The sequence below is a fragment of the Camelus ferus genome, chromosome 7 (genome assembly GCF_009834535.1).
Source record: "Camelus ferus isolate YT-003-E chromosome 7, BCGSAC_Cfer_1.0, whole genome shotgun sequence".
NCBI lineage: Eukaryota > Metazoa > Chordata > Mammalia > Artiodactyla > Camelidae > Camelus > Camelus ferus.
The window spans coordinates 4836333-5365946 of NC_045702.1; the positions used below are offsets into that span (position 1 = coordinate 4836333).

Sequence of the window (529614 nt, forward strand, 5' to 3'; positions counted from 1 at the left end):
ATGACAAGGGCCTAACAATTAGTTGCAGTGCCCAGACATCCCAGGAGCCTGTGCCCCTACCCAGGGGCTCAGTTGCAAATCCCAGTCACTGATACTCCTGCTTCACATCCCAAATTCCTGACCCTACCTCAGGTTTGCCTCCTCTGGGGTTTGTCCTCATTCTACCTGAGACTAGAGCTCTGAAGAAATAGTTCCTAAGATTTCACAAGTCTTCTAGTTTATCCCAACCATATTATTATTATTATTATTATTATTATTATTATTAAAATTTTACCCTTCCTTCAAGGCTCAACTCCACTCTTCATGAAACATTCCCAGGACCAAAAATTAATAATACTTGTGGAACCAAATGTAGGCCTTCTTCCTCCCTCCCTGATCCCCCATTGCTCTTAGTTTGAATCACATTCATTCATTCAACAAACATTTATTGACCATCTACAGAGTGCCGGGCACTGAACTAGGTTCTGCACACTGAAAAAAACAAACATCTGTTTGCATACAGTAGACACAACCTATAAGTAAATTATGCAGTGTATGAGGAGGTGACATGTGCCAAGGAGAAAAGAGAACAAAGAAGGGAGGTAGGGAGTGCTGGAAAAGGGAGTTTCAGTGTTCAAGGGTGGTCTGGGAAGCACTTGCTGAGTGCACTTGCGTGGTGAGCTGGAGGAAAGGGGAAGTAGATCAGTGGGATATCAGGGAAAAGGACCCTGCAGGCAGGGGGTAGCCAGTGCAAAGGCCCTGAGGTAAGAAGTCAGCTGGCATGTTGGAGCAACAGCTGGGAGCACAGCTGACTGGAGCAGGTCAAGGAGAAGATAAGTGGCGGGAGACGAGACCAGAGAGGAATGGAGGCCTTGAAGGTCACGGCAGGGATGTGGGCTTTCACGTGAGTGAGATCAGAGCCTTTGGGCGTTTTTGGTAGAGGATGACTGGAACTGTGGTTTTGAGAGCAGACCATGGGGCTGGGGGTGGAAGTAGAAACCAGTTACCAGGTGACAGATGATCTGATTTGGAGCAGACTGGCACTGAGGAGGTGGTGAGAATGGGGTTCTGGCTGTGCTCTGACAGGAGGACCACCTGGATATGCTGATGGGTTGGAAGTATGTGGGAGGAAAACAGGCTATGGCAGCTTGGTTTCTGGCTGGAGGAACAGGCAGGCTGGCAAGGCTGTGAGGAGAAGGAAGACTGTGGGGAAGAGCAGCTCTGGAAGGGGGTGGACGAGCAGGACTTCAGCAGGGGGATGTGTTCAGTTGGAGACCTGCGTCTCTGAGCCACCCCAGAGGAGATGTCAAGTAGGCATTCGGATCCATGAGTCTGGAGCACACGGAAACAGGTCCAGCCCAGAGGCCTCATCTTAGGTCTCATTAGGGAACAGGTAATTTCTGAAGCCACAAGACTGGAGGAACACACAAAGGAGTGAGAAGAGATCCCAGGACGGAGCCCTGGGCCATCAGCGTGAGTGGATCAGGAGGAACCAGCAGCGGAGACTGGAAATAACGGCCAGCGAGGTAGAAGGGAAGCCACAGCGTGATGTCAGCAGGTGGAGGAAGCGCTTCGAGGAAGAGGGAGAGATGGAAGATCAGTGCTGCTGGAAGATGCATAAGATGGGGCTGGGAACCCACCCGGGGTCCAGCCATGCAGCAGCACGCGCTTTAAAGCAACGTCACCTCAGAGGCCAAATGGAGGAGAGTTGGAAGAGGGAAATCTGGGGATAAAGGAGAGACACTATGCTAGACAGCTCCTTGAAGGCATCTGGTTGGGAAGGGGAGCAGGGAAGCCAGCAGCTGGAGGGGTTGCAGTGGGGAAGAGCGGCCGTCGCTGCGCAGGTGGGAGCGGCCCTGAAAGTGTGCTCAGGGCACTGCACAGTCAGACTCCCCGTAGCTGCAGGTCTCCGGGTGTCTGGGTAGAATCCAGGCCAGGGAAGCCAGGATCCTGGGGGCCCCTTGTTTGTTTGTTTTTTTAAAGCTTGTCAGGTGATTTCAACCTGGAGCCAAGACTGAGAAGCACTGCAGGGGAGAAACGCTGATGGAGCAGAAAGAGCGGGAACAATTGCTGGGGTGGGGGGTGAAGGGAGATCTGGTGAAAAGGAGGAGTGTCTTTGATGGGGAGCGTGTAGGGTCTCCCTCTGTTGATGGGTGAGACAGCAGTGTGGGTGTCACTGCACAAGGGACCCTGGGGAGGGTGAGCCTGGTGGGAGTTCCCTTCTGATTGTCCCTTTGTCAGAGAAACAGGTGAGAGGTGGTCATGCAGAGGGAGGGAGGGGAGAGTGTTGAAGGTGGAGGGAGGTGAAGAGAGCCTGACACGCTTCCCCAGCTGAGTGGGAGAAGGTCCTGTGGTCCCAGGCTGTACCTTTCAGGGCCTCTTAAGCTTGTGGTCAGGAATTCAAAGTGAGCCCACTCAGCCTGGCGCCCTTCTCCCTGCAGCCCCACTGGGCGCCTGCTTTGGGGTCAGCAGACCCCGTTGAAGTCCTGGCTCTGCCCCTCGTTGCTGTGTTACTGAATCTCCTAGAGTCTCCATTTCTTTGTCTGTGACCATAACCTACCAGCAAGGAGCGTGGTAAAGGTGAGGGCTGAGCTGCAGGCACTGAGCATGGCCATCCTCCCGTCGGCCCCCGACGAGTGTCAGCTCCTGTTGTAATTACTGATTCATGAGGGGCTGGCTGTATTCTAGCCAAAGAGCCCGTTTTATCTCCTCTTTGTGGGGTGGGGCCTGTGCTTTCTTCTTCGTGTCCTTCAGAGAACACGGTACACACTGGCCACAGGGAAATGATTCTGTCAATAATGGCCTCTGGCTGAAAAATTAACTACTTCATGAGCATCTGTCTTGGTAGAAGCTCTGAGATCAGCAAAACCAAGGAGATGGCAAAAGCAAGGTGCAAACATCAGCCTGTTTCCCCAGGACAGGAAGACCTCGGCGGTATGGTGGGCTGGGTTCCAGACAATAAATCCAGGGACGCCTGTGTTTCCTCCTCTACAGTCCTCCCCGTCTTAAACACTGGGGTGCTGGTCTTCACTGCAGAGTTAGAAACAAAATGCATGGCTTGTACCTCTTCTACTTCAAGGAAAAACATCTCCAGGATCACGTACAATAAAAGCACACATACAACAGAGCTCTTAAGAGAAGGAGGAGAAACACGACTGGACAGCCCAGCGGGCGCAGGACCGGAGCCCCCACAGGGAGCCGTGCGTTCTTAACTCTGGACGCCCCGAGGTTGAGGGGGTTTGCCTATCTGAGGACGGCACTCTTGACTCTAGAGGCATACTTCATCCAGCTGAACTGTGACTTTTGTCTCTGTGTTTCAGAAAACGGTATGCTTTATGAGCCCTTTAAGACACAGCTTCCTCTGGGATGGGAGGTGGTCGCTGGTACAGCCCTGGAGATCCTGGGTGTTTCCACTCTCTGCCCTCAAAGCCCACTCACAGTGAAATCAAGAAGGGCGGGGGGAAACGTGGGAAAGGGGCACCACCACCCTTTACCAAAGGGTAGGGACGAGGCAGGGGTCAGCTGTTGGGGCCCTGCCAGCAAATGTCCAGGTCTGTCTGGAGTGGAGGCCAGTCTCTCGTCAGGAGCCCCAGAAACGTACAGGGAGAAGATGGCCTGGCACCACTCGACGGCTGTGATGACATCGACTGCAGATTCTGTGATCAGAGGGTCACAGGGGACCCAGGTGCCCCGGGCTGAGCCCCCTACCTGCTCCCACACCGTCAGCTCGTGGGACTTCACTGCTGCCCGACTTGACCTTCCAGCAGGCACCACAAAGCAAACTGTGACGTCCTCCATGGAGGAATGTGGGTACTTTGGGGCACAGGCTGCTCTGATCCGTGGGACCTTGCGGTGATAATAAAACCCTCATATTTAGAGAGGGCTTCACGGTTTACGAACAGCTGTCACATACACATTCTCCTTCAAGTCTCAGAATAAAGCGGCAGGTGGGGAGGAGGCCCACTGTCCGGATGAGGGAGCCGAGGTGGGTGCAGCCCCTGGCGCGGGGGGGGGTGGGGGGTGACTTCAACCCAGGACCCACCTGTCATGAGGAGAGGGGCCCAGGGTGGCTCAGAGTCTCCGTCATTGAAAGGGGTGATTAAGGCAGAGGGTCTCTGAGCTCCCCTAAGTCCTGACACCCGGGATCCTGGGATGAGGATTATTCCTACTTGCTCAGCTCACATCACAGGTCAGGGTGAGTCCTCGGGAGGTACCGTGCAGCCATCAGGCCCAGGAGAGCACCCCCGGCCCCACCAGACCGCGCTGTGTCGTGAGAACGTGGCTCGTTCTCTGGCCTTGACGGGAGACGAGCCACTCTCTGCCTTGATTCAAACTGACGCTCACGGTATGAATTCGGCTGCTGCAGTGCTGGAGGCCCACTGTCCCCGATTTACCCTTGGAATGGTCCTCCCGTCCTCTGTGCATTCACATTCATGCGGCAGGGCCTAGAATCTTTTTTTTTTCCCTACTGAGAGCTACCAGAGGACTTGGGGAGTTTGAGGCTCAGGTGGGTTTAAATTAGGGGCTCTGCTCAAATCCCCAGCTGTCTTCTCATAGCTTCAGCTTTAGTCCGTGTGACACTGTGGTTGGTCAAATCACGGAGCATCAAGGCCTTTAAGACAGAGAGACTCTGGGACTCACGACCGACTGCAGCAGAGTGCTGTACACCGAGAGCCCGGAGGTGGTCACGGCTGGGCCCCAGGTGGCGGGGTTTGTCCGAGGCCTGCACCCAGACATCTGGCTGCCCTCCATGTAGGCCGGCTGTGTGCTTGACTGACCACACGCTTCCTCAGAACTGTGCTGGTGGACTGAGGTGGAAGGTCGGTGACCACTGGGCCCAGAAAAGTTAAGTCAGTCTTGAAGAAATATGACAAACAGACCTTTGGGCAAACAACAGGAAGCAGCAGTCGCCTAAAATCCTCTTATGCAAGGTTAGATACAAAAATAAGCCAAAGAAGGCAGTTTATAAGAGGTGTGGCCCATAAGTGAGGGCCTGAGCTGCATGACAGGGCTCCAACGTGCCTCTCTGGGGACACAATTCAACCCACACAGCTTGCTTATGGGTCACAAGGCCGGTGAGAAGAGCCCACTGTGGCCCAAGACCAGCTGCGGCAACAGGGGCTACAGGCATCCCAGCCTCCCTCCTCCAAGCCCCCCTCACGGTGAGAAGCCCGAGGAGCCATGGAGGAGCTGCTCCCCAGACACGCACAGAGAGGTGGGCTTGTTGGTACAAGAGGGGACGTGGTGGCCATGGAGGTGACACCCAGCTCTGCTTCCAAAGGACCCACAGCAGAGGCACCCTTGACTGATGGCTCTAGGACCTCCCCCTGGGGGTCTCCCTGCACCGGCACCGAGGCTACCCTTTCCCCGGGCTGTCCCCGCACTGACAGAATACGTGGGGTTCCCAGCGGCCCCTCCTGCCTTCGAGCTTTTCCTGTGATGACTTTGCTGGGTGACTCCCCATGGGTCCGGCGAGACTTTCTCAGAACTGTGCTGGTCTGAGGCTTTTCCAACCCAATCCTTCCTTCTCACCCTCCGTCCATGGGTATCAGTCCTGGACCTGGTCCGAGGCTCCCCCTGGCAACCCCTGCTTGTTCCCCTTCATCCTTCACAGGCATCCCCACCATGGACTCTCTCTCATGTTGAATCCCACCTTGGCATCTACCTCCCAAGGATCCCAATGGACACAGACATGGGAGGAAATGGGAGCCTTTGAAGTCGACCGTTTCTTTGCACCATTAGGGAGGGAGCAACGAACTGAGTGATCTCCAGGATGCTAGTGGTTATGCCTGAAACAGATCCCATTTTTCATTAATAAGGGTCAGTGAGAGCAAAATTCAGAGGCTGGTGAGATGTGGGCGGAGACCGGGATAAAGGAACTTCATTGTGACCTGCACAGAAATGTCCACGGGGTCCTTCATGTGCCTCTTCTGTGCCAAGGATTTTGCTTGGCACTTTCACAAATATGACATCGTAAATTTACTGACACTGAGATTTTTTTGTTTGTTTGCTTTTTTGCATCTCACAAACTGGCTCTAAATTAATTTTAAAAATAGTTCCAAAATATTTTGAGTGATGAGAAAATCATTAGAATAATTGTAGATCTTCCCAATGCACTATTATAATACCATTATCTGCATCTGTTACTTCCTCTCAAGAGAGCAGAACAGTGACAGAAGTATTTTGCTATTTCACGTAGCCCTAGGACCAGCCATTTTGTGACTCTGAATTTAAAAACAGAAAGAGATACTAGGGTCAAAAAAAATGAGGATGTGGTAAGACTAAACCAGAAGAAAGTGGCTCTTTTACATCAGATCTTAGTAATTCTCTGCACCAGCAATCTGCCATTTATATCAACCCAGCAATCTTGTTTTCCCCTCATTACTTAGTTCATCCTCCAGCCTGGAGGTATCTGGTTACAGAGCCACGGGAATTTAACCAAAAATAAAGAGCACTGAATCATGCCTGTCAAAGTAAGTGGCCAGCACACATTTGATGATGCTGGCTCCAGGCTTCTGTAATCACTCCTTTTTCCTTGCTCAGGTAACTTGAAAAATTACTAATGGACACTGATAATCCCAGTCATTAGTAAACCTTAATCAGGCTTTCTCCAGTTACAAAGGGAAACATTCTTTTCTTATAGAAGATTTACACGCTCCAGTTCCATAAACACCCACCAGAGACACTCACCTGCATCCCCAGAAGAACAAGAATGCCCAGCGCCTCTGCTTGACCTGAGCCTCTGAAATGGCCCTGGCAGCCCACAGGCACTGTTTGGAGTGTGACAACCCTGAGCCTCCAATTCCTGCAGATGCACAGGGTAGGCTTGGGGACATACACCCTAGGGCTTCAGGCCCTCAGAGGTCCCTGGTCACGAGGGCCAAGGTGACCTGACCAGAACGAAGAACATGTCAGGGGTGGCTGAGGGGCAGGGAGGTCAGACTCTGACAGTTAAGTAACAGATACTGAGATAATGACAAATGCTGCCTACATACTGTTCCTTTGCTTCTCTCCTCCCTTCCTGCACCCCTTTTTCCCCTCCTGACCTTGTTCTAGAAAGAATACAGGGGGACAAGAAAATACAACAAGATTAAGTTAATTAAAAGTTTATCAGTGAGGACTCCTGCCTTGCAAGAGACAGATATCCAACTGTACCTTAAGATAAGACACGGGAAGAGAAAGGGGTAAACTGGTCTTAGGGACAATGGGGACCAAGTGTCTATGTTCTCCCCACCCCTGCTTCTCTCTGGGTGCTGTGCCCAGTCTCTCAGGCTACTGTCCCCCAAGCTGGGGCAGCTCCAGGAGGAAGCCTTCCAGCCTTGCGTTCAGCACATGAGAATCCCAGGGAAGGGCTCTGATTGGCTGCCCAGGACCACTCCCGGGACAGGGTGGTTATGACTTGGCTGAGCTGGTGGGCAGGGGCCAGAGCACTGACTCAGAGGGTCAGCTTCCACCAGTGTGGGAGGCAATTCCCTAAAAGGAAGACAAAGAATACGTGTGGACACCACATGCATGGGTGGCTTGCAGCTTTGATGCTCTGTGTTCTGGCCGTCTGTGAAGAAGACTCAAGGGTCAGTTCCAGTGCCCACAAGGAACAAACCCAAGAGTTCAGGGGAAAGACAACTGTCCTTGGTTTTAAGACCAAACAGGAATTTCTCTCTGGGGATCTTAACATATGTCTTTTTTACATTTCAAACCATCAAATCCCCAAGTTGGCTAGCCACACACAGCCCTGGCCCTAAAAAAACGGGGTCTTCTCTGACAGAGTTTTAGACACAGCTCTGGTTGGAACAGTTCTGAGTAGAGACAGATTTCTCTACTGGGTCTCATGCCCTCCTTCTTGGAACTCTTCCCCAGACAACTCTCAATAATCCCAGTCATTAGTAAACCTGGAGTCCCCCATGCAAAGCCCACCACGTTATCCAAAAGTCAGTGCGATCTCTCTTCTGCCTTAATAAAAATTCCTCTTTCCATCTGGTCCTGAAGTAGTACCCCAGTCCTGGGCTGCTAACTCCGTCCCCTGTCCTTCAGTAATCTCCACAAAGACTCACAGAGAATCAGTAACCCTAAACCCACATTTGCACCTCCTACAACACAACCTTTCTCCAGCAAAGGTCTGGCGCAGACATCACATACATAAAATGGAAAAGGGGACACATGGGGGCCTCCCCTTCTCCACATCCTCCCATGTTGGAAGCAGGGACTCTAGGTGGCTCGGCTGCCAGCTCCCTGCATGGCTGTCCTGCCTGGAGATCTGAGGGGGATGGTGGGCTGTTCTCCAAGGGCACCCTCCACAGCCACACACCTTCTGGTGGGTGACAGGCAGGCATGGCACCTGCAATTCCCTTGGCAGGAAAGACAAGTGTGAAGCCATTTTGGTCTTAAAATACATCCCTGAGAAAGGAGGCTGGGAAACTCCCAAGTCATTATGAAGCCAGTTCCCAAGGACCACTCCGTGAGGAAGAGGAAGGAGGCTCCACCTCCGAGATGCCAGGCCCTCAGCTGCCCCTGGACCCATGGCAACTTTGGGACAGTGCTTCCCGGAAATGAGCTCTCCTCTGGGGTGAACGTCACCTCTAAGGGCCAGCCGGATGGACTTCAGAGGGTCACAGAGCATGTGCCCAGGAAAATTATTTGCAATTTTCTAGAAGAATTCTGGAATGCAAACAGCACTGACCTTGCTACTGCCGTGGGCCTGCTTTAGGGACTGACATCGAGGAAAAGAAAACCACTTACGAGCATCTCCCACGCACGCATGCTCATGTTCTCCAGGCATCCTTATCCCCACGTTGCCAAAGTGGTTCTGAAGCTGCCTGCAGACGCCCCACCAGGGCCTGTGCTCCTCCCACAGCCCTTCTAAATGTGACGGAAAACCCCAGGAGCCATAAAAACAAATCGATAAAACAAACTGTACCAAAAATGGCAAGAAAAATAAAGCCAAAGGACAAACACACTGGGAAAAAAATGTTTGCAACCCACAGTACTGGCAAGGGGCTAATTTTTTTCAACACCTAGAAAGAGCACCTATAATTAGATAAGAAAAAGACCTACCACCTAATCGGAGAATGGGCAAAGAACACAGACAGAAAATCACAGAAAGGAAACTGTAAAGGAAATACAGGAGCACACAAGGTCTTCGTCCTCATTCATTGCACGAAGAAAGTAAAAAAGTAGAATGAGACACTATTTTCACCTAACAGATTGGAAAATACCGAAACATTAGGAAACATACTGCATCAGAGAGGGCCCGGCGTGTGCATACACTGTGCTGGGAGCAAGGACCGCCAGCCTCTAAGAGGGACCAATTTCCTGTCTGCCGAAATGAACCACATCCACACGCTGTTCCAGTAATTCCCGCCTGAGCACGTGCTTGCACACTGCAAAACGTGTGAAAAGACACACGTGACGTGCGAGCATTCCAGCCCTGGAAGCAGCCTAGGTTTTCACCTGGAGGGGACGGCTTCAATATGCATAATGTAATAAATGATAAATCATGACTGTGACAAGTTATGTGATGTTTACACCACGGAATACTGTGCAGCTGCTCCCAAGGACAGCAGAGCTCTGTAAACCGGGATGCACAATCTTCCAGACAGGTCGCTGAGTTAGAAGAAGCACACGGCGTCCATCCATCTGCAGGGGAACCGCCTGCACGTGCGCACGCCACCCTCCCACCTCCTGCAGGACACTCACACCTTTCCTCTCTCCTCAGACCTCCCACACCTCTCCCTCCATCCGTGGGGGGGCATTGCTCCCTCTTCAAGAGAAAACTAGAAGCGGCTAGGAAAGACCCCTTTCCCCCTGCCCGCGTCTGCTGTCCCCACTTCCTCCCGTCACACAATGGGCGGTGGCTCTGTGGGGACACCTCACCCTCTCTTGCCTGCTCCAGGATTTTGCTCCTGCAGCTCTTCCTTCTTTTTCTGCATCGTCGATTCCCTCCCCTGACAGTGACAGGGTCATGATCTCAGCACATGAACATGAGTAACATCCCCCTCACAAATGAGACAGGCCTCTCCGGACCCATGTTCCTCTCTTCCTGCCATCTATTTCTCTGCCCCCCTGTACGGAAGCTCCTGGACACAGCTGTCCACCCTGTGCCGGGTCCACGGCTCTATCCCACCACTCCCCGCCCCGCCAAGGCTGCCGGTGGCCTCCACGTCACCGAACCCCACAGCCATCCTGAGTCGTCTTGTGGCTGACAGCGCACCTGCCGCTCCTCCCTCCCCAGATGCTCTGTCTTGTGGGCTCTGGATCCAGCTCTCCAGTTCTGCTCCTGCTCTTCTGCTGCTTCCTCCTCATCTTCCCAACCTCTAACCCAGGAGTGCTCAGGTGAGGTCCTGACCTCCTCCTCTCTTTGCTGTTTACACTCGCGCCTGAATCTCTTCCCACTTCATGGCTTGAAATGCTCTCCATTGGCTGGTTGGTGACTTTCAAATGCACAGTTGCCAGCCAGACCCCACATCCAGACTATCCGCAAATTCTGGGGATTCTGTCTTCAAATACATTCAGAAGCAACTGCTTCTCATGATTCTGCTGCTCCCGTCAGGGTCCGAGCCATGGTCATCTCCTGCCTGAATGACACAGAGAAGTCCTATGTGCCAGGCTTCCTCCTGTTACTCTTGACAACTTGTTGACATGACGTCCAGGCTGATCCTCAAAATTCAGACCCAACCCTGTCCTTCTCGCTGACGTTCTCCAACATTGTCCCATCTCACTCGGATGAAAGTCCCCAAACACTAGCTCACCTGTCCTTTGGCCACCTCGGGCCACACTGCCCTTCTAACCCCTCCCGGTATCCTCCTCAGCTGCCCACATCGTTTCCTTCCTCACGTCCTCCAGATTCCTGCTCCAACATCCAGGGTCAGAGCCGGAGTCAGGGACGCCTGCCTGGCGGTAGCATCCTACATTCTAGACTCCAGCTGCCTCCCATTGCCTTCCACTGGCCAAACACCAGAGATCCTGGGACTGTAGTTTCTGGCAACACAAAGCAGCAGATTGGAGAATAGATCTAAGAGCAGAGGCAATGACCCCACAAAACACAGCCTCATGCGAAAGAGCAAGTCTCCAGACAGGCTGAAAAATCAGATCAGGCTTAAGAAGGAAGTAAATAAAGGACATAATTCTCTAGGTGTATCAGTTCTTAAACTTGTAAAGATAAACTTGCAACGTGCGATACTGTCCCATGGAAATGTAGGCTCTCCTTGAAACTCTGATCGAAAAGAGCTGCTCTCCTGGCCTCTTACAACCACAAGAGCCACGGACAGTGTGCCGGCCCGTGTGTGAGCCCTGGTGTATCCGCAGTGTGCCCCGTGCTCGACCCTGTCCTCTACCTGAGTACCCTGGGCGCCCAGAGCAGCCTGCGTACCAACTCCATCAGCTGCTGGAAAGCCCTGGGCCATGGGGGAATAAGCTACAAGGGCAGAAAAACGTTCTCTCAGGCTGGTCAAAGAACAATGAACACTGTAATTATGCTTTATGTTTTGACCCAGAGGGTAAAGAGCCACAATGAGCGGGGACAGGAAAAACAAGTCAGGCCCTTGGCGCAACGGCGCTGTCAGCAGTGCGTGTTGCAATGACCTAAAATGAGCTGATGCACGCCCACGGCACCGAGTTTTACTTGGAAAGTCTCTCTCCATTCTCTCCCAAGACTTCACGCAACTCCGAGGAGTTATATTTAGGAACATCTTACAATATACCTTTCTGCCCCACGTGGTGTCAGGAGGGCTGTCAAAACCACGCTGTCCTTGAGAGCACTTGACTTGAGCCTCTTGTGGGCTCTGTCCCAGCACCAAATGGGTGCTTACTGATTACGGGGTAAAGGGCTAAGGTACAAGGACAGGGGTAGACGCTGGGGAGGTCATGCATGGTTTAACCCCGGGTGTGGCTAGGCCCTCGTGGCAGGGGCACAGCTCTCTCTGAGAGTCAGGATGGTAATTATGCACCTGCAAGGGGGCTTGGAGGTCCGCAGCCCAGGTCTGTAACCATCTGAAAATCCAGACCACGGCCTGGTGCTCTCCAAATGCTGCCAATCCCAAGGGACTGTATTTTTTTCTGGAATCTTGAAAAGCTGAAAACTAGCATATCCTTTTTTCCTTTGCCTTTTTTTTTTTTTTTTCTTGTAACTGGCATTCTGAAGGCCAGGTGTGGAGATCACCTGCAAGTCACATGAAGGGACAGTAACACTGGTGCTGATGATCACCCTCCTGTACAAGTTCATGTTCAGACCTGAACGGCAATGTGTGAACTCTGGGGCCAGTATAATTACCAAGGTAATGTGATTTTCTCTGGAAATTATTACAATTAATTTGCACAATTTAATCATGTTCAAAATAGATGGGTGAGCAAGCAGACAGAAATTGGTCACGAGCCATGTTCAGATTAAGGCATCTACCCCTGTCCTTGTACCTTAGCCGTATTTCCCAGTTTCCCAGGGTTCATTTGTATGCTAATAGTGTGTTCAAGGCTCAGAACTAAGTTGAGGACCGATGCATGCAGACCTTTCGTCAAATTCTGCAGCCCCAGGAGCCCAAACCCACTATCCCCATGGGAGGCAATGCTGGATCACCAGGGCAAATGTCACAGGGGAAACTGTAAAAAGACAGCAGTTGGCTAATGCTGTTTACGTGATGACTGCCCTTAGTCAAGGACGGGAGCGTAATTGCTGGGATTACCTATCCTTTTATTTAGCAGACACCACCCCCTGCACAGCGCTGCGTGGTCACAGCGCACGCCTCGCTTGCTGAATCTGCCATTCTTCAGAATGGCCGGGTGTGTGGTCAGGCACAGAGCTGGTCAAGGCAGCAGGCTATTCTCCAGAGAAAAGATGTGAACAGCAGATCTGTCCTTGGAGGATACCACCACAGAGTTTACCCTTACCTTAATCCAAAGTACTTCTTGGATTCCATGACCTGGGTGGCCTTATGGTTAACTGGCATCATGGGTGAGGAGGAATCTGGAAGACAGGTAAAGGAGTGGCTTGCATGGGTCCCCAGGAAAAATCAAAAGGGACCTGGGAAAGGGCTGTCAGGAGAGGTGCTGTCTCAAGACAGCCCCGTCCGCGGGTCCTGAGCGCCTGCCTCCACTTCTATCTGTGGGTGGAGAGAATGGTCCCGTTTGCACCAGGGAGCAACAGCTATCACAAGGTTACACAATCAGTGGCCACGTTTAAAGGAAAATAAAGACTGGAATGTGCCACTTGGCCTGGTTTTCACAATTAGCTGACACTCCCTTCGCTTGGTGTCCAGTGAGTTATCAGAGCATTGACGGAGTCCTCTGTCCAGACCTTGTGGTTTCATTTTCCCAAGAGCTGCTTTTTGCACAGAATTGAGTCGCTGGTCTCCTGAGTGTATAGACCACTGCTCTCCCTGCAGCTCTATGTCACAGGCACAGAGACCAAGGCAGATGAGATGTTGAATCGTTCGTCCAAGGTCATCCCGAAGGAGCTTCCTCAATAGTATTGTTGGCCTCGTGCAAAGCTTTGAAAAGAAGAGGGGCCTCATTTTTTAATGTCCTTCCAGAGGTCACAGCAAACGAAGATCAACAGACAGGAGTTAAATGAACCTCCAAGCACTCTAACAGCTGGTCTCAGTTTCCCTCGTCTGCAAAATGCCTATGAGAGTTTTCTTAGGGGATTCTAACAGAAATCAGATAAGACAGTTAATATGAACTACCTAACAGAATGCCTGGCATGTAATAGGTAGTGAAAAAGTTAACTCCTTTTGCAAAAATTCTCTCCCATTCCGTAGGTTGTCTTCTTGTTTTACTTATGGTTTCCTTTGCTGTGCAGAAGCTTGTAAGTTTCATTAGGTCCCATTTGTTTATTCTTGCTTTTATTTCTTCTAGGAGAAAATTTTTGAGATGTATGTCTAATAATGTTTTGCCTAAGTTTTCCTCTAGGAGGTTTATTGTATCTTGTCTTATGTTTAAGTCTTTGATCCATTTTGTGTTGATTTTTGTGTATGGTGTAAGGGAGTGTTCTAGCTTCATTGTTTTACACCCAATCCAAAAATGGGCAGAAGACCTAAACAAGCAATTCTCCAAGGAAGACATACAAATGATCAAAAGGCACATGAAAAAATGCTCAATATCACTAATTATCAGAGAAATGCAAATCAAAACTACAATGAGGTATCACCTCACACCAGTCAGAATGGCCGTCATTCAAAAATCCACAAATGACAAATGCTGGAGAGGCTGTGGAGAAAGGGGAACCCTCCTACACTGCTGGTGGGAATGCAGTTTGGTGCAGCCACTGTGGAAAACAGTATGGAGAGTCCTCAAAAGATCAGGAATAGACTTACCGTATGACCCAGGGATCCCACTCCTGGGCTTATATCCAGAAGGAACCCTACTTCAGGATGACACCTGCACCCCAATGTTCATAGCAGCACTATTTACAATAGCCAAAACATGAAGAACAGCCTAAATGTCCATCAACAGGTGACTGGATAAAGAAGAGGTGGTATATTTATACAATGGAATACTACTCAGCCGTAAAAACCGACAACATAACGCCATTTGCAGCAACATGGAATGACATCCTCCATGGATGCTCCTGGAGGATGTCATTCTAAGTGAAGTAAGCCAGAAAGAGAAAGAAAAATACCATATGAGATCGCTCATATGTGGAATCTAAAAAACAAAAACAAAAACAAAACAAAACAAAAAAACAAAGCATAAATACAAAACAGAAATAGACTCATAGACATAGAATACAAACTTGTGGTTGCCAAGGGGGCAGAGGGTGGGAGGGGATAGACGGGATTTCAAAATTGTAGAATAGATAAACAAGATTATACTGTATAGCACGGGGAAATATACACAAGATCTTATGGTAGCTCACAGAGAAAAAAATGTGACAATGAATATATATATGTTCATGTATAACTGAAAAATTGTGCTGAACACTGGAATTTGACACAACATTGTAAAATGATTATAAATTAATAAAAAATGTTAAAAAAGTTAATTCCTTTCTTCTTTCTGACAGTGGAACATGTAGCCACCGAATATAGGAATTCACCAGACACAGATGTCTGTCTATGGGACCCTTGAACTAAATGATCAGTCAAGATTTCTTCTAACTGGAATATTCCAATTTTACAGGAAAAGTCTGGACTTTAAATCCATGAGTACACCATCAATTCTAAGATTTTGTAAGTTGTCAATGCTCTACAAAGATGACTCATGGTTTCCAAAGTCATTTCATTTCTATGGGATATTAATAGACAAAACGGAAAAAAAAAAAGCTGGTGTTGGGGGGTGGATGGGTAGGGACCAGTCAGTCTAGAACACTAGGTTAAGCAAAATTAAACATCCCGTAAGCTCTTAATCAAGGGTGTCTTTTACACTACTTGTTGTATTCTGTGTATTTCACTTCTCACTTAGAGTGCAGGTCCTTGGTGTAGCATTTTAAATGATCTTCTCTGAATGAAATGCTGCCCTGGCTGGAGAAGAGGTGGCACCATGGTGGTGGGCCAGTGTGATGACCTGGAGCCCTGGAGATACATCAAATATTCAGGTGATGTTAGTCTGGGGTGTTAGTGGTGGTACAGTAATTATACCAACGCATATGTGCGATATAAAACAGGGTCAATAACATCCCCTCCCATAGGTGGACTAAACCTGTGAAACACCCCAGCAATGGCACAGAGTAGGTACCATGTATCAGTAACTTGCACCATTAGCCACCTAGGCAAATAATGCCCCCAGTGGACCCGTCATCAACATGCATCCTTCTCCTGAGAAGCTCTGTCTTAAACCACCTGCGGGGAAGGACCAGGGCTCTTTTGCTTCCTTGTTGGTTTTAAATTTTCAATTCATTGTACAATGAGACTTTTGAAAAATTCAATAAAAAAGGGATTACTAGAGCAATAAAATTAACAAGACATACAAAATACAATCAGGACAAATACAAGCCCCCCTTAATGAGGCCTTAGGAATCTTCTAAAGGCCACCCCCTCCCTTCCAGACTCACGGCTGCACCACAGGTCAGTGGCAGTGCTGGGAGAGGCCTCAACTCGCCCTCTTGGAACTTGCAAGCTGGTTCCCATGACTGCCCACGGTCCTTGGCCCACCTCTGCTTCTCGCCCTTCTGTCAATCAGAAGAAGGACAGGGTCACACTAGGGTGAGGCAAATGAGGCCCCTGCCCTGGGTATGAAATGGAAGGGGGTGCCCCAAACTCAGTCATGAAGATAAATAATATTTCAATGAAATATTTTTTAATAGGCAAAACTATGCTGTGATAACAAATAATTATCAAAATCTCAGAGGCCTAACCCAATTCAACCAAGTCCAACGCCAGTTGAGTTGCACTCGTCCATCTTACTGGGCACCATCTGGATCGTGTGGCTTCCAAGATCATGGCAGGGAAGGGGGAACACAGGGGGAGACAAAGCAACTCTTCACTGCTCGACCCTGAAGTGCTACTACTAATTCTACTCACGTGGCAGTGGCCAGAGTTCGTCACACATTCCAGTCCTAACTACCAGGGCACGAGAAAATGCAGACAGTCTCACTGATACCTGGTGACCACTAAGAGGCTCTGCTTGAATTTTGGGGAAAAAATGCATCTATAAACTTCATTTTATACCAAAAAAATCAAAATTTTACATAAAGACAGGATCACTGGAGCCTGAGGTAAGAGGCAACATCATACCACTGCCTTTATTTAAGATTTTTATATTTTGTTCAGCATCTATTTTATGATTAATTTTTCAAAAGAGGTCATAGGTCAGGATGTTCAGAAACAATCAGATGCCAGGGTCATTACTAGACACTGTGGCTTGGGCATGCCACATTGAGCTGCTGACCAAAATAACTGTGTGCAGCAAGTTGCAGGGAGACAAGGTTCCCCAGGGCACCCCAGTGCAAAACAGTCACTGTGTTCCCTCCATTCTAAGACTCCACTGATTGGAAGATATATGATCAATTTATTAATATATTTTCAGAAGAAAAAAAGGGGCTGGTAAGTGTCTTCTGATGCCATCTATAAGAAACACTCAGATTTCAGAAAAATTAACGTGTGGAACAACAACAACAACAAAAAGCTCTTAAGATTCAGGCAATCAGGTAAAATGTTTTCATTTAGGATTCTCAGGGGGTAAAGTCTGTACTCCAACAAAACAAACTCAGGGAACAAACGAATTTTACTAATGAATGCTTTGGCATATATTTACTCAAGTCAACTGACAACAGTACGTATTCTAACAATCGCCAGACATGGCCCAGCAACCATGACAGGCTTCAGGCGAAGCCTTCAGTATGAGAAGTAACCCAGTGGCTTCCTTACTGTGAATCCATCCCAGCAGGGACCTCCTCTCCAGTGGCTCTCCTGACTTCCCTTACCAACTCTCCATCTCTCCTTTCCAAACCACTTCTCAGCAAATGGAGTGATTTGCATGCCTTGGCAAATTATCATTGTGACAGGGGTTAAAATATTAAACCAAAGAGGTGAAATGCAAATGGCAGTGGGGGGTCATTTTGAGTGGGTAAGGGTAGGCTTTATACCACGTCATCGTAGGCTGAAAGCCCACTGTTTCCCACTTCTAACCAGTGTTCCCAGCATTTAGTGGAATAGTGCAGTCTCCCTAAGTCTCTGGAAATCCTCTGCAGGCAGCCAGTCAAAAAATGGTCAAAGCGAGAAATTCCACACCTGTGGGGTGGGGTGGCCACTTGGGTTTTGAACCCAGGTGTGGTCCCCTCCAGAGCACTGCACTTTCTGTCCAGAAAGCACTTCTCCAGGACGGAGGGTCTTCAGTCTGGCTCCATTCTGGACTGGAGAGCAGGAAGGGGAAGGAAGACAAACCCACCAGAAACCCACCCCTCTGAACCACCGCACACCCGGACTGCAGGAGATTTTACACAAGCAGGTGGAACTCGGACTGGAAAGGGAAATGGGAAAGATGGCTGAACCAGGGTTGTTCTGGGTCGGTGGGAGGCACGGCCTATGGGGCGTCCCTCAAGGGGTCTCACCCCTCCTCCCCAGAGGAGAGAACTCTACGAATCTCTGCACCTGGACGGGAGTGAAAGCCATCTCCTCACCGCCCCCATGGCGTTCCCAAAGCGACTTTCTCGGGTGGCCTCCAGCATCATTGACTACGGGGAGCAGCTGAGGTGACGCCAGCTTTCAGGGCCCTCCGGTGACTTTTGGGGACCACCCTGTCCTCAGAACCTAGAGCAGGCGGGGAGGTGACTCCTGACGGAGCACTCACCTTAATTCTAGCCAGTGCCAGGGTCGCGACATCCTGGGGCACACCTAGGGGTGCCATACCGCCACCCCAGAGAACGCCCACTGGCCCTCGCCTACGGGCGATGCTAGAGGAGTAACGCGGTGGCTCGGACCGTGGCAGCACGTTGGGACACTCCCGGGGCTTCCAGCCCTCTCCCCCAGTATTTCTTCCACAGTCTTAGAAACCCGCGGTTTCCGCGGCGCCGGGCGGCTGATATCTCGCCCGACACTTACCGTGGATCCCTCGGTGAACCTGAAAGAAGCCGGGTGGGGTTGGTACGGTGCGGTGGGGGTGAAAACCCGCACTCCGCCCGCGACACCGGCAGCTCAGTGCGCATTCGAGTCCGCATGCCGGCTGGGGGCCCCCTGGGGCCGCGGTTCCCCGAGAGGCACGTGCGGGTCGACGCGCATCCCACGGAAACTCGTGCTTCCGCCGCTGCCGGGTCTGCGGGGCCCAGCGCGCGTGTGCGTGTTTTAGGGGGGCAGGGGTAAACAGACGCTGGGGAACGAGGTGAGTCGGAAATCATCTGTGTGCGAGTCCCGCGCCGCCGCGGCCACGGGGAAGGAGAGGGGAGAGGAGGGGAGAGGAGAGGAGAGGAGCCCCCGCCCGCCCGGCGGGCGGCGGTGCGCGGCGGCCCGGGGGCGGCGTGGGGCGGAGGGGGGAGCGGGAGAGCGGCGCTGCACGCCGTGCACTTCCTGTTCGATGCACGCCGCCTTCCACCGCCCCGCGCTCCCCCAGCCTGAGTCGGTGCCAGGCCCGGCCCTTCACTGACCCGCTCAGGCCCGGGCGCTGGGACGGAGCGACCGCCTGCCCCCTCTCCCCCGCCGGGCTCCCGCGCGCCCTCCCAGCCGCAGGGCCGCCGCCAGAACTGCTCGCAGCGGAGCATTAGCCCAATTGCGAAGAGTATTCGCGTTTGCACCTCCTCTTCCCCTCCTCCCCCCTCCCTCTCGCCCAGAAAGGAGGACGGACCTAGTTCCAGGCTGCGGGCTGGTTTATTCTGCGGCCGAGGATTATATTAATATACAGACCGTCTCACTCTCGCCAGATTTCACAACCAGGCACAGGCACAGGCGGGTTGTTTTCCAAATTACCGCTTTTAATTGCACCTGCCTTTCAGATTACCTCTGGGAATCTGTGGGAGGAGCCGAGAGGGTGGAAAATGTTGCTTCGCTTTGCAAAAGGAAGAAAACTTTGTCACCCAGCAGGAGACCTCTGCCACGCGTAACTCGGCGAAAGACCAGAACCAGGACAGCCTTTGGCTTTGATTTTGCACCCAATGAGCCCGTAGGAGGAAGAGGACACGTTAACTCAGCGCTCCCGCCGACTGCCACCGCTGGCGTGTGGCGGCGGCCTGAGGTACCTGCTCCACCTTCCCTCCCCGCGGAAGCCCCCACGCGGTGTCTTCAGGGTGGAAGGACAGTAACACGGAGCGCGCGGGTCGAGGACGACGGCAGGGGCCAGGCTGGGAAAGAGAGGACCGAATTCCAGGAACAAGTCACCCGGAATTAACTTCTGGTTAAAGTTATGGGAAGCGCGGCCATGGACACCAAGAAGAAGAAAGATGTTTCCAGCCCCGGCGGGAGCAGCGGCAAGAAAAATACCAGCCAGAAGAGGCGTTCGCTGCGAGTGCACATTCCGGTGAGTCCCAGTCCCGCGGTCCCCGGGTCCCCGCCCTCGCTTCGCTGCCGACCCGGCGCGGAAGCGGTTAACGCGGGACGCCCCGCGCGCCGCCGTGCGTGCCCCTCCTGTCACTTCGCGCAGCTCGGGGAAGGGTGGAGGCGCAGGGCCGAGCTGGGCCGCCGTGCCCGGGCTCCATCCCTCTCCCTACCCGCGTGCCGCCAGGTCTCGGTGACTGTCTGCGGCGGGGACCGGGGACGCGGGGCGGGAGTCGCGGCCGGTGGCGGGCTGGGCGTAGCCCGGGATCCTGCCCGGTGCGGGTGCGGGGGGCGGCGCGTAGTGTTGTTTTGTTGAAAAAGGACAGTGTGGACTGCGCTCTGGGGAGGTGGAGCCGCGCGCCGCTGCCCGGGACTGAGGGGAGGGGCAGTGGGTGGGGACAGCGGGTGGTGGGGCGGGATGCGTTGGCTGTGTAGCTGCGCCCTCACATGGACCCCCCCTACTCCTTAAGTTTTCCTCGGCTGTTTATGGGCCCGGCCCGGAGGCTCCTCTGCAGCCGGTACCTTTGCCTGATCCTGGGAACTCATTTCAGGCGTTGGTGGGAGGTGGGTTCGGGGCTCCCGAAGGCGTGCAGGACCTTCGCGAACTTCAGCCCTGGCTGGCCACGCCGGCGGCCGGGCTCGGACTTTAGCAACGTCGATCGGTGTGCGCCTTGACTTTGTCCAGCTAGAGGGAGCGTCAGGAGGGGTCGTATGCCTGCCCAGCGGTTTGCCTGCCCAGGTGGTTCGTGCCCCACCCCCTACCCCCTGTAGCCTTCCCCAGCCTCCCGGTCGGCGGTCAGGTGCTGGGACTTGCGGCGGCGCAGCCCTTACCTGCACCCGAAGGAAACCCCCAACTGGGTCACAGCCCTGGCTCCACTGACCAAGTAAATTTGTGCGCGCGCGCGCGTACACACACACACACACACACACACACACACACAAACACAGTAGAGGGCTCCTTGGAGAACCTAATTTTGTTCTCCTGATGACGGGTCTTGGGCACAGAGTGGGAGTGCGCAGTGAGTCCTACCCTCTAGGGCTGCCTCTGAAGGCACCTCATTAAAGACACCTCGTCAACGCTAATCCTCCCTGACCTGCAGCGGGAGGGAGGGACTGGGGTGGGGCTGCTGGCCGGCACTTTCGCACTTTGTGCTGTGAACCCCCTTAGGCACTTCACTCCTGTGTTTGCTGATCGCAACTCCTCCTTCCCACTCCGTTGCGTGCGTAACACCGGCCAGGAACGGTGAGTACCCGGAGCCCTAGACATCTGCTGGGTACTTCGGGGAGTAGCCCGAAGTTAGGAAGGGTGGCCAGCCCTCCCTGGCAGGGGGAAGTACAGGTTACTGGACCCCTGCCTGCTGTGTGGCCACCAGGGTGATGAACCAAATATGCAGGAATAAGCATTCCTTTGAGTAAACATTCTATTTGAAAATGAGAGGTTCCTGTTTACATTGCTAACGTGAGACATTTTTAGCTACCCTTGTAAAAGAAAAGTTAGACACAAACCTCCCTCCTGCAGCCATCAGTTGGGTGAGCCATTTAACCACTCAGCTTCTCCCATTTCTCAAACAGATAATAATTCTGCGTTGCCTACCTTGCAGGGATGTGGAAATAAAATAATTCACGGGAAAGCTCTTACTAATGGAAAGTGTTATGTGAATGTGTGGCTGGGACATCTACATCAGAGCACCTAATTTTAAAAAGAGAGAGAGAAAAGAAAATGACACTGTCTAGTGCCCAGGCCATATAGTATTCAGGCTGATTGGTGAGGCGGGTCCCAAGTGGGAGTGTGGGAGGGGGTACACTCCAGGGGGTGGTGCTAGTGGTAGCATAGGATAAAATCCAGGACCCAGAAAAGGACTGAGAGGCCAGGCTGTGAAAGTGGAAAAGCCACAGTATAATTGGAATACTCTGACCAGCCTTCCTGCAGGTGGTGATGACTTTGGCTGCTTTGGACAACATCCTTGGCCTGACACAGCCCTTACAGAAACTACTATTCACTTGGTTATTCCACGATGTATATGCAGCACTCTGGTTGACGGTGAGGTCCAGGAGGAACAAGGGGGGCTCTCACAGGGCTTACATTTGCTCAGGGGACCCGGGAGTCTTCTCACTCACCAACTAGTAATTACCTGTCGATCCTTGTGCCAGGCTAGGTGAGAGTCACGCTCTAGCTGGGAAGACACAGCGTTCAGACAGATGTTAGCAGATGACCCAAGGGCACAAGATGACAGTACCTGCTTTCAGAGGGGAGAGGTGGCAGCACATTGACATTTCAGAGAGACATTGGACCCAGAGGTGGCAGGCAGGACAGAGATGTGTCTCGGACATGTCTGGGGCTACCACTGCCAGGGAACCAGCTTGAGTACCCCCACAGAGTCAGGGAGTTGGAAGACTGCTTCCAGGTATAGTGGAGCGCCCCTTTTCTTGGAGAAAAGGGTTTGAAAAATCAGGGAAGTCAGAAATGGACTGAGGCCAGATCAAGGAGAGCCTTGATGACTAGCAAATAAAACTAGTAAATGCCCAGTTAAACTAGAATTTTAGATAAACAATGAACAACTTTTTAGCATGTGAATGTCCCAGGCACCATTTGGGATAAGCTTACCCTCAAAAACTATCCATCGTTATCTGAAATACCAGTTGAACTGGGCGTCCTGTATCTTCTCTGGCAGTCCTCACTGGAAGGTAGGCCCGAGGATGGAGGACTGCCTCCTGAAACCCCTGAGAAGCTGCAGCAGACACTGCTGCTGCCCTGCCCGGCATGCCGGTAGCCCAGCCGGTGCTCGCCACAGCCCTGCTGGACAGTTCCACTCCAGACCCTGAAGGAATCCTCCTGAGCAGTGGCAGTTTGCTTGGCCCCAGCGCAGGCCGGACTGGAAGTGCTGGGATTGGGGTTGTGCCCTCAGGGGGAACCCTCAGCCAAGGAGGGGTGCAGGTGGGACAGTCCCCCAGCCTCCTTGTTCCCGGAAGGATGCTTCTGATGTGTGTTCTGCGGGAACCCCCAGAGGGTCCAGCAGGGTCCAGCCGCAATTTACCCTCTGGTAGTCCAGTCGTTAATGCAGCCTTCCTGGCTGGTCTGGCTTCCCTGCCTCACTTTCCCCACTCCCTGAGATAACCCACTGAACCTGAGTCATTGTCTCGTTGTCTGTTTGGGGGGGAATCTAAACCAAGAGGCAATAAAGGTGATGAAAACAACACTGTGTGAGGACTAGCCTGGTAGAAGCGTCCAAAGTAGAGTCATGGAAAGAGGGGCTGTAGTCAAGGAAACCGATCAAATGCTCTGGTGAAAGTCCAGAGATAAGGGTTTGAGGGCTTGGACTACAGTAAAGATAAAAGAAAGCAAATGAAGGTGAGACGTGGGATGGGTGAGCCTTGGTGTCTGATGAATGGCAAGGGAGATGGAAATTGAGTCGACCTTATGGTTTCAAGATATTTAGTGTAAGGAGTGGTTCTTGGGGAAAGATGGTGAGTCGGTCACAGCCACGGCGGTTTGAGCAGAGAGCAGCAAATCCAGGGGGGGTCACATCCGTTTCCCCACCCCAGCACCAGGTGATCACTGGTGCCGTTTCCCAGAACATTCGGGATTCTAAGAAGTGGCTCCTGGAAGGCACTGCTGCTTCAGCAGCCCTGTGGGTGGGGTCATTCAGTGGTGTCCAGTGGGGCACACAGTGATGAGGCCTCCTGGGAACTCTAGAGTCCAAGCGACTTGTCTTTTTACTGAATTGGGTTGTGTCCTTTCGGACACGAGGGGATTCCGCCTCCACCCCCATATCTGGTGCATGAACAGAACCATGACCAAGGATGTTGGCGAAAATCACAGCAAACCGTCATCCTAGGCTCTGCTTCTCTTCAATCGTCTTTACCTTGCCTTCCTACCAATCGTGCCTGCAGTGCCCTGAGATATGAAAAAGAGGAGTCAGTTTTACAGGATACACTAGGGGCTTAGGTAACAGCAGCTAATGGGGACCTACAGTAACTGACTAAGGTCACTTATAAATTGCGTTCTGTTGAAGGGAGAATGGCCCTTGGATCTAATGGAGGACGTAGCCTTGCTTGATTTTAGCCTCTGCTTGGATCACCTTTATGGGAAACCTTCTTGGATCTTGTCAGGGGAAAGAGAGGGAGAGAGAGGATGAGAAGAAGGAGAAAGCCCGTGTGCAGACGCCTTTGGGGCTGCGCTGGGCCTTTTCAAGTAGCAGGATGGGCATAGCGTTCGGAGTCCTGGTGAGCCGGCCCTCGCCTTGGTTCCCTTCTCTCAGCTGCCATTCCCAGCATAAAGCGGGAACAGCAGTGAAAGCGGTGGGAACGCTTTTAGAAAATCCCTCGTTAGATGCCTCGCTGTGCGTGGCGATCTGCCAGAACCGTGCCCGAGAAGCTGTTGCTGCGAGCAGTGTGGTCTTTCCTTCTTTTTGTCCTGGAAAAAGTGGTTTCCCTATTAAGGTGGAAATTTATATATGTCATACGTATTTTAACTGATGGCCGTTGGCTGGGTCTTTGATCGTATTGTGGGTCTTTGGACCTGTTCTCAGGCCAATGACAGAGCAGGAGGCCAAGGGGTCAGAGAGGGCTTTGGGGAGAAGTACCCACACAGGAGCCTGTGGGGACACTGAAGCAGGCCTGGAGGAGTTCAGACTCCATTTGAGGCCGTGGCCCAATATTTACTGCTGACAGAATGCCCGTATCCCTGGGCCCCTTGGGAGAGTTCCTCCAGAAATCCTCACTCACTGTAGACAGTCTAAAAATAGAGGCAGGAGCAGCTGGCGGGTCGCAGAAGCTTGTGGAGACACGATTCAGCCTAGGCCCGTCGCTAGGGATGCCTTTGCTTGCAGTGTCTCCAGGGTGAGCCTCACCCTACTTGAGGCCAGGTGCCCTTCCCCGTGGCCATGAGCCTGCAACCAGTAGCCCCCATGCAACCAGAGCTGCTCTGCTGGGGCAGTGCGAGAAAGGTGGAGGCATGGCTGGGATGTGGGTGGGAATGGGAGCTGCCCTTCTACCCCGGGGTCTGGAGGGCCCAGTGATTGCAGTGCTCACTGCCCATCATACCATCGAAACACCCCAGACTAAAGCCTCAGGGAAGGGGAAAGGGGCCCCCTGCAGCACAGTGAGGGAGGTGTGTGTCTCAGTTTTGATCTTGGCCTTGACCTTGGTCAGGACCACCCTGAATAAGAGTTAGGGTTTAAACTTTTGTGTGTGTGTGTGTGTGTGTGTGTGTGTTGGGGTGGGTGGTGGATAATGAGGTTTGTTTATTTTTAATACCGGAGGTACTGGGGATTGAACCCAGGTCTTCGTGCATGTTAGGCGTGCAGTCTACTACTGAGCTACCCTGTACATTAGGCTTTGGCAGTGTTTTTCAATATGTGGTCCCTGGACCAGCTTAAGTAGAATCACTCAGTGTTTGTTTAAAATATGAAATCCTAGGTCTCAGCCTAGAACTGCTGAATCAGAATCTCTGGGGGGTGGGACCCATGGGTCTGCATTTCTGATAAATTCTCCAGGTGACTCTTCTGCCTACAGGGGCTTAAAAACAATTGGTTTCCAACTTCCTCAGTGTAATACTGATCCCTTCTGCTCCCATGAATGATCCTATCAATCTGTCCATCCATCCGTCTCTGCATCCATGTATCTACCCATCTGTCCATCTGTCTATCTGTCATCTGTGCTTTTCAACTGTCATTGAGAAGAGAGAGCCTTAGCTGCTGACTGTTGAACAAAGGCAGAGTATTCCTCATTCCCAAATAAAGAGGAATGCCCAGAACAACCCCCAGCCCGAGTAGCCCAATGTGGTCCAGCCTGTTAGTCCACTCAGTATTTCTTGACTGGGCTCTTCTGTGGTTTGGCGCATCTTGGGTGCCTTGAGTGAATGTAGGCTCTTAAAGGGCCCAGAGCATGAGATCAGGACCTTTAGGAGTCAAGCTACTCAGTAATGGGGCCCCTAGAACTGTCCTATGGCTCAAGGGTTTATACACAAGGTCTAGATGCCTCTCCGCAGCTTGCAGGGTATGAGCACAGCTGAGTGATGCCTGGGCTTCCTGCAGCGTGGGCATTGCACGTTGGCTGAATGCCAGTTAAGCACAGTCCAGTGCTGGGCCTGTGGAGGGAATGGGCAGGCAGAGGACAGATATAGGGGTCCCCTTCTCTGAAGACTCTACCCTGCAGACCGTGCACGGACCGCCAGGGACCAGGTCCCCTAGTGATCTAAGCCGAGCACGCACAAAACCCGTGGATTGGCAGAGTCACAGTGACTTAGGGTCTACACTAGGGCTGGGTTCCCTGGCTCATCCTCTTGTCCCCACTTTACAACCAGCCCAGCTGAGAACAAGGACATTCCCCATCCCATGGCTGGAGGACACTTCATTTGCGTCTAGCCTCTGCTGCCCTGTTCTCACTCCTTCTTAGACCCTATGTGGAGGGTTCAGGATCCTTGTGTAAACCGGGTTCTGAATACTGCAGAGTGGCCTAGTGCTAAACGCGACCGTTCACATCCTGGATCATTATTGCACCAGAAGGACAGCCCCAGTACTGAGGTTACAGAAGCAGAAGCGGCAGCCCCCTGTCTTGAATTCAGTTTTGCGTCTTTCCGCATGTCGTCAACGTGTTCCCGTTCTCCATGCTTTCCAAGTGTCTTTCCCTGCCTGTCTTCCCTGAACTGCCCTCCGCAATAAAACCCAGCAAACCTACATTCCACTGCTGGTCTACACTCGGGGGTTTCCCTCTGGACTAGAGTTTGACTAAAGAGAGCTGGGAAGCACGTTTTACTTGCCAAGGGCTTCTCTCGTGCTCAGGCTTTGTCCACGTGACTTCTGGATCAGTTCGTGTCCGCTGAAACCACCCAGACGAATAAATGCGCTCTTAAAGGGTGCTGTTTCTTGCTGCCTCTTTTCTTCTACTTTTCCCATTTCCTGTATGGATTTACTCAGCTCGCTGCCAGTGACGTTCTGCGTCTGGTCACCATTTCACTTCTCTGGGGGCTACTTAAGTTACCAAGCTGGCCGCAGACCCTCGGAAGGCCTGAGTTAGAATCCTGCCCCCTTTCTCCCCATCCTCCTCCATCCACCCTCCCTCTGACCCAGAACAGTGAGTAGGTGCACACGTGAACGCCCATGTCTTCACTTCTTTTCAGACAGTGGACCAGCCCATCTTGAGATTCCAGGACAGCGACCCAAATGTCAGGATGTGGTCAGCATCTCTAACATGTGGGACAAAGGCCAATGAAGTGCTGAGCAGCTGAGTTGAAACATTCCTTAATTTGCTTAGTCAATTGACCACGACCTTGCTATACCACGGGCAGAGGAGCCACATGGGAGAAAGGCTACGTCCCCAAGACTTAACCACTGGGAATTCTCAGACCCCAGTGCGCAGTGTGTGCAGCTAAACCAGATAAACAGTTGAACGTTAATCCGTGGAGGACAGTTTCTCACGTGTGGAACGGGGAACCTTAGCAAACTCAGGACCCTATGCCAGAGCCCACCTACTGAGGGGAACTCGGGCTGGGAGTCAGTCCCTGGGAGGGGACGGAGTCGGGCAGCAGCATGGCCAAAGGCCAACCACAGGACCAAGTCCCAAGTACTAAGAACCTACTCTTTCCCCCTTCTGGGACCCAGAACAGATTAAGAGGGTGGCCCGTGGAAAGAACCTCTCGGACCCTGGCAAGAAGAAAGGCCTCAGTGTCCCTCCCATTTATCACCTGTGTCTCTGGAGGGCAGTAAGTCCTGGAGTCATTGGGTGCTGACAATGACACAGCCCGGGGAGGGGGTGGAGGGACGGAGGCAGGGAAGCCCCAGCAGGTCTGGACCCCATGGCTGGTCTAGCCCTGGGTTGGAGTGGTTAACCCAAATCTCACTCATCTCTTTCTTCCTTTCTTCCTCTCCCTACTTTGAAAATAATTTGATCCCCATCCTTTCCTTCCTGTGGACAGGAAGCTCCTTCTCTGCCAACTCATGGCTTGTCCCAGACCAATCAGATAGCAGCCGGGCTGTGGGGCTGGTGCCAGGCCTCTTGTGTTTTGATATACTCTGGTCTGGCAGTGAAGTTGCTGATGAATGTGCAACAAAGACCAATTTGCTCTTGGTAACCCCAGGAGTCCGGCCTTTTTTCCCCCCGACGCTGAGGCCCGGTCCTGGCTATGGGAGCCATTCAACCCTGCCCGCCTCCTGCAGGGGCCCAGCGGGGGCTCAGAGCAGAGCCAGGTGCAGGTGGCACTGGAGTGGCCTCCACTAGTGCTGGAGGCTGGGCAGGAGGAAGGACGCAACGAAGCTGGAATTTTAGAAAGTGAGGCACCAGCTTCTCAGTTTGTAAAGAAATGGAGAGTTGGGTTGCTGGGACCATGTTCACAGTCACGCATCATTCAAATGGGACTGGGACACCTGTCAGCTCCCTTGTATCTGTTTCCCAGGTACTGGTGCTAGGTACTGAGGACGCAGAGGGTTGGGGTCATAGGTTGAATCGTGTCCCCAAAAAGATAAGCTGAAGTCCTAACCTCTGGTACCTGTGAATGTGACCTTATTTGGAAATAGGGTCTTTGCAGATGGAATAACTAAGTTAAGATGAACTCAGTCTGGACCCCTAATCCAACATGACTGGTGTCCTTATAAAAAGAGGGAATTTTGGATACAGAAACTCAGAGGGAAGATCGTGTGAAGACGGAGGCAGAGATTGGAGTGATGTTGTCATGAGTTAAGGAACCCTGGGGCTGCTGGAAGCTGGAAGGAGCCAGGAAGGACCCTCCCCTGGAGGTTTCAGAGGGAGTGTGGCCCTGCCGACACCTTGGCTTCGGGCTCTAACCTCCAGACTGTGAGAGAACCCATCTGTGTAGTTTTAAGTCCCCGCTGTTTGTTTGGGGTACTGTGATATGGCAGTCCCAGGGGACTCCTGCAACAGGGTCCCTGCCTTCACAGCACAGCTGGGGACAGTGAGCACTCAGCCCCGAGAGGGTGGGCCTGGGCCCAGGAATGGAGCATCCGAGGAGGCCGGTGTGGCAGCGCCAGGGCCCAGGCCTGCTCTGCTGGGCAGAAGCCACCCTGCTCGCCCTTCTGTTAACCGCTCACCCAGACTCAGTCCTGGGCCAGGGTGTGAGAGGTGGGGAGCCGGCAGTCCTGCTCAGTCCCCCGTTCGGTCTCCAGAAGACAGGCAGGCTGCTTCCAGGCAGCCGCCGGTCTGACGGGGAACCTCCACCTCGTTCCACCGGTCTCGCGGCGACGTCCAGCCAGAAAGCCGCTGGCTGTGGGCATGAAGCCGTCGTCCCCCGGCCCCATTCCTGTCCACAGCATGTGGTGTAACGAGCACCCCAGAGGACTTCCTTCCTCTTAGCACGTCAGACGCTGTGTGATGCGTACCTTCATCCACGGTGGCTGTGACTGATCAATATTATCAGAGACTCTCTGGGAAGGCACGGTTGTCATCAGATTTAGCTAATACTGATGGAGCAGTGCTGTGCACCAGGTGAGCACTTTTATGTACGCTGTCTCTCTCTCTCTTTTTTTTAATTGAGGTATAGTCAGTTACAATGTGTCCATTTCTGGTGTACAGCGTGATGTCCCAGTCATTAAGCTGTCTCTCTTTATCTCCCAAATAACCTTGTGAAATATTATAATTGTTGTTATCAGTGTTATTAGCCTTGCCATAGAGAAAGATGTTTCGGCCATCCGCAGCTCACAACTATTCTGATTCAAAGAAAACGCTGTGGGGTTTAATTGGGTTTTGAGGTCCCTGCTCTGCCCCAGCCCCAGAGTTTGGATGCCCTAATGCCTGTGAATGGTCCAGGCAGCCTGGGGTGGGAGGCAGGACTACTGGGTAGCCCAGACACCTGCCCCAGGTGGGGCACATGGAAGACTGCTGGTCTGGGAGACTACCTTCCAGGGCTCCGCCCTTGGGGTTGACCAGATCTCTGGACTCTTTATTTGCTCCCTTTTATATGAAGGTTATTGAAGGCTGTTATTTATGCTTCTCATCTCAAAAATAAATGATCCACCTTCTATAATTTCATAGGTCTTATTCCCTAGTATTTTCTCAGTTTGGGGTTTTTTAAATAACTGAATATTAAACACCAAACTGGGAATCAAGAAATCTTGTGCTGGGTCCTCTGTCAAATAACTGCAGGGCTTCTTCTGGTTGAGTTACCAAACATTTACCAAAAGCCCTTTGTGTGCCAGGCCCGGAGCAAGGCGCGAGTGAAACTGTAACCAGGATGGGCACGGCCCCCACCCTCCCAAGGCTTACAGTCTACGGGGGGACCATGGGCGCATGGGGGTTCACATTTGCTACTACCAAACACCCAAAAACACAGTGACCTAAAACAGCAAACATTTATCTTTCTCACGTGTATATAACATATACAATATGTAATTATATAATGATTATATATACTGATTATAATTATATAATAATTAACATTATATATGGTAATCAATATGCTAATCTCATTGTATAATTATACACTATAATTAAGTTGTATAGTAATATCATGAACCCATGAGTAATAATTGTTAATTAAGTATTACTTTATAATAGATGCTTATTAATATACCAAGATCTTAAACAGGTTGATATATTATATAATTGATGTCATTTAATAATAAATACATTATCGGTAATCATATAATAACCATATAGTAATAATCTATGTTGTGTATGTGAAAAAGAGGATTGCAGTCTAAGGTCTCCATCCGACTCAGGCACCATGCTTGTATGGACACTGCATGGTCCCAGGACAGGTGGGCTTCGAGGGGCCGTGAGGGTGAGAGAGAATCCAGGGGGGCGTGGAGCCCGGGTCCTCCTGAAGCTGGTGTTTGATAGCTCCCCCTCCATCTCATCACTGAGGACGGGTGAGTGTCAGAGGAGCCGTTTGGCCCTTGGGGAGAGGCCAGGACCAGGAGAACAGAGAGGTCACTTTTCATCACTCTTCTATGCTTGTTAGCTGTATTTTGAAATTTCTGAAATGACTCTGGGGCACAGGTAACAGGATATCCTTGGCTCACAGACAAAGAAGTGCTGGGCGGCAGTACTGGCCTGGCAGGAGACCCCTCTGCCAGGGGCAGAAGTGGCCTGGAGCACACATGGTGGCCCCCGAAGCATAGAGAGGGCAGCTCGAGAGGTCACATGATTGGCCAGTGGTGAAGCAAGTGGGAAAACTCAGGTTTTCTCCTGGAGGAATGTTGGGAGGAGAGGAAACCCTGCCTGGCAGGTGGACATTCATGGCATAATGTGAGGAAGGTGAGGAAGGCTTCTGGGGAGCCCTGTCCCATCTGCCTGGCCCGCCGTGGCGCTCTGCAGAGACGTCTGCACCTCAGGTTAGATCAGAAGACAATTTCAAAGCAGCTCTGTTTTTCAATGGCTCAAAATCAAGGCTGTGGGCAGTGGTGCGTGATCCCCGAGTCCTTTCAGCAGGGACCCAGGTTCCAGGCTCGCCCTGCCATCCGCTCTGCATCCACCCTTCCTTCTCAGGTGTGGTGACGTGAGATCAGGCAAGGCTCAGAGCACAGGCTTGGGGTGCGGGCTCTGCATTTATCACCACAATAAAACCCGACTTCAAGTCCTATGGACATATTTGGTTACATCCCTTGTTTAGTGATGATTTACCTCTCAAATGATCTTTCTTACCTTCACCTAAAAATTATTAGCCGTTGATTCTGTGCCTCTAGCTTTGGTCCTTGAATGGCGGGGGAAGGAGAGAAAGCCGGATGGGGCAGGGGAGAAGCTGGACTTTGGAGCAGTTACAACAGAGGCCTCAGCTGACCCCCAGGAACCGGGATGGTTCTTCAGAGGTGTCGCAGATTGGGGGAAGGGAAGGGCCAGACTTTCGTCTCCTTAATTGGACCACGTGCTCCTTTGAGGATGGTGTACAGCCACACCTTCATGTCCCAGCGCCAAGGAAACCACCTCCCACACGGCTACTGATGATGGGGAGAAAATGCAGAAGCCGAACAAGATAGTGGGGAAGGAAAAAAAAGTGAGTTTCTGGAAATCCAAATGCTTAGTTAACTCTGCGAACTAATTCTGAGAAGGATGGGCAATTCAATTATTTACAAATCTTACTGGAGCCGAATACCGTAAAGAGAAAGGTTTCAGATAAACCATGTGTTGTTGGTTCAGTAAAAGGGCAAATTCCAGGAGCATTATGGTGTTAGTTGTTTTTTCCCTCCGTCTCCTACCTGGGAAAGTTATCTGGGCTTTTTGCTCAGGCTAATTGACTAGTTAAGAGCATCGTAAATCTGCCAGGAGGTATCTAGATGGCGTGATAACCCTGTGGTTGGAAACCGGTTTGGCACCTAGACTGACAGAGGATGCCGAGCCCAAGCAGAGGGGAGGGGGTGATGGGCCCACGGCCAGGCGCCCCACCTCGAACCACAGGAGGTGGGAGCATCCACCCACCGCTGTGACAGGCTGCACCCAGCTGTCGTTTGTGCCAGATTCTCGGGGACAGAGTCATTTGTGTGAGCAGGGAGACCGTGAGGGTTTTCATCCGCTCTGTGGAATGAGGTGAGGAGGGGTGTGCATCTGGGCGTCAGAGACCAAGGTTGCGATTCTCGTGCCATCACTGCTCCCGTGTTCTCTTGGGCAGTTTACTGATACTTCCTGAGCCTCAGTTTCCTCACCTGTCAAGTGTGGCTCATAGTCCTCACCTTCCCCACAGAGCTTGGGGGAGAATGAGATGAGATTTGTCTGTAGAAGCAAGAAGGTGGTACCCCAGGAATACTGGTTTCCTCGCCCTATAAAGGGGCCCATGGGGAAGACATCTAAGAATATAGCAGCGGCCCCCATACCACCCCAGGTTTCCTGGGGTGGTCCCACAGTAACGTAATTTTATTCTTTTCAGTGGAAGTGATTCTTTAATTGTCAGTTCAGACATAAATTCATTTTTATCCCTTGTAATGCTTTGGGTAAATACATTTACAAATGTGTTTCACAGACGTCCTCACTTACAGTGGGATAGTCCAAATGGCCAAGGCCTTGACTCCACAGTGAAAGCCAGTGTGTGCCCCGGGGAGTGAGAGGCTGAGCCTTTAACTGACCGTGGTTGGAAATGGCCTTTGCCAGGAACTTGAAGGCCAAGTCTGGGGAGGGGGCTGCGGAGAGTTGGGGTGGCAGGTGTGCACATGGGAGCTGGCGCGCCCCACCCAGGAGCGAACCCTCCTGCGGGGCTCCCGCGGACTCTCCCGCTGCCCCTCCCCGTCGAGGGCCTGCGGGGCCCCAGTGGAGTCTTGTGCACAGAAGGCAGGCCTGCGGGCTCTGGGCGCAGTGTGCCCCCTGTGTTGGAACGTGGCAGAATGGAGGAGGGTGATCAGCAGCTGGTGTTCTGGGGTTAATGTGTCTGTCCTCGTCTCCTTGGGGCACCTGTCATTGAATAGGGCTCTCAGGGGTTTGCTCCTCAGCTCTGGAGAGTGAGCACTGGGGACCTTTGGGGGACACTCGGGCCTCAGGTGGGCCGGCGGGGCTCCCTTTTGTGTCCCCCTCATTCCCGTATGACATGGGACCTACCCCATCTTCCACAGTCAAGGCCTTGGGCGCCGTGTGCCACTCCCAGGTGGAGTCTGTTTGTGCTTCTGTTTCTGACCCCCCACCGGGGCAAGGGTGGACGAGAACATGCTTCAGGAAGGAGAGGCGGTGACAGAGCCTGGCGAGGGCGGGAAGCTGGGGGGATGGGGGGCCCCGTGGAAGTGCAGGCAGGGAGTGGAGCTGGAGGAATAAAGTGTGTTTCAGCAAGTTCTGGTTGTCTCTGTCACAAAGAATGGAGGTGAGACACTTTTCCGCCTGTGTTTTTGCCCTCCTAGCTCCGCAAGACTCTACCGAGAGCTGCTGGCAGTGCCGGCTTTCTGCCCCCTGCCTGCCTCTGGGCTGGGGTGCCTCACAGGCTGCTAATTAATAGTCGTTAATTAAGGGAGGGATGAAAGCATCTGATGGGGAGACGGAGCCTCATTAGGGTCCTCCTGGGTCTAGCATGTCATGATTTTGTGATACCTGCTGACACTGCTGGTACCCACCCGCCTCCTGTCCCTCCCAGCACGTGGTCCTGGCAGGCAGGGCTGGGAGCCCCTGTGGAAAGAGACTTGGACGGTGTGGCAGAAGGGGCGTTCTAATCCCAACCCCACGTCCCCCAGCATCACTGCCTTGGGCAAGTCCTGGAAACTCAGATTCCCATCTGCAATGGTGAGATGACTGCTGTCTAAGTGGGCTGGTCATTCAACACACTGAGCCCTGGACAGAGCTGGCCGCATTCCCGGTGTGTTAGCCCATGGCTCTCACCCAGAACGGAAGAGGTGGGGACAGTGTCGTTTGGAAGGCTCAGAGGATTTCGTACAGATCCCAAGGAAACAGGAGGATTCCTTCACCAGATGGCATCTCTCTCCCATGATCCTGAGAAGGAATCTGCGAGCAGGAGGCTGGGGTTCTCACAGATCCATGCAGCAGAGTGTGATCCCTGAACAAGAGGGGATGTGGTTTCTGAAAGGGGAGGCCACTCAGCTGGTTAGTGGCTGAGCAGTGCAGAAGAGAAGCACAAAGTGTCACAAGCCCTCAGCTTGGACGGAGCAAGGACAGCTCCGGGGTTGGCAGCCCTTCTGGGCATGAAGCTGGAGCATCTGGGGTCACTCACTTTCCTGTCCCCCAGGCCTCTCCCTGCAAGCTCAGCCAGAGGACCCCAGAAGCGTGCCTTTAGTCATGTGGGTGAAGATCCCGGAGAAGGGCTTGCCTCCACTCCACCTTCAAGGTCGAGACCAAGGTCAAGATTGGCCACTGCTGCTCTGTCTTCTTTTCTTTAGAGAACCACAGGTTTCCAAGGGGAGTGGGAAGCGAGGGGATCACACCCCCTCTACCTGTAGCTCCTCCTGCTGAGAGGCCAGGGGGTGGGGCTGGTCCTGTGGGGGGCTGCATTCTGGGTTCCCTGCCCAGTGCAGCTCAGGACCATTTTGTCACCGGGTCCCAAGTGAGCGTTCGTTGGTACCAGAGCTGCCGGCGCTGGGAAGTACATCCCCGGGTGGCGTAGTGATGCTGTCCCCTGACCCGACGTCCTCGCCACACTGGAAGCCTCAGGGGCCTGCTTTTCCTGAATCTGTTCTGTGACCGATGTCAGAGATGCTGGCCAGTGTCCAGCCCCTCCTCAGAGGACACTAGTTCTCCGAGCTTTCTGTGGTCTGAGAGCTTTTGAAAACACCTCTGGACTGATGAGGCCAGAGATGGGCTGGACCTGCTGTTTGTGCCCCAGTCTTGCAGGAAGAGGGGCTCTCGGGGGGAAAGGGAGGCTGGGCCCCTCTTGCTCTCCCCTGGACGCCCTGGGTAGAATTTCTATTCCATTAGCCTTTCCTCAAAGCGCCAGTGTGTCCCACACAGCAGGCACTCCCTAAACACTATTTTAGCTTCCACCGAGGCGCTTTTGGTTTTGAAGGTCAAACCAAACCCTTCTTATCTTTAGAAAACCCTCAAATCACAGGATGGATGCCCAGAAATGGCCAAAATGAGTTACAACATCACCTGGTCTCCCAGTGGCCGTGGTGTCAGGGGGTCGTCCTGGTCCAGGACTACTGAGGAGGCAGGACCTCAGTGCCCCCAAATCTCCCCTCCCCTCCACATTCGCAGGAAGGAGAGTGGAAGAGTCATTTAGAATTTCAAAGTTGGGAGAGATGCAGGTATTTAAATGTCCATCAAGGACCGCCTAGTCCCATCCTGAGAAAGTGTCATTAAAATACTTGGACTGAAAGGACAGGAGGCTCTGGGCACACACACACGAATGTAAGATACTCTCCCTGTTTCTTGAAGGTACGAGAAGCTTTAGCTTCAACCTCCTTCTTGCCAAGTGTCCTGGGCTCTTGCACGGACAGACGCAGGGGTGGAGACGTGCATCTGGGGTGTGTGTCGGCACTCGGGAGCTTGGCTCAGCTCCTGGGGAGGGCAGTTCGCACGGTCAGGTGGAGGGAGAGGCCGAGTGGGGATGCGGTCTCTGCAGAGGCCTCGGGCGACACCTCCAAGCTGTGCTGGGTTGGTCAGTCCCGCATCAGATGAGGGCGGCTAGGTCCTGGATGCGGTGGCTGCCTTGAAAGGGCGGCGGTAGGGGCCGTCTTCCCACAGCAGTGCTTGCAGCCGGGAGCAAGCCCCTCGTTCCCTAGGGTGGTCTGGGAGGCACACCCAGCATGGACCCTCTGTGGAACGGCTGGAGGAGGCCCCTGCTACTCTTGGTCTCCATCCCATCCCTGCCCGGGGACCGGAAACAGGTCAGAGCTGTGCTGCAGGTGGAAGAGGCGGCCGTGTCTGCCCTCTGCTGCTCCCTCCCTCGAGGTGGCATCTGGTGCCTGTGACTCTCAAGGTCAGCCTTGAGGGGAAAGGAAGAGAAATGGCCACTAATGAAAGCAGCCGATACTCACTGAGCCCGCACGGCTGGGCTGTGAATGCAGTGGCTGACCTGAGCCCTGAGTGAGAGGTGATGCTGGTATTGGCCCCATGCTCCAGGTGGGAAATCTGTGGTGCAGAGGCCAGACTCCCAAGCCCAAGCCATCTGGCATCTGATTCCAGACGCTGAACCATGGGGCCCGACAGCCGGATGGTGCTGGGAGGCTAAGGGGGCCCCAAGGACGAGCGTGGAAGGGACGAGGGTGTGTCCCTCCAGCCACGGTTATAGGCTGATTGTAGACACAGAAGTCTGAGGTCTTGGACCTCCAGCTGCCAATGGGTCCACCTTGGGCATAGTGGCCCTTTGGTGGGTAGACCCTCATTGTTGAGCTCTGTGAGCCTCCGTGCTGCAGGGAGCCAGCAGCAAGAGGAGCAGGATCCCGAATGCCACCAGCCAAGAGAAATGACTCTCCCCTCCTTCGAGTACTCACACTGACTTGCACGTGATGCTCTCAGCCAGGCCAGGCCCCGACTTACTCACCCTCGCAGCCTCCGCTCCTCCCCACCCGCCATCCTCAGCCGACACTCTTCCAACAGCCTCAGTCCTTGGCTAACTGAGAATCGGCGGGTCTATGGGTTTTTTTTTTTTCCCCTGATGTTGCTTTCCAAAAATCATGCTGGCTTGTGTCTTTGGATCCCTCAGGAAACCACCTTCCATGTAAAGCTGAGGAAATGGACTGATGCTTAAGACTCTGGGCTGAAAACCAGTGGTTTCCCTTGCCATGCATTTTCCTCCTTCGCGTGTCTTTTTTCATTTTTCGCCTTCTTCTGTCTCCCTGCCGCCTGCCTCTTCTCATCCTTTGTTTTGCTTCTTTAGAGCTAGATTTCACCCAGCTTGAAAAACCTGCCTTCTGACCCAATTCCCTTCCCTGTGGCTGCCACCCCAACCAGGGGTCACCAGCCGAGTCCCTATGGGGACACTGTCCCTGGGGCTTCAAGGTTCATCTGCTTCTGCTTAGATCATTGGTTGACCTTTGGGTGAAATCATGAAATCCACTTACCAAGCGTTAGGTTAGGTGCTCAGCTCCCCGACAGCCTCTTTCACTTCTTTGGTCATTTAACTCTCCATCAGCACTGCCTGGTTCATACTATTACCCCCATTTTTACAGCTGGGGAGACTGAGGCTCAGATAGACAGAGCAATTTGCCCAAAGGACGCAGCTGGTGAGGGGCAAGGCCAAGTTTGAAGCAGGTACGGTTGTCTCCCAAATCCATGCTCTTTCCCCTGCAAGATGTCTTCTCATCCTCCTCCACATCCTAATGGGGGTGTGGGAGGCAGAAATGCCCTCCCAGAAGCTGCCAACTCCGGGAGGCCCCTCTGCTTGCTGGCAGATGGAACGTCCTGTCACCTGTGCGTGCTCTGAGGACCTGGCCTCAGGTTACGGCCTTGTAAAGGCCGTCACCACGAGCTGGGGCTTTGAGACCTGGGTTTCCCACCTGCTCTGTCTCTGCCGGGACCAGCTCCTTGGCATCACTGAACCTAAGTTGCTTCATTTGTAAAATAGCAATGAGAATCCCCACCTGGGGCTGGTAAGAGAATTAAATGACATCACATAAAGCACCTGGCAATTAACAAACGAATGAATTATAAGTATTAAACTATCATCCTCCTCGTTTGTTGGCTACAGTGTTGGGGGAGCCCTGAGAACGTGTAGCCGGGCCTGCGGGCAGGAGGGCTGAGCACTGAGTGCAGCTTGGCCACCCTGCTTGCGTTTCCTGGGGCTGCTGGTTTGCCTTCCTGTATCTTCCATCTCACTGCATCGCAGCATCCTTTCGCTAACGAGGACCGGGTGTAAGTAAGAATCACTGGGACTCCATAAATTCTATTTAAGCAAACAAACAAATCTCTTTGGTCTGTATGTTGGGTGGGGGTGTGGAGCTGCGCCCGTTCCCAGTCCTTTTTAGTTCTGCCCTCACTTCTTCCTCTGCCCCAGCTGCCACCCCCCGCCTCCTGATGGCGCATCCCACACGCACCTGATCCTCCTGCTGTTTCCTGGGCAAGTACATCCTGCTGCCCACTGTGGACCTTGTGGGTGGTGAGGTGTGGGTGGTGAGAGTGGGATGTGTGGGCAGCGGGTGGCTGGGCCCCCAGTGCCCAGCCTCAGTCTGGGAGGAGCAGGGTCCTGCGGCCATGATGATCCGGGTGGAGAGGCCGTGTCCTGCTGGGACTCCATCCTTTCTCGCGGTGTGCCCTGCATGTCCCCCGGCTCTGTGGGCTCCTGTGCTCTTGGCTCTCCCTCAAGGCAGTGGTTTGGGAATCACAGGAGGTGGGACGGGAGGACAGACAGTCCTGGTGCACTGAGGGCAGAGAGAGTGCTCTGGGTCCCAGGGGCCAAGACAGCTGAGTCTAGTCCCAGCTTGACTATACAAGCTGAGGTGGGGCCACCTATCCCCTGTGGGTCTCATTCCAGAAGGCCTTTAAGGCCCCATGAAGCCCTGGGGCTCGAGCATTGGGTGGCCGTCTTTCTTCCCCTGACAGAGGCTGGATTGCCCCTGCCGGGTGGAGGTGGAGGACCATGTCATCCCCAGCCTCACTACCAGCCCCCCGGGGGCATGTGCTTCTTGAGTGCTGGAGGGGTGTGTGTGGGTGGAGAGAGAGGGAGGGCGAGACTGAGAGAGCCGTGTAGACACAGAGATACATGTAGACTAGGAGTGGGGAATGGGCCAGGTTTAGTTTTCTGGAATTTGCAACTTGAATCAACTCCTTGTTGGTTCATATTTAAAAGGCTCTTTAAAGGAATAAATGACAGTGGCCACGGCGGAGGGTATGGGGAGGACCTCCTTTATGATCCAAGTTGGGTGCGGCATCGGGTGAGACGTGAACTGGGGTAAAAATAAGTGGCATCGGCTTCAGGTTTGTGGCCAATCACGCAGGCGTCCTTGGGCGGGTCGCCGGCCTGGGCCGAGATCCTGTCGCGGCTTGGCAGCAGGAAGCATCATGGTTTGGCGGAAGGGCTTGGGCTGGGACGGTCTGGGTTTGTGTCTATTCATCCTTTCTCATTTTTGTGTCCTATTTCCTCCATGGTAAAAGCAGATGATACTTTTAGGTCAAACCATAGGAAATATCCAGTATTTCACCATTAATTTAAACCTAGAAAGTGATAATCTTATGGAATTCAACCTAATATCTGACCCTTCCACCATGTAAAATTATTGAAATTATCACATGAAAAATGTTATCGGAGGCCCATTTTTAAGCAGCTAAGTTTCAAAAATGCAAAGTATTGGGGGTGGAGATAGCTCAGTGGTAGAGCACAGTTTAGCATGCACAAGGTCCTGGGTTCAACCTCCATCAAAAAAATGCCGATTATTTTATTGGCAACCCTGTCATTCTGATTTTTCCCCCTTTGCTGAGGCCGAGTGTTTCTCTTCCTCTTTCTGGGCTCTGCTGCAGCCCTTTGCCTCCCTTTCGTCAAGACGCAGGGCCCAGGGAACAGTGCGTCGCAAGCACCGAGCCCTTGTTGGCCTTGTCACAGCCGTCACCTATTTTTAAAAAGTTGTCACGTCAGCGTCTCTGGGTGCGGGCTCAGTAAGGGGTACTCAGGAGACGGCCTGTTTGCACACAGAGTTTCGGGAAGCCACTCGAGGCAGCCAGCCCTCCCTCAGAGGGTGAGATTGAATCTCGTTCAGAGCTGGAACAAACGGTCCAGAGCCCCTGCGTTCTTGGGGTGCACACGGAGCCGCGGCCAGGCCTCCCCCATCCCATCCCATCCCTCTTCTGGTGACTGATGCTGAGAGGGGCCGTTTGTGGGTCCTGAGACGGAACAGAGGAAGAGCCGGGGCCCTGGCTTTCTGGGAAGAGGGGGTCACGATCTGAGCCACTTCTCTCTGATGACCGTGTGCCACACCTCCCCACTGCTCCCCATGCTCCTGTGGGGCGGGAGCACACCTAAGGGGATGGCATTCCTGGGGAGCCTCAGGCCCCCGGGGTTAGCATCTGCACTCCTGATGGAGCCCTCTATCACACAAGCTGGCTTCTCAGGACCCCGAGGCTCAGCCACCGTGATGCATCCCACAGCCTATGATGGAACGTTTCCCTTCGCCCGGGGAGGACGCTGGCTGGCTCCGGGGAGCAGCCATGGAGGAGGGAGCCTCAGCTTCTCCCCCCTGCCCCCGGGGTCCAGTCCTGACCAATGTCTTCTAGGAGCCTCAGTCAGCCGGACCTGGCCCCTCACAGTCCCGGGCCTGCATCCACTCCTCGTTCAGTATCATTTACCGATGGTTCTCTGCAAGGGAGGCATTCTTTTAGACACAGGTGGGGGGAGATGCAGGAGACTCGCGAAGCCCTGCCTCCCTTTGCCGTCTTGCCCCACGTGGAAGGCTCCTCTGAGCCGCCCTGCACCTGCTTCCCCTGCCCTCCAGCTGGGGAGAGGGGAGGTGAGCCCCCAACCTGGGCAGGTGCAGGCCCGGCCCCACCTCCCCTCCATGTCCACGCCCCCAGGGAAGCTGCGGGGTCTGGGGCATGATTGTGTTTTAGAGGGAACGGGGTTTGAGATGCACTCAGTTCACAGAAGATAATAATACAGAGCATTTGGATGTGAGGTGTGGAAGGGGAGCAATGAAAAGGAAGGCTTCCAATCCTTTTTTCCCAGAAGCAGCCACATCTGGTACTCCTGGCACACGAGACCTCCCGGCAGTCCGCAGCCGTGAGCCCAGGAACGTGCTCCGAGCTGTCTCCTTTAGGGCTGCGCAGGGCGCTGAGGGTTCATGGTTAATGGTTTGACAGAGATGATGAAACCAAAAGCCTGTAATTTTTGCTAAACAGGGGAATACGGAAATTTCCATTTGTAGCGGACTCTGGAGAGAAACGTTAACAACAACATCAGGAAAAACAACTCGCCCACAACTGGAGGGCAGTTGGGATCACATCTCAGAGCCAGGCCGGGCGAGAACCGAGGCAGGGAGCCGCGGCCATGGTCAGGGGCCGCTGACGGCAAGGGGGCGAGCAGTTTCCAGAAAAGGGGAAGCTGCTTGTTGGCAAAAGCAGAAGCGACTTGTTTTCCAGAGGCCTCGAACTCACTGGCCTCAAATGGGGAAAACTTGTTCTTAGCAAAATGCCCTAGTGAGTTATGACAGCAGGAACACTCCCTCTGGCTCCGGAAAGCTGTGGGCTGGCCTTTCACAGGAAGAGGCACGATTTATTGTCATAACCAAGCTGAGCGCCAGCATTTGCTGACTTTCTCTTCCTTTGCTTTGTGGCTGTGTGTTTTTCGGTATTTCCCTGCGGGGCCATCAGAAATCCATCTGACGACCGTTGTCCTAGGAGGCAGGGTCTCAGATAAAGACGTTCGGGCTCAGAGAAGACAAAGCATTTAACAAAACTCCTGGCTGTCATGGCTGGAGGGGCTTGGGGTTGATTTGGTCGCCCCTAACTTCTCGGAGTGCAAGCAGGTAGAGGTCATGCCCCGGGAGGCCGAGAAGCCGAGGTCGGATGGCGGTGGCTCGCTGAGGACTCCTGATGCGCTGATGTCAGGTGTGGCCTCAGTCAGACTGTCAGCAGCTGCGAGGGGAGGGGTGGGACCTCAAGCATCTTCCCTGTTCTCCTCGACACCAAAGTAGACGCTGACTCAAAGTGATCGCCAGCTCTGTGCTTTGCTGGCGGATGACCAGACAAGGTGGATAGATGGGGTGGGGGAGTGGAAGGAGCGCTTGTGGGGACACAGGCTGGTGGAGCAGGATGGGTGGGAGGGGCTCAGGACATCTTAGGGGTCCAGGAATCCGACACCTGGGTCCAAATCCAGGCTCAGGAGGCCCTCACTGAGCGCGGGCTTGCTGCTGTGCCCAGAGAGCCTGGTCACTTCCGGGCCTCAGCTCCCCTCCTCCAGGTGGAGGGGATGCCCACGTTAGGTGACTGCGCGCAGGACAAGTTATCTTCGGCCTCATCTTCCTTCTGCTCTTTCAAAGATGAAGGAATATCGTGTTCATTGATCATTCCCCTGCAATTTAAATAAACAGGCGAACTTGGTCCCTTCTTCCGGGACACACCTCCCACAGGGGCGCCTTTCAGTTACACACTCAGGAAGCTCCCGAGGTAAAGGGACTGTACCTGGTGTCCTGGATGTGCCTGGTTTACACCCACTGTCCGGGGCATGGGCGGTTAATAGCTTGGTTCCCAGGCCCCTGCCTACCTTGTTCTGCAGTCATGCAGCCGCCCGCATCCAGGGCCCCCTGGGTCTGTGGTGATGTAGGTTCTCAGCCTTACTGACACGGCCTATCCAGGACCTGCCCACTGCCCTCCAGATCCCGGGCTCCCCTGATGGGTGCCCTGCAGCCCAGCAGTGCCCTGCAGCTACCTTGGAAAACAACAGGGTGCTGGGAGAGGAGTCTGGAGCGGGTTCCCCGGACCAGAGCACACTCAGCCATAGTAGCGTAGGGAGGGCAGGGTCCTGCCCCCCACCCCAATACGTCCATGACCTCACCCTCTGTGAATGTGGCCTTATTTGGAAATAGGGTTGTTGTAGATGGAATTAGTCACGGTGAAGTCACATTGGAGCCCGTGATCCAAGTGACTGCTGTCCTTCTGAGAAGAGGAGACAGATATCCAGGAAGGAGAGGCCACTTGAGGAAGGAGGCAGAGACTGGAGTGAAGGAGTGATGCGGCCACAGCCCAGAGACCGAAAGAGGCAAGGGAGGAGTCTCCCCCCAGGTTTCAGGGGGGCTCTGCCGACACCTTGAGGATGGCCTTTTAGCCCTCAGAATGGGGAGAGAACATACTTCTGTTGTTTGAAGCTGCCCGTGTGTAGTGCTGGGTGACGGCAGCCCCGGGAGGCGAGTACAAGGCTCTGTGTCCCTTTTTACCCTCCCTCTTCGCCACCCTATCCTTCTAGACAGAGACAGAGACATGGAGAAACTGAGGCACAGAGCGCCATGACCACTGGCTCCCCAACAGGCTCCTCGCATCCTGAGATCACTCAGACTCTTGCGGACGGGAGGGGCCTTGTTCAAGGAAAATGGCACGGAGCGTGGGAGGGAGCTCTGGGCACCAGAGACTTACCCCAAAGAGGCTTCATCAGGAGACCCTCTCCCTAAGCAGCTTGTGTCTCCAGGCCTGAGAGCAGCCGGGTTGGCTCCTCCCTCTGTGCAGTTACAACTCTCACTTCCATCGTGGATCACAGACAACTTCCTAAACAGTAATTCACTTTCACTCGGAACTCCCCAAACAAGCTGCGGGAGGAGGGCCCGTGGGAGCAGGAAAGCTGGGCCCTGGGCCTGCCTGGACCAGCCCAGCACAGCCCTGCCCCTTCCTCACCTGCAACAAGGTGTGGAGATCAAAGGTGTGCAGACAAAATCTGAACTTACCCTTGAAAGTGACTTATTTTCCTTAGTTTTGTTTTCTCGTTTCTAGATCAAAACGTGGAAGGTGGGGTCCAAGCTGCCGTCTGAGCTGTCAGTGCAGCCTCGTCTCTGCAGCTGGGCTCCGCGGCTCAGGGTTGGGGGGCAGGTGAGCCCTGGGCAGCACCGTCTAAGGGCCGCCGGGCTGCCGGCAGTGGGCTGCGGACAGATGGATGGGTCGCTGCTGGCTCTCGGAGGGCAGCCCTGGCTGTAGTGCTCGTGGTGTAAATGCTCCTCCGGACCCGATCTCACCGTGACGTCTCCCGGAGCTGGGAATAGATGCTCCCAGCTGGCTCGGTGAGCCTGTGGGAGCCCCTTGCAGATGCCATTGTCAGAGAGCTGCATCCCTTTTTCTCTGGACCTGGAACCCCCAAGGAAGGAAGCCCTGGGTCCAGAAGGAAGAGCCATTTGAAAAGCCTCCCGGGGCCCAGGCGGGAGGAAGGGGTCTGTGGGGAGCGGCTGGGGGGCCGGGCCAGCTCTCGTGGAGCACTGGGCACTTTGCCACTTGCATTTACCAGATTAGCTCCTTGTCACTTTGGGATAAAAAGGGATCTGAGTCTTTAGAGGATGGGCGAGGCCTCGGAATGGGGGATGGAGATCAGAAGGGTCCAGGGAAGGGCAGAGCCTGAGCAGGGCCGCCACCAAGGCCTCAGGCTTCAAGGGCCTAAAAGGACCAGTTCCTTCTTCCAGAGAGGCTGGGAGAAGCGCTCAGAGCCCACCAAGCTGTAAGGATGTGGCTTGAAAAAAGGAACAGAGCTGATAGCGGAAATCACTGAAGACAGACGCCCCGAGTCACGTCTTCGCCCTGCAGGCCCCCTCGCCCTGATCAGTCACCCACACCCGACCCCTGGCCGGAGGGAGGTCGCCAGCAGCCCAGGGCTCCTTTGGGCTCTCTGTGGAGGAGCGTTCCCACCAGTCCCAGTGGGCCGCCCAGCAAAGCCGGCGTCCAGTGTGCAGGTTGCTGCTGTGGGCCCGAGAAGCCCCGCAGAGCTCCTTGCAAAACAACTGGCTCCCATTCCCCACTGTGGGCTCCAGTGGGCCCTTGTCATCTATGACCACAGACCGTCAGTCATGGGAAGATCCTAGGACCAAACTTTGGAAAAATATAAATGTGTAAAATGTATGAGAATGTGCTGTTTATTGCTACCTGTGGTGATTACAAGAATAGGTAACTGGGGAGCACTCACCTCATCACCCTCACACACACACACACACACACACACGTGCATGCATACATGGGCTGCGGCACCATATCCCTCAGTGTCCTCAGGTACTTGCCCCGCAGGGAAGGAGAGGCAGCGTCTTGGGATAGGGCTGTCCAGAATTGCAGTCACTCACACCCGCACAATTTTTATCCCATCTTAGTGCTATTTAACCTTAATCTATTTTTGAAGAAAGATCCGAAGACTGGGCAGAAGTGGAAAACCAGCGTGGCTCACTATCAACTGTGAAAACAAACGTGTAAGCCCTGGGTGGACAGGTGTCCATCGGGGAGTCACCGGGAGTCATCTCGTGGGCTTCGCTGCTGTGACCTGAGCTGGGGCCTCTCCCGAGAGCTGCTGGCCCTCTGAGCAGAGGGCGTCTGAAAGCCCTGAGCTGATGGGTCGCTTCACCTGGGTGGGAGCTCTTTTTACTCTCATTCTACCTGCCTCTCTGTCTAGTCCCATCCTGCCCCTCCATCAAATCACAGGTCCTCGCTGACTTCCAGCCCACTGGCTTCCCAGCATGACAGGCACTGAGAGCTGGAGGCCAGGTAACCTTGTACACTCTCTCCATTTTACAGAAAAGTAAGCTGAGGCCCAGGGGTCACCAGGAGGCCAGAACAGCTGGTCTCTGAGGTTCTGCCATAACTCCCAGACCCACTCTTTCCCCATGGCCCCACCCTGCCCCTTCGAGTCTCCATCCTACAGAGCATCAGACCCAAACCCTTAGGAAAGACCCGGGGAAGTGGAAGGGTTGAATTCTGGGCTCAGCCTTCCCTGACGTCCTCCACCTGCACCCCCCACCCTACAGACCCCCCCGCCCCCAGCAAGAGTCAGGAGGTGCAGGACAAGACCTTGGAATCCAAGTTGTTAAAAACCTTCCCATGATTGTGTTCATGGCCAGATTCTGGGGCCAAGGCCACAGGTTGGAGGGCTCGTGTGGTTGCTGCCACCCCTGCACAGTCTGCTCCCTGTGGTCACCGTGAGCCTTTCCGGACTGAGTCCCCTGCCTCCTCATCAGGCTCCCTGGCCCGGTTCTGAGGGTGTCTGCACCCTTGATCTCAACTTGGCAGTGGATGGGGATGTGAGGGGTGAATTTCCGTCCGCTCTTAACCCCCTAGGCTTCAGTCCAGGTGTTTGAATTGGATCCAGATCTTCCTGACCTTGAGTCTGCTGACTCCTAGTGAATTTATTTTGCTAGTTTGTTTGGTCATGAGCAGTTTCAAGTTCCAGTGTAAACTTGCTTGGGAGGCTCCGCCCCAGTGTGACTGGAGACGGGCTGTGTGATCCCAGATCCTGGGAGAAGGAAAAATCTGTTCACTCTCTTTGGAAGCACACCAGCCAGATACCACTTCAGCTCTGCTCCAGAAATGATTAAGTTTTTTGATGACAGAATTTATGAAACTTTTGGGAAAGCGACAACAGGGCAACACCTTTGAAAAACATAGCAACAGCTCAGCCACAGGATTGCTCGGCCTCACTTTGATGACTCTTCAGTGCCACGGTCCTTGGGGACAGTAGGCCCACCCATTCCTCTCAGAACTGGACTGAAGTGCCTGGAGCATCTAAGCTTCAGAACTTATATGAAGTGAAACCTGGCCCAGCTGCTGGGTTCTGTTTGCTTTTCTGTGCCAACCTGATGGTCTAGCTTAGGTTCTGGACACGTGGCCCATGCGTTCTGTCTGTGGACTGTGTGTGTACATGGGCTCCCGGCACAACTGTAAGCTCCCCACGGCATTGGATCGCACACTTGCCTTCATGCGCAGAAGTGGGTGCAGACACAGGTAGGTATAGACGCCCGTGCATTTGCATGCACGTGAAAGCGTTTGCACACGTGTACGTGCGTATTTGAAACGCTGCTGTGTTGGCTCATGAGCCTGCACGGATGTGCGGAGACTCGTAAGCTGAGATGAGGCAGCTTGGCAGTTCTCTAAGAGTGGACCTCGAAGGGAACCCCCAAGTCTGCCTGTCCTGTCCTGAAGACGTGCTTCCAGCTGAATTCGGAAGATCAGGGAAGAGGGAAGTTTGCACATGCATGCTCTAGGCGAGGTCTAGGCAGTTTCTCTGTTAATAGTGCGTGTAGGCTGGACTTCATCTTCATCCCTGCTGGGACCCCCATCACTGCCCACTTCATACATCACTCCATGCTCACCCTCTCCGCTGGGAGAGTGTGCAGAGCTCTTACCCGAAATCTCTAACTCACACAGTCGTTTGCATTTATTAGGCACTTTATGTTCTTTAACTAACTTAATACATCTGACAGATGAGGAACTGAAGCTCAGAGAGGGAAGGCTCACCTAGCCTCTGCGTGCCTTATTAGGGGGCAGTCAGTCAAGTCTTCCTCTTGAACGCCCCCCCCATCATCCAAGTACCTCGCCCCCCTCCCCCGCACAGCCTCCCAGAGCTCCGAGGGCACCCCGCACAGCCCCGGCTGCCACGTGGCATCCCCAGGGAGGCCCCTTCCCAGCACAGGCTCCGCGCAGGCTTCTCCCTGGGTAACGGCCGCTTCCCACGCTCAGTGACAGGGCAGGTGTGACAGAGCCCCCAGCCAGGACGGGGTCGTCATCGCCTTCCCTCTCCAGGATGAGACAGCGTTTCTTTTACACCCTGATTCCCAGGCTGAAGGAGTAAGTTGCGTAGGGGAAGCATTTGACAAGCCACAAAGCAGGGTAAAATGTAAGACTTGAAAAGGTATGTCAGAAGCTTTTGGAATTGCAAAGGCTACTATTCTTACACATAATGCACACAGGAGAAGGGTTTCCTGAATGAGAAGGAAGTAAGAGGTTCAGAGGCAGCCATCTTTTTTTTTTTTTTTTTTTTTTTGTGCTGGGGGAGGAAACGGACACCCTGGTTACAAACCTGGGTGAGAATTCCCACCTGATGGCTTCGCAGGCCTCCTACCTCGCTGTCAGGTATCCTCTCATTTCGTCTTCCTTTATACTTTCTTTCCTTCCTCTGGTCACTCTCTGTAATTGGCTCATGACTGAAGAAAGTCATTACATTTTTGATTGTTAAAAAAAAAAGAATGTTTTTCTAGGTAGATTTTGGTCCAGTGAGCACTGGGTGGGGGGACTGAGCACAGCATGTTCCTGTCCTAGAAGATTAGGAAATGACCTGATTAATGCATCTGGCGGCTGCAAGTCTACAGACTTGGCATTGGAAGAACCCACTCTTTCTTGGTGACCTTGCCTCCAATTAAGTTGAAGGGGACGAGTCCAGAAAATGTGCTTGCCCGGGACCAAGTCCAGGGGACACCAGGCCCTGGGTGGTCTAGCAAACAGCACCCGTGGAGCTGTGGGACGCTGCGGCCATGCTGACCCCCGCCGGCACACCTCCTCTGCACCTAGCGCGTCACCTTCGTTGCTCCCAGAAGTAGAGGAACGGGAAGGTGAAGTTCAGATTACAGAATCTCCTGCTCCTCTAATCCCCTGGCCCAGTCCAAGCCTTCACAGAGCCCGTTTCTAATTCCCATTCTAGCCCTGCCCTCGAGAACGTCTCTTCTCCCATCTCGACTTTGCCGGGAGATGCACCGGTAACATCCTTTAAGTGCTGTTGCTGGGGATTGGCTGTGGGGCACGAGAATCCAGGGGCTCCGTCCACAGGAAAGTCTCGTATGGGTCAGCTTTACAGTTTTCGCACACCCCACCCCCCCATCTAGCCCAGAAAAAAACAGAAAAAGTATCCTCTCTGCTCAGGCCCTCGCGATGGGGGCCTTCTGAAGGCAGGAGGATAAAGGGAAGTTCGCTAGAAATAGCAATGAACAGATCAGCAGCATCATAAAGGGAAACCTCAAAGGGGTCAGTGCTTCAGAGCTCAGAGTCGGGGAAAGAGCAGCTTTAGCCCTCAGGACCTTCTCATCTCCCTTCTTCCCTCCTCCCTCCTCCCAGCTTTACAACTATCCCCTTCCCCAAATGGCTCTAATCTTTAAAAGAAGATATTGAATGCTTTCCTTATATGTTAATTTTCTGTGGACTACTTCTGTACTATTATTAATCACTTCTCCACTTCAATTGTGAAGCATGTAAACGCTTGGGGAAACTGGGTGCAGATGACGCGTGCCCGTCAGAAGCCTCGTCTGGGTACCACTGGCCGCTGACTCCCGACGAGCTGCCTTGTTTTCCTTGCCTTTTTCTTCCATCATCATCTCTTCCTGCCCACTTTGTCCCCCCGCATCACCCCGGAATTGGCTCTAACATGGAATTGAAGGCCATTGAAAAAGATGTGTGACGTTACTTGAGGAAATTCAGTGTTCTCCTTAATTAAAAAACAGTTAGTATGTGAGAAATCGACACATTGTAAACTGACTATACTTCAATAATACTAATAAAAAGACTATTAAAAAATCAGCATCTCACCCCCAGTTCTAAGGGGTGTGATCTCTCCTGTAACTCGGGAGGGGTGGAGGGGACCTGTGGTTGGACACAAACGCCTCCCACGTGGCCCTGGCTGGGAGCCACCGATGTCAGTCACCCTGAGGTCACGCAGTCTGCCTTTCTTACCCACATTCCCGAGGCCCTGGAGGGGTGCCCAGGGCAGGGCTGGGCTCAGAGTAAGGACGTTTGAGGCGAATCTACAAGCCTTCGATAAGCACTGGCTGCCGGCTGCGGCGCTGGTTCGAGGTGACCTTGTTTGGGGGCATCTTAGCAACCTGGCTGAGCTGGGCCCTTTCACATCAAAGAATCTATTCCTTTCACTTCCTGTGCAGTTTCCCCTGCGAGGAATCATCCAGCACCTGAACGCTCCGAGTCTCTTGTGGTCCCGAGGGAACTTGTCCCAGGACCTAACAGCAGAAAGCAGCCACCTGCCCGAGAAGTGCCCACTGCTGGGACTCAGCGCCTGCCTGCCTCAGGGCCCAAGGGGCTGGGAGGAGCCCAGGAGACCCACACATGTTCCCTCCAGCCCCCTCCTGGGGTGCAGGGCCGGGCCGGCCCTCTTTTTAGTTTTCCAATCCCGTGAACCCCACTGGCTTCTCTGGATCTGTTCCAGCGACCTCAGCCCCGTGGTGAGAAACATCTCTCTTCCCTGCTGATTTTGTTCAAAGGCACTGCCTTTCTCTCTGGGTGCCTGTCCACAAATGTCCCTTGTCTAGCAGGAAGTCGCAGTTCAGAAATACCCGTGGACGTGAGGTGTGGGGGGCGTCCCCTCCTGGATGTGGGTCTGAGGACATTTTGCATTTATTTTTAAAAGGGCTCCAGCTCCTGGACAAAACGTACTGCATAATTAGGAGTATTGTGGCTGCTGCCGTTGTGGACTGAAGGGTCTGGAATGAAATCTATTTTAGCTTCTACTGCTACAGTCAGGACAGCTTGATCTCAGGATGCACATGAAGTGTGTTTTGAACATTCTACAGACAAAGCTTTGGCACTCTAACTGGGCTTGCAGGCTTAGAACTAAGTGTGATAATATTAAGTGCCTCTGCTGCACGAGGCGGCAGAGCAGCAAAAGTAAAAGCTTTCTGAGGGCTACCTGCTAGGGGTGGGACTGAGCAGTGGGGTATGCTGACGTCCTAACCCCCAGGACCTCAGAACATGGCCTTATTTGGAAATAGGGTCTTTGCCAGATGTAATTAGTTAAGATGAAGTCACGCTGGAGCAGGGGGCCCCTAATCCGATATGACTGTGTCCTGATAAACGGGAGATTCGGCAGACAGGGAGAACGGTGTGTGAAGATAAAGGCAGAGATGGGGACGATGCAGCCGCAAAGCCAAGGAACGCCGAAGGTTGCCGGCAGCCACCAGGAGCTGGGGCGGAGCCTGGACCAGATTCCCCCTCAGAGCCTCAGAGGGAATCGGCCCTGTCGACACCTTGATCCTGGATTTCTGGCCTTCCGAGCTGTGACAAGTTACAGTTCTGTTGTTTGAAGCCACCCTGGGTGTGGTGCTTTGCCATGGCGGCCCGAGGAGGCTGACACTCAGCGATGGGGAAGGGGCTGCATCTGGGTCTGTGCTGCTGGGTTCAGTGCCTCCCCTTGGGCGCCACCTCCAGCCTCTCTGGGTCTCGGAGAGTTTGCTCAGGTCCCTTCTGGCCTCAGTATGTCTAAGTTCCAGGAAGTAGAGGTATGCTTACTGGTACCCTCCGTCCATGCTGCTTAGAGATGGATGTTCAACCTTGAAATCTTCCTGCCTCTGAGCATCGCATGATGCAGACAAGCTTGTGCAACTGCGTTGTGTCCACTCATGGGAAAAAGAGGATGGAAGTTCAGTCTTCTCCAGGTCCCGGAGCAGAAGGAATGAGTTGTAGGCCTGACTCACGCCAGCCTCCTGGGGCTCTGGCAGTGACGTAGGTGGGGTTAGTGGCAGGTGGGGTGGGCAGGGTGCCCCTGGGACCTGCACTTGCCCCCTGGGAGTTGCTCACTTGCTCCCCAAATTCTCCATGATGTCGGGGGTTAGGGACCTGTGCTGGTGACAGGGAGAGGATTTCTACTCAGCTCACCACTGGAGACCAACAGGAGTCCCCAAGGATTGTCTCACCGTCAGCAAGGACGGTGCCCGAAAGGTTATGGGGAATCAAAACTTGTGTAGGGACCGGAAGAGTTCGCCCAGAAAACTCCTACCTTCTGTGCACAGGGTGTTGTGGTTGTTGAACCAGGAGGGAGCTGAGTACTGATGTGGTTTGACGGTGCCTACCTGCTGAGCGGGGCCCTGATGCTCACATCTTGGTGTCCTGTCCCAAGGAAGAGGTACTGGGCCAGCAGGATGTAGCTGCTCCTTACTAGCTCCACTGCCTCCACCTGGACCCAGCTGCCTCCATCTCTTGCATGGACTGTAGCAGTAGCCTCCTTGCCAGTCTCCCAGCTTCCTTCTTTGCTCCCCAACAGTCCACTCGCAACAGGGTGGCCAGAGTGGTCATGTTCAACTATATACGACCATGTCATCCCCTGCTAGGACCTTTCAGGGGCTCCCTGTCATTTTCAGAGTAGAAGTCCTAGGTCTTCCAGTGACCTAAAAGGTCCAGAAAAGTGGGGTTTCACTACCTTCTGACTTAACAGCTGCTTCAACCAGACAGACCCCTGTGCTCTGCCGTGGACAGGCCCAGCCTGCTGCCTCAGGGCCTTTGCGCTGGCAGTTCTCACTGCTGGAAACCTCATTCCTGGAAGAATCCACATGATGAAGGAAGGAGGATTTTTTGCCAATCCGGTGGGTGACAGATGGTCTCAGTGTTGTTGCTGGTGTTGCAGTTGACTGGCTTTAATACACCTTCTCTCTCTTATAGAAAAGAAAAATGAGATACAACTCACATAGCAACAAGGTACCCATTTAAAGTGTGCAAGTCAGTGATTTTTAGTATATTCACAGGGTTGCGTAACCACCTCCACAGTCAATTCTAGAATAGTTTCATCTCCCCGCAGAGAAACCCCTTGCTCCAACCATCTCCTCTCTGTTCTCCTGTCCTGCACCTCCCACCCTCCCACCCCCAACCCCGGCCCTAAGCGACCACAGAGCAACTCTCTGTTTCTGTAGTTTCCTCTCCTGGACTTCCACATAAATGGAATTACATAACAACGCGTGGTCTCTTGGGACTGGCTTCCTTGACTTACTGTCATGTTTTCCAGGTTCACCCGTGTTGTATAGTCATCCCCCAGTTTCCATGGTGGGGACTGGTTCCAGGACCCCCTTCGGGTACCGAAGTCTGCAGATGCTCCAGTCCCTTATATAAAATGGCATAGTGTTTGCGTAACTTATGCACACCCTCCCGGATACTTTAAATCGTCTCTAGATGGTACTCATAACACCTAATACAGTGTAAATACGCTATCAGTAGTTGCGGCAAATTCACGTTGTGCTTTTTGGAACTTGCTTTTTTTTCTTTTTTTTTTCAGTATTTTTGGTTCGCCACTGGTTGAATCTGTGGACATGTAGCTGGTGGGTACAGAAGGCCAACTGTGTGTCTCTATACTTCTTTCCTTTTTATGGAACAGTATTCCAGTGGATGAATGAATAGACCTCATTTCGTTTATGCATTCATCAGTTAAAGGACATTGGAGTTGTGTCCACCTTTGGCTCTAAATATTCATGTTCAAGTTTCTGTGCTAACTTATGTTTTCATTTTTCTTAGCTTTATACCCAGAAATGGAATTGCTGTTCATATAGTAATTCTGGGCTTACCCTCTTACATTCCCACCAGAGGTGGATGAGGGTTCCAACTTCTCCACATCCTCACTGACACTTACTATTGTCTGTCTTTTCATTCTAGCCATCCCAGTGGGTGTGCAGTGGCATCTCACTGTGGTTTTGATTTGCACTTCCCTAATGACTAGTGTTGTCAAGAATCTTTTCCTGTATTTTTTAGACATTTGTAAATCTTCCTTGGAGAAATGTCTGTTCATATCCTTTGCCTGTTTTTAAGTTGTGTTGTTATCTTATTACCAAGTTTAAGAATTCCTTATATATTTGTCAGATATATGATTTGCAAATATTTTCTTCCATTCTGTAGGTTGTCTCTTCATTTTTTTGGTGGTCTTTTGAAGCAGGCAATTTTTTAAAAATTGAGGTATAGTTGATTTACAGTGTTGTGTTAGTTTCTGGTGTACAGCATGGTGATTCAGTTGTACATACATATATTCTTTTTCATACTCTTTTTCATTATAGGTTATTACAACATATTGAATGTAGTTCTCTGTGCTTTACAGTAGGTCCTTGTTGTTTACCTATTTTATATATAATAGTTTGTATCTGCTAATCCCAAACTCCTAATTTATCCCTCTCCCCTACTTTCCCCTTTGTTAACCATAATTTCATTTTCTATGTGTGTGAATCTCTTTCTGTTTTGTAAGTAAGTTCATTTGCATCATTTTTTTAAGATTCCACATATAAGTGATACATATTTGTCTTTCTCTGACTTAACTTCACTTAGTATGATAGTCTCTAGCTCCATGCATGTTGCTGCAAATGGCATGATTTTGCTTTTTAATGACTGAGTAGTATTCCACTGTATGTATGTATATGTATGTATAAATATACACCACATCTTCCTTATCCAGTCATCTGTCGATGAACATTTATGTTGCTCTGTGTCTTGGCTATTGTAATAGAGCTGTGAAGTCAGCAAGTTTTTAATTCTGATGAAGTCCAATTCCATCCTTTCTTTTGTTGCCCACGCTTCTGGTGTCATGTCTACGAATCCTCAGAACACATCAGAACACACCAAGTGAACTCATGTATTGGCAGGTTCATAGTGGTATTTTAATGAAACCAAAGACCCTTAAAAGAGGGAGGAAGAGATGAGACAGGGTCATTGTCAGTTTGTAAGTTTCCTAAATCTGCAGAAATCCCTGTCTTTCTCTCACAGTTGCTTTACCAGTCTTTCTAGCATCGTCAGGCTCAGTCGGATGGGCTTTTTGGGTCATTCTCTTTTTTCACAGATTAACCGAGTCACTCTCTCCTTCAACAAGTCTTGCTGAGCCTCTGCTGTTCATCAAGACCTGTACTAGGTCAGATGCATCAAATGTCAGCCCTGTTTTCAATGAGAGCCCCATCCCAACTGTTGGCTGGGATTTGATGTTCATCCCAATACCCTCTCAAGACCCCTGCACTGCCAGTCAGACCCGAGGGACCATCTCACGGCTCTGTGGGAAGGAAGCACCAGTCTTCCTCACAAAAGCAGGGAGAACCCATGGGCAAGGAGTTACATTCATTCCAGGGCCAGGTGCTCACGACTCCTTGTTGAATGAATCGGTGGTGCCCAGAACCCCAGAGTCCACTGGAGATTCCTCCTCTGATCCAAGGTGAGCTCGACTCTCAGGCCCACGTTGACCCAGCGCGTGACGCTGGCATTTTCTGGACCGGATGCAAAGAGAGAGAAGCTGGGTAAGGCAGGTTAATCTCTTCTGCTGCCGAACTGGAACCCAGCACAGCCCGAGGCACGTCTGAGGAAATGCATTAGGGTTGCCTGAAGGGCATTTGAAACTCCCAGGACCTAGCTGCACCCTAAACCAATTCAGTTAGAAACTCTGAGACCTGGTTGTTGGGGTTTTGTTGCTTTTTAATTCCCCAGGTGATACACATCTGAGGTTGGGAGCCGGTGGGCTCCAGGAAGTTTGGAAGCCAGTGTCCAACTTGACTTTAGTTCTCTCCTGCACACCTGCTCTCTCTGTTGCTCTGGATTCAGTTTTCCACCTTAAATTGTTTCTGATCCTTGTTTCTTTTGGCGGATAGGCAGTTAAGGTAGCCTTTAGCTGAAACATGGCCTTTCATGGCTACGATTTCTGCAATAATGTACTTTTGCAACATTAGGAAAACATCCTGCTGGATGAACGGATGAGTGCATACAGTAATTAAAAAGCAGGAGACAACATGGAGTTGCAGCGATGTTTTATTTATCTCCAAAGTCTCGTTTTATGAAAAGCAGGTTTGATAAGAGGAAGAAAAGAGATAAGTGGAGAATGTTATAGAGATTCTAAAGGGGCCTTCTAGATATCCTCAATGTGTTTGGGGATGTGGTGACTCTGTATTTATGTTTAATTTCACTTTAAACGTTTTGTTTAAAAAAATGTTGTTTCAAGTTATAGTAATTACTTTTTTTTGATAAACACAAATCCCTGGCTTTCTTCTTATTCAGTGATTAGTGTAAATTTTTACCTTCTATATGAAACACAGAGAGAGGAAGGGAAAGGTGGGAGGGAATTTCCTTAGCTACCAAAGAGCTGGCAAATGGAAGGAGGAAATGGGTGAGATTAATGGAACTGGAAGAGGGGAGACAGAGAAGGAGGGCGTGGACGGGTGTGGGAGGCTAGGCGGGGGGTGGTGATCACTGGTGTGCACACGATCTCCTGGGACAGGGGAGGAACGTGGGGGCAGCCGGAGAGACCCGCTGCCTTCTAGGGTGACCAGCTGTCCCGGTTCACCTGGGGCTGAGGGGCTGCTAGGGACGTGGTGCTGTTTTAACACCAGGACATTTCTGGGCGAACCAAGGCTAGTTTGTCACCCTAACTGTTGGCCGAGGACCAACTGGTTGCTTGGTCACTAATTTTCGTTTGGAGGCAGTTGGGGACAGGAAAGGGCAGTGCAGGAATCCCAGGTGGGGCAAGTGTGGCCAGGCCGTCAGTGACATGGATTTGAAGCTCAGTGTCTAGCATTTGGGGGATACCTTTACCTAATTCCATTTGTCCCCAGTGGGGAGGGTGGGACGTGAGAGAACGGTGGGACGTGAGAGAACGGTGAGCCTGAAGAGACTCTTGAAGAGAGAACAGGGCAGAAAGCTTCCTCCTCCAAGGCATGTTGAGTGTGTTCTGCCCCCAGACTAGGGCTTGCTTGAAGGGCGGGCTTCGTCCTTCCTCTCTGAGTGCTTATCACCTGTGCACCTGGTGCGCAGGCGTCCAGCACGTGTTTGCTGAGTTAAATCCAGCCAAGTGGAGGCCCATGTTGGGATGTCCGGCGTAAACGTTAAGGGTCATGCGTATTTACCAAAAGATTGTCATAACCTTACTTACGATATCGTTGAGGATACAAAACACGCCAAGCAGCCATGCTTAGAGAATAATATGAAACGAACTTGTTGGAAAACCAAAGCACTGTGTCGTGTTTGGGTTCGGGGCTGACTCTCAGAGGGACACTTCAACCCAAATTGGTTCAAATAGCAAAGCAGGGCAAGTAAGCCAAGTAAACCACTCTTTAAATCACCATGAGTTGTACTGAGATTTTGTAGGGACGAGGAGAAGACTCAGGAGAAAGAAAGAGAGGACAGAGAGTGTCGGCTCTGTTATGCTGGAGTAAGCGAGGCCCCCAGTCCCAGCGGTGAGCGATGGCACGTGTGCGATTCTCTCATCTCTGTGTCCATCACGGGCAGCCGTGACTTCCTGTTTGTTCTGGGAGCCCAGGCTGAAGGAGCAGTTCCTGAGTCCTTGCAGTCAGAGGGATCCGAGAGCGTGTCAGAACTCAGGACAGCTCCTAAAGCTTCCCCTGGAAGGGACACACATCACTTCTGGGAAAGGCAAGCCACGCAGCTGGCCTAATGGCAGGGGTGGGGGCTCCACAGGGAGGCGGTTGTGATCTCCGCACAGTCTGATCACAATTTCAAGAACACCGGCTATGTTTTATGAGTTACCACTTTGCTTACCGTTAGCCACATCTTTTGACGTCACACGGTCATCTGCGATCTATTTTACACACCTGATGTTGACATAACCCACACAACCCAAGCACATACATATCTTCTCAGAATGTGGATGTCTGGAGACAGGCAGCATGACACGTAGGGGGAAATGAAATAGAACAAAATGCAGCCTGAATCGGGACCTTTGCCCTTAGTCAGTTACGAAGCTTTTAGCTAAGATGCTTTCTAAGTCATAGAATATTACAAATATTCAGGACGGAGGGCAGTTTACTGCCCTGCCTTTGAATAACCAAAGTCCAAGTGGCTGCTGCTAAGTTTGCATTAAATCGAAACCTGATCTTCTCTTAAAGGGAAAATAGATTTCTGACTTCATATTTCCCTTCTCCGGCACCTTATATTTTGACTCCACACATTACACAGTGAGTAAATGAGGGACCTCGAGCGGGCCATCCTCTCCCTGTGCTTGTTCCCCTGTGTCTACAGTGAGGTGCTGGGCTGTACCAGTGGTTAGGGTGCATTTCAGCCACTCCGTCCTGAGCCCCAGACATTCAGACTCAGGGGCATCTGGGCATCTGTGCATTGAAATGGTGCCCCGGGGACCCTGATGTCCCCACCGGGTTAGGAGCTGTTAGACCAGAGTCTTAGGAAGGGGTTGGCTTGACCTCCCTTCCAGCTCCCACCCACTGGGAGTGGCTCTGGCCCCATCTCTGGGCTTAGCCCTGGTGAGACCATAGGATCAGGCTGAGGAAGGCTCGAGACACAGACTGAGGGTGTCATTTCTTCCCACCCCCCTCTTAGCCTCCCACTTTACCGAGGTATGAAGTTTCCGGGGAGATGAGGCACCTGATGGTCTGAAAGTCAAGATTCCGTCTCCTCGGTTCTGCTTTCTTGTCAGCGTGGTGGTGGGGTCTGTGCCGCCACGGCACCTTGCACCAGGGGAGTAATCGTAGACGGAGGCCAAATTCGACTTGGTGGTTCACATCACAGACCTTCTAACTCCCCTCCTGGCTCCCACACCTGTCCCCATGGTACCTTCTTGTCCTTTGGGTGTCCCTGTCTCGATCACTAAACCCGATGAGGATGCTGGGCCCTTGATCAGTGACTGTCCTCTGCCTCATCAGCGGGGCCTGTCAGGTGGTGGGGAGACTGCGATGCGTTTCCCTCTCGCGGCAGCTGGCAGTTAGGTCCCCGCCCCCCCATTACAGCGAGCGGATGATGAGCTGGTTGGTCACAAACTGGAGGGTGCTGGTCGGGCTCCCTGACAGTTCACTGTGCTCCTTCCTAGAGAGGGCGGCAGGTGAGATGTCTCTGGAAACTAGGGCGTGTTTAGAAGCTGCCTGATCGTGAGGATGGGGCCAGAAGAATCCAATCAAAACTAATCATTTGTGCTGTTCGAGTTACAGAACCTAGCACTAGGCTATGTAATGTAACACTTCTTTCAGCAACTGCGAGGAAAGCGCAGCGGTTTGGGGACCTAGCGGCCCCCGTATCCCGCACACCACTTCCACCTTAAATGACGACTTGAGTAGGTGGCGACTCGTCTTCAAGGCATGACGAGAGACTCACAGCTAACATAGCCTGGGCGCCAGGCCCGCACACCTGTTGTCACTGAGTCATCCCACAGCCCTGAGGCTGCAGAGTCCCTTTACAGGTGGAGGGACGCTGGGTCCGCAGGTTAAGTAACTCACTGAAGGAAGCAGAGAGTGGGGAACAGGTGGGTGCCCCGCCCCCCTCCCCGTGTAGTGCTGACTCGTGTTTAAATAACTAGGCTCTATTCCGGTTGAGAAGACCACATGGTGAATGGTTCCGTTTATGAGAAATGTTCAGAATAGACGAGTCCACAGATACAGGGAGTAGATCAGTGGTTGCCGGGGTTGGGGGGGCTGGGGGGGCCCGGGGAGGGGAGGGCGTGGGAAGTGACCACTTACAGACGCGGGTGATGAAATGCTCTAAACTTGACAGTGGGGGACAGTATAGCTCAGCAGTAGAGTCCTTGCTTAACATGCATGAGGCCCTGGGTTCAATCCCCAGCACCCCCATTAAATAAATAAATACATAAATAAATCTAATTACCTTCCTCCCCCAACTCCTCCCCAAACCACTGTTAAAATCGATTGTGTTGATGGTTACACAGGTCTGTGAAATACTTAAATCAATTAAATGCATGTGCTTTAAATAGGTGAATTGTATGGTATGTGAATTCTATTGTCATCAAGCTGTTAAAAAATGAAAGCAAGTAGGTGAGTTTCCTGGGGCCACTGTAACAAAGCACCACAAACTGGGGGGCTTGAAACAACAGACATTTACTGTCTCCCAGCTCTGGAGTCAAAAGGCTGAAATCAAGGTGCGGCAGGGCTGTGCTAGGGAGGGTCCGTTCCCGGCCTCAGTTCCTGGCTTGTGGCTGGCGGCTTTCTCCCCCTCTGTGTCTGTGTCCAAATTCTCCTCTTTGTAAGGACACCACCTTACTGGACTAGGGCCCACACTCGTGCCCTTACTTTAACTTAATTACTTCTGTAAAGACCCTATTTGCAAATAAGGGCCTATTCCACAGGGCTGGGGGTTAGGGCTCCAAAACGTCTTCGGTGGGGAGGCACAATTCAGCCCATAGCAGCGAGGAAGGGTACCTGCATGCCACCTTCCAAGAGGTTTCGTTCCAAATTGTTAAATGTTTTATAAGTTTCAGCCTAAGTTTTAGTGTTTATTCAGTTTTTCAGAAAAATTAAAATTGATGGGGAATCTTTGTGGCCAACAAATCTGGACACTCAAGCCTGCCAGTTCTTGCATCTTTCGTAGGGATGTCTGCAGGCAGGGGTCCGAGGGGGCCCATACAAAAGCGGCATCAGTTTAAAAGGACGAGGGAAGACATCCTTCTCAGCAGGCGCAGGAAGATGAATCTAGCTTGTCAAAGAGAGGACGTGCTTGGGGCCACTGTTAGAGACGGCAGCCTGGAGCCAAAAATTGTTTTGTGCCCCAGTGTGATTTGTGTTGGTTTCAATTAAATCGGGAAGCCTGGTGTCTGGTAGGCAACAGCCTGGCCTCCCACCACCTGGGCAGCCCAGAGCCTTCTGTTCAGCGGTGCCTTTGAGGCAGTTTTAGGTCAGACACTTTCAGAACTGGAGCACCTGCCTGAGCCTAGCCGGGCTCAGCCAGTCAGCACTCGGCTATGGATGAGTCAAGCCTGGCTTCCCACTTCAGTGGAAGACCTAGTTGCCCGGAGCCTTCCAGAGCCTTCTAGAGCCTTCCAGAGCCTTAGCAGCATGTCCAGGGACCAAAAGGGGAGCACGTACTAGGGAGTCTTACAAAATGCAAGGCCCCTCCCGTGCCTCTTTTTTTTTCCACTTGCTCCTTCTTATCTCTCAGACTCTCAGCGTCAACCTTACTCCTTTCATGAAGCTCTTTTTTTTTTTTTTTTTAATGACTTTCTTCCAAGGCGGCCACTTCCTTCTGGAAACTACTATGGGGGTTGCGGTCCACACCACACCAAGTACTGCACCGACGCTCTGCCTGCCTGTTCCTTGCCTCCACGACTCTCCTCTCGGCCAGGACTGAGGTCCCCGAGGTCAGGGGTCTCGTCTTCCACTTCTCTTGCGTCCCAGGACCCCGTGTGAGGCTGGCACATGGCTGGGGGTCCCGGGGATATTTGTTGTTAGGAGAGGGACCCCCGAGAGAGAGCAAGAGCTGCGGTGGGCGGCGGAGACGCCCGACAGACCGAGGGGGCCAGTGTGAAGGGAGGAGCCTATCCTGTTGTGTTTAACTACAACATGGAAGGGGGAAATGGGGGCTTCCCAAGTGCCAAACCGCTCCTACTGAGGGCAAGCATCCCTACCTCCCAGATGACGGGGCTCCCGCTTCCTAGGTCTGAGGCGCTCTCTCCTGGATGAGACTGTGCAGTGTTCACAAGCATTGTGCTCCGCCAGAGCTACAGGCTGCAGCCCAAAAGCTAACAGGATGGAAGCCAGAGGGGTGAGGGGGGGGGGGTCTTTGTGACCAGCGGGGCTGGTGATGGGCTCAGAGGGGACCCTGCGAGGAGGAGAGGCCCATGGAGGCTTTGACAAACCACGAGGGGTGCGTGTGTTATCTTCCCTGGGCATCAGTGTTCCTGTTGTGTGCGTCATCTTTTGGCTGCCAGCAGGAATGGCAAATCCTGCCCCTTCCTCCCCCTGTTCGCGGCCCCTTGCACACCTGGGCTGGTTTGGACTGAAGTTAGGGGAGAAGCCACTGCAGGGCCATGTGAACAAGCCCAGCCAGCTTTCCAGCAGGCAGGACTGAGCTCTTCCTTGTCATGTGCAGGCAGTCAAAGTCAAGAGCACATGGCTCCAGCCCATGTGGCCTTGGGCAAGTCACTGTCTAATGGCCACATGTGAGTTAGAGCTTATATCCGTGTTAGTTCTTTGACAGCTGTAACTCCGTGATTGGGCAGGGGATGGCTCCAAACACAAATGTAGAAACACATGCACGTGCGGTCAGCGTGCTTCCTTGGAAGAGGCTCAAGGACCCGGCTCCACATTCACAGTTCAGGGGAGCTTGTGGCCTGAGAGCAGTCTCCACATGTGGGGCTTCAGACAGTAAGTCTCTTAAGACTTTTGAGAGTCCAGAACGTGGCTGTGAACGGAGGAGAAACTGTTACTCTGTGCAGGGGGTATGCGGGCGGGGAGGTTGGTTCCTCTTCATTAAAATCCGGGCATGAGATCCCACTGATTCCAAGTGGCTTTGCAGTCCAGGAGTTCTAGGACTGCCAGTTCTACCTGGATGGAGGTGTCCAGTGTGGCCTGCTGGCAAAGGAATCTTAGCCAGTTTGGCTGCTTAGCAAACACCTGAGTACTCTGGTAAATACCCATGGCCTCCGGGACTGGAGGGGGATAAGGCCGTGTGTCTCCCTGCCTCCCCCAGTCCCGACAGCCTCAGTACCAGGTGGCATGTTATCAGGAAAGCAAATCCTCGACCAGAGCTTGCTAAGCCCCTACAGATGATTTCGGGCAGCAGGTACCACCTATTCTTGTAGCTCAGAAGAAGTCTTGGCAGTTTCACTCTGAGCAGAACCCAGAGGTATTTTGGGGGCAGGACCGGCCGATCTAACAACAGAGCTCAGCATCAGGTCCTGTGAGCTGGAGGATGCAGGAGCAGAAGGCGCCCAGCCTCCAGGGTGGCAGTGGGGGCACTGCCGGGCCAGCTGGATTCTCTGGTTGCTTTTTTCCAGGGTGCGGCAGCCCGTGCAGTCCTCCTGACCCAGCACTTATCTTGACACCACTCATTTTGCCAATGAAAAGGAGCTTTAACATTTCTGGAGCTGATTAATAAGCCCTCTGCCAAAGATTTCAATAAGGAGGTTCGAGGTGCCAAGTAGCCCTCTTCGGAGGCTGATTCCCACCTGTGATATTTTGGAAGCCACCAGACTGCCCCAACATATTGCGTAGGACGCAGGAGCATTGGCCTCAAGCTGTTTGTAGGAATGGACTCCAAAGTCAATTGCCACACCACCCACGTCCCTGCTTGACCCGGTACCTCTCAGGTGCTATTGCCAGTGGATGGCCATGTTGATGCATGCCCCCTCTCCTGGGCTGCCCAGTTTTCGAGTGAAATACAAGCACAGCCAGTGCAGGCAGGAGCCAGGTCCTGGGCCCAGGGGCCCCTCTCGTTTCAGTGTCTCACCACCTGCACTGGCCAGCCTCTGGCTTTCCTATGCACAGAGCTGGCAGCCCCAGGATGGCTGACTGTGAGTGCAGGGACAGCATCACCACCTACGAAGAGGGAGGAAAAAGGCTTTACTTAGCAGCCGCTGTCAGTCTGCAAGGTCCTTGAGGGCGAGACCCGTGGGCCAGGCGCCGTGGCGGATCTGGACGCGGGGCTAGGGGTCCCTGTGCTTTCAGGGCTGGGGCTGCCTTCCTGCAGCGGCGGCTCATCACAGGGATGAGTTTGGCGCACAGCGTTGGAGTTTGGGGCTCCCGGCTGAGGATGGCATGGAATTGGGCAAAGGAGTTGTGCTAAATTCCTAGAATGTGAGGGATCTAACCCCGGTCTGTCACACGGGGTCGCGGTGGGGGCAGTCTTACTGGTGTGTGATGTGTGTTTCGTTTTCTGTGTCACTTACACAGCGGGGTGATACTGTGCATGGTTTATGGTTTCCCCGCCACGCCTCCCATGTCATTTGAATTCTTCGAAGTCGTCGCTGCCATTTCCTGCCAGCACGTGTGTGGCTCTGTGAGCGTGTTGACAGACTCCCCTCCTTGTACCCTCGCGTGGCACCTGGTCCTCCCATTGCTGCAGAGACTCTCCTAGTGCAGAAAGCTTTGTGTGCCGTTCAGATTGTCTTTGGGCTGGACCCCTGACGGGAATTGCCTACCGAGAGCGTGAGCCTCTTCCTCTTATTTTTAATTACAAAAATAATAAGCCTGTGCCACAGAAAAACCAGAAGATACAAATAAACAAAAATCAATCAGTCAAAGGGGGTGAGGCGCACCCCTGCTAGAACGGCGGGGACACACCAGCCAGGCTCTGGAGGGAAACGTGCCTGGGGTTGAGTCCCAGCATCACAGGTGGTTTGTCTGTCACCTTGGGCCTCAGCCTCTCTGAACTACAATTTCCTTCCTAGCAAAATGGATGGGAATTTACCTGTCTCTCTCCTGTGCAGGTTGAGAGAACATATGTAAATGCCAGCACTCAGAATACACTCAAGAATCCAATTCCAGGAAGAAGGCTGGGGCGTAACCTGCAGAGGCCAGCGAAGCCTGTTGGGGGTGGCGGGGCCCTTGAGGACTCAGGGAACCGCTTAACGAAAGCCGGAGAGATTGGAAGGCTGGGTGGCTGTGGGCCCAGCTCTTGTGCACCTGGTACAACATTTGGCTTTGTTTTGTAGGTGGGAGGGCACTCGTGTTATGGGTTTTGTTTTATTTTGGTTTTACTTGGTCTTTTTTGATATGGTGAGGGTGCTGAGAGTGATGTTCAGAAAGCAGTGTTTAGGAAAATTAATTGAGGGCGAGTGATTGGGGGGGTTGTGTCACAGGCAGGCATCTCCCCAAGACCGGCGGTGGGGCCAGCAATGATCTTTGCCATTATCTTTGACCTACTGGGGCCCCTCCTTCAGGAGCGCTGAGCTCTACCCTCTAAGGAGAGTAGATGGGAAAGCTCAGAGCCTGAAGAGGAAGCATGAGCCTCAGGCTCAGTGGAGGTTTTGGAAGCGAGAATAAATGCAGGTGAAGATGATGACACGTGGTGGTCGCTTGCCAGCCGGAGCAGAATGCTGTGTGCTTCTCTATCTCTCATGAATAATACCAAGTACCTGAGACCTGGGGTGGCCGGTGGTCAGAACTGCAGAATGTCACTCACACCCCGTAAGTCATTCACAGGTGCTTGTCTCCAAGTGTAGCCAACCTTGGAACACTTTGGATGGGAGAGCCCACTGGCGTTTCCAGCTATTCCAAGCAAAACTAAGTAGGCTTTTGGCCTCCAGCCTGTTTGTATGCTTTGGAATAAAGCACACAGAAAATAAAACAGGCCCAGCTAACCCAGCGAGGCTAGTTCCAGAACCAGCTGGAGAAAATATTGTGATTGGCTGGGTCTCCGGTGGCCCCATCGTCCGCGTGCCCGGGGCGGGGTGGGGGGCTGGCTGCAGGCGGCCTTCCACTCATCCCCAGAAGGCACTAGCCCTTTGCACTTCCCTCTGGTTCCAGAATAATCCCTCACATCCCAAGCAGATGCTTGTTTTTATCCAACTGCCTGCTCATCCATTATCCCCACAGCAGTGCTGGGAGATACACAGAGCCAGCGTGTTCATTCAGGCTCTTTCCTCAGAGGGAAGACTGAGGTTCAGAGACATGGGCCTGCGCTGCTGTCCCAGAACGCTCGTGTTGAGGTCTCTACCTGGAGGGGCTTTGGGTAGCACCATGCTGACTGCCACAGAGAAGTTTATTACACTCGTGGTGCTTAGAACCAGGAGGCTCCTACGCCACGCAGGGCCACACAGAGAAGCACAGGGTGGGTCAGGAGGCAGGAGGAGCTGGGGGAGATGTGGGCAGGCGCCTGGACTGGGGTTTCTGTGGAAACAGGTGAGGCAGGGTGAACAGGCACAGGTTGGTGAGTTTGAAGAATTTCAGCAGGCTCTGGGTGCAGGGGTCTCATGCCTGTCCCGAGGGGGAGAGCCCCCGGGAAGAGGGGAGGGCGGTGTGGGCTCTGCATCCATTGGTCTTCATGTGAAGCTGTGCTCCTGGGTGAGCAGTGTCCCGTCCCCAGGGATTGCAAACCCTGGGAGGGCAGTTTCTCTACAGTCAGCAAGGTCTCAGATACCAGAGCATCAGAATTACAGGAAAGAAGGTATGCTTAGTAAAAAGGACCAAAAAATACATTTTACAAAGAGCTAGCCACTTGGCCATGTTGAATGTCATTGTTAACCTGCGCTGTGTCTCCCTCCGGGTGTTTGCAGGCTGTCTGGTCGGGGTTGGGGGTCTGTGGTTTCAAGTGGGAATTTCACTAGCAGAGTCTTCTGGAAGGGCCTTAGGCATCATTCTTGCCAGTGGGAAAATGGCATTCTCTCTATCCCAAGGCCGGGGGCCCCCAGGGAGTCCAGGTTTCTGAAGCCAACGTGCTGTTTTCCTCTGAAGCCAACCGGCCTTTGCCTGAAGGGAGACAGGGACAGTGCAGGGGGCTGTGCTGGCCGAGGACTTGGAGCTCAGATGCCACGGACTGCGGCACCGTTAGCCTCTCCTGCCTCCATTTGTCCTGCTGCCTGTCTTTTTAAAAGCGCTCGCTCGGCCCTCCCTCCCCCTCACTTGCCCGTGTAGTAAGGAGGTGCCTCCCCCGCAGCCCCTGACTTGAGAGGTAATGACAGTTTGCTGCAGTCCCGTCAATGAGGGGGTCTGGCGTGCGTGGCACAGCAGCTCCAGCCGGCAGACTGCCGGCTGCGCTGTCTCCGGCCAGCTCGTGCTGTCTGCCATCGCTTGCTGGGCTGCTCTGGGGACCGGGAACACACCCAGCCCGGTGCCCATCTGTTGCAGGCGTGCCGCGGAGCCGCCCGGAGAGCAGCTGAACCCTAGAAATTACCTTGGCGGGGTGGGGGGGGGGCAGAGAACCCCCGTCTCGGGGATCTTTCCAGCGAGTGAGGCTGCAGGATTTTCTCAGAGCCGGGGGGCGCTGTCTCCCCCATCACTCGTCTCGTCAGCCAGCGCTCTCCAGCCCTGCACTTCTGACGAGCGCCCGGGGCGGGCCGAGGAGACCTCCAGGACCACCTGCGGCTGAGCAAGCAGACCTTCCCTCCGGAGCTGCATTTCTGAATGCGTGGTGAGGTCCGTCCCCGGGCGTGTGGCGCTTCTCTCTGATGGTGCTTCGTCTGCTTTGCATGCAAGACGGATGCTGAATTCTCGCTTTGTTCCGCAGGAGCCTCTTATTAAATTAAACACCTCCAGGCCGAACCAGTGTTCCCTCCCCACCTTGGAGCCGGGTGTTTTCTCCTTACATAACTTTCTCTCCGTGATTTAGAGAATAGCTAGTGAAGGTGGTAGGTATGTGTGTGGGCGAATTCATCTCTGTTCCTTCTCTGAGTTCGGTCCCTCCTCCCGCCGCTGGCCTGAGTGCAGGCCCCCGCCCCAACCCTCCCACCCGCCCTAAAGTTCCCTTGCTGAAAGCTTAGCAGAGTCGACATTCCCTGCCTTTCCTCTCCCTTCCCTGAGTCATCCTTTATTGAATCTGTCCCAAATGGAAAGGACTGGGGATGACATGAGGGTCCCTGGGCACAGCCCCGTTGTCCCTTGGAAGGCTCTTGACCACCTGGTCTCCTGCCAGTGGAGGGTGAGCCGTAGAAAGCAGACTTGTTGCTTTTAACTTACGGGGAATATGCATTGAAGAAACGGAAGGCAGGAGGGCAGTAGGGGCAGAGGGAGCGGTGAGGGAGACAGGAAGGGAAAGAAGGGAGGATGGAGACGTCCTCACCCAGGACTGGGCTCAGGCTGGTCTGTTCTCTGTGGGAAGGAGAAGGGTGCAGGCTGAGAACGAGAAGCCTTAACTGTTGACCGCGTTCGCAGAGCAACAAGTAGAGCTGCGGGCTGGGGAGGGCTTGATCCCGGGACGGCGCGGCCTTGCCTTGGCCTCCGCTGGCACCGATGGGCCAGGTGCTGCTCTAGTTACATGTGGAGAGAACCTGGGCTTGGAGTCCGTGATTGCTGGTACTGAGTCCTGGTGGTGGGGAGAGACGAAGAGGGGGTTATAAAAGAAGAAGGAAGATTGATTCTGTGCTTCTGAATCTGCAGTCTAGCTGCGAGAAGAGTGACTGAGATGATTCAAGACTCGGGGGCCAGTAGATAATCAAGCATTCTAGGTCATGAAAGGCAGGCCCATGGGGTGGTCTGGAGCAGTTGGGAGAGGGCTGCATGGAGGAGCTGGGCTCAGCAGGTCCCCCCTGGGCCTGGGGGGGCGATGGGAGGCAGACAGGAGGATTCCCCCCAGAGGCGTCCATCTGAGTGCAGGGGAGACCCCAAAGCATAAACAGGGGAGACTTTGAGGTACTGTTAGGTGTGGCCAGGGAGGAGACCTGCAGGAGCAGAGGGGAGGGGGTGGGGGCAGCTCGTGAAGCTTCCTAGGAGTGGGATGGACCCCCGCAGTGAGGCTGAACCAGCTCCATTGGGCTCCGTCGACCTCTCAGCCAGGCTGATTCCTCACTCTGAAAACAGCCCAGTTCCCTCCACTGGCCCAGGAGGCATCGTAACACGGCCTCTGAGGACCAGGACTTCTCACGTCTCCAACAGCTTCCCCAGTTGGCGTGGAAACTTCCAAGGGCTACATAAATCTAAGGTGGGGTGTTCTGTCTGATTTTGGTTTTCTTTTAATCCTGATATTAGGCCTATGAGACAGGTGTAACTCCTTTCTATTGAAGAGGAGACTGAAGGTTAAAAGGTTAAATTCATTCAGGGAAGATCACTTGAAAATCTAGGAGATTAAAGGTACTTAATCTTCTCACCACACCTAAGCTCCCAAGGGTTGAACTGGGAAGAGAAGCCAGGTGTCCTGAGGCCCAGCCCGTCTTTATTGAGGAGTTGGGTGGGGCGGTGAGGAGGGGGCTGGTGGACTGAGAAAAGGTGGGGAGACCTCATCCCAGGCTGTGGTCTCCTCTTCAGGTCGGGTCCCCAGGCTGGTGTTAAAGTCAGCTCTTCAGTGCAACCATCTCTTGACTCCTGTGTGCCAAGTGCTGGCTGTTCCAAGATGAGTAACCCCTTTGGTCTTGACCTCAGCAGGGAATGGTGCTGAATAGCTGGGGATCCCTGGAAATGGAGGTGCAAATTGGGAGTTCTCATTTCAGCTCAGGTGTTAATTAATGGAATCCTTCTTGGATTTTCCCAACCCCCTCACTGCCCTCCTTCAAACGACAGACCTTGTTCTTCCTTTAAAAGTATCCCAGGCTCTCCTCCGGCAAGACGCCCATCCCCTCCTGGCAGACCCCGTTAGCATCCCGGCACCCCGCCTGTGGGCTGACACCTATCCTTTTGCTTTACGTGTTATTTTGTATTAAGTTGTGTTCCGTTAGCTCCTGTAGATTGATTCCATTGGTAACTCCCTCAGCTCAGTTGGGGTTTTCATGTCTGAGAAGGGCTGTCTCCCTGTCACCTCTTAAACTGCTCATAGCTTTTTACATCTGGGGAAATATTTATTGACTGTGCACGAGGCACCCGGCACCGTGTTTGGCGTTTTCGTGGATGTTCGTAATTTTAATTCTCATGACAATCTTAAGAGGTTTGCCTCATTTTACACACGAGGAAATGGAGGCTCCGTGGACTTGATCATCTGTGGAGATTGCATAGCCAGTATTTGGCAAACCAGGGTCAAACTCAGGCTCTCTGACTCCAAAGTTGCCCCTGCCCCGTCCCCACTGTCGCACTATATAGACCCTGTGGCCAATGTCTGGCGGGAGCACTGGCATCTCGGCTCGCATCATGGTGTGATAGTGTGATGGTGTGATGACAGCCAGAAACCAGGGTAGGACCTCAGGCGGGTGACTTGCTGCGAAGGTTCTGGCTTCCCCACCTCCTTCAGGTGGGGACCAAACTTCCTTCCCATAAGCGTGACTTGAGACGCTCAAGTCCTAAAGGGGATTAATGACAGATGGCAGAGCTCTTACCTCAGTGACCACATCTTCAGTTGTGAGAAGGATGTAATCAAGTCACAAGGTTTCCTTCTTTAACCCCGAGCCCTTTGGCGCTGGACTTGGGAGTCAGACTTGAGTTGAGGTCTGTGTCCTACTCCTTACCAGCTGGGGACCCAGGCCAATTATTTCATTTTTCTGAGCTTGATTTTTCTTCTAAAAATGGAGATAAAAGTAACACAATAGCCACCGGGTTGGATGAAACCAGTTGACCAAGGCTGAGTTCCGGGCACATAATAGATGCTCGGTAGACAACAGAGCCCCTCCCTTTAGGAGGCGGTCAGTTGTGGAGTTTCCCCCACTGAGTCCAGCAGGGCCTTTCCAAGCAGGGCCTTAAAGTGACGCGTTTTCTGATGGAGTTCTCTGGGTTTTACCACTTGCATTATTCATCCAGCAGTCGAGGCGGGAGGGCTTTGGGTTCTGTTGGGTTCACATAGTTCCCCTGCAGCTCCATTCCGGCCACTTCGCATCTGTCCTTAGTGACGGACATGTCCGCTCCCTCCCTCCTCCCCGAGTGTCCCACGCCGACAGTTTGCACTCTCTGGTGGGTCATCTGCTGTCTCCATGCAGCTCCCCCAGTACAACCAACCCCTGAAGGTCACAGTGGCCTGGGTTCACTATCTTCCTCGAATCATCAATTCCTGTCTTGATTTCCTTTGGCATCTTTCACCCTAAGATACAGCAGAGTAGGAGGTAGCAGGGAAGAAGAAGAAACGCTTTCTGTTTTGCTTTTACTTTGCAGGCAAGGTATGTGGTGGCATTTCACTGTCTAATGTCTGCTTTTAAGGGCGTCTGCCATCTGCCTGTGACAATGGCTCCAGCTCCTTAGTCCGTGTGCGTTAGAGCCTCACTGTGCAGGTCCCAGGAGATAGGAGAACGGAACTCAGCGAGGCAGCCAGAGTCTGCAGGCGGCGCTGCGACCACCCCCAGAGCGTCAGGGGGTCCGGGCAGCCCAGGGCTGTGGAGCCGGGGGTCAGAATTGTCTTCCAGCCGGTTCCTCCTTCTCTTCTGGGTCCAGGGCTCCCCGGACAGGGTCTCACCACTTCTTGGATTGAGAACCAGACGTAGAATCAGGGGCAGAAGGGAGGCAAGATGAAGCACCCCAGCAGACTTGTAACCCAAACAGCTTGTGTTTTCTGCCCTTAAACGCAGACATTCTCCTTAATTGGCAGCTGAGTTGGCTAAGTCACGTTCAGAGTCGCGTTTTCACGGCTGGAAGTAGAATCAGAGCCAACACGTGTGGGCATTTGGGGGTTTCTGAGACGTCCACGGTGTGTGTGGGGGGGACCCGGGAGGGCCTGTGTTTGGGAAAAGGTCATAAGGAAACAGACAGAGTGTCCACACTTAGAGCAGGGACGGTACACAACCCTCCAAATAACCAGGACCAACAAGCAGCATCTCCCATGAACCATAGTTGGTGTAGGACTCGCTCAGGAAGGAGAAAAGACGGCAGAACGTAAGGTATATGCATTAGGGCAAAAAGGCTCCTTCCGGGAGGGAGCGATTCTGGTCCTGGATGTGTGGCTGCAGCCCTGCGGCTGGTTGTCAGGGCTGGGGTGGGGGGAGGTGTCCTGCGCTTGGCACAAACTAGCCATCTGACAGGTAAACCCTGCCCGCCCCGTTCTTCTCAGCACATGTGAAAACATTTCTAGAAATATTTTCACCAGTAAGGATCAGAAAGGTGATTTTTCCTTATCCAAAAATTAAGTTAACTAAAATGCTTTAACTGCCATGACTAACCCTTTCCTACCCAGCTCGGCCAGAAAACAAGCGGGCGAGTTTCTGGATAATGGAAACTCCTCCCCAAAGCGAACACTTGCCCAGCCAGGTGAGCCTTCCTATCTCAGAGTCAAGACTGAGCTGGTAGGGAATCTGGACATGCCCCTGGTGGGGTGTCTGCACTTCATCGGAGAGCAGGACTGACATGCTTGTAAGGCCCGGAAGACAAAGATGGAAGGGAAGCTTCCAGTCCTCAGACACTGGGGACAGACCTCCAGCACAGGGGCAGGGCAGCAAAGGCTCCCAACCGAGGCCAGGCTGACTCCTGCCAGGAGTACTGAGGGCCTACTAGGACCCTCCCTGCGCTGTTCCTGCACTGATTTGGGGGAGGGTGGTGTGGGAAGGGGCTAGACCGGGCTGGGGGCTCATCCATTTTGAACGAATTTTCTGCTCAGATTCCCAGAGCCCTCTGGCCTCTGGTGGGATTTGCCCTTCACGTTAGACCAAGACCCAAGCCAGGCATTTACCCAGAACGGCCAGGCCTGGCTCAGAGCTCGCTGCAGGCATCTGTCACCACCCACTCGCTCTGAGTCATCCCACACTTATCTGCTCAAATCGCAGAGCCTTGAAATGCGCTTTCCAGTTGGCTTTCCAACACAAATCCGGGGGAACACTCGGAAAAAGGGAGGGTCCTGGGGACAGGAGGAGGGATACGCCCCAGTCGGACAGCCTGGGGTGGAGTCCAGGGGCTTGGAGTGCCCTGCTGGGGGCCGAGAGCCCCTCCCTTCCGTCTCCTGGGATAGTGTCAGGACGCCCCTCCTGGCCTTGCCCGGCCCCTTGTGGTCTCACTAGCGGCCACCTGGCAGCTCCTCTTCCAGGCAGGCTGCTGGCAGAGGGGGCACTGGGCTGGGCTGCTGGACTGGCCAGCTCTGTCCCCGGGAGAGACTTCTGAGGGAGGTGCCTTTGAGGCCGTGGGGCCTGGGAGAGGTGGAGGCAGAGCTGCTGCCTCCATTGCTTTCTCCTCCTCACCTCATCCCCTCTTCCCTTCAAAACCCCTGCTGGGTGCGGGAGCACCATCTCCCCCACTGCCACCTAAGTGAGGAGAAAAGCCTTCAGCCAGAGCCCCAGGTGTTTGCCCCCCACCCGCACTGGGAGCTCCTGGGTCCTACCAGCCCGCCAAATGGAGGTTGCCGGGAGCACCTTCTGTGCCCCGAGGACCAGCTTTGCAAGAGAGGAGTCATACTCAGGGTGTGTGAGTTGGGACCAACCTGTTCCCCTCCTGCCCGTTTACCTAAAAAGAAGGTCCCAAGTCTAGCAGTCTGGTACCGTGTCTAGCAGTTCTGCCCCCCAATCAGTTTTCTCTAATTTCACTCATGGAGAAAGATAAGGAGATCACTGTGCAGTTGCCCCCAAAAGAGGAAGATCCAGAGTATTTTTCAATAATCCCAGGTGGTCTATCCAGAGTTCAGACTGAGAGCAGCTGGCTGCGCCTGCCTCATCTGAAATGCTAACTGTCAAAAAACTGGAGTCCGGTAACATGTCCTTAACACCAAAGTCAGCCTGACATCACCCAGTCTCTGACACCGGAGGTACTTTGGGGTCTCAGTAACTGCCACTTGGACAAAATCTGGAATGCCAGTGAGTAATGATGTCCAGTGAGATAAGCTGGCTGTGGTCGATGTTTTTCATCATGTTTAAATATCCACTGTGTTCTTTGTGCTCGGTGATCCCTACACTTCCTACTTGGCAGGATCCTGGGGAAGGTGTGGCTGTGGAGTGGGCAGGGACTCGTGGCCTCAGCCCAGGAATGTCACTGAGCATCCCCTGCCCCCCTGCTAGGGCCCCAACTCCAGCGCTCCCAGAACTGGCCTCACTCAAGCACTTTTTCTTTTTCTTTTTTTAAATTGAAGTATAGTTGGTTTACAATGTTGTGTTGGTTTCAGGTGTACAACAAAGTGATTTCAGTTATACATTTATAGATATTCTTTTTCAGGTTCTTTTCTATTATAGGTTATTACAAGGTATCAACTATCTTGTAATATCTGTGTTATACAGTAGGTCCTTTTTGTTTATCTATTTTATATATAAAATAGTGTGTATCTGTTAATCCTAAGATCCTAATCTATCCCTCCCCACCTTTCCCCTTTGGTAACCATAAATTTGTTTTCTCTGTCTGTGAGTCTCTTTCTGTTTGTAAGTAAGTTCATTTGTATCATTTTTTAGATTCCATGTATTAGTGGTATCATATGATATATGTCTTTCTCTGTCTGACTTACTTCACTTAGTATGATAATCTCTGGGTCTATCCGTGTTGCTGCAAATGGCATGATTTCATTCTTTTTTAATGGCTGCATGGTATTCCATTGTATATAGCTAGTCATCCGCTGATGGACACTGAGGTTGCTTCCATGTCGTGGCTATTGTAAATAGTGCTGCTATGAATCAGCACTTTTTCTGTCCGACCGTCTCCACCCCACCCAAATTTCTCTCCTCTCCCTCCTAGGCCTTCAGGGTCCTCTTCTGAGATTAGCTAATCCAATAACCTACCAAATCAGAGAAGGGGTTAGTTTAATGAGTTATCTCTCCCAGTTATTTAAATACTGCCTTGACCCAAATAAAGGGTCTTGGAATAGGAAGTGGAAGCCCCTTTGTAAGTTTTGTGACATCTCATTCTTGGGGATTTACCTTTGGGAGAAATTGGGCTTCTGGTGTCCAACAAATCTTTCCTCCTGGATCTGTAGCTACTGGGTGTCTAAACTGGCTTCTGGAAGGTGAAATGCTGGCCTTTCAGACCCCAAGTGAGGAAAGAAGGGACACCCATGCCCGATCTGAAATGTGTAACAAGTACTTTGGCACCAGGAGGCCAATAGAAACGAAAAGTTTTGCTAGAAAATAAAGTGTATAACTGGTCTGTAATACACAGTACAGATGCTCCCTGAAAATTCTGTTCCCCCAGCTTGAAAAAGAATATTCAATATCCCGGGATTAATGCCATGGGCATGTTCCCTGGGGTCTATAGGCTGCTTGCTTTTCCTTTTCTCCCCTGTGGTATAGGGATGGGTGGTGGCTGAGCAGTCACTTTGGGGTCAGCTTTATTGGCATATAGTTTACATACAATAAAATTTACCAGCTTTAAGTATGCAGTTAGATGGGTTGTGATCCATGCACACGTCACATGACCACTAACACAGTCATGATACAAACATTTCCATTCCCCCCAAAATGTCCCTTGTGTCCCTTTGCAGTCTGTCCCCTCCCCACCCCCATCTTGAGAACAAGGGTGGGTCTGTGTCTTTCCTGTGAATGTCTTACCTGTGTGTCCAGCACAAGCCCAGATGCACAGGGACTACTTCACAGATGTTTAAATAGATAAATACATTTTTCAGATCCCCTTGAGGCTCCTTCTGGTTCCTCCCATTTGTCCTCAGTTCTGAAAGATTGTCTGACAAGCGTTTGTTCTTAAATAATTTCTGCAGTTAGTCATTCCTGATACCAGCCTTCTCATCAGCATTAGATAATCATCATTACCAGAGGTGATGACATTCCAGCTAAAAGCAGAGACGCGACGTCCTTATCGCTTATGGGGTCACGGGCAAGCGTGCGATCTCCTTTCCACTTTTCAGAAGACTGGAAACACTGCCGAACATCCATTGCCACTTTCTGTTCTCTCTCACCCTAGACCAGAAATCACCCACCTACGTCACCCCACCCTCTTCGGTTTGGGGAATTTTGCTTTCTCTTGGTAATTAATGAGGAAGTCAGCACTTGAGCAGTTTAGGAGCACACCTGGAGAGTGCTCCCAAAGGTGTTCTTAGTTCACAGGGACTTTCTTTCCTCCCTAACTCTTCAGCAAGGGTTCAGAGCCCCTGCGTTGTGCCTCCCTGAACTGGCCTTTCTCCTGTAAGTTTGGGACGGATCTTGGCAGATATGAGGGTGCCACCGAATCTGCCTCTTTCCCCTAATCAAAGCTCTGAGAGAGAAGATTCTATGGTCTTCCTGCTGGGCTCAATAATCATACCATTTTGCCTCTATGTGATGGCATCTTGCCCATAAAATCAGTCCTTTATTTTAAAGTAATAGCCAACATTTTCCAAATGATTGTCATGCATCACTGTAATCTCTTCATATTTTAGTTCAGCTGTATTGTGTGTTTACATATTTATACGTTAACCCATAATCTAATGGGAACTCCTATGACACCCATTTTATAGATTAAAAAACTGAGGCACAGAGAAATTAAGTTTTGCAAGATTCCATGGTTTTCTGGTCATCTATTGCTATGTCACAAACCACCCCAAATCGTAAAGCTGCAGCTGGGGCTCATCACGGGTCTGAGGGCTGCCAGGCTCAGCCCAGAGTTCTCCCTCGGGTTCCGCATACAGTTTCAGTCCGTTGGCGCGTGAGGCCAGAGTTCTCAAGGCTCCTTCACCCTCGCAGCTTCTGCCTGGACTGATTCACATCCCTTTCTCTGTGCTTCCACTCCACGTGGCTGGCTTGAGCTTTTCCGTAGCATGGTGGATTTTTAACACAGCAGCCGGTTTCCCCTGGGGGAGATTCCAGGAGATCCAGGCATAAGCTGCAAGGCTCCTCATCACCTCACTTGGAAGTCTAAGTCACTCAAGTAGTTATTCTGTCCTCTGATGTTGCACCAAAGATTAAATAGACGCAAATGTATGTTGCACAGATGCCGTTTCTCACTGCTCCGGCAAAACTCGGTGGTGTGACAGTGTAGTCTGCTGGTGAGGCTGTGGGGCAGATAGACACTGCCCTGCACCATAGTTAGGAGAGCAGAATGGTCCAATCCTCAGGGGGGCACGTGGCAATATCTGTCGGAAATCATGATGCCTTGCCCTCTGAGCAGCGATCACACTATCCTAGAAACGTGGAGAACATACCGAGTTCTCATTGCAATGGCCCATGACGTCGATAGGGGGCTGGTAAAACTAGAGGATTCCATGCAAAGGAGCACACCTTAGACACCAAAACCCTAAGTGTGATGCTGACAGAGCTCCTGGAGCATAATGTATAACAGGGAGCCGTCTGTACTTAGAGGGAAAATACTTGATGTCTGCCTTTGCGTAAAGAAACCCCGACTGGACATGCGGCTGACAGTGGCCCCTTTGGGGGCGCGGCAGAAGAGCCCAACTTTTCAATTGTGCATCACTTTACACTTTTGAATCCTATGAATTTATTTTTTATCCACACAAACAAAAATCAGTTGGATGAGGTCACCGTTGCCCTCAGAGTGCTCACAGCCTCGACAGAGAGGAAATTTATACTTTAACAGCAAAAGGACAGTGTTTGGGTGGATTGATTTTAAAGGCAGTGGAGTGAGAGATCGTTTCCAGCAGGCTCGACAGCAAAGGCATCGTGCATCTGTGAGACCCGAGCTAGTTCTGGAGGACGAGGAGGATATGGGTGGGGAGGGGAAGGGCAGATCAACCCAACCCCACAGTATGGTGCTGGCCGCTGCCTCTCAAACCGTCAGACGAGGAGGCAGGCCAACCTGCTGGCCCTGCCTACGGATCCTTGAACTCCAGTGAGAACCACTGGCTTACGTCTGTATGCAGTCAAAGTGTTTTTGATTGCAGATTGTCACAACAAAGGAGTTCTGGCTTCCTGACTGCTACCTTTAAGATGATTTGTGCGTAATAACCTTGAACTTGTGGCAGTTGTGAGCCCCGGTCTGGAGTGGGGGAGGGCTAGAGGTTGGGGGGCCAGTGTACAGGCAGCAGAGTAATGCAGGGGAAGCAGGGGTAATGCCCCATGGAAGGTTTCAGCCAACAGGGCCCCTGCTCAGCACTGCTTTTTTCTCCAGGCTAGGCACACAGGCAGGAGAGGACCAGTTCACGTGATCTTCTGTGTCCTTTGAACCATGAAAGTGAGGCTGTGTGCAAACCAAGAGGGGATCACGTGGGCCACTGGGAGTGACCCTGGCAGCTCTGGTTTCCCCTCCGCCTGTGAGATCTCCTTTTCTTCTTCATGGCCCTCCCCAGGGATGCACCAGTCTCCTAGGTCAGCTTAGAATAGACCTTCGGTAGTGTCGGCTCCCCACAGCTGTCCTGGAAGGTCAGGGTCCGCTCACTCTGGGCACAAGGACCTGGTGTGTGGGGACCTGGCATGTGGAGCCCCAGGTTTCGCAAGCAGGAGGAGGTGTCCCAAGACCTTGTAGGGGCAAAGGGCAGAGATACATGGTCCAGAGGCTCCCAGGACCAAGTGACCAAGAGTAAAAGCAGAGTAGCTGGTGATGACAGGGGACAGATAATCCCCCGGGGTCCTCTGACCCTGGGAATGTCCCCACAGGACCTGACCTAGAATCCTCTGTAGTTTTTTCAATGAGAAATAAAGATCCCAAACCAGTGTAGCAGGGAGTAGATGAGAAATGGCGAGGACACGCTCAGGGAAGTGTTTCTAGTCCCACCCCGGCCCAAAGGGAGGCACGGGTGGCATGGGGACACGTTGTGCACGTGAGGACACCCAGTGGCCAGGTCTTCCTAAGAGATGATGGCTTTTAACCCAGTTCCTAGAATATGAGAAGCAGGCTTTTTTTCCTCTTCCTTGAGAAAGCAAAGCTACAAACAACCCCTGTGTTTTGTACCTGACTCCCTGCTGTGGCGGCCGCTGATCTAGAAGTTTCTGCTCTTCTGGTGACTTTGGCCTCACATCCAGCATTTTTCCTCCCTCCTCTCCTTATGTAACAAGCCCCGCTCCCCCAGAATAGAATAGGTTTGTTGGTAGAAAAAACAAAACCAAAAACACTAGCAAATTCCTTGTTTGGATTAGTTAACACCATGGTCTGTGGCCTTGAGCTTCTGACCAGGAACCACTAGTTACTCTGTGCCCCTTGGGTCTCCAGCCAGGCCCTGGAATCTGTCCACCCGCTCCAGACATTCTGGGGCTGCCGGCTGACTCCACCCAGCACGCGAGTCCATCTGGATTGTGAAGGCCGGAGCCCTGGCTCCAGGGTCCACACTGGCAGGCCTGTCCTGAGAGAGGGGACGCGGGCTGGCAGGCCCTCCTGCTGGCCCTCCTGCCACCCAACCCCAGCTAGTTGTTTCATTTCCGAGTTCCACTTGCCTTGTTTGTCGTCTCTGCCCGAGACCCCCTTGACCTCAGTACCCCGAGTCTGGCACGTGCAATGCACCTGCTCCCCTGTATTTGGGAAGGACTCAGAGCTGTGCGTGCGGGAAAATGTGACCACTCCAGCTCCTGTCCCTACATGGACTGATGACCGTGGGCCTCGTGGGGGCGCCCCAGGCAGCCCCTTAGCTGGATTGCAGGCTCCCCTCTGTCTCCTGTAGTAACGACAGGAGGCGGGTGGTTGAGGCCATGTGACGGGTGGTTGGTTGGCTGATGGAGCTGCGGCCTCCTTGCCTGTTTGCTGCTATTACTTTCTTTTTGTTGTTTAATAGACCTTTTTTGGGGGGGAGCGGTTTTAGATTTACAGGACAAGTGAGCAGAAAACACAGAGAGCTCCCATGCACCCCCTCCCCTCCCCACCAGTGCCCCCCAGTATTACTGGGGTACCTTTGTCACAGTGCATGAAACTCTATTTTTTTTGTAAGTCTGATACATTTATTTATTTATTATTTTAAAAATTGAAGTGTAATTGACCTACAAAACTTTGTTAATTCCAGGTGCACAACATAGTGATTCACTATTTCTATGTATTACAGAATGATCACCAGCAAGTTTGATGTTTTACATTAAAATGGTCACATCACTCTTTTAAATGTATCACCTGGAATCCAAAGGCTATACCACTTTGATATCTGTCATAAACCATTAAAAAAAATACAAACATCTTCTTTAACGTAGGAGTTTTACAGTGTCACCTTCTTGAGCTTATTTCTGTGTGCTCCCCCACATAATTATATCCTAATATATTGTATTTTAATGTTCGAAAATCTTTAGTAGGTAATCCTGTTACTGAACGCAAATTCCTGTGCCCAGCACACAGTACGGCAAAATAAACTAAAACGTTGAAGTTTGGAACAGAGAAAGGTTTATTGCAGGGCCGAGCGAGGAAAACGGGAGGCTCATGCTCGAAAACCCCAAACTCCACGAGCCTCTATTAATACATTATTATCACTAGAAGTCATAGTGTACGTTGGGTTCACTCTTGGTTTTGTACATTTTATAGGTTTTGACAAATGTGTAGTAACATGTATCCATCATTACAGCATCAGAGTAGTTTTATTATGGCCCTAAAAGTCCCCAGTGCTTGGCCTGTCCATCCCTTCTACACCCATCCCCAGGTCACTACCACTTAGAAATGTCTATCCTGCCACCTCTGGTCCTCACCCCAAGGTGCACCACCAGGGGGCAGTGTGACCTGTCGCCGCCTTGGGGTTCAGCCTGGGTATGTGGAAGGGAGCCCTGTCATTTCAGTACAGGATGGACGAAATTTGAGAGTCGGAGGGACTTTGGAGGAGCTCCAGGGTTCAGACCCAAACACCTCCCGTCTCAGATGAAGAAACCGAGGACCAAAGATGGAAAGTGAGTTTCCAGTCAGCGCAGCTGTTGGAACAGGAATCGGTGTTCAGGCCTACCTTAGAGAGGGCATAGGCTCAGTTCAGCTTCTTTGTTTTAACAGCAGGAGCTAAATTAGTAAAAAGGACCAAAAAATACATTTTACAAAGAGCTAGCCACTTCGCCATGTTGAATGTCATTGTTAACCTGCGCTGTGGGGGACTGTGGCCCAAAATGGGGTCCCTGCAACCCTCAGTGGCCCCTGGGCTCTGAGGGAGGATGCTGTGTACCCCCATTGCATTCCTGTTCTATCTGAGAACTCTGATTTCCCACGCGGAGCTGCCCAGCATGTGCCCGACATGTGCTCGATGTGCCCTCAGTGCCCTGCCCTGGAAGGACAGGGAAGTGGGCAGATACTGTCTCCTGGACCCGCTGGTCTCCCTGGACCTGCCGCATACGCCTTTGGCCAGGGGCACCTGGAGCCCTTCTGTGCAGAGCACCCACCAGCCTTCAGTCGGCAGCAGGACTCTGAGGTTTTTGTGGTTCCCGAAAGTTCCCAGGGCAGCTGCTCACCCTCATGGCCAGTCCCACAAGTGTGGAGGAATCCCAGTAAGTAACAAATTCACACAAAGCCAAAGGATGACAAAGGGCAAACTGGAACAAGAGCTCTGTCACTGGATGCAAAGATGCCAGCAGAACCTAAATTAGAGGATGGCCGTGTACAGCAATCATAGCCGACACTCACTGTGTGCCCAGGACGGCCAGGCCCATCGCACTGTGACTCTGCAGGACAGTGGTCAGCATCGAATATGATGGAAACATGAGCTGCAAGGTCAAAGTCAGCTAGAGAGAGTATGGTGTGATAGAAAGAGATCTTGGCTAGAAGCTGCAAGGCCAGGATAGGTTATGACTCTACCATGTAGCTTGGAGCAACTCGCTCAGATCTCTCTGGACACCTGTGACCCCACCTGTAATGGATGGTTTCTGACTTTTTCCATCTGCAACATCCTCTGATTGCACTGTTTCCCTGGATTAGGTATCAGGAGACCAGGGGGTCTGCAGCAGACCAGGGGCCAGCGGGGTACAGGTGCTGGCAGATGCCATGCTGGAGGCATCTGGGTGGGCAGTTGCCCCCCAGGCACAACTGCTGTTCTGGGTCTGGGGTGGCCCAGGGCTCCTGGGGTTGGCAGGACCCATGGTGGGTCAGAGCTGCAGTCCCACTGTTCAGAGGGCCAGGGGAGGGACGGATAGGGTTGGATGAAAGGGGAGGAGGTAAGGAATTGCCCACCTCCCATGACAGTGAAGAGATGTGATTCTCTGTCTCTTTTCTTTGTGCAAATTTCTGGGCTCAAAGTACAAAGAGAGGTCAGAGGACTTCAGCCAGGACAGAGGAAAACAGATGGTGCTTGTCCCTGTCCACTCTTGTGATGTCTAGGAGGACAGGGCGTCACCTCCTCTCTGAAGTCTACCTGCCCTGCTTCAGAGTGCATGCACTACACAGTTGTTCAGACATTTTTGCCCACAACGCAGTAAGATGGATATCTTAGTCAGAGTTTGTGTGTGTGTGCGTGTGTGTGTGAATACCTAAAACAAAAATTTTGGGGAACAGTGAGATGCAGCCTTGTTTTATTCTAATTTATATTTCGGTGGTTATATAATCCATTAAATCGACTTCAGGATCCGTTGACAGGTTGGGACCATTAGTTAGAAGATTGTGGCCAAATGCTTTGGGGGGAGCAGGCTTAGTCCAGGATGAAAGTAGGGGTGAGCCAATAGAACCGCCCCCTTCGGAGTGCCTCCTCAGTGCGGGAACCCTCGGTTCTTTCTAGGTCCGTGGTGTTTGCGTCTTTCCCTGAGCTCCTTGTGCTGCAGGCGGGGGCCCAACAGGTAGGGATGGAAGAATCCCCAGGCACCTGCTGAAATGTTTAGGAAGAATCTTTTGAGAAACGGTTTTATAAACATGGACGTTGGCTGCTCTGAAGATGCTGAGCTGGAAGCCGTGTGGACTTTGGCTCCTGGGCCAAGTCCCAGAGCCATACTGGGTAGGTGGCTGAGAGCAGAAATCAGGTCTCCAAGCCCTGACTCTTGCATAAGACCCCCTGTGTGGAGGAGGGCGTTATCTTGGAGCTGCCAGCAGCGCTGTGACCTTATAAACATGTTCCCTGGGGCCCAGTTTTATTCTCGTTCGAGGTGCCCCTCCTGCAGTTTGTCTTGAGGCTCAGACCAAAACCATGTGATTCTTTTCCCTGCGGAACCCACGCTGCCTGTGGGGCGCCAGGCAGGCGGTGGGGAGGCAGCTTTCGGGGGCCGTTTGGGTCTGGGGGCAGACCCAGCAGCATCTCCCCGTTCCCTCGTGGCTGCTTTTTTTCCTTCCTGGAGACGACTTAACATACAGGAGGCCCGACGACCCGCGTCACCTGGCTGGCCGGGCAGCGCGTGGCACCCACGGAGGGTCAGCACCAAAGCTGCCACAGTCTTGGGGTGGGGCGAGGGCTGGCATTTTATCTGTGGGTAAATAGACCCTCTCCAGAAACCCAGCGCTGGTCTTTGCAGACCCTGTCTTAAGGCCTGTCTCAGTAAAATCGTGGAATTTCAGAGTTGAAAACAGCCTAGAAATTAAGGGCCGGCTGTCCCCTCACACACGGCCGCTTCTCCGTCTACCCTTGCCTTGAGAAGGCCCGAGCGCCCGCGAGACCCCATTAGGACGGCGTTCCCTGACCGGAAGGTCTTGGTGCTTCATTTGTGGTTTGTGCTTTGGGGAACGACCTTATTAGCACCGTTTCCAGCGTCAGTGTTGTTCGGGGAAAGACAGACTCCCATCTGAGTCCAGCCGCGTGTCTGGGGGTGGAGGAGCACGGCGCTGCCTGAACCAGCTGCGGTCCTTGCTGCCCTGACCGTGGTGGGCGGGGCGGGCAGGCGCGGGTTCGCCCCGCGTCACCACCCCTGGCGGAAACTCACACCTCTTCCCCAGCGAGCACCCGGGAACAGGCCCTGCCGGCACAGGGGGGACACTGCAGCGGGAGCGCGAGACTTTCCCAGCCTGCGCCTCTCCTCACACGTTGTAAATCTTCTTCCATGACGGTAAAAGTAGGCCAATTTGGGCTGTTTCCTGTTTTTCTCTGAACCTGCAGGAGAGAAGACCTTGCACACCCGTCTTTTCCTCTCATCCAGCCATTTCCTTCGGGGTTTTCGAGGCCCTTGACAAAGTGAGGGCTCCATGTGTGCAGAGACCCTCTCCCCCGCCGACCCAGTGGGCCCCACTCATCCTCCCAGGGACAGCTGAATGTCTGTCAGCTGCTGCCTTCCTGCAGCCAGACTGCCACCCACGGGCAGTGCCCACCAGCCCCGGGGTGAAGGGGTCTGGGTTTCTGCGTCAGTCAGGGCTCCAGAGACAGAACCAAGGGGAGAGTGAGAGACACATGCTCTGTGCTACGTATTTGCTCTTAACACACACACGTGTGTTATATAGATCTTTAGTATCTATTATCGCATATTAGTATATTAAGTATACATACTGTATACTTAATATACATATTAACCAACAGCATAATTGCACATACTGCATACTTAATATAGATATTAACCAATAGCATCAATTATATATTATACTAACTTGTCATTAAATTATACATCACTGTATTATATTAATTGATACGTTATTTATATTATAAATATAATTATAATATTAAAATAATATTATGTGGTAAGGGATTTGTTTTAAGGAATTGGCTTATGCATCTGTGGGAGCTGGTAAGTCCTAAATCCACAGGTCAGGCTGGCAGGCGGAAACTCAGGCCGGAGATGCTGCTGAGATCTTGAGGCAGAGTTTCTTCTTCTTTTGGAAACCTCAGTTTGTGCTCTGAGGCCTTCAGCTGAGTGGACGAGGCCCAGCCGCAGCACGAAGGCATCTCCTGCACTTAAACTCAGCGGATTACAGGTGCCGCCCTCGTCCACAGGTACCTTCACAGCAGCGTGTAGGTTAGTGCTGGTTAAGCCACCCGGTGCTGTGTTCTGGCCAAACTGACACATAAAATTAACCATCACAGGTTCTCTGATGGGACTCAGTCCGTGGAGCCCAAGGCTCTCTCCCCTATAACATCACCCTCCTCCCATCACCAGACCTGGGCCCAAAGTGCCACCTGTGGAGATGGATTGTCCTGGACTGAGGCAGCACCTGCAGCCTAGGCCGTGTGTGACGGGAGCTGAGGACACGCCTGCTGGTGGGCTCTGGGGTGGTGGCTGACACGGACCAGGCCACCTGGCTCCTCACTCGTGTCCCCTGGGCACACACCTCCCTGCTGACCATGTGCTGACCCAGGGCCCCTGCAGCCTCCACCCAGGCTGTTCCCCCCCAACTCCCTCCTTCCAAGACAGACAGGCTGGAAGACTGACAAGAACCTTGGTGCATCCAGGTTTCTGATCCTCAGTGGTCAGCAGAGGCTGGACTCGGCCTGGCCTGGGAACAATTGCCTTTAAGCGGTGCCTTTGGGGCCTAAGCTGGGAGGGCATGGAGAAGGGACCTGGGGATGTGAATTGGGGCCCCCAGGCATCTCTCAGCACAAGGCCCACTTCCCCTCTGCACAGCGTCCTCAGCCGTTGAGCCAGGAGGCCGCGGGGACCTTCCAGGTTTCCATTTATCTCTGGTCAAGCAAAGGCTGCCCGCAAGGCCAGGCCCAGCCGCGGCCTCTCGGCGAGGAGAGCCCCTGGGAGTGGCCTGCGCTGTATGATCCCGCCTCAGCCCGCCGGGCACCGCTCATTAACCAGCCTGCCTTCTGCTTGGGGAAGGGATAAAGACCGCTCTCTAATTATGAGGAGGGGCAGCTGGTGTCTTTGCAGAAGCTCTTCACCTGATCTCAGACCCAGGTGGAGCGGGAGCGACTGCCTGGCTTCCCAAGTTGGCAGCTGCCCCGCGGGACGCCCTGAGCCTTCTCCACGGCCGTGATGGGTGCGTTCTCGGCCGGTGCTCCTCCCAGTCCCTGAGCCTGTGTGAGGGCTCACACTCTGGGAATGGCCTTCTTTTGCATCATCCGATCTGGTCTTCACCACACTGCCTGCGATACAGGAGGCACTGTAGCCTCATTTCACAGATTGAGAAACTGAGGCCTGTGGAGGCTGGAATGATTTGCTACACGCCAGAAGTCAGGGGAGAGCTGTGGGAGGATGGGGGCTTCTTGACCACTCTGGTCTAGGGATTCTGAGGCCACTGGTGTTGAGAAAAGGGTTTTCTGTCTGGAGCTGCTATGGAGCCGGAGAGGCCGCTGTGTGAGGCGCTGGGAACGGCGGTGGGACAGGGCGCTTCCTGGAGGCCGGCGAGGGTCAGGCTGCCAGACTCCTGCCTTCCTCTCGGAGAAAGGCCTGCTCACCACGGGGGCTGAAGCACCTTCCTTCCTGCGGTTGGTCAGTAACATCACATCAGACAGAGTCCTGAGGTCATGGCCGTCGGGCGCAGGGAAGGAGCCCGCAGGCAGCTGCACGAATCGGCTGGGACCGCCAGGTGAAGGAAGGCAGGAGGGGGCCACGGGAGAGAAAAAGAGTGGTTTTCTTTTCTTGTTTTATACCAGGGCGACTCTCAGACTGCCGTCAGAAACCCTGATGTCCTCTGTGGAAAATAAAGAATTCTGGAACTTCTCTGGGAGCTAAGTTGAGGCCTTCCCTCATTTGGCCCCTGTCCCTCCCCTGTCACCGAGTTCCAGTGATTCAGGGTTGGTTCCTTATTTTTCCGAGAGTGGTTACATAATGTGCCTGTTCTCAAAGGCCCAACTGACCGTGGCTCTGGTCACCACCCCCCGCATTGGTAGCAAGAATTGCCCGTGTGGCAGTTTTGAGGGGCTGAGCAAAAGCCATTCCACCTGGAGATGCCTCACTCGTGCCTCCTCCCTGAGGGGCTCACCGAGGCCCTCGAGACGGGGTGAGGGGGTGCGAGCTGCTCCCCTGTGCTGGGGGCCAGAAGCCGGGGAGTGGCAGGGGCTCCATGTGTGAACCTGAGGGCTCAGGCCCAGGGCTCACGGCTTTCTGGAATCACGCTGGACACCTGCAGGATGCACCTGGCGTGGTGCTAATGAGCCAGGTGCTTAGTTAGGATTGAGGGACCTGAGAAATCAATTGAGAAACTAGCGGGTTAGTACTTAAGAAGCAGATCAGGACCTGTGTTAGGGTAGGAAGCCAGCTGTGCGTCTGGGTCACAAGCTCCTCACCTATGAAGCATCACCAAGAAGCAAAGGGCTCAGCCTCGTCCCCCCCGTCGGTGGAGCCTCTGTTTCTGGAGACTCTGCCCAGAGCTGTGAGAGCAATGGAGAGTATTCGGTTGTTTGAGAGAAGGAGAAAGTCGTTTTTATTATGACTAACACAGGAGGCGAGAAGAAGCATTTTCTTCTCCATCCAGTGGTAGTCCTTTAAAACGCTCCTGGCCCTGCCTGCTGCTCAGTTCTACAGAGACTGTGTGAGCTAAAGGCATCTTCTGAAATTATCTAGTTAAACCCTCTCATTTGACAGATGGAAAACTGGATTCAGACGTGCCCATGATTCCCCCTAGATCTCCAGAGAGTAAACCACAGCGCTGGGACTGGAGCCTGGGCTTCTGGCTCCGTCTCTGTGACCAGGTCATGTTCTTACGTGCCGGAGGAATGCGGGCTTGTGGTGCCCAGGCCATGCCTGGGGTCAGCTGTCTGCAGCCCCGGCAGCACTGGGTGCCACGGACACCCTGTCGGCTCAGGTCCGCACAGCGGGAGCGGAGCGTGAAACCATCCTCGACGTGTTCCTTCTTTGGTGGGAGTCAAGCCGCTGGTAATTGCACAGGAATGTTCTGTGGTGACCCTGGCATCTAAAAGCCCTAGCTGGCCCTCCAGTGCAGGCCGTGGGCCCGTGACATTGGCGGCCTCTGTGTTTGCACTTTTGTCAGGACTCTGTCTGGGGTGTTCCAGCTGCAACAACAAAGGAGTTCTGTAAGACAAAGCATCAGAAATGCTGAAAGGGCAGAATGATATCTGATCGACACATCTGCTACCAAGACGGAAACAGGAGAAAACAGCCCCCGTCCTTCAAGAATTCACAAATCAGTTAGTTGTAAACAGTATAAAGTCCATCGTCCTACGGAAAAATGGGATGAGGGGAGTCAGAGAGCTGTGGATAAGACCCCAACCTGTTCAAAGTGTGGAGCGACTGCATTTGGTGGTGGGGTACTTGGTGCTTTTCTGTCCCTTGCAACATCAACATGAATTGCTTGTAATTAAGAAGCAGCCCTTAAAGAGAACATATCGCAAGCCGCCTTGGGAGTCAGTGACTGAGCTGTGCAAGCCCTCCATCCTCCCCCTTCCCCTGAGATGTCACTGTGCCGAGGATTCGCACTTTGCATGAAGAGCCCTGTATCACCACAGCCTCTGATACCGAGTGGTTTTTTGTCCCTGGAGCTGAGTCATCCGAGGAGGTGGGAGTGGGTGGACCTGGGCTATAGGGCCTGCTTGGTGCTGGTTGGCCTTGGGCAAGTGGCTTAACCTCTCTGACCCTCAGTATCTTCATCTGTAGGTCTGGATGATGCCACTCGCCTTTCCTACTTGGAGGGGCTGCTCTGAGGACCAAATGAAGCAACGACTGGGAGTTTTAAGGACATGAGTGGCAAGTTACTGACAGCTCTGCTGCTGCTACCTGACTTTTTTGTGTTAGACTTTTGGCTTTCGCCTGAAGTTCTGAACAGGGGCGGGGATGGGGGCTTGAATGAGCTACTTTTAAGGTCGGCTCATATCTTGGGGATTTTCTCAAACCTGGGGCTTTTCTCTTCAGTCCTGTTGCTTTCCTGACAGGGGACAGGGGACCATCAGCCCAAACCCTGAAATTCACTTTCCCCAGCGACCCTGCTACTCCTCTGCAGAGCACGTGGTCGAGGTCGGAAATACAGCGTGTGCTGCTGAGGACAATTCCAGAGGACAAAGCTGTCTCTTAGCAGAAATCACGTCTTGAACATCTCTTGGCACCTCAACATGGCCCAGTGAAATGCTCACCCAGGGCTCAGGGAGGGCCTGCCTGTCTGCCGACGGGGAGAGGAAGTCCAGGGGCAGCGAGTTGTGGACAGAGCAGTGAGGGAGACCTGGAGCTCCGGTGGGAGTTTAAACTTTAGAAATCCTGTGAGCAGGGCAAGCTCCCAGAGACTGGCCTTCTGGAACGCCAGCCCAGCTAAGAGGCCAGGCCCCAATTATGCTCCCTGCTAATAGTCTCGTGGTCACAGCTGCAGTTGGAGAGTTTCCCACACCCCACCTCCAAGGTGCACAGGTTCCCGGTGAGCTCAGGGAGGTGAGAGCCGAGATTAGCATCGTGGAATGTGGGGTGGGGGAGCCTTCCAGCAACGCCTGCTGCTGGTGCCAAAGGACTTCGCTATGGGGATGCTTGACTGAGCGAAACACACTGCGCGGCGATCCTCCGTGAGCTCGCTCTGGGCGGGATGAGCTGCGGGGGACCAGCCGTGGGCTGGCCCGGGGCCTCGGGCAGCCTGGGATGGGGGTGAGACCTGCGTCCTGGTCTGACCGTCTTGGCCTGAGTCACTTAACCACCAGGGTGAAGTCGCTAGAGCATGATGGTTCCGTGAGGAACAAACGAGTGTGTGTGAAAGGGCTTTCGCGTGCAGAAACTGCTGTGCTGAACAAATGTTCGAGGGTAATGACTATTTGAAACCAGAGAGGAATGTACTCATTAAAAAGGGAGATAAGCGCCCACACCTGGTTCCTCCTCCCCTAGTGAACTTCAGCCATGCGGGGCCTGCCCGTTCGCTGGCCCATCAGCACAGACCCTGTGCCCAAACACGTGCTGCCCAGGCCAGGGGTGCTCCATCCACGTGCGAATTCAAACACTTTTGCACACCTGCTGCATGCACACCAGGCAGAGAAGAGCAAGGTGGATACTTCCCCTGGCCCTTGACCGGTGCACAGTCCACTTAGGGAAAGAGGCTGATAAATGACTGTAACACAGCACGATAAGTCCTGTAATAAAGGTACATCTAAGGTGCTGTAGGAATATGGATAAGATAATTAATTCTTCCTGGGGTGGGGGTGGGGGTTCCCAGTCAGAGATAATATCTGAATGGGGCTTTGCAAGAGGGTGGGAGTTTGCCCCATGAACCAGGATTGAGGGCTGGGGAGTGGGGGTGGATGGGCAGGAGGAGCAGCCCGACCCAGCGGGAGGAGAGGGCTTGGAACTTTGGAGACGGGGGCCAGCAGCCAAGTCATATCCTGCCTGGGCCAGGTTCCGAGCTAGAGGCTGGTGCAGCCCTGCAGGGGCCAAAGGGAAGCAGGGTCTGTTTTCCCCAGGAGGGGGTTGGACGGGTAGCAAAGAGGGGCCTTGAACTGACGTGTTTGAAGAGTTGAGACGGCATTCCAGGCAAAGTGTCCACAGACATGGCTGTGTTTTAAAAACTGTAAAGAGCGGGGAGGGTGTACCTCAGTGGTAGAGTGCGTGCTTAGCACGCACAAGATCCTGGGTTCAATCCCGAGTACCTCCATTAAAAAAAATTTTTTTTTAATAAATAAACCAAATTACACCCCCCCCCAAAAAAAAGCTTAAAAAAAAAAGAAAGAAAACAAAAAGAAGAGGGAAAAGAAGATTAAAAAGAAAAAAATAAAAACAGAACAAAAAATGTTGAAAAATAACAACAAAAAAGTTTTAAAAGTTAAAAACAAGAAAAAGAAACCTGTAAAGAGTCTGCCTGGGCTCTTGCTAAAAGAAGGAGATGGGCGCAGAGCACATCAGAAATAAGGCTGCGGGGGTTGGCAAACCCACAGGGCCTGGATGGGACCCGCAGGGCCCAGCCGAGAGCTCCTGACTGTGACTCCTCCCAAGACTAACCCATCTGGGCTGCCTCCTGAACCGCCATGAGGCCTGCACCGCATGGCAGACCCATCAGCTCACCTCTGCAGTGGGACCCAAGTTCCCCAGGTGATTCCAAAGTGCAGCCAGCCTGAGCGGCTGAGTTTGGGATCTGCATCCGGAAGAGCTCACCAGCATGTCCCGGTCGACAAGGTGTGGGAGCCGTTGCCTAGGCCACGGTGGAATCCCCAGGACTCTGGGGGAGGGGCTGGCATAGTGAGGCCACGGTTTTGGGGATCACTCTCCAAGCAGAGGTTTGCAGATGGCTGGAAACAAGCCAGGTTGAAAGGCTCAGGGAACAACCAGGAAACCCAAAGAGGGCAGGACAAAGGACAGCGCAGACCTGGACCCCAGCAGCAGAGGGGTGGGGGGGATGGAGTGGGTTGAAAAAAAGGTTAGACACACAGAAAACTACAAAATGTTGCTGAAAGAAATTAGAGAAGACACAAACAAATGGAGTGACATCCCGTGTACATGGATTGGTAGGCTTAATATTGTTAAGATATCAGTAATACCCAAAGGCATCTACAAGTTCAGTGCAATTCCTATCAAAATCCCAATGGCATATTTTTGCAGACATAGAAAAAAATCCATGTTAAAATTTGTATGAACCCTCAAGGGACCCCAAGTAGCCAAAACATTCTTGGGGGAAAACAAAAGAACAAAGAGTTCTCACACTTCCTAATCTCAAAGCTTATTACAAAGCTGCAATCATCAAAACAATGTGGTATTGGCATAAAAAGACATATAGACCAATGAAATAGAATCAAGAGCCCAAATAGACACCCTCCCACGTGAATATGGCCAACTGATCTTCAACAAGAGTGCCAAGACCATTCACTGGGGAAAGACAGTCTTTTTGGAATTTGGATAGCCACATGTGAAAGAATAAAGTTGGACCCTTACTTTATTATACCATATACAAAATTTGCAGTAGTTCCCCCTTATGCACAGGGGATACGTTCCAGGACCCCCAGAGGATGCCTAAAACCATGGATAGTACTGAACCCTATATATGCAATGCTTCTTCCTGTCTATAGTACTTACGATAAAGCTGAGTATATAAAGCAGGCAGAGTAAGACAGTGTCCAAATTGCCAGCATCACCACTCTTGCACTTTGGGGCCATTATTAAGCAGAATAAGGGTTACTTGAAAACAGGCACTGTGATACTGCAGCAGTCGAACTGATAATGGAGAAAGCTACTAATAGATGGGGGGGTAGCACATATGCAGCGTGGGATACCCTGGTCACAGGGATGGTTCACGTCCCGGGGGGACAGAGCGGCACGGCACAAGATTTCATCAAGTCACTCAGAATGGTGCAAAATTTAAAATTTGTGAATTGTTTATTTCTGGAATTTTCCATTAAATATTTTCAGACCCGAATTGACCTTAAGTAACTGAAACCTTGGAAAGCAAAACTGCTGATAAGGGGGGAACTACTGTAACTCAAAATGGATCAAAGACTTAAGTATTGAGCTAAAACTCTGAAACTCAGAAAAAACATAGGGGGAAAGCTCTGTCACATTAAATTTGACAAAGATTTCTTGGATATGACACTAAAAGCATAGGCAGTGAAGTAAAAATAGATCAACTGGACAACTTCAAAATTAAAACCTTCTGTGGGCCAAAAGACACTGTCAGAGTCAAAGGCAACATACAGAAGAGGAAAAAAAATATTTACAAATAAAAGGTTAATATCCATATTCTATAAAGAACTACCAATTCAACAACAAACAACCTGGTTAAAAAATGGTCAAAGGATTTCTTGAATAGACATTCTTCCAGAGAAGTTATACAAGTAGTTAACATTAGGAAAAGGCAAATGGAAACCACAGTGCGATACCGTCGCACACCCACTGGGACGGCCACCATAAAAACAAAAACGGAAACCAAACAGAAAATGACAAGTGTCGGTGAGGATGTGGAGAAAATGGAGACCTCATGCACGATTGGTGGGAATGTAAAAAGTGCAGCTGCTGTAGGAAACAGTATGGTGGTACCTCAAAAATATTAAAAATAGAATTACTATAGGATCCAGCAACTCCACATCTGGGTAGATACCCAGGAGAATTGAAAGCAGGGTCTGAGAGAGATTTGTACACCTATTATATTAGTTTTCTGGGGCTGCCATAGCAAAGTATCACAAACTGGGTGGTTTAAACAACAAAAGTGTATTTTCTCACAATTCTGGAGGCTGGAAGTCCAAGGTCAAGGCGTTGGCAGGGTGAGTTTCTTCTGAGACCTCTCTCCTTGGCTTATCAATGGCCACCTTCTCCCTGTTTCCACATGGTCTTCCTCTGTGTCTGCCTCCCAGTCTTCTCTCTTATAAGGACACCAGTCACTGGACTGAAGTCATTTTAAAGTAATCACTTCAACCTGTGAATTTGCTGGGGGGCACACAAGTCAACCTTAGCACCTCCATTCATAGCAGCATTATTCACAGTGGCCAGAAGGTGGAAGCAACACAAGTGTCCCTTGATGGATGAACAGATAAACGAATGTGGTCCATCCATACAATGGAACATTACTCAGCCTTTAAAAGGAAGGGAACCCTGACACGGGCTACAGCCTGGATGAACCTGAGGACATGGTGCTCAGTGAAATAAGCCAGTCACCAGAAGACAAATAGCGTACGATTCCACTTACGTGAGGTCCCTAGGGTCATCACATTCACAGAGCCAGGGAGCAGAACTGCGGGGGGCGGGGGGGGGGGTGTCAGGGGCTTGGGGAAGGGGCTGGGGAGTCACTGTTGACTGAGTGCAGAGTTTCAGCTTGCAGAATGGAAAGGGCTCCGGAGGTTGGCTGCACAACCGTGCGAATGTGCTTAACGCCACTGAGCTGCACCCTTAAAATGGTTAAGATGGTAAATCTTGTGTTACATGTATTTTACTACAATTTAAAAAAAAAGGAAAAAAGAGAAGGAAAAAAGGGATACAGTAGGTTCTCCAGTCCAGGTGCGGTTTGTTCCTGGGATGTGGAGCTGTTCACTGGCCAGGATACTGGAGGACGGAGGGTGACATGATGACTTCATTTCAGACATGACGAGTTTGCAGTGAGCTACTCCCCCAAGGCCACTCCTCTGGACCACAGTGTCATCAGGCTTTACTGACCACTTTGCCCCAGCTGTCAGCACCCCCACTCGACACCCCCACCCCCATCCCACGCCGCCCACGCCGCCGGCCCTGTCATCTGTCCCAGGAGGACGCGCATCCTTGCACCAGGTTCAGGTCATGAGATGAAGTCCTGCCCGTCGGTCATTCCCCGAAGCCCCGAGACGGGCTCTGTTCTCCCCTCCCCTGCTTTCCTCTCCTGCTCTTTCCCTTCCTGCCTCTAGTCCTGGCCTCCTTCATCTCGCTGCTCCTTCCCTGGGGCGACGGGAGGAAGGGAATGTGCAGAGAGGTCAGGATCTGCGAGCAGCTGGCGTCTCTACCCCTTCTGTTACCTTCTTGGCCATCCTCGTTCCTCCCCAGTGGTTGACACTGGAGGGAGACTCAGGAGGGGGTGGTGATGCACACGCAGGGCCGTGTGGGCCCCTGGATGAGGCCCAGCGGGCACTGGAGGGCCCAGGTTATTGACCTCGTGCTCTCTTTCTGTCCTAGGACCTGAGTGCCTTTGCCATGCCGCTCCTGGATGGAGACCTGGAGAGTTCAGAAAAGCATTCTTCTCGCAAGGTAAGGCCACTTCCTCACAGCTTCTCACGGCTCACCAGAGTTGCCACTGAGGCAAGACTCCCTCAGCACGAGTCCTAGTGGGGACCCTCACCTGCCTTTTTGTCCCTGGCTGGAACGAACGTCAGCACCTGCTCAGCAAATCTCCCTCCTCCCCAGGCGGAGCTCACAGTGCGGGATGAAGAGGATGTCTGTTGGGTTAGCCTAGCATCGTGACTCCCTACCTCTGCCCTCAGACTTGACCTTGACTCCTCTTCCCTTTCATCTGTGCAGGCTGCTTCCCCTCCCAGCTGTTTTTGCTGCTGTTAGGAGACGTATGGAATGAGGGTTAAAGCCACGGGCCTGAGGTCCCATCCCCCACTTCCAGCTCCGTGACCCTCAGAGGGTGATGCCGAGAGGCTCCTAGAATGTCTGCCCTAATTAGGTCTCACTGCACCATCCCCTTGCTGAAGAGCCTCCGTGCATCCCCTTAAAGGAGGATAAGGGGTTTGTGTGTGTGCGTGCGCGCGTGCGCATTTTTATAATAAAACTGAAAATACTGTAAAAATGTTCATCTTTAAAATTATACTTATAGTGATAATTTGGAAAAGTGTGTTGTTTCAATATAATTTCTTAGAGCACAGAGATCTACCATTCGCCACGGTGGTCTTATCCTTTCAAAGTTTGACACAGTAGTTGATATTTACCAGTATATATGTTCATTTTCTTTTCTTTAGGACTTGCAAGTCTCTGTTAAGTCTTATAAATATATCTGTTCAAAGTATTTTTATTAGGAGCATTTTAATCACGAAGCCAGCACAGGGAGTCTTTCTGTGAATCGGCCCTGCCTCCCACACGCCCCATGGGTAACGAGGACCTATTGGTACCAAATTCGTGATGATGAGAGCTGACCAGATAGCACGGAGTACTTACTGCGTGCCTGGAGCTGTGCAGGGTGCTTCCCCTGTGGCATGTCCATCATCCGCACCGCGCCGGGGTGGGGCAGGCAGCCTAAGGGTCCCGTTGGATAGATGACACTGCCTCCAGTCACTTGTCACTGCTGGAAGCCCAGCTGGGATTCAAACTCCTGTGTCTTTGTCCAGAGTCTTCCTTGTCGCACCTGCTGTGGGGTCGTCTCCGTCCCTGTGTCTGCTGCTCACTCCCCATGTTCACAGGCAGACCCCGCCCACAACTGCAAAACCTTCCCCGTGTCAGCCATTCTTAGGATTCAGAAAATCTCCAGAAAGCCTGAGTCTCAGAGGTAGATGAATGGTGGCTGAACCAAATGCTCTGGAAATGGAGACTCTAAATGCTTTTCCCATCAAATGGTTAGAGAAAGAGGAATGTGAACTTTGCTGTCTGCTTGAGTTACAAGGCTCTGGTGGAGCTCAGCCTCTCTGCCTCAGAAGGCCCCTGGGCAAGGAGATTATTGTGCATCCTCTATCTCCCACCCCCACGGCCACACTGGTCCCTTAGGGTCCAGCGAGGAGGAGGGGACATGTGGTTGAGGGTCACTGAAGGTGGCGCCCCCGCGAGGGCATCACTTCCTTTAAGGAACTGCGAGCCCAGCGCGGGGCGCCCTCTAGTGGTGGGAGAGCTCACAGGGGTCCCGGGTCTGGCAGGCCCCCCAAAGGGACAGATCCCTTCCCCACACACCGGTGGTCACCAGCCACATGGACCCAGGGTCTCAGCGTGCTGGAAACTCTTGCCAGGCCGCGTCCTTGCCCAGAGCCCAGTGGATGAGTCGTTTTTCTCTCGTGCTGCAGAGCTGGGTGGGCCTGTCTGGCTCCTACGTTGAAGGTTTCCCAATGAGGCGGCAGCTGTTTAACGCTCAGAGCATGATTCCCATGCATCACGTCTGTGCTGATGCGCCTTCAGACGGCCCTGAAGGGCGGGTACGGCCCCTGATTTCACACACGAGGAGACTGAGGCTTAGTGAGTCTAAGAATGCCCAGGATGGCCCAGTGATGGACAAGCCGGCGTCAGACCCAGGCACTCAGATGCTCCTAAGCCCACCAGCAGGATACATTTGAAATTCCTCGAGTCTATGAGTTGTGTGCCTTGGCTTAAATACGGAGTCCAGCCATTTTTCAAACCATATCTACAATTTTAAGTCATCACTGAAGTGAGCCTCAGATATTCTCGGCCTCATTAACTTCCTGCCCGACCTCTGTCACCCCCACCCCCCCCCGCCATTCCACTGCCGGGGCAGCTTGGAGGTGAAAAACTCATCACTTCCCACGCCAGGGCCCCTCTGGATGGAGCCCCAGTCCTACTGCCTTTAGAGCATAGAGATTTGTGTTTCCTCCTTTGAAGGGGGGCAGGAGAGCATTATTCCAGTGTAGTCAGACCTCGAGAAGGACAAATGTCTTGAGAAGTGAAGGCCAGAAAGGGGAGGGTATAGCTCAGGGGTAGAGTACATGCTTAGCAGGCATGAGGTCCTGAGTTCAACCCCTAGTACCTCCATCAAAAATAAATGAATAAACCTAATTACCCCCCTTCAAATAAGTAAAGGTTTAAAATGTTTTTAAGGTTTTTTTTAAAAAAGCTAGTTAAAAAAAAAAACAAACAAGAAGTGAAGGCCAGGAGACAGACCCGCAAACAGGATAAAGGGGGAAGGAGCTGACGTGAGCGCTCTCGCTGCCCTGCCCAGCCTCCCTGGCCTCCCGGAAGCCCCTTCTAGAGAGCGAGACGCAGGCCAGTGGGCCTGCGGGTGGTGCTGACCGGCCTGGGACGGGCCGGCCTCGGGTCTGTGCTCCCGGCAGGCCGCCTCTGTCCACGGAAGACCACAAGGATGCTCTCGGGCTGGGCATGTGGACGGTGGGAGCGCAGGTGCCGAGTGACCTCACCGTCTGTCCGTCTCTCCGCAGGTGGACAGCCCCTTTGGCTCCGGCAGCCCCTCCAAAGGGTTCTTCTCCAGGGGCCCCCAGCACCGGCCCTCCAGCCCCGTGTCTGCACCCGTGAGGCCCAAGACCAGCCCCTGGCTCCCCCAAAACCATGTTCCCATTCTCCTACCAGGAGTCTCCGCCGCGCTCCCCGCGCCGCATGAGCTTCAGCGGGATCTTCCGCTCCTCGTCCAAAGAGTCTTCCCCCAACTCGAACCCGTCTACCTCGCCCGGGGGCATCAGGTTCTTCTCCCGCTCCAGAAAAAGTAAGACATTAATGCTACTGTTGCAGGTGGATGCAGGGCTGCCGGGGACCTTCTCACGGCCACGTGGCCGCTGGGCCGCCTGCGGGGGCTCCAGGGCTGGCCTGGTGGCTGTTGGTGATGGTGCCGAGTGTGTACGTTTGTGCCCATCCCCCAAGAACAGATTTAGCTCCAGAACAATGTCAGTTTCCACTGTCACTTTCTTCCTGCACTGATCCACCCTGTGTAGCATGGCTTGTGGGGTTCATGTGAACACCCCGATACTCACAGTGTGTATTGTCAGGACAGCCACATGAAATGCTGGCCTCCAGCCTTCCCTGAAAACACTGGTGGTGTGAGGATAACACCGGACCCGTGCCCAGGGCCAGAGCCCAGGCCCTGCTTTGCTCTGCCCAGTGCGGCGCCCTGTGCTCGTGGCTTGGTATTTGGGGGATTTGAATGCACCTGTTTCTGGCAGATCCTGAGTTTTTCTGCTTTAGAACCTCTGTAGCGTGGATTGATTTGTTAGCGAAACAAGGGAAGGAAATGTGTGATTAAGAGGGTTCTTGATGCTCCTGGGTTCTTGTGATCTAAGGATAAAATATTCTCAGTTGAGTGCTGTTGATCACAACTGGAAATGGACAATCGAACCAGCAAGTAGGTGGAGCTTATCTTCTCCTGGCCTGTGTCTCAGTGCGTCTCCCTAGTCTTTACGGCTCCTTCCGATGACGTAGGAGGTTCCTGTGCAGGAAGACAGTGATTTGGAAAACATTCTTGCCCTCGGGTGTCAGAGGTCTGGGCTGGTCCTCCCCTCTCTCCGGGTTGGATCTGCATCAAGACCTGCAGGTTGGAGCTTTCCTTGATCTGTGAGGCCGGGACAGAGTGCAGGTTTGGTCTCCGGGACCTAAAAGGAAAGGTCAGGGGGACTGTCTTCTTTCTTTTCTTTTTATTTTCTTTTTTGGTGGCTTGGGGTTTTGTTCCTAGCACCCCTAACGTCATCCCCAATGATAACCGAACTTACATGGACGGAGTGGTCCTCACGCAGACATTACGGGAGACACGCATTTGGGAACTACATGTATGAAGCCGGATCAGGAGTGTGTTCTACACCAATGTCTGGATGCCTGAAGGGGCACCCCCAGCTTCCCGGACAGGGATCCTGAAATTCTCAAATGTTCCATCAGGCTACCACCTCTAAGGGGAAGGAACGTCAGACCAGACCTACACCAGGGTGTCCTGTTTCTCTAAAGGTGGCATCATGTATGGGTTGCTTACATCAGAACAAGGTTGTCTTAATTTCCTGGGACAGCCATAACAAAGAACCCCAAGCTGGGTGGTTTAAACAACAGAAACGTATCCTCTCACAGTTCCAGAGGCCAGAAACCCCAAATCAAGACGTCACAGGTCCTGTGGCCCCTCTGAAGGGCCCAGGGAAGGATCTGTTCCGCGCCTTTCTCTTAGCTTCCGGTGTTGCCGGCAGTACTTGGTGTTCCTTGGCTTATAGAAGCAACACTCCAGTCTCTGCCTCCACCTGCGTCGTCACGCGGTCTTCTCCGTCCATGTGTCTCTGTCTGTGCGCTTTCCCGTTTCTTCTAGGGACACCAGCCACATTGGGTGAAGGGCCCACCCTACTCCAGGGTGACCTCATCTTAATGAATTACATGTGCAATGACCCAATAAGATTGCAGTCTGAGGTTCCTGGAGAGACATGAATCTTGGGGGGCACCCCCCCCCAGTACACAGGTTACGTCAGAAAAGCCAAGATCTACAATCCATGTCACTGGCTGGGGAGGGGGAAGACTTGTGGGTGTTAAGACCAGGGTCATTTCTGAAGGCAGAAAGAAGCAGCCAAGATGCAAGGTCTGGGAGGTCCGGGGGGTCCTGCAGGTGGGATGCTGGGTACCGAAGGTGGGCCAGGCGGTCAGCTCCCCAGCAAGCAGGAGTCCATGCTGTCTTTTCCCGTTCAGTGTTTTTAAAGGCCATTCAGTGTTCTTGACCAGAAAACACCCAGTTGCAAAGGTGTTGTTGTGAGATGCTGCACGGTGAGCGTAGCTTTGTGAGGCTCATCTCTGCCTGGCTAGGCAGCGGCCGGTGGGGCCCAAGAGGTCTGTGGAGTGGCTGGGGCTGCTTGTAGAGACAGACATCAATTAGGGTGGGTTGGGGGCTCGGCTTCTTCAGGGAAGCTTTCTGAGTTGGGTTGGGGGGTGTCCAGACCAGGAAGAACCTGGTTCCAGGAAATCTGCCTGTGCTGCTGCCCTTGAACCCCCTGAGCCCAGATCCCTGGCCCTCCCCAACCGGAAGCCAGTGCCACCTCGCCAGGTCGATGAAGCAGGAAGGTCCGGGTCCACGTGTGGGCAGAGTCCAGGCACCACTTGTTCCCTGGCAGGGTCGTCAGGCTCCTTCCCGCTTGATTTTTCACTTGTGCTGGTGTGAGGCTTGCATGGAGGATATACAGTCTATCTGCTTCTCCGCCTACTTGACTCTCCTCCTGGATCAAGGTGCCTAGGCGATGTGTTGCTCCCACTGCCCCAGAACCAACTGCTCAAAGTTGAGCTTGAGGGTAATGCCATCTGCCCTGAATGGAGGGTCTTGGTAAGAAGCAGCCCCTGAAACCTACCAGATCCACTGGAAGGATGTCACGAAGACATCGTTTGCTACGCGAGGCCCTGTGGGAGAAATTTCCTGACTTGGTACCGAGAGTAGCTGTACTCCTGAGCAACCGGATTGTTTTCTGTCTATAATGGACACTGATCATGTAAGGGCCCAGTTCTCCCTGTCTGCCTTGCCTGCTGGAAATGTGTGAACCAAATTTGTACAAGGGGCATTAAGGGGTACATTTCTAGCCTGATTTTTTTTTTTTTTGAAGTCTAGTCAGTTTACAATGTTGTGTCAATTTCTGGTGCACAGCGTGTTTCAGTCATCCATGCACATACATATATTTGTTTTCATGTTCTTTTTCACTATCGGTTACTACAGGATATTGAATATAGTTCCCTGTGTATATAAGCCTGATTTTTGAATCCATCTTCGGTCCCCATCCTTTTACTCTTACCCCACTCTTTTATTTAACAAGGAAAACAATTTATCAGAAGGATCTGGGTGTGTTTACAGAATTCAAAGAAGAGCTGAGTGCTTGGGGCTTAGGAAGGGAAGGAGCCAGGCTGGTTCTGGGGGGCTTGGCAGCAGGACTTCATGGATCTTTCTGTGCGATCCAGAGAATTCGTAGTCTTTGTATCTCTCTACTTACCATTCTAAATCCCTCATCACAGGTTGTCTGATTAGCCCAGTTGGGATCTCTGAGCCAATCAGTTATTGGGGGGCTGGGGGGTCACACAGCAAGAGCAGAATAACCAGGAACCCACCCAGGAGGTGGGCGGGAAGTTCCTGGAGAAGAGGCCCACTTGGCAGCCCAGGAGGCACCTGTACCCCGGCCTTGTCCTCTGCAGCAGCTCATGTGCACGCACGCAGCCTCCCATTTGTACGAAGGGGCCCTCGTTGAACTCGGCCCGTCACCCTGCGCACAGCGGCACGTGTGCGCGCTGCTTCCTGCGCATCCACCAGCATCGTGTCCAGCCATCACAACTAAGGATGTCGGCGCGAGGGGAGCCCTCGTTCCCAACGTGATGAAAGGCCCGCTTCTCCTCCAGTTCTGTCTGTACCCCCTCCTGTCCTGTGACTTACGGCCTATGTGATGACCTAGACTCTAACGGTGCTGCAGACTCCCCGGGTGACACTCCAGCTTGGTAAACGCTGTTGTCTGTTATCAGGAGACAGAAAGAGGGAAGTTAGGGATTCTGAGCACAGACGTCTTCGAAGGGGGCATAAAGGAGAAGGAGGCAATTCCATCCTCAGGCCCCTCAGGAAGGAAAGAGGCAATGCAGATGGAGGCTTCAGTTCCAGGTGCTGCAGCTGGTCTGGGACCTGTGGGTGTGCAGGCGGGCGGGCGGGTGCGCGTCGCCCAGCGAGGACACCCGGACCTTTGTTGCCAGACGGACCCTACCTCTTGGAGGGGCTGCTTGAATGGCTGTAGTCTTCCTGCGGTCTCCTGGCTCAGAGGTGTTGATCCACCTCCTGGGGACGTGAGTTTTCACCCTGCTCCTCCCAGGCCCGCTGTCAGTAGCAAACCTACTTCCCTTGCATTATTGGGGTCAGTCACCCCAAGCAGCCAAGCAATAACTCACTTTTCTGCATCTTCCTCTAATACAGTGGTGGCATATTATGCCCCAGGACAAGATCCAACCTGTCACCTTTAGTAATTTTTGTAAATGAATCATCCAGACACAGTCATGCCCTTGTTTCTTTCATCGGCTTTCCCGCCGCGACAGCAGACCCGAGCTGTGCGTCGGAGACCACGTGGCCCACAAAGTGGAAAATGTTTACACCTTGTCTAGTTCCTCAAGAATCCTAAGTGGCCAGGTAGCAGTAGAAGCTTCCGGAAAGCAGTGAATCTTATCTTCAGAAGACTTTTTACAACTTAATTGAGGGTGATCTGGCCGTTGGAGATGAGGAAAGGGAGTGCAGGTCGGTATGTTCATGAACTGCAAATAACAAGGTTAAAGTCTTTTTAAAAGCCAAACGATCTTGCACAGCCAGCAAGGCAGGACTTCAGGAAGGACTGAATTTCATGTTCCTAAACTTTGCTCCCTAATCACTGATAACAGCTATAAACATCTGCCACGCACGTTCTAGATGCATCATATGTGACCGTTGTTTTAGTCTCCATAAAAACTCCATGAAGTAGGTGCTTTTACCATTTTCATCATCGTAGACACTGAGGCACTGAGGGGCCAAGTCCCTGAGCAAAGGCCACTGCCGCCGATAACCGGCAGAACCAAGATGTGAACACAGGCGGTCCAACTCCCGAATCCACTTTGAACCCAGGTGCTCAGACTCTGCTCTGCAGGAATGGGTTTCTAGGAATAAATAAGCCAGTGACAGGACGACTGACTAGCCATTTAGGAGGAGGAAGACTAGAGGTCATTCCTTGCACCAAAACCATTTCTATACGGAACAAGTGGTTTTTCAGTATTCCCCAAAGCGAGTGAATATCTTAAACTTGGGGTGTCGGGCCTTTCTAAAGGGTGCAGACATTTATAACTGTGATGTCAGTATTCACAGTCCTCTCGCCGCCCCTGGAGGTTGGCAGGCTTGAGACTCGGAGCTTTGGTGTACTGATCGGGCCGAGAGCCGGATGGGCTCCTGCTGGAAAGGGCAGAGGGGGTCAGGGTGAGTGAAGGGAAGGCTCTGCAAGGTGGACTGAGTTGGGGAGGATTGAGGAGAGTTCTGGAAAGTGAGACCAAGGAGAGAAGCCCACCCAGTTCCTGTGCTGAGTAGGGCAGGGGAGAGGGGGGCGGACAGCTCGACGGCACTTTTAAGGAAACATTACTGGGTTTGGGGATCCAGCTGCACCCTTGCTCCCACCTTGCCCCTAACACCTCCCCAAAGGACTGCCATTGTGGGCGGCTGCAGGGGCCGGGCCGCCTGCTTGCCTCCACCCCAAGTTCCGCCTATTCGCTGTCGGGGGCGGCGGTACCGGCTGATGACTTGATGGCCACAGCGTCCTTTGTTTACTGATACGGCTGCAGTATATTTCATTCACAGGGGTCTCAGGTCAGTTCCCGCCTCCTTTTAACTTAGAGTATCCAGGTGTGTCCTGTATCTCCTTGCACCTCAAGTCCTTTGTGGAACGAGGCCAGCTGTGAATTACAAGAACATACACTGGCTTTCTTGAATAGGCTTTTGGAACTGGGCAGGATACGGCCACCCAGGGTCCGGGGACCGCTCCACTTGACGGGGGTGGTAGAGGAAGATGGTTCTCTCGCCCGAGGAACACTTAGAGGTCAGTTCTTCTGGCTTAGAGAGCCCAGATCTCATCTCCCCTGACATTTGTAGAACTCCCCCTCTTTCTAGGAGTCAAGGTTTTCTCTCCAAGGCTTGTACCCACACCTTCGGGAGGACGGGGAAAAGTACACATCTTGCTCAAAGGGAGTGTTTCTCTCGGGAGCTTTTACACGCCCCTCGGAAGCAAAGACTGTGTTTTGGCTGAATTCCAAAGACTGACTTTTCCGGCTGTGAAACAGCGTCGGCAGCCCTGTGGCTCAGGCTCTGAATGAGCACCCGTCTCCAGGGGGACGGGCGCTGCCTGCTTCCCACCAGAAGGAGCGCCGGGTGCGTGGCCAGGCGAGGGCAGCTCACCTCCCCACCCTGCTGGCACCGTCGTGCAGGGCGGGCGGGGGCATGGCTGGTGCCAAGGAGGACGAGTCCTGATAGCCTCTGCGGGCTCCTGGGCCTGGCGAGCGGGGGAGGGAGCTAGTCTTCATGCTAACTCTGGACCGTTTCTTCTTCCTTCCACAACGAGGAACAGTAATTCCTCACATTTTTGGAAGCCTTCTTTGAGAACTGCCTTCAAGCTGCATCTGTTCTTTTAATATTCTTGGTGATGGGCAGACTTTGTCTTTGGAAGACAGATTCTCTGTTTATAAAAGGATCTCCTTGGGCAAGTCAGGTTTGGGGTCAGAAGGTGAGGCAAAGGGGAAACGCACCCTGCGAGCGCGGGCAGGGCCGTGGCACAGACTCGCCTCTGCGGCCCTGGGACCAACGGCGCTCCGGGTGGACGGTCTGGTGGCGGCTCCGCGCTCAGCCCAGCTCCCCGTTCTGGCTGCCCTGCTCCTGCCTCGCCCCCCTCTGCCCCCCGAACTTAGGAGTGTTCTTCTGACGTGACCCCACCACCCACAGGTTTGGGGACAGTAAATGGGCTTTCTGCTGCCCCACTACTGTACTGTCTTGCAGAGTAAAATACTCCTTTTATAGAGAATATTTTTCAACTTGAATCCTTCCTCCTTTTTCTTTCCCTTTGGGTCCCAGGGAGCAAAGCTGGGCGAGGCCCGGAGGACACGCCGCGTAGCCGATGCAGCGCCATCCGGGTTGACCCTGACTTGCTAAAGGTTTTGCTATGTCACAAGCCAGCACTGCGACATCGGTGCCAACACAGTGTCTGTCCCTCTCCGTCGCCCCGCTCAGTGGCGGTCTAATTGAGGATGATATTCAAAATGAGGCCACACCGGACCCCTGGCAACAGAAGGGAGCCCAGCCTTGGCACTAGAGGCAGCCTGTCCTGCGGTTACCTCTTGGGGTAGCCGTTTTGCCGGGTAGTGGGGTTGGACATCCCAGGAGGGGCAGGAAGTCCCTGGACGTGGCTGTTCACCACCAGAAACACTTCCATCTTTCTAACGGGCCCAGCCATCCTGTGGCACCGACGGCTGAACACGAGCTTTCCTTAGCCTGGTCCACCAGCGCTCTTGTTAGCCTGAGGTTCTCGGGGACATCCTGGGCCCTTTCTTTGCCCTCTGAATGGTGTGGCTCAGAGACTTCGTGTCCAGAGGAGTCTCGGCTCATCCCACCTCCTGGGATGCTGCAGCCGATGCGGAGGAGCACGTGGGCTGCGGCCGCTCTGACTCCCGGTCCTCAGACAACCCGCAGAGACCTGGCTTGGAAGAGAATCAAGAGCAAACCACCCGAGGCGGGGAGATGCTGAGAGACCGTCTCTGACACTGGGGGGAGGAGGCAGTCTCCTGGAAAGTGCATTTCGTTTGGGCCTCACTTCCCAACTCCACACCACCTCCCGGTTCCCACCTGCCATCACTGACTCCAAACGTCTCCTTTTAACAAGAGCCTTCCTGCCAGCCCCTCCCGCCCCCGCCCCCACGAAAGGGAGGTGGATTTTGATGCTTGCGTTGTCTGCGCGACTGACGGTGGGAGAACAAAGCCTTCAGAGGAGCAGCCAGCCGCCGCCCCGCCCTCCCCGAGCCCGGGTGAGGGGGATGACGCATCCCTGTCCTTTCTAGAAGGCGCTGGTGGGGGCCGGCTGCCCTGGTGGAGCTCCGTTGTTCGATTACTCATGTGACATCGCAGAACAAGAAGATGAAGCTGAGTCCGAAGTTGCTGTTTTGTACCGTCCCTGGAGGGGCGTGAACGCCCTGTGGGCTCTGCACACAGTAGACACAACAAGGCCCTGCTGCACAGCACAGCGAATTATACTCAATGCCTTATAATAACCTAGAGCGAAGGAAAGCAAGTACGCGCAGCCGAGTCACTGCTGCGCACCGGGGACGGACACGACGCTGTCAGCCGGCCGCGCTTCAGTTAAAGAAAAAACGTTTTTGTAGGCACAGTCCACCAATTTTAGGAAGGCATCTAATCCAGTCACACAAGGTCATAGTGTCTGGTTGGCGGGTCAGAAAGGCAAGGGTCATATGGGAATTGCAGTCAGGTTATCAGGCCCAGGGCTAGCTGAGGGATTAGGCAAGATAAAGGGCTTATTTCAGACACTGTTAGGTGGATTATAAAGATATACAATGTCATTGAATCCGTATATAAGTGTTACAGGTTTAATTGTGTCCCCTCTACAAAGACATGTTGAAGTCCTAACCGCCAGCATCTCCGAATGTGACCTTATCCAGAAACAAAGTCATTGAAGGTGTAATTAGTTAAGACAAAGTCCTACCAGAGCAGGTGGGCACCTAGTCCCACAGGACTGGTATTTTATAAGAAGGTGGTGATGGAAGACAGAGACACACGGGGAGAAGGCACAGGACAGCCAGGGTAAAGACAGGAGTGATGTGTCTGCAAGCCAAGGGTTGCCGGCAGCCACCAGAAGCCGGAAGAGGCCGGGAAGGAGTGCGGTCCTGCCGACTTACACCTTGATTTCAGGCTCCGGCCTCCAGGCTGAGAGAGAAGACTTTCCCATGTCCCTGGTTTGGGCACTCTGGTCCAGGCAGCTGCAGAAACAGCGACCTGCCCCAGGAAGCTGGTGCCGAGTGACAGACGGACTGAGAGTCGCACTTCGAGTTTCACCCTGCTATCTTTCCATCACAAGTACTTTCAGTGCCAGAAACTGCCACGTGGCTGAGACCCGTCCCTGATGGGGAGAGAAGGCTGGACGTGAGGCTATCTCGGCCGCTGCGAGTTCCTTGTGACTTAACGTCAGAATCATTGGTGATCTTCAAGAGTGCAGTGTCGGTAGTCAGGAGGGAAAGGAAGCCGGGTTTGTGGGTCAAGAGTCGAGTGGGAGGCCGGAAGTGAGAGATGCTGGCCTTCTCTCGGGCATTTGGGTCAGAAGGGAAGGTGAACGAGGGCTCCCTGCACAGCCCAGGTTCCTCAGCTCCTCCCATCCCCTCCCAAGGCTGCATTGGGACCACATGATGGGGTTTCCACCAAAAGGAGTGAGAGGACGTCACTTCCCAACCTAAGACAGTTAAGGGCAGATGTGAGTTCCTTCTTCTGTGTTTACACGGCTGGAGGCAAAGAAGGCGGAGGTGCTGAGGGGGCAGGAGGCAGGTGGCCAGGCCTGGTGCCTTGTCAGGGGAGCTGCCAGGCCAGCTGCCCTCCTGGTGTGGGACTGTGACGCCAGCGAGACGGAAACCCTTTTTAGGTCAAACTACCGAGAAGTCAGGGCGCAGTTCTCACTGTGGCACAGGAGAGCCTCTCCTGACGAAGGCGGGTGGACGGGCAGCAAGTGGGTGGACGGAGTCAGTGGAAGCTGAGGGCTGGCTTGTTTGCTTCAGGACAGGGGAGACTTGAGCGCGCTCAGAGGCGGACAGGAGATGCCGGGACAGGTCGTGACGGGGCAGTGTGTGTCCATCTCTGTGCTGCTTTTGTTCTCCACTACATTGCTGGGTTTTAGTCTGAGCGACACCTCTCATGTGTCCTCATGGCCCCAAGGAGACCGTCTGTCCCCCAGAACTGCCTGCCCCGAGTCAGCCTCCAGCCCCTCTGGCGTGTCCAGGGACATGTACCTGTGTCAGTCTCCTGTTCGTGCAGTAAAGCGAGTTCCCTAAGGCAGCACCTCCTCGCAGCTCCCGCAGCATCCGCCCAGGGCTCCGAGTCGGGTGCAGGTTTGCTCCTCCAGCCCAGAGCGGGCATTGGCCTCCAGGCCACCCTGCAAGGCAGCTGTTTATCCCCAAGGCAGGCACGCCACCTGCTCCGGGCCCCTAGCTCAGCAGCGCAGTCATTGCCCGTGAGCTGCAGCGGGGGCTCAGCAAAGCCTGACTCACCCTCTTGGCGAGGACACCCGGGAGTTTGCTCCTATGAAGAATTAACCTGCAGTCTCGGGTGGCTCCCTCGCGGGGCCGAGAGCCACCAGTACCATCTTTCTGTGTCTGCTTGGCCCCTGCGTATTCGCGCGTCCTTTACAGTGCGCCGCCCCTCTGTGTGCGAGCTGTCAGAGGGCGGAGCCCTCGTCTACTGGGCACATCCTAGGGGTGCCTCCTGCCGCGGAGGGGATGCGGGCAGGTGGCCATTGCTGCCCTCGGCTGCCGTGTGCAGCAACCCCCTCTTTTCTTGCCTGTACCCCGTCCTTGGCCTTCATTCCCCAAAGTTCATTACACGCACCAGGTGAGCTGGCCAACTCCAGTGGCCACCTGGCAGCCGCCATTCCCCACCCCCGTCTTTCTTCATAACAGAACCTGGTTTTACCCAGGGCCCAGCCCCAGGGCATGAGTGCAGATGGTCTAATACCCTTTCCCATTGGGAGTGTGTCTGGCTTCCAGGTCACTGGCCTCAGGGTGAACCAACAAAACGTAAGGAGGACTCTGTAAAAGAGCAAAGAAAAGATGCCGCTGCCCCCCCCCCCCCGACAAAGAGATACCCGAGGACTGAGGCCCTCTCCTCCCTCTGACTGTGGTGTGAGGACACGGTGTCTGGACACACTGGCCATCTTGTGACCAGGCCAGCACAGAGGGTGGCGGGGCAGACGGGCTGGGAAGGAATCTTGACACAGTTTGCATCACAGGGGCTTAGTGTTTTAGATAATAAACGTCCTGGTACTTTAGTCTCTTTTAAGTGATATGGTTCTGTAGATGCCATTAAACTATCCTAACTAACTCATACACCTCCTTGGTGGCAGAGGTGACGCTCGTTCAGATGGTGATGAAGGACAAAGCTGGAAGAGCTAACCTGGGCTCAGTGGGGGAGAACTGGAGTGCAGACAGATTTTAATCCCCCCGCCGCTGTGTTGTGAGGGGAAACAGAGCAGGTAAATGGACAGGTGGGGGCGGTCGGTTTTGTGTAGGGACGTCTTCTCTGCTACGTGACCACAACTGAGCCAGAGAAGGAGGAAATGCTAAGAGCCAATTAGCAAAAGCCTCATTATATGTCAGTCCCCAGTCTTTTTCCTCCAAAACTCTCCCGCAACAAAGTAAATAGCAAGCAAGCTTATCAGGCCAGCTTTGGCGAGGTCTTTAGTTAGGTCTGCTTTCTGCCTTCTGTAAATTCACTTTTTCTACATGTTCTCTGTATCACTCCTTCCACTTGGTTTCTTTTTAAAAGAGAAGTTTACTTTAGGAAAGCTCCCATGTAGCTCTCGATGACCTGGGGCTCTGAAGGGGCAGCCACCCCCACTGTGTGCAAGGGCACCTGGAACCACAGAGCAGAAGGAAGGATGCCCATGCTCAGTCTCTCCCACATTCGAGACAAGACGGGCTAAATGTGTGTCCCCCTTCTATTCTGAATGCTTGCTTGAATCTGATTTCCCACAGGAAATTGTGGGGGTGAGAGAGCCGCCCTGGGTCCCAGGGGCCCTGGGAGCAGCCCGGACAGATTCTGCGGAACTCCAGGGTCCTTTCTGGCTTTGCCACTGAGTGACCACTAGAGGGCGATATAACCTCACAGGGACAGAGGCAGGACCCAGTCTCCACGTGCTTTTCCAAGGTTGGGATGTTCACCTTCAGATGCACCTCCTAAACAGAAGAAAGCTGGCATTACAGAGCAGCAAGCGGGCCCCACCCCTGACCAGCCTGACCAGTCGTTTTAAAGGGGAGCCGTCTCACGTTGCATACCCGTTCAGTCAATATTCAATGAGAACCTGCTGTGATACTGGGCACTGGGGACACAGCCACGAACAAGTGAGCCCCTGGCCCTGTGGGGACTGCGTTCTAGGGAGGGGAGGCGAAAAATGTCGCACGGCTCCAAGAAAAACAAGGGTAAAGTGGTAAAGGATGGAGGGGTCTTTAATGTAGGACCGTCAGGAAAGTGATAACGGAGGCATTCGAGCAGAGACAGGATGGAGCCAGGAAGTGGCTGGGCAGCTGTGTGGGGCAGGGCATGCCTGGCAGAGGGAAGAGCAGTGCAAATGTCCTGGGGCAGAGTGTGGCTAGAACCAAGTGGGGAGGGAGAGGGAGGTGTTCTGGGAGAGGTGGGGTGGGGCTCCCAGGCCAGGGCAGGATTCCAGACTAAGTGATCCAGGGAGCCACCGGCAGGGATTGCTAAGGGAATGACTTGGCCCTTGGAGGGGACTAGTCTGGCTACTGCTCAGAGAGAATGTGGACACGGAAGTGGGGGGACCAGCCGGCAGCCCCTAAAATAGACCTAGAGATCGGATATGATGGCCTCCCGCCTCCTCTGAGACCTCCTCTCTCCCTGCCTTCTCCGTAAACCCTCGCCTGGTTATTCTTGCCTTGAGCAATCTGCCAGAGCTCTCGATATGACTTATTTTAAGTTTCTGCGCAGTCTGTGTTCCCTTGTGATACACTCCTGTTACCTTCTGTCTTTGGGAAAATCATGTGTTTGGCTTTTCCCATGCTTGTCTCTTATTTCCTGTGCTCTTCTGGGGCCCAGCCCCTCCTTCCCCCTCCCCTCCAAGCAACACGAGAACCCAGATTGTCTCCCTACCTGGGAAGGGCACTGGGTCTGGGCTGAGGATGTGTCTGGATGTGCATGTGGGTCTAGATGAAGGATGGACACCATCCTCACTTGTTAAAAAGAGGGCTGCCCACGTCACATGGGAAAGGGGCAGGGTTATTCCGAGGATCCTGGGGCTCTCTTTTCTGTCCTCTTCCTTCGTAGGCTCCTGGTCTGCCACCCTCAGACCAAAACCAGCTCTCAGGGCAGGTTCTGGCAAAGGCATTGCACCACAGAAGTGAAAGGTGACGTGCTGTGGGGGTAGTTGACACTATTTAGCATGTAACTGAGAAGGGGTTTCTAGCATCAAAACCAACATGCTTTTTTTTGCAAGTGGTCGTCTTCCCAGAACCCCCGATCATGCGGTGACAGCTCTTGGGGTGAGAAGGTGACATTTCACTAGCTGGTCCCCCACTAAGCAAGAAATGGCATCCTGTGCTTCATGGGCAGCGGTCCACCCCAAGTGACTGCTGTGGATGGAAGTTGCCCCCTGGGCACTGGGACTTTATTGTTGTCCTACTAGAAAAAAAGCATTGAAAATCGCTGACCTGGACAGCCCCCTACTCTGATGACCTCGAGGGCTACTCTCGTCCATGACTGGTATCTGTAGACGGACGGAGAGGAGAGGGTGGAGCGCACGCCCTGGGACCCGGGGAGTTGGCAGCAGCCTGGTGAAGGAAATGTGCAGCACAGGGCATTCAGGTGAGGCCCCGAAGCATCGTCGCAGCAGTGGTCTGAAACCCCCATGACTGCCGCCCACAGTCACAAACGTGTTTTATGCCGTAATCCAGCATGTGCACGTACACGACTGGAAACCGCTTCTGGTGAAGCAGTGCGTAGCCTGGCCTGTGTGTGCTCTTTTCAGTTCGACTCTCCTTCGGAGTAAAAGCGCTGTATCTGCCGCACGCAGCTGGCTGCACGAGGGAGCAGGGGTGGGGGATGTGATCGCACTTTGGCAAATACCACCCTAGATGGTCATGAACAGCAGGATGGGTTTGGAATGCCTGTGAAGTGAGTCCTGCGGGGAACTTCAGGGCACAAAGAGTCAGTGGGGTGGAAGGAAGCATTGAGGTTTTGCCAGAAATGTGGACAGGCAGACGTTTGAACTGTTTCTGAGACCACCTCATAACTGTGACCAAGGTTATGTGTGTCCAACACCCAAAATAAATTTAATTTTCTGTTTGTAGTTAAAATACTAGCATGCCATCGCAGATGACTGTGATTCTGGGGCAGAGTCTTTAGACCCAGCCCCTGGTCTGTGGATCTGTGTCTGAGGCTGTCGGGAGATGCTAGTGAGCTTCCCAGAGAAGTTGATTTAACTTGTGGAACTTCTGTCTTTCACACGTCTCTGTGTGGGATCCCAGACAGCCCTTCTTTTCTCTCCCAGAAACTCCAGTTTATTTTTCAAATAAAAGTCTGTTTTCCCTTCAAATGCCAAGGGTTTTGTACTCTGTGTGGAGGAATGAACTTGGGCCTTTAAGACTTTAACTTGGAGTCTCCAAGTCTCCGATTCACATGCCAAGGACCTCCCAGTGCTGAGAACCTCCCTGCCTCCGCTCACCCGCGGACACAGACGCAAAACCAGCTGACCCCAGGCTGCTTGACAGCCCATGAGCATCGACCGGGCCTGTTCGCCTGAATCTAGATCCGGGTCAGACTCAGTGACTTAGTCCCCGGGACATGGGTCTGGAGCTGGAGGCCGGTTACCCTGCAGAACCTCCACGCCAACCCCATCCCAGTCTTTTCTTAAGGACGTAAGCCATTACATTACCTGTCAGTCCGCCTCCTACCAGCAGGATGGAACCACGCTGAGTCTTTAAAACAGATGTCTTTTCCTCTTTCTTCTGGTGGATTCAGTTGTTGTTTTTTTTAATGGAAGTCTAGTCAGTTTACAATGTTGTGTCGGTTTCTTGTGCACAGCATCACGTTTCAGTCATCCATAGACATACATACATTTGTTTTCGTATTCTTTTTCATTAAATGTAGTATAAGATAATATAAATGTGTAGGTATGTATATATATATTTATAATAAATGTAAACAGATTAAATTAAAAAAAAAAAGAAGAGATCTCATCCAACATCTTGGTTTTCAGTTTAGGTAACCAGACGCTGGAATTCTTGCAAATTGATCAGTGTTGGGATGGGAGCCGTGTGTTATTTGGCTTAGTTTTGAGAAGTTTTTCAGAACTGATTAATGTAGGTACATAAAATATCCATAATTGATTGTTAATGTCAAATAAATTAGTTAAATAAATAAATAAATAAAATAATAAATAAGTAAATAAATAAGTAAATAAGATGGAACATAAAGATGACATAGTTATAAAGGTGAGGGAGGAGCTGAGAAGCCAGGTAAGAGTAGGGGGCCAACCTGGGTTACTGACGACCCCTCTACGTCCCTGGGGAAGGGGCAGGGAGGAGAGCAATGCAGTGTGGGACAGGGACACATGGAGGTGACCTTCTGGCAGGACCAGGGCCAGAGGTGCTACCCAAGGCGTCCCCCTCCCCGCAGCCACAGGCCGGCCAGGAGGGGAGCCTGGGCATCATGGCGGCAGGGCCAGCCCCCTGTGTGCCAGCAGAGCAGGGGAGTAGCGGGGAGTGGGAATGGGGGCCAATGGCCAGGTGCCAGCACCTGGGTGTACCCCGCTGGGTGACACATGCGCCAGTGCCTGGGATGTGACGGCAGATCCGTCCAGGCACCGCCCCCAGCACCGCGGTGACAGGAAACCTCTTTCAGTGCAGCAGAAGCAGACATTCTTAGTGATTCGGTGCCACCTCCATCCAAAGGAATCACTCTAGAAGGGCGTCCCCGACACCCAGGCTACCCCACTGCGTCCTTCCCTGTGTCTGATGCCCACTGAGCACCGACTTCAGGCTTTCGTTCCGAGAAGCTGCACATAGGTAGCCAGCAGGGAATTTCACCCTAGGACACGCATGGGACCCCCTAACTCCCCTCCAAGTTCCATGCGAGGACGGGCAGCCTCCTGCTTCCCCCCCCCATCAGAAGTCACTCAGCTTTTTCACTCCCCAACTTTCCACCCTTCCTCTGGCCTCCTGGACCTGACTTTGTTTCCTTCGAACATTTCCTTCTCCGATAAATCAGCCTGTCTTTGGGACTCGGTCTGTGGGGCTCTCCTCCTGCCCCCGAGGAACGGTGTTGTGCAGAGATGGAGCAGTACTTGCGGGATCCCCGTGCGGAGTTCTTCCGGCCAACGCTGTGGGGTGGGGGTGGGGGCTGGGATGCTGCTCCTGACATCGGCAGAGACCTGGAGGCCGGCCACTCTGGTCCTCAGGGGCCCCACTTCTTCCTGGGGGCCTGGCAGCCGCCTGGAGCAGCCTCTTGGCAGAGACAGGTGATATAGGTACATTTATCACTGGTGCCAGAGAGTGTGTGCTCAACCATTAAGTGGAATGCTGTAAACATGGGGGTGAGAACTGGGTTTCGGGCTCTTAGACCCCGTGAGAACCACCTTGCTGTCTGGGAGATGATGCAGGGAGGGGGTCTTTTAAAGCAGGGTTGGCAAACTTTCTGTAAAAGGCCAGATGGCAAGTGTTTTAGGTGTTTGGAGCCACCTGGTCTCTGTTGCCACGACTCGGCCACAGATAAAATGTTAACTGTGTCCCAATAAATCTTTATTTATAAAAGCAGGTGGCCGACAGGATTGGCCCCGTTTTAACAAATCTGGTCATTTCATTACCTCTTCCGTCCCCTCTTCTGTCCCCAATGCCTCCCAAACACACTCAAGTTAAAATCTGAAGTCTTGCCACGTCCTCTGCATACTGGCCCTCGGTGGCTCTGTAACATGCTTGCCTGGCCTCCTGCACTCCTGGTCCTTGAAGATGCCGAGCTCACTCCACCCCAGGCCCTCTGCTCCGAAGACCTAGTGATTGATGCTGTGCAGCCTCCCAGATTCTCCTCCAGGAATGAGGGACTCAGTTCCCAAGCTCCTGGCCATGCCGCCAGCAGAGCTGCCACCCACACAGGGCGGTGACCCTTCCTGAGCCGGCCTGCGTGGATGTAAAGGACCCACCCCTCACCCTACTCTGAGGGTTGTTCCAGTTCTGGAGCTTTCCATCGGGGCCTCGCTGGGTCTGCATGGCCCCTCAGCTTAGTCCAGGGCCCAGTCCTTCTCCTTCCCTTGTTGTGGAAGTTGATCCCAAGAGCATCCCTAAAACCCATGCTGCCAGATCCCATCCCGGGTGGGCCTCTGGGGAGCCTGCAACAGCTCCTCTCGCAGGTGGCTCAGGCGTGGCCCCTCCGCTCAGTCCTCGCTCGGATGTCCCAGTGTCAGTGGCCCTTTGAGTGAAGGCAGGAAGGACTGGGTGAACAGATGAAGGTGTGCACGAGCTTGGAGGACAGGTTACGTGCCCTGAGAGAGGCTGCACAGGAGGTGGGAGAGGAGGCAGGCCCAGCTCTCCCTGGGGCCACTCGTGGCCATTTGTACCAATAGCCCTGGGTATGTCCCCAAATGTGACAGAATCCAGAGTCGCGTGAGTTCTACCCTGAGCCTGGCTGAGCGAGGTTCTCCCTGCTTGCCCATGCTCCACGGCAAGGTCCTGAGGCTGAAGGTGCCGTGCCCATCCTCAGACCTCCTGGGAGCTGCCTGGTCCTGCTGGAGCTGAGGCCCTGGGCCCTGCACTTCCTGGCCCAGGCCAGTGCCCTCTGGATCTGGGCAGCTGGTGACATCTGAATCCTGGGGCTGAAAAACTTCAGTGACTCATCTTGCCTGTCCGCAAAGAAAGGAAAAGTATGTATGGCATCCAAGTTTCCTGAAAAGTTCAGCCAACACATTGCAGAGCTATGTGGCCTGGTACCCAATGTGGGTCCCCTGGGAGGGTGCCCTCTGCTGGCCATCGTGCAGATGTCCCCGAAGGAGCCCGTGTGGTCGCCAGCCTGGGCTGGGCTGCAGGGGTTGACAATTATTATTATTTGGGAGAAGCCAAGGAAAACTCTCCTTTCCCTCAGCGAACTGGAGAGCTCTCTAGTCCTCTGAGGGCTGCGTGGGTGATGAGTCTATCATAGGACACAGTAAAAGGAGATGCTAGCGAACACTGCATCCTTGCCCTGACCGTGTTACTTCTTAATTCCTCCTTAAAAATAACATTTTATTTTGACAACTTCAAACTTACATAAAAGTTGCAAAAGTAGTGCAAAGAATTCTCATATACCTTTCATCCAGATTCCCCAATGTTAACTTTTTGTTACCATATTTACTTATATCCCCCACCCCTTTCTCAATACATATATGTATTTGTATGTGTTTATATGAAATCTAAACCATCAAGAATAAGTTGCAGTCGGCTGGGGGTAGACTATAGCTCAGTGGTAGAGCGCATGCTTAGCATGCACGAGGTCCTGGGTGTAATCCCCAGTACCTCCATTAAATAAATTAATTAATAAACCTAATTACCTCCCCCCTAAACAAATTAAATTTTTTAAACAAATTTTAAATTAGATAAATTTTTTAAAAAAACCAAACATTGAAAAAAAAGTAAGTTTCAATCATAATGTCCCCTTACCCCTAAATATTTCAGTGTACCTTTTATAAAAACAGGGACATTCTCCTAACTACAGTTTACTCATCCAAAATGGGAAATTAACATTAATACAACCAATTAATACAACTAACATTAATACAACTAACTAATGTTAGCCAAGCTGCAGGCTCTATTCTCTGCTCACAAATTGTCTTGATAACATTTTTGGAAGAGGAAGCCCCCATCACGCACTGCATTTGGCTGTTTTTCTTCCTCCTCGGCCCCATTGAACTGGAGCTGCCCTCAACCTTGTCTTCATGACCTCAGCATTTTTCAAGATTGTACAGGCCGGTTACTGTGTGGACTGTCCTTTGCTCTGGGTTTGCCTGATGTTTCCTCAGCTTAGATTAGATCCAGGTCTGACGTCCTGTCCTGGCTTCACAGCAGGGAACACCTGAGGTCACACGGGCCCATTCCTGGTGATACTAACTGATGGCTTGGTTAAGGGAGGTGTCTGCCATGGTTAAGTTCTCCACTCTCATCCAGTCATTACTTCTCCCTTTGTAAGCAGTAAGTATGTCATGGGGAGCTACTTTAGCATTTTGTAAACATCTTCTTTCTCATCAAACGTTCACGTGCTAGTTCTAGCCTCAGCTGGTTAATCTTGCCTGAATTATCACTACAGTGGTTGCCAAGGTGATTTTCTGATATCACTAATTCTACATTGATCAGTTGGAATTCTGCTAAGGAAGAAATTTTCCTTTTCTCCTTACATATATATGTAGGTATAGACTCATGGACTCATATTTTATTCAACAGGTTTTGGTTTGTCTTGACCATATTTTGATGCTCAGATGGACCTATTGGCCACAGGAGCCCCTTCAGGCTGGTCCCTGTGTCCCATGACCACCCTCAGATTGTTGTAAGCACTTACTACTTTCTGGTGCAACAAAATGGTCCAGCCTCATCTGCTTTCCCTGCCCCAGTCCTGGAATCAGACTTTCTCCAAAGAGCCCTTGTTACTTTTAGTGATGGATTGTATTTAGAAATAAGATCCAAAGCATGCTTATTGCAACTGAGATGTCACTGTTTCTAAGCCTTATCAGCAGACATAAATGAAATATGCTTACATAGAGGAAAGTAGTTGGATCAAATAAAGAAGGTACATCCACTCAGTGGAGTATTATTATATAGCTGGAAAAATACATAAACGTGGTATCTTTGAGCCAATATGGCAAAGACATGAATAGACAATTCTCAAAAGATGTAAAAATAGCCCTTAGTGCAGTGGACATTTAGAAAGAAATCAGTAGAAAGCCTTTCCCTAAACCCAGATTGTAGAATTCACCTATATTTTCCTCTAGTATCTGTTATGGTTTAATTTCAGTCTTGTGGTTTTGTGGTAAAATACATGTAACATATAATTTCCCAGCTTAACCACTTTAAAGTGTATGGTTCAGTGGCATTAAGTGCATTCGCATTGTTGTGAATCCACCACCATCTAATTCTAGAACTTTCTTCATCACCCCAGACAGAAACCTCAGTCACAGAAGCCGTTACTCCCCATCCCTCTCTGCCGAGCTCTGGGCCAGCACTCATCCTTGTCTGCTTTCTGTCTCTGTGGATTTGCCCATTCTGAGTACTTCATATAAATGGACTCATACACAATGTGACCTCTTGTGCTTGGCTTCTTTCACTCAGGGTATCATTTTGAAGGTTTATCCACGTGTTAGCGTGTATCAGAGCTTCATTCCTTTTTATGGCTGAATAATATTCCACTGCGTAGATCCGCCACATTTTGTTTATCCATCCGTCTATTGATAGACATCTGGGTCATTTCCCTCTTTTGGCTATTGTAAATAGTACTGCTGTGAACATTCCTGTGCACATGTTTTTGTTTAAACACCTGTTTCCAGTTCTTTGGGGTAGATACCTAGGAGTGGAATTTCTGGGTCATTTGGTAACCTTCTCTTTAACTTGATGAGGAATAGCCAATCTGTTTTCCCCAGTGGCTGCACCATTTTACATTCCCACCAGCAATGTACAAGAGTTTTAATTTCTCCACACCTTCTACAACAGTTATCATTTTCCATTTGTTGTTATTATGATGATGATCATTGCCTCCTAGTGGATGCAAAGTGGTTATCTTATTGTGGTTTTGATTTGTTTCCCTAATGAACTGAGTATCTGTTCATGTACGTATTGGCCATCTGTGTATCTTCTCTGGAATAATGTCTATTCACTTTTAACTGGGCTGTCTTTTGTTGTTGTTGAGTTGTAGGAATTCTTTATATACTCTGGACCAGGCCCTTAGGAGATACATGACTGGCAGATATTTTTTCCCTTTCTGAGGGCTGTCTTTTCACTCTCAGCAGTGTCCTTTGATACACAAAAATTTTTTATTTTGATGACCAAAAGTACTTAATGCATTGCTCCTTAGTACCTGGCCCATGGAGAAACACAGACTTGTTAAAATGAAGGATGGGGATTGGGGCACAGGGAGGTGGAGGCCAGGGACCCGCGGATCACAGCTTCTGAGGAATGAGCCCCATCCTGGGAGGATGAGACCCCAGGACAGGCCTGTGGAGGAGGGGACTGCTTCATTGTCACTCACCACATCGTGAAAGGCTATCACGGAGTCTAACTGTCCCTTTACAGCCTCTGGTGAGAAGGGAGAAAAGACAGAAATTCTCTGGAACCACTGTTTACTGAGTTTCATCTCGTGGCCACCAGGAAGTTCTCCTGCTCAGCTGCAGTCAGTCTAGTTTCTTCCAAGCACACCCCGAAAGGCCTCATAGGCCTGTGTGAGAACTTCCCACCTTCTCCCTCAGCCTCAGCCTCTCCTAGGACCCTCAACCAGCCCAAGTCACCTGAAGCCCAGGAGGCTGGGTTCTCACAGCTTGGTGAGTTAGCAGTCTCTGAGTCGTCCCCGAGGGAAGGCTGGGATAAAGGTTCCCAGCTCACCTTCTGGGACAGGAACGGGAGGCGAGAGCCGGATGTCTGGAAGAGGCTGCTGGTTCTGATTCTGTTTCTCAACTTTTTCTTTCTTTTTTTTTTTTTTTTAATGTTTACTAAAGCAACTTACTGAGAATGTACCTTGCTGTTTTTTTCTGCTCTAGGCACCAGTCACCATTTACTAGATTCTTTTGTTGTTTGTGTTTTTGTTTTCTCCTTTTTACATTTTGGTTTCCTGTGAAGTAGTTCAATCACATGGTTTAAATTTTAAAGATCAAGCAATACAAAATGATAAATATCGAAAGGCCCCTGCCTTACTCCCCCCAAACGAGAAAGGGACCTCTTTAAACTATGTGCATCTTCAACTACTTTACGGCTTATCCATGATAAACCTGGCGTATGATCTTATCCAATGTCGTCCTCAATTTCCCCCTGCTCTTTTTTTAAATTAATCAACCTTTTCTTTTTGTCACCCCCTAAAGAGTCTTTTTAGGCAGTTTTTTCTAACCACCCCCTTGCACTTTTAATAAAACAGATATCCCATATATTATTTATGTGCTGTGTGTATCTGCTTTATATATAAAAAGAATATGGTCCCCCCTCCCCAAGAGCCAATCTTCACTTGCTTAGGGGAGCTGTCACCCCCATGGAGAATGATGCCTGACACAGAATGTGAAGGGAGTGAGGTCAGTGAGTATGGTCACATCTGATTAATTGGGGAATAAGGCCAAGCTGAATTAGCAAACGATCTGAATTATAGAATATCTTTTTTATATTTTATCAGCCTTGGGAGATGAACCAGCCACATAAGTTAACTTTCTAGATATCTGAAACTGAAGCCAGTAAGCCTCAATACATGCACTTCTCCAGCATCAGAAGCATTAAATACTTGGCAATTTTCTTATTCGAAAGATACTAAATATAATGTCGTTCATCATAGATGATTCAGAGTCCTTCCCACATTGCCCTGGGAGGTACAGGAACACATCCAGCCGCCACTGAGATGGGATGACTGTTCGTAGACTTAAGGGATGCTTGACCACCCTGCTCCTGCGTCTTCCCTGCTTCCTGCCCCCTCCCATACCGGCTGCACATTCTCCAGCAGTGTCTTGCCTTGAATAGCACCCAGGCTCTCCCCCTCAGAACTTGCTGCTAAGAAACCAGCATTCTTGTGTGTGTGTGGTTGAAAAGAATAAATTATTAGGAGGAAAGTACCCTTGGCTCCTCATTCGAGGAGTGCACCACTTGGGTGTTGGGTGTTTTGACCAAGGAGCAGTGTTCTGTCCGAGTCCCTCTGATTTCTCAGTTGGCATCTGCAGCAGGAATTGCAAATATGTGGTGCTCCCGGTTCAAGTCCAAGTGTCCCTGCGCCCCCCGATGCAGAGCCCAGGCAGCCAGCCCTGCGCCAGCCCCCGCAGGGGAGGAGACCCGGGCCCTCTGGGTGACGCCCGTTCAGGCACATGGAGTCTGACCTGGGGAGCTTTTTCCGGGCTGCTTTGGCTCAAAATGGCTCAAAATCAGCTGCCTATCAGTGAACCTACCTAGCCTCGAGATGCTACATCTGATTCAAGTCTTTTAAACCTTCCTGTCTCATCTTGTTGGATAATTCATTTCACTATTCAGAAGAAACAGATCGCAGGCAACTTCCAGCTTAGGCCTCAGATTCTAAACTAGTGGTTTCCAAAGGAAGGAAGTGCCAGAGCATTTGGGTTCCTCCTGGGAGCCCCGGATTCCAGAAACTGGTGATAGTGCTTGGGTGCCCGGGAGCTGAGGGCCCGGGTGGACCACAGGTGGACTTTCTGCCGAGCCTGTGAGTTAACAGGGTCTTCACCTTTGCCAAGGGCTTTGCACTTTCCTCTGTCACTCTGACCTCTCTAGGACATAACTGAGAGAAGTGAACAGAACAGCCAGCGCTTGGCCGAGCCCCTCTGGGACCCAGTGTCTGGAAGCAGTTGCTCCATGGCCCTCGGATCCAGGGCTGTCTCTGGGACTTCCCTGGAAGCTGGAGTCAGGAGCAAATCTTGTCAACTCTTGCCTCTGGTGCCTTCAGGGTCCTTGGCCTGGGTGGAGACCCCGGGGACACCAGGACTCACGAGAAGGGATTAAAAAGACTCCCACTGGGTCCTTCCTTGGGGTGTATAATGCCCCTGTAGGATGTTAAGGGTATCTGGGGATTCTGTAATTTTGGAGGTTCTGCACTTTGGCATGCTAAAAATAATTATTGCCATCGATTTTTGCTTTTTCTGTACTATTCTGTATCTTTAAAATTAAGATACCCCTGTTGTCCCTGGGTTTGGATGTAACTGGTATGAGTTGAACTGTTGTGGTTTGTCTTTGCCCCCCCAAAATCAACCTCTTGCCACTCAAAGCGTCTCTGCACTTGAGCTCCTGGAGGAGCCCGGGGGCCTGTGTGACCTCACGTGAGTGTGTCGGGCTGACGTGGAGGGGCGGGCACGAGTGCCTGAGTCAGGGCAAGGGAGGGGCGGGGGGTCACCCTCAGAGCCACAGCCTCATAAAAATCTCTGGGGAAGAGGAGCGGAAGGCCCTGATGAGGTGACACACAATCCCACTCAGAGTCAAGTGCCACGGTGACCTTTAGAACTTTCCATGAAACATGACACAGTATTTTGCAACCAGCAGGAGAGCGCCAGCAAATCTGTGCTGGCGGGTGTGCGGCTCCGAGGGGCCCCCCGCGGCCTCTTACATAACGGGGTTTTGTTTGGCTCCAAGCCTTTCAGGGATCTGGTGCCTTTCAGGTACTGTCACGTGACCTGCAGTGGTTACCGAGTGCCTTTTCAGTTGATGTGTCTTCATGCATGTTTTCAACATCCCAGCCGAGGAGAGGCGCCCAGGGTCCTGAGTGTCCCTGGATGGGGGGCCGGCAGACCCAGAGCGTGACCCCAGCCCTGCCGCTGCCTGCCGTGGGGGATCTTGGGCGAATTAGTTCACCGCTCTGAACCTCCATTTCTTTTATTTCTTAAACTGAACAATGAGGGCTGACCTCCCAACCTCCCGGCATGGCTGAGCAGCACAGGTCACTCGGATGCACCCTCCTGACGCCAGGGCGCTGTTGAGGGGTGTGCCTGGCCCGGGGCTGGGAGTCAGGAAGGTCTGCACTGAGTCTCATCCGGGCCTCCAGCAACCATTTCCATGAGATTCTTTGCAGCTGCACATAATCCAGCACTCCAAGAGGCTCCGATGATAAGGGAGGTTTTTTCATTGTTATTTTTGTTACTATATTAAAACTGGGAGTCCCAAGGAAGGGTGGCCTTGAAGGACTTGTTCCTCAGGGCGCTCTGTGGACCACCCGGCCTGGGCCTCTGACAGGAGGGCAGAGGGACGGTCCCCCAGGCTGCTGGGCCCTCGGAGTCAGGGCCTCCTGCTGCACATGCTGGGGACGGGGAGGGTGCGATGACTGACGGAAGCTGGGCACCCACCGTGGTGTCCACGCAGACCGACGACAAGTCCCAGCAGGTTGGAAAAGGGACAAAGATACCGCCTGCCTTAGCACCTCTCCCTGTGCTGTGGGAACAGGGCCTCCGGGCTCACCAGCCAAGAACGTCCAGTGGTTGACCTGGTTTACCCACATCTGGGGTCCCCAGGGTCTCCCGCGAGGCCCGGCACATGAGAACTGTGAGCTCGTGGGGAAACGCAGCGGCCGTGCGGAGGAGAGGGGGCGAGCACCCGATTCTCGCACATCTGAAGCGGAGGTGAGCGAGCGCCCGCCCTGCTTACCTGTCTGCAGCCCCCTCAACGCCCCTCCTGCTCTGCCTTTCCTGTCCCCAGCAGTGCCATCCGTTAGACAGTCACCTCCACATCTGGCTCTTGGCCAGGTTGCTGTACCCAGATGTGCAGGGGCCAACACACCTGGAAAATCTGACAGCTGGGGTACCTGAGCCCCTTCCCCATCGTCACGCTGTGGGCCTGCTCCTGGCAGATCTGCCTTAGGGTCAGTGCAGAACTCTGGCTGACGGAGGTCAGAGCCTGCAGAGGGCAGGAAGCCATCAGCACAGCCTCCCCTGACTCTGGGACAGTCAGCTAATGCCCCCGGGGACAGGATGCACTGCCCCCAAGGTGACCAGAGAGCACAGAGCACAGCCTGCTCCTGCCCCGGCACACCTGCCTGCTGGAGAGCCATCTCTCAGAACTGGTTCCGAAAGCACAGGGTATATTTCTCCCATCAGATCAGAGCCCTGCTGTCAGGACGCCTTCCCTCTGGGTGGGGAGATAAGAAGCACACAAAGCAGAAGATCGAAGCAAGCTCACAAGATGAAGTGTGTCCAGGAAGTGTTCTTCAATGCCATTTTATTTTTCTAGTTCTCAAGGTGGGCTTATAATTGAAAAACTAGAAGGCCAACGCAACAAAACCAACGCAGGACGCAATTTGAATTACCTGCACTTCTGCCCCTCCCTGGATCCTGTGGACTGAGCGTCAGGGTGGTGGTCTGGGAAGCCCGTTGCCTCTTCCCCGGGGCAAAGTGCTAGGACATAAAGGCGCCTGCTACCCATTACTTGGTCCTATTCCAGGCTTCCAGGTGTAGCACTAACCAAGAGTGTGATTTGTAAAGAATGGTCCAGGAATACATTTTAAAACAGTTCCATCTTGGAAGCCACTAGTTCCTCCTTTTTTTAGCCCTTCCCTTAAAAAATAATCCCCAAGCATGGAAAGCATTCCATGAGGATGTATTCCTGCCCGCTGAATCACAGTCACCTGATGGAGTTTCACCTCTTGCTCATCTGGGACCATCAGCTGGTGGAAACCGCGAAGAAGGGACAGGTTAGTGCCCCTGAGAGTGGCCACCGCTCCCCAGCCCATTGGCCAGACGTGCTGAAGGAAGTGTCCTCGGTCACCCCACCTGCAGCATGAGTGTCACCTCGCCCAGTGCCTCCGCATACATCTCAATTGTGCAATCAAAGGTGTTGTCCCAAGTTAAAGAATGTCCGGCATGTGTGACTCAAACGGGGAGACCCCAGGGGTAGCAGAGCCAATTGGAAACTTTTCAGGAACTTTGCAAGCCCATCCATGCCACGTTAGAGCCCTGAAGTGGACCAGGGTTGGAGTATTTGCACCACGCAAAGGCGCAGACCCTACAAATCAGCCCTCCCTGTCCCTGCCTCCCGGGGAGCTGCCTGTTGGACATTTTCCAGCATGTCGCTGCGTCTACACTTCTGCAGTCCAGTGACACCACGGCAGCCTTCTTCTCTGCTCTTGGGTAAACATTTCGAGTGAGGCCAAAAGTACATGTTGATGAAGTTGGGGTCTCTTTAGGGACTTGCACTCACTGTCAAGGTCGTTGTGTTTGTAAGTCTCGTGGCTTGTCTTAAAGCTGCACTTCCTCCCCCTCCACCAACTCCTTCCACCCAAAGCTTCCCAGGATCCATCCAGTGGGACAGGGAACAATTTTGGGCCCAAAACAACTTTTTGCTCAGTTAGGCCAACTCTACCATCTCCTTTCAGAATATTCTGCTACCAGCTCAGTAACAACCGTGACGCTGAATGACCTGGATAATTCTTTTCTTCTCTCTGCCTGAGTGGCCGTGTCCTTACTCCCCTCTACAAAGGCGCCAGGTGTTCCTATTAAGCAAATTCACAGAGCAAGGAGCCCAGAGCTGTGAGCTCTGGCCCGCAGGGTGGAGTTGACAAGAGTGTCTTCCTACTTCTGTTCTCAGAAACCAGGACGTGGCCTTAGGGGAGGCAAGCAGATCTGCTTTGTTTTTCGTTTTTACTGGAGTATAGTTGATTTACAATGTTGTGTTAGTTTCTGGTGTGTGGCACAGTAATTCAGCTCTACATACATACACATATATGCACTTTGTCATACTCCTTTTCTTTACAGGTTGTTACAGGCTGTTGAATGTAGCTCCCTGAGCTATACAGTAGGACCTTGTTGTTTCTCTAGTTTATATATAGTAGTCTGTATCTGCTAATCCCAGACTCCTCATTTATTCCCCCGGTTTCCCCTTTGGTAACCATAGTCTGTGAGTCTGTTTGTGTTTCCAAAGCACGATGCATTCCCTCTTCAAGTCACAACCTCCGGCATGGTGGGTCTGTGTCCCAAAGTGGACCGCGAGGGGAGTCAAGACTCCCGAACATGGTTCTTCCCTCTCTTGCCTTTAAATTCCATAGCCCGAAGATCAAAAATTACAAGTGAGAATGGAGGGAGAAACTTTTCAAATCACTCCAGTCATAATGGCTCTCTAGCATCCTGTCGGAGTCAACATAGGGCGTTGCCCACACCCTTGTCTCACTGTCAGTAAGTTTTTCTGTGCATGGGGTGGGAAAATGTAAATTTTGGAATCGAATGAATGAGGGTTCAAGTCCAAGTCCTCCCAGCTGGTTAGCTGTGTGATTCTGGTCAAGCTACTTACCTGCCTTTCAGTCATTCAACTTTAAATAAAACGGCATTAATACCACCTGTCCCATAGGTTTGAGGGAAGGATGAAATAAAATAATCCTTGTGAGGTGATCAGCACTGCAGCTGGCATATGGTAGGCACTCAACAAATGGGACTTACTATTCTACTAATTAAAATATAGTTCTTATGGACAAGAATGTCTTCAAATTATTCGTAGCACTAATCCTCTCCATCAACAAGTGTCCTGTACATTTGACAGAGGTTTAATAGCTCCTCGATGAGTGATTGACCATATGAACTACGTACAGAACTGGCAGACAAGCCTAAGTTGCTGTTTATTTCTCATAGGAATTTAAACTTACTCACTTTTAGTTGCTAAACTTTGAAATGTTACCTCTTTCCACCTACTTCATCATATAGTACAAGAATATTGCATTGGCTTAGGCAAAAATCCTTCATTCTTCCTTTTAATCAAATCTGGCCCTTTCTTACTGGAATGCTTGCTTAGTGATCTCTCCTAAATAAATTCTGCTTTATTTTAACTTATTTTATTTAATTTATTCTTTTCATTGAAGTATAGTTGACTTACAATGTTGTGTTAGTTTCTGGTGTACAGCATAGTGATTCAGTTACACACACATATATATACTTTTTCATGTTCTTTTCCACTGTAGGTTATTACAAGGTACTGAATACAGTTCCTGTGCTGTACCGGAGGACCTCGTTGTCTCTCTATTTTATATATAGTAGTTTGTATCTGCTAATCCCAAATTCCTACTTTATCTTATTTTTAAATCAGGAGAACATTTCCGTTTCTGTTAAGAGCTGAATTGATTTTTTTAAAAAAGGAAATCGAAATGTGAAACTCCAAAACCTACCTCCTTGGTCTTTTTCAGAGCCTAACCACAGTAAGTGTGGGCTACCATATTTAACACAGATACAATCCACCAGTCTATTGCAGGACCCAACTGGAGGTGGGTTTTGTGACTTGTTTTGGAAAACTAGGTTCTCCTACAGGTGCAGTGTTGGCTAGGCCTCTCTCCTTTTCTCTGAACCCTCCAACCCTCAAGGCCAACTCAAGCTTTCCTTTCCAAGCAGGGCCATGTGGTCACCTCTCCATCCATTTGTGCTGATGACACTTGTCCATTCTGGCCACTTGCCATCACACAAGTGATGCTGATCACACATAGCTGTTTTATGAAGTTAGTATTATAACATGTATGTAAATTTACCTTTCTCTCTCCAAGTTGTTTCCAAATTCCTTGAGGGTAAGACCTATTTTGTTCGTTCCTGTGTCCTTGCTACAAAGATTTGGTCACTGTGTCTCTGTCAGTCCCACCAGGCAGGAAAAGCCATGGCAAACAACCATGAGAGGTTCAGCCTTCTGGAAGTAGACTAACTCCTAACATGAGCAAGTCTTGTCTCAGTTTAGTGGGGGAAACTGGGGCCCAGAGACCAGAAGTCACTTTCTCAAGGTCACAAAGCTTAGTTAATAGCAGATCTTGCAACTTCCCTTTAGTGAAGATATTAGCGAATGAAATGGAAAGAATTTCCCCTATCTTGTATTTTTAAAGTTTGGTTTTTAGTTGCAAAACACATACAGACTAAAAGTTTTTTGTTCTGTTTTATTAGATCAGGTGTTTGGCTGAGGAGCCAAAGAGATTAGAATTCTGGTCCTGGTTCTGCCACTCGTTACAGGACTTTGGGCAAGTCACTCCCCTGCCTGAGCCTCAGTTTCCCCATCTCATGGAAGAGGGTTGGGCTAGACCTTCTCTAAAATCTCTTTGAGTTCTGTCATTCTACATTTCTTAGCAGGTCCAGGACTCAAATTGGACATTTGCTCAACACCCTTGCATTGAATTCCAGGGACCCCCATGTCCCCTCCTTAAAGGTGGACTTGCTTCTTCTTTCATCTCAAAGAGCAAGGAGCTGAAATAGATCCTGAGGTTTCCAGCCCAGGGACTTGTGGCTTCTCCACAAAGAAGCAGCCGGAGCCTCCTGACCCCGCCGAGCCCTGGAACACATGAATCAAAATAGTTGTGTGATGTCATGTCAAGATGGGAATGTGCTCTGGCCAATTGGTGCCAAGAATTGTCTGGACAGGGTGGTTTCCTTTTACAGTCTTTTTAAAGAGACATCTGCAGATCCGCACATGACTGGCAGGCCTACGCTCCGTTTGCCTAGCTAGTCTTCCCTCCCTTTTTAATTGTAAGGAGGAAAGAGCCCTGAGAGTCTGAGTGCGTGGCTGACCTTAGCTGCATAAACAAACCCACAGCAAGGCTCTGCCTGTGCTTCCGGCAGCCTCTTGCCTACTTAAGGGCAGCGGCTGCTCCCACTGCAGCGGCCGGAGGTGCAGACCGGGAGGACGCTCCGTGGGAGGAGGCACCGCTGCGTGTCCCGTGGCTGCTGGTCCCGGGGGTGACCCATCCTGCCGTAGCACGAGGCCACGGGGCGGACGCCTGGACTCCCGGGCTGTGGCCGGAGCTCTTGGTGGCCGAGGCTGCCGGGCGCCCCACACCTGCCGGCCGATGCGGTGCGTCTCCCGGCCCGCGGCCACCTGCGGCTGACACCGGTTCCGTGCATCCTGCTATGTTCACCTGCGCCGCTCCTGTGGCCACGGCTCCTCATGAAGCGGTTCGGCAGCCTCAGGGGAAACAAGAAGCACAAGGACCCAAACCGCAGCACCGCGAGGCGGCAGTCAGAGCCCCATGGCCTGTTCGGTAGGATGCTGCCCTCTGCCCGGTTGTCTGCTGGTCCCCACGTGTGTGTGTGTGTGCGTGTGTGTGTGTGTGTGTGTGTTACAGCCTCCCAGGTGACAGCTGTGTGCTGCCTCTTCCTTCTAGCTGTGGCTGTGATGCTTGGGCAGTAGTTGGAGGAATGATGAGTGTGTCCTTGGTGGTGGTGGTGCTGCTGTCATAATCACCCAGCGTTACTTTTTCTGAGGCCATTTTCTCTCTCTCACCCACCCTGGCCTGATGAGGTTAGTAATCAACTGGATTGTCATTCATTTAGGCAAAACCAGCGGCGTGGGGAAAAGCAAGGATGGATGGGAACTGTTAGGGGCTGTTAAGAATGAGATGTAGAGAAAACTAGTGGTGGGGGGTCAGGGAGGAGGCATTCTCCGCAGCCTTTGCCCCGGGGCTGCATGATCAGGCAGATCAAGGGTCAAGGTGGGGGGAGCAGTGAGCGCCTGCCGGGCGTGTGTCCCTGGAGGGAAACTTGCTTTGTGGTCTCCCTGGCCTCTGGGACCTTCTACAGTTTCTCCCCTGCAGGGGGTTGGGACTATTGTGGCTGTAATGTGGGGTGAGGCGTCTGTGAATCATACTTCCAGTGACCTGTGGATTAGGGGGGTGCCCCTGTCTAGCTGGAGTCAGGCAGGTAGATTCCAAAGCACTGAGCTTCCTGGGGGCCTAGCCAAGGCCTGCCCAGGCCTAGTTGGTGGTAGGCTTCATTGTGTTAACAAAGTTGGCCCGTCCCTGGGCGGTGCTGCTCGTGTGCCATGGGGCATTTCTGAAGGCTCCATTGTATGACAGAACCACAGGGCCCCCTCACACAACCCAGCGGTAGCAAAGATGGGGAAAGCTGATGGGTGTGTGAAATTGTATCCCTTGAGTAGAATGTGACATGGTAAGTGGCAAAAAAAAAAAAACCAAAACACTCACCATATGTAGTAGGGAAATGATTTTAGCAAAACATCTGAGCAGTACCTGATAACTGGAATAGAGGCAGACCTCATTTTATTGTGTTTTTAACAAATTGAGGGTTTGGGGCAACCCTGTGTTCTCAGATGATGATTAGCACTTTTTGGCAGTAAAGCATTTTTTAAATTAAGGTATGTGCATTGTTTTTAAGACACAATGCAGTTGCGCGCTTAGCAGACATTATATGTAAACATGACTTTAGATGCACAGGGAAACTGAAAAATTCAAGCAGCATGCTTTATCGCAATGTTTGCTTTTTTGCGATGGTTGGACCTGAACCCGCAACGCCTCCGAGGTCTGTCTGTAGCAAGACAAGAAAAAGATAAATGTAAAACTTGCCTACGTCTCTTGCTAAATCCAGTTTAACCAATTACTTCAGGACAGCCTCTAGCGGCCCGAGTGAGACACTGACGACCCTCGGGAGGACAAGCAGAGGAGACAGCAGCTCGGAACTCAGGGAGTTTTCAGTCTTGTGAAGGACTAGAGAGGAGTACCCAACCGCGTGGCGTGCACAGATGAGTTTGTGTAGGAGCACGATGCCTCGTCCCGGCCGACCAGGGGGCCGGGGTGGGGGTTGATGACAGACATCCTGGACTTGATTCACAGACATGGTTTAAAAAGAAGACGCTTATTTTAAATAATAAAGTAATCAACATTCATTTACTATAGAATTAAATCTAAACCTATGATTTAACTAAAAGTCTGGTTTTGCTAATGGGGATGGGCAAGCCCATTATTAAAAGCCTATTATTTGCCAGACAGTGGTTTCTCCCCTTGTATTTAAAATTTGGCTGTCATCCTGTCTCCTGTGCTTCTGAGATCAAAAATAATATTTGCATGTCGACTAGGTTTCACAAGTGCTCACATGCAAATATCAGCTCTGACCACAGGGTCAAGAAAACCAGGGCTCCATCCAGAACCTTCCTCTGGGATTTGGGAAGCAGCCCAGGTATCCAGGTTGATGCTGGGTCGTGGTTCTCCTTTTGTGGGAGTCCCAGTGTGAGAGGGGCCAAGAGCAGGGCCCCGTGGCCCCTCAGTCAGTGCCGGGCGTGGATCCGCTGAATGAAGGAAGAACGGTCAGGGATCAGGGTCCATGCATTCTCCCAACTCCCTGCCTTCCATTTAAACCTTACCCACCATCAGACCCATTTTAACCATCCCTCACCAAAGCCATCCCAACTGCCTATTCAGTGTCCTCTGGGCTTCTTGGGGATGGGGACCTTGTTCCAAAAGGAGTGTTCCATCCAACCTTCTAACCCTGACACCTCGAAGCATCACAGGGTCTTACTGTAGAATTGCCAATTATGGGGTAGATCGAAAAGGTGCCCCTCCGAGGTTATTTCTGGTTCTCCAGCAAGCATTGTTCCAGGGTTGTTTTTTGTTTTTTGTTTTTTGTTTTTTGTTTTAATTCCCTTCCAGCCGCTCCCTCTCCTTCCTACAGTTATTCCTGCTGCCAAAAGAATTTCAGAGGAGACCTCTTCCTGCCCCTAAGAAAAGTTTTCATAAGGGCTGTGAAAATGTCTGTCTTTTACTTATCCTTCATCTTCTGCAAATCAAGGGTCCTTAGGTTGTCGGTGTGATTCCATGTGCTCCGGCTGCTTCTCTGTCCGTCTCTTCCAGGAATCTCGCACTGTGTCCTCTGCTCCCATCGAAGGTGGAGCCATTCCTCACGGAACAAGGTGCACTATGTTTCATCAGCTGGTTTCCCTGCAGTCCCTTAGGTCAAGAAGCACATCTTTGTTAGACGCATTTGCGCACACACAGGTGTCCCCATAGCCTCTTTTTTGGAGGGGGAGGTTGTTAGGTTTATCTATTTTTTATTCATTTATTTATTTTTTAAATGAAGGTACTGGGGATTGAAGCCAAGACCTCACACATGCTAAGCAGGCACTCTACCACTGGGCTATCTCCCTCCATAACCTCTTGATCAGCCAGGACAACCGAAAAAGAGAATTAAGGCCGGGCAGTTACCAAGTCTACCTGTGTTTGCCTGTGGCTGGCATTTTCATCTGGAAGTCCGTGGCTCTGGCTGGAATTTTGAGCATTTCAAGCCTTGTGATAAAATGTCCTTGAAAGCTGTAATTCATGAAAAGCTCTTTCCTTTCCGCCCCAGAGTTTGGCGCCTGCCGGGCTCCCCCTGCAAAGCTAGGTAAGTGTGACCTGCCACGGGTTTTCTTGCTCCCTGAGATAAACAAGAGATGCTTTTGACTTAAGTCTTTCCTTTCTCAGCCGCTTTGGTCAACAGAAATGTAGAGATGCAAAGAGCATGTGGTAATAGTAATAAAAATGTAAGAGGAAGATTAGGAAAGGATTTGGCTAATCAGATAAACGAGAATTGACTGTAGCAACCTTTCTACCCTCTGAAATTAGAGGCGACTTTGTAACAAAAGTGATCAGAGTCTTAAGAAATCCCTTCTGAGGACTACACTAGAGCCAAGAAGCCCCCAGGTGCATCAGGAGGCTGGCACTCTGTCCCTGTGCCACTGGGGTTGGGGTGACACTGGGGACCAGAACCTCTGGTGAGTCTCTTTGCATCCAGCCTCCTTGGGATGAATGTACAATTACTTCTGGAACAAAACTCCAGAGTTCCTTGTGCCCAGGTACACTTGTCACCCCAACACTGCCTGTCCCAGCTCTCTTGTCCCCTCTTAACACCAGCAGAGCCCTCGGCTGGCTGTGCGGCTGGGGAAGAATTGACCATTCTTTGCCTCAAGCAGTGGTCAAGGCTGTTGTCCACCCTGCCTCCCCGACTATGTCCCCCCTCCGTGGTCCTCTGCTCCCTACCTGTCCCCTCACGGTCTTCATGCTGCTTCTGAATGTCCACCTGCCCACCTGGCTCCTGGAGCCCAGATTAGGGTTGACTTGAAAGATCTCAATATTCGTTATATTCCTTCAGTCACTCGTGTGAATATATGCATTTAGCCTTTTTTTTTTTTTTTTTTTTTTTTTTTGGTGGGAGGAGGTTATTAGGTTTATTTATTTATCCTTGGAGGAGATGCTGGGGATTGAACCTAGCCAAGTGTGCCAAGCAGGTGCTCTACCACTTGAGCTATACCCTCCCCACAGTTAGCTTTTTATGATGGAAATGTTCAAGCATACGAAGAAGTAGGGAGAATGGGGTAACGGTGCTCATCTCCAGGCTCGGCAGTGATCTGCCGCCCACATGCATCTGAGCTGCTGCTCTGTGCCAGCCCTGAGGACGCAGGCCGGGCGGGCGGGGGCGCTGTGGAGGAAGAGACCAGACGAGGGTCCACCAGACAGGCAGAGGGCTTCTCTGCTTGGACTTGAGTGACAGGAGGGAGTGTGGGCCATGCAGACACCCGTGGTAGGTCTTCCAGAGAGACGGAAGGCCCAGGCCCTGTGGAGAGAGACTCCTGATGTGGTCCAGGAGCACTGAGAGGCGAGGGCTTGACGGCAGGAAGAAGAGCTAAGCACTCAGTCGGGGACACAGTGGGAGGGGGACGCAGAGGCCGGCTTACTCACCGTCTTGTGGGCGTAGGGCGGATGTGGATTGTTCCTGCGTGAGATGAAGCCCCTGGGGCTCCTGGGACGAGCACTGCTGGGCTCTGAAGGCTGGGGCCGTGCCCAAGGCCACAGCATGGTGAGGACAGCACTGTCACTAGAGCCGGGGCCCCCTGGCCTCTCGGCCCACCCAGAACTGCCCAGGCCTGGCGCCTGTTCTCTCTGCTGGTCAGTGCAACACCAAAGACCCCTGGACATGTGGCATCTCATTTGCAAGGTGGGGGCGGATTTCAGACTCTGTGAAGTCGGTGGTGGAGGCGTTTGGGATTAGTGGAGAGCGTTCCCCGTGCTCCTGGGAGAGGCACACAGTTCAGGAACGGTCATTAGGGCTAGAAATCAAATGCAGCCTGGCTCACCACCCCACGTCCATCCCACCCTAAGCCAAGCTGGAAGGGCTCATCCTTCCTCCGCCCGGGTTTCCTCTACGTGGCCGTCACCACATGCTGCGTGGCTGGCCCTGGACCAGCCCCCGCAGACAACAGGTGGAAGGAGGGGCCCAGGCAAGGGCTTCCCGGGGAAGATCTCAGTTAAGCACTTGCGGATTCGTCCTCTCCCAAAGGACGCCCTGGATCGCCAGTGAGTCAGCTAGCCACCACCTGACGGGCAGGCGGCAGAGCGGCTGGGCTGTGCGTGTCTTGGCTGATAACTCACCGCTCTGTGCCTCAGCCCCCAACCTGTGCTCCGACGCCCCAAGGGCGGAGGTGAGGATGGAGGGGACGGTGGTAGCTGGGGCTGTCCCTCTTGGTGCCCATTCCCTTTCCCGCCCCCAGCAGAATAGACTAGGAATGTTCTAGCAACAAGGCCCAGTGGTGATGGAGACAGTCAGTGAAGCTGACTGTGGGCTGCATGGAAGAGGCGTGGTTTTAGAATTTCCTTCCTCTGGGGAGTCCCAGTTGTGGGCGGAGAAGCTTGATACTGGACACGTGATTCCGGGACTGAGCGTGTCTGAAAGTGTCTGAAGACAGTGGGTCACGATCGCAGAGCCTGGTGGAAGGAATAGAGAAGTGAGGGAGAGCGAAGACTGGTGGGGGGGGGGGGTGTCCTCACACAGGGACCCTGATGGTAATGGAGATGCCTCAGGTGCTCGGGGGCTCGGGAACCTCAGAGGAAGTGGGTTTAGGATGAGCTTGTTTGAGTGATTTCAGCAGGCTCTGGGGTCTCCAGGGGCCTGATGTTCCCCGCCGGCCAAGGCACTTCCCGTATACTGCGGCGCTTGGCCCTGGCACTGCTGACCCCACAGGTGTCCTGACGGTGACGGTGGCCCAGGGTGTAACCCCCAGGAGGCAGCGTGTCCCCTCGCAGTGAGGCCCCTGGTCAGGCCTGGGCGTGGCCTGTGGAGTCCGGGGCGAACGGCGCCCCCAGAGCCGCACAACGCTGGGCGGGAGGGCTTGCGGCAAAGCCAGGCTGGCGGGTGGGGACACAGAGGCCACCTGGGGCTCCCGGGCCAAGAACACCACTCAAAAGTTAGAGGTGGACGGCTCAGGGCAGATTCAGAGGGAGTTCTGGCGGCTCAAATAAAGATGCTTTGCTGAAAGAGGTAACACAAATCAGCTAACGCTGGTGATTTCACAGACGCACAGCAAATAGGTGATGAAAGCAGCAGGGCTCAGCTCACCCTGCGTCCCACCTTCCTCTTGCTTCCCTGTCTGTAATCCAAATCCCAGAGCCACGTCCCTTCCTCCCAGGAACATCCAGCTTTGCTGCGGAGGCCGGGCTGAAACGAGCAGAGATCAAGACCCTGGCGGCTGAATTCGAGCCCCCGACCTCAGGCTGGTGATCTTCCTCCGTGCTCGGCTCCCGGGGAACCAGAGGCCTGGGGACATCATTCCAGTACAGGTGCACTTCAGCAAAGGGCTTCTGAGAAATTCTCTCTTAGTCAGAATCAGATGCATAGTTCCCTTGAAGCCTTTCTGTTGACGAATACTTTACTGTGTATGTATTCGGAAACCTTTTCGCGTCTGCCTGTGCAGAGAAGGAGAAAGGAAGAGGCCTGGTAGAGACCATGCTCGGGAGGTGCACTTTTAAATGTTGATTTTCTTGTTATTCAGGGGCGGTGAGGCCAACAGTTCAGGAGAGGACGGCCCCTGAACAGGCAGTGTGTTACACCCAGTTCCCAAGAGGAGGGGGCCCAGCCGGCCCCGCAGGGACGCCCCAGGGCCGTCAGGCGCAGGAGGAGTGAGGGGAGGGCGTGGGCAGGAGCCTTTGCTGTGGTTTGCATGGGAAAGGCAGGACCAGGCGGAGCGCGTGGGGTTAGGGGGGCCCCTGGGACGAGCAGGTGGGAACAGCGCTTCCTGAAGTGTAAGGACCTGCTGGACGAGTTTGCGTCCCTGTCCGGGCTCGGGATCGGTCTGTTTGCAGGTGGAAGGCACAGTCTCTCTAAGAACCAGCCAAGCCTGGAGGGGCGGGCTCTCCCCAGTCAGGAGGCCCCAGGTGCCAGAACTCGGAGAACACAGACAGTAAGACAGTGAAGTCAGTACAAGATGATCCACCCACAGGCCCCACTTGCTCTCTTTACCTTTAACTTCCAAGTGTTTCCAGTTCCACTGGGGGGCAGTCTGCCTGCCTTGAGAGCCCCTCCCCTGGCACGGAGGGGTGGCAGGAGGGGCTGACATCCCCAAGCCCAGCCACCCGGGACTCCAGGCCTTACCCGCCCAGCAGCTCACGCACCTGAGTGTGATGGGTTGTCTGCTCCTGAGGGGTCTCCTTCAGGTCCCGCATCCCATCTCCAGGCCACGGAAAATGCCTTGTGAGTGACCACAGACCAGCCCACGGGGTGCATGGAGTCTGGGACTCGCCTCGTCATGGCCTTATTCCTGGATGGAAGTGGCAGGAGGGGTGGCTAGACCAACACGAGGGCCCATCAGGACGCGGCATCACCTGTGGGCCCTCGGGAGGCGCACAAGTCACTCCCCATCAAGGCTTCCTTGGAGTCAGAGCTCCACTCACCGTCCCGACCCCCGCTAGGCCTGGCCCCCGCAGCCCTGTCTGTCCTCTCTCCCTGGTTCTCCACCCGCCTCAGCCTCAGACCTGAACCTCATGGGCTCGTGGTCCCCGCCTCCTGCTCTGTCTCTGTGGCTCTCTTTAATGAAGCCACTGAACCCATCTGTTAAGCTCCCACCTTGGGGTGTGGGTCTAGCTGCTGGGGCTACAGTGATGAACCATGTAGATGCTGAGAAAACACACATAAGTAGAATTAAAAGGTATGACAAAATATTCAAGAGTAAATAGCAACTTTGTCCGAAGGATCTGCTTTCGACGGGCAGGATGGGGGTCAGTGAGGAAGAAGGCTGCTCTGGACAAGATCAGGCCCTGGAGGGCGAGATCGCCAGTCAGCAGGGAGGGGAGAAGCCGTATGGGAAGGTCTGGGGCAGGCCTGGCCTGGCTCATGGAGGGACCTAAAGGGGATCCCAGGGCCTGGGGGGCTCACAGCTGTTTCCAGTGCCTGGAAGTCATCCTTAGGGGTTCAATACATCATGCCTCGTGGATGTTCAGGGAAGGTTTTGGCCACTCTTATTCCTGTTCCTCCTCTTCCTCAGTAACAGGACTCCAGTTTCCTTTCGTGGCAATGCGTATGGCTCAACAGGGCGTGTGACAGACTTATTCAGTGAGCTATCCTGGGAGTGTTGTTTACCCTTAGGGGAAAGACTCTTAAAAAGGGGAAGAGGTGAATCCCCCTTTGTTCCTTTTACCATTTCCCCTGCCCTGGGTGTAGATGTGATGGTTGATGCTCTGGCAGCCATCTTGGATGCTGGGAGGGAAGGCACAGAATGAGGTTAGTGGAGAGTAAAAATTGAAGCCTGGGTTAACATTATGAAGCTGCCACAGTAGCTCTGGACTGCCTTTCAGGTATCTTTTGTGTGAAAGAAGAAAAAATATTTCTCACTTAAACCACTGTTATTTTGGATTTTTCTGTTAAACGAGGACAAGCTTAGCCCCAACTGACATAGCGTAACATGAAGCTGGACCCGTCCCAGGCACTCAGTAGTTAGTTGAGGACTGAGCGAGGGATCTGTGAGCGTCTCCGTGTATAGGTGTCGCTCCTTCAAACCGAAGATACCAAGACACAGGTGGGTGAGGGCTGCCCAGACTAGGATGAGGGTCCTGTCTCTGAGATCATCCCACCCACCTCTGTCCAGCTCCCTCCTCCCTAGAGCTCTGTGTTCACGATAATGCAAGCAGACTCAGTTTAAGAAAACTCTGATATTCTCAATTTAGACTAAAAACATTAAGCCTGTGGATGCTTTCTACCAATAGATCGTTTTCTTGAAATTGCTGTGTCTCTTCATGTGGATTTGAAAATATGACTTAGTCTGAGAGAGATGGATGTGCTGTTTCAGCCAAGGGTGTGAAGGCAAACTTCACATCCACTTTTTGGAAGTAGACTGTGAAGTCTGGACTCTGTGCTAACTTTTCAAAAACATTATTACAGTTAATCACAGACATTTTTTTCTTTCCAGTTTTGCTGAGCTAAAACTGACATACAGCACTATACACGTTTAAGGCGTACACCATAATGACTCGATGTACGTACGTCTTGAAGTGATGACCACAGTAAGCTTAGTGAGCATTCCTCATCACATAGAAACAGAATAAAAGGAAGACACTTTTCTCTTGTGGTGAAAACTCCTAGATTTACTCCCCTAAGGGCTCTCATGTGTAGCACACAGCAGGTGTTCGTCGTGTTAATCGTGCTGTGCACTGCGTCGCTAGTACTTGTGTGTCTCATAACCGGAGGTTTGTACATTCGACCACCTTCATCCAGTTCCCTCACCCCACCCCCTGCCTCTAGTAACCATAACTCTGATCTCTTTTTCTATGAGTTTATGTGTTTTTGAAGTATAATAGGCCTACAACACTGTGTTAATTCCTGGTGTACAGTGATTCACTATTTCCGTACACTTCAAAGTGATCACCACTGGACCACCTGGGCCTCGATGTTCCTTTCCAGGGTGTGTATCTGGTGCACATCACCGGATAAGCCAGACACCAGCAAGTTAGTCCATCTGATAAGTGTGTTTATTGTACGTGTGTCATGCTGGCGCTGAGAACGACGTGGACACACGGGGTGGCGCAGCAGCTCTCTGTGTGCACGGGGGGAGGAGCACTTGCTGGAGAGAGGCCCCAGGACGGGCGCTGGTGCCAAATGCTCTGGGGTTCGGGTGAGAGTTGGGGTGGCGTCTGCTCTGGACCCAGGGGTGAGGCTGGATTGGTGGAGACGTGGCGGGGGAGGGAAGTCAAGGAAGAGTCTAGAAAGAGAAGATGGGGCCAGGTTTTAGAAAACTTAGAATGCCAGGCTGGAGGGGGAACAGTGAGCTGGGACTCCTGGTGGTGTGGGCAGGGAGCGTGTTGGGGGGAGGGCCTGTGAGGGAGCTGGTGAGCTGGAGGCTTCACCAAGGGGAGCTGGTTCTGCAAGGGCAGAGCCTCCCTCCCAAGGCTTCAGCCGCAGCTTCCCCCAGCATCCCTCGGTTGGGGGGCTGCAGGGGTGTCAAGCCCCGAGGCAGCCCCCTCACCTCCCTGTGATCACCTGTTGTCAGCCCTGTGCCTCTGAGCCTGGTGTTGTCCAGGCCAGGTGTCCCCCAGCGCTGGCCAGGTGTGGGCCCGGATCACCAGACTTGAGAAACAGACCTGAGAGGCCAGAGGCTGTCATAGGACCAGGAGAAAGAGGAAGGCCAAGTTGAGGGGCGGGGGTCTGTGGCCAGGGAGTGGGAGGACCTTGAAAGTTGGCCTGGGTGGTTGGGACATCACCGTTAGGTATCAATGCTGATGTCACATGCATGGCTTCCTGCACATTTGATGTTCGATGATTCTCTTAGGGCAGGTAGAGTAAATGGTGGAGGTGGGGGAACTGAGGCCCAGAGAGGCTGAGAGAGGTGGCAGTCACAGGTAGCAACTTGCTGAAGAAGAGATGAGTGTCCAGCGCCTCCACCGCCTCCAGGCAGTGCAGGGCCCTGGTGTCCACAGGGCTTCCTGCTACTGGGCGCGTGTGGGGTGGCCATGCTCTCCCTCCCTCTCTTGCAGTAGCATCAAGGCATCCCCCTCCAGGCCGCAGCCTTCAGCACACTCGCTGCTGCCCTGGCTGGCTGTGACCCGCAGGGGACACTGCGTGAGACGTCCCCTGTCCTCCCTGCTTCTCACTTCTGATCACAGAATAGTCAAAGCTGATTGAAAGGGACAACAGACGTGGCCGAGCCTAGAGGTGGCCTCTAAGCAGCTGTGGCCATGACCCTGAAGTACCAGAGAGGTGAGTGCTGTGCCTTCAGGCCGGCACCTGTGGGCCAGGCATCCTGGGGTGCGCTGAGCCTGGGTGATTGCCCTCCCCTCCATGACTCTTCTAGGGTCTTCGTTCTCGGGGTCTCCTGCTGCACCAGCCTCTGTCCTCCAGGCTCATCCCCCAGCAGGGCCCTGTGGCAGTGGACGAGCACTTGGAGTCCACCCGCCCTGATGACCACGTCTGGGCGCTTCTGCCTCTGGACTTGCTGCAGACACGTGGGTGGGTGCACCCCTCCTGGCAGGTCCCTGCTACCAGGGACAGATGGATCTACCTCAGACTCCTCCAGCGCCTTTTGTCGCCACCTTGTTGATTCCTGACTAACAGCTCAGCACTAACATTCAACTTGCAAAACCTTGTTAATGTAAATTTTACTAAGGTGGAAGCTTACCAAAATGCATACAAATCGTAGGTGGTGAATTTGCACAATTTGAACATACTCGTATGACCGACATGCAGATTGAGAAACAGATCACAGCACCCCCAGAGCCCTCTCCCAGGTCCCCTAAGCCCCTTCCCCTCCAGATTAGCGTTGTCTGGTTCTGAACTCTGTATGAGTTATATGAGACGCAGCCCTGCCGACGCTGTGGCTGAAGTTCACCCCCTTCATTGCTGGCTCCACATCGACCACACCCACTCCGTCCACCCAGCTGCGGGGGGCACCGCGGGTCTCACGTCTGGGGCTCTGACAGTTCCCGGGGCTGCTGTGAACGTTCTTGCACACCCTAATGCGTTTCTGTCGGACACATCACGGGTCTGCTGATCGGAGGGGACGCCTGCGTGCAGGGAGAGGTTGCGGCGTTAGCTGATGGGTGTGCCCCACCGCCCAGGCTGCTCTGTGAGCAGGTGCCACGGCTCTGTTTCCCGGTGCTCCTAACCTAGTGCCTTGTGCTGCACAGCCTGCTTCCTTCTGCCCATCGCCCGGCTCTGCACAAATGCAGGTGTTCTTCCTCACCTGGTAGCATCTCCCAGGAAGCCCCCCAGGATCCTCTGAAGGGCAGTGCCCAGCGTCCCAGTGTCCTGATTTGCTTCCCCACTAGCCAGGACTCAGGCTCAGCCTGTCAGCTGCAAACGGCGAGGACAGCAGACGGGGACTCAGTGAATCAGGGGAGGAGCTCGGTTCTCTAAGGCTGCATTCTTCCTGGGGCTCGGCCTTTGGGATTTATTTATGAGGGGGAACTGTAGCAGGACCTGGTTTGTAACCACCAGCTGTCGCTATAGCAACTCCTCACTTACAGCACTAAAAATAGAACATCTTCATCCCTGGAATAGAAAAATCAAAGAAAATCAAAGTGGGGGGAGGGCCTATCTGCCCAGCTGTGTGTTCCCGGACTGATTTTGAGGTGCAGCTTCTTGGGCCTCTTTAACTGGCCACCTAAGAGCAGAATGGGCTTGGGTGGGATGGCGCGTCAGCGCGGCAGGCACTCTCCAAGCTGCAGGGACCCCGAGTCTCCCCTGCTCCAACCCCATCTGTCTTCTCCTTCATAGGCTGAACCACAGAATGTAATACTTCACTATAAAGTCATTTCATTTGGGCTTTATTCAGTCTCTTAATCTTAAATCTTAAGTCTTCTGTGGGATTGTAAATATTTTTCAAGGTCAAGGACTTAATTAGTAGGGTGGGACGAGAACTCAAAATCCTATTATATGAGAAAGAGTTGAAAGAACTGGTAGTGTTGGCGTGGGCAGGCGTGAGCTTGGGGCCAGGTGGGAACGGTCTCCAGAAATCTGAAGGCCGGTCCTAAGTGAGGAGGGGTCCTCCTGCCCTGCGGCCCTCAGCAACGTGGGAGAAGAAACATTCTCCCCCATGAAAATATATGTATTGCTTTTTATTGTGTTTTTAAAATCACAACAGTGACATAACACTTCAAAATGTTTGAAAGCTGGAAAAAGTCCCCTATAATGACAAGCATCCACAGCACACTGACTAGCCTGCGGGTCTCTGAAGAGCCCAGCGGCCTGGAGGTGGCCGCTCTGGGAAGGGGGAGCCCCATGTGGACAGGGCGGGGTGGAAGCCAGCTCCTGCTCTGTCAGCCTAGAGGGGGTGGCCGTCCTCCGAAGGTGGCTGTGCCGACTAGGGTGATGCCCTGACACCCTGCACTGCTCGCTCTCAGCATGGTTTGTTGTTCCCACTGTGGGTATTCCAGCCCTGGGTGTGTTTTTAAACATAAGATGGGAGATTTCCTGAGACGCTCTCTGAGGTCCTGGCTCTGAGGTTCTGGCTGGAGTAGAACCCAGAAGTGGGTGTGAATGAGAACTAAGGCTGAAACGTGGAGTGCACCAGCCAACGGCAGGCAGGGGCCCCTGGGGGTCCTTGGACTCAGCCATTCCTAGGGAGGCCCCCTCTGCTCCAGGGCAGCCCTCACTGCCCGTCAGTGACATACCCATCCCTTTTCTTCATCTTTTGATTGTAGTAAATTATACATAACATAGAATTTACCATTGTAACCATTTTTCCCAGTTGTATGCAACAATTTATTTACTTTTATTTATTTATGTAACTTTTTTATTGAAGTGTAGTTGGTTTACAATGTTGTGTTAGTTCCTGGTGTACAACATAGTGCTTTAATTATATATGTATATATCTTTTCATATTCTTTTTCATCATAGGTCATTTTAACCATTTTTAAGTGTCTAGTTCAGTGGCATTAAGTACATTCACATTGTTGTGCAACCATCATCACTATCCATCTCGAGAACTTTGTCACCTTGCAAAACTGAAACTGTGTCCCCCATTAAACGACTCTCCGTCCCCCCCCCCCCCGCCCCTGGCAGCCGCCGGTCTGCTTGCTGCCCCTGAGACTCTGACGACTCTAGGAACCTCACCTAAGTGGGATCATACAGTAGGTGTGCTTTTGTGGCTGGTGCTGTAGCGTGTGTCAGAGTCCCCTTCCTTCTTAAGACTGAACAGTATTCCCTTGTACGTGGCTGCCACGTTTGCTTACCCATCCATCCATCAGTAGACGTGGTCTCCCGGCCTAGGTGTCAGGCCCTTGGAGGCAGTGATGGGCCCCGCTCCTCCCATCCTGGGACCAGACTCATGTTGTTGGGGAGGGGAGCGAGCCCACTGTGGCCTGGCCCTCCCAGGGTGTGCCATGGGCCCGGGGCAGAGAGGGCCTCGTGACTGCCTGCTGTGTGACGAGGAGGTGCCGAGAGCCTAGGGGCCTCTCTGAGTTGCTTCCAGGTACCAGACCCAGACAGTGTCTGTGGAGGCAGCCACCTGCAGTGTGACCAAACAGGTGAGCAGCTCGATCAAGGTTCAAGTTTTGGCTTTGGGTCCGGACGTCATCCTCTGTACAGTGTCCCTCCCAGAGGCCTCTGCGCGTCTTTATCCTGCTCGAATCAGCCCCTGACGCCTGAGCAGGAATTAGCCTATCGCATAGAGCAACGGAGATGTGTGAGGACTGGTGACTCTGGGTTAGGAAACGCGCGGGGGTCTGGAATACTGGGCCAGGGAGGTGGTCTGAGGGCAAGTTCTTAGAAAAGATGGCAGCAAGGGCCCAGGAAGCCAGGAGGGCTTCTGGGAGGAGGCTGTGGGCCTTGGAGACAGGCCTGGCATTCGTCACAAGTGAGTGAGGACCAGCTTTGCCTTCTGAGGGATTTAAAGGGTTTCCCGGGCCAGGAGGCTTCGCGCAGGTACCTGCGGCCTTTACCAGGGTGAGTGCATTGGCAAAAAGTGATAATTAGACTCTTCAGAGATTACTGGACACTGACTCTAAACTGATGCCACTCCCAGGAGACCCAGAGCCCTGCTGCGGTCCACCCATCCCAGCAGGCGCTCCCAGAAGCAGGAGGGGCTGATGACCCCAGCGTAGAATTTCCCCAGCTCCCTCAGTGGAGGGCGGAAGTCTTTCCTGTCTATGGTCCTCAGTTTCCCTGTTTCTGGAGGCAGAAACTTCAGCAGGGAGGAGGAGGAAGCGGGCTGGGGCTGCCAGAGGCTCAGAAGTGGGGAGCTAGTCAGAGGGTTCAAAGGCATTTGGGGAAGTGAGGAATGTCACTTAATCAGAACCTGCAGGGCCGCGTCTATCTAATCAGTTTGGGTGTGTGTTAGCCGCACATCCAGAATAAGAACGTGCCGGGTGACATGACAGCCCATGAGCGGGGACTGGTGTTGAGCTGTTGGCTGATGGGCAGGCAGGGGTGTAGGCTCTGTGCTCCGGCACGGAGCCCCTAGAGCGGCAGAACCCTGCTGGTTTCAGGAGAAAAGACTGAATTCTACCCTCTTCCACCCTGTTAATGACCAGTATTCCTTTATAAGCCCCCAAGAGGGGCCACTGGGAAGGAGAGGGTACGAGTGACTGAGAACAGATGTTGTCCTGGAGCAGGTGTGATGCCCAGGGGAGGAAAGGAGCCCAAGGGCATCGTGTCCTGGAGTCTGGGGAGGGGCCGTCTGGCAGGGGTGGGGCTGAAGGAGAAGGAGGAACTTTCAAACAGTCCCACAACCTTACAGCTCCGCCCAGCAGAGCCCTTTCAGGCCCCACAGGCCACAGGGAGGGCGCAGCGTTTAGCTTTGCTCAGAGAGAACTCACGTAAGGGACCGTCGCGGGACCCCCAGCTAGGATACGCAGCCTCTGTGCCGCACCCACGGGGGGTTACAGCTCTTAGAGCGGAAGGAATCTCACAGGCCCCCATCCCAGCCTCCTGCTTCCACTGAGGTGAACTGTCATTGCACCTGTTTCACAGGTGAGGCACCTGGGGCGCAGATTATTTGCACATCACCAAGTAGCTAAATGTGCTGGGGGTTCCCAGGCCAACCTTAATCCCTAGAATAATGTTGTTATGGTTAAATACATACACAATTGAATAGCTAATACACATGCATGTTAAAACATTCCAAAAGTACAAAAAGGTATGTGGTAAAAACATAAGCATCCTTCCACCCTGGCCCCCAGCCTCCCGGTTCCTCTGCCCAGAGGCAGCGGTTTTTACTTCATATCCCTCAGGGATCGTCTCTGCACTTCTGAGCTTTTTATTTTTTCATACAAGTGGCCTTGTATTGTACATGCTGCTCTACAACTTGGTTTTAACCCCTTGGCAGTTCACACTGGCACATACGTAAGGAGATGCCCTGTTCCCTTTCGTGGCTGTGTAGTGCTCCATCATGCACAGTCCCTGGGTTGCTGAAATAATCCTCTATTGATGGAGCTGTTCTCAAACCTCGGCTGTAAAAAATGTTGCAACAAATATCGTTGTCCCTACTTTTTTGTGCGTGTGTGTAAATATATCTGTGATTTAAACTCTAGGAGTAAAATCACTGGGTCAAAGAGTGCATGTATTTCTATTTTGATGGCTATTGGAAATTGCCCCATGGAGGTTGTACCACGTCTACTCTCTGAATAAGAGCTCCGTTCCCCCACGTCCTCACTACACACTGAGATCAAAGCTTTATGATCTTTGTCATGGAGATGGTTTCAGAACTGAGCTAAGAGAGAAAACCTTGATGCATGTATTTTTAAGAGAGTGGAAATTTGGGGCATCAGGCCCAATGGGGACACATGGAGGAGAGACCAGTGGGGGCTTAGGGGCCTGAACTTGGGGGGACACTGAGATGTGTCGGAATCGGGGATACAAGAGATAACCAGCTAATCAAAATAGTATGAAAAGCTCACTGCGTTCCAGGCGCTAGGCCTGACTGTAGGAGATACACCAGCAGGAATTTGGAACGTAGGTAAAATTAACATGCAGGGAACAGCAGCCAGCTCCCCGCCAAGTGCTCCAGCCAGCGCTTGAGGAATTCTGCAAGGGCGACAGGTGGGAAGGAATAGTCAAGGCAGGATGCGAGGAGGAGGTGGCCCTTGAGCTGGACCTTTGAAGGGGCAGCAGGGCCAGTCAGCAGACGAGGGAAAGAATTCATAGCCATGGTATGTGTGGTGTTTGTACAGGGTTGTCATGGAGACAAGAGGGACATGAGCCACAGAGGTTCGGTCGGGCCAGACAACAGCTATGAAAGCAGTTGAAGGCAAACACAGTCGCTTGTAAGTGTGTGATGAGGCACTGGCCTGTGGTTGTGGATGCTCCACATCTGTCCACTCCGGACAAACTCAGCTTCTCCTTGGATCTTAGAGACGCCCACCCTGCTGCATGCTGGCCACCAGGGCAGGTCATTCTTGATGCCCCTAGATGGTCGCGGGACCAGTGGCCAAGGGGACATGGAGCATGCAGCACGGTGGTAGCACCACTCCTGGGGGGCCGGCCGGTCACTCTGGGCTCCTGGATGGGAGGGAGTACTCCCGGGAACAAGGTCCAAGGTCACCCCCCAGCCACATGGCCACACTCCATCACTCTGCTGGTCTCTGGTGCCTGCCCTTTCTTCGCTTTGAGCACAGTCCTACATGAAAAGCAGATCCTAAAAAAGATGAGATGGTGGAGGAGGCAGGAAGGAGGCATTTCTGCACCATGGAGAGGGGAGAGGGCAACTCCAAGAGATGCCAGCTCCGCAGGACGGCTGGCTGAATTGGTGTGAGGCAGGACAGCGCCGAGTCCAGGGCTCTGCTGCTGTGCCCGGCAGGGGCGGGTGATGCTGAGGGCTGGGAGGGAGGACGCCCAGGCTCGGGAAAGGGCCGGGGAGTGGCAGATGCCAAGGAGCTGGGACCCAGGGGTGGTGAGGGCCCAGTCCTGTGGGCACACAGGGACACACGGCCCCCTGGGCTCCCACCCCTGCCCGGAACAGTTTAACAGCCTGGGAGTCTTCCAGATGTTCTTGAGCTGTTTGTTCTCCGCACAACTTATGTGCCTGGTGTGGTATGTTTCCAGCTGTTTCTTTAATGAGCATACCCCCTGCTGAGAACAATAAAAGCCAGATACCACTTCTCTTGCTCTGGAAAACAAGACCAAGACTTGGGGGCAGGCTTTTCATTCGGAAGGTGATCCCAGCAAGCAGGAGGGGCCGCATGGGTGTGTTACCATGGTTACTGTGTAGGTCCAGGCTGGCTGAAGGTCACCCCGGGGCGTTAATGCCCCTGTGTTTCAGGCCTGGGCTCAGCTGTTGACTCAGCGGGCACTAGTGGCTTCAAGGGGTCCCTGTCCGCATGGGGGACTGTCCATCATAGCTGCCCTGGAATCAGAGGTGGCCCAGGAATGAGCCCTGGGTCCACAAACCATACTCCACATCTGTCTATTCCGGACACACTCAGCTTGTGCTTGGATCTTAGAGACGCCCACCCTGTTGCATGCTGGAGAGGCAGCCTTTGCTGTCCCCCTCTGCCCTCCTCTGCCAGTCTCTGTGCCCCTCTGTCACCTCTGTCCTCCTCTGATCCAGGTTCCTGGACCTTTCTTGCCCAGCACACATCTTCTAGAGCTTGACAGAGATTTATTTTAAAAAACAGACGTTCTGAATGCTTGACTTCAGGGTGGCAAGGTCTGTTCTGAGTTATCTATTTTAAGAAAATTGTTTTCCACAAATAGCAGTAAGAACACAGTTTGTGTCACACACACACAAAGCTTTAGTTGTCTGTAGACCAGACCCCTTGGCTTACTCTGGGAGGCCCAGTGTGTCGTTGCATTAGACAGAATCTCCTGTTTAGGGTGCTGATGGGCTGTGAGTGACAGAAAGTCTAGGCCAGACTCTCTTGAATAATTGTAATGTTTATCTGGGGACAGGAAGTCCGGGATGGGGCTGTGTTCTTTCTGTGTCCATCTGGTCAGCAGCTACCTTTCCTCGTGGTCACAGATGCTGCCAGCAGCTGGAGCAGTTTCTGTGTCCCTGTCCTGGGAGGAGGGCAAGAAGAAAGAGTACCTCCCCCACCTTGGAACAGAGGCCCAGCCCTCAGCAGCACTCACCCTGCGCCAGGATTTGTTGCCAGGCCTTCCCAGCTCCCAGTGGGTCAACGAAGCCGGCCGGCCAGGAGTGACCCCTGAGTGGCCCCGGGCGGAGCAAGTCCAGCTGGCAGGGAGGGTTCTGAGAGTGCAGCACAGACTGACAGTGGGGACCCCTCGGGAAGTGCATCCCAAGGGGTCCCCACTGCGTCACAGGCAAGGGAGCCAGTGGAGTGCAGGATAGGGGGCGGGCCTCCAGTTCCTGGGTGGGGACAAAGTAAAGTCCAAGGAGGTTCTGGTCACCAAGGCAGGAGTGACGGCATGGAGAACGGATCCTGTTGGCAGGACCTGGGTCCGAAGTGGAACCTTAATATGTTGTGAGGATGGAGGGATGGGGAGGATGGGTAATGAGAGCCCAGACGCCTGCTGGGTTCAGAGAAGGTTCTGGCCAGGTGGATGGGCATTGCTGCTTCAAGTCCACATCCAGACCCGCAGGCATAGGCCTGTGCTAGCACACCCACCTAGCGTGGCTGGGGGCAGCCTGCGGGAGGGGGCGTGGCTTCTGTATGAGGCGGAGGTGGGGGGGACAATTGGAGCAGGGGAGGTCCCTGCTCCCCAGCAGGGGAGCTGAGGGATGCATTCTCCTGACCTTCACATTCCTGGAATCGCTCCTGCCCAGGGTTGCAGCTTGTACAAGACATTGGACCCGGACTGGGCCTGCGCCCCCATCTTGGGGACGGGGTGCAAGGGCCTCTCTGTGCTGGGGAACTTGGCCTCCTGGCACTGGCACTGCCTCCACTGCTAGCTCCTCATGAGATACCTGTTGTCTCTGAGCAGCCGTGGCAGGGGCGGCTTTCATGCACCTCTCTCAATACCATCCATTTCCCAGGTTTGGTGCCTTATGCTTAATCGGGCCTGAGTGACTATTTGTTGATGGATCAATATGTCCTTGCATGGAGAGAGCAGGAATCCCTGGGTCACCTGGTGGGCTCAGAGCTTTGGAAAGCAGAATGGAACAGGCAGCCCTTTTGGACTCAAGAGGCCAATGTGGAAAAGAGAGAGGATGGAAGTTCTTAAATATAAAGGAGTGGGGGCAGGGGGCAGGCCTGCGCTCGGATCTGGTGAGCAAAAACTGGAGAATCCCATTTGGAAGTTCAGAGAAGTCAGCTTTGAACTCCGTGGAAAGGGGCCCCCATTTGGCCTGGCATCAGTTGGAGTTTCTAGCCACAGGCCCAGAAATTAGTTCTAGCTTGTTTCAGCGGACCCCCAAATATGTATTAAAGGATATTGAGTAGCTCACAGAATCCTCAGGGTGCAAAGAACCAGGCTCTGTGTTCCCAAATAGTGCCCAAAGTCACTTCCAGAGCAAGGACACTGGACTCCCACACAGCTAGATGTGGATACCATGACCCAGTGCCAGGCCCTGGGCACACCAGGAGGACTTCTGCCCCTGCTGTGGACTGAATTGTGTCCCAAATTCCTATGTGCCCTAACGCTTAATGTAATTGTATTTGGAGAGTAAAGCTTTTAGGAGATAATTAAGGTTAAATGAGGTCATAGCATGGGAACCTAATCCGATAGGATTGGTGGCCTTATAAAGAGGAAGAGAGAGAGAGATTTCTCCCTTTCTCTCTCTCTCTCTCTCTCTCTCTCTCAGAGAGAAGGCCGCCACCTGTGAGCCAGGAAGAGAGATCTCACCAGAACTTGACCATGTTGGTACCTTGATCTTGGACTTTCCAGCCTCAAGAACTGTGGGAAAACAAATTTCTGTTGCTTAATCCTTGCAGTCTGGGGTGTTATGTTACGGCAACCCAAGCGGCTGAGACAGCCGGTCATCTCTGGGAACCAGGCATCCTGCGTTGCACCTGCTTCTGTGCAGCCATGCTGAGTCTGGCCCACAGCGGGGCTGGGAAGTGAGTCCTGAGGGGGTCCCCCCTGGAGTCCCCTTCTCCCAGTCTAGAGACCACCCGTAGGGAAGATGTAATTGGTGCTGGGAAGATGGGCAGAAGAGCTGACAAATGCCCTCCCAACATGGGGACAGTGGAATTAAGGGAGGTCCCCAGCAAGGTTGAAACCAACTGCCAAGAGACATCTCCCACGTGGTAATACTTCCTCAGTGGGTCACCACGTCTCGGGAGGGGCAATGAGCTTTGTTAGCTCAAAAAGCCCACTGTTTTCAGCACACCAAGGACAGATCTATTTCTCAGTTCATAGAAACTTTGCAGAGCTAAGGTCTCCTCATCTCTGTGGCACAGATCCTGGGCGCACACGTGGACCAGTGTATGTACACCAGTGCTGGGCCACGCGGGAGCCACTCCAGCAGCTGCTGAGTGATTGCGAGTATGACCTGGAAAGGGTCCGGAGCCCGGCCACCCTTCCCATCGGCTGTGGGTGGGAGGGCGTTTGGAGCGTCCTGCTCTGGGCCCTTGGATGACCATTTTCCACCCTTCTGTTCTCCTGGAGTTTCTCCAAAAAGTTTCTTCTTACTAAATTACGGTAAAATATTATTTCTGTCTCCCTGCAGGTGACCCAGGTCACTTGAAAGGGAGTTATGGGTCCTCCCAAATTCTTAAGCCATATCATCACAGCCTCCTGGGTAACTCTCATCAATGGCTAATTAGGTCTTTTTATGTGTTTCTCAAAACTACTTTATAAGGGCAACCTCGTTCCTTCTTTTGTTTCCTCAGATTCTTCTGGTCTTTGCTGTTCTTGCTTCCTGCCAACACTCACTTCCCTAAAAGGTTATAGAAGCTAAAGGTGTGACAGCTGTCCCTCCCCCAGGTCAGTGTGTGCCCTCACCTGCCCTGTAGAAGCTCACATCTTGGAATCAGTTGCTTGCCTCAGATCTATGTGTTTTCTGAAGTGCTCTGGGTTTTAGAAGCTGTTTTCCTTGAGGAATTCAGACCCCTAACTGATAGAATTTTATTAATCTGTATGCTTTGCAGAATGAATTTCTGTGAAGCCACATTAAAGGTTCGGTTATATCTAAGCCACAGTTTCCACATCTACCTAATGGGACATGTGCCCCGTCTGCCTTTGTAAGTGATTAGTATGCACCTGTTATGAGCAAGGCTGGGCTGCACTCCAGGCATGATGAGCACTGTGACAAGGTTGTCTCTGGTGGGCTCTAGTGGTTTGAGCCCTGAGATGATGATACCACGCCTGGTGGGTTTAATTTCCACCTGGACAAGGTGGGCTTGCTCTGCCCAGCCCCCTGCTTCTTTTAATAAACACCCTAGGTCACAAAGGGGTATGGAAAGACATGGCATTCTTACCAGATAAATGTCTCTATCCATCCCTTGGCAAACGTACTCAATATCTAACAGCTTCCACACATAACCTCCTTTGATCTCTGAGTTTTCTTACTAAAGGACAAGGGAAGCTTGAGTTTAGTGCCACATCTGACCCCTGGGGCTTAATATCAGCCTGGTTTGTAATACACAATACATTTTCTTCTCTGTTGGCTAATGACCCTAAACAGAAATGCATATGGTGCTACTTTAGTGTCAAGAGATGGCAGGGCTCATGGATTTGGATGCAGGCTCCCCTCTGGAAGCCCTTGCAAAATCTCCATCTTGGTGTCCATTTTCCTTAGCGCTTGGAAGCTAAACGCAAGTGAAGAATGTTAATAAGAGCGCTGGGCGTTTAATGAGCATTTACTGTGTGTCAGGCACTTTTCATACACTATCTTGTTTATTCCTTACGACACCACTAGAATATCTCTCTGGACACGTGAGCTGAGGAAGCGTAAGAAACTTGTTCAAGTGACCCAAGTAGTTAATGGCGACACAGGGACCCGAGGCCAGGCTTCTCTACCCACACCTGTAAACTCTTCTCTGTCGTCGAGACTCCTTTGGCGGTTGTATGGGAAAAGGACAGATTCTTGGACTTTACTTGCTACGCTGTGCTGTATTTGGTCTACGGGTGGGGTCCAGGAGTTTGCATGTTTGACTTCCAGGTGATCCCAATGTAGGCATTAGAGTGACAACACTTATATATCACTTCTCAAGTTGACAATTTTTGATGCTGGGTGATGGGAAAACGGAAGGTCGTGATTCTGTTCTACTTGTACGTGTGTTTATATTTTTCCACACTTAAAAAGTAAGAAAAGGGGGGAGGGTATAGCTCTGTGGTAGAGTGTCTGCCTAGTATGCAGGAGGTCCTGGGTTCAATCTCCAGTACCTCCATTAAATAAACAAACAAACAAACCTAATTACACCCCCCCCAAAAAACAAAACAATACAAAAGTTAAAAAAAAAAAAAGAAAGAAAAGAGAAAAAAAAAGAAAAAAACGATACTGCATTACATACATGCAAGAGATCTGGCACTGTGTCCTTTAAAAAACTGCTGATTCACAGCCCGGCCCCCAAGCCAGGGGTGTGCCTACAAGACCAGAATTAAAGGATTGAGTCTGCCCTGGTGATGGAGGGCTAGAACAAAGGACAACGAAGTCTGCAGTTCCCTCCTCTCCCCGAAGACAGTTTAAGGCATTCAGATTTGTAAACTAGCCTATCTGGTTTCTGAGATGCCAGGCTCAGAATTCTTTCTTCACTGACCACCCCTCCCCAACCCTTCTGGGATTTTTGCCCTTGAGTCTTCCTTCTCTGTGTTCAACATATTCTGATCTCCTGCCTTGATTTAATTATCCAGCCACAGACAGGAGCAATGGGAAACTCTTCATCTCCAAACGAAGGTCCATCCACCGGGGTGAAGGGTTATTTGTAGAGGGAACACCCAAAGCAGTTTGCCCCCCAATCCTCCGTGGCATGAACACAAGAGTGCCCCATAAATGCAATCTGCTTTGGATGCTGGGAGTCTGCTGAAAATACCCTATACCCAAACGAGTGCTGAAAAATGTAAATGCAAGTGGAGTGAATTTGCATAAATAGAGTGTCTTCCTCTTCTGAATCGTCCTCAAGCTGTGTGTAAATCTCCACGGAAGGTAAAGACTGAGGTGGGAGAAGGCGAGCGCATCTCCCTTTGGCAGCTGGGCTCCCAGTGAGAACGTGGCTGACGCTAGTGTTTGTTACCCGCCATCAACTCCCTTTTTTGGTGACAGGAGCCTCATTTCCCCCAAGCTCCCCTCCTGCAGCCGGCAGCCCTAGGAGCCATCTCCTCAGTCAGGCCAGCTGGCACCTCCCACCCCAGCCCTCGGGTTGGTTCATCAGGGGGAACGGGGACTTTCTCCCAGCAGACAGAACAAGCCATTTGCAGGAATGAGGAGAGAGATCCCATCGTGGGCACCTCATTTGCTCCCTGGAGGCAACCACACAGGAGGTCCAGGCTCAGGCACAAGCGTCCCCTCTTGTTCATTCAGGGCAGAGCCAGGGGGCACATGAGTCCCTGCCGGGCTGTCGGGTCCTGTTACACCATGTGACAGGCAGGCTGCAGAGGAGGGCCGGGTCCCAGGTGACCAGTCACACCCTGACACTGGATCTGCCCAGCTGCCTGTCACCTTGAGAGGCAGCCCGGCCCCTGGGTGGGGGTAGGGCATCACTCCAGGAGGCAGCGCTGGAAGTCTCAAGGCTGCGGCCACCCTGGGTCCCCTCAGGGAAAGTGGGGCTTCGGGGTGAGGGTGCCAAACCCAACTGGTGGTACGTACTCCACCAACACTTGGTCTGTGTCCCATGTTCACTGGGTCACCGTGGGGCTGAGGCAAGGAGGAGTCCTCGGATGTGAGGATTTCTAGAATGTAGAATACAGTCCACAGACAGGCCAGCGGCTCTCATGAAAATTGCATCGGATGTTTTAATCTCCTCTCAGTCACCCTAACAAGTAGTCTTGGGTTCCTGTTTAAACATTTGTAGTGATGGGTTACTTGTCCACTTACTCGTTCAGCAAAGATGGATTAAATAAATATCTGCAGCTTACTTAGCCTTCCGGTGCCTCAATTTTATCATCTATAAAATGGAGATAATAATATCTACCTCATCGGTTTGGGGGATTAAATGAATAATCTTAAAGTGTTGAAATATATTAACCCATTGAATATTAATGCAAATATTTCCTGGAGCACGTATACTAAAGTGCTCAGTAATTACTAGCCGGGAAATTGATGTCAAAATGTCATTCTAATTTCTACTCTCTGGCTTGGGTTCATCCTTCGAGTCTCTTGACTGCTCTTCAGGGCTCCAAGGTAAATGCTTTTCCTCCTGAAAGCCCTTCTGAGATGGGGAGCGGCTGTCAAGTCCCCCACGTGCTCGGTGTCACGTGTCTCCAGCCCCCGGGGCCCAGAGCCGAGCATCACTCGCCGGAGGGGCTGGGAGGGAGCCGTGAAGTGCTGTGGCAGCTCTCCCGTGGGGCGCCGGGTTTAGTCAGTGCCGCCCAGGGCTACGCGCTGCCTGGGCGGCCGCGTCTCACATCCGGCTCTCAGGAACGTGAGTTGCCGGCATCACTGAGGACTTTCCATAGGTGTCGTTTCGAGCCATCGCTGCCCTGTCCTTCGCCAGTTACTTTTGCATTCTCAGTTTCCCTGTAGAATTTGCCAGGATATGCAGACATTTCACCTCTCTTCTGCTTGTTGGCAGCACTTCCTGGATGATATTGGTGAAAAAGAGGTAAATGTATTCCTTGTGAGAAGTGTCCTCTCACTACCGGGGCATCAGTCAGAGCTAACTCCGCGCTGAGGTAGACATGGGATGTATGGGGCCCCGGGAGCTTTACCTGGCTGACTCAGCATCTTAAAACCTGTCATTGCAAACGCACTGCTCTGCTAAAAAGGGACGGTTGTAGAATTAAAATGTTCATGCCTCTTAGCAGATACGTGCTTCATTTTCCATTTCCTCAACTCTCCTCGAGGGCAGGCAGGCCTCAGGTTGGCATAGGAGGCCAGAGGGAATGGAACGCCTCGCTGAACAGGTTTTGCTGGGGGTTAGCCTAGATGCCACCAGTTACTAGAATTCTGAATTCATGAGTTAGGCCTCTCTGAACCTAGTTTTTAAAAAATTAAGAGTGAGAATATCCGTCATGCTTTCCCATCACAATCCTGAACGGTAGCCAGCTATGCGGAGAGTGTGAGCAGAAAAACCACTTGAGTTGTGGAGCCAGGTCGCCCAGGGCTCGGGTCCAGCTCAGCCAGTGACCTGGAGTCAGGAACTCCATCGCTTCCTGCTGCGGTTTCCCAACTTTACAACAGAGGCGGCGCCACGCCCTGCGACAGGTGCTGACTAGAGTCACGTCCGAGGGTGCGTCTACGGTGCCTCGAGGTCGAGGCACGGTACATGGTCCCGCCACGCCCTTACCCTACCCTTTTGGGGTATGGTGAGAGTTTTATGGCTTAATAATAACCCTGTTGGTTGCTGGGGCTCCTGTGCCCCTGGACCAGTGCTGCCCTGAGCCTGGACTTTGCCATGGCCCCTGGCCATCCCGTTTGGAGCCCTCTGTGGCCCTGGGCCCAGCTTGCTGGCTGGCTTTGTCTAACCTGCTTTCTGGTCCTTTGTGGGCCCTGTGTTTGCTACTGTGGGGGAGCGGGAACCTGTTTGGGGCCCATTCCAGCCCCACCGGCTCACAGGGCACGGGGCTGGGGAGCGCAGGAGGGCTGTGTTTGTTCACATGGCCTCTCAGCAACCCCACAGAGACGAGAGCATTGGCCTTGGCATCTCCGTTGCTCTCCCCCAGAGGGAGCAACCCCATCCACGCAGGCAGGCTCGGGGGTGTGAGCAAGTTTCTCGGAATGTCACTCAGTGGTTCCGTGAAGAAGCAGAGGCTTCTCGGCCGCTGGTTAGAACAGGAGACCCTGGAAATGTAGCAGCAGCACCCCCACTACGCTGCCCCGCAGCTCCCTACGGATGGCCACCGAGGACGGCCCCATCGGGGTCTCCAGCCAATCTGCCAAACCAGGAGACGTTGCCGTTACTCCCCGGACAAAGCCCCTCCCGTCTGGGGAAGGTCTGAGAGAGGGGACTGGGTGTTAATGACATGACCCAGCTGTCACCCAGGTGCGTGAGCACGGCCTCAGACCAGGCTCTGAACGTTCTGGGTGAGTGAACAGCTCTCGGTCCCTCCCTGAGGTTTTCCTTGTGAGACGGAGCACTTGCAGGGCTGGGTAAGGCTGGAGCTCCGGGGCGGCTGCAGCGGGGAACGCCCTCCTCCAGGTGTCCTCTGTCCAGGTAGACACCCCTGGGGCGTGTCTCCAAGGGCTCTGTTCCTCCCACTCCTGGACCAGGCTCCCCCCACCCCCAGGAGGAGCGGCCTCGGGGTCAGGTCTGAGAAACAGAAGCCTCTGCCAGAGCCCACTCTGGAGGCAGCCTGGCTGAGCGGTGGCCTGAGCTGCTGTCCCTGCCACAGCCAGCGCTCGGCCTGGAGGCGGCCAAACAGGTTTGCATCTTTCTTGTAAACGCATTCTTTGGAACCAAGTCGGGAAGACTTCAGCCAGTGACATTGTGAAACCGTAGTTTGCTCTCCAGGGTGCGTCTCAGCGAAGCAGATCTCTGCCTGTTGCACACACTCTGGCCTCCTCCCTCCCCTCGGTTGGAGAGCTTGGTGTCTTCCAAGGATTCACCTCTCCGTGCATCACTGTCCCTCAGGGGGAGATGCTCCGACCCTTTCAGAACCTGTTTCGTGGCCTGAGGAGCCTAGTGAAGGGGACACTTTGAGAATCTCACTGGTTAAAGGCAGGGCAGGCCAGGAGCCCGACTTCCCAGTCCAGGGCTATGAGCGGCTTTCCCGGCACCCTCACTTCTAACTAGTCATTACCTCCTGCACGGAAGGCGTGATTTCTCCTTCGGTGCTCTGGGGCCAAGAGGCAGGAGAGGCCAGTGGCTCGGAGCCTGGACGCTGGAGCCAGACTGCATGGGGCGACCCCAGCTCTGACTCCCACCAGCTGTGTGGCCTCAGGAATCTCCTCATCACATGATCTCCTGGAGCCTGAGTTTCCCCGCCTGTCAGGGGCCACAAAGCCTCCCCAAGGGGTGCAATGAGATTAAATTAGCTGCTGTTTGTAAATCTCCCCAAACCCTGCCTGGTACAGAATAACCACTTACTGTGAGGGCCCCTTCTGAAACTTACCCTTCGAGTGCACCATTCTAATAGCATCTTTCTAGAATATGCCCAGTGCATCCGCCACCTCCCTGGCCACAAAACCCCCCGCTCACTGCCACGAGCCTTCTTTTCACGCTGGGGCAGCACTGCTGAGTGGTGAGGCTGAGTCCACTGCTGGCCTGGGTTTCTGCAGGCAGCCTCCCGCCAGCGTCCACAGGGTCCCTCTGGCTTTTGCTTCTCATACACCGTGGCTGGGACACCAGCTGGAACAGGCCAGGTGGCCCTCTGTGACAAAAGCGGACATGCTGCACAGGCCCAAGGACTCCGGTCGTGCCGGGCGCACTGCAGCCTCATAATCTGCAGTCTGTCGATGCTGTGGCTGTGGAACGGAAAAGGGGCCCAGGGTGTGACCACTGGGGAGGTTGCTAGGTCACACCATGTCCCTGGTCCCCTACTGGTGGCATAGGTCGTTTTCAGCGATTTGTAGTTTCCTCTGTTGGTTGTATCCCTGGAGGTGGTCAAAGAAAGGTCAGCACTGGGGAGGGCTTTACTTGACTTGGAGAAGTGGGGCCCTTGACCAGGCTTGGTGGCTCAAAGCCACCTGTTTTTAGGGGCTCCCCTGCCCCACCCAAACCCGGCTGGGCTGGTTTTCCCTGTGACGCAGACCTGCTGCACGGGGTCTCACTGATGCTGCGTGAAGAGTCAGTGTCTCACCTTCCGCTCCAGGGAAGGATGCTGTCTGTCTCTGACCTGCCTTACGTCCTACAGATCCACGAACATTGTCGTTTCATTGTTGCCCTGGTCAGCAGGACTCAGGAGACCCACTTGGAGTCCCACCTCAATGACACTGACCTTGGGAGTTTGGGGCGGGGGGAGTCCTAAAGCTGGTGTGTGGGACTGTCCAGCAAAAAGGCAATAGTTGAGGTGGAAGTGGCCAGGAAGCACCGCCTGGAGGCCAGCCCTGTGCCTGAGACCCCTGTGGGCCGGATACTGACTTTACACCTGGGCCGCACAGGCAGACCCGTGGCTCTTGCTTTAGCTCAGGGGGGCCCCAGAGCCTGGGCCCTCAGACAGAGGCTGACATTCACTCCAGTCCTTAGAAGCTCCAGGAGGACCTTAAGGAGCTGATGTGTTGGACCAAGAGGACTGTTCCCTTTGTGGGCCCTTGTGAAAACTGTACGGACTGTCACATCCCTTCCCTCTGAGTAGTCCTGGTTTCCCTCCCTGCCGCCCACAGCTGCTCCGCTGGCCGGGGACGACCGCATCCCATGTCCCCTTACGTAAGAGAGAAGTCAGGAGCTGGCCCGGCAGGGACACGTGCCTCCTAAGTCAGGCTCCCAGATGGGCTGAGTGCGGGAACCTTGGACGGCTTCCCCCAGTCCCTCCCGGGCGGAGAGACCCTGCCTCACCCGCTGACAGCCCAGTGCAGCACAAAAAAGCCGCAAAACAATGCTTTCCTGCATTCAGTTCATAACATCTTGTTATGTACCCACGCGAGCTGACTCAGCCCCTCCACTGCCTGTGTCCCTGAAGAGAGTCTCTCACAAACGGCTTGGCTGTGGCAGCAACCACACCCAGCGGTCCCCAAGGCCAGGGCTGTGTGACGGACAATGGGGACAGTGTTGACAGACAGTGCAGCCTGCTCGACTAATCCTGTTTGGGGTTTAGTGCTCGACAACCAACTTTACCACCAGGATTAACGTCCGATTCTTGGACACGTGTGTGTGTTATGACAAGATTAAAGAAAGGGAACAAACGCAGTCGTCCACGGTTTTCTTGGTGTTGTCCAGAAGGAGGCGGGCCCTTCTCTTATCAGCAGGAATGAAAAGGAAACCTGATGACATCCTCTGTGGACTCCGATACCAGCAGCCTGATAACAGGCCATTTCATCAGGTATTTCGGACTCCAGTGACCTCTGTTCAGGGCAGCTGAAAGCACGGCCCGACTGCATTTACATTTTATCAGAACCTTGAGAAATTCTCATTAAACAGCTCACTGTCAAATATGCATTTGGCATTTGGCTGGTCAATCCAGTGGTAAAGCTTACAGTTCATAGTATATGATACTCAAAAAAAGTTAAATTAAATTTAAAAAACCCTCATTCAGCTCAGGGTGCTTTGTTTCCTGTGGCCAAGGCTGCCAGGGGTAGGACTGTCGAGCTCCAACTTTTTGGGACAAGCTCTGTCCGCTTAATCATAGGTTTTGGGGTTGGTCACGTGGGTTCAAGACCTGGTCCGCCACTTCGCAGCCTTACTCCTGCTGTGCGTTCCTGACCAGTAAGCTCCCCTCCCCCCCGCACCCCCAAGCCTTGGCGTCCCTGGGTACAGAGAGGTAAGCACCTCTGTCACAGGTGGTGCGGGGCCTCCACAGATGAGGTGTGTAGGCTAGCACATGACATGTGCCCCAAATGCTCCTCCCCTCCTCTCCTCTCCTGTGACATTATCGAGCTGAGTGAAGACGTCAAAGAAAGGCAAGCAGCACCCCCAGAGAACGTGTACGCGCCTTTGGCGAACACGTGTAGGAATGTTCAGATGGCATCATTGGTCAGAGCCCCGGCATAGAGCCCCGCCAGGTGCCGGTAGCGGTAGAAATGATAAAGGCGCTGCAGGAAGTTCGCACGATGGAACGTTCGCCTGCAACGTGAATAAACCGTCTGCTGCCACGTGCAGCAGGTATGGCTGAAAGTCAGAAATAGTACGAGCAAGAGAAGCCTGATGTAAGAGAATGTAAAACACAAAACAGGCAAGACTCGTCTATGATGTTAGAATTACGATGGTGATTATCTTCAAGGTGGTTCCTCCGAGGGGCTCCTGGGAGGTGGTAACGTTCTGTCCCTTATCTGAGAGCTGCTTACGAGGATGGGCTCACTTTGTGCAAATTTGTCCAGTCGTACACTCAAGATTTGCACATTTTTCTGGATTGTGCTCTAATAAAGCATTAAAAAAATACAAACAGCAAGAAGATGTGGGAGGAGGAAAGCTTTCAAGTTCATTTCGTCCATAACACAGATTGGGGGCAGGGGTGCCGGGAGCGGTCAAGACCTCGGGACAGAGCTGAGCGTGGAACTGCTGCTGTCCAGGCAGGACGTGCCAGCGGGTGGAAACACTGACTTAGTTGCCCGTTGGTAATATAAGGTGGAAACACTTTGGAAGAGCAGGCAGGGCAGTTCTGCAGTTTCTTTGCCTGCTGAGTGCTTCATTCGCTCAACTTAAAAGATTTGGGTGCCAGAGAGGGGGCTGCTAAAAGTCACCTCATAGTCCCCTTGTGGGGGAAGAAAATATTTTGCGATGACCTCTTTCCTACTAAATATTAAGACAGAAGCCACCCTGCTCCCGACTGCATTGCACGATTTCAGTGGGACTGTTTCATTCATCTGGGACGCCACAGCACATGGGCAGGTGTGGACGTCTCCTACTGGGGCTTCTTGTTTTTGCAGTTTGGGGGCCCGACTTTGTGACAGTCTAGGGCCGCGAGCCACTAGCCCCCTCCACCGCCCTCCCTACCCTCTAGGGAGCCTCATCCAAGAACCACTCCCCGGCCCCACCGCCGACCGCCTGCAGCACTTTGCTCTCCCGGGTACCAGGCTCCTTATCTTACTTGATTTATGAGCACCTTCTCTTTCTCCAAGAAGGGCTTATGCAGACTTGATCGTGCCCTTCCTTGTACTGTGGCTTAATGGACTCAGACATTTCCTCCTGTCCCCTCAGTTCATTCCAGTATCCCAAGCACAGGAGCTACGGCTCTTGCCTTTTTAATCCCCCTCCAAACACCTCACTGTGCAGTAAATCCTCATCGTCTCATCGACTGATTATTTCAAAGCAAAAATATACTGAAAGGCCCCGTTGCCGTGTCTTACCTAGAGATAAACATCTCCAGTGGGAAGAGGGGAGCTCTTTATATCGGCCTCCCTCATGATAAAGGTTGTTGGACAATAGAAGGGAAATGCTCCTCCCGCCTCAACCCCAGTGAATCTGGGGCGCCGCCCGTCTCCCCGGCCTCCCCATGGTAACCCCAAGTCCTCTGTCACAGCAGGAGGCTGAGACTGTAACCCTGACCGTCACCACCCAGGCCAACCTCCCTGAGGTCTGTTGGGACTCAGCCCGCAGCAGCCTCACCCAAGGGAGGAAGGCGACCTTCGTGGGGGATTTTCTCTAGTCACCGGGCGGGACTTCTGCCTGGAGATCTGCAGCCATGCCCTAGGGATAGCCTTTCACTTGGCTTCTCAGGCGTCCCCTACTGAAGCGCGGGTGGGCTTTCAAAGCTGACACCGCAGCGACCCAGTGGGGCCAGCTCAGCCTCCAGGGAGGAGGAGATCAAGGTCAGAGAAGGGGTGGCCTCAGACATCATCAGGGAGTCTGGGGGTCCTGCCCAGAGCTGCTGGGAAAGCTGCTGGCCTACAGGTTGTTTCCATCTGACTGAAACTCTGACTGGTGGCCATTTAAGCTCGGCAGTCATTGCACTGGAGTGTGACTGATTGCAGGACCTCCCACGGAGGTGGGTTTTCACAAGGACACACTGCATCTCCGGGTGCCTGGGGTGCAGGGGGTGATGCCAGTGGTCACTGCACCCATCCTCCTGCTCAGAATGTGGGTTCCCTTAAAAGCGGTCTCAGAGACAGGGGCTCAGGGACAGGACTGTGCGTGGATTCACCTTGACCCTCTGCACCCACCCTCCTCTATCCTAGTGTTCTCGGGCCTCTGTGTCGAGGAAGTGGAAAGGCCAGGAGGAGAGTGGGTCCAGTTTCCTGCCATTTCAGTGGCTCTGATGTTCTGATCCGTCAAGTCGCCGACACCTGCCTTGGCCCCGCCTACCCCCGGGTCCAGTCCTTGCTTTGCTATGCCTGCCTCACCCCTGCCCACAGTGGGGTCAAGGGTCATGCTGTCCTTTGAGGAGCCCGTAGTGTTGGGCATCATTATCTGCCCGTCTGTCTAAGCCAGAAGCCTGGGGTTCCTAGGCTGTCTTCTCCCTTGACCCTCACATCCAGAGGGTCCCCTCCCTCCTGCATCATCTGCTGCCCTCCCCCGCGGACCCTGGCGCTCTTCAGGCTCTTATTACTTCTCCACCAAGTTCCTGATGCAGCCTCCTAGAAAGAGGTCTCCTCGGCCTTTTCCACCCTCTGCCCACACACGAGAGTGACGGCGGGGCCCATCGGCTCACAGCTTGCCCGCCTGCAGGGCTCCCAGTGGCTCAGAGGAAAGTCCACTTCAGTCAAGGCCCTCCGCGAGCCACGGGTGCAGTGCCTACAGTTTCCATCTGTCTGCAGAGGACCAAAGCCCCCACATGCGCCTACTTTGGAGGCCTGCAGGTCAGGGGTGCCCTGCACGCTGGGCTGAGGGCTAGGCCAGCACCCAGCCTTGCAGATTCTGCTCAGACCACCATGAAGAAAGCCAGCTTTTGGCACGCTTTGGGAGCTGAGTTCGTCTGCTCCCCGGTGGAGATATCCCATGCAAGAGTTCACATTTGATTTGCCCATTCCACTGATGGCTAAACTGAGGCTCAGAGTATCAGTGAGCAGCCCTGTGGGCAGCAGAACTTGCGTTTGCACTAAGTCTTTGCAGAATGAGTTGAAAGAGGGCAGGGCCCGTCTTCCTATGGCGCATTCCAAGCTCCCAGCACAGCATCCAGCTCGATGCTGGCCCCCGGGGAGCTCCCAGGGAGCACGGGCGTGAGCGAACTCACAGAATGGCCTGTCACCAGCACCCGCTGGGAAGGGCTCATCCTCTCCAGGGGTCTCTCAGATACTCGCGCCGGGGCACCTGCCTCACCCTCTCCCAGGAAGGAGATGGGCATTTTCTCTAATGGCTTTCTGGGGGAAAGGAAGTCTGAAGATCACCCAAGGGGACAGACTTCATGGTTCCATGGTCACGTCAGAGAGAGCAGGTGACCAGTGCTTTAATTTACACAACACCAAGTCACCGGACTGCCCAGCTGCCGGCTCTGTGCCCGGGGACACACCCCCCACCCTCCCTCTTCCAGTTATGTCACCGCGGCAGCCTCACCAGGTGTCATGTAAATGTCACATTACCCTTGGCAGCGCTGCCCAGATAGCACATCGGAAACTTGGCCGCGGGAGGCAAGGACTGTCTGACGCCTCCCTGGGCCGCTCCTGCCGGCAGCCTGGTGACCCCGTCGGGGTCCTGTGACTGTGGCCCTGCACCCCCACACCCAGGGCCCAGAAGAAGGGACAGGCACCAGCACGGGCTAAGACCGACGGGCTCCGACCAAGACGGGCAGTAGGGGCGTCCATGGGAAATCTTAGGAACAGTGTGTGCATCAGACACCCTGGCTCCCTGTGCTGGGCCTTCGCATCCCGCAGGAGGGGGCGCACGGAAGCTGGGCGGTGGGGCCATCAGAGACCTAGGAGGAGAAGCAGAGCTATCCCAAGCCGCAGCAAAGCTGGGAGGGAATTTAAAAAAAGCGCTCCGTGGTCTGGCCAAACACTGAAATCTGAATCAGCCTTAAAAAGGAGTAAATTCTGATGCCAGCTACGACGTGGAAGGAACTTGGGAGCTTTATGCACAGTGAAAGAAGCCAGTCACAAAAGGGCAAACCCTGGATGATCCCCTTGCATGAGGGACTAGAGGAGTCAGATTCACAGAGACGGAAAGTAGGTGGTGGTGCCAGGGGCTGGGGGAGGGGAACGGGAGACAGCGTTAAACGGAGACAGAGTTTCAGCTTCAGGAGATGAAGAGCTCATGGGCATGGATGGTGGAGAAGGTTGCACAACACGTGAATGTGTTTAATGCCATGGAACTGAACCCTTCAAAATGGTTAAGAGGGCAGATTGTATGCTCTGTATCTTTTACCACATTTACAAGTAAAAATTTTTAAAAGGTGAGGGAGATCAACAAATTAGCTGAGGCAGGAAGTTTTACTAACATGTCTGTCAGCTCTTCATAAGTATCCAGGTACTCAGCATATAGGTCTCTAAACACAATAAAAGAGAACCACGAGTTTTACAATGGAAAGAAGTAACAAGGCCAGCCCTGCAGGTGTGCGGGTGCTCGGGCGCCGTGTGGACCGAGCAGGCCAAGGGGAGAAGGCGTGCGCCTGGGACCAGAGGTGGGCATTTCCATCCTGCAGAAGCTGCTGTGGGACAGCAGACACCTGGCGAGGGCCTCGCCCTTGCACCTTTGCTCTGGAACCCCCGTGCACCCCTAGGAGAGCCCCGGGGCCTCCTGCACAGCCCCTGGCTTCTCTGTGAGCCCAGTCCTAACAGGAGCCTGTGAAGCTGGAGGGCATAGGCTGGCGAGCAGGGGGCTCCCAGCGCCAAGACCTCACTCCTTCCCCTGCTCAGCTGTGGTGGCTCCAGCCTGTCTCCTGAGATGACCTTCAGGCCAAAGGGAGGGGATTCCAGCTGCTATTCTTAATTGAGCAGGTCTTGGGCCCTGGGCCGAGGTGGTGCTTCTGTTGGAATGCTTAGGAGCGGCCCTCAGAACCTACCTGTCATCCTTTGAGACCCCAGGGAAATGGCATCAGGGCCCCCCCACCCCACCCCTGTTAGCCCATGCCACACAGACAGCCCCTCACCTTTTTTTAACCGTCAGGTTTACTGGTGTAGGATCTACATACAGTAAAATCCCCCCTTTTTAGTGCACAGTCCTGTGAGTTTTGACAAACACATGTGATTGTATGATCACCACCATCAAGACAGGGACCAAGTCCGTCACCCCAGATATTCCCTCAGGCCCCTTTGTAATCAGCTTCTCCCCCTCAACTCATCCTCAACCCCTGACATCCCATCATTTCCCCCCTCCCCCATCATCTTGTTTTTTCCCAGAATGTCATGTAAATGGGGAAATCCAGCATAGAGCCTTTGGGGTCTGGCTTCCTTCACTTAGCAAAGAGCATTTGTGAACCATCCATGTTGTTTCATATATCAGTGGTTCTTCCCTTTTCATTACTGAGTAGTGTTCCATCGTGTGGATGCACCGATTTGGTTATTAATTCACCAGTTGAAGGACATTCAGGTGGCTTCCATTTTGGAACTAGGAATAAAGCCACTATAAATATTTGCATCAGGCTGTTGTGTGACTGTAAGTTTTCCTTTCTCCTGTGAGTGGTGTTGCTATGCTATATGGTAAATGTATATTTGATTTAATAAAAAATTGTCAAACTGCTTCCCAAACGGGCCTACCATTTTGCATTCCCACCAGCAGTGTGTGGGAGTGCCTGTTGTTCCACGTCTTCACCAGCACTGAGTACTGGCAGTTTTTAAACCATCTTCAGCTGGTCTAAAAGGTGTGTAGGGGTCTCTCACTGCAGTTCCAGGGTCAGACCCCTGACGATTAATGATGCTGAGCATCTTTTAATGTGCTTGCCGTCTGTGTGTCTTCTTTGTTGAAGTATCTGTTTAATCTTCTGTCCACTATTCTTTTTATTGAACTCTTTGTTCTCTTACTGAGTCTTGAGAGTTCTGGATACAAGTCCTTTAATATAGAAGTATTTCACAGCTGTTTTCTCCCTGTTACTTGTCTTTTTTCATTTTCTTAATGGTGTCCTTTAAAAAGCTTAAGTTTTAAATTTTGATGAAGCCCAATTTAACCATTTGTTCTTTTATGGACTGTGCTTGTTGGGCATTTTGTTGAGCAAAATTGTGCCACGTCAGTCCTGTGAATAATTATCGAAGAGGGGCTGTGTGCTGGGGGCCCGGCGATAAATAAGACTTAATACCGCTCACGCTTAGTGGAGGAGACAGGATCTGTAAAGACGGAACTACAGAATACTATGACTTGATGTTGGCATATGCACGGTACGTAAAAAGGAGAATAAAAATCTCTAGAAACCATTGAAGACTCCAGAAGAGAAAAACTTAGCCAGCAACAGGTGCTGAAGCTGTGGAGTGAATCTGAAATTAAGTGGGGGGAAACCCACTTCCCTAAGCTCGGCATATGGGGATCGTTTCTCACACTGATTCTGGAAACCCAGAGAGAAGCCACCGCGGAGGCAGAGGGTACTCACTGGGTAGGTGGACTGCAGGGGTCCAGCTCTGCACGTGCTCCACGTCCCTGCGCCTTCCCACTGGCCTCCTCCTTGAGTTGTGTGTGGGCCACGAGTAACAGGGATGGCAACTGTCAGGTACAAATGACGTGGAGGAAGGGGAGCCTGGGGCATCAAAGAGACTGATCAAGTAGGTGGGGTACTTGGAAGGGGGCAGGGGACCTTCTAAACCCAGACAACGTGCACACAGGCCTAACTTCTCCCTACCTGTAAAGCAGGCTCTGACAGTGACAGGCACTGTAGGTCAATTCCAGGCTCCCTAGAAAGACAGTCCGTGTCCCAGTTCCCTCTAGTGGAGCTGTTACCTCTCTTCTGAGAGCACAAGGGAAAATTCAGGAGTGATGCTGTGATCTTTTATTATAGCCTGAACTCCCAGAGCTGCTCTTATGCTGTGTCGTTGGTAGAGGTTCTGGCTTGTCTTTAAAGGACGCAGCCAGGGCATGCGTTTCCACCATGAGCTGCTTAGTTCCCTTGATTTCTTCCCTCCTCTCTTCCTCCTCCATGGAGAGTCTCCCCATTCATCCCCGGGGGAGACAGCCACCAGGGCTCTCAGACCCTCTTCATGAGATGAATGAGGAGCACGGGGAGCTCAGACCGGCACCATGGAAACAGCGCCAGTGGCAGAAGCCCGGTCTGGATGCCCGCCCGGCCTGAGGCCGCCTGGCCCCGCGCACACCCCGCTTACCCCGCCGGCCCGCCTTACCGGCACCTCACACCCAGAAGGCCTGGCGGGTGGTGTCAGGTGATGTGTTGAGTCAACAGAGCTGTAGGAGAGCCCTGGTCGGAGTCCCGTGGCAGCCGCCGCCGCCGCCAGCACCCCAGGGAGAGGAGGGGATGCCCCCACTGGCCGGCAGCCACCTGGCCTGCTAGGCGCCCAGCAGGACGATGAGAGCCGGGCTCACACTCACCCACAAACCAGCTCCCCAGTTCCCAGCCTCTGCCTCCTCCTCCTGCTGTGTTGAAGGAGGTTTTCCAAAGTGGTGGTTTGCAAACTGCTCCTGGGCCCACAGCCCTTCGTGCTTAATAGGGCTGTGTGTTGCCGACACGTCCGAGTGCTGCATATCCCGAGATAACCAAGTGTACCTCCCGGAGGGGATGGTGGCTCACAGCCCCTCCTAGGTACCCCCAGCCCCTCCTCCCCCGTACTGAGTCCAGTATCTGGAGAGGGGCATCTGAGAGCCCCCAGGGTAGGGCCAAACAAGCCCCAAAACCACCTAAATAGGGGCCACCAAGTACAGCTGGAGGGGCCATGTGCCACGAGCCGCGGGCACTGCAGTCTGCGCTGGGGGAGCGAGCATCAAGGATTCTGAGTGGTTCCAAGTGACAAACTGCAGGAAGTGTAGGAGTAACTCAAGGTACAATTTCAGATTTTAAATTTTCTGCCCTGGGAGCTTCCGTGCAGCCGGGTCCTAGTGAGGCATGCTCACTGCCTTCTCTTGTTTTGGTTAGCACACTGATTTTCCACCCAGTCTTCAGGCCCCGTCTTCTCCTATGGAGGGTCCCTCAGAGATGTCTGGCTTTGGGGTTCAGACTGCAGAGTGGATACAGCTACTGTTAGGAGCTGAATCAGTGAGCGTCTGGCCACCCTGCAGGATCAGGGACTGTGACAACGTTGTGAGACCTCTTGAAACTCAAATTCTTAAAACATGGTTTTTGGAGACTTAAAACTGCCCGGAGATTATTCCAGAAAAAAAGAGAGAAATTTGTCTACTCATGCTTAATGTAGTGATTTCATCAAATTATCAAAGAGTCCTGGAACCCCAGAACCTTTAAAAAGCACTCCTTCCCAGTTTCTGGAGAAGTTTCCCCATTAGCTGGAATAATAAGCAGGTGCTGGACGATGAACAGCCAGGAATTCCAAGAAGGGCTGGAGACAGAGCAAGGACAGCCACGGAGGGTCCGTGTCCTGGGCACAGGGAGGGGAGGCCCGTCACCGAGTCTCTGGCAGCATGGGGCATTTGCAGAAGCGGGGCTGACGGAGATCTCTCTTGGAGAGGCCTCACTCTGGGGACCTGGCGGTCTCGACCCTCCCTGTACAGTAAGTACAGTCGTCTCATCTCAGCAGGGCGAATTCCAAGCGTATCCTCTGCCGATTTACATCACAGTGAAATCTACCAGTACCAGGCAGGCTGACTTTGCCAGAACAATTTGCCTGGACGATGCTGTGTTGTAAACAGGCATCTCAGTGAGATCAAGATTAGGAAGACTTGTCTGAACTTGTATAGAAATCTAGTCCGGACCGAAGGGCACACCTGAGCAGGGCAGGACACTGGGAGGGCTCCTGCCTGGAAATATTCCGGCCCCACCCGTGGCCAGTGTCAGAAAGCCTTTCCCCTGTCCCTGGGCTTCTCAGCACCAGCCGGTGACTGTGAACCTCCATGGCCTCCTACTTAGTGTCCTTCCCTGTGTCCTCTCGGGAGATGTCAGTCATCACACTGACCCAGGATGGACCCTTCTCCTCCTGTCCCATCCACTACCCCCTCCACCCTGTGCAGCCCATGGGGGTATTTCGGGCAGCTGGTGGACCCGAAGAAAGGAGCCTGGGGCAAGCTAGTGCCCTGAGTGCCATCCTCCCCACTCTGAGTCCAGGGACCTGCCGCCACCCCCAACCCCCGCCACCATGAGAACGTGTGTTCTTTTGTCTCACCTGCGCAGCCTGTCTCCTCCCCTGACACTCATGCTGGTGAATCAGAGTCTGAACCCTCTCATCGCACAGGGAAAGCCCCCACCCGGGGGCCTGAAGACTCGTGTCATTGCCGAGTGTGGCTCAGCTTCCATCCTAACCGTTGCCCGTGGGCCTGACACATCACCTCCCAGGGCCTGCGTTTCCTCCTCTGTAAAATGAGGTCATGAGATGTTTATTGGCTAAGGTCACCCACCGCCGTGGCCACCCACTATGCGTCCCTCAGTGGGGACCATCCTGGTTCTGTCACATTCAGCTGAGTTCATCTGGGCAGCAGCCGTTGGTGTCTGTTGCTGTTGTGATGCCTCCACCTTTGAATTTGCTGGGCTCCCGTGGGTTATTCTAGAAGGCACCACAAGGAGGAGAGACACAGAGATTTCATTTCTTTCCAGAGTTCCACCTCAGGTTATTGCCTGTGCTGGAACCCCGCCCCCTTGGCCATTCTGCCCTGTTGACTCATTCAGCAGCTCGGGGCTAATTTTCATTCCATCGAGCACTAAGCAGGCAGTTTGGCATGCTGGGCGGACACAGTGATGACCTGTGGTCTGAGAGTTCACAAACAAGGCGCAGGTGCCCATCACGGGCCTCGGTACCTCCACCTGTAATATAACTGCATGTGTGGTGTGTTGCAGGCTTGCCTCCCACACAGGGCCTGGCTTGGGCCAGTCACCGCTCTGTTCTTGCCCCATCCTGTCTGTACCTGAGTGATGGTCGTGTGGACCGAGGCTGGTGAGAACGGGATCTGCTGACCAGCTCCAGGGCACTGATTCTGCACCTTTGGTCTCACTGACATCAGCCCTCGGTGGGAACACACTGGGGTCTGATTGGACGTCAGCAGTGCACCTTTATGCAAAGACCGCTGCTCATGGGGGAGACCAGGCCCCAGCATGTGCACACTCCACTTGTCTTTCTTCTATTGCCTGGAGCCTTCTGTCCCTTCTAATATCCCTCTCTGTGGCATGGTTCCTTAGCAGCAAGGGTCCCTGCCTCTTCCTGGCTGTGGCGTTTTGTTTACCACACTCTGTCTGTGTCACCATCCCCCCATGACCCTTGTCACCATCCCTTCAAAGTTAGGAACAGCACCAAGCCCCTTCATCCCTTCTTATAAAAGCTGAATGTAAGCAAAACCCCCTTCCAGTGTAAACTGAAAATTTGCTCATCTCACTCCATGCTGTTGGAACAGTGGTCAGCAAGGACAAGGATGGTTAAGATGAGGAACAAAATGAGTTTTTCCTTCTTTCTTGGTATTTCAGATCATGTACATGAAAAAGCCCTGGTGCCCCCACAAAGGGAAGAGGGGGGAGGGGAGCACGTGCAAGCACACCACACGGCCGTCTGGTCTACCTGGTTTATGTTTATCAAGGCAAGGGGTTGGTCTTCTCAAGGGCCCATGGCTAGTTAGTGGTTAAAACTAGGCCTGGAACGTGAGGCTCCTGAAGTCCAGGCCTCTCCTTTGCATCCTTCCGCTGGCCCCTGTCCACTTTCCTCCAGTGGCACCCTTTTCTCCGGACGTAGCTCCCGCCAGCACGGCCAGCCCTGTGACGTCACCAGCTCATGGCTCCCTGGTGTCTGGAGCCACTGGCCTGTGTGTCTGGTGTGGCTGCCAGGAGCTGGTTCTGTCACTCGCTGAGCCTATTCACTTGCCCTGGCTGCGGCCCCAGGAGGCTCAGAGGCATTGTCCCCTCTCAGGCTGATAGTGGTCCTAAACAAAGTCCTCAAGGAGCGGAGGAAGGAGGGAGTGGCTTCTAAGAAGAACAAAACGGGGGAACCTGCCTGTCCTTCTTGGGGATGTTGCCACAGCCCAGTCCTGTCTGGGCCCATCAGAAAGTCACCTTAACTGGGGGCAGATCTGTTTCATTCTTCAGAATCCAGGCCCAGCCTGCCCACTGTTTCAAGTGGAGCCTTCCCACCCCTGCGGCCCCAAGGCTGTCTCCTGTCCTCTGAGCTCCCCCTGCTTCTGTGTTACAGGCATCTGACTCTCAGTGCTCATCTCGGGGTACATCTGCTGTGGTTTTGGGGTTTGCCCCGTTTCCCGCAGCCAGATTGAACAGTGGAAGTCTTGTCTGCTTCACCTGAACTTGGCCCATAGCAGCCGGCTGATCAGACACAGGGTTCTCCAGAAAGACAGTTTGGCAGTTTGCCTGATGATTAAGAAAGAAATTGGTCTATTTAAAAGTAGTGGGGGGTTGCATCAGCATTGCCCCATTTTTCTCTTTATTTATGAATTGTGACACCACTATTCCGAACATTCAGTCACTAAGAACCAGCCAGGAATTCCAGCAGCTCTGAGCGTCCCTTACACGACGACCACTGGGCTACATCCTAAAAACTGTCCTGAGAGGGACAGCCTCTCGCAGAGAGAAGTCGAAGTGGGGAGAGTTGGGGGGTGGAGGGCATGTGCTGTGGACGACAGTGGCTCCCGAAGAGCCAGCCCTGCCCTCCGGCCAGTGGGAGCTGGCGGGCCGCTGGGATCGGGGCAGGAGGTGTTTACGCGCAGTGTTACCAGCCTTGTGCCTCAGCAGCAGAACAGTAGCTGAGAAAAGTAATTGTCTGAATAATTTCTGATAGTACATCATTCATATGGTATAAAAGCTGAAAAACCGAAAAGGGTTTGTGATGAACGTCTTCCCGGCCAGACGCTCCCGTCAGCGGACACAGCCAGGGCTCGCAGACCCTCCCGGGGGGCCTGCCAGTGCTCCGGGCGTCTGCGCACAGGCAGGGTCTCGGGGTGGAGATTCCACCCCCGTCTTTGGAACTGTAAATGTGTTGTTCCATGCAGATGGCTCTGTGGTTTGCTCTCTTCACTTACCGCTCTATCTGGGAGATGAGAACAGCGGGGCTGGTTGTGTTCTGTAGCGAAGCAGGCTGTGTGGACGTTCGGAATTTATGTAACCTCTTCCTGCTGACGAGCATCTGTCTCCAGGCTCTGCTTTGAAAGCACCAGGGAAATGAATGGCCCCACACACTGACTGTTTAGCACAGACAGTAGCAGGTCTGCAGCACAAATGCCCAGAAGCGGAATTGCCGGGGTGGAACTTGTGTCTGTAGTTGAGAGAAGTACTGTCAAAATGCCACCCCTCCTCCCCAGAGGCACTGATTTCCTCCTGGCTTCTGAGAACTGCCCCGCAGGCATGGACTCAGGCAGAAGCCTGAGCTGGGCCTGCGGTGGGGGGTCACAGCTGAGATGGGGGGCGGGTTTAGACTGAGCCCTACAGGAGGGAGTAGGGTCCACCCTGGGCTTTTCACAGCCTGCTGAGGGTTCGAGAGATCGCTGGGGCCTCCTGCCCCCTTTATGTGAAGAATCGAGGCCCCAGGGAGGCTCTGCCTCGGTTGGGGGGAGTCCCCACAGGTTGTCAGGATGTGGTCAGTGGCACAGGCTTTTGAACCTAAAATGCCCCTACCCCGTCCTGCTCTGTTTCCCCCTCTGTCAGGTCTACAGCACACATCCCAGGATGCAGGGAACACTCCCAAAGTAAGCACAGGAAGGGCCTCTGTGCCCAGTGGCCAGGCCGAGTCGGGACCAGGGACCGTGTAATTTCCCACTGGACTGTGGTGCTGGGAGCCAGCCTATTCTGGGCCGTGCTCCCAGGAGCCAGCCCGCCGGCGCTTGGGCAGGCTCTCACTGGAAGAGCCACCACCCCTGGGGCCAGAGGCCCACGAGGCGCCCAGTCCACAAACAAAGCAGCACAAGGGCTTCCTTCTCCTGGTCCCGGCGCAGCCCTCTGAGAGGCCCGGACCCGCCCCTGAGCCTTGGCTGGCAGCCTCATTCCTCGCCGGTCTGTGGGCATCACTGGGGAGCATTGGTGCCACAACGCTGGAGCCTGGCCTGCCTGCCAGACCATCCCTTTCTCCCCGCAAAGAGCTGCTGGATCATCAGATCTCTTCCTGCTCGTGGTCGCCACTCTCCTTCCTCCCTCCTCTACCCCAGCCCCACCCCCAGGTGGGCCTTGCTCCCCAAAGCCTTTGGGGGAAAACTATTTTTCAAGAGTTTGGAATTTTGCTGTTAGAGGCCTTTCATGTTGTACGTCTGGAGACCTTCAGAACCGTGGTGACCGCCTTCACCTCCTGCTTGCACCTAGCGCTGCCTCCCAGATCAGCCCAGGGCCCTGGCGCAGGGATTCCCACTTGGCGTGGCTCTGTGGGATAAGGGTTCCCTGGAAAATGACATTCCTTTAACTGGTTACTTCCAGCACTCCCGCCTGGGAGAGATGAGAGGGAAGATTCCAACTGAGCTGAGCCTTGGGCCAACCCCGCTTCCTTCTCTCCCCCTTGCTTTAACCAAGCACCTTCCCCTTGCCCAGGATGGCTCAAGGCACATGATGGGTTTTTAGAGAGGGGACAGATTTACATACGTTACTTTTGGCTTCAGTGTGAAGCAGATTGTTGTGAACCGGTAGCTCACGGGGCAGATGAAATCGCTGAATTCGGGGGAGGGAGGCTTACGGGGCAGTTGAGTCACGAGGAAGGAGAGGGAATGAACTGACACCTGAGGAATAGGAGGACGCTCTGGGGAGCGAGGATGGGAGGGGAAGAGGGAACACGCATGTGCAAGGGACGACGAGGAGAGGAGTCTGGAAGAGGCACAGAGCAGCACGGAGAAGGAGAGCCAGGCTCGTGGCCTGGAGGCCGAGCAGTCTCTGTCGAGGTCAGAAGGAGCAAGACGGTGGCCTTTGGGCTGTGTCTACTGACACCTTTGCTTTGACTTGCATGATTTAATATTTGTAAATAACCAATTTAAAATTAAAAAATTATGTAGTTACCCATCAATGAGAGAGACAAGACGCACATCCAGAGACTGCCTCTCTTGGAAAAAACAAATCAGCATCAGGCAACATGACTGTGTTCGTTCCCTGGGGCCGCCATGAGAAACCAGGGGTGGCGTGAAACAACAGTTTATTCTGTCACAGTTACAGAGGCTGGAAGCCTGAAACCAAGGCGTTAGCAGGGCCCTGCTCCCTCTGAGATTCTGGATAGAATCCTTCCTCATCTTCCCCCCGCCTTTTCCCACTTTTATTGAGAAATCATTGATACGCATCACTGTGTGAGTTTAGGGCGGGCAGCGTGATGCTTTGGTTTGCATGCACTGTGAGGTGATGATCTCAGAGGTTCAGCTAACACCTGTCATCTCTGTAGAAACAAGAAAAAGAAGAAAAGGAAAAGAACTCTTCTCCTTACGATGAGAACTCAGGAGTTACTCTCTTAACAACTTCCCTGCATATCGTACGGCAGTGTTAACTATAGCCGTCGTGTTGTTCGTGACATCCCTGGTACTTATGTATCTTCTAACTGGAAATTTGTGCTTTTGATCACCTCCCTTCAGTCTTCTAGCTTCTGATGCTTGCCAGCAGAGCTTGGCATTTCTTGGCTCATAGATACATCGTTCCAGTCTCTGCCTCCGTTATCACGTGGCCTTCTCCTCTGTGTATGTCTGTCTGTGTCTCCTCCTCTTATAAAGACACTAGTCACATGGGGTTAAGCGCCCAGCCCTTCTTAGCTTGATCCCATCTGTAAAGACCTTATTTCCAAATAAGGTTACATTCACAGGTGCTGGGGGTTAGGACTTTAACGTATCTCTTTGGGAGACACAGTTCGACCCTTGACAATTACCTGATGGCGTCATCAGCTAGGTATGAGTGACGACCACCGACCGGTGACAGGGCCCCGGGATTGCGCAGACCCGGTCGGAGTGGTCAGGCTCCCACTGCTGGCAGATTCATGTCCCAAGCCTCCTGGAAACTCTTTGGCCTCCACTCCCCATCTGCCTCCTTCTGGTTCCCATCCACCTAAGTCTTCACTCTGCAAGGCCCCTTCCTCCCCGAAGCTTCCCGCAGCCCTCAGCCCCACGTGACTCCTCACTCCTGCAAACCCACCGTGGTGACATTACATAGCACATTTTGACAATAATGGCCTCTCATCTGGTCCTTGGTGTCTGTTGTCATGTGACTTTTGCAACACTGACCTTGAGCTCTGCTGGACACTCTGTGCACTTTCTTATGTCTCATCTCGAGTAACTCAGGTTCCACTCCGTGTGCTCTCGGCACTGTGCTTTGTAGGGGAGGAGAGGAGATCAAACGGGATCTGACTAAATGGAGGAAAACAGCAGTCTGATGTGTGTGCGTAAGAAGTCTTCCCCCTGCCCCCCTCATAGCAAGGGGCTTCCGCCCACGGCTCAGTTGGCTGATGAGGGCATTTTTGGACACAGCTGATTCTAAGGGATTAGAAGTAGTTTTATAAAAGCTTGTCCCAGAATTGAATCACTTCGAGTCTTGCCAGGTGGGTTTTTTGGCACCTGCAGACAGAAGTGCCTTTCTCTTCCTCCCTCCATCTCAGCCAGACTTCTAACAGCGCTTGTGGTTTCCTCCTCGACTCCAGGCCTGTCTTCCTCTCCATCGACACCCACCCAAGTGGCCAAGCAGCACACGTTTCCCCTCGAGTCCTACAAGCATGAGCCTGAGCGACTGGAAAATCGCATCTATGCCTCCTCTTCCCCTCCGGACACAGGCCAGAGGTTCTGCCCGTCCTCCTTCCAGAGTTCAGCCAGGCCTCCGCCAGCCTCGCCCACACACCTCGCTCCATCCAGATCCGTAAGTCCAGGCCTTCCCCTGGGGGCCGGCCGCCGGGCGTGGGGGGGACGGCAGTCTGCTTGAATTCAGCTGATGCTAAGGCCATGCCCTCCGGACGCTTTTGGTATATTTTATCATAAATCACGAACTGAGCGGAAAGTGGTGAGGGCACCGTGAGCAAAATCAAGCGATAACTGCTAACATCTGGAGCACGGCCCGAAAAGCTTTTGCTTCCTCAGCTTCTTTTTAAAAATGATGAAAAGCTTTATTTGAGTTTATCTTGTTTGGGATACTAATGTAAAAAGCCATAGGCAAAGAAAAGGAGTGGGTTTTTTATGGACATTTTATTCTAGATTTTTAAGATTTGACATCATTTGACTTGGGAAGCATTCTGGAAAGGTGAGCCTTTCAAAGTAGAAACGGATGGTGACACAGGGGTCTCTGGTCCTTCAGAGGACTGGGACTGATGCAGATGGATGGAGGAGGCTGGTTTAGCACCAGCACGTAAGCATCCTCTGTTTGAGTGCAGTGGGCTCTGTGTCACCGCCTGCCTGGTTCAGGTCAGTACTGCACGCACCTCAGTATTACTCCTGTGCTCAGCAAGGATGTAAGAGCCATATCACTGAAGTCTACCCCTGTGCGTGTAACCGTTTTACTCAGGCGTGGTACTAGTTCCGTGGGGCTGCTGTAACAAACTGGGGGGCTTAAAAACAACAGGACGCCCTTATCTCAAGGCTCTGGAGGCTGGAAGTTTGACATTAGGGTTTGGGACAGGACCATGTTCCCTCCGAAGTCTCCTTCTTTGCCTCTCCCAGCTTCTGGTAGCCCCAGGCTTTTCTTGGTCTGTGGCAGCTTCCCTCCAATCTCTGCCTCCATCTTCACCTGGCTGTCTTCCTCTGTACGTGTCCAAATTTTCCACTTCTTAGAAGAACACCAGTCATACAGGATTAGGGCCCAACCAAACCCAGCACAACCTCATCTTAGCTTGATTCCATCTGCAAAGATCTGATTTCCAAATAAGGTCACGTTCACAGGTCTCAGTGGTTCGGACCTCAACATAGCTTTTGCGGGGGACACTATCCAACCAGAGCAATTCCTGTCTTTGGGGAGAAAGAAGATGTTTGTCATGCAGAGAATGTACTGTGACAATCCTCCCTCTTCATCCGATGATGATTTTGTTGGCTGTCGGCTTAGCAGGGTGTTGTTTTAAGTGCTGAAGGGTAAAATGCAAGGTATTGCTCCGCCTTCCAGGGCTTACAGTCTCTCTGGGAATAGAATAATACTCAGATAAAACAGTTAAATGAAAGCGGAAAGTAGGTCGGGTGGGGTTCGGGAGTGAAACAAACAGTCGGCACTACAGGGGGTGGAAAGGGGGAAACACTGCAGTCTGATAAGGGCAAGGAAGCCTTGGGGATTGGTAGGGCTTCAGTAAGGGGAGAGGTGGGGGGCGCCTTCTGGAAGAGAAAATCGGCCAGGACTAGGGTGGGAAGGAGTGTGATGCGTACGCGGGGAAGGAAGAGTACGTGGTGGGCATTTGTCTCTGGGGGTGAGAGGGGGGCACCTGGCAGCAGACTCTGAGATGGACTCCAGGCAGGAGGACCACTAAGAGGCGGTGAGTAGACCAGAAGTGGAGCCGTCCCTGGGCCTGGAAGGAAGGTCATCTGTGTTCTTGGGTGTGAATGAGAAAAGATCTAGAGGTTTCTGTTCTCCTGGGCATTTAACAAACAGACTTGGTCATAGAGATAATGGAGCCCCCCCAAAAAAAAATCAAAAAAGAAATGATGAGGCCACCCAAAGATTATCAAAAGCGGGAAGCCACTCCTTCCCTAGGGCTGAGGGGTGTGCAGGGGGCGGCAGGGGTACGGGAGCCCATCAGAGGGGAGGTGGAACCACGCGTGTCTGCCGGGCAGGAGCTGCTGGCCAGAGATGCCATTGGAGGCAGAGGGATGGAAATCCAGGTCTCCGCCTCTTCCCGCCCTCCAGCCTCGTGCCAGATCTGCCGAGGGGCCAGCGGGCCGGGAGATCTGGGACCCACAGACCCTGTGGGAGCAGGGAGAGGACCGAGGAGGGGAGCAAGGAGAGGGGCTCCCAGCAGAGAGGCTTGGACGGATCAAGTCTTCTCATGGACTAGGGATGACTGGCAGAGTAACCCCATTTCGGAAGAGACACTGATGTGAAGAGAAAACAGTTATTTTGACTTTAGACCATTTGAAGTGAGACACAGATGCAGGGTTTTCCATGATCACAGAAGTTCTGTGCTCAGGACAAGCTTGTAGCCTTTCCCAGTTTAAATGAGAGAGAACCCAGAGGATGTTCTAGGTCCACCTTCAGCTTTTCCCCAGTTGCGACTAGAAAGTGATGTTCTTCCCTGTTTATACCGCACAACTATGAGCTCTTGTCCAGGCCAGCAAGCCTGGGTCCTTCCAGGCTCTCAGAGGTGGTTCTGGGGCCAGAGAGAAAGTGTTCTTGGCTGTACCCCATCCCCAGCGGTGGGCCCGGACCCCGCGCCCTGGTCAGAGCCTGCGATTCCACACACACAACTGAGTGAAATTTTAACAACGATCCAAACGTCATGGGTGAATAGACTACATGGGTAGTCTTTCCATGCAATGGAATATTATTCAGCCTTAAAAAGGAAGGAAATCCTGACAGATGCTACAACGTGAATGAACCTTGAGGACATTCTGCTCAGTGAAATAACCTGGTCACCAAAGGACAAATGCTTTATGAGTCCACTTACATGAGGTCCCTAGAGCTATCAGCTGCATAGAAACAAAAACCAGGGGCTGGATGGGGAGGAACAGGAAGTCAGTGCTTAAATGGGGACAGGGTTTCAGTTTGGGAAGATGAAAAAAGTTCTAGAGATGATGGTGGTGATGGTTGCACAAAAAAATGAATGTACTTAATACCGCTGGATTGTACTCTTAAAAATGATTTCAATGACCAATTTTATGTATATTTTACCACATTTTAAAAAATGATCCAGCTGACACTACAGTGTTTATATAGTTTGAGCTTCAGAAAATCAGAGTGCTCACTGGAGGCTCCCCACTTACGTTTGGAAATATGTTTCAAAATTGGGAGACGGCGTCCCCACAGGCTGCGGACATTAAACCAGGCTTTAATCCCTCGTGTGAGTTTTATCCCCCAAGGCCTCCAGGGGCTGCCTTAGAGGATGTTCCAGCCTCTGCAGCTGTAGTCTGGCCCAGGTTTCTTCTGTTTCCAGCAGCCCTTGGCAGCAGGGCTTGGTGGTAGCTTCAAGTTCATATAAAGTGTTTCTTTATAATTGGATTCCACTGAATGTCTTTATGTGCTAAGGTCCTTAAGAGCTTGGCCAATTTCATTCATTTGGTCACCAGCATAATCTTCACAGAGGAGTGTGGGTTGCTCAAAGGCTTCCGTCAGCCTGAAAGTATTTAGATGTAATTTACCTCTGCCTTTTGGAATAAAACAACATTCTCTGTAAACATTTGCCAGTGGAGATCACTTTTATAAACTTTTATTCTAAAATTGGAAAGGGGATGAGGGTAACTAACTAGTCTTTAGTAGACAGCACTCATTTTATCATCTCTTTACCCAGCAAATAATTTTTAGCAACTGCTGGGTGCTGGACCCTGTGCTTGGAAAGGCTGACGGAATGATAGATGCGTGGAGGCTGTCATGAGGCAGGGTCAGTATTCGTTCTGTTCACCACTTATTAACAGCACATGATGCATAGGAGGGTTCTGAGAAATAGCTCATAACTAATTGAACAAAGGAAGGAGCTTCTGTCTCTTTGAGGATACAGGCAGGTAAATACGTTACAGTGGAATCTGATGAAACCTGTGTAGTTATTATGGGAGAGGACAGCCAGGCCAGTCTTATGAGTGGAAAAGCCAATCCTGGAGGAAGGAAGTGGACATGTTTTGCAACAGCAGAGAGCAATAATCAGTTTTGCATTTTAGGGTGATCCCTCTGGCAGGACATGGAAATTAGATTGGATTTGGGCACAACCAGGGCTCTGATGAGATGCAGTGTGAGGCGATCTGGGCCAGGTGGCAGCTGCAGGTGGAAAGAAGGAGACTGGTATGGAGAAGTAAAGAGCTGTGTAAGAGGTCGGATTGAGAGGAATTAGCGGTGTCGTGACTGATTCGTGGAGGGAGAATAAGAGAAGAATCAAGAATGACTCTGAAGAGTTTGCCCTGGGAAACTGGATGGATGGTACTTGCATCTGCTGGGGTCGGGGCACAGGCTGTGCATGTGCAAGTGGTGGCGGGGGGCGTGCCTAAGTGCACACACGTGTGTATTTAGGTGATACAGTAAGGTGCCCGTTGGGGTAACCAGGTGGAGGTGTCCAAGGGGCAACTGGACATGTGAGTCTGGAGCTAGAAATTAAGGTTTTAAAATCGTCAGAATGTAAGTGGTAATTTATACCATGATAGTAGATGAAATAATCCAGAAAAACATAGGGTAGATGAGAAGAGAGCTAGAAAAACATGGGCATTTGAAGGACAAAAAAAGGAAAAGGATTCTGCATTGCCTGGAAAGTAAGAGGAAAACCAGGCAAACCCAGTATCACAGAAGCAAAAGGACTGTGTTTCATCGTGTTTCACATGTTCGGAGGGAGTGATGGGTGATGTCACACGCAGCAGACTGGCCATGGGACAGAAGGACTGTGGTCATCGGTAACCTTGGCGGGAGCACTTTCAATGGCACGGTCAGAAGCAGAAGCCAGGTAACGTGGGGTGAATGATTCAGAGGTAAAGAAGTGGAATTTCTAGTGTAGAGAATTCTTTCAAGGATCCTGACTCTGAAGGGGAGAAGATGGGGCTCTAGCTGGAAAAATCAAGGTGATGATTTCTTCCCATGAGGGGAATCCATTTAAACCCTAATGAGAACAGAGCTAGTCAGAAGGGAGTAGTTAAAGATAGAAGGGGGAAAGCAGGCAGCACACTTGTTCTTGTAAAGGAAGTGAATGAGCTTCCTTAGGAGGTGGGAGCACAAAGAGGGGGCATTTGTCTTGGACCCGTGGAAGAATCACCTTGTGTGGGGTCGAAAACCTAATCCAAAATACAAGAATGATGGTACTGGTCTGATTTCCTTTCCACACCAGCCACTCGTTTTCTCCCTCGTTTTCTCCCAGGAATTTCACTCTTGACCTGCGTCTTGAATCAGAGCTCCTAGCGGGAGTTTGGGTACAAGTCTGTTCAGTATGGAGTGCTCTCAGAGGAAAGCTGTAAGGGGCAAGGGGAGGGAAGAAGCCAAGCAAGGGTGTGGTTTCAGATGCGATTTAGTTCCAGCCTTTTGACAACGGAGCTCTGGAGCATAAACTGCACCAGAATTTGTTCTGCCTGAAGGCGCGGGAGCGGGACTTTTGTCCCCTCCTACGGAGCAGCCATTCATTATGGGATGCCTCCAGTGAGAGAGACACGCCTGCAGCCGGGGTGGCACCTGTCACCCAGAGACAGCCCTGTAAGGAGGGCGCAGGTTTGGGCCATTAGCAGCAGCCGCTGCAGCAGCTTGGCGTCCCAGAGCCAGTGACAGGGAACCCAGGACACCCGCCGCAGTCTGGAGTCTCCCTTCTCCTCCTCTCTTGCCTGCTTGATTCCTGTAGCCAGCAGGGTTGGGTACTGTGTCAGTTTTTCTATTGCTGTAGAACAAACCTCCCCGAATTACTTAGCTCACAATTCCTGTGGGTCAGCAGTTTGGGCTGGACCTTCTTCTGGCCTTGGCTATGCTTACTCATACATCTGTGGTCACTTAGCAGGTTGCTTGGGGACTGGCTGGGCCAGCATGGCCTGAGCCAAACAGCTTGTCTCTGTTGCATGCGGTCTCTCCTCCTCCAGCCGGCCAGCCTGGGTGTGTCTTATGACAGTGAAGGGGTTCCAAGAGACATGGAGATATACTCAAGGCCTCCTGATGGCCAGGCTCAGGACTGGCGCCCTGTAGCTCCCCCTACCCCAGGTAGAAACTGCTTCCTCTCCCCTTGGATCTGGGTTGGACTTATGACTTGCTGTGGCCGAGAGAAGGAAGTGTAAGTGACAGTCACACTGCAGAGGGTGCGGACGCAGGGAGAGGCGGAGGGCGCGGCTGGTTTTGAAGTCTACCTCCTGTCTTATCACTTGAGTCCAGCAGCTGGGTCTCAGTTGAACACACAACGAACTAGAGTCCAGAGGCTCACTTATCTATACTTAAGGAGTCTAATTTAGATGGTTAACTTCTCCGGAGTGACTTCCTGTTAAGCAGACTGCTGCAGTTTATGTTTCCTGAGAAATTAAGAACCTAAGACAGAGATTAGTGTGCAGGATGTTTATTAGGAAGGGCTGTTAGGATCAATCCCTGTGGGAGAAGGGAAGGAGGCAGGGTGAGCAGAGGGAGGAGCTGCAGTACAGTGCAGTCTCAGCCAAGTCCTCAGCAGACCCACAGGGCACTCCTCACAGTGGTCCCAAGTGGGGCCCAAGGAGCCAGGCCTTCATGCCGTCATCACCAGTCACTAGATGACAGCTGTCCTGGCAAGGGCTTGACCTTGGGCAGGGCAGCTCTCTTCAAGCAAGGGCAGTCCTAGCTGGTAGCTGCGGATCGTCCTTTGGCAGGTTCCCAACAGCTGGGGGGAAATCCTTCATTGTTGAAAGGGGGTCAGAGGAGTACAGTTGACTCTTAAATGACACAGGTTGGAACTGCACAGGTCCATGTAAATGCAGATTTTTTTCACTAGTACATACTGCAGTACTACATGATCCAAGGTTGGCTGCATACCCACAGAGATGGAGGAACCACGTCTGAGGTGCACTGCCTGTAAGTTATACTGGATTTTCCAGTGCGAAGGGTCGGCACCTCTAACCCTCACATTGTTAAGGGTCAACTATACACCACAACCTCTAATACATGGACTTCTTCTCCACTCTATTTTAGCAATTTATGATACCAAAATTCTGACGGGTGAAAATAAGGGCTATATTTCTTCTTATGATATACTTAATATGTAACTAAACTGAAAAAAAGAGTTCAGGATGGTTGGTTGGGACCAAATTAAAAAGGCCTCATTAGGCCAGGGAGAGAGGAACAAAAGCCCCCAACCAACAAAACAACGTCACCAGCGTCCCAGCCACCATGGAACTGGGTCCTTCAGCCCCAGTCAGGCCTTCAGATGAGACTGCAGCCCCCGCCACTACCTGCCTGGGGACCTAGTGAGCGCTCCTGCGCCAGGATCACCCTGCTGAACTGACCCACAGAAACCATGAGATATAACGTATTAGTCGCCTCAGGCGGCCATAACAAAACATCAAAGTCTGGTGACTTAAACAACAGAAACTTATTCCTCGCAGTTCTGGAGGCTGGAAGTCCAGGATCGAGGTGCTGGCAGGTTAGTTTTCTCCTGAGGGCTCCCTGCTGGGCTGCAGATGGCCACTGTCCTGCTTTGTCCTCACAGGGCCTTTCTTTCACGCACACACGTCCCTAGTGTCTCTTCTGCCTCTGACAAAGACACCTGTCTTGTTGGATTAGAGCCCCACCCTTATGACCTCATTTAGCCTTAATTACTTCTTTAAAGGTCCTATCTCCAAATATAGTCCCTTTGGGGGTTAGGACTCCAACATATGAATTTGCTGGGGCGGGACACAACTCAGTCATCACAGATAACGTATCATTGTTGTCTTAAGCTGCTGAGTTTTGGGATGATCTGTTATGTATCAAAAGATAACTAATACTTGTTTCATCATATGTGTGGGGAGAAAACAGCTCAGTGGATTCAGAAATGATAATAAACTCAGAAACTTTGGGTTCTTTTTAAAAACAGATTGTCTTGCCATTGAATCAATCTCTAAGATCCCTAGTTTTCCTGGTATGAATGTTTGGAAAGAAGTCACTAACGAATCTTTCAAAATTGTTATTTGGAACAATTAGCCCTTTTGAAGCGAGAAAAGCACTTTAAAAATCTAAAAATATTTCAAATCATTTGACGTTAAGGAGCAGTTAAAGATTTCATATGCACCCGTTTAGTTTTATATTCCTGTAAACATTTTAAATATCAAGTTACAACCCAGTAAGGTCTCGGTGTTAAGACTATCCACCCAGGAATGGCAAACTAGCAATTTCATCATCTGTTACTCACAACAGATTAGATATTTTTTAAATAGTTTGAAAAAATTCACATTGGGTCACTGAGTAGGGACTGCAGAGTGAGCTGATGTGTAGTGGGCTTGGTTATCATGAGTGTGGAAGCCTGGATGGGTGTTGCCTGCGTGTTGAAGAGACAGGCAGAGAATATCTATTCTCCTAGCTGTCAAAAAAAGATGCTATGATGACATCCTCCCTGTGTTCCTGCCCTGTTGGAATCATAACTTGAAGAGCAGAAAGAGGCAGGGACCAGATAAGAGAGATGCGCTTGGCAGAGAGCTTGGCCCGTTTTTCTGAGCAGTGCCCTGGGTCTGTGGGATTCTCATTTACTTTGTGCCCCAGGGTAGCTGAGCTCCAAGGAGAGGATGTTGGATCTTTTTACCTCAACATTCTTTCTAAGCTTGATAGATGCCCTGCCCGTCACCTCCCCTGGGATCCAGGAGGGAAATCATACCTTCACCTGTTATTTCTTAAGACCGTGTCATTTGCCTGGCACTGAACTAGGTGCTGAGTACTCAAAGATGGCTGAGATCAGTTCCTGCCCTCAAGAGTCTCCCAGCAAGGGCTAAGTCCCGCAGAGCCAGGACCCTGAGCTCAAGCTTTGAGGGGCCCCTCTTCCCTCATGGTCATGACCTAACAGATAGGGGGTTAGCTTCTAAAGATTCACAAGTCCCGTGGCCATGCACTCAGCGGTGATGGGACCCCAGAGATGCAGATGTGGGGTTAAAAATGTGTACGTTTCCAGTGGTGGGTTTATTTTGCTGTCTTGGCTCTTGGAGTCTACCCTTCTTGTGGTTAAATCTGCCATCACAAGGGTGGCCACGTTAGGATTCACCTTGTAGTTTCTACCCTAGAGGAGCAACCCTGCCTTCCCCTGGCAGAGGCCGTATTAAAATATTGGCGTCACACAGAGTCAGGATGCTTGCTGCAGTTTATCACGAGTATCTGCAAATAGTGCCTCTCGCAGGAGGCAGACTCCATCGCAGTCATCTTTTCCCCTCACCTGGGCTGGTGTGAAGGATGTCACCTAAACAGATAACAGGCTGAACGTATCTCTGTTGAAGAAAGCGTCTTGATCACCGATTTCTCTCAGCAAGGGGCAGAAGCTGTCTGACAGAGGGTGGCGGAGGGAGTGTGAGATGACAGAGTATGGCTGGAGGATGGGGACAGCTTTATCAAGAAGTTTGATGTGCAGAGGGAACTTGAGCAAAGGCTGTAGCTGGAGAGTGCAGAAGGGCGTTTCTTTGAAAAGACAGGTGTGATTTGAGCATGTGAATACGCTGGTGAAAGGAACTTCAACTTTCTGAACCTTCAGTGCCTTTCCACCCACGCCTCTTTTCCATAGAAAGGTACCTCACAAGATGATCAAATGAGGATCAAATGAGATAATCTGTGTAAAGTTACCCAAAGGCTCCCGAGCTAGCGAACGCTGAAGTCAAGGATTGAACCGAGGCACCTACACTCCAAAACCCACGTTCTTGGTGTGGTTTTTCACTACCTCTGGAGAAATCCAAGATTCTCCGCCTATCCCCTGCACCCTGACTCAGCACCTTAGCCTGTATCCCGAACTCACGGGTTGGCACGCTGTGGCGCGTGGGCCAAATCTGGCCCACCGTCTGTTTTTGTAATTAAAGTCTTACTAGCATGTGGCCACAGCGAGTCATTTATGCCCTTCCTTTGGCTGCTTTCACGCTGCAGTGGCGCCTGGGGAGCCTGCGAAGCCCTAAAATACTTAGTACCTGGCCTTTTTTCAGAAAAAAAAATTGCCAGCTCCTCACTGATCTGTGCCAGATCTTCCCTTTACTGCCATCCAGTTAATTGCTAAGACATCCTGTGCAAAGCAGCAGAGTGAGACTTGTCCCCAGAAAGGCAAGAGGTGAGCCATAGAGCTTTGTCCACCCAAGATGCGGGGCCTGTCCCACTGCGGAGGGCAAGAGGATGGGTCACCAGTCCCGCCCACAAGAGGTCCAGGAATCAGACTGGCTGAAAAGATGGCAAACTGGTGAGATAGTCCTGTAGAGTTAGGACTGAAGGATTTGCATTCTCCTCACCCTCGGTGCATTCTAAGATTATACAATCTGCTTTTGGACTGGACTGGGGACATTTGGAATAACATGAGTTTAAGGTGGAAGGACCCTTATTCTTCCCCTTAATCTCCTTGAGGAAGGGAGGGATGCAAATTTGATGCAAGCTGCATGAATGAGCATCATAAACTTTTCATTGGCTACCCTGGCAGTGGTTGTCAGAGGAGCGCGTTGGTCAGACTTGTATCATAATAAAAAGATGGCTCCAGTAACGAGCTAGAGGTTGGACTTTATAGGGGAAAGACTAGGCCAGCAGACCACCTAAGAAAGTACTGTAGTAGTCCAGTAAGACGACAAAGAGCTGAATTAAGGCCACAGGAGTGGAGGTTTGGAGGAAGGGGTTAATTGTAAAAGCACGTAAGAGATGAAATAGGCTGGCCCCAGTGATGCCCAAATAGGTGGTAGTGGAAGGAGGAGTCTAGGGTGACTCTCCAGCTTCTGGCAGGAAAGGATGGGTGGCGCATCGTTAACTGAGGAAGGGGAAGTAGATCTGGGGACGAGGGGCAGGTTCCACTGGGGGCACATTCTCTCTGAGTCTTTCAGGACATCAGATAGAGGTATTCGGGGCCTGGAATCTGTAAGTCTGGAGCGGAGAAGCAGAGGTTGGACAGATGATTCTCTTAGTCCATTTTATTTACCATTTATGAAGTCAAAGAAATCAAGTCTCTGAACACATTTGCCTGTACAACCGCCGGTGCTGGGAAGAGAACACAGTTTAAACCCGAGAAGGGACACTTCACCAACATGGTCGCATGAAAATGCATTTTAGGGGCTGAACATTAAATGGTGGAAAAATGACTGTACCTAATCATGCATTCTCGATGGGCTTGTCTTGATTTGCATTTAGATGGGAATTCCTCCAGCTCAGAACCAGGATTGTCCCTGAACTCAACAGCACTTAGAAAAGCATTAACTATGGCTGGCGGAGTATCACGGGTACCAGTGACACAAACTGTAACACCGGTGTTAATGGTGTTCCCTTAACAAGTCAGCAGAAATTAACTGTTGGAATGGTGGAAAAGTTTAGAACAAGCTTCCTTTGGCATCTCTCTAAGAACGGAGTGCCTGCTCTGTTAATGAATGACGCTCAAATTCTCAGCGGTGCTGGAGTAAACCTGTTTTGGGGTTGGGGGGTGCATGTTGGAACATTTTTTCCCACTATTTTTGAGTCCTGAGTAAGAATGACATCCACCTATCTTGAGCCTGATTAGAAAAAAGGTCTATTTTATTCAGAAAAAGGGAAATTGAAGCCGGTAGTTCAGTAATTAACCCTCTAAGGAACTACCCAGAGGAAACCCTAGTATGCTCTCTGCCAGCGTTGCCCTCTCCCCACACTGTCTCAGAAGCAAATTAAAAGCCCATTGCTTAGACTGTGTTCACTCACAAATTGGTCAGGCTATTCAATTATCTTGGTTTATCCCGATTAAGCCATTCCATTTACTTCCTTTGCATTTAATTTTAAAAATTAGACACATCTGGAGGAGTATTTCATCATCTCTTTTAAAAATAGCACTCCTCTAAGATGAAAAGTTCAGGTAATTGGCTGCACAACAGTATAAATGTACTTGATACTACAACTATGCACTTTAAAATGGCTAAGGAGGTAAATTTTATGTATGTGTATTTTACCATGATTATAATTTTAAAAAATCATTCCTCTAATTATGTAAAGAGAAGCAGAAAGAAGAGAATAAAGACTTCCTGTAGTCCCATCGCCTCGAGACAGGGAAACCGAGGTGCAGCGTTCCTGGCTGGGCCTTGGTTGTTCCTTCATACACAGATACAGAAACAGACATATCAGACATGTAGACAATGGGCTGGATGGTCTGGCAACATAGCTTTTCCCTTAATATTATAATCAGGCCCCTGTCTTCAATTTACATCATTTGGTTGTTAGGAGAATGTTATTTTTAAAAGTCTCCTGTTCAGAAAATGTCGCGGTCACACAGTTATTAACTAACTTTATATTATGCGAATGACAGAGCACACTGCTGGGTCTAATACAGTAAACAGCAAATATCACATCTAGCCTGGAGCACATGTTTAACATACCAAAGCCATCAGATAGAGACCATGTTGATATTTGGATTAAAAAAAATAGTGCAGTTTCGATGGATTTACTCACTAATGATCAGATTCTTGTAAGACATGAGCATATATAATACTTCAGTACCCGGAGGTCATAAGGGTCTTAAGCTGTTTGCCTGCCTGAGCCTCGGCTGCCAGTTTAAGGGGTCAGGTGAGCAGGAGAATGAAAGGAATGCGTTTTACCTTAAGATCTGTCCTCGGTCTTGGACTTGAATCTGACCTTTTACTTTTATTATGTCTAGCAATTAAAGCTTGGCTTGGGTGGATCCCCAAATACCAAGTTACATGTTCGTTACCCATCCTTAATGATACTCGGACTGGGTCATGATATCAGTATGACTTGTCCTTTTGCAGGATGTAAGAATGAATTTCAGAAACAACTGTCCTCTAGCTGTGTTTGATGTATTAGAACATCTACTTAATAGATTTAGGATTTTTCCTAGGATGCCCCTGCCCCCCCCCCCAAGAGGCTGCACATAGCCCTACATGCTGAAATAATCAAAGAAATTATCTTCAAAATAGAGGCCTGGTCTTAGTGGTTCAAGGCCTTGTGCTTCTTGCGGCTGTCAGGACACGGTGCCACAAATGGGGCTATGTTTCCACCCTGCCTGCCCCCTCACTCACTCTCACAAATGGACGATTAAAGAAAACAGCTATTTCCCACGAGGCATAAACTGTAGACTGCATTCAATGTGTGCATCAGGTTTGCAAACACCTGGTCAGTGACCGTGCAAGGACCCCGAGTGTTAAGGTATCTGTGTGATGAGAGAGGAAAGCCTTAAAGTCAACATAAATACTCATCCATTGCCTTTTATAACATGGTAAAAGCAAATATAAAGGCTTTTAGAGCCAGTCGCTCCAGGGACTTAGGGTGTAGTCAGCATTTAGCTTGTTGGCCTGACTTAAATGGAAGGGTGTCCACATCACGGACTCCCCTGAACAAAGCAAAGCCACTTTTAATTTATTTTTCTGAGAAATAGGGGGAGGGGGAATATATTGCTTGGATAAAACAAACACAAATAATAAAAGAAGCTCTATTTAAAACAAACTTAGAGGTAAAGAGACTGCTTTTTAAATTTATTTATTTATTTTTTTATTTTTTATTGCAGTATGGTCAGTTACAATGTGTCAGTTTCTGGTGTACAGCACATTTGCAAATGTTAGCCACTATAAATATAAATAGACTTTTTAAAAACAAGTTTCTTCTTATAGCACAGGGTACAATATTCAATATCTTGTAATAACCTTTAATGAAAAAGAATATGAAACTATATGTATGTGTGTACAAAGAGACTGCTTTTTAAGTAAACCACCAAAGCCAACCTGAGAAGATCAAGTTGTATTTACACATATATTTGGTGGAGCGCATAGAATAAGGTCCAATTTTATTTCCGTTCAAACAGCACTGCACCAGGTTAGTTGGGACCGTGGTTGCTTGCTGGGTCACCAGATTCTTTCACTACATAAAGAGTCAAGCAAGAATATGAAAATGAATATAGGTATATATATGCATGACTGGGATATTACGCTGTACACCAGAAACTGACACATTGTAGCTAACTACTTCAATTAAAAAAAAAAAAAGAGTCAAGCAGAACTTTCAGGCAGCCCATTATGGGACTAGAAATTCTGTAACTATCTGTTCTATCTCATTCTCTTCCCCTCCAGTCTTACTGAATTAAGTTCTGAGTTGACTTAGAAGATCAGTAGCAGCTATTAGGAGATTCTGTGCCTTATTTCCAGCTTGGTCCTTTAACACAATAGAGCAGCAGTTGACATAGTATAAACCAGCTCCTTAGTCATCTATATCAGAAAGAACTATGATGATTACAACGCACACTATTCTAGCTGCTTAGTGATATTAGCTGTGGGTTAAAACCATCTTATCACACGTCCCTCACTGACACTGTCCAAAATATTGGCTTCCCTTTACTCAGATCTGTACAAGTGGATCTGATCTGTATGCTTAGCTAAATATATATTGTTGGACTAAAGATACTTGCATATGAAATAAACTGTTTTCCTCGTTGTCACGAAGTGCATTTTGCACTGTCCTCCATTTTAAACTTTTAGATATTTCTAGTTTTTCAGTGATTCATCAGACAACACATTTCTCTCTGTGGTCATGATAAACAGTGATGTACTTAAAATTTTTTAAACTGAACCGCAGAGATGAAGCACAGTACGGTACTCCCTAAAATTTTAGGCTTAGCCTGAGTTTTCAGTCTTTCTAGTTTATTCACTGAAGAACTCCCAGGGTTTAAAAATGCAACATCGTCATTGACTCAGTGCTGTTAACTGGATTTATAACGTTGTGTTTGTTGGTCTGACTGTTACCAAATCACAGAGCACTGGGAGGATGTATGTTCATCACATTTGGGTAGGATGTCTGAGCTGGTCTGACGTGACGTATGGTCTGAGTGGGGATGTGATAATAATTCCCTGGGCTCTCACTAACTGCTGGTACAGGTGCTTTATGTGCCGTTAACTCACGCATTCCTTACAGCCCGATGAGGCAGGCACAGCTCTGATCCCCACTTGACAGATGGGGACATTGAGGCATGGACACTTCATGGTTGTGACCCACACCGTCACACAGGGCCCTTGCTTAGAGGGGCCCGCTCTGGGTTTCATGCTCTGTTGTTGTCGCATCATCTTGAAATTCTTTATTCTGGAGCCCGGGGCCCCTGTTCTTCATTTCGCTCTGGGCCTGGCAAACAGCAGAGCCAGTGCTGGAGTTTAAAACCGAGTTCAGGTGAGAGAGGCAGGCTGAGGCCCAGGTGGCCTGCTCCAGGATGCACCCTCCTCGCCCTTGCTGGCCCGCCTCCCAGGGGAGGCTCTCGTCCAGGAGAGGCTGCCCAGCTGCCCCAGCAGTCAGTGTCTCCCCCTCAGTTCCACGTCCACACACGCAGTTCCCTGAGAGGCACGGGAGGCCGCAGCCGTGGGGACTGAAGACTTAGGGACGGCTAAGGCCTCTTGGGAGGAACCAGCTGGTAGCTGACAGGTTATTTTCAAGAGGAAAATGGAAAGGACAGTGCCTGGCAGCATCCTTGTGGACTCGAGTCCTCCCACTGGCAGGGCACGGCTGCCCAGAGACGGGGCCCTCTGAGTCTCTGTATTTTGAGCCCTTTACGAGTATAAAACTATTGCTGTTCTTTTCTGAAGGATGCCCAAGGAAACAACGCGTAAGGAGAAAAATAAATATAATTACCTGTTCACGTATTTCCTCAGTGATTCCTAGAATTGGGGCAATGCTCCTGAGGTTAATTGTGGGAATAATTTCCTTTACAAGAGTGAACTCGCGAAGGAGGGTGTAGCTCAGTGGCAGTGTGCTTCGCGTGCACGAGGTCCGGAGTTCAATCCCCAGCACCTCCATGTAAAATACATAAATAAATAAAATAAGTAAATAAATGCACCTAATTATCCCCTCCCCAAACAAACAACAAACAGAAAGAGTACTTTAAAAAAAAAAAAAGAATTCAACAACAGCAGTAACCCAGCCCGAGCTCCTCCTCCTCCTTGGCCCTCATTTGTCTCAGTTCTCTGTCCTGGACACTGTCCCAGATGCCAGACCAAGGACAGGAAAAGTTTGGGAGAAGAAACCAAGCTGCCCCTTGAAACCCCAGATGCTGGGAGCGAATTCCTCTTTGTTCAGCTCTCGATCATTCTTCTGCTGGTAAAACCTAAAATGCTGCATGTGTCCTCGGGTCCTCGGGTCCTCAGAGTCCGTCCTGTTTGAGCCGCTCTGTCCTCCCGGCCCCTCCCAAGCCTGATCTGGGACGAGCCTTCACCAGCAGCCGGAGAGCAGGCGCCGTAATCCTTTGACGAGCGGCCGATAATGTTTAGGGCAGGCAGAGAGGGGAGGAAAGGTTCTGAGCTGCTGGGGATGATGAAGCTTTTAAAAAAAAATCTTGTAAATAATGACTGTTTAAAAAACAACTTTAAACACTCTTTAGGACACTAGAGGAGAACAGTGCTAATCAAAACTTAATTTTCAAGCTGCATTCTTTTGAGGAGAGTTATAAACAAAACAAAACACTAAGACTAAGCCGCAGTTTCCAAAACCTAGGCACTAAAAAGGCCTTGGCCAAGGCCTTAGATAAATAAGCTCGTAACCTCGAGAAACTTTTGAACGATATTTACAACCACACTGTGTGGCTTTTGTGATCCTGTCCACTTCCTTTATTGGCTTTGTTTTGCTTCCATAAAGACTTCACTGCTGTATTTAAATGCTTCTTCTGATGACTGCTTCTAGTTTTAATTATAGCTCTTCTTGAAAAACTCACCTTCAGCTGAAACAGGGACATGGGGACTCTGGCTCGAAGACGCAGGAAACTCTGAAGGCAAGGGTGTGAGTTTGTTTGAAAGTTACCATACAGACGACCCAGATTCTCACCCTCACAAGAAGATGAGTCTGCTTTTTGAATATTTGCACGGGAGTACAAGTTCTGAAAACAGAGATCAAGTAAAAGCCTCTATACAGACTGGTGACCCCCACTGCCAGCTCCTGTCCCCCTGCTTGACTCCCAAAATGTTGGCACTGGGCGGCCCCCTTGTTCACCCACCCAAGCAGGAAAATGGATTTGTCTTGAGAGGAAAGACCTGCAGAAATGGAAACTTTGGCTTGCCACTGGTACTTCTCAACAGGGAAGCCCACCAGTCAATGGTTCCCACCCACGCGTGCAGCCCCCACCCAGCCCTTCAGAACATCGCTATTAAATAAGCATCCAAAGAAAATCAGGCATTTGAGGGAAACTTCTATTGTGAAAGACAGAGACCAAAGAAATAGAAAAAAGGAACTTGGAGGAAGCATTTAAAGGGAATAAAAGGTACTACAGCCATGAAATAAGAACAGGATGCTATAAAAAAGGGCAGGGGGCAGAGGGAGGAGTATTCTATGATCAAGAGATCTAGGAATATAAAACTATGCAAACATATGCATAGAGATTCACACACACCTGCACTGGAAGGTGGAAGTTGAGCACATCTTCCAGAATGTAGACAGAAGGCCAACATAAACATTTATTGTAAAAAAGAGAAAATGAGGGTATCAGTTCAGGAGGTTCATCTGCTAAATACCTGGAGTCCAGAGAGGAAGAACCAAGAAGACAGAAGAGAAAAAGATTATCGCCTGTCCGTGAAGGGACCTGGGTTCCAGACTGACACCCAGCACAAAATGAAACAAAACAAACAAAAGGGAAAAAAAAAAGACTTACACCAAGACACAGCATCATGAAGTTTCAAAACATCAGAGAGAAAGACATTATCTTAAAATTAAAAAAAAATAAATAAAAATTAAAAACAAGAATTGTGAGTCAGAATGGCGTCAGACTGCAGAACAGCAGGAGCTAGAAGGCAGTGTGGTGATACGTTCAAAATGGAAGGGAAATGATTTCAAAATTGGTAATTTGGCAGGACATCAAATTGAAAGCCATTATCAGATATGCAAGTTCTCAAGAAATTACCTACCCACGTACCTTTCCTCAGGGAGATACTGGGGCATCTGGTCCTTCTCGATGAGGATGTAAATTAAGACCCAGGCATCAGGAGTGATGCCCAGGCTGCTGGGGAAGGGAAGTGGCTGTGGGACCACCGTGTGGAGTGTCCAGGTTTTGCCTGGAACCTGGAAAGCCTGGGAAGATGTCTCCAAGAAAAGAACAAAACCCACAGATCCCCTCATGCGTCTGATCGTACTGGTCGCCTGAGGTTATGCAGCGCTGTCATGTTGGTGGGTGGGTGTAACTAAATTATCCCTGTCTGCTAATTATCCAGAACTCATTTTATAAGGATCATTTTTATCCTGTTTTCAAACTGAAGGTGATTCAAGCTATGTTAGTCAACACTAAAATAGCTAAAAATGCTTTGTATTTAAAATATATATGTTGAAAGCATTTAGGCAAACCCCTTTTTTTTTTCCAACAAGTGAATTTCATAGTGGTTTTCTTTTTTTCTTTTTTCTTTTTAATTCTTCTTTTTTTTTTAACCCTAACCCCCAAAGATGATAGTATTAGGAGGTGGGTCTTTGGTTTTTGTTTGTTTGTTTTTATATGTTTTTGTGTTTTGGGGTGTTTTTTTCGATGGGGAGGTAATTAGGTTTAACTGAGCTGTATCTTCCCCCAATGGTGGTTTTCTAATAATGAAAAAAAAATCAATGAATGAATGACGTGAATGGGATAAAGAGAACAAGACTTCTTGGTTTATAAAAGGCAATATAAATTTCTGGGGGTTTTGGGTTTTTTTAATGAAGTATAGTTGATTTATAATATTATATTAGTTTCAGGTGTACAATATAGTGTTCCAGTGTTTTTCAGTTTATACTCCAAAGATAACGGCTATAATTCCCTGTGCTGTACAGTATATCCTTGTTGCTTTCTGTTTTATACATAGTAGTTTGTGTCTCTTAATCCCACACCCCTAACTTGCCCCGCTCCTAATCTGTCTCCCCACTGGGAACCACTGGTTCGTTTTCCATATCTGTGAGTCTGTGTCTCTTTTGCTATATACGTTCATTTGTATTATTTTTAGATTCCACATATAAGTGATATCATACAGTATTTGTCTTTCTCTGTCCGACTTACTTCACTATGCATAATACTCTCCAGGTCCATCCTGCAAATGGCAGAATTTCATTCTTTTTATGGCTGAGTAGTATTCTATTACAAACATATACACCACATCTTCTTAATCCATTTATCTGTTGATGGACGCTTACGTTGCTTCCATATCTTGGCCATTGTAAATAGTGCTGCTATGAACATTGGGGTGCATGTATCTTTTCAAATTAGTGTTTTTTGTTTTGTAACTGTACTGGGCTCTACTATGATCATTAAGATTTTCTCTTAATCAAAGTAAGTTTCTCAATAAACATGGAAAGAAATGCCTACCTAAACAATCCAAGGTCATTAAACCCAGAAGAGAGGATGAAGGGGCATCTCTTTTAACTTGTACTAGACAGTGAGTTGTTTTGAGTTTTGAGTTTTGCTCCCATGCAGTTCAGTGGTTCTCAGCTCTGTTGGTCTCAAGACCCCTTTTATACTCATGATTATTGAGGACCCCAAGGGCTTATTTTCTGTGGGTTTCATATATTGATATTTACCATATTAGAATTAAAACAGAAAATTTAAAATATTTATTTTAAAAGATCAATAGTAAACTTACGTATTATCGTAAATATATTTATAATAAATAATAGTGAGAAGAGTGGCATTGCTTTACATTATTGCAAATCTTTTTAATGTCTTAGTTAAAGGACAGTGGAATTCTCATATCTGCTTCTGCATTCATTCTGTTGCCATATGTTGTTTTGGTTGAGGTACATGAAGAAAACCCAGCCTCACACAGAAATGTGGTTGGAAAAGGGAGGAGTATTTTAATAGCCTCTTCAGAAAACTGGTGGTAGTCTTCTTGACAAGTGGTAGTTTTTTTTAAAGGTTAGTTGCAGTGTGCAATCTGAAACCATATTAATGAATTTTCATTGTCTACTTAATAGAGTCTGCTCTATTACATTAAAACCCATCACTCTGTTTTGCACTTTGAGTGCACAATTTTATAACATCACTTATTGGTCACTCAGAAAACATCAAGCCAATGATTTATGCAGATCGTCCAAAGGTAGCCCATTTCATGCCACAATATCCAAAAAGCAAAATCGCGTCTGTTAATAACCCTACCAGTCTCTCCTGGAGACGCCTCTAAGTATTGGGGAGCTGTCAGGCTCATTGTGGCAGATACAGCTTCTCCAAAATTCTAATTTTACTTGAAAACGTGAATGTTATCATTGGCAACAAGTCTGGTCAGTTGTTTTCCTTGAAGTGACAGACTCACTTTGTTCAGTTTGGAAAAATATCTGCCAGGTACCCAGGTCTGAGTAACCACAGTTCTTCAGCTTCTCAATGTTTCACTTAAAAAAGGCATCTCAGTCCCCAAGAGCCTTACCTCAAGAACACTGTCGTCAGTCAGCACCCCACGGAAGTGTTTTATATAGACTTCTTGTTTAATCATGCAGAACATTAAAAAGACATGTATCCAAGGGTTGAGATTTAATAAGATGAATAAATTTTGCTGCGCTATCAAGGACACTTTTAGGTGAAACTGGCTTTTGCCCCTGGAGCAGAAGTCTGGGATGGTTTGCCAGGGCCATGATGTGAGCTTGGGGGCTGGGGCTTCCCAGCGTGCCGACAGTGACAAGTACAGGCAGCAGTGGGTGGAAAGCAGATGATGCCCCAGCGTTGCTATGAAACAGCTTGACCGTAGGCTCCCTGAAAAGGTTGCCGGGACGCTCGGGCGTCCTCTGACCACACTTGGAGACTGCTAGTGTAGCTCCCAGGTACGCTGCTGTTGCAAGGCACTGATCCACAGATCCTTAGGAATGCTAAGTGACAGATGTGGGCTGCTGAGTGTCACAGGATTTATGACCGTCACCTCATCCCCACATCTGGTCCCAATCCTAGCCCACAGATCATTCCCTGGAGGGAAAGTTTTCTTAACCACCCACTTCCCAGCAGGAGAATAATAAACCATTACCACTTTTCTTTTAAATGTTTGTTGTTTGGGAAAAAAAGTAGAAGTACCAAGTAATACCAAGTAGTACCAAGTAGTCGTTATTCTTTGCCCCTCCCGTGTGTGTGTGTGTGTGTGTGTGTGTGTGTGTGTGTGTGAGCATGTCCTCCCAGACATGGAGGTCTACAGACCTGAAAATACCATGAAAAACACCAACCAGCATGTCAAGGCAGTTTAGTGTAGACTAAGTTTTCATTATATTATTTGCAACTTAAACATGAAGGAGTTGAGATCAAGCCATACTTCAATTTTAAAAAATGAAAATTTAAAAAAAAAAATGAGGGGGGAGGGTATAGCTCAGGGGTAGAGCGCATGCTTAGCGTGCACGTGGTCCTGGGTTCCATCCCCAGTACCTCCAATAAATAAATAAAAATAAATAAATAACACCCCCTGCCACCAGTCCCAAATACACACACACACACAAACGAATGAGTTGAAAGCATTCTTCTTGCTTCAGGCCTGCCTTAGTTCCTCCGGACACTGCCTGCTTCTTCGGGTGAAGGGAGACTTGAGTGGTGAGCGACAAGCTTCACGTTTCCCGTAGCCAGTGTCCCACATGTAGGACTAAATCATTCAGCCGAGAGGTGTCAGAAGATGTAGACATCTTTCTTTATTATCTAGTCTATGGCCATAAACTACGATTAAAGAAAAACAACTTGGCCATCTACTCACATACACGGACACATGATTAAAACAGCTTTCTGGAAACAATAATTACCCTCAGCAACCTACCGAGCAAAGTGGTATTTCTAGGACACTTCATTTTGAACGAAGGTAATTCCAACCCATTAAACTGCTTTCATGAGTCATGAATGGGTCACTGCTGACAGCTTTCAAAACACTGGCTTAGACTTGCCTACTCACAGCCCGCCTTCTCCTCTTCCAGTGCCAGGGCTCGTGGGCAGTTTCCGGGGGCTGCTTCTCTTTCATGCCATCGACTCTCCTTACTGCCCCCATGAGAGGCCCCTGTCGCCCCGCTGGAAGTCTCCTCCCTTCGCCCTGCAAACACCAGCCTTTCGCGTCTGGCTCTGGGCACCACCTTCTCTTGCCCTCCTAGACTGGTTTTCCTGAAGTGTAGGGTGAACCACCGTGCTGTGCAAGATGACTTGAGGCCATACGAGGATGAACATTTTAACAGCAATGTATTTGTGTATCGGGAAAAAATATTTAGAATCTTCAAACCTATGATTTCATGGAATTTTGCCTAAAGACTAGGTTTTTTTAAAAGTCAATTTAAATAACTGTATAGATTGTATGTGGGGGTTGTATTGTAGCCCCATTGTATATGGGGCTATGACATAAAAAAATGGACACCTGACTAAAGTTTGGGAAGCACAGCTGATAAATCAAAAACCTCTGTCACCCCACCCTCTCCTCCTTTGCTGTAGAGCCACAAAGGTTACAGCTTCCCTGGTTACAGCCCAAAGGTGCACTCGGACAATCAGCCATCTGAAGTTTAACAGCTTTATCATAGCGTTTCCCATTTCTTCTTACCTCAAACAAGCTCATCCTGCCAATTTTCTGTGATATTCTAGCCTCTTTTCTATTTATTCCCTAATCCACTGAAATACCAAGTCCAAACTATTTTTATCTCCGTGATACTTCTCAGCCTTGCTTCATTTCTACATTCATTGTAAAGACATGTGAGATATTCTCCCTGACTCCAGGCCCTCCCATATCCAACCATTTCCACTCCACACAGACATTAAGGTCTTTTTATATGGCCAAAAACAGTTGGAGACAACTGCCATTCACTCCTTACAGCCTACGCATGAAATCTCATTCCATTCCCTTATCTTCCAGTGGTCTCTACCAATCTTTCTTTAACTTCTCTGCAAGGACACTGCACTCTCAGATAAAGGCCATCTGCCCTCTGTGTCCTGCAAGTGTCTTTACCTTCAGAGACTGTCCTCTGCCCTCGCCATGAGCTCGGATGCCCTCCTTCACAGTCTTGCTTCCTTCAAAATCTGCCTCGATACATCTCTTTAGGAAGCCTTCCTCTCAAAGTACCTTAGCATTTGTATCCACTATGCAGTTGCTATCGTTTTTTTAATTTAAACTACTTTGTAAGTGTTACATATGCAGAAATGTAGTTTCCACAATTATAGACTATAATCCGCACCAAATTAGAATATCATCTCCTAAGGGCAGGGCCTGTATCTGATATAATACCCAAATATCACTTAGGATGTTCTGACAGTGTATATTCAAAGCAACAGAAAACTCCAACTCAAACTGACTTGCAGGGCGAAGGCATCTAATGTGTCCTATTGCTGGTCCAGAGGTAGGACAGGCCGCCGGCAAGGTGAGATACAGGTCTACTCAGTGACGTCACCAAGAGCCCAAGTCCTTTCTCTCAGCACTGGCTTCATCTGAAGACTGGTCCTCAATAGTACTCAGGGTGACTGCTGTCTGTGGCAAGAACAGGGGGCAGGTGGGGACATGCACACGTGAGTGTGGGCGCTGGCTCCCTCCAGCTATGAGTCTTTCCCTTTAGTCCAGGATAACCTAAGAAAGATTGTCACCATCAAGACTTGTGTAAGAAAAGGGTACATGCTGTGACAAAATTAGGAGGTTATTTGAGGAAGGAAGATGGTGGGAGAGGAACAGATGCCAAGTGGACAATCAACAGTATCCACTACAATTTAGTACAGTGTGCCACACACTGAGGGGCACACATTGCTAATGACTGAGTCTAAAGTGGGGAATATATACATTTATATTTATACATATTATTGTATATGATAATACATAATATTACACATACACATTTATATATGCTATGTATATAATATGCAGAGTAACAGAAATATCTTTTCAGAACAAAGAAACAAATAAAATGATATATTTAGGTAAGAATCAGAGCATACATGTAATACACTAAACACATAAATATAGGTAAGATTATGCAGTATCAGGGAACCACAAAGTAAAGAACTAAAGGTAAGAGGTACTAAATGACATGATTACTTATGTAGGAAATCCCAAGTAATCAACACAACAGTCACTAAAACTTACAAGTAGATTCATCAAGGTCACAGGATACAAGGCTAATATATAAAAAATCAGTTTCATCTTTCTATGGTAGCAGCAAACAATTGGGGAATGAAATTTTAAAAATAGCTTGATTTACAAGAGCATCAAAAATAATAATAATAATAAGATGCCTAGGAATAAATTTAACAAAAGACATGCAAGATCTCTACACTGAAAATTACAAAAGATTGCTGAGAGAAATCAGAGATAATTAAACAGAAAGATATAACATGATCATGAATTAGAAGACTCAACTTTGTTAAGATGTGAATTCTTCCCAAATTGACCTACAGATTGAATGCAATCCCAACCAAAATTCCAGCGGCCTTTTTTTTTTTTTTTTAAATTCCTAAGTGTGCGTGGAAATCAAAAGACTTAGAGGAGCCAAAGCAATTTTTTAAATGAAGGACAAAATTAGAGTATGTTCACTACCGGATTTTAGGACTTGCTGTAGAGCTATAAGAATCAGGACAGGATGGTCATGATGAAAGTACAGAGATAAAAATACAGTCTTTTCAACAAAAAACATGGGGACCAACTGGATATCAGCGTGGGAAAAAGGACCCTGAACCTTTAACACACATCATAATAAAAAATTAAACCAAAATGGATCATAAGCCTAATGTAAAAGTCAAAATATAAAGAAGGAAACATTGGAAAAAAATCTTCACAGTCTTAGGGGAGGTAGAGATGTCTTAGATAGGACACAAAAAGCATGATTCATAAAAGGATGGATTGGAGCACATCAAAAATTTTAAATTTTGCTCTTTGTAAAACATGGTTAAGAGTTTGAAAACACAAGCCACAGAATGGGATAAAATGTTTGCAATACATGTATCTGACAAAGAACTTGAATCTTAACTATATATATAAAAGGTTTTTTTGGTGGGAAGGAGGTAATTAGTTTTATCTACTTAATATTTGTTTTTCTTTTTAATGAAGCTACTGGGGGTTGGACCCAGGACCTCATGCATGCTAAGCATGTGCTCTGCCACTTGAGCTATACCCTCTCCCCCTTAACTATATATTTTTAAAACATTGTATTATCGATTACTGTGTAACAGATTACCACACACTTAGCAGCTGAAAGCATGTACTTAAGATCTCACACTTTCTGTGGATCAGAAGTCCAGGCACAGCTTAGTTGGGTCCTCTGCTTAAGGGTCTTTTATGAAGCCACAGTCAAGACATCAGGCAGGGCTGAGTGTCATCTGAAGGCTTGACTGGGGAAGGACCCATTTCTGAGATCATGTGGATTGATGGCAGGAGTCAGTACTTTGCAGACTATTGGACTGAGGGCCTTGGGTCCTTGTCACATGGGCATCTCCAATATGGTAGCTTGCTTCAGCAAAGCCATGAACGGAGAGAGTCTGCTAGTATGACAGAAGCCACAGTCTTATGTAGCCTAATCTTGGAAGGGATAGCCCATCACCTTTGTGTGTTCTGTCAATTAGAAACAAGTCACTAGGTCCAGCTCACACTCAAGGAGAAGAACCAGGAGGTGGGGGCCTCAGGAGCTGTCTTAGCATTTGTTGGCCACATTTATACTACTCAAAAATGGACAAAAAAATCCAATCGATAATGGGCAAGATTTGTATAGTCACTTCACTGAAGAAGATCTAAGAATGGCCAATAAACACATTAAAAGATATAATTAGTCCTCAAGGAAATGCAAATTAAAACCACAATGAGAAACCATTATATACCCACTAGAAAAACTTTAAAAAAAAAAAAGCTAATTAAATGACCCAGTCATTCCACTCTTTGCTGTTTATCCAAGAGACATGAAAAATGTGTCCATACAAAGACTTGGCAATGTATATTTACAGGAGCTTTATTCACAATGGTCAAAAATTAGAAATTTCCCAAATGTCCATCAACAGGTGAATGGTGACAAAATGTGGCATATTCATACAGTGGAATACTACTCAGTAATAAAAACAAACAAACAACTGATATACTGAACCATCATTACGCTGAGTGAAATAATCCAGGTGCAAAGGAGTGGATACTGTATGATTCCATGTATATAAAATTCTAGAAAATATCTGTAGTAACAAAAAGTAGATCACTGGTGGCCTGAGACAGTGAAGAGAAAGTAGGAATGAACTGCAGAGTGGCATAAGGAAACTTTTTGGGGTAAGAAAAATGTGTTATATCTTGATTGGAATAGTGGTTTCCAGTTGATACAGCAAATTGTATGCTTGAAATGGATACAGTTTATCGTAGGGAAATTATATCACAATAAAAAAAAAGATACACTAAACATCTTTCTTGAAAGATTTACATTTTGAGGTAGGCAAGTCCTACACCTGCAGTTAGTTGGCTCTGTGTCCTGAGTTCACCCTCATCCATCCTCCAGAACACCACAGATAGTGAATGATGATCACAGAATTCCCCAAAGCCAAGTGCAGACAGTGAAACGGAAGCATTAACAGGTCCCTTCAATTTCAGCTTGACTACTGTACTTCCTTTTGATCGCTGTCTGTAGAACAAAACAGAACAAAAATGGAAATAGTCTGTCTCCATCATTTCTGGAAATTTTCACCAGTTTCTGGACAAAATTTCCATTAGTGAAGGGGTAAAAAGGGCTGAAAATACTATTACCAGTGGTCTGTTCTGGGAAGGGTTAATGAGTCCGCCAGTTATAGAGAGTAGAGAACAGTGAAGAAAGATTTGTGTCCTTGTGACTTTATATCATGTTTTGTGTTGCTTTGTGGTAGGAAGAAATACAACACATTTCAAAGTTTATGGCTCGATGCAGTAAGAATTGAAAGGTTAATTGAACTGGTTGAGCAATACTTATCTTTTCATTTGCAAAGTATTATGGGTTAATAAGAATTGTCAACATAATAGCATGTATTCAGTTCCGCAGTAAGTCATGTTAAACACAAACCTGATAATAAAATATTTCAAGTAGCAAAAAAATAAAGACTAATTTGGATTTATTTGTGAAAGGCAAGAGAAATACAAATTCCAGATCTTGAGCAATGAGCTCCACAGAATCAGAATTTGAAGAGTAACAAACTAACCTCTAATAGTAGGAACTAACTAATGTTTAGAGTTCCTACTTCATGTCTTTTATGTGAATTTCAAACCATACCAGATATTTAATTGACTCACCTTTCACAGTTCCTGCCACATAGTAAATATTCCATAGCAGATAGTAAATATTTGTGGAATGATTGTTTTCAAAATCTTACCATTGTCTATTTTTTGGAAGTTAGAAGATAATTTAACAGAAGGAAGCCAAACAAAAAGGATTTTTTTTTGGTTTAGTCCATTTTCTTCATCTCTTATTTAATAAAACCGCCTTTGAAACAGATCTCAACTGACATTGAATTGTAGAAATTGGTTGCCATACCCTCTGAAAAGATCCTGTGGAATAAATACTCTTTAAAGGAAATCAAAAATGAATGTTAGGAAGGAACTAACTTTATTTTATACTATCTGAAATTGTTATTTAGAAAAGTATCAAAATGAACTAAAACTTTCCCCCAAATATAATGATTAAAATCAATCAGAAAGAATTCCTAGTTATGGTGTTAAATGTCTTATATTTTCGAGTTTTTATCAAATTTCTACACCAATTTTTTTAAAAAAATCAACTGTCTTTACTTAACAGAAACTACAATTGTAGGGTCACAGCAAGCGCTGGCAAGGCTCCCTGCCGACGTCCAAACAGTCCAAACCGGGGCGGGACGTGCTGTCGACAGCCTCTGTCCTCAGAGAGAGTCTGTTAAAATGGAAATGTTTGTTGTTGTTACTCCTTAGCACAGTCGCTTTCTTTTTTTGCTTCAAGACACCAGTTCCAACGCTCAAAGGAGAGTGGGTATAATTATTTCTACATAGGAATGAGGTCCAGGAGAAGCTTGAGTAGATGAGTTGAAATCATCTCTGAACCCATTTATGCAGTTGAAAGTCAGCCGCTTACCCACCATGTTTTTAACTGATTTGCTAATAACAAACAATTCATTTCACTCAAATATCTTTGGTATCCCTACTATGTGTCAGCACAGGCAATACAATGATAATCAAACAGAGTCGTTCTTCCCCTTCCAAGAGTTTATGGGATTTGCGGGAGACAGAAAAGTAAATCCCAATCCTGTGTTAAGTGCCTTGTAGACTTTTGTGGGGTAAGAGAAGCAGCTAACCAGGTGAGCTGTGAAAAGAGGTCAAGAATCAGGAAAGGCTTCCTGGTGAAGACTGAGCCTTCTTCTTAAGACTCATTCTTTTTATTTTTATTTTATAGTTGATTTACAGTGTTGTGTTAGTTTCAGGTGTACAGCAAGGTGATTCAGTCATATAAATATATTCTTTTTCATATTCCTTATTATTATAGGTTACTACAAGATATTGAATATAGTTCCCTGTGCTATATGTTAGGACCTTGTTGTTTATCTATTTTATATATAATAGTATCTACTAATTCCAAACTCTTAATCTATCCCTCCCCTCTATATATCAAAGGGGAAACTTTGATAACCATAAGTTTGTTTCTATGTCTGTGAGTCTGTTTCTGTTTTGTAAATAAGTTCATTTGTGTCTTTTTTTAAGATTCCACATATAAGTGATATCATATTGTATTTTTCTTTCTCTTTTCTGACTTACTTCACTTAGAATGGCAATCTCTAGGTCCATTCTTGTTGCTGCAAAAGGCATTACTTTATTCTTTTTTATGGCAGAGTAGTATTCCATTGTATAAAGATACCACAGCTTCTTTATCCAGTCATCTGTCGATGGACATTTAGGTTGCTTTCATGTCCTGGCTACTGTAATAGTGCTGCCGTGAACACTGAGTGCATATATCTTTTCACACTAGAGTTCTCTCCAGATATATACCTAGACGTGGGATTGCTGGATCATATGGTAAGTCTATTTTTAATTTTTAGAGGAATCTCAGTACTGTTTTCCGTAATGGCTACACCAAACTACATTGTCACCAACAGGGTTGGAGTGTTCCTCTTTCTCCACAGCCTCTCTAGCATTTACCATTTATAGACTTTTTAATGGTGGTCATTCTGACTGGTCTGAGGTGATACCTCATTGTAGTTTTGATTTGCATTTCTCTGATAATTAGCGATGTTGAGCATCTTTTCATGTGCCTCTTGGCCATTTATATGTTTAAAACTTATTCTTAAAGGAATGGGCAGAAACTAGTCAAGTGGCAGAAGTAGGGAATCTTCAGACCCCAAGTGCAGGGAGCAGAGTGTATTCCGAACAAAGCATCAAGACTCAAGTGTAGGGGAAACAGAGGGGGTTGGCAAGAGAAGGTGAAGAAATGAAACGATCAGGTCCTGCTCGGAGCTGAGGAGTTTGCAGGACATTCCTACAGGTTCCTAAGAGTCATTGGATAGTTCTGAACAGAGTAACAAGAACAAGTGTGTTTTCAAAAGGAGGTCTGGCTCCCGGGTAGGGAAGGGATTGGAGCTGTTCCAGCAACAAGCCTAGCTGCAGAGCATTGTGGAGACAAACGGGCGGCCTCAAAGGATGCTGAGACAAACGCGAGGACCCAGGGGCCATCTGAGATGGATGAGTTTGAGTTGTCTGTAGAAAATTCAAATGGAGATGACCAGGAGGTGGTCTGGAGCTCAGGAAAGCTGTGGGCTTGTGACAAGCTTGGAGGAGGCCGTCAGCACAGGGGTGGGTGTAGAAGCCGCTGGGGTTGGGGGCAGGCACATCTCCAGCCCCCACTGCTGGGAGTTTCCCATCCTACCACGCGGGAGGAGGACACCTTTGCAGAGAGAGCCAGAGCTCACGGAAGACAGCAGGGAAACATTGAAGCTGCGGGTTTCGATATGCTAAATTATTCAGGAGCCCCTTATCTGGTATTTAAGGTTGATTTATTTCTTTCAGTAGCTATTTAAGATTTAAAATCAAAAAGGCAAAGTGAACACAGAGCCGACCTCACGGCATAAAGGAAAGCTTTTTTGGCAGCCATTTTATGATTAAGTTTTCAGGCTGAAGTTTCTTCTTCTGATGGTCATTCAAAGCTGGTTTCCCCCTAATGGTAGCATCTTGCAAAACTAGAGCACAGGAGAAATTGGAGCCCTCATACATTTCTGGTGAAAATGTAAAAAGGTGCAGCCTCTGTGGAAAACAGTTGGGCAGTTTGTCAAAATGTTAAATATGACCCAGACTTTTCATTCCTGAATCCATACCTAACAGAAATGAAAACATACGTCCACACAAACCCTTGTACATGAATGTTTATAGCAGCAATATTTATATTCACAACAGGCAAAAGTGGAAACTACCCAAATATCTATCAACTGATGAATGGATGAAACAAAATGTGGTGTATCCATGCAACAGAATATTATTCAGCAATTTTTAAAAAATGAAGTACTGATAAATGTTACAACATGGATGAACCTTGAATATATGATACTGAGTGAAAGAAGCCAGAGGCAAAAGACCACACATTATATGGTTCCATTGATATGAAATGTCCAGAATAGGCATAAATCCGTAGGATCAGAAAATAGGTTAGTGGTTGCCTGAGGCTGGGCATGAGGGTTAGGGAGTAATAGTGACTGCTAATGGGCATGGGGTTTGTCTCTGGGATAATGAAAATGTTGTGAACACGGGTGGTTGCACAACCATGTGACTATACTAAAAATCATATTTTATAGTATGTGAATTATATCTCAATAAAGTTTTTTTTCTAAATTAACCCACATTGTTATTTCCTCAACACAATTAAGTCAGCTTAGCTTGACTTATGGGGAAAAAATATGGTATGATCCCACAGGCAGGATACTGACTTGATACAGTCAAGATACAGAACAGTCCCACCACAAGGATCCCACTGTTGCCCTTTTATAACCACAGGCACCTCTGTTCCCCCACTTCATCCCTGACCCCTAGCCCCCACTAATCTGTTCTCCATTTCTATAATTTTTGTCATTTCAAGAATGTTCTATAGTGGAATCATACCACATATAACCTTTTGGGATGGGCTTTTTTCACTTGGCATTATTCCCTGGATATCCATGCATGTGGCTGTATGTATCAATAGTTCATTGCTTTTTATTGCTGAGTAGCATTCCATAGTATAGATGTAACATAGTTTGTTGAATGATGTGTTATTTCCAGTTTTTAACTATTAAAAATTAAGCTGCTATACACATTCATATACAGGTTTTCGTGTCAACATGTTTCGTTTTACCTGGGATAAATGCCCCAGAGTGCAACTGATGTGTCATGTAGCCGTTGGGTGTTTAGTTTCGTAAGAAATCTCCATGCTGTTTCACAGAGTGGTGGTAGGATTTTGCATCCCCACAGCAGTGCACGAGTGATTCTGTTTCTCTGCGTCCTCACCAGCATTTGGTGTGGTCACTATCTTTCTGTTGCCCATTCCAATGGGTGTGTAGTGACAGCTTATTGTGGCTTTGATTTGCATTGCTCTAATGGCTAATGATGTCGAGCATATTTTCATGTTCTTATTTGCCATCTGTGTATCTTTTTCAGTGAAATGTCTCTTCATTTCTTTTACTGGATGGTTTCCTTTTTCTATTATCGAGTTTTGAGGGTTCTTTACATATTCCAGAGACTGGTCATTTGTTGGCTTTGTGGTCTGCAAGTATTTTTCTACCACTGTATAGCTTGTCTTTTTATCTTCTCAATAGGGTCTGTCACAGGGAAAACATTTTTAATTTTAATGAGGCCTAATTTATTAATTTTCCTTCTATGGATCATGCTAACTCTTTGCTTATCAACAGATCCCGAAGATTTTCTCCCATTTTTTTCTAAAAGTTTCATAGTTTTGTTTTATTTATAAGTCCATGACACAATTTGAGCTCATTTTTGTATACAGTGTGAGGCTTAATATTGAGTTTTTTTGCCTGTTGACATCCAATTGCTCCAGCATTATTTTTGCGCCTTTATCATATATTGGTTTGACATACTTTTGTGGGTCTATTTCTAGATTCTTTACTTGTTTCTGTTGATCATTGTGTCAACCCCCCTTCCCCCCTTGACTACTGAAGCTCTATATTGAATCAAGTGATTCCTCCCACTTTGTTCTTCTTTTTCAAGATTGTTTTAGCTATTCTAGAGCCTGTGCCTTTCCACATAAATTTTAGAATAAGCTTATCTTGTCCATGAAATACCTTGTTAGGATTTTGATATGAATGGCATTAAACCTAGAGATAAGTCTAGGGGAGAACTGACATCTTTACTACATTGAGTATTCCAATCCATGAACATGGAATGCCTCTCCATTTATTTAAGTCTTCTATCATTTCATCCACATTTTGTAATTTTCAGCATACAGATCTTGTACATGTTCTCTTAAGTGAATACCTAAGTAATTTTCTTCGTGGTAATTGTAAATAATACTGTCTTTAATATCAGTTTCCACATGTTCATTGTTAGTATACACAAATGTAAGTGATTTTTGTGTGTTGTTTTTGTATCCTGTGACCTTGTGGAACTTGCTAGTTCTAGTTTTGGTGTTTTGGGGTTTTTTGTTTTTGTTTTTGTTCTTTTAAGTAGTCCTTGGAACTTCCTATGCAGACACTATGTCATCTGCAAATAGGGATGGTTTTATTTCTTCCTTTGCAATTTGCATGCCTTTTATTTATTTATTTTTCTTGCCTTATTGCAGCGGCTAGAACTTCCAGTACTATGTTGAATAAGTATAGGGTGAAAGCTGACATCCTTGCTTCCTTCCTGAACTTAGAAAGCATTCAGTGTTTTGTTGTTAAGCATGACATAGGTGAGGGGTTTTACCACCGATGTCTTACAAAATCAGTTTTGCCTTCTTTTCCTCCCTCCCACACATTTAATTAAGACTAAGACAACGGGGATTGGTCCAACTGAGATGACAGAGCAAAAAGCACAAAGGAGATTTCTGTACTTCCTCCTTCCAGGCTAGGTTTTGCTAGACTGACAGAACCAAGTTCCTTTCAAGAGGTGGAGGCCCCTTTACAGCTGGAATCAGCGCTAGAGAGCTAATCTCCCTATTAGGGCCCTTGCACGCTGCAGTGAGCTAAGGGCCTCCTTGCACAGGGTGCAGACACTGGCTGTCACACAGGAGAGCCTCACGAAATGGGGTGCCTGTCCCCTCTCCAGCTACCCTACTCTTCCAGGAAGCTTTCGGATGCCAGCCTCACTGCCTGCCAACCTGAGTTGGTGATAGGAGAGTCTCAGATACCCAGATCCAGAGTGACAGCAGTGGCCAGGGCCAGATTTTGATTCGTGTGTGTTTCGGGCAGTGGCTCACTAAAGAAGAGAATCGGTTATGAAGAGGAGAAGCAAATTAAGAGTTATATGGCTGGGTAAAACTGATAGCAAAGTAGTGCATCTACAATACGTGTAACCTACGGAACAAAAATTTTAATAGGGGAAAGGGATGAGCAGTCTAATCTAAAATTTGGAAAGCAAGCAATCACTCCTCCCCACCCCGCCACCCCCGCCCCGTCTGCGGTGTCGTCTCCCTCTGGGGTCTCTGCAGCTCCATCCCCCTCTCCCTGGCACGTCGCCCCGCCCACTCCACCCCCACCTGGTGGCGTTCCCCTCGTGCCCCACCCCCGGACTGGCAGAGACCACACCTGCGCAGGTTAAACCTGCAGGGACGCGCTGCCGTGGGTGGCCGGGGAAGGTGAGTCGATGTGTGCAGTGGGGTGGGAAGATGAGGCGAGAATGAGAAAACGGGCCTCCGCTAATGGCCGGTCCGCAGCCCCGGCGGAAAGGAGGCCGCGGCCGGAGAGGGGCGCCCCGGCGGCCCTCGCGCGAGCCAGCCCCTGGCTTCTCGGGGTCCTCTTCCCACGCTTCCTTCTCGCCGGTCCATACCAAAGCCCGGGGCGGGGGGAGCGGAAAGCGGACCGTTCCACTCGAGGAGGGGCGGCAGGTTAGGCCGCGGCCCGCGCCACCTGCGGCCTGGGGCGGGGGAGGGCCGGGGACTGGCTGAGCCGCCCATTCTGTTCTGTGCCGGCGCGCTGGCCGCGCCGCGCCGCCCCCCGCCCCGCCAGCCGCCCGGGAGGCCCCTCCTCCCGGCGACTCGGCGCGGAGCGAGGCCGGAGCGCTAGGCGGGGCCGCGGAGCCCGCCCCCGCGCCCCGCCCCACCCCCACGCACTCCCGCCAGCCCCCCTGCGTCCTCCTCCGCCCCCTCGCTCCCCCTGGCCCCCGCCCTTCGCCCCGCCCCCCCGCCCCTAACCTCCGCCCCGCGTGCCCGCCCGCCCTCCCCCGGCCCCGCCCCCGCGTCCGCACCGCGGTACCCCGGCCCTCGGCCCTCCGCCCCCCGCGTCCCCGCGCCGCGCCCCTGTACCCCCGGCACCCCCGCCCTTCGCCCCCGCGCCGCCTCCCCGCGTCCCCGCGTCCCCGCGCCCCCGCCCGCGCGGCCGGGGACGAGCGCCGCCGAGCGCATGCTGATCCCTGTCCTCCTCCTCCTCAGGCGGCGCTGGCGGCGGCCCCGGGACCCGCGGAAGCCGGCATGCTGGAGAAATTCGAATTGGAAGAAGGTGAGTGCCCCCCGCTGGAACACGCCTCCGTTTCTACGCCGGGGCCCCGAGGGGCCGGGGCGCGGGGAGCATCGGTGTTCACGCCCCGGAGGCCGCGGGACCCCGCCGCCCACTGCCTGACCAGCTTCGGGCGGCGCGCCCTGCGGGGCCGGATTTGGAGACGCGGAGCCGGCAGAGCGTGTCCGCAGTGGCGCGCTGGTGCCTTTCGGAGGGCGAGAGCTAGCTGGGCTCCGAGGGGAGCCCCGCAACCCGGCCATCAACACGGATAGTCGGTCCTTTTGTCCTTACTAGCCGAACTCGAATGAGAGCAAGGTGACATGCAGTAGTAGTTGTTTGTAATGCCACCATACACGTAGAGGTAACCCCCGAATTATGTCTGTGGTCCATAGCGTTAAATAACACATGCTGCTTCCCTCATCTGTACTTGTGAAAATACCACCGGCAGGGTGTAGGGTGTGTCTTCTGGTCTTAATAGGGAAAGTTCAATGGGAAAACCAGAAGCGGCTTAGTGAATTGGTTTTGAGTTCAGGTGACCCTGTCATTCCATCGTTTCTGTCGCCTCTTCTCTCAGTCGTTTTTTTTTTTTTCCATTTTCGATTTTCCTGCCCCGTTTTATTCTTACTTACCTGGGTCATATTTTGAAGCTGTTAAAAATGGAGTGGGGGATGAGTTTGTTTTTCGGCAAAATTAATATTTAACATGGAAAATGATGAGCTTTTACCAGGATCTTATTTTGAAAGTTAAAATTTGAAGGGGATGAGCTTGTTCTTTGGCAAAATTAGTACTTAAAATGGAATACAAGGAGCTCAAAGTCAGAAAAGAACTTTAAGATGCTTGACAATTTGAGGAATTTAAAAGACCTTCACACTATCTTGTGTACTTCCATTATTCATTTAGTGAGTTCTCTATTTTCCAAGTATTGATGGAATAAAGCTCTGGGAACAAAGAATGCGCCATGTGGATGCTGTGCCTTGTGCCAACTTTACTTTAATACCTCTGTTCATTTACAGTCAGGCAATTACTTAAATAAGCATGTACAACCAATGTGAGAATGCTACCAGACTGCAGCAGGCCAGTCAACGTTCATTTTATGTTTAGAGTCCCTGCATTTCACATACATGTTAGCCAAGAGATAATATATTCATAGTCATTATCGTTAAAAGTTTGCATCCGTATTTATTATTAACAAGCAGTTACAGGATACATTTCAGAATTTTACCGGGACTTAATTTGCATTTTATCCTACTGAAAAATAATCCAGTGTCTTCAGTCAAATCCACTTCATTATTCCTTGGTTGTATTATATTGCAGGTCGAATTTTGGGCACTGTCCATGGACCAATATGGTATGTCCTCCTTTCCATGAAGACTTTGAATGTCTAAATCATAGAGTTTTCTTTATCCCTGATTTTTGTAACATTGAAAGCCCATTACATTTAAACATTTTGCAGATTCACGTAGGAACAAGAGGAAAGCAGAAAGTACATACTATTAGAGAGGTACCATAGTTCTGGTTAAGAGTATAGGCCCAGTGTCAAATCTTATCTCCACTTCTTATTGAGCTGTGTGACCTTGGACAAGTTACTTAAACTGTGCCTTGGTTTTTCCCATTCATAAACTGGAACTCATATTGGGGTGTTTTGAGGATTGGATGAGATAATCCACATAATAGTATTTAGCACATTACTGTAAATCCACAGTAAGCATTCTCTAAATGTTAAATTACTGTTACTTTTTAAGTGCCGTTCACCAGTTGTACTGAACTCATGGACTTTTTAAGGATTTTATTAATGAATCTTCCGTAGAACTTCTTCTCAATACAGGTTTGATGGGTTTTTTCCTTACTTGAGATTAATTTAATTATGTTGCATTTCTCAAAGCAGATATGCAAGCCTTATTTCTTTTGCGTTGTTTCTGCCACTGGGATGAAAGTACAGTATTAAACCTAAGCATCTAAGAAAAGGAATTCCCCATTTTTACCCATCTGTTTTTATCTGTATTGCTGTCATTAAGGCATTCTGAATCCCACAAATAACCCGGTCAAACTTTTCTAGATTCTTAAGGAGGCGAAATGCTAGGCAATTGCTTGGAGGCCGTTAGCCAGGCTGGAAGGAGCAGTGTTGGCGTGCAGTCTAAGGTGCTCCTTTGTTTCTTTTGAACTTCAGGTTGCTTATTCATCCAGACTACGGAAAAACTGAGTATCAAGCAGAATCTTACATGTATTTGACGGGGGGCGAATGTCTTAACAGGAAGACAGTACACCTTAAATATCCTGTGAACTGATGTGTTAGCAGCCTACATGATAGCTATTGAATAGATCCTCATTGAGTCACTAGACTTTTCTTATTCATGTAATAGCATTTGTGCCTTGCAGTCTGGAGGCGTTACTTAGATGGAGATACATTTGGTATACATGGAAACACACGGTCACTGATATTTTTGTTACCAAGTACTTTTCTATTTCTTCATAAATTACAACAGATACTATACTTATTAGAAACAATTTGGGGGCATTAGTGAAGTTAGAGTAATCTTGTATTTACTTCTGGGAAGAAAGAAAAAATTATGCCTGTCTCCCCTGTCGTGTTCAGGTCCCCTTTTGCCCGAGTTCTGCCACCAGCTGCCCACCCACTTCTTACCATCGCACCCTGACAGAGGGGACCCCCCCCCCCCAGAGCGAGAATTGATGGCACGGCTCCCTGACGGGAAAATCTTTACCACTTTCCCGTGTCTATATATAGAACACATGCAGACGCACTTCATCTGCAGCCTCACTGCCTCTTCCTGGCCAGCCACACACGCCAGTGATCGGAGAGCTTTCTATGCATAAGAACCACCGGACATCTTTTTAAAGGGCAGGTTCTCGCTCTTTGGGTCTGGGATGGGGCCTGGGAGTCTGCATTTCTGCCAGCCTCCCTAGTGCTGCTGCTTTGCAGACCCTACCCTGAATAATAAGGCTCTCCAGCGGGCCTCAGCAAACTTTTTCTGTAAAGAGCCAGATGGTCTCGGGCTCTGGCTCTGTCACGACTCCTCAGCTGGCCCGGGCAGCAGCAGAGCAGAAGGCAGCTCAGGACCAGCTCAATCCGACTGGCAGTCAAACTTTATTTACCAAAAGAGGCCAAATCTGGCTCACGAGCAGTTAGCCTGACCCCTGTTCTGTGTGTCCCTCGTGGTCCCTTAGGGCATTACGTCATTTGGAGGGTAAGACTTTCTCCTGCTCCATCTCTCCGCCCTGTCCCTCTTCCTGGCACGGCACAGCTCCACCCGGGTCTCCTCCTCCCAGGGTCCCTCCCGCATTCCTCTCACAGTCCGTCCTTCCCTGCCCGACACTTGGCACATGGTGGGTGCTCAGCGGTGCTTTGGCATCTCAGTGAGTACATTACACACTTCTCATTCCTTTTTGGGAAGGTTGGGAGGATGAAATGATTCAGTGTCTGCAGAGTGACGGGGACAGTGCCTAGCCCAAGGCAGTCACTTGATGTGTTTGCTTTTCAGATTCTTTTGTTACAGCAGTCATCCCTATTTGTTTTTATCAAGATTAAACTGTCTTGAACTTATTTAATGGCAGGGCCAAGTGCAAGGACTTTGTAAGCACTGAGACACCGCCCATGACTGCTTTTTGAAGGAGATAAGCACCCAGAAATTTATTCATGACTAATAACTCTATCATTCTGGCGCTGCTCTGCCCCTGGAAACTATCTGTGTGGTATCTCCTCACGTCCCTCTTATCATCTCAGCTGTCGCAGACTCTTCAGCTGTTTCAGGCTTTCACTAACTCCCGCTTCTTAGCCGTCTTTCCAACCGGCCTGCCCCCCTGTCCCTCACCATCTGCCTGCTTCCTTCATCCCTGGCGGTCCTTTCTGTCCTCACTGTCCCTTCTTCACCTGCAAGGCATCTCCCAAAGGGTAATCTTTTCAGAACTTAACCTCCAAACTCATTTTTCTAGCAAGACTGGCCCACCTAGTCTGCACTGATCAAAAATAGGTAAGAAGTGGGCATAAGAAGTAAAAGTGAAAGGGAAGCATTATTTTTCAGTCAAGAATCTCAGAATTTTAGCCCAGTCCTGTAGTGCAGTAGCTGTGTTCTTGGATAAGCCTTGTCTCTTGGGGCGTTGCTTTCTTGTTTTGTTTGTTGTTGTCATTGTGGGTTTTCTCTGTAAGGCAAAGCCCAGCACTTGGTGACTTGTACTTTTCCTTCCAGCTTGAAAATATGGCTTAAAGGTACCAGCAGCTGCTCTACATAGACTAGCAAAACCAAAAATGTGCTTTCACTCAAACTCATCCATTCTCAACTGGAGGATATGGCTCTGCAGTGAGCAAAGATTGGGTCTTGTCAGGGGACAGAAAATCTTAGGACAGTGGTTTGTGGCTCTCCAAGGGGCCCCTGCTCAGACCCGCCGTGTTGCTCATGGGGGCCGGACAGTTGGAGGGAAGGGCCGGGGGTGCAGGGGGTATAGAAAAACTAGGGAAGGGGGGGATGATGGGGAAAAAAGGTTGAGAAACACTTTAACTTACTTAAGGGAGGATGTCTTCCCATGTATTTGTGGAACTTTTCAAAGTACCCCCTTATCACCTTGAGAGCGGCTTCCCGTGAGACTCTGCTGGGGCCACCTGGCCATGTGTTGACTCTAATGCGAGGGGTGCTGACCCCTGGTGGTGACAGGTTTGTGATCACAGCTGGGTTGCTCATGGTCCTGTCGGAGCATTAGAAGGCGCTGATGATCTGCTGTCCAGGCTCCACCCTCCCTCCTGTATTTGCATCCTTAGCTTAGACTAGAGACTCACTGTTTCTTGATTATAAAAATAGTTTTAGCTTTATGAAATATTTGCAGTTAAAATTCTTCTTTAGCTGGCCGCATATTTGAAAGCTTGCCATATTGAGTAGATTTGAGGTACACATTTTAAAGTCTGTAAAGTCAGGCTGTAGCTTCACGTTTGATGGGATCTTAGACTTGACGAGCTAGAGTAGTTGTTTTACAGACTGTGGAGGTTTGGTCGTCTGAAATGGTAAGACCCTGACTGCTGTATGCGAGAAGAGCGTGCTCAGGAGGGTCTGGGAACATCCACAGGTGGGAGCTGTCCCCATTCACAAGTAACAAAATCGTCAGGAGCCAAGGCAGCGCTGAGTCATCTCCACAATGAAGGGCTTTCCACGACCTTCCCTCTGAGACCGCCTCTCTCTGCTCCTCCTTGGGCGCCCGGCAACCCCGCCAGTTGCTGGCCGGCGTCCAGAACATGCTTCAGGCTGCTCAGTGGCAGGGGATGGTTCCGTCCTACGAGGGTGCACATGACCCTTGCAAAGCCGTTATCCCAGGACCCCGGTGACTTTGTATTTTCCCTTTGGATTTTAAAGTGGGAAAACTTTGATACCGCAAAGCATTTGGAATTTACGTGAAAAAACGGGAAGAATTTTGATGTCCTTTTCCTGTGATGATAACATCCTGGCGTATATGAAGTAGGGTGAGGCACTGTTGTAAGTCCTTTACATCTGTCTCTTCTAATCCTCAAAATAAGTGTAAGAGGTAAATGTTTTATCTTTCTTGATTTAGTGAGGAGGATTTGAAGGAAGTGAGAGGATAAGTAAGTTACCTCCAGAGTACGTGTCTGGGAAGGTGGGGTCACCAGGTTTCAAACATAGTCATTAGGCGCAGAGCCCAGGCTCCGAGCCAGGCCGCATCACTGATCAGAAATAATCCTTTATTCGGAGACCCTCTTTCCATTTTCTCCCCTCCTGTTCATCCTTCAGCCCATTCCCACCACCCACCCAGGCCCACTGAGGGGGCTGCTCATGGCTTCAGTTGTGCCACTCCAGGGGGCACTTAGCAGCCCTCTTCTCATCTGAGCCCTTGTCCCCAGCGATGACCACCGCCCTCCTCCCACGCAGCCGGCACCGCTGGGGTCCTCCTCATACCTGTCGGCCTGCTTGTTTCCTCCATGCTGCTTACCTTTCCCTCTTTTTCCTTTTTTTTTTTTTTTTTTTTTTTTGGTGGGAAAGGGGGAGTGGAGTAGCAGGTTTAATGAGTCTAATTCACGTACCACACACTTGCTTCTGTTTCTTGAACATTAGGCACTGGGCTTCCTCTTGGCTCTGCCAAAGCCCACTGTGTTCTCCTGGACTCTCTGGATAGTCGTGCTGCCGTGGCTTTAGTTACCATATAGCTGTTGCCCAGGGCCTTAATCCCAGGTATTTAATTACCACGATGCTTTAGTAACTGATGACGCCCAAGTAGCTGTCTCCAGCCGGATGGCCCTTTTCAGTATTCGGTTGTCTGTTGGATGTCTCTGCCCCAGTCATTCCACTCTGTCTGTGTTCTGTCCTCCTCTCCTCCCTCCTTCCCTCTCCCCCCTCTTTTCTTTTCGCCAGCCTGATTCAGTAAATCTCACCATGTTCACCTAGTTGTTCGTTTATTTCCGTTTTTTGTTTGTTTGTTTTTTAGCAAGAATGATGTTTAGCGGCGGCTCTCACACTCCCCCACATCCCGGTAGTCAGTCCTCTCACTCTGGCCTCCTGACTTCCTGCCCTGCTCTGTGACTTCTGCCATCACTCTGGGCCAGGCCGGCAGCATCTTTCTGTTGACTGTTAAAGAGCCCAAGCCCTCCGGCATCCACTCTGGCCCCTCCAATCCACTTCACAGGCTGCAATTAGAGATGTTTTCTAAAAACGTGCATCTAATCATGTCACTTCCAGGCTTAAAAGCCTTGGCTGACTTTCCTCTGCCTCTGCTGCAGCCCACACCTCCTCCCTGCCCTCTGCGCGCCCCGCCGGCCCCTCCGTCTGCCCACCTCACCTCACACCTCCCTTCCCCTGGCCTTCTTGAAGGTCCTCAAACTGCCTTGTTCCTCCATGCCTTCTGGACTTCACACAGGCTGTTCCCTCTCCTTGGGTTGTTCTTCCCTGTCCTCTTGGCCACCTGCTAATCTTCTTCAGATCTCAGCCTAAATGTCACTTCCTTGGGGACAGTGACTTTCTGGAAGCCCCAGGCAGGCCTTCACATGTTCTCATCTCTCACAGTTGGTGGGGGCTGTTAAGGAGAGTTGCGTTTATTCATGTTTCAAGGCAATGAGAGAAAATCACTTGCCAGGTTACTGAGTGTTAATCAGAGAGCAGTGACGAGGTGTAAGATGACTCGAGGGTACCTCCCAGATGTGCCAAGGCTTCTGCTCCTAAGCGTGAAGTCAGAATAGACTCTGCGCAGTAACCTGACAGCTCAGGGGCAGCAGCCGCAGCTTGAAAAGTGATGTTAGGGGGAAGGAAACCCGCTGAAGTCGGATACTCAAAGAGGAGAGTCATTTGGGGGGAGGAAACTAACTTGGGAACCTTTTGGTCAAATTTTAGTCACTTTTTAACCTTTTCAGTTTGCTGTTTCCATCCCACTTTGTGCTGTTTTCTACGTCCCTGAATTTATGTAGCATTATTGAGGTTTGTGAACTTTGTAGTACCTGATTCACTTTATCTTACCTTATACTTTGGTCACTTGTTTCTAACAGTAAGTTGCTACCAATAAATTGTTATTGTATAGATCATGTACTGTGGAATGCTGTTATTCCCTTAAGACCTCCTCAAGAATACAGACATCCACATTCTCATGTGTTTTTCACCTTTGGCTCTTACTTTTCACATTGATTCCCTAGCTTGGATGCTTGCACATATGGCATGCCCCCCCCCCTTTAAGTTGCGTAATGTAATTAGTGTCACGTAATTAAGAGCATGAGTCAGACCCAGATTGAGTCCCATTTCTTCTGCTTAATAGCTGTGAGACCTTAGGCAAGTTATTTCAAGCTCCTGTTTCTTCCTGTGTAAGTAGGAAATAATACCACCTAGCTAATAGGGTCATATGTGCGTTAAATAACGCAAACTTCACACTCCCCTCAGTACCTGCTGTGTGTACAGTCTCCACAAATATAACTATGATGAAGACCTGGAAAGGACCAAAAAGGCAACTGAGCAAAAATTTTAAATCAGAGCCACCCTTAGTGCCTCGTCCAGTGACAGCTGTCTGTCCAGTGATGGCTTCGGTGTCTGTACGTCAGACTGTTCCCCGTGTGACTGCTGTTCATCCTGTCCAGCTGGCAGCGTTTGTGATTGCGTGTTTGGGTTTACTTACCCCCATTCCTCAGAGTCACTCTTCAAGAAAGATGGTGTAGTCCCCATTTTACAGATGAAGATGTTCTAGCTAAAGGGATGAAGTCATTTGCTCAAGGTCACACAGAAAGTGATGGCAGGTCTGATACGGGTTTGGTCAAGATCTGCCCTGTTCTTTCTTCTACACTCACTCCCACTGGAACCTGGATTCCCTGGAGTCCCCGTTGGAGAAGACTGGCCTGCTCCCTGACACACTGGAGGAAAGGACCTGAGGCCTGTGAGCTTATGAACGAATCTTCTGTTGTTCCTGCCTTACTCTGCAAATCATTTTTTCATATTTTGATTTGAAATCATAATTCTGAACACACACGTGTAGGAAGGATGATTGCTGTACTGGAGGCAGCCAGAGGGCCCAGCAGCAGAAGGATTCCTTGTGGCACTAAGCCCCAAAGACGTGCATGCAGTTGTGGGCATATGTCTGAGCTCTGGTAAACTGAATGCGTCAAGGTGTGTCAGAAGAGCATTCTGTCTGAAAGTCACACTGCAGCATGCCGGTGGGGACATGGTGACAAGCCAGTCTTAATTCACCTACTGACTCACTGGGCTGGGCTGCCATGCTGGGATTCAAGACAGTTTGCTGAATATATTCATTTCTCTCTCTTCCTCCCCCCTCCCCCAAAATTCTACTGAAATGACAGCAGCCAGTGAAATTGAACCAAGAAGTAGTCTTGCTCAACAAAAGCAAAGGCTTAATTCTTGGAAAAGACCAGTGAAGTGGATAAACCTGTGTGAGGTCTGTTCAAGAAAAAAAAGTGGAAATGCAAAGCATTAGAAATTACACAGACTCCTTAATTATGAACTTGGAGGTTCAGAAAATAATATTAAAAGAAATCTGAACATATCAAATTATATCAATACATTTAAAACTCTTCAGTCACTTTTGAATAAGTTTTGTCATTTCATATTTTCCTGGTTAGTTACCTCTTTCATCAATCACCATAAAATAAATTAAAAAGTAATTAACTGAATTGTACACTTTAAATGGGTGGACTGTATGGATGTGAATTCTATCTCAATAAAGGTTTTTTTGTTTTTGTTTTTAAGTAGTTAAAGTTCCTCGCCCTTCCTCTGCCCTAGGCCTGGTATTCAGCCTGTTGATGGATGAATTCTGTAAAACTTTCAGGGAGCAGGTCATTTGAATTACTTTAGGGCATAGGAAAGGATGGCCGCTTCCTGGCCCATTCTGTGGTGTTAGCTTGATCCTGATATCAGAGCCAGATGACAGCACACAGAGAAGAAAACAAATGATTAACCTGGCATTGGAAATATGGGCAGAGCTCCTACATAAACATCAGCAGTGAGCCGTGCGGTCTGCTGTGACCAAACAAGGTTTTGTCCTGGAAACGCAAGAAGACTGCAGTTTGTTAAGAAATCCACCGAGGAATTAATGTCAACAGATTAAAGGAGAGAAGCTTCTGGTCATCTCAGTAGATACTGAAAAAGCAACTGATAGAATTCAACATATGTCCCTTAACAAAATCCTTAGTGAGCCAGAGAGAGAAGGGAGCGCCTTTCAGCTCCTGGAAGCACATCGGCCGGGCGTCATCGTGTTGTTCCTGCATCACCATTAAGGTGTCCCTTCCTCTGCTGACCTGCGGGCGCCTGGGGCTGGATCCCTGGAAGCTGACCTGGGTCCTCACTGTTGCTTCAGCTCAGTAACTGGGTTCTGCTTCCTGAGAAAGAGGAAGCATTGGCCGTCATATATGTTTCAGCCATGTGGTTCCCAGAATTAAACGTAAAGTCATTTTAACACTGGTGGGAATCACAATCGTTTCAAAGTCACTGCTTTGTCTGTCTGTGACATTCTTTAAACATTTACTGCAACTCACTTTGAACCATCTAATTAGGGAGACTGTGCCTTTGCTTACCTACATTTTCCTTCTTAATAAGCCTTTGCCCCTTATCTAGACAACCACGTGCCTCTCCCTCTTCAGCGGATGCTTTTGCCCCCAACACACACAAAACTATAATGCCGAAAGTGTGGAAAGGGAAAAAAATCTAATGCATTTCATTTATTCTGCTACCTTATAAGTCCTGTAAAATTAGATTCAAGCCTTTACTTTGTTAATATTCATGTTTCTAAGCACTTTAGGACAACTTGTACAAGAGTTTAATCTTTTCATATATTTTTAACTTCCACATTTCCCTTTTTGCTTATTTCTTGCTCAACTATTTTCAATGGTTTTCTAAAAAGAAAAGATACTATATGAATATAGCAAACTTGCGTTTCTAAATGTAGAATAAAGTATAAAAGACACATTTTAAAGTAGCTAACCTATTGATAATCTTTTTCTCTGTGGAATTACAATGAAATGTCTACATTAAGTTAAAATGGGGGTTGGAAATAAGTCAGGTGTTTATGTCTTGGGTCTTTTTTTTTTTAACATTTTTTATTGATTTATAATCATTTTACAATGTTGTGTCAAATTCCAGTGTAGAGCACAACTTTTCAGTTATACATGAACATATATATATTCATTGTCACATTTTTTTCCTCTGTGAGCTACCATAAGATCTTGTATATATTTCCCCATGCTATACAGTATAATCTTGTTTATCTGTTCTACAATTTTGAAATCCCAGTCTATCCCTTCCCGCCCCCCACCCCCTTGGCAACCACAAGTTTGTATTCTATGTCTATGAGTCTTTCTGTTTTGTATTTATGCTTTGTTTGTTTGTTTAGATTCCACATATGAGCAATCTCATGTGGTATTTTTCTTTCTCTTTGTGGCTTATTTCATTTAGAATGACATTCTCCAGGAGCATCCATGTTGCTGCAAATGGCATTATGTTGTCAGTTTTTATGGCTGAACAGTATTCCATTGTATAAATATACCACATCTTCTTTATCCAGTCATCTGTTGATGGACATTTAGGCTGTTTCCATGTCTTGGCTATTGTAAATAGTGCTGCTATGAACACTGGGGTGCAGGTGTTATTTTGAAGTAGGGTTCTTTCTGGATATATGCCCAGGAGCAGGATTCCGGGGTCATATGGTAAGTCTATTCCTAGTCTTTTGAGGAATCTCCGTACTGTTTTCCACAGTGGCTGCACCAAACTGCATTCCCACCAGCAGTGTGGGAGGGTGGGGTTTTCCTTTTAGTGGCATTAGAGCAATGTGTAAATTTTGCTTTAAAATGCCTTTCATCCTTGCACGCTCAAGTCAGGGTTTGAATCATTACGATGACCTGTGATCATGACTTAAAATAAGGCATTCAGTTGTGGTAAATAAAACAGATGGGGGATTAACAGATATGTACTACGGTATATAAAATAGATAAACAACAAGGACCTCCTGTAGAGCACAGGGAACTATATTCCATATCTTGTAATAACCTATAATGGAAAAGAATCTGGAAAAGAATGTATATACATATAACTGAATCACTTTTCTGTACGCCTGAAACTAACACAACATTGTAAATCAACTGCACTTTGATAAAAAGAAAACTTTAAAAAGAATTTTAGGGGGCTTTGGCTCTGGGGTGGGGTGGTGTTTCCTCCCACACTTACTGCCTGTGTTGGCCAAGAGCCTCTTTCAGGTGGTGACTGGACAGTAGTTGCTTTTTCTGGCCCCGACGAGAGGCCACTGTCCCTTCAGGCTTCCCCCCACCCATCGTCCTGTGAGCTGCCTGCCCCGTGGCTGGCCGTGGAGGACACGGAGCTGGTGTGATGTGTCAGCACGCCGGCGGGGGCTGGGCAGCCGGCCGCCCTTCCCTTTCATCCCCGAGGCTGTAGTTGCGCTTCTGACTGAGCGCTCTAGGGTTAGAGTGGTTTACGGGGGCGTCTGGCCCAGAGCAAGCAGAGATAATTCTGCGAGCCGCAGAAGCGGGAGGGGCAGCGTTAGAGAATCCGGGGCGGCTCCCTGAACCAGCCCGTGGCATTCTCTTTCCGTCCTGCTCTGAGCAGCATCCCCGCCTGGGGCTCTGAGACACTGGCGGGGGTCCTTGGGCCCTCACCGCGTCTCGTTGTCTGTGTCGAGCCCCGTCCTTCTTAGACTCACAGATTACCAGTGACAGTCTGTCCCCTTCGCTTTCACGTAATTAAGACAAGATACACTGAAGAATCACACCTTCTTAGAATAATTTTTTTTACGAAATCTAGGTTAAAATTATATGTAAATAGGTTTTAGAAAATAGTATATGACCAGGGATATATGACATTTATCTCTGAAATGTGATTTCATCAAGTTTTTTGCTGTGTTTTCAGGTTTTTAAAATATGTATACAATAAAGTGAACACTTTGACATTGTCTGCAGTTTTATCCAATTGCATTACTTTTTTCAGTCCAGTAGAATTAGAAAATGGCTTCAACATAAAATGCACTTGCAAACACTTTTAAACTTAAGATCAGTGCTCTTTCACTTAAAAAAAATTACGAGGCACCTTCTCAGGTGCATTATCTCTCTGACTAAAGCATCCTTTTCCAGTCCTTCAGTTTTACAAAGACATGTATACAAATTGCTTCTTTACTGATCATTAAATTTAGAGTCACCAGCATTCTTTTAAGTTTGTGTGCTTTGTTATAATTTTTCTCTCCGCGGATAGAAATGTTACATAGTCATCTCAGATTCGTCTTTGGTCCCTCCCTCTGACCTGCGTGTCTTTCAGTGACACACAGTTAAGAGGCACGAGCTTGTCCTGACACCTTTGAGGAACTAGCTGGCGCCCGTCTGCCACCTCGGGAAGCTGCGGTCTAAGGCAGACCTGGAGCTGGTACAGGGCACGTGGCAGCCGGAGGGGGAGTTACTCACGGAGTGCCAGGGGTGTCAACCTGGAGCCGGTGCTTGTGACTCAAGGGCCTTAAGGAAGGTGCACGGGGCCCGGGTACTGAACTCGAAGGTGGCAGAGGCTCCTGAGCCGCTGTGACAAAGTGCCACAAACCTGGTGACTTAGAACAGCAGAACTTTGTTCTCCCACAGTAGGGAGGCCAGACGTCTGAGATCCGGTGTCAGTAGGGCTGGGCCCTTCTGGAGGCTCGAGAAGTCTGCCCCAGGCCTCTGTCCTGGTTCCCGCCGTCTGTGGCGGCATCACTCTCATCTCTGCCTCCATTCTGCACAGCCTTCTCCTCTGTGTCCATGTCTCCTCTCTTCAGTAAGGACATTGGTCATTGGATTTAGGACCCAACCTAATAATCCAAGATGATCTCATCTCAAGATCCTTACCTTAATTACACCCGCAAAGACCCCGTTCCAACTAAGGTCTTCTGACGCTCCAGGTGGACATATCTTTTGGGGACCACTATTCAGCCCACCTCAGAAAGGCAGGTGGGATCTCAGTGGGACACATGGGACGGGTCGAGAGCACCTGTGCGCAGAGCAGAGGCAGACACAAGGACAGGTTCCCAGAGTTCCAGGCTTCCTTTGAGAAGGAAGTATCCTAGGACATGAAATAATTCCTAGGGGGTGTGGTAGCGCGAGGTGGCCGTGAGTGACGTGGTGTGCTGTGCCTAGTGAGGACTTGTCAAGGGTGGTGTGTAATCACACCTGCTTTTTAGAGAGAGAAACACTTACTGCCACCCTTTCCTATTGAATGTGTAGAATTGTCGGCATGTAAACTTAGATGTTGCATTTTCCAGATTGTTTTGTTAACCTTCACTAATCAAACGCCTTAACATATACGTTCTACTTCCCAGCGGTGCTTACTAACAGCTCCCGCAGAGAATGATGCGTGTTATTGGAAGATGTGACATCATTCCACGGACGGGCTGCTTTCATGGACCAGTGACCCAGATGCCAGTGTGAGACTAGGGACGGACACAGTCACCAGAGAGTGGGACAGTGTCTTACTCTCTTAACCCCAGCTGCCTTTGAATAGTGAGAGTTGGAACTTGCCTGCTCAGGAATTTTAAGAATTTATTCCGAATAATCTGTTATCGTTGAATGGTTTGGAGTATCTGGTTTTTTCCCTTTTGGTTCAACTCCAAATTACTCTTACTTTGTACTTCAATGCATTTCGTCCTTCAAGTTCAATTTGAGACTTCGTCATAATATAAATAACACCAAGGTGCCATTTAATCAGGAAGTTTATCCTAGATGTGGAGAAGCAATGGTATTTTATATTTTATTTTCTTTTCCTAACTTAAAACACCAACACTTTTGTCACCAACGTTATTACCTCAGTAATAATCTAGCCTTATTACAAACCACAGTGCGTTTTAATGTCATCTGTTTTACATATTCAGCTTCTTGCTTTTTTTGGTCACGCTTTTTACATTTAAAAAATAATGTTATAGATCCTTCTCATAACCCAAAGCCCCCGGAGAAAAACATCAACGCCAGGCGAGGGGCATCCTCGGAAGTGCCTGCCCAGTGCTCCTCAGAACTGCCGAGGCCGTCAGATCCGGGTGTGAGGAACTGTCACAGCCAGAGGAGCCTAAGGAGCTGGGCTGCGTGTGATGCGCTGTCCTGGAGGGATAAAAACTAAGGAAATTGCATGATTGTAACAAACATACCACACTTGAAAGACTCTAGTGACCGAGGAGACATGTCTTACCACCTGGGGGCTGGTGATGCTCCGGAGAGAACTGAGGGACCCTCTGCTCCCAGGGGACCCCAAGGGCCCCGCTCTCCACACCCCACCCGCATGGGGGCCACAGGTGTGAGCACAGACATCCTGGGAGGGCTGAGGCCACACCACGGTGGACGGGAGAGGACACGTGCCGGCTGGAGCGCAGCCTCCGACCAGTCCTGACGTGGCGTGGCCTGTATGTGACTCAGAGTATGTGAGAGAGACAGCGAGTCTGTGCTGAGACAGACAGACAGCTCTCCTGCACAGAAGAGGTCCAGATGGTTTATGTAGCTGCTTTGCCCTCAGGGAGGTGGGGCGGACCTTCCTGCAAAGACTGCAGCACGGGAGAAGGGAAAGAGGAACTGTGGTAGGGAAACCGACAGAGCCTACCTGGGCCGGGTGATCGTGTTGGTGGCAGGTACCCTCGAACTGTGGGATGAGAAAGCACTTCACTCTCCGGTCTTCCTCTCAGAACACATAACCCCACGACTGAGATCACGAGAAAAACAATACAGATCCACGATACACGAGAAATACAGATCCAAAATGAGGGCCAGTCCGCAGAACGCCTGCCCAGCACCCCTGGAAACTGTCCGGGTCATCGAGAAAAGGAAGGGCTGAGAAGCCGTCCTGTCCCTAGGCAGGCTGAGGTGCGCAGTGACTAAATGCGCCACAGCAGCGTCAGCTGTTGCCTTCAGGGGACCCCGTGTGGGGTGCACAGGAGCCTGCTTTGTCTCCACAGCCTTCCTGGAAAGCAAAAACTATTCCAAATGAAATGTTTAAATATTTTTAAAAATCGACAGGAATTTAAGTTGGTGCCCCCCAAATATGTTTAACCCAAAACTTTGAGTTTTAAAAATTCTAAAAGTTTGAATATTTGTTTTCATAGCATTTTAAGATTTTATTTCAGATAGTTCTGTCGTGATATTAATATCTATGAGACATGCACGTCTCTTACGAAAATTCTTGATTTAATTAATGGACAAAATATCTTGTAAGGGTTCCTTTCTGGGAGATGGGCTGTTACATTTTATTACTTTCCCTCTTGACTCATTCATTTGAATTTTAGGGGTATAGATATGACCGGCAGTTTGTAACTTCAGCGCTAGTTAAGCGTGTGCTTGACGGCACTGCCCTTTGAGCCCTGTGTCTGCATAAATCCCCCGCTGAACACGCTCCTGGGAAACGACTCGTTCAGCAGCATGGTAATCAGCATCCTGGCAGTGTGGGAGCAGTGACGGCAGTGTTCTGGTTCTTATCTGCAAGACGCCTACTTTCCGGTGGATAAATGTTTCGAGAAAAATGGAAGCACACCGACTTAAATTCCATCCATCCATTCATAAGCCCGGAGTTGTCCTGTGGTAGCACTCATGACGGTGTAATGACCGTCAAGTTGATGTCTCTCCTCCACTTGTCGGTGGCGTCTGCAGGGCAGCAGCATGTGTGCTGGGCCCCCAGGGACCCCAGCCTCTAGCACAGCAGAAGCTCTTGGGAGCAGATGCTTTCAGTGCCTCCCCTGCATCCCAGTTCTCTTATTTGAACACCTCTGCCCGAGGGTGTTCTTTGGAGCAGGGCTTGTGGGTGCAGGGCAGGAATGCCAGAGGTAACCCCCAGGGTAGCCTCTAATCAGAGGGCGGGGCGGTCCTGACAAGGAGCCAGTTCAGAGGCCAGGCACAGTCTCTCTGGGTGCCCGGCAGCTGTGGCTCATTGCAGGGGCCGGTGGCCTGCTTACGGGGGCTCCCTTTTGGACTTTTTCCTTCCCTGTCTCAGTTCCCCTGGTCTCAGGGTCGGCTTTGGGAGAACCCACACTAAAACCATGGTCAATAAATAGGAATTGACAATTAATTAACCTAATAAATAAGGAAGATCCTGGTCAAAGAAATTATCATCCAGGAAGAAGAAGACCATCAGAGCTGCACCGGTGGCGCGTTCGTTTTCAGAGGAAGAGGTCACTGCAGACCTGCTTCCTCACCTTCCCAGCTCAGGGTTGGTTCCTGCCTTGTGCCTCTGCCATCCAGGACCTCTCCTGTCATGTGGTACATCCTGGTGCCCTAGTTCTCCAACTCGTGAGCTCGGAGCACAGAGACCGTGTCTGTGTTCACCTCGTGTCTGGTCTGGGGACAGTGTCAAGCAGACAGTAGCCCCACAGGTGTCTGTGGGACACATGTGTCCAAGACTGGGTACACTGGCAGAGGTTTTGTGAGGGGAGGGTTGGAGTTGTGGACATGGATTCAGTCCCACTCTGGTCACTTCCCAAGTCTGACTTCAGGCGAGTCACTTAGTCGGGTCCTATGGAAAGTGAAGAAATGGAGGCCCACCCCGCAAGGTTGCCACAGAAATTAACTGAGGAAATTTACAGTACAACCTGCTGTCACAGTCCAGGAGTGTCTGGTCCGTGGCAAGCACCTCGGTGTTCGCTGCTTTTGTGGAGAAGATGGCACTTGAGGTTGGGTTGAAATTGAGCAAGAAGAAGTAGAGAAGGAAGTTTAAATTAAAGCAGGACAAACCAATGCAGCAAAGTGAGATTCGAGACAGGAGGGAACGCAGCCGGGAGCTGTGTGCCTGGGCACGAGAACCCAAGTGGGAGAAGGAGGTGGCGGAGGAGCCAGACCACGGAGGTTCGTGAAGGCCAGACCTGGTTGTCCGACTTTATCCCACGAGCAGCAGGGGAGGTATGCGAGAAGGGCGCTGTCCAGGAGGTGAGGGGAATGATGGAATTATGAATTACAGTTCCCTGAACAGAGGTCAGAATGAAAGTAGAGATTTGGGAGCGGTTCACATGGTGTGTCATGAAATTGGCAAACCAGTCAGCAGACACGGAGTGTTGACCGCTGTGGGAAGTGGAGTAACGAGGAACGTGGTGGTACCGTGCTGTTTAACACTTATTTTGCTAACAGTTATTTAGCATGTATAATAAAGTAATATTTTTTCTTGGGTATTTCCCGGGTAATGTAAATCTTCCCCAGTGTGCAGGCTGGTGTGGGCGAAGCGGAGCTGTCAGTCTCTTGGACACGTGTTCTTTGCACCCGGAGGGTGGGGGGCAGATCCTTGCAGGCAGTGGGTGCTGGTCCATCCTCCAGCTACACACAGCTCCGGGGTCACAGTACATTGGCATTGCTCCAGCCAACTGTCCACTAACCTCTACAGAAATTTAAATAATAAAGGCGACATCATATATATTTGTTCACATAGTTACTGCTTTGAAGGCTCTTTTCCTCTTTGTGTGAATCCATATTCCACTTCACGTTTATGTAAATGATGCCTTTAAACTTCCACTTGTTCGTTGCTAGTATATAGAAATACAATAGCATGGTTTTTTTTTCTTTTTTATTAACTGTATTCTGTGACCTTGCTAAACTCTTTTTTTAGATCTGGAAACTTTTTTGTAGATTCTTTGGTGTTTTCCATGTAGCAAATCATACAGTCTACAAATAAAGACAGTTTTGCTCTTTCCTTTTCCATCCACATGCCTTCGTTTCTTCCTTGCCTTCCTGCACCAGCGAGGACAGTGCAGTGCTGAATGGAACGGCTTCTCGCTCTTACAGGGAAAGCATTTCCTTATTTTCCATTAAGTCTGTTAGGTTTTCCATGCATTCTCTTCATCTGATAGAGGAAGTTCTCTATGACCACTGATATTTGCCTTTTTCCTTTCCTTTTTAGCAGAAGACTCAGAAAGTGGCGTTTACATGCGATTCATGAGGTCTCACAAGTGTTATGACATCGTTCCAACCAGCTCAAAGCTTGTTGTCTTTGACACCACGTTACAAGTGAGTGTGCCCAGTTTTCCTGAATTTGGGATGTGATTTGGATGGTGCTCCATAAGGTGATTTGAATCCAGCAGCCCCCGCAGTCGGTGTCAGGTCCTCTCTGCACGTCGGGCATCGTGCCAAGGTTTGGTCTGAACTCTCGGCCGTCGTGGCAGCCTGCTAAGGGGTGTGCTGTTGCCGCCCTCTATTACAGATAAAGAAACACAAGTTCTGTAGTTAAAGAACTTAAATTACAAAGCTGAATCCACAAATTCTAGAATTTAAGAACTTAATCTGCAGAGCTGGTGAGCGACGGGGTCTGGAATTTGAACACAGGTCTGTCTCATGCGTGTAGACCCTGAGCCTGTAGCCGTTAAGCTGTGCCACCTCCCACAGCATATCCTGATGGTCTTTCCTAGTTATTTAGTAGAAAAATAAAGTTGAAATAATACCGGTTAAGAAGAAAAAATTACTGAAGTGGATAATCTCTTGATGGAGAGAACTTTATTGAGCTCTCTTCACAGAAAATTTGAACCTGATTATTTTGGTATTGCAGCTCATTTTATACCAGTATGACTTACACAAATCATATATGAGAAGTCCTAAATAATACATTCAATGTAACGGTCAGAGTATATCCAGTGTAATGAAATATGTGTGCATACACATGTATACATGTGTGCATTTAGTGTGTAAATTTACACATAGATCTTTACCAAGCAAAATTGCGTTCACTTGGGTTCCCCAAAAGTAGCTGCTGAGCCAGGAATTCACGGGAAGTCAGTGTTTTATTAGGGTGTACTCCCAGGAGAGCCCCTAAGGGACCAGGGGAGGAGGGGGGCAGAGGCCCTGCAGGGGTGGATCTCAGGCAACAGCCGGGAGGGTGGCCTCCATCCATCCCTCAGCAGAACTCTGGGGGCAGAGTGCCCTTGTGAGTTCACCCCACCCTCTTTCAGCTTCATCCAGGGCTGTCCTGGGGAGATGTGTGCCCAGCTCTGCCCAGCGCTCTGGGACCCCTCCCTGCCCTCCCCCTCCTGGTCTGCTGGCGCCCCCAGCAGCCCGCCCCTGCAGCTCTTCCTCACAGGACACCTGGGCTCTTGGGGCCACTTTGCTGCATTGTGTCTGCTACACAGGATTCTTGGGAATATAAAAATAGCTTTATTCTTAATTTTATTTTCCAACTGTTTTTGATTTTTGTAAACTGACCTTGTATCCTGTGACTTTACTAAATCCACTTTGGACCAGGTAACCTTCAAGGTCCCTTCTGCAACTCTTGACTCTTTGACACAAAGAAGACAGAGAAGCAACCAAATACGATTTCAGAGGGAAAGTGGCCAACAGTGACTTTAAGAAATTTAGTCTCTACCGCTGTAACTACAGATTTCAACAGTAAAATAATTAGAAATTCTGAATTCCCAAAAAAAGAACTAGGTCAGCCCATCTCACCCTCACTCCCATCCCCCTAAAGGCCTGACCATTGGTTTTCCACCAACAGAAAAGCAAGTGACAGCTGGTACAACCTATGTCCGCTTTCACTCTTACTCAGCTTTTCCCTTGCCATGAAATTGACTTTTTTCTGAATTTAGAAATTTGCCAAAGTGAGTAATACATGAAAAATGGGATGCTTTGTGGATCATCGGAGGTCACCACGCCAGTAAATATCACTTCCCTGATTAACAGAAGCTGTGCGCATCGTCTCCTGCATGCCAGGAATCCTGTGAGGCTCTAGGCTTTAAAAGAGCTAAAGTTTGTTACCATGGAAGTAGGGGGGGTTGGCATTGGTTACAGCAAAGTGAACGATGTATTTGAAAGGGGTGCGTGGACCGTTCTGTAGACACGGCTGCAGTAGGAGCCGTGGAAACGTCTCAAGGGTGAGGGAAGCAAGCGGGAGACAGAGCGCAGCCCAGAAACGGCCGGAACACCCTCAGTGAGAGGTTGCCTGATCAGATTCTGTGTGTGTGATAGGATATCACGGGGCCTCTAAGAATGAAAAAAATGTTGAGAATATACTTATTTTTAAGTTAAAAAAAAAAAGCAAGTTGCGGAACAACATTTATATACCGACCAGGTTATTCTGAGGGTACAAAGTAGCAAAGACACAACTGGTCTGGGGAACCGGAGTAACCATTTGCAAGTAAACTGAAAATGGAGGTCCAGACGTCCAGAGGCGACTCGGACAGCGGGGAGGAGCGGTGTGCTGGCCACCCGCCCCAATACACCCAGGCGGGACTGTGACACTGCGCTGTGCCGTGTCTGCCGTGCATGGGGCCTCGGGCCTGACGACCTGGGCGCCTGATGCATGTCCGGATCCTATCCACTGTGGCCGCCCTGTCCCTGCTGTCCCCGCCCCTGGCCACCTGGGTGAGGGGCGTCTGCAGCGCCGGCCCGGGCATTCTCATCGGTCAGGGTCGTGGGAGCCCAGGCTGTGGTGTGACTGAGGGGGACGAGGTGCTGCCTGGCCCGAGCGGGCACCTCCCTTCAGACACCTCCACTGAGGCCGATGCCGTGGAGCCCAGTGCTGGGGCTGGACGGCCCGATGCCACCCAGTCGGAATGGGGCACAGGTGCCTGGTCACTTGGCATCTCAAGCCAAGTTGTTCTCAGGGTTGGTGGTGAGCCAGAAACTGTTTCTCAGAAGGAAAAGAATTAACTGCAGAAGGCATGGTGTTTTGCTATTTGTTTTCTTCCCCAGAATCCAGTGGCTCACCTGTTTGTGCCTGCCAACATTCGTTCAGCGCCCCCAGCACCGCCTTCGTCAGTCGCAGGCCAGTGGGGACAAGGAGCCTGGCCTTGCTGCAGGGCCTTTGCTCTGGGCCCCCCTGAAAACAGCTTTCACAGGTCACTCAGTAAACGTGTCAGAGAAGCACTCAACACGTTGTATGCGTTGCTTCCAAAAGACCTCCCAAGAGTGGCCTGGGGGGCAGGGGCAGGCAAGTCTCACTGGGCAGGGGGATCTCTACTGCACCAGGCCGTGACCTCCCGCCAGCAGAGTGGATGTGGTTGTCTGGGGAACGGATGACCCCTGGCAAGGCATCTGCCCGGGAACACTTGTTACTGGGCTTCCAAGCAAAGGACAGTGCTGACCCCACAGAGACAGCAGTTTCCACTGCCAAGGGAGGCTGGGAGCATCCAGGAATCTCGGCTTGTCTTGAGTCCAGCCACTGTCCCTGTGCTGGGCTCCAGGGTGGCACTCACGTCAGAGACGGCGAGGCTGTGGACTGAATGGCGGTGATGCGGCTGCAGGGTTACAGTTTGTGTTGGAGCGAGGAAGCAGTTCAGTAGCTACAGGACAGGGGCTTTTAGGGCTGCCGTACAGACTGTCGGGTTCTCAGTGACTGAGGGTCCCGGTCTGAGCGTGCCTTCCCCTCTGCCCGAGCCCCGGCACCCTGGCAGGACTGCCCACACCACACCCTGTGTTCCTTTTGCTGCAGTGACAGCTGGTGCAGCAGCCGCCTGGACCCTGTACTGTGGTGGTGACAGGGGTGGGGACAACACACTCACAGGTGATGCTTATTCCATCTTGATGTCACTGCCTGCCCAGGGCCGCGGGGATCTGCTTCTCTGCTGACCAAGAGCTCAGCACTGTGTTCAGGCCCAAAGACATGAGCCCAGTCCCAAACCCTCTGTCCCCAGAACCCTGCCTGGTGCATTTCTATGTCAGTCAGAAGCCGCACCAGCCATTGATCAGAAAATTAATGTGAACAGATGTTAGTTGGATACAAGTTAACAGGGTAACTGACAGGATAAATACTGACCTCTAAGGTGACATTCTCAAAGTGTGTTCCCAGACCTACAGCTTCAACACAAACTAGGAATTTATGGCAAACACAAATTATCAGGCCATCTCAGACCCACTATGTCAGGAAGTCATGGTGAGGCCCCGTGGTCCGTGTCATACTGAGTCCTTGTAGTGATTCCGGTTGTCTGGACCGCGAGTGGGCGCTGGTGCTTCTCTTCTACAGCCCTCTGAGGCTGGACCACCACTGCGCCGAGGCCTCATGGAGGTAAGGGAGGTCCTGTGGCGCCTCCTGTAGAGGGCACCCCATCTGGCTGGCACTGTGTCGGGGCAGGAAGCAGGGGCGCCAGGGGGCTTGTCCTGCACATGACGGGAAGGTGACAGACCGGACACAGCGGCCACTGCGGGAAGGGGCAGGTGCCCAGGTGGAGCGGCAGTGTGGGGTGAGGCCCACAAGGCGTGCTGTGGTTGGCCCACGTCCTCTCCCCCAAGTTCCTGTGTCAGAGCCCTAAGCTCCAGGTGCTGCAGAATGTGGCCTTATTTGGAAATAGGGCCATTGCAGGTGTAATTAGTTCAGCAGGCATGGGTCCTAGTCCAGAATGATTGACGTCTTTATAGAAAGGGAGACATGGACACAGAATCGTGCGCACGGTGGGGGGAGGCGCACTAAAGTGACAGTGACGGTGGAAATCAGTGTGATGCTTCCATAAGCCAAGGGTGGCTGACACACCAGCAGCTGGGCCAGAGCCTAGAACAGTTTCCTGCACAGAAACTGAACCAACCTGCCAGCGCCTCGGCCTCAGTGCCCACCTCCAGGACTGCGAGACGGAAGATCTCTGTTGTTTGTGCCCAGTTGCTGGTGCTCTGACGTGGCGTCCTCGCCGACTGGCACAGGTGGCGAGCAGCGAGGCGACCCCTTCTTCCCGCCCCCGCCCTCACTCCCCCCGGCAGAGGCGGCGGCAGAGCCAGGGCAGAGCTGAGACGGGGCCACGGGGACCCAGTGCCACGAAGTGGAGCTGAAAGGGAGGCTCGGAGCCGAGTGCCAGCTGCGCTTGCATTAGTTTGATGGTGTCCCTGCTGAGCCCACTGGTTTACTGTGGTTATATTTCCTGTTTGTACAGTTCCGTGTTATCCCTGGAGCTTAGAATTCTTCCATTTTTTATTTTATTTGACTGTCTCAGGCTTTTCACAGCGACTAACTGCCTAATAGGATTTTCTGTGCAGTCAGACCCGTCCCACACGTTTTCAGAGACCACTCCCACCGGCCTGCGTCCTCCTGCTCATCCCTGTCACCTGAGGCTTTCTTTGGTTTATCCCGAGAATTACCTCCACCCTCTCCTGATCCTTGAACAGATGCTTTTCTGCTTTCTTGATTTAGTCCCTGTTGGCGGAGCACTTTCTCCAGTCCACTCAGACTCCCAGAACAAAACCCCACCGACTGGGGAGTTTAACAGGAATTTCTCGCTCACAGTTCTAGGTCAGGCGCCGGCGGATTCAGTTCCTGGTGAGGCCTCTCTTCCTGGCTTGCAGGCGGTTGTCTGGACCGCGAGTGGGCGCTGGTCCTTCTCTTCTTCTACGGACACTAATCCCATCGCAGGGGCCCACCCATGCCCTCCCCTAACCCTAACCAGCTCCCAAGGCCCCACCTCCAGATACCTTCATATTGGGGGTTCAGGGGATGCACACATTGTCCATGGTGCATCCTAAGAAAAGATTCTTGAGAGGTAGTTACTTGAACAGTTAAACATTCCTTCTACTCAGTCAATAGATGGCTGTGTATAGCGGTCCGTCATTTTTGTTTAGAATTTTGAAGGCATTGTTCCATTCCTTCTAGCCGCCAGTGGTGCTGAAGAGAAAGCTGTTGATTTTTTTTCATTTTTAATCTTCCATCTTTTATATGTGATTTTCCCCCTCTGAAGCTTTTGGGGTTTCTCTTAATCTCTGGTGCTCCCAAATTCCGTACGATGCATCTGGTTGTGGTCTTTTCCGTCGGACAGCTGGGCACCTGATGGGCCTGCGGCCCTGACGCACACGTCACTGGGGCTGTGTTCCTTGTGCTGACCCCTCCGTGATTCTCCTCCTGTTTCCTTTCTTCTGGAACTTCAGTCAGGAGATCTTGGGCCCCCTGAATGGATCCTTAAATATTCTTATGCTGTCTCCTCTCACTACCTTTTTTCCCTACTTCTCAGAAGTTTCCTTGTTTTCTTAACCCATCTAGTGAGAGCTACACAAAACTACAATTTCTGTGGCTTCAACATTCAAGATTGTGCTGAGTGGCTCATAATCAAACATGAACACCAACAACTGGAGGAGCTTCTGCCCGCGGGTTTCACTGAAGTGTTAGGCCATCTTTTTCATTGGAAGCCACCAAATGTTCATCTCTGTTTTATTTCTGAAGCAGTTTCTACAGAAAAATAATCCTTTGATGGTGATGGGAGGTGGCTGTGGTTATTACCTATTTGAAACAATCTTCCTGTTTGTTTTCAGACCTGCCCCTCCCCACGAGCTTCTGGTCTTGGGTCTCCTGGGTCCAGCGAAAGGCCAGGCTGCTGCTCCCAACACCGGACTCTCCCCAGCTCCTGACAGGCTCCTCTAGGCTACGTGTTAACCTGCTCTGCCTGCTTTTTGTCCTGAGTATGTCCTTCTGGGCTATACTCCCTGCAGTGTGAGGATAACTTTTTAAGCAAAGATGTCAGAGACGTTCTTACTCTGCCACTTTTAAACCTGAGGAGCCATAAGGGAAACCCCAGAAAGGGGATAAAGTAGGTGCTGTGGGGGGAGAGGAGGCAGTCTCAACTTTGATTGGAGTGATCTGGGTACGTTTTGTAATGGAGTAAAAAGTTACAGGTGAGCTGGGTTTTAATAAGTGGAGTTGAAGGTAAGTTAATTAGAAGTAGAAGGAACACTGTGATATAGAGGCAAAAAAACAAAAAAAAATGAAGATAAGTTCCCAGACTAAGGAGTCTGCTGACCTACAGTGGTCAGGCCGGGGCTGGACGGCGGAGGGTCCAGGACCCCATACCTAAGAAGCTGGACCTTCTTTACGCAGTGGAGAGCCATCGAAGACAAGGAGAGAGGCCGTCAGATACTGTTAAATTCATTTGACAAACTCTGATGTAAAAATTTAGTAAGCTGTATCAGTTTTAAAGAGCTTTAGCTATTCATCAGTATTAATTTTAAAAGCCCCACAATCAACTTAATTACTTAGAATCAGGGTGAATCTGTGTGTAGAAAGCAGTGACGCATGCCAGGAACCAGATTCCCATTTTTTGGAAACATCGATATGCTATTTGGCAGTAGTGCCAGAGTCCCTTAGCACAACTAAGGCCTGCTTAGTATTGTAAAAATCATTTCATTTAAAAATTTTATTTTCCATCTTTACTTATCTAATTATCCTATTTTGTTGTTTGAAAATCCTATTAAAATCTAAGTTTTAAATTAGTAACAGTTTGAGCAAATTGCATATCAATTGAGAGGAAATTTACAAAGGTACTCAAGACCCATGGAGTTTTTTCCTGAAATTAGAACTAGATGGTGCCAGTCCTCTTTTTATCCTGTTTATTGGTTAATTGGTAACACCCTGCACCTCCTATAATTGTGAAGAATTTTCTAAGTGTAGTTTTAAATTGCTCCTCAAACAACTCCTTGCATGTGGTGTTAAGAAAGCCAGCTTTCAAGTTTTGTGATTGTGCGGAAGCTGAAGCCAAACCACAGGCGCTGCAGGCAGGGCTACGATGGGGGACTTAGTCACGTCCCCGTTAAGATACCGTGAGTGTGTTCCTGTCCGCTCCAGTGTTCCCGTGGGCCCGGAGGACAGAGTTGTGCCTCCCTCCTGCTGTGTGGACATGTCAGCAGTTCGTGTGGGTGAAATTGAAACCGCACATCATTCACTGTCTGCCTGTGGTTTGGTCAGTACAGAGTGGAAAATTAAAGCTCTTATTCTTTTTGGCACTTAATTTCAAACATCTTCATGCCAAGTCCCGTTTGTAACTAAGACTGTCAAGGCTCAGAGAGGGTGAAGGTACGAGCCGAAGAGAAGTCGAGGTCCGTCTGGTTGGTCTTTGACTTCACCCCGCGGCCCCGCCCTGGCGGTGGATTGGTTCCCCTCTGGCAGACACGACGGCACTTCTCACACTGAATCCCCAGTGTGCCCTTTGGGGTTGCGCTGCTGCCTCACTGTCCACCTGGCCAGTGACCCGTCCAGTATCGCAGCGTATCGGCAGAGTGACCGGAAGTCGGCGCACGTTGCCAGCCCCTCCCTAGTGTCACCGGCCTGTCCCCCGCCGCACACGTGAGCGTCAGTGCCGTGCAGTCGTCCCCGTCTGTTTTCTCCGCAGTGGCCTTGAGCCTCACTTGGTGACGCTGAAGCGTGTGGGGCTGCTGGGGAGCTCTTCGGCAGCGGAGCAGTCGGAGGCAGTCCTGCGTTTCTGAGGGAACAGCCATTATATGGAGTGTTGAAGTCAGACCCCTGCTTCTGTTGGTGTCCCCGTCGGTCCCATTGCCGCTGCTTTGAAAGTCTGTTTTTCCTCTAGTTGATCTTCTCTTTGCCTTTGATTGTTAGCATCTTGTCCATGATGTGCCGGGTGTGATTTTCTTTGTATTTTTCCTGCCTGGGTTTTATTTGATTCTTTTGATAGACTCCAATTTTCTACTGAAATTCACCTATTTGAAGATGATTTGGAAAATACCTTCAGAAAAATTCCAGAGTGACTTTGGCACTGAGTTCATATCTTTCTTTTCTCTCATGAACTGTAGCTCCTGAGTCCTGCCTGTGTGATGCCCCTGCCCCCGGCTCTGCTTTCGAATCACGACTTGTACGTTTATCCAACTTCTGTAGTTTTCAGCTGTTTCATCAGGGCCGAACCAGAACTTTCTGGAATGGCTTTCTAACAGCTGCGGTCACTTAGGGTTCCATGAATGATCCTGATGAATGATTTTAATACTGGTTTTCTCTGCTAAATCTGTTATTTTGGAGAAAACAGTAAGCACTTTGTGGTTTTAAAAGTGCCCCCACTCCCTGCCTACTCCAGCAGGTTTAGAAAAACAAGTTAAGTAGATATTTAACGTGTTTCAAAATCTGTTTATCTGTGCCTTTCCCGCATATCCTTTCATAATGTTTCCTAGGATCACAGGCAAGGGTTCCAAGCACGTCGCCCAGGTAGAAGTAGCACCGCCACTGCACAGCCCTGGGTGCTGTTCAGTGACACAGACAGTAGGAGTATTTTTGTGATTCTTGATAATAAGCTGTGGTTCAAAAACTATTTTACCAGTTGATGGACTCCATTTAGTTACTGTTTCTCTCATGTGGTTGGGTTTTCTCTGCTCACCTCCTCTTCCCCGTTCTCTGCTGGTTCCTCCATCTGATGGACGGGGTCCCTGCTGTACTCAGGGTGCGGCGCCGGACTCGGCTGAGACAAGGGTGGAAGGTAACTAGTGAGAGGCCCCCTTTCCCACCAGTCGTCCTTCTCCTGTGTAGGTGAACCAGGCACCTGCGTGAGTCATTCTAAATTAGGGCAGGATGTGTCACAATAAAGGCAGAAACAGGTGCTGAATTATTCATCCTACTCTGGTTTGAAGCTCTGGGTTCCTGTAATTCTCTCATTTTTTTCACTGTTAAGTAACAAGGGGCTTGGGAATATAGTGAGTAAGAAAATAATCTTTCTTTCTTAGTTAAAAAGATAACTATACCACAGCATAAAAAGAAACTTTTAAGAAATTTACTGCCTTGGCTCCTTAGTATAGAAGTTTAAATTTTTTTGCTTATTTCTCTTTGATCTTTTCCATTTAAACACACGTTTTGTATCATTGTAATGCATAATTTGATAGTGTGCATTTTCACTGCCATAAACCTTTTTTTACTTCAATATAGTCCTTATAATTATACTGTTTGATTTTTTTTTCTCATTGGTATGCCAGTATTTAACAAGTTTTCTTTTGTTGGAGGCAGTTCTTTTTCCAGTTTTTCAGTTTTAGAAATAATGTCACATTGAACATCTTTAATTTAGGGATCCTACTGCTAAAATTTTTTTATGGGTAAATAATTTGACAGAGAAAAAGCTAGTACACAAACAGCGTGAATATCTTTGTGACACAAGCTGTGGCTCAAAAACTGTTCTGACAATTTATGATGCCACCGGTGGTTTTACAGCTGCACTTGGATTAGGTGCTGTAACTAAAAAATAGTGGCTTATTTAGAAGCTATAAATGATACTTTAAATTCAGTTTTAATTTTCACTTCTTTAATTATCAGTACAGTTGAGCCATTTTCCATACGTTTATTAGTTCTCTGTATTTAGAGGTTGTTTTCAGCACCGAGCTTTTGACTTTTATTAAATCACCTCTGGTGCCGTCTTTCACTGTCTTGGTGTCCCAGAGGGTGTGTGTCCTGAGGGCTCAGCGAGGTACCGTGTGTGAGCCCCTCTGAACAGGGCCCAACCCACAGCAGGCGTGCGGTGAATGTTTGTAGAAGGTATAAAATTACGAGTACATTACATTTTCATACCGTCTCTTTCTCAAACTCAAGGACATGAGGAGGCATGCTTGTTTTGTTATTGAACTTATGAAAAACATTTTCATTTCAAGTAATTTGATATAACTTCAGTGTTTTCAGATGAACTAATAACCACATATAGGAGAGATTAAACTCTGAAATTTTAATTCTCTAATATGGTTTTAATTATTTAAAGTCTGTATTCAAGAGTCTTTAGATACAATAAGAAAAAATTTTTGAAGTTAATTGCATTGTTTCGGATTCTAAAAATAATCTTCAATTCCTCTATACCTTTCGATATAATACAAAAGCATATTGCTCATGCTAATAACTTCATTTATTTCTTAGCTTATCAAACCTTAATGTTGAAGGTAAGGTTTGGCAGGCTGTTTTAGTTGAAGGCATTTTCTTCCCTGCACATGCGTGGACTTTAGAAGTGTGTGTGTTGTTTCTCTCGTTTGTCTTAGGTTAAAAAGGCCTTCTTTGCCTTAGTAGCCAATGGTGTGCGAGCAGCGCCTCTATGGGAGAGTAAGAAGCAGAGCTTTGTAGGTAAGCAGCGCGACCCCGGGAAGAATCTGAGAACCTGAGGCATTGTAATAGGTGCTGGTTTGGAAAGCAGCTTAGTCAACATGTTACCAAGTTAAAGAACATTCTTGCTTTTACATCCTGGGTGAGGTGGGGCTGCTAAGTAAACTCAAAACAGTGATATACTTATATTGATTTTTTTAAAAAAATATTTCTTTCCTGAGTTTCTTTTGATTCAGCGCCTTCTTGGCTCCAAAGGCTGCTCCGTGCTTTGCCAGCACCGGAAGCCCAGGGAACGCGGCCCCCAGGCTGTGGTCTGACATCCACCTGTCGGCCACCTTTGCTCACATTCCCACCTGGGGGCATCCCTGCCTCCTCTCTCTCATTTGCCTTTCTCACACGGCAAATGAAGTGATGAAAACGTGATTGATACCTTTCCTAGATCGTTGTTAAGCTGTTGAAAATATTGTGTAACTAACTTACAGTCTCCAAGCCCCATAATTTCTCATCTTATGGATCGTAGTGGACAATGGATAGTGTCCCTCTTAGTAGGCATCACTTTATTTTGAAATTACTGCTTCATGTCTGCCTTTCCTGAATTTCCAGCGTCCTCAGGGGGAAGGTTCGTGTCTTCATCTCTGCAGTTCTGGTGTCTGGCACAGAGTGGGCACTTAATAAACAGTGCCTAGGAAAGCCCGTTTTTAGAATGCTTCTCAGAAAACAATCCAAGTGCCATCACAAGCGTCATGTTTCTCAAACTTATGGGATGTTTTATTTTATTTTAAACGATCTTAAATTAGTTACATGTAGCTGCCAGTCTTTTGTGATGTTTTGTAACACTGGGAAAGTTTTCTCAGCGAATTGCCAAATACTGTGATTAATTCCATTAATTACCATCAGATTTAATTTCAGCTAAATTTGTGTATCTTAGTTTGGTGTAGATAATTAACAGAGTAATAGTTTTAAGTAATATGTTAAGCTGTGCTTACAATCCCTAAAGTGTATTTTAGAAGGTTTTCTAGTAACTATTCCAGGTTTGCTTGTCCTTTGACATTTTTCTTTGATGTTTTGATAGTTTCATATTTAACATATAATTCTTTGTTCCAGGAATGCTAACAATTACAGATTTCATTAATATACTACATAGATACTATAAATCACCCATGGTAAGTGCCAGAAATCCTTGTGTCAGTAAGTGGAGCTGTGTATTTCTACCTGTGTGTATAGGGCTGCGTGTGTGTGTGTGTGTGTGTGTGTGTTCAGATTTTGTGTTTTTTTCCTTTTTTGGTTGAAGACTGGTGGTGCTGTTGGTTGATTTTTGCAGATACATATAATGTTCAGGAAACCTCAGCATAAATCAGTCTGATGTTTGAAGCTTGAAGAAGGTAGTCTCAGGAAAAATGAAAGGCAATAATAGCTTTTTTATTCAGCTTTCAGAAATCCTCAGATTAGTGGAACTCTTAGGGTATGGATTTCATCAAATTTCAGATCTTTGGCGGCATTAAGGGCAGGTTGTAGTGTCGGGGCTCCGCCTGGGGCCCCTCGGGGCGGGAGGCTGAACGACACGGCTTGTCCTCCCGGCTTGCGCATCGGGTGCGGCTTCATGCAGTTACCCCGAAATTTTATAACAAGAACTGTAAGTACTCTGTGGTTTTAAAGAAGTAAAAATTAAAATTGGAGAAACTCAACTTTGACATTTTTCTGCCAGTTAAGAAATGACTGCTGCTGGCTGATTTTAGTGGCAGAACTCCCTGGTCCCTGGTCCCGCTGTTGTGTAAGAGCATAGCGAGAAGAAGGCACATGGCCCCTCTGTCTGACGCTGTGATTTTTGTGATTCTATCAGCTTATTTGGTTTCTGGTTTTGGTTTTGGTTGTTTTGGGTTTTGTTTTTGTTTTTTTGGCAACAGTGGGAAAGACAGAATTATATACTTTGTTTAACTAGTACTGTTTTGAGTATCTAATAGGTAAAAGATCCAATTAATACTGTTTTTACACATAACGGTCAGAATTGCCCAATAATTAAATTCCTAGTAAAACGGGAAAATAAGTTTCTTCATAAGACATACTCTTAAAAGGAAGTTTCACCTAAGACTTAGTAAGTATTCCGTATTTATGTCACATGACGCATCTGATTTCTTAATACTACCAGTGCAGCTGAATATTGGTTTTCCTTATATTGGTCATATCTCTGCTTTTGAACTAGCAAAATCAACACAAATATGATTACTAAGTGGATATATTTTGATAAAATGTAGCTAAATCCCATAGAGTAAGTCTCAGCGGTAGCTAATTAAATCAGAATTTCTGAAGAGCATTTATAACTAAATATGCAGTCCTAAGTTTTTCTTAATTCTTGAGGATACACTTTTTTCTCCACGTTTTTCCTCATTTTAAAATTAGAAACAGAAAAGTGCTATTGTGAAAACTATGGCTTATTTCATTTTTAAGCATTTATCATTAGTATATAAAACAATTGACTTATATATTAACCTTTTATTTTAAAAGATTCACTTATTCTAGTAGTTTTTTTTTAACATTTGTTAGGATTTTCTGTGTACATAATGATGTTACCTGCGAATACAGTCAGTTGTACCTACACCGTTTTTTTTCTTTTCTTTTTTCTTTTTTTTTAATGGAGATACTGGGGATTGAACCCAGGACCTCATGCATGCTAAGCACACACTCTACCACTGAGATGTACTCCAAACCCACACACACCATTTATTGAAAAGACATTCTTTTTGTCATAGAATTGTTTTACTGCCTTAAATGTGGGTCTGTTGCTGGGTTCTGTCCTGTTCCGTTGTTCTGCCTGTCTGTCTCTGTGCCAGTACCATAGTCTCTTGGTAACTACTGAAAAAAGAAAAAAGAAAAAAAAAAGCCTGTTGGTACCACTGGGAGTCTGCAGATCAGTTGGGGAGGAACTGGCATCTTAGCAGCATTGAGTCTTGCAGTCTGTGGACACGGTGCTTCCTTTCCTGCTTTGTTTCGTTGGCTGAGGCCTCCAGTGCAGCACTGAGTCACAAGAGCAGACCTCCCTGCTGTGTCCGTCTCAGAGGGCAAGCACTCGGTTTCCACTGACACGAGTGGCTCAGCTGTGGTTTTCCGCAGATGCCCTTTCTCGTGCTGACAGTGTTCCTCCTTTCCCAGGTTTGCCGGACGTTTGCATCATGAGTGGATGTTGAATTGTGTTTGGTGCTTTCTCTGTGGCTATTGAGATCATATTTTTTTCCTCCATTCTGTTAGATATTATTTCTTCAAATATTTTTCTGTCCCCTCCCCTACTTTCTGGGATTCTAGTTACTCAACTGAGACTCTCTTGTTCTGTGGGGTTTTTCCCAGTATTTTTTTCTCTGTGCTTCATTTCAAATATATTTTATTGCTATGTCTTCAGTTTCACTGTTCTTTTCCTCCATAATATCTAATCTTCTATTATTTTTTTTCCTTTCAGATATAGTATAATGTCTGTTCTAGAAATTCCATTTGGTTCTTTTTTATATTTTCCTTTTCTCTCCTTGTTATGTTCACGTTTTCCTTTAAATCCCTGACATATTGCTTCAGTTGTTGTATGTCTGAGATATCTGCCATGTATTATCAGATGCTTTTTCCATCATCTCTGTTCTGGGTCTGATTCTAGTGACTAGTTTTTCTCCTGTTACAGGTCACATTTTCCTGCTTTTTGCAAATATAATCATTTCTAGTGCATGCTGGACATTGTTAATGTTATGTAGTTGAACATCTGTATTGTCTTCCTAGGCAGACAAACTGCTTGCAGATCCTTTTTTAAAAAGTTTTATTGAGATGTGATTCATATATCTTATATTTCCCCCATTTAGAGTATACAATTCAGTGACTTTCAGTATATTCAGAGTTGTGCAGCCATCCCTTAGAATCAATTCTGGAACATTCTCATTACCCCCAAAAGAAACGTCACACCATTTTAGCTGCGACATGCTACGAGTCTGCCATCACCTCCAGCCCTAGACAACCACTGATCTACTTTGTCGCTATAGATTTGCCTGTACTGGACATCTCATATAAATGGAATTATACAACATGTGGTCCTTTGTGACTGGCTTCTTTCACTTAACATAGTGTTTTCAAGGTGCCTCCATGTTGCAGCATATATCGGTGCTTCATTTTTTTTTATTGCCGAATAATATTCCATTGTATGGCTATCCCACGTTTTACTTATCCATTCATCAGTTGACGGACATTTGAATGGTTTCCACTTTTTTAGCTATTGTGAATAATGCTGCTATGAACATTCATGTACAAGTATTTAATGTGGATATATGTTTTCATTTCTCTTGGGTACAGACCTCGGAGTAGAACTTCTGGATCACGTGGTAACCTTTGTTTAACTATGTGAGGAATTGCCAGACTTTTCCACAGCAGCTGCATCATTTTGCATTGCCCCCAGCCGTGGATGTGGGTTTCAGTTTCTCCACATCCTCACTGACACATGTCACTGTCTCTTTTTGATGATAGCCATTCTAGTGGATGACAATTGGTTATCTCATTGTTACTTTGATTTCCTTTTCCATGGTGGCAAGGGATGTTGAGTATCTTTTTCCATGCTTATTTAGAGGCTTGGTTTTAAGCTTTGTTGGGGCGTTAATCTTTGCTAGCTGGTTTAGTTCTACTAATACTTCTGGGACCTCCGTGGAATTCCCTGGTTGTTCAGCAAGGACTTTCCACTCTGCCTGGTCAGAAGGCAACTGTCTTTCGGTGTCTGCCGGGTCTCACGTCGTGTCATCCATGCGTGCCCCGCTTAGTGATCAGTCAGGCACCTTCTAGGAGCTCTCTTTGTGGTCTTCTCTTTTTCTGGACAGCTCCCTCCCGTCTGCTGGTACTCTGCCCTGCAAGTTCCATTCGGCTCAGTCTGCCCAGGCTTTGATTTCTGCCTCCTCATCTCTGAGACTGTCACCCTCAGCATCACAGTCCAGGAAGCGCCTCTGGAGAGAGACGCAGCGGCCACGGGGCTCAGCGTGCTTGCTTCCCTTCCCTCGGGGATGACAGGGCCTGCCGAGCATGTTGTCTCATGTCTGAGAACAGCTGTTTCACAGATTCCGTCCCGTTTTCTAGTTGTTCTCTGCTTCTGCAGGAGACTAAGTGTGGTCCCATGGGCTCCCTCATGACCGATAGAGAGAGCTCCATTAATATTTTAGCCATGCCTTTTTGCACTGTTCTGTTGTTTTGTGGTTGCTGTATGAGTTTCAGTATCAATTTTAACTCACCAAAACCTATTTAGCGTTAATATTGGAATTATATGAAAAGTATAGTTCTATTTAATCTACCCCTGTCGTTTTTATTTTAAACAAAATGAAGGGTAAAAGGAAAAAAGTTCATTTTTTGTATTTACCCCAGTAGGTGCCATTTGCTCCTCCTCTGTGGATCTGAGTCACCCTCTGATAGCGTTCCCTTCTCCTGAAGGACTCCCACCTGCATCCGTGTAGTCCGCATCTTGCTGGTAATAAATTCTCTCCGTTTTTGTTCATCTGACAATGTCATTATTTCATCTTGATTTTTAAAGGCCAGTTTTGCTGTTTCATAGAGACTGAGAAGTCAGTAGAAACTGCCACCCTCATGTCCTCTGTGTGATGCACCATTCCTTTCTGGCTCAAGACTTTTCTCTTTAACTTTGAATTTCAGCTGTTACCTGTGATGTGTCTTTGTATTTATCTTGCTCCAGGTGTGTTGAGTTTCCATGATCTTCTAAGTTGGTTTTCTGCCTAATTGGGGAAGTTTTGGCTGCTGTCTCCTCAGATACTTTATCCCATTCTTTCTCTCCTCTCCTGGGACGCTGCCTGCTTGTGTGTTAGACCACTTGCCGCTGTCCCCTGGGCCTCTGAGACTGTTCGTTTTCCAGTCTTTATTTTGTCATTGATCTTCAGATTGGGTGATTTCTGTTGCTCTGTCTTAAACTCACCAGTTCTTCCTTGGTGATTGCCTATCTTATTTTCAAACCTTATTCCTATTAAACGTTTCTTTTCAGTGAGATTAGGAGCTTAAACATGAAAGAATTTGTAGCTTCTTTATTTTTCTCTGGCTGATTTTCTACAAGATGGAAGTGGAACGTTTGAACTGGAATGTTCATGTGTGTTTTGGAAAGAACTGCTCTTTATGAGGACAGCCAAGGGTGCTGCTTCTCCCGTCAGCCCCTGCATTTACACACGTGTAGGGACTGGACAGCTTGGGGTTTTTTAACTATTAAATTTTGTGCTCGAGCAGTGGCTGTGCCCTCCCCTCCCTCTGCAGAGCCCGGGGGGGCGTTCATTTCCACTTGGTGGTGGTGGGCTCCTGCTTCTCCTCCCCTAACCTGGGCCATTCAGCTCTTTCTCTTCTCTAGCTCCTCTGCTCTTTCTGAGTGGCTTCTCTTCTTTGGAAATCAGAGTCCAGTTCCTCAACCCTTGGTCCTTGGTGTCCTTGGCCCTTGCCGGTTGACATTGTCGGCCGTCAGAGTCCTGCTCAGCAGTCACCTTAGTGACAGAGCTCCCTGTGTTGGTCTCCCTCGAGCAGAATCAGTCACTGTTTCAGTGTTCCTGTCACCTAACCTTACGGCACCTTTCACGTTGTATTCTGCTTGGTTGTAGGGCCTGTGTTTCCCAACGGGGAGTGATTTTGCCTCAGGAGACATTTGTCAGTGTCTGGAGACATTTTTTCATCACAGCTGGAGAAGGATGGCGTGGTTCTACTGGTGTCCAGCGGGCAGGGGCCGGGGGTGCTGCTGGACACCCTGCAGTGCACAGGAGGCCCCACGGCAGAGAACCGTCCGGCCTAAAACGTCAGCAGCGCCAAGGCTGAGAAATGCTGTTGTGGGGTGTCGGACGTTCTCTGAGGTGGAGCCTGAGTCTTACTCATGTTTGTACCTTTTGCACACACATACACGCACATGCTCACACTCTCTCTCACACACACACAGCTTCCCCTGTGCCAGGCCCAAACAGCCCTGCTACATAATGGTCCCCCGTGTTAGCTGTCTTGTCCGCGCTGACTGGCTGCAGCTGGAGGTCTGAGGGGCTGTGCGGGAGGAGGGCAGGGAGGCCTGCGCGCTGCCGAGCACTGGCATCTCAGAACTGCCTGAGTCAGGTGTAGACCAGGATGTTCCACTTGAAACTGAAAATCACAGCCTCACCTTCCTCAGTTAGGCAGTCTTCTCTGTCCTGGATAATATCAGTCAGTCACCTAGCATCAGAATTGGGGTTCTTACTATTCATTCATCTCTCTCTCCCCTACTTAATTATTCTCTGAACCTTCTGGCTCTTCCTTCCAGCTCCCCCCACATTCCCACAGTCACCATTCAGGACCTAACTCACCTGACACTCAGTTTTGCACCTGGTCCCGGAGCTCATGCCCATCGGTGCCAGCCCTGGCCTCCGCTCCGACATGGAGCCGCTGTCGGGTCGTCCCCAGACCCTCACTCCTGTCCTTCAGTGCGGTCTTCTGTCTGTGATTCAGGATTGTGAGGAAGTCTTTTTTTGCTCTCCAGGCCCCTCCTTGAATTTTTCTTCTTTATGTAAAGTCCACTCCGCACGCGGAGCTTGGCTGAAATCTGCCTCCTCGACGTTTTCCTTGCTGACCTCTGCTCACCCCCGCTTCTCCCGCGTCCCTGTCCTGAACCTGGTAGGGTATGAGCTGATCCATATGCTTTCTTCACTTGCTGTTGGCATTTTTATATTGGACTGTCTCAATGTCGCCAGCTGGATTTTAAGCTCCAAGAAGAGGCCAGGTTTTCCTGTCGCAGGCACCCCCGGAAGTCCCGAGTAGTAATGCTGCAGATGGCGGAGTGACTGTCTTAAGCTGAGCCAGGCGTGGAGGCGCTCTGTGCCAGGCTCCCTCCCGCAGTCCTCACGGAAGCTGGATGTGGGGCCTTTTATCCCCTTGTTTAGGAAGGGAAACAGATTCAGAGACACTGAGTGCTTTAGCCGAGAGCAGCAGCTCAGCCGCGGTGAGACACGTGCCAGCGACTGCGGGTGACTCCGGCTGCAGCCGCTGTCCAGCCTCCAGGCCTTGCACCCCGTCTGCCTTTGTGAAGACCACCCCTGTGGTCCAGGCACAGCCTGATCCAGCAGCTTAACTGTAGGACATGATTTAACCAACTGCCCTCTTTAAATTAAAGATGCCAACATTCTGTGGGAGTGTGTGTGTGTGTGTGTGTTCGTACATATATATGTCGGTGTGTGTTTTAAAGTTCAAGTGTATCAGAAGCTTTAAGTTAATGAAAATAATGTTTATTTATTATGTTTTAAATTTATAAAACATCTTCAAATAAATGTAGAGCATTTTATGTTTCTCATTTATATTTCCAGTATTTTGGAATTACCTTATTTCCATCTGCTAAATTATGGGACTCAGCAGTAGTTATGCAGTAATTTTTTTTTCTTGTGTTGTATATGTAAACATTTTTAAACAGGAATTTTTCTTATTTCCAGGTACAGATTTATGAATTAGAGGAACATAAGATTGAAACATGGAGGGGTAAGCTCGATTGGGTGTTAAAAATCTTTTAGTATCAGGAAAAAAAATGTTGTACTTATGGGTAAAATGTTTTAATTTCACAGGTCCTCTTCTCTCTGCTTAATAATCTACTACATTAATTAAAACATTAACTTTTATCTTAATTTTGATAGTATGGTATACTACTATAAATATTACCCACTCTGTTTAATAGACAAATGTAGAGAACCTGTAGCAAGTGTTTATACTAAGGCTGGGATACGGGTAAGTACCCAGTGCCTGAGTCTCTGCCCCCAGCAGAGCCACCACTCACTACTAAGTATCACCTCCCAAATGTTAGTCTTTGCAGAGAAAATGTACTAAAGGAGTGTCTGAAATTAACAAAATCAAGCATCTCTTCCTATTTAAATTTAATCATTATTTCTTTACAAATTATGGAAAAACAGAGAAAAAGTGAACTTTAAACTAGATGATTTGGATTCAAGCATGTGAAAATCACTCCAAGATTGCTTAATTTTGTTTGTAACATTGAAATTCACCCTTTACAATCAAATACCCTTTCCTAAAATGTAGCCATTTTAAAATTGTAATTTCACGATTATAAAATTGTTCTGTCTTAATGACAGTCGTCCTGCTGGGCTGGTGGAAAGGGGGCAGGGGACCTGTCAGTAGGAGTATCAGAGAGAGGCCTGGGGTGGTGTCGCTGAGGAGGGAGTGAGCCTTCACAGGGTATTCCGGGAGAAACCTGGATAGGAATGGAGGGAGAACTGAAGGATTTTTTTTTTTTAAATAGCTCGACAGTGGGTTTTTTTTTGTTTGTTTGTTTTTAATTAAAGTATGAAGGAAATTTTTTTAATTTATAACTGAAAATTATCTTTGTACTTCCCATTACCTGCTTGGTATGATAAGTAACCTTTGTGACTGGCTGCAAAATCTGAACATCTGTTAGAATTCTCTTAAGGGCTGGGTGTCTTTCAATCTCATATATTTAGAAGTTTCCTTGAGTGATAGCCTTGATTTATGATGCTTTATCAAGTCAAACCGTAGTATGTCAACTTGGGATCCACTGCCTATTATGAAGTGAATGTATATTTTAACACCAAGACAGATAACTTCTTATCAAATTCTACTGTATAAATAATGATAGACCAAGGTGTATTTACATTTTGACTTTACATGGTATTTGGTAGTAGAAGTAATAATAATGTTGAGATACTCTTGAATGCCTTCTGTATAGAAACCTTGGTGGAGCAAATTAATTACAGTTTATCTTTACAAAGATAATTTCTGCATACTAGAAAGGTCCCCAGCTGTAGTATATTCAGCTCCGGTATGGTCAAGTAAAACTTAATAACGTTTAAAGAACAAAGTTGTTATAACTATTTTGTTTTAACTTAAGAAAATTTGTTTTAAAGGATTTCATAAATGCTTCGTTTCTTGAGGGTGATAGTGACCTGGTAGCATTCTAGTGACCTCTGCTGGTATTGCTTTTTTATCAGATTTCTTGACTTTTCTTTTGATTTTTACAACATCTATTATAATACTGTTTTTAAATACTTAACCTTTCCACAAAGGCAACAACCTGAAAACAGTTTGGAAGTTGTTTAAAATAGCTGTAACTATAATTAACACAATAGTTTTCAGTAAATTAATTTGATTTGGTTTTTCAATCCCATTTGGGTTAAATAATGCTAATTATTACCTGTAAATTGAAGGGTACTTTATGTAATAATTGTAAACAGCAAATATGTTACTAATTACATATTTTCTTTCCATAAATACAGAGCTTTATTTACAAGAAACATTTAAGCCTTTAGTGAATATTTCTCCAGATGCAAGGTAAACTTGTGAAGTTTTTCTCCTTTGAAAGCATTCATTCATTCAGATTCATCTGTTTCATTACTATGGTTGATAGATTTTTTTCTAGATAGGGGCCAGCCTCCTTAATTCCAAATATTAAATTTAGGAAACTTAGAGACAATAGAAATCACAGCCATTGCTGGTCCAAAGGACTGATAATGGACTAGGAAGATGGCCATACTAAGTATTTTTAAAATCCAGATCACCTGCAGCAGAAACCAACTAGGGAGGTTGGTAAAATGGCAGATTCCTGCGTTCTTCCAACATATTAAATCAGTCTTTGGAAGGTTTTAGTGCCCAGGAATGTACATTAAAACAATTCCCCCAGGGATTCTGACATGCACTGAAATTGAAAAATCAGTCTTATTAGACATTGGTCCAGAGGTGGTCAGAGGAATGGGCCACCCTCTCGGTAGTCTTCCAACCTGCAGGTCTTCATCCAAGCCTCTGGACGGCTCGGATACACTCCCACACTGGTATAAAAGCATTCTTAAAACACTAGTGCACTAGTGCATGAGAAAAGGTGGAATACTGCCTTTTATTACTGTATTTCCAAGTCCTAACGAACAGCCACACCTGGCATGCCTCCTTGTCAGCAGTCACAGGCGAGGCCAGAGCAGCCAAAGTAGGCTGGCCAAGGGAGGAAGCAGCCAGTCTAGGCCACAGGTCCCCTCGGGTGCCAGGGTCATCCTTCAGCTTCCCTGAGGTCAGCCTCTGTCATTTCTCAAATAAAAGCATTAAACGTGCTATTAAAAAACTGCTCTCCTAGAGATTTGTAGCTCACACTTGGATTTGAGGTTTATTGTCAACACAGATTGGAAAACCAAAACTTCTGCTGAGATCTCCAGTTTAAAACTTGTCCTTTTAGGTCAACCTTTTAATACTGTAATTTAAAGACCCTGAAAATACTTTTAAGGCAGGGGTGGTCCAAAGTTTTCTAATTCTTCTTTAAAGCCTCCTAACAACTTTAATGGCTTTTCCCGCAGCCTCTTCGATGCTGTACACTCGTTGATCAAAAATAAAATCCACAGATTGCCAGTTATTGACCCTATCAGTGGGAATGCACTTTATATACTTACCCACAAAAGAATCCTCAAGTTCCTCCAGCTTTTTGTAAGTAGTTTTTAGTGTTTCTAAAGACATAGTTGCATCTACTTTAACTAACATACTTCAAGTAAATTGGCTCCTGTTACCCTCATAGAAAAATTGTCAGTTTTGAGATCTCCATTTCTACACTTCAGTTTCTCAGCTTACTGCTATTTGAATTGTACATTCTCAAAGTTGATTCCAGTTAACAAGTAATCGCCTTTCAGTGCAAGTATCAAAATAAATTTTCTTAAACTTGGAATTTTCTATTTAAATTAGAATATTTTATCACCTAAAATGAGGGGAAATAAAGCAATTTGTAAGTCAGTCTAATTAAGGAAATGCCATACAAGATAACTTGAGCCAAATTGCCTTATGATGCTTTATAGGTATCATGGTTTTGGAAACATAAATTCAAAAACTCCTGTCCCCAGGATTATTTTATTGTTAACTACATCAGTGATAGAAAAACCCACAGCAAATAAAATTTTGACAAGCGAACATACCATGTTGGTCCAAATTAGGGCTGTATTGTCTGTAGGTTTTCTCAGCTGCATTTGAAATGAGATGGCTCCATAATCATCCAAAACTTAGAACCTCTTTGGTAGGCAGTATTAAACAGAGGCTCAGAAGGACCAGTGTGCTTACAAGAGGGCTTTAATTTTTTTCCTTTTAAATACATGCACTGACTTTGAGGTTACAATTGGTCAACTAGAACCCATAGGAGGCCTCATTCATGGTCCAGAAGGGATCATATGAACAGTCGTTTTTTAAAAAGAATTTCGTAGACATTAAAAATCTACATCGTGAGCTTTCCTGTCTTGTCCACAGCCTCCGATGAGATAAAGTCGCGTTCTAGTGCGACGTGAAGGAGCCCAGGCTCCTCCTGGCACCTGCCTCACTCTTGCCAGACAGCAACACAGAGGTTTAGTGATTCAGAAAAATGTCCTGTCCATCAAACCAGTCCTATGTTTTAATAGTTTATGTGTAAATGTAACACTCTTCATGTTTGAATAAATGCTAAGAAAGAATGTAGGAAGGAGAGGAGTAATTTACAGAAAAGCATGAAGGTCGGTAAAGAGACGGGCTAGGGAAGAAGAACTAGGGACGCGTAGATGTTGCTGGTCGGCCTTCCGTCTGTCGTGCACGGGCCCTTGTCTGCCGTGGGCCGTACGCAGGCCCGTAGGCGCCAGGCTCAGAGCCCGTGTACCCCTCAGAGTCGTTTTAAATAATGAGTCATGAGAGCTAAACACCATTAAGCTAAACACCATTTATGATTATGTCAAGCACTTCACAGGATCAATCTCATCCTCACCACCACCCTCTCAGGTAGGTATTTTTATTAATCTGATTTGTAAATGATAAAATTAAGCGAGGCTGAGTAACTCTGCCACGTTACTGCTGGTGGTGGTGGAGTGGCCTCTGACCCGAGCAGCCCTCCCTCCAGCAGCCCTGTCGGGAGGCGTCTGGCCCAGAAGGTCAACTGTTCCGTGAAGTCCCCAGAATTTAAGCAGTGGGGTGCGGTCTGTCTCCACACCGTGCCACAGAGGAGTGACAGCCAGAGCCAGGCCTTTGGCGAGTCCTCTTCTGTACAGAAAGCAGGAGTGGTTGTCTCTGCCAGTACTGCCTTGTATTTGGGCCAATATGGTAATTAGGCTCATTCTATTAGAATATTCAGCTAGGGGTTTTCAGATAAAAATGATTTGAAATAAATTCCAGAACTTGCTTTTTGCTGAGTTGAGATCATTTTCTGAAAGTAGTGTTGCCCTTGGAGACACGCGGCAGTTAGCTGAGCGTGCAGCGAGGAACGGGTTGTCCTGCATCGAGATGGGCTAGGTGGCCTAATAGGTCTTTCTTTTTTTTCTCTAAATTTCTAGGATTCTCATGATTTGAATATTGATGAACTCTTTGACTTGAACATTTTGTTTCTTCTAATTGTTCATCTTTTCCTGATAATTGTAAGGTACACCAGGAGGATGGAATCGACTGTACCCTTTATAAAAGGTGGATTTTTGAAACCATAGACCTTGTTTTGTTTTAGTCAAACATGATCCTAGACTTCTCTCTTCTGACTTCTCCCTCCTCCTTTAAAACAGCCCGTGAAAAGAAAAGTTAACTTTTAAATGTTCTTTTAATTCTGCTCGGTTGGCTTGTTCTTGTTCCTAGTAGACAAAATTGGAGTCCTCCAAAGGAGAATTCAGGATGTAGAGGTGGGTGGTGTGAGAACTAGCTTAGCAGTTCCGACCACCACCATCACATGCTTTGGTTTGGAAATGTGTGGGTTCTTAATAAATATTACTTAATAATGACAGCAGGCCCACAAATCTAACATGAATAATTACAGAAAAAAGATTCTTCATGGCCGATAGGTCCTAATTTCCAAATAGACCTGTAGTTCCCCTCTTCTGTCCACTTTTCCAGTGGGTGGAGAGGAGAGAATGTTACAATGTTAGTGCTTTGCAGTGTTTCACTGAGTAGTTAAATATAAACATAGACGTGTAAGCTGGTTTGAACAAAAGACAATTATACGTAACGTTTTCATATTAATTCATATATCCGGGTAGATTGTTAGAAAAGACTAACTTTAATTTGTTGCACATAGTCTTTCATTCAAGTGTGGACATGTGAACATTGAAAAGGTCTCCCTTGGCCCTAGAGCATGTGTGTCTGCCTTCCCGTGCAGATGTCCGACATGCCAAAGCCTGCCTTCATGAAGCAGAACCTGGACGCCCTGGGAATCGGGACGTACCACGACATCGCCTTCATCCACCCGGACACGCCCATCATCAAAGCCCTGAATGTCTTCGTGGAAAGACGCGTGTCCGCCCTGCCCGTGGTGGACGAGTCAGGTCTGTGTGCTGGGCCGTGCCAGTTGAGCAGAAGCAGCGGTTTATCTCCAGAGGGTGAAATTATCGATAAATGACCTGGCATATCAGATATGTGGGGAAAATGAAAACTCAGGCCGGGGAGCACTCAGGAGGACAAGAACAAGAATTTTAAACAGGCTTATTTTCACATTTTCCACTAAGATGTGATTTTCACGTCCCTTTAAAAGTAGACAAGCTTATTTTATTTAACAGTATTTAATTCCTAGTAATTGTCTAGTTAAGGTTGATATTAAATGCTGCTTTTGGTTTCTAAGACATTTTTCTAACGTATATTTTTATTTTTAGGAAAAGTTGTAGATATTTATTCCAAATTTGATGTAATTGTAAGTATTTTTAATTTTATTAAACCTGTCATCTAAAATGCATTTAAAGTGTAGTCATCAGTTTCTTTTTATGATTTTCCTAACTTAGTAATTCCTAGCTTTTTTGAGGATGAGGCTCTTATCAGAGAACTCCATAGACTCCCCAGTCATTGTGCTTTTCATATGCACTGGTTTAGCAGTGAATAATGTATCGGTGGCACTCTGTGATTTCTGTCTTTTCAGTACGTGTCACTTACCGATTATCACAGCGTGTGTATATTTTAAATCGTGACATTTCCGTATGGGAGACATCTGTTCATTCTGCCAGCAGGCACGTGCTTAGTCCACACGTGAATTCGTGGATCCCTGGTCCTGTCTATCCCACAGCTTGCTGATTGGGAACAACTGCTCTAAAGAGGACCACAAATAAACAATCATAGAAAGTCCTATTTTTTAATCCCTGGTTTAAATTTATTAGGTTGATTCTGGTACTGCGTCTTACCAGTCAATGCTTTTTATCCCTGTTCAAGTGCACTTCCTTAGAGTTTTACATTATTTCTAAGAAAGGGAACTGAAAATTTGATAGGCCCAAACCTGCACGTCTTTTGTCATAACATTGACCCCAGCGTTAAATATTCTTTTGCAGCTGTCTCAGACTCTCTTGTTTCATCCTATTCTGTTTAATATAAAGACACTAAAAAATAGGCTTGTTGGAGTTTGGTTGGTGGGACCCTGTGAGGTCACTCAGAACCCTGAGAAGCATTCGGATGCACAGGGAGGGCTTCCTGCATGACTTTATCCCCACGGGTCCCCAAGCCTCCCTCGCAGAGCCCTTGTTCCACAGCCCTGGGTTCTTCTCAGCCTTTGCAAATGTCAGTCTACTTCTTGTAAGACTTTATTCACTCAGGGAGCAGAACCCAGCAGGGTAGGGATGGGGGAATCCTCCGTACGACATACAGTCAGAATGTAACATGGTTCTTCATGACTAACATGCACCTTGTAAGCTTTAAATTATTGATAAGACGATGGAACAGTCGTACTCATGGCACGTCATGAGCGCGTGTGGTGGTACTAAATTAAGATAAACATTAACCTTTTTAAAAATCAGGTTGCTCTGAACTTACTAATTTGGGTCATTAATGTGAATTGAAATGAAGGACATAATTCTCTGGTACTTTGTTACAGAACCTCGCTGCTGAAAAGACATATAACAACCTAGACATCACAGTGACGCAGGCCCTGCAGCATCGGTCACAGTATTTCGAAGGTGTTGTGAAGTGCAGTAAGCTGGAGATACTGGAGACCATCGTGGACAGAATAGTGAGAGCTGAGGTGAGCTGGCTGCACCCGTCCCTCCGTCCTCCTGTCCCCCTGAGCCCAGCTGCCACAAGTACGAGCTAGTAAAGAGCACCCCAGGGACTGAGCCATGGGAGCGGCCCGGAAGCCACCTTCCCGTTCAGTCAAATGACGTGGCTTCCCTGCCCCAGAACCCAGCACGTTCCTTGGCACATAGTAGGTCATCTGTTAATGTTCACTGAAGTGAACTTGTAAGTCTTGCTATCGTAGTTGAATCAAATAAACTGGTAAGAAACTTTCATGGTTTTAAAACATACCCGAGAAAACAGAACTTTGTTTCATTAGAGTATGAATGAATTTAAAGCTAAAAATGTGTCATTATTTGGTTTTAACAAAGTGAATGATAAAAAGATCAGAGTACATTTTATTGATTTAAGTTAAAGTAATTGTCTCTCTTCCCACCAGTATTTAGATAAGTAGTAAATAGTCCGTTCCTCTCCTGACCCCTCAGCACTTGTGGCCCCCGTACTTGTGCCTGTAGGATGTTTTTTTGCATGCTTTGCATAAAGATGAGTGAAATCATTTTATAGTGCATCTTAATTCAGTACAGCCATGCCCCAAATAATTTCTCTCCTTTCTTGTTAAAGAGGACAACATTCCTACCCCTTTCTGTCACTCCTTATCACTTTAGGACTGAAGGATGCAATTGCATTCCTTCTGGAACAACCTCTAATTAGGCGAAATTAATTCATAGTGAGTCTGCTTTGATACTTTTTATTATAAATGCAACAGTACAGTCCAAGAAGAAAAGCACCTGGTTATTTTTAGGCTAATCACAGCAACCTTAGCCCGCTTTCTGGAAGTTACCTGTCAAGTGGTTTGTTCGACAGCGCACAGAGCCCCCTTTCAGGCGCCATCGCGGCAGAAGCCCGCCGGCCCTGCTCCCATCACGTGCGTCGAAGAGGTCCGCCCTGCTCCGTCCTCTCCCGGACTGACTCACTTCAGCAGCCGTGATTTTTAACCTGTTTCACTAGATTCTCAACATGAAGTCTTTCCTTTTTCTACTTAAATTTAACATCCATCACTAGTTTTCCAGCGGGTTTTAGCTGACTTAGGAATACATCTAAACTTTTTATTGTCCTTAGAATTATATGCCTTTTGAAGATCACAAGCAGAAATAGGAAAGGCGTCCCTCCCTAATTACAAGGACAGTGGACATCCATCTGATGGAATCCTTGATAACAATTAAAAATCATGTTTAAGAATACTGTTGATATGGAAAAACAATATATTGCTAAGAGAAAAAGCCAATACTATACGTAGTATGATTCTTCGTGTTAACACACGTGCACATGCATGGAAGAGGCTAGACAGACTCGCGCCACAGCGTTAGCACGGCTGGGCCCAGCGGCCTGGGAGGTGGAGGGACCAGCACTGCTCCGCGTTCCCAAGGCCCCCGCGAGCGTGTGTGACTGGCAGGCAAAGGAAGCGACTGGCTCGTGTTAGGCTCATCTGGGAGCAGCACAGAGCCCACTGTAGTGTGAGCGAGGTCGCTGAGGAGAATGAAGGGGTCGTTAAAGTTTTCTCAAGTTATCCATCGTGACCTTTTTCCTCATTAAAATAATTTCTTTCATCAGCTGACTCCTTAATGGGGGACAAAGGCCAGTTTTTAGCTTCAGCATATTTTGTTAGGAGAAAGGTATCAGTGATGATTTGGTTTATTTATATGACCACTAACTTTTAGACAGGGAACTAAACTTCAAGGGCAAGAAAATATTTTGGGTAGTCATTTCTGTCTGGCAGAACTACTTCAGAGTGAAACAGCTCCCCCTGACCTTTAATGCTTCATAGGTGGTTAATTATCAGTATTGCATGTCAGGAGTAAAATGTGTCTGGTATAGAATATAAAGCAGTCTCTGGCCCTGGATGTAAATCATCAACGTATACTTATAGTTAATAGATAACTGTGTGATAGCACAGGGTTACTGAAGAGCCTGTGTTTTTCTAGAGAAGCTTTTAAAAGACGTTTAGGTTGATTGGCATGAGAAAGATGACACTGATTTCTTTATGAACCTAAAAGCAAGCTATGATGTCAGAAGCGGCACCAACACAGTCTCAGAGACAAAAATATAAAAACAGTTTCCCCCTCCTTCCATCTCCTTTCTGTGCCCCTCGTTCTGTACCACTGGGGGGCCTAACTGTTCAGTAAGGAGAGGAGGATCTCCAGGGTAACCGACTGGCATGTGGTTGCCTTGGGCCTAAACTCTAAAGCCTTTCAGTCAGAGGAGCACGATGCTTTCTCCCTTCCTTCCTGTTTTAAGGACGCTTTGTTGTAGTAATACCTCAGAACTTACCCACTCATTTATAAAAGATTTTCAAGTAGAAGGTAAGACATGAATATAATCTGTTTTGTTTTATTATAGTTCATTATCCTCTGAATGTTATTCTTAATATATGAACTTCATAGAGAAAAAATTAAAAACCTACGAGCAGTGACCTGTTACTTTCACTGCTCATTTGGACTTCTCTCCCATGTGACACAGTTAACAGATAATTATTAGAAACTGAAATATAAGTTTAAAAAATCAAAAACCACTTAAGAGAATATTATAGTTACATAAAGTAGCTACTGTTACACTTCATGTTTTGAGTTGTATCTATCATATATTAATAATTTTGAAATTTGAAAACTCAGCAGGACCTAGCTGGCTGATTTTTCTTAAAAGTAGTTAAGCAAACCAGCGTTGCATTTTAACAGAGCCAAGACCACTGCATGGTTCTGTGCGCTGTTCCTTCCTCTCGTTTGTGGGATCTATTCATTGTATAGTACATGAAAGATTTTTTCCTAATGTCCATTTTAAAACCATTCATTTAAGCTTCCACACGTGGCCTCCTTTTCTCTTGCTGCAGGTCCATCGGCTGGTGGTAGTAAATGAAGCAGATAGCATCGTGGGCATTATTTCCCTGTCAGATATTCTGCAAGCCCTGATACTCACACCTGCAGGTACAGATGCCAGTGTCTGACCTTTCCTATACATGGATGGGGGTGGGGGGTGAAAAAGCAGGTGCATCAAGCCCAGCTTCCCCCCGCCCTGCTGCAGCCAACAGCTTTCTGTGCATTACTTTGTAAACCATTTTCATTTTCTCTGTGGTTTTGAAGTTTTACTGTTCTGCTTGAGGGAGAAAAGTTTACACAAAGTATTCTGACTTAGCATCCTCTTGACGCCCAGAAGTGCCTGAATTATCGAGGATTCACTGCCGTGCTCATAACCTTTCCCGTTAAAAAGTTAAGATCTTCTGCGGGGGAGGATATAGGTCAGCGGTAGAGCGCATGCTTAGCATGCTCGAGAGTCATGGGTCCGATCCCCGGTCCCTCCTCTAGAAATAAATAAATAAATACCTAATTACTTTCCTCCCCCATCCCCCTCCAAAAAAAAAAAAGAATTTTGCTGTATTTTTAGAACTACTAACCGGAAAACAGGAGGGAGATTCTTTGGGATCTTTTTATTGAAACCATCTATCCAAAAAAAAAAAAAAACCTTACTAGTGTTCTGAGTGTATAAATCAAATGCCCTAAACAAACTTCTTTCCAACAGAAGTGTATGGAAGCTATATTCACTGCCAAACAACACTGGTGACTGAACTCATTTTCTGCCAGATTCACTCTAAGCAAACCCTCAAGTCACAGTCAAGGATGAGCGTGTGAAGGTGGAGGAGGGGCTTTAGAAAGGAGGAGTTGGTGTTCCTTGTGTCATGTGTTTAATAGTGTAATGGCTGAAGGGGTCCTAAAACCACCAGCCCTCGCCCCCCCCCCCACAGCACTAAGTACAAACAACCCAGATTGGGCCTCAGAGATCAAGGCCAAGATGAGAGACTAACTCATGTGCACTTTGAACTCTTAGAAGGTAAACATTAAAATGTACACTTACGAGGGTATTGATTTTTCTTTAGTTCAGAAATCAGTCAAATTAGCTAAGACTGGTTTTCATAGCTGGTCTGTAACTGAAGATACCCGCCCTGAAGGAATCTCCCCACCAGCGAGAAGCAGGCGGCACTGAGCACTGGGTGTGGTTCCAGCCGAGCAGGGACTCACAGCAAGCCCTGGAAATGGTTAGAAGCCCATGTCTACTGATCAGAAAGTCTAGAGATGACATTTGCTGCAATCATTTTCAAACTTCAGATATTAGACCCTGAAACTCATGATAATCTTTTTTTAATTATTGTAAGTTTCAGGGGTACAGCATTGCAACTCAGCATGTGTATGCACTACAGAGTGACCACCACAGGGCTCGCCACCATCCGTCAACATACAGTTGACCCCTTCACTCACTTCACCCATCCTCAGCCCACTTCGCCTCTGGTAACCACTAACCTGACCTCTGTATCTATGTGTTGTTTTGTTTGTTCACTGGTTTCGGGTGTGGGGTTTTTTTAGATTCCATTTATGAACAAAATCATATGGTACTTAGCTTTTCTCTGTCTAACTTCTTTTATTTATTAGTAATAATATCCTCAAAGTCCATCCGTGTTGTTGAAAATGGCAGGATTTCATTTTTTTGCATGGCTCATGATAATCTCTACAATCATGAAATGATCAAATGACATAAGAATGTGAGCTTGTTCATAGCATTACTTGTAATAACCTAAAACTGGAAGTAACCCAGATATCTTTGAGCAGGAGAATCAGTAGATTGCACTCTGTTCATCTGCTGGACTGCATTGACAGTGAACATGCAGCTGTATTTGACCCTGGACGAGCCTCACAGTCAGGCATGGAGCACGGAAGCAGGACCAGTGCAGGAAGTGTGGTTACATTATAGACACTTAACCCTTGAACAACACGGGTCCACTTATACGCAGACTTTTTTCAGTAGTAAACACTGCAGTACTACACGGTCCATGGTTGAATCCACAGCTGTGGGACCTCGGATACGGAGAGGAATCGGGCCATAGAGGGCCAACTATACACTGTATGCAGTGCCCTAACCCTGTGTTGTCCAAGGATCAATTGTACAACCATATGGCTCCTCTGTGCACCTTAGGACGAGGAACCATCTCCAGGCAGGCTTATCCCCACAGGCACATAACTTGGCACCTTCAGAAGGACACCCCCTTTTCCAGTCGGCTGGCCCTGGGCCAAGGCACACAGCTCGTCCAATGGAGTCAGGCCAAATGTCAGCTCTCTTCTGTCCCTGTGGCCGAGATTCTTTGTGCATTGCAAATTCAGGGTAAAGAATTCTTTATCCTCTCTATGCCTTGGTGTCACAGCCATAAGAATGAGACTGTTCATCTGGATGAGTTTAAATTTCCATCCAGATTTGATATTTCAAAAATTCTAAGTCATTAATGCAAGTCAGCATTAGTGAAAATGCAGGGAGGAAACCTATTCCACAGCTGGATTTGAAATGTATGTTACCATAGAAATAATGTTATAAAGACAGGGACAGTTGCTTAAAGACTTGAATATAAGACAAGACACAATAAACCTCCTAGAAGAAAACATAGAACATTCTCTGACATAAATCTCAGCAGTGTTCTCCTAGGGCAGTCTACCCAGGCACTAGAAATAAAAGCAAAAGTAAACAAATGGGATCTAATTAAACTTACAAGCTTTTGCACAGTAAAGGAAACCATAAGCAGAATAAGACAACAACCTACAGAATGGGAGAAAATATTTGCAAATGATGCAACTGACACAGGTTTAATTTTCAGAATATATAAACAGCTCATACAATTTAATAACAAAAAAACAAACAACCCAATCCAAAAATAGGCAGAAGACCTAAACAAGCAATTCTCCAAGGAGGACATACAGATGGCCAATAGGCACATGAAAAAATGCTCAATATCACTATCAGAGAAATACAAATCAAAACTACAATGAGGTATCACTTCACACCAGTCAGAATGGCCATGATTCAAAACTCTGAACAATAAATGCTGAAGAGGGTGTGGAGAAAAGGGAACCCTCCTACACTATTGGTGGGAATGTAGTTTGGTGCCGCCATTATGGAAAACAGTACGGAGATTCCTAAAAAAACTAAAAATAGACTTACCATATGATCCAGGAATCCCATTTCTGGGTACATATCTGGAGGGAACTCTAATGAGAAAAGATACTTGCATCCCAATGTTCATAGCAGCACTGTTTACAGTAGTCAAGACACAGAAGCAACCTAAATGTCCATCGACAAATGACTGGATAAAGAAGTTGTGGTATATTTCTAAAATGGAATACTACTCTGCCATAAAAAAGAATAAAATAATGCCATTTGTAACAACACAGATAGACCTAGAGATCATCATCCTAAGTGAAGTAACCCAGAAAGAGAAAAAAAATTTATCACTCATATGTGGAATCTTAAAAAAAAAAAAAAAAAAGAGGAAAAAGACTATGAACTCATCTGCAAAACAGAAACAGACTTGCAGACACAGTAAACAATCATGGTTACCAGGGAAAGGGGGTGGGAAGAGATGAATTTAGGAGTTTGAGATTTGCAAAGGTTAGTCACTATATATCAAAATAGGTTTTTTTAAAAAGGTTTTTCTGTATAGCATGGGCAACTATGTTCAATATCTTGTAATAACCTTTAATGAAAAAGAATATATGTGTATATATGCATGACTGGGACATTGTGCTGTACACCAGAAATTGACACATTGTAACTGGCTGTACTTTAAAATAAAAAAGGGGTAGTTGAATTAGAATTCTTTGTGATACAGTGTGTATAATGCTATTTATTTAGGAAAATGCTCAGTGTTCCTAATAACTGGATTTACTAGTGAACATCTAGAGCAGAACCCGCTTGCAGCCATCAGATCAGATGCTCGCATACAAGGACGATGGTGTGGTATTAGCAGCAAACTAGAGGTCCAGCCCTGTTAGCCCAATCCCACTATCCCCTAAGAGCTGAGAGGAGCCAGCCAGCTGCTTAACTTCATTCAGCCTCCATTCCTTCAGCAATAGAATGAACAGCCTGATACAGGCCACTGTCCCTCCAAAGGTACTTTGAGCTGAAACCAAAACCATATGTGAACAATGTTTATGCACCAGGAAGCTGCACACCCAGGACGAGCACTGCTGGGTGGACATTTATAGAATAATCAGTAAGAGACCCTTTTTAAAGCCATTCACTGTTATGTGGATAAAAGATACCAATGGTTCTTCTTTTCACCAGATAATGCACACTGATTCAATATAGTAAGATTTTCTCTTTTTCAAAGTTTTTAGCAGTAGTTCATTGTCAAACTTAACTCAAGACTCCAAACGAACCTAAGTGTCTACACATGCAGCCAATGAATAAGCAGTCTGATGGCAGTAGCTACAATTTTTTTAGCCCCTTAACTTTCAAAGAGATTAACAGTCTTTAAAAGTGTTAGATTTAAAAATCTAGTTTCTGATGAGAAGACAGAGAAACTACTGTAATAAAAAAAATGGTAGCTGCCCTCTCAACCCACGTTGAAGTATCTGGGCCAGATGAGAGTAGGTGCTATGTGCAGTTTTCCTTAAACTTGTTACAGTGCTTTACATGTTTATAAGTATGTTCAACAGAAATACTCTGCACCTTCACTAAAACTTAAGTACATATTTCTTTGAAAAATTTTTAACAGAACCCTCTTTTCCAAATTAAACCGTGTGTGTTTAGAATTACAACATGTAACAGGGGTTAAAAGTGTGTGGCAGTGATGGTAGGTGGGGGTGGGCAGCCTGGCGCCCACCTGCTCACTGACCACATCTCAGGCCCCTGCAGCCTCTGGGACTTTCTCCTAAGGCACTGCAGGGACAGGCAGAAGCCACGGGGTGGGGAGCCACCACTGCACTCCTGTGGGACCTGCACAGCTGCAGCGTGTTTTTGTGTTACTTTCAAACTTCCCATTTTCCGTGTCCTGACAGGTGCCAAACAGAAGGAGACGGAAAGCGAATGACGGCCGTGAGTGGAGGGGCCCTGCAGGAGAACTTGAACACAGATGCTGGTCGCGCTTTGCCTCACGAACACCGACCGCGAGAGAACAGAGTAAAATGGCTGAGAATGTGGATCAGGGTTTAGTGATGGGTACTTTTTCCAGTGATGTTGAAACTAAACATAAAAAAGAAAGATCTTGTGTGTCTGAAGATTCAACCTAGCATTAAAAGACTGTTTTCAGACCACTGTCTGAAAGAGTTCAAATGCTGTAAGTCATTAAAGTGCACTGTCCTGAATTTCTATTATTTTTCATTTTAAAGAAGTCACTGGTACCTAACAGGTAATATGACATAAGGCGAGTGTATGGCATATTCAGATCTAGTGCCTTATGTCGGAACAGCGATATGTCATCACTACTGCCCACCCATTGCAACTGGGGCGCATACTTGTGAAGTGACCCTGCTGGAGCGTGAATGGCTTTGAACCTTTACCAAATCAGTTTGTTTTCATTAGATTTGTTGAACAGCTATAATTTGAATATAAATAATTACTTTATAAAACTTTAATGACGGTTTTATGTTTAAGTGTTCCGTTCTGAACTATAGTGTAAACAAGACTGCTTTACAACAGCTTTATTTATTTTTACTTTCATGCAATTTTTTACACATCTTTTGTGGGTAAACTTCACTACCCATTAACAAATCATTGGTTGTTGTTTTAAAAGGGCAGATTTCTCATTATTTAAGTTTGGATCTGGAAAGGATATGACTTCTCAACAGCCACTGTTAGGTTTTAAAAGCTGAAGTTTCTAACAGCACACGTGGGAACCTGCTCTGCAGGGCTGCAGACAAAGTGCCGGGAAGATGTCTATTTTTTCTTGTGTTTTGACATGAAAATCATGATGTTTGTGTGACTGCTGACGCGATTGTTTTGTAAATTTTACTGTGGCATATACGGTATTGTCATATGGTTGAGGAGAAACACAAAGTTTCCTAATATAAGTGCTCTGAAAATGTTGACACTGTATATATATGAGTATAGTTTGGTTTTTTGTTTGGGTTTGGTTTTTTTTTTTTGCAGATTGAAAAATTAAAATAAATCTGACTATCTACCATCTTGTTCAAGAACTTCTTTAAAATATTATGTATTTCAACATACAGTGATTAAAATTCTTCAGGCTCCTAGAAAAGAACATAGAAAAAACATTCTCTGACATAAATCATAGCAATGTTTTCTTAGCTCAGCCTCCCAAGGCAAAGGAAATAAAAGCAAAAATAAACAAATGAGACCCAAACTTACAGGCTTTTGCACAGCAAAGGAAACCATGAACAAAACAAAAAGACAACCTATGGAATGGGAGAAAACATTTGTGAATGATGAGACTGACAAGGGCTTAATTTACAAAATATACAAACAATTCATACAACTCAATAACAACATCAACAACAAAAAAACCCAATCAAAAACTGGGCAGAAGACCTAAACAGACATTTCTGAATAGATGGCCAAGAGACACATGAAAAGATGCTCAACATCACTAATTATTAGAGAAATGCAAATCAAAACTACGAGGTATCACCTCACACCAGTCAGAATGGCCATCATCAAAAAGTCTACAAGTAATAAAGAGGGTGTGTAGAAAAGGGAACTCACTTACACTTGGTGGGAATATAAATTTGCACAGCCACTATGGATAACAATATGGATGTTTCCCTAAAAAAACCAGAGTTACCATATGATCCAGCAATCCCACTCCTGGGCATTTATCCAGAAGAAACTCTAATTCATAAAGATATACCACCCCAACATTCACAGCAGCACTATTTACAATAGCCAAGGCATGGAAGCAACCTAAGTGTCCAATGACAGATGAATGGATAAAGATGTGGTATATATACACAATGGAATACTACTCAACCATAAAAAAGAATGAAATAATGGCATTTGCAGCAACATGGATGGACCTAGAGATTATCATTCTAAGTAGGGTCAGAGAAAGACAAATCTTTAAAAAAAAATGATAGAAATGAACTTATTTACAAAACAGAAACAGTCACAGACATAGAAAACAAGTTTATGGTTACCAAAGGGGAAGAGGGGATAAATTAGGAGTTTGGTATTAACAGATGCACACTATTCTGTATAAAATAGATAAACAACAAGGACCTACTATCGGGCACAGGAAACTATATTCAATATCTTGTAATAACCTATAATGGAAAATAATCTGAAAAAGAATATGTGTAACTGAATCACTTTGCTGTACACCTGAAACTAGTACTGTAAATCAACCATACTTCAATTTAAAAAAAGGAAAAAAATACTTGGAAAAAGGGAACAAGTCTGCTAAAACAACACAATTTTGAAACTGTATCTGTTCTCAATCCACCCGTTTGTGCAGCTTACCCGAGTGCACAGACGATGGACGATGTATCGGAGTCATGCTGTGTATCTTCTGCTTCAGAAGACAGTTTGGGGCCACTTACAGAGAACCATGTTAACATTTTCTCTTCCCACAAGGCACACATGTCCTGCAGGTCCCTGACCCCGCCTCAGGCGTACTTTTTTTTTTTTTTTTTTTTAAGGGTTTTGAGTTGTGCAGACAGGTCAAGCACATCAGGGCATGGAGCAGACCTGTAAGTGTTGCACACGTTGGCTTAAGTGGAGTGGTCAGGGTACAAGTAACAAAGATCCGTTATCCTTTTGTTTCCATCTAAGAGTTGTTTCTGGCAAACGAAGAGGGCTGGGTTACAGTACATGTGCTTCTCTTGGCCTTCTAGGAATAAGGAAAAGTGGCACTTGAAGGCCAGGTGAAGGAAGGATTCTACGGGGAAACATCTATACGATTTGAGAGATAGAACCCACCTTGGAAACCCTTACTGGACAAGCCTCAAGTGCCTGTACTGCCCTCTCACCTTGACGCTCGCCAGGACCTTGCGGGCCATGGGGTCACCTCGGCACCCACTGTGACTCTGGCCCTCGCACCAAGAAGCTGACAGCACCTCCTAAGATTGTTATGAACAAAAGCGATGAATATGAAAGCAGAAACACCACATCCAGAAATGGAGGGCATCTGTTCTGTTTTGTATTCTAATCTCTAAGAAAAACTTATAAATGTATTGAGCTGATAACATTTCTCGTAACATTTTCTTAGAGAAACATTTGTGCATGAACAGTCCTCTTAAACCACTGGTTCTCAATACCAGGAGATTTTGATCCTAGAGGACAAGTGGCAGAGTGGAGACATCTTGGGTTGTCACCACTGAGGGGTGGAGAGGGAGTGTGTGCTATTGGCATCTGGTTGGTAGAGACCACAGATGCCGCAAAACACCCCACACTTCACAGGATGGCCCCCATGACAGAGTATCCAGACGGGGATGTGTTGAGCTTAGAAACTCTCCCCTTAATTAGAATCTTCTTAGTATTTTGGTTACATCTGTTACTTCCTAAATAAATCCACCTGTTTTTGGAAGAAAAACTCAGCAAGCAGCCTTTCTGGGAAAGGAAACAATTGAAATAATCCACGGGTGAATTCTATGGGTCCATTTGACCCTTGTCCCATTACCTTCCAGAGCATTTCTACCGAAAAGGGAATCCTGCTTTGCATAATAGCACTCTAAGGAGAAAATTCCTACCCATAGGGAAACACTTGGAAAGTCAATTTTATGGAATTATTTTATTATCACAAAGAAATCTAGAACAGGCTCCAAAATTGTTTTTCACATAAAATCACCTGCAAAGCTGGCACAGCTGCAAGTCCACACATGGAACATGCTTAACACACCTTCACAGGAGACCCTGAAAATTCCATCTCACTGTGGATCACCTTATCATTTATTTCTTGGGCTAAATAAACACTTGCATTAAAATTTACCTTTAGACATCAACTTAAGCACAGGCACAGTACAAATACTCAGCTCTCAAAGCAAGCTGAGGTTCCTTCCCGCAAGAAGGCTGAGGGAAAAAATCAGGTACCCTGTTCTCTAGACATCCCTGCGCCTGAACTGCTGACCTCCATCTCACAAATCAGACACAGGAAAACTCGCTGAAACACCAGCTCTGACTTCAACCTTGTGTCTCCCTCCCTGGAAAACCTGCATCCCAATCACCAGATGCCTTTTGCGACCAGAGCCCAAGGACACCTAGTTCTGGTACAATGAAGACGGAGGCTCGGTGTCATGGCCACTCCTAGGTGCCAACGTCAGATCGCATAGCATCTCGCCCTCTCCCGCTGTGCCCAGGCCTCAGCAGCTGGCTTCTTTCTGGTAGTTTATCTAAGCAGATCATCTTTTTTATTAAAACACCCAATCCATTTTGTAAGTTTCCTTTTTGACCCTGACTTCATGCTGACATCCGACTAACAAAGAAGACTTAAGAACCAAGCCTGGCTCTGCCCAGTTCAGGGGAGACCTCTGCACAGCACACTGAGGTCAGACCGCTTTCTTCCTCCAGCCAAGAGCTGCCTCTGTTTCATTGGTTTGTCTCCAGCTGGCTGTTCCTCTCTCCACTTAACTACTGTAGTTGGTTTTCTTTTCTTCAAGGATACCTCCTTCAAGGCTGAGCAGTAAGAGTCCTCCCAACTTTAGAGGTTCTGAGACAGGAACCTTTGAGTTCAGGGAAGCTTCTGATACTCCCTTCATGTTTGTGTTTTGTTGACTCGCTTTAATTTCTAAAGACTTGTGTAGCTAATCTTTCCTCAATCAAAATCAAAGGAAAGGTTGGCCTTTCCTTGGAAATAAAATCTTAAACCACGTTAAAGAACAAGTTGCAAGAAGTGAACTGCTATTATGAAAGAATTCAGGAAAAAGTAAACATCACAGAATAATTTGAAAAGAAGGTTAAAGGGAAACTTTATAGTCAGCGCTATACCATATATACTGTACGTCACAATGAGGACAGAATCAAGCATTTAAACCAATCCCAAAAGAGAAGAGAAGGCAGGCAAAGTAAAGGGACGAGATGGCTAAGCCTCCCCACGCGTTGGCTCACCCAGCCTCGTCCATGGGCCCCGGAGGCACATGGCTTGTTCAGGGCTGTGCAGATTTTAGGAAGCAGTGCAGGAATTCAAACCTGCGGTGCTCATTCAGAACTCAAGTCCTTGCCTTGCTGATAGGCCATTTCTGGAATAAATCTGGCATACCTATCAACATTTCTTTTTTCATAATGATTTAAGATATGAACATCTCTTGCTATGGTATGAGAGTCTGAACCAACTGTATCTTATCCTCAAGCAAATAAACACCACACTTAACAGTGAAATTTGGACTGCTTGCCCCCAAAGATCAAGGACAAGACAGGGATATCTACTCTCACCAGTTCTATTCAGCATCATGGTGCAATAAGGCAAGAAAATTATATTAAGCGTCCAAAAATGAAAGCAACGAGTAAATACATGATTACCTACGTAGAAAAGCCAATGGAGTCTACAAAAAATCTACTAAAACTAGTGAGTTTAGCAATGTTTTAGGATAAGAAATCAATAAACAAAAATCAATTGTATTTCTGTATACAGGCAACAAGCAATCGAAAATTGAAAATTTTAAATCCCATTTATAATAGCATCAAAATATGAAATACTGAGAGTAAACTGAATAAAAGATTATGTATAGCCTGTACACTGAAAAGTATTAAATACTGCTGAGCAAATTAATGAAGACCTAAGGAAGGGGAGTGATACCTAGGGACAGAAGACTCAGTATGCCTAAAATGTAATTCCTCCCAAAATTGATTATAGACTGAAAACAATGCCAATCAGAATCCCAGCAGGCTTTTTGTAGAAACTGATGAAGTGATTCTAAAATGCATTTGAAAATGTAAAGGTCTTAGATTAGCCACAACTACTTTGAAAAAGAACAAGGGATAAAACTACCTGATGTCAAAATTATAAAGCTACAATAATCAAGACAATATAGTGTTGATGTAATGACATACAAACATATCAACAAAACAGAAGAGCGTCCAGAAATAGAACCACACACACGTGGGCAACTGAATTCTGACAAAGATGCAAAAGAAATTCTGTGGAGAAAGAAGAGTCTTTTCAACACATGGTGCTGGAACAACTGGATATTCATGTGCAAAAAATAATAGAAGCTTTGATCCATACCTTTCACCACATACAAATACAACTCAAAACTAAACTGGCTTCAAAAAAAGATACAGAATCCAGAACTTTTAAACATTTCATCCATAATTCCCATTATGAAATATAAACTACTAGATATGAAAAGAAAAAAATGACCTATAACCAAGAGAAAAGTCATTCAATAAAAGCAGACCTATGAATGACCAAGATATTACAACTAGGAGACAAAGATTTTAAAATAATTATAATATGTCTGGTAAAGAATCTATATGGGGATGTTTGGTAGAGATGGGAGGACTTCAGGAGAGAGATGGAAACTACAAAATAGAATCAAATGGGAATCCTAGAACTGAAAAACATGTTATCCAAATTTTTTTAATTATTAAACTAGAAATTGGAAAAATAGAGAAAAGAATAAAGAGACTTAGTGACTGGTAGAAAGCTATCAAACTGTCTAATATGTGTGAAATTGGAGTCTCAGAACCAAAGAAGAGAGAGAATGGGGCAGGAAAAAATACTTGAAGAAATGTTGGCTGGGAGGCTTTCCAAACTGGACAAAAACCAGTAACTCACAAATCGAAGCTCAGGAAACCCTAAACACCATAAAAGCAAAGGAAACTACACACATCATAGTCAAACTCTAAACACCAAAAATAAAGACAAAATCTTACAAGCAGATAGGTGGCAGGGAACATATTATATAAAGGAACTAACAAGATTATAGCTGATTTCTCATCAGAAAAAAACACAGGCAGAAGAAAATGGAACATCTTTACATACACACACACCACTGACTACCTAAAATTCTATATTCAGCAAAAAAAAAAAAAAAAAAACCTTTCAAAAATGAAGAGGAAAAGAAGAATAGCATGAGGAAGATCTTTGTGGTGGTGGGACAGCTCTGTATTTTGATGGTGGTTTGGTTATGTAAATCCACATGTGCAGTAAAACTGAATAGAACTACACACACACGCAAATGAGTGCATGTAAAATGGTGAACTCTTGAGTTCTGTGGATTGTGCCAATTTCAATTTCCTGGCTACATCTGAGACAGGCTATAGGACCTGGGGGACCCTTTGTTGCAGTGCTTACACCTGGTCAAATGTCTCCTCCAGCAACAGAATACAAAGAAACTATAAGGGACTAAAAATAACTGCACACATGCCCAGTTGGGGCAGATTAGGAACAACAGATACAAAAAAGCCAAAACCCAAATGCCACTTCTGAGGAGCAAAAGCAGGGTCCTGCGCGTGATCCCTGCGCACAGCACCACCAAGGGGGTGGGCAGGCCACCTAAGCTGCCCCTCCAGCCCGAACCACGGACCTGCCCCCACCATCACCCCATCTAAGGTACCGAGGAAGGGCACCTGTTTCTTGTTCTCACTCCCTCCTGCTGCAGCACGAACCCCAATAATGCCTTGCCTGAGTTCCTCATCTGGCCTCTTATCAATTTCTATTGATTAGAGTCCTAGAACCCAGGTCAGTAACACATTTATGTAAGATGTTACCATCAGGAGGATGGCAGGACCTCTGCACTATTTTTGATACTACCTGTTACTCAACAGTTATTTCAAAATCAAAAGTTAAATGAATAAAAACAATTTTCAGATAAATAAATGTTGAATTTGTTGCCAGGGGACTAAAAGAATTGCTCAGGGAAATTCTTCGGGCAGAAGGAAACCAGGGTAAAGCCTAGCGTTCTGGTCCGTGAGGGCTGCACACGGTGACCTCCTCCCAGAGCGGGCAGCCTGCAAAGGGAGCAACAAGAGCCACTGAGCAGCGGAGAAGCTAACAGCTGCCACCTCAGACAGGTGACCAAATCAACACCACAGCAGCAGGTGATGTCGACAGGAGGCACCTGATGTGATGTGATGAAAATGGCACTCTACCTCTGTGGTTTCCTCCCAAAAGCTCACATCCCAGCCTCAACCTGAGAAAAACATCAGACAAATCCCAACTGAGGAACAAACTACAAAACACCTGACCGGCACTCCTCAAACTTTCAACGTCATCAAAAACAAAAGAAGTCTGAGAAATGGTCACATCCAAGAAGAGCCTAAGGGGTCATGACGACTAAATGTAATGTGGTGTCCTGGATGGGACCCTGGGTCAGAAAAACGACGTTAGGGAAAACTGAGGAAATTTAAATAATGTATCAGCTTTAGCTAATTATAATGCATCAGTATTGGTTAATTAATTGTAACAAATAACACCACACTAATGTAGGGGATGTTACCAGTGGGGGGAGCTGGGTACCGGGCATGTGGGAACTCTCTATAGTAGCATCTCAATTTTTCTGTACACCTAAAACTATTCTAAAAAATAAAATTTATTTTTTAAAAAAAGACTTAGGAGATACAGCAACCATATGCACTGCATCATATGGACTTTAGACACTGATATGAACAAAAAAAAACCCACAAAAGAAAATTATGAAGCATTAAGAGACATCTAAATAGTCTGGATATTTGGTGGTATTAAAGATTCCTTCATTGGTTATCTGTTTTCAGTAAAAATGGCATGTGCTATTTTTTAAAGAGTCATCCTTCAAAGAAGCTATTGAAATACTTATGAAATGGTATGATATCTAGAATTTACTTCAAAATAATCGCTGAGTAGGTGGGGAAATGGGTAGCAGGAAACAGGACTGCCCATGACTCTAAACACTGAATGAAGCAGGGAATGGGCCTGGGTTCACAGTACTTTGTACTCTGTTTTACATATACTTGAAATTTCCAAGAAAAAAAAAAGTTGCAGGAAAATTGGTAAAGTCTACCTTAGTGTTGTGGACACTTAGGTTTTAAAGTCTCACTCTTTGTTAAGGGATATTCAATACATTATTAGCTAATATCAAAGTGTAACTGCATTTAGTCATCATTAATGACAGTGGATGTGAATTTATATTTTAAATGATCTTGTCAATTTTTACCTTTCTGTAAAAAATGTTTGGTCATTTTCTAGTAAGACATGATTATATTATCACATTGTCCTTTTAATGCAGCTGGCCAAGAGCTCACGACAGAAAAGGTGGCAGCCTGCGCTATTTTTCTTAGTGTCTGCTTACACTGCATTCTTATTCTCACCATTAATTCACGGTTTCTTTGAAGGAAATCTTTTAAGACCCATGACCATTTTGTGAGATTTAGTTTAGCAGAACTTAGTTAATACATTCTTTAATTCCTCAAAACCAGGCATGTGGATGGCAATGTAACATTCTGCACACTAACCAGTGACGGCAACAATGCGGCCTCTCCCTGGTGTGGACACCCAACCGGGACACCTCTTAGGACGCCTCTTGTCCCAGTCATGATGTGCCACCGCCTGTGACAAGGCCATGAGGCTGCCATAGTCAATCCATATAGTACAAATTAGCAAAGCTCAATTATTTTATTTTTAAAAACTGTAAAACACACACCCACACAAGAAGTTCTTTTTTGCCACTACACACCAATGGTTGAAACTCCCCAGATCCCAACATGCTGGATAAAAGCCAACACAGAACTCTTCACACAGCAGGAAGAACCAACAGTGACTATGCCCCTCAAATGGTAATTACAACTTCCAGTGGCTTATGAACACTGTGACTAAATGCCGCATCTAAGGCACATCTGAGGAGCATGTGTAATCAAAGCCTCATTGCCACAAGCCATCGCCCGTTTCATCTGGAGGAACTGGCCTCCTGATTCCCCTTCTGCTGAGCATCCCGCAGGTGCAGGCCCTCAGGAACAGGTATCCTGCGCCGGCCATCACGCCTGACGACCACCAGGGCCCCCAGGAGACTCACTCTGCTGGTGAACGTGCCCACTAGGCCCACACCGGCTTGGGGTGTTGGGAAGAAGGCTAATTTGTTACCCAAAGCCCAGGAGAAACTAGATTCAAACTTTAAATGAAACTGGACTGACCATTTGAGGACAGTTGACGGGTTAGTCTCCTAGGGCTGCTGTTAACAAAGTACCACAGACTGAGTGGCTTTAAAAAGGTAAATTTATGTTCTCATAGTTCTGGGAGCCACAAGTCCAAAGTCCTCCCTGCAGAGGGCAGCAGGGCCAGGGTCCCTCGGAAGCCTCTGGGGAGGATGCTTCCTGGCCTCTTCCAGCTCCCCAGAGCCCAAGGTGCTCCTTGGCGTGTGGCAGCATCACTGTGGCTCTGCCTCCATCTTCACGTGGCGGAAGCCATGTGTGTCTGTGACTCCTCTTTTATGAAGACACCAGTCATACTGGAGTATATCCTCATCTTAACTAATGACATCAGCAACAGCTCTATCTCCAAATAAGATTACACTCTGAGAGGGCTGGGACTTCAACACATCTCTGTAGGGGACACGAATTCAACCCCTAACACTGAGAACAATCTGCAACTACTGCAGATGCCCAGACCTGTCCTCAGAGCTGAGCCAACATCCCCCTCACACACGGCCCACTCCACTTCCCGCTCCTGGGAGCACTCTGAAACTCCACACCTCAGAGTCTGGGCCAGGCTCACCCCTGGTGTCAGAAAGAAGTTCTTTCATCCCAGTGTAAGTCAGAGACATGCCTTCCGCAAGCATGGCCTCCTGCTAAGAATGCTGAGGACAGGCCTACCAAGGCCCTGGCCAGGAAATCGCCCTCTCATTCCTAAGACCACACAATGAAATGGCTTTGGCATGCCTCCCCAAATCTGCTTTTTTAACAATACGCTATGTGAGGCATAACAGATCAGTCTGATTTGGCTTATGCCAAGATTAAGATGTTTCTTTTTTCATCTTCCTCCAATAACTATTTATAAAGCACCACAACAGCAAAACACTTTCATGCCTATTATCATTTTGGGTCATCCTTTCACAAGTAAAAAGGTAAAGTAATTTCACAAATGTGCTTTTAGCAAAAACAAGCATACCTGTGGTTTTCATTCTTCTCTAGTCTAACCCAATGTAGAAAAAAAGAGGTTTCGTGTATTACCTCCAGGAATTAGATCAAACTAGAAATCAGAAATGATATCCCACAATACAATCTCAAAGTAGCCAACAGTTCAAGTAAGTGCCATGAACAGCCATACCCAGCTACACAGGAGGTTTGGGTGAGCAGAGGCTAACCTGGCCAACCTGCAGGTTTGCATGAGCTCCTCAGTCAAGAGATGATGGTAATTAGCTTAACCCATCATGTCTTCTTTCTGGAATTTAAATGGAAGAGACAGAATTCTCTCCCCAGTTCCCAGGGAAACGGAAGGACACACAGAGAGAAAGCAGCATGCAGAGGCCATCAGACCAAGCAGTCATGAATAAACAGAATCCGCACAGGAGAAATTGATTGGTGGCAGAAGTCCCTGCTGCTTAAAAGGTTAACAAGTGTTCTCAATCAGCAGAACTACAATTGATCCCTGAGCAACCCAGGGGTTAGGGGCGTGGATGCTCTGCTTAGTGGAAAATCCAAGTATGACCCCCTGGAGATGTGAATCCTCCGTATGCATGACCTGGCATCCACAGATTCAACCACCCGTGGATTGTGTAGTACTACAGTATTTACTATTGAAAAAAAATCCGGGTAAAAGTCGACCTTGCAGTTCAAACTGGTGTTATTCAAGAGTCAAGTGTACTTTGAATTTAGAAGGAAGGACATTTCCTATAAGATCTGGCTGCAATCAGTTATTTCTATGTCAAGTCATACCATCAATCACAAGTATTTTAGGTAATCTGAGTCATTTCTTAAATCAAAGAAATTCTCCACATTCTTGAATAAAGGAATCTTCAAAACTCCTGGGTCTGGCCTTAAAGGGCTTTAATACAACCAGAACACTTCTCAAATGAATTTGTCAATTACAGCTGCACTTCTCAGCCTGGACTCCTGAAATTCCCAGGCTGGGCAGTACTTTCAAAGTTTTTGAGGCAACCCACAGTAAGAAATGTATTTTATAATGGAACTCAGTACATCATATATATACACACACACATATATATATATATACACACACACACACACATATATAGCATATCTGTAAACATGTACATACAGCAAGAGTGTCATGGAACAATAAATGGTACTATTTTCTATTCTACTCTTCTGTTTAAAAAAAGAAAAAAGGTTAACACTCAAGCTTATTTCACAAAACACCAGGGAGTCTAGAATCATCAGTTCAAAATACTGTGGTGAGGGCACACAAATCCACAGGATTAAAAGGATACGTTTTCCTGGAGAGTCCACTTTAAGATCTGAATTTTTTTTAAATTATTTCACCTAATTACAGAGTAGAATGCAAAAATCCATTAAGATAAAATTCAACTTTGAACACAGTTCTCACTTCCAGTTGGTGGCCTAGGGCTTCAATCTGTAGACCCCCAGGATACTCCCCCTCTCCTGTGAGTACGTCAGCGGGATAGTAGAAGGATTCTGTCTTAACATCAGTGTTCTCACTCAACAAGGCATATTTATGGGACTGTCACCTCTAAATCTTCATACCCAGAATCCAGTCCTGCTTCTTAGCTTCCTGGGGCTGCCTCCTCTGTGTTCACTGGGACAGGCTATGACCGGAGAGCGGTTGTCCCACTCAGTCACCCAGGTCAACACTATCAAATAGCCCGAAGACAACAGGGGACACTGGTAGGAGCAGTGGGTACCTGCTTCGCTAGCAACTACCCCTGGGCAAAAATACCTACCATGATGTAAGCCTCGCGTCTGAAAAGCCCCAACTGCATCCTCATTTCTCAGGCCTGGCTTTCACCTTGTTTTTGCACGACCCAAGCCTCCCGGGCTGGCGTCCCTGCCTGCACTCCAACACTGGTGCCACCTCAACGGCCCTTCACTGATAAAGAGGGTTGTCAGTAAGTCTTTTGTGGGAAATAGAGCAGCATCCCCTCACCGGGGAGGTCAGCTCACACCGGAGCACGAGCGCATCGGTGTTAAATCCCCGCTGGAAGGACGGTTCTGGAACGTTCTCAGCCAGCAGCGGCTGGTGTTTGCCTAATTAACCACGCAAGTGTTGACAGTTATAGATGTGTTAACTTGCGCTATTTCCCATGAGGTGTGCGGGATCCCAAACTCCCAGGGTTGCAGAACGGGGAAGGCACACACTTTTTAATGAAATGCGTAGTATTTTGAAATAACGCATATTCCATTATTCCCACGGTCCTTCACCCATGCATGATACTTAGTCACAACCTACAGTCTCAAACCGAGACTTACTACTGCCAATATAGCAAAGGAGTTCAAAAAACAAAAACCAAACCACACCCGAAGAAGGAACCAGCCAACCAACAGCCCAGCGAGCAACCGCCACGCGCCTCGCGCCTTTTAAGGGCTCAGCGGGCGCGAGTCCACCAACCGCTCAGCGTTCCACCAATCACCACACCGTCTACATCTTGCCCCGCCCCACCACCCCGATCGAACCAATCACGGGGGAACCAAGCTTCTCCCGTCCGCCTCCAAACCCTACCACGTTCGAAGCCTTCAAACCTCACTGGCGCCCAACCGCGCGCTCCCAGTCGGAATTTATTTTTAGCTCCCGGGCAAGCAGCCCCACCTCTGGCTCCGCCTCTTTACCGCCCCCAATGGGAAAAGGAGTTTCCGTCGCGTCATCTCGCGGGCGGGTGGGAACTGTCCAATCAGCGCTTGGAGATAACTGGCGTAATTAAAAAGCGGCGGAAGACGGTGGGAGGGTCATGACGCAGCGAGTTTCAGTCGTGACTTTTCCAGGGGCATCTCAGCATCCCTTCTTTTTCCCTTTAAAGTAAAACGCCGCCCGACGCACCCCCGTGCGTTGCGAGGGCTTGGGCGGCCGCCGCGGCGAGGGGGCGGTGCTGACGCCAGCCGCTGGTGTGGGCGCCCGGCGGCGCGGCGCGGTCACGTGGGCGTGTTTGGGGGCGGGGCCGCGCGGCGGTTCCGGGCGGTTGGGCGCGCGAGCGAGGAGCCGAGGCAGCCGCGCCCGCCCGCCCCGCCCCTGGATGCCGCTTTGCCCCGGCGCGGCCGCCGCCGATCGCAGCACAGGAGCCACCGCCGCCGCCGCCGCCGCCGCGGTTGATGTGGTTGGCCCAGGGCTGAGGAGGCCGCCAAGATGCCGCAGTCCAAGTCCCGGAAGATCGCGATCCTGGGCTACCGGTCTGTGGGTGAGTGGCGGGCGCTTCGCGGCCTCCTCGCGCCCGGGCCGGGCCTCGCCTGGGCGCCGGGACGCCGCGGGCCAGGCCAAGTTTGGGGCCGGCGCGGCCATGTGGCGGCGGCGCGTTTCGTAACCAGCCGCCCTCCGCCGCCACCTCCATTTTGAGCGGAGGCGGTGGCGAGGCCGGGCCCGCGGGGCGGCGGCGGCGGCGGCGGCGGGCGCCCCGGGCGCGGGGAGGACGTGTCGGGGAGGCCGCGGGCGGACGAGGAGCGCCAGGTGGGTCCGGGGCCGGGCAGACGGCGCGGGGTCTGCTGCTCTGCCACACTGCCGCCGGGCACCCGCAAGGCAGAAGTCGCACCTGTCTCTATCTCTCCGCTGCTAGCTGCCCTCATCGTTGCTAGCCTTTCCGCCCCAAATTAAAGTCCATGGGATTTTAACAAAGGAAGTAGCACCTTGAGTTTTTTCTGTGTGTGAAGTTCAGCATTTTAAAGAAAGCCAGGGACCCAAAGGACGCTTGGCTACCTAGAATAAGAAACCCCCCCAAAACCCTCTTCGGAAGCCCCCTAGATGTTGCCAGCGGCCGAAGTAGGAAGGCGGAGAAAAAGAAATTCCCGATCTCTCAGTGTCCTATTTTTCTATGTGAAAAAATAAGGTCAGGGACTTGTAACCAGGCTATTGAAGTCATTCAAAAGTTTCCCTCCCCCCCCCCGCAAAAAAAAAAAAAAAAAAGGCTGACATGTATTTGAAACTCCCCCTGGCAATCGCGTTTTTGCCCAACTGGGGTGGTCTGCGGTGGGGTAGGGGGTGGAGAGGGTGTCAGAAAACGAGTGAGGAAACAGAACCGTTGAACTTAACCATGCTTCAGGGTGAGGCTTTATTGTCTTTGACAACCGGAGCCCCGGAGGAATTACGATTATCTTTTCGTTTTGTTCTTAAGAAGTGACTGTCTAAAGAAAATGTGCGCTTGACCACAGTGGGGTAAAGGGGGTGAAAGCCGGGGTTTGGAGTCTATGGTGATTGCAGGAGGAGGTAGCACTGGCTGCCATAGGAAGGCTTATAACTGCCTGCTGCTCATTGGATGACTCCCCGACTTTGCTTTCTGTTCTGCTTCCTCACCCCCATTTTCCACCGCCGGTGCCAGGGTCTGTGCTCTTTGACCAAGACCTGCTACAGCGTGCTTACTCATCCTTTTATCATCTCTCTCCGTCAGAGCGCTGGGGGGGGGGGGGAGCAAAATCAGAGGCTGAGAGACGCTCGTGTAGAGACCGGGGTGCCGAGAGTCAGGGGTAACTCTTGTATGATGCAGCGCCAAATCCTGTGGGGGAGGAATAGGTGACAGCCTTAGCAGCTGCAGCCGTAAAGGAACCGTGCATCAAATTGAGGGTTTGAAAGTCTCTAACAGTACCAGATGCCCATATGGAACCCGGCATCCAACGTTTATTGGCATTCTGAATCACCCAGCCCCTGCTTCTCTGTTCTCTTTATTTCTTCCTCTGCATTTTGAAGAGTGGGACCATGCTGTATCCTGGCACTTGAGTGAGTTCTACCTGCTCAGATACACGTGCCCACTAATTAAAGGTAGCAGTCTCTGAATAATCAAGTTACAGGTGACAGGTACTGGGCTACCTGATTTCAACTGAAGAGAATGTTCCAAAGATCCTGACTGACTTACCCCTTAAAAGTTCTTGAGATGGTGATTCTAGTCTTCAGTAAGCAGGTCTAGCATTTTATCATTGTTTTGCTAAAGAAGTTCCTTATGTCCCAACGAAACCCATTCTGTTTTATCTTCCTTCTAATCTTCATGCTCCTAAAGACCCAGATGTGGCATGTCACCCCTTTGCCTTCCCTTCGCATTTATTTTAAACTGCTGTTAAAGTGCTGTACTAAATTAGCCTCTAGTGGGCTACAGAGTAAGTTCAGTCCCTATTTTCTGTGCCTTCAGTATGTAATATTACTATACCTACTCCATTTCCTACATGTTTATTTTAATACAAGGTGATGATTAAAGTGAACTGTATTTACTCACAATCTTTGCATTTGATTTTACAGTTGTTTACCTTTGTTACGAACCAGGACATTTTGTAGTTTGGGGGGTCTTTTGTTTTGCTGGCATCAAAAGAAGTAATTCCCTAATTCCATGTACTAGCCACTTTTCAGAGAATTAGTCAGGTGTTCAGACTTCTGAGTTTACTGACATGTTTGCTTGCAGATGGTGCTGTACTAGGGAGACTGGAGTATATGTGTTTCTAGGTTGTGTTATTTTGTGATGCTGGGTGGTTGTGTCATATTGACTTGGGGGGGGTAAAGAGTAGTGGAAAAGACTAAGCTAGAAACCACACCTTTCTTAGAATGTTCTCCTGAATAAGTATCTTATGCCAGGTTTACTAGTAGAATACTTGTAATTGTGACTTTATCATGGCATAAACTTTATTTTAAAAGTTTGCCTTGCCTTCAGTTAAAACTAAGTATAATGATCATTTTACTACTTGGCTTTCACATTTTGTGTTTTTAAAAAACACTGGTAAAAATACCAGTGAAGAAAATATAATTCTCAGGTAATTTATACAACTCTTTTTTTTTTTTTTTTTTTTCCTGACGTGCTTTTCCTGTTATTTACAATGTTAAGCTTTTAAGGACACGTCACCTATAACTGCAGGCTGGCTTTCAGGGAGTGCTTTGTATTGTTTCATTGGTGGCCAAATGTGCCAGCTCCCTTACATCCATTGTTCCTAATACAAACGAGTAGTCCCATGATAGGGGGCAACTAAACCTAATCAAGTTAAAGTTACCGTGTCAGGTAACTATTTTCAAATAAAATCTGGTACATTTTTCACTGGAACGTTCTACAGAAAACTTTGATAATCTGATTTACCATTAGGCCGTAATCAAAAGATTGTCATATATAAGCCTCAGAGGTTAACAGAGAGTCGGGATCACAGGAATGTAAAAGATCTGAAGAGAGAAAATGAAAAAATTTGTGGTTTGGTAAAAGGCAGTTCAGCAAAAGTGACTCAAATTGTATTACCTACCTTGTCAAAATGTTTTAGGTTGTAAAGAATATGCATCCCTTGATTTGGATACTTCATAGGGGAAGATGTCATTACATTTGTTCCCAATAGAATATAATCCAGTCGTATTCTGATTGACTGTTTTTAAATTATCCTATCTTTTTCTGACACATTTCATTGAAAGATGTTAAGGTAAAACCTGCTTTGCCATGTAGAAAATATATTAGTATGTGAAATTGTATGTTCAGGTGCTTAATAGCATTTTGAAGTTGTGTGCTTTGGGGTGGGGATAGTCCTGTAGTGGCTACCTTGTGTTGAAGCTTGAAATTAACTTTTTTCTGTGTCATTCACTGTTCTATGCAAGAGAATGATTAGAGCTTACATTTGTGACTGTGCCTTTCCAATGCTGAATGTTATTTTTTTGGACTTTTTTTTTTTGAAGTGTAGTTGATGAATAGTATTATATAGGTTACAGGTGTGCAATACAGTGATTCACAATTTTTAAAGGTTACACTCCATTTGTAGTTATTATAAAATACTGGCTATATTCCTGGTGTTGTAGGATATATCCTTGTAGCTTATTTATACATAATAGTTTGTACCTCTTCCTTCCTTACTCCTATATTGCCTCTCCCCACTGGTAACCACTAGATTGTTCTCTGTATCTGTGAGTCTGCTGCTTTTTTGTTATACCAAATGTTATTTTGATGTCCATGTGGGTTACAGTGATTCATCCTTACCTTCATCCCCCCAAAAAGAAACTATACTCATGAGCAGTCACTTACTTCCTGTCCTCACCTCAGCCCCCAACATCCAGTAATCTACTTTCTATTTCTATGAATTTACCTCTTCTGAACACTAAATATAAATGGAATCACATATACAGGTGCTTTTGTCACTAGCATTTTCATTTAACATATTTTTTAGGTTCATCCATGCTGTACCATGTATCAGTAATTTGTTCCTTTTGGTTGCCAAATAATTTGGATATACCACATTTTATTTATGCATTTGTCAACTGATAGACATGCAGGCTGTTATGAATAATACTGTTATGAAGCATTCCTATTTCATATTTTTTGTGTAGACATGTTTTTACTTTTGGATAGACTCCTAGGAGAGTCACTGCTGGGTTATGTGGTAACCTTATGTTTAACATGTTTTCCGACCATTTTACATTCCAACCAACAATTGAAACTGGTTTCAGTTTCTCCACATCCTCACCAACACTTGTTATCATCTGTTTGTTTTATACTAGCCATCCTTAAGGGTGTGAGATGGTATCATATATGAACTGCAAATAATTTCCATTCTGTGGATTGTCTTTTCACTTTCTTGATAGTGGCCTTTGAAGTAAAAAGTTTCAAATTTTGACAAAGTCCAATTTGTTTTTTTCTTTTGTCACTTGTACTTTGGTGTCATATCTAAGAAATCACAGCCTAATCCAGGACCATGTAGATCTACATTATATTTTCTTCTAAATGTTTTATACTTTTATTTCTTACGTCTAGGTGTATGATCTATTCAGAGTTAAATTTTGTACATGGTGGGAGCTACGGGTACAACTTCATTCTTTTGCATGTGGATATCAAATTGTCCTAGCACCTTTTCTTGAAAGACTATTCTTTCCTCATTGGATTGTCTTGACATCCTTCTCAAAAATCAAGTGACCATAAATGTAAGGGTTTATTTCTGGACTCTCTTCCTTTGATCTGTATGTCAGTCCCTATGCCAGTATCACACTATCTTGATTACTGTAGTTTTATGGAAAGTTTCAAAATAGGGAAATGTGAGCCCTCTAGCTTTCTTCTTTTGCAAGATTGTTTGGCTGTTCTGAGTCCCTCGCATTTCCATATGAATTTTAGGACTGGGTTTTTAATTTCTGCAAAGAAAGCAACTGGGATTTTGATACAGTGTTTTACAGTTTTTCAGGTATCTTCCATGCCTGGTTTAAAAAATAGCTGAATCCTCCAACGTGCTTCTCAATTCATCCCATTGCAATACGTTACTTTAATAAAGTATGTGAGGGAAATCCAGCCTGCATAGCTATGTAGTTGGGAAAGGGAGGAGTATTTTAATACTGTTTCAGGTAATTGTGGGGGGTTTTTTGTTTTGTTTTGTTTTTGCTATTGACCAAGGCTCTGTAAGTGGTAGTGTCTTAGAGTTTAGTTGCAGCATCTAAAATCATATCGATGAATTTTTCTACTCTGTTACATTGAACTCTGTTGATTTGCTTTGCATTTTAAATGGATCTTCTACCCATGCCTGATTTGGGAACATCGTACATTAGTCATTTGGAAAATATTGGTTCACTGTTAGGCAGATTCTTCCCCATTTTGACACATTTCAATATACAGATATTTCTTTAAATGACATTTTTTAATATTGCCACCAATTCCAGAAGAAGCTAAATACTTGGAAGCTGTTAAGTTCACCATGAGTGATGCAAGTTTTGCAAAATTCTAATTCTTCTCGAAAGTTCGAATTTGTTCATTGACAAAACGCTACCAGTTTTACTTGTCGTGATAGTCTCATTGCTTTCATTTCCAAGAGAATGTCCGCCAAATACCCGCATTTGAAACAGTGATAGTTTGTTGGTCATTCTTACAAGTAAAAATGGTGTTCCGTGATAAAAGTGGCTGTTTCAGACCACTTCCCAGACCCCTTGCACCCGGCTCTCCTCCCAGACGACGCCACTACTTCAGCACGGAGCAGCCACACTTTGTGCACACGTCCCATTTGTCCTGCAGAATATTAAAAAGACATGTACTTAAAGGTCAAGATTTAATAAAATGAGCTATTTTGAGTGTCCTCAAGGACACTGTTAAGTGAAAATGGGTTTTCTTTTTTTTTTCTTTTCTACCCTGAGTGCATGGTAGTGAGGAATATGGTGACTGTCCACAACAGTTTGTGGCCACTGTCATTCGTGCTAAGGGACACCAAGCCAGCAGCTTTCCCCGCCATTGCTTTTGCACCATTGGTGCACATATGATCATAGTACAAAAGGCAAATAATGTTTCATGTAATGGAAATAGTTTTAACTTACAAGCCCCTTGAAAAAGTCCCAGTGGACCTCCAGAGTTGCGCGGACTGCACTTGGAGGACTGTTGAGCTGCCAGGTACAGGATCTTGCTAGAATGCTACTCACCCCTGTTCGTGGGGCTGTGCTGACCGCAGTCTTAGAGAAGCCTCCCGGGAGAGGCCCTGCAGCCTGGAACGAGACAAGGATGGTGAGGCGGGAAAGAACTCCGGGTGCTTGAGTATGGAAGGAACTGGGGGTAGCTTGGCATCACGAGGTGCGAGTCGGGAGTGAAGCTGGGAAGGCAGTCAGGAGCTGGACTGTGGGCCTCGCAGAAACTTGAGGTGCAGAGTAGTTAAGCAGTGAGGTACTGAAACCTGGGGAGAGCTGGGATGTCTAAATGCTAGTTGACTTGGCCTCTGACTGTTGCAGTTTGGAGTGAGTTGTTATCTTTTGACCTGGTAATAGTGAAGCTCCCAGAGTGATAAAAATTGCCAAGGGTGGCAGCAGCACATCAGGACCTATACACTAATAACGTGGTTTTCAAATACAGTATCAGCAACTTTGTCACAAAACAAGAAACAGCTCTCTCTGCCTGTGTTTGTGAAGTCAGAAAGGTACAACGCTTTCCTTAGCTTAGCGTCTGGAAGAGGAAGTTAACAACTTTAATATTGTCCATGAGTGGATTGTACTTATTTACTTGAATAAATCAGAACTGAACTTGGACATGGTTGTGCAAGTTAAAGCCTCATGAAATCTTAAGTGCTCACACTTGAGAGTACCTTTATTCTTAGTTCTCATTGATTTCAAAGTACCAAATTAAGTCTTAACAGTAGAATACTCACAGCCTTTCTTAAACTGATAACTTTCAGTGCAAATTGCTGGGTACCTTTAACATGAATTGCTTGATTAATTTAGAAATATAATTTAATACCTCAAACACAAAGGTCCTAGGATACTGTTTTAGTGTTTTGATACTCTTAAATATTTATTGGGCATCTCATAAAAGAGAGTTCCATGTAGGGTATCAGAATTTTAAGTCTAAATTGGTATTAGTTTAAAAACCTTGTATTGCACTCTCAGGCAAGTGAAAGCAGGGTGCTTTAAGGGTCCTAATAAAATTAACTCCTTCATGTCCTTGGTTCGTTGGTTGGCGTCCTGGCGGTAATATAATTGAGTTCCCCCTTACCTCCCTGCTGCTCCTCCCCCATTTCTCTTTTTGTTGTGCTTACTGCAGAAAAGGTCCTCCGGGGCTTTTGAAACAGAAATTGGTATTTTAACAAGCTATGTTACGATCCTGCTTTTGGCAAGATTAAAAGTTGAATGTTAGCTCCATGACGGCTTGGTGAATAATTTGTGAAAATGGAGATGAAAATACTGGCTTCTACAGTTAATACAGTTTTAGGAAATGAAAATGCTTTTCTGACATTTCTATGTCTTACGTATAAATGCACCTGGTCAGTTTTCACAACTGAATCACATTTGGAATTTATTTTAAAGAGAATATTTAGAAATATAGGTTCTCTTCAGTCTTGTTCATGATCTGTAATGAGTGACTGAATGAAAAACATAATTGGTAAAATTCAGCTATGGTGTCAGGATGGAGGAGGGTTCAGAGTGACCTTAGCAAGCTGGACACACCATGCTAAAAAATGACACTTTATGGCAGGAGTGGAAGGGAGGAAACGGGATGGGGTTCCCAGTCCGCCTGCTAGGAAGAAAGTAGATGTGGAGATGGTGAATTTCTGGCCTGACGTGTATGGCCTTGAGTACAGCAGGGGGTGGGAGTGCCTGACACACAGGGAGAACTCCGCAGGAGTTTAGAGCAGAACATCGCTGAGGTGGCTCCCGGAGGGAGGGAGGACCACAGAACCGCCAGCCACAAAATGTAAAGCCTCCTGCTTACATTTCAGGAGCAATCGCCCGTGGGCATACAGGCTAGAGACCTGGCTTAACTTTCTGAGCATTTTAGTTGACTGGGTTCTCATTGGAAACCAGCTCAGCTGGACTCTGAACCCCAGCTAGAGCATTCTCTCCAGTTCTGGTGTCACGTGTGTTCAGACGCCCACTCCCAGGAGTGGTGCTTAACTTGGAGTTCCTCAGCTTTGCCTGAGACTGTGCCTGATTTCTGGGGAAAGAATCCAGGGCTTTTATCAGCTCTCCAGAGGATTTCAGTCCCCCAAAGGATTGAATTGCTAAAAATGACTGGTTGAAGGGGACCGTGTGTGGGTTAAGTGTATCACATGCTATTCAAATAGGTGTTCATTAAATGTTTGAATAAACTGAGTCCCTACTGTGTACCAGGCACTGTGTACTTAGTCACCAAGGCTAGGGCGGCCCGATCTCTGCCCCCAGGGAGCTTCAGTCTATCGAGGGAGCCACAGTAAACAGTTATTACTACTACTGCTAATAATTGGTTGGTGTTTTTAATGCATTTACTCATGTGGGGTGCCCTTAAACTCCATGAGGTAGCACAGGTAGAGTTGGGGAATGGATTGGTGTTAGTACATGGGGTCACTGCAGATTTTTAGAGAACTTTTGACAAAATAGTTTTATTAATAATCATTCTTGCTATTGATGACTATGCTTTATTTTATGTCTCATTTTATTTTCCTAATTTTTTTTGTTGTTACTAATTTTGATCAATCTTAAAGTTAATTGCTCTTAAGTATGTTGAAGATTGTGGTATAATTTAGGAATTTATCTCTTGTTGCTTTTCTCTAGCTCTTTCCCACTCTGACCCCCCAGCCTTCTCCCCAGTTTTGGATACAAATCCAACAAAATTCATTCTTTATTGTTGCCGGACTGTTTGATTGACTGCAGTTTATCGGGTCTCTCCACGTGCCTTCCAACTTGGCTTTATCTGTAAGTCATCCGACAGAGATGAATATCCTGTTTTTTACATCTTTAGGGAAGCAGTGCCATGACCTTTCTTGGCAGCACTTTTTTTTTTCCTTTGATTTTAATAGCCCTGACAGTTAATAAAATTCTTTATGTAACTTATATCTCCATGTTATAGTACAAACTTATTTCTGTTATTTTCCTCCGTGGAGTGTGTCCGGTAGCACAGTGGTTGGCAGTGGTAAGAACCCAATAACTATTTGGATGAGCAATAATTTTATGAACTAGTTTTACTTGGTTATTCTGTCTTGTCTTTGTCATATAATCATTGTACCTTAATTTTTTTTTCTCTCCTAGTGTCTATTTTTTGAAAATTGGTATAAGAGAATAAGATGATGTCAACCCTACTTAATTCGTAGGAACAAGTGAGATAATTCATGTGAAAATGTTTTGTAAACTCTTAAAACAGTGTCTCACTTGTAGGTGCTGGTGAACAATTAAAATTTGGATTATCTGCATCACGTGCCCTCATCTGACTGTGATGGGAGAGTGGGGGTGGGTATGCATATTAGAATCACAGGGAGCACTTCTGCAGAACACACAGGAACTCCTCATGCACCCTTTTTAAAATTAGAATGGTGAGGTAAGTATTTTTTCAAAAAGCTTCCTTGGTGACTGATATATATATATATCTCACCTTGGCCCTTCAGAAAAGCAGCAGTAACCAATGCTACTATTGACAGAACTACACATTTTTTACTAAAATGGGTGCAGTCCTTTAGCCAGCATGTAATTGAAATTGTGTGCTGTGTAAGGAACACATTGTTAAAGAAACTTGCATATAGCTCCTTGTTACTCTAGCCCTTTCAACAATGATGATAGGTTCAGGTTGTGGTCCATTTACAACCCCAGGTGATTCTACAGTCTTTCTCTGCTGTTTGCAAACCTGGGCCATTTTATCCATGGCCTTCTGTCCGTGACTCCTAGAGAAACACCTTTGTGGTACTTAGTCGTGTCCCGGCCCTGCGGCACTCTTTTGACCAGCAGGATACTGCAGAGATGATGATGGGCCGGTGCCAGGCTTCAAGCCTTCAGAAGTCGGCAGCTTCTGCTTTTGTATTCTCTGGAGCTTTGAGTCACATGGGGGAGAGACCTTAGGAGAAGACGCATGGGAAGGGAGAGGGTCCAGCCCTCCTGGCTGAGTTGCCACTCTCCGCCCTCACCCCCACCAGCTAATAAGGTAGCGAAAGGTGACTTTAAGACCAGCAGCGGAGCCAGCCAAGCCCAGCTGTGATTGTAGAAACAAGAACAAATGAAATGGTTGTTGATTTCAGCCCCTAAATTTTGAGCTAGTTTGTATGCAGCAGTTTATAACTGAAACAGTTGGTAATTTTCTGTAATTAGGGAAATGTGGATGTGTTTTTTTATTAGTATTTTTTCATGTGAGTTGGAGAATTTAGTTTAAGTAGTTGTTACTATATAAAATTTTCTTAGATTTCAGATTAATATATTAGATACAATTACTAGAATGTAGAATAGGATTCAGTGAAATTATATCTAGAATCTGTGGTTGTGTAATAAATCCTCAGTAAGTGTCATTATTATGGCATACCAGATATTCTGCATGTATTTTCATTTAATCCTCCCAAACACCTATAAAGTAGGTACTATTATAATCTCTATTTTACATATGAGGCAACAGACCCAGGAGAACTGCCTAGAGTCTCAAAGCTAATAATCACCACCCTATTCTTCTTAGTGAAAAAGAGTAAATGTCTTGTCTTCCCTTTTTTATATTTTTTTAAAATCAAGTTTTGTTTGTCTTTCTCTGTCTGACTTATTTTACTTGGCATAATACCCTCCAAGACAAATACTGTGTGATATTACTTATATGTGGAATCTAAAAAATACAACAAACTAATGAATATAACATAAAAGAAGCAGACTCACAGAGACCAAACCAATGGTTACTGGTAGGAAGAGGGAAGGGCAACATAGGGAATTAAGAGGTACAAACTATTACGGATAAAATAAGCTACAAGGATATGTTGTACAACACAGGGATATAGCCAATATTTTATACTAATTGTAAATGGAGTATAATCTTTAAAAATTGTGAATCACTATTGTACACCTGTAACTTACATTACATCAACTATACTTCAATAAAAAAAAGGAGTCAAGTTTTACTGAGGTATAATTTATACATAATAAAGTATCCATTTTAAATGTAAAGTTAGATGTGTTTTGATAGATTTATTCACCACGTAACCATTACTCCAATCAAAATATAAAACAATTTTATCATCCCCAGAAGTTCCCTCATACCCCACCCCACTCCCAGGCAAACACTGGTCTGCTTTTCCATTACTACCAATTAGTTTTTCTTGTTCTAAAAATTCATATAAATAGACCCATACGATAAATATCCTTTTTGTTTGACTTCCTTCAATAAGTGTAATGTTTTTGAGATCCATCGTGTTGTCACATGTATCAATAGCTTCTTTAAATTGCTAAGTACTGTTTTGTTGTATGGATGTACTGTAATTTGTTTCTCCCATCATGTGTCGTTTCCAGTATTTCACTGCTAAGAATAAAGTTGAGTTGAGCATTTGTTGTGTCTTTGTCGGCATATAGTTATTTCTCTTTGGTAAGCACCTTGGAATGAGGCCACTGGGTCACATGGATGTTAAGTGCATCATTTTCTGAGAAACTACCGCTGTTTCCCAAGCATGTGTACCATCTGACACCTCCACCAGCAACAGATTAGGCCCATCCTCACTGATACTTGGTGTTGCCATCCTTTTTAACTTGAGCTGTGCTAATGTGGTAGGCTGTGGAAATTTGAATTTTCCCAGTGACTAATGACACTGAGCCTCTTTTCATACACCTCTTGGTGGTTCGTGTTTCTTTTATGAAGTGTGTTCAAGTCTCTTGCCTTTGTTTTGGGGTTCTTTTTATTCAGTTAATATATTCTGAATAATAGTTCCATTTCATACATATAAAGTACTTTGTCCTAATTCATGGATTCCTTTTCATCTTCTTGTGTTTCAAACAGAAATTTGTAACTTTGTTTTGTTTGTCTTAGGAGGGGGTGGTAAATTGGGTTTATTCATTTATTTCTATTTGGAGGAGGTGCTGGGACGTCATGCGTGTCAAGCATGCATGCTACCACTTGGGCTATACCTTCCCCCCAGAAATTTGTGAGTTTGATAAAGCCAAGTTTATCAGTTTTTTTGTTTAGGGTTTATTCATTTCTCATCATGTAAGAAACCTTTGCCTACCGGATATCATAAAGATTTTTCTCGTGTTTACTTCTAGAAGTTTGATAGTTTTAGCTCTTAAGTTTAGGTCTGTGATCTATTTCTAGCTAATTTGTGTGTGTGAGGTAAAGGTTGAGATTATTTTTCAAACCTGAGGCACAATTTACATACAGTAAAATTTATCCCTTTTGGCATATGGCTCAGTTTTAGCAAACAGGACATAGAACAGTTCTGTCAGTCCCCAAAAATGTCCTGGTGCCCCCTCTGCAGTCAGCCCTTACCCTCCTTCTGTTTTCTGTCCCTATAGTTTTGTCTTTTCCGTAAGTGGAATCACATTTGAGATTTATCCATGTTGTTATGTGTATCAGTAGTCATTCCTTTTTATTGCTGAGTAGTGTTTTTTTTTGGTGTAGATTTAAAAATTTGTTTATCTAGTCACCTGTTGAAGGACGTGAAGGATAGTGTTTCCATTTTAGGGCAGCTGGAATAAAGCTGTTACAGATATATGCATGCAAGTTCTGTGACCTTGGTTTTCATTTCTCTTTGAAAAATACCTAGGAATGGGATTGCTGGGTCATCTGATAACATGTGTGTTTAATTTTTAAAAAACTGTGTTTCCAAAGTGGCTGTGCCATTTTGCATTCCCATCAAAGAGATCGGTTGCTCCACATCCTCTCCGGTACTGGTACCGTCAGTATTTTTTGTGTTTTATTAGGTGTGTTTCATTAGGTGTGTCGTATGCCACTGATTTTATTTGCATTTTCCTAATGAATGTAAGCATCATTTCCTGTGCGTACTTGCCATTTGAATATTTTCTTTGCCAAAGTGTTCCAATCTTTTGCTCAGTTGCTTAATTGGGTTATTTGTTTTCTTATTGTTGAATTTTGAGAATTTGTTGTATATTCTGATACATGCCCTTTTCAAATACGTTTTTTCACACATTTTTCTCCAGATGTATGGTTTGTCTTTTCATTCCCTTAACAAGAATCTTTCACTGACCAGTATTAATTTTGATAAAGTCCAATGTATCCTTTTTTTCTTTATGGATTGCACTTTTGAAATCTTTCTTAAGTCAAGATCGCAAAGATTTTCTCCTGTGTTTTCTTCTAGAAGTTTCAGAGTTTAGGTTTACATTTTTGTCTGTGATCCATTTTTTATCCTATACTTTTATATGGGATATCGCAGGATATAGTCAGGTTCTTTTCTCTCTTTTTTAATGTTGACATCCATTTGTGTCCGCACCATTTGTTGAAAAAGACTGTTCTTTCTCCCTTGAATTGCCTTTCTACCTTTATCCAGAATCAGTCGGTCATTTATACATGTGGATCTATTTCTGGAGCCTGTATTTTGTTCCGTTAATCTATATGTCTGTCTTTGTGCCAATACCACGCTGTCTTGATAACTGTAGTCTTCTAGTTAAGTCTTGAAATCAAGTACTTGTTTCTTAAAATTTTCTGAGATTCCTTTTTCCTTTACAGATTATTTTTTCCATTTTCTTCCTTTTTTGGTTTTGTAACAGCCACCTATTTTGAAATAGATGCCCATTTTTCATCCATTTTTCCGGATTTCATCTTGATGGTCCTAGTGTTTCATCCTCTCACGTAACTTTCCTGAGTGGAAATTCTCCAGTGAATTTTATTGTAGGATAAAATGGAAAAGTCTTTGGTGGTTCTTTTTAACAAAAACAAAAACACTTTCCAGTCGTGTGGGAGTAGTGTGTGTGGACTTGACTTTTCACATAGATGTCTTTCTCTCTCATACGATTACAGGGTAGGTGACAGGTATGTTGTACTGACATTTTCTGCAGAATTCAGATTATCATAGAATCTTTTTGTGGAATAGGATTAGTCGATGTGTGTGGACTCGGGGTGTACTGTGTTGATCATAATCTGGGAAAAGTGTTATTGACTTTGGAATGCTGTACTAGAATTGAATAACCATTTCTAGGAGCCAGGTGCTGTGCTGTATGTTTACGGTTTCATTTAGTCATCACACACATGAGGAGTCCAAGGAATTAACTTTTCCAGAGACACAGGTGGGGTTCACAGCATAATCTGAATTCAAATCCTGAACTTTAACCCACAATCCTGTTTCTACTAATTATATTTCCTCAGTGCCAGGCGGTATTGTGAGTTTCATTTACTAGTGTACTCCCATCAACCCCTGCCCCCCAGAGCTGCCATTAATAGGTGATGTTTCTTCGAATAAATGGAGTCCTGGAAATGGGAAACGATGATTACTATGTGGTGAATACTTGTTGCCCCCGGAGATTACAGTAGTTATTCCATTATTTATTTGAACTGTATTTTACGTGGAATAGTAAGAACTTATTTCAAAAGATGTTACGTGGGGTTTTTTCCCCCCAGTATTAGAGAGTTTGTGAAAAGGCGATTTCATGTTCACTTGATCCTGTTTAATCTGTTTTTTCATCAAGTTTTAAAAGTAGAAGTGATGCCTTGGGTAATCTATGGAAATTCTTGACGTTTTGTTAGTTTTTGGCAGACCTTTATGAGATTAATTTCACCTGTTCCGATTATTCTCTTGGCTGTTTTTTCTTAGTAATAAGTTTTGTGTGTGGTTGGGAATTTGGGGTGGCAGGTTGGTGTTTGAATTGTTTTCCTCTTACTTCCTCTGCCCTCTTCCCATCTTGACCCCCTCCTTTCTTTTGGTTTTTTTCATTGACTTTCATCTGGCTCCTCTTGTGAGGAGCTTGCTTGGTTTCTGGTAGGGAATCTGACAGCATCCTGTCCCATTTGCCACCTCCATCCCAACCAAACGCACAAAAAATACAGCCCCAGTGTTTGGTCAGCAGCTTTCTTTAAGTTTCTGGCTCTGGCATCTTAACGAGGACCACTCAAGTCAGCCACTAGAAGTCATCACTGATGTTTGTTTCTTTTACAAGAACCTGAATTTCTTGAGAAATTTTACTTCTAGATTCTGTCAGTTAAGAATTGGTGTTGAGTCAAGTGATAAGTAACGTTCCTTAAAGCAGAAAAGATTCCTATCACTCAAATACAAATGTATCAAATAGAAGAGGAGTGATTTGAGTGATCCCCATAAGAAGTTACTAAAATTTTCAGTTCTATTTTAATAATACAATATAATCACTTAGGTTGCTTTTGACTGCGAAATAATTTATCTCATACTGGCTTAAAGAAGAAGGAAAGGGAATTCACTGACATAAATGAAAGACTAGTGGGGGACTGAGTGGTCAGTCGGCTCAGGAACAGAGGTTCTTCCATCTCTTTTTTCTTTTTTCTGCCATCCTTGACCTTGGCTTTAAGGCAATGGTTCTCAGACTTGTGGCATATTAGAATCACTTGGGGGGCTTTTAAAAATTCCCGGTGCCCTAACTGTGCTTTGTATTAATTAAATCAGAGCTACTTGAGAGTGAGGCCCAGGCAGGAGTTTTTGGAATTCCCTAGGTAATTCCGGAGTGCAGCTATGCTGGAGAACCAGTGTTCTGAACTTTAAAACTTGGTTTGGAGATCAGTATCACCAGGGAACTTAGTGGAAATGGAAAATCCCACCTCCCAGCCCAGATCAAATGGGTTAACAATCTGCGCTTCAGCAAGATCCCTTGGTGAAACTGCTTATTCTTCAACATGAGGGAAGCACTGCTTTATAACGCAGGTTTTCAAGCTTCCAAACACACTGGAATCACTGGAGGAATTAAAAAAAACACTGAAGCATGGGCCCCATCCCTAGAAGTTCTGATTTCCATGTCGGTCCTGAAGTGTCGCTCAGAATCCAAGTTGTGCTCTTGCATCCCATAATATTTAAGATGTTCATTTGTCCCCTGTTGTTTCCTGTAAATTAGTAGTTAAATCTAGCAGTTTGGTCAGATGTAGGTGGTTTCCTTCTCCTTTTCCTTCCCCAGCCTCCTTAAAATAAAACTACCTTCCAGCGTCTGTGTTTGCATCGGGGGCCCCACAGTATCTGATTGTTTCTCTGCCTGTTGTATTAATGCCCGTCATTGTAGCTTAAATCCATTCGTTCATTAGTTTAAAAAAATCAAAGTAATTGCTTGTTATATCCTTTTGTTTATAAGGAATAGATTCACAGTATTTCCTCCAATTTACTGCATTTAGTGTGTGTTTTTCTCCTCCACGTATTTCTCTCTGTTGGAACTTAAGTACCAAGGAAGAGGTTTCTATCTATGTTTGCTGATACATCCTAGTGCCTCAAAGCGTGCCTGGAACATAATAGCTGCTTAATACGTATATGAGTAAGTTAATGGATTAATCCATAGTCAGGATTTTGGAAACTGGGGATTCAGAATGGAATGAAACGTTACCAAGCTTGACACTGTAAAAATATAGCTGCTAGGAGGCAGAACTGGGAGGAAGAGAGGTGTCTGGACAGGTTGAGGGGCGCATGTCCTTTTACAAGGTGAGTGGTCCGGCGGTTGTGTGTGGAGCTGACGGGACGGGGGCAGAGGCTGCAGCGCCCGTAGGAGCAGCCCTTGGCCCTGGGGAGTTGGCGGCAGAACGGCCCCGTGGCTCGGCGGCGGTGTCAGCATCTAGTCCCTGTGGAGGGGGACGTCCGGAAGTCACAGCGCGTTTCTGGCCAGTAGTTTCCAGAATTGCTGTTCTACCTCGCAGGCTTCACTGTTCTTTGATTTCTTTTGTAAAGTGGAAGAGCTGTTTCTCTTCTTTCTTAATTGTCTCCATAGCTTTAGCCTCCATAGACCTGACTTTCTACTTCAACCAGAGTAAAACCAAAGGACCTCAAACCAAAGGCTACACGCTTTTTTGTCAGATCTTATAGTCAGATTACAGCAGAACACGTGCAGATCGCATGCATCCGCATGGTTGCATTTAGCTTGGGTTAGCAGAGTAGAGCTTTAAGTGACTGAGGTTAACTTTCTGTATCGTGCACCTGACTTCATGGTCAAGCCGGTGGCACCCAGCAGCTGCAGCACTCAGCGGAAGTCTTTCTGTAGCCCTGGGAGCGAAGGAGACCATGAGTTGGTATATAGCGCCTTGGTTTTTAAATGTATTATTTCAGAGGCACTTTGAACAAACCAGGTGGATTGGAGTAAACCAGTAAGGAAACTAAAAATGTGTCTGTAATATTTCAGGAGGAGGAGAGTTTAGAGGAGACCAGGAAGGGGATCTGGAACACAGAGTCTAGAACAGCTTTTGTGGGAGGGGTGTGCTGACCTCTTCCTCTGACCTGTAGTGATAATGTGAAGAGGGCCAGGAAGAGGCCAGGCAGACCCGGCTGCCTTGCACACCCCAGGGGCTCCCTTCACCCTGTCTGATACGCACAGGAGGGTGAGTGGAAGATGGTGTCACAGCAGGTGACCTCTAAGGCTGGGCCCCACCTCATAATGGTGACTGTATCCCAGTCCCTGGCCTTATTGTGTGTTCTTTAAATGCTTACAGTCTGAGCTTCTGGGAGGAACTGAAGAGTTTGGGAACACCCTGCAGGCTGGAGGAGACAGGTGACTTAGAATGGTTGGTTAAATTTGAACTTGTCGCCTGAGGTGCAACTTTCAGGTGTGGCAAATGAATGGGAGGCTTGTTAATCCCCCTATCCAGGAGGTTTGGTGGGGCTCAAGAATTTGCATTTGTCTTAAGTTACCCTGTGATGCTGCTGGGACCACACTTCACTGCTTTGGGGAGAAAGGGATACCCATGCAAAGGATTCCTAAAGAGAGAGGACAGAACAGGGAAAGGCCACAGCTTGAGCATGGTTGTCAACCCACATGGTTACGGAGTTTTTCTGCATCTGAGCTCAGCAGACTCACAAAGAGGCAAAAGATTAGATTAAGATCTTAGGATCTATCAGAGCCCAGAGAAAGGAAATTGGCGGGTTCTGATAAAAGAGTGGTGCACAGTGATTTATCTCAGGGCTTAAACTGATAGGGAAAGAAGTGAAACGTGGTAGAGATTGGAGATTGAGGAGAATCGTTTAGAGAGTGAGTAGTGTGTTTCTAACTTTTTTGACTTTAGCCTGTAGTGAGAAATACGTTTTACATTGTGACCCAGTTATAAGCGTTTATATGACTGAAAAGTTTCATGACAGCTTTATTATTTGCAGTCCATTCTGGTGTTCCAATTTCTTTAAAAACAGTTATGGTCATAGCTCAGTATATTGATCTCATGATCTGGTGGGTTACAACTCCTGGTTTGAAAACACTGCTTCCAGAAACAATCTGGATTAGGCGATGGGAGTCAGAAAGCGAGGGCGCTGGGAGAACACACGTCCTGCTTATTGCTCAGTCCGTGGGAGGTGCAGATGTTGGAGATGGGGTCGTCTGGGTGTTTGATGTTGTCCTCAGGAGAGGTGGGTCACTGAACTGTGTGGAGATGGTTACCAGTGGCAAGACCAGTGAGCTTTGAAGCTAAACTGTTAGATAGTTAGATGGACATCGAAGTCCCATGAGGTGATCTTAAGAACTGAGGTGAGAATGAAAGGAGTCCTTGGAATCGATTGTGTTCCAGATAGTGAATTGAAACCTTCTCCCCATTTTACCCTAGTAAGCAAGTAACTTGTCTGTTCCAGAGAATGCTGGCTTGGGGCTGGGGGTGGGGTAGGGGATGATGTATAAGTAATTATTTTTCTTTTTGGAGAAGCATGAAAAGTTGTTCAAAATTAACCTGAAAACTATTAAAATACTTGTATAAATAGTGCCTGTTTTGCAACAGTCGTGAAGTGTGAGAGATTCAGTTTTAACAACCTTGAAGGTATTCTCTGTAGTGAAAATACTGGGGGGGAAGCTTACCGTGCTGAATTGCCGTTGCTAAAAATACGTATAACAGTGCTATTTTTACCTGGTAAAAGTTTAGAAGAAACTTCTTAAAAAATAATTTTTAGGATTTTTTAAATTAAGGTGGTTTTTCTTTTGGAGGAAGAATGTTTGGAAGTTAATTGTGGGATATTGAGATATATTATTTTCGACCCTTTTATATTAGTTACATCAAAATGAGTGGTGCATGTCTCTCTGTATGTTGATAAACACGCATCTGGGCATGTGCTGGTTTTCTGTTTCAGATCATTCCTGTATTGTTTTCATATAACAAAATTGATGTACCTTCTGAGAGCATGATCATTGTTGACACATCTTTAGGAAATAGTGTTTCAGAACCTGAATTTGATAAGGACAAAAGCCAAAGTAAATATATGAAGTTATTATGACAGGAAAATTTAAAAGGTGATCAAGTAAAGAACATAATTTGCTGTAGATCAGCAAAGCCTTTTGTAGCTGCAAGCAAACTGCATGCAAACCTTGAGCAAAGAGCTGAATTGCTGCTTTAGAGGATGAAGATGAGGACATCCCTAAAGGCAGAATGACTAGAACCAGGACTGAGAACACTATGAGCAGTGGGATTTATTTACTAAGAATGTCATTTAGTGCTGACTTGTAAAGATTTCAACACTGGTTGTCTTATAATTCTGCCTTTTAATGGAAACAGCAGAAAACCGCTGTGTCAAGCCTGCAAATGCAGCCTTCCTGTCCCTTGTTAATTTAAACAATTAATGATCTCCCCTTAGGGGAGAGTCCAAGGATGAGCGCCCCCAGGGAGACCTAGCTTTTCTTCAGTCCCACTTCTGCTAATGAATGATCCCTTTTTCTGAGGACCAGTCTGATTGAGAAATCCAGCTTGCTCCCTGAGGAACTGGAGTTTTAAATCTGGTGTCCCAGTTACTGATGAAGATGATAGTTTCTGTCAACCTGCGTTGTGGTTCGGGTTGAGCTACATTGTCTGTATTTGCCAGAATAGTTACTTGTGTTTTCAAGTGAAATGTTAATGTAGGCTATGAAATAATTTATGTCCTTTATAAAGATACAGATGAGGGACTCTTCTTTGGATATAACCACTAATTGTATTTTTTAATGTGGTCCACTATTCTCTCAGACACCATTTTTGCACTTTATTTCATGCTATCTTGTTTAATAACTTTCTTCTCAGTTTGGTTGTGGCTTATGCAGTTGCATGAGATGATTCCTGAGGCTGTTCTCCCCACCTTCTCCCCTGCCAGTAAGGCTGTGAGACGTAGCTGGTGTCGCACAGACAACTGTCTAATCCCAGGTTTCCTACTGGTTTCCCTCCACTTCGGGGGAAATAAGCATGTATATCATACCTGCTTTGTTTCACTCTTTTTAATCCAGTTCTACTTTTAAGTTTATTTTTTTAAGTCATTTTTAATTCCTTTCTTTTGTATTCTTCAAAAGCTCCAAAGAAGTTTCTGATTTTCCTTCTAAAATTTTTCGGTTTTGCTAACTTATGAAAGGGGTTTTTTCTTGCTGTTTTCATTACAAAAAATAGTTCTGCTGTACTTTGAGCTAAATGCTCCTTTATGGGCTGGCATATATAACATGGTTTCTTTTGAATGCAATCCATTTGAAGTGTGTGGAGTCCCTGGACCACCACTGTATCCCTGGATCACAGGCAGCAGGCCCATGCTTGGGCACCAACAAATACTAGATACGTGTTTCTTAATTTCCATTGAACTGTGTTTCCTAGTTACGTGTATAAAATTGAGATCTGTTGTAGAATCTGAATGTATGGAGGTGCCCTGTGGAGGTCTGAGCCCAGGCGTCTACAGCGTGTCAGGCACTGCACTGGTCTTGGCAGACTAATTAGTGAAAGAAGATAATTTCGGTTAACTTCAAGCACTTTAAAAAGAATAAAACAAGATGGCTATGGAGAGTGGCTATTAAGGAGTGGTGCCACCAAGGCGGGCAGGCACTTGGCAGGGACAGAAGGATGTGACTGGAAGGGGGTGGAGGCCCTCGGAGGAGGGGATGGCAGCAGATGAGGTCAGGGAAGTGGGGAGGAGGGGGAGCCTGGTGTCGTGGACCACGGTGAGGGTGAGGAGTTGGGGATTTATTCCGGTTGCAATGAGGATTTTAAGCAGGGAAGTATCATCTGATTTTCAAAAGCTCTTGTAGGCTGCTTTGTAGAGAATGATTTGACTTTTTAGTAATTCTGGAGCCACTTTGAGCTGTGCTTAGCTTCTTATGACAAGTAAACAGGCCTGCCAGCTCAGAGGTTTTCTGTTTGTCTCCGAGAAGCCCCCACTTTTAAGCTCATTTATTAATTAATTTCTGAGTGTTTGGGGGCTGCCTCTGGTGAGAAAACATTTTGCCACCTGTGAACTGCACGTCTCCGTGGTCTGGAGGAGAACAGGCGCAACCCCGACCTCAGGAGTATGAAGCTCATTTTATCAAACTTCTGTCCGTGCCTCTCCCTGGACATCCTTTGAGATGAGGGTTTGGTGAGAAACGGCAGGAGTGGAGTGTGTTTAATTGTGCTCTGAGGATGTCTTAGAGGAGGAGGGTTTGGGGTGAAATTAGGGAGGGACCACTTCCTATTTCCTGGTGATAAAATCAGTCTCCCCTCTATATTCACAGGTTCCACATCCAGGGGTTCAACCAACCTTGGGTGGAAAATACTGGCGGGGGAGGGAGCGGGCAGATTCCAGAAAATACTGAAAAGCAGAACTTGAATTTGCCGCACGCTGGGAACTATTTACATAGAATTTGCATAGTATTAGGTATTGTAAGTAATCTAGAGATGATTTTAAAGTATATGGGAGGATATGCTAGGTTATATGCAAATACTATACCATTTTATATAAGGGACTTGAGTATCCTTGGGTTGTGGTGTCTGAGGAACCAGTCTTCCAGGATACAGAGGGATGGCTCTATGCGTACTCTGTTCTTGCACTGTTTCTTCACAGGGTACCCTGTTCCAAAGTCCTCCCTTAGAAATTTAGCTGACAATAGAGGGAGTGAGAATTTAGGGCTCTGGTTCTTGATCTGTTAATATAGGTTCAGTTATTACTGGTGGTTTTGTGCTGTCAGAGCATTTCTGTCTTGTCTTCTGCGTGCCAGACATTGCAAGGCCTTCGGTACTGAATGACTCGGAGAGGATTTCTACCTTCAAGAAGTTTTAAAATAGACTTTTATCACATATTTTCAGATTATCCTCTTTAAAAACTACTTGGTAAAGAACACTTTACAGCAGCCATAAAAGGAGCCCAAACTAATTATTATTTATTAATTATTTATTTATTTAATTCCAAGTTCAAAATTAACAGTCAGATTTCAGGGACACAAGAGGAAATTAGCTTAGATCTTATTTGAGAGTTTGTTTACTTTTAACAGAATTCATAATGTGGTTATTGGTCACTACTGTTTCTTAATGTCACAGCAGTGTTTCATTCATAACAGTTCAATTGCTTAAATTCCTATAGTATAGAGCAAATTAATGGAATTTATTTCCTTTTAGGGTATTTTTTGGTAAAATAGTAGGATTTTTTTTTTCTTACTTTAATGTGCCAGTACATACTGAGCTGTTGTTCTCTTTTATAGGGAAATCCTCATTGACGATTCAGTTTGTTGAAGGCCAATTTGTTGACTCCTACGATCCAACCATAGAAAACAGTAAGTATTGTTTTCAAGGTTTTATAAACTAAGAAGCCTGGTTTTTGCATACAAACAGCCACTGTGTGTTTCTGGAGGCTTTGACTGCAGGGGGTATTCAGTGAAACCTGTAGATCTCCAACTGGGGTCCAAAGAAAGCTTCTAAAAAGCTTTACCCACTCTACGTTCAATGAATATATATGTTCAGTGTCCAGACCCCAACATCTAGAAATTGATGTTCATTTCCATAGGAATCCAGTCCTATGTTGGAACCTCATATTAGAGATGCTGCTTTAAGAAAACAAATAGTGCGGGTTTCTTCTCTTTCTTTCTTTTTTTTTTTTTTTCCTTCTCAACAGTAGGAAGATTTTTGGGGATTCCAAGCTTGAAAAGAAAGGGTGAAAACACTCCAGATCCTTTGTGCCTTACTCTTGTAGAAGCACTCATCCCCGCCACCCCTTCCAGTCCTAAAGACTTGAGAAGAAGGCTGTGGGGAAATGAGCTGTCCTGAGCTTGGAGAGAGCCCTGGCAGCAGGTTTTGAAAAGTTGGCTCGACGGCCTGTTGGCATTTCAGGCCATGTGCAGGAAAAGCACCAGAGACCAAAACCAGCCACAACCTGTACCTTGTCCAGTTGCAGTCTATGGTTTTAGGATCTTCCTGAAGCCTTCTAGGACCATGGCACAAGTTTTGGTTCCGGGGATCATGGAAGACCCTGAACCACTTCTACCCAGGGAAGCTGGTCTCGTTCCAGGCTCTCAGAGACCCTAGATAGGCCCTGGAACCAGTCTCCATAGATTCTTGACGCTAAGACTCACCCAGGGCTGAGCACCAGGAACAGGCAGATGGGGAGGCTTACAGCAGGGGGTGGGCAAACTGCAGCCTGTGAGTCAAAAAGGCCCCGCTGCCTTTTGTACATCCCACAAGCAAAGAATGGTTTTTACATGTTTTAATATTTGAAAAAGTCAGAAGAAGAATGATGTTTGTGCCATGTGCGTGTTCTATACAATTCTGACTTCAGCGTCCATAAAGTTGTATTGGAACATAGGCACGCTCATCTGCTGTGTCGTATGTGGCTGTTTCTGCTCTGTGACAGCGGGGGCCGCCGAGTGGCTGCCGCAGGGACCATGTGGTCTGCAAAGCCTGAAATCAGCACTGTCTGGCCCTCTACAGGAGGAGTTTGCCAACCTCTGGCTTAAAGTATTCAGCTGCCCTTCGTGTCCCAGTATGCTTGTGGCAGGGCAGAAAACCTTTTTGGTTGCTAAACTAACTCTGGGAAGACCCGTGTTTGAGAGTAACCCCTGCCAGAACCCGGAGGAGGAGTCCTGACTGCATCCTGCGATTTGTTTAGCTTTCACAGAATACTGTGCCAGTGTGAAGAGCAGGTTAATTTGAAAGCTACGTGAGCAAGTTTGGTTATCTCGCCATTGGAATGAGAACATAAAAAAGCCATGATCGTGCCCTTAATATTTGCTGTAATAGCAATTTCAGAGTTTGTGTCTTTAAAGAGATAAGGCTCATTGAGAATTTCATTCATAGAACAGTAGAAGATAGTTTTCATGGTAAGCTCTGCCCATAAAAGTGGTTTTTATAATTGTGTATCTTTGTGCCATTTAAAATTGAGTTGGAAGGAAAGTCATGGTGTTGTATATAAATACATTTTCATTATATATAAGGAATGGACCTGATGGAAGTCCAACTTTCTTAACCTTGATTTATCTCAGAAACAGAATATGACCCTACTTTGAAGGCCATCAGCATCATCTTTAATCATGTTTTTAATATTTTCCTAATACTTAGTATTCAGTAATAAGGAATAAATCCACAGTATTTATTAATAAATCTTTAGGCAAAAGCAGAAATGAATATCAGAGGTTGTGAATCCCTTAAAAGTTCTTGAGGTGTGTACAGACATATTCCATATACCATGCTTCTGACCATCTAACGGGGCAGAAGCCCTCCACCCCTTCCCCCACAATTTAGTAGAAAAACATTGTTCAGTGCTAACAAGGAATAAGAAAGGGAATGGTTATCATAAACTTGTTGCTAGCAACATAAATGAACGAGTGGTTTTATGATTTTAAAAAACACAGTACTCTGTAAATCTGGGAATCGCATGATGATTTTACACTTAACTTTATAATGGAGGACAGGTTGTTTCCAGCAAATACTCAGTGGTAACACATCTCTATAAAGTATCACTACAAAGGCAGATGTTCTGGGACTATGTCATCTTCCTTTAAAATAAGGGTATAGGAGAATAGCATCCATAAAACCATAGTAGTATTTTCTTGTTTGAGGGAATTCCTAGACCAAAGCCTGCTCATGTAAATGTGCTTTCTTATATAAGTGTTAATCTGGCAACTCAGTAGAAACTAAATTGATATGATGAAATTTAACTAGTGGTGGTTTATCATTTAGAGGAAGAATAACAGCAATTTACAATTTCTGCTGGCCGCAGGGTAGCACTGTTGATGAATTAATAAAGCTCCTCTCAGAAAGTTGGGAAATTCTGATTGGAAGTTTTCAAGCATTGCATGGTGGTAGACTTCTCAGCAGGGTATGAATTAGGAGTTCTCAGTACACTTTAGTAACAGATCTTACTTTGTGAATACCTAGTTTTATAAATCTCTTATTATCTTATTAGTTGGTTTTACTAGTAAGTGGCTATTAGTCTGCTTAGGGCAATTTCAGGGTTTTAGGTTGGAAATTGGATTAATTTCTCCAGTGATTGTAAAGGGAGGGAGAGAGGAAGAGTTCAGAGGAAATGATCTCAGGAGCGAGCCAGCTTTCCCTTCTTCTACGAGGTTGAAGGTGGAGGGTGTGCAAGAATTTGTTCCTAGTCTCTGGAGCTGAGCAGACACACTTCTCATTACAGTTCCCAGTTCTCTGTAGTAACAAGAGGCAGTTTTCCCAAGACAGATGGAAGGTCTTCAGTTTCATTTCTCTGCTGTGTGTAGGAGGATTTACATCCTTTTTATATGCAAGGAAATACTAAAACGTTTATTAATATCTTATTTCTTTTATATCTCTTTCCCTGTTTACTGTCACCTCCCTGGCCGATACTTCCCCAGGCTCCCTGGCCGAATCTTCCTCATTTTTCTGACCTGGCATCATAGGTCCCCCTGGGCTGCAGCCTCAGGCTCTCTCTGCACTTGCTCCCTCGTGGGCTCCTCTCTTCAAGAATTTGCTTGGGGGGAGGGTATAGCACATGCTTAGCATGCGTGAAGTCCTGGGTTCAATCCCTAGTACCTCCTCTAAAAAATAAATAAATAAACCTTATTACCTCTCCCCACACCCCCACCCCCTCCAACAACAACAAAAAACCTGCTTGTCTTACGACACCCCCAGCCTCACCTGAACTCTGAACTCTGGGTTTTTTTCTTTAGCTGCTCTCGTTCCCCCTTGGGTATTTAATAGGCTCTCAAACTGAATATACCTAAACCCAGCTCGCTCCCCTCCCCTCCCCTCCCCGGTGCTCCTTCGCCAGGCTTTCCTTCAGTTATAGATGGTAACTCACGCGTTGTGTTGCTCAGGCCAAAAACTTGGGGGTCATCCTGACTGTTCTTTCACACCTGCTTCCAGTCAGCCAGAAAATCCTTCTGGTTTTACCTTTGAAATACTCCCAGAATCCACCATTTCTCACACCTCCATCTCTGCCTCTCCTCCAGGCCACCGTCACCTTTGGATCATGATAGTCTGTGTGACTGCCATGTTGTGGGCTCCCACCAATGGTGCTCATCCATTTTTGTCCATTTGTGTTATTCACAGTGCAGCCACAGTCATGTTTTCAAAATGTAAATTAGGTCAGGGTACTCCCCTGCTAAAAATCCTTGGTTTTCCCATCACATTCTGAATGAAAATCTGCAGTCCTTCCCATGTTCGATAGGGCCTTCTGCCTCGTCCTCGGCCTAACGACCCACCCCCGTTCTGTCTGTCTCAGCTGCCTTGACTGTCTTCACGTTTCCTCACTGAGCTTTGTCACTTGCTCTTTAGCTTCTGCCTGGCTGCTTCTCACAGAGAAGATAATCTGCCTGTCTCGCTGTGTCTTCCTTCCTTTACTGGAATGTCAGCTCACAGAGGTCAGGGACTGCAGTATCTATCTCGAGCACCTAGAACAGTGCTAGTGGTGATGACAGACGCTCAAGAAATAGTTCTTGAGTGAAGGACTGTTTTGTTTCAGTAATTTTTCCATAATAATTACATTATACTTCATAACCGCAATCACTTAGTTCTAATCGAAGGTTATGGCTTATTGCTCACCAGTGTTTCTTACATAATTTTTATAAAGTCTAAGATGCACTTTGTGATCTTACCTGACTGAGGTGTCAGTGGGCAGGTCTTTGCACAGCACCACGACTGCCCCTTGGCTGACAGTGATCAGAAGCACAGTCGGTACAAGATGCTTCCCAAATTCAGAGAGGTTATGATGTGGGCAAAAAATACAGTAGAACATTTTCTTAGAAATACTGAAGCAGGTTATATTGGGTACTCCCTATCTTGGTACATTGTGATTCAGTTTTCATCTAGTTTGACTACTTCATTGAAGTGATAATTTCCAGAAAGGGCACAACAATAATACAAAGTCTGGCAGTTGGCTTGAATGGTCTGGTCTGTAATTTTCACTCACCTGATTCTAGCATTCCTACTTGCATCAGAAAAACGGTGCTGCTGCAACTCTCCTAGATGCTTGCTTCTCTCTCCCTGTGGAATTAATCATTCAGATGAGATCTCCTGTCTCTCCTCCTTGTCATGGTTTTCTCTCATAATTTTCATGTCTCTTGCTTTCTCTTTTGGCTGTGGGACAAAATGGGCAAAAAGTGAGTCTCTTCTCAGCAGTGCAAGGGATAGGTTCTGTTGCCCGGTTCCAGTGATGCTGAATGGCCAGCCGGGAGACTGCAGGACTCATTATGAGTCAGGATGGCTGAAACAGGGTATGCAGAAGAAATCTCTTCTGTTTAGTTATGGAGGTTCCAGATGGTTACTTTTTAATATCCTGTTACTATTAATAGTTCTTTCTTCTTTTGTCTGCATCTGTTTGAAGTCTGTCTCCTTAGAATTCTGAATTGCCTTTTCCGGAAGTTATTTCAGTCTTGATTTTTTTTCCCCCTTGATAGGGAAAAGGAGTTGTGACAAATTGCTCGTATCCTTAAGCTAAGTGGGAACGCTGGCTTCACACAGAAATTTTATCTGTCAATAAAATTAAGTTTTTATGTACTGAAAGTTCTTAGCACTTCAATTAATATTAGCTCTGTGCTCTGACACCAGACTTGCTATAAATTAATGAAAAGTTCTGTGCTTTTGGTTCATTTTAGACTCAAACTTTATATATTTCACTTTTTCACACGAGGAAAGACTGTCCACAGACAGCATTCATGTTACTTTTATAAGATACAAATTGTTGCCTACTTTCTTTGCCTAGTTTCTTTGAACAAGGCACAAGGTTTATCCAGCATTGGTTTTAGTCAACATTTCTTAGTTAAATAGAAGTGACACAAATCTGTAAACTCAGATATTCTTTTTTGTTTTGAGGAACCTTTTTATGAGATCGTTAAGGATTCCACTTAATTGGTTGTCATTGTTTGAGTTTTAAGTGATCTAAAGTTCACTTTGTCTTTTTTTTTCAGCCAACTAATACTTAATTCTTTTTTCATTGTAGCTTTCACAAAATTGATCACAGTAAATGGACAAGAATATCATCTTCAACTTGTAGACACAGCTGGGCAGGTCAGTATGTCAGAATCCCATACAGTATGTCCAGCAGTCCTGGCCCTGCCACTGATGCTTAAACAGAGCAGTAATGCCAGGAAACCCCTCGTGATTTATGTGTGTTTGGATATTAATAGGCTGTCTACTTTGTCTTTTCTGAGATATTTATGAAAATTTTTCCAATAATTAAGTTGTTTTTCCACTTTAGAATTATTTTAAGTTTATTCATCACAAGTATTGTGAAGGTTTGTATTTACTACAAGATAGTGGTTTTCTATTTTCTAAATGTAAATTTCATATCAGAATCACATTAGTGCTTTTCTTCCCTTTGTAACATGTATTCTCCTACATTAAGAACATAAATAGATCTTTTCTAGGGGAAAGGCATGGGAAATGTATAGGGCAGAATGGATGTATTATATGATTATGTATTAATTATTATGGGATGTATTATATGATTACTAGATTAAGGAGTGTTGGTTTGATTTGCTAAACAATAGGTAATTGCCAAGGTAAGTAACCCAAAAAAGATATTCACAGGTCAGTGTGGCGGTGATGTGGAGAATGGATGGCCAGAGGAATTGACTGGAAGCAAAGGGTGAAAGAAATTAAGAGAACCTGAAGGGAGCAAAGGAAAGTTTTGACAGTCATCTTCCCCGTTACCATGTCACCCAGTCCTGCTTTTACTAGAAACCATCTTGTTAGGCTGAATTGATGACTGTTCACTGGAGGGTGGGGTGTGTAGAGAAGCTGGGATGTCAGTTTCTAACCCCTCACCTTGTATCTTATAATCCACAAAGGATCAGGCTAGCAGGCGGGTGGGTGCTGTGCCATGTCTGCCGCGGTGAATGGAGGCTTCTTTCTGGAACCCGGGGAAACTGGGATAGACCTAGCAAGATGGGGCCTGTCCTGCGAGTTTGGAATGAATACCTTCTGCTTTATATTTTGAAGCGAGCATAGCAGGAAAGTGTAACCCCTCCCACCCCAGTAAAGCAAGACAGTAGCTATATTAGGGGGGAAGGTCTAGCTGTGTGGTAGGACCTCGTAGCATGCACAAGGTCCTGGGTTCAATCCCCAGTATCTCCATTAAAAAAAATTTTTTAATACATAAATAAACACATAAACCTAAATTGCCCGCCCCCCAAAAAGACAGTGACTGTGTTGAGTTGTCTTAGCCCTGGAGGAGCCCTGGAATTTCAGTTCTGGAAGCTTCAAATAAAATCAGTGAACTGTGTATGTCACAGAGCTATGCCATGTAACTCACTCACTCCACACACTCCATCTGTGGTGGGCGTGCTCGGCTTCCGTCACCAGACCCCATGGCTCTTAGAGCAGAGCCATCCTAGGCTTTTACTCTACAGGGACCTGTCCGCTGACAGAAGGAGAAACAACAGAAGTCTCCGTCAGCGCCTGATGATGTGGAGGAGGCAGCTTATCTTAGAAATCAGTGTAGAAGAGCCCCTGGGTAGGCCCTTGTTCTGGATTCTTGGTGTTAGTTTTCTTCATAATTCTAATGGATATGCAATTTATTACCTAAAATGAGACACTTCTAAGAGTTAAGGGGACACGGGTAAGAATTACGCTGGGACAGCAGGTATAAACTGAGAGTGTCCTGGCTGAAGAAATACGGGGCTCTGATGATCCAGATTTTGGTGTGCTTTTATATCTTTGTTTTGAATTTTTATTAAGCTCATGGAAAATGAGGGTAAGGGTAAATTGATAAGTCACTTTTGTGCAGTGATACTTTAGAAATAAATTTCATAGCGGGCCAGAAGGAGAACCAGTATTTCCTAGTTGTTTGGAGCATGGGCTTTGCAGTCACACTGCCTGGGTTTGAATCCTGGCTTTTCTTACTAACTCAGTGACCTTGAGAAACGTAATGAACTTTCCTGTGCCTCAGACTCATCTGTCCGATGGTGGTAACGGTGGTGCCTGCCTTCGCAGGATTGTTGCCTGCTTCAGAGCAGGCTTATGAGCCTGAAGAGAACTTGTTCCCCATTATCCCCGTCTGCAGCTCTTTGATGCTGCGGAGGCTGGAGCAGGGCCTAGCATGGGAATGCAGTGGGTGTTCACAGCTTGAACGGGAGGAGTGCAGAGGTCTCTGCTCAGAGGAGACCTGTCCTTGAAGGCATTTCTCTGGAGAGACAATGTGTTTATATTGACTCCTTATCAACATAGAAGGTGTGTTCCTCTGAGGTTGTTTTACTCTAGAGCGTGAAGGTACAGGTGAACATCACGCGCGTCTAACTGGGAGGTGTGGCGAGGGCACAGGTTAATTCCTAGCCGGGCTGTCTTGCTCCTTTGGGTTTTGTTACCACCCGATAAGAATATTTAGAGGATTTTTTCACAAAATATATTCAAATTTAGCTACTTTGAATAATTTTGTTCTCATTGCAGCTGATAGTTCCTAAAGGCTGTCCTCACAGTGGGGAACTATAAAAGGTTATGCTTAAAAAAAAAAAAACCCACAGTAAATTAAGAAAGAAAAAAAAGGTTATGCTAGTGTTTACCGTTCATGATGGTGCCACAGGAGCATTTCCTTATGTCACGGTCCTGCCCTCACTCTGTAGAAACTAGATAAGATGACATATTTATTGCTCCAGGAACTGTTTTTAAATTGGATTATATGGCTGGGTCTGGGATTGAGACTGCTGATAGCAAGGGAAGATGATCAAGGGGCAGTTTCTTTAAAAGTGGTCTATGGTCAATTTGTTCACTAGCTCAGACATCTGAGGAGCAAAATCACATGTAATAAATTGCTGTATAGCAATATATGATATTAAGTCCTATTTATTTATATTTTCTAACTAGTTTAATTGCCCGGCTAGGGATGATGATGAACGTAGTTAAATACAAGTTGATTATTTTTAGTTTGCATGAAATACTTTGTTTTGGCTTAATTTAAGTAAACTCAATGTCAGGTGAGTCAGAGACAGTCATTTATAGTGTCAAATTCCTTTTTTTTTAAGTGGTTTTTAAGTTCATTTTTTTAAATGATAATAAATGTACCTGTTATAGAAATAAAATAGCACAAATAGGTAAATAGTAGAACTTAAATCTTTCCCACTCTGACTGTCTTAGCTCCACTCCCACGACAGTAACCCCTTATCAGTTTCTAGTAAATGCTTCCAAGATGTTTTATACGTGAACATGCAGGTACAGCTTTAAAGTTTTTTTTATTTCTTTTTTACACAAAAAGTAACATATCTCTGTATCTCCGTCTTGGAGATTATTCCATATCAGTGCGTGCAGCCTCTTTTTCTCCCCATGGCTGCATATCATTCTGGTGTTTGGATGTATCATAATTAACTATTAAATGGACAACTAGGTTGTTTCCAGTCATGCTGCTACCGGCAGTGCTGTGATTAATATCTTGCGTTGTTTTAGGCAGATGATCTGCAGGTAAGAACGTTTCCTGGGTGTGGGTCACAGTGGACATTCTTGCCAGCAGTGATCAGGAATGCCTGTTTCCTCACCAGCACACTGTGTTACCAAATTTTTTGATATTTGCCAATCTGCGGTGTCATCTTAATAAACATTTTTCTTATGAAGGAACTTGACCGTATTTTCCTGTGTTTGAGGACATCTGTATTTCCTTTTCTTTGCATTTTCATGTGTATTTGTGTTCTTCACCCTTGTCTTTTGTCTGGTCTTTGCTTGATGATTTGAAAGACTCCTTAGTACGTGAAGAAAATTAGCATTTTGTATATGATCTGAGCTGGAAGGTTTTATTTTCAATTTGTCTTCTGTTTGTGGTTTTTATTTTTTATTTGGAAGATTTTCAGCCATGAAGAACTTTCTCATTTTCATATGTTGAATTTATTAATTTTTTTTAACTGATACTGGAATGCATCTTTGCTAAGGTGTGAGTTAGAGATCCAGCTTAGCCATTTACCCCCAGATGGCTCTGCATTTGTTCCCGCTGCATTTCGTTGAGGGTTACTTTAGCCTTACTGATTTGAAATGCCAGTATTATCATGTACCTAATTCCCATATCTATTTGAGTCTTTGTAGATTTCCTCGTTGGCTTCATTCATGAGCCAGTACTGCACTGTTTCAATTACCATAGCTTTCTGGTTTCCAACCACCTGCCTCTACAATTACTATTCTTTCCCAGAAAGTATACTTTTTATCAGGATCATGTTACATTTATATATTCGGATTAACTAGTGGATATCCTCAGGGTTCTGCATATTCTTTCTTGCTGAGGACTGTGGCGTACTCTCTGCTGATTTAAATCTTTTATCTCTTGGGGGTATTTTAAGATTTTCTTCAAATGGAAGAAATACTTTTATTTTCTTAACTTTTATTCCTAGGAATTTTGTCCTTTTTGGTTACTGTTATAGTAGAGAGTCTTTTTCCCTCCATTATACTTTCTAACTAGTTGTTTTTCACACTTGCATCATGAATATGATCATTCTTTTTGTCCCACATCTTCCCTTCAGGGAAAAGGTATTTGGTCTACTGTAGCTGAGCTGGTGACTCAGTCATTTGGAATTTTGTTTTTAATCTGGGTCAAAGGATCTGTCATTCCATTAATAACAATTTGTTTTTCAGCATTAACACTGAAATGAATTCAAAGTTGAACTAATAACTCAAAGTTTTTGTTTTGCATGTGTATTAATCTCTGTGATGTTGAAATGCTATTGTCTGATTGATGACTATTTATAATATCAAAGAATTGATAGTAAAACTTTTCTTTGATTTTTTTTTTTAAAGACATTTTAACGTAGGGCAGTGATTCAGGGTCATAATCGCAACCACACTATGGAATTGCAAAGTTAACAGAGACAGTTACTTGATATAACGGTGGCTTGCTGTAATTTTTCTGTAATAGTGCTTGAGATATGTGGTATATTAACAATAATGTTTCAACTGAGAATGAAATGTTTGTGCCAGACAGTGGCACTCTTGCATACTGCATTGACATTAGACACTCTTTTATGCTTTAATAATAATAATGTATCTAAAGCAGGAGAGTTTTTCATAAAGCTTTATAAAACTGGTACTAACATACTATTGCATAATGTGTACCTTTCTTTTTAATTCCTGAAGTTGCTCAATAAATAGTTCATTTGATCCTAAAAAGTCTGAGTATTCTGACCGGGTCTAGTGTTTTGTTTCTCTTCCCTCCTCTTCCTCTTTTTCAAGTGCTGGTAACAACCCACTGGTGACCCGTAGATGGGCCTCAGGCCATACTGACTCACGTGCAGAGAACAGATGAAAATACAGATTTATGGTGTAAACCAAAAGCACTTACGAATTTCCTGTGAGGCTTGAGACTCTGGACTTCTTATCCATAGAATAGAGATGGTGGTGCTTTTCCCTTGATACAGGCTCACGGAACCAGCCATCTTTTCATTCCTTCCACCTTCTCCCAGAAACTACAGCAGACATTCGACTTCCCTCAAAAGTCTTAGGGAATGAGTCATTTTTCAATATTGGGTTAAAGCATATTATTTCCCCCACACCAAACTAGTCTTCACTAAATCTTGAGTGTGTAGGCTATGTTCCTAGAATAATATATTAATCCACTTTTTGTTTACTTTGATTCCTTTGACCACGTGATATGAGAAACATTGAGTAAATGGTTGCTCATTATGCTATATGAAGGCTTTACTCAAATGGAATTATTTTTTTCTCCCACAGGATGAATATTCCATCTTTCCTCAGACATACTCCATAGATATTAATGGTTATATTCTTGTGTATTCTGTTACATCAATCAAAAGGTAAGAAAGACTCACTGCTATTGCTACTTGATTGTGTTTCCTGTGCTTACATTAATCCTTCTGAAGCATTATGCTGGCATTGGCAGGAGTAGCAATGAAACTTCAGTGGTTTTTAGTGGTTGTCTTGTTGGGCAAGCAGGTTATTAAGGGGGGAAAATTATCCCAGTAGACATTCTTATACACCAATGGAATAAAAACTCTCTCTTACCTCAAGCTGCCTGGGTAGATAGTGATTGAACATGAGGTGAGCTTTTCTAATTGAAATGGGAAGTACATTAACTCATTTACTTTTTGTGTGTTTTCACCATGTTGGTGTGGAACACAGGCTGATTGCTAGGACCCTCTCGCTAAGGAAAATTCTGCAGATGTTCATTCGGAGATTAAATCCTCCCAGTTGTAGACTTTCCCATTTCCCATCTCTCACCTATTCCACTTTGAATATTCTCAGTAAGGGCGACTGGGTGTTGAGCACATGCACGTGTGAAATAGATTAGTAGGAAAAAATTAAGGAATCCTTGTGTTCTGTTTATTTTATATTAATATGGTGAGTCTGACATTTTCTATTTTTCCCACCGTGAACGTTCCATAACAGACATTTTAAAATATCACCATTAAAATGGATATCTGATCTCATGCTTTTTGTTTTGTTTTACAGTTTTGAAGTGATCAAAGTTATCCATGGCAAGTTGTTGGATATGGTGGGGAAAGTGCAGTAAGTAGTAATCATTTATCTCTTTTGTTAGGTAGACTCGTAATAGTATCTTCTGAACAATAAAGTCGGGCACTGACTAGTGTACTTTGGCTTTTTTTTCTTACGTTAATAGAATACCTATTATGTTGGTTGGAAATAAGAAAGACCTACATATGGAAAGGTATGTAGCTTCTAAGTAATTTCTGATTTATAAAATCAAGTCTAAATTGATTTAGTCACTGAAGTTCCATTTTTAATTATCATTCTTATAGCAAGAGTATTTTTAGCTGTAGCGTATCTGTTTCTGTGTTCAGAAATGTGGCAGTGATTGTGCATAGCAGAAGCAAAGCTGCGGTAAAAATCTCACCTACCTGGGAACATGTTTCCTGTAAAAAAGGGAGCAAACATTATAGAAACTTATCTTCAGGTTCTTCTGCTATTTTGCATAAAGCAGACTGAAAAGGTGATCAGAGCACTCATTTGTTCAACAAAAAGTTTTTTGAGTACCGGGCTCAAGATTTAGAGTGCAAACAAGGGAGCGAGGCCCCCGTTCCCACGGAGCCCAGCATCCGGAGAGGAAGAGACTCACGGGCTGGAGGCCTGCAGCCTGTGCACAGCAGGACTGCACTGCAGGCCCTTGCAGAACGGCCCTGTCTCTGAGCGCTCACAGCCTGGCCAGCTCTAAAATAGTCGATTGTTACAGATGTTGCAGCACTGGAGTCCTGTTCTCCAAGCTGTAAGAGCTTGCCAGAGCACGAGTAACCCCATAAGGCAGTGTCTGCTCTGTTCCTCAGATCAGGGGAAGCTAAAATGCTCCCCTGTGTTATATACGGGATGGTAAGGTTGAGTGGAGGAAGCTTCTGCTTCATGAGAGAAAAGTTGACTAAGGTGGAGCCTGTTTCATAATTCAATTACAGATGTTTTATAAGAGCCAAGTCCTTGAATTAGAATTTTTTTTTCCTTTAGGGTGATCAGTTATGAAGAAGGGAAAGCGTTAGCAGAATCTTGGAACGCAGCTTTTTTGGAATCTTCTGCTAAAGAAAATCAGGTACTTGTTTTTTGTTTGTTTGCTTTTTTAATGCATTTCGCCCCACGTCCCGTCAGTCCTGGGCATGTGTTCCTTAGCGCTTCACCGCCACCTCATCACTCCTGCTTGACAACCCCATCCTACCACCATTTCTATTACCAGTCTTTGGGTTGCTTTGGGAAGATACTATTGATGTTTAATTCAGTCAATATTCTACTTATAATGGGACCTAGAATACTTGTAGCATAAAAAGAAACTAATTAATAGTAAAGGAAATACTTCCTTTGAGAACATACAGTCTTATTTTTGTTTTATACTAAAGGTGACTACAGACGTGAGTCCAGACACAGAAAAGAAGAATGATCCTTAAATCACTTCGGAAATAATTTTATGCCCACAGCTCCCCCCTTTTTCTGTGGGATGAAACTGAGTTAGACGCATGTGTTATTGTTAACACAGAGACTAATAAGACCTATTTTACAAGCATTTGTTACCAGTTTCAGCCCTGCAGCTGTTCCTTTAAAGGCATAGGTGAGGAGGGATGTCAGTTCTATTTCAGAAGGCTTCACGGATCTTCTTTTTCCTGTTCCTTCCTTGGCTTTAATCTAGACCTCTAGCGTCCAGCCTTGTCTCCTGCCTCCACGTTCTCACCGTGTATTCCTGTTTGTTGCTGTTAACCTTCTAAAGCCACAGATCAGATCAGATCAGATGGGGGCACCCGCCACTGGAAAACCGCCAGTGCGCTGTCGCCGTCTGTAGAACAGGGCTCAGCTCCCTCGGCGGGGCACTAAGTGCAGGGCGTGATTTGTGCTTTTCCGGCTTCTCCTTTCACTGCATCCCTGTGCTTTTCAGTCACTCCGGCTACTCCCACTTCCTTAAACACAATGGGTGCTTTCAGACGCCTCCCCTTTACTCTCATTCTTCTCTAATTTGAAATAGTCCTTCTCTAACTAACTACATACTTAACATTCATATGGTGTTCTGTAGTTTTGAAAAGTATTTTCAACATGTTTTCTTGTTTGATCCTCAAATAAGATTAATCGGTTTTCATTTCTCTGACAAAACTCCTTCAGTGGGGGGTGTGGCTCGTTGTGGGTGGGGATTGTCAGCTGTTGTTTCCCAGCTCTGCTGCTTTTCCACAGTAAGACCCCTGAGCCCTCAAGGTTCTGCTTGAATTCCATCTTCTCAGTGACCCACCTGCATGATTCATCCAGCTCAAATAGTAGTGGGTTTTTTCTCTTATCCCCTTTAACTCATTCGGAGACCCAAGACAGTATCAGTAACCTTCACGTGCTCCATAGTGTCCGGCACGGGGATTCTGTATCTAGTGTAGGTGCTTGGTCTACCCATGTATCCCATATCTGTTTGTCCCTGTGTTAAGATGAAGGAGGTTAAATCTGTGTAATTGGTCCTGAGTTCCAGATGGGAAGAGCTTTATCTGCATCCGTTTAGTTCCCAAGTGCACATAGTGAGAATTCAGATAGCAAGAGGTGAGATAGTAAGAGGTTGTGCAATTGAATTAAATCAGACAGTTATTGGGTGTCTAATCTGCGCTTAAGATCATCTAGTTGAACTGTCTCATTTTAGAAGTGAGGAATTTAAGATCCAAAGAGGTAAATAACTTCTCTAAAGTCACTCTGTACTTCATATGGTATAGGAACTTGGACCAAATTTTAAGCTTAACCCAAATTTTAATCCTCTCTCCTCTTCACAATACTTTCTGATGGATGGGAAGAATGGGCCTTGTGCAGGACCAACGTGTAATAGAGATTAAAGTGTTCTTGACGGAGAAATAGGGACAGTTCTGTAATAAAAAGTCTATGTGAACCTTAACTGGAATTTGGTTCTAAAAACCCTAGTGTAAAAGACATTTTTGATCAGTGGGGGAGATTTGATTACGTTCTGGCTATATTAGGGAAGTAGTATTAATGGTTTTAGGTGTACGATGGTGTTGGGATTATGAAGTGAATGTTCTTATTCTTAGGAAATGCAAACCAAAATATTTAGGGGCCAAGTTTCATAATGTCTGCAACTTAGTTTCAGATGTGATAGATGGGTGGGTCAACAGAGGGGAGCACGCAGATACAGCAGAGATATTAACACGTGTTAAATTTGCATATGGGGCTCAGTGTTTATTGTACAGTTGTTCCCTTTTTTCTGTATGGTTGAAAATGTGCATAATAAAAATTTGAAGATGGCCAAAGGGTACAAATTCCAGTTATAAAATAAGTGAGTACTGGGGATCTGATGTAGAGCGTGGTGATGATAGTTAACAATATTGTACCTTTGAAAGTTTCTAAGAATAGATCTTAAAAGTTGTCATCACAAGAAAAAAAGTTTGTAACTGTAACAAATGGTGATCATTTTACAATATACTTAAGTATCAAATCATTCTGTTGTACACCTGAAACTAATACATGTTCTGTGTCAATTATATCTCAATTTAAAAAAAACTTTTGAGGTGGAGAAGTGCAGTTGAGTGGCCCCAAGCTGTCTTTGGTTCTGCTTGCTAACTTCACTGTTTTGTTTCTCTTTGGTGAAAATCTGAGGATCCTAAAATAGTTGTTCTGTTTGACTTTTAATCACGTAGGCATCTTCAGCATATTGTTTCACTACTCACATAGGTTCATGTAACCCGTGTGAGTGTGTGTGTGTTACTCTTGTAAGTGTGTGTTACTGTTTATTATTCCTTCCAGCGACCTCAACGGTGTAGATTCTTTATGGACCCTTCCTCCAGTGTAATTAAGAGGGATTGCTTAGTAAGGCGTATTGCCTCAGGTGAATTTATCTTTTGAAAGTGACCTCTAATGATTTGTTTAAGGTATGTAATTAACACACACACTATCTGGTCTCAGGACGCAGGCTTTTTCTTCATCTAGTTTATGTTACACTTTTCTACACCTTAAAATTTTTAATATATTTCTAGACAGATTCACTCTATAACCTTTTAGTTTCCTTTAAAAGGTCACATACTGCTTTTTGAATGCCTAGGTAAAACATAAATTGTGCTCAAGGCTTGAAGTTAAAATGAAAAAATTCCGATTGCTGTAATTCTCTTTAAGTTTTGATAAATAAAACTCTAAAAGAAGGCAAGGGTGGCCTCAAACATCTTCAGCCAGAAAGGCTTGAAGATCAGATGATCCAACTGTCTCAGTTGCTTTAGCATCTTCATCAGGTCAACAGATAACTTAGTAGACACGAAATAATCCTTTAAGGCGAAAAGATTCTTGTACCCAAATTAGGTTAATACATTGATGATACGCAGATCCTTGGAAAGCAGCGATCGTGACCAGTTACCTTAAATTGTCCAGATACTTCCCAGCTCTCAGTCGTGTCTCTTGCGACTCCTGATCATCCTTGCCTTTGAATGGGCTGAAGATAATTGGATCCTAAGTCTAGTGAGTTTCTCTAGTAATTAGCAGTTCTAATCCCTTATATAGGAGGTGTAAGTGATTCTTATCCACATGCACACGAGTATGCTTACTACTAATACCTCTTTAGTAGGAAGAGAGAGAATTTGTAAGTGAAAAGACACCCACGTCAGTAGTCACGTGATCAGAGACCAATCTGTGTGAACTGTTCAAATTTTTTTATTGATAAATTTTCAAGTGTAGCTTTGTATTGCTTACCAAAATCCAAAAATTTTTAAAGTGTCCTCAGTGGAGCTCAGTCAGATTTGTTGATAACAGAGTGCACGGTAGTGAAGATTACCCAGTCATTGAGACTCCTGCACTCGGACTGTCGCTGAACTCAGGGGTGTGTTTGCAGCTGTCTTTACTGTGGCAGCCTCACAGGTTGTATTTCAGTAATTTGATGAGAGAGAACGTTACCTTGACAGAGTCAGATCACACACATCATCACGGAGAGTGCTGAGATTTATGTAGAAAGCCAGATTCCAGGCACGCTGTATTTTCTTTGCAAGAGTTTGGCATCCGTCTTTCCACACGGTTTTCTGTGCATTTTTTTAGGATGAAGTAAATAATGACTTGTTTGTATAATCATGGGGAAGGAGGGTAATTGATAATGCAGACAGCGGGGAGCTTGCTGAAGCCAGCGACCTTGATTGGACAGGAGAGGTGGGCTGGGGCTGCTTTAGCTTAATGTGGCGAGCCTCGTTCATACCTGTAGGAAAGAGGGAGCCAGAGTAGAATAGCCCAGATTTCAGCGGATAGTCATTTGTGGACTGAGTGTGTGGAGTTCTCTTATGAAAGCTGCTTCTGTTTTCCCAGCTAGCGTAAAACACAGCTATCAGCTCTGAGTGTGGGAACGGGGGAGGGGTTTAGACATTTCAGCGAACGGGGGAGGCATGAAACCTTCATCTAGGGGAGTGACTGGACTCGGGAAATGTGGTTGGGCTGCTGGGGGACTGAGGATCCCCTTTGGATTCAGGGTCCTGGGGTAAAGTGGGACCAGTCAGCACATGTGTCCCTGGATCGTGTCTCCTTGTGGATGCAGACAGCGAGCAGGCGGACAGTTGGCCGAGGAGGAAGTTGAAGGACGGTGACTGATGGTGGGTTGTTGGCTCTCTGCTGGCCCAGGAGGATTAAGGGACAGGGAAGACATGTTTGGATCAAGGCAGCAGGTTGTGGGGTTGAGAATGGCTGCGTTTAGGGTTCCGGGAGAAAGTGAGGAGGCAGGGGTCTTGGCGGGGTACTTGACATTGGGGTACATGAGGGTTGGTAATGACAAGATCCAGGCACTGCCCTGCGAGGCTTTTGAAACGGGAGCATTTTTCAGTTATCACAGTGACCACATTCAAAGGACAGGCTCTGACATTCGGCCTGAGTGAGGATGTCCTGCCCTAAATGACAGTGACTTCTTATAAAGGGCTGGTCCATGGGGCTGAGAGGCTGCAGGCAGGAAAGAGAGAGGAGGTCGCGGGTGTGAGGGGCCGGGGCCTGAGCGGTGGTGGAGGCAGAGATGCTGCTGCGGAAGGCGGGCCAACTCGGGGTTTGTGTGTGGCTGGGAGCAGCAGGCTCGAGGGTCATGTGTATCAACTCACCGCCTGAGAGTCAAAGCTGGGAGTTTTAAAGAAGTGGGAGGGAAAGGGGCCTGAAGGACCCGGCCCTGCATTAGGTCCCAGAACACCAGGGGCCTGAGAACCATTGGGGGTTGAGGGGTGCTGATGGACCCTGGAGATCCAGAGACACCATGGGGGGCTGAGTGGGTGGGAGGAGGACCACAGCAGATGGTGGACAGAGCCCAGGGATGACGGCTCCTTGGGCTCCTGCAGTGACAAGTGAGAACACGGATCAGAAGCTTGTTTTGAGGTTAGTTCTGCTGGTCTTGAGTCCGGGAGTGATGTGGGGGGTGAGGTGGGGGAGGGCAGAACCCTAGGCTCCTGCAGCTCTGGGGCCACCTCTTTGGTCTCCACGCCTGAACCTCCACGTGCAGGAGGGGCAGTGGGCCTTATCCAGTCCTGCCAATAACATGTTTATCAGGCTCCCCTTCAGAATTAATACTGTAATTGCTTTTTCTCTTTGTTTCTCAGACTGCTGTTGATGTTTTTAGAAGGATAATTTTGGAGGCAGAAAAAATTGATGGGGCCGCTTCACAAGGGAAGTCTTCCTGCTCAGTGATGTGATTCTACTGCAGAACCTGAGGACACTGGGGATCCATCCTACCTGAGGAAGCAAACTGCCCATTACCCTTTAAGATAAACTCTGCTTCATTTTTCTTCTGTTAACCTGAAAGATTTCATTTGGGTCAGAGCTTCTCCCCCACCCGCCCCTTTCAGATTATGTTAAACTCTGACTGTCCAAATGAGTTCACTTCCATTTTCAAATTTTAAGCAATCATATTTTCAATTTATATATTGTATTTCTTAATAATATTATGACCAAGAATTTTATCGCATTAATTTTTCAGTGTAGTTTGTTGTTTAAAATAATGTAACCATCAAAATGATGCAGATTGTTACACTACTGCTAACTAGGCTTCATGTATCAGTGTTTATTTCATTGTGTTAAATGTACACTTGTAAATAAAATAGCTGCAAACCTTAATCCTGGTGCTACTCAGTGTGGCTTTTAAAGAAGAAAACCTGTCCTCCTGAAGGCTTCTTGCCCCGCCTGCGAGATTGGATTCCAGGAGCTGGTGGAGGATGTAGCCGCAGGCAGGCGAGCCGGGCCCAGCAGACAGCGGCGGACATTGTGGGTGGTGTGCCTGGATTGGGGTGGGCGGGTCTCTATCAACTAAAGCTGATTGGTCTTGGGGGTCTGTGAGCGGAATTGCTCCCCTCCACCCTCAGAGGCCCCCACCATGGTTGGAATGTTTTGTGCAGGTAGGGCTGTGGGCTTCCTTAGATCCTTCTGGTCACCCTCTTGATTGTTGCTAGTTGCCAGGCAGGTGGTTACCGAATACTGCTGCCACCTCTAAGGCAGTTTCCTCATCTGTAAATAGGGCGGCACCCGCTACATGGGGGGACATGAAACACCAGAACCGGTACTGCCGCTGCCACCCACCACCACGCCGAGGTAACGTGCTCCCCGTCACTGCGAGTCCGGCTGCAACACCACACTCGGAACACATATAATCAAATCAACCATTTTGTGGATGGGATCACCACACTGGGAAGCAGAACTGACCCTGTGGTATTCAAGGGTCAAGGTCAGACAGTAACTCTCCAGAGTACAGAGTTCTGTTGTGTTCGTGGCACTGAGAACAGTGTCCAGCACACAGTAGGTGCTCAGAAAATATCTGAATGGACGGATGCACTGCACTATATAACAGCACCACCCCTTCCAAACAGGAGAGCCAGGCCTAGAGGACGCTCCGTGAAGAGCTGAGCTTCAGTTGCCAGGATGAATATGCTGCTCAAAGCTTCCATTTATACAAAAATAACTTTTCAGATGAAGGAGTTGCCTGGATGAACTGGATCCAGATTTACTGTGGTCTCATTCAGTGAGTACTAACCCATAATATTAGGCCTAAGGATAAACCCTGGTAACAAGTGATGATGCTATATTGTCCAAATTTATTTTCATTTAAAAAGTGAGTATTTCATAGAGGTCTTCTAAGGCTCAAATTTCATCCTGGAATGATAACACAAAAGTACTTAAAAGATCCAAACTACTGGGATATTCTAAAAACAATTTTTCATTAAAAAATCAGTTACAAAGCAAAATTATATTTTATCGTTAGCTCTGCTAATGATGTGTTATCCTGAGCTTCTGAAGAAGTTCTTACAACTGCCAGGTTGGACTTGGATTTTGTTACACTGTATTTCATCACTCCTAAGACTCTTCCCTACATTTGAGCATTGTTCTTAGTGGGACGTAAATGCAGTCTTAGATTCATTGAAGGACAGTAAGTGCTCATACAAAACTAGGTATATATCCAGAGCTGTTTTGCGATTCATGATAAATACAAACTATAAAGTCACATTAAAAATTAAAATTAATGTGATGGAATTTTGCTAAAACGTCATTGTTCACTCAACCCTCTCTGGTCTGCAGTGTCTCCCCCCTGCCCGCTCCCGTGTCACTGACGGTGTTCTGGCCTAAACTGCCCATCACCTCCTTGTCACCAAATCCAGTAGGTGTTTCCTGGTCTCTTTCTTGACCCTCCAGCAGCACTGCATACAGTTGGTGACTTCTCTTTGGAAGTCTTCTGTTTCCGCCTCTGGTTTCCCTCCCAGTTCACCGTTGCTGCCCTAGTCTCCTTTGCTGTTTCCTCCTCCATTAGCCTCTCAGTGGACCCTTTTTCCTTCTCCCCTTCCTTGATTTCATCCAGGCACATAGCCTTCACTGCCACGTTTCCCAAAAACCAAAATTCCTTTCTGCCACCCTGACCCCTGTGGGTGCCAGGCTTACCTTGTCTTAGATATCTCGTAGGCATCTCAAATGTGTTATGCCCAAGACTGAATTCTTGATTTTCACTAAAAATGTGGTCTCCCCTAGACCCTGTTTCGAAATGGCACCATCATCCACTGGATACTGAAGCTAGGATTTGGAGAACCATCCTTACCTCTTCCCCCATATCCCCTCCCATCCTATCCTTCAGCAAATCCTAAGGCCCTGCCTTCAAAAACCTTACATTGTGCCCACTCTTCTCCACCTCCACTGCATACTGGTCTCTTCTAACAACACACTGTCCAAACCCTTTATGCTAGAGCCCAAGTCAACTTGTTCCAAACATAAATTGTTTTATGTTACTCCCTTGTTTAAAGTCCTTTCATGATGATTGTGCCTCCTTAGGGCCTCTTGGGCATCTCATTTTCCAGCTTTTCTTGTTACAAAAGAAAGGCTTTTTTGTTAGTTTGTTGTTGCCCAATGTCTAATAAGTTGCCACTGATGGTTTTTGACAAACACCCCCCAGAGAAAAGGCAGGTCAAATAAGGACAAGCCTCATGGGTGGGATTTTCCGGGGCCCTGCCAGGCAGGGCAGACTGATGGTCCTCTGCGGGGCTGAGGAAGTGCCAGCCCCTTCCTGACCCTGCAGCTCTAAAGAGGGGTCTGGCAGTAGGGCAGGCGACAGTGCCACAAAGCTCATTGTGCTACGATGCAGCGGTTTTCCTTAAACACCCCTGCTTGGTGCAAGCTTTTACTCTTCCAGGCCTATGAAAAAGTTGGTATTTTTGGACGATTTTTGTCATTGTTCTCACTAGCAGGCATCTCCCAGGGCCTGCGCAGTAGCTGCTTGTCTGTAGAATGGAGTAGAAGAGCCCTTCACGGACTGCCTTCTAGACACGGCCCTTGGAGTTGGGCCTGTGCTGCCGTGTGGGTGAAATTCCTCGCCGTTCGTACCATGCACTGGGATGGACGTTACCTGCATCTTCGGTCGAGTCCTTGCACGCTCATAACCAGGGAAGGATGCTACCTGGTGGCACCGCCATCGCTAGCGCAGGATGTCTAGCTGAGATGTCAGACTGAGATGGCAGCAGTGCTCATGACCCAGAATATGCCGCTGCCCTTCAGATGATCGTCTGAACAGACACGAGGTTTAACAGTTCTTGGAGAACTCTGGACTTCCGAGAAAACATTTCGTGCATGTGGGCTGCGATCACATCTGAGAGGCACGCATGTTCCCGCCCAGAGCCTCATCCCTGCTGCCTGCGACATGTCGGGCGTGTCTGGGAGGGGTGGCCCTTGCAGGAGGCCCCCGACTGCCGTGTTTACTCCACTTGACCAAGACTGTCGTGCAGATTAACAAAGGCTGCCACGATGGCCGTGCCAGCAGGAAACCAGGAGCCCTTCAGAAGCATTCCTCAGAAAATTCCAGAACCACTCTTCTCCTGCACCTCCTCAAGAGGGGAGAGCTTTACATTAAGTAGAAAAACTTTACATTGAGTAAAATTGTGTTACCCATCCTTAACTACCTTTCTGTACCTTTGAAAGCTTCCTGAATGACCTGGAAAAGTCTGCTCTGGAGTTAAGAATGCAAAGACATTGAGAGCTAACTGAGCATCTTCACTTGCAGAGGAGGGACCTGATCCCAGAGAGACCTGTGTCTTTGGGCAACTCATGCATAGCCTCTGGCCTCAATTCCTGTATCTTGGAAACATCCCTTCACCAGAGATTGTTGTATTGGCTACAAGTATGAAAACCTTGGCTGTTCCCAAAGCCGTATACAAGTACAAACCACTGTCCTGTGGATGACAAGCTGGCCCAGACCCCGGCTTGAGCTCTTCCACCTGACGGCCTGGCCTCCTCTGCTTCCTGAAGCTCCCTGATGTTCCCAACAGTGCGTCTCCCACAGTTGGTGACTCCAGGTTCCTGCAGAGCTGCTGTGTTATCCCGGGGCTGCACATCCAAAAAGACAAGATAGAAAATCACAAATTACCTCTACAAGCAACTTTACCAAACTAAAAACAACATAACCAAACCAGTTTCATTCCAGTCTGGCCCGAGGTATCAAGAACACGTGATAATAAAAGAAATACGGGGCCACCACAGTTCACATGTCGGATGCACTGAAGGTCACTCTGGACCCACAGAGCTCAGTCCTGTACCCACCCCATCAAACCCTGTGGCAGTGCAGTGGTTGAACCCTGGTCCAGGGACAGACAGTTTGTCAGATTCTGAGTGGGGACCTCGGTCCTTCCTCTGAGGGTGTCATCACACTAAAAGGTCCCTCCAGCTCCCATGTTCTGTAACAACCTAAGAAATGGCCTTGGCTTATCTTTTGAGGGTATGAATGTTCTCGAGAAATAGAAAAGGAGTCTGGAAATATTATGCCCTCAGCAATCAAGACCTTTCACCCACTTCTTCCTGCTGCCCAAGAAAGGCCCGGGCGGAGCTTTGATTAATGACTTCCAAAAACAAAACAGCCCTGCACAGCTGCCACTCCCCTAGGAAGAGCTGCCTTCTGCATGAGTTGCTTGCTTCCTAGTGTTTTGTTTATCATTTTAGTCCCTCCTGCTCCAATCATTATCAGATCAAACAAAAAATCCAAGCAAATCAACACAGTGATCTCTGACTTTTATATGTGGCATCACTGTGAGGTTGATATGGCCTGAACTTTACCCTAAAAGGCTTAAGCAGAGGACCAGCCTGGTGTTGACAGCTGGCGCAGCTGGAAAGGTTACATTCCTCAGCTCTGACGTGTGGACTTTTATCCCATAGCAGAAATCATTTGGAGGCACAGCCTTTTCTGTGCCTGTAACTGGAGCGTTGAGTGAAGTCGTAAAGCGATGGGAACAGCTCCAAGTCAGCCACCGACTCCCCTGCGATGCCTGCAGAGGCAGCTCATCAGCTGGCTGCTGGTTCCTGCCCCGGAGTCACCTGGAGGGCTCAGGAAACACACGGCGGGGCCTCGCCCCCAGAGTTTCTGATTCCACAAAGACATCTGGATTTCTGGCAAGTTCCAGGGCTGCTGCTACTGGTGGTTCAGGGACCACATTTTGAGAACCGCTGACTTAGGCAATGATACCTAAAAATAAGGGGGGCCATAGGTGGGAGTTACATGACTGCAGGACTTCAGAGTGTGCGGGGTGACCAACGGCCTGGCCTGGGTTTGCCTGGGACTTGAGGGGCCATTATAGCTTGAATTCTGTCCTCCAAAAAGCTATGTTGTCCCGATCCCCAGCACCTGGAAATGTGACCTTATTTGGAAATACGGTCTTTGCAGATGTACTCAGGTAAGATGAGGTCACCCTGGAGTAAGGTGGGTCCTAATCCAATGACTAGTGTCCTTATAAAAAGGAAATGTGGACTCAGACAGACACACAAGGAAGAACAGCATATGAAGACAGAGGCAGAGATAGGAGTAATGCAGCTCTGTGCCAAGGGATGCCAGCAAGCCTCGCCCAGAAGCTGGGAGAACATGGAACAGATGCCCCTCGGAGCCTCCAGAGAGGAGCCAAGCCTGCCAACATCTGGTTTTTGGACTTCCAGCCTCCAGAACTGTGAGAGAATACTGCTATTGTTGTAAGCTGCCGCATTCGTGGTACTTGTGGTCGCCCTGAGGGGTCCTGCAATGTCGGGCTTTCACTTTGGAAACTAGTAGGACAGTCCCTGAAAAACCAGAACGAGTTAGTCATCGCGAGCTTAAGGAACTTAAATTGCACGTGGCCGAAACTCTCAAGTTTACAGAGGAGAAAACTGATGCTCAGAGAAGTTGTGACCTGCTATCCTGGTCCACTCGGGCTGCACTCACAGAACACCACAGACTGGGCAGCGCATAACCACAGAGGTTTATTTCTAACTGTTAGAGGCTGGGAAATCCATGATCAAGTTGCCGGCAGATTGGGTGCCAGTGAGGCCTGCTTCCTGGCTCACAGATAATGGTCGGAAGGGGCGAGGGAGCTCTCTGGGGTCCCTTTATAAAGTACCAGTCCCATTCGTGAGGCTCCACCTTCATAGCTTCGCACCTCCCAAGACCCTACCTCCTAACACCATCAGCTTGAGGGTTAGGATTTCAACACATGAATGTGGGGGACAAAAACATTCAGACTGTGATGCCTGCCAAGGGCCACGTAGCGTTTGTGTGAGAAACAAGATTAGAATACAAGCCTTCTAAGAGTAGGCCATTGTCCCCAGACGGTTCACATACACGTGAGTGCGCACACACATGTACACGTATATGATGGCTGAGCAGCGCTGCCATCTCAGGGTGGGGGTGGGGCTGCTTAATACAGATTCAGACTCAGTCGGTCACGGGTAGAGACCTAGATGTTGCATTTCTGAGGAGGGCAGGTTGATGCCGGCGCTGCCCAATCGGGGCCACACTGCCTTGATCATATAACCCGCTGGGGAAGATGCAGCCCTGATAAAGAAAAAACGAAGTTAGGCTCACTGCTGTGGAGGATGGGGGACCTCTTTCCTGCCCTGGCTCTCCCACTATGTTGATAATCCACATCTCTGGATTCACCCTTTTTTCCACCTGCAAAATGAAGAAACTTTTGAACTCAATTGGTTGTTTCCACTTATGCATGTTTTTTGAGCTGGATTCAAGCGTTTCACTAAAAATTAAAATTTCCCAATTTTTAGACAAAAATTTTTTAAATTTTGAGGTGGTTTTTCCCAACCATTTTTCTTAACTAGATAGCATCTTCGGCCAGTTTTCCATGTGATTTACCCCCAAATTACACATCTATTTAAAGTGCTGCCGGTATGTCCGGGTGCCACGACCTGGCTGTTAACTCGTGAGAGCAGCCCAGGCTGGAGCCTGGGGTCTGCCGTCGGGTTTGCTCTGTCGCCCCCTAGAGTCCGAGGAAGGCGCGGACATCTTTTTCTACGTTCTTGACCCGCTGCAGCCTGTACGGGATGTTGGTTCCCGAGGCCCCGCTCCTGTCTACGGGGACAAGTGACACGGCAGTGCAGGTCGGCTCCCCACGGCGCCCAGCGCGGCGCTCGCGGTCCTCACACTAGTGACCTAGTAGCCTCTGCATGGTTTCTTCTCTCACCTTCCGAGATTCCTTCCCGGGTTTTCGGGGTGAAAGGAGATCTGAAAGGAAAGGGAGGGGTGCTGTGGGGGCCGCTCCGTCCGGTGCTCCGCGAGTTAACGTCTCAAAGCTCCGCAAGGAAGGTGGGGTGACAGGTGTCCCGGGCTCCAAGTCCACGCGCATGCGCCACGGCTCCGGGAAAAGGCGCTCGGTGGATCCGAGGCGCCGGGATGGGAGGCCCTTCCTCCCTCCCCACAGGTCCGGGCTCTCAGTGCAGCCGCGGGGCTGCGTCTTCCTCTCAGCCTCCCGCCCGCCCTGCCACCAGCATCCGACGGTGACTAGCCACCAATAGCTCACGTGTCACCCCTCCTGAGGCGCCATTGGTGCCTGGCCGGTGGGCTCCCCACCCTCTCGAGGTGCCGAAAGTGTCAGTCCCCAGGCGCCCGGAGCTGTGTCTGGCCTCTCAGGGGAGTGCAGTTCCATCCTTGCTGTGCGCTGTGATGAGCCGCCTGGGCGGAAGGTTCCCGAGCACGGGAGAAGCCGGGAGAAAGCTCTGTTTGGGACAGATTGCACAGATGGGCGCCTCAGCTTCCTTTTCTCAGATAAGGTGAAGGAGGCCAAGGAAACAGAAGGAACCATGGAGGAAGGAGAGTATGTGATCACCGCTTAAACTTCTTCACCCCCGCACCATGCCTGGCAGATGCTATGGACCAAGGGAAACTGGGTGGCACCAACTCTTCACATAAGAGAGACACACTCCAATCTTGGGAAGCCAGGAAAGGGCCCCCTGCCCACCAGTGCCAGAGACTGGCCCCCTCTCAGATAAGGGCACTCCTGGGGATGCAGGTTAGAGAGAGGAGCCGACAGGAGGAGGGGGACTCAGATTCAACACACACAGAAGGGACAGAGCCACATGCGAGTGTTCCATAAGCGCATATTGGAACATTAGCAGTGGCAAGAGGATATAACGGCAGATAAAACAGATTTTAAACTTCTGAACAGACACTATGAACATCTGTATGCCAGTAAATCTGAAAATTTTAGATGGATAGTCAATAGAACGGAAGAGTATAAATTACCAATAGTGACTCAAGACAAATAGAATGCCCAAACAGAACTATAACTGTTAAAGAAATTGAATCCGTGGTCAAAAATCTAATAAAAAGCACTTAGGCCTACACGTTTTTAAAAGCCAGTTTTACCAAAACCTCCCAGGGAACAATAGAAATAGACAGAATAGAAATAGACAGTTCCCCTTTATCTTTTATGAAACCAGCATAACTTGATGCCCAAATCAGAGAAGGCCAACATGACAAAGAAAAATTACAGGTCAACCTCATGCAGAGGGGAAAGCACAAAGGAGAAAAGAATCTGGCACGGAAGGCAGGTGACAAAGACCGGAAGACACCCAGCAGCGGCCCAGCTGCCTCGTCCTCATCCCCAGGGGACGTGGCAGGAAAAGCCAGTAGGAGGTGCACTTGCCCCTTGGTGTCCCAGGGCCTGGGAGCGACAAAGCTGGTCCTCCTGCCCGAGGAGCAAGCTCAGACCTTACCAACCCCAATAGCCAGAGGGTGCTGGCAAGGGCTCCACCGGGCCCCTGGGAAGTGACCCCTGCCCAGGGCCTCTGGGGGGATCTCTGCCGCTGCAGCCAGTCCCTGCGTCTGCCAAGGCTGCACCCTGGGCTCTCCAGTGAGCCCTCTGCTACCTACTTTCCTGTGACCAGTCACTCCGCTCTGCTGGGACCCAGCTTGCTCACCTGTAAAATGAAATAATTGTACAGAACTCTAGCGAGATGGAGGTTTGTCATGAGTGGTCACCAATTAATAAGAATTTATTAAACACCAAAAAAAAAAAAAAACAGGAAAAAAGAGGAGAGAAGAGACGGCGGCCCAGCCTCGCTGCCCGCTCTGGCTCGCTGTTGAAACCTCACAGCAGGTCTGTGAGGAGGCCTTTCTTTGTCCCTTGCCCAGATGAGGTGACTAGGACTTGGGGCCAGGGGCCAGATCACCCCCAGTGTGCCTCGATGGGGTGCTCTCCCTGCCATCACAGCAAGCTTGGGGCTTGTGGATCCCAGGACACCTGAGCCCTCCTCTCGGGGGACAGTGGAGGGTGACACCGGGAGAGTTGAGCACAAGCTGCCCCTGCCTGGGGAGAAGACACCAGCCCTTTCCCGTCCCAAGTGACCAGGACATCCCCTTGGTGACATCCGTATGCGCCAGCTAACCAGAGGCAGCCAGCACTTCTCCCCTTGGACAGCACGCAGTAGCCAAATAACCAGTTCCTACCAGGTCAGGACCCCTTGTGTGGCAGCCAGCCTATTGACTCCTGTTGCATCTTCTCCACATCACCCCCACCCTTGTTGGGGCTCCCTGGCTGGTACTAAGAGGCCAGGAGGGACAGAGACAGGAGGGACAGTGAAGAAGGAGATTGGGGGAGTGAGGAGCCAGGTCTGCAGGGCCCTGAGTGTCTTGCGGTGAGGATGGTACCCAGGCTCCTGACTTGGGACCCTGGGCAGGGTATGGAGTGCGTTTCAGAGGAAGAAGATGGATCAGGTTTCAAATATCTTGATCTTAAAGGACTGTGGCATCTGAGTGGACAGAGCTGTCCAGGAGGCAGCTGGGTCCTCAGCTGTGGAGCTCAGGAGAGCAGTCTGGGTTAGAGACCCCGACTTGGGGGTCATGGGGGGCTGATACTCCCTAGGGAGAGGCTGTAGAAGGAGGAGGTGTGTGAGGGTGGGACCGAAATGGGAGGAGGGCAGCTGTCTGTGGAATGATAATAAAAATCTACTTTGCCGAGGGCAACTTGGACTATTCCCCACTGGCCCCTCCCTGTCCTCTCTGAAGCCCCTGGGGTCACCCCTGCTTGAATAAGCTCTCTCCTTGGATCTCAGGGTTGGCCCCTTGCCCTAGCTAACCGCCTGGCATTGTTCTCTGCATACATGTCTCATCTTCCCAGCAATTTGGGGGCTGCTCATCTTGCGGCCATCATTGTTGACTCTGTTCACTCCACAAACAATCTTTGAGCCTTTGTTATGTGCCAAGAACTTCTTATGTCCTGAGAAAGTCCCACGCTGGGGTGGAGCTGTGTGTTTCTGTAAACCCGTCCTTGCCATGTCCAGGGTGGTCTGAGCTCAGAGCACTGTGCCCACTGGCTAGGGGGTTCATGTTGGGGCAGGTGGAACCTCAAGGAATCAAGGGGGAGCATTGACCCTGGGAGGAGGGGTAGAAGGACAGTGTTCTGGGAGGCAAGACAGCAGGAGTAGAGTCTGCAGGACCGCAACCTCGCAGGGAGATATGGAGGGTAGACTAGGGCTTGGGTGCTGCTGGAGCAGAACGTTTAAGGTGGGGGTAGGAGCCCAGAGTGTAACCAGACAGGACCCTATGGGGTTTTCCTGGGGCAGGCCCCTCCCCCCATGACTTCTGTGTACCTCTTGATCATAGAAAAACTGTAATTTTCCAGGTTTCCCCTGAGTCACAAAAGCCTGGCCCTAGAATTAATGATTGAAAGGATGTGAACATGCAGTGATAAATACAGCAGTTGCGCCAGGAGAACTGGTAAGAATTTAAACAGTAAATCAACCATAAGGCAGTCACAGAATCCTTAGTTCCTCCCTGAAGTACCTAGGTAATGTATCCGATGCACACTTCCTGAGTAGTTTTACAGATGCTATATCCCCCACCAAAAGGAAGAAGCTAACTACTTGATGACCATGAGCCCATAGCCCCCAGACCTACTGGAGCCTGAGAATGGATAACATTAACCCCTGCGACACCCATCACCCTGTTACCTCACCATCAACCAATCAGAGACTTGTCCACCATCTAATCATATACCTTGCAACTCCCCTTCCTCACCTGGCCTGTAAAAACTCTTTCCTGAAACCCATCAGGAAGTTGGGGCCCTTTGAGCATGAACTGCCTGGTTCTCCTTGCATGGCCCTTGCAATAAACCTTTTTCTGATCCAAAGTTCAACATTTCAGTGTGTTTGGCCTCACTGTGGGGGCACATGAACTTGGGTTCCACGAGAAGAACAGCAGGCAGGGGTCTGTAGGTGGCTATCTCTCTGTCCTCCCGAGCAGGACTCCATCCTTCACGCAGAGAGAGAACTCAGGAGCAATGTGAGCCTGGATTAGGAGGTGAGAAAAGGAGTGGCGGGAGGTCGGGGAAGGCTCTGTGCTGAGGAGGGAGGGCCAGGGGAGCCCGGAGACCCCGCGGGCGGTCCTGACTCAGCAGGGACAGCAGTCGGGCTGGGGTCAGAGAGAGAGGACCCCTAGGGGGCTGCCTGAGCTCGCGGGGCACAGTGACCCCCGTGAGTCCCGGAGAGACCCCTGGCGGGGGTGGGTTGGGTCTCACCGGCAGGACGGCCCCTCCGGGCTTAGCGCGCCCGACAGCACGAACGCGCCGGCCAAGCAAATCTTTTGTCGGGGCGGCGCTGAGCCAGCAGGGCGCCGCCCGCTATAACTGGGGCCCCGCGGGCGGCAGGGCGGTGCACCATGGCGCAGCGATCGGGGAAGGTGAGTGCCGCCCTCCGCCCTCTCCTGTCCCGTCCATCTGCCGCCCAAGGTAACCGTGGGGCCCTGGGGGGAGGCGGAGACAACCCCTCCCATTGCTCTTTGGGCTCAGGGGCGGGGGCGGGGGTGGGGGTGGGGGTAGTGGCAGACTGTTGCTTGTTGCCCTTTGCATCCAAACCCAGGAAAGTTGGCTTAATTTCTTAAAAGGGAAGGCTGAGGGCCTCCCTGCTGTGGGAGGTGGGAAGAAGTGGGAAGGTCTCTGCCCCAGTCCCTCCAGCCCTGGCTCTGGGGCCCCACCCCTACCCCCACCCCCTAGAGTCAGGAGCAGGGAGGGTGGTCAGACCTGAGGGGCACCTTGGTTGGGGTGGGGGACCTTGGACTTCTCCTGCAGCTGTGGGTCCCACTTCTTTGCCTGAGGCTGTTCTAACGTGGCTGCTCCTTCCTCAGGATCTCCTCAGGGGCACTTGGGGCTGGTTCTCAGCAAAATGTTTAGATTTGAGGGACCTTTGAATTTTGTGGGTGATTAGGTGTCCTGAATATCTGGGGGACAGGGAGCCCTCACTCAGACCTGCCTTGTGCAGGGAGAGTGGCCAGTTTGGACCCCTCCCCCTTCTCTAGCTCCTTGTCTTAGCTAATCTGAGGCAGACTTTGGTCTCAAGAAGCTATGTTCAAGGTTAGTGGGTGAGAGCATTACTGTATCTGTCTGCGTGGGCTGGGTTATGCCTCAGTAACAAACAACCCCAAGAGCTCACCCGCACTGTGCTCATACACCCTCTTCTGTACTGCAGAGGGACACCTTGATATCAGCAGAGGGGAAAGGAGAGCTGAGAAACAGTGCCTGATCTGCAAGGCTTCCATGTCCGCACACATCCCTTTGGCCAAAGCATCTGGTCTCACCTAACTCCAGGGGGCCAGAAGGGCAGTTCTACCACCAGGAACAGTACACACAATGACCACAGTTCCTGGGCCCCAGGGTACATTACTTTGCCAGGGCTCTTCTAGGAGCACAATGCTTGAAACCCAGAGAGTTATTGAATGGTTAGAATCCTAGGTTCCTCTGCAGAAATTGAGTTTGGGGGTTCATATGGTTTATATTTTTTTGTTTTTGTTTTGTTTGTTTTTATCGAAGTACAATTGACTAACAAGACGGTATTAGTCTCAGGTGTATAACATAGTGATTCGATATTTTTCTACATTACCAGATGATCACCATGATAAATCTAGTTACCATCTGGTTCATATTGTTTAGTTTGGGGACAGGGAGTACCCGTCCCCAAAACATGGTGTCTGAACTGACCGCTGGGTTAGAAAAGCTCCGGGTCTGACACATGCCTGTCACCCAAAGGAGTGGCCTAGTAAACAAAGGGACGGGGTGACATTGAAAAAGCCCTCTTTTGAGCCATTAATCCTGCACCAGGCCCTGACTTGGCTTGGTTGGATCCAGTCCCTCCGGTTAAGGGGCCCCATCCCAGGAAACTGACTTTCTGAAAACTGAATATTGGGTCATAACGGTGGGTTGTGGGTGAAGCATTTTCTTTTGAAAACATTTCCTTGGATGTTATGTTTCACTGATAAACAAAAATTAAGTTTGAAAAGTGCAGTGCGAGTTTGAAAAGAGCCTGTTTTCAAATGGGCTCCTGGACAAAGGGGAAATCCCTGTCCCCATGCATCTTCTGCAATTTGTCTGTTCAACCGTGGGCTCCTGGAGGGGGTGGGCCAGGGCGCTGGGCCTGACCTTGACCCTCCACCTGTGCGTTCTTTCACCCAGGCAACAGACAGCGTTGAGCACCCGGTGTATGCAGCGAGTCTAGGCTTCAGGGCCTGGGGGTCAGGGTTCAGTCCAGGGTGTTGGGCCCCATTCATCCATTTCCAAGACTGAAAGGAGAGAAGCCTCACCCCATGCCCTCTAACCTGGTCTTTCTAGATCACTCTCTACGAGGGCAAGCACTTCACAGGGCGGAAGCTGGAGGTCTTTGGGGACTGTGACAACTTCCAGGACCGAGGCTTTATGAACCGGGTGAACTCTGTCCGCGTGGAGAGTGGAGCCTGGGTCTGCTTCGACCACCCCGACTTCCGGGGCCAGCAGTTTGTCCTGGAGCATGGCGACTACCCTGACTTTTACCGCTGGAACAGTCACAACGACCACATGGGCTCCTGTCGGCCTGTGGGCATGGTGAGTGGGCCTGAGCCGCTCCAGCTGGCTGGGGTGGGGGCTTCCTGCCGGAGTGACCCTGGCCTGGTTAGGCCCGATCAGACGTGGGTTGAGTAATCAGGGGGCATGGCCCTCCCAGCTTTAAGAACGGATGAGACTGTGGGATCTCTAAGATGGAGAGCTGTCCCCACCCAGACCCAGCTACTCCTGTGTCTGAGGGATGGCCTGGGGACCCAACTGGAGAGCCCCTGGGAGTTTTCACGCCTGCATTTTCAGGCCTGTATCAGGAAACCACTTTCAATTTCTGATGCCAAAATCTTGCTGAATTTTCCACTTCAAATGCTGTTGGTAACATTAGAGTTTTGAATTTGCAACCAGATGGGGGAGCATTCAGCTAAAGTAAGGCTGATGTGGGCCTGGTGTGTCCACCAGGCAGGTCATCTTGTAGCACTTTTCAGGGGCCTTTGATGCTGGATCGTGGAGTGGCTGATGGAGGAGGCTTAGGTATCACTGGCTGGCCAGCGGGGATTTGGGGGCAGGAGCCAGCAGGTGGTACCAATTCACAGCTGCAGCCCAGCGCATGTAGGAAAGCAAGTGAGGTGTGTCACCCCTGCCATGGCAAAGGACTGTGCGAGTCTAGTTGCTCCTAGGGTGGGATGTGAGGACTGGGCATTCACCTTCCTTAAGTTCTCTCAAGTTACACGTCCTAACTGACCCGCTGCGAGCCCCAGAGGGTAGGGTGGGAAGTGGCCAATTCCCGAAACCGTCCTAGAGTCTCTTATCAGAGAGTCTGCAGGAGGACCCTCCCCTGGACGAACATCTGAGGACTCCCAGGGGAGGAGGCCCCTCTCTTCTCTACAGGGGTTGCAAAACCAGCTGGGCTTTGGCCTCTCTGTGGCCTTTAAGAAGCCTTTCTGAGTATTTCCACCAGGTCACAGACATTTGGGAAAAGAAAGGAACGTGGCTGGCCCAGTGCTTGCATAATGCTATTTGTAAGGAAACTATCCTAGGTATCTTTTGAATGCTATTCTCGTAAGAGCTATCCTTGGGGCCAGCTGTGGCGCAGCCCCAGCCCCTGCCGGCGCCAGAGCCAGTTGGGAGCTGGCCCACCTCTGTCTTCTGGAAATACAGGAAATCTTCTAGGGAGATATATGTCCTCGTCCCAGTGAGCCAGCAGGGATTTCAGCACATGAGATCTCTGTTATTTGTTTTAAATTTTTGGCTTTGTGTTTTAATAAAAGGTTCTATTACAGTTTGTAAAATATTATCATTTAAAGGCTGCCTATGGCCTGCAGCCCAGGGGTGGGTGACCGGCAGAGGAATGTGTTGGCGTGTCTGGGCAGGAGCCCCCCCCCCAACCGCCTGCACATCAGGAGGGAGCCCAGGGCCCCAGACCAGTTGGAGGGCACCGCTGTCCCAGTTGGTCTGGCCTTCTCTGGACCTTGGATTCTTTAGTTGAAGGAGGAGGAGATAGACTGGTTCGGGGGCTCTGAATCTTTAAAGTAATAGACTCTCTTATCCAACCAAATCTCACGTACAAGAAGGAGCAGAAGTTCTGGGCTGAGGTGCGTGTGTTGGGGGGGCACTCACCACCCCCTCCCCTGACCCAGGAACTCTTGGTGCTCCCAGCTCCTGCCCACATGGGCTTCTGTTCATGGGAGGAAACAGCCCAGTTCCCTTTCTTCCCTTCCCTTCTTCCACTCCCGGGGGGCCCGCAGCACGGGGAGCATTTCCGTCTAGAAGTCTTCGAGGGCTGCAACTTCACCGGCCAGTGCCTGGAGTTCGAGGACGACTGTCCCTTCCTGCAGAGTCGGGGCTGGACCCAGAACTGTGTCAACGCCGTCAAGGTGTACGGGGATGGAGCGTAAGTAGAGCCCGAGTGTCTTCACAGGTCCCTGCCTGCCAGGGTGGGTCAGACCCCAGCGGGTGGGCAGCCTGACCCCTGCCCGGAGGCCCTTTCCCTCCCTCAGCCGCCTCCCTGGCCCAGGAAGCCCCTCCTTGGCAGGGGCCGAGGCTGGAGGGCACTCTGCAAACCTGCCGTTCTCTCTGACTGGGCTGATCTCAGGGACTGCACTTTGGTTTTCTTGAGCAGGGGGAAGCCTGCTCTGGGAAGGGTGGCCCTGCCCACCTGCTCACCCCTTATTTACCCTGAACTGGACCTGTCCTACCAAGCGACAAGTCCTCCCCATGCCGATCTCCCTGGGGAGATGGGCGTCACAGTGGCTCACTTCTGGTGGACAGGGAGTGGCTGAGCGGGCTTCCCCCAGGCCCAGAGGGGCTTGTCTGCCCTGGTCCAAGAGAGCCCTCAGAACGCTGTGCTTCTGTTGATTGCTGCACGTGGTTCCTTCCATTGTATGCCCATTGTGTATGTATGGGCATTGTGTATGCCCATTGTGCACGCCTGTCATGCAAAGTTTCACAGCCCCTAAACACACCCAAGTTGGCCATCTCCTCCTCCTCCCATCCACCCAGCCGGCTGAACAGTGTTGTCCCATTTTACAGAGAAGCAAGCTGAGGCCCAGAGAGTTACCCCACCCCACTGTGAGTGGCACTGCTGGGATTGCAGCCAGGCCTTTGGTTTCAAGAGCTAGGTGTCCCCCCAGACCCCAGACCCATACCCCAGGAGAAGATCCCCAATGTGGCCTAAGGGATCCCTTTGCTGTCTTTGTGACTGAGGCAGGAACCAGGGAATGTCACGAGGGTGAAAGCAAGTGGTCATGAGAGGGACTGAAGGGGGACACGGCTGAGCTGGAGGAGGAACTGCTCCCCCAGCTTCCCCCCAGCAGCCTGATGTTGGCTGTTAGACCCCGGGCCCCCGACCCAGAGGCCTTTGGGAAATCCCAGGTTTGCCCTAAGTTGATGGCACCTGGGAATCCAGGGGTGGAATTCCAAAACAACCATTTGTCCTGGAAAATTGCTGGCTAAATTGTGTCTGGTGAGGCCAAAGTTATACCTTTGCATAGAAAGTGTCCTTCCCAGAGGCCCAGTCCCCTCTACCCACCCGGGGGCTCCAGAGGCTTGTTTAGAAAAAAAAGGTGGGAAGGTAAGAGCTAGGATTTGACTGTAGGGACTTCAGCCCTCACTTTACCTAAAAGAAGACAAGGCTCCGAGGGTGAGGAGTGCGCGGGAGGATGCCTGTGGTGGACCCCACTTTGGGGCCTAGGGATCTGCTCCCCTCACCATGGAGCCCTCATCCTTTGCCTCCTGTGACTTTAACTTATTAAAAAAATGTAAGCCCTTGGCAAGGAAAAGCTGCCCAGTGGTGCCTCCCTGGGTCCCCTGGTCTGGACCTGACCTCCTTCAAGGCCTTTCCTAGTGTCTGGGGGTGGGGTGCAAGGCAGGTCTCCCCACCACCTCCCACATGCCAGGAGTCATTTTCCTCTGGGTCCCCAAGTCAGCTCAGGAATGGCCTGTCCCCAGACACCTGAAGGGCACCTGGAGGAAACGAGCCGGCACCTCGCTAACCCCCTTCCCAAGGGCACAGTCCTTGCTCTGCTGTGGGCGTGCCCCTCCTCCCTCCCTCTGCCCGCCTTCTCCCAGCAGTCACAGCGGAAGCCGGCAGGTGGGGGTGGTAGTTCCTGCAGAGGCCTGGCTAGCCCTTTCCTCTTCTTCCTTTTGGGGACGCCCACACATGCTCCAGGGACAGCCCACGACACTGCCTGGGGTATTTCCCAGCTCTGCGAGGTAGGGGGGGATTGGCTGACTCCCTCGGAGGTGCCTCAGGCCACAGCCTCAGCATGCGGGTGGGTATGTGGGGAGGTCATGGGTAGGGCTGGGGGAAGGGGGGTAGATTCGGAGGCCCTAGTGAGGGGGTGTGGGGAGACCAGACTGCACCAGGCCTACCAGATGTGGGGTTGAGATGGGGGAGGAGAGGGCCCTTGGTGGCAGGTGAGTGGCCCCTGGGGAAGCTGTCCTGAGTGTCTGGGCTGATGAAGGGCTGCCATGTTCCCTCCGCCCTCACACAGGCCCAGCCCTCCCAGCCAGGCGTTCAGAGACTAGTCCTTGTCCGTGTCCTTGTCTGCTGGAGGTGGGAGCTGTGGGACCTGTAGCCCAATGCAGCTGTGATGGGAGGGAGGAGGGGCCCCACTGGGACCTGAAGTCTGGAGGCCGGCTCCTCTGTGCAGCTGCCTCCCCATCTCCCATCGCCTGGCTGGGGAAGGAACCCATGGCTCTGCCTGACTTGGGAATCTCTGGGGCCCAAAGCAGGGCTCAGTACACACGTGGACACAGGAGCACATTTGTGGACTGAACGAACCAATAGGAATTGGTCCCCATTCTGTGCCAGGCCCCCTGCCAGGTACTGGGTGCTGTCTATGCAAACAGTCCTTTCTGGGAGCAGGAAGGAGTGGTGAGTGTGAGTGTGTGTGTGTTTGTGTGTTGGGGTGGAGTGGGGGGTGGGGAAATGAGAGTGGATGCGCATCCTGGAGTCACTCCTGGCCCTTGTGATGAACATTCTGGGCTGGTCAGTTTGAAATGTCGGCTTTTCCTGAGCACCCCTGGGCGCGCCACGTCTCACTCTGCACTGGTCCGGACACGGGACAACGAAGCGAAGTGGCGGGGCAGGCAGCGGGGGAGGAAAAGCCAAGAACAAGACCAGAGCCACAGCGTGAAGGGCTGGGCCGGGGCAGGGGTGGCCCGGTGTGGCGGCTGCAGGCCTGCTGGGCACCCGGCCGCTGACCCCCGCCGCCCTCCTGGCCTAGGTGGGTCCTGTACGAGGAGCCCAACTACCGCGGCCGCATGTACCTAGTGGAGCGGGGTGACTTTCGCAGCTTCTCCGACTGGGAGGCCCACAGCGCGCGCGTCCAGTCCCTCCGCAGGGTGGCCAACTTCTAGCCACCCGGCCGCCGGGGTCCTGCCAGGACCAGGAGGGGCCCCGGGAGAGGGTCGGTCCCCTCCGACCCCGCCCAGGACTCAGACCATCGGGAATAAAAGTCCTAAAAGCCAAGAGCTGAGCCGGCCTGTGTGATTTCTCTGCCCTTCGTGCGTGGTCAAAGGACAGCTGGGTGGGGGTGCCCCCGGCCCTGGGCAGGAGACTGGCTGGAGCACCCCCAGGACGGGAGGGAAGGGTGGAGCGAGTGGAGCGGTAACACTAGGGCTGGAAAGGACCTATAGGTCAAGGAGTCCAATCTTCACTGCACACGTGAAAAGCCAGTCCCAGAGCAGCTCCTGGTGGAACCAGGAAGGGACCAGGATGCTTCCTCCACCTGGAACCAGGCCAGATAGGGGACAATGGGAGGGAGACACGATGAGGGGAGGGGCAAGGCCTTGGGTTGTAATGGGGGTGGGTGGGGTGGGGCAGGGACCCAGGGGATCTGCAGCTGGGGCAGCCGCTCCCTTTGGGTGATGTCTCTCCCAGATCAGCGACAGGTGCTGCCAGCCCGTGTGGTCTGGTCCGCTGCACCACCAGAAGACTGACCCAGGGTTCCTGAGTCTGCATCTCTGAGTGATGTTGGCCTCGGAGGTTTACAGTGGAGGCACCTCTGAAAGGATAGGCTGGACCCCAGGAACACATCACCCCTTACATCCTGTAAGGAGAGAGAAATTGGGGTGTCTTGGAAGATGAAGGGGAGTTGTTGCATGAACAGGTGGGCTCTGCAGGGATGGAGCAGAAGGAGAAGTGGGATAGGCTTTCAAGGATGAAGTGGGCAGAGCCTGGAGCATCTCTCCAACCCCCCACTGCTCACAGAGCTGGGCAGACCCAGGGCCCAGGCTCTCTTCACCCCAAGGGTGAATCCACGGAACTTTGTGGCCTGGGCCTCCCCCAGGACACTGGGCCCACTTTGTTGGGGTGGGCTTGGTGGAGCAGGGCACAGCCTCTGGGGAGAGGGAAGGAAGAACCTGGCCTGGGAGGTGGTGGGATTTCTGGGAAGAGGCCCCCCACACCTCCCCGCCCACAATTCAGTGTCCAGCCTCTCATTCCCAGTAAGATAGGACATAACCTGCTGGACCCTGGGAGTGGCCCAGGTAGCTCCCATTCCCTGCCCACAGCACCCCAGCAGAATCCTGAACCACAGAGCCGCCTGGACTGACACTGGCTGTGCAGATGTAAATGACGTGCTCCTTTGAGTGGAAACGTTGGCTTATGTCCTCTCCTGTGCGCCAGGCTTCTGGGCAGAACACAAGGGCCCTGGACATCTGGACAGGGGGTCATGGAGATGGGAAACCCAAAGATGCCAACTCCCAACCTCACCGGACCAAGGCCTCTGGCTAGAAGAGGGATCTGGGCTGGAACAGCAGGCAGGGATCAGGTCCCCCCAAGACTTCTGACCATTGGGTCAAGCTCATGATCTAGCTTTCTAAAGCCCTGCATTCTGCCATCCCCGGCCGCTCCTCACTGGCCACGTCTCCCTCCCCCTCCTTCACAGCTTGCTTGTGCTCTTCTGAGTAGGTGAAGGGGAGTCCCGCTGGGAAGGACCCCCTTCCAGGCTGGCCACTAGCCTCAGGACCCTGTAAGAAAGTACTTGAACATGGAATTTAAAAAAAAAAAAAAATATATATATATATATATATATATTTATTTTTCGATTGAAGTATAGTCAGTTACAATGTGTCAATTTCTGGTGTACAGCACAATGTCCCAGTCATGCATACACATGCATATATTCGTTTTCATATTCTTTTTCATTAAAGGTTATTACAAGATGTTGAATATAGTTTCCTGTGCTGGAATTACTATTTACACTGGGATTGAAAGGTGCAGATAGGCTGGGTGGAAATAGGAATGATATCTGAAGTTTAGGGAGGAAAATTGGGTTCTTAAAAGAAAAACAAAAATCTCAAGAGTTGGATTCTGCTGCAGGCCTGAGTGTGGAAGAGGCTGGGGTGGCTGTTTCAGTGGAATGTGAGATGCCAGTTGTCCCAGGTCTCAGGGACCTCCCACCCCCACCCCACCCCCCCCCACTGAGAGAGAAACAAGAGCAAGTGAATCACTCAGGGCAACACTCACCGAGAGTGGTTGCAAAGGTGGGGGTAGGGGCCCCCGGGAGTCTGCAGTGGGACCTCTCTAGGCAGAGAAGTTACAGCACAGGGTGACCGTCCATCCAGCCTGGGGAAAGGGGAGGGGCTGCCCTTCCTCCATCTGTAGATGGGTCCACAGAGGGTGTGCCCCCAGAGGATGGAGTCCTGGCAGCCCCTGGCCCCAGGTAACTGAGGGCTGCCAGGGCACTGGCTTTCTCCATCCAGACAAGGAACTTGAAGAAACCACCACAAAACTAACAGCAAACCAGTTCAAGTCTCTGAGCCCTGAATGAATCTGCATTCAAATGGACCCCCGCATTGTGTGAGTCGGGAAGAGGATTTGCTGGAAAATGTGCTCTTGTTTTCCCTTTCTCTGCCAGTTTGTTTAGGGAGGTGGCCCTTTCTGTGTGAGCCCAGCCACTCCTGTCTCCACATGTGGGAAGCCCCGTCCACACCCACGACCCTGTCCCTATCTGACCCTCAAGGCTCCACACCAGGTCTGGGAGAGGAGGGTCGCAGGTCCGGCTGGCCCCAGGCCCCCAGGACCTCACACCTCTTTCCCATTGTTGATGAGGATGATGATACCACTGAGCTTTAATTTTATGCACTGACTTGATGCCAAGGTCTGTACTAGTGGAATCTGTATAATTTTACTTATTTTGCACAATAACACCAAGACTGTGATATCCTTATTATCATCACTACAAAGGCGAGCTACACACAGACAGGTTAAGCAACTTACCCAAGGTCACACAGCAGTCAGGATTCAAACTCAGGTCTGGCTGATACCTTTGCTCCCAACCACTCTACTGTACTGCACACACATTTGCATACATAGGTGTGTTGTACACTAGATAGAGTAATGGTAACCCACCCAATAGCAATCACACCCTCAATAGAATTGTTTGCTGCATAGCAGCACTATTTACAACAGCCAAGACATGGAAGCAACCTAAATGTCCATCAACAGAGGGAGGGATAAAGAAGATGTGGTATATTTATACAATGGAATATTACCCGTAAAAAAGAATGAAATAATGCCATTTTCAGCAGTGTGGCAGATTATCATACTGAGTGAAATAAGTCAGAGAAAAACAAACATCATATGATATCATTTACATGTGGACTCTAAAAAAATAATGCAAATGAACTCATTTACAAAACAGAAACTGGCTCACAGACATAGAAAACAAACATAAGGGGGAGAAGGAGGTGGGAAGGGATAATTTGGGAGTCCTGGATTTGCAGGTACACACTACTATATATGAAATAGATAAACAACAAGGTCCTACTGTACAGCACAGGGAACTATATTCAATATCTTGTAATAACCTATAATGGAAAAAAATATAAAAAGTATATATATATGTATAACTGAATTACTATATACACCAGAAACTAACACAACATTGTAAATCAACTATACTTCAATTTAAAAACATTTAATTTTAATTTAAAAAAAAAAAGCATTGTCCCCTGTATCACCTCATTCAAACTCCCCATGACCCGTGGGAAGGGGAGCCAGGCGTCCTTACCCTGGTCTGCAAGCACCATGGGAAGAGGCAGGGCCTGCCTTCTCCACTGGCCTATGGTGTGAACTGGGAGCAAAGTGCGTTAAGTCAGCATGGGGCTTAGATACAACACTTTTCCTCTCATAGTTCTGGAGGCCAGCAGTCCAAGATCAAGGTGTTGGCAGGTCTGGTTTCTCCTGTGGCCTCTCTCCCTGGCCTGCAAGTGGCCGTCTTCTCCCTGTGTCCTCACACGGCCTTTCCTGTGTGTGTGTCTGTGTCCTGATCTGTTTGTATAAGGACACCCATCATATCAGATTAAGAGTCCAATGTAACAATCTCATTTTAACATAATCATCTCTTTAAAGACCCTATATCTTCAGTCACTCTGAGGTTCTGAGGGTTAGGATTTCAACATATGAATTTGAGAGGGACACATTTCAGCCTATAATATGAATCAGACAGCCTCTCCAGGCCTCCATCTCCCCCGCTCTGTGAAATGAGTGCAGTCGTATCTGCTGTTGCAACAGTATACGGCTGCAAAAGCCAAACTAACCCTGAGAAGGTACTGTATGAATATCGGTCGTTCATAGCAAGTGGTGCACTCAGTGGCACCTAGAAAGGGGGCGGCGGGGCGGGGGCGGGGTTAAGGGCCAGCTCTGGGTTTCCACCCTCATCCTCTCTGTTACTCACTAGGATGTGTCCTTGGACCAGTCACTGCCCCGAGGCCCAGTTTCCCCAGCTGTACGGTGAGGAAAACCCTTTCCTGGGGAAGTAAGGGAGAATCACCGAGGAAGGAAGTCCTCCCACGGCTGAGGAGCTCGGGCCAGTCCCCGGGGAGGAGCCAGGCCTCGCAGCCCTTCCCCGCATTCCAGAGGTTTCCCCTGAACTTGTCCTGCTCCCCAGCTGAGGAAGAGCGGCACCTCATTAACTGGTGATTTAGGGCTTCACCGATGGGCTGGTGCTCCTGGGTGACCTCCCCCTCACCCCAGCCCCCTGCTCCCTAATCTGTCAGCAAATCTGCTTTTTGTCTGAAAGAAGAAAAACAAGATTGCCACCAAAGTGCTTGTGGGCAGGCTTGTAATTTGTCTGAAGTCGGTCCAGGGGGTCGGTGCACCGAGGGCAGCTCCGGCTGAAGCGAGTCACACATGCTTCACATACTTGTGTCTGCACTCTGCGGTCTGGAAAGCTGCGCTTCTCCCAGAGCCATCCTCCTGTCCTCAGCCCCCTACCCCGCCCGCACCCCCTGCCGACCAGGAGCCAGCAAGCGCTGTTTATCAGGCCCATCTGACACAGGAAAACGTTCCCTCTGAAACCCCCACAGATGTTCCCCCGCCAGCCTGGCCCCCGAGGGCTGTGTTAGTGGATCGTCCTTGCTGCCGCCCCTCCCCGTGAGCCTGGGGGTCCCCCGGTACCCCTGGGGACCCTCCGCCTTCCCTGGGAAGGTCTCCTGTCTCCACTGTCCTACGTAGCTGTGTTCCCCTCAAGAAATCACATGGGTTTTCAGTTCAAACCAGTTGAATGAGAGACTTTCAAAAGGCAGCTGCAGAGTGTCAGTTTGGGAAGATGAGAAAGTTCTGGAGATGATGGTGGTGACGGCTGCACAACAGTGTGAAGGTGTCTAATGAGCTGTCCACTGGAAGACGGTTCGGAAGGTAAATCACCTTTTCCGTCTATTTTACCACAATGAAAATAAAAGTCTAGTTGCTGGGGTGCTGAGGGCTGTTGGGAGGTAATCTGGGTATGGAAGCGCCTCCCCTGATTCTGGAAGATACCGTGGGTTCTACCTCCCTGTGCCTCCCCCTTGGAGAACCTGACACCCTCTTAACAGACCTCACTTGGTGCCCCCACACCACCAGTGCTGGGCGATGCCTGCCGAGGAAATGGAAGCAGCACCGGGGGCGTTTCTCCCGCAGGGTGGCTCAAGGAGCTGGCGTGAGGACCTGGGCTGAACCCTGACCTCCAGTCCCAGCCCAGCCACGCATATGTCTGGTCAGCCCAGTGACACCAGAGGGAGTGACTTGCACTGAGCCCTGTGAAGCTGGACCTGTAAAATGAGCTTTTTTTTGTAAACAGGCCCTTGGCCTCTCTGCCGCCTGAGGCTAAGCCCCTCTTTGGAATCAGTGATTGAAAACATCCCGAAGAGTCCAGCTGACGCTGTTCCCTGGCACGGCTCTGCCCGAGAGGGGGCTGGGCGGAGGCTGCCCTGGGGGTGCTGTGGGTTTGGAGAGGGCCTCCCTGGACGCTGAGAGCAGCCCTTGGTCAGGGCGCGTGGGGAGAGGAGGCTGAGAGGTCGGAGGTGAGAACCCTGCTCCTGGCCCACGCAGCCCCCAGGACCGCACACTCCGGGTAGGGGGCGGGGGCCAGGTGAGTTCATGCTCCGCCGGCGGGGGTTTGGTGACTGTGCCGGCTGCTAGGTTTGGGATGGAAGTTCGGGGGTGGGCAGGAAGACCAAGCCACACCCTCCCTCCACCGGCCCTGCCTGTCCCCCAATACCCAGGGCAGGGAGCCCACCACTGGGGATTGAGAAGGTCCTTTTTCCTGGTCCCTTTTCCATAGAGGATTGGGGAGGCTGCTCCTGAGTGCCTGGCGCGAGGAACTGAGCAGTGTGTCCCCTTCACAACTGGGCCCAGGCCACTCCTGGACCGCACAGGCCCCACGATTCCCGGACCGCAGGGACAGAGAAGGCAGCGGGCACGGGGCCGCCCACCCAGCGGGGCTGCTGGCGGAAATCCTTTCCCGAGGCTGGCGTGAGAGGAGCCTCCAGAGACGGCAACAAGCCCTCCACACAGAGAGGGGGCGCTCAACTGCCAGGCACACCTCGGGGCGCGCTGCGTCTCACTCAAAAAGACGGAAAAGGTCCCTGAAGACATCTTTGGGCTTTGAAAAAGGTAGAAGAGAAAAGGTGAGGCCTGGGTACGGTGAGCGTCCACAATGTTATACACAGCACAGAGTCCTGCTTCTTTGCTGGAGAGGGACTCTTGATTGGGCCAAAGCACAGAGAAACGCGATCCTGCCCATGAGGCAGAGTCCAAAAGATAGAAAGAAACCAGTTTCCCAAGAGGAGCCCAGCTATTCCTGGGACTCCGGCCAGAGAGGAATTTCCTCCCGGGTCCTTGGGACCCATGCTGATAATCACACGCTGAGTCTTCAACAGATCCCTCCCGTTCAAAAAGAAGAACTAGTTTCTTGGGATTTTTTTTTTTTTTTTTTTTTTTTTTTTGCTAATCACATCCCATAGGGCTAGGCCGGTGGCATTACGCCAAAGTAAACTTGCTGTGGGGGAGATTTTAACATCACTTGTTTACATAGGAACATTTAGCAAATTCTAATCGAATTTAATTGGGCTGTTAAAGCAGGGCCTGGCCATACTTGGTTATGAGTAAATATTAACATCAACAACACAGCTGACATTTGTTGAGCAATTACTACGCCCAAAACACTGTGCTAAACCTTTTTTTTTTTTTTTTTTTTTAACATATAATGAGGTGAGTTTGTTACAGTTAGAGAAATAGACTTACAAGGTAATGGTAACTTGCTCAGACTTGCCCCAGAGGTAGCAAGAGGCAAAGTGCTCTGGCCATGCAACTCCTGAGCCAGCACTTAACTCCTACCCATCACCCACAGCAGAGGCTGGCCCAGCTTTCAGACTGAAACATATACAGTCTTCTCTTTTTAAGTGGTGTAGGGTTTTGGTGTCCGATTTATTATTTAATCCATAGGTTATAGACTCCTTTGCATATGTGTGTGTGTGTGTATACATATGTTTTATTGAAATACAGTCAGTTTACTATCTTGTGTCAGTTTCTGGTGTACAGCATAATGCTTGTCATACGTGTACATACATATATATTCCTCTTCATATTCTTTTTCACCATAAGTTACTATAAGATATTGAATATAGTTCCCTGTGCTATACAGTATGAACCTGTTTATTTTATATATATTATTATCTGCAAATCTCAAACTCCTCCTAATTTATCCTTCCCCACTGCCTTCCCCCCTAGTAATCATAAGTTTGTTTTCTATGTCTGTGAGTCTGGTTTGGTTTTGTAAATAAGTTTGTCTTTTTTTTTTAATTTGACATATGAGTGATATATGATATTTTGCTCTCTTTCTGGCTTACTTCACTTAGGATGACATTCTCCAGGTTCATCCATGTTGCTGCAAATGGCATTATTTTATTCTTTTTTATGCCTGAGTAGTATTCCATTGTATAAATATAACATAGCTTTATCCAATCATCTGTTGGTGGACATTTAGTTTGTTTCCATATCTTGGCTATTGTAAATAGTGCTGCTATGAACATTGGGGTGCAGGTGTCTTTTTGAATTAAGGTTCCCTCTGGATATATGCCAAGAGTGGGATTGCTGGATCATATGCTAAGTCTGTTTTTAGTCTTTTGAGGAATCTCCATACTGTTTTCCATAATGGCTGCACCAAACTACATTCCCACTAACAGTGTAGAGGGGTTCCCTTGTCTCCACACTATCTCCAGCATTTATCATTTGTGGGCTTTTTAATTATGGACATTCTGACTGGTGTCAGTCTCTTAAGATAGTATCTAGATGAGAAGTGAACATTACTCAGGCTTTTGGACTCAGAGACTGGCCAGCCCATCACACCACTTCTGGGCATGGTCAGTTGGGTGGGTCTTTGGATTGTTACTCACTGGGAGTGGGGCATTGCTTGTGTGGTTCACACTGGACAGTCCCTGGGAAGCGGGGCATTTTTCATCCGTGACAGTGGAGAGAAGGGTGTTTCTGTGTGGGCATTGTCGACGGCAGTGAGTGACTAGTTGGATCCACTACAACTGCTGTGATTCTGATGAGTCAGCAGTCATGGGGTCCTGCTCCCAACCAAATTAAACTCAAGGTAGGGCAGTGACATTCTCTCTCCTTGGAAGTGAGATCTGGTGCCAGATCACCCTGGGAGAGAAACAGGCTGGAGCCAAGTAAACTCATAGCCGCTTCCGAGACACACATTCCTCAAGTTCTGGCTGCTGAGAAGCTGGCCTTTCCCTGAGTTCTTAACCTTCTTTAATCTGGGTGTTCATCGCTCCTTCACTTGATCTCCTTCCAATAAGTCCCTGTTTCTTGCTTAAACTCACCCAACTCATTTTCTTTTGCAGCAACCAAAAAATGCTGACTGACAGCCCAGTCGACCCCCCTTTCTGCTCCCAGCAGAATAAAGGCAGGTGTGGAGTTAGTGGTCAGCTGGCCCTGACCTCTAGTCCACAGGACCCGAAACTCATGTAAATACCCTTTGTAGGATTAACGCCCCGGTATGAATTATACTTGGCTTCAGAATCCATCCAGAGAACAAGCAAACGCAGGATTCTGCGGGCAGCTAGAAATCTTCCGGAATGAATGAAAACAGATGTTGCTACACCAGTCTCCCTCATTGTCCCTCCGAGTCACACACGCACACACACATGCACACACACTCTAACCAGAGTGACTTATTGCGTCCGGGGTGGTGGTGGGGGGCTTGAGAGCCGCTCACAAGAGGAGAGATGCGCGCAGTGAGTGAACGGCACTCCATTTGTGTGTGTCAGCAGAGGGTCCGCCTGTCCCTTTCAAGCTGCTGTCTGTCATTTGGTGGACATGTCATTAGACTTAGTGATAGCAGACCTGAAATCTCCACTCAACCAGCTGAGCGACTTTGTCTGCTTAACCTCTCGAGAACCTCAATTTCCTCATCAGTAAAATCAAGAAGATAATACTTATCTTGAGAAGTTGTGGAAGTTGAAAGTTATTACCCAGTGTGTAATTGTGCCTGCCTTATGATTGTCACTTGACTACAGTGAAATAATATAGAATTTCCAAAAGCATAGGGGTTTCTGTTTGTTTACTGGTGTTTTTAGGGGGAAGAGGGTAAAATATGGAGGAAAGCTTAAATCGTCAGTTTCCAGAAGCCAATACAGCGACCTGGTTTTACCTCTTCATAAGCTGACGCAGGCAGGATGCTGGTGAAATGAGTAAATCGTGCCTTAGTTTCAGGGAATTACTGAAAGAGGAGTTGGCAGTGTTGGCTTGAAACCATTAACCAGAGATGGCTGCTACCTGCACAGGGAAAACTCTGGAAGCTTGGGAAGGTGTCTCTGTCCCAAATATTTCTCCTTCTGAAGCTGAAATCTGGAATGTAGGGGGAAGCTTTCTTCCACCTTTAACAGCAAATAGAAGCCTCTTTCAAGAAGAATTGTACAATATTTCCTTGTCGAGTTATGGGAAGGACCCTGTGCTGGGGTCCAAGAGGTAGAGATCAGACCAGGACCTGAAGGAAGAAGAGGCAGGTCCCCTGGAACAGCAGGAAGTTCCCTGCAGACTCCTTGGCCAGTGAAAGGATGCTGAGACAGCAATACCGTGAAGTAGCTCAGCTAGACTCTTGATGGGACATTTAGATGTTTCCAGTTTGTGACTATTGGAAATAAAGCCGTTATGAAAATGAACTTGTAAGTCTTCATGAGGACAGAAGCTTTCGTTTCCTTTGGGTAAAGAGAAATGGGTGAGTCACATGGTAGGTGTATGTTTAACTCTCTAAGAACCTGCCAAACTGTTTTCCAAAGTGGGTGCATTTTGTATTCTCATCAAGTGTGTTGCACACTTCAGAGATATTGTGGGCTCAATTCGAAACCAGTGCAATAAAGCAACTATCACAATAAAGTGAGTCATACAAATTTTTTGGTTTCCCAGTGCACATAAAAGTTATATTCACACTAAACTGTAGTAGTTAAGTGTGCAATAGCATTATGTCAAAAAAAATGTATATACCTTATTTAAAAAATACTTTATTGCTCAAAAATGCTAACCATAATCTGAGCCTTCAGCAAGTCACAGTAGTAAAATCAAAGATCATTGATGACGGATCAGCATAATAGATAAAATGACAGTGAAAAGGTTTGTGGTAAGAATTACCAAAATGTGATACAGAGACACGAAGTGAGCAAATGCGGGATGAAAATGACGCTGATCGACTTGCTGGATGCAGGGCTGCCACGAAACTTCAGTTTGAAACAGTATGTGTGAATCACAGTTAAGTGCAATGAAATGAGATGTGCCTTTATATGAAAGTTCTAGTTGCTCATATTCTTGCCAACAAGAATTCTTGGAATGATCAGACTTGTTCATTTTAACTATTCTAATAGGTGTGCAGTTTAAATTTGCTTTTTAATTGTGGTTTTAATTTCAATTTCTCTAATGATATCATGTTGATCATCTTTTCATGTGTTTATTGGTTACTTGTATTCCTCTTTGGAGAAATGTCTATTCAGATCCTTTCCTCATTTTTGAACTGGGTTATTTGTATTTTTATTGTTGAGTTGTAAGATTTTTTAAAAATATACTCTGAACACTAAACCCTTATCAGAGATGTGATTTGCAAATATTTTCTCCCATTCTATAGCCTGATTTTTCACTGTCTTGATAGTGTACTTTCAAGCACAAAAGTTTTAAATTTTGATGAAGTTCAATTTTTAAAAAAAAAAAATTATTTGCTTATGCTTTAGGTGTCATATCTAAGAAATTATTTCCTAATCCAAGGTCATAAAAATTTACAGTAATATTTTCTTTCTTTTTTTTTAGTGGAGGTGCTGGGGATTCAACTCAGGACCTTGTGCATGCTGAGCATGTGCTCTGCCACTGACCTATACACCCCCCCCACCAATGTTTTCTTTTAAGAGTTTTATAGTTTTAGCTCTGACATTTAAGTCTTTAATTTTTGTATATGGTATGAGGTAGGGGTTCCAAATTCATTCTTTTGCATGTGGCTATCTAGTTGTCCTAGCATCATTTTGTTTTGAAAAGCTTGCTTTCATTGAATTGTCTTGGCACACTTTTGAAAATGAATTGACCATGCTTGTATGGATTTATTTCTAATCTCAGTTCTATTCCGCTGATCTATATGTATCCTTATGCCATGTATTGATTGATTTTTTTGAATGTTAAACCAATCTTGAATTCCTGGGGTTAATCTCACTTGGTCTTGATGTTTTATGGTTTTTATAAATTGTTAAACTCAATCACTAAAGTTTTGTTTAGAACTTTTACAACTACGCTCATGATGAATGTATGTGATTTTATTTTCTTAAAATGTTTTTGATTTTGATATCAGAATAACACTAGCCTCATGGAAGGCTGAGAAATATTCCCTCCTCTTCAGTTTTCTAGGAGCATGTGTAGAGAATTGATATTATTTCTTCCTTAAATATTTGGTACAATTCCCCAGTGAAGCCAGCTGGGTCTTGAGTTTTCTTTGTGGAAAGATTTCAACTACAAATTCAGTTTTAAAAGAAAACACAGGGCTATTCAGATTATATATTCTTCTTGATAGAGTTTATGTCTCCTGTGTTTCTTATGTGTGGGGTTTGGTGAGTTCCTTGACTTATGAATGTATAATTTTCCATCAAATTTGAACTTCAGCCATTATTTCTTCAAATATTCCTTCTGTCCCTCCTTTCTCCCCTCTACTTCGAAGACTCCAGTTACTCAGATCAGGCCGCTTGCAGCCGTCCCACAGCCTACTGATGCTTCTTCCATTTTTAAAATTCTTTTTTCTCTGCCTTTCATTTCGGATAGTTTCTACTGCTATGTCTTCAAGTTTCCTAATATTTTATTCTGAAATGCCTAATCTGCTACTAATTCCATCCAGTGTTGCTGTTGTTTAATTTCAGATGTTTTCATCTCTAGAAGTTCAGTTGGGACCCCATGCTTCTACATCGCCTTTTGAACGTATGGAATACAGTTATGGTAATTGTCTTCATGTCCTCACCTTCGCTGTTCTCAGCCCTGGTGGGGACTTCATTACCTTTTCCCTCCTTGGGTTGTTTCCTCCCATGCACTGTTGATCCATCCCCAGCTGCATACTGGAGAGGACCTTCCATAGATCTCCAGGGGTTTCTGCTCTCTGACACTCTAGCCAACCACCCCACCTCTAGGCACTTCGTTCATCCTGGTCACTTAGCTGTTTCTGAAACTCCCAGAGTCCACTGGGCTCCATTCAAGCTCCCCATTCCTGCTCCGAGCTCTCAGGGCAGTGAGCTGGGCCATTTGTTCCTGTCTCTCGGGCATTACTGTCCTTCATTGCCAGATGCCCAGTGTCTCAAAAACTGTTGTTTGACATATTTTGTGTGTTTGTTTTTTGGTTGGAGGGTGCAGGAGGGTAAATCCAATCCCTACTACCCCATGTGGGCCAGACTTGAAGTCAAAGCTAGTGGATTCTGAAAGCTGTTTAGAAACTGCCTTCCCCCTGTCTAGTTAACCTCTGATACGTCTCTGAGCCTGCCAGGAAGAGTCTGCGAGGGAGATAAAATGAAAATTTGGAGGGATGGGATGTTTACCAGCTGGCTTTTGTGCTACAGAATAGCCATGTCTTTAAACACAGCCCTGTTCAGACACCCAGGAAAAGCCCATACATTCCAGTGCCAGATTGGGGAACATGTGTCCAGACTCTGAGCCCTCTGGGCCAGTCTCTGTGTGACAACTCTCTTGCTCAGAGGACCTGGCTCCTGACTTTGGGGACCAGCAGCTAGAGGCAGTGGCCTGGAGCAGCCAGTACAAAGGAGAGTTTCTTGGCATGAGGGAGATTTGGTTTTCTAAGCCTGTGTCTTTTAAAATCTCGACCCTGACTGGAACAGACAGTGACCCCTTGGAGCAGATTGAGAGCATGTCATCCTGGGAATGATGGGGGTGCAGAGTGGGGTAGAACGGAGCTCTGTGGTCCAGAGCAGCCTGGCTCAGGACCCTTGTTCGGAGACTAGGGGTCTCTGATGTATGATGCTGGTCACATCCTCCTCTGGACCCTGGCAGCACTGACAGTCTGGGACATGTGTGTATACAGGGTTCGAAGGGCATATGGCCACATACTGTTCTCCAAACAGTAATTTTAATTCTCTGATAACTGTCCTCCAAACATTTATTATAGAGTAATAATATTGAGGCTTCACAAAGCCCTCTGTTTTTCAATGATACAATATGTTTTGTGTTTGTGTGTGGTTAAATACACATAACATAAAATTTACCATTGCAACCATTTTAAAGTGTACAATTCAGTGACATTAAGTACATTCGCAGTGTTATACAACCATCTCCACTATCAAGTTACAGGCTTTCTTCATCACCCCAAATGGAAACCTGGTACCCATCTGCCTTTCTTGATACCCTGCAGAGAGGCCCCCACAGTCATTCTTTCTAGCAGGTGGAATTTTATGACTATTTGTGTGGCATCTGTCTGAGCCCTGGCACAAAATCATCTCCATTGGTGCTGGTGCCAGGAGGCACCCCCCCCCCCACCTTCACTTGTTAAACATTGCCCTTTTCCTGTTTCTTCTGAAAACTTAACCATTTCCTCCCCCTTCCCACCTGGACCTCTTGCCATGGTGATTTCGTTTCCACACTGACAGGACAGCCCTGTGCACAGTGAGGGCTCTGGGCCCTTGGAGGGGGCTCTGGAAGAGTGTTAAGGGCAGGACGTGTGGAAGGGAGACCTTGCTGGCAGCCCGAGCTTGGCCCCTGGATCACTGCAGCTCCGTGTTCTCCAGGGGGATGTAGGAGAGTCCAGTTTCAGGGGACTTGGGCCTTGTTTTCCAATCTTCCCGTTGTCTGCACTCCTGTTAGATTTGGGCGAAGTTCATCAGAGCAGGGCCTGTCATGCTCGGCTTGTAAGAGAAAAGGGAAGAGAAGCAGGCTCAGGATGGCATCTTTACTGCACACGCACGCATCCAGACACCCCACACCATCACATCCACACACACAAGGAAACAGGCCGGCTGGCTCACTCCCCACCGGGGAACCACTCTGTGCCAAACCAATGAGGGAGAAAAGGAATAAAGGAGAAGGGCAAGAAGAGCAAAAAGTACATCAGCTTGGAAAGAGGAAGGTGGTGGAGGTGAGCGGTCCTGGACCTTGGATGGTTGATGTTGCCTTGACAGAGCGCTTCTGAATCTGCTGTGTGTGCTGGGAGCCAAGAGAAGGGGGTAGGGTTTGTGTTGGTGGTGACTGAGGAACAGAAAGGTGTGTCCCAACTTGCAAATATTGTGTGACCCCCTTGAAGGTTTAACTTTTCTCCTAATGTGGGTGTCTTGTCTCAAACACTAGTAGGCAGGCTCCTTGAGGGTGTGGCCGTGGTCATCTCATCGTGCCTTGGCCCTCCCCACTTCTTAAACACCCTCTCCTCTTAGAGTCCAAGATAATAGATGCCTGCTCAGAACATCTGGGTCTCCTCTAGCTCATCTTTATGTAAACTCTTCCCTGTCTTCTCACTCCTCACCTCACCTTCCCCAAGGGCTGCAGCCCCTCCATGCTCATGACTCCCACCCCCTCTGGCCTCACCTGTAGGCCACACCTGTAGGGCCAGATGCCCACCAGTCTTCATATCTGGATGTTGCAATGGCCCCTTTAAGTGCACAGGTCCTAAAATGAACTCATGATCAGCCTGTAGAAGCATCTCTGATCCTGTATCATGAGCCAGAGTCTGTCGGCACAACGGGGAACTCCCAGAGTCCTAGTTTCTGCAGAGTCCACCTCAGGAACACCCCTGCACTTTCTGCCTTCCTCTCTCCTGCTGGACCCCAGCAGCCTCCTCCTGCCTCCTTTCACCCCACCTCCACAAGTCTTTTTCCAGCGACTCCAAATCCCCACTTTAACGTGCCCTCCCAACCCTTCACTGGCCCCTGTTGCCTACGAAGTAATGCCCCCTTTCTCAATCCTTACGCAGAGCTGCAAGCTGATTCACAGGTTTGAGGAAAGAAAGAATGGGTTTCTCTGGTTTAGACCACTTGGAGAATAAATGGCGCAGTGCCCCATAGGACCTCATCATGGGGTATCCATTCAGAGTCTGGGCATGGTCAACCATTGGGAGAAGGTCAGGTCGTCGTGCTGAGGGCTGACTTTCCAAAGCTATCCTGTTCCCGGCCCCGCTTTCCCCAAAACACACAAACACAAATCTGGTGTGAGATTTGCCCGGCTAGCTTTCCTCAGGAGCCCTCGAGGGTTCGGGAAATCCTGCTACCTTTAGGACCTGGAGGATCCGAATTGGGGGGGGGGTCACCCCTCCCCGCCCCCCGCGAAGCCGGCACCGGAACTGCTCTAATGGGAACCAGCAGCCCCGCGCTCCAGGAGGGCTCGCGGCCCCGTGTGTGGGATTCCTGCGGAGACCTGGGCAGACGGTCCGAAGCGCGCGCCGAGGCTAGGGGCGCGGGGACGCTCCCCCTTCCCTCGAGGGACGTCTTTAGGATTCGGGGTGTGCACGTGATTTCCCAGCGAGGGCGGACTGAAGGCTCTCTCAGACCAGGGGAACCGACCCCGAGTTCCCCGAGAGGCCCTCCGAGAGGGTTCGTAGAACTGGGAGCCTGGAAGGAGCAGACTTGCCTGGTAGCGGCGCGCAGCCGCGGGACCCTAAGTTCCCGGCGTGCGCCTCTCCCCAGCCCTGAACTTGCCATCCACCTCCTCCTCCTCATCGTCCCGGCCTTTGGTCCTGGCGGGGGTGGCAGAGGGCGGAAGCCCAGAGGCGCAGGTCGGGTAACCGGGAGTGTCGCACGTGGAACCCTCCCCAGCGTCCCTGGGGCTGAGGTCCATCCCGAGGGACCCGAGGCCGGGGTGGGGCTGCGGGAGCGCAGGCCCGAAAAGTGGGAGGGGACAGGTTGAGGGGTGGTCTCTGAGGAGGAGCCAGGCTGGACTGTATTGTTCGCCACTCGGCCTCCCGGAGCGCGCGGCGCCGCCCGAGGAGGGCACCGAGGCGCTCCACTTCCCGGGTCCCTCCGCTCCCCGCGCCCCGCGAAGAGATTCGGACCTTTCAGCGCGCCCCGAGAAGGCTCTGCTCGGCTGGCAGCGGGCCCAGAGGGAGGGGTCTGCTCAGGTGGGGTGCGGATCTTCCTTGGGGGCGCAGGGAAGGGAGGGTTCCAAGCGGTGGGGCTGGGACAGCTACACCCGGGGACCCAGAGTCTCGAGTGGGCCGCCCCCCGCAACGCAGCCCCCGGGCCGGGAGGCCAGGTGCGCTCACGGGAGCGAGGGTCCTCCGCCTCACCCCCGCCCTGCCCCGTGCCTCCGCAGGAGCCTGGCGCCGGGGCCCCCGCGATGGCCGCGGGACGCAGTCGCAGGGAGCCGCCGCGAGGATGCCGGGGCGCCCCTCCCTAGCGGGGCGCAGCCTCCTCCCGGTACTCCGCCCGACCAGCGGGATGGGGGGCGGAGGGTCTGCCCTGAAGGTCTGCGCGGACCACCGCGGGGGCATCAACTGGCTCAGCCTGAGCCCCGACGGGCAGCGCCTGCTGACGGGCAGCGAGGACGGCACAGCCCGGCTCTGGAGCACCGCGGACGGCCAGTGCTGCGCCCTCCTGCAAGGTAGACCCGCCTGGCCGCGCGCGTCCTCCGACCTCTCGCTCTGTCCCCTTCGCCTGCTCGCCTGCCTCAGCCCTCAGCTCTTCCGGCCGCAGACCCCTTCCCCAAAGTCCAGCCCGCGCCCATCGCGCACGCTCGTGGCAGAGCGCGCGGGGTTGGGTGGCGCGCAGAGAGGGCAGCGATCGGGGTCAGTGAGCCGTGGGATGCCGCTGCAAGGGCGAAAATCACTTGCCAACCGCAGCATAAAATCGTTTCCATCATAGCAGTTTTAAGAAACAAAGAAATCTCACCTCTGTCCCTGACTCACTCAGCAGCGCCTTCCCTTGTCTCTCACTGGCCTTGTGACTTGTGGCTGGACATTTCCTCTCTCGGGGCCACTGGGGTAACAACCGAGGCTCGTTAACTGCCCTGGGCGCTACAGAGTGCATTCCTCACTCACACTGTAGTGCTCTTGTCCCACTCGTGCAGACAGGGCAACTGAGGCAGGGAATAAGTGGCTTGTTACGCAGCTGATGGGGCTTGTTGAAATTTGAACCCCCCTCCCCCACCCTGCCCTGTTCTCTCTCTGCTTCGTTCCATCTGCAATTTGGCGTGTTTGGAAACTCCATGAACTAGCAGGAGGTGTACGTATGGTTTTATAAGAGTTCTGCAGATGCACCCATGCCGATTTCTATTTGTGTGCTTCCTCGTGGAGAGGTGGCTGCTTTTCTTACCCCGGGTCCCTGTCACGTGCCTGCAGCACAGGACTGAGGTCCCGCCATTGGTGTCTGAGTGGCCTGCATAGCCCCTTGAGGAGGACCAGGCTTCCCGCACTGTGTGCTTGGTTGTTTCTCATGGTTGGTTTTTCCACCATAATCAGCAAATCCTGGGTGGCCTCCCCCAGGCCTCCCAGCTCCTGTAGGCACAGGGAGTAAATTATCTTCAGTATTGCCTGATCCTGACCCTGCTGGTTTTAAATAAAAGCAATTATGGGAGATACTTCAAAGCCCAATAGGAATGAGTTTTGGATTGCCTGCTCCTTGGGAGCTGGTGCGGATAATGGGGAGTTGGCCACCACACACAGATAGTCACACACACTGACGGCATAGATCTGTCAGAAAACTTAGATCCAACTTGTATTGCTTCCCAGACATGAGACTTTAATCTAGAGGGCTTTCAGAAATGCAGGTTCTCAGGTCCCAGTTTCCTACCACCCATGGCGTAGGTCTCTAGAATTGCATTTCTAACAAGCGGGAAGATGGCTCTGATGATCTGCTGGCCCAGGGAGCTCTGGGCTGGGACGCATTGTGGGAGCCCAGTTTGTAGGCCAGTTTCCACCCTAGGAAGCTCCAGTCCTTTCTAGAGTGGTTCTGGCCTGGTGGGCCCCTGGCTCTGCCCCCAGGACCACCCTCCTGCCCAGCACTGTGCCTGGCAAGCCCCCTTCACACTCATTTAGTGGCCCTCATGGTGGCTTGTCCCCCTCGAACACCAGCATCTGCTTCCTAGTGAGGCCACACTTGACCCTCTGGTGCCCTAGTTGTGGGCCACCCCACTCAACAGGATGACTCTGTCAAACTGAGAAACTGCTACCCGTTTCTGCCAGGATCGTTTCTTCTGTTCTAGGGTTCGCATTTCAAGAAGTTTCAAGGACAGAGGGGACAAAAATTACCTTTCCTTATTCTGAAATTGTACTAATAGACTTGACTTGTGAGTCATTTTGGGCATGTGATTATCCTTGTCTGGCCCCCAAAGAAAGCAAGGGCTTGCCAGCTCCCCCCCATAGGATTTCTTTTGTATCAGTGAAATATTAATAAAAGTCTTGACATTTTATAAATACTCTTTAATTAGTGCCTTATGTCTTATAAATACTCTTCTAAGTACGTATTTCTTTTTGTTTGTTTGGGTTTTTTGGGGGTGGGGGAAGTAATTAGATTTATTTATTTTTCGTGGAGGCACTGGGGATTGAACCCAGGACCTTGTGCATGCTAGGCACACACTCTATCGCTGAGCAATACCGTCCTCCTGTGTACATAGTTCTTATGTTATTAACCCTTGTCACTGTGAGGTGGATAGGGTTGATGCCAGTTTATAGATGAGAACAGAGAAGAGCAGATTATTTATCAACACACAGAGCATTCTAAGCGTTTTCTAGACATTGAGCTTGTGAGGCAGGTGCTGTGGTCAACATCCCTGACACACAGTGTGGTTGTGCGGCTTGTCCAGGGTCACATGGCTGGTCGGCGGCAGAAAGGGCTTCTTGACCACTGTGTGCCTCCTGCTCTTGCTGGGACAGAACAGGAGGGAGATGTGCTCTCCCGAGGCTACATGGCTGATCAGCGACAGCCCGAACCCTGGATGTCTCCTGACTCCAGATCCAGGCTCTTTCCATTCCCATTCGGGTGGAAACTGCCGCACGCAGGTGGGTGCTCCCTCCTTGTGCCGCTCTGGGCCCACAGACGGCTGCAAAGAAGAGCTGGTTGGTGGGTCAGGCCTGGATGTCTTGGGCAGAGTGGCTGTGGTTGGCAGCTCCCGCCTGCGTTTTCCTCCTGAGCTTCTTGCTCAGCTTGCAGCGGATGCTATAGTCAGGTTGCAATGTTGTGTCAGTTTCTGGTGTGCAGCATAAGGTTTCAGTCATACGTATACATATATTCCTTTTCATGTTGTTTTTTCATTATAAGTTACTACAAGATATTGAACGTAGTTCCCTATGCTATACAGTAGAAACTTGTTATTTTATATGTAGTAGTTTGTATCTGCAAATCTTGAACTCCCAATTTATCCCTTCCCACCCTCTTTACTCCTTGGTAATCATAAGTTTGTTTTCCATGTCTGTGAGTCTGTTTAGGTTTTGTAAATAAGTTCATTTATGTCTTTTTTTAAGATTCCAGGTATGAGTGATATCGTATGGTATTTTTCTTTCTCTTTCTGGCTTACTTCACTTAGAATGACAATCTCCAGGTCATTTTATTCTTTTTTTATGGCTGAGTAGTATTCCATTGTGTAAATATACCACAGCTTCTTTATCCAGTCATCTGTTGATGGTCATTTAGGTTGTTTCCATGTCTCGGCTATTGTAAATAGTGCTGCTATAAACATTGGAGTGCATGTATCTTTTTGAATTAAGGTTCCCTCTAGATATATGCCCAGGAGTGGGATTGCTAGATCATAGGGTAAGTCTAGTTTTAGTTTAGTTTTTTTTTTTTTTTTTGAGGAATCTCCGTACTGTTTTCCATAACAGCTGCACCAAACTACATTCCCACAAACAGTGTAGGAGGGCTCCCTTTTCTCCACACCCTCTCCAGCATTCGTTGGAACTGGCTTTCAAATGCAGTTGGTGAGCTGAGCTCACCATGAAAAAGCAGGTTTAATTGCCAGTTAGTCTGTAAAGGGAAGAATTGCTTTTAATGTGATTCTTCCCCTCCTCCTCTTTTTCTCTTCTAACCTTTGGGTATCCTTTGGTTTATTTGAGGCACTTCCCTACGTCAGTGGGATAAGCAGCCTTTCCCCAAATGGCAGTTCCTGTCCTGGTCTGTTCTCAAGGAGTGAGGGACCCAGCATGAGGTTCCCGCCCACTGTGGCTGTCCCCCAAAAGCCTCCTCATCTTCTCAAAGCATCTTCTAACATGGTGGGGCTGGTGCTTGTTTTCAGTTCCGTGTGGACAGGCTACACACTCGTATCCACTGCACACCTGGTGAGTGCCTGCTCGTCCGGATGACTCCTACTTACTACCGGGAAGCAGGAAGGGCCATTACTCGTCAAGAGCCTGGGCTCTGGGGCCAGGCTGCTTGGGCTCAAATCCCATTACATAACTTCTCATGCCTCAGTTACTTTATCTGTGAATTGGGGATGATAACAATAGTAACCCAGCCTCATAAGGTCTTGGTGGGCATTAAACCAGTTAATAAGCAGTTCCTAGCTCGTTGTATTAGTTGTCTTATCCTTTGAGCTTAAATGGAGTAACAGCATCCTGCTGGCCCCACGCCACCTCCAAAGCTTTTCCTCATTTGCTTCTCATGACCCATTATTGTCCCCATTTTGTAGATGAGGAAACTGAGTCTCTCTTGCCTGCTCTGCTCTTCCCTCCTGGTCCAGAGCCCTTTCTGCCTCGCCTGCCTGTTAGCTCAACTGTGCTGGGCGCCTGTGTCAGATTCAGAGGGGCAAGAGTCTCAGATCCCGCCCCAGGGAACTTGCAGGTAGGACTGAGAGAATGGTTGCTAAGCTGAGGGGCTGTGTGCACTTGAACTTCAGATGAGCAGGAACTCGGTGAGCTGGAGTAGTCAGGGTTCACCTCTTGGCCAGGTGAGTGGGACTGAACTGGGACAGTTTTTAATTATAATAAAAAAGAAAACCTCACATGACATACAATTGACCATCTTAGCCATTTTTAAGTGTTCTTCAGAGGTATTAAACATTCCTAATGTTGTGCAGCCGTCACCACCATCCGTCTCCGGGACTTCTTCATCTGGCGAAACTGAAACTGTCCCCAGTGAACAATAACCCCGTGCCTGTCTCCCCAGCCCGGGTACCCGCTGTTCTCCTTTCTGCCTCGATGAGTCTGACTCCTCTAGGTAGCTTGTGGACTCATGTATTCTTTGCCTTTTTGTGACTGGCTCATTTCACTTAGCACAACATCCCCAAGGTTGTAGCATGGGTCAGAATGCCCTTCTTTTTAAAGGCTGGATACTGTTCTGTCGCATGGATCTAATGTCTCTTCTTTATACATCATCCGTGGACACGTGGGCTGCTCCAACTTGTTGACCATTGTGAATGATGTGCTGTGAACATTCCAGGCCCTGCTTTCCATTCTTTGGGGTATGTACCCAGAAGTGAGACTGCTGAATCACCTCTTACATATTTTTAAAAGGGCGTGTGGGAGCACAGGGGAGGCTCTCAGCCATAAACAGATTGTTATTAGCTTTGTCCCGGTCAAGGGAGAATTCCATCAGTTTGTTTTAAATACGGATGTGAAGGAAGCCCACGCTGGCAATTCATTCTTCAGCTCTGCAGAGACCACTGTCTAGGGGAGGTGAGCACCCTTGTGAGTGCCGATTAGGGAGGATGAAGATGGAGGCAGGAAGGCAGTTTGGTCAAGGTCGTGGGGCCAGAGAAGCTGGGCTGAGGACAGGCCCTGTGGCAGCAGCAGTGACAAGAGCATCAGCCTCGGCTGGGAGCTGGGGGGCAGGTGGCCCAGGGCTGAGTCCTCAGTGGCTTTGTTGCACTCTGTCCACTCCAGCCAGAGCTTGCACACTCAGACTACAGCTCTAGCAGGTAGGCCCCAGTAGGAAACAGAACAGCACCTGGAAATGGTAACTGAGGAGAGTCTAACAAAGGGATGCTTGGAAAATGTGGGCAGAGTGCGGGGAACTGCAGTAGCTGTGGCCAGGACCAGCAGGGCTGTCGCCGTCCCCAGGCCTGAAGGAGGGAGGGTGGGGGCGGTCACTGCAGCCCAGAAACTGCTGTGCTGTGGGGAGGGCTCCCTCCTGGGAGGCGTGACTGTGGTTTGGGGGCCTCGGCCAACATTTCCTGACCCAGAGACTCCTTCTGGGGCTCTGACTGTCTGAACTCCGTGGGCAGTGGGGGTCAGGGAGCCTGCAGTGGGTTGGGGAGCTGCAGGGAGCAGGCTGGAGAAGAGGAGGGGGACCCCTGGGGCAGAGGGAGAGGAGGCCCCGCTTTTCATGCTGAGTGGAAGGGCGTGTGCAGCTGGCCAGGCGCACTCCAGGCCCCCGACCCCCGCAGACCAGGCTCTCCAGTGCTCTGAGCTGCTCCCTCAAGCGGAGGGGACACTTTGACTCTAAACCTCCAGCCAGTCCGAGGGTGCAGGAGCGGACAGGCGGGGAGGGCCGACTACCCTGGCAGGAAACCCTGAGCCTCAGCGTGTTCTTTTGAACATAATAACCACATTTTATCTGCATTTTTCATCCCTTCAAAAATATTTATTTTTAGTTTGGCTTTTTTGCTTATTCCGCATAATTCCAACAGCTCATGGCCGAGGCACTGTGGTCCCTGGAGACGTCCCGGGCCCTGCCTCCCCCAGCCCTCCCTCCTCCATCCCCATCTCTCGCTTGGGTTTTCAGGTGTGAGGTGGGCGTCTGGCGCTCAGGGGAAGGGGCTTGTAGAGGGCAGAGCCTTGCCCTATGCAGGGAGCCCCAGCCAGCTCAGGGCCAGACCCCTGGGAGCGCAGAGGGGCGGCTGGCCCTGCCTCAGGGAGGAGTTTTTTACATTGAAAAACAGCTTTTCGTTATCACCTCTTTCGTCCAGTTTTTGTTTCTATGTGTTTATATTTCTGTCGCTTCTCAATCAGTGTACCTACCCTTTTTTTTCCTGCTGCATGTCAGAAAAGCTGTCCCACTCTCATGTCTTTCGAGTCCCTGGTTAATGGCTACAGTGTCATCGAGTAGAGATGCCCGCTTTAGTTTTCAGTGCTTTCCGTGGCCTGATTGACACGTCCACTTGGTTCTCTGCCTTCCATTGTCAGATGCTGTTGAGGTGGGACAGAAGCAGCCGGGGGGTTTCCCAGGAAGGAGCCCCTCCTGGCCTGGGTGGGTGCCAGGGACTGCAGGACGTGTGCCTGGTTGCCCTCGGGACACCCTGGCTACCTGTGGCCACCTGAGGAGGCCAGGTGCCCCTCACCCAGGGCTGAGCCCTCCTGGCAACAGATCTAGTCTCAGGGAAAGCTCGCTGACAATTTTCAAATATTTTACAAACATTTTGGGGTTGGCGAGGAGCTAGGCTGCATTTTGCCAAACACATTTTGCCCTCAACTTTTAAACTGACATGCACTTTCAGGGAAACACCCTGCTGTCTCTTCCAGTGTTCACTTAATTCACATAAACGTTGTTTTCCTACGGGCCTGGTATATGCTATCCAAGAAGATAGAAAAACGTTTCTTTCTTACTTTTTAAAAAAAATTCTGTTTCTTAGAACCCAGGAAGTTGGGTTCTTCCAAGAGTAATTAAGCTTATACCCAGGGCCAAAAAAAAAATTTGTGAATCAGCTTGAAACTGCCCAGGAGATTCTAAATCCCCATGTACTTGATACCAGACATCTAGATGAAATTTTTAAATCCAATCAAAATCCTTAACATAATAAATACATCCCTCACATGTGTTATTACTTGAATTCGTCAGTCTCCTCGTCTGTGAAATGGCTCTTAGGTTTAACATTCTTTTGATTCTTTTGATTTTCTGGTCCCTGAATTCTCCTTAGAGTCAGCTTGAGTTTTTCATCTAAAGTGGTTATCCGAGATGCAAACATCTTTACTTGAAAAATAGGCCCTGCTGTGTCGGGGACCCTTGGCCTCTATACTTTCTGCCTCTGTAACATGAGGTTTGTTGAATGACTGAGTGAATACAAACAGCTGAAAAGACTGAAGAAGATGATGAAGAAGGAGGAGCAAGGAGGAAGGAGTGCGTGGGAAGACGAAGGAACAGAAGGATTCCAGGGCAGGCTGAGTGCCCCTGGAATTGCTTCTGACTCCCCCACAATTCCTGAGACTCCCAGATTTAAATCATCATTTCCAAGTGCTGGTCGCTTCTGGACTTGCCTCCAACACTCCTGCTTTCTTCCCTTCCTCCCCATCTCAGACATTCTCTAAGAGAACTGGGAGCTGGCAGTTCCTGGGATGCTCACATCTCCCCTCGTCTGCAGGACACGAAAGCTATGTGACCTTCTGCCAGCTGGAGGACGAAGCCGCCTTCACGTGCAGCGCTGACTGCACCATCAGGAAGTGGGACGTGCTGACCGGGCAGTGTCTGCAGGTGTTTCGGGGACACACGTCCATTGTGAACAGGTCAGCGTGGCCTGGGGGCTCCGGGCTGCCGGGCAGTGAGGACTCGGCCTCTCCTCACAGTACCTGGCCGAGTGGGACCCCTGCTCTGGAGGAATTTAGCTTCTCTGGGGAACATTTGTGGACACTTAGGGAGGTGGTGCAGGTGGGGGAAGGGAGGCACCACCAACACCTTGACTAGCCCCAGGAAGCCCTCCCTTGGCCCTGGCAGCACACCTGCCCCCTACTGGGCACAGGGAAAGTCATTGGAGGCTGATGGGAACAAATTCCAGAGGAAATGGCTTAATTGGTACCCGATGGTGGACCAGGGGCTTGGAGGAGGAGCCAAATGGGGATTGTTCTGCAGAGGGAGTCAGGGTATTTTTAAACTTCCCCTTCCATGTGGCTGCTGAAAATCTCCCAGCCCCTCCTTCCCATGGAGTTTTGAGTTTTTCCTTTCCTTATTGAGTTTGGGTCTGAGCTGAGCCATGGAAGTTCCTTGCTGATCAGATCAACTTGACATTTCTGTAACTTGGGGCCGTCTCAGACTCCTGAGGGAGTGCCGGGTGTGGGCAGGAGTCTGGGCACCCCCCTCAACTCCAACCCCGTGGGGGCCTCGCGGCCTCCCTGGCTAGGAGGGGCACCTGCTGGGAAGTTAACTAAGCCAGGAAAGGGCCCACGGAGGTGAGGTGGGCGTTTGAGTGAGGGGTGGGGGAAGCAGAGAGGAAAGGATGTTCTCCGCCAGAGGGGATGCTGCCAACAGAGCTTTGTGATACCTGGGCCCAGGTGCGACCTATCTGGCCTAACGGTCCAGCGCACGGTGGGTGGAAGCGGTGGGCCAGACTGATGATCAACCCACTGTAGTACCAGCTGCCCCCCAGGTCAGAACGGGGCACCCACAGGGCAGGAACGAGGTCACATCCCTGTGCGGAAGTGCAGAAGTGTCCTGTTGGATGGTTCTAACTGGAGAAGCACCGCAGTGGGGATTCCTGTAGAGCTTGGCCGGCCCCATCTTCCTGGAGTTGAGCTTTTATCCACCCCCCAGCCCCACCCCCTTATCTAGAGCAGGTGAGGCCCGGGGACCTGGGAGACCAGGGCCAAGCAGGCAGGTGGTGGAGGAGGGCTGCGGTGAGGACTCGGGACTCAGCTCCTGCTGGCCTCTTCTCAGCACTCTTTCTTGAGAAAGTTTGTAACTATGGAAAGGTGTGGGCATGGGGGCGTCTCCTTTTGTGAGGCTGTGAGCGGCTGGAAGGGCTGACAGAGGATAGGGAGGTGGGAGAAAGCCCCATCTCAGGTGACCAGCTGGCCCTCAGGTTGCGGCTGGAAACTGATCAGCTGCTCCTCAAAACTAAATCTGGACAATTAGGGCTAGAAATTATGCTCTGCCAGGCTTAGACTCCCCTGAGCACACACACAGCATACACACGTGTTCACACTCAAGTGCACACTCACGTGTGCACACGCACACACACTACTTTTGAGCAGTTGACTGTTCTCAACAATAGCTCGGGGTAGATATTTGCATTATTAAGTAACTGTGCTCACAAATGTATGATGTCCCTGAGGTGAAGACGTGGCCTTCACTTCTCTTATCAGAGCAGGGCCAGGTGTGCGAGCTTCTGGGGGCCCTGGCCAGGCCTGGGGGGCCTTCTCATGCGAGGCCACACCCTGCAGGACTTAGGCCCCAAGAATGTCACCTGAGGTGCCAAGTTGTCACCTTCCTTTAGAAACACACATTTTGTGAAAACCACCCCTCCTGGGTATTGAGGCAGGAGCCGTCAGAAATAGAGAGTGTGCTACATTTAATGCACTGTGTCCTCAATTACTTGCGGGAAGTGAGAACGGCCCAGAGGTGTGAGGTGGGCAGAAGGTCTGCTTTGTTCCAGGTCCTTTCTCTCCTGCCCATGTTAGGCTCACAGGCAAGACCTTTTAAAAGAAGGTGCACGAGGTGCCTCTGACACTGAGATGGGGGTCCTGACCCCTCTGTCCCCACACTGATGACACACCCCATTCCAGATTTAGGCCTCTGCCCTTTGTGAGTGGATGTGTAAACAGGCCCTTTGAAGTTACACGCAGGGTTCTGTACTGAAGACAGATGAGGGGGTCGGGGGTGTAGCTCAGTGGTAGAGCGTGTGCTCGGCGTGCACAAGGGCCTGGGTTAAATCCCCAGTGCCTCCATTAAGGGGGTAAAAAGACAGATGAATATTTTCTGGGGAGAAATTCCTTGCATACGTCAAAATGAGAATAAGAATCATGAATATTTACTGCTTGGGAGGCTCTGCCCCCCCATGGATGAACATTTCTGCTCCTCCCTCCCGGAGATCCCTGGGGCCCTTGGCCCAGGCTGTGACCTGGAGCTGGAGGGTCGCCCCCAGACATCAGCCTGAATGATGGGAGGTGACAGTGCCTCCCCTCTGACTGTGCCTCCCCTGGGCCCTAACCTTATAGAAGTCACCCAAGGGCGTGGCCGCCGGCCAGTGTTGTGAGTGACAGTGAGGGCTGGCTGGTGGGCCTGGAACCCCACATAACTCACCGGCTTCTCAGTGGGAAATGTCGCCCCACCTCTGGAGCCTGACCTGTCCTAGGGTGACTAGCATGTCCCACTCTGCCCAGGACTTCCCCAATTTTTAAACTGCAAGTCCTGCATCCCCAGAAACCTTTCAGGTCTGGGCACACCAGGTGGATCGGTCTCCTCCCCTGTCCCCCTCGCCCTCCTGCCCACCTGCTTCCCTGGCTGTGGAGCCGCTGCTGTGGGTGATGGCTCAGGACGGTGGAAGTACCCCATCCCCCGAGGGGAGGGCCAGGCAGACCCTGGGCTCAGACAGAAGAGTGACTGGGGGCTTCTGGGTGGCGTCCTAGAGAAGGGGCTGGACTTGGGTGGTGAGTGTGGCCAGGTGGGTGGGGAGGGGAGCGCTCCTCCAGTTGCTGCACTGAGGTGGTTAGGTGTCCACGCAGGGGCGGGTGCAGGTGTGGATGGCAGGGACAAAGACGCCGTCAGTCTGGGCTTTGTCCTGTGGGTGGTGGAAGCCCAGAGACTGAGCCCCGGCCTGAGGTCCTTGACATTTTCTTGGGGAGGCTTTCCTGGCCCCGCTCTGTCCCCCTGAAGCAGGGGCCCAAGCATCCCCAACCTTGAGATTTTCTCAGACTCCCATCTCCCATTCCTTGGGAGCATTTTGTGCTTTTGCTCCATCCCCTGGGCTTGTTGAACATGTAAGACACCAGCCGAAGGGATCCTGGGATGGCCTGCCAGGCGGCCCTGTGAGGTCTGACCCCTGACCTTTCCCCTCTTCCCATCAGGATCCTGGTCGCCAACAATCAGCTCTTCAGCAGTTCCTACGACCGGACAGCTCGCGCCTGGAATGTGGACAAGGGGCAGGTGTCCTGGGAGTTTCGGGGCCACCGCAACTGTGTGCTGACTTTAGCCTACTTGGCCTCCTGGGACCTCCCTGGGGCTCCCTGCATGGAGGAGGCCATGGCCGGGGGGCTCCTGGTGACAGGCAGCACGGATGGCACGGCCAAGGTGTGGCAGGTGGCCAGTGGCTGCTGCCACCAGACGCTGCGGGGCCACACAGGTGCCGTGCTCTGCCTGGTGCTGGACACACCCAGCCACACGGCCTTCACTGGCAGCACTGATGCCACCATTCGAGCCTGGGACATCCTGAGTGGGGAACAGCTGCGTGTGTTCCGGGAGCACCAGGGCTCCGTCATCTGTCTGGAGGTGAGACCTGCCTGGCCCCCGCCTGTCTGCCAGGGAGGCCCCGGGGTCATCCTCTGAGCTGCTGCCCCACCCCAGTGTACTAGTCAGCTCAGGCTGTGTAACAAAACACCACAGCCTGGGCAGCTTAAACAGCAGAGACTGATTGTCTCACAATTCTGGAGGCTGAAGCCCAAGATCAAGGTGTCCTGAGGCCTCCCCTTGGTTGGTAGATGCCGTCTTCTCCCTGGGCAGCCAGATTTCCTCTTCTTATAAGGACACCAGTCATACTGCGTGAGGTTCCAGCCTAATGACCTCATTTTAACTTAATTACCTCTTTAAAGATCCTCCTTCCAAATATAGTCACATTTGCAGATACCAGGATGAGGGCTGTTGTCAACACATGAATTTCGGTTTCCTTCCAGGTGAAGTGAGGATTATGTCTACCCACAACCCCATGGTCCATAATTCCTAAATCTAAAAGTTCCCCAAAATGAAGTTTTCTTAGGCTCAGCATCAAAACCCATTTGGTGGCAAAGCCTGGCCTGAACAGACTTGAGATGGTTGTAGTTCAGTTTCTCCCACTTCCTGGGGATATGAGTACCTTTGCTGTGGAATTGTGAGTGTCTTCCTAAAATCCCAAAATCCTGGAACCCATCTCGCCCCGAGGTTTGGATTAGGGATTACTGACGTGAAGCTGCACCCACCCCTGGGCGGTCGTGAGGGTTTAGTGAGTTAACAGCAGACACAGCGCCTGCTACAGAGCACGTTCTTGATGCCCGTCATCCAGGATGTTGCTGCTATTGAGCACCTAATGGATGTGCAGCCTGCATCTGCCCGGGCATGTCTGCTGGACACGGGCCCTCCCTCTATTTGGATGTTAGGATCTGGGTGTTCCTGGCCCCGGGCTTGGCCTGCTCTTCCCTTCTCCAGGTCAGTTCCCACACCTGAGATGAGCAGGTTGGGGTGCAGTGCTTGGTGGCACTGAGGTCTGGGAGCCACCAGTGAAGCAATGGAGATGGGATCCAGGCGGCAGGAAGCGGGGTGCAACGATCCCTGGGGAGTCAGGCCAGGAGGCCTGTTTTGGGTTCTGGGGGTGAAGGGCAGCCCTAGGGCCCCAGGACCAGTGGAAGAGAGAGAAGCTTCATTTCACTTGGACAGAGTGACCTCTGACCCCTGGTGCATTTTCTAACTCAAACCCTGCTTGAGGACATGGTGATGGAGAGGGTGGGGGGTGGGACTGAGCTGAGAGTTGGCCATCTGGTTTCTGATCTCGGGATTGGGGGAGCAGGGAGGGCCAAAGATGGAGGACCACGGAGGCACCTGGGAGGCATCGTGCGTGATGGGAAGAGGTGTGCAGGGAGCAGTGGGGACTGCATCCTGGGCAGGGCATGGAGGGACGGGCTCTGGGTTCCTGAAGAGGGGCCAGGGGTTGGGGGTAGGTGTCTGGGCTCAGTCTTCTGGTACCAGCCAGGAACAAGTCTGTCTCCCGTGTTGGATTTAGCCTTGAGGACAAGTGCCCAGTGCCCTGGGCAGCAGCAGGGAGCAAATGAGCTTGGGAGCAGAGCTGGTGGGAGCTCAGGCCCTCTGCAGGGTGCTCAGGAGATGGTGGGAAGCACCAGGGCAAGGCCAGCTCCTGGGGTGGGGTGTTCCCAGGGTGGGGTGCTCTTGGGGTGGGGGTTCCTAGTGTGGGATGCCACAGGGCTGGGTTCTCAGGAGGGATGGGGGCCTCCCAGGGTGGAGTCAGTCAGGCACACCCCAGGGTCTGTAGCAGGGTAGGTCCCAGTTGGAGTGAGGGGTAGGGTGGGAGAGGCATGTGGGGGGGTGGCCTTGCTGGACAGGGGAGTGGGACAGGATGAGGGTGGGCACAGTGGAGTGTGTGGGGGCCCCTGGGAGCAGAGGTGGAGGCAGGAGGGCCCACGCCACTGGCTCGGGCAGGGAGAGCACACCCAGTCGGAAGGGCCACGGGCACCATCATAAAGGCTGGTCCTAAAACAGAGTCTGAAGGGCCGGGCACAAGGCAGCCGCGCTCGATTCAGGAAACGCACGGTTATTTGGTTCGTTGGTTAGTTACTTAGTTAGCTATTAAGTCACAGCCGCTTCACCCCACGGTGGAGTTGAAGCAGAAAAGCCCCCAATTTCCAGAGTAGGGGATAAGGTTTTGCCTGACAGAGTCCAGGGCTACCATCTCTGTACCTGGCACCTCCAAGAAACAGAGGAGCTGCTGGTGCTCATCCAGGCTTCCTTTGCCTTATTTACTTATTTTTATTGAAATATAGTCGGTTTACAATGCTGAGTTAGTTTCTGATGCACAGCATAGTGATTCAGTTGTACATATATATCATTTTAGGCTATTACAAAACATTGACTATAGTTCCCTGTGCTTTAATATGATGTCCCCTCACTGGGGAGGGGATGGGCCCACAGGGGCCATCTCCCCTCAGGAGCAGACCACGGTACGGAGGGTGCGGACAGGAGAGCTGCTTCCCTGTGGTCTGGATGCTCCCTAAGTGGGTCTCCCTGTCACGTTTCCCCCGGTGCAAAATCAAATCTAGTTGTACCACGACTTGGGAGATGCGGGTGTGGGCAACCTTCGGCTGTGCTGGCTTTGCCCATTTTCCAGAGCCCCTCCTCCCCATCACAGGGCCGGGGAAGGCTCCTTTCCCTCCTCTCTTGATCTGCCTCCTCGAACAGAAGGGCTCCCCCATGTCACCCCTGTGACCAGAACATTTCAGGGCCACTGGCCAGTCTCTCAGCCCCAGCCTGTGAGGCCCTGGCCATGCTGGGCTGTCGCCGGGACCCTGCTGTCATCCCCAGGCTGAGCATGAAGCACAGCGCAGAGTCAGGGACACCCCTCGCTCACCTACCCTTCTCCAAGCAGGCAGTGACCCTCAGTTCACAACTGTTGCCTTCCTCTGTCCCCTCCCTGCATGTCCACATGCAGGTTGAGCCACCTGAGACATGAAAATGATCTCTTCTTGGGGACCTTACAGAATCCTGACCCTCCCAGTGCGGCGAGGGGCAGGCTTCCTTCCCAGACACCCTGCAGAGACAGACAGGGTTCCCGGGTGTCTGGAAAGCCTGGGAGCATCCTGGGCCCCCGAGATGGTTTTGTGAGCCCTGCGGCCTGGCCTCCAGCAGTGTTCTGGGGAGGAAGCACTCCTGCTTGCAGATGGAGAGCTGAGGCAGTCGTCTGCGGTTTCCTGTTGGGATGCGTGGGAGGCATCTCCTGGGATCCCCAGGGAGCCTGTTCCGTGAAGCTGTAGTGTTGGCACTCTCCGTGGGAACCAGGCAGGCCCCTCTATGTGTTAAGATCAACTTGTGGGCTTCCTTTTCAGAGGTTGGAGAGAACAGAGGAAACTTACAGAGCAATACAACCTCCTATGTCCTGCCTCCGAACCACAGCCCCGGGGGATGAGGTACCCACTGCAGCATCCTCCTGCCTCCTTGCGGTCCTGCACCCACACTGAACCTTCTGAGAGCAGAGGCAAGGCCCAAGAGACCGGCCAAGCCCTGGGGGGCCTCTGCCTTCTCCCTTCATTGTGGGATGTGTATCCAGGGTCGAGCTCGCCAACTCCAGAGGGTTCCAGAAGCCTGGTTGGGGTAGAACCAGGAGGGCACAGGCCTCCTGTGGAGAAGATGGACCAGATCAGAGGCAAGGGCTCACTTCTAAGTAACAAACTCAAGGTCAAGCTGACCACCGAGGGGGGCTGCTCCCTCCCCTGCTTCTCTTCAGAGGAGCTCCCAGGATCTGGGCTCAACAGGTGGTCCTGGTGAAAAAAGAGAAGGTGGAGGCTCTTTCCTGTCCCTTCGTTTCTTTACGTTTGTGTTTTTAAAAAAATTTTAGTTATGAAACATTTCAAACATAAAGTGTAGCAAACAGTAAAGCAGACTCCACTGCACTCACTTTCGAAATGAAATACAAACATTGTGTCATGCTTACTTCATATCTCTTTGAAGAAATAAACCTTTCAAATACAGCCAGAGCGGGGCAGGAAAGGCCCGGCCAGGCATGGGCAGCCCGAGGTGCGGGGCCCACACCCGCCCGTAGGTGGCATTGTTTGGATGTTCTGGACTTTTCCAGCAAAAGCACTGTCCTGCTGAACCAGGGGGGCTGGGGCAGATTGCTGTTGCCTTTTAGGGCTGATTACTAGCTCCCGGGTAAGAGTAGGCTGTGTGCCTTATCAAATTTATTCTCCTTGCCACCTCCAAGGGAGATTGTTTTTCTCATTTTGCACAAAAGAAGACGGAGGCTCGGAGCGGGTAAGCACCGTGCCCAGGGTCTCACAACTGGTGAGGGGCACAGACAGAGTTTGAACCCAGGACTGAACATGTCACCTGTGCTTTTAACCTGCCGCTTTAAAGGTGTGACGGGGCCCACTCCATGCTGAAGTTGGGAGCCTCTTCCAACAGGAGGCGGGACGTTGGGCGCCTGGCCGTGCTCATAGGCTGGCGCCCCCCCCCCCCCCGCTTCTCGCCCGCTGCCCTGGCACATGGCCTGCTGTGAGCTGAGGGGAGGGCGAGGCCGGCACCCCTGGGGCCTCGGCCTGCCTGCCTCATCCACCCTCTGCTTGGGTGGCTCCCGTGGCAGGGAGATGGTCCATGAGCCTGGTCCCCTCGGAGCTGCCTTGGCTGCTGGGAGCCCCGCAGGGGCCCGGCCTTTGTGACTCGCTGTGTCCATCTGCCCTGAGCCTCTCTGGCCTCCTTGTGTCCTGTTAGGAGACCAGCCAGAGGGAGCAGTGAGGCCTCAGCCAGCCAAGGACAACACGCCTGGGCGTTTTCTCCGCCCCTAGGCTCAGGATTTGTACTTGGAAAGTGCGCTGCTTGGTGATTTCTCAGCACGGTGTGCCGGGCCTGCATTGCCAGGACACCCGCTGTGAGAGGGGCCCTCCTCCCTTTGCCTTGGTCGCTGTGGATGCTCAGTGCCTCCTTCATGGGGCCGAGCAGGCGTTCCACCGGGTTCTCAATCTCCTACGCTGTACTTACTGGCTTCCTTATTATAGGCCCGGGAGTCTCAGGGGGTAGTTTGGAAAGTGAGGCCACTGGAGGCCTGGGGCTGCCTCTGGGAGTGACAGTTGGTGCTGGTGGGGGGGACAGCCAGGAAACACTGGAGCCAGCAATGATGGGCCTGAGGGGAGGATGCAGACACAGTGCTAGGGCAGCACAAGGATAAGGGGGCATCAGCAAGGAGGCACTTTCTGGGCTGAGAGGACTTGTAAGAAATGTGGGGAGGCCAGAGTCCACCCAGGCTTCTTAGGAGACAGTGAGGGCACAGGTGAGCCTGGGGAAGTGGGGACACATCGAGGCTCCAGGCAGAGGGCTGAAAGGGCCCCAAAGCTGAGGGTGAGCGAGAGTGTGAAGCAGGTGCCCCCACCTTCATCAGTGGCCCAGAACCAAGCTCCTGAGGTTGGTGCAGATGGCGAGAGGACTAGGTGATGTTCTGGACCCTGCTGGAGCCCTTGGGTGTGCGGACATCACACGCATCCCTGTCCTGGGGAGAGGACCGCCAGGCTCCATTGGCTGGGCCCATCGTAAACCCATTAGGGCTGTAGGGTGGGGCCTAAGAGACGCAGGCCATGCCTGCCTCCCACTCGGTCCACAGGGGATCATCTGCAGCCTCTGCCTCCAGGAGGCCAGACATGTTCTCCAAGATTACACCCCTCTGCCATAGCATTGGCCCAAGGCCACGTTTGACCTGTGCTGTGGCCGAGCTAGAAAGATATGCTGGGCCAGTCTGAGTCCTGTTCTCCGGGATTGTAACTGGGAATAATCTGGGGAAACAGAGTCAGCTGTGGGAACTAGAGTGGAAAGTGGCTGAGATGGGCCATGTGTGCTTGAGCTAGAACACAAGATGTGTCAGTGCCAGGGATGACTGTCTCCTAGGCTCGTAGCCAGCCCTCATCTTCCTGGGCCCTGCAACATGGGAGGACGCCTGGTGCCTTCAGCTAGACACCTGCAGCCGAGGACCCCACCTTGCCAGCCTTTGGTTCTCATCCGTGTTCTCAGTAACCAAAGGTGCTGTGCTGGCTGGGAACTCTCAGGGCTGCATGGTGTTCTGTCTAGGGAAAGTTGCAGGATTATTTCAATAGTCTTTGGGCTTCCCTAGGGTTAGTACCCTCTTCTTGGCAAAGGGTGCTCCTGGGAGTGAGCCTCCCCAGGCCCTTCCCTTGCCTCCTGGGCCCTTTCCTTACCTCCTGTGACACCATTCACCTCCTGTGAATGCTGCTCCAGCTGGCTGGGGCTAGTGGGAAGTCGGGGAACCTGTCTCCAGGGGCAGGGGGGCAGGACCCCAGAGATGGCCCCTGGGTATCCAGCTCCTGTCTTAGCACAGGTCGACCTCACATACACTGGCTGGTCAGGTTACTTCTAGACCTTTCTCCCTCCTGTCTGCCTTTCCCCAAGCAGAAGTCCAGTGTGAAAGCAGGAGCCCTTTTCTCGGCTGGGACACCACCAGGGAACAGCCGTGGCCACAGGTGGATTCACATTGACCTTCCCAGCGGCCAAGCTGTTCTTCAGTAGGAAACTGCTAAAGAGAGACACGTGGCAGATGTAACAGCAATGCCAGCCAACATTTTCTGGTCCTTGCTTCTAGGGTGATGAGTGCTGTATGGTTGGGTCTGAGCCCCCCAAGGAAGGGAGGGGCTGGCAGGATCCGTATCTGCAGGTGAAGCAGCTGAGAGCGGAGTCAGTTATTTGGCCAAGGTCCAAGAGCCAGCCAGGCTCTAAAGCCAGATCTGCCTGACGGCCTGTGTGCCCACCTGACCCCACACTGCCCTGCAGAGAAGGCAGGAGCAGCGTGATCTTGGGTGCTGGAGTGGGCAGTCAGGTGGGACTCACAGGCAGGGTCATTTCTGGCTCCTCCACAGTTTCTCTGCTGAGACCTACATGTTCCCTCCCCCCCCCTTACACAGAGGTTTGGAGGGGCTGCTGAAACGCCCCCCTGCAGCCCACGGCACAAGTGTGCGGTGCTGACCCTCCATCCTCCTCCCCCAGCTGGTGAACCGGCACGTGTACTCAGGCAGCGCCGACAGGACGGTCAAGTGCTGGCTAGCAGACACCGGGGAGCGCGTGCGCACCTTCGCGGCCCACGGACACAGCGTGAGCGCCCTCAAGTACCACGCGGGTACCTGTAAGTGACCCCGCCCCCTGCCTCATAACCCCGCCCTCCGACCCCCTCTCAGTCCTCACTCCTCAGCATGGCCGCTTTTGTTCAGAGCCTGTCTGCTTCTTCTTACTCTATTCATCCCTCGGTGACCTCAACTGCCATTCAAGTTGGTCAGCGCCCATTCCTCCTTCGTGCACAAACATTTGTTCCTCCAGCGTTATTTACAAAAAAGATCCAAATGAGGGTGTAGGGACTCCTCCCCACCTTTACCCCACTAGGATGTGCAGAGACCTGCATGTCCAGAGGCCTGAGTGGCAAGAGCACATCTCAAGGACACATTCAAGTTCTCAAGTTAAACAGTGACACTAAACCCAGACTTGAGGGCCATGTGGGTTTGGCATCACTTGGCAGTAGGTTTGCATACAGATAAGAGAAAACCCAGATAACAGGGGTTTAAATGAGATGTTGTTTATTTTTCTCTCAGGTAGAAGAAATTCAGAGGCTGGCAGTCTAGGCTGGAATGGATTGCTCCACAGAGTTGTCAGGCACCCAGATTTCTTTATTTACTTTGCTTCATCATCCTTAGTACAAATCTCCTATCTTTAAGGGGGCCTCATGGTTTAAGATAGCTGCTGGAGCTCCAACCATCATGTCATGTTTCAGGCAGGCAGGAAGAAGAGGAAGGGAGGGCAAAAGGTTCTGTCTCCTAGTTGGTAGGCCCCTTTAAAGATTGGGATGCCCAGCAGCTACACTGCGTTGCTGGAGGGGAATGCAGGAGAGGAGCTGAAGAGCTCCGGAAAGGAAACTTCCTCTCCAGGGCCACATTCACTAGTAGCTTTAGCAGAAAGCCTGGGAATAGGCAGGTGACACAGGAATTGGGTAAAGAATAGACCCCCAAAGACCAGGAGGCCCCAAGGGAGTGCTTACTGTGGCTCACTCTGGCTGCTGCATGGCTGTAGTGGATGCTGTGGGTACCATGCTCAAGGGCACTTCTTCCTGCAGGTCCTCTGCCCAAGGGTGTTTTCCTGTGAGGCAGGTCAGAGGAGGGCTAGGAGATGATGGATAAGTAGCCCAGCATCCTTGTTTCCCGCCACCCGGCAGGGACAACTCAGACATGGGCTGTACCTTCTCCCAAGGGCCCTCAGCAGTCAGTCACCTGCTGGCTAACACACCTGTATGGGAGTCCTTCCTTCCTGTTTCCCTCCCTACTTCTGAGAAAGCCCTGCCAGATGAATTGTTTGCACTCAAATTCTAGTGTCAGGGTTGGCTTCCGGGAGAACCCAGGCTAAGACAATAAGTCAACGAGGGAGCTCCTCTGGCCAGTGTTCTCAGTGTGGTCCTGACCATGAGCATCAGCATCACTTGGAACTGGCTGGACATGTAGGTTTTCTGGTTCCACCCCAGACCTCCTTAAATCAGAAACTCAGGCAGGCCCAGCCATCTGTGTCTTTAAAAGCGCCCCACCCCGTGATTCTGATGCCTACTGCAGTTTGAGAACTCTTGGATTGTTATAATGTAGGAAAAAGCCTAAGGGAGGCAGAATTTGGGGGCTTCCCCCGGGATAGGTTGGGTGGGGGCACGCTAGTCAACCCCAGGGGGTCAGGAGCAGGGTCAAGCTCATTACTGAAGACGGGGAGGAGTGAGTTTTCTGGTTGGTCTTTGCCCCAAAAGGCCACTCAGATGGCAGAAGGGTGGGGTGGTGACCCCTGGAGGCAGGGGCTTCAGAGCTGCTGGAAACATCCAACAGAGAAGCCAGGCTTCACCAAAGGCTTCCACCAAATGGCCTGAGAGTGGGAACCTGGGCCCAGGTGGTACTCAGGAAGAACACCTGGAAGGGCAGGGCGGGCTGACCTGAAGCCCAAGGTGGGTGGGGCAGCCGCAGTCCGGCAAAGTGGGATGCAGACCTCAGAAGGCCTGGCCGCCGGCCCCCAGTCATCACCCTGAACACCCAGGAACGTACAAGATAATGAAAGTGCCGCCTCCTTCCTTCCAAGGGGTTTCTGCTCTTCTCCATTTGCCTTACGACATCCCTGTGAGACGGGCCGACAGGTCCCGGAGAGGGCTCCCAGAACTCACCCTGCCCTGCCCGCCTATGCCCCAACGCCCTGCAGCTTCCCGGGCAAGGCCGAGGGCTCTCGGGGCGGGAGGCCCAGTGGCGCCATGTGTTCACAGTGTTCACGGGCAGCGGGGACGCCCGCGCGCGCGCCTTCGACGCCCAGTCCGGAGCGCTGCGGAGGGTGTTCCGCGGCCACGCCTTCATCATCAACTGCATCCAGGTAGGCGCTCCCGCCCTCTCCCGGGCCCCGTGTCTGTTTACCGGAGCGAGGGCCAGCCCGGTTGCGTCCGCCTCGGAGGGGAAGTGGGAGGTACGCAGCAGAGCCTACCCCGGGGCCGAGAACCCCTTGGCTGAGACTTCCCCATCCGTCGGCCTCGGTAATCGCAGTTCACGCCGATGCTCCGGCCGGCGCCGGCCGGAGGCAGAGCGGGGCCCGTGCTGGGGTGGGGGGACGGCGGGGCGCGCCCTCCAGCGCCCGCCCCACGCCCCGCGCCCGCAGGTGCACGGCCAGGTGCTCTACACCGCCTCGCACGATGGCACCCTGCGCCTCTGGGGCGTGCGCGGCCTCCCGCGCTCCCCGCCGCCTCGCCCCGGCACCCCCAAGCGCAGCCTCTCGCGCCTCTTCAACAACAAGGTGGGCTGCGCCGCCGCCGCGCCCCTGCAGCCGACCTGAGACCGACCGGCCCGCCACCCCACCGCCCGCGGAGGGAGCGCGGCCCGCTGGCACCGAGGGGACGAGGGGGACTTCCGAAGCCCGGGGGGAAGGCTGTTCTCGTCCCCGGCCGCCTCCCTCCCTGCCCGCCCAGGCCACAGCCAGAGCCCATGGGGAGCCCAGCCCTCAGCCTGCCTCCTCGCCCACCCGGGACCTTCCCGGGGTCTCCAGCCCCTCGGCCCGGGGCGCCTGACGCCCCCAGAAGCCCGGCCTTTCCTGCTGAGCGAAATAGACGCTTCGAAAAGCCGCTGAGCCACAGATTGTTGTTTTGGCAAATTGTACGCTTGTGAAGAACCGAAATACAGGTCCTTAAAAGTGCTCGGCAACATGTCATCTTTTGTTCTGCGAACTGAGTCTCAGGCTCCTCTCAGAGGGAGGAGGGGTGCCGGGAACCGGGGGCCTCACTCTCCGCCGGGGCCTGCCCTCCTGGGGGTGAAATGAGAGGCTGCAGCCTCATGGCTGCTCCAGTGTCACTCGAGTGTGGGGAGTGGCATGAAAGAGGCCAGGGAGCAAGGAACCGGCTCCTCAGCCTGCCTGGGTGACAGCGGGGATCCATCACCTGTGCTAGGGCGCGATCTTGCACAGATCGCGGAGAGCCTCCTCTCTCAGGGCTGGAGTAGAAAGGCCCCCGGCACCCAAGCCAGCTCTGCACCGACGCGATGGCCTGAGAGGTGTACACAGAAGGGCAGCTGGAGCACCTGTCGGCAGGGGGGTGAACGGGGGAAGTGGGGCTCGGGCTCTGGATAGGCCTTGAGCAGAGGGGCCCCCAGCAGCCTCTCTCACCAGCGGAAGGGGTGCTCTGCCAGCCCCTTGGTTGGTGCCCTCTTTCTGCATCCACCGTGCCCTCCCTGCCAGGCCCCAGCTGGCCCCTGGTGCAGAAAGAAGAAAAGTGCAGAAGACGGTGTCCACCCTGAGAGCCCAGCATCTGGCCGAGGACAGGTCTTGTTGGACAGAGGCAGCCCCTGATGGAGGGAAGTGGGTGCTCCACAGTCTTCACGCTAAAGGTGTTTCATCAGCAAGACGTGCTGCAGGACAGGCTTCACCTGCTCCCCGAGTGCCCAGGTCCATGCCTGATGGGTGGATTCCTGTCCCTCGGGCCAGATAAACAGGTAAGTATTGACACCTGGGGCGTAGAAAGAGTTGCAGACCTTTGTGATGTGCTCTAGGCCACCCCTCAAACCCTGAGAACCCAGGGGCCTCCCCAGGAAAACAGGCTGGTGGGAAGAACCTGCAGGAGCAGCATCACCCAGTACAGGTGCGGGGTTCCACATGTGCTGCCTGCCCTGGGCCCGCCCCCAGGGGGCTTTCCAGAAAGCTGAAGTTCACTTCAGGGAGGGCAGGCAGAGAGAACCACCCGGAGTCCCGGCCCTGATATTTAGTCACCTTCTTAGACTGCTTTGCTGACAGAGGCAGCTTGGGGAGCCAGATACCCGATGGTTGATGCTGACAGCTGATGCTGCGATCCTGCCTCCACAGCTCTTGCTCATTCATCACCTTACCAATCACATCCATCTTCTCTCAAGTGGAGAATAAAAACCCAAAGCTACCACTGGATGCAGATCCTAGAACTGGCTGCTGCATTGGTTTTCTCCAGCCTGCCTCTCCCAGAGTAAGTAAGAAATGGAAAACCACTATTTTGCATTTATATAGCACAATATATTTGGGTAATTTTTATTTCAGCCACATAGAGGGCTTTGCTTGATGTTGAGGATGATATAAAGGCCAGATAACCACAAGGTGTTTCTTTGCCTTTGATAATATTGTATTCTTGCCCCTGATAAATACTTTCAGTTAGCTAGGGGAAGGACAGGAAGTACTTACAGGACATATGGGCAGGGAAACAGGGACAGGACCTGACAGTTACCAGGAGCAAGAGCAGGCAGAATTTCACAAGAAAGTGATGGACATCCGATCTGATCAAGTGCAGCCCATTCTGGCCACAGCCTCCCACAGTCTCTGGTTGACCCCACCTGCCTCACAGGCACTGCCTCTGCTCCCGCTTGGAGCTCTCCGATGGCCTGGAATTCTGCCCCTCGTGTCTAGACCCCCTGCCTGACCTTCAGGGTGCTCTGTAATTGGACTCGGCAGTCCTTCCAATCTCTTCCACCCACACACACCCTTTGGTGGGTCTAGAACATCCCCTGTGACCCCATCAACATGGCACACTCAGCCTGTCCTACCCCCATTGGTTATCTCATTTGTCCCAGGTCTGGAATGTTCTTTCTCCTCTGACTCTCCAAGGAGAACCCCTTGGACAGGGGCCCATCTCATCTGTGACTTCCAGGCTCAATACACTCTCTCCTGTTTATTTTCTGGGGGAAGGTAATTAGGTATTTATTTATTTAATGGAGGTACTGGGGATTGAACCCAGGACCCCATGCACGCTAAGCATGAGCTCTGCCACTGAGCTATACCCTCCCCTCCCCCTGTCTACTATAAACAGCATTTTCATCACAAATGTCCTTTGCTCCTTCTCTTCCATTTCAGAGCAGGGAGTAACACTTCCCGTCAAGCCAGGACCAAAGCCCATCTCCCAACTCATGGAGACGGGCAGCCCTGCTTGTGAGGAGTGTACACCCAGCACTGTCCCTAACTGAACTGGCGTCTTTGTATCTTCTTCACGAGAAAATGGAGCAAAGACTTGCTAGTGTGGCTTTGCTTCCCTGGCCTTTTCCATGATATTTAAGAAGCAATTTGAGAAGCTAGAAGCTGCACCTGGCCCAAGCCCAGGACGCTGGCTTGTTAGCCAAAAACTGCAACCGAGGCCTCAAATCTGAGTCTGACATGGTCTCAAATGAGGCTGAGAGACCCCTCATCACCTCAGGCATCAGCCACTTCCAACGCTGGGAGAGCAAGCCCTGCGTCTCCCCATCACTTAGTCTTACTGCCCCCGCTCCAGCCCCTTGCTAGCTGAGAGCCTTTGTACATTTCCTTTTGTTTTTTTAAATTTGTGGTGTCTCATATCTGATGTGATTCCTCTCAGTGTTTTTTTTAATTGAAGTATAGTCATTTACAATGGTGTGTTAATTTCTGGGTACAGCATAGTGATTCAGTTATACATATATATATATATATTCCTTTTCATATTCTTTTTCATTATAGGTTACTACAAGATGTTGAATATAGTTCCCTGTGCTATACAGTAGGACCTTGTTTATTTTATATATAGTACTTAGCATCTACAAATCCCAAACTTAAATCCCAATAAATCCCAATTTATTCCTCTCCACTCCCTTTTTACCCTGATAACCATGATTGTTTTCAATGTCTCTGAGTCTGTCTCTGTTCTGTGAATAAGTTCATGGTTTTTTTTTTTTTTAGGTTCCACATATAAGTGATATCATACAGTATTTTTCTTTCTTTATGGTTTACTTCACCAGAATGATGATGAGCATAGTATGATGATCTTCAGGTCCATCCCTGTTGCTGCAAATGGCATTACTTTATTCTTTTTTATGGCTGAGTATTATTCCATTGTGTATTCCAACTTCACAACTTCTTTATATCCAGTCATCTGTCAATGGACATTTAGGTTTTTTCCATGTCTCAGCTATTGTAAATAGTGCTGCTATGAACATTAGGGTGCATGTATCTTTTCAAATTAGAGTTTCCTCCAGATATTTGCCCAGAAGGGGGATTGCTGGGTTATATGGTAAGTCTATTTTTAGTTGGTTTTGTTTGTTTTTTTTTTTTTTTTGAGGAGTCTCCATACTGTTTTCCATAATGCCTGCACCAAACTACACTCCCACCAGCAGTGTAGGAGGGATCCCTTGTCTCCACACCCTCTGCAGCATTTATAATTTGTGGACTTTTTAATGATGGCTATTCTGACCCGTGTGAGGTGATTCCTCATTGTAGTATTGATCTTGCATTTCTTGGATTAATTAGTGATATGGGGCATTTTTTCATGTGCCTATCGGCCATTTGTATGTCTTCATTGGAGAAATGTTTTTTTAGGTCTTCTGCCCATTTTTTGATTGGATTGTTTTTTGTTATTGACTTGTATGAGCTGTTTGTATATTCTGGAAATTAAGCCCTTGTCAGTCACATCGTTTGCAGATACGTTTTCCCAGTCCGTAGGTTGTATTTTCATTTTACTTATGCTTTCCTTTGCTGTGCAAAAACTTCCAAGTTTAATTAGATCCCATTTGTCTACTTTTGCTTTTATTTCTATTGCCTGGTAGACTGCCCTAGGGGAACATTGCTGAGATTTGTGTTGGGAATGTTTTGCCTATGTTCTGTTCTAGGAGGTTTATGTGTAAGTCTTTAAGCCATTTTGAGTTTATTTTTGTGTCTGGTGTGAGGGAGTGTTCTAACTTCATTGATTTACATGCAGATATCCAGCTTTCCCTACACCATTTGTTGAAGAGACTGTCTTTTCTCCATATTCTTGCCTCCTTTGTCAAAGATCAATTGATTGTCTGGGTTTATTTCTGGGCTCTCTATTCTGATCCGTATGTCTGTTTTTGTGCCCACATCACACTGTTTTGATTACTGTAGCTTTGATTACTGAAGTCTGGGAGGGTTATTTCTCTACCTTCATTCTTTTTCTTCAGTATTGCTTTGGCAATTCTGGATCTTTTGTGATTCCATATAAATTTTAAGATTATTTGTTCTAGTTCTGTGAAAACTGTCTTGGGTAATTTGATAGAGATCGCATTAAATCTGTAGATTGCCTTGGGCAATATGACCATTTTAATACTGATTCTTCCAATCCAAGAGCATGGGCTATCTTTTCATTTCTTTGAAGTCATCTTTAATTTCCTTAATCAAGGTTTTGTAGGTTTCCATGTATAAGTCTTTCACTTCCTTGGTCAGAGTTATTCCTAAGTACCTTATTGTTTTGGATATGATTTTAAAAGGGTTTCTTTCTTTCCCTGCTATTTCATTGTTAAAGAAATGCAACTTATTTCTGTATGTTAATCTTGTATCCTACAACCTTGCCAAATTCTTTTATCAGCTCTAGTTTTGTGTGGAGTCTTTAGGGTTTTCTACATATAGCATCATGTCATCGCATTTAGTGACAATTCTGCCTCTTCTCTTCCAGTTTGGGTCCTTTTTATTTCTTGTCTAATTGCTGTGGCTAGGACTTCCAATACTATATTGACTAGAAGTGGTGAGAATGGGCATCCTTGTCTCATTCCGGATTTTAGCGGGAAGGCTTTCAACGTTTCACCATTGAGTACTATGCTGGCTGTACGTTTGTCATAAACAGCCTTTATTATGTTGAGAAATGTCTCCTCTATACCCACTTTGCTAGGAGTTTTTATCATAAATGGGTGTTGAATTTTATCAGATGCTTTTTCTGCCTCTATTGAGACGACCAGGTGATTTTTGCACTTCCTCTCATTGATGTGGTGAATCATGGGAATGCAACTGGCTTAATAACAGACCTCGATATTGCTTTTGAGGGCACGCATTTGACTTCCTCGCAGAAGTCAACGGAAGCAAACGTCTCAAAGCTCTACCACCCAGATTTTCAACACTCACAACAGTTTAGGGGTCTGAGTAACATTGCAAAGTTAGGTTGACAGTTTTTGAATATATTTTCCACCTTTTATTTCTGTCTGTATCATCCACTATAAAAGAATGACAAAAGACCTCCACCCATCCAAACTGGACTGCTGTCCAAGCTTTATGAAACGATCAGTGAAAAAGTTGAAGCATTTCAGCCAGCCCCTTGACGGCAGCAACGTGACCCATCTTCCCTCAGTCACAGGTCCTTCCAGAACTGGAAGGGCAGGAAGAGTCTTGGGAACACATCTGGCACTTGATTCATCCAGCCCAGGCTGCCGCCAGCTGCATCCTGGTGCTGGAGAGGCTGTTCATTTAGTACACATTCACAGAGGAACGCATGGTGCAGTGAGAACAGTTATTTGAGCCATTAAGAGGCCGACTACATACATACCTTTAGAAACAGTCATCTGTCATATACCCCAAAAGCCCCACAGAAACCTGGAGAAAATATATCTTAATCTCTGATAGGTATTTTAGCCAGCAGTCAGTTTAATATGACAGCATTGTGTCTAAAAATGCTAATTAAAAATAAGTTGCTTTGGTTAGCATTTAAGACTTTCCCATTTAATAAAAGACTTTATTTTTGTAAAGAATTTTGAATACATATAAATTGTGAATTTCAACCGCCTATTTTACTAAACTAAGAACAAAACATTGGCGTTACGGGTGGAGGGCATCAGCCACAATTTGGTATCGCTACTGAAGCTGAGGCCTCATCTTTAGGCCCCCAAAGCACTTGCAGTGGTTGAAGATCTAAAGGACATTTTTGGGGCAGGGCAGAGGCGGTGAAGCAGGAAGGCAGAGCTGCATCACGGGAAGCAGCAGCATCAGGCAGTGGGCTCAGGAGGGCAGGAGAGCCTGGCAAGACGAAGAGGAGGAGACAGGTCCCGCTTTCCCTCCCCATTAGCGCTTCCGGAGACCCTGCCCAGGAGCCACCCTATTCTCCAGACCTTCCCATTTCCAGGAGGAAAAAGACAAACAAGAGGGCGGCATGAGGACTACAGCACCTGAAGGCAGCGGGACACAGCAAGGTCAGGCCAGCGGCAGCTCCTCGCAGCACCCCACTCCCACCTGACCACGTCTCCTCCTGGGCTCCACATCCCTGCTCACTGCCTGCCCCACCACCCCTCCACGCAGGGAGCACTCTGGAGCAAAATGAGATAAAAAATAAGGAAAAAAAAGACCTGCGTTGCATTTTTCATAATGATAGAATTTATAAGCCGAAACTTAGTACTGATTTCTACTCATCACTTAGTTTTTCTTTGTTGCTGACTTTATATTTTCTACATAGGATAAGTACTCTGCAATAATAATTTCTTCATCTTCTAGAGTTGAGTCAAGATAATCTTCTTCATGTTCTGGAATATCTTCCAGTATCTCATTGACAGCCTCTGTCTCCATATCTTCATCAGTTGAGGCACTAGATGTACCTGCGATGGAGAAGTGTGGTAACAAGTGAGTTAAGGAAAAAGAAAGAAAATTCCACGGAAAGACTGAACTGACCCACAGGAGCCTCGGCTACACCTTGCCTGGCTACACCTTGCCTGGCCACGCCATCCGAGAAGCCGTGCCGTGGACATCTGGGAAGCCCGTCTGAATCCCCACATCAGCCTAGGAGAAGTCGTACCCTCCACCTGGCAGCTGCCACTTGAGCTGAACACTCTGCCCCACCTGGTATTCAGAGCCCTCAGACCTACCTGCAGAATCGGACGGGGACGTGGATGGTGATGGTGAAGAATCTTCCACCGAGAGCTGCAGGTCGGGAGGGAGACTTCCTCCATTGAGAGCGAGGGTCTGGGCTGCCAGCTGGACATTCCCCCTGAACACTTTCAGGGCCGCTCTGGCTGCCGCCGCGTCGAAGCCCATGTACACCAGCTGGGAGGGCACAGGGGGTGGGCACTGCCGACGGGTCTCAGCTACATGGAGCTGACACGCGTCCAACACTCCTGTCCCCTCCACGCAGAGCTGGGAGAGCCTTCTCTTAGAGGGAGTGTGTCTTAAAAACCCGCTGCACGCGTGCACCGCTGGCCTTCCTGCACTGTGTGCACGTGAGGCAACTTGGCAAGGAACGAGGCAGACTTGAGCCAGCTATGTCAGTGCCCAGGCAGCCCAGAAAGGCTGCCAGCTCATGGGCTGAGAGAAAGCGCTGTCTGTACAAACCCAGTGGCCAGTACCTTCAGTTCAGTGCCCCCGTGTAGCAGGTAGACTGCTGTGAAGGGGGGCAAACGTGGACAGAGTCACCATAGTGATGTCCTCTTGGGTCACGGGCAGGGAAAGGGACCGACAGGAACGGTAGCTGATGCGTGAAGTGGTGTGTGTGAAAGAGAGCCTGAAGAAAACCTTCCAGCCGCTTCCTTGTGTTTCCCACCCTGAAGGGAACACCTCGTGTTCTGCGTCCACCCGCTGTGGCCGCTGCACGCTAGGCCGCCCCCTGCGGTGGGCCGACGTCTCACCTGGAGTCCAGGGAACCAAGGCTCCGGCCCTGTCCTGCCGCCAGCCTCGTCACCCCAGCCAACCCCACACGAGGTTGCCCAGGCAGAGAGGACGCAAATGCACTTTCACTCACCTGGTCAATGTTCTCCTGAGAAGGACTTTCTTGATGCTTGTTGGTTTCAGGATCTGAGTCATTTAACAACCACATCCGAGGGTTACTGAGAAGAATCTGAAAACGTACAGGACACGCCTTTACTCATCAGCAGCACCTGCTCGCTCACTCTGGCAGAGACCGAGCACCTGTATGTGCTGGGCAGACACAGCTGGAGGACACACAAACAGGTGGATATTGTGGGGAATCAGGCTGAGGGCACTAGGGGAGCAGAAAAAAGGGGACCCCTAACCAGGCCGGTGCCTGGGAGGCTGCTGTTCAAAGAAGGTTCCTGCCAAAGGTCATGTCCAAGTTGAGGTGTGAAGGATGTTGTTCATCCTTCAGGCAAAAAGATTGCTTCTGAGGAAGCAGGAAAGGATTCGGTAGAGTGGATAGGAGGAGGATTCCAAGAAAACAGGTTTGTTAGAGCTGAGCCTCTGGGGCGACAAGGTCATAAGAAGCTATAAACAGAAAGCTATAAGCTGTAAACAGCAATCCAGGGCTGTGCAGTGCAGTTTCTCTTTGGAAGGGTCATGTTGCAGACTTAAAACCTCAAGGAGAGCAGAGTTCTCTGGACCCTTGATTTTGCTGTCACATGATACTTAACCTTAAAAGCCCTGTTGGGGAATTTCCCTTTTAACATTAAATATTTCTGTATTGATCAAATGTATTTACGTATTATTTGTATAATTAAAAACTATTTTTGAGCTCCATCAGCCCCTTCACATATTCAGAATTTTCTGGTTCTTTATTTCTCCAAAAAACCAAATTAGATATTCAAATAACATTTTTGAACTAAAAATATATATATATACACACATATATGTGAAAATTCAGCTGACCCTTGAACAACACAGGCTGGGGGCGCTGACCCCCGTCGCAGTGAAAATCCACGTATAACTTACCACAGGCCCTCCCTCCGTATCCACGGTTGTTCCACATCCGTGGAATGAGCAATACTGTACAGCATTTACTGCTGAAAAAATCCATGTATAAATGGACCCACGTAGTTTGAACCCATGTTGTTCAAGGGTCAACTGCAGTGACAAATGGGGACTTTTGCAGAATGGGACGGGAGGTCCTGAGAATAAAAGGCAAAGGCAGGTCAGGCCCCGCTGCCAGCAGGATCCAGTGTGAACTCCCGAGCAGGGCCAACAGGATGACACTGCCCAGCTCGTTCCCGCCTACCCGTCCAGCCCCGTCTCTGGCCACTCCCCACCCCCCACGGCCCCACCTCCAGCAAGCACAGAACCAAGACCTCAGCAGGCCCGGGGCTCAACTCCCCCAGGGGCTCGTCTTCACCCTTCACGCTGCCCCTGCATCTGCCCAGAGCGCTTCTCCTCAGCCTGCAGTTCCCTCACGACTCAGCTTGCAGTCCCTGCTCCCCCATCTGCTGTGCTCCCATACGGCAGCCCTCACCCCATTGTGCTCTGTGTCTGTCTCCCCGCTAGCCCGTGGGCTCCCAGGGCAGACGTCACCTCCCGCTTCACCTGCTGAGATTCAGCACAGCACCTGCCTGGTTAGTATCCAATCTGCTCCCTGAACAAACACTGGAAAGCATGCAGACCCAGGCAGAGCTACTACTAATCTGGACTCCAACCTGTTTAGTCACCTCTGAGGATTTATTTAAAATACCCCTTTGCCAACAATATCCTGTTGACTAAGTAAAAGAATAAAAGTAGATAGTCAAATAAAATACTGTAATTCAAAAATATTGTACTAAAACTTTAATCACCTTTCTTTCCTTCCGTGTTACTGTTAAACTCCTCCTTTGCAAACAGAAACCTCACACAAAGTTCCTGCCCTGGGAGCCCTGCCGAACTGCGGGTGGGCACTGAGGTGGGGCTCATCCTTCTGGCTCTGCTACTGGGTTGGAGCAAGAGAGCTCTGACCCTCGGATCCACACCAGAAACGGGGAGGAAAGCCTGCAGCAGTGAGGCCCCGGGCTTCACCGAAGGACAAGGGAACATCGGAGCGGAGGGGGCCGGGGCCGGGGCGGGCTCACCTTCAGGGCCTCCTCCAGGTTCCCGACCGCCTGGTGGAGAGCCTGCTTGGCTGCATGCGTGGAGTAGCCCATTTCTTTCAAATAGTTTATGTTCTCCAGGCGGCGTCTCTTCTTCTCTCTCTCCTCCTTCCTTATTTGGTCCAATTCCTTAAGGAAAGTAGCAGAGTCACTGAGTTTGGAATTGAGAGTTTGTCAAAAGCCTTCTCAGTCTCTGGTCTGTAGGATTCTGGGGGGTCACCAGGCAAAGTGAAAACCAAGAGGTGAGGTGACCTCCACCTGCCCCGCCCAGCCAACAGCATGTGGGCCACCAGGGCAGAGACTGTGCACTGTGCCGCTCCTGGGGTGGCCCAGCGGGAGCCAGAGACCTGAGTCCAGCGAGGGAAGACAGCGTCACAGTTACCACCATGTGGTGCCAGAACAGGCCACTGGGAACTAGCGAGCGCACCACTGCCATCCCACAGACAGGTGGACGGACCTTCTCCTAGGGAGGGGGTGACAGAGCTTCCTGCGTGGGTGGGAGAGATTCTCAGCCTCTGAGGAATCACCTGGGATCTTGGTGAAATGTGACTGAATGTGGGGACCATGGAGGGGGTGAGGGGGATGAGTGGTTCCTGGGTGGCGCCAAAGCTGCTGATCCCACCTTTCTGGGTAGCAAGGACCTTAGGTGCCTCCTAGGGCCTATTAGTCCATTTAAAACCTCCAGAATGCTCGAGGTCAGGTGTCAAAGGTCACCTAATCCTGTGGTTCTTGACCCTGAATCTCTGAGGTGCCTGGTGTTGCTGCCAGAGCCTGAGAAAGGCCGCAGAAGGGTCGGTCTCCTCCCCTCCCTGCCCCAACCTAATGAGAGTTCTGAATTCATTCTGAAAACAAGTATCATTTTAAAAGGATTTTTGCTGCTTAAAAAAAACAAAAACAAAAAACACTAAAGTTCAAAAGCCACTAATTCAGTCCAACCTCATCATTTTGCCAATGACAAGACAGAACTCTCTCAAGACTGTTAAGTGACATGGTTAAGGTTGTCACCGACAGTGTAGCTGGGATGAAGGTTTCTGCACATTCTAGAGACGGTCAGCCCTCGCCCCAACACAGGGAGGACAGCACGAAAAACAGCCTTTTCTCCTCTGATGTGTCTACTCCTACCTCCGTGACTCCGCCCAGGGTCCCCTCTACACTCATCAGCAAGAACATGGCCTCGTCTCTCAGGAGAAGAAAGGAACCCTCACCATGGAACCAAACATTCCCAGTTGGTAGGACTAGGCAGATGGAATGACTGTCCAGAACATTTCCAAGCATGAAGACAACCTCAGGCTGTAATGTCTGTGGTTATTTACAACACTTACCTGTAAGCAACCTGGGCAGCTCTGCTGGCCAGCTCCCGGGCCCCTCGACTTCATCTGGCCCGCTGTCTGCACCCCCTGCATCTCTAACTGCCCCCTAGCGGCCAGTCTCCCCAACTCCAACCCCTTCTGCACATGTTGTGGGCTTTATCATCTCACCCACCTACTCACAAGCCACAGCGGCCGGCCGCTTCCCCCACCCAGTCAAGCTCCACCTCCCAGGCCCCAGCTCCATCAAGCTGACCTTACCTGCTTCACCACAAAAATCAGAGGTCAGCAAAACTATTCCGTATCACTCACATTTCGACTTTTATTCACATACACATCCCGTGTAAAATGCCTTTACCCTGTCCCATCCTCTGCTTTCAATTCCAGAAATTTCCAGTTTCTTCCACTTCTATTTCAAAAGGCTAAGACGCAGAAGTAACACTCAAGCAGAGAAAGATGCTGCCGGCCGGTAGACACAGGACTCAGGCACTATCTAACTCTGAGCTGACACAAAGCTGGGGCCTCAAAGAACACTTTTTCTTTGATTATAAATGTCTAAGTCAGTTTTCTTTTAATCATGTGTATATACATAAGGAAATTATTTTCTGACACTTCCCTTTATTCTAGAAAGAATTAGGAAAATAAATCAAAGAAACGACAGTGAGTATTGCACTGAAATATTTTATGGCCACAGTAGGGTCAAACCTCATGAGAGAGAACTGGGTTCCAAAGTCAGGGCTGATGGCTACATATGGTCAGAACAGGCAGTGAGCACCTCTCAGGAAGCTGCCACGCTGACTCTCACGACCCCTAAATACTTCAGCACTGTAAGTGACCCTGGTTTCTTTAGTCTGTTTCTTTCTGCCAGATGAGAGACTGGCCTGTGCTCAGGGCCATGATGTACAAAAAAGACAAACTTTCAGGATCACATATTACCCTTAGTCAGTGAGACGCTCAAACCCAGAGCGCTGGGAACTGAGAGGCAGCAGACTCCCCAGAGCCCATGTTCTGTGGGTCGTGGAGCTGGCCTTCCCACCGGCCACCAGCCCTCCCTAGGGTGTTGGAGGCCACCCAGCTCCCCGAGTAGGCCCTGGCCAGCCTAAGCTAAGGAGACAGACCCAGGCCTGTCGGGTCTTGCGTTCCTCTGGCCACAGAGACTGGCTCAAAGGCAGCCAATCAGTGAGCAGCTCAGACGTCTGAGGCTTCTGGGCCCCTGACTGTGCCCTCATTGCGATGGGATGACACCGATAACACAGAGGAGGCAGGAGACAGAAACCAGGAACTCAGGGACAGGGCGAAGCCCTACTGATCAACTAACCCAAGACCCAGCCCACCTCTGGGCTCTTTACAATTTAGGCCAGTAAATTCCTTCCCCACCCTTTTATTGGGTGTTTAAGCCAGTTTGATTGGACTTCTTGTTGCCTTCAACCAAAGGCATCCTAACTACACATCAACTGGGTCAAGAGTGAACAGGGTCAACTGCACTCCACACTGTTGTTTTTATTTTCTCTGAGGGCTTTTGGCTTAATTCATGAAATGCACATCTAATAGGACTCCACTGTTTTTTTTAAAATTTACTTTTGCTGCTTATAAAGTAAGGAAGTGAAGTGGTAACTTTTACCACTTGTAACATCTCTTGACTTTACAGAAACTTCTGTAAAAACTCAGAATGCTATTCTCTGATGGAACACAGAAAATGGGACACAGAGAAAATCACATTTCAGGTTTTACCACTGATTGAACTATGACCCCAGAGAAGCAACCTCTGAGCCTGTTTTCCTCATTTTAAAAACTAGCATATCAGATGTGGTACCTTTCCTTCCAACTCCAAAGCTCTGAAGTTTTTTTTAACTGTACTTATTTCTAATTGTTTTAAATGATTACAGTTTTGCACCTTTGCTTTCATAACATAATGTTAATTGTTCCTATGACCTGACTCCTGTTTCTAGGCTAGATGACATCCTGAGTGGTAACAATGGCCCCACGGAAAACACAGCCCCTTTAAAATGGTTTCCAGAAATATGCTATGGTAAGAGAGGAAATATCATTTGGATAATGGTACCTATGAGCTACCTGACACCAGAGCAAGAATAAAACTAAGGAAACTGCACTGTCTGAACACTGATGCAATTTAAAAAAGACACGTTTTTCTCCTGACTTCCCAGTCCGAAGTGATAAAGCGCTCCTTGCTAATAATACGTACTGCGGAACTGTCTTTTTCTATTCTTTCAGATCCGAGAGCTAAGGCGCTTCTGAAAAACCTTACTATTGCCTCAAGTTTCACACCTACTCAAAAGTACAGGCCAAGCCCACATGAAGGTACCTCTCTGCGGTTGGTGATGTGGGCAGCTGCATGGTCCACGTTCCCGTCACATGCCCTCAGGCCCAGCCGAGCTTCCTGGGCAGTAAATCCCAGCTGCAACAAATTGTGAACTTTTGATGGATCAATATACAGCTCCTTAAAGAGCTGACGTGCCTACAGACAGGGAAAAAAAATACAAGAATCATGCAATGATAACAACATGAAAGCTTAACACAAAGCTAGTCTGAAGGAAACTGAACTGCATCCAATATGAATTAGGGTGTGTCAGATTTTAGATAAAAACTCTAAATGTGGCCTATCATCAACTAGGACAAGTGCGAACAGACAACACTCTGCTCACGTGACTTATATGAAACATAATATGAGAAAAACAGGGGCTGGTATCCATTACCACCTCCTTTTTTGTAATAAAATCCCCTGAATTTGAGCTGTGCACCTGGCATTTCTCACTCTCCCTCACAGCTGGATGTAGCCAGATGGTGAAGTCTAGGCCACTGGCATTTCCTGGAAATGATGGGCAACTCCTGGGTCATCTCTCTAAAGAGAGATGGATGCTCTCTCTTGCCCCCTCTGCCGGCTGGAAGAGGCAATGACAGGAGCTGCCTTGGCTGCCACACCAGCTGCTCCACTGCCCTGGCTGCTCACTTCTACAGCTCGATGAGAGAATCAGAAACTTCTAGCCAATGAAAGGCACTGCCTTTTTGAGGTTTCTTTATGACAGCATCTTGCCTGTACTCTAATAAATGCGAATATGTGTCTGGGATTTGTGAAGGAGAGGGAGATGTATGTATGTTCCTCACAAGTCACACATTATTGAGTTTTATAAGATACTTAACTTCCAGGGATAAAAAAAAGGAAGTGAGAATGCTTACAACTTTGGAGCATTCATTTTTCCTACCTTGTTGAGATATTCACAAGCCTCTTCACCATTTCCACTGTGATAATTTCGGATACCCTGAAGCAAGTAAAGTCTTAAAAACAAGACCTTCTCTTTTCCACAATTTCCCTAAAATTAGTGGAGGGGGGAAAAGGATAAAACTGTCTTATTTTCCATTACATGTCTATAATACTCACATCTGTAATTCCCTTTATCCCCAAGGGGTAAAATGGCATTACTAAAATGCTTTTAACTCCACTACTGCCAATGGTAAAAGCTAAGACCCCAGGGAACACTGACATCCCCTGCCCCAAACAGAACACCTGTCTCCAGACACCCAGGACAGTGGCTCTTCTGGTCAATGGGGAAGCCTGCAAAAACCCAAAGCAAGAACATCTTATGTTGTCCTGCAATCCCCAAGCAGAATTCTGATGACCTGTGGAAATCACCTGAGAAATCACCTCACTCATGTGAACTGTCAGTGTTCAAAATATCTGTGTTCTGCATTTAAATTGTTCATCAGAGTCTACTGAACACAGTCACCAGCTCTCTTGGTCAAGGTGATCAGTTGGATTCTGTGACTAGAAAACTGTGTTCCTCTGGGCCAAACACTGCACAGACCAGAGTAACAGCGTGACTTATAAAATGTTTAACAATCCCTTAGAACACAGCTTTTAAAAAGCACACTGCATGCTACTATCAAAACAAATTACCTTTTGGCAACAGCCTAAATACTTTAACAAGAATAAACCCAAATTCCAGGAATGGGCTCAATAATACATAAAACAAATTACAGCAACATACTTTTATGTGGACCAGTCTCTGATGATTTTCTCCATAGCAATTTTTAAAGCATTTCTGGGCCATGTTTAATTTTTTCTCTGCATCTTCAAGGCATTCCAGCTGTCCCAAGCGGAAGTAGCACCACACTATATCCAGCTGGAGCACTGCGTAGTTATCCACCGTATCCAGCAGTTCTCTGCAGCACTCGCTGCCGGAGACAGAGGAAATGACATCACTGACAAGCAGCATTAAAAACCTTTTTGTGAATGGCTGGAATTTTTTCCAGCTTTTGGTACATTTTGAAAGACTACTCTAAAACAGAGATCCCAATGTTTATGAAGGGAACTATACTTATAATCTGAATCCTTCTCATGGGAAAAAAAAAAAAGCAGTTAGGACTCAGGAATAGCAGCTCAACACCACCTGCCCTGTGAGGGGGAGAGACAGACACACTTGTGTGCGCACACACACTCACACACACCCTTGCTATGTTGGGATAGAGGCTTGGCAGGAAGTAAAATTGAGGTCACTGTGTCAGAATCCCTCAGGAAACATGGGGAGACCACGCTTTAATGTAGTGGTTTCCAACACCAACTGCAAATTAGAATCACCTGGATGTGAATAATTTTTTTTTCCCCCTTTTCCTTTTTTTTTTCTTTTTAAAGAAACAGTGATGCTGGGACTCCACTAGATCAATTACAACTGAAACCTTTGGGGGCAGGGCCTGGATGTTGTATTTCTAAAATCTCCCTAGGTGATTCTAATGGACAGTCAAAGTTGAGAACCAAGGCTTTTAAGGCACACCAAAAACAAAAAAGACCCCACTACTTACTATGAATGCCTCAATGATGCAGACTCTGACAAGGCATTCAAATCCAATCACAGTCAAGCAGGGAGGAAAAGCAACCCAGGAAAGTGCCAGGCTCTGGGGCCTCGCTGATCTGGGGGCCCAGGTGCAGGCTGCACCCAGGTACAGAGAAAGGCAGAGGAAAGAAAAGGCAATGGAATGTCCACAGAGATGGACATCAAGATTATTTATCTTGATTTTAAACTGTAATTATGTTAGATATTCATAATGCAAATCCAGATCTGAAGTTCCAACTCTTCAATAAGAAAGTAAACGCCTGTAACTGTGCACTCCACATGAACTTTAAAGATCTCATCTGTGCGCTTTCACTTGGTAGTCTACTGAAAATAAGACCCTCTTGTATAAAACTATGAAACCTACATGCCTTCAAGCTTCCCATCTTTCCCATCAAAATCCATTTGGGGGAAGAAAAAAAGAAGAAAGAAAAACCAAAAGAGATCTGATTCTATCAGTCCCACTTTAGAGCAGAAGTCTCCCAAGTGGAGGAGTGCCTGACCCAGGGGATGCCACTGGGCACAAGAACAACCTATCAGAGCAGGACTTCCATTCTGTTTGTTGTAGATTTCCTTGAGCATTTCCAGTCTTTGTGAAGGTTTTATAACGTACACACCATATGTTACACACACAGGTGTCTGACCAGGCAAGGGGCACTTTCTCTGAATCTTCCGCTTAGCCTGAGAACTTGACACTGAGGGGAGAAGGAGAAGTTCGTGGACTGTAGTCCAGGTGAGATTTTCTGATCCACCTTTAGACACCTTCTGTTTCTGGGAGAGAAGACTACCCTGCCATTCCTGGGAAAGCGGTGGACGTCTCTGCCACGGTTCTCAGTCCTATACATGTGAATAGCCTCAAGGAACAAGAGCAAGGACAGAAACTGCCTCCTTTCACTCAAAAATAAAATCATACAATTCTAATCCTTAATTGACTGCCTGTGCAGCCAAAAACAAAAACATAGGCACAGGTTATTAAGAGGTCCATTTCATTCTTTCAGTGTCAAAAATTATATTTTTCATTCATATATATACCTATAAAAAAGATCATGAAACTACCTGTATATAATAATTTTGGAACTGTGGGACTATATTTGAATCTGATCGCGTCACTCAGGAAAAAAATGTAAAGCCTTGAATAAAACTGTGTCTAAGAGTGTATTTTTATTGATATTGCTTTAGTAGCTTTAATATTCAATAGCCAATAAATTTTCATGTTAAAAACAAATGTTAATGAAAATCAATGTACAGTTATTTAAACAAAATATGCTGAGCCTAGCTTTAGAAAAATTAAATCCCATTTGGGTTTAAGTCATTTATTTAACAGAAATTTACTATATTTGCCTGAGGAATTATAAATTTTTATATAAAATAAAGATATTAATTTCAAGAAAGGTAAGAGAAGCTTAGGTATCTGCTTTTTTTTTTTTTAAGAATGGTTGGCTAAAAAGCCATTTTTGGTTTTATTACTGGCCTTAAGACACTGGATTGTGTGTAGTTTTTTTCACATTTCTCGTACTTGGGCTTAAGAAATATTACTGAGCGCTGTTAAAAACACGTTACTTGAAAACAATGTAACCCTTTCAAGGCTTAATTTTAAGCTTTGTTAGGTAGGACCAGGGCAGCCTTTAAGACAAAATTAGCCCTACTACCTAGGCAATACCCCGCTGAACTCTGTCCGGCGCCCGGTGATCACACAGGTCTCCACTCTGGCTGTGGGAACACTCTGCTTCTCTCAGGTGGTGCCTTCCCAGCCTCGGGGGGCTTCCTCCCATAGCAGAGTGCAGGGCACCCTCTGAGGCTCCCTGAGGTAGCCTCTCCTTTCACCTCTTTGGCCTCCCTGGATTCCCCGGATTCCGAGTTCCATCTCCAACGCAGGGGGCTCTGCCTCGGTTTCTCTTCCCTGCACTGAGCCTGGAAACTGCATGCCATGAGCTAATGTAATTCACAGGGTTCCCCTCATTTGTTTCTCCACCTCTGGGATCACTGTCCTACATCGCCAGAAAAACCACTGTTTTCATACATTTTTGCCCAGTTTTTCAGCTGCTGCAGGTGAGAGGGTAAATCCAGTCCCTGTTACTCCATCTTGGCCAAAAGCAACACCCCCACTTCGAGTTTTAAATAGGTAGACAAACTACTCCCAGTCATACTGCACACCACACCCCAAGATGCACAGCAGAAAGCTGTGATACAGCCTTTAGCCTACGTGGAGAAGGCAGGAAAAACACCAAGTAGGAGAGGAGACAGAGCAACGGAAGTTTCCTCACCTCCACTGCTGACCTGCAGTAGAGATGACCTCCTTTATGAAGAGAGGGGACTCACACAAAAATTATGCTAGTAAACTGTCCTGAATAAACAGATCCCCAGGGGGGAGAAATCACTTTCTACTTAAAAAAGCACTGACAATTATTATTGGATTATTATGTCTACTACCCACTGAACAAGTGAACACACTGTGAACTGAAAATGTAGTTACTTTTATTCAGGGGTTCCAAGGCCTGAAAATGATTTCAAGCATTTGTCCAGGGTAATAAGATTGAGAAAGTTTTGAAAAAAATAAAATAAAATAAAATAAAAAGACTGAGAAAGGCTCATTCAGACAAATCAAGATCAACTGTGTCTTGATAACTGCTAAAGCTGGATTATAAGTATATGCATTAGTCTCTATTTTTATATAATTTTGAAATTTTCCATATTAAGAAATTAGAAGCAATTATGGAAAGGAATAAAAAATGTACCTGAATTTTAAGGACCTAACTTACAGCCTGCACTACGTGCAGCAGAAGAGAATAAAACTGACCCGCAGAAAGCAGAGACAAAGGGTCCGAAAACTGGAGCAGCATGAAGCCCTTGTTCTGGTTACTTCTGGCTTCACCCCCTCCTCTCAAATATTTTAGACAGTAAACCCCCCTTTCTGCTTTAATTTAATTTTGTTCACCTACAGGTGCTGCCAAACTATAAATACTTGCATTTACTTTCTTGAAGCATACAGTACATACTATTCCTCAAAATGGAAAAGAAAGTTAACACTAAAGGTTTGACCATTTTCAAATATCAAGTCTATTTTTCAAATATTTCATCTGCCTGAATCCGGAACCATTTCCTATTAAGAGGAACCTGGAGTCCTTGGGAAACTGCTGGCTGCTGCTCTGGGGCAGGAAATGTCCAGGATGAGTCTGGAACCTGGGCACCAGAGAGCAGAGACTACCACAACTACCCAGATCAGGTCACAGGGAGGCAGGACCACCTGCCAGCCGAAGATGCCGATTTAGGCACTGAGGTTTGAAACACATCAAATGTGTTAAAACCCATGAGCTCATACTGATACTTTAAAAAAAAAAAAGGAAGGGAAACCCCACCAGTGACATCATCTTTGGACGATGCTAGGGAAGCAACTCATTTATTCTGAAAACAAGAAAATAAGGAGAAAGACACAAGCATTTTATCTGTCTCTCTGTACAAATTGTACCTCAGGAGAACCAAACAGCTGATGGGGAAAAATATGCTTCAAAAGAATTTGATGGGGACTGTATAACGGCTAGTTCAGGCTGACAACACACCACAGGAAACACATATGACATTCTACACGACAATAAAACAAGTGCATATGTTTATAAAATTTCTTACAGGGAAGAGAGATCAATTACAAATATGATGGGAAGAAGAAGTTCACAAATTGTTCTACACTGTAACTACTCTTCGACATTAACCGCCTTAGGTGAAAACCTAAAGTCTGAAGCATACGGGGGTGGGGAGGGTGCTGTGTATAACTGCCTTCTTTCTTAAAACTGGCAGTCACCAAGTACAAAAGTGCCTACCAGAAATATTTGTCAGCATCCAACAGGCACGGCAGGGCTATTCCATATTCTTTTCTTTTCAGGAAAGCTCTGCCCTTCTCATGATATCCCATTGCTAACATAAGGGCCTAGGAAAAATAAAGATTAAAAAAAAATCACTTTAAACTATAAGACAAATTATATTAAAGTATATTACATCTACCTGCACCCCAATGTTCACAGCAGCACTATTTACAATAGCCAAGACATGGAAACAACCTAAATGTCTATTGACAGATGACTGGATAAAGAAACTGTGATATAGTTATACAATGGAATACTATTTAGCCATAAAATGACAACATAATGCCATTTGCAGCAACATGGATGTCCCTAGAGAATGTCATTCTAAGTGAAGTAAGCCAGAAAGAGAAAGAAAAATACCATATGAGATCGCTCATATGTGGAATCTAAAAAAAAAAAGACAACAAATGAGCTTAAATATAAAAGAGAAACAGACTCACAGACATAGAATACAAACTTATGGTTGCCAGGGGGGAGAGGGTGGGAAGGGACAGACTGGGAGTTCGAGATTTGTAGATACTGACCGGTATATACAGAATAGGTAAGTAAGTTTATACTGCATAGCACAGGGAAATACATTCAAGATCCTGTAGTGGCTCACAGTGAAAAAGAATATGAAAATGAATATATGTATATTTGTGTATGACTGAAAAATGGTGCTGTACACCAGAAACTGACACAACATTGTAAACTGACTATAACTTAATTTTAAAAAAAAAGTATATTAAGTCTAAAGAAATCAAATAATGTAAAAACAGACAAATGAACAAACAAGAACCCAAGATCACAGCTAAATCTAAAAGCCAAAATTAAGAAAAACAGAATTAAAGCTTCATTTCATTTAAACACTGAAACCAGTAACTCAATTTAACGTGGCTGATACGGTCATAACCAGCACCAGTCGCTTTGTTTTCATCAGTTTATTTCAGTATCTGCTGGTCTAGATCTATTGCTAGTATTCTGTAAGACTAACCACATAAAAACACAGCCAGTAATGACTGTATCTTTTTAAAAGAGCATTCATTTTACTTTCTAGTCTTAATTAGGTTTTCTCTCAAGTATTTGTCAACTGTAGTATTTCTAAAACAATTTTTTAAAGGTGATCCAAATTTTTTTGAAGTTCATTAGTATTTTTAGATTTGAATTTTTATGTAATTCAATTTGTAAAGGTTTTTCAAAAATATCTAAATGTCATCATTTAATCTAAGAATATGACATTTGCAGCAGGCAAATAACTGCCACTGAAAAAAAATCAACTGAATGACAATTACAAAGTTCGCTTATTACAAATTAACTTTAAATTCTTCATTTTAAACAATATAATTCATAAAGTAAAACCTACTCAGAAATGTCCTTTAAAGACCTAAAAATTAAAATTAACTTGGCCCACAGTCATTAGAGCTTCTGATGTAAGAAGCTATGGGGCTCTAGCTCAGAGACTGATTTCATGAGCCAAACTGTAGATGCTGCTAAAGACCCCCTCAGATACGTTCAAAGGTAAAACCACTTCCCCACTTATTCCAAATTAAAGAATGAGGCTGTGGGGAGACACGGAAGAGACGGCAGAATCACCTGTCATATTTTTCCCAAACTGCACAGACCCCTACCGTGCCCCCTGTTCTGAACCATCCCTTAGGGAACGCAGGCCTCGAGTAAAATGAGCTACACCAAAACAAGCACCGCCACAGGAAGCCTCTGCCGCAGACAGCGAGGCCCTGCCGTCCTGAACTACTGCACTGAAAGCCGCAGGGTGAGCCGGCCTGGACACAGCGTCCATCATATGGTGACACTCTCTGTTTATGAGCTAGAGACAGAAAACTCTTTCTAATCTAATATTTATATAACATTCGAAGACAAAGTAACTAGAAAACCACTTCTGTTCTGACAGCAAATAGAAGAACAAGCCATACATTTCTTACAGTACTTACTTTTCTTTCTGATGGAGGGATTCTGATTGATCTGCCTGTCTGGTTAGCTATGTCCAAGTACGGTGTGGTTTCTGGATCCACCACCATCTCAGCTGCAACAAAACCAAAAGGAACTCCATTAACTCAATGTTAAAAAGCCATGATGGTGACATTAAAAATATTAGACTGTTGGTGAAGAAGAGCCAACAAGAAATGTGATCCCTCCTCGCCCCGCCCCGTGTGAGTGATGCGCGGCCACCTCCAAGAACCTGCGCAAGGGAAGGAGTCTGAAGCCCTGTGTACCTCTCTCTGCCAGTATCTCCAGCCCTCTCTTAGTCCTCTGAATTCTTTTTTCTTTTAGTTTGGCTTCACATTGCTCTTCTTCTTCAACCTGGGTGTTTTTTCTCGCATCCTCTTCAGACTGCTTCAATTCGAGCACCATAGCTTTTACATTGTGAGTCACTCCTTGATCCTCGAGTGTTTCTCCTGTAAACATCAGAAACACATTATAAAAAGTTATTAAATTTACTGGGGAAGAGATCAACCTCTATGTTAAATGGCTTCCTTAAACCTGCATTAGCACTTGCAAACCACCATGCCACATAATTGGTAAGAATATGTTTGCTTTGTTGTTTTGGGGGGGGGGGAATTAGGTTTTTATTTATTTATCCTTAATGGAGGTACTGGGGATTGAACTCAAGACCTTGCACATGCTAGGCATGCACTCTACAACTGAGCTATACCCTCCCCTCAAGAATATATTTAAACCTAGTTGTTTAACTATGATATTATTAAGTACTGGTTAAAATCAGACAGTGAAAATGGACTAAATTAATCCTTTCCAATATTCTTATTATAAGTTCAAATCAAAGCAATCATTGTTTCAGCATCTACTACAAAGGCACGGTGCTGGGTAATACAGAAGGAAAATGAGAAAGTCCCATACACAAACCCTCCCACCCTCTAGCTGGAGATGTGATAACCCAATTCCCAGCAATGGACTAGAAGTCAGAGAGCAGCAGTGCAGTGTGAGAGGTAATTTATTGGAGGAGGTGAAAACAAACACCTCGGGTTCCACCCCTTTTTAACTCTGTGGCCCTGAGTAAACCATTTATCTTCCAGGACCCTGTGTCCTCATACATAAAATGGAAATAAAGACAGAGGCAGAAGTCAATGAAAGAGAATGAAAGAGAGTATTAACAAAATCAAAAGCTGGCTCTATGAAAAAATTAATCAAATATACAAACCGAACAAAAATTAGGTCAAAGATGAAAATAAACAACAAATAAAATGAAAAAGGGTAAACACAGATCACAAACATTATAAAATAACAAAATGATATTATGAGCTATAAACATAGTCTGAACACATTTCTGGAAATCTCTAGTTGGATATACGTACATATATATATATTTGAGAAACCTGACAACCATTCTAACATTTATACTGAAAAGTAAAGATCTTCCAATAGCCAGGCCACCTTGATAAAGAAAAGCCAACAAGGGGACTCATCTTACTAGATTTTAAAACTACAACAAAGACAGTAATTTTTAAAAATTTAAAAAAAAAAACTTCTATGGTTCTGGCTCAGGAATAAACCTACAAGTAAATGGAAAGAACAGAAAGTACAGAAACAGAGCCCTAATAAAAGGGACACCAAAAATCAAGGTGGAAAGTGCAAGTTTAGTAAGGGATATTGGAAGAAAAATAAAGCTGGATCCTATCTTCTATATTTAGAGGGGGTCTCTGAGTAGATTGAAGACCTCATACAAGAAAACTCAGAAGACTATGAGGTTGGGGAAAGAACTTAAAATACAAACAATAAAGTGAAGAACTGATGGATTTGATAACAAGAAAACCAATCGCTCATATGTGGAATCTAAAAAACAAACAAACAAAGCATAAATACAGAACAGAAATAGACTCATAGACATAGAATACAGACTTGTGGTTGCCAAGGGGGTGGGGGGTGGGAAGAGATAGACTGGGATTTCAAAATTGTAGAATAGATAAACAAGATTATACTGTATAGCACAGGGAAATATATATAAGATCTTATGGTAGCTCACAGAGAAAGGAATGTGACAATGAATATATGTATGTTCATGTATAATTGAAAAATTGTGCTCTACACTGGAATTTGACACAACATTGTAAAATGATTATAAATCAATAAAAAATGTTAAAAAAAAAAATAAAGTTGGAACAATAACAACAAAAAAAAGCCAAGAAAATCAAGGACTTCTGCCCAATGAAGGACATCAGAAACAGAATTAACAGAGAGGAGATGGCAAACAGTGAAAAGGTATCTATGGTTTCTAAACAATAACAGGAAATGGCCAGAAGTGATGCTGGAACGGAAGACTGGGCTAGACTGTGAAGGCTGCATCACATCGGGCTGGGATGTGAACGTGATTCTCTGTAGGCCACTGGAACCTACTGGAAACCAGACTACAGAGCAGGCCTGAACTAGCTACCTAGCAGCTACCTAGCTACCTGGTCTCCCAAGTCCATTCATGTCTCTTTCAAATCCATTCCCCTACTGCAGCCAAAGTGATCTCTGAAACACAAATATAATTCTGTGCTGCTTCCCGGCATCAATGGCTTCCCACCTCTCTCAAGAACCACTGTAATACTGAGTAAGGCTCATCAATCCGGGGTTTCTCAGCAGCACTACTGACATCGTGGGCTGGGTATGTCTACTGCGGGGACTGTTCTGTGCCCTGCGTGATGGTCAGCAGTGCCCCTGGCCTCTTCCCATCAACTGTCAGGAGCTACCTCCCCGGCCTCCGGCAGCCAATTCCGCGTACTTCGCCATAACATACCTAGTTGAAGTTGTTTCTTATTTATGACAATTTTGATATAATTTTCTTGAAATCCAAAAGTTTCAGCTATTCTGTAAAAATAAACCAGAAAACTGTAGGTAAACAAATTTGTTACTTACTATCCACTAAATGGATTTTAATCATGATAGCTATTTTACACTTTTCTCTCAGAAACACCCAGTATTCCAGTTTAGTGTCTCACAAACATTACTTCGGATAACGCCAGCTTACTAGACTGGTTGTTTTGAAACTGTGTCAGAGACAATGTCCTTTTGAAAACTATCTGTTTTACTACTTGATTCCTCACGAAGTGGAGACCACTGGTGCTGTGTATCCATTCCAACAGGGCCTAGCTGCACGGCAGAAGAAAATCCATTCTCTATACCTTCTGCGGTCCCCCTGGAGGAGCCCATAATAGGGGTGGGTGTGGCATACAGTCTTCTGCTCATTGTGTGTTGAATGAATGATGCTTCCTGAATCCATCCCTAACAGCCCTGATGTAGACCAAAGAAGAAAATGAGAAAAATCAGCTTAAGAAATACCAACTAGCTCGCCATGGAGGTACTCAAAACACTTACCATTTAAAAATATACAAGTAGATGAAATAACTGACCAAGGTCTCAAAAGTCAGATTGTCACTAGTATGTGACAGGCAGGTATTTTTTCTTTTTACAGATAGGTCAACAGCCGGAAATTGGCTGAAATACTTCACTGAACATCACAGTAAGCTATCAGCGCACTAAGGAATAAAATTCAAAATGAATGACTTGGCCTGTATCAGGCTGTCTCCCATTTATGGCACTCACTCATCAATTCAAACATGTATCAAGTACATGCATCCAGAGTTCCCACCTGATCTCCTGCTACACCAGGAAGTGAAGAAGACTGGTACAGGCTTGAGTTCTCACTCTGCCTTGAATGGCCAGCATGAGCCTGAAGAAGCCCTTTAGCCTCAAAGCTGCAATTTTCCCTTCGATACAGTGACGATGACCATACCTGCCCCTCCTCTCATAGGACAGCCAGGGAGGATCAAATAAGCAGGTGTAAAAGAGAACACTGGGGCACAGGGCACACAGATACTTACTTAGATCTCAGTTCTCTGCCAGTGATGTGCAGTCGGGTTTCCAACAAGTTTTTCCTATCCTAAAATAAGACAGACAAAATCCAGTTGAATGTGACACTTTTGGGAGCTGTTATTCTGCCCATAAAACCAGAACGGCTGATATCAGACGATGGAAATGGATAAGGACTGAAATGATGCCCACCTAGTGGAGAAGGTACTGAACCTACCCTGACACGTGCTGACCCTGTGACCCGGGAGTCCACAGCTGGCAGCAGTGCTGCGGCACCACAGGCAGGGCGTCAGCCTCTGGGGGGCAGTCAGCTGCTCCAGCGGGTTAGTCACCTGTCTACTCAAGGGAGCTGGCCTCTGCTCCACGAGGCCCTAGCCCACTACCTCCCGCACTAAGGCCCTCAGTGAGCAAGAGACAGTCCCTTCACCACCCCCACCGCACCCACTGAGGAAGGAGCGGCAAGACATGATTTTGGTACCTTTCTTTCTCCGTGGCTGCGCTTAAGAAAAATGTGTGGGATCACTAGGGACCATGAGACCACGCAAATCATCTGCTCGGATTCCATACTCACCAATCAGCTTTCTGACTGGTGGTCTGGTTTCCCAGGTACTTGATACTAGCAAAGAGGAGTCCTGTATATGTAAGGTCCTTTAAATTCATGAACTGGCATTCTGAGATAGATACATACATGCTTTTCTTTTATTCATAAAGCTCTTTATTTTTCCTAGGAATTTTTAACAGCTTTATAAAGATGGAATTTATACACCTTAAAGTTACCTGTTTAAAATGTAAGAGTCAATGGTTTCTAATGTATTTACAGTGTCATACAACCATTAGCATAATCAAATCTCAGAACGTTTTCACGACCTCCCCCGCAACCAAACATATCCACACCTTCTATTCCCCCTCCCTCCTCCCCAACCCCTGCCCATGAATCAACCATGAATCTATTTGCTCTCTATGGATTCGCCTAGTCTAGATATTTCATATTAAGTGGAACCATACTATGCGGCCTTCTGTGTCTCATTTCTTTCACGTTTTTGAGGTTCATTCACAGTGCGGAGTATCAGTACTTCATTCCTTTTTACAGCTGAATAATATTCACTGTCTGGGTGCCGCCCACTTACCCGCTGACAGACATATGGGTTGTTTTCACCTCAGGGCTGCTATAAACATTCAAGTTTTTGTGTAGACCTAGTTTTCATTTCTCCCGGAGTAAAGCTGCTGGGTCACATGGTAACTCTGATACACATATTTTAATTTCTTCTGAGAATAATTAACATTGATCAGTCCTAAGAGGCCAGCCCCCTCTGTGTGGCCTGCCTCAGTAACATTTCTGGACTTCAGCTACCGAGGACGTGGCCCTGACACAAGGTGGCCCAGGTCACTGTGGCCCTGCTTGGGCACTCAGCTGACCACCCTCTGACCTCCACCAGCATAGGGAAAAAGACGAATTCCTTTGTGACACGTCCTACTGCACACAGTTTTGGGAAACCTGAAATCACCTTTTATTCCCTATTTCTGCTGAATGTTCATTCAAATTCGAGAAAAGGTAAGACTGCAATGCACAGCTCTATGAAGTCTGGAGGTCAGACCACCTTGTAAATGTTCCAGTTTAAGAATCCATAAAATTAACTTATAAGTTCATAAATATTCAACATGTAAAATAACTTAAAAGAATTTTACCTTTGGATTGTAACTTCAAAAAGAACCCACAATTTATCTGATCACATCACTAAATTAACTAAGCACTAGTAACTGTAAATTTGGTGAAGTTACTCACTCTTTTTAATCGCGAGGGTAAAAAGACTTCAATTGTAGCAATTCCTGTGGTTTTATAGTGTTCATTTCCTGTGCCACGCTCGATTGCTTTGCAACGTATTTCTTCTATTATCTTTTCTACTTCATTTTCACAACATTCTAGCTTGTCAGAGTACTTCTTAGCAAGGTCCTATGAAGAAAAATTTAAAAACATCAATATAGAAGCAAAATACAGACCAGTGCTTGCAAGACTCTAAGGCAAAAAACCCTGATGGGGTGGTGATCACCCACATTATCGTGAAATCTAGACTGTGGCTTGACACCTTGAGAGGTGTAGAGTTTAAAGAGGATCCAGGAGAAAATAAAAACTATAAAGGACAGGAAAACAGGCCCAACAGAGAAAGTGAAACAACTGGGATTACTCTGGGGGAAAAGAAAGGTGGGCTATGACTTATGTGTTTGCAGTATATACAAAATTATTTTAAAGAATAGTGAACTGTTCAACACCCCTACAGGGTGGTGGCAAAAAACAAAAACCAAAAAACAAAAAAACACCAGAGAAAACATTCTAATTTTTCTAACTCGTGAGAACAAGTCAGGCTAGATGATGGTGGAAGTAAATATTTATAATAGAGGAGATGTTCATGATATATATAAAGTTACAAAGCAGATCAGAGTACTTTATTTTTAAAATGATATGATATTTTTAAAAAATAATCAATCACACATGAAAAGACTGAAAGAATACACCAAAAATACAAAATATGCATTTTTAAAAAGCCTTGTATCTTTTCATTAAGTATATAGTATTTTTTTAAACCCAAAAGTACATATTATTTTTATTTCCAGAAAACAAAAAAGTTTTTCAATAAAATACTTAAAAAAAACTTTCTATAATTCTCTAGGAAACACAGTTACCTAGTGAAGATTTTTTTATCCCCTCTCCTGACACCAACCAATTCTGATACCAACTGGATGTGCTACAACTCAGTTCAATTCTGCTACTAACGATCTGGAGTTAGCACATTTCAGGGACCAGATACCAGGTCCCTGAGTTACTCACACTTCCGTCTGACTTGGTTATAAAGTTGAGGATTCCTATAACCCCCGCCCCTCAGGTACAGGAATTTGCTAGAACAACTCAACAGAACTCAGAAAAATGCTCTTCTAATTGTTCATTATAAAGGACACAAGTGAACACCTAGATAAAGAGGTATGTATGGCCAAGTCTGGAAGGGTCCAGAGGGCAGGAGCTTCTGCCCCTGTGGAGCTGGGGTATGCCACTCTGGTGCATGGCTGTGTCTGCCAATCTGGAAGCTCCCGATAGCCATCATTTAAGGGTGTTTATGGAGGTTCCATTACGTAGGCATGACTGATTAAGTCACTGACCACTGGTAAGTAACTCAATCTCCAGCCCTCTGCCCTTCCCAGAGATTGGAGGATAGGGCTGAAAGTTCCAAGCTTCTAACCAAAGTTTGGTCTTTTAGGCAACCAGCCCCATCCTGAAGCGATCTCTGAGAGCTGCCTCATTAGGACAAAAGATGATTCTATCAACTTGCCACTCAGGAAGTTCCAAGGGTTTTAGGAGCCAGGAACTGGGGACAAAAAATAGCTTTATTATCCCACACCTAGCTTCTGAGCCAAGAGATTATAACCAGCAAATTAAGAAGAAAGGTCACAAGGTGGGTTGCAAAAACAAAAAGTGAGTCTTGTCAGGAACGGGAGAGACAGGAAAACTCTGCAGCTGATACAGCTGTCACCTCCCAAGTGTATCACTATGTCAAAACACGAGACAATTTGATGCCCTCGTGACAATCCTTAGTCCCTGATAAATGTTATACCATTTTATCTCAGTATACTCAGACTGAGAAAGCAGAGAAGTAGATTCTAGGATATTCCAATATAATAGATTTCTATCAAAAATGATTAATGTAATGTCCCTCTGCTTAGAAAGGCAGGCAAACTTCAATTTCTAGAAAATTCACTCATGTAAAATAATGCCATTTCTGACGATACCATAAAAAACTGAGATGTAATTACTAGGAAAATATTTTTGGAAAAATGAAGAGATAGCTGTAGTGTACACAAAGCTGGGGGAGGGCAGCAACTGTTTCATAGCAGACCACCCTAGCAAGGAGGGCTGAGAGCTGACCAGGATGCTAACCTTGAACATGTAACATACTAACCATCTGGCATTGGTACTGCTCCACCAGCAGGAACACCCTGATTAATAATTTTATGTAACACTGTGAAGGTATCAGAAATGGTATATGCCAAAATGATCAGATAACATTCTCATGTGAATAAAATCTTATTAAACAAAAATAAGCTTGCCAACTCCTAGTAAAATGTGAGAACCTACTTATCACTAATGTTTCAGGTTATGCCAAAAGTTTACATGATTGTGCCTGGCAATTTCTGGTGACTTCTCCTTATTTTCCAAGGAGACTTATAACACTGCTAGTTATTAATGTCTTAAAGGAAAAATACCTTCAGTGCCAAACCAACTTCTTTATTTTCATTTGTATATGGAGGTTTCCAAAGTTGAATTCTGTCTTCCCTTAAAAACTGAGTCAATTTTGCTTGGAGATACTTCTTTTGTGCCATCCTTGAAAGCAAAACAGTACATCAATGATAGCCCATGCCACATTTCAAAGAGTTTTACAACTCGCCTAACACACTGATGTATTTTGTAGAGTAAGCAGAGCTCTCCTCCACTCCTCCTTCTCTAGTTTAATCTAAATTACTTTTAGATTGGGTTTTATCCAGCTCCAGACTTCTCTAAAAGATACATATTTCATATAGACTGAAACATATTATACATCCAATTATATATATCACATAAAATATGTATTTCAAAGTTGCTAATAAGTACCAAAGTTTATTACTCTTTTCTATTTCTTAACGTGCTATTATTCTCTGACCTAGGAGAAAAGATAAAATAAGAGAAAGAGAAATCCCTAAAGTAGTGAACTTTTATATGCAACTCAACACAGAGCTTATCAATTCTCTTGCATGCTGGCTATTTTAACACAAAAGACCAATCACCCTGGTCAGTAAACATAAAGAAAAGCTAGCTTGAACCATGAACTATCAATAATAAGTATTCTCTATATCTGAACTTTAAAATTAAAAATTTAGCATTTATAATACTAGAAAAGTTTTGCATGACATTTTGTGATAAAAGCAGATCTACATACACTATTCAAATCAATGATGGTTGGATTATCATTTTATAGCTGGGAAAACAGAGGCCCAAGTTTGTAAAATGACTCAGCCACATTCACACTACTAGGCAGCACTGTAACTAGCACTGGGACTGCTGCCTGCAGCATGGGACCACTGGATCCCGCATCCCATCACAAAACCCCTTGCTGCCCCTCTGTCCTGGGTACTAACTATTCTCTCCCAAAGAAGCACACACAGCGATGGAGCCATCTATTCATCCTTCACTAGCACAGCAACTCAAAGGGCTGAGTGAGGCTGCTAGGGACATAAAACAGCTGACAGGGGAGTGCAGCCAAATCAGACAAGCAGTAAGACAAGGAAAAGGGTATTAGCTTCTGAAGGATGAAGACAAGTACCAGAGAGTGAAAAAATATGTAACAGTTAATATAACAAAGATAAGTAACTAACTTTCTTTTTTCTATTCAGGGCCCGTATTCCACATTCCCCAAAACTCAATTCACCTGATTTTCAAATCAAGTTTGATAACAAGTGTATTCCATAAGCAAGTGTTTTAAAAGTTCAAATCTATTTTATATCAATTTGGGGACAAGAAAGAGGGTAATCAGGATGGGGGGGAGGGTAAGGGATAAAGTAATAAATACATCAAAGAGGGAGCTGTGTGCCTCCAGGTAACCTATGAAAGAAACCCAGATTTTCAAGCACTGCTTCTCACACAGGAAACAGTACTTATGGGCATTAGCTTTTCAAACACAAATAACTTACATGACCACTACACAAAGTTAGCTCCCTACTCATAAATGTTCAGAAACTCTGACTAAAGTACTACTTGAGGAGGGGGAGGAGGAGGGGTAACTATTTCATGGGCCATTTACTGAAGCCACGCTATCTGGAAGGCTGAATGCACAGCCCTCGGCCATTCCATCCAAGTAACTACCTGACCAAAGTCTCAGACGGTTTCCTAAACTTAGTGTGTGGCCCACACTCCACCCACCAGCAAATAAATAGCTAGGAGGGTCTATGTCCCACCACTTAATGTTTGAAAAAAAGATTAAACCACAGTCTTGAAACTTAACAAAACTTCAGTTACAGACAAAAAAAAATTGGCGAGGATACACACTTTAAATCAAATCAGAAGGGGAAAAGGTTTAATAAATCAATTTTCGATTTTAATTGGATAACTGAAAGGTTCATGCGTGCCATACAATGTTTAGCATCACAGCTCCCCCTTCTCCCCAAAGCAGAAATTCATTAATCCTACTGCTCTAAACTGAAAGTGAAAGGGTATAAACGACTCCTTTAAAATTTCGCTTTCACTTTTGTAAAGACTCGATCAACGCTACTTTTATCCAGGGCCTTTCAAATATATACATATATATTCAAAATACGTGAAATTCTCTTAGGCAGACTAATACAAGAATCTTGTACTAAAACATAAGTGTCTGGGAAGGAGCTGAGAAATACAGAATCAGACTGTCAAGGCTGGAGAAAATAAACAGTGATTTCTCATTAAACAGCAAAGAAAATCTGTCTTTGATTGCAAATAAATCCCAAATGGCATATTTGGAATAACAATGTTATGATTCAAGTTTTCTGTATGGCTAATTAGATTAATTTTAATATATACACAAATTTTTCTGTCTCTCCTCAAAAACAATATTCAATGTTTTTAAAAAATACCCACCACCCCCGCCCAGCCCAGAGCAAACCTAGGGCCCGGCGAACGGCCGGCTTGTGCCGAAGTCCCGGCCCGCCGCCCCGGTCCCGGCCGAGCCTCCCCTCAGGGCGCCCATCGCCCGCCGCTGCGGTCGCGCCCGACCCGCGCGGGGTGGCGTCCGGGTCGCGCCGGAAGATCCAGGGGGCCGAGCCGCGCCGCTAAGACCCGGGTTAGGAACTGAACGCTCCGCCACTGCCTCCTCACCTGCGCCACCGCCGCGCCAGCCCCGACCCGCCGAGTGCCCGGATGCGGCGGCAGCCGCCGTTTATTTTCTTTCCGGGTGAGACCGGCCCCGCCCCCGCCGCCGCGGCCCCGCCCCGCCCTGCCCCCGCGCGGCCCTGAAGGAGGGTTGTGGGCGGGACCAAGAAGAGAGCTGGCGGGGTGTGGATATATGGTCGGGGGAAAGCGGGGCGGGTGAGGGGCGGGGCCTTACGGACGAGGGCGGGGCTGGTGATGAGGGGCGTGGCCAGGAGGGAGGATAAGCTGAGCGAAGACCACCCCGTAGCCTGGGACTTATGAGGGATGTGGGTGGGCCTGGCGGGAGGACCCTGGCACGGGGCTGCAGAAGGATTCGGCCGGGAACTGTGAAGACCGCCGGCACTGCCCAGTTTGCCAAAATTCAGAGGAAACTGAGCCCGGCTTCGTTTCTCCAAAAGCCTCGAAAGAGGCCAGAGCACCTTGCAGGAAGCCACAAGTGCCTCGGAAGGGAGGGTCTGGACCTTCCACAGCCCGATCGGCCTCAGCCCCCGCCCCGCCCTCGGCTCTAGGCCCGACCAAATGTGTTGTCCTCACTGCGCGTCCGGCTGTTCCTCAGCCCTCCATCACCCCACTAGGCCTCCCCTCGGTGAAATTAGGTTGCTTCTTCCGAACTTCCCGGCCCCGTGCCCTCGCGCTTCTCTCCTCGACGCTGGCCCTACTAACCGGGTCTCCACACACTATTAACGGCGAGGTCTGTGAAGGTCCGCCTGCCTCTGAAGCACTCTGCCCTCTTATGTGGTAAATACAAAAAAGCCTATGGCCTGGGCTATGTCGTATGTCTAGGTGGGTAAATAAGACAAGTGTGCCTAAAAACTAAGGGCAATTTGTGAAATGCTCTACCACCGGGCACAGAGCTCGGGTGGTTGAGCACAGGTCCTGGCAGAGCTTTGAGACATGGTTAGATTGGTCTTTCATAGGACTCGGGAATTGACCCCATCTCAGACCCCAGAAAGTTTGCTCGGATAAGGCTGTTGGCCCGTCCATTCCAAATCCCAAAGCCCATTCGCGGACCTGCTCAAGCACTGTCGTGGGGCAGAGCTTAAGAGCAGGGGTCCTGCACGCAGGCAGCCGCTCCAGGCTGGGATATCTGGGCAACTACCTAGCCCTGCCTCAACCAGGATAATAATACCACTGCCCACCAGGGCACGGTGGACAGAATCTTACACTAGGATCTGTCCCTCTCACTACACTGGGACAACCCCAGGGACACGATTAGCCCCAGCAGTACATTTCCCAAAATGGATGTATTAGGTCTAGAATAACACCAGGAGCCTCAGATGAAAGGGGCTTTGCACTCGCTCTGATACCCTCCAGCAGGAGAATGTGGCAGGACCCCTCCTCCTGGTGCCCTTCCACTCTCTAGGGGGAAGCCTTGGTGGGATGAGCACCAAAATCTGTTTTAGAGAAGAGAAGCATGTCCCCAAAGGTGTCCTGTGTGCCTGTGTTCCTGGCCCCCACCAGGAGAACTCTGCACATACCAGGCAAGCAACTTCTGTTCCCCTTTTTACCTCTGCTGACTTGCAGGTGTTGCCCAGGAGCCTAGTTGCGCATAGGAAGCTGGCAGATTTCTGTGTCTTTCCAAATAAGAGTCTTCCAGCTCCGTAGCCTCCTTTGAGTACAGAAAACACTTAGAAAATCTTTGAAGTTAAAGTTCTTTACCTTGGGCCAAATCTACTTCTAAGCCAAGGCAAAAGACAAGTGGCAAAATAGGGGAAAATATTGCCAATTCCCCCCAAAGACAAATCTCTTTAGTATATAAGGAACTCTTACAATTCGATATGGAGAAGACCAAAATAGAAAACTGGGCAAAGGCTACAAAAATATGATTCACTGAAAAAAAAAACTATAAATGTAAGCAGCTCTTTGCAGGAAACCGCCCTCGGCAGGAAATCCCTTTTTGACTTGTCACTAACCTTAAACCAGGCGCCCCCACGCCCTACTCCTCTGTGGCCCAAGCACAACTTTCACATCTTTTTTATCACACAATACATAGCTTAACCTGTTGGTTCTTTCCATAGATCAAAAAAGTAGGAGTGAAGAAACTGACAGATGACCAGATCTCTTCCCGAGTGTAATCCTTCAGTAATCTCAAGAACAAAATGAGTGAACAAGACAGCATCCAAAGTGATCATGACACAGTGGAGGGTGGCAATGACTCTGAACCCCCATTTCAACCATTACTCACCATGTTTTTTAATCTTCTTATTTAATTTATTTTTTAATTTTTTTAATGGAGGTACTGGGGATTGGACCCCGGACCTCCTATATGCTAAGTATGTGCTCTGCCACTGAGCTATACCCTCCCTTCTCAATGATGAACTGAAATCATTTTACTTTTTCCCTTTAAAACTTTCATGGCTGAGCAGAATCTTTGGAGATGGTTTTTGGGAGACACTGAGTCCACCATCTCCCAAGATTGCCGGCATTCTGATTGAAAGCAAGTTTCTTTTCTACCAACATTTGTCTCTCTTGAGTATTGATTTTTGAATGGCGAGCAGCTGGACCCAAGTTCAGTGACAAAAATGGTTCATAAACATACAAAAAATTACTAACCTTATGCATGATGAGATACTAAATATAGATTAAAACTACACCAAAACACCACTTTTTACCTCTCAGCCTGAAAAAAGTTGATCCATTGCTATGAAGGCAAGGTTATGTAGACTGAGCACCCTTGTACCTTACATGTGGGAGGTTAAGTTGGTGCCACTCCTAGAGAGCAGTATAGCAGTATCTATCAAAATGAAAATACATATGCTCTTTGACCCAGTAATTCAACTTTTATTATTCTCACCGTATTTTATAACCTGCCTCCTTTCTGTTACTCCTAATACTGACATTTAGTGGCTTGGAGTGCAATGTTTTGAGATGAAGATTTCTTCTTAATTTGTGTTTGTGTTTTGGTTGCTACGGGTTTTGTGGTGATAAAGAATCATAGAATTTCTGCCTAACTGATTTTATTTCTGATGGAGTAAAACCAGAAAATTCTTAAACATCCATTGCATGATGGTGAAATTTAACACTGAATGTTATCAATTCTTACTAGAGAAATGAAAGGAAGTGGGAAGTGTGGGCAATTCAGCTTTATTTATTGCTGCTTGGATCAGAACAATATACATGCATTGGGTTAAGTTGTGTGGTAAACTAATTTTTTTATAGTTGGGGAAATGGATTTAAAAAGAAATCAATTTCTTTCTTGCTTTCCCTATTTATAATTGGGAATTTCTGGGGAGTGGTTATAAACTGGAAAGTTCGGGGAATTTGAATGATGACTCACATTCTCAGGCTGGTAGGTTTTCATCTTTACTGATATTTGGAGACATGGTCATTTTATTCAGCATCTTGGCTGAGTGAGAACATGGAAGAAACAGGAAACAAGCAGATGGAGAGGGAGCTTTGTTCCCATCTGACTGAGAATACAAAATTTCAGTCACACTTGAAGATGGTGGAAGCTGAAAGAAGTTATGAAAAGATCAGATAAGAGAGTTACTCTGATTCTCAGGAAACATGGGCTGGGAGGGTGGATCTCAGGTACTTGGCTGGCTCACCTGTGCCTCGGGTAGAATCATTCTAGGAGCATGTGGTCCTCATGTTTTGTATCCTGGTCTCAAATATTTAACATAAATATTCTATCTGTTGCCCAAAAGACGCACAGGCAATGTGCTAACTTTGAAAAGAAAAGAAAAAAAAATAAGGTTGGGATAATGAAGTAAATAAAACTGTGGTATTAATTCTGTTGGACTAAGGTCCAGATAATCTATCTGTGTTCTATTGTTTAACCCATTTTTAGTGCTGAAAAGAGTTCTATATATAATATTAGTATTGTGATTTTGAATTTAAGGGTGGGTGAAAACTAAGTTGAACATGGAGGTAAGAAAGTAGCTAACCATCACTGCAGGCTTATGGTTTGAGAAACTTCTATGGAACGCTAGAATGATTTACTGTTTTTCTAACTTAATTCTAGATAACTTATAAGTTGTGTATTATACAGGACAATAAAATGATAAAGTCAGAAATTTTCACAATCCCTGTTTTCTAAGTAAAACCTATTGCCTCAAACTTTGGGGAATGTTTAATTCAACAGGTTTATTTTCTTTCATCACATTAAAGATGCCATTCCACTGTTTTCTGGCTTTATGGCTTCTGAAGTCAGCTGACAATCTTCGAAGGTAATGTGTTTATATATATTCTTCTAGACCCTCAAGGTTTTATCTTTATCTCTCGTTTTCAGCAATCCTGTTGTGATGTGCTGGGTGTAGCTGGCTTTGTTTATCTTGCTTAAGAGTCATAGCACGTCTTGAATCTATGATTTGATGACTCTCATCAGTTTTGGGAAACTCTTGGCTGTTATCTGCTCCAGTATTGCCCCATTCTCTCCCTTTTTCTGGGAAACCGATTACACATATGTTTCATCTTTTCACAGCCTCTCACAAGTCTCTGATGCTTGTTTGCGTATTTTTCCGTTCTTTCCTTCTGTGCTTCAGTTTGGATGTTGATTTGTCCCCAGTTCACTAATCCTGTCTTCTGTGTCTAATATACTGAGTTCGTAATTTTATTTATTATACTTTTTAGCTCTGTGGTTTCCATTTGATTTATTTTTCCAGATTTCAATACTCAAGTAAAATTCTCCCCCTTTTCCTCTATTTTCTTGAACATGTTAATCATAGTCATTTTGAAGTCAGGTAACTTTAATATCTGGCTTAAGGGTGGCTCTGTTTCTATTGTCTTTTTTTTCTTATTTTTCATATATCTAGTCATTTTTTATTAGATGCCAAATTTTGCTTATAAAAAGTCTTCAAATGTTATCCTTCAGGGATGGTTTACCCTTTCCTCCACTAGGCCAAGGAGCAGAGAAGCCACTCTCCTGGATCTGACCAGGGACTGTACTGCATCAGGGCTGGGCCGAGGTTCTGGTAGGGCTCAGTCTACCCCATCTCTCCAACTTCCACCTGGGAGCCTGGGGTATTCTCTGCAGGACCCACCCCATCACCACCCCAACGGGTCACAAACACAAATCTTCATCTTGCATGTTTATCAAAAGCTTCCTCTGCTTTTCAGAGGCTTCCCACTTAAGTTTCAGTTTCTTGAAATACAGAGTTGCTCAGAATTTGACACATGTCCTTGGAGTTCCCCACTTAGTCTCTGCCAAAAGATCTGCCGTGTCTGTCCCCAGCAGTGGCCTTCTGTGGGTTCAAAATCTGGATTCTCAGCTTCGTGCCTACGTCTGCCTGTAGGACTGGCAGAGTCCCTCCAGGTCAAAGTGGCCGCAGGCATTAGCTCACCCTCTGGACTTCTCCACTGTCCGAAGTTCCTGTTGCCTCCGCAGCTCTTCACTGCTTTCAGAGAGGATTTCTGACATTTCTTCCTGGCTATTCTGGTTGTTGTTAGTGGGAACCTTGGTCTGCTGCAGGCTAGCTCTCCATCACCCCTGGGAGTGGACGTTCAGTTTCTTGACAGACCACATGGTAAATTAAAAAAGTAAAAGTGAAACTAATTATCTTTGTTAATCATTTCAGAGAAAGACCTCGGAAAAGCTGTCCAAACGGACAGTCTGCCATCCCTCTGCTTTGCTGCAATTATTTAATATCCCCCGCAGCTCCCTAAGGCTTACAGTTCTTGACCTTTTACCAATAACTGATTGCTGAACACATACGGTTGAGTTTATACAAGTTAATTTTTTACACATGTGTCTCTAATAAGGAAAAACTGGAACTAAACTAAATGTCCATCAATAAAGACAAAGTCACATGAATGATAGTCTGTGCTGACTGTGGAACACTACGCAGGCACGGGGTGGATCTAAGCAGTTACATGGGCAGCTGTGCAGCTGTAAGAAGCGAGTTATAGAACCATGTGTCTGTGTACACAGTGAGCTTACCTACAAAACAGAGACAGACCCACAGACGTAGAGAACAAACATAGGGTTACCAACGGGTAAACGGGGTGGGAAGGGATAAACTGGCAGTTCAAGATTTGCAGATACAAACGACTACATATAAAATAGATAAACAACAAGTTTCTACTGTATAACACAGGGAACTATGTTCAATACCTTTTAGTAACCTATAATGAAAAAGAATATAAAAACGAATATATGTATGTACATGCATGACTGAAACATTATGCTGCACACCAGAAATTGACACAAGATTGCAAACTGACTAGACTTCAATTTAAAAAATTGAAAAAAAAAGTTTAGCACAGTCCCATGAACAACCTGGTGGATGTGGGTATTTGCATTTATAGATGCACGTATATTTATCTCTAAGAACACGGAGAACAGGGACTTTCACTTTTCCTCTTTATACTTCAAAATGGTTTTATTTTGACAACAAGCAAGTATCACTTCTTTGAGGGGAGAGAGATTATCTTACATTTCTGTTTCTCCCACCAGTGCCAAGTACATTGATGGACACAGAGGATGCTTAGTAAATATTGATTAATTTACAATAATTTTCCAGGAACACTTATTAGCAGTTTCTGTCCTCTGATTCCTCCATAAGTTTCAAGATGAATCTATTTCTGACACACTACTGGATCACAGAAATACCCAGTGTCTTTCCTGGAAACCACACAGGCCCTTCCCATAATATGCAGACAATGGCAGACAGGAAGGGCCCACGTCTCCTGGAGAGGGCCTGACCGAGAGGGACAGCCCCTTAGTCCAGAGAGGCTGCAACGTGGCAGATGAGCAGGTGAGCTAGGCGGGAGAGGCCACCAGCCCAGAAAGATTGGTGGAAGAGGGCAAGTCCTGGGGTTTTCAGAGGACAGAGAGGGTCACCCTGGACGACAGCCATAGAAGTTAGACTTCATATTCTAGGGGATCTGAAAGTTTATTTTGTTTTGTTTGCCAAAGAATGGCAAGATAGGAGAAGCGTAAGTAAGACCATTTTGATGACCACGTGCAGAAAGGACTAGAGAGAGGGGTCTGGGGTCACTGCAATGATTCAGGTAGAGAGAGATGCAGACCTGGTACCTGGTTTAGAGTAGTGAATGGAGAGAAAGAAATGGATGCAAATGCTTTGAATGGGGAAATAACGTGGTATTTGACAGCTACCTGGATGAAGGATAAAGGAGCAAGTCAAGTTTCACCTACTTAAAACTTTTGCCCTAGTGTAATTTCACGTGTAGGCCGTGTAACTGAAGTCGTGACGCGGACTGCAGGCTCTTACCCAGTCCCATGGCTTCAGTTAGCTCGACATTGATGACTCCTGTGCAGGGTCGTTAGTTGCAGAGCATAAAATCGATTCTCAGAATATTCTAGGAGGAGGTTTGTTACAGTGTATTTAGTAGCTCTTCGAACCTTCAAGAGGGTCAAAGAACAAGGCTTGGATGCAGAACAGCATCAGGAAAAAGCAGTCTGGGACAACACAAACAGGGACAGTGCCCAGCCACACCATGGAATTGTCCCACTAGGAACGCCCCTACCAGTGCCACCTGCCACTTAACCTCTGCAGCACTGGACAGCACAAATGCCACCACAGTCACCCAGAAGACCCCCATGTGTGTGCTGCCCTGCCCAAAGATTTAGTCGCCCCGTGCACACTGCCACCTTGTGCGGGTTACTGCCCATCTCCCAGGGATGCGTCTGCGTATGGGCCCCAGGTCACGCGCAGACACCCTAGCTGCAAGAGAGTCAAGAAGATGCCATCTTTCATTTCCAGCCTCCGTATCCTGAGCAGACCAGCTAAGAGGGTGGTTGGGGAAGGAGGAAGCGATGCTTGAGCAGAGGTCTGAAGAATGAGCAGAGATTAACCAGGCCGAGAAGGCGGTGCATTCCAGACAGTATTACCAAGGAAGGGTACAGAAAGCCAAACTCTCATAGTGGGTTTTGGGGAAGTAAGCATTTATTTGCAGGGCACCATGCTCAAAAGACCCAAACTCCCTGATGGCTTTCAAGCAAGTGTGTTTTTTTTAATGTTTCTTTTTTGTGTGTTGGGGGGAGGTAATTAAGTTTGTTTATTTATTTAATAGAGGTACAGGGAATTGAACCCAGGACCTCCTGCATGCCTAGCATGTACTCTACCACTGAGCTATACACTCCCCTCCACTAGGCAAGTGTTTTTAAAGCCAGTGTTAGGGACGACGGGTTGTAGCATGTGTGATCAGCTCGTGGACCTTCTTCTGATTGGTTGGTGGTAAGGTAATAAGGTGACGTTTCAGGAATCTCAATCATCAACCAGTTCCAACCAGTTTGGGGTCTACTTACCTGCAGCCAGCATGTAGTCACCATCCTGCACTGGGTGCGGGGTCTTAGTTTCTGCAGAACAACTCAAAGATACGCATCAGATTGTTATCTGTGTCCCTTCAGAAGGACCTAGGAGTCCTGTGACTCTAGTGTCCTGGTCATTAGCTGCTTGAGAATGCTCTTTGGAACTTGGGGAAGGCCAGGGAGACTGAAAACTTTTTTTCTATAAATAAAAAATGGGGGACATAGAAGGGCTTTTGTACCTGGGAAGACACTGCAGGGTCCGGCTTGGTTTCAATCCCCCCTTTTCTTTGATACTCCTCTCTCCTGCAAAGGGGAAGATGGGTGGGACAAGGAAGGGAATAAAGTTTGGGATAGAGAGATTCGTCATAAACTCAGTAAGGGAACTCAGTTTTAGGAGGACTCCGTTTCAACAAGGGGGTTATCCTGTGTCAGGAGGGAGCTCCGTGACTAAGACAGTGAGGTCAGAGGAGGACAGAACAAAGGGAACGTGGAGATGCCGGACAAGGTTGGAGGGACATACCAAGCTTTGTGGGGCGCGGCAAGGACTGCTTTCTGGGAGCAAGAATCCGCTAAGATGATGAGAACCACTGGGTGTGGTAGGAAAGTGGAAAATCAGTCCAAACCAAGAAATAGCCAGAGATCAGAACTTCCAGGGCTCACGCTGGATGGGCTACAGGAAGTGGGCAGGAAGGAGGGACCAAGATTGCGCCCACGTTTCTGGCTGGGTGGACAGCAGTGCCATTCACTGAGAGGGAGGCCCTAGAGGAGAACTGGCCTGTTTCATTTTTGGGTTTTGGAGGGAGAGGCTTGAAAGGACTCAAAAGTTCAGTTTCGGAAATACTCAATTTAAGTTTAGAGTTGTATTTGAGACAGGTGAGAGGGATGTCTGGGACGAATAGGAATAAAAGACAAAAGATGTTGGTTAGAGATGTGACTCTCTGAGACACCTTTGCTAGTGCCCAGAAGTGGAGGATGCCTAGCACGGTGTGGATGTGTGGGGAAGCATAGGGCTCAGAGAAGAGAGTGCGGAGAGATGCAACACGGTGTGCAGGACTCGCCAGAGGTTCAGAGCTCTGACAACCACGGGGCCACTTTTTGTAGAAATAAGGAGAATGAGTTTGGGAAACTGCTCCAGCAAGTGTACCAGCCTGAATGGTCATCAACTGAGAACGAGAAAACATTCATAAGCGCTGAGCAGAAGCTAACTGACAGAACGAGGGTGTGTGGAGGAAGCACAGGGTGTCAAAATGGAAATGAGATTTGGCTGAAAGCCAGATGCCTGCACAGACATCCCCAGGAACCCACAGGCACAAGGTGCTTTGGTGACCGCTGAGCTTAGCCTTACCTGGAAGGGTGGGCTTGAGCACTTTGTCAGTTTTTTTTCTATGCATGATGTGAAGTTAATCAGTCTGCAGCACACACTGACTGTATGGTAGGAAGTATTTCCACCTCACGGTGGAGGAGAGCCACAAGCTGCCAGCATCAGTGCCCAGGGAAGACGATATTGATGCCTCGGGACCACACAGAATTGAGGGAGGACGCAAGAACTGATTGTATCGCCAGCTGATAGATCATTAAAAATCATTGCTCATGATGCCTCACTGCATGATTTCTGGCATATAACTCCTTCTGAAAACTTTCATGGCATTGCTGCAAAAAGCCCCTTCCTTTTCTTTCTATTTATCTATGTGGGAGTTTCTCAGTACCAGCATCTATAACAATAGAAAAAGGAACTGATTTGATGTGAATGTATCTTATTCCAGTAGAGAGATAACAAACTGATTGGAAGATTAAAAGCAATCGGGGTAACTTTGAAGACAGCATGCTGCCAAACTTTGGACCCATCCCGAGTTTAAGGCTCCCTCTTGTGGTGAGATTCAGAATTTGTCCCTGTCAGAGCTCAGGAGAAGCGTGGAGGAGCTAAGTGTCACATTCTGCAAGCCACACCCTCCGTGGTGTGTTTCCTTCAGTGGGGAGGGTATAGCTCAGTGGTAGAGCGCGTGCATGCACGAGTTCCTGGGTTCAATCCCTAGTATCTCCGTGAAAGATAAATAAATAAACAAATCTAATTTCCTATCCCCACTAAAAGAAAAAAAAAGATCCTAAGAGAACTCACTCAAGCTAGGGGAGGCACCTACTCACTAATGCACAGGGCTGTTCTTTAAAAAAAAGTTTCCTTCAGCTTCGGTACTGTGGATTTATCGCATCTCAGCTCCCAACCTCCCTTCATTGTCTTTTCTAAAATTAATTCAGCTGGACCCTGGAAATGTTTGTTCGCCAGCTGCTGTGTGTTAAGCTTCGCCAGGAGGGGGCGCTGCAGGGACACTGGAGGAGAAAGGGGTTTCTCTTCCTGGTTCAGGTGCCTTCCTGTTGGCGACTCCTGCCGCACAAGAAGCTCCTCCAGGACCGGGCTCCTGCAAGACCCGCGGCTTCTGCAGGGTCCGACGTCTCCAGCAGCCAAGGCAGCACTTAACTCCGATGATTCCCAGCACCCAGGAGCTCCCTCGGCACCCCCAGGGACAGCTTCACGGGGAGGGCACTGTCCTGTGAACAGCTCCCCCTGGCATTTTCTCCTGTGCCTTTGGGGCAAGTTCTAAGGCATGACACTTCCCCCTAGATGGTTCCTCTGGGCCCCCAGGGACAGATTTACAGCGAGGTCCGCCGACCTGGCACCTCGGTGACTCCTCTGCCGTGCAGCTAGCCGAGCTCTCTCCAATAACGTCGGATCTCAGCCCCGCAGAGGGACCTCTCCCGTGGGGGCTCTGTCTCACCGGGTGTGATGGCCACTCCCTGTATCTGCTGTACCTGCATTCTTCAAGTAAGAATCTTCTTTCTAGCCAATCCCTTATTACTCTGATTCTCTGTTAAAGTTAATTCTTTAAAAAAAATTTTTTAAATTGAAGTATAGTTGATATACAATATTATAAGTTACAGGGGTACAGTATAGTGAGTCACAATTTTTAAAGATTACACTCCACTTATAGTTATTATAAAATAGTGGCTATATTCCCTGTGTTGTACAATATACTCCTGTGGCTTATTTTATACATAATAGTTTGTACCTCTTAATCCCCTACCGCTAATCTTCCTCCTCCTCCTCCTCCCCTCTCCCTGCTGGTAACCACTGGTGTGTTCTCTATATCTGTGGATTTGTTTCTGTTTTGTTATAGACACTAGTTTGTTGTATTTTTTAGGTTCCGCATATAAGTGACATCATATGGTGTTTGTCTTTCTCTGACTTGTTTCACTTAGCATAATATCCTCCAAGTCCATCCATGTTGTTGCAAGTGGCAAATTTTCATTCTTCTTTATGGCTGAGTAGTATTCCATTGTGTGATATCTCATTGTGGTTTTAATTTGCATTTCCCTGATGATTAGTGATGAGCATCTTTTCATATGTCTGTGGTCATCTGCATGTTCTCTTTGGAGAAATGTCTATTCAGGTCTTCTGCTCATTTTTTGATTGGGTTGTTTGTCTTTCTGATGTTGAGTTGTATGATCTGTTGGTATATTTTGGATATTAACCTCTTATCAGTCACATCATTTGCAAATATTTTCTCCCAGTCCGTAGGTTGTCTTTTCATCTTGTCAATGGTTTCCTTTGCTATGCAAAAGCTTTTAAGTTAAATTAGGTCCCATTTGTTTATTTTTGTTTTTATTTCCTTTGCTTTAGGAGACAGATAAACAAAAATATTGTTATGATTTCTGTCAAAGAGTGTTCTGTCTATGTTTTTTGCTAGGAGTTTTATGGTTTCTGGTCTTAGACCTATTTTGACTTTGTTTTTTGTATACAGTGTAAGTAAAGTTAATTCTTTATGTTAAACTTTCTTGTTTAAATTGCTATGTGGTTTCTGTCTCCTGATTGGACCTTGACTAATACATCTTTACAACCCATTGTTGGTAATAACTAGTGTAACTTTTAAGGATTATTTTTGCATTTAAGGAACTCAAGTTTCACAAAAGAGTTGTAAGGTTTCAGGACATTTTGAGATTTTTTGCTCAGTGACTAATCTTAAAAACCCTTTGAAAAATGACATTTATTAACCAAGGTGTCATGGGTGGCCTCCCTGAAGTGGCAATCTGTGAGTTTGATTTTGTCTTTGTCATTGTTAGCATTTCATGTCAAATTAGCAAAGAAGTTACATTCTTTTTCCAATGTGTTCATGCAGTTCATTAACTAGATTATGAAACAACCCCAAAATCTATTCATTACTTCTATTCAAAATTTATATTTTCCCCTGAATCAATTACTGCTTTTTATGTGATTGGAAAGTTTATTGTTATGATTTGCTTCTCAATGTCAAAATAATTTATATTGAGTTTATTTTCATCTTTATTGCTTTTGTTTCAGACTCCACTAATTTTAAGTTGAATTTAAAGATGCCACAATCTAGAGTCTATCAGCGCTCACTCGTTTTATTAAAATGTTCCAAAACCATTTTTGAAATTGTGGTTAAAAGGCAGTATTCCAGCTTTATCGCACACACCATTCCCAATGAGAAACGGGGAAAGGTACACGACACTGAACTTATACTCAGCTGAAGGGCTGTGCAGAGGGCGCACCCCGGCATCACCTGCTGCAGATGAGGCAGAACTTAGAATTTTCTCTGGGCTGCAGGATGGACCCTTCCTCCCCTGGACTCAGCAGCCCCCCCAGCACCTGAAGTTCTTCATCTATTTTAATATACTATCTAGGGAGATCCTTTTATCAGGCAGCAGTCACCTCCCCCCATCCCCTGCAGAAGCAGACAATGCCCGACACTCACCCTCTCAGCCCCTCTGGCAGCTGCAGGTAAAGCTTCCACCAGTCGCCAGGTCCTCGCAGACCTCGTTGGGAAGCCGGTGACTGACGGAGGCCGGGGCTGTGCAGACTCATTCTGCCGCTGGTACAGCCACGTCCCGTCCCCAGAGGCAGCGGCAGGAGCACTTCTGGCTGCCAGGAACAGCAGGGTATGGGGGGTAACAGTGTGTGACTCTGAGTGAGACCATCAGGATGCTAGGACTCACTGGGCTCTCCGGGGTGCTCCCTCCCGGAACCCGGCCACCAGGCTGTGAGGACACCTCCCCGTGTTTCCAGCCCTGGGTTGTCGAGTCGCCCCAGCCTTCGGTCTTCCCAGCGGAGACCCAGACAAGGTGGAGCAGAGACTCCTTCCCTCTCTTTGCCCTGTCTGAGTTCCTAACCCACAAAACCCAGGTGTGTAAAAAAACGATCATGTCTATCAGTCGGGTTTGACATAAGGGTGATTTTGCAGCAGCCAGACAGAGGGGAACTTGCAGCGCTGCGGGCAGGGAAGGCAAGGAGCTGCCTGAGAGCAGACATAACAGACGGCTACCCCCAGGCCCGACGCAGGGAGGTTGTATCAGTGGGGCCCTGTGGGAGCTGCAGGCAGACCAGGGATCTGAGGGACAGTCATCCTAAGGCACCGGCATGCCTGGCCTCCTCTGTCCACCCCTGAGACCCAGCAGGACAGAAAGGATGGAGATTGAGTCTGGGGGTGCAGGGGGAAGCCAGCCTGCAGGGCTGGGTGCTGAGAAGTGTGGATGTGGGAAATCTCCCGTGAGTGACCGAGATGAGGGAGGGTAAGCTCTTCCACAAGGGGAGTTTTTACCAGCAGGTGAGGAGTTGCACGTTATGAGCAATCCTTGGACGAGACCCTCAGTACAGGTGATCCTGGTAGATCCCATGGAGCCGAGGCCGCCGGGCAGGAGGTGCAGTGCCCCTGGCCTCATGGTGCCTTCTGGCTGCCCTGATGACGGCTGCGCCCACACATGTCAGAGGAGGTGCATGGAATACTAAAAAATTTAAATGCTGCAATCAGGACTCTGAAAGTAATGTCGCTGGAATTATTGAGGGAAATTTACAAGTTAAATAACCTAAAAAGCTGCAAATGCAAATGACATTTAATTAGCAGGGACTCGGGGAGCCCAAGAACAACTCGTCCTTCCTGGAAAAAGAAAGCGGTCAGAGATCAGATCACAAGTCAGGAAGGAGGGGGACCTCTCCACAAACCCCACATTCCTGACACGGCGTCCTTGGACTCCAGTGGGACAGGTTCAGTGTCTGTCGTTTCTGGATGCTGAGCACCCCACCCTGCAAATGGTAGGCTCTCCCCAGTTCTTGTGACAACCAAAAATGCCCTCCACGCTTGGCCATACCCCTAGGGCCTATGGCCAAGACCCACAGGCCCTCGTGTCATAGGTGGGAGCCTGAGTGGTGGCAGCTTCTGCGGGTCTCGCCTCTGCTTTGCGACAAAACTGGACAGAGGCCCAAACTCTCCAGGCCCTGGGCCAGGCGCCCTCCTCCACCAGCTGTGCACCCCCCGTCCCCCTGCAAGGGGTTTGCTCGGGTCTCGGCTGAGCCAGTCCCCGGGGCCTCTCCTGATGCCCTTGTGCTGGTGGCCCACGGGGTGAAAGGCTGCCCAAGGGCCGCCGTCCCTTGTGCAGTCCATGGGTCGGCCACAGCCTGCTGATGCTGCCCCCTGGTGGCTGGTCTGGGAAACAGCCGTGGCAGGCAGGCAGGCAGGATAGCCAGGCAGGCAGGATGACAGCCTGGCAGGCAGGAGGCAGTACCCAGGTGATGCTCTTGGGTGATGAGTCCTGGGGCTGCCCTGACACAGGACCACCAACCCGAGTGGCTTAAACAACAGAGACTTATTGTCTCACAGTCTTGAGGCCAGAAGGCTGAGATCAAGGTGTCAGCAGGGCCACGCGCCCACTGAAGGCACTGGGGCAATCTGTTCCAGGCCTGCCGCTTAGCTCCTGGTGGTCCCTGGCTGTGGCAGCAGAACTCCAATCTTCAGACGCTGTCCTCTTCGTGTGCTTGTCTGTCTCCATGTCCAAGATCCCCCTTTTTATAAAGACACCTGTCGTACTGGACAGGGCCCACCCTCATGACTAACTCAATCGTCTGCAAAGAACCTATGTGCAAACAAGGTCACATTCCACACTCACCAGTCCTGGGGGTGAGGACTTCCGGGTCTTTGAGGAGCACACAATTCAACTCGTAACAGGTGGCATCTCTCTATGAATGTGTGTGGCCATTTCTGTGTCTGAAGCACCGGGCTGGCCACTGAGGGGTCCAGCCCTGCCTTTAAGGAGCTGACTCAACCTCAGAGGGTAGGTACCACAACACCTTGCTTACCAGCAACCTTTATGCAAAACCGAGCACCTGGGTCATTTCTGAACTGAACCCTGTTTTATTCAGTTCCTCTGGGAGCTGGCTGCTCGGGGCCCTCTGGGGCAGGGGGCCTCCTGAGGACCCTGACCTGGGGACTACAGCAGTGAACACGCAGAGCAGTGGTACATCATGTTGGGGCACATGTGAATGGACCTAACTTCCCTCAGCACTGACATCCTCAGCGTGAGCTGAAAACGTAGAGCCTTGAGTCACATTTTGCCACCAGCCACTTCTCTGCTCTGGTCCACTGGCCCCTCCTCCCGCAGCAGGGCACCCCATGATGCCCCCAGGGCTGGGCAGCTGAGTGCATGTGAGCTTTGGCTGAAGGGCCACCTCTCCTGATGTGGGCACCTGGGCACCGGCAGGGAGGAAAGAGCCCTGAGCGGGGGTTCCAGAGATGGGATTCTAACCCCAGCTCTGTCTCTAATGAACACATGACCTTGGGCAGATCTGGTCCCCTGTCTGGCCTCTGCTCAGTGTCTGGGTGGCTCTAAGTTCCCTCCTGATGCCAAGACTCTGACTCCATGGGGAGGGCAGGGAGGGTTGTGGAAATCCTCCCAAGGTGACTTTATATGCCCTTCTGTTCCGAGAGGAACCTTCACCTGCTTATCGGCCTCAGATGCCCGGGGCCTCTTTGGTGTGACTGGGCTCCGGCTGAACACAGCCAGGCCATTGTTCTCTCCGTGGAAAGTCTCAGATAAGGAGCAGGGCTCCACTACAGCCGGAGCAGGACTGGCCTCTGTGATAGGGTCCCACCTCCCCTTACCTTGATATCCCAGCCAACCTGGCCTCCTGACCCCAGGGCAAGGTCACAGGTGCACGCACATGTACACCCAGCGGGCTCAGTGCAAGCTCAGTGTTTCCCTGCTGTGGAACATCTAGCCTTCCTCTCTGCCCACCCATCCCTTACAAACCAGCCCAACTGTCACCTCCTCTGTGAAGCCTTCCTGGATACATCTTCATGCAGCCAAACAGCATCAGTTCTCCCCGCTTCAGCCATAGCACTTAGTGCCCGGACTGTGTGTTGAGGTCCGGATCATTTCTACACAATATTAAAATGCAGCTTCAAACATACAAGCCAAGAATTGCTACCAGCACATGGCTTGCTGGGGTCTTTTTCATTCGTCACATTGAGGACTTTCTAGGACTTTTCATCTGCCAACTTATGATACTCAGTTCTGGGAAACTTCCATGTATTTTTACAAACTAACTTCCATCCTATTATATTCTTTGTTCCTCTATTTCCAAAACTGCAATTTGGACATTCTGGATTTATCTTCTAATTTTATGTTCTCTCCTAAATTCCCAGAATTGAAGGTCATGAAATACACACTGCAAAAGTGCCCCCAATGTCCCTACAGTGTAAAAACAGAACCCCTCCAAAGCTCATGATGAATTTTCAGGGTACTAAGGATGAAGAGAAGGCTGCAAAAACTTCCAAAAAGAAAAATAACAGATTTAAAAGCAGAGTCAAGGGTCAGAATGGCCTTAGACTTCTATCAACACTAGGCAGTAGCCATGCCTTCAAACCACTGACAGAAAGCGATTCCCAAACATTTATATACCCAGTTCGGCTACCAAGTGTTGGGATGAACGAGACATATTCAGATCTCAATAGTTCACCTCTCACACACCCTTTTCTCAGAAAGCTACTGAAGGATGTACTCAATCAAAATGGGAGAAGAAAGCAAGAAATGAAAAGAAAGGGGATCAAGGAAATGGGCCACCGCCCAAGGGAGAGGAAGAGGGCACGTCCAGGATGCCGGCTGGGCCTCAGAAGCAGATACTGGCCCGTTTACACTGGAGCAGGGCAGGAGGCCCCAGCAAAGAGCTCTCCAACACACTGAAGTTAACAGAATATCTAACATGTATGAATTTATACAGCTTGTATATCAGTAAGAATCTGGTGATAAACTACTAATAAACCTGTGGAGCACTGTGCAGAAGACCATGCAAGGCAATTATTAAATCCAGAACAAAGAAAACATGGTGGCTGAAGGGAAAACATAATCATGGTTCACCTGTGAGTAGTCATCTAATCCATTACCGGGGAAAGTTGACCGAACCCAAAACAAGATGTACCTGGAAAAAATAGAATAAAATTAAAAATAAATTATAATTTCAAGAACTTAAAAAAAAAAAGATGTACCTGGAAATGAAATAAAAAATAAATTATAGCTTCAAGAACAACAACAATAACAACAAGAGGTACCCGGAAGGTGAGGAGACAGGCAGTGGAAGGCGGTGAAGCTCTAAGCCCTATCCTCCATCGTCCGTAGGAAACAAACACCTCAAATGTTAAAGCTGAGAATGTAAATCTGTGGGTTAGCCACGTGGCGGTAAATCATAAAAGAATCCGCTGAAAGCATGGGGGAGACGCCCCGCAAGGAGAACAGGAAGTGGCGGGTGGGGGTAGGAACTGCCCTTGCCATGCCAGTCTCCTATAACTGTTTGACTTTAATCTGCGTCACGTAAAATTACAAAGGGTGAGCCCCTGAAGAGCTGACTAAACGTGCGCGTAGGCCGGGCAATTCGCCACCCCCGGGAGGTCCCCCGGTGTGTTTTGTTCACACCTCGGAGCTGCCTCCTCCAGCACCTCCGACGGGGAGTGGGGAGTGGTGTCAGAGGTGGGCCTTGGCAGGGCTTGGTTGGGTTGGGTTGGGTTGGGGTGCTGCAGGGGCTTCCGGAGGGGCCCTAGCCTGGCGTGGCGTGGGGGGCCAGCTCGGGTTGGAGCGCCCCGTTTGCCGGGCGGATGCTCCTGAGAGCCCGGGGAGCATCGCAGCGTGTCGGTCCCGCGAGGGCCGCCAGGTGGCGCCAGAGCCCACGCGTCTCCACAGCCTCTTCCCCAGGCGCCCAGGTCAAACCCAGCGCGGGGAATGCAGCCAGGTCTCTGCATTGGCATCCTCCGGGGAAAATTGTTTTCAATGGAAAATTTCAAGTATATACAAAAGCCAACGGAATAGTATAACGAAAAGGCTAATCCAGTTTCTTCTATCTGTCCCACCCATGCCCCACCACCCAGTTTATTTTTAAATCCCAGACATCCAATCATTTCATTCTGTTAATGTCTCAGTAACTCTATAAAATAAGGACAGTTTATAAAGAATCATAGTCACAATATCATTACCCTACACGTTGAACAAATGCAGGTCCAGCATCAGGAATCGGAGGCCCGGGGATGGGGGCTGGAACATCCAGGATCAGGCTGAGAGAGCTGGGAGCTCCACACAGGACATGGGATGGTGGACAGATTGCCAGGAGAGGGAACCCCTCACAGTCCCCGGTGTGGATTCCTGCAAAGCTGGGTCAGATGGACAGCGGGGGACAGGCTGGGGAGCCCCGGTCCTGCCCACACCCTCCCTACCCTGGACCACTCTCTCCTGCTCCCAGAGCCAGGTCAGCTAACAGTAAGGGAGCAGGATGGATGACTAGTCCCTTCTGGGGTCTGTCTGGCCCCATAAATTCAGTGCAGTTTGTAAGGCTTAAATCTTGGGTCCCTTTCTCTGTCCCGCTGGTCCCGTGTGCCCAATGGACTGACCAGCCCAGCTCTCCTCCAAACAGCCCCTCCTGACTCCCTCCTGGGGCTACTCCTCCCCTGGACTGACCGCAGTGAAGAACCGAGGCCTGCTCTGCTCCTTCTTTCTGTCCCACCCTTCCACATCTTCCCCATTTTAGGGCCAGTCACTCCAAGGAAACAGGAAGGGTGACAATAAGCACATGCAGGCAGGTGTCAAAGGTTGTATTTGTCCCCAGTCTCCAGTGGCACACTGCACAAAGCTCCAAGGCCAGGCTGGGGGTCACAGACCCAGGCTGATGGCCAGCTCTGCCCAGCAAGCTGGCTTGCCTTGGGCAGGCTACCTCACCTTTCCTGGGCACAAATCGTCGATGGGGTGGAGACAGTGGCATCAAGAATAGTTCTGAAGCTTGGAGGGGACAATCCTAAATGCTAGATTCAGTGTATCCCGTGGTGATGTTCTTGTTAAATCGGTCTCTCCCAGACCTCATCCTAGGCTGGCTGCTCTCGTTCCTCCTCTCGACAAGTGCCTACTGTGTGCTCGGTGCTGCAGTGAGGAAGACAGAGGCCAGGTCTGCCCTGGAGGAGCTGGGGTTCTTGAGAGGATGCAATCCAACAAGGCCCGGGTGGGTTGTGGGCGGGCAGCGCAGGGTGTTCTGGGAACTAGAGGGTCAGTTTCAGGAGAAGCAGGGCTTCCCCAGTGAGACGATCTGGCAGGTGGCCCCAAGGTGGGCTCACCTGACCCATTCAATGCCATCCCTTCCGACAAGGAGGCCCAGCTCCACTCCCTTCTCACTTCCCTTCCTCCGCTCCTCTCTCCCCTGGCCTCAGCTGCTCTCTCCTTGCAGGCGTCCTCTGAGCCTCTGTCCCACATTATGGAAAACAGGTCCGGGAGCCTGAGGATGCTTGTTGCAGCCCAGCCACCCGGAAAGGCCCTGCGTCAATCAGAAGAACCCGGATGCCCCGCCAGGACTAGCTCTGTGGGTTGGCTCACATGGTCCTGGAGGCCACAGGGCCCCCCACCCCCCACCCCGCAGCAGTGAAGATGCAGGGAGGTGGGCGGGCTGGACCCCAGGTAACCCCCACCTCCCAGCCTCCAGGAGAGTTTCTCTTCTCCCCTCCAGAGGGGCTCCCTATGCATTTTGTAGATGAGGAAACCAAGGCTCAGGAAGGTAGTTTTGTTTCCCTGGTGGCTTGCACAACAGAGACTTTTTCTCTCCCAGCTCTGGAGACCAGAGTGTGACATCCAGGTGGCAGGGCCATGCTTGCTCCCTCCAGGGCCCTAGGGGAGAAGCTGTTCCTTACTTCTTCCAGCTTCTGGTGGCTGTTCCTTGTGTCTTGGCCGTGTCACTGCCACCTTCCAGGCCAGCATCCTGACATCTCTCCGCCCTGTCCTCACAGCACCTTCTCCATGTCTCTTCAGACCTCCCCCCCACCTCTCTCTTACACAGATACTGTGATTACATTTAGGGCCTCCCAGATAATCCGGGATGGTCTCTCCACATCCACACCCTTAATCACATCTGCAAAGATCCTTTTCCTAACAAGGTAATAATTACAGCTTCTAGCAATTAGGACCTGATATTTTGGGAGCCATGATCAGGCCACCACTGGGAGATAAATAACTTACCCAATGTCACACAGCTGATTAAGTGGTGAATACTGTCGTTTAATAGTTTGTGTTTTTATAATTTTAATATAGTTATAAAATATATTCTTTATCTCTTTCTTTAAAACATTTTTATTTATTTTTTACTTTTAGTTTTTCCCCTTAACGGAGGCATTGGGGATTGAACCCAGGACCTAGTTAAAACATTTTAACATTGTATATTAAAATATTTTAATAAAAAGAAGTCTTTGTATCTTAGAGATACACACTGAAATATTTACAAATGAAATAACATGATGTCTGGGGTTTTCTTTAAGATAATACAGGAAAGAGGGAGAGGAGAATAAATGAAACAAGACTGTGAGGTGTTGAAGGGGGTGATGGGGGCACAGGGTTCATTAGACTAGTCAGCCAGCTTGTGTGTATGTTTCAATTTTTCATTAGAAATAGTTAAATTTTTTTTAAAAAGACGAATGACGTAGGGCCCATTTGAGGCTATTAGCTGCCTAAGTGAGATGTTTCTGTTCCTTCCTTTTCCTGGAAGATTTCTACTTCTGCCAGCTCCTCACATCAGAGCGCAAGGGCATCTTCCCACAGGGCCACTAGGTGGCATTTGGCGCCCTGAGCAGGGCTTGCTAAGGCCGGGCTTCAGGTAAAACCTGAGTCCTGGGGCCCAGCTGTGGGTGTTCTGCTCACTGAGAGGCTTGCTCTAGACTGAAGGGCAGGGAGGGGGATAAAGTCTCAGCCACTGGCCTTCCACCAGCACATCCCCCTTCCCTTCCCAGCCTCCTCTGGCATCTTCCTGGTAGGATTCTTACTGTTGGAAGAGCAAGGAACCCTGGGCACGGGCAAGATTTCCACTTCACGCTTCTCCCTGCCTGCTTGGACCAGAGAGGCTCCAGTGAGACCCAGCTCACCTCCACAGGTGCTTCTGAGGTGAGAGGCGGAGCTCCCACAGAGTCACCAGATTCACTAGAAAAACTTCCTAAAATTCCAGAGTCCAGGCCCAGGAGGAAAGATCATCATATCCTTGGGATGCTGGAGCTGAGAGGGGACCCCAGCCTGTGCCCACACCCAGGATGGCACCCCCAGTCTCCTTGCCTTCTGGAACAAGCTGGCAGAAATTAAACAGAAAGCATCTGTTTAGATGCTTAAAGGCAGTCCCTTCGGCAGGCTCAGCGCATAGGGGAGTCAGAACATCAGGCTCAGTGCCCACCAGGCGGAAAGAACATGGAAAGTGCCCCAGGTTTCCATCTGGGGATGCTGACGGCCCTGCTGCAGGAGATGGGATATACCAGAAACAGGCCAGCCTGCACAAAGCCAGAAGCCCATCCTTAACTGGTCCAAGGCAGTTTGACCACATCCATCGGTCTACAGGTAGAGAACTGGAACATAACATCATCTGTAGCCTCGTCTTCAAATACTATGCTCAGAATTCAATAAAAATTACGACACATGCAAAAAACAAATACAAAAGGTTTAGACAACACTTGACCAAAGAAGATATACAAATGGCAGATAAGCACATGAAAAGATGTTCACCATCAGGAGTCACTGAGAAAAATACAAATTAAAATGAGATATCACTGCACACCCACTGAAATGGCTAAAATTAAGAAGACTGACTATACCAAGTGTTGGCAAAGATGTCAAGCCGCTGGAACCCTCGTTCACTGCTGGTGGTGTAGCCTCCTTGGAATCCTGTTTGGTAGTTTATCTTCAAATGAAACAGATGTTTACCCAGGAGAAATGAAAACATACGTCCATTAAAAAGACTTGTGCATACGTACATAAAAAAGAATGTTCATAGCAGTTTTTAAAATAACCCCAAGCTGGAAACCACTCAAATATTCATCAGCAGGTGTCTGTCCACGCCGTGCGATATGACTCAGCAGTAACAGGAACAAGCTGCTGGGACTCTCAGCTTCACAGGTGAACCTCAGAACGTGTCGGCCGAGAGGCCGGACCGAAAACGAGTACGTACTGTATGATTTGATTTATATAAAATTCTAGAAAATGCAAATTAATCTGAAGTGATAGATTGGTGGATGCCTGGGGATGGAGGGGAGAGACTGAGGGGGATGGATTACCAACGGACACAAGGAAACTTCGGGGGTGTGTTAGTCAGGGTTCTTCAGAGAAACAGAACCAACTGTGTGTTTGTGTGTGTGTGTGTGTGTGTGTATTTACTTATTCTACGGTTGGCAAGCTGGAGACCCAGGAGAGCCAGTGGTTCAGATCCAGTCTGAGTCCAAAGGCCTGAGCTTCAAGAAAGTCAGTGTGTAAGCTCCAGTTCAGGAACAGGAGAAGGCCAGCATCCCAGCTCGCAGTCAGGCAGGGAGCACATCCCCGTTATCTTGCCTTTTGCTCTATTCCGGCTCCAACGACTGGATGAGGCCCGTCCATCCTGGGGAGGGCAATCTGCTTTACTCTGTCTCCTGGTTCAAATGTTAATCTCATCCCCAACACCCCGACACAAACACCCAGAGTAATGTTTACTCAGCTATCTGGCTGCCCCACAGCCTAGCCTGGCAGGGTTCTTAGCCTCTCAGTCATCACATTTCAGCCAGTCGTTCTGGTTGTCTGCTTGGCTTTGCAGGAGAGGTGGCTTGGGGGTGTGGGTCTGCGCTGACTAATGAGTGATTGGCAATAGATTGGCTGGCTGGTTGGGAACCTTGAATGGTCAAGACCAGGAAGTCTGGGAAAGAGGCATTGGAGGGAAGTTCCAGGATGAGCGTGTGAGATACCAAGGTGTCATGAAAGTCCCACTGCAGGGGAGGCCCTCGATAATCAGCTTGATGAAACGGTCAGTCTGCCCTACGAATGTCCGTCAGCCTCTTTCCCCTCTCACCCCAGAGCTTCTTCACTAGGGCTAATGTGGATTCATCTCCACTGGGACCCCAAACGGATGAATCCTAGCAAAGACCAACACTGAATCCCCAGCACGATGCCTCCCCCTGGGGGACCAGGCTAATAATTTGTATTGCTCCTTCATGGAGGGGGCTGGTAATTTGTTCCCTTAGGAATGAAGTCCTGTTCCAGATACAGACTTGCTTTCCCTCCTTGCTGAACTTCTGCCAGCACCAGATTTTCAGAATGCCCCATTCATTGTCATGGTAACCCACAGAACATCCTCTCCAACCAAGGAACTCATTATACAGTGAAAGGCGTGTGGCACTGAGTTCACGTCCGTGGAATTCGCCGGTCTGCGCACAGTTACCGAGATACTCAGTTGCGTCTGTTGGGATGAACTGGGGAATCGACGCTCAGAGGCTCAGTGTTGGCACCCACTGGAGGACAGCACCCTGCAAGGCGAGCTGCCCTCCTCGAGGGCGTGGTGTGTCCCCTAGGAGATAACCCCTTATACATGGCGCTATTTCCCCCGTAGCCAGAATGCAGAGGGCCTGTCCTATGACAAGGTGTCCCCAGAGACGCGAGTTGATCTCGAGTATAGCCTGGAAGATTCAAGGACAGAGAAGGCAGGAAGTGATCACCAGGAGTGCGAATGTGCAAAAGGACTAGGGTGAGGTGGACGTGCCTCTCTCACTGTTTCATGGAATAACCTTCTTACAGAACGCTCGCTTCTCCTCCGTAGCCTTGGGCTCAGTAGGCTTGGAGGTCCTAGCGCACAAGAAGGGACACTTTCCCCAGAGAACAGAATCTTGATCCTGTTAGACTGGAAGCTCAGGTTTGCTACTGGCCACATTGGGGCTTCTCGTGCTGCTGAACCAACAGACACCAAAGGAGCTCACTGTCCTGGCTGGGCTGATTAATGGGGAAGGGGGACAGAATATGAACCAGAGGATTTGTGGGAGCCACGCCCAGTCTCCCCTGTCCAAAAATATGGCCAGTGGGAAACTGCAGGGACTCGAGAAAGCCAAGACCATGGAGAACTTGGATCTTGTGGGAATGAATAATTGGGCCACCCCAACAGGTAAAACCAAACAATGAAAGTGCAGACAAAAGGCAAGGGAAATAGGGACTGGGCTGTGGAAGAAGGAAGCTAAGAGCATGAGCTCAGGCCTTGTGATCAGCAACAAGTGCGCTTTTTATTTTCTTCCTTTTTCCCTTTCACTTTCTAGGAAGAGCAACGTTGGTCACTAATGCTGTTCTTTTGGCTCCTATTGGAAGGATGACCAAAGGACAGAACCTCACTGTGACGGATGGCTGATGGGACCTGGTGTTTCCCCTGGATGGGACCACGGGATTTACTCCCATAAGCAAAGGACAGGGACCCTCTCCCTCTCCTGACCCACTCTCCATCTTCTCCTGCCTGCTTTGTGCCCCAGCAAGCTGACCTCAACAGACTGCATCACCCGGGCTCCCCCACCTTCTGGCTTCTAGTTGGTTGTGAACAGTGGAAGCACTGGCAGAAATCAGAGGTTTCTAGGAGAGGTAGGTCATGGTTGTGACAGTGGCTGCACGTCCCTAGAGTCCCTGCTAGGCAGGCTGTCTTCCACAACCTTGACTCCATGTGGTCCTGCTCCCTGTGCCCTCGGTCTCCCTTGGGTGCTGGTATCCGGCGGCTTCATCATCATTGGTTCCCTTAGCCCCACCCACATCTCACAAAGAGGCCCTTCATTAACTTTCTTCAATTAAACCTTTTTTCTGTGCCATATACTTCCTGCTGGGAGCCTGACTGATCCTCGGACCTTTAAGTAATTCAGCTTCAGTGAAGCATTAAGTTGAAGGTGGGAGGAAATGGTAAGAACCAAAGTTGTGCAGGGAGGCCGATCTGTTACGAGAAACTTTCACAGCGTGATAATGTCGGCTTTACACGCTTGGGGCAAGCCATCGAACCCCTCTGTGCCTCAGTTTCATCCCCTGTAAAATACAGATAATGACAGGACACCCCTTCAGAGTGACTGTGAGGGTTAGAGTGAAGAATGCCCACGAGACACTAAAAGCCAGTGCCTGGCGCAGCAAGAGAGCAGCATTGTTAGGGACAGTGAGTCACTGCAGGGTTTTCAGCAAGGAAGTAACAGATGTGGTGGTTCAAAAAGTTCTGGAGGAAATGTGGAGAAGAGGTGGGGTTTGTCAGTGAACAGGTGGAGTGGAGCGAGACTGGAAGTAGGAACACTGGTAAGGAGGCTCCTGCAATAGTCTTGGCAATAGTAGTAATAGTAATAAATTATGAAGACCTGTCACCCAGACAAGGAATTGAACTGCCACACAAATACGGCATTAAAGAAAGAGGATGCTATGGGACACAAGAAACAGGAATTCCAGCTCAGTATCTGGGGCGGTTAGGTAGTTCAGTTTGCTGAAGCATAAACAGCAGGATGAGGGGGCGGTAGAGCTGCCCCTCCCCCAGCCACACCCCTCCGGTGACTGGGGTCCAGAGGGAACCCTCCCAGCTCGCTGTCACACTCTCCACCGCTGCTCCCGTCTTAATTCCTGATAATTTGAATATCCGCGTAGAGGAGACTTCCAGAATCCTGCAGTTTCTTGAAGTCCTTTCCCCTGACAATCCTGTCCTCCGCCTCCCTTGGCCACTTGCTTCCACAGCCTCACCCTAGACCTCTTCTCACCAGTGACCGCAGCCTGCGCACCCCTAAGTCATCACCCATACCTCCTCCTCTCCTCGGTCCTCCCAAGTCTCCTCCCCATCCTCACACTCACTTGTAAGCTTGCTCCCGATTCACTAAGGAAACAGCCACCGTCAGAAGAGAGCTTCTCCCACAGTCACTCGGCCCATCCCGCTGCCTCTGTGCCCCAGAACCCTTCCTTCCCGCCTGTTCTCTGCCAAGTCATCCCAGCACCCCCGATTTAATGCGTTAGGGGCGTGGCCTGGGCATGGGGCTCTTTAAATGCCCCCAGATGATTTCAACGCGCATCTGAGGTCGAAAACTGCTGCTGTAGGTGAAGGATCCATGCCCCCCCTCCACCTCCTCAAGGACATTGTTCCAGAAATTGTTCCCACCCTCCAGCTTCATTAATTTTTCCCTCCACTGGCTCTCTCATCACCTGCAAACATACTGTTAATTCTCTCAATTTAAAGAAACCTTTTCAGCCCCGTTTCTCCCTCTGGCTGCCGCCCCATTTTTTGCTCCCTTTCACTGCAAAACTTCCCTAAAGGGTCAGCTGTGCTTGCATCTGTAACTCCTCTTCTTCCCTTTGCCCCATGGACCCGCCAAGGCTGCTGCGATCAAGCACACCAACGGCCTCCTCACGGCTGTAGCCTGTGGCTTCTTCTTAGTCCTCTAGTTCAGTGGCCATTGGCAACATTTGACACAGTGGTCACTCCCTTCTCCCTCAGATGTTTTCTCAAACTGGCTTCCAGTATGCTACATTCTTCTGGTTTCCCTCCTTGTTCGTGATAGGTCCTTCTCCTCATCCTTTCCTGGCTTCTCTGTTTATCTGACCCCTTAATGCTGGGCTGCCCTGAGGCTCGGGGTTTGGATCTCTTCCCTACCCACGTTCATCCCCCTCAGGGCACTTATCTGGTCTCCTGGCATGAACACCACCTAAATGTTGACTCCTAAATATACACTTCCAGCCCAAAAGCCAGACTCCCGCATCCAAGTGCCAGCTGGACATCTCTTCTTGAATGTCTAACAAGCATCTCAGATGGATCGTGTTCAAAATGGAGCTTCTGACGTCTTCCCCAGACATGCTCCTCCCAGTCTTCACATGAGTGAATGGCAGCTCCATCCCCCGGGGCTCGGCTGCAGCCCTGTAACTGTCATGAACCTGCTTCCTGTCACCCCCATGGTCAACCTGAGAGCAAATCCCACCAGCTCTGCTTTCAAGATATACTCAGAATGCAACTATTTCTCACCATCTCTGTGGCTACCTTTTATTCAAACCTGCCCCGGTCTCTGTATCACCCGAGTGATTGGCTGGCCTCCTAGCTGGCCTCCCTGCTCTTGCCTCCGTTGGTGATTGCGCAGCATGGCCACCGTATTGGTCCTGGTTGCATGGAAGTCAGATCGTGTCTGTTCTGCTCAAGTCCTCCAGCAGCTCCCATCTCACTCACCGGAAAGACAAAGTCCTCAAAATAGCCTGCAAGGCCCTGCATGGTCCCTCTTCCCCAGCTTTGGGTGACACACAGAGGCCATGGTCTCTGTGAGCTCAGAGCCCTCCCGCTACACTGCGGGTCCTTTGACACACCAGGCTGGTAACCCCTGTTTTATCTGGGGATAATTGTTGATTCACACACAGCTGTAAGAAATAATTAAGAGAGGCCCTGTTCATCCTTCAGTTTTTCCCAATGGTGACCTCTTGCAAAACTATTGTACAAAATACAGTTACTGTGTTGGTTTTCTGTGGTTTACTGTCAAAAATTACCACCAACTAGGCAATTTAAAACAACAGAAATCTATGCTCTCACAGTTCTGGAGCGAGAAGTGCTGCACCAGGGTGCAGGCAGGGCAGTGCCCCGCCCCAGGGCTCTGTGGGAGACTCTGTCCTCATTTCTTCCAGCTTCCGAGGCTGGCCCCCTGCATCTTTCTCTCCTCTGTCTTCACATCACCTTCTCCTGTGTGCGTGTGTGCACACCCACTTGTGTGTAATCTCTTTCCACCTCTCTCTTATAAGGACACTTATAATGACATTTGAAACTCACATGGGTAATCCAGGATAATCTCCTCATCTCAAAATCCTTAATTTAATTACATCTGCAAAGATCTTTTTTCCAAAGAAGGCAGCATGTACAAGTTCCGGGCAGAAGGATGTGGACCTACCTTTGGGAGCCATTGGCAACTTAGCACAGCAGTGAAGATGAGGAGCATTTCCATCACCACAGAATTCCTCAAGGTGCCCTTTATAGTCACACCCACTTCCCTCCCATCTCCACCCCCTCCTTAAAGCCTGGAGACACTAATCTGTTCCCTATCTCTGTAATTTTGTCACTTCAAGAATGTTATTTAAATGGAATCATACACTATATAACATTTGAAACTGGCTTCTTTCACTCAGCATAATTATTTTGAGTGTCACCTGTGTAGCCGTGTGTATCAGTTGCTTATTCCTTGTCATTGCTCTGTGGCATCCCATAGTGTGGCTGTGCACATTTGTTTAACTCGCCACTCACCCACCCAAGGACGCTTGGGTGGCTTCCAGTTTGGATCTATTACGAATAAAGCTGCTATGAACATTCAGAGGCAGATTTGGGGGTGAACATAAGTTTTCGTTTCTCTGGGATAGATGCCCAAGAGTGCAATTACTGTGTTAAGTGCATGTTTAGTTTGATAAGACACTGCCAAGCTGTTTTCCAGAGGACCAGTTTGCGTTCCCAACAGTGATGTATGGGTGAGTCATTCAGTTTCTCTACATCTTCGCCAGCATTAGGTGTTGTGACTAGTTTCTAGTTTAGCCGTTCTGATAGGCATGTTGTCTGACGTCTAGAGATGCTGAACAGCCTTCCGTAGGCTTATCTGCTATCAGTATGTTCTCTTTGGTGAAGTGTCTGTTCATGTCTTTTGCTCATTTTCTAATTGGATTGCATCAGCTTTTTTTACCTCTGAGTTTTAACTTATGCATTCTTCATATGGTCTAAATACTGGTCATTTGTCTGACATGTGGGTCACACCTATTTTCTGCTGCCCTTTAGCTTTTATTGTCATCCCCTTAGCAGAATCTTTCAAGAGCAAAGTTTTAAAAATATTTATCCATTTTTCCTTTTATAGATTGTGTGTTTGGTGCCAAGTCAAAGAATTCTTCACCTAGCCCCAGAGCCCAAAGATTTTCTCTGGTATTTTTTCTAAGCATTGTATAATTTTATCTTTTACATTTAAATCTGTGGTCCATTTTGAGTTAGTGTTGTATAAGTTATGAGAAGTAAGAGGAGTTCATTTTTTTGTCTTTGAACGTCCAGTTGTTCCAGCAGCATTTGGTGAAAGGTTATCTTTTCTCCACTGAGTTGCTTTTGCATTGCTGTCAAAAATCAGTTGAGCATGGGGGGAGGGTATAGTTCAAGTGGTAGAGAGTGTGCTTAGCATGCACGAGGCCCTGGGTTCAACTCCCAGTACCTCCACTAAAATAAATAAAATAAACTACCCCCCTAAAAAACCCAAAATTCAAAAAAAATCAGTTGAGCATATATGTGCGGCTGTGTGTTCTCTGTTCTGTTCCCTTAATGCACGTCTCATCCCTCTGCTGATACCACACTGTCTTGATTACCATAGCAACAGAATAAGCCTCAATATGGGGGAGAGTGACTCTCCCACTTTATTCTTTTTCAAAAACATGTTACGTATTCTAGTTCCTTCTCCTTTCCATGTAAATTTTTTTTGCAATGCTGTTTGGTAGCATTTTATTTTTTTTTTAATTTTATTTTTATTGATGTGTAGTTGATTTACAATGTTAGTTTCAGGTGTACAGCAAAGTAATTCAGTTATAGAGATCCATATGTATATATTTTTTCAGATTCTTTTCCATTATAGCTTATTAAAAGAAATTGAATATAGTTCCCTGTGCTGTACAGTAGGTCCTTGTTGTTTATCTGTTTTATATATAGTAATGTGTAACTGTTAATCCCAAATTTCTTATTTATCCCTCCCCCAACTAAATTTTAAAATAATCTTCTCTTTATCTACAAAACTCTTGCTGGGATTTTGATAGGAATTGAGTTAACCTGTATATCAGTTTTGAAAGAATTGATATCTTTACTGTGTTGGATCTTCCAGACCATCAACAAGCCATGTCTCTCCATTTATTTAGGTTTTCATTGATTTCTTTCAGCAGCATTGTGTAGTTTTCAGCATACAAATCCTGCACATGTTTTGTTATATTTACAGTAAATATTTCCATTTTTCAGTAATTATAAATGGTACTGTAGAAGGTTTGTTTGTGTTTTTTAGATTTATTGGGATTCTCAGTATACACAATTATGGCATGTTCAAATACGGGTTCTTTTCTTCTTTCTTCTTTATGATATCTGTGTTTGTTTGTTTGTTTGTTTGTTTCTTTCTTTCTTTCTTTCTTTCTTCCTCCCTCCCTCTTTCTCTCTCTCTCTTTCTTTCTTTCTTCTCGTTGCTCTGGCTAGAACTTCCAGCAATATGTTGAATAAGGGTAATAAGGGTGGACATTTTTGCCTTATTCTGGATCTCAGGGAAAGAGCATTCAGTCCTTCCCTGTTAAGTGTGGTGTTAGCTCAAGGTGTCCATAAATAACCTTGGTCAAGTTGAGGAAGTTCCTTCTGTTTCTATTTTTCTGAGTTTTTTTTTAGTCATAAATGGGTGTCAAATTTTGTCAAATGCTTTCTCTGCATTGATTGATGTGATCATGTGATTTTTCTTCTTTAGCTTGTTAATATAGGAGGTTACATTCATAGATTTTTTTTTTTTTAATATTGAAGCAGACTTGCATGCCTGGAATGAACACCCCACGTAGTTTTCTTACCTTCTGTCTCTCTCTCTCCCATTCGAAGGCAAGTTCCAAATGGAAAGAAACTTTCTGGTTCATTTTATTCTTGCTGTATCCTGGTTCCCCAAACAATGCCAGGCACACATAGATAAGCTCTCAGTACCTATCTGTTGAATGACGAAGGGACAGAAGAGAAATGAAAATTTCCAGGATCAGGGTGAAGGGAGATTGCAGGACGACAACTGTGGGCAACTTGTCCAGAGGGAACAGGTCAGAAGGCTCCAGAAGAGGTCTGGATAGTCTGCAAAGCTAAAGGGTAATTATTATTGTGGTACCTCCATACAATGGGGTGTTATTCTAAAAAGAAATGAGCTATCAAACCACAAGAAGACCTAAAAGGAGGACCTCAAATTCATGTTGCAAAGTGAAACAAGCCACTCTGAAAAAGCTCCATCCTGTAGGAATCGAACTATCTGACCTTCTGAAAAAGGCAAAGCTGTGGAAACTAGTAAAAAGATCAGTGATTGCCAGGGGTTAGGAGAGGCAAAGAGGAGTGGACAGAGCACAGAGGATTTTAGGGCAGTGAAACCATTCTGGATGATGCTTTGAAGCTGGGTGCAGTCGTTATACATGTATCCAAACCCAGAGAACGTGCAACACCAAGAGTGAACAACAGACTTCGGGTGATGCTGTGTCAGGGGATGTCCGTCGTTGTAACAGAGGTACCACTCTGGTGGGGGTGTTGACCGTGGGGGAGGCTATGTGTCAGGTTAGCAGAGGGGGAGGGGGTATATGAGAGCTCTCTGTCTTTTCTACTTCAATTTGCTATGAATCTAAAATTGCTCTAGTGGTAGAGCGTATGCTTACCATGCACAAGGTCCTGGGTTCAACCCCAAAACCTCCCCTAAAAATAAATAAATAAATAAATAAATAAACGTAACTACCTCCCTCCCCCCACAAAAAATAGTAAAATAAATTTAAAAAAATAAAAAAAAATTTATCTAAAAAATAAAGTCTATTTTAAGCTAATCATGAACTCTAGACAGAAGTCGTCCAGGAAAGAAAAACGCTCACAGTTCACTATACGGCTCAGCCAGGGCCACGTCCAGGTTTTGGGGGCCTGAAGTTTATACAACCGAGGGGAGACACTTTAGAAAAAAGAGGAGTAGCGGGGGAGGGGCAGAGCGCATGCTTAGTTAGCATGCATGAGGTCCTGGGTTCAGTCCCCAGTATCGCCACTAAAAAAAAATAAAGATTAAAATAAGTAAACCTAATTACTTCCCCACCCAACAACAACAAATTGAAAAGAAAAAGGAAAGAAAAGACTAAGTCAAAAAAAAAAAAATCTGATTGATCTCAGAGCAATTTCTGGAATCACTGTCCTTTCCCTGTCCTGACCTGTGGGTATGTCTGGGTGACAATGAAGCAGGGAGGCAGCTGACGAGTCCTGAAAACTTTGAGGAGAGCCCAGAACTCCAGGAGGTACAGCAGCCCCTTGCTGGCACCCACCAGCAGGGGACAAAGCCCAAACTCCTGGGCCAGCATTCTGGCCCCCCTGCACCAGACACACGCCTCCATGTGCTCCTTCAGCCCCCCAGGCCGATGCTCAGCTATTCAAGACTCAGTACCAAGGCTGCCTTTTTCATGAAATGTACCTTCCCCACCCTCTTGCCCAGAGTTGCCTGCAGGGGTGTGGGAAGAAGCCTGACAGACCTGGATTTGACTCCTAGCTCCGCCACATGCAAGTTCCGTGGCCTCAGATGTGTGACTTGACCTCCCCAAGCTTCGTGTTTTATCTTCTGTAAATGCAAATCATAATGTCCATCCTGCAGGGCTGTTGGGAAGAACAAACACCTGATACAGTGCTGGACATGAGGTGAGGGTGAAACAACATGTTTTTCTTCCTACTAGCATTAATTTTTTTAATTGTGGGAAAAAACAAATAAAATTTACTGTTCTAACGATTTTTAAGTGTAGGGTTCTGCGGCATTAAGTACGTTCACACTGTTATGCAACCATCACCACCATCCATCTAGCAGAGCTCTTTTCATCTAGCAAATTCTTTCTCCATTAAACACTAACTCCCCATCCTTCCTCCCTGTCTCCCAGCCCCTAGCACCCTCCATTCTGCTTTCTGTCCCCTCCAGCATTGGGACTGGCCTCTGTGACAGCACTCATCCCTTCTACCTGGTGTAGTGAGCTATTTACATGTATTAATCCCCCATCTGGTCCAGAGGCATGTCACATCCCCGCCCCACAGAGCCTGGTGCAGTCCCGGACACACAGTAACCCACGCTCGAGGAAGAAATGCAGAACACGGGAGGGAGGTTGACAGACGGAGTCCCATATGGGTTCATGGTCAAGGCCCATGGCTTTGTGGTCTACTTTTATGTAGGGGATACTCAGAAAATATTGGGAGCCTAAATGATGATATAGATGGTTTTTGTAAACTTTCACTTATGTTTTGAGTGAATAAAATAGCAGTGACTATTTATTTATTTTAATTTTTTATGGGGGAGGTATTTATTTAGCAGAGGTACAGGGAATTGAACCCAGGACCTCATGCATGCTGGGCATGAGCTCTACCACTGAGCTATGCCCTCCCCCCATCAGTGACTTTAAAACAAGGTGTTAAGCACTGGGATAGATGCTGCTGCCTGCCCACCTGGGAAGTCACTGAGAAGGACCACAGGGCTTAATCTTTGATGACTTAATCCCTGATTGACTGACTGTGAGTGGAAGAGAAGGGGGGCCTCAGGGGAGGGCACAGGGTCAGAGGAAGGAGGCGGGACTACCCATCTGGCTCCTCTGCCCTCTGGGCTGATCCTGAGCCACCCCTCAGCCTGCCTGCCTGATGCTGCCCCGACTTGTGCTGTCTGCCTGCTCTCCCTCTGGGGTTCTCCTCTGAGGACCCCCCTCCCCCCTCCCCTGGCAATGCACACACCCTCACGGCAGGACCAGTTCACACTAACCACCTGTCCCATCAGAAGGGCTCATTCTGTGAAGTTTGTTCTGCCAAGTAGCTAGCTGGCAGTGCAGGAGGGGAAGGGTGGCGGACATGAGGGTAGGCACCACCTCTAAATGGACTCCTCCCAGCCCAGAGGGGTGATGCTCCAGCACTGACCTCTGGGTTCCAGGGTCTTGGTCATGGGAAGCCTTTCAAGTCCCCTCAAACCCCATTATCCAGACAGCCCTCCATCTCTCCCCCAGGTCATTGAGCAAAGCTTTCCCCTCCCTAAATATCCACTCGGCCTCTCCCTTCCCTGCATCTCCAGGAGTCCCCTTTCAAAGGTGAATGCTCCCAGGAAGGGCTGCATGGATTTCTTAGCATAGGCTCGGATCCCTTCACAAGAAGGGGCACAGGAATACATTTGATTCAGGGCATTAAGTCAGCAAATTTGGGTAAAAAGGCCACAGTGGGTCCTCTGAGTAGGGAGGGGTATGAGGGTCTCTGGGGAAATAGAAACACAGGTGCTGAGAGCGGCGGGGGCTGGGGGGAGGACTGAGCGCTGAGCAGAGGTCGTGGGGCTGAGTCCGAGGGAGTTTCTGTCTGGTTGGATGTCAGTGGGCTTCAAGAGGGGCATAAAAGCAGCCTTATTCCCAGTGGCCCAGAAATGGAAGCAACCCAGCTGTCCATGGAGAGGTGAACGGATAAACAAAATGAGGCATGGCATATGCACATATATACATTGTACGTATGCAGGCAACAGGATCTTATTCAGCCTTAAAAGGAAGGACATTCTGACACATGCTACAACATGGATGAAACTTGAGGACATCTGGCTCGTGAAATAAGCCAGATACAGTATGATTTCCTCTATATGATGTACTCATAGTAGTCAGTAGTAGAGAGACAGAGCGTGACCAGAGCGACCCATCTGGCTGGACGTCCAGAAAGGGTCTCTCCTGGCTGCCAGAGTCCCCGCAGAGACAGGTGTAAAGCCGGAGGGACCGAGATTAGATCATGAGTGTGTAAGTGCATAAAGAATGGGGGGGGGGTGCATCAGTCAGAGCCTGTCCCTGAACCTGGAGTGGAACCCAAGCCCCCTCCCCACGGCAGGTGTGTGTGTGTGGTCACAGCCACATCGTATGCTCTGACGGTCTGTGTGAATCCGCGGGCGCTCAGGAGCATCCACAGACATAAGGCACATCTGTGCACCGACTGAAGAGCACAATGGGCCCGGCCAGGGCGCGCCGCGGTGCTGCTAGCGTGGCGATCGCACGTTCCGATGGATGGGGCGACGCTGCCTGCTCTGATCCCTAACTCATTATTAAGCTCCTCGCTCTTTGCAGACGCTCCCTGCGCCTCCCCCGCTCCGGGCTGCAGCGGCGCAGGCGCCGGGCCGTGCCGAGCGCCGAGCGGGGAGCGAGCGGCCGCGCTCCGGGCCGGGGTCCCGGGGGAGCAGGTGAGCGACCCGCGCCGCGCGGCCCCCAGGCCCTTGGAGGAGACGCCGCCCGGCCGCGCTGCGCCGGCGCCCCGGCCTTCCCTGCTTGGCAGTACCCGTCTTGCCTCTGTTGGCATCACCCCTCCTTCCCTTGCCTGGCATCCCTCCTCCCCCCTGCCTGGTATCTCCTCTCCTCCCGCCGGCCTGGCATCCCTCCGCCCCCCTCCCCGGTCTGGCATCTCCCCCCCTCCCCTTGCCTGGCACCTCCCTGGTCTCCCCCCTGCCTGGCACCTCCCTTCTAGTCCTTTCCTGGCACCTTCCTCTTACCTGGCACCTTCCCCTTACCTGGCACCCCCTTCTCCCAGCCTGGCTTCTTCCTCCCCTCCTCCTTTCCTGATCTCTCCCTCTACTCCTGACTCTCTTCCTCCCCCTGCCTGGCACCTCCCCCCACTGCCTTTCTTGCACCTCTTCTATGACTGGCAAACTCCCATCCAGCCTCTTCTCTGATTCTTCCCCCTCCTCATCCTTGCCTGGCATCCTCCCTCCTCCCCCTACCTGGTACCTTCCCACCCACCCTCCCCTGCATTTCCCCTCTTTCCCTTTTCCTGGCACCCTCCTGCCTGGTACCTTCCTCTCCTCCCTTGTGTCTGACACCTTCCCTCCTCCCCAACTGCCTTGTACCTACTCTTCCCCATTGCCTGTCACCTTCTCCCTGCCTGGCACTTTCTAATCCTGCTCCTGCTTGGCACCTCCCCTCTTCTTCCCTCCCTGGCATCTTCCCTCCTCCCCCCTGCCTGGCACCTCCCCTCTTCCTCCCTCCCTGGCACCTCCCCTCTTCCCTCCTCCCTGGCACCTCCCCTTTTCCCCCTTCCCTGGCACCTCCCCCCTCCCCCCTGCCTGGCACTTCCCCTCTTCCCCCGTGCCTGGCATCTCCCTTCCTCTCCCCTGCATGGCACCTACCTTCCTTCCCCTGCCTGACATCTCCCTTCCTCCCCATTGTCTGGCACTTTCCCTATCTCCACTTGGCATCCTCTTGCCTGGACACCTCTCTCCCATTCAGATTGTCCCTCTATCTCCCGCTGTCCTGCAGGGCACCTCCTTCCAACCCTGGGCTGGTAACACCTCCTCTATTGAATCTTCCTCCTCTCATTGCCTCCCCTTCCTCCTCACCCTTCTCAGAGTCACCCTCTGGCCAACACCACCAACATGTGACCCCAGACTGCTTTCAAGCCACCCCCATACCTAACAGCATTGCCCCTTCCTCATCCCCCACACCCCACCATCTGCCCAGGAATTTCAGCTCACAGGCTGTGTTCTGACCCAAGCCCACAGGGTCCACCAGGAAGCCTATGCACACAGGGACGGCCCAGTGTGAGCTGGGTAAATCACAGAGAAAGTCACCTCTACCTGCCGCCACCCCTGGGATTCCTTTGGGACATCCCTGAGCTCCAGAAGTCATCCTGGCCCCATCCTGGCTGATGGTCGTGACCTTCACCTCCAATGCCCAGCTCTCTCCTGTATTGCCAAGTCCCACAAATTTGCATTCCCCTGCCAGGGCCTGGGCTCTGCCAGGATCCTTTGTTCCTATCCCCTAGCTCTGTCCTGCCGCACCTGCTCTGTGCCTGCTTCCCGTGCGCACACTGCTCCCACCCCACACCTTCCCATGTGCCGCCCAGCCCAGGCTGGCCCTTGCCCGCGCCTCCATCCTGGGCCCTTCCCGCACACCTCCTGCCTTCCTCAGGCCTGTCAGGGAGTTTGTCCACACAGCAGGCCCCTTCAGCCTTCTTCCCCAGCCTCCTCAGGCCCCTTGTGAATCTGCCTCTAGGGCTCAGGTCTGGCCCGCCCCTCCCACTGCCCTCTTCTTTCAGATCCCCCTCAGAATGGGCCTCGGTGCTGCAGGCACGGTAGGCTCTGGGCCCGGGCACCGAGGGGGCACTGGATGACTCCCCCGCTGCAGGACCCTGCCACCTATGACTCCAGGCCTTCAGCACCCACCCGCCGTGGTACAGGTAGGCGCTGCCTCCCCCCCGCCAGCCCAGGAGCCCTGGGTTCCATTGAGAGTCGCTGGCTCTGGGCCCCTGGTCACACCCACGGCCTCCTCTTGGCCCTCCTCCCTGCAGCGGGACCTGTGGCAGTGCCCCTTCTTATCCCCTCTCCCACAGCTGGAGCCTCTGCCCAGACCCTGCTGACAGCTCCCTCCACCCTTGCCCTCCCTCTTGCTCAGCGTCCCCTCACCTCCTGTTGTCCTGCCTCTCAAAGCCAGTCGGAGCCAGGGACAAGTGAACCTGAAGCTGGGTTGTGGGTTCAGGTGAAAATGGTCTGGAGCTCTGGCTTGTGCCACTTTTTCGGCCCCCAAAGGCGCCGAGACACACACCTCCTCTCCCCTCACCTGTGTGTGAGTGCACGCATGCGCACCCCCCTCCGCGTGCACACATGCTCTCTGCCAGCTGAGAGGAAGCTGCCGATCCCTGGCACAACTTGGGCTATAGAAACTAACCCCCCAAACATGCCATGGCAAACATCTAAAAGCCTCTGGGGTGGTGGCGGCATCCTGGTTGTATGGCCTCGGGTGGGAGCCAGCCCTGCCCTGCCACTAGGCAGGCCTGGGGCTCTGAGGGCTCTCAGGCCCATTGCATGTGCGTTGGACCCTGCCGAGCCTCCCCTGGGCTTTATGAGAGGAGGACGGCCTGGGTAATCCTACGTCAGTCCCCCTAGTCCAGAAGGAAGCGCTGAGGCACCCCATGGGAAGACCGCATGCCTGCGAGCGACTTTCACCTCTGGGGAGGGGTTGCAGCTGGGTCTGAAGCCCACAATCTGGTCTGAGCTCACCTGTCCAGCCCCACCTGTCACTCTGGCTGCCTCACTGGTGGGAATCACCTGGCAACAGACTGGGTGCTGTCAGGGCCCTAAGAGTGTGGGGGACCCAGTCCCTGCCCTCTGGGCTGGCAGTACAGCTTGGGGAGCAGACTTAGCCATCCCATAGGACATACCAGAGTGGATGATTCAGGCCTCAGGGCTCTGAGGAGGGAGACATCAGGAAAGCCCTCAATGGGGGCAATTTGAAGTGGGCTTTCAGAGAACAGGAGGGTGGGGTAGGCTGGTGCCTGGGGTTGGCGGGGCGGGAGGCACCAAATTGTCTCCACTTCTCCTCCCTCAGAAGGAGCTGAGGAACTTCGCTCCCTGCCTGGGCTGCTCTGAAGGCCAGGGCATCCCTGCCTCCTCTCTGCCCTGTACCCCACTGGCAGGTTGTTCCCAGGGCAAAATGGTGTGGGACACTGGCTGCTGGGAGAGCCTGGCTGGCCCAGAGGTGGAGCAGCACTGGATGGCAGAGAGTACCATCATCCGGTCCTGGTTGCCATGGAAACGCAGGTGGTTCTAGGAGTTCATCAAGGCTCCCAGACAGAGGTCCTGCCGCTGCCCCGCAGTCTCACCACTGCCTGAGGTTAAGTGTGGACGAGCTCTTAGCTTGTGAGGCTGGTTTTAAATGCAAACTCCTAGAGAAAAGGTGTGAGCCAGTGCGCTAAATACCTTCTTTGGAGGCAGCTCTAAAGTTCTGGGGTGTCAGAAGATGGTGGCCAGGTCACATGGGGGTGCTGATGGGGCCACAGCTGAGGTCTCTGGGAGGTGCACCAAACCCAGGCCCCCACGTGGTGAGTCCTCATAAATTGTGACTGATTTGGGGTGCACTGAGACAAGCCCTGGGGGGCTCCCCATCAGCAATAGGTGGGTGCCCTGGGCTGCTCCAGGCCCTCCCTGAAGGAGGGGATCTTCCTGAAGGGATGGGCAGTGGGGGAAGGGAGGCTTGAGAAGATTGAGTCCCCAAGTGGCCCTGGTCACGAGAGGAATCGAGAGTTCATTCGAGGATTCCTGGGGGATCAGGAGCCCCGACCTCTCCGTGTGATGGAAGTGGTGAGGGATGAGGTGCTGGGGGAAGTTTCTGGTGTTTTATTTTGGAGTCCCATTAGCATAAAATTGGCCTGCATTCAGCGCGTGCAGTTGCAGACAGGGAGCCGGCTTTGATGCTCGGTGGCTTGGGCACGTGCTGTCATTTGGATGCTGACAGCCCGTGCTAGCGTCTAGACAGCAGCGCGGGCCCCAGCGAGCAGCAGCTGGAGGCTGTCTTCGCCCCAAGTGCCCGCGGTGTGATTGCAAGTGAGAGCTGGTTGTTAGTGAGCGTTAAGTGGCAGAGGTAATGAGCCGGAGGTGTCACGCGGGGGAGGTGTCACCGGGGGAGGCAGAGCTGCAGACGTGCAGGATGAGCCAATGGCCCTCCGTTCTGTCTGGATTCTGAGCCCTCTTGAATCGCTGCACCAGAGGGGTCAGCCTGCTTCTGGTGGGCACTCAGCTGAGGGAGGCTTTATTGTAAGGGCACAGCTGTGCCCCTGGTGCCCCATGCTCGTGTGGATGTGCAGACCCTCGGTAACTCAGAAGGGACCGTGGGAGAGGAGCTGCTGCCTTCAGCCTGGCCCACTTCTTCATTTGCTTCCCAAGCTGTGAAACCCATTTCTTTGTGACCCACACTTAAACTTCTAGGAAATTTGAGAAAAAGTCTCATGAGCATGTGGCCATTCAGGCCTTTACTGGAATTTACAAGGTTGGATCATCTCCCATATCAACCTTCTTTCCAGACTGAAGAACGTTCTGGGGGCTGGAGTGAGGAATGGCATGTTGTGAGGGAAGGGAGGGAAGGAGAGAAGAACAATGCAGGAAGATGGACTCCCCTCGTTCCCAAAGAGCTTGAGGTGGTTTGCGAAGACACCTGTAGTGAGGAAATCGGGACACAGGAGTGCAGGGTGGGGAAGGGATGTTGTAGCCAAGGACGGGGCTGGTGGACAACACGCAAATCAGGAGGCCCGGGCCCCTCCCACAGCGGGTACATGAGCCGTTACACTGCCTGTAAGACAAAAATCAAACCATTTGTCCCCAAAGACTGTGATTTTTGGCCATGAGACCCTGAGAAGTCTCTCCTGTGTGAGGAGATGGAGGGGCACTGTGTGACAATTTAAGCAATGTCCTCAACAAAGCCACAGCAGTTTCCTCCAACTAAGCTGGGGGCTGACATAATACTGCGCAGCCGTATAAATCCTGCTGACCCTGCTAAATCCAAAGGTAAAATTTGGAACAACTAGAAGAATGTATCGCCTGTTAATATTTACAACAAAGTTTCTAATAATTATCAGGCAGCAGGAAAGCGTATTTAAAATGGGGCAGCAAGTGCAGAGTCACCTGCTTGGGGTAAGGGCATGATCCTCACAGGGAAACAAAGATCCTGATCAGCATGTGTGGCCAACAGGTGAGCGTGGGTGCAGATGGGAACCAGTCACACACCCTACCCCCAGATCCTGAGCCTACTGAGAAATAGACTCGGATGGCAGGGACTTACCAGCTGTAGGTCAGGGAAAGCTGGACCCCGATGAAAGAGGCTTGAACCGGAGACCCAGATATGGAAGGCAGATCTTACGCCTTCACTTGGGTTTGCTGACCTGGCACATGGGAGCACGGGGAGATGGGCAGCCTTTTGTCAGGAGACCCCCCTCAGGGGAGGTCAGGCCACGGGGAACAGCCCTGACTTCACCTTCCCACGACCCAGGAGAGGAACTTGTCCAGAAAGTGTCAGACCCTTCCAAGGGGGAGGAGAGGTGGGAAGAGGCAGCGGAGGATTCCAAGGTCTTCACTCCTGAAATAGAGTAGAAGCTTCTTTGTGAACACATAGAGACAAGAGAGGGTGCCCTTCACTGTGGGGGGTCAGACCATCCTGGTTGCTGGACAGTGGCATCAAAGCTCAAGTTCAGTCCTGGGAGTGACCTTTGCCCCTTACCCCTTCCTTCTCTCTCCATCAGGACAACTGTTGTATTTGATTTTTAAAAAATACTTTATTTTATTTTTTATCTTTCTTGTGGGGGTGGGGGTAGGCAATTAGATTCATTTTAATTTGTTTATTTTTAATAAGGATACTGGGGATTGAACCCAGGACCTTGTGCATGCTAAGCACGCACTCTACCACTGAGCTGTACCCTTTCCCACCCCATTTTATTTGATTTTATTTCTTAGACACATCTCTAGTCCATCCACATGCCAGTCCACGCCACTGTTGTCTTCCCCCTGGACAACAAGGGGTGTCCCACACAGGGGCTGGCCCACCTCCAGGGGCGCCACATGGGCTTGTAACACAGGCCTGATCCATTTCATCTTCCATTTCGTCCAGGGCTTTGAGTTCCTTCCCTCACTCTGGGCCTTCACATGGGCTGTTTCCTTTGCCTACCACACCCTTCCAGCTCCCTTCACCTGCCTAGGTGCACTCATCATTCAGGTCTCAACTTAAATCCCACCTCTTCCAGGGACACTTTCTCCCACCTGAGAGGCAAGCTTCCACCTTCTTTTGTCTTGTAGCATGTACCCAAAATTTAAAGATTTAATTGTCATGCTCCTTAAGGGCACAGACTACATCTGTCTTGTTCAGCACAGTACTGAAAATATTTCTTGAATGAATGAAGCGGTAGTGGAGAGAAGGTGGCTCTGACGGCTGATCCTGAAAGGATCCTGAGATTCCTTTGTACTGTTGGCCCTGCCCTCTCTACACTCCCACAACCCAAGGGTTTCTTGGAGGGCTTCTTGCCTGCCCACCTTGACCTGCTGACACCTGAGCTGCTCTGTGCAGGTGCTCTTGGTCACGCCTGGACAGTCTCTCTCCGATAGGACCTGTTCGCCGTGATCGTGGTAGTTCATGCCCTTTTCAGTTGTTCTTGTGGTGAGGGAGGCTCTTCCTTCCCGTGACCTTGATCTTGCCCTTGAAATTACAGAGAATGAACCCCTTCTGCTTCCATGATATCTGATTGCCTCCAGACATTTGAAGGCCCTCCTCCCACATGCCCTGTGTCTGCTCTCGGGACATCCAGCCCTGGCCTCTTCAAATGTTCCTTACCTAGGAGAGCCAGTGGGGGTTGGAGCCCCCTCAGTGGTACCAGACAGGCTTCGGAGCCACCCAGGCCTCCTCAGAGGATGAGCTCTGCCCGTTACCTGCTAGGCAGCCTTGGGCCAACACTTTGTTCTCTGAGCCTCAGCGTCTCCTCTATAAGGCAGGACTTAATACCCCATCTATAAAGATTCCTTGGGATGCTGAGTACCCAGCACTCTGCATAAGGCCAGCACATAGTGGATGCTGGGAGTCCCCCTCATCACTGTGTGGGTTAAAATGTGATGCTCGGTGCAGTACCCACTCCAGGTGTCACTCATCTTTGGACCCCAAAACACCAGCTATGGTGACCTGTGTCTCCCTTAACTCCAGCCCAGCCCCTGTCCTCAGTGATGCCGTTGTCTCATTAGGGCTGATATCAGTGAGAAGTCCCAGGGCTCTCCACCCACCAGCAGGAAGGTCATCTCTGGTCCTGGTTCTGAGCACTCAGATGCAGAGTTACCTTGTGAGCATTAGCCATCTTTCTAGACAGCAGCTCTCCTCCAGCCTGATGCAGTCTGCATATTCGAGAGGCCTGCCTTCTTGGCCTTTAAGGAAGTTTTTAGTTGGGGGGAAAATGTGAGCCAGCCAGTGTAGCTCAGGGGGGAGCCCTGTGGTCTGCTGGCTCTCCTGGGCTGTGAACAGATTCCATCCGGTCTCAGCAGCTGAATCAACAGCAGGGGCCCAGGTAGGGTGGGCTGGGAGGAGGTGCTGCAGGAGAGGGGGGTGCCCGCCGGGTTGGGGGGCTGAGTAGAGGGAGGGGAAACTGAGCTCCAGCTCTGTCTGCAAATCCCACTCCACGCCTCCCCCACCAGCAGGAAGCATCGTGGTGCTTTTTTGCTGTTTCTTGCCTCAGTTTCCCCTTTGAGCCATTTTAACCAGGCCTCTTCCTTTAGGAGAAAACCCCGTCTTAGGAACTCTTTCAAAAATATGCCTGCTGGTGGTCGACACCCTGTCTGTCAAGACTGACCCCCCCCCCCCCCGCCCGCCCGGCTCGCCACCGCTGCTGCAACAGCCTTCACATCCTCTGCGGCATGTGAGACCAGAGCAGTTGCTCCTGGATGGGAAAGTCGGAAGCAGGCTGGGGTCAGAATAACAGCAACCAGTGTTGATTGATGGCTTATTACGAATTTTAAGAATTTTACATGGGTTTAACTGATTTGTCCTCCCCACAACACTGTGAGGTAAGAGCTGGCACTGTCAGCACTTTTAAGATGAGAAACTGAGGTTACGGAGTTTCCCAAAGGTCAGAGAAGAGTCCCAGCTGGTGTCCCCAGCGTGCTGTGACCCAAACTGTGGCCCTCAAAGGGCAGAGCAGCCATGCTTTTGTACAGGCCCCAGCATCCCTGGTTCACCCTGCATCGGAGTTGTCCTCAGGCACAGGGCCCACCCCATTGCTTCCCATCAATTGTTGGGTCCCTAGGGGCGTGGGAGGGTCAGCCCCTAAAATAGGAAATGGGGGTGTGGTCGATTGCCAGCTCATGCCCCTTCAAAAAGGGACAGCCCCCCAATTCCATCTATGTTGCCAGATTTCCAGGGTTTTAAGAGATTCTAGAAGTCTAGCTTTCTATAGGAAAGCTTCCAGTTTTTAGGTTTTTTAAGAGTTTAAGATGCACTGTGGGCTAAGCGAAACCTGCCTGGCCTTCCCAGTTTGCAGCATCCGCCTTGAGCTGTCCTTACCCCATCACCCGTCACTGCCATCCTTCAAGCCCAGAGCCCTAAACTGGTGCTACTCGGTGGGCCCCACTCTGAGACACACTGCATGAAGAGCTATTGTCACTTCAGGTGGTCTCCTGTCATCAATGACTCATAAACAAAAGGCAGAGTCTTGTCAACAACTTGAGGACCATCTCCCAGGTCCCTCCTGAGTAGAAGTCAGGGGTCCCAGGTTGAAAGCATCACTCTTCAGTCCTCAGTGATGTGCTGCTCATGGGAAGGGCCAAGACTCTTGGAGATGCACCCTCTCCCCTTGTCCATGTTCTCAACCCACAGCAGGGGCTGCTGAGGGAATTCAGGGCACTTTGACCACCAATGGGGGAGCAGTCAGATGGTGAGCAGAAAAGACCATTGACCTTGAGATCAGTACCTGGGAGTTTGAGCCCCTTCAACACTAGCTGGCTGTCTGGCTCTGAGTCAGTCACTAATCTTGTGTTCCTCATCTTTAAAGTGGGTAAACTCATAACATGCAGCCCTTTAACTTCCTGGGATGTTGAAAGAACCAAATTCAGTTATGAGGATTGAGCTTTTCTGTAAGCTATTAAGCTCCATAAAGATACACGTGGTAATTTGGAGGCGTCTGACAAGTCTCTCCCAACGTCTTGAGTAGGACGTACACACGTGGCCTGAATGCAGTGGCGTGCTGGGGAGTATTTAACAACTGACAGGGTGCGAAGGGGGAGCTGAGATCTGATTTGTATCCTTTGCTAATTTCCATGGTATAAATACTCCTACCGTAGCTGATTTTAAACTACCAACATGACACTCCAGCACATCACTGGATAGTCCTATGATTGAATAAATTTGCTGTCAATTGAAGACTAATCCCAAAGGGTGCAGACTGTTCAGAGAGAGGAGAGAAGGCTTTGTCCTGGTGCCTTTTTCACTACATTCAGTAAAGACTTGGCTGAAGAGAGAAGGTCATGCTCCCTGGATTTATGAATGATGCACAGCTGGAAAGGATGGTAAATATATTGGATGCAGAATCGAGATTCAAAAGCTCTTAGAATAATGGGCTAATTCTTACAAGATGTAGATTCTTGAGTCCAAAAAGGCAACTTTACAAGTATGCGATGGGAAGACATGTTTTGGCACAATCAAAGTAGAAAGAGAATCGAATTTTTAACTGACAGGAAGTTCAGTACAAGTCCAAAGCAGGATGGGTGGTTGCCTTCGAGTGATACATTAGTGACTGTGGAGGCTCCGTTCAGTCCTCTATGACTTAAAGAAAATGTTCATATTTTGTCCTCTCGCTTCTATTTTTCTCTTTACAATAACACAGTGAGAGAGGTGAGCTGATAGTAAAGCCATCTTAAAGATGAAGAGACTGAGGCTCAGAGAGGTTGGCACTTTTGTCCTTCCATCAATAGGCTGTGGAATAGACTCAAACTCAGGTCTTTCCGTCCCAGGGTCTGCCCACTTCTGAGCACTTCAGGCAAACCAGAGGTTGTGAGGGGAGAGGCTGGTGGTGCATGGACTGGCAGGATTAGTTTGGGGGAGCTGCCATAACAAGCTGCCAGACTGGGCAACCTTGACAGTGGAAATGTACTTTCTCACAGTTCCGGAGGCTAGAAGTCTGAGATCGAGATGTGGTTCCTTCTGAGGGCTGTGAGGCGAGGATTGTTCCAGGCTTCTCTCCTGCGGTCTTGGGCCGGTGTCTCCTCACACTGTCTTCCCTCTGTGTGTGTCTGTCTCAGTGTCCTGATTGCCCCAATTCTATGACACCAGTCATGCTGGATTAAGGTCACCTGTGTGACCTGCCTCATTGTAACTTGATTACCTCCTTAAAGACCCTATCTTCAAATAAGATCACACTCTGAAGTACCGGGGGTTAGGACACCAGCAAATGAGTTGGGAATGGGGGAGACCCACCATTCAACCCACAACAGAGGGACTTTGAGAGCTGCCTTCAGAATCTGGAGCCATGTCTTAAGGAGGAGGGAGAAGGTTCTAGGTGGCAGAACCTCCAGGAGGTGACCGTGGGTCACACCCACCACGGGAAGAACCAAGGCCCGAGGAACAGTTTGACTTGCTGTCACTGTGGGGTCCCGTGGGCCCCTTGGCTGCTGGAACACCAGCTCCGCACCTGGCTCTGGCTTTCCTCCCATGGGAACTTGCGGAGCCGGAGGGAGGCCTCCCGCGCTCCTGTCCCCACAGATACCCAGGCTGCTTCTCGGTCCTGGCCACCCCTGCTGCCTCCGCCAGGGTTTGGGCGCAGCTCCCAGAAACTCAGGGATTCCTCCATCACCCTCAGGCCTGGCTGCAGCTGCTGGCTTCTCCACCTGTCCCCCAGGCCAGCTGCCCCACCAAGCCACAGCCTCTCCGAGGATAGTCAGTTAGCCGGTGATTGCCTCTCTTTTCCAAAAGGAAGCCCGGAGCTCTGGGATGGGATGTACTGGTCCTCCACCCTTCCTGCCTCGTGCCGGAGCTGTGGCCAAACTGGGGCAGGAGCTGACATGAGCTGCTCACATCTCCCACCCTGTTGATGCCTTCAGCCCCGTCAGTCCCTATTCGGTCCTCACGCTCCCTGAGGGCTGAGGCTGTGTCTAGTGTGTGAGTCAGCAGCACTTCGTCCAAGAGCGTCATATAGTAGGTGCTCACTGAACATGTGGACTGGCCGGCAGCGGAGGGGTGGGGCAGGGTGGGGGGTGGGGGAGGAGGCCCCGCTTTTCCTTCAGATGCCTCCATCAGCAGCTCCCAAACCTCAGCTTCTCTGTGCCGGACGAGCAGCCTTCTGAATTCTTAGGTTTCCCTCCAGTTGGTTCACCGCTTGTGGTGGCTTCTCCGTGTCTCCCCTTCCCTCCTTTCCTGCAGCTCCTAGCCAGGTTTCTACACAGGCTTCTCACGTAAGGCCCGCCTTACATACTGATGCTGCTGGTGGCCATTCTCTGCTCAAGGAAGCTTCTCGTGGTTTGGTAGAACCCTGACTCCCCATTGGCTCCAAGAGCCACTGTGATGGGCCAGTCTGAATAATCACCTGGCCGACCCCTCACAGGTACCCTCCATGGCACCTATGATGGCCCACAGGCTTAGCACTGGAAGCAAGTAATGACAGGCTATTCGGTAAGTGTTAACTCCATGCCGGATGCCGTACTGAGGTCTGCACGTACACGCCTTCATTCTGATTCTTGCACCCACCTGTGAGTCAGGAGCAGGGGTCCCTGTCTTGCAGACGGGGAAAATGAGGCTCAGACGGGTTAAGTCACTTGTATAAGTTTATGGTCAGTCAGAGGCTGAGCCAGTGTGGGCCCAAGACTGCCTGACTCTAGAGTAGTGGTTCTCAACCCTGGGCAGTTTCACCCTCCAGCGACAAAGGACAATGTCTGAAGATGGGGAGAGGAGCCTCTGGTAGAATTTACATGAGGCTGCCCCCACAATAAAGAATTATCCAACCTGAAATGTCAACAGTGCCGGGGTTGAGAAGCCCTGTTCTAGAGTCCAAGCTCAGAGCCATCACACTGTGGAACCTGCAGACCCCACCCAGCGCAGGGGGTTCAGGACCCGGGGGAGGACAGGATCCCAGAGGACTGGAGCAATGGACAGCGCAGTAAGGCCCCTGGCCCAGAACAGGCTGGCTCACAGTGGCCGAGGCGAGTGCCTGGATCTGGGAGCAAGGGCACTGGGTCAGGACAGGCCAAGGGGCTACCTGGAGGGCATTCATTACACAGGTGGATGCGGGGCACCAGTTGGCCTGGTTGCAAAGTTGCGGAAACCAGGAGTGATGCACCAAGCAGGTCCAGGCCCTGAGACCACCCCACTCCGTCCCCTCTCCCCACTCACTCCATGGTGTATTTCAAGGCCTCTTGGTTGTCACCACAGCAGTTTGAGCCCCAGAGACTCACTTTGTGGGGACATGGGAGAGGCTGAGCCAGCTTTGACCATGAAATCCTTGATCACAGGCAGACCTCTCAATGCCACATACTTTTGCCTGGTGGCCCAAGAAACCTACGGCCCTCTGCACATAGATGAAGGCTTTTGCTGTTTGCTTGGATCATTTCTTCTACCCTTCTTAGGCCAGTTCTCCAGACCTGTGGCCATCCAGTGGTACCAGGAAGGCAGGATGAGGTGGCACTGGGGCAGCTGTGGCCAGGTAACCACATGCTCCCAAAGGAAGTGCCTAAGGTGGCTTGGTGGGCTAGACAGGGTGGCACGCAGACGTGGCAGTCCGTGTGCACGTGTCCCATCCTGGAGTTCCACGGATGCAGACATGTATGTCCATCTGTGAGGCTGGGAGAAGCCCCTGAAAGGATTCAAAGTTTAACAAGGATTCACTTTTTGGCTCAAAGGTAATTCTTACACAGGAACTAACACAACTTCCTCTGACACACTGACATTGATTTTAGACACCTTAATGGCAAATTTTCTAGAATTTATATTCCCAATGTTTAAAATGATCTGCTTGAGATTTTTTGAGTATATTTTAAAGGATAATTGAGGGCAATTCAGCTTAAATGTGCAGGCCTCTGGGGATCTTGATTTCCTTCTTTAAAAAGCAGGTGTTTGGGGAAGGCAGAGGTGTGTGTCTGTGTCCTATCCCCAGCAGGCAGGCACTCCACAAAGGGTTCGTCAGAGAGGCAGCTTGAGGTGAAGGGGAGAACCTAGGGACCTGGAGGTTGGGAGACCCGATCTGCAGTCCCAGACCCAGCCCGTAACAGCACAGTGACTTTTGGGCAGGTCCCCTGGCTTCTCAGCTCCTCCTTTTCCTTATCTTTAGAATGGGAATCCCGGCCCCCACCCAATGGGGTCTCTGTCAGAATCAGACAGGTTAATGTGTGTGACAGTGCTTGTTCGAAGCCCCAGACACGCCTGAGATGATGTCACTGTTATTAACCCCACAAACCAGGAGCACAGACAGTAGGTAACATCCCCCAGCACTCAGAAGCACGCTGGAAATCCCGAGTAGACTCGGAGTGGGCTCTCTCTACCCACACCTTTGAGATCTTGGGGTTCCTACCATGTGCCAGATACTTGGGATTTATCCACTAAAAAGACAGAAAGATCCCTGCCTTTGGGAGTTTACATTCTAATGGGAGAAAGAGTGAATCACTCACATAACAAGCAAGTAGATATTATAGACTGGAGGAGGGTGTGCGGTACTGTGGGAGGAAATCCAGCAGAATGAAAGAGATAAGGAGCGTGCAGGGGAGGGGGAGGTGGTGGCTTCTAATAGGGCGGACAGATAGTGCCCCATTGAGAAGGGGACATTTGATCAAAGACTTCAGGGAGGTGACAGCATTAGCTGGAGGAAAAGCGTGCCTGGCTGAGGGAACAGCAGGCTCAGAACCCCAAGGCTGCCAAGTGCCTGGAGTTTCTGAAGGACCACGAGAAGGCCAGAGACTGGGGCAGAGAAAGGAGTGATGGAGATGCAGGAGGTAGGACCAGAGGGAGCAGGATGTGGCAATGGGACTGGGTCCTGGGACTGGCAGGACCTGACCCTTACTCAGAATGAGATGGGGGGGTCTTGGGAGAGTTTTGAGCAGAAGTGACACGATCTGACTCCCTTTCTTAAAGGAACACTCTGGTTGCGTGTTGAGAATAAACTGTTGGGCGCCAGGTAGGAAGCAAGCTCTTCATTATTCATGGATTGGACCAGGGTGGTGGCAGGGGAGAGGTGAGAAGGGGTTGGATTCTGGATCCAGAGCCAGCAGGACTTGCTTTCTGATTGGATGTGGGATGTGAAAAAAAGACAGGATTCCAGGATGGTGCCAAGGTCATGGGCCTGAGCAGCTGGAAGGAGGGTGAGGACTATGGGCAGAGAGCTGAGTTTGACGTAGAAGAGTGAGAGGTTCATCATGGGCGTATCTAGTAAAGGTCCAGGGGGAATGGACAGCTGGACACATGAGTCTAAGGACTGGGAGAGAAGCCTGGGCTGGAGGAAAACTTTGGGAATTGTCAACATATAGATGGTATTTAAAACTCTGAGTTTGGGGCAGGGGGAGGGTATAGCAGTGGTAGAGCACATACTTAGCATGCACGAGGTCCTGGTTTCAATCCTCAGTACCCCCATTAAAAATAATAATAAATTAAAAAGTTTTAAAAAGAATAGAACTCTGAGTTTGGATGATGGGTGAGATCTCCAAGGAATGATTACAGAGCAGTGTAGAGGACCAAAGACTGGCACTGAGGCACCCCACCCTGAGAGGGAGGGAGGACTGGACAGCCCAGGAGACTGCGAAGGGGCAGCCAGGAATGCAAGGGGAAAACCAGGAGAGGGAAGTGTCCTATGATCCAAGGGAAGAGAGTATTTAAGAGAGGAGCGAGTGATCAACCGTGCTGGATGCTGCAGCTGGGGAAGCAGGCTGATGCCTGAGTAGCGCCTGGAGGGCTGGGAATTCAGGGAGAACTGAGACAGCAAACCTAGACAACTCTTTAGAGAAATTTTGTTGCAACTGGGTAGTAACCAATGGGATAAGCAGGTTATGTGAGTGTTTTGCAGAGAGAGAATGTGTCATGCTGATGGGGGTAATCCCGTGGAGAGAGGAAAGCTGCTAATTTGATGGTGCGGGACAGAACTGCTGGAGCGATGCCCTCAAGTGTGTGAGAGGGGACGGAGCTCATACACAAGGGGATGGCCAGCTTTAGATTGGAGCACAGAGAACACAGCTGTAGGAACCGGGGGAGAGAGTTGCTGGGAAGCGGGAGGATGTGGTGGGAATATCTGGAAGTTCTTCAGCAGCACCTGCTTTCTCAGGGAGGTGACAAGCAAGGGCATCAGTGGGAATGAGGAGAGGGGAGGAGGAGCTGGAGGTTGGAGGAGGGAGAAGATGTAGAAAACTCATGTGGGGGAGTGGGGACGGGAAAGGATGTGAGTGGTCTAGGGGAAGAGTGGGACAGGGGGCAGGATGAGGCCAGTTGAAGTCCGAGCTCCAGAAATGACAGTGAGACCAGGTTGGGGCTGTTGTGTGTCTCCCCAGCCACATTCAAGTCCTGGGGTGCAGGGGAGGAGTTGGTGAAGCTGGATCCAACTCTTAAGTAAGAAAGTCAAGAGTCTATTCGAGGAAGGTTAAAATGGTAAATTTTGTTATGTTTATTTTACCATGACTAAACATTTTAAAGAGTGTGTGTAAGGGGGTGTGGTTATGATGAGGGGTGCGAGTCAGAGAAATGGACCAGTGGTTCCAGTGGCGTCCAAGCTTTGGGGGGGGGTCAGGGAGCTGGACAGAAAGCAGATGGGGGTCTGAGAGTGTGGTGCTTAAGACTAAAGGGTGGGGCTGCTATTGCTAGAACAACAGAGTCCAAGAGGTGGCCCTGGCGTGAGTGACTGAGGGAGGGTGGAGGATGGCTGGAGGAGAGGTGGCCAAGGAACCAAGAGACCTGAGGTGTGGGAAGGACTGTCCATGAGCATCTAGAAAAGCAGCAGGAAGAGGATAGGGGTCACGCAAGAGGGAGTGACTGTGAGCCAGGAGCTAGAATGCTCCAGAAAAGAAGACGCCCTATGTGGGGCTAAGATGCAAAGCCAGGGGTCTGGAAGCAGCAGCCAGGGGCGAGGAGGGTCCCTACCCCGCCTCGAGGCCAGTAGCAGGAGGGCTCTGGGGAAAGTACTGCCACCGCATGGAGGGTTTCAGGGGAGCGGTCCCTCAGGGGGGAGCCCAGCTTCTGTCACAGGAAGACAAAAGGGATATTCACAGAAATGACTGTCCGGGGAATTTTACTTATGCCAGACCACACAGAGAAGGGCCAGGGTGGTGGGAGACGGCAGCAGAAGAGGGAAGTAACAGGGCTTTGCGGAGCCGACAGTGCACGCACGAGTTGAGGGGAGTCCTAGTGTTCCTTGGCGTCTGACTCAGTTGAGTTGGGGTGAACAGCATGATGGCAGCAAGGCAGGGGCCCCCAGGGCAGAGAGGCAGCAAGCTAGGAGGGGAGGGGCAGAGCTCCTGTGGGTCCTGTCAATGCAGTAGAAAGTGCCCTTTCAGATCCTATGAGCAGGACTCAGCCCTGCCTCCTAATAGAGCTGCGGACATCTGGGAGACCAGGCCGACGTGTTGTTTCCATGGCTGTTTTATCTATACATCTGACTTCCCTCTGCCATGTGGCTTAATTTCCCCCCAAAATTATTTAAGGAAATGTAGATGGATTTTTAAAATTCAGTTTTCCTCACGCAGTTGACATCCCTGACCTCAAAATGTAGTGGTTCGCAGAAATCCCTCTGACCACCTGGTCAGAGCAGTAGCTGATGCCTCAGAAGCTTCCTGGGGTGGCGGGTGGGATGTTGGCCACAGGAGGTTATCCTGGCACTGGTCAGGAGGGAGCACTGAACTGTGGGGAAAAGAGGAGAGAATCAGAACTGCTGGGATGGGGCTCCTGTCTGCCAAGAAAGAGGGTGGCTAGGGTCTGGGAGCTTCGGGGCATAAGCAGGGCAAGAGGGATGGCTGCAGCCAGACAGGGGGTGCTGGGGGACACGGGCGAGTTTCCCCAGCCTGGTGGAGTGAGGTAGGCACTTACGCCCCCGGAGGAAAAAAGGGAGAGGCTCGCTTCTACTTGGAGTCTTGACAGTCCTGAGGCCACGGATCTCTCTTGCTTTTGCCCCTGAGTCTAGCCAGACAGGCCGGTGTTGGTCCAGGGGAAGATGGATGGGGAGCAAAGATGATTCTGTGGGACCCCTACCTGCCGCCCCGCCCCCAGGCAGAGCCATACCCTGTGTTGAACCCCACCTAGGCTGTGGGAGCGCACTGGGGCAGGATCCCCTATAAACACCACCCCACAGATGGAGCCCATCCTCATCAATGTGGCTCGTTTTGTGCACAGCACCACAAGCTGTTGGCACGGACTGCTACTAGAGAGCACCTGATTAATGGTGGCCATGAGAGGAGTGAGAGAACACCGGCTATGAATCCAAAATGGGCCTTCCCTCTGGGCCCCAGAGACCCGGATCTTCACTGCCTGAGGGGCAGGGAGGTACAGTGACTTGCCCAAGGTCACACAATGATTTTGGCATCCAATTTTTTCTTTCTTTCTTTTTCTTGCTTCTTTCTATCCATTTTGTGTCTCTTGGGTGTGTTTGCAAAACTGACACAGAAAGATGAAGTCACACATAGACAGACAGCTCCCTTGATAGCAGCAGAGGATGTCCTGGGTGCAGAAACATTCTTGCACAAAGAGGGAGATATCCAGTACTGCTCTGGCCTGGAAAGAGCAGTGGGGGTTCCCAGGAGGAGGGGGAGGGCTGTGCCACCATGCCGCTGGTCTGGTCTGCCAACGTCCTATCTGCTGGCTGGAGGACACCCCATGCTAGAGGTGGGGCTTAAGGTGCAGACTCCCTTTCACCCATCTCTGGGGACTGGGCCTGGCCCCAAGATCTAACCAGGGTTCTCTGGGGGATTAGGACTTGAGCCAGGCAGGTAGGCTGGGTCACAGCTGCCTCTGGGCCCCCTGGCATGCCCTGGGGTTTCGTGACCAGAGGGGAAAGTGGGGACTGGGTGTAGGGATGGGCTAGAATCCGGAGTCCTCAGCCTGAAAGCTCCGGGCGGTCTCACTTCATTCTCTCCCTCTCTCTCTGTCTCTCTGTCACTCTCTCACTCTCTCACTCTCTGTCTCTCTCACACACACACATTCACACACTTACACGCATGTGCCCCAATCCTTAATGGTAATTTCATTCCACTAAGGAAAGCATTATTGTTGGGGATATAGGGGGAAGGGGGCAGCAGAAAGAGGTCTCTCTCTTCAGTCTGGTTTCCTTTGTTCCTCCCTCCCTTCCTCCCTTTCCCCTTCTCGGCTTCCCTCCTCTCCTAGCCTCCTTCTTCCATTCTCCCTCCCTCTTCCCCCTCCTCCCCCCGCACCCCATCTGGGTCTCCGCCACGGGACCTCCACCGAAGGCGAAGGCGGGAGGGTGGGACTCCGGGTTCCGGGCCCAGCCTCGATGGCCATCTTCCCGCAGGGAAGGAGTTAAGTCTCCTCTGCATCCCTCCTCCCTCCTCCTCCTCCCCCCGCCGCCTTTGAGTCCTGCAGCTAGGCCCTGGGCTGACCTTCACAGGGAGGGAGGCCGTAGTGCGCATGCCCTGGCCGGCTCCGACCCGGCTCCCGCCGCTGCCGGGTTCCCGGGCGGGCGAGGGCGAGGGAGGGCGGCCGCGGGCCGGGACGTGCCCCCAGCGCCGGGCCGCCGCCCGCTCGGGCGCGGCTGAGGGGGGCCGCCGAGCCCGTCCCGCCGGTCGCGGCGCATCTCTCCCTGCGCGGGGAGAGGCGCTTTGCCATTTGGTGCTGGTGGTGCTTCGGCGAGGGAAGGAGAGATGGGGGGACGGCAGGGGGGACTCCGGCTCCGGGCGGCCGCCCTCTGCCCGGACACGCGCACGGCCTGCCCGGAGCGCGGCCTGGGCCGGTCCGCCGGGGTTCAGGGCCCAGTCAGGCCAGGAGGAAGGCCCCCTGCCCGCTGGACTCGGGGCTTTCCCCTGGCTTCCTTCCCACCCGGCAGGAGCCGGCGGCGTGGCACTGCTGAGCGCCGTTCTGGGGCTGAGCCGTTAGGGATCCTGGCCTTTGTGAGATGTGAGTCTTGCCCAGGACTCACACTGGCGCCTCTGCTTTCTGGTCTGAAGGCTCCCCGGTGTCTGCACACCTAGGGTCGCCCGTGTAAAACCTGCATGCAAATGTGTCTGCTGGCAGGGGCCTTGTGAGAGGGATGAGGAGGTGGTCAGGTTGTGCCTGTGTGTGCAAATCCACGTAGCTCCTTGTCCCTCTGGCGTTTGCATTGGTGTATGTGCCTGGGAGACATGTATGCACTATGTATCTGTCTGTGCCTGTGTAAGGTGCCTCTGGGAGAGGGGACTGCAGGGGGTGGCCCTGGGCCTGGGGTGGCCCAGGAGGGTATTATCTATGAACCTGAGTGATACTCAACTGGGGACCACCAGAACCCTTGGCCTAACCACCTCCTGCAATCTCCTCCACCACCAAGACCAGTCCCCTCACAAATGCTGGGTGTTCCCACTGGGCCCTTCCACCTCCTCTACTGTTGTCTTTTCCCAAAAGGCCTCTCCAAGAGTTGAGATCTCTGAGCTTTACATAAAACCTAGAGGTACCTGCCCTTGCTCCAGGCCCCCAGAACCTCCACAGCCTGTGGTTTAGCATGTCCATGCTAGAAGCATCCATAGGAGGGGTGCCCATGGTGACTCACACCTTCAGGTAAGTGGCAGAGTATGAGCTCTGTCCACTGGCATACTGAGCTTTGGGCAGTTGCAAGGCATTGGTCATGGCCAGTGCCTATGTGCAGGCATAGGGGGAGAGTGGGACTTAAGACCCACCCCAGACTTCAGGGGGCTTGCAGCAAACCTAACACAGATGAAATGCAGGACACATGAGACATTAGTAAAGTGTCAGTTCATGGCCCAAGGTAGATGGCAATGGACATTGAAGAGAACACAAAGATCTGTGCACAGGTGTGGGACCAGGGAAGTCTTGCTGGAGGAGGAGGGACCTGAGCTCTTTAAAGAGTAATTGTGATAGGGACAGGCAGGGGAGCAGCAGAGGGATTCCAGGCAAAAGAAGAGTGGGAACAGAGGCTTAGAAATGGGAAAGAGTGAGGGGTTTGGAGGTTAGCAGACGAATTGGAGAGATCACCTCCCCAGATTACCAGCAGCCACCTTCATGGCCTGTGGCAAACACCCACCCATTCCCACCCGACCAGGGCCCAGTCTCTGCGTGCGTGGGTCGAGGGGTAAGCCCAGGTAGAGATTTGGTAGGAAGGGGATCTCTAGTTCCCCTACTAAGCTGGTGGTAGGTGAGGGGCATCCTGGACCACATGCCCTCTCTGGCCTTTCAGGGGCTTGACAGTGGGCACTTAAGTGGACAGTGACAGCCAGAAGCACAAGAAGGCCCAAGGAAATCAGACTGCAGGCAAAAGACTCCCATGCCAGAACACTCCCATTCTGAAGGGTTGAGGGTCAGGACCCGCCAGTGTAATGCTGGGTCTTCAGTATCTAACTTCAAATAAAATTTCCAACAAATTCCCCCAGGCATTGCCCCACCCGCACCTGGAAACTGACAGTGCAGCCCCAGGAGGACTATAAACTTGACCCTGGGTAGTGCCGAAGCCCCGGGGCTCTTCCTCCTGAAGGAGGAGAGAGGGGTGTGGCCTCCGGTGCATGGGAGGGGCCAGGGCTCTCAGCCTGGGGAATCTCAGGATTTGCCCCTCCTGTTTCCTGTCCCTCCTTCACCCAGCCAGCTCCCTCATCACCACCTCTTCTGGGGCTCCCTCATAGCCCCACCCCTATCCCTTCTTTCTCTGAGTCTTGAGGTATGGCCCTACCATACTCAGCGCCCCAGCTCCTCTGGGTCCCCTACCCCCACCCCACACCCCATTCCAAAGCGGTCAGGTCCTGCTTGCCTCACTCTCTCCACTCATCCGTCCACCCAGCTCCTTGCCTTCTCCCACACGTTCTCTTCCTGTTCTCATGAGCCCGATCCACCTCCCTCTTTCGGAAATACTTCCCCTATTGCCCTCACTTTCTCACATAGAGACAAAGACTCACATACCCCGAAATAGACTCGCACAGAGCTGGACGACACAGACGGTGTCCTGCCACACACGCACCCGCACGCGCGCGCACGCATTAGAGGCTCTCGTGGAGGGAGGCACACAGAGAAGGCATTTGTCTGTGCACGCACATAAACATCCACACCCACAGCCACCGAGCCGTGCCCACACAAGGGTGCAGACACACACGGCGGGTGAGACAAGGGAGCACACATCTGTGGACGCAGGGGGACACCGCCTCCCGGGGCACACCCACCACTGCTGCCCCAGTGCAGGAGAAAGGCCTCCTCCGGGCTCCGGCTCCCCCCCGGATTCCTTCCAGCGAATGTTTCCCTACTTGGCCTGCCAGGTCTCTGGGGAAAGGGCCTCAGAAATGCAGCAGGAGCCACTTGGGGGCAAAGTTGGAACTGACTGTTCCTTGCCTGGCCCTGCCGGCGAATTCCCTAACCGAGAAACTATTTGTGGCGAGAGGCCGGGTGGCCGGCGAGCCCCCAGCCGCCTCCCCTCGCGTCCCCTCCCGCGCCGCCTCCCCGCGGCCCTCGGGCGGCCTCCGGCTGCAGTGCCGCTGCCCAGTGCCCGGGAGCCGGGCTCGCCGGCGTGCCTCGCCGCTTATCTGCGCTGTTTGGCCAGCGAGGCTTGGAAAGGCAGGCTTTTCTGTCCCCGCCGAGTCAACAGGCAGACCCCGGGCCGCCGGACTATTTCTGTCTTATCAGTGCAGGAATGCGGCAGCCGCGGCGGCGGCGGCGGCGGCGGCGGCGGCGGGCGGGCGGCGGCGGCGTGGGCCGTGGGCCGTCAGGGCAGCCCTGAAGGGGCCCCCTCCCCACTCCGCTCGAGTAGAAGTGTGAGAGAGCCCAGCAGGACTCAGAGGGGAGAGTTGGAGGAAAAAAAAAGGCAGAAAAGGGAAAGAAAGAGGAAGAGAGAGAGAGAGTGAGAGGAGCCGCTGAGCCCACCCCGATGGCCGCGGACGAAGTTGCCGGAGGGGCGCGCAAAGCCACGAAAAGCAAACTTTTTGAGTTTCTGGTCCATGGGGTGGTGAGTGGGGGAAAGTTAGCGGGGGAGGGTGAGCGAGCTGGCTCGGGCTGAATGGAGGGATGATCGGGAGGGGCCGAGAGGGGGCTCCCGCTCTCCCACTCCTCTAGCAGGGGCGCCACGGCCCGCGGCCCAGCCCTGGGACTGTGCCGGCGCCCTGGCACCCGAACACGTCGTCAGGCGGCTGGCCGGGGATGGGTGCCCGGGCGGGGAAGGGAGGCGTTTGCATGGGTTCTTGTCAGGGGCTGGGGGTGGGACTTGGGGATTGTACCCCGCCAAGTGGGGGTTCCCCCCGTACCAGACGTGTTGTCTTCTGTTCTTTTCCTTGTGGGCCCAGGTGTTACCCCTGCCCTGGGGGTGGGGGTGGGGGACATGGCATCGCTGGGCTGGGCTGACTGTTCATCCGCTGGGATAGTGACTCTCTGTGTCTCAGGAGCAAGGAGCAGGTGACCCTGGAGTCCCTGTGAGCGGGAAGCTCTCTGTCTGAACAACCTCTGCATCCCAGCAGGAGGGCTCTGGGGCTTCGCTGATGGCCTCTGCCTTCAGGGCCAGAGAGGGGCCCTCTCTAGGGGCAGACCCCAAGTTAAGGGGTCTGAGGATCCCTTGGCTGACTCAGCCACCAGAAGCTGATGTCCTTAATGCTGCAAAGGTGTGAAGGAAGGGCTGGAGTCAAAGATGTGAGGCCTAGAGACCAAGGGACAGGGCAGCACCATCCGGCCACAAGAAGGCCCACATGGAGCCTCAGGGAGCCCAGGGGACCTGAGGGAATGGAATCAGGTTGGAAAGGCTGTGGAGGACAGTGGAATGGGAGAGGCAGGGGCTCCAGGACTTGGGCTGGGTGCTGGTGGTATAAAGCAAACAGTCAGGTTTACTATGGCCAAATTTGGTTGCGACCCCTGAGGAAGGCACGTTCTCAGTCAGGGAGGCCAGAGTCCCTAGAATCTTGGCCCTTCTTGGGGGTCACTGAACCCTGGTAGCTGGCATAGTTCTCTGAGGCTTTGGAAGCTTCCCTCTCAGGGCCTATTCAACAGATCAGTGAGTACCACTGGCCTTGTGAAATGGTAGAACAGCTGATGGGGAAAGGGGCTTCCCTGAGGCAGCCTGTCCTCCAGCCCCCAAGGATCTCTGGGCTAACTTCCAAGTGGTCCCCATGTCGGTCAGCCTAGTGACCAGTCCTAACCTTGCTGCTTGGGGAGTCCCTTTGAAAAGGCCCATCTAGGAAGAAGAGGGGCTATACATGTGGATTTTTTATTTGGCCAACTTAGAGCTTCAGTTCTTGGGTGGCTGTGAGCCCCACTGCCCCACTCCCAGTACCCCATTTGTGCTGGTGGGGAATGGCCAGCTGGGGCTCTATTCTGGGCCACCACCCTGGAGGTGTGAGTGACAGGGTCAGGTGGGGCGGGGGAGGCAGACACAGGACAGGCAGGTTTCACTGTGGAGGCGATGGGCGGAGACAGCTGGCTGGCTGGGGGTTAGGGTTAGACACAGTGCAGGGCATGAGGGAGAGTTGGCAGTTAGAAGGAATTCACCAAGCTCGGGGTTAGGGCTCCTCCTTGTTCCTGGGAGCAGCTGCACTCCTGGGGTTGAAGTGAGTCATACTTAAATGGTAACAGGGGCACAGGGTCTGCAACCCTCACTCCCTAATCTCCTTCCTGCTCTCCTTGTCCCAGGGAGACATCCACCCAGCCTCCACTTTACAGCCCCTCTGGCCCTCCCCAGCCCCTCTTCTGGAATCTGGACAGGTGGGGTTTTAAAGTCTGTGGGATACTTCACTGGATGAATTTGACGTCATCTACCTCCCATCTGAGCACCCCAGTAGTGGTGAGGGAATCACCTACCTCATCTCCCTCTCCTGGGCCCTCTTTGAGCCCTGACTTCTGACCTCACTGGGTGGGGTGGGAAGTGAGGCGGTCTGGAGGATGCGACCATCTCTGGTAATCCAGGAGGACAAAAAGGGAGAGATGAAGTGCTCCCCTTAATAAGAGGAAATGCTGCTGCTTTTGAGCTACCCAAGCCCTCTGAACAGCCCACCTCCAGTGGAGCTCCCCTGACACCATCACAGAATCCTGGTGAAGTCTGACCTCAGCCTCTCAGGTGGCCTCCAGCCCCACATCCAGCCTTCACCTTGGGAGCAAATTGTGGGGGTTGGCCAAGTCAGCAAAGCCCCTGCCTGTGGAGTATTGGAATCAGAGGAAGGGGGTGAGGATTGGAGCTGAGAGATCAAAAGCAGGGGCCCAGGGAGAAGAGTGGGTTGAGATGGAAAGGGTGAGTGCAAGGGCAGGACAGCCCAGGAAATGGACTGGGAAGCAGGGAATGGAAAGAGGGGCGGCAGAAGTCCCAGCAGGGAGCTCAGCCCCTAAATGAAATGAAGCAGCAGAGAGCAAAGACCCTGTCCCCTCAGGAAACAGCCGCTCAGTGCTGCCTTCACCAGGAGTTGCTGCATGACCTTGGCTAGGTTGCTTTTCTCCTTGAGCCGCGGTTGCCTCATCTGTCAAGTGGGGATGGAAGGACCCGCTCAGTCTGTCTTGCTGAAGAGCGTGTGGATGTGAACATCCTTTGAAAAGGTTGAAAGGCGCCATTAATATTCATTTTCGCGGCACCTTCCGCAAATCCGAGGCTGGCAATGCCCTGTGCAGTTGCCTGGCTTCAGTTAGCTTCCTGCAGCGAGACGCAAAGCCCCCTCCGCCAAAGCCGCGCGGTTCCGGCGCCCCTGCCCCTCCCACCCCTCGCTCACGCCGTCGGCATCAGGGTCACGGGTCCGGGGGCTTGGGGTGCGGGAGACGCAGCTCACCGCGCCTGGAGCCGGGGCCCTGGTGCGACCGGCGGGCGCCTCTTTCTGCTTCACCCCCGCCTCCCCAGCGCCCCGGGATGCCGTCTGGAGCCCGGATGCCCCACCAGGGGGCGCCCATGGGCCCCCCGGGCTCCCCGTACATGGGCAGCCCCGCCGTGCGACCCGGCCTGGCCCCCGCGGGCATGGAGCCCGCCCGCAAGCGAGCAGCGCCCCCGCCCGGCCAGAGCCAGGCCCAGAGCCAGGGCCAGCCGGTGCCCACCGCCCCCGCGCGGAGCCGCAGGTAAGTGGGGCCCAGCGCGGAGGGGGCGGACCGCAGGACCCGCAGGGACGGGGTGGGCGACGAGCGGGATTGGAAGAAGGGAGAATGATCATCAGGGAACGAGTCGTCTTGGGTGGGATACCCTCTGGGGAGGGGGGCTGAGGGGGCACTGGTCTGGTTCCTTTGTGTGCCCACCGTAGAGACAGGCTGCGGCCGTCGCGCCCTTCTCCTCGCCACCTGCTCTGTCCCTCTCTCCACCCCTTGTCCCCAGGTTTGGGTGATGCTTCAGTCTTTGGGGTGGAGGCAGGGCTGACATTAGGACAGAGAGCAGAGCTTTAGAGGCTGTGTTTCTTAAAGCGTGGTTGTCCAGTGTGCCTTCCTCGGAATCCCCTGGCTTGACTGTTTAAAAGCCCCACTCCAGCTAAATCTGAATCTCTGGCCAGGTGGGTGGAGCCTGGGAATTTGCCCTGTGGGTGGGCAATTTCTGCCCCGTTGTGCTCTCAGGTGATTCTTAGGCACTCAAAGCTTGAAGAGCTGCCACAGTCTGTCCTCTGGACCAGGTCTGCCCCCAAACCACCAGGGGCCAGCCGATTTCCTTGTCTGAGCCAGCTGGTGGCACCCCAAAAGCCCATGCTGGTGCCTGGCAAGAGAGATATCTCTTTGGGTTTCACTATTTAGCCAAACACACATGCTTCCCTTTGCACACCAGATGGAGTCCTATAAAAGGTGCAATATGGATTTTAGCTCATTATTAAATATTTTTTACATATCAAGGGAAATTTACCATTTATAGGAATCCCACAATGAATTGTTTCGCAGTGAGTCATTATTTTAATACAGTAAAAAAAAAAGTCTCTGATTTACATTGTATAAATGGAAAATTTCACATAGATAATTGGTTCAAAACAAATCAGACCTTTCAGAAAACTGCTTGCCTAGCCTTAGAATAGATTTTTGGGCAGGTAGGGGGCAGTGGTTGAGAACACCACACGGGGGCAGTATGCAGCCATCCTCTAGGATGGGTCCTTATTTCTACCCGCCAAGGATTTTCTGGGGTGCTTTTGGGAGTCAGAAGCGGCTAGTGGATCAAGAAGAGTCCAAGTCTCAGTTGCCACCCCAGGTCCAGCCCACTGCCACACCCACAGGAGAACATCCATACCCACTCTCTGAATACCTATGGGTGTGTCCCTGGGCCCTGTTGGCAAGTGGTCCAAGGGCATGAGCATTCCTTGCCCACCAGTGTCGCCTTCCAAGCCCAGGCAGGGCAGGGGTGCGAGTCCTCAGCAGCTTCACACCATCACTTCCTGCTCCAGGGATGAGGCACCGGGGCTGCTCCCCTTCCTCTGAGCTCAGGCCTCCTTGAACATGCACCCCTGCTTAGCAGAAAAGGAAAATCCTCAGAATCCTTCTTCCCTTTCCTCTGTCCTCTCCCCTTCCCAGCTTTCCTCAAACGCTTGCTTCTGCAGCTCCCCTACCCCTAGCCCCTTCAGAGTCTAATTTCTCTGGCCCTGAGGATGTGGTGGAGCAGAAAGGGGCTCCCAGGCTACAGAAAGGACGGGGTCACCTCTGCTCCTCGTGAGAGGACAGAGTGCCAGTGCAACACACCACATCATAGCCCCTTGGTTGGGCAGACGAGTGGGCTGTGGGAACCCCAGCCAGGCGGGCTGAGATGTCAGGATAATTTAGCAGGTGGCCTCGTTACTCCCAGATCTGTCGCCATGGTAACCTGGTTTTTTCTTTAAAAAATGTACAGTGCCAAGAGGAGGAAGATGGCTGACAAAATCCTCCCTCAAAGGGTGAGTGCCTTTCACAGCAGCCCCCAGCCCACCCCCCACCCTTTGCTGCTCCGCCCTCCTTCCCCCCTCCCCACCACCCTGGCCACCTCCCCCCCCCCTCAGGAGCAGAGCTCCAGCGTCCCAGTCACTTTCACTTTTTGTTTAAAAAGCTAATTAAGAAGTGAGGCTCCCCAGGCCAGAGGGAGGGGGTGGGGGGAGGGAAGAAGTGGAGCCATACAGGGTAGGATACTGGGCCTGGGGGCAGTAGACTGAGTTCCAGAGGTCTGAAGACGTAAAGGCGTGGGACAAAGAGGGGACAAGAGCTAGGGGATCACCAGCTGGCAGGGGGACTGAGGGAACAGAAGCTGGCCAAAGGCCCGGGCATCATAAGCGGACCCAGGCTGAGCTGGGTACGGAGATAGCATGATTGAGACATCAGTTGGAGCAAGTGGCAACTTTCCATGTCTCAGGGACCTCAGGGTCCTAGCCACTTTGCAGACACCCAAGGGAAGTCCAGAGGCCATGTGACAAGGGAAAGGACAAGATGAGGAGGTGAAGCCCTAGTGCCTGCTGGGCTGCATGGTTGCTCCGGCCTCCCCTAGTGATGGAATGCGTGAATCTCCCTAGCAGGAGCAGTTTTATCCCTACAAACAAGGCCCTTAATGCTGGATGTGGAGTCCTGGGGAGAGTCTCTTTCGAGCTCTCAAAGTTCTGCACCCTGAACTAGCCAGCTCCTGCCACACTGTTTGTGCCCTGGGACCCCATGGCACACACACATTCCACCTGCAAGACTGGCTGAGTCCTTGGTTCCCTGCCTTCCTCCTCCTCTTCCAGATCCGAGAGCTGGTCCCAGAGTCCCAGGCTTACATGGACCTCCTGGCGTTTGAGAGAAAACTGGATCAAACCATCATGCGGAAGCGGGTGGACATCCAGGAGGCTCTGAAGAGGCCGATGAAGGTGCCTTTGTTTAGGGGCAGGAGAAGGACACTAAGTCTTACTCCCAGAATGGAGAAGCGGGGTTGTCCTGGGGGCGGGAGCACACAGTCTTGGCTCTGTACTACACTCTTTATTTCTACAGCAAAAGCGGAAGCTGCGTCTTTATATCTCCAATACTTTTAACCCTGCGAAGCCCGATGCTGAGGATTCTGATGGCAGCATTGCCTCCTGGGAGCTGCGGGTGGAGGGGAAGCTCCTGGATGACGTACGTCCTGGCCCAGGTCTCTCCAGGTGTCCTGGGGTGGGTATGGGCTGAGCTGAGGACAGAACATTTCACTAGGGTTAGGGAGTCAGCCCTGGCCAGGGGTGGGTGGTCTAGAGAGACATTTTGCTGTGGAGGCCTGCTTCTAACTGTGCTGCCCTACCCAACCAGCCCCACCCACTCCCAACTCATCCTGCCCCCACAGTCCCTGTTCTGCCCCCACGGTCCATTCCTCTCCCACAGCCCAGCAAGCAGAAGCGGAAGTTCTCTTCTTTCTTCAAGAGTTTGGTCATTGAGCTGGACAAAGACCTTTATGGACCTGACAACCACCTCGTGGAGGTAAGACCCCAACCCCTCCTGCCCTTGAATTGCCACCCTTTCACAGACCACAATCCTGGAAGAACCTAGACCTCAGTCCTATCAGCTGCATAGATCTGGCTCAGGGACCACCCTAGAGCCCCAGGCCCCACCAGCCCAGATGGGCCTGTGAGGTGACCCAGCTCTTGTCCCCTGGACAGTGGCACCGGACGCCCACAACACAGGAGACAGATGGGTTCCAGGTGAAGAGGCCAGGGGACCTGAGTGTGCGCTGCACGCTGCTCCTCATGCTGGACTACCAGGTCCGTGCCTCCCCACCCCGCCCCAGACACCACAGGAGGCCCTCCGCACCCCCATTCCCTTCCCCCTAGACAGGGTGGGCCTCGGCCTCAAAGGTGCACATCGTGAGTCACCCCATTCTCCTCCCTATCCCATCTTCTCCGGAAGCATGTTTCCCAGGAACCCAACCACCACATTCCCCTAGTCCCGAGCCTTCTGGCCCTGAGCTCTTTCCTCTCTCTATTTAATTTTCCCAGCCTCCTCAATTCAAACTGGACCCCCGCCTGGCCCGGCTGCTGGGGTTGCACACACAGAGCCGCTCAGCCATCGTCCAGGCCCTGTGGCAGTACGTGAAGACCAACAGGCTGCAGGACTCGCACGACAAGGAATACATCAATGGGGACAAGTATTTCCAGCAGGTACCCTCCCTCCCGAACCCCATGGGGAGCTGGCAGAATTACTGGTTACTAAGGTAACCCCATCCCTCCCTCCGTGATTCCTGGTATCAGAAATGGTAGAGACTCATGGTCTTGGAGCCAGAGACCAGGGTTCTAGTCCAGGCTGTACCATGGCATAGCTCTGTGCACAGCCCATCCATTTCAGCCTCCCCAGACTAGACCTGGAACCCTACTGAGCCAACAGCTTTTGGGAACATATTCTTGGCACTAGGAGTTAAGATCCTTGGGTTCTAGTCCTGGGTCCAGACTTTAGGTAAATTACTTAGCTATCTTGAGCCTTATTCCTTAGCTATACAATACAGTGATAACAAACCTGTCCCATCTAATCCACTGGGCAGTTAGGAAAATCAAATTGCTGTGGAAGTGACTTGACAAAACTCTACCAGAGACCATGATTAATAATAACTTTTAAAGAAATACAGCAGATACACCTGAGTAGTGAAAATCAGAGTCAATGTTTATTGAGCGCTTACCACGTGCCAAGCACTTTGTATGTGCCGACTCATTCAATTTTCACAGCAACCCCGTGAGATAGGTCCTATTATCATCCCCTTTCTAGAGGAAGAAACTGAGACCTGAGATGTTAAGCAAGTTGCTCAGGGTCTCACAGAGAGTGGTGGAAGGAGGGTTTATACTCAGGCCAGCCGACCCAGGGCCTGTGCTCTCAACCTCTGCGTGGCGCCCACCCACCTCCTTGTCAGCGCTCCACTACTCACAGCCACCCTCGCCCAGCCCCACAGGCACTGAGGAATTAGACTTGTTCCTGGCTTCTTGTGGCCTTTTCAGAATGGAAAGTATGCTCTTTTCAAGCACAGAACAGTGATCTCTCTCTCCTACTTCAGATTTTTGATTGTCCGAGGCTGAAGTTTTCTGAGATCCCCCAGCGCCTCACAGCTCTGCTCTTGCCCCCTGACCCAATTGTCATCAACCACGTTATCAGGTGAGGCCCCAGCCTGCTCCTCAGAACAGGGAATCATTGTGGTCCCGCCCTCCTTGTCCCATCTTCCCACCCCCAGGCCCCTCCCTCCCTGTGGCTTCTGGCCCTTGGCCTCTTGTGGCGGGGCAGCTAGACACCAAGGGCTGGACTTCCCTGGCAGCGTGGACCCGTCGGACCAGAAGAAGACAGCGTGCTATGACATTGACGTGGAGGTGGAGGAGCCGCTGAAGGGACAGATGAGCAGCTTCCTCCTGTCCACAGCCAACCAGCAGGAGATCAGTGCTCTGGACAGTAAGGTGGGGCCACAGCCCAGAGCTGGAGTGGGACATCAACCCCCAAATGACAAAAGTACAGACAAAACAGACAAGAACATGGGCCTCTGAAGGGGAGGTGAGCTACTTGGAGCTCGGCCCCCCCACCCCCTTCCCTGGGACTGCAGAGGCCTCGGGGGCTTGAGGGGCTGCTCTTCAAAGGAACAGCAGCAAACCCCTCCCACCTCTTGCCCACTCCCCTCCTCTCCCACATCAGCACTGCCAGGTGAAAGGATCTGTCTTTCTACCTGTAGATCCATGAGACGATTGAGTCCATAAACCAGCTCAAGATCCAGAGGGACTTCATGCTAAGCTTCTCCAGAGACCCCAAAGGCTACATCCAAGACCTCCTCCGCTCCCAGAGCCGGGACCTCAAGGTGAAGGGGACTCAGGGAGCACTGGATGGAAGACAAGCATATTGGGAAGACCGTGAACGTGGTACACAGGGGCTGGAGGGGCTCTGGGCTCAGGGCTGACCCCACTGCTCCCTCCCAGGTAATGACAGATGTGGCAGGCAACCCTGAGGAGGAGCGCCGGGCCGAGTTCTACCACCAGCCCTGGTCCCAGGAAGCCGTCAGCCGCTACTTCTACTGCAAGGTGTGGAGGGCCCCCGATACCTCCAGCCTCCCCCACTTACTCCAGTAGAAACCTCCCTTCTCAGCCTCACCAGCCACTCCACCCTCCCCTTCACCACAAGGGAGCCTTCCCTGCTCCCAGATGCTCCTCCAGGGCAGGTGGGGGCCTGTCCTGTCACTCACCAGCAACACGTAACCCTGCTCCTGCTCCTGTTTCTCTACAGATCCAGCAGCGCAGGCAGGAGCTGGAGCAGTCGCTGGTCGTGCGTAACACCTAGGAGCCCTGTGAATGAGTGCCACCGCCACCATGGGCCTCTGGGCCCCTGCCCTGTCACCTGGGGCTCTGCCACCACTCCTGATGCCTGGTGGGTGAGGTGGGGACTGGATTAAAGGTCATTCGTCCGATAGCAGCTGTGTGGTCACTGATGACTGGGGAGGGAAGGGCACTGGGTCCCTCTGGGAAACGCCCACCCCCTTCTTCAGAGTCTTCTCACTACATTTTCCCTAGACCTAAAAACAGTCTGGCAGAAGACACTTTTAATAACATTTTCTTATTAAAAAAAATACAGCAATAAGCTCTCCATCTGTCCATCCATCTTGCCTTGCCTTCACAGGGCCAAGGTGGAAATGTGTGGAGGTGCAGGGCCCCGGGCTGTGCTAGGTGCTGTTGGCCTGCTCCTGCTCAAACAGAGCCATGGCGAGCTGGGCGCGGCCCCCCAGCCCCTCCAGGTTGCTAAGGCGGCAGCGGTGGTACAGTTCCTCGCTGAGCCGAGGGCTGCAGTCGCGCAGGGAGAACTTCTGCACCAGCCCTGGCTCCACGGCCCGGAAAAGGTGGAGCCCTGAGAACCGGAGGAAAACATCCATCACCTCCAGCCCCTCCAGGGCTTCCTCCTCTTCCTGGCCTGCCAGTTCACCAGCCAGCCGGGCTCGGGCCGCCAGGTAGTCAGCATTGTAGAAGCAGCCCTCTGCAGAAGCCTGTCGGTCAAACCTGCCCCCTACAGGGAGCCGCCCGGGAAGGGTCACCTCCAGGAGGGGACGGGGGGTCAGGGCCAGCCCCCGGGGGCCCTGGGGGAGATCTCTGTGGTGCCAGGGCAGGGTTGAACTCCTGGAAATGGACTGGGAAGAAGGCCTGCCAGCCAGAGATGGCATTCATGCGGCAGCGGTTGAGGACTTCGGGCCCGGGCCTGGTCCACACGGTAGTGAGGAAGAAGAGCGTGTCCACCGGGTGCTTCTTAGAGACCACGTCCATGAGCCGCACCTGGGAAGGGGCCTCCGCTCGCACGGCGAGCCAGGCCAGCCTCGTCCCAGGGTACCGTCGTTCCAACTCAGCCGCTGCTGCCTTCACCCCAAGAAATGGGTCTGGGGCCCCTCGGCCACCTTCCCGAGGCCCATAGACCAGCAACAAGGTGAGCAACGCATGTTCTCGTGGCTCCAGGACACTGGCTGCAAAGGCCTCGAGGAAGGCAGGGGCCGCAGCAGCTTCGGCCACCAGCAGCGGCAGCACCAGCTGCACTCGGGTGGCCTCAGTGACGTAGGGCATAGGGAGGATTTCCACCCGGCTCAGCGGCCGCAGCAGGCTGACCCTGCGGGCCAGGGCCCGCCGGTGCCCTCGCTGTGTCACGGCCTCCAGCAGCAGGTCCAGGGTATACTCCATGCCCCGCGCTGGATCGAAGCGCCGGTAGCCATTGAGCAGCCGCTGCTTCTGGAAGCGCAGGCGGGGCTGATAACGCCGATTCAGCTGCTCCAAAGCAGTCTCCACGGCGTCACCCACATCTGCCCTGCTGGCCCCCTGCAGCGGGCACTTGGGGGCCCCGTCTGCGCAGGAGAAGGTGTGCTGCTCTGTGAAGTAGTCCCAGCCCAGCACCTCAAAACGAGAGTGCGCTGTAAAAGGGGCAGGGAGCCCAATGGGCCAGCTCAGCCCTGCCTCCCCCTCTGGGGTCAGTGCAGTCAGGTTCCGGATCTGAGCCTAGGGTGGGAGGGACGCACGGTTAATGCCATCTAGGTAGTCAGCACCCTACCCAGCTCCGGTGTCCTGGGTTCTGAGGTCTGTCCTGATTCCATCAACACTTAGTGAGATGCCCGTCGGCTTATCATTTAATTCCCTGTACTTTACATTCTTTACCTGTAAGATGCAGAAGGCATAAGAATCATACCCACCTTACACAATTGCTGTGAGAAGGAGGAGGTGGGAAATGTGCTTTCGTGGAGGTTAGAGCATCCTGAAACACAGCTCGGCAGCCTTTCTCTTCCATGCCCAAAGTACTCATATCCTCTTCATAAAGGGACCTTTATTTTCAACTGTATTCCACCCCTGACAGTCCCCACAATCAACTAGACAATTCTTCTACCTTTGGACTTTTTAAAGAGAATGCTAGAAGTTCAAGGACTTCTGGGCTTTTGCCTCTTCGGTGGAAAGACTCTACTGGAAAGAAGTTAAAACTATTCTAAACGCTCTATCAAGCCCGGATCCTCAGAATTCACCTGCAAGCCCTTTTAAGTGCATGCAAGTCATGCCAGGAGCTTTGATTGTTGTATGATTGAACTAGACCCCCAAGAGCCCCTTCTCCCTGGAGTTGTTTCAAATTTAGGTATGGTCAGCCTCTTTCTACCTTGCTCAGCCTCCCTCTCCACTCACTGTGCACCTGGACCCTGAAGCTCCCTCTCATCTCCAACCCTGGTCCCCTGGCTCACCTGCAGTTGTTCTATTTCACTGTACGCCCGCTCCAGCTCCAAGGCACTGAAGCGTTTGTGGAGCCGGTACATGAGGGTTCCCTCGGAGACAGGGTGCACCGCAAAAGCATTCAGGAAAGCCGAGCTCCCCTCCTTCTCAGGGTCCCTATTTTTGGCCAGTTCAAATGAGCGATACTGCTGCCCCTAGAGGGACCAAGGATACCAATCAATGCCCCACAGGGAAGGGTGCCCATCTCAACCGCCTTTAACCCCCCCTCGCATTCACACCTATTACTGCCAGTGCTGTGGAACTGGGGTGGGGGGGGGGACAGGAGCTCATTCCAGTGTCCCCTCAATCGTGGCCTCACTCTCACCACTGGATTTTGGAAAAGAGTAAGTTAAATAGGCAACTAAGGATGCCCTATTCCCTCTGCAAAGAACCCCACTGTTTCTCAAGGGAATAAAAGCAGTGAGCCAGCAAATGCTCCCAATACTCTGGTCTGGGAGGATGGGCCCCCTCTGGGATCGTCCCCTCTTCTCCAACAAACAGGGTGGCTCTCTAGGACATTCCCAGATCATTCACAACTGTGCCTGTATCAGGGAAGAGGCAGAGGGCAGGGGGCCAGAGGAGAGGGGGACTGGTCAGTAGGGGACATTTCTCACTTCTCAGAGGGTCCCTGGCAAGATGCCACCTTTGATGGCCCCAGAGTTCTAAGACTGCCAGAGGGGAGCAAGGGAGAGCCAGAGGGGCGATCAGGGGCGGGGAACAGGAAAACACAGCCCCAAGGTGCTGCTGGGAAAGAGCCAGCAGCACCCAGCCCGGAGGACAATCACTCAGTCACCCCTAACTTGTTGGGGACCAGGATTAACTTGAAAGGGCTGTCACCTGGTGCTGTGAGACGCAGCCAATGCCCAGAGAATCAATGAGGCAGCGGCCAAGCCACTCATCAGGACGGGCACTGAGAATGTCTCCTCGGCAGCCATCAAGATGTGGCCGCAGTCGAAGCAGGAGACTCCGGGACAACAAGTAGCCAAAGCCGCCGTGGCAGTACCGGGCCTGCTCTCCTGCACCAATGAACTCCTCTGTCCGGCCCAAGTACAGGTCCTGGTTGATGCTGAGGTGGCCAGCAAGGGCTGCCAGGCGGGGGGCCTGCACATATGTGTCATCCTGCATGATGAAGAACCAGTCGTAGTCGGCCCCAAAGTGTGTGTGAAGATGGCGCAGGGTCTCTGACATGAGCCAGGCTGGTCGCTCGTCCCCATGAGATATCACCTGCATCCCTGCAGGAGTCCGGGCCCCTCGCTGCCCAGTGAAGTAGAGTAACCGAGGGAAGTGGTGGGCCACCGTGCGGTTCACAGCCACAGCCAGAGTGGACAGTGTGGCCCGGGAGGTCAGGACAGCCACCAGCAACCGCTCACGAGAGCCCAGCTCTGTCTGGATGTACCGGGTCCTGCGGAGAGACCAGCGTGCCAAAGGTCAACTCCCTAATCTTTAGGAACCCAGCTTGTCCAGCATATACATCCCCCTAGGAATTAGTGAGTTGGAGTTGAGAAAAGAGAAGGGAGAAACCTCCTCATCAACATTAATGAGCTACCGGAGGGAGCATCTGCTGAGTAGCTGACACTGGAACTGATTTGGAGAGAGGTCTACCAAGGATGGATTAGATGGGTTAGATCCAATTCCTGCCCTGTGCAAGCGCATCCAAACATTAATTTAACACCAGTGGATGAGACTTTCTCAGACCTGAGGAAGAGGAAAACATTTGAACAAACCATGACAGATAATAATGCAAAGAATGCTCCAAGTAGCCAACAATGAATACCAGTGAAGGCAGAAGCAAGCATTTAGTGCAACGCTAAACAGGGGTCTGGGAACTATGCACACACATAGCTCTCACCTGAGCACCTTCTTATAGGGCTTGTTGGGATCCCTGTAGTAGGGGACAATCCGGGGTTTGAAGTCTTCATCACTTTGGTCGAGCCGAGTTCTCGAGTCTGGATTCTGTGGCCCTCCTGGTTCCCCCACAGCCTCTACACAGGGATCTTCTCCCTCACCCTGGGTCCAGGAAACCCTCAAGAGGCTCAGGCTGCACCCCAGAGACAGTCCTAGGATGAGGGGCAGTGCTGGTCGCAGCAGAGCCAAAAGGGAGCTCAGTCGCATGATGGTGGGCCCTGTCAAGTGCATGCCCCGGAGGGCACAGCCTCAAGGATTGATCAGTGGGCTACTGGGTACCAGGCCAGTTTTAACCAGGGAACCTGGGGTCAATGAGGTCAACAAAAGAACAAGGCGTGTTTGCTTCCAGGCCCAACATCCCCAGGAAACATCTGCCTGGTCTTCAGTTTTCAAGGGGCAAGATCTGACTCTCAGTCCAAATGGTAATAAATATTAGAATCAATTAAACCCACTAATGAGATTATGGTCTGTCTTCCAATAAAAACGGGAGGAAACAAAACTCAATCCTGCCAAGCCTAACCCAAAAAGGACTCCATACATCTGTAGACTGGATCTATGCCAAGAGACAGCAGCCGCTAATAAAGACAGGGTTGGGGGAAAGCACAGACTCCATCAAAACAACAGCCCTCAGCTAGACGAACACAACTCCAAAGAGCGCCTGTCTAGGGGCACGTTTCTCAGTTTACTGAAAGGGCTGCTGACTGGCTGCTGAAGGCCGGCACAGGGACGGAGTCAGGGCCTTCCTACTCTATTCTAGAGTTAAGGAAACATTCGGCTAGAGTAACCCCTCCTCCTAGTCAAGAGTGGTCAGGAGCCACTGGCCTGGGGCACAGCTCTGCCCACCTAAATGAGGTGGATGGATGTGGTGACTCAGCACTGAGAGCCTCTCAGAGGAGCACAATGGCTGATAGAGCCATTTCGCAGGGCAGTCTTCTCTGAATCCCAGTTGCTGAGAGGCTGGTGCTGCCTACCATCCTCTAAGAGACGAGAGGCAAATGACAGTAACTCTGGCCGTGTAAGAGCGATTCGGTGTCTGCTTTTACCAGGGCCCCAGGTACCGAAACCAAACCCCAAGAGGCAGCTAACGACGACGCACAGATCCTGTGAAGGCACACAGAGGCTCGGCTGGCTTCGGGTGCGGCCGTTGTCAAACCCAGCACCCCTGTCTACCTCTCAGCAATCAAAGACCAATTCTAGTCCTAGAAAGAAAGCCCAAAGCGAGTTTTAGCCATTAGTCTCACAACAGAAATAAAACTGGCTGCGTCATGGAGCTGTCAAGAGGGGCAGGGAGACTCGGGCGGCGGGAATGGAGGTCCCGGCGAGGAGAGGAGGGCGAAGACCCCGTTCTCAGACCCGTCAGTGGGGGAAAAAGCCCTGCCTGCGTCAGTGGGAGCAGGACAACGGGGGACACCCCGAGGCCCACAGAGGGAGGCCCCTGCAGACCGGCCGGGAGCCGCGGCGGGCAGATAACGGGCGGCCGGGGCGTGGCGCCGCGGCCAGCCCGGACCCGGGGAGCGGGGGCGGGGGCGTGGGGCTGGGACCTGCTCCGGTCCTCCGAAGCGGCGCCCCAGACGCCCCTGGCGTGGGGAAGGGCGGGAAAGGGGGAACAGACCCCAGTGCCCGGTCGTGGCGCCGGCTCCGCCGCTGCAGCCGCTGCCACCTCACAGCCCAGCCGGCTCCTTCCTCTTCCGCTCGCTGTCAGGCCCCGTCTCTATGGTGACCGCATCCGGCCGCTCGCTCAGCCGCCGCCTTCTCTATGGCCGCCCCGCCCCCTGTCTGCGCCGCGTGCCTGCCGCGGGGTGACGTGGTGGTCCCGCCAGCCACCAGCACCCCCAGAACAGCGTTCCGCACGTGCTAATTCGAGTGAACACAGCCTGGCCCCGAAGGTGACCGAAATCTTCAACCTCAGCTCCCTTGTACCCTAGACAAAAATGCTCGCACCCCCAAAGAGCGCGCTTCTGCCTCCTTGACGACTTCTCTCAATGGGCTTCCGAACCCCATCACGCACTCAGTTATTTCAGAAATGTTTGTTGCTTGCCTACTAAGTTCTAGACCATGGAAAACAAGTGGTAGACATGACGGGTATGGTCCCTGCCCAGGGAACTGAGAGTGGAGGGAGAGGCATTAAACACACATTGACAAAAATATATAAATTTAGGTAGAAATCACAAATTGTCATAGGTACCATAGCAGAATAGTAGAGTACGGTGGAAAAACGTGACAGTAAGAATTAAATTAGATTGAGAATTTGGGAATGCTGAGATCCAAAGGTTCAGTAAATTACTCAGACAAAAAGTGAAAAGGAGTTTTCCAGACAATGAGAACTGAAGGCCCTGAAAGAGGAAGAGATTGATTGGCCTAGAGAACCGGGAAAGCCAAAGGGGCTGAGTCCTGCTGAGTGAGGGGAAAACAGCTCAAGGGGAGGCTGGAAGGCAGGCAGGGCCTTCAAACAACTATGGTGGGTTCCCACTCAGGATGGCACACCTGTAGGGGGCAATTTGGAAGAATACAGGGGCAATTTTATTGTCAAATGGTTGAGGGGAGGAGCGAAGGATGCTTGTACATTGCAAGTTAGTATCACCTTAGAAAGAATTCTGTCCCACACAACTTTCAAATGCCCTATTGAACATTCATGTTGGGGGGGGGGGGGCTTATACTCATCTGATCCTTGAGCCTGTGTTTTTATACATAGAAATTAAGTAATTTTTCAGGGTTGTAATATGTGCTGAATTTTGAAGGAATATAACTATCACGTAAATGGAAGGAAGACTGTATTTTGGTTTTGGCCAGGAATTTACTTGTTACCATTCTGGAGAACTGTATTGTGGACAGCCATGTCATTAATGGTGTTCTGCCTGCATCTGTACTGTCACATTCAAGGTGGCCCTATGTTAGCATACTGAAATAACATTATTCTTTTATTATAAAGGATTTCCTTTTCTTTCTTCTTTCAATTATCGTTACACTAATTTTTTTTAAAGTTTGTGTGTGTAATTAGGTTATGTCGTCTATGAACTTTACTTCAAAAAAGGAAACTGGGTGTTATTTTAAAAGTTTGTTATTAAATGGGAACATTGGGGCTGATAGAGTCAAGAACCCATTCTAGGAGGCACATGAGATGAAATACACCACGCTGTTACCCTTTACTGTGTTTGGTCTTAAACTCAGAGTGCAATTTGATTTCCCCTCAGCAACTGGCACATAAATAGGTGGTAAATAAATGACTTGTTAGAAGACGCTGGGAAGCAGAGTAGAAACACTCAGCTACAGACTGAAAGAAGCAAGTTCCAGACCAGCATTGTCCAACAGAAATATGTGAGCCACATATGTAAGTTTTAAATATTCTGGTAGCCCCATTTTTTAAAAATTAAAAAGAAACAGGGGAAATTAATTTTAATAATATATTTTCTATTATTAAATATATCCCAAGTATTAACATTTCAACATATAATCAATATAAAAGGTTGAGATATTTTACGTCCTTTTTCTTCTCCACATGTACTCTTTGAAATCCAATGAATATTTCACACTCACAGCACATCTCAATTCAGACTAGCCACATTTCAAGTGCTCCACAGCCACATGTGGCTAGAGGCTACCACATCGAACAGCAAAGCTCCAGATCTTTCTCAGTTACTAAGTTTCTAGTCAATTCTGGATGAGATCTTTCCTCCCTTGGGTCTCAGCTTCTTCATATTTTAAATGAAGAATCTGGACTCTTCATTTCCTGTCTCTAGCGCTGACCTCCTGTGATTTTCGTATTTAGCTAGTCCTTTTCTCCTCCCATCCCTCTCCCTTTTATTTCCCTATTTCTTCTCTCTTCATGCCCAGGTCTGTTCCCTGCAAGAGATCTAAACCCTGGATGGGAATGGCAGAACTGCTACATTTTCTATGCTACTCTTGCTGTGCTGAAAAAGACCTTGTTCAGCAACTGTTAATTCATGGGAAATCATGGGTGAGATTGGTGGCTATGTAGGTGGATTCAGAGAAGTAACCGGTTAGTCTTTCTTTTGCCAACCTGAGTCATTTTAGAGAGCTGGAGTTCTGGAACTAGAAGATTCCAGCTTCAAGTCCTGGCACTGTCTTTACCAGCAATGCTGTTTTACTACCAACTCTGTGCCTTCATTTCCAATCTGTAAAATGGTAATAATCCCCACCTCAGAATCTGCTGGGGGGATTAAATGTGATGGCAGAAATGAAAGAGTGTAAGTAAGTTTAGTTCTCCATAAGCTGCCTGTAACCACATTTTAATGAGACTTGGAGAGACAGGCATATTGTAGACCTCCCAGAAGGCGAGGTGCTTGGGTGAGCAATTTTACGTGATTCACAACCATAAATAATTACCTTGCTTCATAAAGAAGAGCTTTGCAGTCAGTTAACTATCGTCTATATATTTCTATACCTACAACAGTGCTTTTGCCCATATGGCACTTATCACCTGAATGTCATGATCTGTTTCCTTTTAAATGTTTCCTTTTATTGACCGAAAAAAACGCACAACGTGAGAGTTGTGAGTTGTTTTATTTGGGGCCTAGTGGGGACTATAGCCCAGGAGACAGCCTCTCATATGGCTCTGAGGAACTGCTCAGAAGAAGTAGAGAAGTCAGTATATGTATGGTTTTAGTGAAGGGGGGAATATCTGCTATCAAGCACGCACTTCAGCAGAAGGTTACTGTTAGTCAGGAGGAGCAGATGTATCTATTAATGATTTTACTTCTTTTCTAGATATGAGAAGATGCAAGAAATTGGGCTCATAGAAATCTTTTCCTGAAAATCTCTATCTGAAGCCTGTTCTACAGTTATTCCCAGAGCATAGGGTGCCTCATTCCTGATCTCTGCCCTGAACTCCTTTCAGGGGGCGTTGAAGCTCAGTGACTGCAGTGGCTAGTGACTTCATTCTCCTAGAACCAGATGGCAAGCGACAATTTTTAGCTGGTGCTCTTAACTGTGAGCTTCCTGAGGTCAGGGAAAGACTTGTCACCACTGCACCTCTAACATCTCGCTTTGAGCGACATATAGTAGGCACCTGATTGGTGGAGGGTAGTCTAGGGAAAGGCATGCTCAAAGGCATGAAGTGAGAAATAGCTTGGCTTACTTCTGAAATACAACTAATTAGATTCTACTGGAGTATCAAATTGGAGGAGGAAAACTAGTTTTATGCGGAGCGTACTGAGCTCACTTCTGAAAAGAATCAGGCGGCGCCACTTCTGGAAAATGTGCTCAGAGGGAGTAAGGGCTTCCTTTGCTTCCTTCCATCTGTGTCAGTGCTTGTGAGGAGCCTGGAGAAGTCTCAGAGGCTACAATTTTGGGATTTGCCTTGTAAGCTTTGAGAACTCTGTGAGAGATTTTAAAAAGGGAGACTCAAAGGAAAAGCAACCAGCAAGGTCTCATGGCTAACTGCTAAAGCTAAACTCAGAAAAGGGATTTTTTTTTTCAAACCTCAGGGTTCTTCCCATCAGACTTACATGGAGACCTAATTCTGGAGTGGGCAGGCGGAGCGGCCAAGGTTCAGGAACAACGTTCGGCACCTTCGAAAAGTTTGGTAATAATGAACCAGCCTCTAAAATCTCGCTTTCATGAAACGAGGACGCCTTTCTTTCATGGAAGAATTCTGTTCTTCGCATCTTCTTCCTAGTGATGAGTTTCGTGTCCCACTCTCACCAGTCGCCTCAGTCTTTCTCCTCCGCTCTCCACCTACCGCCTCTTCGCTCCATTGTTTGGACTCATTCCTACCTGATGCCTGCTGGGAAGTGTAGTCGCTCGCGTGCTGTCTGAGCCGGCTGGGCGACCCTGTAAACTCGGTATCTCCGCACAATTCAAAAGATTTTCTAGAGGTGCTGTAGTCTGGAAGGCCCAGCCGCTTATCCGAGGAGCAAGCTGGGATTTGCAGTTTCCAGTGCCTGAAGCGGACCCCTGGCAGAGGGCTCTTGGACTCCAATCCCCCCGGACTCGCGCATCATGATGACGCCACGCAGGCCCGCGAGGCCCCTGGGATACGAGGTAGTTCTTGAGGAGTGGTCTCAGCCTCGGCTGCCGCGGCTAGAGGACGACACTTCCCAGGAGTCCGCGCGGCGGCGCAGCGAGAGCCGCGCGAGGCCCTGATTGGCTGGTGAGCCGGCCGCACGCGGAGGAGCTCAAGGAGCAGCTCTGTTGCGACAGAGGCCGAGCGGCGAGGCCCAGTGAGTTGGGGGAAGGGGCGCTGGGGGAGGGTGCCGGCCGGTGGTGGGGAGGGGGGACGGGAAGAGGGAGGAGGGATCGGGTCGGGATGGAGGCGGCGACGAGAGAGAAGAAAGGGCCAAGAGAGAGAAGCTGACGGGCGGGGGCTGGGGGAGGCTAGGGAGGTAGCGAGTGAGGGGACTCTGAGGGGACTCACCGGGGGGAGGACTAGTGCGCCCCGGTAAGAAGCTGGACCCGACGGCCAGGTGGTGTGGAGCGGAAGGACCGGGAGAAGGCCGGAGGCAGAGGGGAGGAGGAAACCCAGCAAAGTGAGGCGGCTGGCTGGAGCGTAGCGCGCCAAGTTGTGGGGAAACTGTAGACCGGGACCTGTGCCGAGGGGCAGAACCTGGTCCCTAACTGGAGGCCCCGAAAGGAGGAGCGTTTCCAGAGTGAGGCAGTCCGTGGAGATTGGTGGACAAAGCCCGAGGGAAGAGATGTTGAGATTAGAAGAGCGGCCGAGGATCAGAATTGGCTTGGGAGAGCCTGACAAAGTTGGGAGCGACTAGGCTGGGGCGGAGCTGGGTATCGGAGGCTTGATAGGAAAATTCCTGGGAGGGATGGAGCAAGGGCCAGGCGCTCTGCGAAAGTTTAGAATTTGGGGGTGTTTGCCTTCCTTCAGGCTTCCTGAAAGAACAGTAACGTTCCCCTGTGGTTCATCACCATGCCCTCCGACCTGGCCAAGAAGAAGGCAGCCAAAAAAAAGGAAGCTGCCAAAGCACGACAGCGTCCCAGAAAAGGACATGAAGAAAACGGAGACGCTGTCACAGAACCACAGGTGGCAGAGGAGAAAAATGAGGAGGCCAATGGCCGAGAGACCACAGGTGAATTGAGGGAGAGGTGGGTTCCTGGGATGGTTGCTACCATTTAATGGATGTTCCAGCTGGAGTCAGAGTCTGGATGCTCGGGGCACTGGAAAATCTACCTGGTACCACGAAACTTTTTATGATGAACCAAACCAGTAGAGTTGGAGCTTGACCAAGGAAACTGAACACAAAGTTCTCACATACTCAGTGGCAAGCAAATATGGGAGTTGTGCTGCCTTGCTGCTCTGTCTACTAGACTGAGGAGGAGGTCAGTTCCCTGCCCCTTTCTCAATTTCCATTTCTACCCATGGTGGTCAGTGTGCCGGGCTCTTTGCCTCATTATATCCTTGTCCTCCCAGGGGTAGTGACTGTACCAACGAGAGAAATCTGTGAATTATTTCATGAGTTTTTTTTTCTGGGAGAGATACCTTTCTCTTATGAGTGCTTCTCAAGTGTTAGACACCATGCCAAGCACTGTAAGTGTGGTTTGTCCTCTGATAACTTGCAGTCTAGTCTATTACACACAGGGCAGTATGTAATAAAGAATATCCCAGGCTTTCGGCAGTCTATCCTAGCTTTCTGTCTTGCCGCCTGAAGACTCTTAACAGGCCTTCTCCGTCCTTCTCCATCAACTACTGTTGTCCCTTGAATAGTCACCACATTTCTGTCCATTTGCACACTGAGGTTCTAACACAATTTTTGTACTATTTATATTTGACATTTCTCTCAGGGCTCAGCTCAAGATGGTAAAGTCTTTCCCAGTCAAACCTGACATCAGTAATATTGCCATTCACTATCCCCTTATGCTATCTATAGTGTTAACTTTTTTATGTTGTATCTTCTGTTTCTTCAACTAAATTATTTGATCTTTGACGATGACGAGAATTACTAATGGAAATTACAACAGATAACAATTCGCAAAGCCGGGGTGGTTAAAAATGATAGGAGAGAGTGGTAAAAATTGTCTCCAAAGTAAGAATTATGAGGGAAAGCTAGTGCAATAAAGTCAGGCTATGGGGAAGTTTTATTCCTGGCCAGAGTAGTAAAGGGATGGGAAGTTAAGAATGATAAGAGTGAAGGAGCAGGCTGAATTGTGATCTGTAGAGACAGGGCTCCCTCTAGGGCCTCACTCACCATGGTTAAGCAGTGTCTCTTACCAGCTCTGTTGGTACTTTCTGGATAAATTGGAAAGGTAGAAAACTGAATCCCGCTTTGAAACTATGGTTTACTGTTCCCATTACAAATTTCTTCACCTTTTCTGCTTAGGAAACCCGAGTTTCCCGGGGAACCCAGCTGCAGTATCCCTATCTCAGTAATAAGGGAGTTTTGATTTTCACCTTCCTTCCTCAGGGGGCTGCTGTTCCGAAATATGAAATCTTGTGTTCTTTCCAGCTCCCTCAGAACATTTCTTATTGCCAGGTACCCAGGGTTGTTTCTGCTTCCATAGTTAATGGGCCAACTGTTCCCTCTCCCAAGACTGGGTCCTCTCTCTTCTCTGAGTTTGGAATTACTTAATGCTGCAGGTCACCGTTCTCCAACCTTAGCAGTTGGCCATTGCTACTTGGCCTTCTTTAGGTGGGAAGGTATGGAAAGACCAAGATACGTATCAAAGAAAGTGACTTGTAACAGACAGCTCAGTCTTCTTGAGAATGTGAGACTCTTCAAGACAGGCCCTGGAGTTCAGCTGGTCCCCTTGTTTGGGGAATGTGTACAGAGGGGCTGCTTGTGAAGTCTGCAATATTCTCTCTTGATGAAAAATCCCTTTTCCTTTTATTCAGTGCTATTTACTTATTTTTTGAGTCTGTTTTCTAGCATGCTGTAGGTTAGGACAATGAGGTCCAAGTCTTACTTTTGAAGCTCAGGAGATGACTTAGATCATAGATGCTGTAAACTGGAAGAGATCAAGAGAAAATGTATACAGTCCTGCGCCTCGGTATCTACTAGGAATTGATTCCAGGATCCCTGCGGATACCAAAATCCATAGATACTTAAGTCTCTTATATAAAGTGGTGTGTGTAATATTTGCATATAACTAGCCCATCTCTAGATTACTTATAACACCTAAACGTAAATGCTATGAAATAGTTGCCATTGTGTGGCAAACTTTCTGGATTTTTTTTTCTGTCCATGGTTTGTTGAATCTGGATGCAGAACTGTGCATACAGAGGGTTGACTGTGTAACTTTCCCTTAATTTTGATCTTTCTCTTGCCTGAGCAGATGGAGATATAGACTAGGGATCGGCAATCTTTTCCTGTAAAGATCCAGATAGTAAATATTTGTAGCTTTGTGGGCCTTGTGGTCTCTGATGCGGCTGTCCTGCTTTGCCATTATAATGGAAACAGCCATAGGCGATACATAAAATGATGGGTCTGGCTGTGTTCCGGTAAAACTCTGTTTACAAAAACAGGCCATTGGCCAAATCTGGCCAGCCTTTTTTTAAGCCAGTCCACTCCCAGGCTAAGAATGGTTTTTACATTTTTAAAGTTTCAGATGGTGATATATATACCTACATAATAGTTTTTATTTTGCCACTTGGGCTGTAAACCCTAAAATATTTAGCATCTGACCCTTTAAGAAAGTTTACCAACTTCTGATCTAGATCATAAACTTCTGCAACATCTTCTTCTCAACATCTAGAACAAGGATTGGCACAGAGGGGCTGTGGGAAGCCTGCAAACTCAACTGTGTAGAAAAAATACTGTTAAAAGTCCTCTTATCAGCCAAGACAATGTGTCCTCCATTTGAAAAGTACGGGCACACCTTGGAGGTATCGCAGATTCAGTTCCAGACCACTGTAGTAAAGCTGGTATCGCAATAAAGCAAGTCACACAAATTTTTAGGTTTCCTTATGTGTATAAAAGTTATCTTTACACTGTACTGTAGTCTACTAAGTGCATAATAGCATTATGTTTTTTTAAAAAAATGGGCATACCTTAATTTTAGAATACTTTGTTGCTAAAAAGTGCTAGTAATCATTTGAGCCTTCAGTGAGTTGTAGTAGTAACATCAAAGATCACAGATCACCGTAACAAATATAATAATAATGAAAATGTTTAAAGTACTGCAATAAATATCAAAATGTGACACAGAGACACAAGTGAGCAAATGCTGTTGGGAAAATGACACTGATATAATTGCTCGACACAGGGTTTCCACAAACCTTCAATTTGTAAGAATTGCATATGTGCAAAGCACAGTAACCTGAAGTGGAATAAAATGGGATAAGCCTGTACTCATCAAGCATTTACGTGTAACACGCTGCACTGGAATGTGAGATACATACAGAGTGACTGCCGTCCGTGCTGGCCCCTTGCAGGCTGAGCAGTTCAGCGACAGGGTGGGTGATGGTGCCAGCCCTGGTGACCTCCTGACAGGATGGGGTATTTGGAGAGTGACCTAAGCCTGACCACGACACACCCTCTCCCTTGGAGTTGTTCTCCCCAAGCCTGCCTGTCCGAGGAGGGACTGAGCTCTTTCCCCTTCTACTCCATCTTTCCTTGTCCTAAGGACAAGTGCACAGGCTTTCTCATCTCGGGGGTTCTACTGTAAGATCACTAAGGGAACATAGGTAAGGGTGTCAAAGACTGAAAAATTAGAACATTCTCACAGTAGTGGAACTTTATGTATAGTTTTGACTCCTTCCTGAGAATGTAGATAGATTACCTTATTCTCTTTTGGAAGAAGCTTACCATGACTCCCTACACCCCCATTTCTATCCTCCTTTCAACAGTACTTTGTGAGCACTTTCCTCTATGGAAGGGCAGGATAGTGAAGTAGTTGAGGTCACGGCCTTGGGGTCAGACAAACCCTGGTTCAGATTCTGGCTCTGTCACTTACTAGCCTTTTTGACCTTGGCTGTATTATTTAATCTCTTTATAGAATGAGGGTGATGTGTGTATCTCTCATAAGGCTTATGAGGGTTAAATTAGATGGGGGATGATGATGCAGCATCCCAGGCACAGGGTGAACTCCACCACTCCTGGCCGTGAATATGAGTGGTTCTTCCCAGCCTGCGAATGTAGTCGTCCCTGAAACCCACAAAGGCAGAATAGTCGGTCTCTTGTCTCATAGTCAGTTTGCATCTCTGAAACCCTCCAGACTTGGAACTTCTGGTTTTCCCAGCCTTATCTCTGCCTGCCGTTGATCCCGCTGTGAATTTTCTTACGCCGGTCCCTTCTGGACAAAATAGCTTCTTGGAAGCACCATCTGGAAGCTCCCTAGGTCGTGGAGAAAGAGTTGCACCTCTGTAGTGTCTGCTTTCTTTTGGGCATTGGTACTAATTCTTTAACATATACTCGTGGAGGACAATTTGGAGTTCCAGCCATTCCGACCATGCATTATATCCTCTAAGATCAAGAAAAGTTAGAATTAAAAGGACAAGTTGTGAAGTAAAAAATGTCCATGAAGGTGTGATACCAGGGCAGATCTGTATGTGATGTGCACTGTTTAAAGCTTGTGAAACAGCTGAGTCAGCTCAACCTGATCTTCAACCCAGGTCTTCCAGGGCATGCCTCTTTCAGCTTTTTGGATCTTTGTATGATAATATTTGATAATCTACAGAAGGGCAAAAGCCACAAGTGTCCGAACAAGGTCCTGAACCCAGGACCCTCAGATGAAAAAAGTCTGATGCATGACTGATCTATCCAGGTGCTCAAAGGCGTGCCTTTTTGTGTGAGAGCTTAGTCTGTCTTACAGCCCTCTTCCCAAACTGCTTTTCTTTTCTGTCCCTAGAAGTAGACTTGCTGACCAAGGAGCTAGAGGACTTTGAGATGAAGAAAGCTGCTGCTCGCGCTGTCACTGGTGTCCTCGCCTCTCACCCCAACAGTACTGACGCCCACATCATCAACCTCTCCCTTACCTTTCATGGTCAAGAGCTGCTCAGTGACACCAAACTGGAATTAAACTCAGGCCGTCGCTACGGCCTCATTGGCTTAAATGGAATTGGTGAGGCCCTTGGAAGGCTTGGTGGGAAGTCTCTCTCCTTGTCACTCAGGAGGTATTTACTTAGCATCAGCTGTGTACAAAGCAAGGACTTGACAACATGGGTGGGAGACCAGATCTGCCCAGGGAGAGAACTAGCAGCACCGAGCAGTGTGTGACAGGTACCACATGAGTAGTTGGAGACAGCAGGTGCGGGAGAAGTGGCGGGCCAGGCTTTGTGTCAGGCCTCTGTAGGTGAACAGACTTCACAGAGGACAAGAATTGGAGGAAAATTGGAAAGGTGTCCCAAGGGTGGGAGAGGGGGGTAGCAGGACTTGAATGAGTGAAAGGACGGAAAATACTCAAAAAATGATGAGGTCATGGTCTGGCCGGGGGGGAGGGACTGGTGTGGGGGAATGGCAGGCAGAGCTGTGCTGAGTGTCCACTTCTCCTCCCGTCCTTTGCCTGCTCCCCTCAGGAAAGTCCATGCTGCTGTCTGCTATTGGGAAGCGCGAAGTGCCCATCCCTGAGCACATCGACATCTACCACCTGACTCGGGAGATGCCCCCTAGTGACAAGACGCCCTTGCAGTGTGTGATGGAAGTTGACACGGAGCGGGCCATGCTGGAGAGGGAGGCAGAGCGGCTGGCTCACGAGGATGGTAGGGCCCCAGACCCCGGGGTGTGGGGGAGGACTTTCCCTGGGAAGGCCTGGGAGCTCACATGCTATGCACTGCCCACAGCGGAGTGTGAGAAGCTCTTAGAGCTCTACGAGCGGCTGGAGGAGCTGGATGCTGACAAGGCGGAGATGAGGGCCTCCCGGATCTTGCATGGACTGGGTTTCACACCTGCCATGCAACGCAAGAAGCTAAAAGACTTCAGTGGGGGCTGGAGGATGAGGGTTGCCCTCGCCAGGTGAGTCTCTCCCTCCTCCACCCTCTGCGGAGCCCCATTGCTTTCCAGGGTTGAATGCTTCCTCCAGTGGAGCTGTTTAGAACAGAGGCTGATGGTCAGTCAATGTCCAGTAGGATGCAGATATTGACAGCGGTGGGGGGGATTCAGGGCAGTGGTATACATGAGCTAAGGCGTGAGCTTCCCAACTGAGTGGTCGTTGCTGGACTTCGGCACAGTGTTTGGGAACTCTAGGACCAGCCCTAGGTAACATGGGAGAGTAGGTCTGGGTCTTTCTTTCCTCTTGACTCCTCTCCCGCCCTTTTTCGTGCTTCAGTCCTTCTGACTCTTGACGTATAAAGATAAAATGTTAGACAGCTATTATGATATCTGTCCTCCTTACTCTCTTGTGACCTGGACCCAACGTGACTTTCTGTAGACCATCATTCCCTCACCTGTCTCCCAGGAAATCCCCAGTTAAATGGGTGGTTCCTTACCCACCGTTCTCTGCCATGTGCATTGGCGACGCTTGAGCCACTGCTTTAGCAGGGCTGCTTGTGTGTGCCTTGGTGCATGAGAACTGTGGCTTTATGTGCTAGCATGGGTTAGCTGCCTCAGGTTCACCTGGGGAGCTTTTAAAAATACAGTTTTCTAGCTTCTGCTTCAGATACGTGCAGTCAGAATGCTGGAGTCTGAGGTCCATAATCTTATTTCTAAAAAGTTCTGCATGTGTGGTGACTACGAGTGTGGGGCCCAGCACTCTCCCCTCATTCTCCTGTGATTGTATCTAAGAAAACAGCACTCTTTGGCCTCCTTGCTAGTCTGGCAACCCTACCAGTTAGGTTTAACCTGAATACTTTTTGCTTTAACAACTTATTTTCTCTGTATCCTTTTGTGTTCCTGTTAGTCACCAACCTCAGTGTAAAAGACTTGCAGATTCATAAGGATTTTTACAGCTTTATCTCCAAACTGCATCTTCCCTCTACTTCTGAGCTCTGTTTTCTGCCCTTTAACCTCAACTTTTCATCTCTGGTTTCTCTCCTAGTTCTCACCTTTCCTCTGAGGTGGAGAGTCTAGAATTGATTTCAGGACTTGATGCAGGCCTGACCAGAATTGCAGGTAGCAGGCAGGCTGTCCTCTCCTGTGTAGCACCTGTTAGACTGAAGTGGCTCTGTCTCCTTTCCTGTTCTTCAGAGCCCTCTTCATTCGGCCCTTCATGCTGCTCCTGGACGAGCCCACCAACCACCTGGACCTCGACGCTTGTGTGTGGTTGGAAGAAGAGCTAAAGACGTAAGTGGGGAGGCTGGGGTGGGAAGTGGGCAGGTCCTGAAGGGGTCATTGAGCAGAGTCCAAGGGAGATGGATGCCCAGAAACTACAGTGATACTAGAGCAGTGAGAAATGGACAGAAGTCAGGCCAGAGCAAAGGCCACATTGAAAAAGTGGTAAGCACCTTTAGGGCAGGCTTTTTGTTTGCTTTTGTTGCCTGAAATGTAGTTTTGTTTTTTGTTTTTTTTTTCATTATTTTGATTTACTTTTTTTTGTTTTTCCTGTTACTGAAAATACAGTATCTTTATTAAAGACAATATTTTTCCTTAATTGTATTTACATATGTCATATAAACAGGAATTCACATCTAAGATCATAATGCAGTGACAGAGGCAAAAATAGCCCACATGGCAGTGGTCCTGGGCTAGAGAGCCGAATAACCTGGAGCATTGCACCAGTTCTAGAAGAAGGCTTCCCATGGTCTCTGCAGTGACTCGGTATTTTCTTTAAAAAGAAGAGCATGATGCTTTTTACTGTGCCTGTTTCAGCTCTTCCTACCCATGGTTTTAGAGATACTTACGGGTGGTTGTGTGCATACTTTTTTGATTTTACCGTCACTGTTACTGCCTTCCCCATTCCATTCTGTTGGAAGTTAGAACAGAAGATTGAGGACTCTCAGACTCTGTCACCACACTTTGCAAGGCATCAAAGTGTCCTTACAAGGAGCTTGTGCACTGCTGGCTTAGGTGCTTGCTGAGAACTGGGAATTGACCAGTAAGTCTAAAGGATGCTGAGGTGTAAGGAAGGGAAAGGCTGAAGGCTTTCTGGGCCTGACATTCAGCTCACCTGTTGTGAACTGGCTGCCGTTTTGAGCGCCTCCCTAACTGGTTCTCTGGCTTTGCAGTTTTAAGCGCATCCTGGTCCTCGTCTCCCATTCCCAGGACTTTCTGAATGGCGTCTGTACCAACATCATTCACATGCACAACAAGAAACTGAAGTATTATACGGTGAGTGGACCCAACTTCTCCATAATAACCTTTGTGCTTACCAATTGCCTGAAGTTCTCCTTTAAGGAAAAAATAGACTTAGCAGCTCTTTTCTGCCTATTGCTATAAAAAGATGTGGACAGGGAGTCCTGTAGCCTGTTTTATTTTAGTCCCAAAGTAATTGCTTTCAGGCCATAGGCCATGGATTGGCAGCCTGTACACATGGTGTATGTTTGCCTTATGCAAAGAGGTTGACTTTTCATGGTGCCCGGGCAGGCCTTGGTGCTCTCTGCCGTCTCGAGCGGCTGCTTAACTCTGCTTTGTGGCGTTCAGCACATTACCCCTCCTTCAATGAAGAGTAGGAGCCAGGATCTCAACAGCCCATTTTTCTGCCTTGCCTTTTCATTTTTTGTATTTTGAAAAAAGTACCAAAAATGAAAAAGTAGAAGTTTCCTTTATTCATGGTTGTGCTCACCATAGGAGTATTAAGTCTTTGATACAGCCTTTCAGAACTTTCATGTGTACTTGTAAGCATTTACAGACAATTTCATGTACACCTGTCACAGTTGTGTCTTAGTCCTTCTCTTCTGTAGGTTGTGTTTGTCTTGGACTGCTTTCCATATGAGATTTCCATAAGTCAGCCTCATTCTTTTCAGTGACTGTGTGGTATTTCATTGTATAGCTATCCTGTAACTTATTTGTCAAACCTTTTTTTTCCCTTTTGTCAGACCCTTTTTGATAGATATTTAGGTTGAGTCCACTTTTTTGCAGATAGAAACCACGGCAGTCCATAGTGCAGGGTTTGCCAGGTCCCAAATCTAACTGGTCTCACACCATCCCACCTAGAGGCAGTTCTTGTAGTCTGCATGGGCCTCAGCCTCTAGGCGTGCAGAGTAGTCGGAGGTGCTCTTGGAAAGCTGTGAACTTCGTGATGTCTGTATGAAGGAGGTTTTCAGGGCTACTGCCAGTGCTCTGGGTGTCTTTACAGCTAACCCAAGGATCTGATCTGGAGCCCTGCTCTGGCTAAGCTAAGAACGAGGTGCACGTAATTTGAAAGACCACAGATTCTAGATTAGGATATGCTTCTTTAATGCACTTCCTCTTTCCCTGCTGCACAATCTTATAGCCAGGGCCAAGTCAGATGCCAGATCGCATCCCCCTGAACCCTGAGTGAGAACCCAGGACCGCGGCTAAAGCTGCCCGTCTCGCCTGGTGCATTTTCCTGCAGGGTAATTATGATCAGTATGTGAAGACACGGCTGGAGCTGGAAGAGAATCAGATGAAGAGGTTCCACTGGGAGCAGGATCAGATTGCGCACATGAAGGTAGGACAGTCGTGGAGCTGAGTTCACGTCGTCCGGGGAGCCGGGTGAGGGTGTTTGGGAGGTGAGGGGTGCTGGAGAAGGTCTGGAAGAAGTTATCAGTTTTTACTGAGCATTTAGGATGAGTTGTTCGGTGCCTACCCTTACTCCAGGCCCCCTCTGGTCTCTTTCAGAACTACATTGCTAGGTTCGGTCATGGCAGTGCCAAGCTGGCCCGGCAGGCCCAGAGCAAGGAGAAGACGCTACAGAAGATGATGGCATCTGGACTGACAGAGAGGGTTGTGAGTGACAAGGTAGGGTCTGATTGGATGGAGTTAGGTGGCCGGAGGTGAGGGGATAAGAAAGAACCTGACTTGATAAATGTCCTCTCCTCTTCCTAGACACTGTCATTTTATTTCCCACCATGTGGCAAGATCCCTCCACCCGTTATCATGGTGCAGAATGTCAGCTTCAAGTATACAAAAGATGGGGTGAGTACCTGTGTGTGGTTGGAAGGCTAGGGTACACTTTACGAGATGAGTATCAACTGGTGAGAAGAGTCTCCTACTGTTTGCTGACCACAGTTACTAACCCCTCTGATGCTGGGGATTTTTCATGTGTGGCCGCTGGGGTGCCTCGTCCAGGGACTTAGAGTAGAAGGAAAACTCTTCAGCTGGGTTGGTGGATGGAGGCATGGGTTGGGGTCTGCCATGAGAGCTGCCTCCCTCCTCCTCACTCCTGCCTCCTCCAGTGGTGACTAGGGACTCCGTGGGGCTGGTCTGCCAGTCAGCTTGATCGGCACACTAGCCTTGTGTCCGTCTCTCTCTCTCACCCACTTCAGCCTTGCATCTACAACAATCTAGAATTTGGTATTGATCTCGACACACGAGTGGCTCTGGTGGGGCCCAATGGAGCAGGGAAGTCAACTCTTCTGAAGCTGCTAACTGGAGAGGTATGGTGCTCAGTGTGTCTGAGGAAGAGGGAGGGTACTCAGGGACCACTACTCTTGCAGGGCCTGAGCACCCTAGTAGTGAGTGAGACATCCTCTGGGGTGGAAGATCATCGTGGGGCAGAGCTGAAGTTTGGGGCAGTTTTCTCAGAAGGAGAGAGGGAGAGAGGAAGGGGGAGTCTGTGTGAGTGTGAGAGAGAGAATACATGCGTGCTCTCAACATTTTTCTGTGTATTCATTCAGAGCATTTAGCATATAGGAACATCTGTGCATTTGGAAATGTTTTATTGTAGAAAATGCATGTTGTGCCCAGATCTGAGTCCTTTGTTACACATTGCAGTGCTTTCTCTAGTAGTCATTTAATTACTACTGAGTAGGTGGTATGGTGTGTGTCTTTGCCTCTCGTGAGAACATCTGTTTCAGTATATCTTCCTAAATATTTTTAGAGTGGCCAGAATAGCTTGTTAGTGAGGTGGTGATGTAGATTCTGTTTAGGAAGTTGTATGAGTCTTGCTCAGTGTTAACATATGTTTGTTTCCCCTCTCTGCCTATGTCTGCTTCTGACCTGGTTTCCTTTTTTGTGTGCTTATCTTTCCACTTACTGCTTTTTTATTCTAGCTACTACCCACAGATGGAATGATCCGAAAACACTCTCATGTCAAAATAGGGCGTTACCATCAGGTATAGTCCTTAGGGTGGGGGGCATTGCCCAGGATTCAGGAACGGGGCTGCCTTTGACCAAGTCAGCTCCTAGCTGCTTCTAGAATCTTGAATAGGCCCCTGGGGAGAGGTGGAGAGTTAACTGGGGAGGTAAGCCCAGCAGGGTTCCTTTTGAAGTGGGACACCAGTCACACCTGGGTGGGTTCCTTTTTCCCTGTAGCATTTACAAGAGCAGTTGGACTTAGACCTCTCGCCTTTGGAGTACATGATGAAGTGCTACCCAGAGATCAAGGAGAAGGAAGAGATGAGGAAGATCATCGGGCGATATGGTCTCACTGGGAAACAGCAGGTCAGTGGAGCAGGGTGTGGGGAGAGCCCCAGATACCTGGAGACTGGCTGGATGGTCTGCCTTTCCTTTGCTCTAGGTTGTTACGGATTGGAGCATTCAGATCTCAAGGGAGGGTCAGGGATAGTGTGGCAGTCTCTGATATGCCCTTGCCCCCAAACTAGCAGGATGAGCCCTATCACTTAAAGGCAAGGGAAATTGAAACCTGGCACACAAATTCCTGGATTCAGATCCGGGCTGAGGGGATTGCTCCAGTTCATGAGATTCTGTGCCGAGACAGGGCTTCAGGCTTCCAGAAGTGTCCCTTTCAGGCCTTGAAAGACCAGCAGCTGTGCCACCATCTTGCTGGGTGATCTTGGGTCTTCCTGAGCCCCACTTTCTATAAAATGGTGATAACAGAGGAGCCATGGGGTAATAGAGGTGAGTCATGATGTGTGGCGAAGGTAACACCAGGTTTTGTAAATGTCATGGTTCCACTCAGGTGAGCCCAATCCGGAACCTGTCTGATGGGCAGAAGTGCCGAGTGTGTCTGGCCTGGCTGGCCTGGCAGAACCCACACATGCTCTTCTTGGATGAGCCCACCAATCACCTGGATATTGAGACCATCGACGCCCTGGCAGATGCCATCAATGAGTTTGAGGGTGGTATGATGCTGGTCAGCCACGATTTCAGACTCATTCAGCAGGTGAGGCCTCTGGCTGGAGTGGGAGGCATAACAGGGCACCTAGGAGGTAGGTAGGACACAGTCGTGGCACATGGGGGCACTTAATACGTGTTTATTGTCTTTGGAAAGAGAGCTCAGGACATAGACAGGTACAGAGGACCGGATTTTATAGTTCTTTGGGAAACTTAGAAAGCCTTAGTGGAAATCCCTCAATTCTTTATAGCTATTTGAGGCTGTTAGCCTACTTGGCATTGTTGGCCAAAACTGGCAAGGCAGTTGGATAGAGAACAGGGTGCTTTTTACTATTGTTGCCAAGAGTCGTCCACCTAGAAATAAAATTACCCGAAGGAGGCTTGGGATTAGACTGAGGGCTACCGCTAGTCATTGGTGAAAAAGCTGCTGATCTTTTCTCTGAAGCTTTGGGGGAGTTGGAGTGGAGAAAAGGAAGCTGAGAGTGAAGCCTCTAAACAGATCGAGGTCCTGCTAGGGAACTGGAAATTGGGATGGCACCGCAGGTTCTGGCTTGGAAGCCTCCAAAACCTGCCGGTTACGGCACTCTTGGGTTAGGCCATCCCTAAGAACCCTGGGGCTGTGAAGTTGGGAGCTGGATATGGGGCTGGGTGGGAAGTTATGGAGTTTTCTTCCCAGAGTCCCCTGAGAACAGTTTCCTGGACAGGGATGGGGAGAATGCCGGCCAGGATTATTAAGTCTAGGATTTGCTTTCTAGGTTGCACAAGAAATCTGGGTCTGTGAGAAGCAGACAATCACCAAGTGGCCTGGAGACATCCTGGCCTACAAGGAGCACCTCAAGTCCAAGCTGGTGGGCGAGGAGCCCCAGCTTACCAGGAGGACCCACAATGTGTGAGCCCTCGCCGGCCGGGCCAGGCCCCTGGGGCCACACTCCTGCATTGCTGCAATACTGCTCCCCAGCCCCTGCCCCACCTGCCTTAGCTGCACTCTGTGATCTTCTCTACAGCTGGACAGTACCTGTCCGTCTCCTGTCCTTCCAGTTACTTTTGTCCATGTCTGGACTCGGCTGGCTGTTCCTGCCAGCTCCTTGCTGGTTCTGACCCTAATAGTGATGCAGCCAAAGGCATCTGAGGGTTAACCCGAGGGCCCACGTCCTGGGTTGGCCTGTGAAAGAGCTTAGGATCCTCGTTCTCTGGGTTTTGGTGATGTTGGAGGAATACCCCCAGCCCACCGCCCCCATTCCTTTCTGCTTCTGGTTTGGAGCTCTGGACCAGGGCCTTAATCCTGGGTGGTTTTTAAAGAATTATTTAACAGTGTAACTTTTAGACCTGCGTGACATCTACAAAGCATCCAATAAAGAAAGAAGAAGCCATGGTCCCTGCCTTCCTTCTTGGGGTCTCCAGGCCTTTTACTCCCCTCCTCCCTGCAGTGCCAGCTTACACTTTCCCTTGGGAAGAGTTGGGGTGGGAGGCAGTGGGATGGATGTAGACTGGAGACTGGTCCACAGGTGAACTCTCTTCACCTTCTGATGTGAAATTGTGACTTTTCTTAGGCCAGTGGTTCGCAAACATTGATGTGTATCAGAATCACCTGGAAGACTCGCTAGATCGCAGACGGCTGGGTGTGGGTCTTGCCTCAGACTTTCTGGCTCAGTAGGTGTGGGGTGAGAATTAACAGCGCTCAGAAGTTCTCAGGTGATGCCGATGCTTCTCTGGGGGCCGCACTGTGAGAACTGCTCTCCTGGAGCATGTTTTTGTTTTTGTTTTCACTTGGTTTATTTCTTTATGTATAACACCTTTATTGTATGATTCCTGTACACGGAGCATGTTTTACAGAATGGTCTGAGGCTTTCCTGCTGCTGCCTGAAACTCAGCACTTGGGATGCTTGTTAAAAATGCAGATTCCTGGACTTCGGGCCTGTTGATTCCATTTGGTGGGATGGATGGGAGAGGTGCAAGCATGGTCAGGAGTCTGAATTTCCACACTGAAGTTTGTGAATCTGCTCCTAGTGGGATACAGGCAGTTGTGTTACTTCACCTGTCCACGGCCTTAATTTTCATTAGCGCCGTGTGCTTCACTTCTGAGCCAGGGTTCTGTACAGCCCGTCTGAACTGCAATGGCACTTTCAGCCTTTGTGCCACCAGGGTTCCAGCTTTACTGATATTGCTTCCTTGCTGTGCCTCTGGAAGCTCAGGAGCCATCCCGTGGGGAAACATACACAGCCATGATTTTTCAGGCTCATTATAGTACATCTACAACTGTAAACCAAAACAGAAGTCCCAGATGGTGTCTAAACCCCCAAGGAGCTCGTGATCTAATGGGAAAGCCAGTAAGACAGAAAGGGCATAAATCAGATGCTAAATTGTGACTTAGATAGTAGGGTACACAAAGGACTTAAAAGGGGAGGGAAGTTTCTCATGAGTAGCTGCCCAGAAAGGTGGGATTGGTACTCTAACTTGAAAGGATCTTCTTAGGAGGCCATGGAGTCTGAGGGCTGCCCTGGGCAGAGGGAACAGTATCAGATGACAAGCTGCAGCTGAGCCTGAGATTTGACGCTGGAAAGAGGGACTAGGACTTCTCTGCCCTCTGACCCCGATAGGCCTGGCTTTACTGTTTTCTGCCTTAAGTGGAGCCCAGAGAAAAATGACTTCAGAAAGTCCTAGTATCCAGACTTGGTCAGGAAGGTAATGGGAACACAGAGCTGCTGCTTCAGTCAAGGGAGGCCTAGGCGTGCTGAGGACTCCTGTTAAAGTCTGTTGGGGTCTCCGGTGTGTGCGTGATGGATGGGGAGGCTTCAGAACAGGAGTGGACGTAGTGGGCTGGTCGGCTTGTCCAGAAAAAAAGCCAGTCTCAACACTTTTAAGAATGCTTTAAAAACCCACAAAATACATACTTCTACAAAAGCCTAAAATTAGCAGTGCCTTATTTTGCACTAAGAATTGCCCACCCTGGTGGTCTTGAACTTGAGCACGTAGGACGAGCCTGGATATCGGAAACCGGGGAAAAGCGGAGCCCGGTGAGGCGGGGGTTACTCAGGCCTGCCCTTACCTGCTGACAGGCGATGCTTGTCTTCCCCACCTTCCCGCCAGCCTGTACCTTGCGTGTGCTCCGGTTTCTATAATCAGAGCGTTCAAGAACCTGAAATACTCACTCACACGTAGGTGCGCCGAGAGACGGCTAACTTTCCCCATGTAACAGCCTTTTTCTTTCCTTCCCTTCGCAGCAAACTTCCACAGGGACCCCACTCATCTGCAGCGTTTCTTGCTCCGGCTTCCCGAAGCCGCGCGACCCGCCTCCCCGTCAGGCCACCCTGCTGCACTTCCTGCCGCCGCCAGCTAGGCTCGGGCTCACGGCTGCTCCGTCTCTGCCTTCGGTCCAAGGCTCACTATACCAGCACACCATGACTGCACTGCGGTTCACGCCATTTCTCTTTCTCCCGTTCCTCCCAACTAAAACCTCCTCCCTTCTCCCCAGTTAAACTGTGCCCATCCCACAAGAGCAGATTCAAATCGCCATTTATTCTCTAAAGCCTCCTCTGGCCACTGTAGCCCTAAGTTCCGTGTGAACTGTCCCCTTTTACTCTTCCCTAATTGTTTCATGTGAACCAGTCTTGTCTCTTCCACTAATTTGCAGGGCCCTCTGGGGGAGTGTGCTTTGTGTTCCTCCCGACGCCCCAGCACCCAGCCATGCCAAGCACATGGGTGCTGAGTGGGCGCGTGGACTTTAGCAGGTGTTGGGAGGTGATAGGGTGGGGAAGGGTGCTGCTGGGGGGTTTCTTGTTCAGAGACAGGAAATCACTGGGGGAGAGGAGGGAGCAATTAGCCTCTTATAAGATTAACCCAGAGCACGTTCTGGATAGCATCAGGCCAAGCTCCTCCCCTGCTCCCAGGTGCCGGCCCCCAGCCCTCCCTGGTGGGCAGCTGACTTCATAAAAGTTGGCCTGGGGAGCGGGAGGAGGCTGTTAGGAAGAGCAGGAGGATGAGCGCTGAGCGTGTGCAGCAGCAGCCGCAGCCTGGGAGCCGGAGGGGCCGCAGTTCTGGGGACAAGAAGCCCAGAAAGCGCAGCCGGCGCAAAGAAACCTACTCAATGTACATCTACAAGGTGCTGAAGCAGGTGAGAATGGGGAGCCAGCGTGTGTGTGGCGTGTGCTGGCCAGAGAGCCTTGAAAGGGGACCCGATTTACTCCTGGCACTGAGGCGAGTGGCCTTAGGCACACCGTGGGGGTAACACTTAATCTCACAGGTGCCACCACCCAGTGTCTGTCCTACATCTGTGATGTGCAGGAGACAATTAAAGCATGCTCTCCCCAAAGTCCAGGAGCTTATAGGGCTTTGGGACAGACAAGGTGATTATGTGGAATGTTAAGTGGGACATAATTAAAGGAAGACCACAGGACAGTGCTGGGCTCAGGGTGATCAGGTGCCGAACACACCGGTACAAACCAGAAGTGCTAGTTAGTGGTGGCTAGAGGGAGGAGCAATTCACATGAACTACAGTCTTGGGGAAGGCCTTCCACGTGGGGGGCACTCAGTCTTTGAGGGGCTGAGGGGTTGGAACCTGAGGTGCATAAATACTCAGTGGGGTGACTTGAGCCACATGGCCTGACAGAAGCAGAGGTCAGCCCCTCACACGCTTCCTGCCTGTCCCGCCCCTTAGCCCTCACACGCTCTCTGTTTCTGCAGCCTCCCAGCACACCCGTGAGAGGTACCTATTCCTGGGACTCAAGCACTGACAGGCATTTTGGGACACCATTGGGTACCCAACAACCAACGTATCTAGAGGATTCCAGGCGACCTGGCCTCAGTCTCTGCCCTGCTCAGCAGAGCCAGGGCTGGGAGGAGGCCCGGGAACGGGGCTGCCTGCCCTGGGTCTCCCCATCCTGCCTGAGAGTCTCACCCCTTGTTCAATTAGATCTCAGACGTGAGCCTGTCTCGGGTCTGAATCCCATTAGCAGTCTGAATGTCCTGATAGCCTGGGTCTCTGGGTGAGCCTGGCGCTGACTTGGACTGGCCAAAGGGCAGCAGCAGAGAGCAGGCTCCAGGGTCCTGAAGGAAGTGGAGTGAGAGTGGGTGTTAGTGACCCTGCCGCTTAGCCTAACTTTTTGGCTCAGAAATAGTGAGGGAGGTGTTGGATCAGGACTAAGCTCGCAGATGAGAGCTGCAGGGCAAGGCCCCTGCACCCTTCACCCTTCGAAGCTTGCAGTCGGAGAGGGAGCCGCTCCCTCACCCTGCAGAGAATAGGATGTGATGACAACACAGGGGTTTAGGCTAAACCCACCTGGTACAGGCTCTGTCTTCCAGCTGTCAGTTCAGAGGCGACCGGAGGCAGTGGGGAGAGGGAGTGGCCGGGCCGATAAGCCTGAGTTTTAGTTCCATCTCCATCACTGGTGTGATGTGTGTCCTCTGGAACTCAACTCCCACTTTATGGAAAAACCATGTCTGCCTACTCAAATTTTAGGATTGTTACAAGATTGCTACCATTTGTTTTACTAGAGGTCACCTAGTTTGAAAGCTTGCATGACAGAAGAGGAAACTGAAGCCCAGAGGAGCTGTCTTATTTAGGGGCAGGCAGTGACTCGGGGTACAACCTCAGAACCCAGGTCTCCACCCTCCTAGCCTGGTGCTGAGATTGTGTCCTCTCTGGAAAATAATTGGTAATTATCTACCAAGTTATGTGCACAAACCCTCTAGGAATAACCTTCATTGTGCTCATACAAGTGTTCAAAGACATATTTATTTTAACACAATATAATAGCAAAAAGCAAAACAAAACCCCTAAATAGAAACCCCGTAAATTAACAGAGGAACAGTGCTATAACCTATGGAACACTATGCAGATGCATTAAATGAAGAAAGTAAAAAAGAGAGAGAGAGAGCATTCCTTACCACTTGCAGTTGGAAGAAACAAACAAAAAAACTTGGGTACAGTAGTAAAAATACAAACCCCTATTTCCATGTCTCTTGGCCTCTGGGAAGAGGCTGGTGAGGCGGCCTTGCAGTCCCCAACTCAGGCCTGGGGCTCGTGGTACCAAGCAGAGCCTCCTGGTTAATACAGTGGTCCTGCTGCTTCTCCAGGTGCATCCCGACCTCGGCATCTCCTCCAAGGCCATGAGCATCATGAACTCGTTTGTGAATGATGTGTTTGAGCAGCTGGCTGGTGAGGCCGCCCGACTGGCCCAGTACTCGAGCCGAACCACACTCACGTCCCGGGAAGTGCAGACAGCTGTGCGTCTGCTGCTGCCTGGGGAGCTGGCCAAGCATGCTGTGTCTGAGGGCACCAAGGCTGTCACCAAGTACACCAGCTCCAAGTGACCCAGGGCCTAATATTAATAAAGGGCAAACTGCTCCCGCGCACTGTGGTGATTTGAAAAGGGCTGCATGAAGGCGAGGTGTGATGTGAAACGAGGGTGTCGGCACTTTTTATGGCTACTGAGGTGAAACAACTCTTATTCACAGTTTTTAAAAACTGCTTTCTGGATCCGCCCCACGAGCAACATGTGATAGTGCTTTATAAATGTACAAGGTTCTAGTTCTTAGTGAGATGAAGGAAGACTTGACTTGGATTAGAATCCTGGCTCTGCTGTTGGCTGTTTCCATCCTTCCCTCTCTGGGCCGGAAATTCCTCATGTGTGTTGCTCTTTTAGGCCATGGTTCTGCGATGCCGTTTCTGGCAAACTATCATTTTTTTCCCTTGCTGGGCACAGGGGCTACACAGATCTATTCTTCAAGATACAAAAACGGAAGGCCCAGACCAGCTGCTAAACAACCAACTGGGATCTGCAATATGTTTTTATTTTCCTCTGATATTTTCTTCCCTTTAATTTCAGAACAAATAGGTGAGCAGGTTTTTGAGACTCTTAATTTTTCTTCCCCAATTTTGTTTTGAAAAATCTCAAACCACAGAAAAATTTACAAAGAAATACAGCGACCACTTATGGCCTTCACCTAGATTCACCACTTAACCAGTGACCACATTTGCCTTTTCTCCCTCTCTCATTCAGCCTCTAAGGCGGTGGGGTGAAGGGGTGGGATTTAGGATCCCATCCAAAATCTTTAATGCTCCTTTGTAACTTCAACTTCATGTACTGAAAAAGCTCACTGGAATCATGGCTGAAGTCTGGCTGCAAACCTACCTACTTCCCTTGTGCTTCCTCCTACGTCAGACTTACTGGGGAGACACCATGAGATGAGAATTATCCACACTTTGGTCCCGCAGCCAGAAAGGGGCAGGCCCTGGAGACCTGCCCCCAGACCTCGGATCTTCCCCACTCCCCCCGTGTTTCATACCTTGCTACTCAAGGTATGAATCAGAGGCCAGCAGCATCTGAAACGTCTGGGAGCTTGTTAGAAATGCAGAATCTTGGAACCCAGCTCAGATTGTGGAATCGGAATCTGCATTTTGTTTGTTTTGGTTTGGTTTTGGGAGGAGGAGGTAATTAGGTTTACTTATTTATTCTTAGAGGAAGTACTGAGGATTGAACCACGCATGCTAAGCAAACACTCTACCCCTGAGCTATACCCTCCCCCTGGAATCTGCACTTTGATAAGACCCTCAGGTAATATGCAGGCACGTTAAAGCCCGAGAATTCCTCTCTGGCTCCTCTAGGCTGCTGCCTCTCTTCTCCCCGCCCCCTTTTATGTATATCTATCTCTATATGTTTATTCATAAGTCCCTACTTGACACTGAGCCCAAAAGCTCATCCCAGCTGACCAGAGCCAGGCTCCTGCTGCTGCTACTGTGTTTCATATTTTCTGAAGAATGTTCTCTTGAGCCTGTAGCAGTGATGGGGAAACCCACAGAGGGTTCAGAGCCCCAAACACCACTGAGTCCCACCCACTACTCTTTCTGATGTCATTCCCTACACAGGTATAGTGCACTCAGACCAGGCGAACTGCCTTCAGACCCCGGGGAAACAGGCATGCTTGTGCTCACTTTAAGAGGGGAGTGTGACTTCAGAGCGTGAACCAAGGCCTGCCAGTCCCAGTCCCTTTGCCCCTTGGTACACCTGCCTCTGGTATAGTCACATACAAGAGTGAGAAGGCTGGGTCTGCGTTAAGCAATATAGGGTTCTCCAGCTGAGAGGTACAGTTGGAGTAACACCTTTAGGACTGACATTTGCCCAGAGCCTCATGGTTTACAGGGTGACTTCAGATAAAGACCATTCTTTCCTTTGATCCTCACAAGAAAAGTAGCCATGGCTGATCCCACCCTCCACCCTGGCCAAGGCTTTGCTACTCTGAAGCCCACCCCTCTAATATGCTGCCTCCAGGACGTCCTCTGAGATAAGCAGTCCCGGCTCCTGTACCTGCAGCCCCTCTCCTCACAGCCTTAGAACACTGGGACAATGGGACTTGAAACCGGGTGGAGTCCGGGTGGAACCACAGAGCTTCTGTGGATTCCAGGACCAGCTCACAAAGGACAGTGTGCCAAGTGGGCACCATGTCTGAGGGGTGAGTGAGGGGATGGGAGAGCAAAGTGCCTCCCTGGTCCCATCAGGTTGGGGCAGCTGCGGGGAGAAGGCTTGGTGGGGGCAGTTCTGTGTGGGCCAGCCCTGCCTGGGCCCAGACATCCACACAGCAATCCTGGCCACTCCTGCCTGTGGTCCAATTCCCTCATCAGGCTTCCCTTGGACTATCAATTCCAGAACCAGGGCTCTGCTCTGGGAAAGGGACCCTTCTCTACACTCATCCCTCACCCCCACTTTCCACCCACCATCCCCAGACCATTGCAGCATCTGTGGGCTACACCTTCACCTTGGAGGGACCAACTGCAGGCTCCAACTGGCCTCTCCCTGCTTCCTTAAGGGCCACGTCCACTCTCCATTCTCCTTACTCATCCATCAGTGGACTCCCTCCCCACAGTGACCCCAATCTCTCACCTTCTCTAAGCCTCAGTGGTACTCACTGTAAATACCATCTCATTCCCCTGACTGGCCCCTTGCTTCACTGAACTCCACCCCGGGGCCATGAGCAACCTTAAGGTCACACCTGGAACCCGAAGTTTATACTCCTGAAAAGCCTCAATAAAGCCCATCTCCCCCAACCCACTGTCCCCACTCCTCTGAGGCTCAGCGCAGCCCTTGCCCGCTGCCTCCTCTCCAGAGCTTATCAGCGCCTCTGGGACTCCTCCCACTTAATCCTTCAAGAGCTGCTGGACCAAGAGCAGCCCCTGCTCCAGCCCGTGCCTGAGCAGGAGCGGCAGTTCTTCCAGTACAGGCTCTCCTCGCTCTACCTGTACTACCTGGGGCTGCTGCGCCGGTTCGACACCCTCTATGACCAGATGGTGCAGCCGCAGAAGCGACGGCTGCTGCGGCGCCTGCTGGACAGCGTGGCGGGCCGTGTGCTGGAGCTCAAAGATGATCTGGTGCGCGCCGATCTGTGCGAGACCCACTGCCTGGACCAAGTGCTGCAGGACCTCAAGCTCACCCCGGTGTGTCGTCGGCTGTGTCCCGGAACAAGGCCCAAGCCAGCTGGGGGAGGGGAGGTGGGGGCAGGGCAAGCCTTGACCTCCCCTTCTCTGCGGAGGCAAGCCACGTCCCTGCCAGCTTAGGGTAGGGGCAGCCTTGACCTCCCTCAGACACCCCCTGGCGTTGAGGCATCTGCAAGGGAGAGAGAGCAGAGCACAGCAGAGGATGAGGTTTCAGGAGTGCATGAAACTAACTGGGGGGTGGGTGGAGAGTCAGGCTGGATGCACCGCCTGACTGGGAGGACCCATAAGCCCAACTGCAGGGCCTTGGTGAAGAGAGTTCCCCAGAGGCTTGTTCCTCAAAGTGTGGTCCGCAGACCAGCAACCAAGAGTTTGTTAGAAATGTAGAATCTCTGGCTGCATCCCAAACCCACTCTTCTGCATCTCTGTTTTCACGTGAGCCGCAGGTGCTCTGTGTGCACCAGCAAGTTCCAGAGCACAGAGATTCTGCACTGGCCTCCTGGCTGCCCCAAGGTCATGGTCCACTGTTTCACATCCAAGGCAGTCTCCAAGCTTCCCCAGCTAGCTGAATCAGACTCAGCTGTGGGCTTGAACAAACAGACCCTGCCATTCTGAGGTGGTAGTCTGAGGAGGGCTAGGAGCCTGCATATGAAGACCTTCCCAGTTGATTCAGATGCACAGCCAGGCTTGGGACCACTGCTCGTTTCCTACCATGACCCTCCAGAATTCAACTCTGGCCATATGGTGGGGGCAAGGGAAGAGAGGGATGACTCTTGGGGGATCCATCCCCCTGTAGCCTGTAAATTTCCTACCCCAGGGCTCGAGGATGGAGGAAAACATCCCCAGGGTCTGCGCATGCAGCTGAAAATGGAAATGGATTGGCCGGATGGTCTGAATTTTTATTCCCTCCCCCTCCCTCCCCCATATTGCCCCAAAGGCAGACCTGGAGGTTCCAATTCCCAAATACTTCATGCTGGAGCAGTCCAGTGCTCTGAGAGATCAAGAGCACATGCTGGCAGAGATCCTGTCCAGACTGGAGCCAGTGTACTCCAGGAGGGTAAGTCAGTCAGAAAGATACCCTCCCAGACTCCCCCCGTAGCCCCCCTCCTGGAACTGAGATGCCACGCTTCAGGACACAGAGGCCCTGCCCTTTATCTACTTCAGAGAGCTCTCTGGGTAATCCCCGGCCTCCTCATGGCTGCTCTTTGTAACTTCCAACACCAAGGTAGAGGTGTGTCAGGACTGACACACGTAGATGCCCTGGGAGGACCGTACCCCTAGTGTGTCTTTGGGGGCTGGTCTCCCAGCTTCCCACCTGCATACAAGTCCTCCCTCATTTCTTCTTACTTTGCCCCTGCTCTGGCCAGAGGTTTCCAGTATTACACTGGACTGAGGCCATAATTCTACTGCAAAGTGCTGAGCGGGCCAGGCAAGGCAGGCTTCGAGCCACCTTCATGCGAGAGATTCGGAAAGAGGAGGAGCGAGATCGGAAGATCCAGGAGGAAGGGCAGAACCAGTTCAATCAGGACGAAGCAGCTGTCACCGTACAAAAGGTAAAGTCCCCCCACCCCGCACGTCTCCCCCCTGTGCCCAGGAGGAAGGCCAGGGTAGAGTCACCTCCTCCAGGAAGACTGCCTGGCTCAACAATTGATAACAGAAATGCAGGTGCTTGGATTCTGTTGTCCCCCAACTAGAGATTAAACTAGGAAACTTCATCAGTCAATAAGCTTGTATCTTATTTGTTTATTACTTATTCTATATCTCTATCCCCAAAAGGACTTGAAGTGGGATTCCATAAAAGCCCAAGAAACAGAAGGATCATTAAAATTAGGGGAGAAAGAGCCATAATACAGCAGCAGAACAGAGTGGACGATCATTCCCCCAAACTCTTAAGACTGTTAAAGATGAGTCACTGAGATGTCTCCTGAGCCTCCTGATTGCGGAGGCAAAAGGAAACAAGGTGAACAAAATCGAATTTGAGAACTGATGTGATCCAGGTGCCTTCAGGGACTGTGCCATGTGGGGTCACCCTTCAACAAGGAAATAACATAATCACACCCCACTCCACCTGACTGCAGAAAACCCAGCCCAGTCTCTAGATTTTCCTGTGGGTTCTGGCGGGGCGTGCCTCTCCTCTGCCCGAGGAGGCATTCTGTCTGCCCCAGCATGTGGGCCTGGCCCCTCTATCATTCCCCAAGATGCTGCTAACCCTAGGCCCACTCTGGGTGGTAGTGGTTACCAGCTTGACAAGATTGGAGGCACCCTAGGAAAACTCCTGGGCAGAAAGGGCCCCAAACTGCTGACCTGGGGTTCAGTCTTTCTCTCTTAAATCAGTCTTCTCTCCCATCTTCTCTCTCAAGTCCCAGTGCCTCAAAATCTCCTGTCTCCTAGCCCAATACAGGAAACTTAGAACTCCCTCCCACCAAAAACCGAAAGCAAACCAACCAACAAACAACAGCCCTGAGAATAGACACATTCTCCAAATGGGATAGATTTTTAGATTATTAATCAGTATGCAGAGCATCTCAGTCTTAGTCCCCTGAATTTGGGTGACTGTACTCATGGCCAGCTGCCCCACGGATGAGCAGGGGGTCCTCGCCCTCAAGGCTCCCTGAAGCAAGGCTTTGGCGAAGGAAGTTCAGCCCCAGAGATAGAGCTTCCCTTCCCCCTGAGAGCCAAGGCAAGTCCTTTGATACCTGTTGCCAGACATCAAGGATATGGACATACTGCTTTCCAGGCTCTGGAGTCCCCGGTTCACTCATCAAAGGAAAGACTGTATCGGGCACTTGGCTGCCGCGGGCCTTTCCTGTGCTAGCCGCAGGAGCAGGAGGACAAAGCCCAGGTGGGAGCCCTGGATGCAGAGCCTGCTCATCCAGGCGCTGCCTCAGCGAAACCACCTGGCGAGGCACTGGCCCTGCCTCCCTCTGCGCAGCGCCTGCTCTGCACCCCGTAGCACTGGGTCATCCATGGGTCTGGGAGTGACCAGCAGCCTGGGAGAAGAGCACTGAATGAGGAGTCAGGAAACCTGGCTCTGGTCTAAGCTCTGCACTGAAGGGCTCTTGGACCAGGAAAAGGCCATGTCCCATTTTCTGGCCTCAGTTTCCTTGCATCAAAAGTTGGTGGGTGGGGATGTAAATTTGTGCAGCCACTATGGAGAACAGTATGGAGGTTCCGCAAAAAACTAAAAATCGATTTACCATCTGATTGAGAAACCCCACTCCTGCACATATATCTGGAGAAAACTCCAATTCGAAAAGATTCATGGACCCCAATGTTCATAAGAGCACTATTTACAATAGCAAGATATGGAAACAACCTAAATGTCCATCAACAGATGAATGGATAAAGAAGATGTGGTGTATACATACGAGGGAATACCATTCAGCCATAAAAAGAATGAAATAATGCCATTTGCAGCAACATGGATGGACCTAGAGAGTATCATACCAAGTGAAGTAAGGCAGACAGAGAAAGCCAAATAACATATAATACGACTTACATGTGGAATCTAAAAAAACCAAAAAGATACAAATGAACTTATTTACAAACCAGAAATGGACTCAGAGACATAGAAAACAAACTATGGTTACCAAAGGGGAAAGGGAGGGGAGGAATAAATTAGAAGCTTGGGTTTAACAGATACTCACTACTATATATAAATAAACAGCAAGGACCAACTGTATAGCACAGGGAACTATATTCAGTATCTTATAATAATCTATAATGGAAAAGAATCTGAAAAAGTATATATATATATATTTACATGTGTATGTATGACTGAATCACTTTGTTGTACACCTGAAACTAAAGCAACATTGTAAATCAACTATACTTCAATAAATAAAATTAAATTAAATTGTAGGGATTAACTGGGGGAGTTGCATGGCTCTACAGCACCCATGTCTGCATGCCTGGGTGGAATCAAGTATTTATTCTAAATGCTGTGGGGATTCTAAGAAAAAGTGTGGAGTATTTCTTGGAGAAGGTGGTACTTGAACTCTGACTTGTGCCTCAAAAGATACAGCAGGCTAGAAGGTGGAGATGAGAAGGAGGGATGTCCTGGGGCCTCTGAGGGGACAAAGCCTTGGAGCTAGACACCTGGGGTGCAGACCCGCCCCACCCTGTTCTGGGCTGTGCCTGCTCAGGGGGTCAGGAGGCGCCTGCCCTGGCGCTCCTCCCCCAACATCCCTGCAAAAATGCAATGTGGGGATGTCCAGGCCCACGTGTCCCCCCAGGTGTGGAAAGGTTACCTGCAGAGGAAACGCACTCGGCAGGACCGGCGAACAGAGATGGAGTTCATCGGCATGGTGAGTGCCTCCCTGGCTGCAGCCTGTGGCCCAGACCGCCTGTGCTAGGGCCCCCACCTTCTTCATCCCTCTGTGCACCTACCCCAGAGGGCAGCCCTGTACAGCCCCTTACAGCCCACATTTCCCTCCACTCAAGACTGTGGTGGGCATGAGCGGAGGGGGACCCTGGTTGAGGGATCCTTCAGGGTTTGGTTGAGAGAGAGAAAAGCACAAAGCTACTGCCAAGCCACACCCCTTGCCACCTCTCCTCTCTGGAGCCCTTCGGAAGGAACTCAAACCCGGGGCGGGGGGAGGGATAGTAGCGCAGAGCATGTGGACCCCACGTCCCCCATGTCCATGCCCATGAGAGGCTGCAAGTGTGGGTCCAGTAGAGTGAGGAGGCCGAGAGGTCAGGCCCTGGCAGCCTCTGGGAGAATCACGGAGAGCCGTGTTGGGATGAAACACAACTTCTTCACATCAGAGCATTTTTGAGGGACCACAGGCTCCCCACTTGCTCTGAGGGCCCCACACTCGCTTCTCCTCTGCTCTGCAGGCAGATGGCCAAGTGTGAACTAGGAGACAGGAGCATGAACGTGCCCTGAAGGAGCACGGGCGGCCAGAGGGCAGATCTCAGCGTGCGTGCGTGCGTGCGTGCGTGTGTGTGTGTGTGTGTGTGTGCGCGCGCGCTCCTGGAGTCTCATCGTCCTCTGCTCCGTGATGGTCTTCCACCCAGCTAGTGTCTGCTGACTTGGGGAAAAACGCCACTAACGGGGTGAGGGTCATGATCCCTGGGAGGGGCTTTACCATGGACAGAGCCTACAGAAGCCAGGCCGATAAAGGGAGATGGGGAGGGGGGTGACCTGGGGGCGCCAGAGGGATTGGAGACAGGCCTGGGATGACTACTCCCAGGAGGCTTGGGGGCTTCCGGAGGACAGAGGGGCCAGGTGGCCGCTGCATGGGAGTGGCGGTCACAGACTCATTGTGGGGCTGGAGAGCTGGATCCCCAGGAGGCAAGAGCAGGCAGAGGGGGGCCGGGTCGGGCCTTGGTGGGGAGGGGGCAGGGGGCCATGGCACGGCGGTGGGTGAGGAATGAGCCCGGCCGCCCGGGCCCATCAACAGTGTGAGCTCAGCGTTTTCAGTAATTGTCTCTGCGCAGAGTGATATTTAAAATACATTTGGGAGCCAATGAGGCGGGAAAGTGGCTGTGAGAGCGGCTGCCAACACGGGCCGCGGGGCGGCAGTGCGGGTGGGGGCGGGGGCCGGAGGCTCACGGGGAGGGTGCGCTGGGGGGAGCAGGCAGGGGGGCCAGCCCGGATGCATCTAGCAAACTCATTATCAGAGTAATTTACACAGACGAGTTTCGGCTCCAAACACAATTTCTCCTGATGCAGGCATGCCCGTTGTTCCGTGCGGGTGTGTGCGCAAGGCCTCACGTGTGTGGGGGTATGTGCAGGGGCCGGTCCTCCCCACTCCCACGCCTGAGCCCCTCTGTCTCCTCATCCACGTCCCCAGCTGCCCTCGCCCAACCAGGTGGAGCACCTGGGCATCATGTACCAGGCCGGCCTTGGGGAGGAGGTCCGGAGGCTCCGCCAGCTGGAGAAGGAGGAGGAGTTCCAGCTGGCGATGGTGAAGACCTACGATTCCCTCAGAGAGACGGAGGGGCCCTACATAAAGGAGAAAATGAAGGAGCAAATTCGACAGTGGTTTATTGAGTGCCAGTCAGTGTCCCCGGCCTCAGCTGACCCAACCCTTAACCCCTCTTTCCCTCACCTGTTTTGTCCTCTGGTCCAGACTGGGCCTTTTCTCCATCTCCCACCCCTAGCCCCCTGACACACTGCTAACACACTCGGCTGAAATCTGGGGCCCCCAACCTACAGGAACATCTCCACACATGACTTTCCATTTCCCCAGATGGAAGAGAAAATGCCAGAATAAGATGGGAAAAGCATCCAGGAATGTCCCCAGATGGGCCACTCCTTCCCTCTTTCCCTCTATCCCTGGACTTCATCTTTCTCCATCTTTCTCCCTATCCATCTATCCAACCATCCACCCACCCTTCTATCTGTCATCCATCCATCAATTTATCCTTCTGTCCCCCCACCTATCCTTCCATCCATCCACCCATATATCCATCCATCCATCCATCTCTCTGACCATCTTATGTTCATTTAGTGCCCTTACTGGCCGATTCCCTGATTATCCAGATGAATCTTCAGGTGGATCCTACCTGATCTTTGCAGACAAGACTCCAGAACAGGTACCCTGGAGGTGGGGTAAAAGACCTTCTGTGGTAGGTGGAATCTGAGGTTACGGAGAACACTGAATGTAGGCTGAGGGTGGCAGTGGGTGTGGGGAGAGGTCGGCCTCGATGGAGGTAAACGTGGAGGAGGTAGTATATGCAGTCAGCGCGATCACATGGCGAGGGGGGTGCCTAGTGGGAGCTGGAGAAGTCACCTTGGCCAGGGAGAGGAAACATGTCTGGTGGGACCACTGTGGCTCCAGACCCTGTGGGCGGGGGAGAACAGCAGCTCTGAGCAGAACCCTCCCTCACCCGGCACCCTAGTCAAGTCTCGGGACTCTCTGTGCCTGGATCCCGCCTTTGGAGTCCTGGGTCCACCCCCAGCTCAGCTCAGGCCCTGGGTTCTCTTGCTCTTAGAAAATCCCCTGGGTCCTCTCTGAAACCTCTTCCATTGTCTGTCACAGGTGAAAATGGAACTGGAGGTGCAGGTCCAGGAGAGCAAAAAGAAGGACCAAGAGAAAAGTAAGGGAAAAGAAAAGGGGAAAAAAGAGAAAAAGAAGAAGAAAGGGAAGGAGGCAAAAGCCAGGAAGGGGGTGAGGCATTGCCTGGACTTGTGGGCCAAGTGGGCAGTGATGGGGCCTCAGGGAATTCCGCGGGGGGAGCTGGTCTGGGGAGAATTAGGGTCGGAGCTTGTGATGCGTGGAGGTGAGAGGTCAAGGTCAAATGATGTTTCTATTCTAGGAAGCAGATACCACACTGAAAGTGTCGCCATCCAAGTCCGTCCCTGTGATTAACGCTGGGCACGAGGAATACACAAGTGAGAGAGGGGCTGGGGAGAGCGACCGGGCTTGTGGGATCTTGGGGTGACCTTGGTCCTGGGGAATGGGGACACGCGCTATGTGGACCATGACCTGGCAGCATGTGTATGTGGGTGTGGAGGCTGTGAGGGATGGGCTGTGAGGTGTGATTCCTAGTGGGGGTCATTATGGGTTTGGGTCTGAACCTTGCTGTCACCGGCCTGGGGATCGGGCCTCTGTCTGTGGCCAGGGTGGAACAGGGCCAGGCGACTTGGTGGGGGTCGGGGAGACCCCATGTGTGCGCATGTAGGAGCTTATGCATGCACATGTGTATGAGTGTGTGTGAGTCCACCTGGACCTCTGACACTCCACTGCTTCACTCCTACCTCTCCACGGTCAGATCTGTGGAAGAACAGGTATGAGAGCCTCCATCCCAACCAGAGTTTTGACTCTGAGACCCTCCAGGTGGAGAAGAGGAAGGAAGTGGAGCAGGAGATCCGGATACAGGTGAGTGCACTGGCTCAGGGCATCCGTGCCGGTCTCCGGCTGCTTCAGGCTCTGTCCCCTCTGCCCTCAAACACCCCTCTCTCCAGCAGCCCCCGGCCCACCTATCCTCTGGATATCCACTATGCACTGCCTTCCCTGCATAATCCTGGCTCCATCAGGGTCCCCCTCGGTCCCCATTGTCCTCTGCCTCTCCTTGGTCCCCCTTTCTCCTGGTGTGGATATGGCCCTGATGTGAGGGAAATGGAGCGGCTCTGAGCCGGGGTCACACCCACCATTATTCTCACCAACGCTTAAAGAGCTCCCTGTGCCAAGTACCTAGGAAGTATTAGATCCCACAGTCTTTACAACACATGTGAGGCAGGCACCGTGATTTTCCTGACATCACACATAAGAAAGTGGAGGCTGAGAGGTCATGAAATTGCTCGAAGTCACACAGACTTTAAAGAGGATCTGGGCCTTGAACTGAAAGCTGACTGGCTCCATCCTGAGGGCTTCTGTTGGCTGAGAGCAAGTGAGAGCAGGATATGGATTAGGGTTGGGATCAAAAGAACATCCACCCTGCTGCCTTCGCTGGGCTCCCTTGGCTCCTCCCTGAGGCTCCTCTCCACCCCCAACTCCGTCTTCACCCCTCCCACCTCCCCAACCCCTGGTCGCCCCATCACACCGCCTGCTGTCCCCCCAGGTGGATGAGCTGATGCGTCAGGAGCTGAAGAACCTGCGACTGGCCGTGGACAGGGAGGAGGGGAGACCCTCAAAGGCTCCGAAGGCAAGATGAGGGACCAGGGCTGGGACAAGGGAGGGCACATGGTGGGGGAAGCAAGGAACAGAGGACAACTGCCTATGTGCTTGTTTTCAACCAGAAAAAGGCGGGGAAGAAAACTGGGAAGAAGAAGGAAAAAGATCTGACCTCAGACAGGTCAGTCTTTTGCTGTGGGAGATGGAGTGAGCCCTGGGCCAGGACAGCTCTGACTTCTGGTCCCAGTTCTGTTGCCGCGTGACCTGGGGAAAGTCACTTAACTTCTCTGACTTTCCATCCTTGTTAACCAAGTATCTGCCCTACCAAACTCACAGGTTAGCTGAGGATCAGACAAAAGCCTAAGAAAGTGTTTTGAAAGTGATGATGCAGAATGAGCTGTGAGGGGAGTATTTTAAATACTCCCTCTTTTCTGTGTTTCCCTCCAACATTTGCCTTAATCAGCCTTCCCCATCAAACCATCTCCCGCCAGACCTCCCACTCGGGGGCACTGGGGGACTCAGCAGTGGTCCCTTTCTGTTTACTCCTCTGGTGAAACGAGTCGGGAACACACTGATGCCAGATGCTCTGATGGCCATCTCTCCCAGGAGCGCGTACACCTTAAGTGTGGTTTCCAGGAAGAGGGCGATATGTCACCCAGATGCCTGGGTCCTTAGAGGGCGTCTCTCAGAGGGCGCTGGTCCTTCGCACACCCCTCTCAATGGCCAGGGCACCTGCCTCGGGCGTTCTGCCTTCTAGGCCAGCAGGCTGGTGTCATGCCTTCAGATGCTGGCAGACCAGAGGAGGCTGGGCAGGAGTGCCCCTTATCCCCTCTCCTCATGCCTACAGCATCCCCCCAACCTATCTCTGTCCCTCGCCCTTTGTCCTTGGGGCCCCCCACACCATCTTCTGCCAGGTCGATGGACTCTCTGTTTGAAGAGCTCATCGGCTTCGGCGTGCTGAAGAAAAGCGAGACAGTGGCGCTGAAGGACTTTGTTGGTGAGACCCCTCCCCAGCACCTGCTCCTGGGCTGAGGAATGGCACCTCCCCAGCAGCTGACAGCCATTCTTGCAGGGAACCTTCTCGCATGCTCTGCCCCGGCGGGGGCCACTCACCAGCAGCCACCTTCCCCCAGGTGACTGCCTGTATCTTGGATCTACTCTGAATTTGGCAAACAAGTTGCCTATGCCTTCCCTGTTTGACGTACGACAGAACGTGGCCTTGTACGGGGTTCTTCGGCTTGGTGAGAGGCCCTGGGGAGAGGGGAGAGCCAGCGCTGGGCAGGTGGCTCTCCAGGAGCCTGTGTGCAGGGGTTGAGGGGGCGGCTGAGGCAGGCGTGTCCAGCCCAGGCTTTCAACTCCCAGTGCCACGGACTGGGTCGAACTGCCCTGCCAGGCCCCGCGGAGGTCACACCCGGATTGGGCCATCCCAGAAGTCATGTGGACCCTTGATCTGCTGAGAAGCCCACATTTCTAGCGCCCTCTCAATCCTGAGTGACGTCCCAGAGTCTGTCTGATTCCCTGAGCACCAGCCCCCACTGCCTATAAATACCAGATCTTTCTGAAGTGGTTGGTCACACACCCTTTAATTCCACCCCTTCCAAATCCAGGAGTGGAAACAGATGGTATGGAAAACGGAAAGGGCGTTGGAAGGAGGTGGAGGGCTCTCCCCTGACCCCCGCGTGTAATTCTTCATAGGCATGGTTGCTAAGCTGTTAGAATTCCTCTAGGCTGCCTCTCCCAGCGGGCAGGCCCGGGTCATTGCTCAGACACCAGGGGAAGGCAGTGCAGCCAGGGTCGGAACCTCTTCCCACGCAGCCCAGGGCCTTTGGCCCCACCTTACACGACATCTCCACCCCCGGCCCCTGCTGGCCCACTGCCTGCCTCTGGCCCCTGTTTCCTCTCTCAGGCTCCCCAGATATACACTCCATGGCACCCCTGATCCGCTCCATCCTCCTGGTGGGCCCCTCAGGCGTGGGGAAGAGGATGCTGGTGAAGGCCGTGTGCACGGAAACCGGTGCCAACCTTTTCGACCTGTCACCTGACAACCTGCAGGGCAAATACCCTGGCAAGACCGGGGTGCAGATGCTGGTGCACATAGTCTTTAAGGTCTGGGTCCCCTGATGGCATTTCTCATTCTCAGACTATGACAATAGAGCAGGGTGAGCTTTAAGCTTAGGAGGTCACCCGTCTGCCCGTTTGGTATAGTTTCAGGAGCTGGTGAGGTCTCCCTGCATCCCCGCCAGGAGCCTGTGGGTTCCTGGAGCTCCCGTGATGGGGGAGGCGGGAGGCAGTAGGGAGCAGAGTAGCTTCTTCTCATGGTAGAGATGAGACTGAATGTGTCAGGGAGGGCAGGGACGCTGTCACATGGAGGTGTCGTGAGTGTGCAAAGGGCTGAGAAGTAGGGCTGGCAGGATGTGGATAGTGGCGGCCAGAGGGCCGAGGCTCCCCACTGCCCGAGGCTGGCCCTGACACTGGGCTGGACCAGATGGGGAAGTGACCCTAGCCTGGGGATATCTAACATCAGATTTCTATTCTCTGTCCTGTCCAGGCGGCTCGATACCTACAGCCCTCTGTGATCTGGATTGGGAATGCTGAGAAGAATTTCTACAAGCGGATCCCAAAAGAAGACAAGGAGGTGAGGGAGCCTGGGCAGGGCTGGCAGGAGTGGGCTTGTTCAAGTCACTCCAAACCTCACCTGCCTTGGGCATGTCTCCTGTCCTCCTCCTGCCTTATTGCCCCTCCTTCTGCCGCCAGGATCCCTGTGAGGCTGAGCGTGGGCACGTGCTCCGGGAATTAGAAGCCCGTATGATGTCAGTGTGTCCCCTCCCCACCTCCCCTCCTTCCCCAGAGCAGATGGACCCAAAGCGAATAAAGAAGGACCTCACCAAGGCCCTGCGACAGCTGAATCCCGGAGACCGTGTGATGCTGATAGGGACCACCGACCGGCCACAAGTGGCAGAGATGAAGGGGCTGTGCCGCACCTACGAGCGGGTCCTCTTGGTGCCGCGGCCCGATTACGCGTCTCGCTATGGTGAGGCCCAGGGACGTGGGGACAGGCCCGAGAAGGGTCGAGGGACCACCCCTGCAGGAGCTCCTCACCCTTCCTTCCATCCCTGCTGCTTTGAGTCCTCGTCTCCATGGCCAGGTGTTCTGGAAGGGCCACTAGACAGGCAGTCCAGTGGCCTGGGTCCTGGCCTGGCTCTGTAGACACAGGCAGGCCACTTAAGTCCCTGGAGTCTCACTTTCTCATCTTAAGTGGGGAGGATGATCCTTACTTTCCCGGGAGGAGAAGCACTGATGGATGTAGAGCCGCCCTCCAGAAGCACAGAGCTCTTCCCAGGTACAGACAGAGGTGCCCACTGCCTCTCCCTGCCCCATGTCCTCCCCCCATGCCTGCAGTGCTCTGGAAGCACATGATAGAGGCCCGGGGAGGCCAGGTGACCCAGAAACTGGACATCAGTGCCCTGGCCAAAGTGTCTGATGGCTACACACCTGGCTGCATCCTCCAAGCCGTCCACGCAGCGCTGACCGAGCGGCGGCTCTTGCGATTGTCCAAGCGGCCCCTGGTGGCCTCAGAGTTCCTGGGGCATCTGGCGAAGCTGGAGCCAGTGCACAGGGAGGAGGAGGAGTCCCTGAAGGTGAGGCTTTGGGTAGGGGCGGGGCGGGGCGGTGCGGGGAGCCAGGAAAAGAGGGTTGTGGGCCAGCAACAGTCAGGTGGTTGGCCCTCTGAAGGCCCACAGCCCACACTGCACTGGACCCCTGCCTCTGTTCCCTCAGAGCTCAGCTGGTGGGGGGAGAAGAATCCCAGGGAAAGACATGTGCGCAGGGCCGGCTCACCGGCCTTCCTGGAGGCTGGGAGCCTGAAGGGGCACCTGTGTATCGTGAGCCCTTGGGTGATTCTGACACCGGCAGCCACTCACGTCCCCCACCTCTGAGTCTGTGCCCACCCCCAGGGGTGGCTGTGGGAGCACAAGAGAGAGAGCTGCAGGTAGGGGGAGGAGGGCCTGCCCCCGACAATGGCTGACACGGAGGCCTAGAGTATTTGGTGAAGAGCAAGGCAAACCACGGCTCTAGCAGGACGCCCGGACCCCGGAGGAGTCTGTGCTGAGGGCACAGATCTGTAAAAACAGAAGCAAGGTCAGGAAGTGGGGCCTTACCCTTCCTCTTCCTCCTCCAACCCAGGATTGGTACTTCAAGACCCCACTGGGCAAGAGGAGAATGGAACTTAGCAAGGACCAGGACGCTGCTGAGGAAGCCAAGCTGGCAAAGGAGAAGAAGAGGAAGTGATGCTGAGGCCGGGGTGTCTGAGATTAGCGGTGGGACTGGGCGGAGCTCCACGGGCAAAGGGACCGGATGTGGAGGGGGCAGAGGTATAAATGACCAGACACTCGGGGACCTGCTCTCTTTGTCCACCTCCGTGCTTCCCCTCCCAGGTGCCCAGCCTCCACCTCACCCCACCCTCTCCAGACCCGCGCCCTCGCTGCTCACAGCCGGCTCCGCTCTGGTCCCAGAGCCCTGTCCTCTGACCCCACCCGTGTCTGCATCTCCTGTCATTTTTCTGTCCTGCCTCCCCAGCTCTCTTCCTCCTCCATATATTTAAGGGAGAAAAATAGGGAAAGAAGGAGAAAGGGAAAGCAGAGAGAGGGGAGAAAGGTCTATATTAAGTATAAAGAAGAAAAAAAACAGTCTGAAGGCCAGCGGACCCCAGGTTCTAGCCCCACTTGGCCCGAAACTCTTGTGTGGTTTCCCACAGTCCTTTCCTGTTTCTGGGCCTCAGTTTCTTTCCCTGTGAAATGAGGAGAGGTTGGATCAGCCTGTAACCATGGTCCCTTCAATTCTAGGGTTTGGTTATTTCTACAGGAGCGTCTGGAAAGTCAGGGAGGTGAGGGCTCTGGGCAGCAACGGAGTGGGGTGGGGAGAGAAGGTTCTAGAGAAGAAGGCTGTAGGGAAAGGGAGGTACTGGTGGCCAGAGCAAAGGGTTGTGTGTGGGCCCAGGGCACTCTCTGAGAAGTCTCCACCACTTTTCTCCGGGAAACACCCCGCCCACCCCCATCTGCCCAAGCTCTGCCCGCCTTCCTCTGACCCAGAGCATGTCCTTCAAGGGGCTGAAGGGGACATAGCCTTCTGCCCTGGGCCGAAGTCCAACTGCAGGCTCCCCTTGCTGTGGGGGCTGGAGTCGAGGAACTCAGGGAGTAGGGGATAACCCTGCCACGGAGAGGGGAGCCCCAGGGTTCCCTCCGAAGAAGCTGTGTAAGGAGTGTGGGAATAAAGGTCAAAGCGTGTTCCCTGTGTCATGAGAGTCAGGTAAGGCGAGACCACTGGGCTGGAGCGAGAAGGCCCGGTGCGGGGCAGTGGTCCCCAGGGGCTGAGTTTTGAATTTCCTTTCTCCTTTTTTCCCTTTTCATCTCCCCAAGTGGAAGGAGTCTTGTTATCCTAAGGTGTCCAAGTGGGCAGCCACTTCCTCCTTCCCACAGGAGGCCCCGGGTCCTCAGGGAGGTGGGGGTTGAGCGCTGAGGCGGCTGCCTGTTGGCTGATAGTGGCGGCTGAGCCTGGTTTCCCCTGCGCAGAACCCTGGAGGGGGTCCCTCATGGAGTGGGGTGCTCTCTGCCATTGGTCATTCCCGTGGAGCTTGGGAGTGGGAAGGTGCAGGGCTGATTGGTGACATCTGAGGGCAGGAAAAATTATCTGGTTACCCAACACACTCCCTCTGGGATCAGAGCTCAGGCCCCTGGAGGCTGCCTTGGTGAAGCACGTGATGGATGAGAAAGAGTGTGAAAATGGCAGCTTGAGAGTCCCCATACCCCCACCCCATTCTAGTCCGGGCCCTGCAACAAGGCGTCACACCTTGGACAGAGCTCTTCCCACCCCTGGGCTTTACTGGTGCGGACTGAACACCACCATCTTGGTGGTCCCTTCAATCTGATGTGGACAACCCCTGGGCTTGCTCAGGGCTGGAGGACTCCACCCTCACTCTGTTCTCCAGGCTCCTTCCTAATTCCCACGCCCAGCCTGCCGCCTCCTTCCCTGGGACTGACAGCTGGGACCATCGGGGCTATTTGTGGCATGGCCTGTGTATGCTCCCTGCCCCTCCCACGCCGGGCCTCTGACTGGCTTGGGCCCAGCACCTGCCTGCCCAGTCTGCCAGCAGCAGCACCCTAAGCCCTGCTTCTTTGGCTCTTTCTCCCTGAAACTGGCCATGCCTGGGGGAAGGAGCTCCCCTCCCCACTGGGGACACCGTCTGGCGTACCTCCGCTCGGACCCTGCCTGCCTGGGTCTGGAGGTCCCAGCCCTGCCCAGCCTGGGAGCCCCCTCTGCCATCGCCGCTGCTGTGCCGAGACATGGCGCTGCAGAACGCCCTGTACACTGGAGACCTGGCGCGGCTGCAGGAGCTCTTCCCCCCGCACAGCACAGCCGACCTGCTGCTGGAGAGCCGGGCGGCCGAGCCTCGCTGGACCAGCCACGAGAGGGGTGAGGGGCGGCCGGGGGAGGGGCTGAGGGCCAGGGGCCTGGGCTGACCACACCAGGCCCAGAGGTACCAAGTGCTTGAGGAAAAGCAGAAGCCCCCAGCTCTTTCTCTCCCACCCCGAGGCTTGGCCCAGGACAGAAGTCATGTGGAGCCCAGAATAGCTCCTGCTGAACCAAGTGGCCAGGTCAGGCTCAGCTTGAGGACACAGAGACACTCTCCCTGATCTGTCCCTGTCGCCCTCCTCCTCTCTCTCTCCCTGCCTGTGACCCCTACCTCTCCTCCCCTGACCCCCTTCCTACATGCTCACACTCTGCCCTCATGAGCTGGTCCGCAGAAGAATGCAGGGGGCAGGGCTCGCCCCCCGGTGACAGACATGCCCTCTGTGCCAGGCTGGTGGAAAAGCCCAGCAGAGGGTCTGCAGAGTGCCAGGAGTCTGGCCGGGGACCCATCGTCACCTGCACCGCCTCGGGACCCGCACTGGCCTTCTGGCAGGGAGTGCTGGACGGGGACGTGGGCTCTGTCTCCCGCATCCTCGCCGACTCCAGCACTGGCCTGGCTCCGGATTCCATCTTTGATACCAGCGACCCAGAGCGATGGAGGGATTTCCGCTTCAACATCCGCGCTCTGAGTATGGGCCAGGGGCACAGGGCGGGGGCTGAGTGGGAGAGGGAAGCCTGGGGAGGAGCTCTGGGCTCCTCTTCCTGGCCTCTGCCCACCCCCTCGCTGCCTGGTATCTCTTGCCTCCCTCAGGGTCTGAGGCCCCGTCCCATCTCTCCCCAGGACTCTGGTCTCTGACATACAAGGAGGAGCTGACCACCCCGCTGCATGTGGCAGCCAGCCGGGGCCACACAGAAGTCCTGCGGCTGCTGCTGAGGCGGCGGGCAAGGCCCGACAATGCCCCCGGGGGCCGCACTGCCCTGCATGAGGCCTGTGCTGCCGGCCATGCTGCCTGTGTCCACGCGCTGCTGGTGGCGGGAGCCGACCCCAACATCCCTGACCAGGATGGGAAACGCCCCTTACACCTCTGTGGGGAGGCTGGCAGCCTTGAGTGAGTGAGCTCTCATCCCAACCCCCACTGTACTTGTAGGGGAAGCAAAGAGACAGCCTGGGGGGGGGGGGGGAGAGGGAGGAGGCCCTGGCGGGCCTGGAGAGCTGGGATGGAGGAGTTGAAGCTCAGGGGAGAGTCAGGATTTCCCCAAACCATCCCACCACTGGCCCAGTGAGCTTTGGAATGGTCTGTACCTGGAACAGTTTCTGCTTTCCCAGGGGTGGAGGAGGGCTGTGGCAGGGCCCCGCTGCATGGCCCACACTGGGGAAGTTGTGTGTCCATTATGGGGGAGGTGGTGCACTGTAAAGTTTTAATTCTTCTAAATTTATCTTATGTCCCAGGCACTGTGCCAAGCACAACAGTAACTAAGGCACGATCTTGCCCTCAGGGAACTGACTGGCTAGTGATCCAGATAGACTGTAGAGGGTTGTGGGTCCCCAGTTAGGGCCTGTGGTGGTCCTTGAAGGTAGGATCTAGTTCTCAACATGGTTGATCTGGCATTTCCATGTTGGCAGGCACCCTTAGGTAAATGAGCTCAGGGACTGACCCCAACTAACCAAACTCACAAGAAACTGATGGCTATACCCAAATGTGACAATGCATCATTTACTGTAGGGAATATTCCTTTACAGTGACCCAAATAATTATGCCTATGCATAAGGGGCCTTGGAGAATGAGTCCTCACAATTTTTTGATGATCATGGAATCCCAGCACAGGGAGCCTTGGCAAACCTATGAACTGTACATACGACAGAGGCCTTCTCTCTACTGACTGCACATCCACCAAATTTCACATCTTGCCCCTGAATGGTGACAAAATTTAGATTCTTGGGTCCCCCTTTCCTGGACCTTCTCTCTCCTGTTAACCTCATCAGCCTTCAGGGAATTCCACTGACTTACATTATGAAGGAAAAATGTGTTCTACAAGAGTGTGGTCCAGTAGAAACATAACATGAGCCATGTGTGTAATTTTAAATTTTCTCATAGCCCTATTGAGAAATGAAAAAGCAAAAGGTGAAATTAATTTTTCAATAGTGGTAAATTACACATAACATAAAATTTACCATCTTAACCATTACTAAATGTACGGTTCAGTAGCACAATGTGTATTCACATCGTTGTGCAACTATCACTACCATCCAACTCTCACTTTTTTAATCTTGCAAAACTGAGATTCTGGACCCTTTGAAAAAGAATCCCCCATTCTCCCTCCCCTTCCCCTGCCAACCACCATTATACCTTTAGACTCAATTTGCTTGAAGCATCTCTTATGAGTGGAATTGTACACTATTTGTTCTTTTGTGACTGGCTCATTTCACTGAACATCATGTCCTCAGGTTCATCCATGCTGTAGCATGTAACAGAATTTCCTTCCCTTTTGAAGGCTGAATAATACTCGATTGTATGTAGATACCACATTCTGTTTATCCATTCATCAACTGATGGACATTTAGGTTGCTTCCATGTTTTGGCTGTTGTGAATAGTGCTGCTATGAACATGGGTATATAAATGTGAAACAAGTGAAACTAACTTCATAATATATTTTATTTAACACAATGTATTCAAAATGTTATCATTGCAACATGTAATCTGATTTAAAAAGAATGAGATATTTTACATTCTTTTTTTGTATCAAGTCTTCAAAATGGTGTGTAGTTTGCACTTACAGCACATCTCACTTAGGACCAGCCACCCTGCAAGTACTTAATAGCCACATGCAGCTGGTGGCTGCTGTGTTGGACAGTGCCCTTCTATACGTACCACATATTTAGTTCTGGCCATGCTCCAGCCCAGCCTCCTTGCAGTCACATTTGGTGATCCTTCCTTTTTTGACTAAACAAATGTATTTTTTTTAATTATTATGGAGAATTTCAAATATATAGAAAGATGGACAGGATAATATAATGAGCCCCCATGATCCATCACCATCTATCCCACCCTCGCCCCCTACACAGTACAGCCGCTATGAGTGTTTATGCTAACAGCTTCTCAGGCACTGTCTTATCTGCTCACAACATCTTCAGTCTAGATATGAACAATTACCCTCATTCCACAGATGAGGAAACTGGAGCTCAAAGAGGCTCGGTTCCCTTAGCCTTGAATTTTGGGTCATGCATCCTTCCAGGTGTACATGATCTTCCGTGAGGGACATCTTGGAGCAAATCTGGCTAATCAATTTTGGTTTTGTTGTTCTTTCTCCTACTGCCCCAATTTCCATTTGTGCCCACTTCCAGGCTCCCCTCCCCACCTCCTCCTCCTATCCCAGCAGACAGAGCCCTCCGTCTGCCCTGCTGCCCCCTGGACCCAAAAGCCAGCTGCTCCCTTACTAGCTGTGTGAACATGCCAAGTTCCTCCCACCCTCAGGGCCTCAATTTCCTCTTCTGAACCTGCCATAGGAACGCATGAGGATGAAATGAGTCGGCACTCGTGAAGCCCGCAGAAGGCATCTGTTCTAACTGCATAACGGCTGCTGGTGACTTTAACCCCCACCTAGGGTTTAGGGCACTACTCCTGCAGAGAGTATGTGGACTTGAAAGAGGGCACTGTTGATGCTGCAGAATGTTGCTGGGATGACTAGTGGCAGACAGGATGGAAGGTGAGGGGCAGACAGCACCAGGAGCCCCCCAAGGGCCTCCCCAGGTTGGCTTTGCTCAGACCGGCAGGAATGCAGGGGTGAGGGTCTGTGCCCCGTTTTCCTCCCCACGGCCATCTCATCCTTACTAGGTGTGCAGAGCTGCTCCTGAGGTTTGGAGCCAAAGTGGATGGTCGTTCTGAGGAGGAAGAGGAAACCCCTTTGCATGTGGCTGCCCGGCTGGGCCACGTGGAGCTGGCAGACCTACTTCTAAGACGGGGGGCATGCCCTGATGCCCGCAATGCTGAAGGCTGGACCCCACTGCTGGCCGCCTGTGACGTCCGCTGCACGTCCCCTGCCGATGCCGAGGCCACCACCGCCCGCTGCTTCCAGCTGTGCCGCATGCTGCTCTCAGCCGGAGCCGACGCCGATGCTGCTGACCAGGACAGGCAGCGGCCCCTGCATCTGGCCTGTCGCCGTGGCCATGCAGCCGTTGTGGAGCTGCTCCTGTCCTGCGGGGTCAGCGCCAACGCCATGGACTATGGGGGACACACAGCCCTGCACTGTGCGCTGCAGGGCCCAGCCGCAGCCCTGGCCCAGAGCCCAGAGCACACAGTGCGAGCTCTGCTCAACCATGGTGCTGTCCGAGTCTGGCCTGGGGCTCTCCCCAAGGTACGGGGCTGGGGCCAGAGGGAGGGCCACGAAAGTGAGGGCCTGGGGAGACCCAGGCCTGTGCTCCAGCTTGCTCTGGATGCAACTTGAAACATGGACACGTAGGTCAGTACTTTGTCTTGCACTTATCAAGTAAGCAAAGCTCAACAGGGGCAAAAGCGAGGCACACACCAGCAGGAGGGGTATACGTGTGTGTGCATGTATGTGTGCCCCTAAACATACACTGGGTGCATGTGCGTGCACACCTGTTTGCACGTGTGTATGAACGTGCATGTGTGAGGAAGGCAGACTGCGGGCAGGGGGGCCAGATTATAAAGGATCTGAAAAGGCAGGAGGAGCCAGGCCTGAGGTGGGTGGCAGGGAGGCGTTTCTTCACGAGGAGAGAGAGCTGATGAGGAAAGACACTTTTAGGAATCTCCCCTTGGCTGTGGAGCCCATTCAGTGAGACACTCCAGGCACAGGAGACACTCCTTCAGGGCAGAGCGATGAGCCTGGGTCTCGAAATTCAAGGCCTCCTGACCATCGGCAGATGGACGTGGTCCTTGTTTCCAAGAGCTTAGCAGAGCATGCACCACTCAGGCCAGCAGCTGCTATCCTGGCGCCAAAGAAAACGCCTTTCACTGTCAATTTCCAGTTTGTATCTTTTGTTACGTTAATATCCCCGAGGTGGGTTCAACTAGAAGACCTGTGTTGCTGATGCCCTGGCAGGGGGCCCTGGCAGGGGACCCTGTCCATACTTTGCTGTGTCTGGAGGGGGCTATATAATATTGCGGAGGGCACTGGCACTGGGGTGGGGACCCCACTTCTCTGAAGAGCTGGATCAGGATGGGTATAGAATACCAGGCTTTGGGCAGGTCCCCCGCCCTGCCTCCAGGCTTGAACCATTCAGCCCTGCTCGGCCCTGGATGGTCCCCTGCTGTCCCCATCTCTCCCCTTCACTCATAAACCTAGAAGCATCTGTCTGGATTCCTAAGCAAGACCAAATAATTAAACAGCCCGAGAGTTCGGCAGATTGGTCTCCCCTTTGGGAAAATACAAGAAAATCAACAATTAACACTAATTAATCTCCTATTAACACCAGATAATTAGGAGACGAGCAATTCCCTGTAATCTGACGGTGGCTCTGACAGCTAATGATTTCCCCTTCGGGGAGTGGGTGGGAGGAGGAAGTGGAGCAGCAAACAGATTTCCTGGGACCCCACTGCCTGCCCCTCCAGCCCTGTTCTGCACTGCCCTGGGGACAAAGAGGCCAGCACAACAAAGTGCGCCCCATTCGTCCCTTCATCTAGGCTCCACGACATCCCAGGTAAACAAAAAGCCAGCATCCATCTTCCACCACCTGCAGGGTTCCAGGCTTGGCTGGGGTGCCTGTCTCCCAGTGAGGGACTCCTCCCTGCAAGGCAGCTTGCACAGCCCCAGCCAGTGCTCCAGGAGCCACCATACTTGACTGGGCACTCAGAAGACCTGGAGCCAGGGTCTGGTTTTAATGCTTGTATGTGTGACTCTAAGCAAGTCACTGGAATTCTTTGAACCCATGTTCCTTGCGTGTGATACAGTCCTGACCCAAAGGTGATGAAAAGCCACAGGAACAGAGTGGGAACAGTAGAAATAAGCCCAGCCCTGATCACACACCAGACACTGATCTAAGGTGTGTTACCTGCTGCTTGGGTTCCCTCAGTCCTCCCAACAACCTTGCAGGTAGGTGGTAACAAAGAATGCAGGCTCTGGGGCCAGGAACACTACCTGTGTGACCCTCAGCAGGTTGCTTGACCTCTCTGGGCCTCAGTTTCCTCATCTTTAAAATAGAGATGTAACAGTATGCCTGGGTTAGCATGAGAACAAACAAGTCATCCACATAAAGCTCTTTGGACAAGGTCTAACTTAGAGTCACTGCTTAATACCTGTTGACCAGTATTGCTCTGAAGTTAGATGATGTATGTGAAGGCACTGGGAAAGCGGTTGGGCACCATCTCAGTGCAGGGTATCATGAGACGAGGGAGAGAGTGATGCAGGTTAGAATAGCTGCAGGGAGCTTCCTGGAGGGAATGGGGCCTGAGATGGGCAGGGCTTGGAGAGATGGAGGAGGAAGGCTCAGGCATTCCAGGCAGAGTGCGGAGACAGGAATCCATGTGAGCTGAGAAGGGCAGAGAGACGGCCTGAATGGCAGGCAGGAGTAGCAGAGAAGAGTAGGAAAGTCCCATGTAACCAGCCTGGAGTGAGGCAGAGAGGTCGGCTCCTGGCAGGTGGGTGGGGACAGCTCCCGTAAGCACTGCCCTGATGCAGGGCCAGAAGCAGAGGGCCTCAGGTGTACAAGATGCTTTCTCCAAGGGCTGTGTTCCCTGGACAAGGCCTCCCGCCTGCTCCCACTCCCCAGCACGTGTAGGATTCCCAGCCTGCCAGGCAGAAGGACCTCCTCTTCTTGTAGGCAAGGGTGTTAGAGCCCCTAATGTTACATGCAAGTGTGCGTGTGGCAGTGGTGGGGGCAATGCAGAGGAATACAGCAAGAATAGAGTGGCTGAAGCACGAATCTGCTTCTAGGTACTACGTGCAGGCATGGGAGGGTATGATGGTGCCTGTGTGTGGCCAAGGTGTGTGTGGCTGCCTTTCTGACCATGTGGATTGTGCCCCGGCATGGGCTGCTCCCCCAGCATGGCTTGCCCCTCCTGGCACAGGCCACTTCCTCCAGGAGGCACCACCTATCTCGGACAGTGCCCTTCCAACCACGCTTAGCCCCTGAGCCTGCCTATTTCCTTTGCAGCAGGATGTCCATAAGTGGTTACTTATGTGTTTGCTGTGTTTTCCTTCTGAAAGAGAAACTCCCAGCTGACAAGGGCCTGTCTCTCCTCCTCACTGCTGGGTCCCCATTGCTTGGCCTATAGTGACCCTCAGTAAATATCTGCTGAATGAAGAAATGAAAGAATGAGTCTGCCTCCAACTTGATCCCATGCCGGCTCCAATGTCAGGCCTCTGCTGGCTTTGTCCCTTCTCCTCGCCTTCAGAGCCCAAGCCTGCCTCTCTGTGAATCCCTCCCCAACCACCCAGCCCTCCTCCCCAGTCTCCACCCCTCACCGGGCATCAGGCAGATGCTGCCTTATACAGTCATTGATCCTTTTATCTGCTCAGGAGCTCCAACCGCAGGTCAGGGACCCCATTCCCATCCGGGAAGACCCAGCAGAGAGCCTTGCAGAGGCAGACAGGCGAGCAGGTAGTTAAGGGCAAAGAGCCACGCCGCCGGGCTTGGGTTGCTGAAACTACAACTCAGGGCAAGTTACTTCACTTCTCTATGCCTCAGCTTCCCTTGTCTGTAAAATGGGGTAAATAACAGTCCATACCTTGTAGGGATAAGGATTAAAAGAGTTAACACATGTGAATTGCTAAGAAAATATCTGGCATAAATTATGCACAATAGAAATGTGAGCTGTTGTTGGTTTCACGCACATCCACAACAAAATACCACAAGCTGGGTGGCTTAAAGCAATAGAAATGCATTCCCTTACAGTTCTGGAGGCTGGAAATTTGAAATCCAAGTGTATGCAGGGTTGGCTCCTTCCGGAGGCCCTGAGGGAGAATCTGTCCCCGGCCTGTCTCCTAGCTTCGGGTGGTTGTCCACAGTCCCTGGCTTGTAGATGTGCCACTGCAATCTCTGCCTCCATCGTCACATGACATTCTCCCTGTGTGTCTAGTGTGTTTGTTTTCTTTTATAAAGACAGTGGTCAGGGGTAGGGATATAGCTCAGTGGGCGAGCACATGTTTAGCGTGCACGAGGTCCTGGGTTCAATCCTCCTAGTACCCCCTAGTACTGCCATTAAAAAAAATAGCAATCATATTGGATTAGGCCCCACCCCAATGACCTCATCTATAACTTGATTACATCTACAAAGACCCTATTTCTAAATAGGTCACATTTATAGGTACTGGGTCTAAGATTCAATGTATCTTTTGGAGGACACAATTCAACCCATGACAGCTGTTCCTTTGCTGTCTGATCACCCTGCGTGGACTGATGGGGACCAGCAGTGTGTAGTAACCCAGGGAGCCCTGACGCATCTCTGCCTCCTGCAGGTGCTGGAGCGCTGGTGCATGTCCCCGCGGACCATTGAAGTCCTGATGAACACCTACAGTGTCATGAAGCTTCCTGAGGAGGCCATGGGCCTGGTGCCTCCTGAAACTCTGCAGGTCAGATCCTAGGACCCTGAACACACAATCACTCAGCCTACCCCAAGAGACTTCCATCTCCTAAAGGGAAGCCCTGTGGGTCACCCCACTCAGCCCCACATATGCTACTCAGGGGAGAGGGTATAGCTCAGTGGCAGAGCGCATGCCTAGTATTCACGAGGTCCTAGGTTCAATCCCCAGTTCCTGCATCAAAAAAAAAAAAAAAAAAGTAAACCTAATTACCTCCCCCTGCAAAAAGAAATAATAAAATAAAAATAAAAATGTGGGGGCATGCAAGCTGGTCCAGCAGGAAGCCAGAAGAAAATGTTAAAAAAAAAAAAAAAAAAAGAAGAAGAAGCTACTCAGAATACTCACAGAATGAACACCCCGAATACTCCCTACTTCTAAGAAGTTCCTGTAGACACCCACCGGCCACCAGCCTCCCCTCTTTAGGAGAAGTAGGTACCATTTGTCCAAGGTTGCCTCTGAGCCGCTTGTTCTGCCTCCAGAAGCACCATCATTTCTACTCCTCCCTCTTCGCCTTGGTGAGGCAGCCCAGATCACTGCAGCATCTGAGCCGCTGCGCCCTCCGTGCTCACCTGGCGGCCTGCCTGCCCCAGGCCCTGCCCCGCCTGCCCCTGCCACCCCGCCTGCTCCGCTACCTGCAGCTGGATTTCGAGGATGTGCTCTACTAAGTGAGTCTTGGGTTCTATGGACAGTTCCAGCCATTTAGGGGTGGGGGAGATGGGTTGGAGGCAAGAGAAGGGTTAGGGGCAGGGCCCTGGACAGAACCCCCAAACTCCCAGACCACTGGACCTCTCTGAATCCACACCTCTCCTTCCAGATGTCCACTGGCCTTCTGAGAGAGAGACTGAAAGCAAATGCTCCAGCCCCTAGCGGATGCCAGCCCACTTCTCATAGTGCCTGGAACTCAGGACTGAGTTGAACAAATTCGGACCCAGGTGACCCTCTCAGCAGGAGATCCAGCTCCACAAGCAGATGTGGATGCTGTCATTCCCACCAGGGAGGGTGGCGGATAGACCATGTGGCAAGGTGACATCTGATGGAGAGAGCTAGGACTCATGACAAATGATATACTCCTCTTGAGGGTCTCCTGAGGCCCCCCTCCAGCCTGTCCAAACTGTGTATGCACATTAAACATCTCCAGGCCTGTGTTGTTTAGTATTGTCTCCAACAGCCCTTCCTCTGAGCTGGTTGGCTCACAGGGGACTCAAGATGGGCAGATTTATGGCATCTCCCTGGATCTACCCCATGGTGCCAGCGGTATCACCTGCCTCCTCTGTCATCCACCAGCTATTGAGGGATCCCAGGCAGACCTGCCCTTCTGATACATGACATGGTGGAATAGCCACCAGGTGAGACAGCGTCAGAAAAGGCCCGAAGGAGAGCCAGCCAGAGGGTGGGGGTGGGTGGGGGTGCAGAGAGCCTTGGGTAGAGCAGAGCCGCTGCAGAAGGAGGCAGTGCAGACAGTGGGGCAGGACGGTAAAGGCAGCCTTGGGGTGGGGAAGTGAGGCGTGAGGGTCAGGAAGACAGCAGGAAGGTGGGTGCACAGGCCAGCAAGCATGGGATGGTCACCATGGTCCAGGTGACAGTGAAAAACCCAGGTCTAGAAAAACCAAAACAACTCTACCCTCTACCTGTCCTGCAGGTCAGGGAGCACCAGATGCACACAGGCTTCCTGCCTGTCTTGTATGTTCTCCTTCAATTAGGAGCTGAGCTGGGAGTTAACACTCCTGGGTTTTAGTCCTAGCTCAGCCATTAACTTGTGAAACTAAGTCTGTTCTCTTCTCTGGGCCCAAGCTTCTGCATCGGTAAAACAAGAGAGAAGGAGAGACTCCCTGAGGGTCTTTGCAGTACCAGGATTTCAAGTACCTGCAGGAGGCCCCAGCTACCAGGAGCTGGCCTGCAACCGCAGGAGGGAAGTGGAGTTGCTTGGAGCCACAAAGCAGCCAATCCAGTGCACTGTGATCCGTGACGTCAAGGGTCACTGGACAGATGTCTCAGGGTCCTCGGAGTGCGCACGCGCCGTAATTCACCGCTTTCCCACCAACTGGAGAGCGAGGCGGCAAAGGGCGGGGCTGAGAGGGTGCGAGGCGAAGGGGCGGGGCCGTGGGCGGGGCCGTGAGCGAGACCGAATCAGGAGCAGGAAGACACAGCGCGTCCAGAGAAGCGGGGCTGGGGTGAGTCGGCTCTGATTCCCACCTGTCCTCACCGGCCTTGGGCTGACCGCCCTGTCTGCGGCTTCCAGGTGTGGGCGTGGGGCGAGGATGGGACAGCCTGACGGGAGGGGTCGCGCCTGGAGCCCAGGCCCACAAGCGGTGGGGGCTGACCGAGGCCTGGCTGCTCAGCTGTAGATGCTCCAGGCCCAGCCTGACCCTACAGGCCTCACCTCACAGGGGAAGTCGGCGCAGGCGAAGAGAAACGGGTCAGGAAGCGGTTTCAGGCTAGAATGGTAGTGCGTGAGTTCCACCCACTGCTTGGGGCCTCCCTTGGAGAGCCCCGTCTTGTCCCAGCTCAGGGTCCTGGGGAGAATGCCCCCTTGTCCCTTCGTTTATAAAACAGGGGTTTGAGTACTTCCCGTGGCCT

General features: G+C 49.6%; 13 protein-coding genes and 2 long non-coding RNA genes across 48 annotated transcripts; 10 read left to right on the top strand and 5 right to left on the bottom strand.

The window, feature by feature from the left end:
• Positions 1-232: 232 nt before the first annotated feature.
• Positions 233-29116, bottom strand: LOC116665082 (serine/arginine repetitive matrix protein 1-like). Its single transcript, XM_032484359.1, has 6 exons — positions 29047-29116; positions 20419-20550; positions 20039-20329; positions 15956-16072; positions 12856-12931; positions 233-4810 (listed from the first exon to the last, which is right to left on the bottom strand). The coding sequence occupies exons 1-6, from the start codon at positions 29114-29116 to the stop codon at positions 4594-4596; spliced, it is 903 nt and encodes a 300-aa protein (XP_032340250.1). The 3' UTR covers positions 233-4593.
• On the bottom strand, positions 16086-19109 carry LOC116664778 (formin-like protein 5). The gene is made up of 2 exons (XM_032483080.1): positions 18444-19109; positions 16086-17755 (listed from the first exon to the last, which is right to left on the bottom strand). The coding sequence occupies exons 1-2, from the start codon at positions 19094-19096 to the stop codon at positions 17602-17604; spliced, it is 807 nt and encodes a 268-aa protein (XP_032338971.1). The 5' UTR covers positions 19097-19109; the 3' UTR covers positions 16086-17601.
• On the top strand, positions 19109-260082 carry PRKAG2 (protein kinase AMP-activated non-catalytic subunit gamma 2). Of its 12 annotated transcripts, none has more exons than XR_004321209.1 (17): positions 19109-19848; positions 92587-92658; positions 95505-95785; positions 171508-171719; positions 205959-206025; positions 224334-224443; positions 235115-235196; positions 236280-236338; positions 243608-243653; positions 245417-245471; positions 246479-246605; positions 249262-249427; positions 249752-249789; positions 250954-251100; positions 253975-254068; positions 255292-255424; positions 258959-260082. XR_004321209.1 is itself a non-coding variant. In XM_032483075.1 (16 exons), exons 3-16 carry the CDS (start codon positions 95632-95634, stop codon positions 258988-258990), a joined length of 1389 nt encoding a protein of 462 aa, XP_032338966.1. In that variant the 5' UTR covers positions 19109-19848; positions 92587-92658; positions 95505-95631; the 3' UTR covers positions 258991-260082. The 12 variants fall into 12 exon arrangements, 2 of the variants coding, with proteins under 2 accessions (XP_032338966.1, XP_032338967.1); XR_004321210.1 differs by having other exon boundaries at positions 224337-224443; XR_004321211.1 differs by having other exon boundaries at positions 224340-224443.
• On the top strand, positions 125954-138254 carry LOC116664781. The gene is made up of 3 exons (XR_004321222.1): positions 125954-126207; positions 127308-129077; positions 132136-138254. It is a non-coding gene; the product is annotated as an uncharacterized LOC116664781 (long non-coding RNA).
• On the bottom strand, positions 187726-189566 carry LOC116664782. Its single transcript, XR_004321223.1, has 5 exons — positions 189442-189566; positions 189181-189231; positions 188923-189043; positions 188251-188412; positions 187726-187859 (listed from the first exon to the last, which is right to left on the bottom strand). It is a non-coding gene; the product is annotated as an uncharacterized LOC116664782 (long non-coding RNA).
• A 12646-nt stretch (positions 260083-272728) lies between the features above and the next one.
• RHEB (Ras homolog, mTORC1 binding) lies at positions 272729-314791 on the top strand. Of its 2 annotated transcripts, XM_032483084.1 has the most exons (8): positions 272746-273127; positions 295579-295650; positions 301287-301354; positions 306986-307068; positions 307724-307780; positions 307893-307940; positions 308726-308807; positions 314278-314791. In XM_032483084.1, the coding sequence occupies exons 1-8, from the start codon at positions 273076-273078 to the stop codon at positions 314368-314370; spliced, it is 555 nt and encodes a 184-aa protein (XP_032338975.1). In that variant the 5' UTR covers positions 272746-273075; the 3' UTR covers positions 314371-314791. The 2 variants fall into 2 exon arrangements, with proteins under 2 accessions (XP_032338976.1, XP_032338975.1); XM_032483085.1 differs by lacking the exon at positions 307893-307940 and having other exon boundaries at positions 272729-273127.
• Positions 314792-324737: 9946 nt separating this feature from the next.
• Positions 324738-333220, top strand: CRYGN (crystallin gamma N). 5 transcript variants are annotated; one of them, XM_032483091.1, is made up of 5 exons: positions 324738-325166; positions 325692-325748; positions 328048-328296; positions 329994-330139; positions 332976-333220. In XM_032483091.1, the coding sequence occupies exons 3-5, from the start codon at positions 328132-328134 to the stop codon at positions 333106-333108; spliced, it is 444 nt and encodes a 147-aa protein (XP_032338982.1). In that variant the 5' UTR covers positions 324738-325166; positions 325692-325748; positions 328048-328131; the 3' UTR covers positions 333109-333220. The 5 variants fall into 5 exon arrangements, with proteins under 5 accessions (XP_032338982.1, XP_032338977.1, XP_032338980.1 ...); XM_032483086.1 differs by lacking the exons at positions 324738-325166; positions 325692-325748 and adding an exon at positions 326003-326126; XM_032483089.1 differs by lacking the exons at positions 324738-325166; positions 325692-325748 and adding an exon at positions 326004-326175.
• A 15623-nt stretch (positions 333221-348843) lies between these two features.
• On the top strand, positions 348844-385164 carry WDR86 (WD repeat domain 86). Of its 11 annotated transcripts, none has more exons than XR_004321224.1 (10): positions 349266-349592; positions 349787-350074; positions 357698-357839; positions 361113-361533; positions 364848-364928; positions 368503-368638; positions 370609-370890; positions 372238-372491; positions 372859-372991; positions 385046-385164. XR_004321224.1 is itself a non-coding variant. In XM_032483094.1 (8 exons), exons 2-8 carry the CDS (start codon positions 349849-349851, stop codon positions 371670-371672), a joined length of 1791 nt encoding a protein of 596 aa, XP_032338985.1. In that variant the 5' UTR covers positions 348844-349068; positions 349787-349848; the 3' UTR covers positions 371673-372231. The 11 variants fall into 11 exon arrangements, 9 of the variants coding, with proteins under 9 accessions (XP_032338985.1, XP_032338986.1, XP_032338984.1 ...); XR_004321225.1 differs by having other exon boundaries at positions 370787-370890; positions 385046-385157; XM_032483094.1 differs by lacking the exons at positions 349266-349592; positions 372238-372491; positions 372859-372991; positions 385046-385164 and adding exons at positions 348844-349068; positions 371170-372231.
• NUB1 (negative regulator of ubiquitin like proteins 1) lies at positions 376917-404274 on the bottom strand. The gene is made up of 15 exons (XM_032483092.1): positions 404188-404274; positions 401571-401688; positions 399103-399270; positions 397331-397389; positions 396247-396317; positions 393725-393907; positions 393443-393534; positions 391473-391579; positions 386818-387004; positions 386035-386142; positions 385137-385289; positions 381489-381635; positions 379466-379561; positions 378597-378774; positions 376917-378329 (listed from the first exon to the last, which is right to left on the bottom strand). The coding sequence occupies exons 2-15, from the start codon at positions 401685-401687 to the stop codon at positions 378151-378153; spliced, it is 1845 nt and encodes a 614-aa protein (XP_032338983.1). The 5' UTR covers position 401688; positions 404188-404274; the 3' UTR covers positions 376917-378150.
• A 35105-nt stretch (positions 404275-439379) lies between these two features.
• Positions 439380-470914, top strand: SMARCD3 (SWI/SNF related, matrix associated, actin dependent regulator of chromatin, subfamily d, member 3). 7 transcript variants are annotated; one of them, XM_032483106.1, is made up of 14 exons: positions 439380-439467; positions 441315-441455; positions 464466-464677; positions 466410-466452; positions 467266-467388; positions 467510-467648; positions 467835-467968; positions 468148-468249; positions 468484-468645; positions 469527-469624; positions 469782-469917; positions 470187-470309; positions 470428-470529; positions 470732-470914. In XM_032483106.1, exons 2-14 carry the CDS (start codon positions 441417-441419, stop codon positions 470783-470785), a joined length of 1467 nt encoding a protein of 488 aa, XP_032338997.1. In that variant the 5' UTR covers positions 439380-439467; positions 441315-441416; the 3' UTR covers positions 470786-470914. The 7 variants fall into 7 exon arrangements, with proteins under 7 accessions (XP_032338997.1, XP_032338999.1, XP_032338995.1 ...); XM_032483108.1 differs by having other exon boundaries at positions 467510-467632; positions 467873-467968; XM_032483104.1 differs by lacking the exons at positions 439380-439467; positions 441315-441455 and adding an exon at positions 461016-461609.
• Positions 470915-471029: 115 nt separating this feature from the next.
• CHPF2 (chondroitin polymerizing factor 2) lies at positions 471030-476821 on the bottom strand. Its single transcript, XM_032483103.1, is given in 6 exon segments — positions 471030-471509; positions 471511-472473; positions 473199-473381; positions 474064-474628; positions 475076-476330; positions 476673-476821. Coding segments are annotated over 5 exon segments (2343 nt in total). The 5' UTR covers positions 475363-476330; positions 476673-476821; the 3' UTR covers positions 471030-471164.
• A 4447-nt stretch (positions 476822-481268) lies between these two features.
• Positions 481269-495478, top strand: LOC102505834 (ATP-binding cassette sub-family F member 2). 2 transcript variants are annotated; one of them, XM_032483113.1, is made up of 15 exons: positions 481269-481310; positions 481967-482168; positions 486883-487095; positions 487550-487732; positions 487814-487985; positions 489156-489251; positions 490133-490235; positions 491443-491538; positions 491709-491828; positions 491916-492005; positions 492356-492466; positions 493082-493144; positions 493344-493472; positions 493951-494154; positions 494861-495478. In XM_032483113.1, exons 2-15 carry the CDS (start codon positions 482009-482011, stop codon positions 494996-494998), a joined length of 1878 nt encoding a protein of 625 aa, XP_032339004.1. In that variant the 5' UTR covers positions 481269-481310; positions 481967-482008; the 3' UTR covers positions 494999-495478. The 2 variants fall into 2 exon arrangements, with proteins under 2 accessions (XP_032339004.1, XP_032339003.1); XM_032483112.1 differs by lacking the exon at positions 481269-481310 and adding an exon at positions 481430-481616 and having other exon boundaries at positions 494861-495473.
• Positions 495479-495617: 139 nt separating this feature from the next.
• On the top strand, positions 495618-500447 carry LOC106728472 (late histone H2B.L4). The gene is made up of 2 exons (XM_014550772.2): positions 495618-498216; positions 500178-500447. Exons 1-2 carry the CDS (start codon positions 498082-498084, stop codon positions 500412-500414), a joined length of 372 nt encoding a protein of 123 aa, XP_014406258.1. The 5' UTR covers positions 495618-498081; the 3' UTR covers positions 500415-500447.
• Positions 500448-502542: 2095 nt separating this feature from the next.
• IQCA1L (IQ motif containing with AAA domain 1 like) lies at positions 502543-518069 on the top strand. The gene is made up of 19 exons (XM_014550769.2): positions 502543-502553; positions 503205-503532; positions 504467-504586; positions 504897-505082; positions 507765-507836; positions 509328-509533; positions 509988-510072; positions 510519-510647; positions 510796-510871; positions 511252-511358; positions 512041-512124; positions 512219-512274; positions 513008-513090; positions 513227-513334; positions 514000-514199; positions 514642-514728; positions 514947-515124; positions 515493-515731; positions 516276-518069. The coding sequence occupies exons 1-19, from the start codon at positions 502543-502545 to the stop codon at positions 516378-516380; spliced, it is 2460 nt and encodes an 819-aa protein (XP_014406255.1). The 3' UTR covers positions 516381-518069.
• Positions 518070-518287: 218 nt separating this feature from the next.
• Positions 518288-528178, top strand: ASB10 (ankyrin repeat and SOCS box containing 10). The gene is given in 7 exon segments (XM_006174873.3): positions 518288-518364; positions 518366-518561; positions 519340-519607; positions 522333-522852; positions 526915-527028; positions 527517-527702; positions 527852-528178. Coding segments are annotated over 6 exon segments (1359 nt in total). The 5' UTR covers positions 518288-518289; the 3' UTR covers positions 527852-528178.
• Positions 528179-529614: the final 1436 nt, after the last annotated feature.

Excerpts from the sequence above, each read along its gene's own strand:
- LOC116664778 (XM_032483080.1), bottom strand. The coding sequence starts at position 19,096 with ATGCTCCGCTGCGAGCAGTTCTGGCGGCGGCCCTGCGGCTGGGAGGGC. Across the intron at positions 17,756-18,443 it reads GGTTCACCGAGGGATCCACG|TCCAGAATGGAGCCAGACTG; the intron begins GTAAGTGTCGGG and ends CCTGCTCTCCAG.
- LOC116665082 (XM_032484359.1), bottom strand. The coding sequence starts at position 29,116 with ATGGGGCCGGGGGACGACGGCTTCATGCCCACAGCCAGCGGCTTTCTG. Across the intron at positions 12,932-15,955 it reads CACTGACCTGTGGTGCAGCC|ATTCCTCCTCACCCATGATG; the intron begins GTGAGTCTGGAA and ends CCTGTCTTCCAG. Across the intron at positions 4,811-12,855 it reads AAGAAGTACTTTGGATTAAG|TGGTCACCGACCTTCCACCT; the intron begins GTAAGGGTAAAC and ends TTCTGGGCCCAG.
- PRKAG2 (XM_032483075.1), top strand. The coding sequence starts at position 95,632 with ATGTTCCCATTCTCCTACCAGGAGTCTCCGCCGCGCTCCCCGCGCCGC. Across the intron at positions 224,444-235,114 it reads TCTTTGACACCACGTTACAA|GTTAAAAAGGCCTTCTTTGC; the intron begins GTGAGTGTGCCC and ends CGTTTGTCTTAG. Across the intron at positions 243,654-245,416 it reads TAAGATTGAAACATGGAGGG|AGCTTTATTTACAAGAAACA; the intron begins GTAAGCTCGATT and ends CCATAAATACAG.
- RHEB (XM_032483084.1), top strand. The coding sequence starts at position 273,076 with ATGCCGCAGTCCAAGTCCCGGAAGATCGCGATCCTGGGCTACCGGTCT. Across the intron at positions 307,941-308,725 it reads AAAGACCTACATATGGAAAG|GGTGATCAGTTATGAAGAAG; the intron begins GTATGTAGCTTC and ends TTTTTCCTTTAG. Across the intron at positions 308,808-314,277 it reads CTTCTGCTAAAGAAAATCAG|ACTGCTGTTGATGTTTTTAG; the intron begins GTACTTGTTTTT and ends TTTGTTTCTCAG.
- CRYGN (XM_032483086.1), top strand. The coding sequence starts at position 326,106 with ATGGCGCAGCGATCGGGGAAG. Across the intron at positions 326,127-328,047 it reads TGGCGCAGCGATCGGGGAAG|ATCACTCTCTACGAGGGCAA; the intron begins GTGAGTGCCGCC and ends TGGTCTTTCTAG. Across the intron at positions 330,140-332,975 it reads AAGGTGTACGGGGATGGAGC|GTGGGTCCTGTACGAGGAGC; the intron begins GTAAGTAGAGCC and ends CTCCTGGCCTAG.
- WDR86 (XM_032483094.1), top strand. The coding sequence starts at position 349,849 with ATGCCGGGGCGCCCCTCCCTAGCGGGGCGCAGCCTCCTCCCGGTACTC. Across the intron at positions 361,534-364,847 it reads GCTCCGTCATCTGTCTGGAG|AGGTTGGAGAGAACAGAGGA; the intron begins GTGAGACCTGCC and ends CTTCCTTTTCAG. Across the intron at positions 368,639-370,608 it reads CAAGTACCACGCGGGTACCT|GGGTTTCTGCTCTTCTCCAT; the intron begins GTAAGTGACCCC and ends CTTCCTTCCAAG.
- NUB1 (XM_032483092.1), bottom strand. The coding sequence starts at position 401,687 with ATGGCACAAAAGAAGTATCTCCAAGCAAAATTGACTCAGTTTTTAAGG. Across the intron at positions 386,143-386,817 it reads AGAGACTGGTCCACATAAAA|GGAAATTGTGGAAAAGAGAA; the intron begins GTATGTTGCTGT and ends CACTAATTTTAG. Across the intron at positions 378,330-378,596 it reads GTCCCCGTCCGATTCTGCAG|GTACATCTAGTGCCTCAACT; the intron begins GTAGGTCTGAGG and ends TCTCCATCGCAG.
- SMARCD3 (XM_032483104.1), top strand. The coding sequence starts at position 461,532 with ATGGCCGCGGACGAAGTTGCCGGAGGGGCGCGCAAAGCCACGAAAAGC. Across the intron at positions 469,625-469,781 it reads GTCATCAACCACGTTATCAG|CGTGGACCCGTCGGACCAGA; the intron begins GTGAGGCCCCAG and ends CTTCCCTGGCAG. Across the intron at positions 470,530-470,731 it reads GCCGCTACTTCTACTGCAAG|ATCCAGCAGCGCAGGCAGGA; the intron begins GTGTGGAGGGCC and ends GTTTCTCTACAG.
- LOC102505834 (XM_032483113.1), top strand. The coding sequence starts at position 482,009 with ATGCCCTCCGACCTGGCCAAGAAGAAGGCAGCCAAAAAAAAGGAAGCT. Across the intron at positions 493,145-493,343 it reads AAATAGGGCGTTACCATCAG|CATTTACAAGAGCAGTTGGA; the intron begins GTATAGTCCTTA and ends TTTTCCCTGTAG. Across the intron at positions 494,155-494,860 it reads ATTTCAGACTCATTCAGCAG|GTTGCACAAGAAATCTGGGT; the intron begins GTGAGGCCTCTG and ends TTTGCTTTCTAG.
- LOC106728472 (XM_014550772.2), top strand. The coding sequence starts at position 498,082 with ATGAGCGCTGAGCGTGTGCAGCAGCAGCCGCAGCCTGGGAGCCGGAGG. Across the intron at positions 498,217-500,177 it reads TCTACAAGGTGCTGAAGCAG|GTGCATCCCGACCTCGGCAT; the intron begins GTGAGAATGGGG and ends CTGCTTCTCCAG.
- IQCA1L (XM_014550769.2), top strand. Across the intron at positions 510,872-511,251 it reads TGGGCACGAGGAATACACAA|ATCTGTGGAAGAACAGGTAT; the intron begins GTGAGAGAGGGG and ends CTCCACGGTCAG. Across the intron at positions 514,200-514,641 it reads TGGTGCACATAGTCTTTAAG|GCGGCTCGATACCTACAGCC; the intron begins GTCTGGGTCCCC and ends TGTCCTGTCCAG.